General features: G+C 48.0%; 4 protein-coding genes and 1 long non-coding RNA gene across 9 annotated transcripts in view; 2 read left to right on the top strand and 3 right to left on the bottom strand.

Moving 5' to 3' along the window:
• Positions 1-95,463: 95,463 nt before the first annotated feature.
• On the bottom strand, positions 95,464-246,430 carry LOC144169093 (DNA (cytosine-5)-methyltransferase PliMCI-like). 3 transcript variants are annotated; one of them, XM_077698103.1, is made up of 34 exons: positions 246,291-246,430; positions 246,139-246,185; positions 245,592-245,684; positions 243,629-243,808; positions 229,048-229,206; positions 216,394-216,645; positions 206,156-206,225; positions 203,704-203,789; positions 197,141-197,253; positions 192,331-192,420; positions 189,180-189,331; positions 187,269-187,468; positions 181,011-181,209; positions 179,156-179,260; positions 176,760-176,881; positions 166,044-166,149; positions 165,409-165,506; positions 162,704-162,815; positions 155,279-155,428; positions 151,818-151,901; positions 148,739-148,866; positions 143,801-143,874; positions 142,823-142,938; positions 140,161-140,226; positions 139,363-139,435; positions 136,132-136,283; positions 128,582-128,713; positions 125,102-125,304; positions 123,595-123,694; positions 122,573-122,716; positions 117,161-117,324; positions 114,603-114,837; positions 103,052-103,168; positions 95,464-101,625 (listed from the first exon to the last, which is right to left on the bottom strand). In XM_077698103.1, the coding sequence occupies exons 2-34, from the start codon at positions 246,162-246,164 to the stop codon at positions 101,476-101,478; spliced, it is 4,251 nt and encodes a 1,416-aa protein (XP_077554229.1). In that variant the 5' UTR covers positions 246,165-246,185; positions 246,291-246,430; the 3' UTR covers positions 95,464-101,475. The 3 variants fall into 3 exon arrangements, with proteins under 3 accessions (XP_077554229.1, XP_077554230.1, XP_077554228.1); XM_077698104.1 differs by having other exon boundaries at positions 246,320-246,391; XM_077698102.1 differs by having other exon boundaries at positions 246,139-246,387.
• Positions 246,431-253,987: 7,557 nt separating this feature from the next.
• On the top strand, positions 253,988-255,650 carry LOC144167284 (uncharacterized). Of its 2 annotated transcripts, XR_013321920.1 has the most exons (4): positions 253,988-254,144; positions 254,938-255,057; positions 255,137-255,220; positions 255,276-255,650. It is a non-coding gene; the product is annotated as an uncharacterized LOC144167284 (long non-coding RNA). The 2 variants fall into 2 exon arrangements; XR_013321919.1 differs by having other exon boundaries at positions 255,137-255,650.
• A 5,201-nt stretch (positions 255,651-260,851) lies between these two features.
• Positions 260,852-393,384, top strand: LOC144169092 (potassium/sodium hyperpolarization-activated cyclic nucleotide-gated channel 2-like). Of its 2 annotated transcripts, XM_077698100.1 has the most exons (10): positions 260,852-261,007; positions 370,505-370,755; positions 381,528-381,810; positions 383,182-383,345; positions 385,717-385,988; positions 388,102-388,251; positions 389,490-389,708; positions 390,413-390,559; positions 391,221-391,464; positions 392,666-393,384. In XM_077698100.1, exons 1-10 carry the CDS (start codon positions 260,991-260,993, stop codon positions 392,863-392,865), a joined length of 1,947 nt encoding a protein of 648 aa, XP_077554226.1. In that variant the 5' UTR covers positions 260,852-260,990; the 3' UTR covers positions 392,866-393,384. The 2 variants fall into 2 exon arrangements, with proteins under 2 accessions (XP_077554226.1, XP_077554227.1); XM_077698101.1 differs by lacking the exons at positions 260,852-261,007; positions 370,505-370,755 and adding an exon at positions 377,116-377,291.
• An 87,337-nt stretch (positions 393,385-480,721) lies between these two features.
• LOC144168212 (exonuclease GOR-like) lies at positions 480,722-495,963 on the bottom strand. The gene is made up of 4 exons (XM_077697246.1): positions 495,782-495,963; positions 494,971-495,471; positions 494,822-494,918; positions 480,722-480,820 (listed from the first exon to the last, which is right to left on the bottom strand). The coding sequence occupies exons 1-4, from the start codon at positions 495,961-495,963 to the stop codon at positions 480,722-480,724; spliced, it is 879 nt and encodes a 292-aa protein (XP_077553372.1).
• A 31,641-nt stretch (positions 495,964-527,604) lies between these two features.
• The window catches only part of LOC144169091 (alcohol dehydrogenase [acceptor]-like), a 94,096-nt gene continuing 89,611 nt past the window's right edge, over positions 527,605-532,089 (bottom strand). The window contains exon 11 of the mRNA XM_077698099.1: positions 527,605-527,770. Within this exon, the coding sequence (XP_077554225.1) occupies positions 527,605-527,770 (166 nt within the window). The remainder of the gene's footprint in view (positions 527,771-532,089) is intronic.

Raw genomic sequence — 532,089 nt, 5'->3', positions numbered from 1 at the left:
TCGAAGGGTTCTGTCTCATGCGCTGCAGCTCCATTCCCAAACTTTGCCTGCGAGGCTGCTCGTCATGTTCGAGCATCACTTCATTACACCGCTCTACGGTATCACTGGCCGCGCCTACCTCGTCGCTCCTCATCCCAATGTGCTTCTCCGCGCGTTCGACATCGGCGGAAATGCTAGCCTCGTGTAGGGAGTCACGGCTGTTTGTGTTGTCATCGCAATGTACAACCTCCAAACACTGGCCGGAATCATTCAACTTCGCTGTTGCTATACAGCTAGCTGGGTCCGTGCCCCATTGTTTCTGCTCGCGGGTGTCCGAGCGCAAGGGCGTCTGCCTTCTCCGCTCCAGCTCCAGCTCATACCTTCGCAACCGCTCTTTAGATTCGAGCTTCAGCTTTTCCATGCGCTCTTTAAATTCTTGCGCTGCTTTTCTCTCTCGTTCTGCCGCTTCGCGCTCTGCTTTCTCCTTTCGCTCTTGAAACTCCAATTCCATTCGCCTAATAATCATTATTTCGGACTCCGCTTGGACCACCCCTCCTGCTGCCATGCTCGCCAGCGTGCTCCGCGTGACTACCATGCAACCCCGGACTCAGCCTACACCGCCACAACGAAGCGCAAGAAATCCCACTCACCCGCACCTTCGGTGGTCGGCTGCCGCGTCGCTGGCTCCGTGCGCTGGCTTGGCTCTGCCGCTCCACTCCGCGCGGAGCTCGGCTGGTGCCGATGAAGACGGGCTTGCGTCCGCTTGCTGCCCTTGGCTGTGGCCTGGTGTTCTCTTCTGCCAAATCCTGCCGACTGCGCCAGTGAAGATCGTTTCCCCGAAGTCCGGTGTCGATCAGGAACCCAATCGCCCGGGCTCCGGTTGATTTGGCAGGAGGCTGGCTGGGTGATGGTGTTGAAGTTCCGGTCGAATTGACGAACTCGAGGCGTTGAAGTCGATTAAGTACAACGGAAGTTTATGTACAGCTATTTACAGTATGAAAACTGGGTACATGAGAAATGAAAAGAAAAACTTCAAACTTCAGCTAGAAGCTAGCTCCGAGTGCGCACAAATCACTCGAGCTCCTCAACTTCGTCTAACTCTTCCTATTCTCGGAGCGTACACAAACCGCTCGAGAAACAACGGCCGAGACCCTGTCTCGCCGCAAGATCCGTCTAGTTGCCCGGTGCGGCGCTGCACCCTTAACCTCCGACGCGATCTTAACCTCGACTAGGGGGCTCACAAATCCCAACCTAGCGCTAACGGTCGAGACTCCTTGTCTCGCCGGGAACTGCCAGCTCAGCGCTCAGACAAGAACGATTTCCAACGGCCAAGTTCGGCCTTATAAAACCTCGAGATCACACTCTCTCGGGAACGCCCCTGTAGCGTTCGTACACGCGTATGGGCGTGCCCAAATACACGTAGACAGCTGTCACTCAGCATGCCACGGAATATTCATTGAGGCGCCGCCACCTTCTGGTCAACGGCACGCTCGTAGACGAGCAAGTTCGGGCGACCCCGCGGGAGGGGGGGGGGGGGGGGGGGGGGGAGCGGGAAAGACAGCGACCGTGCGTCATGCTTACCAGGACGCGACAACAATAGAGACACGCCGGTAATCCCGCCACCTCCACGGGTCCGGCAGGCGTTCCTGGAATCCGGCGCCGCCGTCTGCCCTCTCAATGGGGGATCATCCTTGTGGCATGCGGTGGGCCAGACAATCCGTCTCCCGCGCACGCCGCGACGAATTAGCGGTGGTTGCAGCGCAGTGTCGTCAGTGCTACGTCGCCAGACAGAGCGGCGCGTTCTCACGCGCAGGCCGGGCGCCTGGCCGCTAATCTAATAAGTGGACCTTACAATTAGCTTTGCGAAATACATTTCTTTACGCCAAATAAGTGCAGGGTAATCGCTTCTGAAAGGACTGCAATGAGCCGTATAAGCTGCAGCTGTGCCCTGCAGTAGCAAAGCCTTTCCACACTAAAACAGATGAGTGGTGTCCGCACTGTGGGGGGAGGTCTCCCATACCTTCCGCATGGTGTGGGCATGTCAGGAAAACCCAACTTCATTTCCCGACCCGGAAACAGTAAGCGATTACACCTACCTTGGGCAAGTCTAAAGTGATGATCCTAATCATGAAAAGGAAATACCCGCACAATAAGCGTGGGGTGGGCTGCTTTTAATAAACATTCTGATATCCTAAATAGTAAGCTTCCTCGGTCACTCAAAACGCTGGTATGTAACCAATGCGTTCTCCGAGCAATAACGTATGGGGCAGAAACTTTTGGTCTTACTAAACGACCTGAAAGGAAACTTCGATCGGCCCAATGAGCTCCCGAAAGAGTAATGCTAGGGGTCACGCTCAGAGACAGGAAAATGGCTGCGTGGATTAGAGAACAAACTGGTGTGGGCGACACTATAGCTCAAATGAAGCCATGAAAATGAGAATGGGCGGGTCACGTCATGCGCATGGAGGACAACAGGTGGACCATCCGTTTAACAGAACAGACCGTAAACGCCATAGTGGTCGGCCAAAGACTCGACAGAGGGATGAACTACGAACGTTTGGGGGGAAAGGGTGGACACAGCTAGCACTTGATACACGTATGGCTGGAAGTTTTTTGGGGTAGCCTTCGTACTGCAGTGGACCAACCTGGATGATGATGACGATGATGATGATGATGATGATCCCCTAAGCCTTGCACTACCAGAGAGGCATGTGAGGCAGCCCTGCCTAATCGCTCGGGAATGAAGTCTCAAAGGCCTCTAGCTCAACGGACGAGAGCGGCGGCCTCGACCAGTGGGGTCAACGAATAGGGACTGCACCTGAGCTGTGGGTCACAGGCCCTAAGGTCCGTATTCTGAGTCCCATCACCACTCAATTTGTTCCCTCCACGCGGCCGAGGTGAGGATTCCGCAATACTTATGCATGGGAAAATAGGTTTGAAGGGTCTCCTCGACCGGAGGCTTGAGGGGAAAAAGGATTCAGAATACCAGGGTAACTCTCTGTTATTTTTTTCATAGAAAAAGTTTCACTCCTCTTCCTCCTCCTCCTCCTCCTCCTCTACCCCTGAAACGAGAATGAACCACTCTGCCATAAGCCCTTGTGTTCATGGAAAGAGCGAGAACGGGCATTACAAACGACATTACGAGGGCATTACATAATAAAACAAACGAAGGAGCGAGGTAATGAGCATATACAATTCATCAAAATTCGGTTAAACGCATTCAGGCGTTAAAAAGAGGGATCAAGTTGGCGAATTGTTGCTGGGGAATATAAGAAACCGCTTTAATAAACACGACTTATTTCACCAAGATGGCTCGGGATGCCTATCTTGCTGTCGACACCGCGTGAGAGTGCACGCTGATAAAAGTTTCAGTTGCATTCAAGTTATGTGGCCTCCTTGGAGGCCTTATAGGCATAATTATAGCCTGCATGGCTCGTAGATTTCAGCGTATCTGAAAACAAGGACACCATAACCTCATGCCGTCGCCGTTCCGGACCTATAGGCCTTCGCACGCAGGCCACATGATTTATAATTGCAAAGCAGACTGGCCAAAAGGGGGCAATCTCTGTACACTACTAGTATATCTAGGCTGTTGAAGGGCAATCATACCCCGATCAATACTCAGGCGCATGCCACATGTTATGAATGCACACACAACGCACATACTATGCACAGGCACATGGCACACGCCCATATTCGATTTTTTTTTCTCGTTTTAAAGGAGCCATGAAGAGAAAATACAACTTCGTGTAATTTGAAAGAACTAGGATTCAGTATCTGACTCAGCTCCATTACAGCCCCAAAAGATGTTTTTTAACAAAAAAAAAACAGCAAGAAGTATTTAAAAACTTTCAAATTTTGCGCCACAGTGACGTGTTATGAGCAAGAATGACGTCATACGGGCCAACAAGAAAACATAATTTTCAGTGCGTTAACTGCATGTTAGCATTCAAGTAATGCGATCAAATGGAACTAGAGGCCCTATTACAGACGTCCAGTCATGTGCCGTCGCGACAGGTCAGTTGGGCGGCCGCCGATCGCACAAACAAGGTTCCGTGACGTCATGGAAAAGTTGCGGGAAATTGGCTAGGGGGTCGCGACTGCTTCACACGTTTTCTTTAATATCTCGGTTATTTGTTCGAATATTGCGATGATATTGGTACCATTGTTATCGGGACTAAGCAGTCTTTCTAATAAACCCAACTTGTATTTTGTTTCCATGGCTCCTTTAAATACAACCACACAACTTACCGTATGAAGTATTGTCCTTGGAGGATCAGTGGGATCACAATTGTCAAAGATAACAGGTGTCGCTGTAGTCTGTGTCGCCTGGTTGTGGTCGTCTGTGAATGTTGTTCTGTCCGAGTTGCTCACAGGGCACCCAATTGTATTCTTTTTGGTGAACCATGCAACTGATTAAAATCTGCTATCCCATATCTACTCTTCTAACTGCCCTGAATGGCTCGAACACATGTATTTGAGAACTTATAAGAGTTTCGTGATTCAGCGAAAATCCTTAGTCACATATTTAAAATTGTAAATTTTACGGGCCCAATAAAAGTTATATGAGTCGTAAACATCGGTGCGCTGTATTTAGCAAACAAAAATATTGCAGCAAAAGCATGTAAACCAGTATTTGACTTAAAACGTTTTAGGGGATTAAGAATTCTGCAAAACGTTCACTTCCAAGGCTAATTTATGTTCGCGTTTGGTATAAAAGATGGCACTAAAATTCTCGGAACTGTTTAGGCCCCTCTCTAGAAATACTGGGCATTACACGCGGTCTCTTCATTTACGCACACGAATGACTTTTCCAGAGCTGACACCGCCGGATAGGAGACTACTATGTTGTTGTAAAAATGAAAATATTGAAACGCAAGGAAATATTTTTAAAAATTGGGGGAAAAGATGTGCGTATGGTAGGATCCGAACCCGCAACCTTCGCGTAAAGCGTCACATGCTCCATCTATACAGCTTCAGGGTTGATTGTGTTCCCCTGAATTTTCTGGTGCATATGTGCGTAAGTGTGTTATGGGCACCTGGCTCAGTTGTCAGCGACATTCCACGAACCTCCATTAAAGTGTCCTTGTTTGGTGCACCCCCCCCCCCCCCCCCGCAGTTACTCGTACGTCTACAATTTCGTGGGAGCAGTCGACTGGCGATCTGCCTTATGTCACGTGTGACACTGAGTTTGCTACGATGGAGCATACAGCTTGTCATCATTGGGAATGAAGAGGACCGTTGAATGTACGCAGGAATAAATTGTCAAGGAGGGTGTAAGGATTGTAGTTACGTTCTTCATTTATTTGCGCGAAAATTAAAATTTAAAGCGTGCGCGCATGCGTGCGCGCGTGCGTGTGCGCATGCGCGCGCGGCGTGAGAGGGTGTAAGTGCACTCACGCTGAACGTTGCACTGAAAATGAAGAAAAACTCCTCCCTCCGAACCTCCCTTATTTCGCAACGACTCCAGCCTTGCGGAGCCAAAGCAAGATTCAAAGCCTTTGTAATGTGGGTGCTTTTCATTCAAATTTAAAAGTTTCCACGGAGATTTTACTTGTCGAAGCGACGCCTGGACTATGCATGTGCGCTGTAGGGGAAGGATAGGGATTAATTTAAACCGTGTATTTTTTTCTATGCACCGACATATTGATATCGTCGACGTTTCCACTGTTAGCACGCATCAAATAAACAGGCACCGGGGCCAATAATCGAAAGCGTGACCTCTTGCTCGGTAGCACAACAGCGCTTTAGGCACTGGGCCACCGCTGCCGGCGTTGATCAATGTTTTGGTCACTCGGGTAAGATACGTGGCGCTTGGCTCCATAGGACAAAACACGTAACGCGCGAGGGAGCTGTACAATAGATCTAGTAACGTTGGGAGCTGTAGTCACTCCATTTAGATTAGAAACTCGTTAGTGTCAAAACTACAATATCTTATTCTTGAGGGCTACTTAACCGACGGTTCGGCACCCGATCTGCGTCGCGTAGTGGTATCACTAACCGGTGTGACGACTCCGCGGTTACGATCCCCCGCCGCAAATGGTAAGTCGGCAACACAACTGCGACACTTTTCGAAAGTTTGTTGTCTGCGGTTATGGCCTACATAACGATGTGGGTCCCTCCTCGGGCGTGACGTGGGAGATCATCGCATCGCTCGCTTCTGGTGCACTTCTCAGTAACTTGACGAGCGAAATTACGGTCCCGTTTCTCCCCCCGACGCGCACACCAGTTAGCAGAGGGGTGAGGCGCCGTTGGGGAGCCTAATTATTGTGCGCAAGATGGCTGACACACGCCTGCTGGTCTGCCTCTATCCTATCATTTAGGGACTGTGCTGACGCCTGCCGGAAGACGGCCTCGTCATCAACGCGCTCCCACTCGTGCTGCCTCCGATTCAATCCCCAATTCCCTGCATCCCTTCGGAGAGGACTACGAGAAGATAGCGAAAGAGACATTGGTTTATTGGAGAGTTGAGCTTCAACCGAAAGACAAAATGGCTCGTCCAACTTTGATACTGGCTGTTCTGTCACTGGAGGAGCTGGCTTTCCCAAATGGTACAGTGGCTGTCTTAAGAAAAGACAACCACTGGATGATCCTATGCACTCTTAGTGCATGTACGTACGTTTAAAGCCGGTTTTTACATGCACAAAAGGACTTAAGGGTGAGCGGTTCACTCCCGCTTCAGGAGTAGAGGAGGAGGAGGTGGAGGAGTGACACCTACACACACCTACATACACTAGCAACATGTCCTTAGCATGTATGCACCTAGCATACACGAATCCAACACTGCCAAGCTCGGATGATGTTGACGCCTGCGCTATTCTTAATAGCACCCATACAAGAACGGCCAAGCGTGGGAGATCCCCGCGCATGTAAAGGAGAGGTTCCAAATTAGTCCCCAGTAGTACCCCCCCCCCCTTCCTGCAGCCTGCGCCTCATACCCCCCCCCCCCTCCGTAAAATTCGAAAGGAATTGAAATTGCAAACCCTTTTTCACTTCCACGACGCGTTCTGCGACCGATTTTGTGGCGATTTGTGGCGGTGCGGAGGCTGTAACACAAAGCGGAAGCGATGGCGCTCGCCTGTGACAGGCCGATCAATCAGCTTGGAGAAGGCGTACAAGTTAAGTCACTCAGGCAGGTCCTTCCTACGGAAGATCGGAAGAAGACGGAGTGCTTTAAACAGGCAGTTTAATGGTGCTTAGAGAAAGTGGCCATAGCGTGATCCTTCGCCCAAGTAAGAAACGAAAAAGCGGCACCAAATTGGCTTTGAGTGAAACGTTATTGTGGCGAACTAAGGCTTTGTACTTAGTAATGTCTAAATGGGCCATTAAGACAAAATACCACTTTGTTCCGTTTGAAGGAACTAAATACCTAGCCTTTGGTAACTCTCTAAACTCCCCCTCAGCTGCGAAAGACTTTTCTTTTCTTTTACCAAAACAACGCAAAAAACTGTGGTTGATTTTTCTGTCATAGGAATCGGTAGTGCAGGAAAGTGAAATGTGCAGCGAAATCTGCAGCTCAGCATGATTAGCGGTTCGGTGGATGTCTTGTGGGTGTGCTTGGCGAGCGACGTCCTGCTGGCGGGTCACTTCGGCAAAGGTGTACTGGCGTCATTTCCGTGGCGGATATGACGTCAGTGAAATCTTGGTGGATACCGGCACATGAACACTTTCGTGTTAAAATATAAAACCAGAAAACGAACAAGCCCAAGTATAAGGTACTGATTATGATGATGATGATTGCTTTTGGTTTCCCCTTTGTAGCGGGGTGATGACATGTCATCTTACCATAAAGGACTAATATACCTAAAGAACTATTTAGTACTAAAGGTCGCTTCCCCGCAAAAAGACCCTGTGTGCAGGGGTGCATCCTTTACAGGCCGCTTGCTTCATTATACTGGCGTCATTGCCGTGTAGGATATCACGTCAGCTAAATCTTTGTAAATCCGAGAATAAAACACTTTCGTGTTAAAATAGTGAAAAACTTGAAATTCGCGCTGCAGTGACGTATATTGGCAGTTGTGACGTAATATGGGCCGGCACCACAAACATATTTATCAGTGCGTTAACTGCGGGTTTGCATTCAAGCGATACCGTCAAACGGAAGTAGCGGTCACATGCAACCTCCCTGTCAAGTTTCTTTGGAGTCAAGTTTCTTTGGAGGCTTAGATAGGCTACCGCCACTCGCAATATTTTCTGACGTCATAGAGAAATCAACACAAGATTTTGCGACGTCACAAGTAAATCGCCGGAAAGTGACTGGGTAGTCGGAATTGCTTTATCTGTTTTTTTTAATATCTCGATTATGTGTTTGAAGTTTGTAATAAAATTTGTATCATTGTTATGTGGACAAAGCAGTCTTTTTAATTAACCAATCTTCATTTCATCCTCATGGCCCCTTTAAAGCTAAGCGCGGTTCTTGTCTCGTGTGGTGGCGGTACGACGCAAGAAGCCAAGTACGGGGGACGCTAATGAGCGTTCTCTAGATGTGACGTTGGTGCCTACGGCTTCCAAATGGTCTTCCCACACGATAGTTCGATTTTAATGCGACAGTATTCTGACTACGAGAAAGCATTTGACTTGTTCGAAACATCAGCAGTCATTCAGGCATTACGGAATCAAGGTGTACACGAGCTTTGCGTGCGAGTACTAGAGGGTCCACAGCTACAATGTAGAGAATACGACAATGGGTATAGAGCTCCCATCGTCCTATATGAGGAGAGCAGTAAAATACCGATAAGGAAGGACGTCAGACAAGGAGACACAATCTCTCCAATGTTAATCACAGCATGTTTACAAGCGGTATTCAGACCTTTCGATTGGGAACAAGTGGGAGTAAGGGCTCATGGAGAATACCTCAGCTGATGATGTTGCCTTGCTAAGTAACTTGGGGGACGAATTACAAAGGATACTTACCACACTGGACAAGCAGAGTAGAACCGTGGGTCTGAAAAGTAACATGCAGGGAACTAAAGTAGTGCTCAATAACCTCGGTAGAGCACAGCGGTTTGAAATAGGTGGAGAGGCAGTGAAAGTGGTAAACGAATATATCTACGTAGGCCATGTAGTAAACCCGGAGCCCAACCATGAGGCAGAGATAATTAAAAGGATAAGAATGGGGTGAAGTGCATTCGGCAAGCTTTCTCAGATAATGGATGTCAGCCTACCATTGTCCCTTAACAAGAAAATGTATGACTGCATTTTACCGGTACTCACCTACGGGCAGAAATTTGGAGGCTCACTAAGAGGGTTCTACTTAAACTGAAGATGACCAAGCAAGCAATGGAACCGAAGATGATGGGTGTAACATTAAGGAAGAAGAAGAGAGCGGAGTGGGTCAGGGAACAAACGCACATAAAGGGCATGTTAGTAGAAATTCAGAAGAAGAAATGGACGTGGGCAGGGCATGTAATGCGCAGGCAAGATAACCGTTGGTCATTAAGGATAACAGAGTGGGTCCCTAGAGAAGGCAAGCGTGGCAGAGGGCGGCAGAGGGTTAGGTGGCCAGATGAGATCAAGAAGTTTGGGGTATAAATTGGTGGCAGGTAGCACAGTACCGGGATAGTTGGAGATCTATGGGAGAGACCTTTGCCCGACAGTGGGCGTAGACAGGCGGATGATGAAGATGACGATTCGGAGACAGGTTCATTCGTGCTCTGCGTCATTCATCCAGGAAGTGTCCCCAATCTGACTACTGAGACTTCCAGAACTGCAAACAACGAAGCGACTCCACCCCATCCCAATCCCAATCCAAATAAACGATGCAGGTAACTCCTCACAGTAACGGAGCGGGCCACATAACAGTTACTTTCTCATTCTTGTGCTGTTAACAACTGAACAGAATTCATGTATTTTATTATCCCACTCCTGTTCGTAAAAAACTTTCCTGATTTGAAGTTTTTCCCGGTTTCAGTGCGCAATACGGGGATACAATAGAAAATTTACCGGCAGATAAGTCGTAATTACGCAGTATGAAACACTCCTGGAATACAGCCGATATAACTATACATATACCTTACAACGCGTAATTAACGTTAAGTACAGAATTTCGGTTAATCGCAAAAGTCACGACTGTAATTATATTAGCAACTGTATGTAGGCGGGTAAGCAAGTGCGAAACTGTATTTACGTGCACTCATGGGAAAATGAAATGCGAACACAAAGTATAAACTAGAACACGGAAAATTGAAAAATACTGTTGGTTGAGGTCCAGTAATGGCGGGCTAATCGAATATTTGGAAAGCCCTATTTCCCAACTGTATTTGTAACTAAGCCACGCGTCATTTTGACTTGCATGGAAAGAAATCGCGCTATTTGTGTGTTCTGGTTCAAGTTTTCGTGTTCGCGTTTCATTTGTTTCTGACTGTACGTCTCATTTGTGTTAGCTTCACCCACACGCACACACACACGCGCGCGCGTATGCGCCCGCGCAGACGCGCTTGCGCAGACACGCATGCAGACAGACACGCACATACATACATACAGATATGCACAAGTAAATAATATTTATTTTAAGTTTTCTGCAGAAGTAAAGGAAAACGGAGGATGGCCATCGCGTGAGTTTGAACTCACAAACTTCAGGTGGCAAAACAGTGTCGAATCGCTTCGGGTGTGTGGAACGAAGAGAACAGCTCAGAACAGCGCGAAAAGAAGGAAACAAGGCAATAGGGCCTACTTTGTGCGGATCCCTTTTTTTTTTTACCCTGCAATTCCAATGTTCTCTTCAACAAAGTACATGTACCAAGGGACAAACTCTACTGGGTTTATTATTTCGGGTACATCAGAAAATGTTCAAGCACTCACAAGGAGCTCAGTGCTTCCGGATGGCTTGCAGTAGGCAGATACAGTGGGTTCGTTCTCATGTCTGCACTGAAGAAACCAGAAACGTCTCTTGGTTGTACCAGAGGCTGACAGCCCAAATAAAAACAAAAGGGCAGACTCTAACCCTGGCTTACGCATTGGGGGGTATACTCATCAAGCGGCTGCTGTCAAGAGTCATAGTGTGCCCTACACGGCTCCCTCTCCTAGGCGCTTATTCCGTAATATATGTATGTATACATAGAAAATGGCACGGAATATAAATGAACCCTATTGATACAACGTTCACAGCGTTTACGTAAAGTTTAATAAATATTTTAGATTGCTTCTGTACACTGTAACTTGCACTTAAACACCACTTTGCTCGTTTCGAAGAACACGTTCGCACGCATTAACTGACCATTCGGAGCACCTTCGATGGCTTCTGCAAAAAAATGACGCACGTATCCGTTTAACGACGGCAATAGCTGAACGCGAAGCTTTCTCGTGACAGATGCCTCTGTTGATACGAAAACCTAAAGCAGGCTTCACCTGTGAAAGAGTATGTTTGAGGCAGACTACGCTTTACAGGCAGACGTTGGCTTTTCCGCATTGGGCTTTGAGGGGGCTACAGTCGCCATCAGTGGGACATGAAAAGCTTCGCTTTAAAACGGCTCGGAGAATATTTCTCCCTTATTTTCGCTCGTGTTTCTTTCATCATCCGAGTACACGGTGCCCTGGATGGCAAAGGCTGTTGCCGCCAAAATAGCATCCAGCAAGAATTTCTATAACCCAATCAGTACTACCCGAATTGTAAGGAATGGGGAATCACGTTCGGATTATTATGCGCTCTTTTTACACTACTACTCCGTCTTTTACTACAGCGACGAAGACTGCACTCTCGCCACCAGGGGAGGTCATGCCGAGGAGCCAAATCAGGGGCCAGAGATTTTTGTTATCACCGCAATGTTGAATCATCCACTCCCAGGAATTACGGACATGCGTGCCCGTTCGTACGTAGTATCGTTTAGGGTGCCGTTTGTAGCGTAGTAGGGTTTAGTATAGTATAGAGAGGTACAGTCAGGCTCTCAGTCTCCCACGTTCCGGAAAATCATCGGACCTTCCACTGCGTTTGATCGAGCAATGTACCCGGCACGGCTGTAGGGGATGAGCACTTATTAAATGAGTTTCCTTCCGCACACAAACCCACCGCGCTGGAAAGCCGCCAAAACAGATGACGATACCGTGTAATCACCCGCCTGGGCCGGCCAAATCCTGTGGTATTAAGCCCTTTAGTGATTCAAGATAGTAAATGTAAAGCACATATTTGAGAATAATATCCGCTTTCAGTTTTATCAGATGATACTCTTCTCGAACGCATTGTAATCTATCCACTTCCCAGTGGTCTTCGCAAAGCAGTGTAGAATGGTCTGACAGCCTTAGTAGGACCTGCCAACGGACAACAGTGTTCAGGATTCCATGAGATCCTCAGTGGGACTTTCGCTTCCTCTTTCCTCGCATCCCAATAACCCCGCGGGGCCTCAGTCTCTCTAAGGCTTTCCCATATGTGTCCGTCGTTTCGAATTACGTACGGTTATCCAGCCGCGGCATCACAGTGAAACTGCCGGTGCCTTTCTTAAACGTACGTGCTAGTTGTATGATCGCTGGCTAGGTTGTAGAGAAAAGAAAACGCTCGAGTTCCAGTCCTACATTTGTCTCGTCGCTTTCTTTCTCGAACACTCTTCGTGAGTTTGCTACGAAGCTGGTAGCAAAACGGACATGATTATTCACTTGCCACATCCTCGTCAACATGGAATATTGCTTCTTTCAATAGCACGAACTATGCGCACCACGCTGTCTGACCATTCCTCGCGCACTCAAACGAGCACGGATAACATAACTAATTCTTGCCCTGTATTCACGAGCGGTAGCGTGCCAGCGTCTGCTATCGACAAACCACGCTTGAGAGCAATTTTCAGTATTGACATGTACATCCGTACTATATCAATGTTGTTGACATGTCGAATCCTAAACTAGCGTTGCCGACGTGTTGCGGGGTGATTACATTAGCTACATGCTCCGCATTGTGCTTTGGTTCTTTTGAGCTTTTGGGCTACCTACGGTAACAACACGTAGCAGAAAAAACGAAGCGAAGACCGTCTAACACGTGTCTCAAAGTCAGTTAACTATATTCGAACGTCTTATCTTTATTGTTAGAAAAAAAATTAAAGTATTACAAAATCTTCTTTCGTAACAGCGGAAAAATATAAAACGGATCAAGGGCCAAACCATTCATATAATGACTGATTACCTATCGAAGCGGTTTCTGATCTATTTGGTTGCCCACATTCCCAAAATAAAAGTTCGAGGCCACTAAAGTGTCCCTTATCGGTTCTAAATGCAACAGCATTAATTTCCAAATAAGCCCCTCAGGCGATTTAATTTCGTCCCGCGTTCTCGAAGGTCTGCGACCTCTTGCCGCTTCACACGATTTGCTTCGCGATCCGATTGCATCTTACGATTTCGAATGGCTTCGATCTGTCTCCTACACTTTGCGCTGCTGCTCGTTCCTGCCTTCCTCCGTTGCGTTCCTCCGCTCCCTTACTTTACTTGCCGTGCACTCGCGTGGGCGACGGCTACATTTCCCTACTGTCGAATTTAAGCCTGCGCTATGGAACGCCTTGCGCTGGGGAACGCTTCAAAGACACGTGGTCGAAGAGTCGCTTTTTGCCCGCCGCCGAATTACCAACTCATGCTACCCATACTTTCGGGCTGATATGTGTTCAGCGTTGGTGGTTGGTTGCGAGACGGGGCTGTCCGCACTGCAGGGAATTCGAGAGGAAAAATTTCGTTCGCGGCATTTAAAATTTCCCTCGCAATTACTTCTGCTGTTCGTAATAAAGATAGTAAATAAAGTTAGTAAATATATTACTTTGGTCATGACTATTATTTTTCGGAAGCAGCTACGTTAACCATTAACAGCCCCAACGACCGCTAGAGCCCAATTGACGCCGACCAGACACTTTTGCCGCGCTCGGTCGGGTGACGCTGATCGAGGGCGGTAAATTGAAAATCAGCCTAGGGGATCCCGCGCAATTGTTATGCCTCTTTAACAGTGATTTGCAAGTTTCCCGCTGTATGAAGATGTCGGATATCTAGTTAAGATGATGATCGTGACAGTGTGTTCGAATGACAGGACGTCGCAGGTTTACTTCCAACGTTCGGAGGGTGTTACAAACTACCGTTAAGTAATGAATTTTTTATTCTCCCTTTGTCTACAATGGTGATATGGCGATGTAAACATTGCCTAATATCAGCAATTCTTTTCCAATTTTTTGTTTGTGCACCCCTCCTACCAAAAATAAATAGAACAAAATGGGAAACAAGCCCGGCTACAGCAACGCTATGGCAGGTTTGCAGCCGATTAAAAACAAATGAACGCGGGTAATAACCCAAACATACTTTTGCTGAAAAAGCCAATTATTAGAATGCAAAAACTAAATATCCACACATATTAGTTCACTTTCGGCCAGTTCATAGCAGTTCTGGCAGTTCGTACCCACATGGTAACGTGCGTCCACACGCGTGCGGAACGTGCAAATGGACACACACCATACCGAAATACTTTCGGACGTGGCACTAGAACACGAGAGGGGTGACCGATCCTGTCGGGCCCACCCGAAAAGACGGGAACACCACTTTTGAATCGCGAATGGCACACAGTGCTTGACCACGTGACAGCAGGAGCACAGCACTGAGGAGCAGCCCCCGGAAGAACCACGCAGCGGATGACGCACAAACTTCACAAAAGTTGTAGATGAACATGAGTTTGTAGGGAACGGCCGGGTCACCACCCATAGGGGACGTCCGGGTCACCACTTGTAGGGAACGCCCGGACGTTCCCTATATGTGGTGACCCGGACGTGATGGTAGGAGGTGGTGTGTATGTGGAGTACTCGCAAGATGGCAGCGAGAGCGTTGATCAGGGCGGATTGGAATTGACGCCCGTGACCAGTGGTGACAACAGCAGGGCAGCCGAAACGGGACACCCAACCGCCAACAAATGCTTTTGCGGCTGTTTCCGCCGTAATATCAGGGATCGGGATTGCCTCTGGCCAGCGCGTGAAGCGTTCCACGCACGTCAACAATCATTGAGCCAACATTTAGTGTGTTTACCTTGGCATGAACGCGACGGAACAGGAACAGCATGAGAGGTGAGCTGGAAAGCGAAGGGGGGCATTTCCTTGGCAAATGTCTACAAAGGCTATCGTCTTTTGGCGACATTTGCAACGAAAGGAGCAGATACGCGGCCAATTTTTTATGTGTATTTCTGCGAGCTCTTCACGTGGCGCAAGCCTACACGCAAGCCTGGCCGCCGCCCGGCGCTCTTCACTAGGCACACGCTCACGTCCACTCAGGCTGTCGTATTGGTGTGTTTTTTTTCTAGTAACGCTGTACGGCCGAACTCCCTTTTAGTGTCCTTGGGTCTTCCGCTTTCTAGAGGACTAACTCTAAGTGACGTGCTAGGCCCTTGGTCGAACTCTAAACGAGCATCTCGAGTGACAAAAGCTCTATTGTCTTTCCTGCGAAGCACATGACTTGATAAGACTCTTTAAACAGGACTCTATTATGAGCGCATCATCTTCATCACAGTCATTTTCATCACCTCTTCATCGATCTCATTTTTTCATACATCTGGTGTAGCAAGCTAGGCGCCTTGGCCAGACTAACCTCACCAGTATCATTAACGCCTATTCTCTCTGTCTCTCTAAAACAGCTCTTCTGTTAAAAGCGATGTTATACAAATTAGCGATGTTAGACAAATTAGAAAATACATGATCTCAAACATACATTTGTATGCACAAAAATATATGTGTCAATCAAGAGATAAACATGACATCCTTTGTGGTTGCCATTGAAACTATGCAAAGTGAGAACATATGATGTAACTCCCATTTGTAAACTCACAAAAAAAATTGGCCGCGTATCTGCTCCTTTTGTTGCAAATGTCGTGAAAAGACAATAGTCTTTGTAGACATTTGCCGAAGAAATGCCCCCTTCGCTTTCCCGCTCACCTCTCATGCTGTTCCTGTTCCGTCGCGCTCATCCCAAGGTAAACACACTAAAGGTTTGCTCAAGGCGATTTGAATTTACCGCGTTCCACTGCTACAGGCGGGGTTCCTCGATACCAGCGCTGCAGTACGGCGGAGACGCGCGTGAATCGAGGCGGCGGCCGACTTCAAGGTTTATAGACCCGCGTTGCCGTGCTCCACGTGCGTTCCAAGAAGAACGTGAAACCTAGCTAGTAGAACCTTTCTTTTATGTTGCCGCGTGATTTCTCATATGCCGCCAGGAGGTGGCGCGGGCAACAGAAGGCGGTACGCGTTGTTCTGCAGTAGATGTAGAATATCGTTTTCTATAGAAAAACCAAGTATCCAGGAATTTTTTTAATGAAGGAACACTGTAAATATATCTTGTGTACTAATTTCCTGTCTTATATTCGCGTAATGTCTTGTTCTTGTTCAACAAAGTTGACAAGTATGAACATATAAACCGGGCTTAGACATTTACATTTGGCTGTGAGTATATAAGACTATCGCGCAGTAAGCATTTTACTTTGACCGGGTGGCTGAATCGAGTTACAGACAGACAGACGGACCGACAGACAAACCAAAATTACTGGGTTTAAGTAGCCCAAGAAAGACTATCGTCCTTAAAAGTTCAGCATCGGCAGAACACGGCAAAAGGAAACCAGAGAATTGCATTCATTTACACTATCCGTGAGGCAGTTGTTTGTAGCCCCTTCGTTCGATGTATGTTTTCTCTGGCGAAGAATTTCTAGATTCATTATGAGGTAGGAGGAGAAAATCTTTATTCGACTGAAGAGCTGGTAGGTCGGCGGGGTCTTTAGTCCAGAACCCCGTTGGTTCTAGCCGCCGCCTTCGCCCTTGCGGTCAGCCGTAGCTGCCCAATAGGGTCAGAGCTGGCAAGCTCACTCTCCCACTGCTCGTCGGTAGCACTGGGAATGAGATTCAAGTCTGGGTTATTCTGGCACTCCCAGACCATGAGAGAGAGAGAGAGTATCGCGTTGGTCGCGGTGTTTGCACAGGGAGGTACATATAGAATGTGGGGTGTATGACGTGCAGGCTGGTGGGGTGTGGGAACGTGTTAGTTTGGAGATGACGGGGGGTGATTTCTTGTTCCTTTGACAGCGGGTCTGCTCATGGCGGGTAAGTGCGTCGGGATAGCCTGTAGTGTTGCGTGATGTCGCTGAAAGTAGTGAGAGGGTGATCTGCCCGGTCGTCATCCTCCAACAGTGCCCGGTTTGCAAGACCTCAACGTACGCATGGACAGCTTTATTGCCACGGAGTAACGAATGTCTGCCCATTCGTTATGAGGTATTGGCGATATGACAGATTTAAATAACTTGAAGTGCCTTCTGATTTTAAATATCGAAAAAAAGCAGCAGAAAATTTCCGTCGCCTTGACATTCGGTTCTCAGCTATCATTGCCGAGAAGGAATGATGGCTGTCTCGATGGCTGGCCGAAACTGCTGCTGCGTTCGGGACGCCGCCCCGCAAATTACATGGAACGGCTGGCAGAATATCTGGTTTCACTCTTTCTAGAGCCACGTGTGTGAATTCAAGTGACGTCGCATGGGCAGTTGTTGTGGGTGTCGTATAAAGCTTCGCTTTCCAACCCCCTTCGTAGCGTGGATTGGAGCCAATTTTTTTAGGAAAACAGGAATTACTTTGGCATAAAAGAAGGTAGCTATCAACATGACCGTCCTAAATGAAAAACTAAAGAAATTCGCCGCTTGTGCGTTTACTCTGCTGATACGCGGTCGACGAAAAACGATAGCTTTCCGCCGCCCCTGCCACATCAGTGCCTCTCTTTTTTCCTAGCCCTCCTCTCACGCTTTAGTCTCCCTTTCAACCTTACCACGATAAACACAGCGGATTTATGGCTCACCTCAATTCAATTTTCGCGCGTTTCACTGCTCGCACGCCGTCTGCTGGAACCTTTTGTTAATCTTAAACTTTGAACGCCGCCATGAGGTCCAGCTTCGCGCAAGCGCTTTTTGTATTTTCGGTTCAAAACATTTTTTCAACTCGTATTGTTTATTTTACCATCGCAAAAATCAAGCAGTCATGTATATTTAATCAAAAGAACACTGCGAAGACTACTTGTATATTGACGTATTGCCTGAAATATGCCCGTCTTAGTTTTCCTGAACATTGTTGACAAGTATGGAGTGTGTTTCAAGATTTAGTGTTTTGGAAAGGTTTCGCCTATGTAGACCTGTCGGGAAAGTATTTTGGCCTGAAGGCTGAATTGAGAGCCATACATACATACATACATACATACATACATACATACATACATACATACATACATACATACATACATACATACATACATACATACATACATACATACATACATACATACATACATACATACATACATACATACATACATACATACATACATACATACATACATACATACATACATACATACATACATACATACATACATACATACATACATACATACATACATACATACATACATACATACATACATACATACATACATACATACATACATACATACCGGCATTTTGGGTTTCAGAAGACTCGTCTTTAAATAACAAAGTCCAAAACGTATCTGGCTTAATTCTTTACAAACACGAGTTGTCTAGGGAGGGCACTACAGCACCTGCTATTGCGATTACAACATGGCTCACACGTGTGTATTTTCATTTTATGAGTATGTATGCGCTTCGAAAATTTTCCGGGTACGCTGGTTTTTGTGCCTCGCCCTAAAGATATACCTTTGTTCGACAACGTGTGTTTCTAGGGTATTCTCAGATAACATTCGGTGCCATTTTTCCTTATTATTTTATCTAGGTGATCTAGTTGATAACAACTTTCTTTCACGCCTCAATGATTCGTGTTTTCAGTCCCTGTGTCGTCCCTACTCTTTTTGCCTCGTGTTGCGTTTGCGCTGGCCATCTTGAGCACGTCTCAATTCGCCCGATTTGCTACTCTATTAAATTACACACACTTTTGAGGCTTTTTAGCGCTAAGATAGCAGAGAAAGAGAAGATTGGCCGGTCGCTCGAATAATCGATGCAAGCTTCAAGTCGATTCTTTGTAGCAATTCGCAGCACTGCTGCTTCTGCTGACAGCTTCTTGCGTCCAAAAAAACTTGAGAGATCATGTCCGTGAATGATATAGTTTATGTATTCCGTGCCTTCATTCGCATCCCACTCCGGGTTCCCATAAAACAAAACAGCATGATTTTTTATAGGGAGGTTAAAAGCGCACAAGTAACGAACGATGGACAGAAGGAAGCCAGCGAAGTGCCTCTTTGTGCTTCTTTGACCATTTTGTGTTTACCACCATAACGGTGGCGAACTTCTCAAAGAGTCGCCTAGACCAAGGGTAAGAAACCCGCGGCCCTCGCTTTGACTTTAGAACCCCCGCCTCCCCTGGCCACTTCCTAACTGAAGGCTCACATGGCAGTTTTTTCCTCAAATGGGGTTAGACACGAACAAAGAACGATCGCTTCCAGTCGGCATTGTCCGCAATCTTCACGATTAAACCAGATGACTTCTTCACTTCCTTCGTTTGCACAGGACCAAACAAGGGGATAAACTACAAACCTCAAAAAAATATTTTTTAAAAATTGGGGCTGATTCGTTCTAGTGGCACGAAAGCTGGGCAAACTGCGAAGGTGCCGGCCCTACCTAGCTGATTCTTGATACGGCTAAGTTTATGCGCGATTCTGCTTCGATACTTCGTCAAGTTTTCGGCATGGTGTGGTCGTTAACCCCCCATAGGGCAATGGACACTCGGTAATTAAGGTTTGTACAATGTATGCGTGTCCACCGGCTTTGCGATGGAGCTCCAAGAGTAGCGGAGGGAGCAGCCGGCAGAGCATTTCCTCAAAAGTGTAGAACTCATTCTGTGGCCACCGTTCAACTAAGACTGGTGTGTGGGGCGCTAATTAAGAAGTTGATTAGCGTTATCGCTTTTCGACCTTCTGGCCTTTATTTTATTTTGGCATTAATTCTTCTCTTTGCACCATCAAAACTGCGCCACTTGTCATAGCAAGCGATAGAGCGAGCCACCTGGCGACGTGTTTCCAAAGCCGTGTTTGTACCAGTTGTATCGCGCCTCCGACAGGTGGCGACACGAGTCCGGCCCGAGCGCGGTGAGGAAAAGCTACTGTGAAGCCGTGCCGGCGTGCGCTATGACCTCATCGCAGTGCGAGGTTTTCCTGCTCACGTTCGCCAGCCCAACCACCAGTTTAAACAGCACCGCTGTTATTAACCCTTTCGGCCCTGGTGGCGTCAATTGACGCCATCACATTGTAGTTCGTCTAGCGCATAGATAACGGCACCAAAACTGCTGTTTTGGGGGGGAATTGTCCTTCAATGATGCCATTTGCAATAGATATCGCTGTTATTTTATTTTAGTGGAGCTACTCGCTACAGCAAAGAAAAAGCTCCGGTGAAGTCGAAATTATGACACTGAAACTGAAAAAAATGGCGGTGTCGGTTTTATTCCCAAGCTTGTATATCTATAAATGCGTGCACTACGAAGCTGAATTCTTGTTTGTAGGTTCATGTAGTCCTAACGTTTAGGAAAATGTGCAAAAGTGATGTTATTGCTCTACGCAAAAGTTTTAGTTGCCAGATGTCTTAATTAATTGCCTCATTAATAAATCTGTTATTACTTTTACTTCCAGCTTTATTTTTCATTTGTGGGCTTACGGGGCACTAAAATTTAGGAAACCACACAGAAAACACTGTTTTGCTTGGAATAAAAAAATCAGAGCCGACAGGGTTAAACAGGATTTCTGTTCTGTTTTGTACATTATTGTCAATTCGCCGAACTTTTTCTCTTTGCCTGGAAACTCTTCCCCTCCCCCACGCTATCCCGTCCGGCCCCTGCCGTGCCGACTTTATGCAATTCGGCCCTCCGCCTCGAAAGGTTGCCGACTCCTGGCCTAGATCATCCTACTTCACATCACAAGACGGACACTATTGCAGTGCGGGCGAACAGCTATAGGGTGCGCTTCGTTATTTTGCCAACAACATGCGGCACAAGCACATTTTATGTGCCATAAAGAGAGACGATCTTTATCACAAAGAAAAACGCAGGGGGGGGCTTGCCGGCATGAAGACGTCGCCACTCTATCCTTGAATAACGTGATGGGGAAAAAAGGAAGTGAGTGTAGTAATCAAATGACTTGTAGGGAACAAATAAAAGGGATAAAAAAATTAAAAGTCCTGTTTCGAGGCATTGAGGGAAAAGTTGTATCTACGCATTAAGCGGGTGGCTGCAATTCTAATTTCCTCAAGGTACTATGCCATTGTGACCGTTTCATAACGCCGAGGCAACAGCTCTCCACCACACTTCGCCGACTCGATGACCACCCCTTTATAGCACAGACAATTTTGTGTCATAGGCGTTGTCCGTCACAGGCCCAAAAGGCTACAAAAGCCTTACTTCGCTTTTTGAAGGACACGGGCCTGTCTGAACGATTGTAGGGACATTAGTACAGTGCAGCGCCGTTAGTTCGCCAATTTTATCAGTGTACCGCCTTAGTTTCGTGCATTTTCTGGTTTTGTGTGCGTCCTTTGTACCGCCTTTATAGTTGTCTTGTCACGCCTTGCGTTTTTCCTCATGTTATCCTTTATTATATACCGCTTTCCTTTCTTTCCCTTTCACCTCCCGTATCCCCTCCCCCCTGAGTAGGGTAGCCAACCGGACAGTATCCTGGTTAACCTCCCTGCCTTTCCTGTACTGTTCCTTCCTTCCTTCCTTGAGGTACTGTAACAATGCGCATATGGCTTCCCGCTGAGAGAAGAGAAAGTGCCACAATACAAGTACCCGCCTTAGTGGGAATAGTTCAAGATGGAGGCATTAAATCTTGCTGAAAACAGGACGCTGGTTGGGTATAAGCGGGAAACTCTAGTAATACACTTTCGACGGTTTTTTTGACGAGTCGTAGTTGTCACAATGTCGGCTTGTAGTCTGGCCTATACGATATGAGTAGGTGTCTGTAAAAGCTGCGTTAAGGTTCGTTCTATGATGCAATGTCTCCAGTCAGCAAAGCAGTCATTCTGGCAGCTTCGTTCCAATGTATGCGTTTACCAAATGTAGAAAAGGCTGATGATAATATAGTGCTTTTCCAAAAAATGCCAGAGTTGCCTGGGTTATCAATCAGTTTTACGTATGAGCGATTTTTTCCGAAAGACCGACAGATTCCAGGTTGGAAAGTCTAACTGCAATGCCTGCAGTCCTTGAGTTGGGATTGCTTATTGCTTGTCCAAAAGTGAAATTTCAGTTTTGATCTGCGATACGAGCCGGAAAATGGCTTCTGTTGCATAAACTACGCCTCAAATGAATTCTTAGCATTTCTTGCAGCCATGACTCGTCCAAAGGCGGGCAGTCGGCTTCAGTAGTTGTCCCAGAACACAACGAACCTTTAGGAAGAGAGAGACAGAGAGAAAAGACTTTATTGAATTTTCGCCTGCAGGAGGGACGAGGAAAGGCTCCGCGGAGCCACCCCGTCTCTCGACGCTGCCTAGGGCGTCCTCGAAGCATTGCCCCGCAGGCGTCCGCCAGTTCGGCGCGCGAGGGGCCTTCGGGGATGTCCCCTCGAGGCCTCCGTCGGCGCCTCCCCGGGCTTCTGCCTGGCGAGAGCCGCCTCGAGCTGCTGGACGGCTTGCAGCTGCTCCGTCAGGTCCGACGATGCAACCGCTCGTGCGATGGGATCCGGCAGCCGCCCCTGTGGCGCGGCCGCTTCCGTTGGGAATACCTAGGCCTTTCCTCTGAGGCAGTTATTCATTTCCGCTTCGAGCTGTATTTTGCTTGTAGAGGAGTGTTGCTGCTGGACGGGGACGCTGCAGCGCGAAACGCCATCAACACATGCCTTGAAATACAGCCCTATGCATGGAGCGACAACCACTGCCCGAGCTGGTGCCACAAATATACTCAATAATTTTGAACGCTGTGGGAGTTACCGCGTGCAGTCTTGAACTCCGGGGCCCAGGAGAGGCGTCTGTCTATTGTGAAACCAAGTTACCCCTGGGTTCGTATGTAATGCCGAGGCCAGCCACCAAAAAAAAAGGAAGATAAGTGTCAACGCTTCTGTAGGTTATCGCTGTCGCGACGCCCTTTTTTTAAGGTTGAGTCATTTAGGTGCTAGATGTGGACATATTTTTCAAAGTGTATTATCAATTTTTTTTGCGTGACTCGATAGGATAACAATGCACTCCCAGTGCAGATATCGTCCGCTTAGAGAGTAATTTTGACGCAACAGAAGAGAACTAACTTCAGGTAAATGAGCGTAAGATTGAATAGAAACAGGCTTAGGACAGCTCCTTGACGTATTCCTCTTTTTACTTCATAACATGCTGTTGGGTTTTCTGCTGTGCATTTTAAAAGTACCCGTGTTTCAACATAGTTCAAATCTATGCGCATAAAATTCCGCCCAACCCAAGTGCAATAAGGAATGCTAGGATTGCATATTGATAAACACAGTCGAAAGCTGACCTGATGTATAAAAGCACCGCAACTTCGATGTGTCCGGAATTATTATGTTCTTCTAAAGATGATACGAAAGAGTCTGGCGGCGTGTCCTACCACAGGCGGTTGCGAGTTGAGCGTCCACCGTGGCTGTGGAAGGCACCATGTGCATTCGTGTGCCTTGGTGGCGCCGGGCACCTACCGGTAACATAAGTAAAAGCGACTCCCCGGCCTGGCGTTCGGCCCTTGTACGGGACTACAAAACTTGGGAAGTTGGCCCGGCTTGCACGGGAAATCGCCCCTGCGGAATGGAACGGCTGCAAAAAATCTAACTCCTTTTTGTTTTCAATTTTGCAACACGTTTTGCAACTTTTTGTCCTTGTTCGTACTCTACCATTTAGCATGGCCTTCCGTACCCACTGGCGTTAATAAGGCGCAACTATTTCATCCACCAGTGTTTCTGTAGAGCGTTGCGGATCGAGTGGTAATTGTTGCGGGTCAACAACCCGCAACGAGCTTTTTGCCTCCAACTTATCATTGCTATGGGTTAAAGACGCTGGTCGAGACCCGGAAAAATGCTAGAAGCATAAAGTTTTATACTAGCATATACTAGAGGGAAATCTGACGCCACTGTCTAGGGGAGCCGCGCTTCAGCGAGCGTTCCGGCATGTACCGTGCAGGCACGTTCCACTTGTCCTTGGCATGGCTCATGAACAGCCTTAAAAGTTGGCTCTGGCTGCAAAAAAAGCAACAATATTACTATAAAAGTTAATTCAAATTAGTTTTGTTATTATAAAATTGAAGTTTCGAAAAGATTTATGTTAGTGATTATTTATAAGCTTCAGGCACGATGAACTAGAAACAGTTGTTTCCCTTTTTAGCTGATCTTCGCTTCGAGATAAAAAAAGATGTGGCTAGCTAAGCCAAGTAGGCGAGGAACGTCGCTAGATGCAATGGCGCCACCCATGGCTGCCCGCGATTGCAGCGCCAGATTTTCCTCTAGTATATATTAGTATAAAACTCTATGGCTGGAAGTATACATGGTGGCTACATCTGTTCTGCACGCAGGAAAGTTCAATAGTTACCGTACGGACACGTTCTCGCGGGATTCTCGTGGCGCTGCGAATGCGAAGAGACGGCGCGATGTTTTGCGATTTGGTTACATGGTCCTTTACCGCGAAAAAAAAAAAATAACGTTCGCAGGCTAAGGGTAGTGTTTCGCCGCTCCTATGCCCTGCTTTAGTGTATACCCATCGAGGCATCCGCCAGCGGAGCGAACGCTTCAAGTTTATAGAACGCGTTGCGGGCGCACACTTCCAGAGCGGAGGCGGCTGTCAGTGGCCGTCAACGATGTAACGTCTGTTGTGAGCACACAAATGCACAATTTCTGAAGCTATCACATTTATTTGTTATAATAGTCTAAATGGATGCAAAAAAAAAAGTAAAAAAGAAGAACACAGCAATAAGAAAAACTGAAGAAACTAAAAATGAACTAACACATTCACAAATGTGTATGTTGTGCACCAACCTAACTCAATATAAAAATAAAAACCAAGAAAAAACAAAGATTCATTAAAAGACCCCTGCCATCTAACGCCTTGTGTCAGTGCAAAATGCATAATTAGCGAAATAAGACATGTAACCGCTTTAGTGGTTTACCAATACTGTACTGTAACAATAATGTGTACCAATATATTTTGTTCTGCTTTCATGACATAAACTATCGCTTAAAAAATGGGGGTCATTCGTAAAAAGAATTCAAAACAACAGATCCTATAACCAAACGAAACCCAAATGCGATTAGTATAGCCTAACGTATACTAAAACGACAAAAAGTAACCACATTTGGCTGCTGCCTGAATATATAATCTATTTATAATTTATAATCTGCAAAAAAAAAAGCAGATGCGGCGTAAGGGTGCTCACGAATTTGTAAACAATTCTAGAAAATTCTCAACAGATTTCTAAGTATCCTTGCGCAATTCAGTCTTTTCGTACCTATGGGGAGAGTGCTTGAAAATTAAGTATAACTCGGCACACGCCCTTCTGGATGTCACGGGTTCGACTCTCGGAATCGACAGTTGTTACTCTCATCGAGGCGAAACAAAACAGCAGCACCCGTGCCTTGATAAGTCAGCGCACGTTAAAAATCGCCCGTATGGTCTATTCTTAGGACCTTCACTACGACACGCCTCATGAACCGGATGAGGTTCTGACGCGAACAGATCGAATATGGATAATATCCCTGTACGTAGTTTTACGCCGGCACTTGCGACTGTGTGTGAATATGACAGCAAAGCCATCGATAATTCCAAGACCTGCTGGCGACGTCTCCGAAAAGAGTTGTAACTGGTATTTTCTAGACGCAGTTGAGGCGTACAGGACACAAGCTTAACTATAAGGGGCACCCGGACGGAGGCAGCAGCATGGGCGCATTTTTTTTTTTTTTTAGGTGCGGAGTACCTTAGGACGTCACAATGTCCGTCCGCGTCCGTGCGCATAGCATTTACAATCACAAAAAATCACACAAGCACCGGAAGGATTCGAGCCTGTGCCTGGTAGACCCGACAGAGTTACTGTCAGTCGTCTTACCCATTGGGCTACGACCGTGAGTTAGAGCCCGGGAGTCAAACACCGTGAGTTAGAGCCCGGGAGTCAAACGGCTTACTCCCTCGCCTCTAACGGTGCGGAGTATAGGACCTCCCAATGTCCGTCTGCACCCATCCGTGCGCACACCACCATCAAGCGGAAATCAAGCGAAATTAGATTTGAGCCGCGAGTTTCAGTTTCATTTAGGGAATAATCAAGGTGCAACTCATGGCTCAAATCGAATGACGGTCGCGGTGCAAATTGGATGTCACTCGGTGAGCAACTTGGATGTCATCTCGAGTCAACGTATTCCGCACACTCGCCATCATCCACGGAGTGGAGATGCTGCCATTTTTTTTTTCCTGTTCAAGTTTAAAGAAGCATTTACACTTTTCTCACGTAGCAGTTTTCTGTTAATAAATTAACCTTATAGGTCTTAAATAAGGACAATAATTACGTTTTTATAGTCCCAGGCAACTTTCGGCTTGTTGTAGAGCCACGCTAAGTAAAGTTGGAAAGCTTCTCCGCGGTACACGACGGCGTGCCGGCTGAAGCGCGCGGCTAGGCTAGAAAATAGCGCCAGATTTCCCTCTAGTTTGTATTAAATGAAACTTTGTGGCCATATATGCATGGGTATGGGACTGGAGCAGTAAAGGCATATTGTTTAACCTTCTTATTTTCAGTTGCAACGAAGTTTACGTAATTTTGTCCTCCTCTTTGGACTTCAAAGACGCCCCAGAACGCGAACACAAGACCCGCCCCATAACTTGTTATCAGCGAAGAGTTGTGGACTAATAGTTATTATTTCCGCTTCAGAAGTATAGCGGCCTAATTTTGATCCTCAGAAATTCTCAACTGGCAAAGGAATTGAATGTGGTTTATATGCTCGTACAAAGACAGAAATATGCGGAGACAACAATACGTCCAGAGTCACTTGTAATAAAGCTGTTGCTGTGAAATCTGTCCATACCGGGGACAGTATTCTCAAGTTTTGTCCGTTGCGTGTACGTTCCAAAGTGTACGTTTAGAGCGAGCCCTGATTGGATAAAAGCGAACAACCGGATGTGACGCAATGCAAGCAGGGCAGACCTACTCGGTTGCACTTCGGCTTCTTGGAGCAGACAATTTCGGCAGTTTGAATATGAATGTACAGGTCACCGCCTTGTTGTTGGCTCGACTGCGGGAACAGGAGGGCAAGAAGTATAGTTGATTCATTTTAAATGGCTGCATAAGCACTCCACCTCTCAAAGAGGACTGTGCGGTGGCTGTGTGACGAGGTGCAAGACGAACTTGGCCGGCAGCAGCGCGGCCTATAGTGCCGAGGACGAAGTAATACGTGCCCGTCGTTTCTTCGCAACCGGTGGCTTTCAGTCAGTGGTCGGAAGCCAATAAGCGATATCGATGTCGCAGCCTTCCGTGAGCCGGTGCATCCACACCATCGCCATCACACGGTGAAATAAACAACCGCCTGCGAAATTCATAGTTAAGCAGTCGACCAAAATTACACAAGCACTAGGCACGAAATTTATGAAATTTTATTGGTACTTTACGAATACACATGCCAGCTTAACGTTCGTACACTTGACGCGAAGCAGACACACGTAGTTAAGAAATAAAAATGCCGACTTAAGAAATAAAAATACCGACTTCTCACACAGTTTTTCACTCAGAGGGTACCACAGAAATGTCAGCGACGTAACGAACCATTCGAGGCTCTTGGTAAAACTCGCGTCAGCACGCCGCAACGCGTCGGTGCCGAAATACGTAGCAGAGGGTTAGAACTTTTCTACACGGTCATGGTCACGGGCATAAAAATCGTGTCCCAAGCGCGAAAAAACTGATTAGCCGTAACATTGCTTACGCTTCACCACCACAAGAAACAGCTAGTTGCAGCTGCCATCTTGCGAAATCCATCCGTTTGTGGTAAAAACGTTCAACTTCGTCACGGAAGTCTTATCATGCTTAGGTTTTCAAAACACGTTCAAATGAACACGTAAAAGATAGTTTAAATGGGTTTAGTTGATTAAAGTGAATTTTGAAAAACAGTTGCGCGAAAGTCAACAGAATGTCCGCCTACAACCGGAAGTACGTTACTATGAAACGGACGCGAAACTTGCGTTTTCAAAACGCACGAAGTCCAGGATACCGCCTCTGGTATACACACGCCACGAATCATTCTGTCACACTGCATACCACTTATATACTTTTGTCGCTACGGTGTCTACTGTCGTGGCTGATAAGTAGGACTAACCCGGTTATAAAAAATAAAGAAAGTGGCAATTCCTTCTACTGGGCCACCCCATGTCAATACACGGCTAATGTGAAGCCATGACATTATACTCCGTCTGACTATCTTCCCGCTCCGCTTGGAAAGTACAGCGGCCATCAGCCAATGGGAAGCGTGGACGAACCAGCTTCAGTGAATAAGTGCAGGAGGCCCACTGATTTCAATGTTGTTCCTTCCTAGCGACGACGTACAGGTCGTCTGCTTCTATCAGGAGAAAGCAGACGGCGCACTATTTTTTTTTTCCGCGGAGTGTTGCCAGCCCCTCTGTGTGCCTCGCAACTTCTACTGCGCTGTTAGACGGATACTCAAACGAAGCATAGCAGCGGGGTTCAAATGCGCCGGACGCATATTGTTAAAGTGGACCGCAGCGCTTGGGCATGTTTCGCGAGTCCGAACGCGCGCAGCGATACGAGCTCCGCTTACGCTGCTTAAACGGCAGTAATAAGCCTGCCACATTTCGAGAAACAACGCGAATGCACTTCGCTACGCTCAGTAATATTGCAGATTAGCAGGAAGCGCGGCGGAAAAAGAATTTCGGCGGGAAATGGGGCTTCAAACCATGACGATCAGGCTTGGCAAAACAAGGACTGTCTCTATGCCACTGCCTGTTGCAGTCTTTTTTTCAAGGCACGTTATTTATTACCCTGCAAGACAGCGCAGGTAATTTATTAACACGAACTATTTACAACTTTGTGCAATGCAACTTTGGTTGCGTTGAAATAAGAGGAAATAACAAACGAAAGACGCACTCTTAGAGATCGCCGTAGGTGGGCTCCACCACAGCGCTTTATAACGACCAATAAGTGTGGCCAAATGTGCGAATTTAGCGAATAACGAAGCTAAGCGTGCGATTAGAGTAAAAAATATATGTCACAGCGCAAGGCGTGCATGTGCGCTGTTGTCACAGCGCAGAAACGATTTTTTACTCTAATCGTACGCTTGGCCTCGTCATTCACCAAATGCGCACATTTAGTCGCTCTGATTGGTTGTTCTGGAGTGTTGTGGTGAAGCCCACCTACGGAGATTTTTTAAGAGTGCATAACTGAACACAATCACACGGCAGTGCAAAGTGGGGGCAAGCGAGAACTTCTAGCAAGCATGGTAAACAAGTCCGGGCAGGAGTCACGTTGGTTAGGCACGTATTTATAGGTTATGATTGTTTGGCAAAAACGTGATCTGGTAGAAACCACCGGCTCAGCCCTACTGTCCAACGCACGTGTTTTGGGCGAGCTACGCACGATGGTCAGAAAATCATAAATGATGAGGCGCATCATCGTCCCTAGATGAAATAAAGTACCTCATACTATAAAGTATGCGGGTGGTCAAGCTAAAGTATTTAATATTTCTTGAAAGACAACAGTGAAGTTTGCAGCTCCATCCTTCCAACACCTTTTGAGTTATAGCGGCAGCTGAATTTCTCGCCTCTCGCAAAGACGATCCGGCATGCCCACACGTGTCCACCACCGTGACCCACCGGGCGAAGTTGCCACGATTTGAACAGAAATCATTTGTCACGTTTATTTCTACCTCTCCGCAAATTATTGTTTTCGGACTCGGGTCTTCGATTTCTGAATATCGACTGGGGTCACAGAGAACAATGCGCCTAATCTTGTTCGTATTATGAAGAAGGTTTGTAACGAGCCCTATAAATGACGACGAAATAAGAATAATGATGCCTCGTACCATAGCCCGGTGTCAGGTTGGCGTTTGCCGGACATGACAGGAGCACGAAGAAGTGGGAAATACCGTTGATCTGTAATAGACAGAGTAATCTGAAGGCGCGAGCATAATCCGTAGCCCATGACTATGATCGGACTATGATGCAGTTTAGATCCCACGTGGCGCGTAAAGCCTCAACTTTATTTGGAAGCAAAATAATGCACGAGAAAGCGTGTTTCTGTCTACAAATGTTGAAGGCCATTGAACATCGCATATTGAATGTCATATGCTATGTCGGTACACTACGCCAAAATAAAAAGGAACTAAGACACAGGAACCGACAAAATCTGCGGAGGTACGTCAAAAAATCCTTCACAAATAAAGTGTCAGTTTTCAGATTTTGAGCGAAGCTTTCTTCGGCTCTCCAGGCAGATTCGAGGAGGCTGCTGCTGCTGCTTTCTAACATCGTGCCTTGCTGGGTTTCATCTCACGCTAGGCTATCCAGCCTCCGCTCATCGCAAGCGCAGGTCCTAATAGATGACTGGTGGGGGGAGACTGCGTGGCGAAGTTACACGAGATAGCGCTCGCTTCCTTGGCCCGCGCCCAGAGGGTCGGATGAGGCAGCGACTTGAGGGGTAAGGGGTTGGGGGAGGGAGCGCCTGCGAAACCCCAGTTCCTGCGTGTATCGCGTTCTCTGCGCTTGGAGCTGGTGGCCTCTTCGCCGAGCAATTGAAACTTCGAACGCGTCTCTTTACGGGTCGTATTTCTCGACATGCACGCCACGGCTCACCTTTCTGAATAATCAGCAACTACGCCAAGCACAACACCGCTACAAGAATGCCACACACCTGTTCATTTCAACCCAGGTACGCAAGGATGAAAGTTTCGTGTTGCATCCATTCCCACCTCTCCGCGGGGTCTGCCGTTTTTTCTCTTGAGTACCTACTAGAAAGATACCGCCGTTAAGACTGCAAGGGATCTTCTCGACGTTTTTTAAAGAACACTGAGAAAGGGCATGGGCATCACGCCATTTTAAATACGATTTTTCCGTTTCAAGTACACTGGCGAAGCACCCTATTACTACATGTCTGTCTTAACTGCCGAAGAACAGCGAAGAAAAGCACATGTAACAAGAAGAGGGCACGTGCCCTCTCCTATTCTTGCGCCGTGTGCGTGTGTTATTTTTTTTCTTGTCGTTCTTAGGCATAATGTGCCAACTTGCTCAATCGCCCGTTCTCGCCATATTTTCCTACATGCTCTGTATGGTCTGTGGCGATGTCCGCTATTGACAGGACCACCGCTCCACCGCGATTCAGGCCTAATTAGACGCGTTTGTGTACAGTGTGTATAGTTCCTTGGCCCAATTTCTTGTTCTGTTCTCTCTCTCTCTCTCTCTCTCTCTCTCTCTCTCTCTCTCTCTCTCTCTCTCTCTCTCTCTCTCTCTCTCTCTCTCTCTCTCTCTCTCTCTCTCTCTCTCTCTCTCTCTATCTATCTCTCTCTCTCTCGAATTATTCCCTGTGATTGCCCAAGTTTCGCTGTATTCGTGTTTGTCCCATTTGTTATGTATTCATCTGCCTGCTTGACCATGTAATCTCCTCGCATGGTGGCTACGTTCGGTTGCGTTGTTCTGTCTACTACAAAGAGAAAAATACCACGTCGGCTTAGAGGTAGTTTCCCTTGTTTTGGCGCCAACAGCTTGGGTCGGAGCACCCTTGTTTCTAGCAATACTTTGTGGTTCTCTGACTCCTTTGATCATAAACGGCTTCTCTTATATTCGTATCTTCTCTATCGGTTTACGTGTGCGGCGCAGCCTATCATCGCGTAATGCTCTGAATCGAACCGACGTGTCAGGCTTGTCATCGGAGGACAGAATGTCACATCGGTGGTGCTAGCTTTTGCTATGGAGTTAGCTTGCCGCAAAAGGATTTTCTCGCTGGACGCCATGCTCTCCACTGACAACCTCTTGACATTGCAGCTACAGCGGCATTGTAAAATGGTGACGCTAATTAATATAGCACGAATTCATCTACAAGAGAGAGGAGAACGATGACTGGATGGGGGTTTCAGGTAGGGAACTTTGGTGGCAAAAAAATGGGAGTCATACAGTACAGGGCATGAGCATTTGAATGTCAATGGGAGAGGCCTCCATCCTGCGGTAGACCATCTGCTGTGGTCCTGTCTCGCTTTGCGGTCGACGAGGATGCTACATCTTGCGGCGACAGGCCTCCGCAAGGACGACGCATCCGCTTACGCGGCATCGATACGGGGGCCCCATCATCGTTCCCTCGTAGACTTCATCTGTGAAGCGAACATTTTCATGTTCGTGTTAGTGTGGTTGTTGTGTGGAATCAGGCGTTGTTAGCCTGGCCAGATATGCCGGCAATTGCTCCACCCCAGCGCAGCCTAATTGGTCAATATTGGAATCCTTTCACCACGAGTCTGCTACTTCCGTCTCGTGAAGGAAGCTTAGAAAAAGGTGCGACACCTCCCTGCACAGCATCTACTTTTCTCATCATCAGCTAATCATGCCCCCTCGTCTATGCCCTGCGGCAGAATAAACGCGGTGAAAACATAAATAGGCTGATGATGACAATGATAATAATGACGATGATGGTGATATTAATTATGATGATGCTGATAAGGTGCACCTAGGGTCACCTGTTAGTCCAGTACACTCTATGCAGGTATGGCGTGACATTCCGTTCCCTGAAAGGTACAAGCGCGGCACTTAATTGACTGAATAAACTTTATTGAAGTAAAGACGGAGTAAAGCGGGAAGGGGAGAAAAGGATGGGAAAATCAGAGGTGGAACCGTTTGTCCAGGGCTCCAGTGGCTTCTGCTCCCGTATTCGCCCGGCTGATTAGGTCCTTCTGGATCTGTAAGTCTGGGCTGATCGCCAAACAACTACAGGCACTTAATTTGTGTGCGCACCTCGCGCCATCTACTGGTTCGCTCCGAGCACTATTTCTGTCCTTTTCGGCGATTGTTTAAAGAACTCCGCTGTTCGGCTTCAGTAACACAGGTGTATAATCGCGGATCTTAGTGCACACAACATGGGTTCGAGCTACAGCAAGTGAATGTTTTTTTCGGGACCCGTGATTTCTTTTTGGTGCAAGATGTTCTCCTGACCGAATTCCGCGCATTCTTTTGTAAATAAGGGTGGTTTGGGCACCTCTCAGGCCCTTTTAGAGGTGAGATTCGGCGTATCAAAACGTTTATTTAACGTTCTGAATCGCACCGAAGCCGCCGGGCCTGCACTGATCTTGGAACAGAATATCGCATATATGCACATGGCCCCGCTCAGAACTGTAGGACATACCGCGTGAAATGTTGTCGCGGATTACCATAGTCCCGTGGCCGTACGTCAATAGCCGCCGCTATGGGTATTGACTTGGGGTGATGAGCCATGAAACTTTCATTTCTCCTCGACAACGTTGAGCGGACCTTGGAGTGAACTTATCAAACTCTTATGTGTGGCTGAATTCTGGAGCTAAGCTTACGCCCTTCTTTGCATCAGTATTAGGGGAAGTTTACAGCCTCGGTTTACGTTGAACGCCCACAAGAGAGGCCACCGCGCGCCAGTAGCGACACACTCGCAAACTACCACAGTGACGTCAAAGTGGGTGTAGAAAGAAGGACGAAGCGGGCGTGAGCACGCGCCACGATCATCATCGGGAGTGGTTCGATGACAGCGAATAAAGAAGCACGGATCGCTCCGTCTAGGGCTCTGGGCCGTGACTCGCGGTAGCTTCCGCGACAGTGGGTTTTACTGGGTTTGGTGCTGTCCTCCTCCTCCTCCTCCTCCTCCTCCTCATCATCATCATCATCATCGTCGTCGTCGTCGTTGTTGTTGTTGTTGTTGTTGTTGCAAACTTTATTAGAAAGAAAGGCCAAAGGCCAGGGGGGTGGGGGCATCATCATCATCATCATCATCCTACTCAGGTCCACTGCAGGACGAAGGCTTCGCCCATTGACCTCGAACCGCTCCTGCTCTGCGCTGCTCGAGACCACAGTTTACCCCGAATTTCTCTATTTCATTCCTCCATCGGATTAATGGCGCTCCCCCTCTTCTAGACCCATTTCTTGGTATCCAATCTGTTACCCTAATTGTCCACCAGTTGCCGGTTCGCCTCACTACATGGCCAGCCCAAGTCCATTTCTTTTGCTTTATTTGAACTATATCTCCTTATCTAGTATGTTCTCTGATCCAGCTTGTGCTGTCTTGGTTTCCTAAATTTCGATTTACCTAGTTTATGGAAAATATTGAGTATGAGGAGTACTGTGCAGGGAAAGCGCCACTTTTGAATGTCCATTACCACTGAAAAATTGCCCGTTTGTGTTCCTGAAAACTTTGAAGTTTAGTTACCTACACGCTCTTTACTTTAAACTGAAAAAGTAATGAGACACTTTGTTTTTTGCTCTTCTTTGTTCTCTAAAGTGACCATTAGGGCAAAATACGACTTTCTGTCCTTAACAAAAACTGCTTAGGCGCTAAGCCTCACAAATGAAGTAGTAAGGGTTCACCATCCACTTCCTCGTCCAGCCCTTATGACCTTGCAGGCTTTTATTAGTGCGGGTGGTGGCCGCTGACCGCAGCCGTCGTCTATGAACATGACTGAGCAATTTTCGTGGTGTGTCAAGTTCCGGTTGCTCGTACTACTTTACGGCCAACACTGAATTGACACACTGTTAACTAGGTTTTCAGTATTCCCCTGATTACGTGGCTACTGCCACTGTTCAGCGTAAAATTTGATAGTTTTTCAATCTTTCCTTTTTTGTGTGTGTGAAATAACGTCGTTCTGTGCAAACATGAAGTTGTGTTAGTTGCCGACGCTTAGTTTTTTTTTATTTTTGCAAAACCATGTTGTAGTTAGTTTCCTTGGCCCATGTTAAAGCTCAACCGCACTCAAAATTTCATCCTCTTCAATACGTGATTTGCGTATAGTGTACTCAAAAAGACTGCAAAATACAAAACAAAGCAGCTGAAATACGCGTTTTCACGTCGAAAACGACCGAAACCGAAACCGAAATTCAGAACAGAGCGACCATTACGGCCAGGCTGAAGTGACGTCCCAGACGGTACATCCGGCGACCGAGGGGTCGCCCGCGGCCGGCCGGCAGAAGCAAACCTGCGCACGTCGCTTCGCCCTCGCGGCAGCCTTAGGAGAAGCGCGCCCAGCGGAGCTCGACCGGTTCTCCTAGCTGGCCGTAGGAAAAACCGAAGGGCCGGCTGCAGCGTCACATCCGCTTCATGGTTGTTTGCGCGATCCGCCGGCACGAGCAGCGTCGCATGCGACGTAGCTACTTTCAACGTTTTTTAACTAATTACGACACATTTAACTGGTCTACCAGTCATGTCACAGTTGGTTTGGTGGTACGTACAGTGCGTTCAAAGTTAATTTGTCCGAGGGGAAATTTGAGTGCAGTTGGCCTTTAAGGGAAATGAAAGGAGGAGCAGAAGACCAGTGAGCCTGTGTGGGTGTAGAATGGCCACAATCGCAATGTGTGGGTGAAAAGCTGTCGAGGGGCTAGTTCGTCAACTATTGCTATGTTGCTGCGCTGCGGATTTAGAATCGCAATACTAATACCACACGCTCTTTCAGTTTATACCCTACTGTTCCCGTGCGAAATTTTTCTGCTGCAGAGAGCATTGTAGAGAAACAAAAAATTATGGAAAACAAAAGTAACAAACGCTTTGTGGGCAAGTTCCCTACTGTGTTCATTGAAAAAATGACGCTGCTTATATACAAAACTGAGAACCGCGAGACGTCATTGCACGTCAAATTCGTAAAAAAGCTATTTTTTAGATGCAACGCATCTCTTTAACTCGCCTTGTCCCGCGTCGTTGTCGCGGCGTAGTCCGCATCCCTGCCCCATTGTCCTCGCCGCGGCAGCTGCGCGCTCCGTCGCTCTCACCGCAGCGCAATCTGTGCGTCAGCGCGCAGCCTGCGCTCGGCTGCGCTAGCTCCCGTCGCCGTGCCAGCTGTGCGTTAGCGCGCAGCTTGCGCTCGGTTAAAAATTTACACCAACTTCCCGCGAGGGGAACCATGGGGTAGATGCGACGCATCGGGGGTGAACATGCTGCGTAAAGAGGATACACAACAACAGCAATCCACACGCTGGCATTGCTAACATAACGGAAACGCAACGGCAACCCCCGATGCGTTGCATCTACCCCATGGTTCCCCTCGCGGGAAGATGGTGTAAATTTTTCCGAAAGCGATATCGACGGAGCACTGATGCAATTGTCCCCCGCCTGCTTGATAAAATAAGCTTCAGTAATCTTGCACTTAAGCATATCGCCTGCCATCTGCAATAACTTTGTGTGATCTATTAGGGCGGTGAAATTGAATCTTTTTCTGTGCTCTGAAGGGTTCCCACCTGTATTTTTTGTTGCTGTCCAGTTGTGCTTCTTCGCTCTCTCATTGAAACACCTTCCAGCTTACCTGATGTACAGCCGGTAAAACGCTTGTCTATAACAGCGATTTCAACTTCACCCAGTTACATCCGAAAACCGCCGAAACATACTCGTTCCAAACATGTCGGAGGGAAAAGCGAAGGGCTAAGACTTCAGAATTCCGCACTAGTTTTATTCAAATCCCGCTCCGGCGGGGCAGGATAGGGCTGACAGTACGAACGCTGTGTTATAGACAAGCCTTTTACCGGCTGTACGTTTTCTTACCGCTCAATGGAATTTTGTACACAACCCCCATGCAGCAATCAGTGAAGCGAACAGCGTATTCCCATTCCCTCTGATGAAAAATTTAAACCCAATTCCAACCAGTGTGAATTTTGCTGAAACAGCGGATCTCTGGTTTTCTTGTGTCGGCTTGAATGCAAACGGGCGCTCGCCCGAGCGCCGTCACCGCACAAATTCTACGTTTCGAGCAAAGCAATAGCAAAGCAAGAGCAAAGCAATAGCGAAACGACAGCAGCCGGAGGCTCCCTACCCTGTACCTCCTCTAGCGGTAGGGAGAAGAACTCGCCCCTGCAGTACCTGCAGTGGATTCGGAACCAGTTTCTGCGAGGCCGCCGGCGTGTCTAGAAACCTGCTCCTACACCTGGGTGACGCACGACCTACAATAGATGGACGAAAACGCTCGATCTACATCATCTCCGCTGGTAAAAGAAAGAAACCGCACCCTTGTACCAAAAAGCACGCTGTTCACTGCATGATTGCGACATGGGGGCTGTCTTCTTCAGCGACAACATGGTGGCTTATGTTTCAATTGAATTTTTGTTTCTTATACATGCTGGTTTGGTCGCCTCTAAAGTTCAGTCCACTGAAGTGGAAATAGCTACATTACGCCATTGGGATCTGGAAGGCCTGCTGTCACCGCCCCTCATCTTCCAGGATAGTGTGCATGGAGTTGGAATTATTTTTCTAGTTCCCCACTACAAACATACATTTTGCGATAATGTAGCAAAAGTAAAGGTACCTTAGTGTGCATGTTTTTTTACGTAAAGAGTGCTTTACAAAGCCAAAGAATGATAGGATTGAACTTAAAAGTACGCTTGTCTTCATTCCGACTTAGCGAGCATCTGAACAAACACGTAAATCACGTTTGTCTAAGCACAACTTCGGAGCGAAATTATCTAGTAGTTTATAAATTGTATATAGCAACGCAGGGAAAAGAGCAATCCTTCCTGGAACACTTTAAGTTAATTTACCGACAACACGAAAGTTCAGCGTGCCCTAATGTCTGCGTAAGCTTTCATTTGTAACACGAAAGTGTTTTATTCCGGGATTCCCGAAGATTTCCCTTACGTCATATCCGTCACGGAAGTGACGCCAGTACAACGAAGTAAGCGGCCTGTAAAGGGTGCTCCCCTGCACACAGGGTCTTCTTGCGGAGAAGCAACCTTTAGTACTAAAGAGTGCATGGAAAGGAGTAATGGCGCCGGATCTCACATTTGCGCATGCTGTACTCTACTTAAAATCAGACGTTCTATCAGGCCTTGAAATGAACCAGAAAACAGTATGCCGTTTGTCCTTAGGCGCGCATGGAAAAATAACAAACGAAGCAGTACAGGGAGATATGGGCTGGGCGTCGTTTGAAGCTCGAGAAGCACAGAGTAAAATATGTCTTGAGATGAGGTTGAGAGCAATGGATCAACGAAGGTGGGCAGCTAAGGTTTTTAGGTACCTATACTAGAAAAGCGTGGACACGCAGTGGTTAAGGATGACTAGACTGCTAACGATGAAATAGGGAAAGAACAGTGGAGAATCCACAGCAGCCGAGGTAACCAAAAAAAAGAGGCAAGGCAGATTGAAACGAATAAATGGAGAGAAACTATGGAAGCTAAAACGTCATTAGAGATGTACACGGCCTAGAAATTGAATATCAGAAAGGAAAATTTCCGCGATAATTCCCAGGGCAGTGCTTTGCTTTTTGAGGCTAGAACAGGTTGCTTGCGAACTAAGAGCTTTGTGGGGAAGTATTCACAAAATGATGGGGTATGCGTGGTCTGAGGAAAAGAAACAGAAACTATGCGGCACATAGTGTTAGAATGTGAGGATATCCATCCAAATCTACGTGAGGGAAATATTAGGGTAAGGATTTAAGGGTAGCACAAAGGAAGTTAACTTCAAGGCTGTCGAGGCGACGAAAAGAAGATTACAATGCTGGTGGACGAAAAGCAGAGAGGGGAATGTTGCCTAAGACAGTTACCACCTATAGCAGAAAAAAAAAAGTATTTTGTGCCTAGTACGATTTTTGTGCCTGCACTAAGCAGCGCTAGTATTCAACCAAGAGTATAAAACAGCTATATTAGTTCTTTTTGGTAAGATTACATGTCATCACCCCGCTACAAAGGGGAAACCAATAGCAATCATCATCATAAGTGCGTTTAACTTCTGGTTGTTCGTTTTCGGGTTTTATATTTTAACACGAAAGTGATTTGTTCTCTCATACATGAAGATTTCACTGACGTCATATCCGTCACGGAAATGACGCCAGTACACTTTGCCGAAGCGACCCGCCAGCAGGACGTCGCTCGCCAAGCACGCCAACAAGACAGCCGCCGACCCGCCAATCATGCTCAGCTGCAGATTTCGCTGCACATTTCCCTTTCGTGTTTTACCGATTTCTGTGACACAGTAATGAGCCACAGCTTTTTTTGTAACAATACCGATCAGCCTGTTCTTTGGCGCCACTAATTTTGTTAGAATAAAGCCGCTTACATTCCCTCAGTATTTGCACCTCTGCTCAGAACAACTAGTCAACTTAACTCAAAAAGGAAACGTATGAGTTACATGGGCATGAAAACAATTGGACCTGGAGGGCTATTGTCCAGTTCTTTTTTTCATGTCCAGATTTTTGGGCAGTAATGTCTGTATTTTCCCGGGATGTATTAAACGGACAGAGCTTTAAAATACAGCCTTACTGATCAGTTATCGAAGCACGAGACGCCCCTCTGGAACACTGCATTTGTATAGAGAGCAACTAAAACCAGTACAACCACAGTTATAAAGAAGGCAAGACCCAAATAGTGGCATAATTATACTACCGCTGATTTTACCGCGAACAAACCTGTTACTTGCAGCGACAGTTGTTTTCAACAGGAAAGTAACGTTACTGTGTTTCTGAAAGCAAACTAAATTATTCAATAAATTGAAGAGGAAATAAAAAACCGTGAGCCCAGTACACTGGGTGTAGTGCGTTTTTCATCGGTATGCATTTCATTATTACAACGACAGGAATTAATAAGTTGAAGTTGAGCCAAGGTTTACATTCCCCGAATCGCCACATGTAATTTCGCGAAGCGGCTGGGCCCTCCATTGAAATAAAAAGTAATGTAGAGGTTCCATACAACTGCGCTAAGACACTAAAGTCTGGAGGCCTTCATTCGTTGGACAGAAATCCGAAGCATTCGCCCACATGGCGTGGCGCCATTCAGTGCGCGTGCACAAACCAACGACGCATTGCGCGGACGTTTTATTATCGCGGGTATGCACTTTCGTCGATATCTAGCGAAACGGCTACCATACCTGCGCAAAGGCTCACGAATAGTCGGTGTGCGCAGTTCCCGCCTCATATCAACCGGTTGTGGATGATGGCTGATAGTTGAAAGTTGAACACGCGTTGATGACATTGGTACGGTTAAGTTAAATGCGCGAATACAACGTAGCTTCGCGGGCTATAAGAATGTAGTGATAGATCCTGATCGTATCATAAATATTAGACCTATTTCCCTTGCTGCTTGCTACTTATGCTACTTATTTACCATTATTTTTTTTGCATAACAGTAATTGGTTTCATATTCCGAAACATACCTGCTTTTCTGCCCTATATGTCACCCAATGTTGTACCAACGTAAGTTACAAGGTATACGCGTATATACATATGAGTATTCGTGTGCATGTGTGCCGGTGGGCGGACAACTGTGCCGTATTCAGGTATTTTGTTTCTTGATCAATGTTGCTCCGAGCAAGACAAACATGACATGTTATGGTAAAACGCGATTTAAACGGAGTTTCTGGTAAGATACCTGCAGAAGCTATCAATCGGCGACATATATTTTATTCTGACAGTTTTCAAATTTCATTTTTAAACCAAGTGAACGAAGAGAGTTCGAACCTTGCCCTGAGAAGGCTTTTGTGTTAGCCTTCTGGTCATACAGGCGCAAAAAGAGTAACTAAATTTGCTCACCACTCATATGTGTTTTTAAATCCGTGTTTATTGCGACGTAAACCTTGTGGCATTAAATCGTTGTGGTGGGACATTTGCTTCATGTTTGGCACAAGTAGGACATTGTCGAACAGACCATAAGTGAGGCAATGCAACTTCACGAACGTGTTTTAAGTTAAAGTAAAAAACCTTCATCTGTCATTTTAAGCTAATATAACATAACGAATAAGAAGAAAAGATTATAAGTGGGGGGCAAGCTAAATTGCATTATCAAAGCCACATAGGAACGCTAAAAGATTGTTGCTCTCTTGACGTCTTCGGCGAGAACTGCTGGGTCTTGCCTAGCCTGACGTTTGCGCAAGCTCTCGAATGACGTCAACCCCCTTTTCGAGAGCAGCTGCAAACCTGATCTTTATCAGGGACACTTAAAGGTGTTCCCATTGCTCACAGGTGTCTTATCATCCATCATGCGGTTTCGATGCTTGTTTGTGATATTTTTACACCAATACTGAGCTCTATGCTGTGTGTCTTATCATCCTGGCGCATGCGCTCGGTGTCTTGGGGGAGGACTGCTGGGTTGCTTGCTTACAAAGACATGAAATTCTCCGACCAACGAGAGACTAACAGAAAGCAATTCGGCCCAACCTGCTCCAATTTCAGCACAAACAAAAGATAAAGAAAACGACGCCCGCTGTTGTTGTAAAATTTATTATGAATAGGACGGCACTAGGCCTGTTGCGGTGGGAGGGGGAAAATGGAAGGGGATTAAGTGCTTCGCACTATGGAGGCTTCACACGCAAATGTCCACAGCGAGAGTAGAATTCTTTTGTGGTCGCGTGTTGGCCGAAGTCAGTCCTCGTATGTAGCTACGGATGACCGGCGATGTTTGTAACGTGCGTCCTTCAGTCGTTCACAGTCCCACACCAGGTGACTCATGTTGGCCGGCTGGGTGTAACGACAGATGACGCGAGCTGCGCGAAAGCGGGGAAATAATTAATTGACCATCCCTTCCTAAAGAAAGTTGAGAGAAGTGCGAAAGCTAAAAGTGCGTCAAGCCTTCGCTGAAAGTGCGCCTGATCGATCGTCACATCTTCAAAGGCCCAAATTGCAAACGAAGAACGAACCGATGCAACGATCTTTCGCGCGCTAAGTAAAAGCACCTACTAACGATCAAAATGTGTACCGATACGCGGTTTATGAGCTAAAGGTATATATACTATTGTACTCCTTCTTCTTTTATCGCCTGGTTATGTCTTCTGCAGGACGAAGGCCCCTCCCAAGGATCTGCAGCCTGCAGTGCCTGAAGGCCGATAGCGTGATTGTCACAGTGTAGACCTTTTTAACGTCTTCGTTCTGGGAGCTGCCGTTTTGTCAGTGGGCTGTGCTAGCGGCCCTCTAACTGACGCATTCCACAGGAAGAGGTAACTGCGCATGCGCAACCCAGCCCAGAACATGTCCGAATCTTATTACAGATTAACGGGTGAACAGGTTTATATATAGTGTAATCACACTATCAATGGGGCAATGGAGCGGAAGATGATGGGTGTAACATTATGGGACAAGAAGAGAGCGGAGTGGGTCAGTGAACAAACGCGTGTTAAGGACATACTAGTAGAAATTTAAGAAGAAGAAATGGGTGTGGGCAGGGCATGTAATGCGAAGGCAAGATAACCGTTGATCACTAAGGGCAACAGAGTGGATCCCTAGAGAAGGCAAGCGTTGCAGGTGGCGGCAGAAAGTTAGATGGGCAGATGAGATCAAGAAGTTTGCGGGGATAAATTGGTCGCAGTTAGCACAGGACCGGGGTAATTGGATATTAATGAAAGAGGCCTTTGCCCTGCAGTGGGCGTAGATAGGCTGGTGATGATGATTAATCACACTATCGGCCTTCAGGCATTCGATAGTCGAGGTTGCAGATCCTTGGGAGAGGCCTTCGTCCAGCAGAGGACATAACCAGGCTTAAGATAAAGGTAAAGACTCCTTTTTCATGATCGATCAGTGTATTGTCTCACCTAGAACCGTTCCCTTTTCGCGATTTTCGACTAGCAGTTTTCCCACAATCGAAGCCTGGCTTCACGCACGCGCCGCGTGTCCAGAGATCTCATCAAAGCTTTTCGGTCGACCGACCGGTCTATGGGGAAATGCATTAATTTTTTGACAGAACGCCATCGGTCCCACTACAAAAGCTTTCGCTCTAATAAACTTGATTGCAAAACGTATGGGCTGAACCCAAAGTGGAGAAAGGGGAGGGTGGGATGCGAGGGTGTCTCAAAGGGGGCGAAGAACATCTGCAGAAGGGAACTGATGATGATTATGATAATAATAATAATGATGATGATGATGATGACGATAGATAAGACAGGCGGATGTTGGCAAGCAACAGCCTACATCATGAGGAGTGCCTAGGTGACGACGTAATTCTTTTCTTCCTCTTTCCAACGCAGGGCCGGCGCACACCTGTCAAGAACCGGCGGGACCAGCGAGCGCCTCCGGGTTCTCCTCCTCTCGAGGGTGGCGGCCAAGTCGTGGTGGGCGCCACCCACGCCAAGCTTAAGCAACAGCAACAACGAGCCGGCCACCACCACGGCGCGCCGCCGCCCACCAGGAAGAGGGAGGGTGGGCGCGGCTCTCCGGGTTTCCGGCACGCATTTAGGCGCATTTACCACACACTCAAACACACGCGCGCGCGCAACACACACACATAGCCAACGTTAAATCGGGTGGACGCGTTCAGACGCCGCTACATGCGACATTCGGATGAAGCCAGGCGCCAAAAGAACCTCATCGCTGCCGTTTGTTGCGCCGCCACTCGGGAGAAGAAGGAGTTACAGCGGGAAGATGGCGCTCTGCCGCAGCAGCATAAGTAGCGGCGAAAAATAGAAAGTTCAGACGAGCGTTTATTTTGCTGCGCTGCATTCCCCGCCACTAGTCGAGGGATTTGCGATTGAATTAGTACGTTGGCTCGGCTACAGCTGGCGAGTTTTTAATATGCACGTCGTGGCCAAAAAGCAAGAATAAAATCTAGGTTAAACAAAAGTAGACCGTAAATACAAGGCAGCGGATGTCCGTATGCCCTTTGGAAGTTGGGAACGCACGTCTAGGACCAAGCTCGTTCTGTTGACGTCGAATTGTTCACTAAAAGTGAGTGGCATCCTGAAGATACGGACGCGTAGTTGAAAACACGGAGGCTCAGAATGAAATCCCTCGTGATCATCTCCGCAGCACTTGTTCGAAGAGAGACCGATGCGAAAGACAATAGCGTACCTGGTGAACAGTCCGTTCAGCTACACTTGTTATATGCGCACGTGTTATATTGTAGCCAACAAATCTTGTTCGGCGCGTATGGCCTTAATGCCCTTGGCGAACTCCCGTGCATTTAGTTAAGTAGTGCTGCGTGCAGAATATATATATTGAACAAACTCTTGCCTAGGTGTCCTTGGGGCAGACACGAACGGCGCAGTTAATGTACGACATCTCTGAATGACTAGGCGCGCCGAAATGCACGCAGAACCTCGGCGTTGCGTTCTCAGGCAGATTGATTTATCTACCGTCGTACATCTGACTGCGGAAAAACCGAGCGCCGAAAACACAATCTAGCAACACGCTTTGCACACAGACAAAACCAAAACGCGAGCTTAGAACAACGCAGCATACCTGATGAACACACACACGCACACTAGCAGCGAGAACCTAAAGCGAGGGTCGGGTGGGGTGGGTAAGAAACGGGAAGAAAGCAGCTTCTACTACAACGACGGAGGAGCCATTGTCACCGTTTTGTGTTAATTTCTCCGAGGTGGGCCAATCCCAGTGCTTCCTTCGCGCGACGCCGCCAACAACACACAGCGCGTCGCCGAAAACGCTGTGCCGGAGACCCGCGGGACGAGTGGCTATGACGACGACGACGACGACCCGTGTGCCTCCACTCAGCCACCATTCACCGGACGGGGCAGCAGCAGCAGCAGCAGTGCCACAAGAGAAGTGCGAGAACAGCAGCGGCCTCAGTGATGAGCCCTGCGGCACCCCTCCGATAACTCTTGGGAACGATAGCTGCAGGGGAGGAGAGGTCTGGCGCTCTGCCTCCCTATAGGGCTCAAGACTCCTGTGTTTTCCACGACCCCGGTGACTGCTGGGTGTGTGAAAAGGGGACAACCATATACATATATATATACTTATATATATGTGTGTGTGTATATGTATACTATACAATGCGCGCGTTGCAGTGTCGGGCGCGAGAAGAAGCCAGACAGCTGTGGCGACGAATTCCAAGCTAGGTCACTCTTGCCATTGCTTTTTTTGTTATTACACGATGAGCATACACACGTTCACACGCACACATACATGCAGTCTGGTGCGCAGCGCTTGCACGCGCACGTGCGCACGCACGCGCACACACTTTCGTCGCGGCGCATGCACTGGTATACCGACTGGCGCGGTGAGGGTGTTCGCTTTGCTGGCTCGTGGATTACAATCTCCGACAATGACGGTGGAAAGTTTAACCACCATTAGCTAGGGCCGGGTATTGTTGAATTTTGTGAAAACAAGGATAGACGCTCTAGAAGCTACGCTTAGACTTACAGCTGTTGAATGGAGTCCTATCGAATGAGCCCTTTCGCCTATCGAATGGACCTATCGAACGAACCATGTTCGCCCAGAGCAACATCACACCTAACAAAAGTAAGCAAATCTAACCAAGCTGTCGTCCTGGGGGGCCTGTTTACTATAGAATATAGGTTTGGAAATAAATCTCCCTGACTTCTTTTTTTTATTTGACACAGGGCAATATGCTAGGGACAACTAGAAAATTTACAGTCTATACAAGGTAAAAATTTCAGAAAATCGTGTGCAGCAGGCAAAATCAACTTGACGTGACGTGCAGTCGTAAGGCATTAGTAAATGATGTCGATTACACTCAGGTGTGTTCCCCACTTGTAAAATATACAGACTGTAGGAAACGGAGATAATGTACTTTCGCATTCGCAAAAATCATTTACTGGGCCTCCAAACGTGCGCGTCCTTATCTTTGTCGTTTCTAACCGCTTTCCCAATTGGCTCACAAGAAAACTGTTCGGATGTTCACATTGTTAATTAGGTCGGAAACCCGCATAAGTAGCGCATTATTTCTCATTCAGCGACGATTTAAAGCTGCGACGAGGCGTCTCGGCCGAGTCAGCACTCATCCGGAAAGAGAAAACTCCGTGACGCCTGAGTCAGTGCTAACGTTTCGTAGTGGCCTTGAAACAAGACTTCCGCTTTTACTTGCAACTTTCGTCCTTCCTACCTTCGAAGCAGCAACACGCACGTATCATGTTTTAACAAAAAGCTCTGCTCAGCTGTTTGCCGTCGCCTTCCGTAACGGTTGAGTGCAAAATGTTCCCGCTGACAAATTTGTCGGCCAGGCTTCAGAAAACGTCAGTGCCTGAACCTCGGGTGAGGCCTGGTGGGCCAGGAGGATGCGAGTCAAAAACCTAGATGTTCAAGTGCTTCGCTTAGGTCGCTGTGAACTACCTCAACGGGAGTTCAGTTTTGCTGAAGGAGTTAACTAAGTTTAAATTCTCAACAGCTTAACGAGAGAACTAGTGAGGCAACACAACCATTACATTTCGCATGGTTGGCTGGGACACTTCATGTGTTGTGCCTCAAAAATTACTACTTTTTTATTATATCCCGGAAGCGTGAGGGTCAGGCGATAGGGCGACACAAAAAGAGTCACGAAACTAACGATAAGTTGACTGTTACAAAGTAAAAAATACGGAGCGAGACGGAGGAGCCGGTTTCAGCGCCCCCTTGAGGCCCCTGTCGGCGGCCCTGCATATTCCTGGCGTGAATCAAGGATGACGTCACATCGCGCGATGCTGGCTGCCACTTTGCCCTACGTGCGAACAAACCATACAGATGGTTTCTTTTCTTTTTGTCTTTTTTTGCAAGCTGCGGAGCTGAACTTCGGCCGTAGATACAACCACTCGACGAGTGTCTTCGAGCACGTGTAGTACTCGAACGTTCACTAAAGGGGGAAACCAAAATTCTTACAAAAATAGAACGGTGAAGTTCGAGACCACTCTAAGCCAAAACAAAAATGTAAAGGCCGGGAAAAGAAGCAAAGAGTGTCGGGGGTGGGTGCCCTACAGAGGGCAACCGGAGAGGAGGGAGTTAGGGGAAGTCTCCTCCGAGCAGGACGCTGACGACGACGTGCAGACAGCCGGGCAGCCGGCGCGTTTCTCGGACGTGTCACAATAACTGTCACTGCACACACATCGCGAACGGGGGCAGGCGTGACGACGCTGCATGCAAGAAGGATAGGGGAAGGAGGGCGACGCCTTTCCCCTGCAGCGTTTCTTCTCGGCTCCTTGATCGTTTCTCGGCCGCCTTGCTGTTGCCGCGCGGGGAGCATGCGCTCAGACTGACTGGCTCTCCGTGGGCGCCGGCGATTTGTCACTGTCCGGCGCTATTGGTCACCGTGGCGTTAACGTGAGCGCGGCCGCCGGAGGCGCCTGTCTGCGGTGCCGCCGCCGCCGCCGCACCAAAGCTGCGCGCAGCAGCAGCAGAAGACTCCATCGCTGGGGCAAGAAAGGGGATGGAGAGGAGGAGGAGTAGGAGGAGGAGGAAACGAAAAGAAGCCGATTGCGCGGAGGAGGCAGGACGCGCACAAAAGGAAGGAGCTCAATTGGAGCGGAAGAGAGGGAGCGGTAGATAAAACTCGATCGGCGTGCCTATGCGCGCCGCGCTGGGTAGGGAAGGGTTGGGGAGTAAGGGGGGAGGGAGGGGGAAAAAAGGGGGGAGGGGCCCTATTATCAACCAAATCCGGGCGCCGCCAGGAAAGCCCGTCTCGCGCGCGGGCGGGATGCGCGGGGGCCCCTAAGCGGACCCGAACGGTCGGCCCGGGCCACACAAAGGCGACCGAACCGGGCCGCTCGCGAAGAAGCTCTGAGCGATTGTGACTGCGCTGCGCCCGTGGCGCAGTAGCCGCGCCGCGCTGCACAAAGGACGGGGCGAAAATGAAATAAAAAAGGGGCAGAGCGCGAGCTTCCGTCCTGCTGTACCGACTGACTCTCCGCGTGCGTTTTGTGCAACCCGCGTGGAACGGGAGTGACGTCTCTCTGTCTTCCAGTCGCTGTCGTCGTCCAAAAGACTAGGAACTGCGTTCGGAGTTTTCTCCTCTATGGGTCGTCCTCGGTGCAGGCACTCCCCTGTCCCTAACCCCGCCTCTCTTTCTCGGCTACTTCAGGCTTTGGGGAACAGCTCGGTCTTGCAGTACCCGATACACAGATGTTGAAATGTATCACGCTGTAAAAGCGCGGACGTTGCGAACTTTAGCGGCCATTAAGGACGCATATAATTGGCTAAGGTTGTGGTAACAATCTGTTTGCAGGCACAATATTGGCCTACTAGCGGTGAGGGGTCGAAAGTAGTTATTATCAGCCTGATTTGCTCTGGAATAACTTATTTCGTGACGATTCGCCTGGTTATGGTTCCCGGCCGCGGCGGCCGCTTTTCTGATGGAGGCGAAAAGCAAAAACGCCCGTGTGTACGAGATTTCGGCGCACGATAAAGATCCCCAGGTGGTCAAAATTAATCCGGAGCCCTCCACTACGGCGCGCCTCATCGCCTGCGTTGCGTCGGCGCGTTAAACCCTACAATCAATCAATCAATCAATGGTTATGACAAATATTTGGGAAGTGAAGCGAACTGCAGACGTGGCGAAACTGATATCTGAGACTTTTGCTTTGTGCGCGTGAGCCAGCAAGAAGAAAACAAAAATTACGACAGCAAGAGATTATGTTTATCAATTGCGATGTAACACCGGTACATATTTTGAGATAAACTCTTATAGGCGGTGAAAAAAAAAAAAGAAGCGGGAATGGTAAGCAAAAACTATTTCCTGCTACTTCTTCCTGTTTACTTCGGGCTTACATGCTTTCTCACCGGAACAACGTCCCACAACACATCCGGACTTTATAACGTTGGCATTCCCTACTAGAAAATATCTTGCTTGAATGAATATCACAATTATCGTGTTACATGTTTTTGCAAGTACTGAAAGCGAACAAGGTATAGATTTAGAGCATCGTTACTTTGTTTTTCAATGGCGACAAAGCTATGGCAATGTCTAGCTGCTAGTAGTTACTAAAGACTTCAGTGTTCAAGGCAAAATTTACCGTATCACGTGTGATTAAGACTTGTCTATTGTCATCCACACCGGAGTAACAGCCAGGAATTCAAAATTAATCGACAGCCGCAATGCCCACGTCATGGCGCCATAAAACGCTTGCAGCGACATCAAGTAGCTGCAAGACTGTGCAGCGCTCTGACTTCATTCGCTGAACACCAGGTGTTTGTGTGTGTGCGCGCGCACGTGCGTGCGTGCGTGTCCGTGCTCGCGGACGGGAAACAAAGACACAGACAGACAAACAAAAATAGCAAACAAATGCAGGAGGGCGGACGACAAACGACACCTTCGCATCCTGCGCATCGCCGTGATGTCGATGCGCCGTTCTTTTTCCAGAAGTAGGAGAATAACCCAGCTTTCTCGCTTTCCGTGTTTATAGTTAACGCGCGTGTCGTGTCCGAGGACGAACACTGTTTCTGTTGTCTTGTTTTTTTTTTTTGGTATCTGGGTGGAACAAAACAGGGGGCGGGAGAGAGCGGTAGCGCGGGGGAGGTGGACACAAAATTTCTCATCATCTGCTTGTGGGATTTGTTAGCCATACAACGTCCATTTATGAGTACCTGATTTCCCTGTGGTGATGGTGGTGGTGGTGGTGGTGGTGGTGGTGGTGTGTCTGGCAAACAAATTTTCCGGCGTGTCTGAGTGTGCTTGTGGGTGCGAAACAGAACAGTAGGAGCAACATGCAGGAGAATCCTTCACGTGTCTGCGTCGTCGAGGTCTCCGCCCCCCAAGACACGGAGAGGACCGAAGTGACGCGAGACCCGAAACTACGACGACGGCGACGACACAGACAAGAAATCCTCTGGACTAGTGGCCGAACGAACCAAAAACAAAAATGGACGACAACGCGCACACAGAAACAAAACAAAAATGCACGCCATGACGTGGACTCGTAATAACTCTATACCGCGACGACAACAGACACACACGTAACAAAAAGTGGAAAAACAGGAAATTAAGTGGGCGCTGCATAAAGCGGCCTGAAAATTTTCCATGTTTTTAGGTTTTCGAAGAAAGAGTTCTTGTATAGTATAATATGTATAGTTTTTGCTGTTTCCGTTTGTTCATTGAGGTATTGTTGTTTCTTCGAGGGTGCGTTATAATCTGCATAGAGGCGTACTGAGCGTGTTACGACGGCGCGCATCGTTTTGGCGTTCAGCGCAGCGTCGCCGCGCCCTCGGCCAACGCAGAGGCGACACCTGGCGGTCGACCTCGACTCATAGAGCCCCGCCCCGATAAGGTCTGGTCACAGCTGCCATGTGACGCAACATCATCATCCCGGATGAAGCTCGATGGAGCTTGAAGGAGAACAAAAAGGAGACTAATTGTGGGACCCTTCTCAAAACTAATAATATAACAATGACGAAAAGCCTAATTGATATGGCCTCATGCTAAACTGTGCACCTTGAAACTCGAAGCTGCATCTTCTTAAGACGACACCAAAACAGTCCTATTCCAAGTGGTTTATTTTTCCTTTTTCGGTGCACGTCGCAATTTATAGCCACAAACTTTTAGCTTCAAGCTATCCCAACAGCTCTAGCAGCTGCACTAAGAAAGCAACTGCAAACAATCAAAATAATACATGCCTTTAAGACGCCTCACCCAAGACGACATTAACGAGCGATCGGGGCCGAAATCTGAGAGAAAACCAAGGCGCATTGACTACCACGTGGTCGTAGTGACATCGATTGCCCAATTGAACCTTACGCAGCCGATTGGTTCCCCAAAAGCAAGCACGGAAAAAAGGCCCATCGTAGTCGCGTACCTGCCAGACGACGTCGCCGAGGGGGTTTGCTCTACGATGACCGGACCCTATCGAGACAGCGGTTCGTCGAGGCCGCCCGGAGACCTCTGATTGGCCAGGGGACGGAGACAGGGAGCACGCGTATAGTTATATCCACCGCTATAGAGTGTTGAATATTCTGCGAGGCGGCGCCCAATCTCCCAGACGTCGGCAAAATAGCGAGCGGGTTGGCCGGGTCGAAGGGCGAGCGTTGACCGCCGAGCTGTGTGCGCAGCATGCTCTCATCCTCAGCCTCTTTGTTTTCGTTGTTGTTGTTGTTGCTGTTGTTCTTTCTCATCCACTTCAAACAGCCTCAATCAAGCAGCCAAGTTCTTGTTCAGCCGCCACTTGTATACACACGCCGTGTAAATTACGCGCGCACATGCTCACCTCTTCAGTCCCTCGCGTACGGCGACGCACAGCCGGGGCCAACCAGCTAGCGCCACCTAGGGGCAAAAGAGAATTGTCCGGGTGCTGGAGTACTATCCCACAGACAGCCAACTGCTCAACTATACCTCACAGGACGTAGTGACAAAAAAAGTGCTTGATGCATCTGGCACGGCAAGTGAAATGCTACTTGTTTACGCAATGACAACATAGAGTCGGAAGTCACAGGATTCAACTCATACGCCAGAACGTGATAAGACGCATTTTAATCTGCGAAGAAGCGTTAGATCTTAAATTGTTCCCCATTGCCTGTTTTAAAGCATTCGCCCTACATAGATCGCACAAAACGGAGAAACTAAATCAGAACTCAAACTGTTTTTCACGTTTCTGTGAAGACATCAGAAAGTACTCTTTCTGTAACAGCACCACGTCACGTCATCCGTATCAAGACATCTTTAAGGTTTCAGATGTCTGGAGGCCAACATGAACTGTTTGATCGTAATTAATAACGGTCAGATTTGTGTAGTACTGGAAAATGCGACACAAAAGAGGAGTTGTATCCGACGCTTAAGGTGCTCCATCAGCACGACCTGGGGGAAACGCCCCTTGACGTTATATGGCAATTAAAACAACACAACATGCTTTCGCAGCTACGGTTGCAATAATTCAACTAATTTCCTCGTAATTCTGAGAATCAGAGCACTGCCACCCTCATTTGCTCCGAATTAAAGATAGAATAACTGGGAGTAAAAAAATGGCGAAAGGTACAAGCACCCGGACACTTATGTCGTATCCGATGTTCACCAGTCCGTCAACCGCCGCCGAGGTCTGGATGATTGGGCGCGGCCCCCCCGAGTTCCCTCCTGCTCTTTTTCCTTTTGTTAATTGAATGTTAAGCGAGAGAAAGAGAGAGAGAGCGAGAGAGAGCGAACGCTGTGTGTGCACGGTGCGTTTTTTCAGAGTTACCTATTGACAGAGCTCTATAGAACCAATGTTTACAAATAGAACGACAACTATATCGAACGAGTTTGCAAACAAACAAAATGAGTGAGTGGGGGAGGAAGGAGGGAGAGGGAGAGAGAAGAGGGGGAGAGAGAAAAAAGAATCACAGCTGCACGGGCCCATACGCAGCACTCTACCGTCTTTACTGCGTTGATGTTCAAAGAGGAGGGGCTACTCTTCCAGACGTCCACAGGTCGCCATGCCCGAAAGGTCCACAGGCGTTTTGGACAAAAAGAACAAAGCTATATTTGATGTTGTTTACATTTACCGTTTTTTGTATCCCCTGGACCATGCTTAAGAAATTATTGCAACTTTTTTTTAAATATCACTACGGGTGTTTGCAGTAAGCATAGTTCGAATAACCACATCCTCTTCACGCATGATTAGTCGAATGTTCTCTTCAACCGTCGCTTCTGCGTTGTTCCTTGCGTACTTGAAATTTAAGCGACGAAATAGTCGTTCGAAGGTTTCCAAGAGTTTCTAGAGGCGAACAGTGCCTGAGGGAAGCGCCGCGTGCCCGCTGATTTTAAGAATGCCGTCAATTCAGTGCCGAAGCAAAGTTCTTCGCTTGTTGTTGTTGATGTTGATGGTGTCGTTGTTGCGGCTGTTGGCACCAGACTTTATTCCGAAGCCACAGGTGAGCTTCCGGTCGTTTCGCCGTTGCCCCAGGTTTTCGTTGTGCCGAGGGAACCGTAGAAACCTGAGCAGCGATGGTGCATGCTGTCGCAGAGTGTATGGGCGAGATAATGGCGCAGCGTAAAGGCGCGTCAGAAAAATGTACGTCTTAGATAAAAAACAAACAAATAACGAGGGAGGTCGCCTGGGTAACCAACCTCCACAAATGTCTACAGCTGCGACCTGAAGGGTCTGTGGCGCTATCCACGGCTCGGTTTATCTTTTAGACACAAGATTTAACGAGCATCAGCTATGCGCAACTCGTGATGGCGAGCTGGCTCATGGAGGTCCTGGCACGCCTGCCCGCCCACTAAGGGTCCACAAGCCAAAGAGCACATTTTAAGCGAATAAAGCAGTGCCGCGCGCTTGTGCGCGCTAAAAACGCGTGGCAGTTCTTAGTTGAACTTTTGGCGGTCTTGTTACCCTTTCTGCGGATTACGCCAATACGAACGAAGGTGGATGCATAAACAGGAAAATACGGGGCAAAGGGAAACCGTGAAGTCACGGGGTCTCGGTGCTGGCTGCGTATGGGCTCGCGCGGCTTTGACCAACACAGTGGTCTTCAGCAATCATATGCAAACGTTCAAGGCGGGGAAAACAAAAGAATGTGAGGTCGGGAGGAGAGAAGTCTGTTATGTATAATGTTCCGGGAAAAGGAAGTAATAAAACCGAGAGACAATGCTACGCTGTGGTCCTCCTCTATATGTGGGCGTGTATGTGCGTTGACACACTTGTTGTTGACTGGTTGCAGACGTCTTGCAGGGTCGCCGACAACAGATTCATCACGGCTCCGTTTCTCCAAGTGGTTTTCCCTACAGCGAACCGGTTCCGCACAGGCTGCAATGTCACCATGATCATGATTTCCAGGGCAGTTCAATCTCTTAAAACACAGCATGGACTCACCACGCTCACCCAGACAAAATCTGTTACCTGTATGGTTTCCGCGTACTCACTACAAATGTTTACAGGGTGCACGTAGTAGTTTCGTAGCTAGCGTGTGTTTTCTGTCTGGAAGGGTGCGTTTGAAATGAGGATGGAACAGAAGTGTGCAACATTGCATTTAATAGAGCTGCAGATTCAAGCATGACACGTTGTAATTCAGTTGCAGAAAACAGCGCAGAAGACGGGACTAAGCAAGAAACGCACAACACAAGCTCTGTGTTGTGTGTTTCTTGCTTAGCCCCGTCAAATGCGCTGTTTTCTGAATCTAAAAGGGACCAATAAGTCTTTAAATACATCCTGCTTTAATATAGTTGCTTATTCACAAGCTACTTCAAGGCTTAAGCGCGGTATCTGTGGTTTTGTTTTGCACGTCCGTCAAAAGTAATCAAGCAGCCCCGTGAACGGTGCCAAGGCGTAATGAGAGGATGGGCGTCCACCCCAGCCAGCGGAATTGAGCACTCGGAGCAGGTTCCTGGATCTGTCCTTACAGGTCAGCACGTCCAGATTACTGCCTGTCAGCTACTGGGGCTGTGTTTGTCAACGAAGATTATTTGCGGAACCGTGCTCAGTAAAGCCAGTCGGCGGTTTGTTTCCAGACGCTGCATGTCCGACAGCCAGTACTACGAGCTTTTATTGAAGTTTGTTGCAGGAACTGCGTGCTGTCTTTACGGACGTTCCTTTATACCTTTGCAAGTTCGATAGCTCTCCTTACCCTCCACCTTTCCTTTTTGTATTCTTCTTGCCTGAAACGTGTGTGATGCGGGCGAGAGAACATCTTGTGTGCCTGCAACCGTTTTAAAACTGAGCAGTTTTACACCCCGTACGTTCGACTTTCTTTAATTCAACGAGTAACTACAGCACCTAAATAAAGTTGTTCTGGCATCTACTTCGGGCCGCCACAAGCTTGCGGTGCCGGACTTCAGGTAAGTATGCACGTCAGTTTGGCCCCAACTTTGCATGATTCAGGTAATTCTAATTCGTCCGAGAATATCGTGGGTGGTGACTGGGCCGCTTCACAGCGCGCGTCAGAGCAGAAAGCCTGATTAGAGACACATGTATTTTTCGGTGGAAGCTCTCACCTCACACGACATACACCACAAAATTTACCTCTTGCAGGGGTAAAAAAACGAAAGGTTGGTTAGTGTTAGAGTACGGCCATCGGTGCACAGTGCAGTGCGTAAACCAGTGCGTAAACCATCGTGCCATCCGACCGCAGCTGGTTCGGACTTCTGTTTTTGTGTAGCATTGGAGGCCAGTGACCGTTCGTTGAAGTTCATCATTGACTCTGTCTATCGCCCTAGTCGTTAGGTGTGGGTAAGGGAGTAGTGTGCATGGCTATTCATTATGCAAAAAGAGAAAAAACCCTCGGAAAGACGCGTAGATCGCGTTTGATAACTCCCTGTGGGTGGCGGCCTACTTTGTGGAGCAAATAATTAGGTTCTTTTGCGGTGCACATAGAACGTTCAAACCAGATGTCACAGCGGCTGATTTAGTCGAAATAAAAGCCGAGAACTAGCATGCTCTTGCGGTCAGCGAACGAAGAACAGGAAAGCGCGAGTTGGACGAAGTGTTTTTTCGGCCTCCATAGCCAATTTACGGCGGCCACCGAAGATAACCACAAGTAAGTCTAATCAGGTGGAGGAGCGAGTCCGACATACCGAACGTAGCCCTGTGTGATGTTGGGCCCAGCTTTATCGTCACGTCAGTGATAACTAGGGGACCCCGAGTACATTCACCGTGTGTTACCATCCACATACATTGCATTTTTGAGGTAAGGAGCCGCGTATAAAAGAGATGGTAGGCGTTTAAAAATTACATTAAATAGCAGTGGAGACAGGACAGCTCCTTGTGGAACGCCAAGTAGGTTGTGGTGCGCGACATCATGCGCTTCGCCGATATGCACACAACAGGTCTGATTTTCAAAGAACACAGCGATGAATTCTATGTCTGCGTGTATGTATACCAAACTGTCGTAGAGAGGGCTGGAGAGTGCGGGATATCGTGCAATTCCTTACGGACATCGGTGCTGGTTGCGATACAAAGGAAAGGTGAGGATGGGCACATTATATCTTGCTGATGTCGGTAGATAACGTTTTGTAGGGCGACATTCATAGAGAAGTTGACGGTGCTCGATCCGCCCCTACAGAAGGCTTTTCAGGGTGCCATCAACCACTTTAAACAGGGAAGACGTGAAAAATGCTGGGCGCAGACTTGTATGGGTTGTTGGCTTTTTATGCGATTTCAGGATGGCGTGACTCAGGAGAGATGCACCCGGAGCTCGAAGAGCAATTATTCTGGCCTAGAAAGACTTCTTAATGGTTCACTGGTACGTTGCAAAGTTGTTTGACGATTATATCGTAGGGCCCAGGTGCGCTATGTCTGTGGCCTCATTTTCTGAAAGGTGAAGGTGAATCTGGACCAATGGGTTCCATAAGGGGATAAATGCGGGTGTAAAATAAAAGGTCGTTGACAAGTGGCCGTGTCCCTGATAACACGTCTGTCACTGTTTCCGCTACTTGTTGAGGTGAGATGCTCTCACGAATGGCAACGACAACAGCAGGTTGTCCCGCTTTTTGATTCCCGAGGAAGGAATGCATATTGTTGAAGAGTGGCTACAGCGTAATCGCATTCTTACGTCTTGTTCAGAAGCTGGAAATGTATTATTTTGCAACGGTAGTATCGACATGGGTTAAAAAAATGAGCGCAGCCCGTAAAAAAACAGCGGAGCTAGGGGTCGACCCAGCTTATACCGGTATTTCTAAGTTTTGCTATGTTTCGCTAGGCTTTACTAAGTTTTGTTAGGTTTTCCGATATTCTGGCTAGGCTGGGCTAGGCTAAGTGTTAGGGGTGAGGGCACGTTTAGCTGGGTTTCTCAAGGCCGTTCCTATCCGTCCCCCACACTGACAGCGAATGCCAGGGGGGATGAAGCTAGGTCAACCGCCGCTCCGCTGTTTGTCCAACCTTGCACCACAAGTGCAAGCTGCGCCATTTTTTTTTGCGTTTGGGTAGCCCAAGAAAGAATATCACCTTTAAATTGGTATAGTACAGGGCGTGCGCCCCTTGTGCTAACACTCGAGCAGGCACGAAAGTCGGCTTCACCGTTATAATACCATATCTGCGGGGGTGCATCCTTTACAGGCGGCGCAGTTCTTTTTCTCGGTACTTTTTTTAACGGAAGAGCTGTTTAAGCTTGAGCTTGGTCCGGTGGCGTTCGAAAAATGTATTCGCAAGAATATACAAAGAAAGAATACCGAGCGCACGTGTGCATGCGCCTCGTAAGGAGCGCCCGGCGTCGTCCAGGCTTGCACGTGGGTGTGCGCTACGTGAGGAGCTCGAAAAAAATTACATCTTCCCGCGGGGAACCCTGATGAGGATGCGAAGCATCATGGGGGTCCCGTGTGGTTCCATTGTGTTGCCGTTATGTTGAGTGACCTGGTGTTTAGTAGCGCCAGAGGGAATTACGCGTCCGGGTCCACACCGGGGGCAAAGGCACGCAAGTACTTTTGTGTTACGGTGAGTAACACAAAGTTCTCGAGGCGCCGAAGCTCGTCCATCATGTTCTGGTCGATGTTGTCGTCTCTGTGGTAGAATCGGTAGTCTCCGTCAGCGTTGGTGAGGTAAAGGTTGTTAGCGTTGGTGCACCGGCTGAGAGCAACGTACACGCCCTCCTCTTCGCAGCTTTGTCTTCTTATCCTTCTTCTTCTTCAGCGGTTCCCCTACGGGATGATGACGACGGTGGTTGAAAGTGAAGCTATCTCGTGATGGATTCTTTGGTTGGCCAATCCGTAGGAGCATCCTGCCACAATCATCATCAGAGGTGCTGCGGACGGGGCGCGGACGCGGGACATCCCCCCGAGCAAGAGATGCTTCGCATCTAAAAAATGCCAAGAATATGGTTCACGTGCGTCCGCGCCTGAACTGGGGGGCAGAGGACAGGTCGCGCTAGAGACCCCGAGATCTCGAAGCCACTGGCCGTGGGGTCTAGCGCATGCTAACGCGGTCCACTTTGGGAGAGATGTGAAAGCCTGCGGACAAAGCGATCCGGGCCTGCCAATCATGGTGAACTTTCAGCGGAAAGCTTGGAAATCTATGCGAGGTGCAGCAGCTGGGTCTCCAATGAAAAGGTAGGAGTCGCTAGCTCTGCTGTTTCTCCAGCCTTGCACCACGAGTGCGAGCTGCACCATTTTTCTGCTACCGTCACCGGACCAAGCTCAAGCTTAAACAGCTATGCTGCTAAAAGGTAAGAAGAGAGATAGAGAGAGAACAGACTGTATTGTCATCCCTTTTAAAGACGAATGCACCGCGCAAGAATGTCCGTTCTCTTCGTCCCATCAGACGGCGGTCAGGACCTCACGGTTCCTGGCCCTGTATTGCATATTTTGTTACGAATAATAAACTGAAACTGAAACTGAGACCGAAGAAGTCAGCCCTGCATAATGCTGGGCTGACCTCTGGGCAGTCATATTTGGATACTTTAATCTCTTGATTACCCATTATCTGATTCACAATTACGTCAGTAAATGCCCTGTTCTAGTTTTCCCGACACCCTAATTCATTTAACGTCACTCTCTGTTACCGCCAACACATCATTCCTCAGGTTGATTCTTCAAAATACCTTGGGACAGTGGCGTAGATAGAAATATATTTTCGGGGGTGTTATACACCACCGAAAAAGAAGTATGAATAGAGACTGCACCGGACGCCCGCGCAGTGTATGTCATTTTTCTGCGAGCATAAATAATTTCGGAGGGTGTGTTGACACCGAAACACCCCCTCTCCCCTGGCTACACCCATGCCTTGGGGTAGTATACACCAGCCAGCTCGACTGGAGTCCGCATATAGCGCTCATTGCTTCTAAAGGTACACGCACTATCGAGAGAGAGAGAGAGAGAGAGAGAGAGATAAAGAAAGACTTTATTTATGGCCAGCAGGGAGTGGGAGGTCGGGATGCGCAGAGCCTCCACATCCCACCCACGTTCACGACGTCTTCGCGACTAGGCCCCGCCGGCGTCGGCGTGAGCGGTGCGCGAAAGGTACTCGGGAGTTCGTTCCTTTTCCCCCGTCTGCGACTCGCTCCGCTTCTGCCTGGCGAGAGCAGCCTCGAGCTGCTGGACGGCTAGAGTTTGTGCGTCCAGGTCCGTCGAATATACGGCACTCGTTATGGTGTCCGGCAGCCGGCCGTAGAGGTCGGCAGCTTCCACGGGGTGCACTGCACAGTCCCACAGGATGTGGGCCAGAGTTGCGCGATGTTCCCCGCACACACTACACACGTCACTGGCGTACACGTCCGGGCACACGTGACGCGCGAGCGCCGGCGTGATCACTGACTGTGTTTGTAGTTGGCGTAGTAGCACTGCCTGCTGTCGTGTTAGTTCCGGGTGGGGCGCCGGAGCGGTGCGCCGGCCGAGCCGGTACCACTCCAGCACCTCCCCGTACGTGAGGAGGGGCTCCGGGTCCCACTCCACGTCGTCGTTGTCGTCTTCGTCGTCGTTGTCTTCGCGTTGGCCTCCCTCTGTCGCGGAGCTCGGCAGGGGGGAAGAGACCGCCGCCGCGCGGTTGGTCAGTCCTCACGCGGCTGCGTCCGCCGTCTCGTTGCGGTTGGGGAAACAGTCGCCCACGTTGCCTCTGATGTTGGTGTGCGCCGGGAACCACCGAAGGTGGGTGGCCGGCACCGCTCCACTGATCACCGCACTGCACTTCACCGCGCGCACTGCACTTTCACATACGTTGTTCTTGGCGTAGTTCGCGATTGCCGACCGCGAGTCACTGAGCACTGTGGTTCACTGCGGATCCGTCAGCGCCAGCGCGATCGCCGTCTCCTCCGCCTGGCTGGCGGACGGCACGCGGACGCTGCAGGCGCTGTATATTTCTCCCGTGGTGGCGCGGACCGCCACCGCTACGTAGGCGTCGGGTCGGTCGGTGTACCGGGCGGCGTCCACGTACAGGGCGCCCGGGTGGTTGGCGTGCGTTGCGGCGAGAGCGCGGGCCCTCGCCTCTCTGCGACCGCGGTTGCGGTCGGGGTGGACGTTGCGGGGCAGCGGGAGGATTCGGAGTCGCCCCATCACCTCCGGCTGGAGCTGCTGCCGCTGCTGTTGCTGCGCTGTCTTGTTCTGCTGCGACGACGTGCCCGCCAGCCCGAGGCGTTTCAGGATACGCCTGCCCGAGCTCGTGGTGGCGAGGCGCTCGAGTTGCGCCGTTCGTTGGGCCTCGCTGATCTCCTCGAGGGTGTTGTGCACCCCGAGCTCAAGCAGCCGGGCCGTGCTGGTGCTATTTAGTAAGCCCAGGGCCGTCCTGTACACCTTGCGGATGGCCGCGTTGATGCGGTCCCTCTCCTGGCGCAGCCAGAAGTGGAACGCCCCGACGTAGGCGACGTGGCTCATCGCGAAGGACTGGATCAGGCGGAGGAGGCTGGCCTCCTTCATTCCGTTGTGCCACGTCGACACCCTCCGGATGAGTCGGGCCGCCGCGCCGATCTTGGTGACGAGGCGGTCCACCGCGGTCTTGTTGCTTCTGCTGGCCTCGATGTGCATGCCGAGGACCCGGAGAGTGGCGACCCTGGGGATGACTGTGCCGTCTCTCGTTCGTATGTGGATGTTCGCACTATTGGCATGTCGAGGTGTGTCTGCCATAGCAACAGGCAAATGCGCCGAGATTCTCTTCTAATGATATACGAATGTAATGTACGTACACCCTATTTTAGAGTTCTGGTGTGTGCTATTCTCGGAGTCTGCGGCATATAAGCTTCGTCGCCTAGTTTTTCTGCAACGTCAGGCTCTTCACTGCTGCTTCAAATTACCTAAGAATGTAGTCAATGTGCTATTTAATTTCGAAGCCCGCGTTTCTTTTTTATTAGACAGGTTTAGAATCCTTACCGTGGAAACGTTTCTGAGAGCATGGCGCTGGGGTTAACAGGTAGCAGTTTATTTTTTGTGGCTGAGCCACCTGCGTTAATGGCGCACCAGTGGCCCAGATCCTATAGTCCCCAAAGTCCTCCAATAGAAAGTTTTCTGTTTCCATTAGGTGTTGCGATCAACAGGGTTATTCCATCTCTTGACAGGGGTAATCCACTATCGACCAATTTCCGGAACATATTTCCCCAAACTGCAAGATCCTGCCCGACTGCTCAATTGTCTCCTCCAATTTCATTTGGCCTTAATTCAGCAAGGTTCTGTGATATACACAGATTGTTCTCGACCTGATGAAAAATCCGGAATAAATATGTTTTCTCCCCCCTTAGCTGGTCCTTTTCGGCTCGTCTTCTGGTTGACTTTATCCCCATATTCTGTGCTTAATTCTTGCCAATTGTCTTGGCCCTACGTAAGTTGGATATATTGACATCGTCTCCAGCCATAATTTCAGATTGCCTAAGCATATGTTCAGCCATATCTTACCCTAAAAACACTCCTCTCCTACGGACGTTCAGACCATGCCCGCCCCCCTCTATTACTGAAATTCACCCTCTTTGGGTTCCTGGGCATGTGGGGATCAAATTTAACGAAGCCACAGTTTAACTAGCAAGAATAGCACTCTCTGGGCCTGCTGTCAACGTCATTGAACTAACTCCTGTAAAACCGCCCTAAGGTACCGTAGGTTGTTGAAGCTTCAAGGGCAGCAAGAATCAGTTTAACTGTCGTTGAGGGATTTCTACCATTTGAAATTCTCGTGGAAACCCGCTTGTTACCCTTCAAGCGACCTAGAGGTATTACGTGCATTTATTGCCCCAGATGAATAGATGTAACAGACATACATCTACACAGGTTTCGTCTGGCGAAAACTGCTCTGGGCAGTTACTGCAATGAAGACGAATCTGTCGACCACTAGCTTTTGACCTGTCGGGGACTTTCAAGCCTCAGATGCCAGGTCATTGAGGTTCCCCTTCGTAATCTGGGGATAGTCTTATCAGTACCGGCTCTTGTATCATTCTAACGGGTTCTGACGCCGGGATGTTTGTTCTGCCTTACGGCGCTTCATTGAAAATTCTGACAGATACAGCCTAATTTGATTCTTTTCATGTGGCGTCTCATGAAATTTCTTCAAAAGTAGACATCTCTGCATGTTTTCCTTTTTTTGTTTTATGATTATAATTTTCTGTTCAAGCTGTGTAGCCTAGGGCATAAAAAAAAACTTTGAAATTCGTTTAAATAATTTTCATCGATTACCGTAATAGATAAGAAGCTTTTTCTCTTTTCTATAACCACTGATGCTTGGCCAATCCCCTGATTGGGTATGCGCCATAATGGAAAACAACAACAACGACAACAAAAGAGGAAGACAGGCAGCAGGGGTCGCAGAAGTGCACTCGGAACGCGCTGCTTCCACGCGTCAGCTACATGTCCGAACGCTTCTCCTATAGACGGTATTCGTTGAAAAGTTTAGCGGTCAATTTCTTCGCTTGGCAACACTAAAAACGGCCACAGACATGGCCGATGCGCCACGGACACGGCGCAGCCTGGGCCACAGCGGCCGCACGCCGAAGAAAAAAAAAGACCGGCGTGCGTCATCTGCTCCGTTCCAACCCGATTCTAAACTGTGGCGCCAACAGAGATGTTATTAATCGCACTCACAGTGAACTCGACGCAATTCTTTGTGTTCGGCGAAGAGTTCGTAACGTGAAACACAGTCATGTGTTTCACAGTCGTGCTTAGCTGGACAAGTGCCGCCAACCCGCGGAGCCCGACGTAACGAGTGACGGCGCACCGTGGCCTCTGCGATCGGCTGCCGGCGGCGCGGAGACCACGGGCGCACTCACACGGTTGCATGGAGGAGAAGAGGGGTGCCTTATCTGCGGTCCGTGCGCACAACGTCGCCTAGCAACAGACGCTTGGCCACAGATATGGCGGCGCACACTTGGTTGCCTGCATGCATTCCACGCAATTGAATACCGAGGATAGGCTTCATATTATGCGATAACCCTGGCGTTGTGAAGGATGTGGAAGTGCTCGGAAGGGTAAAGTATAGTGACCATCGTATGGTAAGATCTCGAATTCAGCTAGATTTGAGGAGGGACCGTAACAAGCTAGTACGAAAGAAGCCGATTAATGAGTAACAGTAAGGCGTAAAGTAGAAGAATTCAGGATCGCGCTGCAGAACCGATACTCAGCTCTTACCGAGGAAGCCGAGCTTACGACACAGGAAGCCAGCGACAACCTTACACGCATTATCCCGGAGTGTGCAGTAGAAGTCGGGGGCACGATGGCTAGACAGGATACTGGTAAACTTTCCCAGGAGGCGAAAGATCTAATTAGGAAACGGCAAACCATGACGATCTCCACCCCAGCTGACAGATTATGGCGCGGCTATGACGCAACTAAATCCAACACAATCCACTTTAATCCAATCCAATCCAAATCTCCCCTGAAAAGTTCCGTATATACGGAAATATGGGAATACGGTGTACTTTCGCAGAATGGCACAAAGCTGCAACAAAACACGAAATATTTTTGAGAAACACACGTGAACGAAATAGTGCATACTTGTAAAAAAATTTGACACCAATTTTATGTCTAAGTTTACTAGAACCGCCAAATCATTGTCCGTATGAATTCTGTATATACGGAATATACGGAAAACATACGGAGCGTCATTTTGCATATTATTGAAGATAAAACACGAAACCTGTGCCAAACGTTTTTATTGCGCACACTAATGTGATTCCCTGTTTTTTATACTAACATCTACTTTTGGTGTGCTTGGGGGCGGCATAATCCGTATGAACTCCGTATTCCCATAATACCGTATATACGGAACGTTTCAGTAGGGCTAATCCAATCCAATCCAATCCAAGCCAAGCCAATCGAATCCAATCCAATGACCCTCGCGAGAGAGTGTTCGCTATCGGAGAGGAGAGAGGGTGAGCGGCGGAGAGCGCAGCTCGCGCGGCGAGGAGAAAGGGGGAGGGGTGTGGACGGACAACAACAACGCCGTATGGAGGGTCAAGGCGAGTGAATGAGATTCAGTAGCATCTAAAATGTCAGCGCGACAGAAGTTCAAACCCAAACTGTTTGCACCAAGAACCGTAGATTCTTTACTGGGGCTGAACAACGGGGATCTTTTAGCAATCACTCAAAACAACACAAGAAATGTTCGGAGCAAACGACTAGATGGCGCTGGGTGCGTACAGGAAGTGCAGGGCTTGCACCCACAGAGGAACGGAATCTCGCTTCAGAGAGCGGTAGCTAAACAGAACAGCGCGCGCTGTGATATCACGCATGTCACGTGGGGTGGCTAATCCAGCTGGAAATAAACCACCCTCAGTGAATACTGAATATTGGAAGAAAATAAAAAGCCACGGAAAAATTCCCTCAATGGGTGTACGTCGGTGTAGTATGTGGAACATGTATAACGGCTGTGTGGAGGAGGAAGGGTATAGACGCGGGCATGCCATCTTTGGGATATGCATGACACGTATAAATCAAAAACTTAGCCTTATCGGTGCCGGTGTCAAAACACACCCCCCCCCCCCAAAAAAAAAGAGAATAAATTTTATCAGTGGCGCATCCCATCCCTTTAGGCCTTTTTCCCAACCATGCTTTTTAACCTTTTCCATTCCTAGGCAAAGTTGGCGCGGCTCACTCAAACTCACTCACAATTTTTTTTCGAATCACCACTTACTCAAACTCAGACTCAATGCTGAGCAGCACATCTGCGCTCACTCAAACTCAAACTCACATTGAGCGCAAAATTCAGAACTCACTCGGACTCAAAACTCAAAATGTACTCAGAACTCAAAATTTACTCAAACTCAAAATGTACTCAGAACTCAAGATGTACTCAGAACTCAAAATGTACTCAGAACTCAAAATGTACTCAAAACTCAAAATGTACTCAAACTCAAAGTGTACTCAAAACTCAAAATGTACTCAAATTCAAAATGGACTAAAAACTCAAAATGTACTCAAAAGTCAAAATGAACTCAGAACTCAAAATGGGCTGAGAACTCAAAATGAATTCAGAACTCAAATGGCCTCACAACTCTCTCGTGCTAGGAATTTACACGGGCTCAGGTGGACTCTGATTTTATTAGCATTCAGTGTTTTCAAATTCACGCGTGGTAGAAATATTACGGGCGCAAATTTGTGAGCTCAAACTCGTGCATTCGGCATGACATGACACCGTAGCTCCTGTGAGGTCCGAAACAATTTTCGTTGCAGATTTAATACAGCTATACCTGCTGCCCATGATGACTAGCGCTGGTTACAAGCAATTGTACGTATATATTGGATACCAAACTCTTGGTGTAGGCTCCGTGTTCGTGTTTATGACAGAGGCGGTCCAGACTCGATGGTGTGCTGGGTCCCTGGGTCGAAACAAGCAAGATTGGGCGAGGGGACGTGCGCTCACTGCTCCGTTCATTTACGTCGAAGCTATTTAGGGTTACGGTTCCGTGCATTCTTGCTCTGCATCCTGAAAAAACGCCTTGTGTCAAAGAGAACTGTCCCCGCGAATCTCTGAAGCGCGAGGCGTTCATAGATTTGCCTTTGCTTTTTTAATGCGTAGCATTCTTTGACGAGTACCCCTCTCCTCCTACCCCCGCCAGGATCGTGTAATGCCGTGCATTTACACAGAATGCAGATATCACGGAAGTTCAACCTGTAATCGTTATAAAGGCGTAAATGTAGACAATTGATCAAACTAAATGTTAAAAAAACTAAAAAAAAGAAATAATAAGAAAAAATGTCGAAATGGGCGAACCGTGTAACACGGGAGTCATGGATAGCCTCAGATTGGGTTAAAATTCAGAGAGATGTGGCGCTAAAGAATGTGGGGTATCAAATTGAGGGTCTCGAGGAGGGAAATCACCTGGGACAAACAGAAAAGTGCCTCGTTGTTTGCTGAGGCACTTGTATTAGTTTTTATTAGCATTTGCTAGGTGGGATGAGCTCTCATAGCTCGGCTCAGCACCACGCTATCGTTGTAAGCAATTACCGCCACCGTACCCAGCTGTTAACTTCAGCATGCGCGCGTGTGTGTGTGCGAATGCGAATGCGTTTCCGCGCGCGCGCGCGCGTGTGTGTGTGTGTGTGTGTGTGTGTGTGTGTGTGTGTGTGTGTGTGTGTGTGTGTGTGTGTGTCGTGTGTGTTGTGTGTGTTGTGTGTGTCGTGTGTGTTGTTTGTGTCGTGTGTGTTGTGTGCGTGTGTGTTGTGTGTGTGTTGTGTGTGTGTGTGTGTTGTGTGTGTGTTGTGTGTGTGTTGTGTGTGTGTGTGTTGTGTGTGTGTGTGTGTGTTGCGTCAGTCATCTGTGCTGTTCTTTCATTGTGTTTGACATGTAGTCATTGAAGAACTGCAGAGCCCGAGTTAATTCTTTTCCTTTACATTGTTATCATGTGCTAGTTTTGATATCTTGCGCTGATTTCTTATTGTAATAAAATCAGTTCGAGCATACACACAAACTGCGCTTGCTTATTTTTCTGAAGTGTTTTCCTTCTGTCGCAATGTCTGTTTATGTCTTGGTGGCTCTGTTGCCTCTCTATCTCCTACACTCTAGCAAGGAGTTAATGTCTCACATATAATTGGCCAAGTCTGGATTCGAGTGCACGTTGGTACACTGTGGGAAGGAAATTACGGACACGAAACGCGGCCGCAAGGCTTATTCATAAACAAATGTGAAATTCGCCTTTCTGATAAGCTCTGATGCCCCCTGTTACCTATGGTCGTTCACAATTTCCACGGCACCATATGTGTCGAAGCATTTGCTTGTTTGTTGGGACACGGGGAAATGGATGAAGTAACGTTTGAATGGCAGTTATTAGCAGAGAGTTTTTGAGTCTGGTGATTTAGGTTCGAGAGCTTGGCATGACTTGTTTTTACCCCATGCAATCCTGCCTCGATGATTCAGCAATTAGACGCCAATATTTCTATTACTACATACCGCATGGGTGGACATCTCTGGACAAGCCTTCGCATGTATATAGCACAACTGCCTTACGGGTTGGCAAGAAATTTTGGTTAAACTCGACCCAGCAATAACTTTTGCTATATCCTCATAACTATAACCAGAAAACATTTTATATTTGTCCCACGTGATCCCCCTCGACGAGACCTTTAATTTTATACCCCGCCCACCCTTGCAGGATCATATGGAATTCATACCAGTCAAGCTAACCATGACTCTCATGACTGTAACCAGGACGCATTATTTAAATGTCCGACGTGATTCCCCTAATTGAAACCTTCAATTTGACACCCCACATGCTTTAGCGGCCTCACTTTGAATTTAACCCAATCTATGACTCATGATGTCTATCTCATGATTAAAACCACGAAGCCTTTTTTTATTTGTACCACGTGATTCCCCTCGTCAAGACAATAAATTTGATACCCTACACGCCCTAGCGGGGTCACTTCGAATTTTAACCCAATATAAGACTCGCCATGACATCTCATGGTTATAACCAGGAAGCAATTTTGTATTTCTCTTACGTGATTCCGCTCATCAAGACCATTAATTTGATACCCATCACATCCTAGCGGAATCAATTTGAATGTTAAACCAATCAATGACTAACCATGACTATCTCATGATATAGCCATACCGCATTTTTTCCCACGTGATTTCCCTCATCGGAACCTTCAAGTTGATTACCCGCACACCCAGTGGCGTCATTGTGAATTTTAACCTAATTTATGACCCACCTTGAGTATGTCATGATAATAATCAGTAAGCACGTGATTACCCTCATCGAGACCTTTAATTTGATACGCCACACGCCCTAGCGTCATGAACTTGAATTTTAACCGAACCTATGACTAACCATGACTACGTCATGATATAACCATAACTAATTTTTGTCCCGAATGATTCCCCACATCGAGACCTTGAATTTGATTCCCCACACGCCCTTGCAGCGTCATTTTGAATTTTAACCCAGTCTATGACTCATTATGAGTGCCTGATGACTACAATCAGGAAGCATTTCTTTATTTACCCCGCGTGATTCCGTTAATCGGGACCTTTCATTTGATACCTTACACGCCTTAGCGTCATCAGTTTGACTTTTCACCCAATCTAATGCGGTCATTATTCGGTCTAAAGGGGCGCTGCCCAGTCAATTCAGCTAATTCATTTGAAACAGCAGAAAAGACAGCCCCCGCCCCTTTTTCCCCCGAATCTCACCTCTTCCTTTGTGACCCCTAGTATATCAAGCCGTTGACAGTAGCAGGCGAACAACCAGCAAGCAAGCGCCGCAGTGTGCTTTCCCACCACCCTTTCCCACCCTCTTAGTGGATCCATCAGGAGGAAAAGTTAAGACAACCCTTTTTTATGATCTCACCAGTCAATTATCACTCAAGCGCCCAGCCGCGAAAACTTCGTATACAGCAAGTGCTTAGAGTCGTGAAAATTCAACAAGAAAATAAAAAAAATCAGATACCCCCTCCCTCCCAACTGATCATACGGATCGCGAATGGTGCCGTACCCGCAGGTAACCTGAATTCCGAGCCCACAGCGACGCATGAAACTTAGCAGCCAAACATGGCTGCCTGCTAGGCTACACATATGTACTCAGAACTCAAAATGTACTCAAAATACAATATGAACTCAAACTCAAAATGTACTCAGAACTCAAAATGGGCTCAAACTCAAAATGTACTCAGGACTCAAAATGGACTCAGAATTCATTAGGTCTCAGGCGTACTCAAACTCAATCGGACTCAAACTCAGTCGGGCTCACTCGGCTCAAACTCACTCAAGCTCAAACTCACCATGCCACACTAGCCTCGCGCTCACTCAAACACACTCACGCGTGAGTTTGAGTCCAAATGAGTCTGAGTGAGTGGACTCATGAGTGAGTTCGCCGACCTCTGCCCACTCCACAAATAAATGTAATTGGGAAACAAGAATAAGATAAGAATAAGAAATTAGGATATTGCCTGCGCGGAGACTACCTTGTCTCATTTTTTACAGGCGGGTATAGCACCCCCGAAAAATATTTTTGATTACGCCACTGGTGTAAAGGTATACATAATTTGCAATAACTAGAACGTTTGGTGCTAATAAAAATAATTCGTGGCATACGAAATACCGTCTATAATGTCAGTGAAGCGAAAGCGGGGAGTGAAAGCACTGATTGACTACATCGAGACCTATGTGCTTAAAGCCGAGGCTAGCGGAAACTATGTACAGTGGTTTGATGCTCGTCGGTGGTTCAATACATTTGAATTTGCACGCAGGATTCAAAACTGTGAAGGTGGACAGAAAAATACGAAGAAGAAGAAGAAAAAGAAGATGAAGAACATGCAGGTTCCTTGGGATTGCTACATTCGGATACACGACACGCAATTGTGCTTACGGATTCTCTTTCTGTTTGCACTGCCCTATCGTGCTCAAAGTCTTCTCCCCTACGCCGGGCCCTTGGGTATTTACTGCCTCCGTTTTTACAAAAACTTCGTTTGGTATGGGTGCCTGGACACGCAGGCATCTCAACGAAGCGGCCGACACTCTGGCGGGCATTGCAGTGGATGGCCCGGTGATGGAGGTTCTACCACCCATAAATTTTGTCACCTCGGCACGCTTCCGATGATTAGGCCTGCTACAAAGCATGGAGGAATCTGCGTACGCACGTCCTGACCTCGAGCACCTTCGGCATTCATGGAAGAGCCGGATTAGTCAGTCACGAGCTTGTGAAGTTACCCTCACCAGCTTTCGGTGTGGTGTCCCAAACTTAAATTATTACTTGTATCGCTGCAATCTGGCCCCTTCACCACTCTGTACATTTTGTAACGAATTAGAAACAGCTGAACATTTTTTCCTCTCCTGCCGCCGGTACTCCTCAATACGAAAAAGATACTTAGAAAACAGCTTTAACAAATTGGACTTCCCACTGTCTGTTCCTCTGATCTTATCGTTCGGGGCGAAGGCACTGGGTTTTAGCCGCGCAGATCTTTGCTCCTCCGTGCACTTGTTCATTTCGGAATCTGGCCGTCTCCCGTGCTAGCCCCAGGCCATGCCGGGCTTCCCTCAAAAAGATCCCTGCCTGTATGATCGCTGCTATCAGTGCCTTCCCGCCCACTGCCTCTCGTTCGCCAGCTTCCCCTCTTGTTTTATTTCTATTCATACTTTTCATGTTTTCTTTCCTTTATTTTTTATTTTATTTTATGTTCGTTTCAACACTTCCTGATGCTACGCCTCATGTTTGAGCAGTTTTTTTTCTGTATATATTTTCCTAATATTTTATTTAATTCCTTAAATGTGTTTCTTTAATTACTTTGTAATTTCTCTCTGTGAGCGCCCCTTTCCTGGCCAATCCCTCTGAGTAGGTATGAGCCATCTCTTTTGGCACCACCACCACCATTGCCTTATCGGTGCCGGCTCTTTTTTTAAAGCAAAGCTTTCTACCTCTACCAGCCAACGGTTCTTTCGTGGCATGCAGGACAAGAACCTCCCAACGCGGCTTGGGATAGGGAGGCCGCTTTTAAGTGCGAATGCACTTTATAAGCGACCCTGAATTCCGTTGACCGCCGTCCGTCCACATAGCAACAGCTGCGGGTGCGCGCGCTCCTCGTCTTCCTTGGCAACGGGGGGAGATGGGCGCGCGCTGCCTGGCCGCTGACATGGCACATACCCACGTAGGGGATTGGCCAGGAATCTCCTCGTCTTCCTTGGCAACGGGGGGAGATGGGCGCGCGCTGCCTGGCCGCTGACATGGCACATACCCACGTGGGGGATTGGCCAGGAATCGGGCGTGAGAAGGGCTAATGCACCCGCTTAAAGGAGTACTGACACGAAATTTCAAAGCTGAGATCCGCTTTAGCAATCAAGTACAACGACAACACAAATAGGTGTCTGTGAATAAATGCATCTTTCTTTCTTTGTAGTTGTGTGTGTGTGTGTGATCTCTCTTTCGCGAACATTACCGAACCGCGCAAATTCAACTCCTGCATTCGCGCTTTCACATTCTTCCCCTCGGGGAAATGCGGGGAAATTTTTTCTTCACGGAGCACAGTGTAGATGGCGCGGCAAATTTGACCAGCGTTCCCCACGCGCTCACGCCGGCGGGCGCATCGGCGCGACCCGGCCTTGTCGTCTCCTTTAGCGACTGTTGTTTTGGGCCTGTTTAGGCGCAGCTCGTGAGGCCTGAAAAAGTACAATGCCTGTGTTTCTTGCCCACCCCGCTTTGGAATCAAGCCCCTTTTCATGGCCTTAATTACTAACAAATGAATATAATCATGTAATCCAGCTGACATTCGTGTGTATTTTGTTTCTGCGGGTCATAATTTGTGAGCGTTGAGAGGAGGTACTACGAATTATCCGACTGGAAACTCATGCCTTTCTTCCTCAATTAGTCAGGTTACTTACAGCTATGTACACCGTAAATTTCAACCTCCGAGCACGTTTTAACGCGTGGGCGAGTAATGTTCAACGTCAATACTAACATGCCTTTAGATTTCCCGCTTTACAACATTACCAGTGAAGTCACTGGTGGTGGATTAGTGAGCTATCTTTGGGCTATCTTTGGGCAATACTCGGGGAGAGAGAGAGAGAAGTCACTTTATTTCTGGCCGCCGGCCGAAAGCTGGCGGCGACGGTGGCGGCTCGGTCAACGAGGAGTAGTTGCACCCCCGGTTGCGAGCTGCCCAGCGCGTCCTCCCACTGCTCGACGCTGGAGATGGGGGAGTGGGTTAAGAGGACAGGCCCACATGGCGTGGGTTACTGTGTCCAGGGAGTCACAGAGGGGACAGTTGGGTGAAGGGAACTCAGAGGGATTGATCTTGTGGAGGAGGGATAGACTGGCGAAGGAATTGGTCTGAAGGAGTCGCCATAGGCGCTCCTGAGCGTTGGTGAGGGATGTGTGGGCAGGGGGATAGCGGCGGCGGGAGAGGCGGTAATGCTCCGTGATTTCTTGGTACGACAGCAGTCGATGGCGGGCCGACCGAGCACCGTGGTAGGGAGCAGGAGCGAGCCCAGCACGGCTGGTAAGTTCTCGTGCTGCTTTGTGGGCCGCCTCGTTGCCTCCCACCCCAGTGTGGGCCGGGGTCCAGACGATTTCAACTGTTGGGTAGGGGGACTTTGAAGGAGAATTTTGAGTGCGGTAGCCGAAATGCTACCGCGAATGAAGTTTTGAACGGCCTGGTGATAAGAGCTAGGACTTTCGCCGCCTCCTCCGCCGTTGCTGGGTAAGAGGTCCGTACGGTAAGGGAGGTGACTGGGGGAGAGTTGGGGTGGGTAACTACTGCCAGAGCGAAGCCGTCCGCGTGTCGGTACTCCGCGGCGTCAACATGCATGGTGGGAGGGAGATGGGGTATTTATCTGTAAGCGCACTTGGGGAAACGGCAACGGAAGTCGCCCCTGCGCCTCTTCGCTGCACTGGCTTTTCCTCTGCGCCGCGCATAGAGTGCCTCAATGACAGTGTTTGTTTGTTTGTTTGTTTGTTTGTTTGTTTGTTTGCTTGTTTGTTTGTTTGTTTGTTTGTTTGTTTGTTTGTTTGTTTGTTTGTTTGTTTGTTTGTTTGTCTTTATTCGCATCTTGCACAAAGTGCACGACACTGGGGCGAGCAGTAAAAGCGGTCAGGAATCGACAGCTTCACAGAGCTGCAAGCCCTCAAACACTGGACAGCAACATCAAATACAACTTGAATACAACTTGAACATTGAACATGAAACGAACCGTTTCCATGGTTTTTTCATACTTACTCTGGTTATAAATTACTGCAGTGACAAAAAATAATCTACGTGAGAAAAAGCAGGTGATGTCACGCATTAACTGCAATCTCCTTTCAAAACACCCGTGCGCGTTGACGTCCGCGTCCGTCGCTTCGGCGGAGTGATCCACCACAATCGCTATTGGCGTTTTTAACTTGCACCCCAATATAGCTATCTATGGCGCAATGAAACAGAATCAGGCGCAGAACTTTTTTAGATGTAACTCGTATCGGCGTGCGCAAATAGCACAAACTAGTCACTTTGACGTCATAAAAAGAGAGCGAAAATTTTCTGGAGAGTTCCCACTCTTTCACGTGCTTTATTTAGAATGCATTCTAACAATCAAACTCGCTTCAAATTTGCATGATTGCAATTCTGGCACAGAAATCTTGCAAATAAAAATAAGAGTGCGTTTTAATGTTCCTTTTAGCATTCATCAGCTCTCCGCAAACCTGAACTTTATCTAGCCTGAGAAATGCGTATCCCATGAGACACATGTATTACGTAGCACTGTTAGAGATCAGCTGTGCAGTTTGCTTGTAGCGAATACTTGAACAGCGTGCAAAGCGACTCAGCCGGAAGCTCACCCGCAGAGACTCCACGTGTTGCAGTGAAGCCCACACAGCGACAGGACTCTACTTGTTAGTACTTTTCCGTAACGCATTGTTCTACGAGACTATATATGTCGCTCCTCAGACCCGCCTGCGCATGCGCGTCCTGCGCGCGGCTTACGTGTGCGCCAGTGATAGTAGTTTTGCTTGCTCGTCTTCGAGCAGACACATGGTGGCCATTGGAACTAAATACTCCGACTCGGCGAGCAGTACGTGTGTCGTTGGACTCGGCTGGAGAACGTTACTCTGCCCGTTTGAGTTCCGTTATAGTCGCACCACAATGAGCTGCAACGTCGTTTCTCTTCCCGCCATAGATTAAGCCGTGAAATATCGCTTCTGGCTAATCGTCATATGAACGTAAGCATCTCTCTTCTGCAAGCCGCTCGCCGGTCACGCTACCTCGATTAAGCGGGTCGTACCATAGTGGACCCGGTATCGACAGTATGCGCTACAACCTCACACACATACTGGTACATTTGTACGTATTTCGCCACGCCAAGGAATCGTTCTGGTGAACTCGCACTGCCCAGAAGCAGAAGTCCTCAGCGGCGGAGTCTTCGTACCCAGTTCAAAGACATTTTGAAAAGCCGTTTCTCAGTGTTGTATGACAGGATTCCAAGAGCCAACGACAACCAAATTCGACAGAATCCGATCCTCTCGTTTTTGTGTCGCCTGCTTTCTTATACGCTGCACTTCTGGGTTGCTCCCCTTAAATGCTGCGCATAAGGGAGCATGGGATTTCTTTTGAGCAGGAACTCAGGAGGAGTACTTGAGATTCCCCAGGCTTTTTGGTTTCTGAAACGGCAGCTAAAACATTGTTTTGAGGTTGACAGGATGGAAATTTGGGCGAGTTGGTGTTGATTCATCTCGACAACAGGCGCGGAAGTGTTTTCAATAAGATGGTTTCGTGTTTTCAATAAGATGGTATCGAGGTGTTGGTGTGAAGAATCGTATTTACTTTTTCCAGTACTTTAAACACTGCGCGTGATGGGACGCTTCGGTTAAAGAAATTAGGCATGGCTGGTTTTGCGCGTTTTGAATACGACCGTAAGAAACGCTGAAGTGACCTTTTTTTTTTTAATTGAACAACGGCGTGGTTGGGGTAGGTTGAAACGTTTGACAAAGGCTATTAACGGCACCGTAACATAGCCGCGATCGACGCCGGTGAGATATTACCGGCGGAAGGAGCGGTGCTGCGTGCCCCGTGTTGTGCGCTACATGGTTGCAGTTGATTTATGTTCACTGGAGGTTGCGAGAAAAAAAATGAAGCATTTATTGTTGCCCGAAACAATGTAAGCCTTTCGAGCATACACGTCATTAGTTGGCGTTAAAGGTAAAATATAGTGAAGGCATGAAGAAACGTGGAGCAAGCCGTACGCTGAGTTCAGCTATGCTACTAGCCATTATGCCGAGGTATGATCCAGTGCAGGGCATGCAAGCGAACGCGGGAAAGTAACCGCATTTGGCTGACCTGAGCGTTAAGAGCGTAATATATTTACCGTACACGCTGTATGCGCTCGTTTACCTGCTCATCCGCTGGAAACTGCAGACGCTAAGTACCTTAGTGAAAACGCGTCTTTATATAAAGTCATTTAGCGGGTAAAGCACAGCTTTGCTCGACGCAGCGTGTAATAAAAAATATTTAGCTTAGGCATTTTCCTGACATACCTGACCTAACGATTAGTGTAAGCCTTAGTTTTATAATTACAGCTAAATAAAACATTAACCAATTTATGGTGAATACACAGCGCAAGAAATACAGGAACAAAAGAGTGGACGACGGCGCAGCGCGAAACTCGCAACTGAATTTTTATTAGAATTTTTACTGAATATTTATACACAAAACTGTACTATCGCGTGAACAGATATCACGGGATATCGGTTCACGGAATACTAGAATCACGGGATTCTACTTAGGCTAACCAAACGAAACCAAGATTTACCCAAGCGAAACCAAGCTTTCAGTTTGCGCATCCAGGATTAGCTGAGCTAAGCCACAGCCATTTTTTCCTTCAAGAAACCTGCGTCATCGTTGGCTACGTGACAGTATGCTATATAGGCGAGAACGCTAACTGATCTAGTTCAATGAATGAATTGCGCCCATTACCGACTGCAGCGCCGCATTTACCCCCCACCACACCCCAACATGACCAGAGAGGACGCCATTGCCCTCAGATAGCTGCAAACTGACACCTACCCCCCACGGAACACCACTCCATGCTATCTACCGAACAACATACACTCTGACTTGTCAACACTGCCCCACACCCAACACTCTCTACCATACGGTCTGGGAGTGCCGACAATCACCATCACTAACCCCCCAACCAAACCCAACACTGGAGCAGTGGGAGGACCAGCTGACCAGCTCACGCCCTCAAGACCATCGACGACTGGTGGACAGGGCCCGCCGGGCAGCCAAGGACCAAGGCTTCCTGGACTAAGGAGGCCTCCCACAACGGAACTAATACAGCTGAATAAATGTTTATTCCTCCTCCTCCTCCTCTGAACGAAACTGGCGTGGCACCATCAGAAACATCCCCCACACCCGAAATAAAAAATGATAAATTATAAGAATAAATATCAGACAAGACTAAACCAGAACAGTTTGCCATCTGATCCTTCTCACAAAATAAAGAAAATATGTAAGAATTCAGGTCCTCCGGACCACCGCCGTCAGCACAGTCGAAGCTCGTTATAAAGAAGTCGTATCGGGACAGTAATTTAGTTCGTTGTATCCGATATTCGTTGTAACAGTAGAGCTAAGAATCGCTTCAAAGCAGGGCTGGGCAGTATTGCGATACTAGGATATCGCGATAGTATCTCAGAGATACGTTTGAGTATCTGTATTTCAGTATCGAAATACATTTGAAAAATGTATTTGTATCTCGGTAGTGAAATACGTTTACGGTGTATCGAATATATCGCGATACTCGGGCGCCGAAAAGTATCTCGTTACATTCATTTTCTTGTCTCATAAGACGTCGGCTTTTTTTTAGGTTGGCGCCACAGAACCTGGCTTCCTTCTGTGGGCGGAAAAGTTAGCCTAGACATTCCGGACGCGGCGGCGATTAGGCAGCAGGGTAGATAATTCACCCCAAGGCACATGTGTTGGTTGTAGCTCTGATTAACCAAATGGTCGCCGCTCCCTTTACATTAAAAATAGGGAGGGCGTACTTACAAAGAGCTTCGTCGCCGCTCATTTTGGTTACAGTGAGGCACTTTCGAGGTATCAGTGAGGTGCAGTACTTTTGCTCGTACACTTCTAGGGACATTTGTTTGCGCTCACCAAGCTTACAAATTGACAAAATATTTTGTATTCTATATTTTGCAGCAATTGATGAAGTGCAGAATAGCCGCAGCGGATCCTACGGACAGCTTCTGCCAACCATCGTCAAAGTAGAAAAAAAGCTGCTTGCGCAGAAAGGAAAGTACGACACGGATCAGTGATGCTAGACACCTGCCTTTCGGGCTTGCAGAAGTGGTTCTCTGGTCTCTTAAGGATGGAAAATGAAGTGGAAATAATTGCATCATGCAGGCACCCATACTTCAAAATGCGGTGGGCCCCAAACGAAGTTCCGAGAGCTTCAGACTTCGAAAGCTTGCTCTTGCGAGCAGCAGAAGCTCATGGACCGGACCATAAGAACTCTTACGACGATACGTCATCAGCTGCGATGAACCACGGCTTCTACGCCTTCGAAGATGAAGACTTCCCGACATCAGGACGGTCAGAGGAGACGCATGTTCGAGCGGAAGTTTTTCGGTACCTTGACGACCCGAGGAAGGATTTCGCTATGCTGCGGGACTTCCCAGCCATTAAGTCTGTGTTCGTTCATTACAACACAAACTTGTGTTCTTCTGCACCGGTTGAGAGACTTTTCTCGTTTGCGAGCCTCGTGCTGAGACCCAATCGACGTTGTCTAGAAGACAGCTTGTTTGAGAAGCTGCTTTTGCTTAAGTGTAACTAACTAACGAACCAACCGCTGAAAGTTCGACTTATTATGTTAAATGACCGAGTTAAACATAAAAACGAAGATGTATTATCAATTTATTCTAAAGACCTCCGCCGCATGATTGTGTAAACTTATGATGATTGTGTATTATTAGTCTTTTCGTTATTTCATTTTCTTTTGTTTTTGCATTTACTTTTACTTGCTGTTCTTTTCTTTGATTTGTTCACAACTGCTTGCAAGTACCTGCACGTCAGTTATACCCTGTCATGTATGTATGCATAGTTTGTATCTGTGTTAGTATTGTAAATGCCTTTTAGAACCTGACGTCGCCGAAATAAAAAAAGTATTTCAGTATCTGTATCTGTATCTTGTATCTGTATTCCAGAATACTTTTTTGTGCAAATTGCGCAAGTATCTCAGAAATATCCAGTTACGTCTAATTTACATGTATCTTAGTATCTGTATTTTAGGCGCCCAGCGCATGTATCGCGATATCTGTATTTCAGAATACATTTTGAAGTATCTCTGCCCAGCCCTGCTTCAAAGCAATCGGTAGTCTGGCTCCCGCAAAAATCCTTGATACAAAACCTCTGGGATGGCACATACCCGCGAAGGGGAATGACGCCACATTCTACGCGAAAAAGCCGAAACTCAAGGCCAAGCGCCTGCTGATGAGTTGGAAGAAGAGGTGAACGAGGCAAGGGCGCAGAGAGCGAGACCCCAGCCAGGGAACGAGGCGGACTGAACGGGGCACGGCTCTGTGCGACCTCAGGGCGAGACGTCTGGTCTACGTGCCACAGTGAGGCAAGGCCGTCGCCAGTCTCCGCTACGGTTCCGGGCGTCGCCGCCAAGGCCCGGGACATCGTCGCCAGCACGGGCCACCGTCGACCGGACTCCGGCGTTCCGAACGGCGCGTGACCGGGCTCGAGGCGGCAGCAAGGCCGTCAGCGGACCCGGCGGAAAGTCTGCTGGCTTCGGAACCTGGGTAGCCAACCTCAACGACGCGGACACCGCTACGAGGGCGACGTCGGCACCCGCGTCCCATACAACCGACTGTGAGCGTTTCCTGCCTTTGGGACGTTTTCGCGGGGACGGTGCGCGGACTTTGTAGTTGCGGGCGCTGGAGCGGGCCGCGTGGGCTGTTTTATTATCTGAGTTTCCCCATAACGCTTTGTGAATTCCCTTTGTCATTGCTTCAACCCTCTGTGCTGTCCAGTCTGTAAATACAATGTCATCTCCTCATCCGCACTAAGAGCGTTCCCTCCGTTTTGTGTGATCCGGCCCATTTCATTACAAACTCACTATTTTTATCTTCGAACCTACTATAAACAAGGCAACCCTTATCTTTCTCCTTGTGGAACTTCAATCTCATTCGTCGGACCCGCAGAATCGACATGAACGGCTTCACAAGCTCGATCCAGAGCGCAAGTTCTGGGTCAGTCATGCTCCTCGTCTTCGCCGAAGTCAAGAGACATTGCTACACAGTCTGCGTCTTGGAGTAGCATTGACTCGTAAGTATCTTCACACAATCGGACGAAAGGACAGCCCGGACTGCCTTCTGTGCGGTTGTCCTGAGACTATCGAAAATTTGCTTTGCGCTTGTCCAGAGTACTCTAGTGAGTGAAAGAACCTTGAAACAACTTTACTACGCTTGGACACTCGCCCGCTGTCCGAACAAAAAGATTTTGGGCACGTGGGCTGATAACAGGAAAAAAAGCCTAGCCGTTAAAGCCCTGCTTACATTTCTTGGTGACTCCTCTCTGGATTCTCGGCTCTAGGTTGCCACAAAATTGAACAGACTGCGAAAAGCTATTGGACTCCAAAGTCTCAAGAGCCATCAGTCTCATCAAGAAGATTTCAACTAAGTATGCCGGGATGAGAGAGCACAACCTGCTCAAGCTTGTCCAATCCTTTGCCATCAGCCATCTGGCCTATGTCGCGGCTTTCCATGATTGGACCGACCTAGAACGCAGAAAATTAGAGGCACTCATTCGCAAAGCGCACAAAGCTGCACTTGGTCTCTATAATCACACCAACACCGATCGGCTACTAGGGTTAGGCGTGCACAATACACTAGGTGAGATCGTCGAAGCTCAACAGACAGCACAGCTCACGCGTCTCGCACAAACTAGAACAGGCCGGGCAATACTGAAAAGGCTAGGGTATCAATCGAGGCTGCAGGAGGGTAGGGACTGGCTGCCGCTTCCGCGGGAGCTACTCCGACAGTTGCACGTCGCCCCCCTCCCCCGCCGCATGAACCCAGAAGAGAATTACGAACGAAGGCTCGCCAGAGCCCGAGCGCTTACGGCCACTCATTCCACCGACACCGGGGCCTTCTACGTCGACGTGGCTAGGTACCCGGACCGCAAGAACACCTACGCGACCGCCGTCATCGCCGCCACCACTGGCGAGCTCTATACGGCCGGCAGCATCGTGGCATCTACCACCGAGCAAGCAGAGGAGTTAGCCATAGCGCTGGCCCTCTCCAACCCCAACTGCACTACCATCCTCAGTGACTCGCGGACTGCAGTCCTGCGCTTCGCCGAGAACAAAGTACATCCGAGTGTAGTGAGGGTGTGCGGGGCCCTAAGACCATCATCGACGGGCGTGTGCATAAAATGGTTCCCAGCCCACATGGGTATGGTAGGACCCGAAGCGAACCGCAATGAGGACGCGGACCGGATGGCGCGTGCGCTCACTAGACGTAACGCCTGTCCTGCTCCCCCTCCTGCGGAAAACTACGACAGCGACGGTGAAGACTTCACCCCGATTAACACATACGGAGAGGTGCTGAGATGGTTCAGAGAAACCAGAAGACAGTACCCAGGTCCCCACTCCAACCTCTCTAGGCAAGAGGCAGTGATCCTCAGACAGCTACAAGTGCGCGCGACGTGGACCCCGGTGTGGGCCAAACACGTGCATCCCGAACTACAACCCAGTGACGTGTGTGTGCTATGTGGTGTTACTCGCGCTACTATGGCGCACATGCTATGGACATGCTCAGTGACCCCGGAACCCACGGATGTGCTTCCTCCTCACCTTGCTCGTGCGGTGTGCAAGGAAGACTTTGACTCCCAACGAAGGGCCGTCCAGTTTGCTCTGGAGGCCCTCCAACGCCAGCAATCGAGGGCGCTGCCTCCCCTTCAGGAGGCTGGTACCCCTGATTAACTTCTAGCCGGCCAATAAAGATGTTCTCTCTCTCTCTGCGAAATAATGTCTGAGCAGTTTGTTTGTTTTCTTCTTCATGGACAATAGTCATGTGCTGAAAAGTGAACTGTAGTCATCTGATTCAGCGCCCCGTTGTATGTGAGACGTTTATTGGTTTTACTGCTTGTACATAGTTCATTTGTCGCTTTCATTGTCATTTCCCATACCTCCCATATTCATTCCTTTCTCTTTCTGTCCCCGGTACCCTCCCTCAAGATGGAAGAAGCAGACCCAAGAACAATTTTTCTCCTTTTCAAAAAACATTTACTCTCTGTCTCTCTCTCTCTCTCTCTCTCTCTCTCCATGAACCAGAACATGAAACGGGAACATACAACAGAAGAAAGTTCATGTGACAAACCAGGCCTGAGTTCCTATTTTTTCTAGGAAGGATGTGATCTTTGTCTGGTGGCTGTTCAGAGCGCTGAGCAGGATGAAGTTTTCCCAGGGCGTCCATGAACAAAGAGGCCTGTTATACTTCTGCAGTTTCGGACGCCGGGAGTTTTTCCACGGAGATTCTCAGCCTACTGGTCAAATAAATCTTGGTTATATATCCGATAGTGCGCACGGCTCTCACAGTTTCGCTTTCATTATAAAAAAAATAAGTGTCATTGAAATATAGCGCGACCCACCAAAGTTCGTATTTAGTTTGCTATAGCCGATAATTCTCTATATCCGTGTTCGTTATAACGCGATTCAACTGTACATTGCACTTCAGGAATCCCCGTCTGTAATGTGTGTCCTTCTCCACGTCGTTGGAACTAGTACGGTCAAGCTGCTCTTCTAAACGAGCATCAACCGACTTTCCGAAAGAAAAAAGCTCTCCTACTTCAAATGACATCTGACCGAACAACGAAAAGTTGACTGGCAGCAAGTTGACTAGCAGCAAGTACACTTTGAATAGTTCCCGTGTACGAAATTTTTCGCAATACATGCAATAGAAGCGCGGCAATGCGCAAACAAAAGTGGCCCGATGCCCCGCCCCCATCTCGCCGCGCGATGCCGGAAGACCGAGAGCGCGGGCGAAAACCGGCTGAAAAACGTCATACCTGGACTTCCGGTCGGATCGGCCGCCTCTGCCATGCTCTTTTCGCCGTGTTTCCTTGTGAATGATACTTGTTGTTGTTGTGGTTGATAGCACTTATTTGTACAACTTTCGTGTTCAAAAAGTATGCACGAACGCCAAACGAGGCATACGTTACCATGCCGTATTCCTAAGCAGGATAATGCCACGCCGGGATGTTTGATAACATACGGAAGCGACAACCGAGATGGCTGGGCTTGATGACAGAGAATATACTACACTACGTTAGACACTTTGTAAAACGCTCCAATGCGTTTTTCTTATTTTTTAAAGCGAAGCTTTGTACCTCTACCCCTCAAGGCTTCTATCGCGACCATTGGTGTCCACACAAAACTCCCGTGAACACATAAAAGAAGTTACTGGCACCGCCAGGAATCGAACCTTGAACGGATAGAGAAACAGAGAGAGAGCCCGTTGTCTTACTGATTGAGCTACGAGCCCAAGCGGAGGCGGGCGAGACAGACGGTGCACTCACCAAGCACATCTGTGGGTTTACCCCCTGCGCTCTCTCTGAATGCCACCTACTAGCGTCACGGAACCTCTCGTGCCGCTGTTCGCCCCGCATGGTACGTGTGGCGGCCATGTGCGCATGCGCTAGGAGTAATTGAACATTAAAAGAAGCTCACACCAATGCATGGCGTCTCACTTCTCCGTCTCTGCCGCCGATCTCGTAACCTCCGTCGGCGATGGCAGAGAGGGAGAAGTTAGATCACCTAACGCCGGGTTTGAGCTTTCTTTAATTTAATACAAAAATAGTATCCACTCATGCGCTTCACCAATACAAGTCAACCAGTCACCATTCGTGGATCATGCAATGATTTAACCTTAGCAAAGAATATCTCTTCGAAGTAACAAAGGGCGTGATTAATTGCATTTCACTTGTCTCTGTTTTCAGTCTTTATCGTCGCATGGTTGTCGCAGTGACGTCGCATGGGTAATCGTTGTGGGGGTCGTTTACAGCTTCGCTTTCCAACCACCTTCACATAGTGGATTGGCGCGCATTTTCTTTTTTTCTTTCTTTATTTCTTTTTTTTTTGATGCGACGGACGTGAATGTTCACATTAGATTCTAGATTTAGGAAGGATGGTGAATACTGCTGTACCTTGGCCTGGGATGTTTCGTTCAGTTCCAGAAACAAAGTCACATTTGTTCAGGAAATACCTGTTTCGTTAAACGCGTCGGTTTTCTTTCCCTATGGGCTTAGAACAGTGTTCAAAAACCCAGTTTTCGGCGGAACTAAAACAAGGGGCCAATCCTGATAGAAGTTACCTCCCGGCTAAGAGGTATAATGTATTCCTACAAAGTAACAGAACCAAGACCACCACATTACTTATTTTGCAAGTATACATGCCACGATAATGTTTGTCTGGAAAGAAGAAAAAAAAACACCACTCCGAACCACCACCGTGCCATAATTTGTGTTGATTGCGCGGGCCTAATTATTTGCCCAAGATTCCGTGTGCCTGCATATTGTAACCTGGCAAGCACTTGTTGCCGCTGAACCTCAACTGTGCTCCAGGGATAGTCGTTGATATATATAACGATGATACTAAAAAAATTAGGACCGAAGAGCAAATATACGGCCTTTGTCTGACTAGCGCGGCAAATGCTTAATATAGAAATGCTGAAACAGGCCAACGATATATTATGACAAATGTTTGGTGACTGTTACCTAAAGTATACGTAACTACGACGTAACTGCCTTGTCCGACTGGTCTGTTAATTACAACGAGGTGGCCGTAATATTGCAGCAGAATGCGCAACTCACACGCGAAAATGAAGCCCTACTAGAGCCGACAATGCTACGGAGGCACCAGTATGCTACAGTGTTTTCAGAATAAATGCATGTCAAGCAGTAAGACGCCACTCATCGAAGTGCAGCTAGCGATCGGGGAGGCGCTTTAGCGCCGCTGCCCAAATGGCACGCGCGCGCGCGTGTCGGTCTGTGTATGGGAATGACTAACGGGCTGGGGTGGGCGACAACGAACAAAGGAAATTCGGAAGCAGAGTCCGCTTGTTTGTTTATGCGTGTACCGGCAACATATGTCTCGCGTATACGGTTACAGCGCATGAACGCTATTTTTTCGTGCAGTGCACGTACGTGCTTTTCGCTGGTAGATTGTTTATAAAACGGCGCTTAATCTTCAGCATAAATGGTTTCGTATATAGTAACAAACAGTTCAGGAAGTATCTAATATTAACCTAAGGAATAAAACCCTCTATGCTGGCTACCTAATTCATAAATATTTTTACGGAACCCTCTAGCCGATGCCACAGTCACTGCTTTGGGGTTCTCGGTCGTTTAAAGCACATTTAAGCTCCAAGATAATTGAACCAACGGCACCGTGAAGTTATAAAATAAACTTGCAGTCATGTGCGAACATTAAACTGCAAGCTAAATTGCCGAAAAGGCAAGCGCCGCTGCCGTGCGGTCGTTCCCAATGCTTCCGACAACCCGCGCGGCCGAAGGGTGTCCTCGTTTGACGTCATGACGGGCGCAACCAATCAGGGGCGTCAAAAGACGAAAAGCGCGTGTCTTTCGAACGGGACCGCGTGTTTTGCAAGATAAATGCCCGTTGGTCATGTACGATAAAATTCAATGTGACATTCGGAGCCAGCGCGCAAGAGACTAATACAGTCAAACCCGGCTATAACGAACCCGGATAGAGCGAATTATGCTATTTATCGAACAAAAATAATTCAGTTACGGAAATACATTGGAAACATATTCCTTATAACGAAGTTCACACCCTATATATCGAACTCTGGGCGCCTAGAATGGCCGCCGAAATGCATGACCTCGAGCGGCGATTGAGATGTGGATTGGCCGCGACCGCGGAGCAAGAGCCGCGACTGAGACGTTGCGCCTCGCACGGAGCGACGTGACGCACAATACTTTCCAGAACTGTTTCCGATGCGCGGTACTCGCGACGGAACCCGCCCAGTCAGCGAGTGCGGACCAAGACAGCAGCATCGGTGAACGGTGGGAAGAGCTCGCCAACGTTCCCGGTAATGTCGCGAGTGAAATCCGTCCGACGCTTACAATAAAGCGCTTTCGGCAGTCGGTGTGCTGCGCCAATGCTTCTTAGATTTTTGAGGACGCGGACTCGAACTGGTGCAAACAATGTTTCGTGTAGAGAATGCTATGCTAGTTGAAGCCGCCAAAACGAAAGTGAGAACAAAAATCAGTTTTTTTTTTTTGCAACGTGGGCAGTTAAGGCGGAAAGTAACTTTATTACTTGCAATAAATGGATTATTTTGGTATGGTAATGGCTACTGTACTGTGTTCGTTTCTGCATACGCGGATGGCGGAGTTGGGGAGGGGGCGGGGGGCTCTTGCGGATTGCGAACTCGTAACAATAAGCTCGTTATAGGCGGCTATATCGAACTATTGGATATATCGAACTGATCGCGGTGCATATTGCGGTTCGCTATAAACGGGTTTGACTGTAAACGTGCCTCTAACTCAATCTTTTTGGAAAGCGTTTCAGCTTCCCTTTAACGGCAAAAGCGTTATATCTCTAGGTTTTGAGCAGTCGTGTTGCCAGGTACAGAACATAGTGAGGTTCAAAAAATACCAGCCTGAGCCGGAGATCATGCGGCAGGAAAGGAACACGGCAGTGCCGATTGGGGGACTGAGAAGCGCTCATCGGGGCTCTCAAGTCTGCTTACGTGCTTTGAAGGCGAAACCCTCACGGTACTTATATCAACTACTTTTTACTGCTACCTCTTACTTGCGCCTCTTCCTCTGCTTTCGTTTTTTAACACCAGAGCTATTCAAAATCGTGGTTGCACCGTCCATAAACAGAAAAAAATACCACGAAAATACCGAGCGTGCGTTTCGTGAGGAGTGCTCGGCGTCGTCCAGGATTGCGCGTGGGCGTGCGCCACGCGAGGGGCGCGCAAAAAGGAGGAGGAGGAAAATGACTGGATTGGAAAACATTTATTGAGCATAAAAGTGGGTGGCTTTTACAGTCCAGATAGCCGCGAGCTAGCGCAGCTGCTTGGGCGCGAGTGATGAGGCGTTCTTGGTCCTCGCACCGTGGGCTGGCCAGCTCGCGCTCCCACTGCTCAGGGGATGGGGAAGGGAGGGGGTTTGGCGCGTAGGGGCATTCCCAGACCAGGTGGTAGGTAGTGTTTGGGACGGAGCAAGAAGGGCAGTTGTAGGGGTAAGTGGAGGGAGAGATGTGGTGGAGTATCGTGGTGTTGCAGAATGTGTTGGTCAGCAGTCGACGCCAAATGCGAGCCGCCTGTGTGCTGGGTGAGGAGGAGGGTATTGAAGCCGCAGTTGGCGATAATGATATAGGATTTCAGTGTATCGGGGAGAGACCGGGGGATAGATGGAGGGTTCGGAAAGGTCCTCTTCCGTCGACGAAAACGCCCGGAATGTAAGAGCGCGGGCAGCGGCGTGTGCCGCCTCGTTTCCCTCGAGGGAAGAATGGCCTGGTGTCCATACAATTTGGATGTGGGGGGGATCCTTGATTGAGGATAGTATCTTCAGCGCTGGGGGAGAGATGCGGCCTGTACAGTAGTTGCGGCAAGCCTGTTGCGAATCTGTGAGGACTGCCACGTAGTTAGAGGAAGCCGTGGTCGCTGCTAGAGCGATGGCTGTCTCTTCAGCCGTCGTGGTGCTTGCGTGGAGAAGGCTTAGGGAGGTAACATTGACAGATTTGGAGTCGACGACAACCAGTGCGTGAGCAGGGCGGGATGTATACGGAGTGACGTCCGTGTATCGGGTGTCCGGTTTGTTGTGGTATTCGGCTCGGAGGCGGGTGACGCGGGCCTGTCTTATGCCTTGATTGAAGGAAGGGTGCATATGTTTGGGGATGGGAGACACGAAGATATGAGCGCGGAGTGACGGAGGGATACGCTGGGGGGTGTCTAAAGGAACAGGAGTGGGGTAGCCTAGTTTATGCAGTACCGTGCGACCCGTAGGTGTGAGGGCAAGGCGAGTGAGCTGCTGGACCCGCTGTGCTTCGAGGAGCTCAGAAAGGGAATTGTGGATACCTAATTGCAGAAGGCGGGCAGTAGGCGTGAAGGCAGGGAGGCCGAGGGCGATTTTGTATGATTTCCTAATAAGGGCGTCTAATTTGGCATGTTCCTTTGGTTTGAGGTTGACGTAGGGAGTACCATATGTAATGCGGCTGATCAGTAGAGCTTGAACAAGACGGCAGGTGTCTGGTTCTTTTAGGCCATGGCGCTGGGTGCAGATTCTTCTGATGAGATGTGTGAGCTGGGTGACTGTGACATGAAGTTGTGGGAGAATCGCCGCCCCAGAGCCATCCGCGTGGAACGTCACACCAAGTATACGGAGTGAGGGCACTTGGGGAACGGGCGTAGAATCGATCGTGACTGACGGGTCCGGAGTGGGGTTTGGAGGACGGCCTCGGGTGCGGGCTCGAAGAATGAGGAGTGCGGATTTATGTGGTGCACATGTCAGACCACGCTGCTGCAGGTACCTGAGTGTGCAATCAACGGCTTACTGGAGAATGTTTTGTTGATCTCCGGTGGATCCTGCGTTAGTCCAGAACGTGAGGTCATCCGCATAGAAAGCGTGCTGAAGGCGAATCAGGCAAAGGAAAAACGTTAATTTATAAAGCATAAAAGTGGGCGGCTCACCTAGTCCATAAAGCCGCGAGCTGCAATGCAGCAGCCTGGGCGAGTGCCCGCCATCTTCCCACTCGACCTTCGAGGACACTCTGCCCAGCGTTCGTGGCGTGATCTCTCGCGTGCTCTTCTCCTCGCCAGTTCACTTGCGTCCGCCCACGAAGTGTGGAGCAGACAGCAGCTCGCGCTACAGACGCTACTTAGAACGAGGGTAGCGTTTGTAGCGTTTGATCGGCACGATATAAGCTGCACAAGCTTTACGAGCCGGCACCCGTCGTTCTTCCTGGGGACTTCAACGTTGGCATTCTCTAGGAAACGTGCCTCCTAGAGTGGAATGCTTTGTCTCACGCTTAAGTGGGGGTGTCTGTCTTCTACCGTGCGGGGAACTTACATCGATCTATCTTAGCCAACTTTGACTTCAGTGAGATTTGCAAGCCACTGCCAGCTTACCATAGTGAAGGCCGTCTTGGCCAAGCTCAGTAAGACGCCGGAGGCACTAATGCCCATCGATGATTGGATGCATCTACAGGTACGACCACCAGTTGATCCCCCAGAAGAACAAGAAGTAAAAGCAGTGCAGGCCCTCAACGGGGAGGGAGCTCTCGACGAAGACTTTGCAGCGGTGGACGACGAAGTCTACGAAGACTGCAGAGACCACTGCACAAATAAAGCACTAAATATATACTTTACTTTGAAATTGATTTGGTCTTCTGCTGACGAGTGCCATATATACATATATACACATGGTAAATGGTTCTCTGTGACCGATGTGGTGCTCGTCGAGTTTAACCGTACTGAGACGAACGCGGCTCTGCTTGCTGTGACATCATGCTTGCCCCATTGCGCAAGCTGGCTTTTGTCTTTTATCGCCAGTTACTTCGACCGGCTTCTTTTTCGCTACACGATGTCCGCGTCTCTTCAGTTCCGCTTCTTGATCATGCGACACGAATCACGTCAGCAGACAGACTGGCACATGCCACACCTTCCCTAGAATGAGGGTCCTCCCCGGCTGCTGTTCGCCTGTTCTACTCAAATGTCATCACGTTCAGGTGTCATGCGGGACGCACCGTTTTGCAACTTTCACGACCCCAATACATTGTTTTGTGAATTTTGGGAAGCGGGAACGTCAGCCCCGTAAATCTCCCGATTGCTGGTCTGTCCCCAAAGTGCGTACGCGACTTGAAGAGTGGAATAACAACAACCACATAGGTATTGTCACTGTGGGTATGAGCCCGGATAGAAGTCAGTTTTTTTATGAGAAGTCCGACATAATTGTAGGAGCGGCACCTCTTATTTATAATGATTTTCAAAAATACGCAGGAAAAAGCCGTGTGCGTCGGCTGAGTGGAGGCGACGGTTAAGCACAGCTCCACAAAAGGGTTTGTCTTTGGAAGATGGCTACTATGATTACGCCATCAGCGAGCAATGCTCGAAGCCATGGAACTTGGTTAGTCAGGGCTAAGTAAGCTGAATCCTTCTGGTTCCAGCAGGTTAATAAACAATCTGGAACGGAAGAAAAAGATCTATATATACATGTGCCCCTCTTAAAAACATTAGGCGAAGAAGTTGGGTCATTTTCGTCACACGGGTATATTTCCTTAGTAAAATAACTAAAATTATAAATTGCAACAAATTTCAAAATTGAAATATTCCTCAGCGACAATCATTAATGTCAAGAAAACCCCTCGCGTGTTTGCCCGATACAAAAGCGGCGCCGAGAAGACGCTGTGATTTTTTGCTTTCTCGGTCTACTTCCTGCTTAAGTCGGGGAAGGTTACCAAACAGCAACATCTTCTTTGTAAACGTCCTTTGGCTTTTAAGGGTTTTCGGCAAGTTGATGGACTTCAATTTGCACGTAGAAGACGAAGCTGGCCTTAATCGAAAAAGCGCAGAAGAATAAAACTCGGTTTTCCCCATATGTGTGCGCTGCGAGGTCCCAGAATCAATCGAAGATTTTTCTCTTACCTGTCGTCGCTTCTCCGCAGCTAGGCAGCTGCTTTTGAAGGAGCCGATTGAGCGTATGGGGTTGACCCTATCGATTCCACTTATATTATCTATTGGGGCAACAGATTTGGTGCGAGCAAAATGCTCGATATAAAATCCCGGGCCATCTCCATTAACGTGAAACCTGGAAAGGGGCGAAGCACGCAGCGTATAATTTGTAATTTCGGCGCCTTGGCGTTTTTTCCCGCGGAGGTGACACCTTTGGGGGGGTGGAGGTATACAGCCTTGCTTGTAGCACGAAGCGTTCCAGTGCGAGGTGTTGGAAACGAGTGTCCGGGTGTTCCTTTAGTAAACGTTACGTTCTAGCGCGAGGCGTCAACGAGTGTCCCGGTACTTTAGTACCGTAACTACATGAGACGACGACATGAGACGCCGACAGCCCGAGCCCCTAATAACTCTATTCAAGCTTACCTTCCTGCTGCAGGTCGCTTGAATTGCTAAAGTATAAAAGATTAATCGGTAATTAAGTTTTAACCACAGCGAACTCTTATTTCCCTGCCTTCTTGTTTGTAGAACTAAATTAGTATTTCGTTCAATACAAAAAGTGACTTAGTCCTGGCCAATCACCCCTTGTGGGTACGAGCCCAAAAACATTGAGATGATGATGATCATCATCATCATCATCAAGACGAAGAATCGCAACGGGGTTCGCCACTGCGAACACAGAAGCCACTGCTCCCATGTCCGAGTGCGCTTCCCAAGCTCCGTTCCAACGCAGCAGCCGAAAGGCAACCTCGTTTGAAGACACGAGCCCTTGCCGTGAATCCAGCACCATGCGAGATGTGCGGGCGCCCAACCTTGAACAAGAGCTCTACACCATTGTTCGCTTTTCCTGGATGCCAAACTACGTGTCCACGTCACAGGGCTCCAGGGCATTCCAACGAGAACCGGACGTCTTGAGCTCGAGCCATCCGCTCACCAGTACGCGATGGTACGCGACAATTTCCGCGTGGGCCCTGCGTCGCTTCAACGACACGTCAAAGAGGCACCGAACAGATGCCCCTGCCGTTTTAGCTTCAAGTTCCGCCTCGAAGAGGACGGAAGGGCGCCGAATCTGGCACCTAGGAAGCACGAAAAGGAAGGCATTGATCGCCACAAGTTCGCTCTGCTACCGCGACGACTTCCCCGCATCGTTCCCTCAGAAAGCGTCAAGTGGCCGACCTTCGTCAATTTATGCGACTTCCTGGACGTGCTGACGGGACAGATTTTTCACAGGGAACATTCTGAGCTTCTAGAATTGCTCCATACTTACATTATGGCCACCTGTGACGTTAAGTACATCGTGTAGAGTTGCCCCAACCTCAGGGCAGGCCTGCAAGATGTAGCGAAGACATTTAAATTCCAGCAGATCGGGTTAGTCATCAAGCAGGCAGCGATAGCTTATTTGCTGGCTCCGTTTTCTTCAAGATCTGTCAAATGTATTTTTGAGGCGAAATTGACGACGATCAACAGCGATAGGACTGAGTATCCCTGTGCGGCACCGCTTTTGATTCTGGGCGGCAGCGTGTACCACAGCACGTTACCGGTATGCAGGTAGGACGTGCTAGAGGATCACAGTCACGCCCGAAACCGACGACCTTGAAGCAGGACGCACTGAATCTTAACAGCTGGTCTGCCTTTTTTGTGCTCAAGCCTGGCTAGATTCCGGAGATTGTAATGGCATTCGAGCCTGCTCACTGGTTGACTCTCGCGTTTCGGGCTTGCTATTGCTGCCCCTTTCTTGTAAAATGTGCAGAAACGAGCTTCGAAGCCATCTAGTGTTACAGCTCTTCTTTCTCTGGTGACGTTTTGTTTACGTGTCGTAGTTAAACTATTTTCGGTAATCATTGTGGTCTTTCTTATTTTGTAGTCCCTTCCTCTATCCCACCCCATCTATTTATTAGGTCGAAATCCTGATATGACTCATTGGAAGATGACATTGATTAACCTTGGCGTCGACACGAACGTTAAAAAAACCAAGGAGGGCCAGACTAGGACCAAAGCATGCCAGCCATGTATAAGAGATGATTTCCTCAGTTTAAACTTAATTAGTGATTGATACTGATGATTGGTGGTATTATGGTTGATTAGTATACATTACGGTAAAGTAAGACAGATTAGGGTGGATTAAGATAAATTAAGGATTGTAAAATAGCATGCTTGCTCTGTCGACTGGCCCACGTGTATATAGCTGTCACTATAGTGCACCCGGCTTCCGTCTTCAAATCGTTCAGGTGGGCTCCCGCTACGGCCGAGGGTTACCAGGGACCCGACTGCGCATGTGCGCGCTGGGAGGGCGAGGACATCGCCCCTCAGCGGAACGAATGTGCGGGCATGGCGAAAGCCAGCCCGCGGAACTAACCCACCCTACCGGAACGAATTCGCAAGTGCCCAGTCAAGTCCCGGTACCCGCCGCCATAGCGTTACAGGAGGACGCTACCCCCTACGGACGCCATAAAATCTCGGATCTTAGCTATGGAAGCCTCGCGTAAAAAAAAAAAAAAAAAAACACCGCGCAGCACGCGTTATCACGCAATGCTAAAACGAAACAAAGCAAAAACAAAATACCAACAAAGCTAGCAAAAACATAAAGAGAATTTATTAAAAACAAGTTACAGCTAGCACAAAAGACTAACCACTTTCTCCCCCCCCCCCAATCGTCGTCGTTAGATTAAGTGGATTCGAACTTTGTTTGAGGAGAGAATGCGCTAAGATGCAGTGGGTGTTGGTGTTTATATGAAGAGGCGACACTTACTAAAGCACTTGCATTTTATTGCCTTCGAGTGTTTTCCCATTGTTCTTTATCGACGTAATTATTGCATTGCAACTGGGCCCTATAGCGGTACTAATACTGAGTATCTTGTTCACGAGCGACAAAAAGAAGAGGGAAGGGGAAATAATTGGGAGTATTTTCTGGCAGTCACGCAATATGTCCGAATGTGGAAGTTTTCAGGTTGAGGTTAAGTCACATTCATCCATTGCAATCTAGCACTCAGCATTTAATGAAGTGTGATGTCGCGCGGCTACACCCAGAGCCACGCGAGATGCGTAGGCCTGAAACCTCCAGCAAGCACTGTCGTGCTCCTCGTCCGGGCGCGCAAGACTACGTTCGCTAGCTTTCCCACATTTCGTTCTTCCGCGCGGGCGTGGACGCCATAAAATCGTGGAGCTTCACGTCAAGAAACACCGCGCAGCACGCGTTATCACGCAGCGCGAAAACGAAACAAAGCAAAAACAAAATAACGGGAGAAAGACCAACCACTTTCTCTTCCGCCTAAACTGCTCATTTCATGCTGTTTGTATTTTTGCTTAGCCGTCATTCATTCGCACGCGACGATGCCTCTTTGCAGCCCGTTTTTCTTCGCATCGCGTCTTGCCAAAACAACACAAACTTACCTCAAGCACAGCCTATGAAGGCTGCAAAAAGTGATTTCCCCTTTAAAACAGCCCCAGACCCGCGAAAAGAAGTCTCTCATTGTGATCAAAATACCACATGATCGCTCAGGTGCCCGGACGTCGTCTGCTACACGACGATTTCGGCACTGTCGCTGGTGCGGTCCTCGAAGCCGTTGCATATGACATGGACAGAGTTCCATCGAGGCAGAGTGCATTACCGCTGGTGATAATGTCACCCCGCCTCCAAGAAAGACCGCGATTAAGCGCTGCAATAAAAGAATCACAACCCGCGAACACAAGAAATTCGCGCTCTGCACGTTTTCGCTACAAAGTTGCCAGACTACGCCAAAAAGGCTTGCAAACAGCAAGTGCTACTGGTTTGATCATTTTTGGTACGTCGCGGATTTAAATTTTTTCGCTCAAAACATAGGTAGACTGTCGAAAAAATCATGTCTGAAGGAGGCCAAAATGATAAAGGCACAAAGGGTAATCAGTATCATCATCATAATTGTCAAGAGGAATCGACTAATTGCCGTTTGTGCCAGTCACGCCAGTCGTGGTGCCAGCGCTCGCACAAGGCTACGTCTTTTCTGTTCTTCGGCACTGCTCCCAGACGCCATCCGCTGGTCAGAACGATTTTTTCCTGCCTCGTTTCATCTTTCCGCGCAGCTGCCCCAACGGTGACGACGCTGCGAGAGCTGAAGGCGTGAACAACGGGCTCGAAGCACTTGCCATGGGTCCTGCGCCACGCGAGATGCGTAGGCCTAAAACCTCGAGCAAGCGTTCCAGCGTCGTGCGCCTCGTCCGGAAGACGCAAGACTACGTCGCCCCGACCACAGCGTTCCTGGGCGCTCTGGTCAGCGCCGGCAATCATCCTGAGCTCGGGCCATCTGTCTACCAGGACGCGATGGTACGTGACAACGTCAACTTGCTCATCCGCGTGGACCCTACTTTCCCGGACGCAAGCGGCAAACCTAACCCTAACCCTTCCACCTGGCAGTTCAATTTCAACGTCCGTCTTGAAGGGGACCAGTGCGATAATTCCATCCGGCTCACTGAATCTGGCAGAGTTCAAGAAGCATGGAGGGGAGGGAATCGACCCGTACGAATTTGCCCAGCTGTTGACGGTGTCTTCCCTTCCGGTTTACTTGACCCTCCTCACGGGTTAGGGATTCGCGTCCTCCACGACTTCTAAATTCCGTTTCTTTTTTGGTTTACGTTTGATTCGGTCATTCGGTCCTAAAATTATATTTTCTGCAGCCCTTCCTTTTGTAACTTGTACTCAGTTCCAAATTCTCTGTACATTCTTTTTGGCCATTAGTCGACGATCTGCCTGGTCCAGACACCCTCTTGCTGAGAGATGACAGTCCTGTGACCAATAAATTTATTGATTCGAAGCCATCTGAACTGCAGGATGTCACCGGCAGGGCAACCACCTTCCTTGGGACTGGCGTTGGTCTCGCGAGCCGAGAGCCGTCTCGCGCAACTCTGCTACTTGGGAAAGTGATCTCCGGTACCCGGAGGAGAGGAAGCGAGATCGTGAACGTGGCCGGAGAGAAGAGGTTGTTCTGTACCTTCACAGCGACCAGAGCGACACCACGGAAGAAGGGGAACTAAAAAGCCCCAAGCGTAGCCGCAAAAGAAGCCCACTAAGCGTTCCCGCTATGGTAGATGAGACCACTACCAGCTGGGAGACCCAGCCACAAAGCGTGGTTGCGAGGTCACACACCTTCTTTGAGTCGGCTGAATGTAGCGGGGAGAAAGACGTAGAGCCGAAGCCAGCCAAGGAGCCGTTGGACAGCAAGGAAGCTACGAGGCAAACGCAGCTTGACACGGGTGAAGCCCCTTCGGTTGTCGTCCACTTGAAGATGATGTTGAGTTTCCTTGAGCCGTGTGCTAGCTTCGAGCCGTATTTCTTTAATAGGGCACTAAAGGCTGAATAACTTAGCATTGTGATTGAAAGACTATCTTTTGTATCTTTTTTACCTTTGTTTAATGATCAAAGATGCCTTGTTTGTCGGGAGTATTTTTTTAAAGGGACACTAAAGGCTGAATAACTTGGTGTTATGACTGAAAGATCATGTGTTTTGTGGCACTTTCTGCCTTTGTTCAATGACCAACGATGCCTTGTTTGTCTAGGAATAAATTCTTATGCTGTCGTTTCTATCGCCCGTTTCCTTTTATTGTTTTGATTACCAGGTGGGACCACCTGGGATTCAATCGTAAACCAGCTGGGACCAGCTACCATTTTCTCTTGGGATGTTGCGTTGACAGGTGTAGCCTGGTGGGGTAGTGATATTTCAACATTCACCCAGCCAATTTTTGCGAGAACTCCTAATTGATTCAAATTACACGTTACAGATCCATTGAACTAGCTGGGACCAGCTACCATTTTGTCTTGGGATATTGCTTTAACGACAAGAGTAGACTGGCGGGGTAGTGATATTTCAGCATTCACCCAGCCAATTTTTGCGAGAACTAATTCATTTAAATTACAAGTTACAGATAAAATTTAATTATATCTAAAGTTGCAACGCTGCATGCACACTTCAAAGTTTGTTTTAATAGTTTGTGGAAGTCGTCCCAAAACAACATGACATCAATGCACAAAGGCTTTCTTTTTCCAAGCTGTATGCTGGAATGTTTAGCCCAACTAAACCATGTTGCATTGCAGTAACATCAGGTTATTCTGTAAACTCTCAGGTTCTGTAAACTCAGGTTATTCGCTTTGCAGTGCGCCAACAACATAATTTCAACTGCAAAGTCGGTCAACTGTTTCAGTGATAGTTTAATTTTAGACATTTTATACGAATCTTTTGGGATTGAAGTGTAGGAGATTGAATAATTTATCATACTTCGTGACATGCCTTATCTAGAACCAGAAATGGTAGAAATGCAATATACAAGTACAAGGTTCACAGCTAACGTAAAAGGAAAACTGCCCAATGCCACCACTAAACGGTAGTGTGACCAATACCGTTATCTTTGCTGGGCAGATTTGGAGGCCCAGTGTTGAGATCTACTGTCCCCCTTCCCAAGTTACCTTCTGAACTAGCACTGCGAAACTTAAAAGTAGGTGCCATTCATAACCTTTCCACCCCATGCCCTGAGTAATTGCCCAATCCAGCCCAGTGTTTTTAACTTCTCAGATGCACTTTTGAGAATGACAAGTGAACAGAAAAAAAAAATGAAGGAATAAAGAAAGGTTGCCCCCCAGGTCCCTGCGCTAAAACCTAAAAAAAAGGTTTTCTTTTTGCCTTTGCATAACTGTCTTCAACTTTGGTTTAAGTTTGATTGAAAACTGTTGCTTTTTACATTGAACTTCTGTTACACAACATGATATGCCCACTTGTCGGGAAAAATTTATCGATGTGCCCCTGGATATGTCACGTAGTACCAAGGTGAACCAGCTTGAAGTGGTGATCTTCTTTTGCATGAATATTTAGTAACAATGCCATAAGTTTTTTTCAAATGTGAGCTAGAAAAAAACTGTCCACTTGCAGTGAAAATGTGTGAGAAGTAAACAATGTCAACATGTAAGCCAACTTTTTCAGCCATTTATTTACAGTTGGTCTGCGAGAAAAACTACAGGTTTGAACACAAGCTCTCGCAAAATGTGGGTGTAAAGCAAAACAACGCTGCTGGAAAGGAAAGCATACAGTGCAGCTTTACATTTCAAATGTTTCAAACTTTATTTTAAAAATAAGTCAGATCTAACTCTGTTATGTCTCTAAGACTCCGTTTCTACCAATCACTACACTGCAAAACTCTCTATTACAAGCAATTAACTTCATTGTGATTGTGTCTGTGCTTACAGATAACTTTTTGCTTTTGTGCTAAAGTGTTTATGGTGTAGTGCATGAAGGGTAAGGCCAACTGCACTCAAATTTTCGATAACGTAAAAATAATGTCACCTAATAGTACACATAAAAAGAGTGCGAAATGCAAAATACTACGTTTCAAACATAAACGCGAGCGACGCAGATGGCTCACGACATTGGCGCTTTCGGAATCGAAACTGAATAGAAAAGGCGGCCATTACCGGTGGCCGGACGTGACCTACGTGCTGGAACGGAAGAGGTCGCGCTAGAACCGGCGGCCGCTCAGAGCCGCCTTCAAATGCGCGTGGTAGCGACGCGTTTCACACTCTTATTTCCACAGAAGAACTCCCACAAATGTTTGCTCAGAATAATAGAGTTAGGTGAAATTCAGACATCGCGCTGCTATCAATCGAGATGAAGTAGACTGTACGACAGTTCTTTTTCCATCAGAATAACTGCTGTTGTAGCAATCCGTGGCATTGCGAGTGAAAAAAGCAGGCCCCGATTTACAAAAGCTAGTTGCTCGTACGATATCGAATATGAGCTTTAGTTAGCCGGCCTCTCGGCTGTCACATCGCTCTCTTTGAAGGGAATAAACCGCATGCGGGTGGAGATCGATCACTATTTTTACTATGCATGACCAGCTATGCTAAACGTCTTTTACTATACTAAACAGCTTCGCGAATATCAGCCCAGTATTTTTCGCCTTGCTGCACATCGAGAATCGAATTTTAAGAGGAATCTAAAACTATAAGCCAGCTTCCACAGCTAAACGATGCAATAAAACACGAAAAAAAGACGTACCGTTGAAAACATTTTGCTTTCAAGTAAACTAAATCTAGCGCTTCATTGGGTAATTGAGAAAAATCAAGTTTATTGTTTATGAGAGGAGCTGTTTTGTTAGCTTTCGCACTTCGCGAAGACGACGGCTGATATTTGTGTGGATGTATTTTCTGCCACGAGCAACGCTGATTTTGGTTCACTTAGCGAGTGAAGCAAAAGTCGCACAAATGTTCATACCCACGTGTACAACAACTCCAGTTAGGTCGTCAAACTTTTAAAAATGTCTATGGGATTGAGGTGGCGTTTGGCCAGCCCAAATGTGGCAAATATTGGACGCGGAAGTGGAAGTGGTAAAGAATTTTTAAGAGATCCCTTTTTTTCTGTTATAGATGCAATAGGAATGACAAATGTAAGAGAATAGTGCGTGTCACACTATTTTTTTTAGTAACAATTTTATTTTCAAGTAAAAAAAGTTTTGCTAGCTCCAGAATGTTTGCAAGCGTGCGAATAGTTCATCTCTTTCATTGCATTGAAAAAAAGGGCAGTTCTTGCTGCCTATGCCGTTAGTTTCAAACATGTGATGTCGACGATGGTACAGCGCGGTGGTGTAGCAGAGAAACCCCGAGTGAACGCGTCCCTGCGTCCGGCGGAGCGCCGTCGTGCAAGTCGCCGGAGAAGTGCGAGCTCCACGGAACAAGTTCCCCAACCTCTGTCACAGGCTGCTCGGAACTTGTTTCGGCGACTCTCCGCCAGGTGCAAACGTCATCTGCACGGAACTACTTTGAGCAACGTTACCTATAGTGTGCTGTGTGCTTACGAAGCTCAGAATTTCGCCATGGTGATTTTAAGAGCATAGACTACTTATTTGAATCAAATTTAGACAAAGAAAAATTTGAGTGCAGTTGGCCTTTAATCCATATGTTTTCGGGAGTACTCAAACTGTAGCATTACATAGTGAATATTCCTTTCAGCCGCTTCAATGGGCTTACCTCAACATCCTGAGCATTGCCACATAGGGGTTAGATAGGATGCAATTAAAAGAACATTCGATCGATAAAGCAAAACAAGGACTTCACATTACCCTTCGCCACCTCTTTCCTAGCTGTTCTTGGGTGGCTGGGAGGCCTATGTTATTCACACCGTCTTTGCATCTTACGTCAGTATACATATGACCACAGCACACGGTAGAGAGTTGCAATACCATTTTGCTTTTTTGTTTTCCCTTGTCTGTAAATGCCAAAATCATGAAGAGTAAGGTGAGAAGGTGAAGGCCTTTGAAAAGAAAAGGACTTAAATGCACCGCACACATTCATCACCAAACACCTGTGTGTCTCAACACTACCGCACACGCGCAAAAGGGACAGGCGGACCTATGACCAAACAAACAAGCATGAAATCTAAAAATCTGGGGAGTAAGCAGATCATAAGGTATAACGTTTGTGAAACAAGTACAGAAAAAACAGCAAGATAAACAAGCTACACACCAATAGAGTACAAGATAAAAAGTCATAGACCGCTACGTTAATCATTCCACCAGCTCGACGGTCTCCCCTCCGTGTTGCTTCCTGAAACGGTCGACAAGTGTGGATGGTTCCTCACAAAAGTTCCCGGCATGCTAATTATTCGTGTGACCTGCCGAAGCTGCTGGGTTTCTTCTTGAGAAAGGCAGCTGAATCTCACCTCCGTTGGTGTTGATATCCCTACGTCCTGGTTTCCAGTGAGAGCAGGGCACCATTCTGTCCGTTGTAAGATGCACGTCTGTGGCACATGCTTAAAAAAAGTTCATCGCCCTGCCTGACAGAGTAATTGCCAACAATCAAGTTGGACTTTTTTTTTCATGAGTACCTGCATGGGGGACGAACAATAAAAATATCACCAAACAAAACAGAATTAACTAAAAGACGAATAACGCAAAACACGCCCCAAAGAAAAACGTTGCACAATAAATTACATATGAGACATGCGAAGACATGGACATAGTATAAGACATGGACTTTCCCAGGCTTCTGCCAGGGTAAGTCCAAAGGCTTTCTGAATTGAGCAGTTTCAGAGACATTTTAATAAGAATTTGTCCTATATTCTGTTCCACCAATCATGCGCAGCACTGTTGAGGCTACTGGTGGCACCAGCCAATCAGACAAGAGATACACCAGTATTGGTGAATGAGGGGAGCAAAGGAACCTGTCCACAGTGTTCCTGTGGCCTTGTGCTATCTGCTTGGAACTATCTTCTTTGAGTAATGCTATACGCACTCCGTAAAATTCTGTTCTGAGATCAATGCATCTCCAGCATTTAGCCGTGCACCGAAACATACCTAAAAAATGCCAAACGACCAACAGAGCTATTTCCCAATTAAAAAAATGCATGTGACTCCTAAAATCTTTAAAACTGCTGATGCTCAAACACAGGGCCTCAGAATCAGAATGGGCCACTCTACCCCTGGGATGGAGGCTGAACGGCGGGCTTCTTTTACCCTTGTTCAAAAGAATTCAAAAACAGAGAGAGAGAGGGAGTGAGAAGTTTACTCAAAAGAGAAGACGTCGGTCTGAAAGACTCATCTTTGGCCTGCTACTTCCTACTGGGGCAAGGGTATTGGAAACAAAAATAGAAAGGAATGAATGTATAAAGTGTGAGAAATGACATTGAGATCAACCAATGAGATCAACCAATGACCTAAGGCACATCTGACATGCAATGGGGCACAGAAGCTGACCATGACATTCCAGTTCACACCAGATGGTTGCCATCAGTATAAAGTAAAAATGAGCATGTTTAAAGGAACCAGTTGATAGTTCTGGGTGCTTACACCACCCACTCTGGAGTGCATGTAGCAAGGCTCATTTTTTTTTCGCTCATTGTGACTGCTTCCATATACCTTAATAGTGTACACCTTAACACCTTGTGTACACCTCAACACCTTAACAGAGAGTCAGGGTCTAGGCCCACGTTGGATGGGTCTTGTCACTCCACTTGACCAAGAGTTGACAAAAAGAAGAGGGAAGGGAAAAGGATTCGGAGTATTTTCCGGTAGTCGCAAAACGTGTCCAAATGTGACCACGGGATGTGTTTTTTCTAGTTTCATTATCACCAACATCAATTTCCCTCCCATTGTTCAAAGTTGGCTTTCCTGCAGTGCGTTTTAGGTAACGCCGCCGCCAACAATGTGACCAAGAAAGCTTTGCTTTAATAGGGGTCGCAACTATGATCTTTCCAATGACTTCCTGTTACAGTAAAGGCGTGCTTGGTATATAAAGGTGGACCACGTGTAAACATCCAAAGAAACCAGCCCAGAACATTAGTACCAAACCATTGTAATTACAGGTTGTGAATGTACATTTATTGAAGTTGCTCGCAAGACCAAATTCAACAAAAATACACAACCGTAATGGTTAAAGATAGACATGAGAAGCATAGGACTTAGCAGATAAAAACAGCGTCAGTAAAATAGGCAATTGTCTAAGAAAGTCATTGCATTTGCCCCGAGAAAGCACTTACTACTTCACAATAGCTAAAAACAGCATCAGTAAAATAGGGCAGTCTACAAACGTCACTCCATCTTCACCAAAAAAAAAAAAAAAAAAGAAAACAATGCAGCATACTTATTTTTACTTCGGGGCCCAGCAAACAATTTGAAGCTTGCCTATGTTCATAAATATATACAATATATACATATTAATAAAAAGGGGTGTGGTAAGATCAATACGCATTGGCATACCGCCTCCATGAAATGTCCTATACATTGCACATGATTGTCACATGACCGGCAGTTTGAAGGAACTTTTGCAGCCTTTGCATACAAAAGTGTGGTATTCCATGCGCACCTAACAAAAGTAAAAAAAAAAAGACAGCCACACCAGAGTAGAAGGTTCTTTAAGTGACAAATGGCAGCAGAAGCTTACTCCAGACACTCTGTGGCTGTTGTCAATGAGCGATGGGGGGGAGGCAAGTACAGTCGAGTCCACTTATAACGATACCATTTATAACAACATATCGGATGTAACGATGAACGACGACGGCACCGTCCACTTTTGCATGCTTTCTTTGCTAAAATGAACCGCTTATTACAATGCTCCAGTGTTGCGATATCGAATATAACGATTGAATCCGGTTACAGTATGCACCAAAAATGTCAACTGCCGCTGGCACCCCGGGCCGACGGCATGCTCTGTGAGCTGCGATGCCCCTCGCCTTCCTTCCACCCCGCCGAAAATGAGTCGACTGTGCTGCTTACAAGGAAGCGAGAGGAGAATCAGAGGTGTTTTCCTCCGGAACCCCCTCCCGGTGCTGCCGGTTTGGTAGCGTCCCCGTGCCCGCTTGCAAGATTGCGGCGCCGCTCGTTTGCACGTTCACTTGTTGTGTCATGTGCGCACTGCTTTGAATTTGAGGGGTGCCTCTTCAACTGCCTCCGTTCTTCCACGGAAGGGATGTCAAGGCCGATGTTTTGAAAATGTCCGACTGCATCACTGAAGAGGCGATCGTTGCGCAGATACGTGCTGTGGACAGTGCTGACAGTGACGACTCTGATGACGCGGTTGCGCAGCCTACTAAGTAGGAGGCTCAATGTGTGACACAGTCCCTCGGGGACTTTGTTTCCACCAAGTACCTTTCGCTCAGCTAGGTGAAGCACTTATGAATACGCTTAAAAAAAGATGTGCGCCAGCTTCGCATGCAGCGAACAAAGCTGAATGACTGTGGCTTCTTTTCTGCAAATAAAAAGTTGTATGAGCTCATTTGCATGCGAGTAAAATGTTTTGAGCTCTGTTTCGCCCCCCCTTTTTTTTTCCACAACGCGCTTATAACAAGTATCAATTATAACAATAGAGTTTCCTTGCCAGATCGGTATTGCTATAAGTGGACCCGACTGTAATGGGATGGGTGGGTAATGGGAAACAACAGCTTCTGAGATGATGATGATGAGAATGACGCAATGAATGTACTAGCCTAAGCAACGGCATCATGTACTGGCCGTGGCGGTCGCGGGGCGTAGGGAAGGTGGTGAGTCCCGGTCAGCTCGTGTTGTTCCTGGCAAGGACAGGCCTCTGAGTGACCGGACGATCTCTTGGCCGATGGCTGCGGCAAGCGGTGGTGGCACTGCATTCCCGATCTGCACCGCAGGACGTGGTCATGCACATTAAAGGGACGACATAGATGAAGCGCAAGACTGGTTCATTGAAGAGACAGGTTTGTCTCAACAACACCAATTACACCACAAACTTTAAAAATAATGGATGAAAATATTAAGTAAAATGGATCAAGCAGTGTCACCAGCAGCAGTATTTTTTTCTTGTTCAGGGAACTACAACATAACCACATTTTTTTCACAAACCAAATGCCCTCATCTCACTCATACTGAAACACTACTAAGCTAGCTAGCCATGTGAAATCAAATTACCTCCCAAATAAAATAAAATACACAACACAAATGAAGCCAAGAGCAACAAGGTGGCTTTTTTATGTTTATTTTAAGCCACAAAAAAGCTTTAGTTTAGCAACAGTGTTCAAATGAACCAACTGTTTTTCTCTCAGCTAGATGTTGAAACATAAGTGAGAAACTAAACTCCAGCTTTCGTACTGAAACTGTGAAACATTCGCTTTTAATTCGAAACTATTCAAACAAAACCATTAGTTGCTTCAAAAGCAAAAATCAGCATTCAAACGGGTCTACATCATTCCAACGTTAGCATAGAATTAGTGACAGTTTCCTCTCAAACATATTTTTGCACAAAAAAAAGAACGAAAAAAAAGAACCTCTGTGGGCAACATGATAAGCAAATGATGATTGGAAGGCGATGTAGGCAATTCTGATGCTACCGACCACTGAAAGTGGCACTGGTGTGAGAATTCTTGGCTACCACGTCATTTTCAAAACACAGCTACACAAAACCTCCACAATTTTCCTGCTTTTGGCGTAGCTTAGTGCAAGAAAACGATATTGCATCCAAACTGCCAAACTGGCCCAGTTGTCCTATCCCTGCTGGACACGACATGCCTTTTAGCCTAGCTGGAGCAGTAAGAACAACTGCACTTATGAGTTATACTGTAATGGCTCTCGGTGTTATGACACTGCCCTAGACGAGTCACCTGGAAGCCAGACTTAAGAAGAAGCTAAGCTAACCTAAGCTAAGCTAGAAGATAAGTGCAACAATGCTTTTCTCACCCCACACAAGATTTGGGAGAAAGACATCCCAGCTCAAATAAAAGGAAGTGAACTCGGGTTGGGTATGTAATGCAACAGGGAAATGACAACCAACGGATTATCAGGACAACAGAGTTAACAGAGTTAATATCGAGGGATGGGACTAGACGCACACGACAACCATTAACTCGATGGAGGGATGAAATCATAAAATTCAAAGGCAAGGAATGGAATAGGGCTTCGCGAGACAGGAACGGCTAATGGTGGTGGTGGGAGTGAAGGAGGAGGAGGAGAAGGAGAAGGTGGAGGAGGAGGAAGAGGAGGAGGAGGACGAAGAAGAAGGAGAAGACGAGGAGGATGAAGAAGAAGAAGAGGAGGAGGAGGTTTGGTTTACCTGGACGAGTTTGTCATCGACGGAGCCCACGAAGACAAAGTCATCCGGAAAGCCCTGGATGCGGGCGCATTCTCGGGCACTCAGCACCCTGCTCTGTGAAGGGTGCAGGACGGAGGACTGGAAAGGAGGGGAAGGGTTGTGCATCATCATCACACTGGCGCCGCGTGTCTTCACAGCCCCATTCCCGAGTAACGTGCCAATCGGACAAATGAACAAATTTCACAAATATTACCGCCACGTGCCGGGCATTGAGCTCAGCCGACGTCTTGCGGCAGTGCCTCCTGCCCTGTGAGTTGCTCACACAAAATGCGCCGATGTAGGCAATATTTTTTTTCTTGTTTTGAAGGAGCGGTTCTCCAGCAATTATGAGAGTATGGATGAGCTCTCCCTTTTCATACTAAACATTTACGTGTACACGAATAAGGTTGGAAGCCTTTCAGCAGGGTTTCAACACCCTGCCTATGCCACTGCGAGAGTGCTTGAATAGTCATAGCTTCCCAGAAGCATATTCTGAAGAGGTGCATCTGTGTGTGAGCTTTGAACCAAAACTGCAACATCTATTTACAACTTTATAAAAACATGGTTGCACACACGGTGTTCTGAAGAAGTAGTACAGTATGAAAACGCTAATGACAACTGGCTCTTCTCTTTTCACCTTTCTTACGGTGAAAACCCAATCTAACGAAGTTACCGGGAACCATGAATTATTTCGTTACATCGAGAATTTCGTCAAGTCAAGAATGTAACTTAACGAGCAGATGATTCCAAAAATTTGACGTCTAAAGGGAGGCGGATGCCAGCAGCTACCATGACATTGTAATTGCGGCTGCCGCTGCGCTCGCCTGCCGATGCTTATTCATGTTGTTGTTGTTGTATGTGTTGTTTATTGGCACTAGGGCAACTTGGCTAAAGAGCACCAAACATCAGGGTTTTGTATATTTCTTTGGGGGGCATAATTGTTTAGGTAAAATGGTTAGAAATTGGTGTAGAGGGCCATTTCATTCAAATCAGCATGTTGGTGTAGAGGACCATACTGCTAAGAACTAGAAGTGGTGAATGGAAATGCAGTTCAGCTTTCAGTGATTACGAAGAGAGTGCTCATCAGAGGGAGATTGGTGAAACAATTATGGTCAAAATGAAATTGTTTGTAAAAATCCGACGCTAAATAAATACTCTAAAACACGACTGCATGCAGACATGGGATTGTCTGCAAGGAAATGTGCTGGGTGAATTGGGATGCGGTGCATGTAGAGCTCTGGAAAATGTTTGCATCTGTCAGCGTTGTGTTCTTTGCATTCGACAAGGATGTGAACGGTGGTAAGTGCTTGTCCACATCTCGGACATTGGGGTCTTTGTGTGCCATTGAAAAGGTAAGTGTGCCATGTGTGTGTCCTATACGTACCGTGCTTACCCGATTCTAACGCGTCCCCGATTCTAACGCGCACCCGATTTTCCTGTCAAAAAAAAAAAAAAAAAAAAAAAGAAAAAACTTGCACCTCCGATTGTAACGCGCACGGAACTTTGTGACCCAGACAAACGAATGCGAGAGAAACGGGCGATTTATTTCCCAAAGTAATCTCACTCATCTCACTCCTCGTCGCTCTTCTCTGACCACAACATCTCGTCCTCGGTGCCGTCAAGTGCGTTCGCGATGCCACTTCTGAATGTTCAATCATGGTCGATGGGATCGTGGCCCACGTCTCGCACGCCCATCCCGCAAGCTTCTCCAGAGGCGCACACTTCAGCCGACCGATCGTTTTGAACGCGCGAGAGCCGCTGCTGTCATTGGTGTTATCAAGCACGCAAGTGGAACGATTTGACGATTTTGTGAACGATGATAGAAAACCTGGGCGCCTAGGCTTCCTGCGTCCGAAAAATCGTTGCTAAAAGCTTTGGCGCCATCTTGAGATTGCAATGGCGATGGCTGGGACGAAATTTCTGCTGTTTTGGCAGTTTCGGTTTCGTATTTGATTCTAACGCGCATACGATTTTTTGGCCTATTTATTTGGAAAAAAAGTGCACGTTAGAATCGGGTAAGTACGGTAACCTGCAAAGTGTAACTTCAATAATTCTGTTCCGTTTGTTGGTCATGTAATTTGCCTATTCTTGGTTTAATTACATGAAGTTTGTTCTCTGTCTGTGCCCCATTCCTTTTGCCATTGCTAGCGGAGCTTGTATCGGATGAGAGCCTTTAGATCAACGTAAGGTATTAATGTCACGTCAACCTCATCACGGTAGGTGGCGGCAGCTGCTTGTCTATCAGCAGACTCATTGCCAACTATTACGCAATGGCCGGGGACCCAGCAGATTCTAATTTGGAGCCCCATGGAGTCTTTAATAGTCTTTAATAGTCTTTAAGTCTTTAACACATAATAGACTTTATAAGCTGGTTGAAATGTGTATTTTTGTGGCTTTTACCAGAGGATAAAGCTGTTACAACACTAAGTGAGTCTGCGTAGATTACTGGCATAGGTACTTTGGTTTGTATTATGTGTTCAGCAGCCATCGCCAAATTGTATGCTTCTGCTGTGAATATGCCTGCCTTTAGATTCATTGTTTTTGAGCAGGAGAAGAAGTTTGGTCCAACTGCCACGCACGCTACTACTGCAGAGCGTGTTTTGGATGCATCAGTGAAGAATTCTGTGAATTGGTATTTGTGTTGTAGATATATGAAGTGTTGTTGTATGAGGGCTTGAGGGGCTCGGTTCTTATCAATTTTAAGAAATGACAAGTCACATGACACGGGTACGAGTTTTCAAGGTGCAATTAAATTCATACAAACAGTTTTCTGAGTACCCGTAAAAAATACTCCCATCTCAGAGGCCTCAGATCTGGCCTTAAAAAAAAAAAGGTTGGGGAAGTGAGGGGCGTTGTAAAAACAAGTTTGCTGTAGTGTGATCGCTCATTAGTCTGGTACAGGGATGCTGAGGTAGGGAAGCAACTTTAACGGCATACAAGAGCACAACGAATTTACACTGGTGTTCTAGGGACCACATGTGAGACTCCACATAAAGACTTAAAACAGGACTTGTACGGAAAGCACCCATAGCTAGCTGGAGTCCTAGGTGGTGAACAGAATTGAGCATCTTGAGGGATGTTTTTAATGCCGACTGATACACAATGCTTTCATAGTCAATTTCAAAGATAATTAGGCTACAGAATATTTCGAGTAAGCATGTCTTGTCAGTGCCGTAGGACTGGTGTGATAAAACTTTAAGTATGTTTAAGGACTGCCTGCACTTCATTTTGAGTTGCTGAATATGTGGCATGAAAGTGAGCTTTTTGTCGAGCAAAATACCCAAGAACTCTGTTTATCCTCAGGGTGTCTAGCAAATTGCCTAATTCAATTTCCCTGACTTTTCCATGTTTTCCATGACCATTTTAAACGAAATTCCCTGACCAATACAACAAGCGCCATTATGTGTAAATGGTCCGTGAAGCATATAAAAAGCATATACAAAACACATTAACTTCAGTTTGTTCAGTTTGATGTTTGCTTGCCTTCTGTTACGGCTTCAGGGAGTTTATTTTATCTTGCCAGATAGAAGCTTCAAGTGCGCTTCAGCGAGCACCTTTCGCTTTTTGTTTATTGTCCTGGCTCGACATGCAACGTGAACCGCATGGTGCGTTTTTTTTGCACGCGATTCGCGCACGTCGGCGTTGCGCGTGCAATTTTTTGACGCCCGCGTCGAAGATTCGCGCGCGCGGCAGCTTCTGCCTCGCTCAGAAAACTACGCGCGTCGCGGGAGGCAGTGGGAGGATCCTGCCGACTTGCGCCAATGGAGAGCCGCACGCCTCATGGCGGCAGTTTCGAAGCTCTCGATATGGTTAGGCTTACCACCCCGGCAGGTATTGCATGGGCGCTTTTACTAGCGGCGCGGATGATGTTTTATAGTACTGTTTTCGCCCACATTATAAGCTACTTTACCTCACAAGCAACTTCGTGCGTGCCTTGTGTGGCATTTTAGAGAGCGCTTAGAAGCGGTCGCTCGAGCTCCCGTCACCAGTTCGCGGTCGAAGCCGCCGCCATGTTTCCGCTGCCGGCAGCACCGCGCGCAGCGTGCAGGCGGTTCCGCGGCAGCGTCGGAGCGTCTGTGACATGCGCGGCGCATTTTCGCGAGCAGAAAACGCCCCATGCGGTTCACGCTAAACCATGTCATGTTCCTTTTTGATTAGGTAATTCTGGCTCCTGATGTCATAAGAAAGAAGTTCTATCAAGATTAGCTCCAAAAAAAGTGCTGACTTTTAAAATTCGCTGAAAAAAAAAAAAGCGCGTTGTGCGTGCGATTTGGGCACCACCCTCTGCAGCTGCGAGCTGCGTGAGCCGCACCGGCCGCACGGCGAGTTTCTGCACGCGATTCGTGCACGGTATTTTCACGGCCACGTCGACGATTTCGTGCCTGCGGTGTGGCTCCTTTCCTGCACAAGCAGTGCGTTTGTGCCTTGAGTAGCATTTTAAAGAGTGGTTCGAAGCGGTCATTGGAGCTACCGCACTACTCCGCGGCCGGTGCAGCCGCCATGTTGCCGGCGCCTGCCGCTCGGCACGCACCGTGCAGGTGGTTTTCGCGGCGGCGTCAGCGCGCCCCGTGCGCGGCGCGTTTTTGCTTGCAGAAAAACCAGAAAACGTTTCAGGCGGTTCACGCTTTCGTCGCGCGCGAACGTGTTGCGTTTGGTAACTTCTTGGGGGCCCCCAACACTGGTTTCCCCTATTCTGAAACTGTGGGCAGGCCCCGAAGTGGTTTTCCCTGACTGGTACTACTTGATTGAAAAATTCCCTGACAATTTCCTGACTTTTCCCGGTGGCGCGAAATTCCCTGACTTTTCCCGGTTTTCCCGGTTTTCCCGGTCGCTAGACACCCTGATCCTTCACTGGGATTTGGTTTTTATTGAGCATAATGCACGGCTCCACTATGATGCCTCGCTGCCTAGAAAACAAAACGCAGGAGCAAATGTCGGCATTGAACCGAAACCCATTTTCGGTCGCCTATTTCGACAGCCTGTTAACTTTTATTTGCACCTGTATTTCACAAACTGCTATGTTACATGATTTGAAACTTATCTGGATGTCGTCCACATAAACTGAATAGAATAAAGAGTGCGGCAAGACATTTTTAAGGGAATTCATTTTGACAATAAAAAGGGTGCAACTCAAGACACCCGTCTGAGGAACGCCATTTTCTTGGGTAAAAGTTTGTGACAGCGAGGAACCTACACAAACTCTGAAAATACAGTGGGTTAAGGAGGGACGGACAGGGCACTTAAAACTATTTCTTTTAATTAAAGTAAACTCTGTGAAACTTGTCAGACTTGCTGCTTTTCCCCCACTGATTTCAAATATGGCATTATTTTTTTAGTTCGTCAATTAGTTCCTGAGATAATTAGTGGTAATTAACCATTTTGGAGGAACAATAGACAGAACAGTGTTGGTCATAAAACTGTAATCCTTATATTTTCCAACACTATGAACCCTGGTGAGTGCAATAAGAGAACAAGTTTTTTAAAGCATCGTTTGGAACTCATTTTACAGCTCATTAAACTTCAGTGTTTGAAATGGGCACTAAAAATGGTTCCTTGCCACTGGTGCCACCAAGGTTTAATGAGCTGTCTGCCCCTGGAGCTGTTTTCCTACATGATGCAAGAGCAATGGTAAATTCTTGTTTTGTCAGTGGAGAATTATAACCGTCGCATGATGTTTTCTTGTTGTGAAGAGGCTTACGTTCTGCAATCTTTTTATGACGAAGGAATTCTGTTGAATAGTGGGTAGAGCTGGAGGTATGTTCAAAATGCTGGCCGAGGGCGTTGGCCTGATCCTCTAGGGTGTCACCTGTTGTACTAATAAGTGGGAGAGTGTTCGTGTTCTGACCCTGAAGTGCTCTCAATCTTTTCCATACCTTGTATGTGTTAGTGAATGAATTTATGGAGGTCAGTAACGTTCTCCAGCTCTGTTTTCGCAGCACGTCAAATGCGTCTCCTTTTGGCATTTGCTCATTTAAGGGGAGACGTGGGTCTTGAAACGAACTTTTTTATTAATTGGTCTGTGATAATGAAAATAACTGTGCATATGTGTTTTGTCTTCCTCATTTCAAATATGTAATTAGTTTTCAAGTGGTAGAATTAATTTTTGAGTTATAAAGAAAACACTGGAGCCTAATTAAGTAATTTCTTACGGGCCTTTAAGGAACTTTTTATTCAAATTTTTTTTAAATAAATGGTATGGATGTGTAGCTTAAGACCTGCCATGCATGCTGAAGCTATTTATATTCCTGTAAAGATAGTTGATTGGATATAATTAATCTAATTATGCAAAGTACAGTTTTCTGAAAACTTAATGACCTCTAATTATTACTCATAACATTTATTTGAGGCAAAATGAGCCAATTAAAATAGCTTCAGCATGCAGTTCATTTTATCCCAAATTCAACGGTATAACACTTGTAGAAATCCTTTGAAAAAAACTACCTCAAAACCCCTGTAAGGCTAGGCACATATGCAAAAAAAGGGAAGCTGAGAAAATCGCAGTTGAAGTTTTACTACAAGTGACAGTTTTATCTATTGAGCATATGAAAAAAAGAAAGGTTCTAGAATGTAGCTCGCGTTTCGCTCAACACGAGCATACCAAGTTTGCTGAAATCAGTTGGTGGGAAAATTATGAAATCCTCTGTCTACAGATGCCACCTGGCAGAAAAACTGAACAAAAGCAAAGCCAGAACGTTGCTTCAATTTTTATGCTGTTGGCATCGCGCCGTCTCTCTTTGGCGACTAGGGCTGAGGTGCCGAGCGTGCACCACAGTTGTAAACGCTATTTTGTTATGTTACTGCTTCATTTTTAGCAATCATATCGGATTTGCATCGCGTGAAGTAAGTTGCAGCGAAGGGGCTGGTAACGGAATGCCGGCCACTGTTCTGTAACGTGCATGCGCTTGGCTAGGTGGGATAACCACGTTTTCGGTTTAATCTACTCGTATATCACGTCACCAACGCACATTGTGCACAGTGCGAACATTTATAATTCTCAAATCGCTCATCTATATGGTAACCTGCCGACGAGGAAGCGCGCGCCGGAGTGCGGGCCGAACCGCCGCAGCATCGTTGATAACAGAATGAACACACTTCCCTTGCGACGTCGGCATGCGGCATCCTCCACTTTATCATTTCTTTTCTTTCTATTTGCTGCTAATCGAAAGATAGACGCACCTTAGTGCCCCCGAAGGCGTAATCATATCGCTACGCTATCGTCTTGGCAGCCCGCGCGGGCGCTAAGCCTACCTCCGTCTCGGCGCCGTTCTCGCGATAAGTCGTCGTCACAGGAGCAGAAAATCGTATTTCAGGCGCTTTTAATAATGCCTGTTCTTCCTTTCGGTTATCGATAGACATCTTTACTTTATTTTTACGCCATGCGGGGCTTTTGCCGGTCCTCGCATAGACGAATACATGAGCCATTGCCCTGTGATGAGAGTGCCGAGCAGACGACCCACGGCGCCCAGCCAATGAGGTTGCGCCCTGCGGTCACGTGCAGTCAGTAACCAATTAGGCGGCGCGATCCGTCTCTTTTCTACCCCGGTTTTACTCGCAACCAACGGACAAAACGGAGTGGTTCTGGGGGGGAATTGAAAACGAAAAGACGCGCTTTCGAATGAGACCAAAATGGACGCCGTGGCGCACGTAGAACCCGAGGGGCGAGTCGTCGAAAAAATGCTATTTTCGCGTCGAATCTTGGCCGATTTCAGCGGGCGTCGGTGCTATAAATTGATATTATGGCTCAAATACGTACTTCTGGGTCTGGATATTTTGCTAACCGGTAGAAAAATAGCTCTACTTTCCGAAAAAGGCGATTTCTAAAAATCGGTTTTTTGGCCAAATTTCGGGATTCCAAGACCCGCGTCTCCCCTTAAATGCTATGAGATTTTCGACTGTTGGATATCTTATAAAGGTTCCCCACTCTTTATTTTGTTGTTTGCGTGCAGTCCTACACTCATCATTCCACCATGGCCTTGGCCTGTTTTTTGTGTTTATTGAAGCTCGAGGAATCGAGGAATGTGCGGCATCGATAATATGCGCAGTAATAATGTCTGTGGCTTGGTCAATGTCTAGATGCTGTATGGATGGGTCAGAAAGCTCAGGTAATTCTTTGAAATTCTGCCAGTTTGCTCCCTCTTCTTTAAGCCTTGTTGGGATGGTTGAAATTGCAGGGTTGTGAGCCAACTTAAGTATGACAGGAAAGTGACCACTGCCATATGGATTTGGAGCAACACTCCATTCCACTAGAGGAAATAAAGTGGCCGAACCCAGCGCTAGGTCAATAGAAGAAAATGTATTATGTGTTGCGCTGAAAAAAAGTTGCTTGTTTCTTATTGAACAGCCAAGTGCCACAGGACAACAAGAATCTTTCCATGAGTTGCCCTCGAGGATCGGCCCATGCTGAACCCCGCAGCAGGCGGTGAGCATTCAAATCCCCTACTAATAAGAACAGTGCCGGAAGTTGATCTATTAAACTTTCAAACTCTGTTGTTGTCAGGTGATAGTTGGGGGCAATGTATATTGAGCATATAGTTGTTAGTCTGCCAAAAATAACGGCCCTCATTGCTACAGCTTCTAGATTAGTTTGCAGGTTTAGTTTTTGGCAGGCCACTGACTTTCTAACAACTAAAGCTACACCACCAGATGAATGAGTGCAGCTGGCTCTGTCTTTTCGAAAGATAGTGTATTACCTAGGAAAGTTTGTTTGTTGACTATTCAAATGTGTTTCTTGAAGACATAATATGCTTGGCTGGTGCTCTGTAAGGATTTCATATATGTCATCAAGATTTTTAATTAGGCCCCTACAATTCCAGTGAATTAGGCTTTCTTTTATATTTTGTTTGCTCGAAGTGGAAATTTAGTGTGTAGGGTTTCTATAGTATCATTTGTTTTTGGGTGGTAGAATTCTTGGAGGTGGCTTTTTTTGGCGCTCAAGGGATTGGCGCCTTTCTTTGTACGTTTGTGAAGCCAATGAGGCCGGCGCCACCTCCATCTCTTCATCTGATGGCAAAGGAGTAGCTGACAAGTCAGGCTCCTTCACCCATGCACCCCTAGGAGTGCTGGATGTGCGTGCTACACAGCAGCGCAGCGTTTGCAGAAGAAGAGCCAGTGAGTCTCACATCCTGGCCCACCATGCCTTCGGGGGCCAGTGGAACAGGACTGGGGAGTGCAGGCTCTCTCACAGCAACGGTGCTGGACGCAGCTACCACCGGCGATTCCCCAACCGGCGGAGCAGTGTCCTGGGCTGCATGGGCAACCCAGAGGGGGGCAGGGGCAGGACCGTGTCTGCACTGCAGTACTGGGTCGCTGCTGAGACAAGACACCGCTCCGCCCCCCGGCGAGCTGCATCGGCATATGCTCTAGATGAGAACATAGGGTGCTTTTGCGTGCTTCGGCAAAAGTGATGTTTTCGGTGACTTTCAAGTGTATGATTTGCTTTCCATTTTTGAAGATGTGACGTCACAAGACCGGGAATAGGCTGGGTGGGGATTTTCGCAGTTCGAGCATTTGGATGTGTTGCCGGGGCAATTTTTCATTGAGTGGTCATGCTGAGCACATTTTCCGCATGTCAGCCTACCTCTGCATGTGATGATACCCTGCCCACAACGCTGACACTTGAAGCATTTACGTGGGTTTAGAATGTAAGGCGAACCTGATGGCGAATGAAAGCAGCGTTGATGGTCTGAGGAAGACAGCTTCTGTCAAATGTTAGTACAACATGTTTGGTCTTGATTTCTTTGCCATTGCGTCTCATAGTAATTCGTTTTACAGCTGTACACCTTGGTCCCACAGGCCTTCAAGAAGATCTTGCTCTGTTTCATTCAAGACTTCTATTTCAGATATAACCCCCTGTGAAGTGTTCAGTGTGCGGTGCGCTGAGACAGCTACTTTGAGGTCACTCATGTTAGTCTGGTTCAGAAGCATGTCTGACTGGTCCTTTGTGTATATTTCGACAAGTACATCACCTGATGATGGTTTCTTTGCCTTATAATTGCTACTGAGAATGGATCCAATGAATCATGCCCCTTTAAACACGGACTTGCTGGTGAGTGCAATTTCAGCTTCAAGAGAGTGACTCACAAGAAATTTGGGGAAGTTCTGTGGAGCATAAAATATTTGGCTGTTTGACAGCAACTAGGTTGCTTTGGTGCGGACCCTTTTCGGGGCCAGATCAGTTTGGAAAGGGGTTTTCGAAAATACCATGTGCCATAGTATAAAGCAGGGGACGGGGGGTTCTTTCTTCACTGACGTTACCCTGGTAGTCAATGAGGTCCCGCCGGAGCTCCCTGCCTGGTAGACAGACAGGGAGACCATCGGCCAAAACTTGACCAAGGCTCCGACGGCCACCGTTTCTGGTTTCTACCCCCCACCTTTTAACACCTCGCCACGGTTGGACACAGCTTATGTATGGGAGCTCTCAGGGTCCGCGGTGTCGCTGCTCACCGTCACCATGAACACTCAAGGTTCCCCGTGTGGGGGATGGCTATTCATGTGCTAGAAGCCTGCGCTGGAAATAACAACAGTAAAATGCTCGGGGTTCTGGTGGAAACGAATTTGTTTCCTGGCAAAAAAAGCCTGTGATTTTCGCCTGCGTGTGCTTGGGTTAGCACAGCAGTGCACATACTTTTTGAAGCAAGCAATCATATTCAACACATCCTCGGTTACTGCGCAAGGCCCAGCAAAGCACCTAAGCAAGTCAATAGCATCCACCACTTGACCTGGAGTGGGCAAAGGAGCTTCAGCAGTTTCTGTATTGTCAGAATCCTTTGACACCTTTTGTGAGCTGCAAACTAACTGCACAATTTATTCATCCTTCGAAACCTTCATCGTGCTGGCGCTCAGATGGTCGTGGAAGCTCAGATCTGCTGCCACCTAGTTCAGCCAACACAGCTGTTGCCAGGAATTGGGTGGGGTTTTTGATTCTTCCTCGTTTCGAGGGCTTCGTTAAATCAGAAATGGAGCTGAATCTATTTGGTTAGTTTGGGTTCGTAAAAGCACTGCGCCGTATGGGCACCCCCAAGGGGACTCCAAACTTGTTCGCTACATTGGGAAATTCACAAGATTAAGTTTTGCTAGATCCAGGTTTCACTGCACCAGCAATCACTGTACTCAATTTCTTCTCAACAATAACCGGTTTTTCTGGTTCCCACCTCCCAAGCCCAAACTTCAAACGATTGTAACTTCTTCTGCAGACCAGACAGAATGATACGGTTGGTCTTGTTGCACTCCTTGATTTGCACACAGTTCACTGGTACCTTGTTCAGCTGCACCACTCCAGCAGTTCTTTTACAAAAGCTATTGAGAGATAAAATATAAAAATCGGAATAAATTTGAATGCAGTGTTTTACACAAAAACAAATTTCACATCTACAACCAGAATTAAAAACTACAGACGTCCCTCAATTTTCATCATCATAACTGTAACAATAAACTTTTTCGGTTTGAGACCGGTGTGCCTTAACGGGAGTCGACTGCATCTATCCGGGAGCGGAATGTCGCGCGTGCCACGCGGTTTGTTGTCGCTCGCACACACCTTGGTGGGTGTGAACTTGGTGGTGATGATGCAGGCGCAGGTGTCCCAGCTGAGGCGCGAGTAAGGCACCCCCAGCTTGGTCTTCTTGTGCCTGGGGAGCACCCGGGAGCCAAAGGCGTGCTCCAGGCCCCACGGGATGAGGGTGCGGTAGCGCTTGGACCGTGGGCTGCTGCACTTGTGGCCTGCCGCGCACGCACACAGTCCGCGCACCCCACCGGCGTACGTTTTCCACACCCTGCGTCGAAAAGCAGTAGCGGTACAGTGCAACCCTGTTACAACAGATCTGTTTACAATGGACATTCGAATGCGACGTATGCATTTGCGACGTTTGGCTCATAGTCCTATCGGACTTACTAATTAAACCTTGTTTACTACAGATTCTGTTACGACATACATTCAGACATGGCAGACTAGTTCAGAAGGTTAGCAAGTCCATTTCTGCCCTCTGCCGACAGCCTTTCCTTTCATCAAACATTTGCAGCGTTTGTGTTTCTAATTTACGATGCTGAGCAAACGAAAACTATTTGAAACAACTAAAAATAATCGTGGCTTAGCAGAAGTGAAACTCTGTGCTTGCCAAAGACTAGCACTGTGAAGAAGTGCATGCAGTCCTGGCAGCCAAGTGATTGGATTTAAAATTTAACAACGTTAGTGCAACAGATCAGATGTTTTTACACGAAAGTTACCGTAGCTGAGACATCAAGTGTAAGCCCCCATGCATGACAGATGGCTAAATCTCCAAGCTTAGCAACAAGACCTTTACTTGCACTTCGCTTCAATTCATGTGGCAATCAGTTTTTACCACGTGCAGAAGGTGTGGTGTACTCCTCCCCGACTCAGTGTGGAAAGAAATGCGTAGGCCAAACTGGCCGATGCATGACCTGCAGATTAAGAGAGCATAACTCTAATGTGCGGCAGAAGCAGGGCCACATTGGGCAGCACTGTCGTGATTGTGGATGTGTGCCTTTGTTCTCAAACTCCAAGATATTGCTTTAAAAGCAAGCGTCAGGCATCTAGAGAAATTGTGGAAGCGCTGGAAATTTACAAAGCAGGAGACAGATGCATAAGTCAAGCATCAATTGCACTGTCGCCAAAAGAGATTGCGTATTTGGAAGCCCGTGGCTCGAGAAGCGGTGATAACAATGCATACTGGTATATCAAATTTGTTTTTCCTTGCTTTTGTTTGTGTTGCTTAGTTTGCTTGTTGGTAATGTACGCCGTTGTTATAAATAAGTGCTCTCTTCAATAAACCAGTAGTTGAAAAAAAAAAATAGCACTTTGTCCTTGCACATCCTTACTGTCCTTGGTCTTTTTTTGCGCTGTACATCTCCTTCTTTTTTTGCACTGTGCATTCCCTGAACTATCATCGACCAACTAGCCCAACACCATAACTTATTGGTCTCATATAATTAAATGTAATAATAGCAGGACAGCTTCTTTTGTGAATCTCAGTTTTCTTGTAAATTGCTAAATATTTAATAAGAAAATATCTGCTTTGATTTGCAACTATTTGAACAAAACCATTATTTGCTTTGCATCTGCCCTGAAGCTGAAACTCATTATTCGCACACAGTTCGGTACATCCTGTAACTGATTCATAAAATAGTGCTGTCAATAAAAGCACTTCATACATACGTTGTTCTTTGGTATAAGATCCATGCACATGCAACATGACACACAGAATATTAAATTCTGCCCTTCCACACTTCAATACATATGTATATTTCATTTGGTTGTTTGATTACTCAATCCCTACTAGACTCGGTGGCAAAGCTGCTCTATTCACATTCGACTGATTTTCGGAAGAAGCACCTACCCCGACCAAAGAGCAATGAGCACATGACTGGCCATCTTTCAACACTGCAAGCAGAGTGGCTTTTGCAAAGCCAACTCAGGCACACCGATTTCGTGTCTGTTTTTCTTGCACCTTCATCATTTTCTTAATCACTCTCTAGCTATATGTGCAGTCATGCATTCTTCCATATCACAGACTTGTGCACTGCAACACCTGCAAGATTTAAAAGAGGACTCATTGCACATGGCTGGGAGTAAATACAGGTGCTATAATTGCTTTGCAGGGCACGAGTTTCATTTGCCACACTGAGAGCTTGCCACGCCAGCTCACAACCCCGTTTATGTGGGTGCATTACCATCAGAACTCTGCACAGGCCACTCAGGCCCACCCCAAACTGTTTACGCCTGTTCAAGAGCCAAATGAGAGTCAAATGAGAGTCAATTGCACAAGGCCTTACAGGGTGTCGGTGTAGGTGCCATCTCAGAGGCACACCCGGTCGTTGGGCAGGTGCTTCCAGTTGGCCCCCGGCGGAAGCGAGGAATGTGTTTTACGCTCGTTCAAGAGTCAAATGAGAGTCGAAGAGAGTCGAACAAGAGTCAAATGCATAAGGCCTAACAGGGTGTCGGTGTAGGTGCCATTTGAGAGGCGCACCCGGTCGTTGGGCAGGTCCTTCCAGTTGGCACCCGGGAAGCGGGAAATGTGTTTTACGCCCGTTCAAGAGTAAAATGAGAGTTGAACAAGAGTCAATTGCCTAAGGCCTTACAGGGTGTCGGTGTAGGTGCCGTCTGAGAGGCGCACCCGGTCGTTGGGCAGGTCCTTCCAGTTGGCACCCGGGAAGTGGGGAATGCGGTCCACCCTGGCCTGCTCCAGGGGTGACAGGGTGGGCACCTCGTGATCCCGCACACCACCCTTACTGCTGCCCTTGAGCTGCACATGTAGTGGGGAAATGCCGGTGAGCTTAGCAGAGATGCTCTTCGAAACTGTAACATCCTCCAGAGAGAGGGAGGGGTATTGTCAGAAGCAGAGAAACAGCAGAAATAGAGAGATGGACAAACACGAGAAGCGCTGGGGAGACTCTTGCGAGTGCGGAGAATGAGTGATGACTCAGACAGCTGTTCTTCACACAACCATCAATTCGCAAAATCATTTTACGTGCAATGACGCTTTTAATTCCGGATGTGACAATGTTCACATTTAAAGTCTGTGCCAGATAACAACCGATCAAAGCATTCAAACCACGGTAATATTTAAAAGTCAAAATTCGAAACCTTAAGTGTCGGTGCTCTGGTTAACTACTGGTCTACATGACCAATCTGCTCGATCTAAATGACACTGACTTACAGCAATTACTTTTGTGAAAACTACCACACCTACATTGTGTTTTGAGCTTTGCAGCAGCACTGCTCAGCCACGTTTCATAATGTCGGTCAACGAACGAGGCAGTAGGGATTTGACCGCAAGCAAAAGTGCCACGCTGTTTAAAGCAGCACAGAAAGACAACAGTGCCTGCACAGTATTATCTAAGTTGAGTTCCCACTAGATCCGGCTTCGGCGGTCATGGCAGCAAGGTAACCCCTGTTCAGTGTGAAGGTTATGTGCATGCAACACGGCACACAGCATTTGCACAAAATGCAAGCCATAAAAGCTTCCAGGTGGCAGGTTGCATTCCAGCTTTCAATACTGCCTCGTTTACTAGGGCAGTGGTTCGTATGTGGTACCAGGGTCATAAAATAGCTGCAGCAAACTTGGGTTCTTTAAATATCACTGATTCATTGTTATCGCATTCTCTTCTGTACCGGAAGTGACGGAATATGCGATCTCACCATAGCTACACCAGGGCGGTGATGATCATCATAGTGAAGTGCCACAGATGAATTTAGACCACCTCGGATCTATGGCACGGCCAACACATTGACACAAGGGTCTTTTTTTTTTGCCTCCACAAAAAAAAAAGAGAGAGAGAGAGAGAGAGAGAGAGAGAGAGAGAGAGAGAGAGAGAGAGAGAGAGAGAGAGAGAGAGAGAGAGAGAGAGAGAGAGAGAGAGAGAGAGAGAGAGAGAGAGAGAGAGAGAGAGAGAGAGAGAGAGAGAGAGAGAGGAGAGAGAAGAGAGAGAGAGAAGAAGAAGAAGAAGAAGGCTGCCACAGCTGGGATCAAACCTGCATTGTCTTGTTCAACAGCATACCTCAGCCACTGAGTCACCATGGCTGCCAGAAATCCAAATTGATTCACAAAGTTTCACTACAGTGCCTCCACATAAGCCGGGGTATTTTTCTGCACAATCTTGAATCTCAAATTTGACAAAATCTGTTAAGAAGATAAACTAATAAATACATACAATATAAAATATAATTCACACAAAAACCTTTCTGGAATGAACGCACAGACTTTAAACATTTAAAGAGCATGCCCACCTTTTGCTGCACTCATAGCTCGTGCAGTTCTAAAAAGTTTTTCAGAACCCCTCACTGCAACTGGCCACTACTTAGGTTAAGGGGGGACACTGGTCTTGAGGACCAAAAATTTGCCAAAAAATCAATTTTCTGTATTAATTTTATTTGCAGTCTATAAGTCCCAAAGAATGTTAGTGCAAAATATTATTGCTGTACCATAAGTATTTACAAAACTGTCACCATTTGAAGTTGGCTAAATGGCCATTTTCCCCTGCATTTACGAAATTTATGCCTTGTTTTCTCAAAACCAGTTTTTTCCCATGAGGTCAACTGTCGGGTACAATATCTTGGGATGTACTGGTCAGATTTGCGTCATTCTTACTGCATTCGAAAGCTTAAGAACTGAACAGTGCAATAAAACCACACAAATATAGAATTTATTTATACTAGTGCAATTTTGTATGCATTTTGTTTTACGAAAACATTGATAATTGATGACCTGCCATTTAATATTTACAGCAATTACAGAAACAGTGATAAATTTACTGCTGTGGTATAGTTGCACTCCCTGGTCCTTCTAGAGCACGAAGGAACAAATTGTATTCAAGTATATCATAAGCAGATAATTAAAAATTGCTTGAAATGGAATGACATAACATGTTGCACAACTCTGAACTTTGACTATATAGACGAAAACTGATTGCATATTTGTGCTCAGGATGTTAAAACACACTTAATGTGCGAATTTCAGGTGACTGGTTCAAAAATAACAAAAATGTCTTCAAGACCAGTGTCCCCCCTTAACACATATGAATTACAGTAAAAGCTTGCCAATTTGAACTCGAAGGGGACCATAGACTTGCTCTAATTAAGTGGAGTTCAAATTAGCGGGTGGGCGCTGAAATGAATGGACATCCCGTCACACTGCGCAGGTATAACATAAAAGGAAGCCACCTCTGGACACGCTATGGCGAATTAGGCGCTACTAACTTTTGTGGCAGGTGATTTCGTAAATAATGACAGCGTTTATGCTGGAAAACATGCTTATATTCACGGCAGGTTCGCACCTATCAAAATTAAAAGTAATCGTCTGCTGCAGAAGCGAAATAAGCTGTTGCAGCAGCGTAGCGAGCGCTACACTGTTGTTTTTCTGTTTCGTTGTGTTGCGTCTCTAGTAAATTTTGTTTGGCTTGAATTTGCAACGCATTGTAATCACTCTGGGTTGACGACTTGTGTGAGCAGTGATGCAAACCAGGGGATCGCAGTTCGAATTAACCGTTCTGGATACCGAAGCGTTCGAATTATCGGGAGTTTTCCCCTATAGAAATATACAGGGCTGTGCCGGGACCACGGCGTCAGTTCGAATTAACTGCAAGTTTGAATTAACCGAGTTCGAATTAACGAAATTTTACTGTACCAGGTAGAAGAAAGGGAGGGCCACAAGAAATGAACAGCGCAGAAAGAAGAAGAAATCTCCAGAGCGACACACTTAAGACACTTAAAATGCCGCAGTTATATAAGCACAAACACAAAACCCTCCCTCAACTTTTTCTTGGAAGGGTGGGGGACAGTGTTTCTACGTGAGAGCTGCAAAATTTGCTAATGGAAGCAAGCAGTGAGCGTCCAAACAGTGGGCCTGCATAATTGTGTATATAAATGGACCGAAAAGAGCGCGAACCTTGCTTTATTTAAAAATAATGTGGCAGTTTATAATTTGCTACAAGTTCCTAAGGTGCACTACAAAGAATGTTTGCACTATGAAGAACTGTTTAGGAACATATTTCGAGCTACGCGCTTGCTAAACAGTCCTGATGTACTAAAAAAAGCTTACGATACAATTCATAAAGCTGACAAAACATGGGCAGTCAGTAGATGGAGTACATACGGGTTAATGCAGCTCTAGGAATCGGGCTATCACCACTTAACCTACTACAACTTAACAGAGTGACTGACATGTGTAATAGCATGGCTGTATACATTCCGCACATAGTTCAATTGATGAACTTCATGCTCAGCTTTATATTACTACGCAGCTACAGCTGCAATGTCACGGGGTTGATTTCATCATGTCATTACCAATCACACCAGCTGTGGTGTCGTATCACGTCATGTCATGCAATCGCCGCACAATTTTATCACCTACAGGCAGAAAACTTGAAACCACCCGAAATTTAAGTCTAAGAAAAAAAAGAAAACAAAAAGAAGAATAGGCATACCGAGTTTCTGACATCACTTCCGATTTGGCAGTGCATAGCCAGACTAAAGAAAGCAGCCCTTTTGTGTCACTCTGTCAAAACAGCATTGCAGAGACTCTCTGCTGCATCCCTTGCCGATTTTGTGCTTTTTTAACAGCATTGGACGATTTGTACACGTTGGCAGGTAAAAATTTTCTAAAGAGCTGCCACCGCATTTTTAGCTTTCTTAATAGGGGGTGTGCAAATACTCGAATATTCGAATACAGTTCGAATAGTACCTCCACGAATAATTAAATTCGCGAATCGAATATCCACTATTCGATTTTTCGAATAGTTGAGTGGATTTTCCGATTGTGTCCTGACTTTGTAAAAGTGAGAGACGTTGGCGCATGCCAATGCACTGCTGCCTCACCGTCTGCTCGGCAAGTTTCATCCAAATCGCACGTTTAAGAGCGCGTATCGCGGAGGCAGTAAATTTTATCCCAATGCACGGGGTAATCTGCGGTTGCGTTGATAAGATCTTTTTTTTTCGAGCCGTCGCCGTCGACTCTGGCCGCCATTTCTAATTCTGCGACCATATGTTTACATGTTCGAGCAGCTTCCGGTGAAGACTGCCACCGTTTTGACAGCGCTTGCGTTAATTTAAAATAAAAAGCAGTTCTAGCTGTTTTTAATGCAGTTGGTGTACGGTTACTGTGTGTTTATTTGTTTTTTAAACCACAGTGGATAGCGCAGGCTTGTCCATGGTGCCTGAAGCGTAACCTTTCCTTCTGCTACGCATCGTTCAAGCTTTTTTATTATTATTATTTATTTATTTACTTATTTATTTATTTATTTTATTTCACGGACCTTCATGTTTTCGTTCATTCATATGGCGTAGCATGCTAAGCGATATGGCTCGGCTAACCTCGCTTTTACCATTAAATGCATTTTCTCTCTCTCTCTCTCACGCTGCCAATGTGCTTCCGAAGAAGCGCCTCCTTGTGGTCCATGATTGTGGTTGTGCAGTGTTTTCATGTCCCATTGTTCATGCCTGCAAAGTGCTCACTTCTGAGTTACGAGGCGCTCTATAGTCGTTGCCTATGATTGCAGTACAGCAACTCCAGTGCAAGTCGTGCTTCCAAATGCGTATTGAGCCTGCTCCAGATTCCTGGAGTACTGCCGATGCGAGTTGAAAAGTGCGTTCTGTGGGTTGAAAAAGAACATCGTGTCTCCCGAACAAGCGAAGTCGCTTCTGATTTTGCACAAAAATCTACAACAGATCGAGGCCTGTAAAAAAAAATTGACATTCGATATTCAATTCGATATTCAGCTTTTTTTTTTTCCGAATTCGATTCGATATTCGATACGAAAGTCACTATTCGGCATTTGCACACACCTATTCCTTAATTATCTAGCTGAAACAAGTGCAATTTTCCTTAAGCTTGACACACTTATTATTCCGTCACGGCCACCTTTTGACTGAAACAAAATTATGAGTTGTCTTCATGGCCCCTCTACGAGAGCAGTATTAATTAAGCTGCAGCAGTCTTTCCGACCAAGCCAAAGCTAACGGCTATGAGAGGTCTCAAGTAGAAGAGCCCGGCATACCATGAGTTGGTAGTGCGTTGATGGCTCGGCGAGGCTGTCGTCTGCACCAGCTTTGGGCTCCACGTCGGCCAAGTCTGAGATGGCGTCATAGAGGGTGATTGCTCTCATGGGTGCGTGGCTGGTCCACCTTGTTCCAGCGGTGTACTGTGCGGTGGTCACAACAAGTTTCTGCTGAGCATGGCACAGCGGTTATCACATGCTAATTCACACACTCAAAAAAAGAGGCCGCCACGCGCACTAGATGGGAACAGCATAGGTGCTGCGCAGAACCCTGCAGAATGCCACACACGTTGCTCAGGAGTGAAAATGTTGATATAGGGATGCTGAAGGGGACACGGGGAGTGACAGGTAAGGGTCGGCTAGGGAACTGCAACCACATTTGCGGAAGAACTGGGGAGGCCACAGACAGTGCAGGAGGTGAAGTCCAAGAAGAAAAACTGTGGTGGGTGGGTTGGCCGGGTGGTGAAAGTGGACGACGATCACAGCATCCAGAAAGTAAGGAGGTCGGAAGACATCCAGAAAAGGATCACGGGCCAATCGAAGAAAGATGCGGAAACAGGGCGTCAGAGCACAGAAAGTAAAGATCTACGACAGAGTAGATTACGGATGGTGCAAAGCAGAGAGCAATCATCACAAATGGCAGCTTTGTAAGGAATAAAAGAAGCTGCTTGCAGAAGAGGAGGAATTGGTGAAACTTAAAAGCTTATCCCTGCACAACAACGCGAGAGTAACATGGGCAATTACAAAGGGAAAAAACAAGTAAAAAACAATCTAACAAATGTGCTTTGCCTTACGCCTCGAAGCACTGTGCAAGATTGAAAACATGCCTGGAAATTAGGTAAACCTCCCCTCCTGCTCAAAACTGCAACGAGACCTTCTGACGTGTCCCACGGTCCTCCGAGAATTCTTGGTTCCAAGGTTGGAAATCAATACTATGCCAACTTGCTAACACGAGAAACACTATCAAGTAAGCAGTGTTGAGACCGGGCTGACAGGTCCCACTCATCGACAAGGTCACGAACCTCTTGGCCGTCGACTGTGAAGGAGTGGGCCGAGTACGACGTCTTGGGCTCGGGGAATCTCGGAAGTACCTGCCCTGGGGCCGCTGCTATGATTATCAGTCTGCGGGCAGAAAGGGGAAACCGCGGAAATGCACCACAAAGGCATAAGAAAAGAAAGAAAAGGAGATGTCGCCAAATATTTTAACTGCCCCTGAGGTTAGAAGTGCAATTAGGTTGTTACGTGCCAAACGTCTCAAACATGACATTCGACACTCTCCAACTTTCCTTCTATACCTTTGCAAGGCTTTGCTCAATGTTTGATGATGTGTCCCGATACTGTCCCTGCAGGCAATAAATCCTCAATTCAAGCAGCACTATTCTAGGTTCGTCAAAAAGCACCAAACTACTAAAGTCACGACAAATACAATTGGTGCAGCTTCCACTAGTGCTGCAAGGCTGGGGAAATAGCAGGGTTGCCGGCCCCTCTTCCTTCGTCGCAGACCCGACTGTTGCAACTAGATTTCCAAACTTGCTGTAGAAAAAAGAGCCTTCCACATTTCTTTCAAAGTAGACCGCCTTAACACGTGCTAGAACCTGCACCAACCAGCTTCGCAAACTCGGCGCTTGCGCTCCCCACTTCACGCGTGAATGCACATGAACTCGTGAGGAGAAGAACAGCATGCGAGAGATCACACCACGAACGCTGGGCAGAGTGTTCTCGGTGGTCGAGCTGGCCGACGCGGGGCACTCCTCACAAGGCGCATGCTCACATGTGCTCGGTATTTTTTCTTGGTATTTTCTTCTGGTAATACTAGACGGTGGAACTAAAAGCTTAAACGGCTCTACTGTTAAAAATTGGCAGCCTGTTTGCTTGCTTCACTGCAAATGTCATCGAAAGACGACAGACACCCGCTGCCGCTCCGCCAAGGAACTTTTTCTCCCCTCTCAGCTCCCACCCTTCACACTCTTCCCCTCCTCTCTTGCTCCTCTTGTGATGAACTGAATAAAGGATTTGCTCAAACAGTTTTCTGGGCAGCAACTTTAAAGCAGAAGCAGCTACACAACTAACCCAAATAAGTGTGCCTCCCCACTGGCCCCCCCGAGTATACCCCTGGTTTGCAATGCACCCAGACTACACCGCAACGCATTATGCCCCCAACTCCACTTGTTTGCCCCCCACAGGCAAAACTACACCCATGCTACACTGGTGCCTCACTGGTGTGCACCTGGAGCGGCTCCGGCCACTCCCTGAGCATACCCCTGGCTTTGCACCCACACTCCATTGCAATGCACTGCATCCCCAACGCTGCTTGTTTGCCCTCCCTCTCAGTGAGACTGCACCCACGCTACACTGGTGCCCCCCTGGTGTACACCTGGAGTGGCTCCGGGCACTCCCCAAATATAGCCCTGGTTTTGCACCCGCACTCTGTCACAACACTGCACCCCCAACCCTTATGCTTGCTTGCAACCCACAGCGAGACTGCAGCCACACTACCCCGGTGACCCACTGGCCTGTCCTAGTGCGCACCTAGAGCGACTCTGGGGCAGGCCGTAGCGAGCGGCCTGGAGCATGGTGCAGGCGCACTGGTAGCCCATGCGGAGCAGCGCGAGCAGGGTGAGGGGCAGCATGTGGCCCCCGTGGCTGCTCACAAAGCCCGGCACGTTCTCCAGCAGGAACAGCTGTGGCCGGTAGTAGTCGCACACGCTCAGGTATGTCGACACCAGCGCGCTCTGCAAGGGGCCACGGCCACATGGAACAGGAGGCGAAAGGAAGACAGTCAGTGCGTGGAACACACAGGAAAGCCCATGCACAACCAAACACATCTGACGGAAGAGTATCTGGTAAAGGTGAGAAATGAAAATGCCTCCCTGTGTCGAGATGTCAGTGCATGTTAAAGATTCCCAAGCAAATCTATCCTCTCTACTGCAGCATGCCTCAGTGCCCAGGTAAAGCTGTGGTTGGTATGACACCCAAAATTTGAAGAATGCATTACATTAGCATGCATGACACATTCTGCGGCTATCTCAGCAACGCGATAAAAAGAGCCCCCCCCCCCCCCCGCTTCTCCTTTCCCGTAAGGGCAAGCATGTAGGAGTAGGCAACTGATTTGGATGTCTCAAAAATATTACCTACACCTTATCAGTTGGCAACTTGGCATATAAAAAACAATAAACAGGTCTCTCATTAATCACTGAAATAGCACCCTTAAATTAAATAGCACCCTTTAGTCAGTATCTGTGTTCCGTTTCCACTTGCATGATAACAGCAGTTGCCCTTCATCTTGGCGCACTTCTAAAGACAGCGAGCCCCTGTGCACATAAGCAACACCTTTTGCCTTTTGGAACATCTGGAGATAGCGAGACACTATACCCCAGGTTTCCACTACAAGTACGTTGGGCTGATAAGCAACCAACTGTGGCATCGTGAACGCAAGGCGGCGAAAAAAAAAAAAAGGAAGAAGATCTGGATTGCGTTCTTATCACGTCGTCCCATCAGCATAATTTGACCTGTCTGCCTTCCTGCGGCATCCATTCTTCTAGACCCTAAAAAACAAGGCGGGCACGCTCAAAACACAAACACCAAACTAAAGCCGCCCTCACAGTTTGTAAGACCGTGCAGCAGTGTCTGATGTTAAAAAAAAAAAAAGAAAGAGAAAATGAAGACCACCCTCTGTTTTTAGGTGGCGTTCATTTGACTGATGATAAACAAAGAATGACTGAAAGGTAAGTTTCAATGTGGTTGGATTCGCACACGTTCTGTTTATAGTGCGGCACCGCTTAGGGAGCAGATTTTCGAAATTTGAACCCAAGGTGGCTGCAACTTGGGCTAGACCAGCGTCCACTTCACGCCATGCTTCACAAAGGCTGCCTACTGTCGCACAGGGTCTTCAGCAGCTGCTGCTGCTGATTTTTCTGATCCCAACAGCAGTGATGACTTCCACAATGGCGTGAGATCACCAGGTTTTAGCTTCGATGAAATAGATACAGTCAATCCCGCATATATCGAACCCAGATATATTGACTTATTGCATTTATCGAATAGTCCAGACATCCCCTTAGAAATCCTATGGGAAAGAAAATATTTGATATATCGAATTATCGATATATCGAACTATTTTGCGATCCCCGTAGAGTTCGATATATATCCGGGATCGACTGTATTTGAGTAAAACAAGGGCACTCCCCCTTTTTGCCCCTGGTTCCTCCTCTTCTTCATCCAAAAAGGATGGGTGTGCATATTGAAGATTGATGTGAATATTGAACTATGGCTATAGAACCTAGGAACAACTTGTATATTTCAGATTTCCTGAAATAATTTTCTGGCTTAGTACAATCACCTACTATTTATATTGTGGTTACACTATTTTGTGCACTTTTTTTCTGTTTATTTGACAACTTAACTCTGAACAATTGTAGCTCTCACAAAATTGCTGTTATGCCTCGGAAAGTGCGAACAATTAGCTACAATTTCATGCATCACAATGCTAAATGCATCCAGCTTCTCAAGAGAAAAAAAGGGCCAATAACAAACACAAAAAAAAGGCCAAACCTGCCGCACAGGTTTGGCCTTTCCCTTCAACCAGACACTGCTCAACAGCAACTGCCTTGACCTTCCGTCTCTTCTTTTAGTTTCGCAGCTGTTAATGCCCTTCTCTGTGCTTCCAAAATGCTTTTTTTCCCTTACCTGTTCTCCATGTTTCCCTTTTGGTTCACCATATCCAATCTATCCTCCCCGTGACTGCCTTTACTATGTTTTGTTTTGTTTCTCACTCTACTATCCCCTCACGGTCTCTAGAGGCCTCTCAGTGTCATTTCTGTTCTGCGACCATGCCTTTTAAGCTGCATTCGTGGGCTCTTTCGGTGTGGAGTATGCTGCAGAGCGCCACGTGAAAAAACTATTTACCCCTTTTGTGCAGCACAGACAACTACCAAATTTGGCTTTCATGAACATGATCCTTAGGCATATGTGAAATCCAAAAAAAAAAAAAAAAACATAAAAAGCAGTTTTGTGAGGACATTGCAATTTTAGCCTCGTATCCCCTCAAAGGAAGAATGGTACAGGGTTAGAAGAGAAGGCAAGCTGTCTGGAAGATTCGCAATTTGTGATGGCTACTGATTGATAAAAAGAAAAATTAAACAGGAAAAGAGAACTAGCAGCGTTTGTTTCTCATGCTTCAATGTCTCCCCGTTTTCTTTTTAACAGCAGCAACATAAATTCGCAGAATACTGCCACTAACCATGCATTCTGTCTGTATACTTCTGTTTTGTTTTTACCATCTGGCGATGCCCGCCTGTGTTATTAGTGCTTCAAGTAAAGTGCACGTCTCCTTTTCTTTCTTTTGAATGCCGCACAGGCAATCTCATTTTGATAAGGAGAGGGTTCGGCCCTGACGTCACTAGCCTAGAATGATCTCCAGTGTTCTCGTTGTAATTCGGCATTTCGAGAAACAATCGCGCCGAAAGATAAATGCCCACAGAGCCGACACCACGGTATTCAATTCGCTGACACTCGCCTGCGCACGTCACTTTGTTGACTGCTGCTTCGCCACCTGTGTATTCTTTGAGTTAGGGCAGCACAAGTTCAGTGCAATAAACTTGCTTTTCCTTCAAGACAGCTGTGTAATCTTGGGCTATGCGACAATATTACACAATTAGTAGTTTCTCATGTTGCTAACTATACCACACAACAGGTGAAAAGCTTCGTAATTGTGGCACAACTTATCACATGTCCTTTGTGTACTTCTGCGCTGCCACACTAGTGCAAACTATCTAATATAAAACAAAGTAAAAAGTAAAAAAACATCGGAAAAGGAAGAATGCAGGGAAAAAAAGTGTTTCCATGCATTCCAGTACGTCTCGGATGTGCCTAACTCTAACCTTAAAACAACATCTTTTTTTTTTTAAAGTGCTACACATGTTGAAAAAATTCTAACGAAAGGCGCATTACATTGCAGTCTACTAGCTTGTGCTGTATAGCAGTAGAAGAACGAGGGAGCCACCAACACACCTTGGCCATGGAGGGCTCAGAGCTCTGAAAGCGGTTGAGCGCGCTGAAGCCCTGGCAGGGTGGGCCCCCACACAGAAGCTCCACGTCACCCTTCTGAGGCAGAATCTGTCCTGCAGAGTTGGTCTTCTTGCCCTGCACCAGTGTCGCACCGGGGCACCAACAGGGCAGTGGTTAGGAAGTGCAGCCCAGGAAAATTAGAGACAGAGAACAAAACCAATGGCACAGGTGGATGGAATGAGAGAATGGGCAAGAAAGCACTTCATACTATCACCATACTTGTGGAATTCTGTTATAGCCTAAGAGTGGCCCCAAGAAACCTAAAGCATGTGCAACCTATTCCCTTCGTTTTATGGTTACACCTCAGCAAAAACAATTTTTAGAGGTGGATAGTAAAAGTTCAGCTTGAATCCAATAGCTTCAAAAAAAAAAAAAAGACATTAATATCAGAGCAGAATTTTTATTCCAATGTGAAAAAGCAGTTTGAGAAGAGAGTTTGATAAAATATTTCTTCTTATTTTCGCTTACCATCACCAAGTAATAAACATTTGGTGCTTTATGTCTCAAGACAATTTTGGATGACCTCAGATAGGGTGTACGTGTGGTTGATGTCGGTATAAAAAAAAACAATCTTTTGTTGTTTCGTTGTAGTACACCCCTTGCAACCAGTCCCTGCAAACTAAAGGACGCTCGGTGCCTCAGCTTTACACAGAGCACTTGCCTTACTTTCAAATGGCGGTGCTTTGCTCGCGTGTCACCTGTGAGGCTGCACTGGCCAGTCTAACAGTGAGTTCACCCAGTAGCATTTTGTGTGACTGCTAGATTTATAAGTGAGTCTTAAAATTTGGTAGATTTTACAAAGAGAGTTACTGCGAATCAATTTGAATTACACGTAGCGGAGTAGGTTCGCAGGCTTGTGCTGAAGGCAGCAAACTTATGGGCCAGAAAAGAAGCACGAAACTTCTTAAAATATTTGGAGTAAAAACGAAAACCTTTGAATATTCGATGTTGCGAATCATTTCTGAATTAAAAAATTACAGTGCGAGTCAAACTGAGCTCAGTCACTAATTCTGTCCAGATTCAAAACTCAAATACTCACACATTGGTGCTTTTTTTTTTAAATGCTCTGAGAGCCCAACTGGGGAGCCCACCAAGTATTTTGAGTTGTGTTTTTGGACCTCAGTGGTAAGCATAAAAGTGTAAGTACCTAGATTTCCATACCAACCCTCCCACCACCTCAGCCGTACATTCTCATACATTCTATAATGTGGAGTAGGAACCTGACCTCACAGTCGCATAAAATGCCGCTGCTCTGACAAGAGTGGGATAAATCATGATTCCACCCACTTCCTTCTACCTGGTTACTATACTACTATAGTATAGTACTGTAGGTTACGAAAAGCACTACTGTAGGTTACGAAAAGCAAGATCACTTTTCACCTTCCTTTTCCCGCTACTACAGCGGAGAAATTGAAGTGACCAGGATAAACCTCTGCACTCCTTCCCGACCCGGGATGTTGTCCTTTCTTTGCCAGAATTCCTGTGCATTGCTTATAGCACTCTACAGCCATGTTGCTTTGGACAGGCAAAAGACATGGCATATTTTTCAAAGCCCCAGCCAGTGATTTACGTGGAATTTCAGTTCCCCCCCTCAAAGGGAAAGGGAAAGCATCACAAGAAGGACTAAAGCAACAATAAAACCAGAAGGAATGAAAAGGAAAAGCGAGAAATTTATGCAAATTAAAAATACAACAAAGACTCCGAGATGACGTTGCACAACTTGCCAATCATTTTGTTCATTTGTTCAATCCCAGCTGCAGCCTGTCAACATTCTTTCTGAATACACTCTGAAACCGCCCCAGTTAAAAATCTGGTTCCCTCCTAGCAAACGCCCTTTGCACAAGGCCTATGGCGGTGAATAGCTTTGAGGAACAATAACAAGGGTTCATTTTCACCCCACAAGATACTAAGAGTGTCAGCAGAGAGAGACAGAGAGAGAGAGAGAGAGAGAGATGTGCTAACACAACTCAAAATTGGCCCAGCCTTGGTTTTACACCACAGACGTTGTTACCATGTATGTCCGATCTACCACGATCGGCTTTACAGATGCGACCTGTCCATTGCTGCCGGTGACAATGGGAGCCAGCGTGCTGAAAAATTGCCGTTTAGGGAAGGCGCGCTCCGTCAGGTGGAACTGAGTTGAATCCCCAAACTCGCCAACTTTGCTTTGCTCGCAGCGGGACCTGCGACTGCTCGCATAAAATGAAGCGGTCGTACCAACCAATACCAATTGTACCAATCACCACCTATAATACCGGCCAGCAACGAGAATTCACGGTTAAACCTAGCCGTTTCTTAGCCATGAAAACGCCAACGTACGCAAGTAAACCACACTATACCATATGCGCCTTCTCGACTAGTATTCTTTATTTTCATGCAGTTTTGTTCATTTAAACATGTAGAAGCTTTGTCGACTTCGCTTTACAGCGAGGAGCTTTCTTCAACACAAAACTTGTCTAGCATGGGCTTAGTTCACGGTGGAGGCTGAAATTTCTGTAAACACCCAAACAGCGACATTCTGTAGTAAAAGCGCCGTCATTCTTGCGGGAAACCATAAGTTTTTCAGCGAATGGAGCACTACCGTATTTTCCGGTGTATAAGTCGCGGTTTTTTTATGAAATTTTCGTTGGTGCGTCTTATCCACCGGTGCGACTTATCTAATGGAATAAATCTGGTTCATGGCGGCCGTGCGTGGCCAGCGCACGTTGAGACAGGTTCTAAAGGCCGGAGTGATGTGGTACGCGAGTGGTGACGATGTTGGCAAAGAAGACATCAGTGAGTCAGAGGACAACAGCGATGCGCAGGGGGAACTCCCACCTGAAGTTGCTGAATTATTTGTTAGCGAGTCTGAGGGAAAAGACTTCGATGGTTTTGCCTAAAAGCCGTCCGTAAGTACGTGCCATCTGTGTGTATCCATAAACCATTTTTGAGTAGTTAGTTATGTCCAGACTTTGGATGTATGCGCGTTTCTTGCTCTGCTTACAGGGTGATGCGTTAATAGGCGGCGGCCGCCACAACCATGTACTTTCGCTGCACTTTCTAACGATCTGATTCACTATGAGTTTACCTAATTAACAAGTGTGTCTTATATACCGGTGCGTCTTATACAACAGTGCGACTTATATAAGTTTTTTTTTAGAAAAACTGTCATTTTGAAGAGGGTGCGACTTATACAAAGGTGCGACTTATAGACCGGAAAATACGGTAATCAACGGCAAAATTTTCAGCGGCGCTGTGGTATTTTCACCAAAACTGTAGCGCCACGTTTGTAGGAGCTCCGCCGGGGTGGCTTACAAGCCCAACAAATGGCAAAGTTGAGCATGGCAGCCGTCTTAGGTCAGTGCTTGCAGTGAGAACCAGTTATCTTCAGGATACCTTTTGAGCCACTGCCCCCGTACCTAAGCGATCGGAACCTGGTGAAAACAAATTGCCCTTAATAGTCGCCTGTCAAGCTTGCTCGGCTGTACGCAACAAATGCCATCGTGTACAATATGTTCACTGACAATACGACGCAAAATACTGCAGGATCTTTCAGCACATTCTTTCACGAACACGTTTGTTCGTTTGTTCATTTAAACATGTAGAAGCTTTGTCGACTTCGCTTTACAGCGAGGAGCTTTCTTCAACACAAAACTTGTCTAGCATGGGCTTAGTTCACGGTGGAGGCTGAAATTTCTGTAAACACCCAAACAGCGACATTCTGTAGTAAAAGCGCCGTCATTCTTGCGGGAAACCATAAGTTTTTCAGCGAATGGAGCACTACCGTATTTTCCGGTGTATAAGTCGCGGTTTTTTTCTGAAATTTTCGTTGGTGCGTCTTATCCACCGGTGCGACTTATCTAATGGAATAAATCTGGTTCATGGCGGCCGTGCGTGGCCAGCGCACGTTGAGACAGGTTCTAAAGGCCGGAGTGATGTGGTACGCGAGTGGTGACGATGTTGGCAAAGAAGACATCAGTGAGTCAGAGGACAACAGCGATGCGCAGGGGGAACTCCCACCTGAAGTTGCTGAATTATTTGTTAGCGAGTCTGAGGGAAAAGACTTCGATGGTTTTGCCTAAAAGCCGTCCGTAAGTACGTGCCATCTGTGTGTATCCATAAACCATTTTTGAGTAGTTAGTTATGTCCAGACTTTGGATGTATGCGCGTTTCTTGCTCTGCTTACAGGGTGATGCGTTAATAGGCGGCGGCCGCCACAACCATGTACTTTCGCTGCACTTTCTAACGATCTGATTCACTATGAGTTTACCTAATTAACAAGTGTGTCTTATATACCGGTGCGTCTTATACAACAGTGCGACTTATATAAGTTTTTTTTTGGAAAAACTGTCATTTTGAAGAGGGTGCGACTTATACAAAGGTGCGACTTATAGACCGGAAAATACGGTAATCAACGGCAAAATTTTCAGCGGCGCTGTGGTATTTTCACCAAAACTGTAGCGCCACGTTTGTAGGAGCTCCGCCGGGGTGGCTTACAAGCCCAACAAATGGCAAAGTTGAGCATGGCAGCCGTCTTAGGTCAGTGCTTGCAGTGAGAACCAGTTATCTTCAGGATACCTTTTGAGCCACTGCCCCCGTACCTAAGCGATCGGAACCTGGTGAAAACAAATTGCCCTTAATAGTCGCCTGTCAAGCTTGCTCGGCTGTACGCAACAAATGCCATCGTGTACAATATGTTCACTGACAATACGACGCAAAATACTGCAGGATCTTTCAGCACATTCTTTCACGAACACGTTTGTTCGTTTGTTCATTTAAACATGTAGAAGCTTTGTCGACTTCGCTTTACAGCGAGGAGCTTTCTTCAACACAAAACTTGTCTAGCATGGGCTTAGTTCACGGTGGAGGCTGAAATTTCTGTAAACACCCAAACAGCGACATTCTGTAGTAAAAGCGCCGTCATTCTTGCGGGAAACCATAAGTTTTTCAGCGAATGGAGCACTACCGTATTTTCCGGTGTATAAGTCGCGGTTTTTTTCTGAAATTTTCGTTGGTGCGTCTTATCCACCGGTGCGACTTATCTAATGGAATAAATCTGGTTCATGGCGGCCGTGCGTGGCCAGCGCACGTTGAGACAGATTCTAAAGGCCGGAGTGATGTGGTACGCGAGTGGTGACGATGTTGGCAAAGAAGACATCAGTGAGTCAGAGGACAACAGCGATGCGCAGGGGGAACTCCCACCTGAAGTTGCTGAATTATTTGTTAGCGAGTCTGAGGGAAAAGACTTCGATGGTTTTGCCTAAAAGCCGTCCGTAAGTACGTGCCATCTGTGTGTATCCATAAACCATTTTTGAGTAGTTAGTTATGTCCAGACTTTGGATGTATGCGCGTTTCTTGCTCTGCTTACAGGGTGATGCGTTAATAGGCGGCGGCCGCCACAACCATGTACTTTCGCTGCACTTTCTAACGATCTGATTCACTATGAGTTTACCTAATTAACAAGTGTGTCTTATATACCGGTGCGTCTTATACAACAGTGCGACTTATATAAGTTTTTTTTTGGAAAAACTGTCATTTTGAAGAGGGTGCGACTTATACAAAGGTGCGACTTATAGACCGGAAAATACGGTAATCAACGGCAAAATTTTCAGCGGCGCTGTGGTATTTTCACCAAAACTGTAGCGCCACGTTTGTAGGAGCTCCGCCGGGGTGGCTTACAAGCCCAACAAATGGCAAAGTTGAGCATGGCAGCCGTCTTAGGTCAGTGCTTGCAGTGAGAACCAGTTATCTTCAGGATACCTTTTGAGCCACTGCCCCCGTACCTAAGCGATCGGAACCTGGTGAAAACAAATTGCCCTTAATAGTCGCCTGTCAAGCTTGCTCGGCTGTACGCAACAAATGCCATCGTGTACAATATGTTCACTGACAATACGACGCAAAATACTGCAGGATCTTTCAGCACATTCTTTCACGAACACGTTTGTTTTGGCTAGTTTTGTCACCGAGCCTAGCCTAAGTTGATTATAACCTACAATCCTCATGATGGAATAGCGCAAGCTCAACGGGACGTGAGAAGGACACAACACGAGCGCTCGTGTTGTGTCCTTCTTTTGCCCCATTAAGTTTCCGCTGTCCCATCATAATGAATGTATACCGACTAGCCCAGTTCTCGACCTTGCTGTAACCTACAACCTTGGCATCAGACTCACTGAGAAGGACACAACATGAGTGCTCGAGTTGTGTCCTTCTTTTGCCCTGTTAAGTTTCCGCTGTCCCATCATAATGCATGTATACCAACTAGCCCAGTTCTCGATTTTGCTATAACCTACAACCTTGGCATCAGACTCACTGAGAAGGACACAACATGAGTGCTCGAGTTGTGTCCTTCTTTTGCCCTGTTAAGTTTCCGCTGTCCCATCATAATGCATGTATACCAACTAGCCCAGTTCTCGACCTTGCTGTAACCTACAACCTTGGCATCAGACTCACTGAGAAGGACACAACATGAGCGCTCATGTTGTGTCCTTCTTATGCCCCATTAAGTTTCCGCTGCCCCATCATAAGTGTATACCAACTAGCCCAGTTCTCGATTTTGCTATAACCTACAACCTTGGCATCAGACTCACTGAGAAGGACACAACATGAGTGCTCGTGTTGTGTCCTTCTTTTGCCCTGTTAAGTTTCCGCTGTCCTATCATAATGAATGTATACCAACTAGCCTAGTTCTCGACCTTGCTATAACCTACAACATTGGCATCAGACTCACTCCAGCTACACTGCCTCAAAAGCTGAATGCCAAGACTGCGTGGTAAATTTCCGACACACGCTAGTTTTTTTGTTGTTATTGCTGTTTTACTCGTGCTGTGTTGTAAGTCAATAGGAATTAACCGCGCGCCAAGTGCTTCTTCCTGACTTTTCTTTTTCTTTTGATGAACTTTATAAAACAGTGAACGCAAAGTGTTCCTTCTTGTTCATTTTTTTCTGTTGCATGCTATAGGAGAAATTGCGCTGAATATTTCTATTTGTTTTAATCTTTTGAATGTACACGCGCTATCAAACGCGTCAAATGCCATGGAACGCGTTAAAGGCTAAACAGCCATGGACAGCTTTCTGCAGACGATATCTGGTTGGTTGCGCGATCGGTGGGCGCTGGCCGGGTGCGCGCTTACTGCAGTCTAGCCAAGTTATAATTTCGCATTAAAAACTTTAATTTGAGCACACTGCCGATTCCACAGAAGGTGTGCACTTCCCCCAGTGTGAATCAACAATGAGGGAGCCCAACGGACCAAGAGAAAGATGAAATGACAACAATGGCAGGCCGAGCAAATGCGTATACAGCGGAGAAGTGGGGATTAAAAGCAGCGACAGCCGATGCAGCGGCGTCGGAAGAACTAAAACGAACCAAACAAGCAGTAACAAATTCAGCGTGCAGAATCAGCGAGCACGGGCAGGTCGCTATCTATAAAGCCGGTCGTGGTATTTCCGTTGCAGTTTCTCAATCATCACCATCATTATTATTAGGGCCTGCTGCTCATCTAACCAATGCCACTCACAGCGAGAACGTCGCTGAGGAACTGGTTACAGTCCTGGACGAAGAGGGTGGTGTTGGGGAAGTTGCGCTGGTAGGCCCTTGAAGCCAGCTGGCAGTTTTCAACCGCCCACACTGGGCTGCTGGCCCCAACAGCTTCCAGGCCACACGACAGCCCTGCAAACAATGCAGTACATAACAATAAGAAGTACGCGGCTTGTGGGCCAATATCACGGGGGTTTTTGTCTTTGTTTTACTCATACAAACAACCACGGTAGCAGTGGTGGCGCCGCTGCAGCAGGTACAACTAATCATGAAGTGAACTCATCAGCATCATTAGCACCATCATCTACTGGGTTGTTACAGCAGGACAAAAGTCCCCCATACTAAGTCCCACCATCCTCCTATCTTGCATCAGCTGAAATACACTCTCACCTCCTCCCTCCATCTGGTACCCTCTGCCTTCCTTGTCATTTTGTAGTACATATACAGTTAAACCTCATTTAACAAAATTAAAGGGGCGCTGCGATTTGCTTGTTATAACCAATATTTTGTTATAGCCATAGCGGGCATTTGCTGGAAATAGTGAGCACTGTACTCACCCAAAGCAAATAGTGGGTGAAATTGGATCTTGCCGCGTGGCGGTACACAACAGAATAACTGCATTCCGGAGATCAAAAGAAAAAGTCACACGCCTACTTTATTGCAGTTCAAAATATACGTGTAAGTTGTATTTTGAACAGACTTTGCTGCAAACAAGTTTGTAATTGGACGCTGATGTGTCTTTCTGATGCGAATGATGACTTACTCAGCTTTGCGCCCAATGTGACGGCTTTTATCGTAGCCGCCTCCTGGTCTAGCATTACAGTCTTTCGCTTCTGCTGCCCGCCTGGTGAATTCATGCTGTTCGAATTACGAGCGCAGCACGATAAAAGATAGGGCTGAAGCACCTCAAACAAAAAAAATAATAAATAATAATAAGCACGCACACAACTTCAACAACGTGGCCCCCAGGTGCATTGGCTGCATGCAGTATGCAATGAGAGGAAGGTGGGAATGGCTTTGTGGGTGCAGTGGACACAAGGTGCACCATTCGGCTTTGCGCGTGTTGTTGGAGAATGCATGGTAGGAGTTCTGAACTGCTAAATACAGTTGTCACATTGTGCACTGTCTCAAACCCGCGTTGCGCACTGTCATGAAATTGTACCGAAATTTAGTTTCGTAACAAAATTTGTTCGCTATATCCCGTAACAGGCAAATTTTACCTCGCTAAAAAGAGGTTTCAAATACAGTATTACCTTGCTAACTTGAACTCGCACATCTCGAAAAATCGAAAAGTCGAAATTTTCTACGGCACCGAACCATTTCGTATACGTCCCATGTATTTGTTGCCCTTTATTTCGAAGTACCGTATACGCTCGACTAAGGGCCGCACTCGTGTAAGGGCCGCTCCCCCCAACTTGGCAGGCCAAATTCTGGAAAAAAAAAAAAAAAAAAAATCTCGCCAGCAATCGGCAGCGTCGTCGCGTCTCGCGTATGGCGTGCGGCGAATTTCGTGGGCGCCACCAGATGGCAATAGCTGTCCTACAGCTTCGTCACGCGGCGCTCTCTGCTCTCTGAGCTTCAGGCGCGCAACACTGGGCCTCCTCAATTATCAGTCCGGGATCGTCCGCGGACTGCCCGAGACGCGATCTGGCGCTCGTTTTTCCTATGTATTCCTATGGGGCTTCCGGTGCGACGGCAGTCCTCGGACTGCCCGCGGACCGTCCAGGACTGGTAAATCGAGGACGCCCACTATCTGGGAGATCTTGTCTCGCCGGCGCCATTGATCCTTTGTGCCACCGTTGATTTTGACGACTGCCTAGCACAACCGCTTGCGATGGAAAAGAAAAAATGCTTAACCGCATACGATGCTGCGTTCAAACTTCAAGTTGTCGCATACGCCGAACAGAATGGAAAACGTGCAGCCGGCCGGAAGTTCAACGTCGACAACAAGTGCGTGCGCCGGTGGTGCGACCAAAAGGAAGAGCTGGCCACAACAAACAAGACTAGGAAAGCATTCCGCGGCAAGCCTTGCAAATTTGATCCATGAACGTGCGGATGACGCGAGCAGCGGCGACGAGACGAGCCCGAGCAGCGACACCGATGAAGACATCTAGCGAGGATGTCCGCAGCTAGACACCAGATATCCCATGGTTATGTATATATGGCATGATTAAATAGGTTTTTCCATGCGTGGATCGAAAATTTAACAAAAATTTCACACTTCCGTGGAAGGGCCGCACCCCATCGAAATCGCGGGAAAAAAGTGCGGCCCTTACACGAGTGTATATGGTACTTTTGGGCCAAACTGCAGATATCTCGAAATCGTGGAACGAAAATTTCGCCGCCGCAGACCGTTTCACAAAATTCGCGCGATGCTGGCACACCTAAATCCCTACATTTTTTTCTCGTTTAGCCGCGCCTACCACAAAGCCGATGTTCTTCCCGAACGTGAAGTCTGAGCCTAGAGGCATGTCAACTTCGTCAAGCAACCCTGTGGCACGTCATGCGACGATAGAGACATGCGCAGAGGTACAGTGTACTAGAGGACAGAGGTGTGTGTGGTGTGGGGAAAACCCCAATAGAGAGCAGTGGCGGGAAAGATCGGCTCAAGCAATGCATCAAGCAGCTAGAGGACTCCTTATTAGGCCCGAGTGCGACCGCAAAGCACAGTTCTTTTCTGCTAAGTAAAATTGCAGTGCCCCAAAACCAAGCCGGTGAAAGTCTCTTGTATGTTTTTTTTTCTCTTTCACACCTTTATGAAAAGCAAGATTGAAAGCTAGTGCTGAAGAGCTGGTAAGTAGTAGCGCCTTCTTTGCAAAGAACTCAATATTTTATGGCAATTCGCGCAACTTTGCTTATTTCGAAAATCCGCTCATCTCGAGTTAACGAGGTATTACTCTACATTGGTTTCTGTGGGGACTTTCAAGGGGAACTACGACTTGCTCGTTGCATTCATTATTTCATTACAGCACGTCTCATCATAATGAGGTTAATTGTTGCATACCTGTGACCTGCTGTCTATCCTTCACTTCACGTGTACTGCCCAAATAAGCTGCTTATTGTTCCAAGCCAGAATGCCCTTTTATCCATGGTATGCGCCCTCTTTCTTTAAACGTGCCTCCTCCTTGCTGCTTCCTCAGCGGACCTCAGATTTGCCTGAAGGTGTTTTATAGGAATGCCAGGTTTCTGCCCTGTAGGAACAGTAACTTACCACCACAGCCAGCAAACACCTCCAGTGTCCGTAGCCTTGGCTTTTCTTCTTGTTTCCTCTCGTCCAGCGTGTTCTGGCAACAGAAAAAAGAAACAAAGAGAACAAATCTCCGACTGCTCCCTAAGTTTTGTTTGTTAAACAATTTGGCCGTTTAAAAAAAAATACTTTTTAATCTTTCATTCGTTTATGTTCAAGGGGGGGAAAAACGAAAAAGCAAAAAAAAAAAAAAAAAGGGCCACCAACTCCACCCAAAGTTTTATGTGCTAAACAATTCAGCCTTTTAAGAAATAAATACTTTTTAATCTTTTATGTTTAAGACATGACAGGGCATCTGGCCCTTCCTGCAATGTGTCAGAGCAGTGCATGCAGTAAAACAGCCAAGTGGTAAAGAAAGGCTTTGGAGAAAGTTAGATGACACAAAAATGCCGTATTTTCACTCTATAACCCGCACCAAAAATGTGAAAATTTCAGGGCAAAGTAGGTGTGTGGATAATACGGGGGGATATTCCTTTAGCGCAGCTTCATAGCAATGTGCATTGTGCCGTGAAGCTCCTGAGCAGCAACAATGACTAAGTCTTGCATGGCAGCGATTGCACAAGTGACACTTGTGCAAGTGACAGCGAGAGCAGTGACACTGAGTGAATTGCGTCTTTCGCCTTGCAGTCAGTGTACTCTACTTGCTAAATATACGCTAGGGCTTTTTTTTCTTTTCAATTGGGCTGAAAGTGGGAGTGCGGATTATATGCAGGGGCGGGTTATATGCGGAAAAATGTGGTATGTTAAAATAAAAGTGCCAACCTCCTGTCCGATGCATCGGAACTCATCGGGCACGTCAAAGAACTCCCGGGTGCGACCGCTGTACATCTGAAATGTGTAAGAACAGATAAGCAGAAACAGTTTAACGACACGCCAGAATGTTACAAACAGAGCTGGTGCATGAGTGACAGCGCTGACAAACGTACGTACTTAGCAGTACTAAGTGCAACGTCGTTACAACAGATCTGCTTACATTAGATATTTGGATACCACATATGTATTTGTGACATTTGGTTCGTATTCCTATCTGTGTTACTGGTCAAACTTTGTTTACTGTGGATTCTGTTACAACATACATTCAGATATAATAACTACCGTATTTACTCGTGTAATCCTCGCACTCGCGTAATCCTCGCACCCCTAATGTGAGCCACGAAAACTTGGATTTTTTGGTTCCTCGCATAATCCTCGCACCCCCAACTTTGCAGCGGCGAAAGTTGCCTGCTCGCGAAACCCGCATGGTGCACGCGCTCTCGGACGCGCGCCCTCCCCCGCGGCCTCTCCGTTCGGCGGAGAGCGCTGTGTATCCAAGGCCATCCAGGCGCCCTAACAACCCTAGCAGCGTGTTAGGGCGCCTGTTAAACAGGCGCCCTAACACGCTGCTCACACTGTTCTTGAGCCGGTTTCGCGTGCGCGCAACTAGACGGCGTTCGCGCAGCCCGCTGTCGTGTCGTCGTCGTGGTCCCGTCACTCGCGTCAACGGTGGATATAGCTCGCTGCCATTTTGAGAACTTTTTGATCTCTTTGTTTTGTGCTTGGTGCCGCTTTCAAATTGAAAGCGATAGAGTACGCGATCGAACACGGCAACCGCGCCGCAGGCAGGCACTTCGGCGTCACCGACTTCAATGTGCGTTACTGCAGGGGTAGGGCACGCACATGACGACTACGAGATAGGGCGCGCGCCAGAAAGCAAAGGCGGCAATTTCATGATCGCTGATCGACGAGAGTGACGAGAGGCTGTTTACGTTGTACATAATAAAATAAAAAGAAATAGCTGCTGTTGGCAACACTGAGCTTACATATACAAAAAACGACCGCTACATTTAGCGGGATAGGCAGGAGGCAGATTGGCAACACTGTGCACCGGATTTTTTTTTTCCCGCATAATTCTCGCACCCCTAACTTAGCATTGACTTTTCCGAAAAAAAAGTGCGAGGATTATGCGAGTAAATACGGTAGTTTCAAAGGCTGGCAAGTCCAGTTTTGTCCCTCTACAGTGGACTCTTTTCCGACTGTGGACAACCTTTCACTTCATTAAACGTTTGCAGTGTATCTGTTTCTAACTTATGATGCTGATCAAACAAAAACTATTTGAAACAACTAAAGATAATTGTGAATTAGTAGAAGTGAAACTTTTTGCTTCCTAAAGACTACCACTGTTAGTGCGTAAAGTCATGCACTTGCAGTATGCGAAGGTGTGATATCCTCAAAGTCAAGAGACTGGATTTAAAATTTAACAATGTTAGTACAACAGATAGATGTTTTTTTAATGGAAGCCCCCGTACATGATAGACGGCTAAATCTGCAAGCTTAGCCACCAGGCCTTTCTTTACTTGCACTTCACTTATATTTATGTTGAGAGTATGTTGACGGAATTGTAGATTGAAGAAGAGAGAGAGTAGGAATAATAGTATGGGTGAATGAAAAGATGGAGTGGGTGCCATACAATAGAAGCACAGCAAATGTAAGAAAAGTCATATGTGCGATTTTGTGACGTGCTTCATAGCATCGCAGGAGGATGAGACTGGCGAAAAACCCAGGTCACCCTGAAGGTTGTGTTGGCCTTAATGCCAACCTGTTCCAGTTGAAATGGAATCTCAAAAAATGAGCAGCATACTTTTACTGTCTCAGTTTTGCTTTTAGCGCTTAGTTGAAAAGTCCAAACTCTTGTTATAACGGACTTCATCCACGATTCCATCAAAGTCTGTAGTAACAGTATTTGGATGGCTCATACTTTTTTTTAAAGCATACTGAAATCGTGATCACTATCGTGGTCTGTTGTGACCAGGTTACACTGTATTTCATTCCTCACTCTCTGCAACTAAACTGCAAAGCTTGCCCGTACACATGACACCCTACAATTCTCAAATTGATCTTCTGCGCCACATAATGCTCAATAAAATTGACAGTTGGGCTAGTTGGTTTTGATTCATCGTAAGTAGCGCTAGAGACGGGACACAGAAGAGAAGACACACACAACGGCGCTAAGACACACACGACGCCGTCCTGTGTGTCTTCTCTTCTGTGTCCCGTCTCTAGCGCTACTTACGATGAACCACATAATGCTGCCAGGCATAGAGAGGGAAGCAAAAACAGGGCGTGTAATTTAATATGCACGTTTTGAGGTGAAGAAAATCCCCCCAGACCCAGATAAACGCCACTTGTGCTAGGAGCTGCTGGGCGAGACTATGGGCGAGACTACAACACCCCCGTAGCTTAGGCTGCATTTGACAAAGCTGACATAGCCCTTACTGCCACACTCTCACACGATGAAGACACAGAGTAGGTGCGAAAATTTTGTGAAACCTCAAATAATCAAAAATGTCCCTAGTTTACATCTCGATCAGAAAAGCACAGCCAAAACACTTCCGTACAAAACGCATCCGCTGCAAAATAGACTATAAACTGTGAAATCGATACTAACGTCTGAGAAGACGAAGACATCACCAACAGACCACACCCCCTGGGAACTGAGCTGTCTCGACTCCGAGAAGACCACTCGAGCCTTGCCGCAAATGTCTGTGACACTCACGTCCGCTTCTGCGAAAAGATGCAATCAAAACTTGTGAACTTGGATGTGGAAAGGGAGGGAAGAGAGAGAGAGAGAGAGAGAGAGAGAGAGAGAGAGAGAGAGAGAGAGAGAGAGAGAGAGAGAGAGAGAGAGAGAGAGAGAGAGAGAGAGAGAGAGAGAGAGACCAAGTCTGAAATACGCTCACAAACAACACAAGTTTTGTCAGATAAAGCATTATCATCTTGAAATCATCCGCACACCAAGAACTAAGGCGTAGGTGCAATGGAAGTTGTCTCAGAGCCTCACATGCACCATTTTCTGGGATAAAACAATACGGGAGCGGTCATGAGGTCAACGACAGGCGAAGGGGTGATATTTGCTACGAAATGCTAAAATTTCCCTCATCTGAAGTACCACGAACAAAAAAGGACAAGAACGAACAGCTGGACACGTTTTTTAATTCAAAACAAACATTGAGTGTAAAGGAACGAAAATAAAAAACACGGCGAAACGCCCGCACTAGTATACACAATCTCACGCACTGCGCTTAAAATATACATGCAACTTTTTCAGCTGGCTATCTGTCAAATGCACTTTTACGCAACCTTTAATAAACGCGGTGCATTTTTTGTACACCCAGCAATGCCATTCAACCTGTACCTCCATATACTCCCTTACGGCAAGCCACAAGTGAAATGTTCCCTGCGGCCAAGGTGTCGCTACCAGATGAAGCCAAGCCGAATGGAGCTCATAACTAGAGAAGTGGAAGTTTCTCCACGCAAGTTTCCTGCCTGACGGAATCAAAATGAGAGCAAATTTTGTGACCGTACGAGTTACCATCATCCACACGTTCACAAATGCTACACCATGCCGTCACACGGAGCCACTCACCTTCATTGGAATAGTAGAGCACATTGAGCCCCTCTGTTCGGACCATGTCTTCGTCAAGGCTGGTGTCTTCAGGCCTTCAGAACAGAAGACAACCGGCGGATACTTATTACTTTGTGCCTGGGAGCTGCTCCCAGGAAGTGCGGTGGCCAAAGTAGTTCTAAGGAGTTTCTCCAGCTTCTGTTCTACAGTAACATACAGCAAGTCGGAGCACATCACTTCAAAGCATGTCTTGTAAAAGCTTAAGTTGCACACCCTCCTAGTTCTTAGGAATAATTTCAAATAGCGTTGAACACATGATGAAGCCAGAGTTGAGTAGGAAAGCCTGACAACCTGCACATGAAGCAGTTGTTTTTCCTCCTGCTGTGAACAAAAAATATTTGCTCGCAGTAAATTATCACAATAGAAAAGTTTTAAAAAAAGAGGCTAGTGCAGAATTTGTAGGGCTGTTTGAAAAAGCTTGTTTGCCAACAGATACATAGTTCCCTTAACTTGAAATATACAGTGTACCGCGAAAACACGACTTTCAAGGAGCCGGGCGATAGCGTTATACGACCAGGGTGACGTATGATCAGGGTACGGGCGAATGCCGGACAAGTAGAGAGTCTCACGCAACAGGTGGGGGGCTATAAGAACTTATTTAAATTACCTTATTAGATGCGACTGCATCTCATTCACTCGCCTTGTCCATGCAGCGTCGTCGGCGTTGTTGTCGTCCGCCCCTCCCCCATTCTCCTCGCCGCGCCAGCTGCGCTCTCCGCCGCTCACCCTCTTTCCTCTCCGATGCCCCTCTCTCGCGAGGGGCATTAGATTGGATTCGAATGAATTGGCTTGGCTTGGCTTGGATTGGATTAAAGTGGATTGTGTTGGATTGTGTTGCGTCATAGCCGCGGCAGACACACTGGCGCCGGCGCATGTGCAGTACTCTCTCTTCCGCGGTCTCCTCTTCTTCGGGCGCGCTGCGCATATAACCGGTGTGCCGCTCTCCGGCGGTCTTTCGGTCAACGGTTGCTCTCCGCTTGCGCTTGAACCCCCCTCAGCGTCGCATCACACCAGGGTTCCCGCGAGGGGAGGTGGGCGTAATTTTTTTTTTATAGTGTGTTCACGTGCAATTTCTGAATCTCTAGGTAAAATCCCTAATTTTCAAAAAAATAAAAAAATAACACCTATCTTGTGCCCCTTTCCCCTCCATGGCATCTGTGCTAGACCGCCAGCCCTGCAACTTGCCCGCACAAGATAATCTTATCTTATCTTATCTTACTCTTATCTTGTGCATGCGCAAGATAAGCACGCGCAAGGCCGAGCAAATTGACCGGGGAAGAGGCCAAGAGTGTGAAACTGCCCAGGCCGAGTGAAACGAACTACGAGGCGGCGATGTAAAAAAGGCGGGAGAGAAAGTAACGGAGCGACAACATGGCTTCGAAAGACACTGATAAGCTGAGATCAGGTGGTGAGAGTAATAAAGGCTGGAAAGAAAGGACCGCGGGGCTGTGCGGAGGTTGAAACAATGAACAGGGGGAGACGGTGTTGTGAAAGGAAGAAACTTGGATAGAGCGGGCGGGGAAAGTGGGTGTTCGGTCATCACCGTGGGGTTGCAGCGTATGCATTTTCACATTCGTCGGCTCAAATGGGAGCTTCAAATTATTGGCCAACCGGCCACCTGGACTTTAACTTGTCACAGTTGGCACATTTGCGTTCTGCCGCTGCGTGGGGCCCTCGAAAGTTAACTCCCACCTGCCAGTACCCGCCCGCCTGTTTGCTTCTGTTCAGCAAGCAATCGGGCCTACCGTATAATGCGGAATATAGGTCGAGGCGGAATATAGGTCGACCCCCTTACCTTGTAGCCGAAAAATGCAAAAAAGAAATAATTAGGTACCAACCATTGTTTTATTAAGACTGTAGCTTGTTTCGTCTCAGATTACTCATTTAAAACTGTCTGAAGTATCGTCGGATGACTGCTTCTGGCTCGCTGTCGCCCACACAGCAGGTCGTCCTTGGTGCAGTCCAGGGAATTGCTTATGCAGCACTTCTTAAACACTCGCAAGACGATGTCATCTTGAAGCGAGCGCAAAGCATGGGACACTCGTGTGCAGACCGGAGCGACAGCCAGTCTGTGCAGGCGGTCAGCAAACATCTTGGGGTATCCATTCGTAGAGACATCGCACCACGCTAGCAGACAAAATTTACCCCTTTGTACAGCAGCACAGGTGCACAGAACAGCGCCCATGAAACGAGGCCTTCCGAGCGTTGCATACCGAGAGCTGCCCCTTCAGCTAACGCCGCTAGCAACTTCTTTTGGTGATACCGAACTGGCGCAAGGTGGACACGTCATTGGCCTTGGAAAACCCCCAACTTTCCTTTTAAATGCTGCTGTAAACTGCTAAACTCATTTTGAGCAAGAAGAAAATTGCACGCACACATTCGCCGACAGCGAGAGAAGCAACAAAACAAAGATGGCGTCGCATCCGATTGATGGTGGTGGCGGCGATGGTGCCTTTGGGGTTTGGATGGGCTTGATGGGCTGCCCGGTCGCCAGATGACAACTGCCAGTGACTGCAATATAGGTCGAGGGGTGACTTTTCGGCAAATTTTTCTGTAAATAATCTCGACCTATATTCCGCATTATACGGTACCTGCGGACCTTTGCACATCAAACAGCATCAAATGGGGATTAAGAATAAAGAAAGGTCGAGAAGAGGCAGTGAAGCGGAGAAAAAGGTGGGAAAAATGCCGGTTTATCCCTCCCAGGGTCTGTCGTATGAAGCGGACCGCGTGCTCCCGAGAGTTGTATAATCGGGGTTTTAATACAATGTTCCTATGGGGAGTTTTGTCGGGACCGCCGCGGTGATCTGTTGTAAGAAGCGGGTCATTGTAAAACTAGGGGATGTATAATCGGGGCTCAATTGTACTAATTGAAGCATGCTGGTGACCTTTGTTCATTCCAGAAAAAACCTTTGGTGCCTCTCACCAACCCTAATACAAACAGATGTTATCAATACGTGATCATGAACAAGCAAGCATAGCTTGGCAGGTTCGGCGCATCTGAAGCTGAACAGTTCACAATTACAACTTAAATTCGGTTGTAATTCAGCTCATTTTTGAGGCACCCGCCACCTTTCTTGCAAATCATGCTTGAACCTCTCACGGAAACATTACGTGGTTCCGATGAGTAACACCGCAAAGAGGAGGACAAAGGGCTGATATGTGTGAGGCACACAGAGCGTGAAGGGTTTTTGTGTGCTTTTTTGTGAACTTCGTGGAACAAAACGCTCACTGATATGGATGTCTGGTTTTGTGTCTCCTCTCTCAAATGCCACAAGACGACGAAGAGCTATTTTCCCACAACCTGAACTGGTGGACAGCTAACCGGAGCCATGGCACAAGCACTATAGCTAACTCACTCTCGCCACTAAGTTCTTTTCTTACCATGCCTGCCAGAGAGCACTGACTCTGTACGATTGGTTTTCAGCATGCCATGAAGCACTTGTGTGGACCTGCACCATCCCATGTATAATTCATAAATGGAAATTTCCATTCCAATTTTTTCTCTTCTATTTTAGAGAGCTTCGAAAAACAATGCTTTTTTTTTCCAGAGGGCGTACTATACGTGCATTCATAAACAAAGCTCAGCCTACGGGGATCAACATTGGCCATGCAATTCATATGCCAGAGTTGCAGCCTTCTTTTTTTTCATGGCAGCAGCTGCAAAAACTGCGAAGACAATGGGTCTGTTTGATTCACCATGAGCTTTGACCTGCCCAGCACTTCACCAGAACAGCATGTTTATAGCCCGTCGAACTGCTGCCACTATCTGTTTACTCTGAAACAAGTTATGAACTATCTGTGCATAGCACTCTTTTTTGAATAGTGCCTTTTTTTACACTGACCTCGCCTTTTATTCGCCCCATCACACCTACTCGTTCCCTCAGTACTGGCTAATTATACGCGTACCATTCTAAGAAGTAACGTTAAAAAGAATAATAACGCACGTACTTTGTGAATGCTGCCACTGTGGATCAAAGCATTACGTTTTTTTTTAAAGAAAGAACAGTTAGAACTTAAAACGTTTTTGTTACTTTGTGTGCTGACATAATTAAGGGTTTTTTTTTTCTGTCTCGCAATTCAGCTTTGTGCAGAATGCCTTGAATATACAGTGGAATCTCATTAAACCGTACCCGCATAAGCTGTAGTTCCTTTTTTTACGTAAAGCCGAATCCCCTGACAGCAGCATCTTACCGGTACTCACCTACAGGGCAGAAACTTGGAGGCTCACTAAGAGAGTTCAACTTAAATTGAGAACGACTCAGCGGGCAATGGAGCGGAAGATAATAGTGTAACATTAAGCGGGGTGGGTCAGGGAACAAACGCGCGTTAAGGACATCTTAGTAGAAATTAAGAAGAAGAAATGGACTTGGGCAGGGCATGTAATGCGAAGGCAAGATAACCGTTGGTCACTAAGAGTAACAGAGTGAATCCCTAGAGAAGAAGCGTGGCAGAGGGCGGCAGAAACTTAGATGGGCAGATGAGATCAAGAAGTTTGCAGGGATAAATTGGTCACAGTTGGCACAGGACCGGGGTAATTGGAGAATAATGGGAGAGGCCTTTGCCCTGCAGTGGGTGTAGACTGGTTGATGATGATGATGAAGCCGAACCCCCGACTAGGTTTTCTTTTAGCCTAATGCATTCGGATAAAATTTAGTGCCAGATAGTACGTACTCTGTTTGGGTACCCGTCCAGTACGATTTAACGAGGTTTCGCTGTATGCACAGGGCCCCCCGCCTGTTCACTGATGGGCGCTGAACAGGCCCTTGAGGCCCATGGGCCCTGGGCCCATGTGGTGCTCTAAGGTGAACACCTTGTGCAAGCCACTATTTACCCTTTCAGAACCAAGCTTCGTGATAACTAAGAGAGCGTGGATTTTTCGGAAACCAGCCTGCCTACCTGTAGAAAAGGCCGACCCTGACGCTGGCTTCGTGTGTCCCACTGCGGCCCGTAAGAGAGAGAATGCGGGCAACTTGAAAGGGCTCCCGTTGCTTCTTGTGTGCTCGTCTGGCACGCCTCGGCGAATCCTGCGGGGTTATTGAAAAGAAAATTAAAGCCGTTCCACTCAATGTGAAAGTTGTCGGAAGTGCGGAGCAGTGATCCGCCATAACGGGCTGTAGCGCCGTTATCCGCTCACTGCTATCACCCAATGCAATTCAAATTTCCCGCCTTCGCAGTGCTCACGCGCCCCCTGCCTGGAAGTGCACCAGTGGGAGTTCTGTTGTTTTTGTGCTTGCTTTTCTTCCCGCACGTGCCGACGTTGCACTGCCACTTTTTTTCGCCCACTATCGTAAAAACCAACCCAATGAGTGTTCCTAACTACCGTACTTACCCGATTCTAACGCGCACCTCTTTATCCGCAAAAATAGGCCGAAAAATCGCATGCGCGTTATAATCGGATACGAAACCGAAACTGCCAAAACAGCTGAAATTTCGTTTCACCCATCGCCATCGCCATCTCAAGATGGCGCCAAAGCTTTAAGGGGGGACACTGCTCTTAAAAAAACTTTTTTAATTGTTGAGTACACTCTGTGAAACTTGTCAGACTTGTTGCTTTTCCTCCACTGATTCTAAATATGGCATTGTTTTTTTTGTTGGTTAATTAGGTCCCGAGATAATTAGAGGTAATTAACCATTTTTGGAGGAACAATAGACAAAACTGTGTTGGTAAGAAAAATTTAATCTTTACATTTTCCAACACCATGAACACTGGTGAGTGCAATAAGACAATCAGTTTTTTTATACATCGCTTGGAACTAATTTTACAGCTCATTAAACCTTGGTGGCAACACTGGCAAGGAGCCATTTTGAGTGCCAACTTTAAACACTGAAGTTTAATGAGCTGTAAAATTAGTTCCAAGAGACGGATAAAAAAACTGATAGCCTTATTGCACTCACCAGGGTTCGTTCTGTTGGAAAATGTAAAGATTCCAGTTTTCTGACCAACACAGTTTTGTGTATTGTTCCTCCAAAAATGGTTAATTACCTCTAATTATCTCGGGACCTAATTGACCAACTAAAAAAATAATGCCATATTTCAAATCAGTGGGGGAAAAGCAGCTAGACTGACAAGTTTCACAGAGTTTACTTAAAAATTAAAAGAAATAGTTCTAAGAGGGGTGTCCCCCCTTAAGCAACAATTTTTCGGATCTAGGCGCCTAGGCTTTTCTTTCGGCATTCACACAAATCGCCAAATTATTCCACTCGCGTGCTTGATAACAGCAATGGCAGCAGCAGCAACAAAGGCGCGCCGCTTCCGCGGCTTACGAGTGGCTCCCACGCGTTCACAATGAGCGGTTAGCTGAAGCGTATGCCCCTGGAGAAGCTCGCGGGATGGGCATGCGAGGCGTGGGCCACGATCCCATCGAACATGGTTGAACGTTCGTTCAGAAGTGTGGCATCGCGAACGCGCTTGACGGCACCAATGACGAGATGTTGCGGTCAGTGGAAGGCGACAAGGAGCTCTCGGAGAGCAACGAGGAGTGAGATGAGAGATTACTTCGGGGAATAAATCGCCCGTTTCTCTTGCATTCGTTTTTCTTGCTCACAAAGTTCCTTGCGCGTTACAAACGGAGGTGCAAGTTTTTTCGTTTTTTTGCCTCGAAAATCGTGTGCGCCTTATAATCGGGGGCGCGTTAGAATCGGGTAATTACGCTAAATTAATGCGGATGCTGTCGGTTATTTACACATATTTTGCCTCAAATGTACCTACAGTTTTCTTTGCGCTAAACAACGGGGAGATGTATGACAAGCGCCAGTGGTTCACAAGTTTCGAACGCTTATGACTATATATGACGAACGCTTGGCTTTCGAAGCCTCTGGGTTATGCTGCGACGACAAAACGCCGTGTGGCTCTACATCGGTCCAGCGAGCAAGCTACGACAACAAGACGAGCTTCTAAAGTGCTCTGCACTTAATATTTTCCCACACACTCGTGGCACCATTGTAGCTGCTGTACACATGACATGCACAGCCACTGTGAAAGGCTAGTAGTATTGTGAGGATAAGGGGGTTAAATTTTGGCTAGACTAATAAATTGTATATTATTGATAATTCACGCAGACAGTGATTACAGCAAACAAATAATTGCAACAAAGTATTTTCTGCGCCTTTTTCAACCTCGTAAACATTTTACTATACACAGATTTGCCACAGGCAAGCACTTGGACTTGGCACATAGCCAGATATTCAATATGAAACTAAAGGGCGGACACTGCTCTTGAAACAGCTTCCTTTAATTTTTAACTAAACTTTGTGGAACTTGTCAGACTTGCTGCTTTTTTTCCCACTGATCTCAAACATGGCATTATTTTTTGAGAAAGTCAATTAGTTACCAAGACGATTATAAGAGATAATTAGTCATTTTTGGAGGAACAATAGATTTTGGAGGAACAATAGGAACAATTTTTGCTCTTTTATGTGAGCCCCTCCCCTCTACAATGCTTGTATGCCCTGAGGGTAAAATAAATAAATAAATAAATAAATAAATAAAACAGTGTTAGTCATAAAACCGTAATCTTTATATTTTCCAAAACTATGAACCCTGGTGAGTGCAATAAGAGAATTGTTTTTTTTTTATGTACCACTTGGAACTAATTTTAGAGCTCATTAAACTTGGGTGGCGGCACCAGAGGTAAGGAACCATTTCGAATGCCCATTTCAAACACCAAAGTTTTACTTTCAATAAATGAGTGTTGATCACAGGTATCGCATTGAAACCAAACTCAGATGCAGGGTATTCAGCTCAGTGAAATGATTTTCTTTTTAGCTGCCTTCTACTTGATGCTGTTGGCCACAGTTGGCCAACTTCATTCCAGGTCCAGCTTCATTCATCCCCTTGCATACATTTTTTTTTGCAGCAGCAAATCCAACTTGATGTTTGACAATGAATAGCATCACACAAACATTGTTGCTTTTCAAATGCACAATTCTTATGGTCTTGAATAAGCAGGAAGGGGGCAACAGAAACTTTACTCACCCGCCGCGGTGGCTCAGTGGCTAAGCCGTCACGCTGCCGAGCACGACGTCGCGGGTTCGGTTTCCGGCCGCGACGACCGCTTTTCTGATGGAGGCGAAAAGCAAAAACGCCCGTGTGTATGAGATTTCGGCGCCCGTTAAAGATCCACAGGTGGTCAAAATTAATCCGAAGCCCTCCACTACGGCGCGCCTCATCGCCTGCACTGCGTCGGCGCGTTAAACCCCACAATCAATCAATCAGAAACCTTACTCCTTACAAGAACAAGATTCTTGTGGCTGCAGACACGCACAGCATAATTTTTAAAGGAAGGGGGTTTTAAACCAACATGGTCACCTTCCTTTGATTGTTTAGCAGGGGTGAGACAGCTGAACCAGATTTAGGAGCAGCTTTTGGAGCAGCAAAATCTCAATTTTGGAGCAGATGAACCTTGATTTGGAGCAGAAGAATGACACTTATTATGTCACCTTACGAGCCTAAAAAAATAAAAATTTTGGCCACTCAGGGGGGGAAGTGCACTTTTTATTTGGTTTTGAACATACATAACACTGAAACAGCCTTTCAATAAAGTTTTTCTACCAGAGTATCACAAGGTACGAACTGCACTACCTTTTTCAAACCATTTTTACATTCTTGGGCTCTATACATAGACAGCGTAGAGTTCCATTGAAAATATCTCATTTTAAAACTAAGCAATGGTAAGGCATTTTTATTATCCTGTGAATGCCAGAATTGTTTTTTTTTTTAAATTTCAGACTTGGCTTTATGAACAAGTGTAGAGCCACAGCAAAAGTTGCGCAAAGCGAGGTGACAGTCGTCGCACCACACCAGCCCTCCCATTTCAAGCCCCAAGGTGCGCGTTAACTGCGATCGTAATTTGAGTAACGTTGGCATGTTTAGCCACCTCCCTTTTGGCCTTACATTTCAATTCGCCTTTTTCAAGACGCCGCTGCGCATGCGCGAAGCCCTAGCGGTGAACGCGAGAAACTGTTTGGAGGGCCACTGCACCATCCATCTGCAGCGTCCACCGATACTCGGCTGAGGCCCATGCATCGTCCCCTACGTGAACTGCAAACATCTAGCCACTTTTGTGTTTGAATGTAATGCCGCTTTCGTGTGCTGCGTACAAGTGCACCTCTTGGGCCAGAAGTGACAAGAAGGAGCATTTTTTTTCCACTTCCCATCAGCTACACACAACAGGCAACGCCGAGAAGCCTGGATTAGGACTGTGAGACGCCAGTCTGTAAATGGGAAGCAGAAAGTAACCGCAGTTAAGTTTAACCGTGGTTACGAAACTTTAACCGCGGTTATCACAAACTGCGGTTTTGTCTGTAACACACGAAATTCCAATTGTGGTGACCGTGGTCACTTGGTTGTGAGCGTAACAAAAACAAATTACCACACTTTTAAGTTAACGAGAAAAAACAAAACAGAAGCAGTGTAGACAAAACGAAATATCGTTATAGCAGTCGCTTCAGACCCAAATGCAACGCACTCGCGTGTGGCGAGGAGAGGGGCTTCCCCAACTGCTCGCAACCGGCTTGGTTTGCCCAGGTCTGCTCGGTGTTGGGAACTTTAGGCTTAGCAGCGCGGTGGATATTTGACCGCCGCTATCTCTACAACTGCGAATTACAATCCATAGCACAATTTTTCACCGCACTAACATCAACTTTCTCACATGTGGAAGTTCTTTTCCGCGATCAGATTGATTTTGAAGAGCGGTGATAAGCTGTTGCTGCCGTGGTCTGGGACGGTTCGAGCCGCTTGCAGTTCTGTGCGGGCAGGCGCGCCGGCGTGTTCGCAGGCACGGCCGACCTGCGCGCCGATCGTTTCCGAGTGCTGAAAACGCTTCATGATGGCCTGGTTTATCCATTTATTTGGCGGAAGACGCACGGAATTTACAAATTTAGGACGGCTTTTGTCGTAGTTGATCGGGTGGATCGGGAAACGAGCCGCTGCTGACGGGCAGTCACGCTACTTGCGAGAGCAACGCAAAGAACGCCAGCGCCTCTTGGGGGCAGTGTTGGGGCGCCTGCTATTTGAGAACCTTCGTCTCCTCCAAACGCCAGGTGGTTTTTTTTTTTCGCCTCCGCTGATGCGCGCCGCCACTTGCGTCCGAATTGACTTTGGCGATTGGCATTTTTGAGCACTGCGGCTTAAGGGAACTGCGGTTAGCGTTACTGAACTGAGGTGGCCAAGCACAGTTTGCGTTGTTCCCTGAATTGTTCCACTGGCGATTGCATGCTGATTCAGGGGAAGTATAAGATTAAAAAAAAAAGCGACCAGGTGAGACGGAAAGCTACCTTCTCTTCGAGTGTCGAAAAACAACGCGCTCACGCCGAAGGCAACAACCACGACGCACCGCACTAACCTTGACCTCCAATCTGCTTTCTGTCGCTACCTCAAGAGGGCGCCACACTGCAGCGAAAAAAGCGGATTCACATAGATGAACTATTATAACTAGCGTGCGATAATAGCCCGTCCCACTATTGGACACTGCTTGAACATTTTTTCGGCGATGAAGCCTGCGCCGTCACTTCTGCAGTGTTGATCGTCCCGTTGCCGCCGTCCGCTAGCTCGCTGTCAAAGGCAGCAATAACTCAGCGTTTTATATAACCACAATGAGTCCGAAATTTCACTTCAGGCACGCACCGCACCTCACACTCAAGGCCGAAACAGGGCGAATTCGCAGGCACCACGTTGTTTTTCACGAACGCCCTCCCGTCTTTCCGAGTCGCGCAACTTCCCGCAACAGATCAAACGACTAAATGTAAACCATGCAAACTCAGCCACCCCATAACCAAAACGGTGGTATAAATCGGCGATACGCACTCTCCCTGAATCACAAGCAACTGCTTCGCCTGGCGGCCATGTTTTCCAACCTTCAATACACCGAGATGGCGGTGCCCAGAATGTCGCTCCGGAGATGCGGTGCTCTGAAAATAGCTGTTTTTTGATCAACTTGCACAAGTAGTTTGCCATCTCAGTACACATAAGTATTTTTTCTACAAGTCTATGCAATGGTTCCCAGTGGGAAAACTTTAAAAACACAGAACATACCATGTGCAACCCGACACCATGACTTTCGAAAACACTATCCCGGGACAATTTTATGCGGTTTTTTTCACTGGATGATCAATCAATTAAACCTTCACAAACAAGATCACTTTCTGGGTGCTGGAAAATTATGACGTCAGTAACCATTTTCCCCCACTGAAACTTACGGGAGCGGTAAAATCCTTGGCTCTCAGTCTATTTTGGAGCAGCTTGGCGCAATTTTTGCAATTTTTCAGCTTTTGGAGCAGCCTGGCACCGCAAGAAAACAAATTTGTATCAAAAATGCGCAATATGCGCAGCTGTCTCACCCCTGGTTTAGTAAACCCTGCTGAAGGCATAATAACGCCTCATCGTCCTCAACAAAGAAACAGTCAAGCAAGCAGAGAAATCATCAAATTACTACACACCTTCGGTCCAGCCCCCAGCTTCACCGTTCCGGGCGCGAGAAAGACACAGCTGCCCACGAGGTACGTCTTCTGCCTCCACCGCAACGAGGCGTACAGGACATCCCCCTTGCTGTTCTGGGAAATGGCGCCTCGAAGCTCCCACTGTTCCGCCTGCACCAGAGGAAGCACTTGCATCAGGTATCGCTCGAGGTAACCAAATCCATACCTGCCAGGTTCTCCGAGATGGCATTAAGGAGCTCTGACAGGGGAACGGGGGAGGCTAAGGGATCAAAAAATTAGTAGCAGCAGAGTGCAATTATTTACACTGCTTCTTCCAAACAACTAATGAGGTATGCACCACTGGTCAGATGCTAAATCTTTGGCGGGGCTGACGCCACCTTTTTCAGGAAGTCCTGGTAATACTGTAGAGCGTAACAATGTTCGTACCTGTGACTCCTCGCTAAAAGAACGTGGCTGAGGGTTGTGTTAGACATGATGATGATGAAAAAACATTCATTGCACAGAGTGGAATGTGTTACGGCCGCTTGCCGGTAGGATGGGTGCTCGGAACTGGGTGCAATTTTTCTTTACCATACTGAACTGCCTCTCACATTTCGTGTTTCTGTGTTACTAAGCGGCTTAACTTGCACGCATGGCCGACTACGCTTTTTAACCTCCTCACTTATCACGATGTCAATCGCTGTAGGATTGTATTAGACTGTCGGGTAGCTCTGGCGCAATGTGTCCAAACTGGGAGAAAGGTTTGGCCTGACACGGGTGTGTATTCGGGAGATCTTCGTTTCGGCCGTACAATCGTACAAAACCATCAAAATTCGGGAGTCTCCCGGACAATTCGGGAAACCTGGCAGGTATGCAAATCCAACTTGCCAGGGCTGAATATGCAGCAGCCCAAAGCAAAAACGTTTCACTACTTTTGGCCGCAGGCAACACGAATCTACATTGTGCGAAACAAAATTTTGTGCAATTACGTCTATTGTATGGTTCGGCTTAACCTCTGGCTTACGGCCAAGACCACTCCGAATGTGACAATTGGAAAACCAGGGCCCGACGAGCTAAATTTATGGAATTGTTCAAAACAAACGCTTTTGGGAAAGCGCACTGAACCTTATTTGCAGACTAATTGAAGTACATGAATAAGACTAGACTGTCAATAAGACTGCCAATAAGCAGGTTTGTTCAAGAAAGCGGGCCCAGGCCTTTTTGTATTGGAACAAGTACCGTTACCTCATTTCTTCAAATGTTCCAAACACACTGCCACCTGAGACATGGCTGCCCAGCAAAGCTATGTGTGGTGCTTGCTTAGGACTGAATGGTCGTTGTGATTTTCAGCCTTGTCAGCTCATCTGAATTTATTTTCTTTAGCAGAAGTTCATTCAATGCCCGCTCTACTTCACTGCACTCCACTGACATTGTGGGTGTCGACCCAAGATGTCTGATAAGTGAATACGCAGTAATTATTATTTTACACAAATAACACAACTCACATTGGCTTCAGTCAGACGTTCAGTATTCGAAATTTTTTTTTAAGGCTTTCGAACATAACAAATACTAGTGAACGTTACGCTGTTTTTTTTTTTCTTTTAAGCAATGACGCGTATCTGTGCAAGAAGACACTAACATGCCTTCCTTTCTTCCTTCATACTATATGAGCCTTGAGTCGCTTTCATGCGTTAAGGCTTGGCTGCCGACGAGTTAAAGGAAGTGAAATGTGCACGCCCTGACCCCCACTCAGATACAATGAACCAATGCACAAACCCCCACTAAGCAACCATGCCAGAAACAAACCTCCCATTGGGAGTGCTACTTTTTGCCTTTTAGTATGGCTTGAGCTTCCTTTGTCTGGTGTTATCTTATTGCTGTTCCCATAGCGTTCTGGAAGTCCGAAGGTGAGGCTCTGCTGCGCGCAAGGTGGTAAGGTGTACGTAGAAGCAGATAATCAAGCGTGGCAGGCGTTATGCTACAAAAATCCGAGGACACTTAAGCACTTCTTATGGGTTGTGAACGTGAAAGTATGCATGTCCAGCTGAACACCTGACTCTGTAATCTTGCCACCGGAAACGATCAGTTTTGTGATCCACCTCAATTAACACTTTCGAATGGCTTTGATCTGTCTCCCAAGCGTTGCGTTGCTGCTCATTCCTGTTGATGTGTAATGGGACAGTTGATGATGGCGATGAATTCCACTGCCTCTTTTTCCACTCCCTTCATCTGTGGTATAATGACGTTGACAACCACTTCCCACTACTGCAGTTTGAACTGTGCTGTTGAACGCCTTGAGGCCAGAATGTCTCCGAAGGAGTCGCTTATTTTATTATTGTTATTTTTTACTGCGGGAGCCGATGTTGGGCACCGGGTTTTTCGCTCAAACCAGTGCTGCAGAACATCACGTGCTATAGAACACCTCGTGCAGTGGAACGCTTCCAAAGGAGCCATTTTCCTCTCACGGACACTGGATGCCAGCCTTCTTGCTCAATGGGCAATTTAAGGCTTTTGCCTTAATAGAAACAAAGAACGAAAGAAATGAGAGAAGGAAGGAGGGAAAGAAACAGGAAAGAAGAAAAGACACGAAGGAAGCGTACACTGACGTGCAAGACTCGAAGGTAGCAAAGCTGTACGCAACCTTCACGACCACCACGATGGTTTAAGTCCACGCTTGCAGCCGATTTGCTTTTTCCTTGCTGCTGCAAAGACCTCTATTCCATCACTGTTGCTATAAGTGTGAGCTGCCTTCTTTTTTCGGAAGTCGCAATCATTGGACGTCACCTCGGAGGGCCGTACGCTACGGCGCGTTTTTCTCATTCCGAGCTAGTGTTGCCACAATTACTGCAAATGCTGGTGTCTTTCTCGTTCTGAGGAGGAGGAGGAGGAAAAACTTTATTGTGAGCCTGTGATGTGGGAGTGGCTCCTCAGTCCAGGAGACCATGGGACGACCTTGCTGTCTCAGCCCTGGGCTGCCACGAATATGACAAATGCGGGATTTTTTTTTTTTTTTTTTTTGTGGCCGATCTTGGCCAATCTCCCTAAGTGGTACTTCAAAAAAACATGCTGTTGGGCTAGTTAGTACATACCGAATGGGAGGCTTACCGCAAAGAAGATGAGAACGGTGGCAGACAAGACAGACGCCTGTTTCGTCTGACACCATCCTCGTCATTTTTGCGCTAAGCCTCCCATTCCCTAAGTGGGTATGCTTGGCTTCCCAAACGTGTGCCGGGGACGCCGGGCGGTTGCCGTGAGGCATGCGCGCACGAGCGCTCGGCGTTATCTTGGTTTTTTAAATGCAGGCAGAAAAAAAAAGACTTGCTAAATAGCTTCGCTGTTGAAAAGAAACAAGGAAAAAGTAGAACAAAAAAGGAAGGAAGGAAGGAAGGAAGGGAGGGAGGAAGAGGTTGGAGCACGTTTTGCAACTTGACAGTCACCTGTCACCAGCAATCTGTATGGTGGGCGTACTGTGATACGACTCGTTTTGGCTGCATTTTTTTGGTTGAGAAGGGTGTGATACGTTTGTTGTGCAGAGGAGGAAAGAATAAGAATTTTTCATTACCAGTATAAGGCACACATTTACTACGCATTCATTGCACGAACACGGCTGAGCCCACTACCATGCGAGCAGATACCATAGTGCAAGCGCCACAGTTTCGACTTCAGTGTACAAGTCATGGAGCTGTTTTCTTGCAACGCCAACCTCAGCCATACATTTAAAGAAATACTAATGCTGATGCTACGTGCAGTAAAGAATAAAAAATAAAAAAAACTTTTTACTGAAAGTTTCTCTTCTGCATCATATGCCTGGTCACTGGTCACCCTGTGGTTGATGTATCTATGACAGCAGATGTTGATGACAATAGTGATGATACTGTGCATCAGAATCCCAGCAACTGCTAAAGACAAATAACCTTGGACTACTGCACTAAAGCAAATCTTAAGACCCCAAATGAAGCCTTGAGAATTGCTTTGCATTTGTTAATGAAGCTCGCCTGCTGCTGCGTGTGTTGCGAAATCAATGTGGCCAGTTAGCAAATCATGACTCCTTTTGCCTTTGCTGCAAAGGCGAAAACTCACACACGCCCACAGCTGACATTACCACAAGTGAATATGAAGTAATAAATTGGAAATTATGTAACCTTCAGTCGCAATATCAATGATGCTAATGACATCACCTAAGCTGCCAAACTACTATTTCCCCAATGTTCATTCACAGACACTTTCTGAGACTTTGCCATGTCCCTATCCTATTCATAGTTCAATTACCATACCAGTTTAAAGTCTTAAAGTCTAGAACAAGTAGGCCGCATTCCGTTTTTTTTTTGTTGATTTACATGCACTCTGAAATGAGTCAACTACGCTCAAAAGTGCTGTTTTCCTCACACAACCCTACTCGCCGATTTGCAAGACGCAAGTTATGATGACACACTGGCAAGTTTGCAAGGCTAAATCTAGTGGATCGCTAGCATGTTTAACTAGTACAACTTGTGTGTGAACAAACAGAAAGCCGATATTAACCGTCATTATGGTAGTTTTATCTCTTCTTCTATTCGTTACCAATAAGCTAATGCTTATAACCAAACTAAATTATCAAACAACAAATTAAGTGTTAAACAATGCAGCAAAAAATAAGGCTTCAACAAATGTTCCTTAAATCGGCGCCGCTCTATGCAGCCATAGGACAGAAATGCCCACATCAGTCGTATGTGCATAGTACTGAAGGTACGTAGACAACATTTGCATCATCAGAGACTGCTGGCTTCGTGTTAAATTGACTCTGTAGCTAAGTGTTTTTTAACAGAAGAACATTGCGAAACATTTCTCCTCATTTTTGCACTTCTGGAAGCGATGCACTGCGGCTGACTGTTCTTGCATTTTTGAAGACTGTAGAGAAAATTACAATGGTTTACAATTACCCTTGCAACTAAATCCTTGCATCGATGCGAATTTATTTTTTTATTTTTATTTTGACACCCATGACACTAACAGTAGTTGGTTGTTTTGTTGACAGTGGACGATGGTCGCAAATTGTTTGCACGAGATCACAGAGGGTGTGTCGCAATTTCAGCACAACTGTCGGTGATTGTGACTAACACCGAAATTGACTGCCAAAAGTCACTGCGCAGGCAAAACAACACGTTTCCCTCTACATTGCGACACTGCTCCAAACAGCAAGCACACTGCTTGGGACGTGCAGCTTGCAAACTTAATTACAAACTTGCAGAAAAGCTTATCAGCACCTTATCTGCCCCCACCGTTTCCGACTGCCGCCGCCCTGCACACTATTTGGCGAACAACTCTTCTCAAACATGCAGCTGCAGTGAAGCTCATGGCTACAACTATTACAACTACAACTGCTTGCATTTACTTTCTTCACAAACAACAAAGACGACAGCAACGACGAGTACTGTGGCTACGGGCTGTATATGCGCCAACAAAGAAGATGGCAGCAATTGTGACAGCAGTTATCTCTTGAGACGATGAAGATGACAATGACCAATACCAGGATTGTTTTGGCTACTGAATGCCATTCATCAATGGCCGACCGACTGGACGATTGAGCTAAGCCATCCATACAGTTTCTTAGTAAGTATGCTAGAGGCGAAATTGCACCCGGGAATCCATGACGGCGTGGGGGGTTATGGGAAGATCAGTGCTGCTGGCTTGGGCTAGGCATGACATTCGGATTCTACAGCGTTTTTTTGGGTTTGCTTTCTTCACTATGCATTGATATGCCAAGACAACTGTTCCGACAGATTCTTATTAAAAGAAATACACGACTTCCTTTTCCCTTAGCTTTAAAACTGCGTGTTTCTTGTTTTCATATGTAACAGAGCACTCTTCTTGGCGTTTTGGGGGCACTGCGTTCAAATTTACGGCCACTGAAACATTTCAATCCAAGCCAACGACGAAAGTAAGGCAAGTGTAGGGTATAATGGTGGCCCGTGACGACACAGACGGCCTTGATGTGAGCCGCATAGATGCTAGCGCCAGATTTCTCTCTAGTGTATGTTGTAAAAAACTCTATGAAGCTATCATATACCAAAAACACGGCACAAATGACTTCACTAAATTTAACATACATGGGGGGAATCAATGCTGCATAACTGAGCCCATCAGCACTGAAACCTCTTACCGTATTTTCCGGTGTATAAGTCGCATTTTTTTTTCCTGAAATTTTCATTGGTGCGTCTTATACACCAGTGCGACTTAAGTATGGAATAAATCCGGTCCGCGGTGGCCACGCGTGGCCAGCGCACGTTGAGACACCGCTCTATGGTCTAAATGAATCTGAAGCCCACCGCTATGGTGTTTCTCATAGCCCATATGTCGCTTCAGGACGTTGAACAAAAGAATTTGCAGCTTTTTCTAGTCAAAAACAATGATAATGGCCTGCGACAACCACGCGCCACTTTACGCCATGCGCAGTAACTACAGTTCAGAATAAATTCAAAGTAACATTAAACTGGGTTGCAGAAACAAAACGCAGCTTATGAATTATTACAGAGAGTAACTCTGAAGAAGGTAAACGTGCTGCTAACAAGTTTCAATTTTCGGGCCACTTCCGTTCACATCACTTCTGTCTGCCATGACACCTTTATTGCGCTGACTTACGACAGCCCGCAAGAAACACGCGATGTTTGGAAAGGTCGCCAAATGGGTCTCCGACTCTTGGGACTACAAAAAAACAGTTGTAGCCAGGTTTATAAAGGCCGGAGTGATGCGGTCCGCGAGTGGTGACGATGTTGGCAAAGAAGACATCTGTGAGTTGGAGGACGACAGTGATGCGCCGGCAGAACTCCCACTTGAAGTTGCTGAATATTTATTAGCGAGTCGGAGGAAGAAGACTTTGATGGTTTTGCCTAAACGCCATCAGTAAGTACATGCCATCTGTGTGTACCTATAAACTATTTTTGAGAAGGCAGTTCTATCTAGACTTTGGACGGTATATGCACATTTCTAGCCCTCCTTACCGGGGGATGCGTTCATAGGTGGCGGCCGCCGCAACCATGTACGTTCGCCGCACTTTCTAATGATGTGATTCACTATGAGTTTAACTAATTAACAAGTGCGTCTTATATACCGGTGCGTCTTATACACCGGTGCAACTTATATACGTTTTTTTTTTTTGCAAAAACTGCCATTTTGACATTTTGAGGGGGGGTGTGACTTATAGACTGGAAAATACGGTAATCGTAAATGACTTGAGTTCAGCGAAAACCAACAGAGTTATTCAGACTGCTAAGATTGCAAGGACCTGAATGTAAAAATTTGCCTGGATGCTCACGCCCAAAGTGTTGTGCTATAAGTTCATGCATGACCAAAGGTGAGCAAGCAAAATAAAGTCCCAAAGGAATAAGAACTGCAGCTAAAAGGAAGACTTTGAGCAATGTTACATTTATTTTGCAATCGGTGAACTACTTATCCCTCAGGATGACCGACCATTTCCTTCTTGGCCTTGTGTCGGCAGCTGTAGCAGCTGTGACTCCGCATGCCACCTGCTTGCGCCGTCAGTTCAGGGGCGTCCTCAAAGCGGCCCGTCTCGGGGAAGTACCTTTTGAAACAGGATCAAGAAAAAAAGAGAGAGAATGCAGATAAATCTCAAAGTCGGTTATTAAAGTATTTTCCTGATTTTCAGAGCACAAATATGATTTTCTATTTTTAACACGAAAGTGTTTTATTCTGGGATACACAAACATTTGGGTGACGTCATATCCGTCACAGAAATGACGCCAGTACAACGGAGCAAGCGGCCTGTAAAGGGTGCACCCCTGCACAGAGGGTCTTCTTGAGGGGAAGCAACCTTTAGAGCTAAAGAGTACGTTATACTTAGGGTTGTTCATTTTCAGGTGTTATATTTTAACACGAAATTGTTTTATGCCGGGATACACCAAGATTTCGCTGACGTCACATCCGTCACGGAAATGACGCCAGTACGCTTTTGCCGAAGTGACCCACCAGCAGGACGTCGCTCGCCAGGCACACCCACAAGACTAGACGCCGAGCCGCAAATCATGCTCAGCTGCAGATTTCGCTGCACATTTCACTTAAGTGTTTACTGATTCCTATGATCGAGGAATCAACCACAGTTTTTTATTTATAATATGTGGAAAGTACCATTTTTATGCAACTAAGGAAAAAAAGCAAACTGAATGTGAGGGCTGTTCTGTATGGCTTAATTCCGTGCGTGCGTGCGTGTATACCAGTTACTGATGCTTAACTGAGCAACTGCAATTATCACTTTTTGTATTGGTGACTGCAAAGAATTCACTCCCATTCGACCCTCACATCTGGCACTATAGGCTTGCCAAAAGCTGTCATAGGCAGACAAAGCAAACCTTACACCTTTAAAGCTGTGCCGTCTGGTCTGCACAGCTTGTTTGGGTGTGTACAAAGCTCATATTGCCTAAACAAGTGCCAATACATATAATCAAAAAATAATTAATTCATTCATTATTGGCGAAATTGACTGATTGATTTATTGTGTTGTTTAAATATTCTAGGGCACCAAAGCAATCCTTAGGATGTAGTGAATGCGAAAGCATTAATGTTAAAATGTGGAACGGATATGCCGCTATTGTGTGCACTATCATATCTCACAGCTGCTCTTGGTGTAGATGGTTCAGAGTCTGTATTGCATACACTGCACTGATGAAATTCGCAGGACAAGTGTCACGTGGCAGGCAGCACGATCATTCTAAATGTGATAATGACATGCTGCCTACAGTGCACGTGCCTGGTGGTTCACGTTTCCTCTTATCATCATCATCCTCATCCCTTTCCCCTCACAACATTTTCCTCCTCTCTTGGCCACTATGAGTGCGGGGCTTAGCCAATAGCACTTGTTTGCCTTACACACACACGCCGTTAGCAAGAACGTGCTTTGCTACTCATCTACTAATTGCTACTTAAGGGGAACACTGCTCTTAAAACAGCTTCCTTTAATTGTTAAGTAAACTCTGTCAAACTTAACAGTCTTGTTGCTTTTTCTCCACTGATCTCAAATATGGCATTATTTTTTGAGTCAGTCAATTGTTACCAATGTTGAGGGTGGCCGAGCGGTACGCCGAGGGACCGCCCCGGCAGAGCACGCAGCCCTGAGAGACACGCACTGACTCGATGCTACCAGCAGGAACATAACCCTCCCCGGCGGGGAGCTTGCTTTATTAGAGCACCTAGAGTCCACTGATGATGATGGTCGCCGTGGTGCCATCTAGTCGAGACCCGACACACTACAACCAAGACGATTAGTAGAGATAATTAGTCATTTTTGGAGGAACAACACACAAAACAGTGTTGGTCATAAAACTGTAATCTTTACATTTTTCAATACTTTAAAGCCTGGTGAAACTGACTCAAAAAATAATGTCATATTTGAAATCAATGAAGAAAAAGCAGCAAGACTGAAAAGTTTCACAGAGTTAACTTAACAATTAAAGGAAGCTGTTTTAAGAACAGTGTCCCCCATAAATCACCATTGCTGTACTACAAAGTAAAAGTCTCAAACACACAAAGGCCACAAGCCTTTTGCTAGGTTCACCGTTTGTCAGCCAGAATCTTCGAGCTGTGGTGGTCCACAAGTTTCATGCTGTTCTCGCAATCCAGCAGACCGTGGCTTGAATCCCACCAAGTGCAGAATTTACCAAGCTTATTTCAAACTAAATTAATCAAATTGTTCATAGAAGCTTTCCTGAGGAACGTGGTGCAATTCTGAGCGTTCATTGACCCATCTCTTATTCTTTCAGCCATTTTGCCATTTTGTGTGCCATGTACGCCAGATTTTCGAACAATATAGTTAACTAATGCTTTCACATTAATGTGATGGGTGCGTTCACATGAACACACACACCCACACACACACATGTATAAAACATAATAAACACTGCTCAAGCCGTTTAGTGTAGGGGCCAGTATTTTTCTGTTCCCTAGATCCATTCACCCCCCCCACCTGCTCATTGTAAGGCACTCTCACTCCTAATGTGCCAAAAAGCATGTTCATCTGGGCTTACTACAAAACCCCAATGCAGCTCATAACTTCAAGGCATACATCATTTTCAAGAAAAAAAAAAAACGAGAGAGCGAGAGTGTGAAAGAGAGAAAGAGAAAGGTGAGAAAGAAGAGAGGGAGGGAGAGAAAGAGAAACTTACAGCTGAGCGAACGTGAAGTTGTCCCTTTCGTCTGACGTCGAAGGGGGCAACTTGCCGCCTTCTTTGTACCAGTCTTCGAAAAAGACTCTCCGCTTCACCTGCGTACAAAGAAGCACACTATAATTGCAAGCTGCAGGCTGAGTATGCATCAAGTGTGAGTGCAAGTCATTGCTCTCTCCAGGTTCTTTTCAGAAAAGCCTCTACTTCCCAGAAAGAAAATGGCAAGACCCAGAGAAGCCAGCAAAGAGCTTAATTAAGGTAGGCCTTTGAAATGCTTGATGGTGATCACTACTAAGAAATGAGAACATCCCTTATTTTCCTCATTTCCTTTGGTAGCACAGGTCATTCTTCACAGACATACGCAATGGCAGAGCCAAGCTTCCCTCCTGCCAAAAAAAAAAAAAGGATGCAACACAGCAGCCCGGCAAGATAAGGCCCAATGAGATGTGAAAATACCGTAAGGTCACTGAACAATTAATTTCTTCCATTCATTACACTCATCACGAGCAGACTGAGATTTACTACTTTTGTAGATGCCGGAATATAGGGTAAAAAAAAAAAAAACACGTGATTAGATACCACTACCGTGTCTATTCTTTCAATGTGCGGTTGAAAACAGTGCAAATTGAACTTACTTTGCAGGCCGAGATGATTATGTCCACGGAGACGTCTTCGCACTCGCACGCTAGGAATATTACCGATGGGTCGCCGAAACTGCCCAGGATCGTCTCGCACGATGACCTGTTCGCGTTGAAGTGAAACATTTAAGGGGGCACATGGGTCTTTGGGACCGAAAAATTGCCCAAAAAAGCAATTTTTAAGGTATCAATTTTCCCTTGATTTGCACAGATTTTCCTCTGAAATTCCGCACGTGGAACAGTGCCAGGTACTAATTAAAGCCATAGGAACTCGATTTCAACAAAAAAAAATGACAATTTTTCTATAATTCCCCATTTCTTTGCCACGAGTGCTATCGCAGTGATAGAAAACGTGCTTCAGTAGTTGTTTAATTAGCATTATTTTTAATTGGTCAGCAGGAGTACTTCAAACCTAAAAGTTAGAATTCAAGTAAACTTGTATGTGGTTTGTTTGTTTGTTCACTATTCGTTTGTTTGTTTGTTTGTTCACTATTTGTTCACTATTCAGTTTGTTCACTATTTGTTCACTATTATTCTCAAGAACAACCAAGGAAGATATCTAATTAACTTGAAAACTAATTACCTCACATCAAAAGTAACTAGATATTTGAAAACAGGTTAAAAAATTGAACAATCCCATGAAGTTTCATCAAAATTGGTTGGAAAGCAAAAAGAAAAGTTTCTAAGACTAGTGTGCCCCTTTAACCGTGCTCCTTGGCAACCCCACAGCAAATCTAAATGTGACAAGGTGCAAAGTCAAGCTGGAGGACCAAAACTTGTACCAAGAGTGGGAAAATACACTGGCTCGTCAGTTCGTGCACCTCGGTTAGTTTGCAACATCATGAAACTTCGTTTTTCCCCAACACAGTTAATGACTGGAATGCTCTCCCCAATGGTGTAGCTACTGAACATGATTTTCACACTGCCACTGAAAGCCTCGTTATATAGCATGTATAATAGCCACTCATGCTGCATGGAGCTTTCTTTTGTAACCCATGGCTGTTTCGCAGTAATGCCATTTCTTGCAATTGCTTGAAACTTTCAGTTTCGAACCTCCCTACAATAATGCCATGTTTGTGCTGCAGGTATTTGTAATAATTATTTTAAATTAATTATTAATTTTTAATTAACAGGCTGGCCTACATTCAAGTATATATATATATATATATATATATATATATATATATATATATATATATATATATATATATACTTGAATGAAGGCCAGCCTGGTTAATTAAAAATTAATAATTAATTTAAAATAATAATTTTATATATATATATATATATATATATATATATATATAGTAAGGAAATGAGGGGCTCGTTGAGGAAATACAGAAAGATAGGTCAGCAGTCTACAACGCCAAAGGAGGCATAGGGGTGTGGTTAGGCTCTTTTCTTTTTCACTATGGTTAATGAAGTAAACATTTTTTTTTAAAATATACAGAAGAAAGAAAGAAAAACACGCGCCCAGAGTGGGGACCGAACCCACGCCTTTCGAAAGGCGTGGGTTCGGTCCCCACTCTGGGCGCGTGTTTTTCTTTCTTTCTTCTGTATATTTAAAAAAAAAAATGTTTACTTCATTAACCATAGTGAAAAAGAAAAGAGCCTAACCACACCCCTATGCCTCCTTTGGCGTTGTAGACTGCTGACCTATCTTTCTGTATATACGCCTCGAGCGCGGCCTGTAGGGGCGCCACTGAAATCCCCCTAGCGGCCCGTTTCGAAAGCAGGCGCGGGAGTCCCCGGCCCGCTCCCCCCTGTCGCCGTTGCTTTTGGGGCTCGTTCAAGACAGCGATTTACCGTTTGTCCGCGTTCGAAATACCGAATAACGTGGAGCAGGCACTCTGTTTGCAAGCCTGGTGTGTTCACGAGAGTATAAACGTTTATGACGCGATCTTAGGAAGATCTATATCAGCGCCGGGCGTGTGTCCCAGGCCGGCGTCCCGAAGCGAGCATTTGCATGTAGCTGATTGCAATTCCGCTGCCCTGAAATTTGGTGGCAGTGTCTCCGTAACCAGTGTTTCCTCCGATGGTCATGTTGCGGCCATACACACTATGATGTAAATCGATTTTGTGCACTACAAAATCCAGCGGAGCACTCATACCTGACAGCACGCAAGTTACGCCTGCCACTATCACATATCAGATATTGATCAGTACCCTGAACAAGCCAATGCGGCATAGATTTCGCAAACATTGTACCAAAGAAGTACGATGAATTATGCAAAATTACACTCCGGAGTCAGCACACGACGACAAATTTAATGCTGGGTCGTCTTGTCCAGAGGTGAGCGCTCGCAAAGATTCATCTGTTACATTTATCCTCCACGAGAAGCGCAAAGATGGGCTTATAGAGTAGTCCGCGTCCGCGACCAAACTCTTCTTCGAAACATATCGTCGTATGACACAGGGAGACTGCAGAATCTAGCATAAACCGAAATCAGAGACCCTTATCAGATACGACACTCTTCCAATTCGAGCCCGTGTGTACCAGATTTCGGCGCACGTTAAGGATCTCCAGGTGGTCAAAATTAATCCGGAGCCCTCCACTACGGCGTGCCTCATCGTCTCCGTTGCGTCGGCGCGTTAAGCCCTGCAATCAATCAATCAACTCTTTCAACGACACCTCGTATTTCTTGTGAACTGCCTACCCTGTATTCTTCAAAAAATGCTTCCTCCGAGTGATCAGCCATTCGTTGAAGGCGAAAAACAAACGAAAAGTGAACACGCAGCTTGTGTGTGTGATTACTAAAACGTCCATTCGTTGATTTCGCTCCGCATTTGTAAACAACGATAGTTGAGCGTCCTCCTCCTTATCCCCCCCCCCTCATGCCTAGCGAAATACCAGTGCATTTCGCATTCAGTTGGTCTGGTGAATACTACCTTGCTCAAACAAACGTCTTTAGAATTTCAGAAGCTGCTCTCGGTTTTTTTTTTCATTCCCGTACGACTATTCTATTTATTCCCGACTTGCAGAACATTCATTTTTCCGTGGTTTCATTAACATATACCTTGGTTCTTACTATAAGGCATGAGTGGGCACATATCTGACAATTCACAGCCTTTGAGTGTACTTAACATGTTCGCGTGGCTTATATTCCCATAAAAGGCACAAGTTTTTGTCAGCTATTGGGTTATCACATCCCCGAAACATATTTTTCTACGACGTACATATTCGAAGCAAAGCCGCATTTGTTGTCTGCGCTGCAAAACCAACCAACCTCTTACAGTGCCAATGTCAGGTCTAAACGAGGTGACAATAAATAGAATTCACTTGTGCTGACGTGTTCGAAGGTGACAGCGGTGATATGCTGCTGCCGTCGCCAACGACCGCAAGAGCGGCCAAGAAGCGCTCAGAACCGCCTCCCCGGGTAGCTCTTGTTGGCGTTCGAGCGCTCTGCCAAGACGCAGCTGTTTTTTTTTTAAAGCGCCCTAAACGTGCAGTTAGCTTACAGACGTCACCATAACAAGTTGTTTAGTGCGCGGAAAGGCAAAGAGAAGCGAAAGAGAACCAAAACACTGCATGACCACCTATCAGCCACGCAGCGCTAATCCCGCAAACGCCGCGGAGAAGCGGCGGCAGGCGGCGCAGCGATCGCGAATCTCGAGGCGTATATATATATATATATATATATATATATATATATATATATATACCGTAATTACCCGATTCTAACGCGCACTTTTTTTTTCGGAAAAATAGGTCGAGAAATCGCATGCACGTTACAATCGGATACGAAACCGAAACTGCCGAAACAGCGGAAATTTCGTCCCACCCATCGCCATCGCCATCTCAAGGTGGTGCCAAAGCTTTTAGCAACAATTTTTCGGACACAGGAAGCACAGGTGCCTAGGCTTTTCTATCGGCATTCACACAAATCGTCAAATCGTTCCACTTGCGCGCTTGATAACAGCAACGGCAGGAGCGGCTCTCACGCGTTCAAAACGAGCGGTCGGCTGAAGCGTGCGCCTCTGGAGAAGCTCGCGGAATGGGCGTGCGAGGCGTGGGCCACGATCCCATCGACCATGGTAGAACATTCATTCAGAAGTGTGGCATCGCAAATGCGCTTGACGGCGGCACCAAGGATGAGATGCTGTGGTCAGCGGAGACCGACGAGGAGTGAGATGAGTGAGATTACTTCAAGGAATAAATCGCCCGTTTCTCTCGCATTTGTTTTTCTGGCTCACAAAGTTCCGTGCACGTTGCAATCGGAGGTGCAAGTTTTTTCGGTTTTTTTGCCAGGAAAATCTGGTGCTCGTTAGAATCGGGGGCGCGTTACAATCGGGTAATTACGGTACACACACACACACACACACACACACACACACGGAGCTTCAAATATAAGGGAGGGTATGACTGAGAATGCGGATTTTAGAAGAAAACGTTGCCTTATACTTGAATAAACATGGTAGTCATTTCGCTAGAAAAATGTACTCCACCTCTGACTGTTTTTTTTTTTCCATTTTCTCAGAATGCATATTTTTGACGTATAGGAAATTCGCTGCACCACCTACACTGCACTAACTACCTCGCTGCACTACCTTAGCACGTAGTGCAGCAAGGAAGATAATTTATTCTTCACCGTGAGGCTGAATGTTTAAACCTCCTAATATGGGAAGCATATTTTGCATTTTGTCGTTCAGTAGTTGTTCAATTGATGTTATTCTGAATTGTTTAGCAGGAGTACTTCAAGCCTACAAGTTAGAATTGGTGCAAACATTTATGTGATTAAAAAACAAAAAAAAACTGCTTCCCACGTTTCATTCTACCCAACTTCTGTTATCTATTCATGTGCCAACCCGCCACGGTGTCTCAGTAGCTAAGGCACTGAGCATGAGGACGCGGGTTCGACTCCCGGCCGCGGCGGCCGCTTTTCTGATGGAGGCGAAAAGAAAAACGCCCATGTGTTCCAGATTTCGGCGCACGTTAAAGATCCCCAGGTGGTCGAAATTAATTCGGAGCCCTCCACTACGGCGCGCCTCATCGCCTGTGTTGCGTCGGCGCATTAAACCCTACAATCAAATAAATATTCATGCGCCGCTGGTAATATTTTGTTGATTAGTTTTTTTTCATTGTTCTCAAGAACAATCAAGAAAGATTTTTAATTATCTCGGAAACTAAATGTGTTACATCAAAACTAATTGGATATTTGAAATCAGCAACAAAAACTAACAAGCCCATAAAGTTTCATCAATATTGGTTGGAAAACAAAAAAAAAAATTGTTTCCAAGACAAGAGTGCGCCTTAAACGTTTTACCACCCATTCATTCATTCAAAGCACGAGCGTCGATTTCTTGTGGTAGATTATCCTAGTGCTTGCGATGCGAGTAATCCATAGATTTTTCATTGATTTATTGGTGCACGCAGTGACAAGAAGCACCGTGAGTGGTAGCATTTCTGCTTACAAAGCATCGGGTAAGCAGTGGTCTGTGGTTTGTGTACCATTTAGCTAGAGTGATAGCAGCAACACGCGAGAATTTAGGAGCTTAGGCTTAACAATACAGTTTGAGGTCGTACAGCATCAAAGTCTGAAGTACAATGGGTACTTTTCCAGTGGGTACCAGCTCACGTTGGACCTAAAATTTGGAGTTAAGCCTAACATCTTATGTCTAGGTAAGACTGCCTAAACAGGAAACCTTCGAAGTTGAGCCTCACAACGTGTGAAGCAACATTATGCTTATTGCACGTCGATCTGCAGGTATCAGCTGACGACGGTATATTTCAACGCGATACGTTAGGCCTAACATCGGAATTTCCGATACGCACATGGTCGCCTCCCTCCACTGAACAAACAAACACTTCGAGCCGATTTTTGTGGGGTATACCACCAAGCTCTTTACTTCTGGGCAAATCTCTCTCTCTCTCTCTCTCTCTCTCTCTCTCTCTCTCTCTATTTACTGAAGACCAACCTTTGCACTAGCAAGTTATAAATTGGAAGATACGGGGTCCACAAGGCCCAATGCCACAAAACCAGCTAACAGTGCTTTCACACTAACATCCGGGTGACTAAAGGCCAACAGGCACGACAAGTAGTCGCTCGCTTAACACATATAGGGACTCAGTCTTACTAATACGGTAGCGCCGCTCTCCCTACACAACAAAACCCCCAAGCACTGCACTGCACGGCTAACGTTACATAGACGCTTCTCTAAAACAGCGCCGTTACCCGTTACGTAAATATATTCAGGGTGTCTAGCAAATTGCCTAATTCAATTTCCCTGACTTTTCCATGTTTTCCATGACCATTTTAAACGAAATTCCCTGACCTATACAACAGGCGCCATTCTGTGGAAATGGTCCGTGAAGCATATAAAAAGCATATACAAAACGCAGTCTATCATAAGGAAAAACACATTAACTTCAGTTTGTTCAGTTTGAGGTTTGCTTGCCTTCTGTTACGGCTTCAGAGAGTTTATTTCATCTTGCGGGATACAAGCTTCAAGTTGTGCTTCAGCGAGCACCTGTTGCTTTTTTTTATTGTCCTGGCTCGACATGCAACGTGAACCGCATGGTGCGTTTTTGCACGCGATTCGGGCGCGTCGGCGTTGCGCGTGCGATTTTTTGACGCCCGCATCGATGATTTGCGCGCGCGGAAGCTTCTGCCTCGCTCAGAAAATGATGCGCGTCGCGCGAGGCAGTGGGAGGAGCCTGCCGACTTGCGCCAATGGTGAGCTGCATGCCTCATGGCGGCAGTGTCGAAGCTCTCGAGACAGCCGGATGGCCCCGCCAGAGATGTTTAGGCTTACCACCCCAGCAGGTATTGAATGGGCGCTTTCACTAGCGGCGCGGATGATGTTTTATAGTACCGTTTTCGCCCACATTATAAGCTCCTTTACCTCCCAAGCAACTTCGTGCGTGCCTTGTGTGGCATTTTAGAGAGCGCTTAGAAGCGGTCGCTCGAGCTCCCGTTCGCCGTCGAAGCCGCCGCCAGTTTCCCTCTGCCGGCAGCACCGCGCGCAGCGTGCAGGCGGTTCCGCGGCAGCGTGCGCGGCTCATTAGAGAGTTTTAGTTTGGCGTTTTTACGCTCCGCTCAGCAGCTAAGCGGAGCGGGAGTGCGACTGCGCATGCGCTCTCCGCTTAGTGGCTAAGCGGGCTAGCGGAGCGAGAAGCACGGTCCGCTAAAACGCAGCCTCAGCGGACCGTCGCGGCCCGCTCCGCTAGCGCAGCGGGGCGATGCGGGCGCCCTCTCGCGCGCGTGCGACGACTTTGCCTATTCTAAGATGGCTGCCACGCCTGCGACGACCGCCGCGGCTTCAGGCTCTTGTTTGACGCGCAAACCGCGAAAGCGGTTCTGCATCGACGAGGGCTTGTGCTTGCTGCGAGAAGTGGCGACTGCGAACCGATTTAAAAACTGCACAGAACTATCCAAGTTCACTGCGACAAAACGCCGCGTTGGATCGTTGCCGTCGAAAAGGATTCGATTGGATCTGGAATGCAACTTTGTTGTCTATTGTGTGGCTACCGTCAAGTCGAAAATTTATTATCATTCATTGTAATTGACCAGTAACGCAATACGATTGCATGTGTCAATACGTAATAAACAAATAAGCTATACGTACTGGTTTTACATTGTTGAAGTGGGGGAATGGTTTTCGGTTCTGTTTCATTACGCCAAACTTGGTCAGACGGCGCTGCTAGTCCGAAAGGACCGGTCTGCTGCGCATTACGCGTAACTAAAACTAGAAAACCTCTCGCCGCTCCGCTGCAGCTTAGCGGGGATACCCGGAGCGGAGCGTAGCGTAAAAACGCCAAACTAAAACTCTCTATTTTCGCGAGCAGAAAACACCCCACGCGGTTCATGCTAAACCATGTCATGTTCCTTTTTGATTAGGTAATTCTGGCTTCTGATGTCATAAGAAAGAAGTTCTTTTAAGATTAGCTCCAAAAAAGCGCTGGCTTTTAAAATTCGCTGAAAAAAAAAAAAAAGCACGTTGTGCGTGCGATTTGGGCACCACCTACATCGCCCCTCTGCGCAAGTGCAACCAGCAACCTAAGCCAGCTGCGAGCTGCGTGAACCGCACGGTGAATTTCTGCACGCGATTCGTGCGTGGTATTTTCACAGCCGCGTCGACAATTTCGTGCGTGGCTCCTTCACTGTACAAGCAAGTGCGTTTGTGCCTTGAGTAGCATTTTAAAGAGCGGTTGGAAGCGGTCGTTGGAGCTACCGCACTACTCCGCAGCCGGTACAGCCGCCATGTTGTCGGCGCCTGCTGCTCGGAACGCACCGCGCAGGTGGTTTTCGCGAGGGCATCAGCGCACCTCAGGCGTGCGCGGCGCGTTTTTGCTTGCAGGAAAACCAAAAAACATTTCATGCGATTTACGCTTTCGTCGCGCGCGAACGTGTTGCGTTCGGTAACTTCTTGGGGGCCCTCAACACTGGTTTCCCCTATTCTGAAACTGCGGGCAGGCCCCGAAGTGGTTTTCCCTGATTGGTACTACAGTCAAAACCCGAGATAACGAAATCCCGCGGGTACGAAATTCCCACGGCAACGAAATATTTTCGCATCCCCGGCGAACGTCCATAGACGCCCATGTATTTTATATCTCGCGGCAACGAAACGTTTTTGGAAACTGATTCCGCGTTAACGAAATTTGGTGCAAGTTTGATCGGCATTTTACCTACCCATTGGAGGGTAACTGTGTCCAACAAGTGCTCAAGTGCATTTTTTTGGACTCAAAGTGCGTAAACTTCAGCCACAGCACGCTTGCATGGCCGCCGCCATATTTGTTTACACAAGACCGCGCTGCCGGCGGCCGTGGAGGCAGCCTCGCAGCGGCACCAGTCCGAGGTGACTTTTTGCTAGTTCCTCTTTGATTTACGTGCTCCAAGTCGCAGCGGCGCGGGGCAAGCAAAACACTCCTCCTTCTCTCACTGTTTTTCCCACTCTACCTCTTCCCGGCGCGACTTTAGGCGCGCATGCGCGACAGCGGGGTAACGGTCGCTTCAGCTGCCGGAGCAACAGCGGCGTCGGTGCGCGAGCTAAGCCGCGGGGCTCGCGTGCGAGTCGTAGCATAGCGGAAATATCGTGACAGCGTTCTGAAGACCACAGAAGAGTGGTTATATGCCCCATACACAGGGAGGAAGCGCAGCAAGAAGTGATTTTGCTTCGTGTTAGCAAAAGGTGAGACACTCGCTTGTAAAGCGTGAATTTAATCTGAACGATAGCGCGGTGTCGTGAGCTGTACAACTACGTGTACCCTGTTCGATGTCAACTTGTGCTATGCCGTGTCGAACATCAGTGCTTATCACGGCACGTTGCGTTTGTGCTCGGTCGTATTTTCGTAACATGAATAAAGTGTTGGAGTGCGATTTCTGTTGCCGTCTTACTGTCCCAGCTGCGTACGTACGCCTGCATGGAGGCGCGCTGGTCTCGGCGAGGCCTAGCGGGCGGCGCGGGGCTAGCGGGGCCGGCAGCGGAGCGGCGGGAAGAAGCGGGGGGAGGAAAGCATCAGCCCCCCTCCCCCTCCCCCCCATTTTGCGCCTCCTCGCTGTGTTGCCATGGCAATTAGTACGCCTCCAAGCTCAAGATGGCGGTGACGTTGCTATGGCAATTACAACTCACTTTTGCCCGCCCAGGCTCGCCAGGGGAGGATTTGGCGCTACGACCACAATTAGGCAGGACGCTGGGTTGAAGGCTAAGATGCCCCGGGTTGGCGGCACCACCAGGGGGCGACACATGGTGACTCAAGTCGCGGCTTTGGCTTGGGCTACGCTAGCCCACTACCGCTGAACAGAGCACGTGCGTTTGTTGTTTGTGTGTGGTGATTGGCATGTTTGCTCTCAGTAAGATGCCTTCGCCAGCCCAAAAGTGGAGGTTTTTATTGCTACGAGATAAGGCAGCCATCATCGCCCACGTCAGTGGCCCAAGGGAGGATAGCGCCGAGGAGTTTGGAAACGCCTGCAGCTAGCTCAACCATTTTGAAAAGCAAGGATCCCACCAGTTTTCAATGGCGGCGTACGTGCGCAAAACAAAACAGTGACAGCTGTGACCTTTCTGGACGTCTAGAAAGCGGTGCTCACTAAGTTTTGTAAACAGTATTGGTGCAACAAGGTGCCACTCTGTCTGGCAAAGTTCGTAAACAGAAGAAGCTGGGCTCCACTTGCATGATCGGACATACTCGGTGCCGAGGGCCAGGGCGGAAAACGTGCAGAGGAGGTGAACCCACGGAATGTTTTGGATGCGTTTGACACGATCTCGTTGTTCTTGGGCGCGCACGACGACTAGCAATGAACCACTTGTACAGTGATAGCTGAACTGTGACGTTGGCTGCAAGTTAAGGCTCACGAAGTAATATAACCGACTTGAGGAAATCAATTTTTGCTTTGTGGCCAATTTTCCGGTCGTTTATGTTTCATTCTCGCGGCAACGAAATTCCCGCAAAAGCGAATTTTCTTGCTTTCCCCGGCGGTTTCGTTATTGCGGGGTTCGACTGTACTTGATTGAAAAATTCCCTGACAATTTCCTGACTTTTCCCGGTGGCGCGAAATTCCCTTACTTTTCACGGTTTTCCCGGTCGCTAGACACCCTGTATACTTCTTACACCCTCGCCCAAAGAAGCTCTTCCCTCTTATTGCTGGCCTGCCTTCATCTCCTGATCACAGCTAGATGGGGAAACAAAACTAAAAGCCCATCAAGAGACAGCCTTAACTCAAAACACGCTCTCAGCGGACAACACAAAAGCTCAACAAGAACCGCACCACTCACAAGAACCACTGGATGTGGGCCATCTTCTTGTCAGCCTGGCCGTCGAAAAACTGCACGACGTAGCCGACGCGGGGGCAACAGCGGCCAGGACGGTGGGCAAGGACAAAATCACCACGGTTGATCTGTTTCAGGAAGTGATTGAGAAACAAACAACTTTACCATCCCGTCCTAAAGAAAACTGAGAGAAGTGCGAAAGCTTTCTCACACCAAAAGTGCATCAAAACCTTGGCTAAAAGCATGGCCAACCTTCACTGAAAGTATGTCTCATCGGTCGTCAAACCGTCGAGGACCCAAATCACAAAAACGAAGAATGAACCCATGCGAAAATTTTTTGCGCACTGAGTAAATGCACCTGCGAATGATATAAATGTACAGTGTACTACGCCGCTTATAACGCATGTCACGGGAGCTGCAAAAATCCGCACTATATAAGCGGTACCGCACTATAAACAAAACGTGCACGAATCCACAACCGTACCACAACCTACCTTTCAATCACTCTTTGTTTATCATCACTCAAACAAGCGCCACTTAAAAACAGGGATACAATCCTTATTTCGTCTTGCTTTTTTTTTTCCACATCAGACGCCGCTGCACCATCTAAACCCCGACAACAGCTTTAACTTTGTGTTTATGGTTTTGAGGGGGTGAACGTTTATTAGCACTTAGAATAACGGATGCTGCAGAGAGGGAAGCAGCAACCCGGCTTATGCCAAAAAGACAACGTGATAAGTCTGCAAGCCGGATTTTTTTTTTTTTTTTAACCGTGCCCAGCGTTTACGATGCCAAAGGCGGTGTTGCTTATCAGCACAACATACAGTTAGTGGAAACCTCTGGCATCGTGGCTTGACTCGCTATTACCAGATGTTCAAAAAGGAAAAGGGTGCTTGCTTATCTGCACAAGGTTTTAACCGCAACAACTTACCGCACCCAAGGGAGGGTAAATTTTTTGTGTCTAACAGTAGAGAGAAAGGAGCGCGTGAGCTGCGTCAAATGGCGAAATCCACCTCTGCTTTTTCTTTTTTTCCGACCCTAAAACGATGCCCCAGCTACACCGGTCGATCAGCAGGCCCACCAAAAATCCACACTATAAACTGTGATGTGCTCTGGACAACCCCATTTCAAGTAGTACGCTTACGCATTGAGTTCTATGGGAAGCCTACCAGTGGCCAGAAAAACCTGCATTATATCCAGTCCCGCACTATAAGTGGTTACGTTATGAATGGTCTACACTGTATACCGATACGCGGTTTATGAGATACAGGTATACTATTGTACTCCTTCTTCATGGTCGATGTGTGTACGGTCTTACCTAGAAGTGTTCCTTTTTCATGCGTTAGTTTTTTGACAGAACGCCATCGGTCCCACCAAGAAAGCTTTCGCTTTAAAAAATTCCTTAGACACTTAATTCCACTTACATGCTCTGACTACCAAAGACTTCTTTACTGTGACATTTATTGTTGCGCCTTTTTCTTGCTTTCGTTTCTTCGTATTTTGGCACAAAGTACTTTGACACGCCCGCTTCCACTAGGTCACAACTCTCAATCTGCCACCTGGCACGCACCAGGCGAGCCCTTGTTCCATTCTGGCAGGGCAGCTATCTAGTGTAGTGACAACACACCTGGCTCCTGTTATGGGCACCCAAATTCAAATCCCACATGAACCTAATGTGTTCTTTCATTTTGTCATTGGAGTGGTGACAATTTTTGGTACTGGACCGCGACGACGACAGTTTTTCGCACAATAGGGCACTTAAGGTTTTCACTTCAAAAACATGTATCACCCTCAATGTTTTCTGTTGCCATTTAAAGCTCAGTTCCTATGCCCTAATTAAGCTATGCACACAATACATGCCGGAAGTGAATGCACTGCACTGTAAATGTCCGCACAGCATATTTCGCATCAAATTGAAGTTGTCCATGCCAAAGATAACCATAGAATAATGGGCATACCGCAGTGGAACAACACAGACTATCTTTAATTCTCGCTAAATTTTCTACCCACAGGTGTCTCGATGACACTAAGCTTACCCACGCACAGAGTTTTACATCAGAGAGAAGCTTCCCGGCAATGCAACTTTACTCCGCGTTTACACAACCCAGATCACCAACCAATTTTGACAGACTTGAGATCCTTCCAAGTTAGTCTATACAGCTCACAACCATTTACAAAAACCTACACAGCAGTGGTGAGCCCTCCAAGGTCTGTTATCTACCAACACGAAGCACATGCAAACTAATGCTTCAAAAAGAAAGATATCGAAAAACATACAAAACATACGTGCTATGCACTTGAACTACGAATCACTTTTTGTGGCAACTGTGGCAACCTAAAGCGAGTGAGACCACAAAACCTTCCTTCAATCTTCAGAACGAAAACAGTGAATGCATTCTTACCTGGCGACCTCCGATCTCAACTGCGGTATGCCCTGTGCCCGTGGCACTGTCCTCGGTTCTGCCACACCATGAAACGCTCCTCGCTCCGGGCACCACAGGTTGGTGCTGTGTGTAGAGAGGGGGAGACGGCCAGGGCAACAACATGAAAAACTCTCTGGGAAGCTAAGTCAACTTGTGTTGCATCAAGGTGAGAATCAAGCAACTAGTATCAAAGACTTCTTCCCTACTGCATTGCTTCTGTCAAGCTTTTTTTCACTTTTGTTTCTTCGTCTTTTGACGTGAATTACTCCGACGGGAAGACTAGCCACAATCAACGTGGCAACTTCCCAGCAGTCAGAGCTCTCTTCCGCGAGCACCCATTCTATGCACATGCTGCCACACATGCAGCTTTATTAAACGGGCTCATGAACTGAAACCCTTCCCATTCCACCGAGGTATAACGGGTGTCACAGTGCACGCATCAGTTCTTGTTGCATTCTTGTTCCATCAGTTCTTGCTCCAGGCTAGTGCCTGTTTGATTCTGGCAGGAGGCCGGCTTAGTGCTGTGGTTGGTGCACCTGCCGGCTGCTCTGGCCGCCCGGGCTCAAGTCCCACACAAACCCAATTTATTTTTCCATTGTAATGAAGGTGGCCATTCTGTGACCATTCGTGCTTACGTCATCGTCGACGACTATGGTCACTTTTCGCGTCTGATGGGACACCCAGAGATTTTGCCTTTAAAAAATTCTACAGAAATTCAGGGGAATTGTCTACTAATGTGTAGCATTGCAGTGCCGCTAGTCTTGAGTGCGGTTTCTTTACAGCCAAATTGTTTGGCTTTTTTAAGCCCTGTCTGACCAATTATCTCCATTTACTCTATTACAACAATTATAGATGTTACTTGTGCCAAATGTGCAATTTTTGTAAATGAAAGGCGTTACACGGCTCACCATTTTCCATACTTTTGAATATTTTTCTTGTTTTTAAGTTTTTCGGAATTTCGTTTGACCAGTTATCTCCATTTATGCTCTTCTAACCATTACAGGTGGAACTTCCGCGAAATCTGCATTAGTGTGGAAATGCAGGGCGTTATACAAGTTTGCCATTTTTCGCAAGTTTCTTCTTTTTTTCTTTTTAGATTTTCAAAATTGCATTTGACCAATCATCTCCATTTATGCTGTTACAATGATTACAGGTCGCTATCTGCATTTTTGTGGAAATGCAGTCCTGGCTGCGGGACACTCGGCAAAAAAATTGGGCCCATCTTCCCGCGAGGGGGACTCGAGTAAATGCGCCGCATAGGGGGTGGGTGTATTGCGTTAACGTTTAGTGTTTGGGGAGTTGGTGGTAGTGAATGCGTTGTATCAGCAGCTTCTTGACGTAGTTTGAATGAGTCAAGGATATAAGGCGCGTTCGTAGCCTCCCATTCTGTGTCGGCTTTGTGGCGCAGTGGGTAGAGCACCATGTACATTGCGTTCCGCCCGCAGGCTTGAGGGATCGAAACCAGGCGCCGGATAGTATTTTTTTTTATATAGTGTAGGGGGAGGGGTGCGGACAACGACGGTGCGGACTACGACGGACGTCAACGCGGGTGACATCGTGAGTTACTGAAATGCTCTGCATTTAAAAATGCTACTCATTAATAATCACCACACATTCCTGTGTCCTCTTGAGCAATGCAACGACGAGGCAATGCCGGCAATATTCAAATCACCAGCAACACCTGTTGAGAGGGGGCGATGGAGTGAATTGAAGAGGATGACCACGCACCTCCTCATTATGCCTCCCCTTACGACCCAGCAATGCTATTTAGCCCATTTACGCTTCAAAAGATGACCCCTGACCCGATAAGGCCTCCTTGAACACCTGACGTTACCTTGCCCTTCCAGCCCTTGCAAGAGCGGCAGACCCGGCGACCCTTGGTCTCCGTATGGCAGTGGCTGCTGCCGTCCTCTTCCCCGTTAGTCATGTGGGAGGCGAAATCCTGCCGGAACACCTCCTTCACCAGAGGGGTGCACGTGGCCAGGCTAGCCCGGGGCCTGGTGTAGCGCCTCAGAGGGCTGTCCGCGTCGCCACTGCAAAAGCAGACAACAGGTCTCAATGGGACAGCTGAAACACCCTTCATTTCCCACCACTTTCAGGGGAGAAGAAAAAAAAAAAGCATTCCCAGTTTCCTGAAACAGTGAAAGTACAGCATTTTCACACGTATATCCCGCCCCTGCGTACCGTATTTATTCGAATCTAAGCCGATAGTTTTTTCAAAATACTGATATATCAAACTCCAGAGTCAGCTTGGATTCGAGGATTTTGAAACACGCGCCACTTTCCAAGTGAAATTGAGGGAAGTGGCGCGCAGCTAGCGCAACCGAGAAAAGAAAGTATTGTAGCCATTACTAGACGAGCCAGTAGCCACTTAAGGGGCCATAGCTGGGGGCGATGCCGCCATTTTGAACTGTGCGGACAGTGGCCTGCGTGCGGTGTGGCGTTTGGTTTTAACAGCACAATGGCACCAAACAAGCGGTGCCATTATAGTGCCGCTTTTAAAAGAAAAGTTGTTTTAGCTGCGGAGTAGTCGTCGAACGTTCAAGCCGGGCGGGACTTCAGTGTGGATGAAAAAAATGTCCCGTCGCTGAAGGACGCAATGGGAGAGGATATTTGCATGCCCCGCAACGAGGATGGCATTCAGAGGCTAGCAGCGATGATGACTCAGAAGGAGCACCACATCTTCATGTTCAATAAATGTGTTTTCTTTTTGTGAACGTTGACCTCGCCTTTTTGTTCGGCTACATTCGAGGTAAGTTTTTTTTTTCGTGGCTTCGGACTTTCGGGGGTCGGCTTAGAATCGGAGCCGGCCTAGATTCAAATAAATACGGTATAACCCGCACCCCCCCTTTCTGTCAACGAATAAAAAACAAAATATCCCTGCGTATTGCCCCCCTATTTTATACATAAGAGGATGGACCAAAGCTACTGTTCAAGCAACATTACACATTTGTTTATGCAAAAGAACTTACCTAGCTGACTACGTAACTAGACGGCTTGACATATACGTTTTTTCAGGTTGGTATATCGTTGCAAAATAAGCCCTGTCAATGGGATAACAGTGACTTAGCTATTACTGCTGTAGGGGGCAATCACAGCCCAATGAGCATTGCGGTGAAGCTGCACCAAAGGAAGTACAGTGGAACACCGATAATAAGACTTTCAAGGGGCCGCAAGAAAGTGTCGTATGACCGGGGTGTCGTACGACCGGGGTGCCGGTAAATTCTGGGCTACTCGACGGTCTCACGCGACAGGTGGGCTAAAAACTCATTTAAAGTACTATATTTAGAGCGTTCTCGCGTGATTTGCGAACCTTTAGCTGAAATCCCAAGTTAAAAGAAAGCAGCGCCTATGTTTGTGCCCCCCTCCCCTTTATGGCGTCCAGCTAGCCCACCAGCCAAGCCCCGTGCGCTATGCGATATAAGGCCGACGTGGTCGGGCAAATTGAAAGGGGAAAAGCCGAGTGTGAAACTGCTAAGACCAAGTGAAGCAAACAGTAGTACAAGGCGGCGATGAGCAAAAAACGGCATTGCCATACATGGTGGAGACACCCTTCGAGCGGTCCCGTGCCGTCGCTATTGGATCATAGTGCCCCACACATCTGTTTTCGTTTCAAACAAGACTGAGCAATGCGAAATAGATAAGATCATTCAACCATTGCGAGTAAACCGCGTTGCGGCAAAAATTATAGCGCGGTATTGCTACAGTGACTTGCTGCACCGGCCAGCAATTGACCCAAAATGGCGGTGCCAACGGCAGACGTGCGCGAATTACGGCACTCTAGCAAAGAAAAGGGCGGAGTGACAACGTGGCTTTGAAAGACACTGATGAGCACAGAGCAGAGATATAGGAAGAAAGAGCGTCGCAAAAGGAAGAAACCTCGATCAAGCGGACGGGGAAAGTGGCTGTACGGTCATCGCCGTGGGGTTGCGTAGTATGTGTTTTCGCGTTCGTGGGCGGCTCAACAGGAGCTTCAAATTCACGGTCTACCTGCCACCTGAACTTCAACTTCTCGCGGTTGGCGCGTTGGCGTACTGCTCCCGCGTGGGGCCGTCGCAGGTTAACTCCTGCTCACGAGTACCCGCCTGCTTGCTTGCGTCTATCCAATATGTGGTCTGGCCTGCCTGCGGATCAAGCAGCTTGATCCGCAGGCAGGCCAGATCCGGCAGGCCAGATCCGCAGGCTTGATCCGATCAAGCAGAGTGAAACGGGGGTTAAGAATAAAGAAAGTCAGGACGAGGCGGCAAAGCAGTGTAAAACATGGTAAATACACCGCTTTAACCGCGCCAGGGGTCCGTCCTATGAAGCGGACCGTGTGCACCCGAGCGCCATATCATCGGGTTTCTAATGCATTGTTTTTATGGGGAGTTTGCCAGGACCGCAGTGATCCGTCGTAAGAAGCGGGTTGTCGTAATTCCGGGGGGCCGTATCAGCGGAGTTCCACTGTACCTTACATATAATTCGCACCTCTACTTCACCACTGAAATTTTCACATCTTTCGTGCGGGCTATACAAGCGAAAATACGGTATTACTGGGCGTGTGCTTGGAAACAGCTTTGTTTCTTCACATCAGATGACATAGAGCTGTTCTGCTTCCGTGAAACCAGGTGACCACTCTTTACCCTAGACCACCATCCAGATTTCAGGAACTGAAACCAGCACTAACCACGAGACAAGAAGTGACAACAGAAATTCCACTGGTGGCCTTGAAACAGGTTTTCTTGCCCCAGAAAGAGAAGATCGCTTGGGATTTCCCTGTTCAGAGCAAGAGAAACTGCCCCAAGGTAACCAGTGGAGTTACCCATTACCAAAAACGCTAACCAGCCCAAAGCACTGTCATCCAGATCTGTCTAGCGACTGAATGGTGTCAAAGTTCCTGGCCCACCACATCCAATCATATGAAAGTCCACCTCCCAATCTCATTTTTTTAAGTATGGGTGGGGGGGGGGGGGGGGGGGAGACTGTACGCAAACGAGGCAAAACTGTCTAACTTTCGCACCTGGACAAAAGCCGGCTAAAAAAGGTCAACTGTCGACCTGCAGCTAATATCACACTGTTCTCTTACTAAATTTAATGTTACAGGGATCTTAATTAAACCACGCCCTGAGCAGTCCAAATAAAACTGCGCGAAATTTAAATTACTCTGCCAGGAATAGCTGAGCCAAATATTACACAGGCACATGAAAGGGCAAGCTCGTAAATCTCTGTAAAAGATGCGGAAAAACCAACCGCGCTCTCTTCAATTTTCCTTACTATGCCCCCTTTAATTCCGTCATTGCAGCAGTGGCTGCCCTATTGGCTGCCACTGCTCTCTCTCTCTCTCTCTCTCTCTCTCTCTCTCTCTCTCTCTCTCTCTCTCTCTCTCTCTCTCTCTCTCTCTCTCTCTCTCTCTCTCTCTCTCTCTCTCTCTCTCTCTCTCTCTCTCTCTCATGCGCACTTGTGCATGCGTGCGTGTGTGCGTTTCGAATGTGCGTGGGGTTGGACTAATGAGCTCAATACTTCACTTTCAACCAGACCACTCAACAACAACCGTTTATTGGCACAAAACGCCCTACCAGTCTGAGAGCGTGCTTTGTACTGCACCTCACCGAAAATAGACCGACTCCACATTGCAGAAAAAAGGAGAAGACTTTCAGGCATGTGATACAGTGGAATCTCGGTGATACGAATTCGGTTGATACGAATTTCGTTGTGATACGAATTTTCAAAATTCCCCGGCCAAAATGCATTGTACGCAATGTAAAAAAATTCGGATGATCCGTTCGCATTTATCACCCGGTGCGGGTGATACGAACACGCGAGCCGCGAGCAGATGACTGCGGCGTGGACGGGAGGCGGGAGTGTTTGTGCGGCCGTGTGGCCTTGGTCGCACGCAGGCACAAAATCATTAAGCGTGAACTGCATGGAGCGTTTTCTGCTCACGAAAACGCGCCGCGCAAGCCACAGGCGCGCTGACGCCACCGCGAATACCACCCGCATGCGGCGCGCGGCGCGGTAAGCCGCGGCAACATGGCGGCGTCAACGGCCGCGAAGTAGGGCGGGTGGCTCGACCGACCGCTTCTGACCGCTCTTTAAAGAACAAAAGAAGTTGCTTATGAATTAAGGGAGCTGATGAGTCTGAAAACGACACTGTAAAGCATCGTCCGCGCGGCTAGGGAAAGCGCCTATCAAATATCCGCCACCGTGGTAAGCCTAAACATCTCCGGCGGAGCCAGCGGGCTGTCCGGAGCGCTTTCAAACTGCCGCCATGAAGAGCGTGCCTCCCCGTTGGCGCAAGTCGGCAGGCTCCTCCCACTGCCGCGCGCGTCGCGCGTCATTTTACGAGCGATGTAAAATCTGACATGGGGGCGAAATCGTCAGCGCGGGCGTCAAAAGAACGCGCGCGCAAACGCCGACGCGCCCGAATGGCATGCGGTTCAGGCTTGAGTTCGTGTGCGCGCGTCGCGTCGGCGATGAGCGCGCGTTCTTTTGACGCCCGCGCTGACAATTCAGCCCGGCACCCAGGCGCCAGCCTCTGCCTCGGTTACCGCTAACTGCATTGGGAGGAGCCTCACGACTTGCGCCAATAGGGAGACGCGCGCCTCAGGCTGGGCCACCTCCGCGGTGGAGATTTGGCGTAGATGACATTTTATAGTGCTTCTCCCATACTGTCAGCTCCTTTCCCGCATGAGCAATTTAATTTACACATTGAGCTCCGTTTTAACAAAAGGTTAGAAGCGGTTGCTGAAGCTACCTGCACCTCTTCGCGGCAAGAGCCGACGCCATATTGCCGCCGCCTGTCGCATGCGCAGCACATTTCCATTTTTTCTCGTTTTCTGATGATACGAATTTTCGGGTGATACGAATATTTTTGCCGCCCCTTGAGATTCGTATGACCGAGATTCCACTGTATATCGAAGGCTGCCGAAGAGAATGTCACGAGTCGACCCCCTATCTGGGAGAGGGTGCACAGCCTGCATCACGTAGTCCAAGGCGAGAACGATTATGCGCGGTTTTTTGTCTCATGTAGGTCCGGTGATACTGATTGGACTTTTACAATTCTTGCGGTAGGAGATAGCTGGCACGAAAGAATTGGCCCCATAATGCATTGCAATAATCAGCGGTAAGAGGGGCTGCACAGTCTCTTTAATGTTCAGTGCCTGAAGAGGCCGTTTTATAAAAGCTTGGGAACAGAATGTGGGCTCACACTAGGGATAAACACTATTTATTTGTAGCTCCATTAAAAACAATTAGAAAATAAACTCACCTCCGCAGATTGTACTCTGTATAAACCCATAAATTTCAACAGTGAAGCTGTTTGGCCACCGGCAGGATTCAAACCTGTGTCTGGTAGATCAACAGAGTCAACCCACTTGGCTACGACCGTGAGTACATATACCCAATAGTCAAACGACTTAGTCATTTGGCTGTGACTGTGGGGAGAGGAATCCCGCCACCTGCTTGACACAGAACACATGATAGGATACACACTGCACCTGCGGGCGCCTAGTTTAAGTATGCGTGTTCCGTTCGTTTGTTCTGATTCTTCGATTTGCTTCTTCTTCACCATTAGAGCAACAAAGATGGGGCGGCAGCACAGAACAAGCAAATCGGCTGCAACCATGGACTTAAACCTTCTTTGTGATGGTCGTGAAGGTTGCGTACAGCTTTGCTGCCTTCAAGTTTTATGCGTTAGAACGAATTTCCTAAATTTTTTTCCCATACTTTTCCCTTTTACACCCCTACGTGGTGGCTTCTACAGAACTATTTGGCATTTTATAGTGCAGTTTTCTCCCACACTGTGAGCTCCTTTCCCGCATGAGAAATTTAGTTTACACCTTGAGCTGTGTTTTAACAAAAGGTTACAAGTGGTCGCTGAAGCTACTTGCACCTTTTCACGGCAAGAGCCGACGCCATGTTGCCGCCGCCTGTCACATGCACGGCACTATTCCATTTTTTTTTGTTTTGTTTTCTGATGATACGAATTTTCCGGTGATACGAATATTTTTTCCGCCTCTTGAGATTCGTGTGACCGAGATTCCGCTGTATTGCTAATTTCAAAGCCAGGTATGGGCAACATTTTGTGCCAAGCAAACGAGCGCCCTCTGCTCACTCGAGCCTGGTGACGCGGCAGAGGTTGACCAGCTGCTGCATGCAGGGAGCGGTCAGCGTGGTGGGTTCCTCGTCCCGGTCCCTCGCGGCATCGTGGCTGCAGGCCTGCTGCACCACAAAGGAGCCGTGCTTGAGCAGCTCCTCCTCCGTAAAGCCGCCCCCGCCCTCCTGCTCCTCGTCCACTCCCGGCACCGCTGCACCCTGCACACATTCGACCGAAGAACATGGGGCTCTTTAAGACTGTAGCTCTTAATGGGGCCATCTAGACAACTTCTACAGAACTATACACATAACAACATGCAAGTTTGTTCCGTTTTCGTGGAAAGACATTAGAATAACACTGAGACTGCTTTTAACGCAAGCTTCACTCACATAAGCTCTATAATTCGCAAAACAGAGAATGGACATGCATGCATCCAACAAGCTGATTTTCCGCACTGGCACCTATGATGTATTATGGGCAGCTGTGCCATTGGATGAGGCCGGCAAAAGCAAACGCAAGTTAGACAGGGCTTATAGGCTTGCAAAACAAGCTATTTGCGATTAAATTTAATGCATATTCTTTTTATACTATAGTGGAACCCCGCCGATACAACCCCCAGTATTACGACGACCCGCTTCCAATGAAGGATCACCACGGTCCCGGAAAACTCCCCACAGAAACAATGCATTAAAAACCCCAGTTATACAATGCCCAGGTGCACACGGTCCACTTCATACGACGGACCCTGGCAAGGATCAACTGCCATTTTTCCCACCTTTTATACTGCTTTGCTGCCTCGTCTAGAACTTTCTTTATACTTAACCCCCATTTGACGCTGTTTGATATGCAAAGGTCCGCAAGGCGGGCAAGACCACTTGCTGAACAGACGCAAGAAAGCAGGCGGGTAGACGGCCGCGCATCCTGGCGACAGTAGTTGTTACGAGAGTTACGAGAGTTTGTGTCCAACATTGATATGGAAACACCATAGTTCAGCATGTGAGCGTTTTGGTTTGTCTTCTTACCGTGTTCAGCGCCCTCTCACGCAAACGTTATCTAACTTTGTTGCTGTGATGAGTGAAAATGGCACACGCAGCTATTTTCCTTTATTTTTTATTTCCTGCTCAGCGCCTAAACCTCAAGGTTGGTCACGAACTCCAGTGTTTTGTTCGCACTGCACATACACGGCCCGTTGCCACGATGTGCGGCATGTACTGAAAGCCATGTGCTCCATTGTTTGTACAGGCGAGCCCACTTATAACGAACACAATGGGAAACCGAAATCACTTCGTTATATCCCCTTTTCGCTATATCTAGACAGAAAATCTATGTATACCAATGGTAACAGGAAACGAAGATTTGTTCGTTATAGCCGCTATATCGTTAAAACCGGGTTCGCTATAAGTGGGCTATACTGTATTTCAATTTATCACGATAGTACACTTGAGGCAAAATATACGTAATTAATCAGCTGCGCTCGCGTTCCGTTTAGTTAGGAACACTCGTTGGGTTCGTTTTTACAATAGTAATCGAAAAAAGTGGCAGTGCAACACCAGCACATGCATCAGGAAAAGCAAGTACAAAAATAACAGAACTCCCGCTGGCGCAGTTTCAGGCAGGGGGCGCGCGAGCACTGTGAAGGCGGGAAATTTGAATTGCATGTGGTGTTAGCAGTCAGCGGAAAACGACGCTGCAGCCCATTATGGTGAATCACTGCTCCGCACTTCCGACAACTTTCACATTGAGTGGAACGGCTTTAATTTTTTTAATTTACTATTTACAGTGGCGACCATTTTCTGTACCAGCCAACGACCACAACGCTGGTTTCTCACACAATAGGGAACTTAATTAAAGCTGTAATCTTACAAAAGCACTGACTCGGAGAGTCTGCAACCTGCAGCGATACAGCCTTCCCGAGACATGCATGCTCACCTGGATCAGTTGGATCAGGCTCTCGTAGCTGCAGCTCGGGTCGTCGTTGACGGCGTCTACCACCAACTTGCAGAGATGCATTTTACGGTGCAGGGGCTTGAAGAAGTCTGCGTACACGGCGTGAGCCCCCTGCACGTAGTAGTCGGCCAGTGCTGCAACACAAGCACGGTCCCTGTACACATCTCCCTTACACTTGTTTCAAACGTAACACTTCTAAAAATCTTCCCCACACCTTTAACCCTTTAAGGGTTTTGGCCGTATATGTACGGCATCGGCAAACACTTTCAAAATGGTCAATGAAGGACATGTACAGCATTGCTTCTATTTTTAAAAAGCGCACCTTTTTCGCCAACTTCTCTTGCTTGGCATGTGCTGCCACACTTCGGAAATACGTCAAATTTTTTTCTCGCGCCGATGGCTCTTCTTTTTATTTTTTTATGATTTACTTCAGCTGTGCGCTGGCTATCGTTTGCGCATCCACTAACGAGGGGGCGCGCTGGGTATTGCCCACCTGGCGCCTCTCGCTTCTTGCGCCTGCCACAGACCAAGGTTGCCTGCGAAACTGATGAGGCTCTTTTCTCCTTTTTTTTTTTGTATTTTATGAGTGGTGCACCATCTACCGCTCTGGCATCCGACCGCGCATGCCCGCCCACACTCGCGTGCGTGCAGCGGCTGGTTTTGGCATCGTCCTCCGGCCGCTTCCCGCTTTTTGCGCCCGCGAAACTGATGTCTGTCTGATTTCAATTCACTCAAAAGGTGCCGGCTTGTTACTATCTCGCTCTTATTTAGAATTTCTATTGTGTTACTCACAATAAACCACATTTATGTAACAGCATAAACGATTTTTTTTGTCACTTTATGGTCACCCCAAAAAAATTACTACAATTTTTTCTCAAAATAAATTCGTCCAAAGAATTTAAATCAGCAATAAAAAAATCGACCCTAGGGGGTCGCATTTGGTGAAAAAATTCGACCCTCAAAGGGTTAAACGGGGCACGATGACCAAATACAACTTTGTATGACTTGAAAAAAGTAGCACTTGGTAATGCAGCCAGCTCCGTGTTAATGACGAAAGATCTTTTGCTAATTAAAAAAAAGCAAGAAATATTGAAACACTTTCAAATTTCATGATGCAGTGATGTGTTATGGCCAGGAATGATGTAATATGGGCCGGCACTGAAAACCTAGGTATTACAGTTTTAACTTCGCTAGCATTCATATGACAGGATCAAATGAATCTACAGACCCCACTACAATCATCCAGTGACCTGTCTTGAGAACGCGTTAGTTCCCTGGCCACCAATCGCACAATCAAGATTCCATGGCGTCACAGAGAAATCGCCGGAAAGTGGCCGCTTCCTCTGTTTTCCTTAACATCTCAATTACTGCTTTGAAGTTTGCGATAAAACTGGTATCACTGTTATGAGAACAAAACAGTCTTTTTAAGGCACCAAACTTGGATTTGGTTTGTCTTCATGGCCCCCTTAAGTTGAGACCATTCAACATATAATCGCACAACTTGTGGTCATCAATTCCCTTATTCAAGAAAACAAAGAATAGCCAGTGAGGGAACTTCAGGAGAGGGAACTTCATTGCTTAGACCACACAAACATCTGTGGAAGCTGCCACTTCAGAACGACTGTGTGAACACTGTACAAACCCTAGCAAAAAAGAAAAAAAAAAGAAAGAAAACACGCCGCGCTGAGTATACAACTTTACAGCTAAAAAAGAGCAAAAGAGGCCAACACTTGTCTCTAACTGGTTGCTCAGTTTGCTCGCATGCTAGTGTTAAAGCCTGGTGGTTGCCTGTTAGAAAAGTGACTGACTACCCAGTCAGGCAACATTCCAAGGCTACAGAACTGCCGACCAAGACAAATTTTCCTTTCACAACAAAATTTTCAAGAAATCCAGGCAGCTTTGTTTTGTACCTGTTTATGCGCACCTGGCTAAATGTTAAATTTTTCGTTTGCGAGAAACTTCCTACAGCTGATGAATTCCCTGGAATCAAACCACTCGACAAACTCTTTCCAGTGCAGTACACCTCTATGGGGACAACGACTGTCTGTATAACTACAAAGCAGAGCCTTCATTTTTGTAAGCTGCTCTGAAATTGACAGCAACCATTTTTGTGCACCGAGAGCAGCTACCAGTTTTCGGCAGTGACGAGGCTTCATTTCGTTACATGACCCTGGCATAAGCCACACTTGCAAAAACAGCACCAGTATTCAGTAGAACGTGCTCCTTTCAAGCAAACGTATAGTGTATAAACCAGACTGTACATCAACCCCAGATCTCGAGGTAAAAATAGCAAGCAAAAAAACATTCTGTGGAAAAGCTCACTGGAAATGTCACTCAAATCCAGTAATTTCCTAACTGCGTAATCAGTTTGATTCCCAGAAATTTCTCTTTCCCTCTTTAAGACTCTAGGAAATCGAGAAATGTGAACAGCAACGAGCTGCAGGCCTTTTTTTAAACAGTCAGAATGCTGAATGTAAAAAAGTGTTGCTTGCTGTTGCTGTTAGCGCAACTGTTGCTGTTAGTAAATCTTTAGAAACCCAGCAAATCGACCGTCCTGCAGTTACAAGCAATTTGTTTCCCTAGGACCAAACACTCAAGTCTAAGTATCCCTCCCTTGAAGCAAAACTACGTAGCTTCTGAAAAACAAAAAAAAAAAAAAAAAAAGAAAGAAAAATGGCACGTAGCCAAGTATGACACAGGTTTCTTCAAGGAACACAAGTTTATTGGGGCAAACTTGCGCTACGCTAAGAACTCAAAGAATACACAAGCGGGGAAGGAGCAGTCAACAAATTTATGCGTAGGCAAGTGTCGGCGAATCTAATGTCGCCGCGTTTGCCATTGCAAGCATTTATCTTTCGGCATTAATCCTTCAAGAACCGTCAAATCAGATCTAGAACACAGGCGATGAAAGATGAACACTGCATTTTAGTGACGGCAGCAGGCGAATGACTCTTCCAATTAAATTATATATAGCCAGTGCAGCACACAAAAGAGATGGAAACGTGCGCTTCACTTCTGACTTAGAGAAGACCACTGGACGCGGCCAGACGCTCGCAACAAAACACACAAACAACCAACATACCAGAGGGTGTAGTTCGCGGCAATATACTACAGGATAGGAGAAACAGCCCACCTGTGCTCACACCAATCACCGGCTTCTCACCGGCTCCATAGCCAGTCAGCCACCAGCTTGTGAGGGGGCCGATGTTGTTGCATAGGACACCTGCAAAACGTCCGACACTCCCTAGCATGAACAAGCAGCCAGATGCAACTCAGACAGCACGCCAGGCTACACACATTCCCCTTTAATCTGTGCTTACAAAAAAAAAAATCCCCAGCTTCATTAAATGCATTAAAGGAGCACTGACACCAATTTTCGGCGTTAATATTATTGCACAGTTCGCTTCCTTCACTCAACAGAATACCCTGGCTGAAATATGAGCAGCCTGCGACGCGAAGAACATAGTTCAATTGGATCTCATTTATCGCGCCAACGAAGCAGCACGCGGAGCAGCACTCAGCAAATGAACATCAGCGTGACATCGCTCCAGCAGAGGAAAAAGAAGTGACGCGACAGCGCTCATCAAAAACTCGCGACGTCACTTCACGCACGCGGCACCACGAGCGACGAGCAGGCGCAACGCCCTCTCAAGCGGGCGCCGGCAACGTCCGCACAAAGCGGTGAGGTCAGGCAGGGAGTCTGTCATATGCGCCGTTCGGGATGAAAGCGCGGGAATTCGAAACAAACGATTTTCGGACCGTTCAATGTAATTAACTATCGCGCGCTGAAGTATATGAAGTGCTCTTTCAGGTTGGCCTGACCATTAAGCATCGATAAAAGCAATAAAAGTGTAACATAAAATTTTCGTGTCAGTGCTCCTTTAATATTGTCACGTAGCCAAAGACGATGCAGTTGTCTTCAAGGAAAACAAGTTTATTGGAGCGAACTTGTGCTCCCCTAACAACCCAAAGAATACAGAGGCGGCGAAGCAGCGGTCAACAAAGTGACTTGCGCAGGCGAGTGTCATCGAAAGGAATACCGCGACGTCTGCTCTGCAGGCTTTTATCTTTCGGCGTGAGTGTTTCTGGAACCGTCGATTTACATCCAGAACATTGTAGATCAGAGAAGATTATTCTGGGTTAGTGACGTTAAGACGAAACAGTCTGCTTATCTGAATGAGATAGCCCTTGCGGCATAAAAATAAAGAACGAAAGACGCGCTTCGCTTGGGACACAAATAACAGAGCCGGGCGTGGCCGAGCAATAAAAACATACAATAAATAAACAAACCCATACGTGGTTCGCGGCAATATGGTACAATGCCAAATTTCACAATATAATGGAAAGAAAAGATTGGCAACATCACGACAAATATGCATGCTCTGTAACAACAACCTGGCAACACTTCTATTACTGTACAAACCACTTGGCCGACCAAACCACTAGACCGACCCTTTGCTCTGTGGTATAAAAAAGTTACAAAAATACTTACGGCAGAACAGTGCACCCCCAAAACATGAATTCAGAAGCTCTGGTGCAGATGACCACCAATTTAATCAACAGCAATTGTGTGTGAACCTCATTTTGCAAATCTGGGTCCATCATGTGGTGTCTGCAGGATTATCTATTCCAGAAGTGGCATGTTGGCAACTTAAAGGGGCACTGACACAAAATTTTGAAGGTGAGATAACTTCGGAAGTAGATTGGTGTGAACACATGTACATCATCTGCAAAATATTAGCGGCAAATACAGCCTAGAACATATTTAAAGTCAATTTTAAAGTGTGCGAAACGCAACCGAGCAGCCAGCAGAAGACCACGCGCAATCGACACCCCTTGGATATTTTGTAAATAAACAACATCCGAACACGTCATGAGTTTGTGTTTGCCGCTTCCACACTGCCGCCGTTTTTCACCGGCTCGCCCGGCTCGCCGCTCCAATCGGAGGGCCGGAGGGCGGAGCTTCTGCTCTCGAGAACGAACGACTCGATCGGTGGCAGCGGAGGCGCTGTGATTTCATCGGCTCATCAGGCAGCTGGCTGCGACCAAAGTTCTACAGCAATTCCAGGCACTCTGTTTCTATTACTTGTTATTTACATTGGACGTGAAAACGCGCCAGAGACACGAAAAGCCCACTGAGCGTGCTGCACGGTCGCTGTGCAGGTGGCGGGCACGGCCGCGAAGTGGCCCAGGCCAGCGCAGGTAGCTCGAATGAAAGCTTGTTACCGCTGCACGAAATTGTACCCAAGTGGCAGCTTATGAGAAAGGAGTTACTGATGCGATGGCGAGTTCCATTAAAAATTGTCAACTGCACCGCTTACGAGAGCGGCAATTGAATATCCGCCGCAGTGCTAAGCCGAACACATCTGTAGGCGGACTTGTAGGCAGACCGGCCGGCGGCTCCCAGCGCGCGTCTTGCCACCCACTGTTTCAAGCGTCGCGCGTCGTTCTTTAGCCGCGGTAGCATTTGCACTCGCAGTGCCTGCATCACATCCACGGTCGCTTTTTAATTAAGCGCCTCACGAGATCAGTACGTGGGGGCATTCGCAGAAACTGCCGGCGATGCAGATTCGACAGTGCTACGGCAGCTCTGCTCTGTGATATCCCTCCGACGGTCACGTGGTCAGCTTTGTTCACATAAAATCCATCGGTTCGCGGCACCCGCTGAAACCGAAACTGCGACTGGCCGCATTGAAAATGCCTCTGATTAAACAACCGTCGCACGCTGAAGCAAATGAGGTTTCTACAGGTGATAAGTAGGTCACTAGCAACTTATCGCAACAAAAAAAAAAAAAAAACAAGATGCAAAATTTTTGTGTCAGTGCCCCTCCCTTTAAGTGCAGTTATGTATAGCACACAACGTAGTTAATCAACCCATACTCCCGCCCTCCCCTCCACCAACACTTTCATACCTGGGCAAACACGTTCACATCACACTGAACAAAAAATAAATGCGGAAACTCCCAGGAGGTAATTGTGGGATAAATGCGTACCCCGCTATGCTGTACACCGAGCCCCAAAAGACAGCTTCATTACTACGCACAGTTGCATGTCCGGGAAGACGTTCCTCCAGGGGAAATATGGGCAGTCTCATAATATCAAATTACGGAGGCCCTAGGGCTTTTATTGAAGACTTTCATTTGACCTCGTTTATAATGCATTGCTTGCATATAATGCATTGTTTGTGGGGATAAACTGGTCGCAGGTAGCGCTGTACCAGCATAATTGGCGATCTATGGGAGAGGACTTTTCCCTGCAGTGGGCGTACACATTATGATGATGATGCATTGTTTAAAATACTTCTGAGGTTAATATATGATATCAGAGTATGATGACCATAGCGCATTTTATTAAATACCCTCATAAGACACCATTCATCATGATGATACACTATCCCACCAAAGCTGGCTCCCCTTATTGACACCATTGCACTGATGGGAACAATTTTTGTTCACGGGCAATTAGCTGTAGAGCGTTCTTGTAAATACCTGCACAATAACCTATTTATCTTATAGATAGGGTAAAGGGGGGCCCTTCATTCTCACAATACACTGAGGTCATTTAAAGTCGGCTTGACTACTATGACAAACAGCGTTGGTAAAAAGACATTTTGTTAAAAACAATATGGGTGTTTTCTTATGGAAACATGATGGCCCTAGGGTCTTTTAAAATGAGGATTTCCTTATGTGGCGAAAGTGTAACACGTCAATAATTAAACATCGACAGACAAGCGACAAGTTTTTTCACCAAGTCCACACCAGAAATACAACGCATTCAAAAAGGCAAAAAAACCCAGATGAAGATTAGACGGTCATTTCTGGAGACAGTTCCACACTGAGCCAGCAGCACTTGACACAACTCGTCCTTCAAAAAAGGCCGTTTTTTTTTACCACTTTTATAGTGCTGAATGCTGTCTGTGCACTGCTTCATCTTCTGTGGCAAACTTTTCTTCTTCTTTTCAAGCTAAAGCTCGGTTACCTCAGAAATATCTGCAAACACCCAGTCTCCCACGTTACCACCAGCTGCCACGAAACATGAACCCAGCCCAGGGTTCGTACAGGCTTCAAAAGCAAGAATTCAAGGGCTTTCAAGGACTTTCAAGGACCAGAAAACACATTTTGAAGGTCCCCACCTAATGTTTTATCTGGGACTACAACTTTTTCAACACAATGCAACAGTTTTTTATTGCACAATACCTAAGCACATTATTGTACATTTAGATAGCCGCTAACGGGTGCGTGAATGCTCCCCCAGCGTTATTTTTTATTTCATGATTGGTATTTAGAGGTTTTTCTTTTTCCTTTATGTTTGCTGAGGCTGTTTGATTTGAAAACTTAGTTAATGTAGCCTGCATCTCCTTCTTTCTCAGCAAGAGTATCGGCTAAAATTAAATCCGCAAGTGTTGCTGCAAGGCAGGGCGAACTATGTACACATCCACCATTTGCACGTAAAAGCAAACGCAGATGGAGCGTATGAGGCACAGCACACATGCAATGAGTGAGCGTCCACAGACTAGATGGAAGATGCAAGATAGAGAACAGAAGCCGGCTTTCACTGGATTGCATCCTGACATGGATTGGATTGACAAGTGCCTGCTCCAAATGTTGCCTCGTAATAATGAAAATCCACCAAACTTGTAATTTCATGCAATACACTGAAACTTGATCATAACAATGTATCTTTACATTTGGTAACACATAAAATCCATGACAAATACTTTAAATTCTTGTGAGAAGACAGGGCCATTGGTTCTCTCCAGAAAAATCAAGGATTTTCAAGGACCCTTAAAAAATTGCAGGACTTCCCAGGCCTTGAAATTGACACTTCTGAATTCAAGGGTTTTCAAGGTTTTCAAGGACCTGTGCGAACCCAGCCTTCTCCTCAAGTGTGACAAACCAAGTTCTGTGCAGTGCTAGTGACCGCCTGCGATGCGTTCCTCTCACCTGGGCCTTCCTCGTCCCACACGGGCGCCACCCGTGCAGCCAGGTACAGGCCCTTGCTGAAGACAGTCTTGGGCATGTCGATCGGCATCAGGTGCTCGCTTCGGTCGTACAGCCTGCACCAAGACGAACGGACAGGGGATGTGAGAAGCGCAGGACTCCACTCCCTCATTGAAAGTACGAGCCCGGCGCTTTCTGTTACGCGTGATGCAACGCAGAGTTTTTAAATGCGAATGCATTTCTTAGTCGGTGGTTGTCTTGCTCCGTCGGCGTGCGCCTGCATTCCTCCAGCGCGAGCGCACGTGAGCGCGCGCCTCGTAGTTCTGCCTTCGTCGTCGTCGTCGTAAATGCAAATGCATTTCTTAGTCGGGGGTTGTCGTGCTCCGTCGGCGTGCGCCCGCAGGTGTTATCTCTCCGCGCTCCTCCTCGCCCCTAGCAACAGCTGTGGCGCGCCTAGCAACCGGAGCAGGTGGTAGCTCGGGCGGGAGTAGCGGAGGGCAAGGGGAGAGGAGGAGCGCGCTCGGGCGTGTGAGGGCGCTCGCATCGCGGAGCTCGGGCGGAGTAGCGGAGAGTGAGTGGAGAGGAGGAGCGCGCTCGGGCGTGTGAGGGCGCTCGCATCGCGGAGCTCGGCGGGACAGAGAGCTCGCGCGCGGGGCGGGCGTGTTGCGCGGGTCTCTCTCTCCTCTCCGCGTACCCTCTCTCCGCTCGCTGCGCTCCGAAAATATATATAAATGCAGTGGAGGCACGCCTCTCTCCGTTACTGCTTGCCGCAGCGCACTCATCGGTGCACCCAATGCATTCGCATTTCCACACGATCCCCTTCGGGGAGGTGGGGGGAGTTTTTTTCAAAATACACCAGTTGGGAAACTCCGCTTCAGAATCAGGGCATCGCGTGCCACCCTGACCTGTTGAAGCTGACCTAGGGGACAATAACTGAACTTGGAAAAACACTCGCCTAACAACACAGGCTAATAAGTAAGGCTTGCTCTTCAAATGAAGAAACAATAAGGTAATTTTAATGTAAATTGACGACGATTCAGTGAGCAATGAAACGGAAGTTGATAGGTGTAACGTAGGGATGGGCGAATATTCGGTATTGTCGAATATTCGATCGAATAGCTCTCTATTCGTTATTCGCTTCGATCCGAATGCCGGTATTCGATATTTTCGAATTATTCGATGCTCCCGAATAGGCAGCTAAAAGCCAAGCTTTTCGGTCAAGCTTTCCGAGAGTGACCCCAGGCTTGGCTCAAAACCCACCAACGCGGACATTTCTATTATCAGTGCCAGCACTGCCGAGTTGCTGCTTTGCCTAGAGGTTCGACGAAGCTCTCGGCCGCCAGCACACTTTAGGTTAAAAAAAAGGGCGGCACTGAAACGACACCGCTCCGAACATAGCGGCACCAAGCCAGCGGACTTGTACAGGCCGCCATTTTGAACAGGCATGCCGCCATTTTGAATAGGCTCGCTCAGTGCGCCTATTCAAAATGGCGGCCAGCCACTTGCGCTTGCTTGGCTACGGCCGAGGATACTAGTGGCTACAATACTTCTTTTTTTTAGCGGAGCTTCTAGGCGGCGCTTAACTCTGCGAGTTTCTAGGCGGCGCTTAAACTTGTAAATGAGCAGCCGGCAGAAACTGCTGCACCTATAGCAGTTGCATAGCAGCTGCACCTAAAAAGCATGTGGCGCAACAGGCATTTCTTAATGAAAACTTGTGAATACAGCAAAGGAAAGCTGTGTGTAAGATTTTGCAATAAATGTTCAACTGGTAATAGTTTTACACAATGCTGTGCCTACGTGAGTTCTAATTATTAGAAAAAATTGTGTACATTAGTCAGGTCACGAGTTGCTCATTTGTCTTTGTGATTTGCAATGTGTACTATTCGAACTATTCGATTCGAAATTATTCGACCAAATCACTATTCGCTTCGAATTCGCTTCGAACCTCAAAATCTATATTCGCCCATCCCTAGCACTGTAACGTTAAGGGTTAAGAAGAGAACAGAAATGGGTCAGGGAACAAGCGCGTGTTAAGGACATATTAGTAGAAATTAAGAAGAAGAAATGGGCGTGGGCAGGGCATGTAATGCGAAGGCAAGATAACCGTTGGTCATTCAGGGTAACAGAGTGGATCCCTAGAGACGGCAAGCGTTGCAGGGGGCGGCAGAAAGTTAGATGGGCAGACGAGATCAAGAAGTTTGCGGGGATAAATTGGCCGCAGTTAGCACAGGACCGGGATAACTGGAGATCTATGGGAGAGGCCTTTGCCCTGCAGTGGGTGTAGACAGACTGGTGATGATGATGCTTTTCAAATTAAGAAACAATAAGGTAATGTTTACTTGTGTTTCCACGGTTTTTTTTCTTTCACAACTTATGGCAGCTGCCCCAAGCAATTGAAAGTACTACTATGTCAACTTTCTGCCGACAAATGACAGGCTAGTGAACTACCCCCTTGCCTGCCCGCCTTTCCCCCACTGCAGGGGGGGCCAAACTGTGGACCTGTTTTTGATACATGGGGCCTACGGAGAGTTTCACAACTGGTGCACAGTGAGTAACCCTGACGCAATCTACCGGTTTGTTTCCAACACAGCCGCTGTTCTTTCAAGCAACTGCTACGTAAAAGGAACTCACTGTTCGACCGCAATGGCCTAGTGGTAGAGTTGTGGGTTCTGATGTGAGAGGTCAAACTTTAGACATTCCCAACATTTTTTTTTTGCCAGGACCCGTGATTTATTGTTAAATGGTTTCTCATATCGGTTTTAGACACTATTTATATAAATAAGGATTCTCTGGCACATTTTTGGCCAGTGCAGGTTCGGAGTGCAGCATACCATCTGCTTGCGCACCCTTTGTCAAAATTTTCTAGGCTTAATCATAAGCCTACCAGACCACAAAGAATTCAAAGAATTAGCTTTACCTTTAAATGCGACACAATTACCTTATGGCAGTGAGAAAGAAAGGCGTTTTTTTCTCTAGCTTTCCGGCATAACATGTTTCAGCCTCGCTCAGGACGTAAGCTTTCACATTGAATTTTTTGCCGCCTGCGTGTTTCTGGCTTGGCCTAGAAAATTTTGACAAAGACTGTACATACAGGAGCATAGATTTTCGTGCGAGAGGCACCGTTGCAGCTACCACATAGGAGCACTCCCACTCCCAGCTGGCTTACCAGAGATGGGAGAGAGAAGTCCCACTAATGCAAATTTTAGGCAAGCTAGCCACGCTTGCATCATGCTGTGCTGACACAGTCAGTTGTAACACAGAGCTTAAAGGAGCCACGAAGACAAAATGCAAGTTTGGTTCATTAGAAAGGCTGCTTTGTCCTGATAGAAATGATACCGATTTCATCGCAAACTTCGAAAAAATAACAGAGACATTAAAGAAACCGTGTGGAGCTGTGGCGACTCACTAGCCAGTTTTCGTCGACTTTTCTATGACGTCACAAAATCTTGTTTGGGCGATTGACAGCGGCCCAACTAACCAATCGCCAGGACACATGACCGGCCGATTGTAGTGGGGCCGCTAGTTTTGTTTGATCGAATCACTCGAATCCTAACGTGCACCTAACCCACCGAAAATTATGTTTTTAGTGCTGGACCATATGACGTCACTCGCACCGATGACACGTCACTGTGGCGCGAAATTTGAAAGTTCTTAAGTACTTCTTGCGTTTTTATCGGTTAAGAAACGTCTTTCGTGGCCGGAATGAAGCTGAGTGAGGTACTGAAGCGTAATTCTTTAAAGTTAACCAAAGTTGTATTTTCTCTTCATGGACCCTTTAAGTGTAACGTTACATTAGACGCCAGCATAGTGGCAGGAATCTTCAGCCCCTAACATTTAATTTGCAAAAAATTTCTCCCACCTCCCCTCGCGGGAACCCCTGTGTAGACGCGACGCATAGGGGGTTTCGTTGTTGTTTCCGTTAGGTTGATTCTCCCATCGCGTGAAACGTGCCGTGAACCCCCTGCCGCGGCTATGACGCAACGTGGCGCGGCTATGACGCAACACAATCCAACACAACCCACTTTAATCCAATCCAATCCAAATCCAATCCAATCGAATCCAATCCAATGCTCCTCGTGAGAGAGTGTTCGCTATCGGAGAGGAGAGGGGGTGAGCGGCGGAGAGCGCAGCTCGCGCGGCAAGGAGAATGGGGGAGGGGTGTGGACGGACAACAACAACGCAGTATGGAGGGACAAGGCGAGTGAATGAGATGCAGTCGCATCTAAAATTCCTCTAGGCACCCAAGTCTGCTCACATGCTTTGAAGGTGAAAGCACGTTGATACTTATCCTAAATGGTGCTTGCGCCTCTTTCATCTTTTTCGTACCTCCATCCTTTGGCGCAAAATTACCCAGACAGACAGACAACAAGGCTTTATGCCTTGACATGGACGTTCCCCATGGGCGGCTGAACTCGTTCTACCCTTGCCATAGCATTCCCCTCTCACCCAGGAAATACTACTGTTCCACCACTGCTGGCAACATGCAGAAGTACCCAAGTAATAGTAACACCCTCGGCTCCCATTCTTGTGAAGCAATTTTTTTTTTTCATGCTAACTCAAACGTGTTTTTTATTTACTGCTTACAGTGGCAGCCATTCCCTGCACCAGACAACAAAAAAAAAAGCACCGGTTTTTCTTACATCGGGACGTCTTTTGGCTTAAAACAATGTACTATTTACAAGGTGCTTGCGGTAGAACGACACAGGTACAGGGTTCGTACAGGCTTCAAAAGCAAAAATTCAAGGGTTTTCAAGGACCTTCAAGGACCAGAAAACACATTTTCAAGGTCCCCATCTAATGTTTTATCTGGGATTATTTATAACTTTTTCAACACAATGCAAAAGTTTTTTATTGCACAATACCTAAGCACGCTAGTGCACATTTAAAAAGGTGCTAACGGGTTTGTGAATGCTCCCCCCGCTTTATTTTTTATTTCATGGTTGGTATTTAGAGGTTTTTCTTCTTTCTTGGTGTTTTTCTCGGGCTGTTTGATTTCAAAACTTCGTTAATGTTGCCTGCTTTGACGGCAAGAGTACCAGCTGAAATTAAATCAGCAAGTGTTGCTGCAAGGCAGGACGAACTAAGCACACGTCCACCATTTGCACATAAGAGCAAACACAGGTGGAGCGTATGAGGCACAGAACACATGCAATGAGCGAGCGTCCACAGACTTATAGATGGAAGATGCAAGATAGAGAACAGAAGCCGGCTTTCACTGGATTGTATTATGACATTATTTGGATTGAGAAGTGCCTGCTCCCAATGTTGTCTTGTAATAATGAAAATCCACCGAACTTGTGTAATTTCACGCAATACACCGTAACTTGATTGTTACAATGTTTCTTTACATTTGTTAACATCTAAAATCCACGACAAACACTTTAAATTCTTGTAGAAAGACAGGGCCATTGGTTCTCTAAAGAAAAATCAAGGGTTTTCAAGGAACATTTAAAAATTCCGGGACTTTCCAGGCTTTGAAATTAACAGTTCTAAATTCAGTTGAACCCCTTTATAAGAGACACGTACCGGGGAGCAGTTTGTCTCTTATACGAGATGTCTCTTATAAGCAGGGAACCATGTTTTCACTTACTAATCAGACCCTAGTTCAATGTGGGCACCGTATGACTAAAATAAGCTCAAAAGAACGCTACAGCATGTTGCAAAAGATTCATTCTAATTTATGTTTGGCCCCAGAATTTATGAAACTCTGTTTGCTTCATGACTGTAATTACACTGTTTTTTACAACCGATTCTACAAGCTTTTTGTCCTTTCCTTGTTTGTGCAAGATGAATCGTAGATGTTGAGTTCACAAGCCTGATGAATAGCCAGAGCGCACAGCTTCTTCCGGTGTGTCCTCAGGCTATTCATTACGCTTGCAGGACTCAACATCTGCAGTGCTTCTTGATTGGGAGCTATGCGAGTGGGAGAGCCCGCATGTGCGATCGCGCTCCATATGGATGGCAGTAAGCTTCAACCACTTCTGTCAGTTGCATTTCCATTGGCAGGGCTTCTCATCGTCATTTCATAGCTGACTGAACCACTTTGTGTTTGCTGAAATTATAATAAATAGCGACTGCAGGTGTCTGTCGTCCACCTGTGCTTCCACAATGGAAGCAACTGCAATTAGAGACTGGTGGCTTTGCATCTGAAGTTAAAATGTCTGTTACAAGTGAGACTGTTGATTAAAGTTCAAGGATGACTTGTCCTTTATAACCAACTGTCTACATCCGATGTCTGTTATAAAAGAGGTCGATTTAATGGGAAAGATAGGGCAGCCAACCATGTGGGTGAATAGTGTCTCTTATAACCATTTGTCTCTTACATCCATGTCTCTTATAACGAGGTTCAACTGTTAAGGGTTTTCAAGGACCTGTGCGAACCCTGCAGATAGTAAGCAAGAACAAGACATCTAACATGCGAATGGGAAGGAGGTCTTTCAAAGTTGGCACTGATGGCGTTAGAGAGAACTGAACGGTGCACAAAGAGCTGTCACATCACTATGGTTGTGTTACATGCAACTCAGGATTTGACGAAAAAGTTTGCAAAAAAGTAAAAAGGGACTCACTGGATTTCCGAAGCCCGGCATGCCAGCTGGTCCTCCCCGCTATCGGCAAGGAACTCCGGTCGTCGTAGAAGGTCCCGCTCCTGGATCTGGAACGTGTTGAAAGCAGTCGCCGTGTCATAACGAACAGCCATTAGATAGGTTTGTTTCACCCAGCAACTATTAGGCTCAATACTGAAAGAACGTTCGCTATTTCAGGGGTGAGACGGCTAAATCAGTTTTGGGAGCAGTTTTGGGAGCAGCGAAATTTCGGTTTTGGAGCAGAAGAACCTTGATTTGGAGCAGAAGAACAACATTGTCACCTTAGGAGCCTAAAAAATCAAATGTTTGGCAACTTGGAGGAGAAAACTGCACTTTTTAATCGGTTTCGATCGTGCATAACACTGAAACAGCCTTTCAATAAAGTTTTTCTGCCATTTTTTTTTTACTTCTTATGCTCTGTGCATAGATAGCATGGAGTGCCGCCTAAGTAATTGAATTGAAAAAGTAAGCAATCGTAAGGCATTTTAAGTATCATGTGGATGCCGAAACTAATATTTTTGTAATCCCACACTCGGCATTACGCACAACAGTAGAGAGCCCCGGCGAAAGTTGCGCAAAGCGAGGGTCACTGACAGTCGTCGCACCCCACCAGCCCTCCCATTTCAATCCCCAAGGTGCACGTTCCCTACGATCGTAATTTGAGTAACGCTGGTATGTTTAGCAACCTCTCTCTTGGCTTTATTTCACTTCAGATAGATTAACCATTATTACTAGCGTGCAATAATATCCCGTCCCGCTATCGGACACTGCTTGAACATTTTGCGGCGATGTAGCCTACGCTGCCACTTCTGCATGCAGTGTCGATCGGGCCATTCCCGTGGCTCGCAAGCTCGCTGTCAAAGGCTGCAATAACTCAGCGTTTTATAACACTGCAATGTCTCCGAAATTTCATTTTAAGCCCCCATGTTGTTTTCGATGAACTCCAGTCTTTCGAGTCGCGCAACTTCCCACAACAACTCAGACTAAATCAAAACCCAGCCACCCCATAACCAAAACCACGGAAGAATTAGCGAAGAGCACTCTGCCTGAACCCCGAGCAACTGCTTCGCCCGGCGGCCACATTTTCAAATCTTCACCACACCAAGATGGCGGCGCTCAGTAATGTCGTTCCGGAGATGCGGCGCTCCGAAAATTGCTGTTTTTTCATCAACTTGCACAAGCAGTTTGTCGCCTCCGTACACAGAAGTATTAAATGCAGAGCATTTCAGTAACTCACGATGTCACCCGCGTTGACGTCCGTAGTCGTAGTCCGCACCCCTCCCCCTACACTATATAAAAAGAAATACTATCCGGCGCCTGGTTTCGATCCCTCCACCCTGTGGGCGGAACTCAATGTACATGGTGCTCTACCCACTGCGCCACAAAGCCGACACAGAATGGGAGGCTACGAACGCGCCTTATATCCTTGACTCATTCAAACTACGTCAAGAAGCCACTGATACAATGCATTCACTACCACCAACTCCCCAAACACCAAACGTTAACGCAATACACCCACCCCCTATGCGACGCATTTACTCGAGTCCCCCTCGCGGGGAGATGGGCCCAATTTGTTTTTCTGCAGGAATTTGCAATGGTTTTCGATGGGAAAACTTTAAAAACTCGCAGAATTTTATAACATGTGCAACCCGACATTGTCATTTGTGAAAAAAAACTGTCTCGGGGACAATTTTATGCCGGTTTTTTATTGAATGATCTCTCAAATAAACCTTTACAAACAGCATGACCTTGGGGGTGCTGGAAAATTATGCCATCAGTAGGCATTTTTCCCACTGAAACTGACGGGAGCGTTAAAATCCTTGGCTCTCGGGCTGTTTTGGAGCAGTTTGGCGCAATTTTTGCAATTTTCAAGCTTTTGGAGCAGCCTAGCGCAGGAAAACAAATTTGTATCAAAACTGCGCAATATGCGCAGCTGTCTCACCCCTGCTATTTGACAGCTCGCCTAATCCTAGAATCCTGGCTTTGCATGCACGTTACAGCACGAAGGTCAAGTGCAAGTGTCCCATGGGTTATAAAACTTTTTCTGCAGCAACGACAATACAGAGGAACCGGGGTCTAGTGCCGTGCATAAAAGCAGCATTCGCTGGTCCGTATTAAATAGAGAGTTAATTTAATTTAAATCAGTTTATAGCTTTACTGCAATAAACGTTTTTCTGCTCACTAAAATATCTTGGGTAATTATTAGGCAATACTCTCGTGTTAAGACATACAGCATTGCCAAAAAGTAACGTCTTAAGAAATACTCAAGAAGAAGTCTCGCTACATTTAATAAATGTGTGACCAAAGTAACCTGGCCCTGGCTGCCTACTGACGTACAGTCAGGCTTCTGCATGTTACCTAAACACTACTGAGTGGTCTGGTGCAAGGCTGAATTTTAAAAGAAAGAGAGTAAAGAAAAAAAGAGACCACTTACGGAGCTGCTAGGAAGTACTGCGCGTCGGACTTCATGGAGCAGCTTCCTGCAGTATTTGCAGCGTGGGCCGCTATAGAGGGAAAATGACACAGCCTGCAGTTCAATTGACTGAGTGTGGTACATGCATGGCCCAAATTTTTCATCTCGCCACAGTTTCGTGGCCAGACGCAAAAGAGATGCGATTGACAACACAGGGACAGCAAATCCTTCCCTCCCCTCAGAAATCATCCACACTATGCCACATCGTAAGAGACGCCTTCAGGGGCAACGTCACACTCTGTACGCCATGGACAGCTTGAAGCTATTTTGGACCAAACCAGTACAACACACAACATGCTAACGAGAGACCGTCAAAGAATGCTCTCGCTTTAATCGCGGCCGCGGCGACCGCTTTTCTGATGGAAGCGAAAAGCAGAAATGCCCGTGTGTACCAGATTTCAGCACACGTTAAAGATCCCCAGGAGGTCAAAATTAATTCGGTGCCTTTTACTACGACGCGCCTTATCGCCTGCAATAAACCCTACAATCAATCAATCAATTAATCAATCAATCAATCAACCAAGCTTCAATCACTGAACTCCCCTAAGGGGCACGTTGACATAGCACCTTGCAATTATTTAGCAACAGGTCCAGAGATGAATACATCAGCAGGAGGTGATGTGGTAGCCCGCGTACAATGATCTTTGCTGTCACCTTCGTGGAAACAGGATGTTGGCCCAGAAGGCAAATTTAAACCATAATTGTCGCCGTCGCATTCACCAACGTATGGACCATCAGAAGCCAAAACAACCCTTGTTGTCAACATCTTCGACAATGCAGCAGACTGGCCAAGAAGCTCAATCAATGCCATCACAATTGCCGTCATCTTCATCCAGGTATGAAGTCGGTCGCCAAAAACAACTGCCAACATTGCCATCCCAGTCTTCAAACGGGCAGGTGAAAAGAGTAATAGAACTCGTTCACAACAAGATGCCGTGCGGGACCACTTTCAAGCCCAAGACAACCCCCAAGCATGCCACCCAAAACACCGAATGATCCAGAAACCCAGAATGCATGCATCCGCCACCAGAAAGAACCCAGCAGTACGAGCCGAAGAAGAAGTAGCAGTACGGTGAAGACAAGCCAGAGCCAGAGCCATGAAGACTTTCCAGAAGTCATTACCTAACAACCCCTGCAACCACAGCTCCTTGCTGGTTGACAACCTAAGGTTTGCCAATAACCTAGCAGGGTGGTACAAGCCTTTATTCATCAGAAATTCATAACATGCCATACCTACCAAAGCTATTAGAACTGCAACCACTGAACTTAGTGAGAGACCCATCTCACCGCGCATCCTTTTTACGCACATATCGAGAGGAGAGTACGTAATTAAGTGTTCGGTTGCAAACAACCCGACAATCCTTATCACAGACCATGACTGTGCTTCCAGAGCTCTTTGACAACAGCTAATGAACAAGTCAGCAGACTTGGCTGATGCTTTCATGAAATGCAAATTCTAGCATGTGTACATATATAGCCGACGTAAAAGCTTGGGATCATGTTAAATAAATGCTCCCTTTTAATTATTCCTGTCGCTTCGCGCGGATAATAAATTCTTCTCCAAAGCTGAGAACCTCTTCAGAACCTCTCACTATAGCCGTTTCACTCTGAATGACTCCACCACCACCACCACCCGCTCTGGTGGCACGGTGGCTGAAACATTGTGCTGCTGAGGCCAAGGATGAGGTTTAATCCTGGCAATGGTGGCTGCTTTTTTGATGGAGACGAAAAGCAAAGACACCCGTGTGTTCGAGATTTTGGCTGACATTAAAGAACCCCAGGTGGTGAAAATTAATCCGGAGCCCTCCACTATGGCAGCCTTGGCTTGTTAACACCCAAAATTTCTTTCCTCCAGTATGACCACCGAGGTAGCATGTAAGGCACCACTCTCATCAACTAAGCATCAGTTTTAATTTCACTGGCAGTAAATTACCCCACCTTCACAAGCCCTCGTATGTGAACTGAATAGACAGTTTTGAATAGAAGAACAAAACTTGTATAGAGCAGGCAGTGTTGTTGGTCCCTAGGCAACCTTGAGGACACTGAAGCAAATTTGTTGAAGACTTACAAATTGTAAATTTTAGCTAATGTAATTTATCACTGCAATTGATCATTTGACTATTTAGTGGAACTCTCGAACCTTAGGCTATCTGTAATAGAAGGCAGAAAAGAACGTACCGTGTGCCGTCTGCAGCCACTGCACCAACTGCGGTAATAACGTCGCATTGATGTGCAATATGTTTTCGTGCTATCCCAACTTTCAAATTTTCACTTTTACCAATTTCATCGTTAATATTGGGTTCTTTTTTCCCACCGAGGTTGTGCCGGATAAACACAGGAGCGTTCCACTAAACTTAGCCCTGAAAACGTGCCAGCGTGCCAAGACGGCCAACGTCAGCAAATTGGCGGGAAGGACGGTGGGAGGGATACGGTGCTTTCGAATGCACTATTCTCGCTAAAAAATACGCACAAATCGGTTAGGAAAACTTGAAATATGGCCTATGCCTTTTAGAACTTAATCCTGTAAAATAATTAAACAAACTTGGAACTTAGTTGTGTCCCCTTTAAATGTTTGCAATCTTCAGTTCCTTTAGTGAAGGGGGCTCCTTGGTAAACGACAACAGCTCAACAGACGTGGCATTTAGCAAGGTTCTAATTTAATTTAATAATAACTTGAAGCTGACCAGTGTATTCTTACTAGCGATATCGGTTTTATCACCCCTTTGGCCACAAGAGCCGCTAGATATCTAGTAGCCGGCATCCCCGGTTGACAAACCAGATTAGAATAATGTTTTGTTATGCACCACACAGGCACATTTTCACGTAGCCTTTCGAAAATGCAGTTTCTGAAACTAGCCACGCAAAAGTATATTTGAGTGTTCCTTTTTTCGAGAAACTTAAGTACTAAAGGACTGTAACTCGTCACTTGCCCTCCTTTATGTAATGCCTTCGGGCCTTTAAGGATGAAATAAATGAAACTGTGAAAACACCTCATGTTATTAGAGAACAATAGCCTGAAGATGTCCGCATAATCCCGTAGTGTGCAACTCCTCACCGCTCCAAAAATGATTGTCTGCGTGAAACACACCTATGCTCTGTTTTTGTTTCGATTCCAACCTAACAGAGGCTGAAAGCGTGACGTGCAATTTTAAAACAGTGTCAGGCCAAACAAACCAGCAAGGTGCTCTAAGTACACTTTTGCTCCCAAATCGTTTCCACAGCCATTCATGCCACACAAACAGTGAAGAGAAAAAAAAAAAAAAAGAAAGGGAACTTAGCTGGTGCACAGACCTTAAGAGAGGTGCCCAGAAGCCAGTCAGGGGTTGCGGCGGGGCAACGCAGGAGAGTGCTTCTTTGTGCAAGCAGGACAGGGTCAAGATCTCCCAGAGAGCTTCAGCATAATGCTTGTACATGCCAAGCAGAGACCCTTCCACACCCCCCCAAGCAAGGCAGATACAGCCCTCGTGCACTGGTGGCTATGGATATGATCATCACAGCAAAACAAGTTTCTGCTAAATAACATTGGTTTTATTTTGCTCTCCTTTCCAAAATGCCTGAAGACCAGAATATGCAAGATGCTTCTTCGCACTGCTGAACGTCAACTATCGTCTTGCAAAACATTTTCCGCATCTTTTCTTGCGACACTGATTCCAGGTGCACAATAGGAGCAGCGTTGATGGAGACTTTCGCTGCAGGCACTCAGAAACACTGGCCTCTCTTCATTCAGGTGAAAAAACCCCAGCCAATTAACATGTTTTTGGGGAAACATGGAACTGAAAATGTGCATGGGTCAGTGGGGGCTCTTCGATTTGCAGGACTCCAGGCTTGGACTCACCATGGATGGTTTGCAAGTAGTCTGCACATTATGGGAATATACATCTCTGATTGCTTCCCGAAGAGTCCATGGTGAGTTCGAGACAGATAATCGAAGAGCCCCAGGGTGGGGACGAGAAGTTAGAAAAAGTTAGCGCAGCTTGCACCGCAAGGCTGGAGAAGCAGTAGAGCTGGCGGCCCCTTTCCCATCGTCGGAGACCCAGCTGTTTCCCCTCACATGGATTTCCGAACTTGCCGCTCAAAGGTCTCCACAACTTGCAGGCCTGGATAGTTTCGTTCGCAGCCTTTCACATCTCTCCCAAAGTAGACCATGCTAGCTCGTGCTAGAACCTGTGGCAATCAGCTTCGCGAAATTGGCGTCTGTAGCGCAAACTCGGCGTCTGTGCTCCCTCCCCACTTCAGGCGCGAACGCACATCAACTGGCGAGGAGAACAGCACGCGAGAGATCACGCCACAAACACTCAGCAGAGTGTTCTCGAAGGTCAAGCTGGCCGATGCTAGGTGCTCCTCACGAGGCACATGCTCATGTGTGCTTGGTATTTTTCCTTTGTATTTTTTTTTGCAAGCTCCTCACATGGCCACAAGCTTAGCCAATGTATTTTTCCTTTGTATTTTTTTTGCAAGCTCCTCACATGGCCACAAGCTTAGCCAATCCCGGGCGCTTCTCACGAGGCACACGCTCACGTGTGCTTTGGTATTCTATCTTGGTATTTTTTCATGGTAACGCTCGACGGTGGTACCAAAAGCTTAAAGGGACCCTGCAGCACTTACCATCGACCACTCGAAATGTATTTTTGGGGTAAAATCTATTGTCCCAGCAATCTCCTCCCCCAAGAATTATGAAAATTGGTTCACTATCACCGAAACTACGCGCGATGAGAAATCGCGCATAATTGCTTCCCCTCAACTCGACCGCAGACAACGTGACGAAAGGTGCGCGCTCTCTCCCGAAGAGGAGGGCAGCTCGCGGCATTCTTTTCGGCGGCCTTCGATATATCGCAGGCTGGGGAGTTTTCTCCTTTTCTCTGCAACGCAGACGGGTCTAGTTCCAGTCTGGTGCCACAAAAGAGCAGGCATGGCTGCCTGCTCGCAAGCACACGCTCAGGCTGGTAGGGCGTTTTTGAAGCAATAGACGTGTTGTCGAATGGTCTGGTTGAAAGGGGAGCATTCAGTTCGTCACTCAAACTCCACGCTCACTCAAAACACAAAAGAAACGCGAAAACTGTTTGTACAGGTTTAGGCATAGAACAGGTTGGCACACAGCGCCAACGACGGCGGATCGTCACAGGAAATTTGAGAAATAAGTTGCAAAGTTGACCAGTGACAGCCAATAGGACAGCCATGGCCGCAATGACGTCGTTTAGGCCATGCCAGGGGTGGATAATGAGGAAAATTGAATACAGCGTGGTTGGTTTTTCCGCGTCTTTCACAGCAATTTGAACGCCCACCGCTTCACGTGCACGTGTAATACTTGGCTCAGGTATTCCTGGCAGAGTAATCGAAACGTCGCGCAAGTTTACCTGCACTGCTCAAAGAGTGTTGCAGGGTCCCTTTAAACAGCTCTGCTGTTTAAAAAAAATGAACGTGCCTGTGACAATGTCAGTTAAACAACACATTTTCAGTTTACCCATGAAGATTTCACGTTCCAAGCAGTGCTTTAATGAACATTCCGAAACTGGTGCATTCTGGAAATTTTTAAACTACGCTACATCCAATAATACGACCTATGAAAGTCAACAGGCAAAACTTTAAACCAAGCTTACAGACAATGTGGTAATACGGTTGAAGTGGCCTTTGTCACACCAATGAACGACAGTAGCGTTCACTTGAAGACTATATTAGTGCACAAAACAGCTCCACTAATATCATCACTTTATTGTTGACAATTCAAAAACAACACCGTTTCACAACACCACTACACAATGCCAAACACACCCGTCTTTCACAAAGGCACACAACAACCACTTTGGTTTGTTCACACCAAGCGACACCATAAACGACACAAGAGCTCAGAAGTCGGAACAATGTTCAAAGTGAAAATGGCTAAACTAAAACCGGAGAATGGGTTAAATAGAACACTCGTGCCAGTTTATAAATGCATCGTGCATGTACAACTACTCTTCTACTACACAAAAGCACAAGAAGCGTGCCGGTCACACGCACCACGTGGCGTGAAAAATACACACTTTCTGTTTGTGGGAGAGATCAAGGTCGGCGCCAGCCCCAACATGTGCAGCCGTGAGGAGAAGGCTGCCAATTATATTATTGAGAATGCAGCTCACGAAGAGCTCCTTTACAACTGGAACTTCAAAAATTATCTGCAATCTCACTTCGAAGCTGCTGCAAAACAAACTTCTAAGTGCCTAAGCCACCGACTATTGAGAATGATTGTAATAAGTATCTGGAGAAGGCAGTATTTGGAATAGGAACACAACTAAGCTCACCAGTTATGTTTCCGCGTGAGGTGTTGCCTATCTACACAATCAAAATCAGATCTTTCAAACTCCTAAGTGATCACCCCCGCTCCTAGAGTATCGCTGACTGGCTGCTATCAGCTGTGCGAGCCCCTACGCCACCCAGTGTCCTGTCACATATAGTATTAAATATAAATAGTCTCATTTTGGGCCAGCGAACAGGGCAAGAGTGTAACAGAAGGCAGTGCTCATGCCAATGGCCGTAGACGTTGGTATCACAAAAAAGCCTGGAGTGCAGAAGACCTTGCAGTGAGCTCGGTTTTTTTCTGATTATCCCTGACTGTCCAAATAACTGTCCAAATAAATATGCGTCCATTGCAAGCCGTAGAAGCTCGTTTTTTTAAACATCTGCCTTAAAGACAGTCACAAAAGCTTGTGGACCACAAAAACAATGATAAGTAAATAAGTCTCTCTTTGGTGTGAAACATCAAAAAAGGAGAGGAAATGCAAGACAAATTTTGCCCCGTTTCTCCAGTTTCAACTTAAACGGCCTGCAAAACAAGGCTCGGAAAATTACAGAGATGAGCGGCAAAACAGGCACGTTTGTGGTGGCATTGCATTCGGAGACATTCAAACGCTTCTCTCCTGCAGCAAGTCCAAAATTTTCCACGAGTTCTTATTATCACATGCTGATTCTGTTACATGAAAGCACATAACTGTGCTATACGGGAGGCACTTCTCAGAATGCACTGCATTTAGGAGATGGCCACAAGAAACCGCCCTCACGGCAGTGAAGTTAAGAGCGCCCCGCAATACTGCTCTTTCCAAAGCACAGAAGAGTTCCCATCTGGCAGTATAGTTAACAGGCAGGCCTCATCGAAACGGTTTGCTATTACAGATAAGCTTCAACCACGGTGATAACAGAACATTATTATGCACCCCCCCACCTCCCCCTGCCCTCCAGCTTCAAATTTGTGCTTTGTTCGAATGCTCTGTGAAGCGACACGCCTTTTTTTTGAGAAGTAAAGGTCATTATCTAGCCGCCACATTGCAAAACTGAAAAAGAAGGAAAAAGACACAGGAACTATGCCTCCCCCTTCAGCTCTTCATTTGTGCTTTATTTGAGTGGACTCTGCACAATGCTTTTTAACCATAACTTAGGGCCATTAACGAGCCTGCAATTAATCATCTTTGGTTGCTAGCAAATGCACTTTTGCATTCAAGTGATGTCGGCAATCTAGTGATGCCCAGCGCTGCCTTCCTAGAGGTGTAACTCAGCAAACAAAAACATTTCAAACAAAACTGGCGCCCGAGTCCACTTGCACTACCTTCAGTTGCTTGCTAAGGTCCCGGAAACTCTTAAAGAAAAAAAAAAAGAACTACGCAACGAGCAATGCATGTGTGACAAGTTCGAACTTTGCAGTCGATGAAAACAGGGCGACATATCCTGCTCCACACCAAATGCATACATTCCAACACTGGTGTTTGCCACCAACATGTACAGAGAGCATTATACACACACACTCTGCAAAACAAGCTGGAGGCAAGGTCTCAGCGAGCAGACGGGCAGTTGCCCCAAGATCAAGCATGTTCCCCTCTCCGCACATTTTTGGTGAATAATAGGAGTGGCCACTGTTGCTTTGGAAAAAAAACTCGTGTGCGAATGGGCACAAAGCTACTAAGTACTGAACACAGTAGCTTTTCCAAGACTACAAAACTTCTGCAGCCGCGCCAGAGCCTCTAGTCAGCCATCCACCTAACTGCTGAGTGAAAGTTGAAAAAAAAAAAAAAAAAGGTTGAGCAAGCTTGTACGCAGCTCATGGTCCCAAAGTTCAAACTGTTCGAGGCGCAAGCGTCGGCTGTGTTCACACGTCCGCTGCAACCCATGCGATACCCCGCTGAATCTTCTTCAAGCAGCAAAGCAGAGCAGAAGAGCAGAGCAGAAAACAATGAGTGAACACATCAGGAGGGCGTGGCGAACGTTCAGGCATGGGCTTGCTGCAATCATTGAGACTCAAACGATGAGCCACCGTTCAAACTCGAAAGCAAGTACACAACAGCGACAACACCACAAAATCAGGCAACCGCAAAGCCGTACAGCATTGCAATACGCTCGCTAGAGATAGCACAGGTTACGGCTGGCCCTGACGTATTAACTCTCGCAAAGCAGCGGCGTGTGTTGGCTGAACACATCAGGCTGTTTAAAAAGTACAGAGATGTGCCTACAAAGCCACACTAGGTACATCTATCACGGGAGACAGCCTTTGAAACCTTAGCGGTTTTTAAAGAGAGAGTTTGTCAAAACGCACAGATGCAATGCTTTTGCACGTTTACGATGCTTTTACGATAAGAAAGCCACCAAGCTCAGGCAAGGCTGAAAGCACACTAATGACTCTACAAAAAGCAGCTTAGCTTCTCACAGCCCTTCAGGCATTAAATGCACGCTGTCTCTCTGCTTTGTAATCCCTTTACCACGATTGAGAATGCCTTCAAAGACACACAGACAGACGTTCAAATCACTGTCCACACTATGAATTTCCTAAATAAGAGCAACATGCCCCGTGTGGTTGACTTTTACTGGGTCTACTGCTCAGTTATTCATGTTACCGCGATTTGAATTGTCGCACACACAATTGTGTTATGAAAGCCAACTGCTCAGGAACTCCTGACTCTCTTTATCGCGTGACAGGCCTCGATGGACTGCCCAAGCTTAGTTTCGAGTGAACAACCTGCACACAGGCAAGAGAGAGAAATCACACCAAGGGATACTGTCAGCGCCCCACATTGCGCTTGTGCATGTGCGAACCAGAATTACGTGTTACAGTAAGGATTCCACTCGTGCAAAACTCTGGCACCACACACAAAATGCACTGCAGAGCAAAAAAAAAAAAAGAGAAAAACCAAGGTACCTCACAGCCCTTGAGGCAATCCGGATAAGAGTGGTGCCATTTAACAGGGAACATTGAAATTTACAAAAGCGTGCCGGTAAAATTTCAGCTTGGGCTTCTGGTTATCCTTAGCTAAAAAAAAAAAAGGTGGAGGAGAGAAATTAAACTTAACGTTACAATGCGCACCTCAAAACAGTCATCAATTCACTTCAAACTTCCCAATTAAGTGTTCAGCAGATACAACAACGCTCAAATCTACACTGCGTCTTTGTTATTCCCATTTCGTAACAGGAGTGGGTGTCGACTGGACATTTTAACTTCAGTAATATCGATCGGTTTGATTCACAGACCTAATTTTTTAAACAATTTCAAACTAACCATTTTGAGGTAGACTTTTTTTTTTGCCCTTTCTTTCTGGTATTCGGCATGGTGAAGTTGCCACCATTTTAGACATTTATAAACTATTACTCTCGTTGCGGACGCAACCGAGTTTCACTGCTAGCAATAGCTAGTTCCCAGCAACTCCAGTTGCGCTAAACGGACCCTCACATCAATGGTATGGCTGGGATGCATACACCACCATTCTTTTTACTGACCCTACCTGCCGAAGGAACCAAACGGTGGATGCTGCCACTGCAAAAGACCCAAATCATCGCCAGTAACCTTCGCCAGAGGCAGTTTACAACCAGCCACAACTGAGACATATTCGGCCACATTCATGTTTCTCTTTGTTACCACCTTAAAATCTCGCCATCTTAATCATGGCATTCTTCAAGCTACTGCTGCAATGCTGTTGGGTGACCTGAACAACACTGCTGTTCTCAAACAAGCTTCTTCCGCAGACTTTGCGAGAGCTTGACACTACGTCTACTGGGCCTTTTTCGAAACCTGTCTACGAACAGCCACAGCAACGATGAGAGCTTCCACTTCTGTTTTCTGCAGTACACCTTTCACACAGTGTTGCCAAAGTTAGACTTGCGCCGACGCTTGTTCTCAGGAGGGGGGGGAGGGGGGGGGGGTAAAGACAAAAAAAGGAAGCTATATGCGTAGCGACAAGACTGACCAGTTGTCGTCCGCGGAATCCATCTTCTGGTAGCTGCTGCACGAGGCAGCCGCGCGTCGTCCGGGCCCCGAGGCTTCGTCGCTCTCAGAGGAGGAGGGTTCCTCTTCGACATCGGCGTCCTCGTCACAGCTGGAGGTAGGGGAATGGCTGGCCGACGCTCCGGCCGGCGGGTCTTTGGCTCCCAGCTCGAGGCGCTCCAGCGTGACAGTGGGCACTCCCCGGCTGGACTTCACCCCGAGTAGCACCGACAGACTGCGAAGAGAGAGAGAGGGGGGGCACCATCCCTCACGTTCGTCAACAGCTCTTTTCTTCTTTTTTAAAGATCGTCTTTCTCGGGCTACTAAAATGCCAAAATTTTGGTCTGTCCGTCTGTCTGTGACTCGATTCAGCCACAAAGCCAAAGTGAAACAGAAGCTGCCCGAAGTGCCAGTGATCTCCCGAAGTGCCAGTGATCGCACTTTGCTTCTGGCCAGACTTCTACACCTGCCGTATTTTTATTACGGTTCATACTAGCCATTACCTAAAACGTAAGCTATGACTCGACAAACATGGTCTAGTAAGTGACCGTGCCACTTCTGTCAGTTGGTCAGTGATGTTTCAGACAAGTCCAGTGCGTCCGACAGCTGTGTTAGCGGTCAGTCGGCGAAGTGCCGCACCAACTGCTGCGGTGTTTACGTGTTCATAACTTTAATTGTTCAGAAGTCAGATTTCGCGCAACGAAAGACACGGGCCAGTGAAAATTCTGAAACGAATTCGGGACATCACAGCACGTGAAGTAGCAGAAGCCTTCTACATCAAGCAAAAGGGAGATAACTGCGTGAGCGCGCCATCCCTGCTAATCTATGCAAAAGAGTGTGCATTCCTTGATAACTTTCTTGGTGTTTGTTGATGTGTGCCTTCACCGAATGCCTGTTCGTTTTTTTAGCACACGTGTGATTGCGCCGAATGTATATAGTATGCATGCCGTCTTTTCAATAAAAATCCAGTTGCGAGTTAGCGCCCGTCCCATCCTTTCCACCGTGCGTCTTTCGTTGCGCTAAATCTTATTTCTGGCAATATGAACCAACTTGCCCAACAACGCGTCTTACTGATTTAATTGTTCACCCCATAGTTCTTACTGCTATAAGAAGAACGTGCCTTACATTTAAGTGCAAATAGCTCGCTTGGCAAGCTTATAAGCCCTGCCTAATTTGCGTTTGCTTTTTAAGTGCAAATAGCTCGCTTGGCAAGCTTATAAGCCCTGCCTAATTTGCGTTTGCTTTTGTCGGCCTCAGCCAATCGCACAGCAGCGCGGGCTTATGACGTCATAGGTTCTGTTGCGAAAAATCAGCTATAGGGTCGGTCACATGCCGATTCTTATTAATAAGCCAATCTTTTGAATTGACCAAACTTGTGTTTTGTCTGCATAGCCCCTTTTAAAGGGGCCCTAAGCAGTGTTCCAAAGGTTTCGATTTTACGTGTGCAATCGCTAGAGCCACTATCCACGGAACGGCCTGCCGCAAAAATTTTACGTGCGCAATTGCTCCAGCAATTGCACTAATTGCACTAGCAATTGCACTAACCGCGGAACGGCCTGCCGCAAAAGATTTACGTGTGCAATCGCTAGAGCACTATCTACGGAACGGCCTGCCGCAAAAATTTTACGTGCGCAATTGCTCCAGCAATTGCACTAACCACGGAAAGGCCTGCCGCAAAAATTTTGCGTGTGCAATCGCTGGAGCACTATCCGCGGAACGACCTGCCGCAAGAATGGTTTAAAAGCATCAAGTATTAGCCGAGTTATCATTCGAAAGGCCACTAATAAGGCCTGGAGTATTCATCCTTTCTTTGTGCCTCTAAAACATTGTGGATGCTACGAGATGGCCAGCTCCGAGAAAAACAAACCTAGAGATACCCGTTAAGGCGCCGCATTCTGAGGAATGCGCAGCCATTGGCTCTGCTCAACGGTACGTCGCGCTTTTTCTTCTTTAGCAGCCAACACGCACGCTCTGCCTACTGCCCGGCGCGGGGGCAGCCACCGCCAGTGGGCCCACTCGCACTGCTTGCCGTGCTTGCAGCGGCACATCAGTTTTGTGGTGGGGTTAGCGAGCGTTTGAACGCCAGGTAGAGCCGTCCCAAACACAACGTGCTCACTCACGACCATAACTGAAGATCTCCGCCAACGACTACCCGCTTGCTAACGTTTCTTACACACAGCATTGTCACGGCAAACAGGTCCATACAAGGCCTGGTCATGCAGAAAAGACTCAGCATCGCCGCAGTTACGGTCATTGCTTCACCAAGCCACATTGAGAACGATGACAACCACTAGCACTATCACCCACTTTCCCGCATTTGTAAACTGATTTTCAGCAACAGTTTGCCTCTGGTGGCTGGCGACAAGTTTTAGCTGCTGCAGTGAGTGCCGATTCGTGCGTACATTGCGTGCTGTGGTCACGCATGCAGCGGCATTTCAGCATGCAGAGACACTCCACGTTTTTCAGCGTTAACCACATGTTGTAACGACGCACTCCGTCTACAAATTCAACTAAGCTCGTGTGACGGATGGTGACGATTGACATTCGTCCCTACAAAGATACGCCATGCCGGAGTTCCGCTCGCCAGAATTGCCAAAACATGCACCGGCGGCTTCCCCCACAGTCGGGAACACTGACTGGCTGCAGCATTCAAGGGAACCCGCCAATAGCAGCACCGTAGTCGTCAGTGCCAGCTGCGTCAGGCTGTCAGAGCCGCAAATTTATGCAGTGTGGGCCAGAATGGAGACAAGGATTGACAGGTAAACGACCAAAGAAAGGAAGATCTTTTTTGCATGTTTGTGTGGACCCTGCTTTACGCAGCGGTGTAATATTCGGTACATGTTGTTGCGAACACATAATCTAACGTGACTGAAATCGCGACCTTTGAAAGCCTATTTATGGCCCCTTGAAGACTGGCACTGTGTTCCCCATCCTGCAAACATTTTCAACATACTTGTAATACCTTTTCCCTGTAACAATTTCACAGTGAGGCTGTGAGCCTCTTATTGGGCAGGGTTTTTTCATGGGTCTCCGTGTGGTTTAAAAAGAAGGAGGAAACGAAGAGGACGAATGCAACACTGCTGCGCATGCGCCACCCCAAAGAGCCAGAAAACAAAATGAAAAAAAAAAATAATAATAAAGAGCAAGAAAAAGAATGCACACAAAACGGCTGCTCACGCAACACCTCCCAATCGGCCTGCTGCGAGACCACCCCCATGACCGCCTTGCAGACATCTGAAACAAGCAAGGGCTCCCGATGAATCCTCCCACATCCCCACATCACAGAAGCCAAGTACAAACGAAATGCAAGACTAGAGTGCAATGCGCGCCACAAGCCATGCATCAGTGCCAAAGGACACAGGTATCAAGCTAAGATGATGCAAAGCTTCAACCGAGCCAGCGCGAACTTCGAAGCACTAATTTCTGGACAATAAATTCCCGCACGTGCGCAACACACGTGCTCGTTTGTGAAACGCATGGCTGGTCAAAGATCATGAGTTGTAAAGATGCGCAAAAGGAGGCGACATTGCAGGCACCGTGCGCGTGTTTCAACACGCAATTAATGTACCCACAACAGCCAAGAGAACCTGCATAGATTTGGTGTTTGCCGTGGCACAGGTTGTGGACGAGCCGATCAGAGCGTACCACGCTAATCGCAACTCAATTCTCATTACAGTTTGGTCAAAATAAAGCACTTGCAATGTGCACTTGTGTAAGTCGACCCGCCGCGGTGGTTCAGTGGCTAAGGCATTGTGCTGCTGAGTACGAGGATGCGGGTTCGATTCCCAGCCCCGGCGGCCGCTTTTCTGATGGAGGTGAAAAGCGAAAACGCCCGTGTGTATGAGATTTCGGCGGTTGGTAAAGATCCCCAGGCGGTCAAAATTAATCCGGGGCCTTCGACTACGCCGCGCCTCATCGCTGGCGTTGCGTCGGCATGTTAAACCCTACAATCAATCAATCAATCAGTCAATCAATCAATCAATCAATCAATCACTTGTTCAAGTCAGCTAATGTTACCAAGTTCTTGCTTTTGTTAACCCAGCAGCTTTGCTGGCAATCCACTACTGTAAATCAGGACGGTTCCCCAATTTTCTTAAAAAGTTTGCACAAAACATCTAAGCCAAAATTGAACATCCACAAGAAATGTCAAATGGGTAAAAGTGAGTTTTAAAAGGGACACTAGAGCTTCAAAACTTACTCGTTTTAATTGAAAGATCATACATTTCGTAGCTCTCTCGGCTTTTGTCCAACAACGAACAATGCCTTGTGTGGTGAGAAATGCGTTAAAGCTGGCATTTTTCCCCGCCCTTTCCCTTTCATTTTTTTCATGGTTGAAGAGCCTGACACAAAGTGCCCAGAGCAAGCCAGGGCCCCATTTTTCAATTTTACGCTATCGTCGTCAGCTTGCCAAGTACTTGTTCTCACTGACTTTCACTTTCGTCGCAAAGACTAAAGGCCAATCAGAAAGGGGCAGTTTTTTTGGCACCATCTTGGAATTGCAGTGGCCGCCACCACCTCTGCGCTGCCACAAGCAAAGTTTACCCAGAGGGTGCTGCCATCTAGGAGCAGGCGTAGAAAATGCACGTGCAATTGCTCAATGTAGTTGCTGGCCTTCCTGTGCAAAGACAACCGTGCAGTATGCTTGTGTTAAGGCCCGTTCACAGTTGCGACTGGAACGACCAAAAGCGACACGTGCGACGCGCTTTCTGTTGCTCTCATTATGCGACAAGAGCCATTGGTCTCGGCCAATTCTTGTCACTACCGTTGCATAGTTGTTCTCAATGCAGAAGGAGGCAAGAGCAACGAGCAATCGCCATCGCTCGTGTTGCGTGCAAATGTGAACCCCAAGTGTGGTGGTCGCATCACTCGCTTTCGTTGCTCCTGTCGCAACTGCGAATGGACCTTCAGGCTAGGAGTTCTAAACAGAAGCATTGAAACGAAACATACCTCACCCACATGGCAAGGAGCATATCTGATCTGGAAGATGACCAGCGCTTTGTCATCGTCAAATTGCAAACAAAATGTGCGTAAAACCTTACTTCGGCTACAAAGGGAGGGATATTATCAGCACTTCGCTAATCTCAAATAAAGCTGCCAACTGTGCGCTGGTTTTCATGCGCAAATTCAAAGTGGCGAACACTTAACCGATGCACGGGGCGAACGCATAAAATACTTAGAGGTGTGAACTGCAGGCTGAAAAAGACCGGGTACTGGGTTCTGTGCGCCGCGGAAACCACGCGTGCCCGCTTGCCCTGTTTAGCAATGTCGTCTGGCCTAGCAGCCAGCCCAATGCCGGTGACAGGGCTGACACGATCGCAGAGTGCATGGGCCCTTGCATTCTGGAAATGCACCCTCCGCCGTCGGCAGATGATGCTGCACACAGTGCACTGGCCTTCTCTAGTGACCTCCTGCTACTGCCAGCACCCCCCTCCCTTCTTGAGACCCTTCTCTCCCTACCGAAACGTTGAGCGTGAGTGGGATTCATGCCCTGGGGGCTTTTTCTGCTATGGCAAGGGACCAAGAGCTGATATGTTCCTCAACCCTGAGATGAGGCGAGAGACCTTATAAGGGGCAGACTGAATCTGAGGTGCCGTAGGTGAGCACTTATAATGAGGCAGAAACTTGGAGGATCACTAAAAGGGTTCAGCTTAAATTGAGGACGAGTCAGCGATCAATGGAACGGAAGATGATAGCTGTAACGTTAAGGGACAAGAAGAGAGCGGAGTGGGTCAGGGAACAAACGCGTGTTAAGGACATACTAGTAGAAATTTACGATGAAGAAATGGGTGTGGGCCGGGCATGTCATGCGAAGGCAAGATAACCGTTGATCACCAAGGGCAACAGAGTGGATCCCTAGAAAAGGCAAGCGTGGCAGGGGACGGCAGGAAGTTAGGTGGGCAGATGAGATCAAGAAGTTTGCGGGGATAAATTGGTCGCAGTTAGCGCAGGACCGGGATAATTGAAGGTCTATGGGAGAGGCCCTTGCCCTGCAGTGGGGGTGGATAGGCTGATGATGATGACGATGATGAATCTGAGGCCACGGACGGCTAGCAAGCTTGTAGAAACATTGTCTCCTGCCAAAGTTCGCAAAGCCACTCCAGCAAGTGTTATACCTTTTGACCCAGCTAAAGTGTTGTATGTTGACTTCGCCTGTATCTTAGCACATTCTTCGCACTTTCTCGGGGATCATGTTGGTTTATATGACAAAAATTCAGGTGCTTTCAAGGGCTTTCAAATTTGTGTGGAGTTTGAAGCCCTACATTATCTGTTATAAATTTAAATAAGAATAATGTTCAGGGCAAAGTTAACGCTGAAAATGAAAGTTTAAAATGTGAATTCTGCTAAAGCTCACGTTTTAACAGTAAGAATTGCCTTCAGACAAATCGCCATGTCAAAACGATGGGTGCAGCGACATTTCCTTCTATGACGATTCCTCACAATCGTTGGTTAGTTACATGAACAGTCATTTTCAGTGTGCTACAAAACGCAACGTTTTTAACAGTAAAAAAATATAAACCAAACAACAAACACTGAGTCTTTAAGTAGCCTTGTGTTGCTTTTACGCTTATTAAAACGAAAATTTAAAGGGTTTTCACGACACTGAAGAAAATCCCAGGTGTTTCAAGGCCTTGAAAACAAACTTTACTAATTGAAAGGTTTTCAAGGCCGCACATAAACACAGTATGTATAAACAGCCACCACACCCAGCAAGGCTGCTGTTCTTTGTAATAGACTTGGTACAAATGTGGAGCGGTTGGGTCAACCAGAAGAATGACGTTGGTTTCTGCTTTCCTGAGGTCCAAACAGACATGGCGCAGTCAAAGTGCATAAAAACAGCGCCACTGCGACAATTAGGGTTGCCACCTGCCACGTTTTTGACCACCCCGATCAGTTTTTCAGACAGCGGGCCGGTTGCCGGTCCATATCAGGGCGGTGCAACAGCCCAAATAGTATTTGGAGCAATTTTTAGAGCAGGAAAATTTTGGTTTCGGGGCAGGGACATCCAAATTTGGAGCATGTTACGGAAAATAGATACCATAATTTTGGAGCACCAAATTCCAAATTTGGAGCATTAATGTGAAAGATGTGCAAACAATTTAAAGTCTGTGCAGACACGCTCCAACTTCAGTGGACAAGGTCCTGCAAAAGCGCCCAACGAATTGTGCAGAAAGCCAGGAGGTGTGGTTCATGTGTGGCAACCCTGCACAGCAGGTACATCCAAGTGTCTAAAGTATTTACAATATCACGCAAAGAATGAAAAAGAGGATGGTATAATAACTAGAAACAATATTTTTATTTGTGCTCCAAAGTGCCCTTATAAACGACCAGCCCTAACCTAATTGTATACCAAATAGCTCGCCCACCTAAGCAGCATAAGGCTACACTAGATAGTATAAGCAAGACGAAGCTGTTACCAAAAGTTAACTAGCAGCAGATACGAGTAGGGCAGACGTCATTGGTATGACATAAATGCTTTGAGTCTGACATTTTAGAGTTCGCCAAGTTATTGAAGTGTCTGCTCAAGGGTTCCGATCACCTGCTAGTTTTGTGCAGTGTGTCGCCCACTAAGCTTACGCCATCCCCGCCGGGGCGCTTTCTGTATGTACCGATTAGTGCGTTTGTGTGGGAAAATTATTTGCCACCGCTCCGCTCGCGACCGCGTGCATGTACATGGCTAACGGCTTTCGTTACCGCAAGCGACAAGCACTCCGCGCCTCCACGGTGAACTCGGCGGTCATGCGCAAGGAGGCAGCAGCAAATGCCACATTGGGGTTTTCGCATATTAAACACGTGCACTTTGTTTAGAGCAGCAAAATCAGCGCTATGCCACAGGCACTTCTGAGCAAACCACTGAAGATGCTTATTGAGATTAGGTTCTCAGAGATAAGCAGCTTTATGCTGTGCTTGTTGGTGCCCGCTATCATGCCTTTGCCATTTCACACTCACGCTCAAGTCAAAATCATCAGTCGACCAGCCTCTGTGTTTCAGCAATTAGTACGCAAAACAGGTACACAGTAACGACATTTTGTGCGAGTGAGCTCTGCTTTTAATAAGAGGCAGTGCATTGAACAGCACTCCACCACACAGTGCAATGCCGTCCAAATGGAGAATGTCTTCATCAGATACACTGACAGCCCGCCCAAGCACTTGTCTGCGCTGAAGTTCCTTCAAACGCTTTGGAACGACCAGTTTCAGCTTAGGTATAGTGAACCAGCAGATGCATAGGCTATGGACTACATACATGGAGGAAACAAAGCTTTTCTTTCTCGGTGACTGCTTATGAACGGCTGTCTGCACGAATGGATTGGATTGAATGATGTACAAGTGTCAGGTTGACAACAGGTCCTTCATTCTTTTTTGAAGTTAGCGACACAAAAATTTTGCACCTAGGCCGTTTCAAGGAACGCAGCCCGAGAGCCAATCATGCTTTAGAAGAAGCTTGCTTCGTTTCACAGCCTTTCTTTTTCTGTCGTTTGTGTGTTTAAGACGAGCGTTTATCTGACATAGCGTTACCAACATCTTCATCCCCTCCCTGCAAAAGAACAGCACTTGAGCTGCTTGGAAAATATTGTTGTCAACTTCGCCTTTTTTGCCACGGGAACTGACCTAAGCGTCGAAATACTTGCCTTTGAGGCTGCTCTGGAGCAGCCTGGCACAGGAAGACGGAATTGTAACAGAAGCTGTATCAGAGCAGTATCAGCAGCTGTCTCACCCCTGCTGGAAGAACAAAGGCCTCGACACCGGTATTCTAACAATAAAAAGACTCCTGCCGCTCTTGAACACACTACCTGTGCACTCGTGCAGCTTGCTAGTACGGTTTCGATCGAAGAGCTTGGAATGACCTATGCTGCCTGGGGGAAAATACAAATTGACTGAGTAGTATGACGGGTGTGGTTTATGAAGTATAGACACTTGGCAGGTGATCAAGTGATCCCGTTTTAATCAGGCAAATTTGTGAACTGGAAAAACGGGCTATGCCTGCAGAGCGACCTGCCGATTACCACCAGTGCGGAGCACTGGGAATGGGTTCCGAAGCAGGCAAGGGGCACAACATCCTAGCTGCAACGTAGTTGTGAGAAATGAATCGATATAGAAGATGCAAGATGTCTTTCAATACTAGTCTAGATCACAGGATACGCATTGTACGCAACCCTAAAAAAAGTTGAATTGTGCGAAATTCAGGAATGTTCAAAGTGCGAATAAGACATTCAGAGTGTTGGCAGCCTACAAGCACTAGAATTTCGCGAAGCAGTTGGGTTGGGGGGGGGGGGGGGGGGGGAGGGGGGGATTGTTTATCCATTGATGGTTGTGCTCATTAACTGTTCTTACAGTTACATTGTTGCAAAGCAGCTTGTTACGCAGCCAGAACTGGTACTAATGTGCCAGCGGCTCCCAGTCGCTGAAGCTGACATTGCCATTGTTGGCCAATGAACAGCCTGCTAGAATGGTCCCACCAGCAAAGCTGTGCTGAAACATATCCAGTGGTGCAGCCCGAATGTTTTACAAAAGAACTTCCGTGAAAGGTACCGTATTTACACGATTGTAAGACGACCCTTTTTTTCAAATTTGACAATCCAATGTTGGGGGGTCGTCTTAGAATCGAAATCGAACCATGTACCGCTTGCAACGACAAGAGAGACAAGAAATCAGGGGTGCTTCGAGGTGTGAACGGCTTTGCACGCTCATTTCCATGGTTACGGTAACCATTTCATACATTCTGACGTCAATAAAAATGATGCACCTTTTGTAAGTTGGACCTAGAGCGACTAAACTCCCACTATCGCGTTCGGAAGTGTACTAAGCAACGTGATATGATAGTGGCTACGTTTGCACCGTGCATTGAATAAAGGGATTCGCTAATACTCATTTTGTTTGTTAGAGACCCCGACGATAAAGCCGGTCGTGTTAGAGACGAACAAAATGCTTCGTGAAAGCGAGTAACGCGCTCATAGAAATTGCGAGCGGCTGCTTCCGTCAGCCGCCATGTTGTTTTAATCACGATCGCGCGTGGCTGCTGCCGGTTGCTTCGATTGTCATCTCGAATAGTTTCCCACTTAACCCAAATCGCATAGTTTTCCGCGTGCTTATACAAAAGCTTTTCTTTTTTTAGCATCTACTGCGCGCATTACGAGTGCCTTTATGACGAGCGCACGGCTCTTGAGGGAGCACCGATAATCGATGGAAGAGCCGCCGTAGGGGGGTATTGGTAGTTGATGGAAGAGCTTCTCTTTGTGATACAATTTTCTAAGCGGGAGCGTCATTTCGTCAGGAAGCCGCGAACTTACGCCACGCGGGCGTGTGAGGAGAGCCTCCCTGGCTACTGTGTGCGGGTGGGTCCTCTCCGCATGGGCGGCCGTACCATGCGATGCCGTGGTGCGGTCGTTCGCGAAGTGTGGACTCACACTTGGCGACGACGTGCTGTGGGACTGCAGCAGCACCAGCGAGGACGACTCCAGCGACGATGAGTAATCCTCCGCAACCACGTGAATAAATTTCCCTTGTGTAAAATGCGCAAGTTTTTTTTTTATATTTTTATTATTTTTTTTTTTTTTTGAGATGCGATTTTGGGGGGGTCGTCTTACAATCGTGTAAATACGGTAACTAAGAACCTGCCCATGCTGTAGCCTAGTAAAAAAAATGAAGAAAGCTCACTCCAACGCTTATGACTTGAAGATGGCAAAACTGCACGCAACCTTCACGACCATCACGACGGTTTAAGTCCACGATTGTAGCCGATTTGCTTTTTCTTCGTTGCCCCAACGACCTTTACTCCTTCATTGTGGCTATAAGTGTGAGCTCCTTTCATTTTTTTTTGGAGGTGATAATCACTGCACATCAGCTAAGAGGGGCACACACCGCGACGTGTATTGCTCGTTCCGAGCAAATGTCGCCACGATTACTCCAAAACCTGAAGTTTTTTTGGGGGGAGGGACCAATCTCGGCCAACGTGCACCAGGGATGCTGGGCGGTCCCCGTGAGGCACGTATACACGAGCGCTCTGCATTTTCTAGTTCTTTTTAACTGCCAAGAAGTCGCTGCGAGGAACGCGCTCACATGCACGTGCTCACGAGCGCTTGGCATTTTCTTGGCATTTTTAACTGCAGACACAAAAAATTGCAATTTGCTAAGCAGCTTTGCTGTTAAAAAGTAGAGGGGGGAACCCCAATTCTCCAGAACAAGTAGGCGTATTGCCCCTGGTATAGCGTGAAACTCAGTTGTGCAAGGAAATTTTTGCTTCTATGATGTTCCTGGGGCGGTATTCTCGTAACTGTCCCTTTTGAAAACGTCCCTTTTGCGTCCCTTTCATCGTGACGTACTTCCGGTTAAGAGGTGGACGTTGGCAGCATGAAGGAAGGTTGGCAGCAGGTTTGCCGCGCTTGCGTTACGTCACTTCCGGTTGTTGGCTTTTAGCCAATCAGGACTCGCCAAAAGGGACACTTTTGAAAGGGACGCAAAAGGGACAAAACTCCAGAATACCGCCCCTGGAGTCAAATTTCTCCTAAAGTACATGCATGCTCACCGCAAAAATAAATAAATAAATAAAGCGTGTTCAGCACTGTACATTTGAGCGACAGGTTCTCTTCAATAGAGTTCTGCACTCCAACCAATAGGCCCTCTCGTATGATGCCATAACAGGGCCAGGCCGAGAAAATACAAATTTGTTTTATTCAAAAGATTCGGTGTTTTATAGTGCCCCCAGTGCTTGTATGGCAGCAAACGATGTTAATCAATTTAAGTTAAAATTTAGATTTTTCCCACCATATTGTGCGTTTTGTGACGTCTGCGATGACGTAACTGGGACAGGTCTTCAACTTAACATTAGTACGCAGCAGACTACAGAACACCGTTGTAACTGTTTAGTCTTTCTAGATGGCACCAGCATACTGCGCGAGACCGCTGTCTGCCTTTGCTTTGTTTCTGACCAGATTTGCACCTGGCTTCTTTTTGTTACGGTAGGTAGTAATAGTTTTGTGAAACATGGGGTATGTTCCACAAACAGGGTCACGGTAAGACGATGTCGCTAACACTAATTGGGCTGTGTCGAGTGAGACAACCCTAAAGTGCCTGAGCGCTGTGCAGCTAAACAAGCATGGTGTGTTCAGTACAACAGCAGTATGCAGTTGTGCTTCCATGTTTACTTCGAAGCACAAGTGCATACTGCTGTTGGTACTGTGCGCACTATGCTTGTTTAGCTGCCCAGCAGCTAAACAAGCATAGCACTTTTACTTTTGTAAAAGTACATGCACGTGTACTTTTGTAACTTCCACTGTTTACCCCACCATTCTTATGAATATGCATTAAGCGAAAATGGCTCTTTCTGGAAGCTTATAAGCTCTGCCTAACTTGTGTTTGCTTTCGCCGGCCTCAGCCAATCACACAGCTGTGCATATTATGACATAGGTTCCAGTGCGGGAAATGAGCTAGTGGGTCGCACGGCCATTCTCTCTCTCTTTTTTTGTTTTTCAATTATATAGCCTATTTGAGTGACGTCTGCGTCAAAAGTAGTGTCCGTGTAATTCTATCGAAACTGTCTTTCGAATGAAACAAACTTGCATTCTGTCTGCAATGCCCCTTTAAAAGTCCAGAAAAAAGTTGCTCAAGAAACGAGTAGCGTCCGATGCTGATGACCCCTTACTTCTCTTTGGCGGCGCTTGACTTGGTCTTGAGGATGGGGGTGACGGACTCGTGCTGCAGCCGGGTCCACAGCTGCCGCCGTGCTGACAGGCCCCCACTGCCGGCGCTGTTGAAACGGACCCGCTTGGTGGGAGTGCCCGCGCTGGTGGTGCTGCAGGGCCTGCGCAAGGAAACAGGGAACGGGTCACTCGCGGTCGCTTACCTTCACAGAAAAAAGGCCACAATTGCTTCACCGTGAGACGGCATTTATGTCGCAATATAATGTGAGGAGTATGGGGAGAACGGACATACTGCATAGGAGTGGCAGGGGATAGTATAGGGAGGGGCAGGCGTTGATAGCATGGAATGTCATCTTGGTAGTACAGTCTATGCTCGTTACAGCGGATCCGGCAACAGACCATTTCTGTTGGTTTGTCTGGTCCCCATGCATTTAAACGGAGTCCGCTCCGCTCACAACGGACCCGGCTAGAGCAGACTATCAGCTACAACAGACTAAATTTTGGGCGAAAATTGTTTCGACTGAAAGTTTATAGCGGACTTCCGCGATGCCGGCACCCGATGTGCTTTTTCTTTGTTTATTTGTGCAAGAAAAATTATGCCTGGCAACATTGCTGGCAGCCAGGTCATTCGTGCAGCCAAGCCAAGCCAGTGGCTTTTTTTGTGCGACTACAGTGGCTAGCATAGGAAAGTGTGATTAGCGGCATGCAGCGCCTATGAGGCGCTTTGAAGCCGCCGATAGGGATCCGCGAGGGGGCGCGCACGATCGTTGACACGTCGCCTGGTGAGGCGCGCGCGGATCGTCTGCAATGCGATTGCTGCTTTGACCACAGAGAAGCACCGCTTGTTTCCTGTGCCGTAGCAGGTTTAACTGCCGCCAAAGCAGAGCCACAATTTTGTGCCGGGCCGCTCTGCGGTGTACAAGCCCTGCAAAAAGAAACTGCCATTTGGCGTTCCGAAGAACACGCGTCTATATTGGCGCAGTGGCGATGACGAGCAATACCACGTACTGAGAAGCGGCTCAAGGAAAACACCGCTATGTGCGAGCTACACTTCGACGTAAGGTAAATCTCCCGGCACACTGAACATACCGTGAACGGAGAAGTTGCCTCAATCTACAGGGGCAGGCCTCGGTTGCCCCCGGAAGCTGTGCCCACGCAATTTCCCAATCTCCCGAAGTACCAGCCGAAACAACTTCCCCGAGCAGGAAGTGTCAAGCGAGAAGCACACCCGCGGCCCCACCCAGCAATAAAAACGCTAAGGATGGTGACTCCTCTGTGAGTGCAGAGTTTGAAGAACTCCATGCTCCTTTTCTGTGAAGAACTTGACCTTCGGCAACATGGGGAAAACCACACGCTGGTGGAGTGTTTCGCCTTTCACAGTGGCTTACAGCGCGTGTCGCATTGCGCAGGATAAAGCCAAAGCCCGTACACGTACTCTTCCAGACATTGGAAGCATTTACGAAACAACTGACATACTGAAGAAGTCTGCCACTCTCCCCGTCCATGGTTATCAAATTTCTTTTGGTCCTCTAACTGCACTTTATTTACACAAAGGCATTGAAAAAGGAGAAGGCATGCCTTGTCATGAAAGGAAGAAGCACTTAAAGCTCAATTGCCTCACGTAACAGCAAAATCGAAGGTCGAAAACACTTTTCCGAAGACAATTCGAGAAAAAATGCTTGAATTTGTTCACACACACAAAAAAAGAACTAGCAGCGAAAGGCAAGGCCCATTGAGCAAAGAAAGTTGATGGCTCTGAGACATTGCAATTTTAAACGAATCATGCGAAATTCATCAAAAGTGAGCAGGTTTTGTTTGTTTGTAACGAGCACGCCGAAAATAAAATGCATATTTACCAGTTACCAGTGCACAATTATCTGCTTTGTGTTTCATAAGTGTCCGAGCCAACCGGCTATATTCGGCTGTCAAAGCGCGTCCAGTCAGTTGTAAACTTCGATTGTAGTAGTTCTTAAAAAAACGACATTCATTGCATCTCAATTTGCGCGAGCACGTTGAAAAGCTCGCAAAGAGGCTTTCTCGATGTGGTGCTGCGCGCGAATACATTCGTACTCCATATTCCGCCGCCGTCGCAATGAACGTGTAAGCGTGTGACAGCGCCACCTGGAATTTCCTCCAAAAGCGGCACGCGGGAGTGGGCACGGTCATCACACTTTCCTATTCTAGCCACTGTAGTGCGACTAGCAGCATGAGCGGCAGGGTAGCTGATTTCACTGTCGGATAAATTAAGCGTAATTAACGCTGTTGAACATGGGGAAAAACAGGTCAACATCGCCAGAAGTACAGGCCTGTCTAAGCAGACAGTCCGCTCTACCGTCAAGAACAAGGCCGCTGTTGATAAACGCGACTCCGGTGAGATTGAAAACAGGGCTATCGAATACTCGAAGTGGTGCACTCGGAGGAGAGTATGCCCTCGTCAGTTTTTTTATGTAATAAAAAACTCGTGTTCAGTGAAGTTCAGCTTTTATTGCTCCCACGCATGCATCGTTCTCATTCCGTTCGGTGAAAAAGGTAAGAAATGCCTCAAGTAGGGGGGTTGTTCCCCATCCATCGTGTGCAATCTGCCAGTAACCGTGCGCAGTCCAACTGGTCTAACTTTCGATTTTACAGCTGACCGTCATCAGATTATTTCATTACAGCTGTTTCAATGACCAGACTAAAATCGCTAAAATGTGGAAGCTGCCTTGAGGGAACGTCAGGCAGCAATCCGATTTGTTTGACGAACGGTTTCGGGAAAACCTGCCTCGTCGTGAGGGAATTTAAAAGATCCTAGCTAATGTCGATGGCCACGACTGATGTTTTATAGCTGGTTAATAATTGCGCCTAGTTATATTCTTGCTTTATTTGCTCAGCTTATCATCCATCTTTACACTCTTGACCGCATGCGCTAGGCCTTCTCCAAGTGCCGGGGCTAAGCTTTGGAAACGGTGTTTACGCGATTCTTTGCCCTCGTGCGAACACTGTGCAGAGGTGTTGCAGGCGTTTAGAAAGACCAAAGTGTATGTACTATGCATATGCAATGTTTGTCAAAGTACCCACTTTAGGGCTCATAACCCCCTCCCTCCCGCCCCCTCGTCGGATACTGCATACTTCGGCTTCGGCGGACGTTTTTTTCCGGATTCAGAGGGTCCGTTGTAACGGGCGTAGACTGTACTAGTACTACCAGCTTTTAAAGAGCTTTGAAAAGGGTTGAGGCCAATTGCATTTCCTTGGATCCACCAACCATTTACGAAAGCTAACACAGAGATACACTCCTCTTCAACCTGCTTTCTCACATAGGAGGAGGAGGAGCATGTGCTTCCAATTCCAATAAAGCACAAACAACTGCACCACCCACAATGATAGGGATGCTGATCTACAGATCGGCTAGTCCCCCTGCTCTACTGACATCATAGACAATGGTAGACAGTTTACTCTTCTTAGTAGACTGTCTACAGGGGTCTCGGATAAAGAGCCAACCACGACCCCGCTCCTCGTTAACCTCCGAAAGAGTAGCCCTAAGGCCACCACCCCCCCGCCTGTAAGGCTCTACAATTATCAGTAGAACTTAGCGCACGTAGTTTCATCTACACTCCTATGACTCTGCTCATCATAGGAAAATATGTGAAGAAACTCCCGGGCCATCTCCACTAACGTGAAACCTGGGGAGGAGCGAAGCATGCAGTGTGGGCCGGTATTTCCCACAACAAAAGCGCTGCTAATGGGCAATGAGAGACAGAAGACTATTGTTTCAACTATATACATGTATACATTTATTATATACAATCAGCAATCGCGTAGCTAACCCCCGTCAACATGCGTAATGCATTTATTGCGTTCTTCTCCCTCGTCCTAATGCTCCTACTGTTGATGAGGCTCCTGCATTTCCAAGTCGCAGATCGTGCCGAGCTCAGGTACAGGTATACAGCTTTGCTGTAAAATACTCGTGTCTTTCAAGCACGAAGCGTTCTAGCGCGAAAAACGAGTGTCCCAGTGTGCTCTTTCGGTACATGTTTTTGCGCATGGAGATGGAGCGTTCTAGCGTGAGGCGTTGGAATACGAGCGTGCCTGTGTTTCAGTACCGTGACTACACAAGACGCCAACAGGAGACGCCAACAGGAGACGCCGACAGCCCAAGCCCCTAAGGTGCTTCACCCCTGAAACGGATGCCGGGTCGCTTCTCAGTCTATCTGTAAGCAAGTCCAAGACTCCCAATGCCCAAGAGCCCCAGTAAGAAGCGCCTCACAACACTAATTTTCAGTTGAAGCCAGGCATACACCTTTTTCAACAACAGAAAATTTTTTACAGACAATCACTCCAAGGAGATACGCCCTACAACAACAGCTGCTACGCTACTGCGAAAACTTTGCGACAAAAACTTGCAAGGTATGCCCTGAAGGTGTCATTTCAAAATTAGTAAAAATAAAAAACCGTCAGTGTGGCCCATGGTAAATGTGCCATTTGGGCACATTACCATGTGCCTAACCGACCAGTCTGTCTGTTGGTTCTATACTATACTATATACTATACTCGGTTACAACTTCAGGACGACAATGAACTTAGGAACATTGATTGATTGATTGATTGTGGAATTTAACTTGCCAAACCTGGGGAATGAGGTGCACGTAGTGGAGGGCTTGGGATTAATTTCAAGTACCTGGGGATCTTTAACGTGCGCGTAAATCTAGACACACGAGCATTTTCAAAACGACAATGGAAGTTGCCTCTCCACCTCATCATCACAGCCAGCTGGCTGCTCCTCTGTGCGGCACAAGGAGTGCGTTACTGCGAGTAAAGGGATCAGAACGGGCAATGACATGTTTGGAAAGAGAACCCTTTTACCAACAGACTGAACAGGGATTGCACCCACGAACCGGGGCCACCACTCTACGCACACGCACATCAGTGCTATTGAATAGTGATGGGCACTCCAGCATGATTTGGCTGCCAGCTGCTGGGTAACTGCTTCCTCCAGGTGGCTCAAAGTGAGCAGAAAAAGCCGTGGTGGAAATCGAAACATGCTTTGGAGTCTTCAAAGCTGGACGCAGTCATGAGAACTTTAAGAGAGCAAACTCTTGGAAACCAAAGAACTGCAAAAAGGAAAGCCAAGCATTACACAACCATGCTTTTGTGTAGCGTAGCTCACAAAGTGCCCTTGCTCTAATTACGATTGCGTCTAATTATGCACAGGTCTAATTGACCTATGCAGACAAAGCTACACACAAGGCCCAGGTGGCGTTAAAATGACTTTGCAATATTGAAATCAAGCCAATCTTCGCACTGTTGCCAGTCTCATCTCAAGCCAAACCTCGCAACATTGCTATCTTGTGGCCTCAATAAGTGAACACTTTTTCTCTTTCATTTGTGGACTTGCAAAACAGCATCCGTTTTCCCCAAGAGACAGCTAGGAGATGTGATTGGTCACAGCGGGTAGGGAGCACGCGATTGCTATTGGCTGCAGTGCTAGTCACTGTCTGCTGCCACGCTTTTCACGTTGGCTTCTCCCATCGCCCACCTTATCAGACGTCTGCTTATCTACACCATTTGGCTTTGCGCTATCTTTACGATCTCTTGCTCAGCTTTTCACTTTTTTTTATGACCTTCGGCTCTGTTATCACACAATGCCGGCAACTAAGTTGAAAATGGCGAAAGTTTCAGTGCATGAAATTGCTCCGTGAAGGCTCATTCTCCACCTGATGAGCCTTCACGGAGCAATTTCATGCACCGAAGCAATTTCATGCACCGAAGCTGACGGCACCCGGTGCAGCGCACCAACAGTGTGAATCACGACGACACTTCAAGTAACCTCGTTTCTGTGCATTCGACTGCTGCCAAGAAAGAATTCGCAGCTCCGTTTGTGCCGGGAGGCACTAGAGTGCCAACCCACTGCCGTCTTTTTTAGGACCGCGTCACCCGTTTTAAGACCGCGTCACCATGCCTGTGCCAGCGAGGGCAAACAGATTTTCCATTGTATAATAGGCGTAGCCGCATTTCCTGACCAGCAAGCGATCGGAGCGACAACCAAGCATCACGATGCTGTTCGAGTGACCTAGCTGCGTGGGTCAGCAGCCCAGTAGCAGCTTCAAGCAATGCAGCCAGATCCTACACTTGCAACTGCTACAAGTAAAGGTACTCACAAATGTTTTTCGCAATCTCCTTAAACCCTTTCAATGTCAGGTGTTTCTGGCCGTGACGCACCCCCAGTGTTGGCTTGGTTTCCGAAATATGAGGGAAGGAACATAGTGATTTATTTGACTATGATAGCAACCGGAATGTAACGCGTCGAAAGGAAAGAGGGTGGGTGAGAAATCACCTTTCTTCTAGATATTTTCAGTTTGCCGTGCACACTTCCGGGACGACCCGACCGTTTCAACATCAGGGTCTGACGCTGTGGAACTCGCACCCTTTCCTCGTATGAGAAACTCTCAGAATGTGAATCCGAGCTCGGCTTCTATTCAAATCGGAATTGAAGAAACGTCTCTCCCGTCCGCAGTCGAAAGGCCCCACGCGGTCAGCCACCCGAAAGCAGGGTGTCTAGCAAATTGCCTAATTGCCGATGCACGCGGAGGCGCCATCACGTGGTATCTTTCATATTTCGCTGGTTTTCTTTATCAGTCAGAATAAATGAGTACGCAATTATTTCGTCGCTGAAAATACCGCAGTTAGATGCCCCTCGTGGGTACCTACAAGTGCCTCATAGACACTTTAGTGATTAGGACAGCACTTCTCGAGTTAGATAATTAATTACAATTAATCAGCTAAGTCCCATTAACCAAAAAAATACTTCCCGCTTCTAAACAGTACTGCAAACATTATGCACAAGGTTTTTTTCGAGTTACACCATTACTCTTTTTTTAAATCTTGGTGCATGATAGCTGGGACACCCTGTATGTGCAAGCATTGAATGGACTGGCTGCAAACCTCAAGTCCTTACTTTCCCTACCACTAGGCTTCACACCGAGATACTGTAAATTTTATGAGCATGCATAAGAATACCTACAAAGAATATTGAAATATCATTGATACCAATCAGATATCTTCCCACTGTTTCTGATTAATTAAAGAAATAAAAAAGTTGACTTAGAATGCCCGTGGTTAGTGTGTAAGCTTTCGTCAACTGCAGTTTTCTCAGAATAATTTTTCCACTGCTTGGTCTGCTGAATACGTTACTGAACTTGTGTGCTTTTTTTTCTGTTCATGAATAAATTTGTCAAAGCATGAACATCTTCCCCGTAAAAAAATTTTTGTGAGGAATTTATAATAAAGAAATACAATTTGATAAATATAATCTAAGAAGGACTGCGAGTTGGGCGTGTTGGTAGAGGTTCATGTTGGGAAAAGCGCGAAAAAACTTGAACAAGGAAGAAGACACGACGGAGCGCTACTCGCAACTTAAAAGTTTAACCGTGAACACACGCGCTTTTCCCAACATGAAATTTAATCTAAATTGACAACACAAAATTCAACCCCGCATAACACTTTTTTTTTCTATCGCCCGAACAATATATGAGGCAGGTCGGCAAACTTTTCCTGTCAATCGCATTGCTCTGTGACAGAGCGAGCGACAGAAAGCAGAGAACGAGTGCTCAAGGGGTGGTGCAAAAAAGTGGGCTCCATTGTGTGAACACTCACAGCCGAATGCAATACCCGCCTAGCCGATACCCTCCTCCTAGAGGGCCCTATCCTGAATAAACAAGTAAATTACTCGCATGGCAAGGATGCACCAGTGGATGTTTGCAGGCACTGTGGAGCCACTGCAGGTTTAAGACGAAGCCGCTGGGTTGAAACAGCACCCATGAGCACAGCCTTTGAAGCTTTAAACTGCCTTTGAAACGCAAGAATTTATACCCTCGTGCGCAGCACCCAAATGCCACAATTATGTACAAAAATTTTGCGAACAGATTTCCACTTCAAAGAGCAAGTTCCCCCTGAAATTTCGGACAGAAAGGTAAAAAGCCGAACAGCGATGAAACAAAAAGATGTGGCAATGAAAAGTCACTGTGCCTAGACAAAACAAGCATATGTTCCAGCTATAGGTGAATGCTGCAAAATAATGGGCCTTTAGTGAATAAACTCTCATATATTTACAATTACAACCCCTTTTATTACAAAAAGTAATGTTTTTCCTGGCCCCATTTAACTCAGTAGAGCTTAACCTTGTTACAGCAGACCATGATAATGCTCCCGATTCGTCTGCTGTCAAAGAAGAGTGAACAATCGAAATAGTGTTACTACAGATTTTGATGGAATCATGGATTAAGTCTGTTATAGCAACAGTTCGGACTTCTCAAAAGTTAAAACAAAACAAGCAATAGAAGTATGACGGTCATCTTTCTCAAGATACAGTTACAACTAAAAAAGGTTGGTAATTAAGGCAAACGAACCTTCCGGATGACTTGGGATTTTCAGCTGTTTCATCCTTCTGTGACACTATGAAGCCCATCACAAATCACGCACATGAGCCTTCTTACATTTTCTGTGCTCCTGTTATATGGCACCCTCTCTTTTAGTTCACTTGCACTATTACAACTCTTTCCCTTCTTCAACCAGCACTTGAATTTCCATTATCTTCACATGAATATAAGCCAAAGTCCTTGTTGCTAAGCTTGGAGGTTTAGCCATCTATCGTGTATGGGGGCTTGCATTTGCTGTTTCAGCTATGGAAACTTTCATGCAAAAACATCTGATCTGCTGCACTAAAATTGTTCAATTTTAAATCAAATCACTTGGCTGCCAGGGCATCCCACATTCACATACTGCAAGTGCATGAGAGCATGCACTTCACAGTGCTAGTCTCTGGCAAGCACGAAGTTTCATGCCTACTAATTTACAGTTGCTTTTAATTGTTCCAAATCGTTTTTGTTTGATCACCATTGACAAGGTTGTCTTCACTCAAAAGTCCACTGTAGGGGTGCAGAAACAGACTTGCTAACCTTTTAAACTAGTCTGTTTATCCGAATGTATGTTGTGAGGGAACCTTCAGAAAATGAACTTTGATCAACAGCACAGATAGGAATACAAACCAAACATCAGAAATCAGCATTTTGTATCCGAATATCTGTTGTAAGAAGATCCGTTGTAACAATGCAGTCCAATGTTCCATGCTAAGTTACAAGAACGAAATCTGGCAGCAGCAGCGACACCAAAACGTGACGGCTGAACAATGAAGCCTTTAAATGCTGTTCATAACTGTCGTTTATATCAGCAGAGCTCCGAGCAGTTTGAATGACATTTGAAATTTCTCATGCCCTTTGACCTGCATGTCATTCCAAATGCCCATGTAACGAAGGGCACAACAGTGGCATGCACTGCAATGCGTTTTGGACAACCACTTACAGAAAAGACTTAACGAAGTCAGACCACGTTTGCCGATGTTCATGCTATTTGAGCCAACACTACACTGCACTTGATGGCAAACACGGCTGTACCGCTTCGACATAAGTTTGTATTCGTATAGCTGTGAATTCAACTATTAACCTTTCAGGGCTAACCACCCAGTCACAGTGTGTAGTTAATGTCATTTTTGAGAAATAATTCGATTTTTGATTGTAGGGCTTAACGCGCCGACACCATGCAGGCAATGAGGCGTGCCGTAGTGGGGAGGTTCCCGTTTCATCCTTCCCGCTTGTTCCCTCCCGTTTATACCCGGCGCAAAACGACCTTCCCTTTTCGCCCTTTCCCATTTCGCCTGTTCCCACTTGAACCGTTCCCATTTGAACCTTCTCCTTTGTTCCCTACCGCTTCAACCCGGAATAAAACGCCCTTCCCGTTTCGTATTTTCCCATTTAGCCCTTTCCCGGAATAACGAACCCAGTTTCGACTCGGGTGGCTCGGACCGAGGCGTGTGATTATTGAAATTGGCATCCGACTGCATTTTTAACCTTATGTTTTGAGTTACGTCCGACGCAACCGAAAGTAAAAAATACTAGCGTCTGCCGTAACCTTGAAATTAAATTTAAAGGAACCATGAAGAGAAAATGCAAGTTGGTTTTATTCGAAAGATTTCGTGTTTTATAGTGCCCCCCGCGCCTGTCCGGATACAGACGATGCTTTATTCACTGAGAAATTAAACAATTTAAGTTAAAAATTTGATTTTCCCGCTAAATCACTGCAAAGTGCAAATCACTGTCATTCACACGGAAACATGTCACATCTCAACACACCTATCATATCAACTCTGTTCCAATCAGCTCAGTCCCTTCTTACAAATACCTCGGCGTGCACTTGACCTCATCGCTAAGTTGGGCAACGCATATCGATACCATTTGCTTCGAAGCCTCTCGCACGCTCGGGTACCTTCGGCGCAATCTAAAACTTGCTTCTCCTGAAATTAAAAAACTAGCTTACCTAACCTTCGTACGACCGAAATTGGAATACGCCTCAGCCATCTGGCATCCATCACAAACATATCTAACCCTTCAGATTGAAGCAATTCAAAACCGTGCCGCTCGCTTTATCTCCTCGAAGTATTCCACCCATATCAGTGTCACCGCGCTCAAGCTATCCCTCTCCCTCCCAACTCTTCATTCACGCCGCGTCATCGCCCGCTTATGCCTCATCCACAAATTCTTTCACTGGCCACAATCTAGGCACTCTCTACTGAGGCCACCTTTCAGAATTTCCTCCCGTTTAAATCACAGTCGTCCAATAGCCCCCATTACCGGCAGTACATCAGCATTTAGTTCATCCTTTTTTCCTAACGCTGTATCACTATGGAATACGTTGCCCGACGACATCGTCGCATTCACTGATAATAAACGTTTTAGAGATAAACTAGAAGAAAATATTATCACCCAAGAATAACCTTCCAGTTCTACTGCTGTAACACATATTTTGTATAATATGTATTGTTGAACTTAATCAGTGTTTGCTTCTTCTACCTATTGTTAACTCTGTAAAATTATGTCACGCTTATTTTGCGATGTTCCTAACTTAGCCAATGTTTTGAACTCTGGTGCTTTTGAACTTTTGTGTTTTTGCGTGTTTTTGTGTTTTTACCAATATCTTGGTTCATTTGTATTTCTGTAAACAATGTTTCACGACCCTCCCCTTATGTAATGCCTTCGGGCCTTTAAGGGTATAATAAATGAAATGAAATCATTTTTGTTTTCGGGGTCTGCAATGACATCACAGGAACCGACCGCTCTGCAGCCTAGAATACCTTCATTCACGCATCCGTTGTACAGGGTAGAGACACGTATACGCTGGTGCCGCCATTTTGGGTCGCTCGCTCGCCGCCGAAGCAAGTCATTGTGTCAAAACCGCGCTAAAATTATCGCCGCAACACGGTTTACTGAAGAAGTTTGAATCATATTGTCTGTTTCGCGTTGCTAGGTCTCGTGGGAAACGAAAAGAATAACGCGTTGAGCCCGTTGGCCCAATTGCGGCGGCACGGGACCGTTCAAAGGTTGTCTCCACCCTGTACAGCGGTGTTGGTTTGTTCCCGCGTTTCTTTACGTTCCGTAACCTAGATGGCGCCACCACACCGTGGCAAGCGTTTGGTTTGTTTTTGTTCTGGGAGAAAATATTCGTTCCCTGAAACACTGCTGGCTCGACAAATGTGGTCACGTAAGACACCGTTGCTTGCGTCAATCGGCCAGTGTCGTCTGAGACAACCCCAAGCCCCGTAGTGCTGTGAAGCTAAACCAAGCATGCTGTGCGCAGTACGAACAGCAGTACGCATCAGTACTTCTATGCTTACATGTGCTTTCGTAACTTCCACTGTTTGTCCCATCATTCTTATTGCTTTGTAAAGAATGTGCCCTAAATTTAAGCGCAAATCGCTCGTTCGGCTAGTTTGTAAGCTCTACCTTATTTGCGTCTGCTTCTGCCAGCCTCCGCCAATCGCAGAGCATTCTTGTGTGACATCATAGGTTCTGTTGCGGGAAATGAGCTGGTGGGTCGCATGGCCATTCCCGTTTTTCCTAATTATGTAGCTTATTTGAGCGAAGTTTACATTAAAAGTGGTGTCAGTATGATTCTAACGAGGCAATCTTTTGAATGAACCAAACTTGTGTTTTCTCTTCTAGCTCCTTTAAGTTACGTCAAACGTATTAACAGTAAAAAAAAAATGCTACGGGGGGCGGAGCCAAAGTTGCAGACGTCCTATTAACCTGCAACCTTTTTGCAATTGTCCGTTTTACGATACGCGGCGCCAATTAAAAAACAACATGTAGGTTGCTGCGTTGCGTCCGGCCCGGTACAGCTTTGGTGAATTACTCTGAAACCACGCCCTTCCGTCTGCTTCTGCGTTGGTCGAGCGGTCTGGAACGTCTTGCTCGCATGCGTACTTCGCGGCAGCGGTGATGGTTCCAGTCCCTATGGTTGCATATATGAATGCACATGCAGCATGCACTTTTATGCAACACACACAAAAAAGAAATGACGAGAATTAACAACAAAAGAAAACCTTTCCGCGGTCGCAGTGCCAGTTTGTAGCGCCCGTAGCCCTAATCGAGAATGAAGTTGGGTGTTTTTAACAAATGAACTATTAATTGATTGGGGGTAGTACAGGGCTACTGTTTTATTTCTACTCTAGGAAAAAGATCTCGCGGAATATAATCCCAAATCTAGATAACTACAGAAAAGAACGTATTTTATGAAAATGGTAATTATTATGGGCCAAGCCAGTGGTGCGATCCATTTTAATGTGTGGCTAACGGGCAAATGTCTGCAAAAGAATAGCCATTGAAGTCTAAAGCTGAAATTTTTGCTTGCACACGTTTGCATAATTCGCACACGTTTTTCATCCAGGCGTAAGGAGCACCCCAAGCTGTATTCTCTTGTGTGTACTTTTTAGGGATAATACATAGGCGGGCACGCAGTACGCGGAAAAGCAAAAGCAAACATTTCGGTAGTTATCCGTCTATAATAGATAGTTTTAGCATATCGTTACTGTTTGCGTCACCGTTTACCATGTTACCGGGAGCCCGAGTTTCCGTGCGCCGCTGAAAACGGTAGGGCACGTTTTAGCACACCGCTTGCCACGGCGAAATCTGATGAATTAGTCTCAAAGCAAATCACGCATAATTTTGTTGCTCATACGTATTTGCTTCCGCTTAAAGTAGCTTGAATATTTCACTTTTCGGGTGAAGTGTTCACAATAATTGTTTGAAATACTGTAGCCATCACCTCCAGAGATTTAAAAAGAAAACGTGTCGGTGGCACCATCCACCGAGAAGAGTTAGAGTCAAGGTAAAATAGAATTTGCCCCCGCGCTAAATATTTAGGCAAGCAATGAGTAAAATATGTTGTAGTCATTAGTTAGTAACCTACACTACCTTGCCCAGCCCAATTTTGGAGGCCTAAAGCGCACTGCGAGCTCAGAAACGAATCTGAACTATTTGAAGCGGGCGTTCTGTGAGCAGGTTGAAATGGGAAGGGTGTTTTGGGAACGGGCGCACACGGGACGGGCGTTTCGGGAATGGGCTCAAGCGGGACAGGTTCAAACGGGAATGGGTTGTTTCGGGCTACACCCCCGTAGTGGAGGGCTCCTGATTAATTTTGACCACCTGGGAATCTGTAACGTGCGCCGAATCTCGTACACACGGGCGTTTTTGCTTTTCACCTCCATCAGAAAAGCGGCTGCCATTGCCGTAATCGAACCCGCGACTCATGCCCAGCAGTGCAACGCCTTAGCCACTGAGCCACCGCCGCGGGTATTTTTGAGAAATAAGTAGGTGACAACCAAACCTGAGAGCATCATGAATACTGGCGTTGACTTTTAAAAGTCTACAGACTATTCCAGGGGCGGTATTCCCGTATATTGTCCTTTTTGTGTCCCTTTCAAAAGTGTCCCCTTTGAGCAAGCCCTGATTGAGTAAAAGCGAACACCCGGATGTGACGTCATGCAAGCACGGCGGAGCTGTGAGCTGTGGCTACTCGGAGCAGACAATTTTTCGTCGCCTATTGTTGGATTGCTCGCGGAACAATAAACACATAAAAGATACTCTGATATGGTTTTAGTTCTCTAAAATGCGTTTGCAAGAACAGTTACGGTATTTGATTGATTTGATTGTGGGGTTTAACGCGCCGACGCAACGCAGGCGATGAGGCGCGCCGTAGTGGAGGGCTCCGGATTAATTTTGACCACCTGGGGATCTTTATCGTGCGCCGAAATCTCGTACACACGGGCGTTTTTGCTTTTCGCCTCCATCAGAAAAGCGGCCGCCGCGGCCGGGAATCGAACCCGCGACCTCGTGCTCAGCAGCGCAACGCCTTAGCCACTGAGCCACCGCGGCGGGTAGTTACGGTATTTGAACCAAAGGCCCATTGCTTAACTGGAAGTGTGTCACGATGAAAGGGACGCAAAAGGGACGTTTTCAAAAGAGACCGTTACGAGAATACCGCCCCAGAAGTTTTCTCGCATCAAATACAGGCAAGAGGCTTTCACAATGAGAATTCTAGAAACCACATTTTTACTACGACCTTCCCTGTGACAGGGGGTCAACTACAGCATCAACCGATCAGGAGGGTAGATTAGTGCCGTAATCGATTGGCCTTGTCGGCAATCCATACTTTGTACAGCTCAGCGCAAGTGAGGCATGAATGTGTTCACGGCACTGCAACCAATTAGTTTGCACGTACGTCATAGGCGGAGGAGTCAGGGACCTCTTGTGGCCATCCCTTGGGCTGTCTTGGCCGCCAGCCTGACTGGTCGAAGGGACGGGTGGCGGCGTCATCTCCCGGCTTCCGTTCTCCCCACCCTCCTCTCCATTCTCCGCTGGGGTGCCGAGCGGCAGCCGTTGCAACAGGACAACTGGGTTCCTGCGACACAACCCGAAGTTTGTGAAGGATTCCCGGCGTTTCGGCAGCTTTCTATTAGGAGTGAAGCCCCTTTGGGGCTCGGGCTGTCGCCGTCTCATGTCGTCGCAGCCCCGTGTAGTCACAGTACTAAAACACCGGGACAATCATTTTCCAACGCCTCGCGCTAGAACGCTTTGTGCTTCAAAGACACGAGACTTTTACAGCAAAGCTGCATACCTCTACCCCCCCCAAACGGTTTCACCTCTGTGGGCAAAAACGCCAAGGTGCCACGAATACCCCAATACACTGCATGCTTTGCCCCTCCCCGGGTTTAGAGTGTCCTTCGAGTGCCCACAGCACCACAATTTTAAAGGTGCAGAAAGGATGTGGTACACTTGTTATTTGTACGTTTATCCCAAGCCTAATGTCCAGCCCTAGCTCAGCTTTCAAACAGCAATACTAGATTTAAAATGTACCGAATTTCTTGCTTTTCAACCAAATCTGCTTCTTCACTTGCCCACAAATAGTCAATGCGCAAAGCTGTTAGAATCAAAGCCTGCAGGGTGAGTAGTCGGAAGTGGTTCAGAATTGAAAATTTCCCTGCACGAAGTAATGAATACAAGACAGAACACAGACAAGCACGGAACTGACTGCGCTCGTGTCCTATCTTGTACTCATTGCTGCATGCGGTAAAATTTTCCATTACGGACACGAAACTGCCTGTGTTTGGGCACACAGGTGAAAACCGGTTTTTATTTCACTGCAAAACCAAACAATTACTGTCACTAATCCTGCCGCTCAAACAAAATTGGCAAAAAAATAAGGGGGGACCTTCAGGCACAACTTGAGCTCCAACAAGTGAATATTTAACCTCTCTGATGTGCTCGGATGGTGTTGTATCATGCTGTACAACATCTGATCCAAGACAGGCATTGCTTTTTCTTTAAGGTCTCATTTACCTTCAGAGCACACAGTTTGTAGTTGATTTTAACAAAAATATTAAGAATTTTCTTGAGGTAGCTGCTGTTGGTGTCATGGTGTGACACCAAATGTTTGACAAAGTTTACAGCGACAGCACATTCCCTCACGCAAGCAACACATAGACCCCATGCCTCTGGTCAGCTTAATACACAACTTGTTAGCCCACAGCATAATACCATGCATACCCACCAGTGGCACGGACGATCAATTGTGGTGTGAACTACACTGTCACCTATTCAAGACACTAATTCCACAACTAATACATTAGAGAGGTATAGTGGAGAAGCGGTCCCAGTACGGTGCCCGACTGGCACCATTGTGCATCAGCAGAGGGGGGAGAGACCAGCTGGGCCCATGACAAGGTGCACCGACCGTGTACCGGGCGCCATACCAGGACCGGTTCTCCTCTCTGCTGCAACTCTCTAATAATTACACCCTACCATGTTACTGTCCCTGAAATAGAAAATCTGCAAAAGGTCTCATTTTCAGCAACCACTTCCTCTGTCCCAACAAGCACAATGAAGGGGTAGGGATTCTTCCTTGCATTACACACCTCACAGCTGGGTGCGGAAAATTTGCTGGGCCAGGCACATCACACACATTTCTGTACTCTGATCTGCAAAGGTCCTGCATTACGTATTGAACCCGGTAGCTAAAGGCGCAGTTGCAAAGGGATTTCGAAACTTCTGGGGAACGCAACTCCTACTAAGGGTGCTTTGGACTGGTTCTGTGTGGTAATCTAGAGAACACGGCAACCACAATGAATGGATGAATTGAAGAACACGCTAAAAGACATGGATGTCAGATTTTTGCCGGTCCTTACCTGTCGGAGAGCGGAATCCGCTGCGTGTGATCACGGGGTGGCTGGACATCGTCGCCGAGTCGCTCCAGAAGCACGTACGGCGTCTTGTTCACGCTGTGGAAGTGACCGTCAACACCAAAGTTAGCACAATAAAGGCTACATCAGGCAAATCGGATCGTCACGCTACTGAAATACGACAATCGCTGCGGCAATTACTTGGCGTTCGCAAGTGAGCGCCGGTGTTCACAACGATGTTAACACTAACACACCACTGACACCAAACTTTGTTAACTGCCTTGAACACTTCGTAAGATGCCCATTTTCAACCACGGTCTAATCGGGCTCCGGTTTCACAAACGTCGTCCCAGTCTTACAGCGAAGCGAACACAGACGCCATCACATCGCAGACGCCGCTCGCCGACCAAAACAAAGAGGGCAGAAGCGTTCACGAAGGGTCGCTGACACTCCACAGCCAAAAACTCTTTCAACGGCAACGAAAAACGGCAATCGGCATTCAAATTAATCGGGTTACCGGATTCAACAGGAGTAAGTAGTTGAAGTAACATACCCGTTGAGGACAAGAGGGGCAGCCATGTCTTCAACGGCGCAGCAACCCTGCATAGAGCAGGGGGTAGAATTAGCAGCGAATGGCCTGTGCCCACTGCGTCCGCTGCACTGCCGTACAAAGAGGTACGAAATTCGGCGTAAAAGTTACTCCACTGCTTCAGAAAGTTGTATTATAGTCGCACCTGACAACCTGACACCCCGCACACACAACACAACCGAAGCCGCTGATATTTGTAATGTCGATAGCAATGGAGCTTTATTCGCCCCGAGCGGAATACAGTCGGCCCCTGGCGGCGGCAGGACGAACCTGTGGATGGCGCTCTCGCGTCGTCTGCTTTTTCACATTACGTGCGGCGCAAGACGCGTGTTGCACACGACAAAACAACCAATATGTGTGCTCGTTTGGCAGTAAGCAATGACATAGTTACCTCTGCTTGCACATTTCCTCTAGAAACGCAATAATCAGCGGCCATTGCGGGTTAATGCGCTGGTTTAATTCCACGAAACATCTTCGCCGTGGTCCCCGCTTGAGTGTGAAACGCGTTATAAACATTGCTTCCACACATTGCTCATTTATTATTGTTGAGTGCAGTCGTCTGCCGTTTCGGGAACGTCGAAGGGTTCTTTTTGAAGGTGGCGTGGTGATTATTTAAAGGATAAAAGTTTAGCACGCGAAACGGGTAAGAAGCCACAAGACCTGTGCATACGCGTGCAAATTCCACACCCTTGTAAAATTGCGCTGTGTCCTTATAGAAAGAAGAAACAAACAAAAAAAAATCACGCCATATCCACGGAATGAATGATGATAAGTGGGGCGAAGCTCGAGAGGGGGAGATCATCGGTAACTGTAACTCTCCCGTGAAAGTTCGCCCATTACATCATTAAGAAAGACGTAAGACTGTGTGCGTACATTGTACAAATCAACTTTTATTTTCGGAGTCAATGCTCCCAGGCCCAGACCTGGTGAAAGACCCCGCGCCATCGAGGACTACCCCGCACCTCCACCACAATTTGTCACGTAGGATGGGACACAACGGTAAAGAAAGAACTTTTATTTAGGGCGAACTTGTGCCCGAACAAGACGAGAGGAAACGAGCAAAGGTCCTTGCGTCTCGTTCGATCTCCGAGAACGACTGCCTGCGTTCGTGGCGTGATCTCTTGCGTGATCTCCCCCTCGCAGTGCACGTGCGCTCGCGCCTCCGTTGGCGAACACAGACAAGCTCGCGCTCCCGGTGCCGAGTTTGCGCTGCCGGTTGCAGCCGGTTCTTGCGCGTGCAACGCGGCCCACTTTGCGACATCTCCGAAAGCATGCGGCGGTCACGTACCACGAGACACAAGGGATGGACAGACCCATATGACTTAAGGAGCTTCGGCCCTAAAACATTTACACTGCACACGACCCGTGCGCTATCGCCCATACATTACCGGACACGTATTTTACACCCGCAAGCGCCTGTGTGATCGTGTACTTCCCGTACCTTTTCTAAAATAAGTACCATTTTTGGACAGCCGTTGTTTATACTAAGGAGGAGGAAAAAACATTTATTCAACTGTATCGAGTTGCTAATTTTACGTATTATTTAAAATACGTTTCTATGGATGCGCAAGAGTATTTAGGGGGGATTTTGCGCTAAAATTAAGCAGTTGTGAGTTTGCATCTGTCATGTGGCATTCCGTGTGTCATATCATTTTCAAATCCGACATGAATCACCTTGCCCAGAAACGTGTCTCACTCAGCATAACCAAATGCCTAATATGGTCACGTCTTAACCTCTTAAAGGGACACTGAAGTGATATGTAAACATTGCGGGATTACTAGCGCAAATTGTAGTCCGGAGTCCCCAGGCCATGTTTCGACCACTCTAGGCGCGTTTACGCGATTTTATTTAGTAGAAAAACTAATTCGAAAACGCTGTCCTCCTCTCTTTACGCTCGCCCATTTTCTGTGGCGTTTTCGTGTGACGTCAGGAGGGGATGAGCTGGCAATTGGCTGCGCCACGGCTGCGCTACTGCACGACTCCCCGGCCGACAGAGCCAGTCGGCCCAGCGTTTCGTCCGCCGGCCGCCGGCGGGTCGTCGCAATCACGGAGGTTACAAAAAATTGCTTGGTCGCAATTCGTTCGCTTAGTTGAAACGAAGCCAGGACACGTTTGTGAATGGAAGAATGTGCCTTTCTTTACTTGGTTTGTTTGTACACTGTATCTAGCTCCAAGTCAAGGTCGCTTCACACAAGCGCTGCACATGCGACGCTTCGCTGACTGGTACGCCAGTAGGAAAATATCCCTAGTAGCACAAATTGTTGCCGCAACGTTTCTGCCGTGTTGCCAATGTTGCGTAACGTTAGGCAACGTTGCACAACGTGGTGACAATGTTGCCGAATGTGGGCCAACGTTGGACACATTCAGCAACATTGAATCAACGTTTACAACCAATGTATAGGCAACGTTGCCTGTGTGCACGTTTTTTCACGTTGCAGCAATGTTGCCAAATGTGGGCCAACGTTGGACACATTCAACAACATTCGCGCAACGTTTACAAACAACATCTAGGCAACGTTGCCCGTATGCACGTTTTTTCACGTTGCAGCAATGTTGCCAAATGTGGGCCAACGTTGGACACATTCAACAACATTCACGCAACGTTTACAAACAGCGCATAGGCAATGTTGCCCACATGCACGTTTTCTTGCGTTGCAGCAATGTTGCCAAATGTGGGCCAACGTCGGGTACATTCATGCAATGTTTAAAAACAATGCATGGGCAACGTTGCCCTTTGGACGATTTTTTCGCGTTGCAGCAATGTTGCCAAATGTTGGCAAATGTCATATGTTAAACGATCGTATGGGGAGTTACATAAGCTGCCTAAACATTCAAATGATCCCATACAGCAAACTTAAATGTTGTCGATATAGTACATGTACGTCAGGATACGTTAATTTCGGGAGTGTGGTTTTTACATATTTAGCAATGTTCACGAAAAAAACCACAACTAACATTGCCTGTGTACATGTTTATCTAGGTTGCCGCATTATTGAGGAATGTTGAATGTATAGCAGCTTTCATTTATTTATTATATGAAACACCACACTAACCTATGTTTTGGAGGGATTACGTCACCTACAAAAGTTCAAAAGGTTATGCACAACGGACGCCTTAGTTCACTGTACCATCGCCTCCTGTACTTTAGCTGCGTATAATACGGCGCTTACATATACACGCACGCACGACGCACGCACATAAAAGAAATCCCCAATCGTCAGCCTGTCCACTGCAGGACGAGGGTCTCTCCCAATACGGGAGGTTTTCGCCGCATGCTACACCAAAGGGGCCAATCTTGTTCTCGTGAACGGATGCCATCTTCTAGGCATCGCCTATCTGGTGTAGCCTCTCTGATATCCGCTGATGATATACCACAGGACAATTAAGGCAGCACCCCAGACCGGAGAATATAACAGAACAAAGGGTGGTACCTGTACCAAATTTGAAGTTATTCAGAGGCAGACAGCAGGGCACCCTACATCGATGTGTGATCATTTGGAGACAGGGCTCTCGAAAAACTGGTCACCGAACGGACCCTCAACGTCGCAGCGGCCCTATGCCCCCCCCCCCCAGGGCCGTACCCAGAAATTTTTTTCGGGGGGGGTTATGAATTTTGGGAAGGGGGTAGTTTTGCTGAAAGCAACAGTAAGTATTGTTTACGTGCTGCCTGGAAAAGATTTCGGGAGGGGTTCGAACCCCCAAACCCCCCCTCACCCTAAAACCACAGCCACAGTTCCAAATAAAGTGGATTCTCTCTTTCTCTCTCTCTCTCTCTCTTTCGAAAAACTGCAGAAATGCATGTGGAGGAGTGTCACACTGAGCGTGTAGATTTCCCCATGAAACCTAAAAGAAACCGCGAACGTTTGAACGTTTCTCAAACGAAAGAAACGCGTGGTGCCGGTTCGATGGATGGCGCAACCAAACTCGGCGGCAGATCCTTTTGTTTAGTATCTCATTTGTTGGATGATCGCACAATATTACTTTACAGTGGAGAAAGCCTAGAATAAAATAATACCGCCATTTCGCGCATCGTGCGTTTCGTTAAAGCCAGATGCTGCGCCGTTCTAAGACGGTCATTTTTTCAAGATGGCCGCCGGCTGTCCCATAATAGAAATTCGTTTCTATTTCATGTTTTTAGTAAGAGTGTAAATCTCATCGCCGTTCTTGGTGTTAATCAATATATACCACAAATACGGGACCTTCGATTGAAGATTGAGCGCGAACAAAAGATTGTTTTTTTTTTCAGGAAAAACTTGCAAAAACGCTCATTTATTGCTGTATCCTTCTGTATAACTAAAAAGATACACAAACAGGCTTCGTTTATGTTGACGAACAGAATTTTAACAGGTCAGGCAGGCCGATTCCCGATCATAGCCAATACTCTTTCTATAGCCTTGTAATCGGTGTCGTGCATGAGCTCGCGTCATCCGCAATGATAGTGTTGGCGCGGCATTTCTTTGTGTCGGGCCCGCGGAGATTTCGTCCACGTGGAAGAAATCGAACCTCCGTTAGTCACGCAGGCGTAATTATTATAATCATCGTATAAAGTACGTCCTATAAATATAAGTGTCCGTATTCTACCTGTTTCCTCTTATTTTTACGGAATAGCAATTGCTCAGTTTATAAGCCAATCCTTGCAGCGCGTTATTTGTTTTTAGCAATAAACAATGATGAGAAGTTTGAATTCCCCTTCGCGCCCTACTTGTTACTTACCCCTGCTCCATTTATATGTCCCATTTGCACTTCAGCCTTAGTAATGTCGCTCAAAAACAGTCACTTTCAAGAGCAATCATGAATTTTCTACTCGTCGTGCTAGTCGCACTTTTCTTATGGAGTTGCTGAACAAATGTGTACTTTTTTACGGTGAGCTGTCCACAATGATTTGAAGATATGACTCAACACCGATCGAGGCACCTTATTTCTATACTCTTCCGCTTTTTTCTTTTTTTTTTCATTCACTTTTCCTAAATTTGGTAACGCGTACGACGTATAGACGCAAAAATTTCTTGGCGGCGTGCATCTGATACATATGAATTTCTTGAGGACAGACTGGACTTAAATAACTGTAAGCGGCCGCTTTTGTTGTATATCGACGCGTTTCCGTGCAATCCAGTCCCCGTGAAATTTATGAACGTGTGCGCCCGTGAAATTTATGAACGTGTGCGATGAAGCGTCGCTGTGCCATAGGCGCGACAGTCACGCTCTGAAAAATTGCTACATCCGGTGTAAATCAGATCCGTGTAAGTGTCATCCGCTAGATCCGTGCAAATGTCACCCGAATAATAGCGTGTTTTAAGCACAATTTCACTGATGTGCGAAACCAACTTCACCATTTTGCGAATGCGCTCTTAAAAATCTGTCAGCGGTTCCTACCAGCCCGTGCAGGTCGTGTCGCTCATAGAATTGGTATACCGATTGTCTCATCTTATGGTGTGATTTAGTTATTTTAGGAACCCACCCCGGTGGCTGTTGTGCTTCTGAGCCCAAGGACGCGGGTTCGATTCCAGACCGCGGCAGGCCGCGGCAGCCGATTTGTGTGTGTGTGTGTGGAGGCGAGAAGCGAAAATGCCTGTGTGTTCTAAATTTCGGCGCTCGTTAAATAGATCCCCCCGGTAGTCAAAATTAATCCGGAGCCCTCTACTACGCCGCGCCTCATCGCCTGTGTAGCGTCGGCGTGTGAAACGTCATAATCAATCAAATAAGATATTTTAGTGCGATTTTAACACATCATTAACCTTAAGGAGCAAAACACAGCTGCTGCGTACCGATAAAGCCGCGCGCAGCATTCACCCTCGAATGTGCGTTGTCACGTATGGCCAGCTATCGGGCTGTTTTCGTGTGTCTTTTACAAATGCCGGTCGGGTGCGTTTTTGTCCATGTGTATGCCGCATATATCCAGGAAACTGACCGAATACAGCGCCTGCTAATTAACCCAACGCGCGCATGAAATGGACGGCGCATGCAGCATGTTCCGACGTCAGTGCATGCGTGAGGCACGAATCAGAACTTGGGTTTCATTGCCTTCTGTTATTTCGCACTCATTATTTGCCGAATAAATAAATAAACTGGAATAACAACAAGAAAATAACTTTTTATGCCATCGTCAAATAGTATCGAGTTTACTGTACTCCGACTTGGCTTCCTATTTCCTATATTGCCGCTCACTTCACCATGTACATACCGAAATTTAACGCGGCCTCTTTACAATGCAAATGTGTTCTTTTGGGGAACGTGCACCATATGAAAAGACAAACTGATCGGGTATACGCCGTGCTTTTCATTCTATGTGTTGGTCATATCTTTAAGAGCTTCGCGCAGATACACCTAGCTTTTTTCATAACTGCTTGAAAACAGCACCCAGAAATGACTTCCCAACTTTCCTTTCCTATTGTTGAAACATTGCGCGTTTTTCTTAGGCAGTAAATTACGGCTGTATTATAAAAAGGTAATCATGAATCGACAAGGGAAACTTCCAGTTCCATTTGGCCCTTGCAGGCTCGGGTCTCCCAGAATATGTGTGCTAATAAAGTATTATTATTATTATTTGGCTAAGTTTTCACAAGCGTCTCGCACTGTTAACGTTCTATCTTAAAGGAGTACTACAACCAAATTTTTACTTCATGTTTTTTATTGGTTAGGTGTAATATGTGGTATACGTTGCCGTGAAGGGGCATTCTAGCGATTGCGCGATTGAAATGGCGACCTTTGGAAGCAGCCTATTTAGGGCCCCTTTAAAGCTTGCATGGGCGGATTGTTTTTATGGCGCCGCCTGTATATCATCAGACAAAAATAATCTAGATAGAAGGCTCAAACATTTCCTTGTTGCTGGGTCCTCATAATTGTTTGAAAAAATTAATTTACTGGGGAAATTTTATATGCAAGCTATAAAAACTTTTGTGCATCATACTGGGGAGTGCAAGCCATACATGTCGCCAACTAATTACAATCGTATGTGTTTTCCTTCCAATTGCCGCAGCAATTACACTTGATTCATGAGACAGGTTCAAACCCAAAGTTCATGTTCTTTAAATTGCCCCCTTCGTGTGTAATTTAGTCACTTCCCTCTGATCAGCGAACGTTCCGACTAGTCCACACCTTGCACCCTTGTTTGAAATAAACATGAATTGGGCTGTTTTATATTTCAACTTCCCCATACATTTTACCTACCTCGAGCGCCAAAGTAGAGCACCATCATGCATATTGTAACAATAAAACAAAACAAAGACCTAACCCTGACACCCACTTTCCAGCCGATACTGCCTGTACGAAAGCTCATTGGCATATTTCAAGGATATTTTCTCATAATACAAACGAACCTGAATTCCAAGTAACTGAAAACTAACTTCCCATTTTTGCTTTTGTTCCGTTCCAATAGCATTGCACACACTATCTTCAGATTTTTCCTGTTGTAATGTTTATTCGTAAGAGGCTCCAATGCATCGAACACTTGTCGCGTTCTGCTTGGCGCGAAACGAAATACAGGGCGCCAGGCGTTCTCAGAAATTTCGGGGTGCTCGGAGAGGCACGACGTCTCGCGCGTTCCTTTCTCCCTGCATGCCTTATTTTTTTTTTTTTTTGGTCGTCGCCCCGTCCCTTCTAGAGTGTGTCGCAAAGGAAGTTTTAGCAGCCGCGGCCAACGTTGGCCGCGGCGCAAAGTTGGGGAGGGCCGAAAAAAAAAAAAAAAAGGAAAACGCGCGTCCTTGGCCAACGTCCTACCCTCCTCTCACACGCGCACACGTGCGCGCGTTCCTTGCAGAGCGGACCCCTCCTGTTCCTCTCTCTCTGCGCCTGACAGCCGTGGCTGGTGCGGGGGATAGTGAATGAAAAGCGCGCGCTTTTGCAGAAACGAGGAGCCATCCTGAGAATCAAGCGGAATGGAGAAGGAACATTGTACGAAATTTCGTTGTGTGGCCGCATGTTACGGCGAATATTAGTGGGCCGGAAAGTTCATAGCAACCGACCAGTGAAGGTAAGCGCTCGATTTTCTGAGCTCGCCTCGTTCTTTCGAACGCAGTTTACTTCGTAAAAGAGCGGGAACAAGACTGCCCTCCCGTCTAGCTTTTAAGCATCCTTCTTGCTTTTGCGAATGCGTACTGTTGTAAAACGTGGAACATGTATTCAGCGCTTAAATCAGGTGGGCGCTCAGAAGTACACCTGTTATGATGCTGAAATCGAGTGTAGGTTCTGCAAGAACCTTGATACGTACGATTGGCTTTTAATTTACTTCTCGCCACAGCTGCTGTCGCGCGCGAAAAAATATCTCATAAATTTAACTTTGTTATGTGTAATTTCACGCGAGTTTCAGCGGCATGCTAGCTGTTCCAGAACACAATTAGCGTTGCAGTTAAGAATTATCATCTGGTTATGCTAACTGCCTTACGATGTAAAACAACGCCTGACGTCTTTGTAGCATTCACAAACTTTCCATGTGAAAAGCTGGTCTACGTCGGATGCTTATAATTATAAAGAATATGGCATACGCAAAAAAAAAAAAGCAGCTCAAGGCCAGTTTTAAGCACATTTTTCGAGAGCAAAAGGTAAAATAAGGCAACCAAGAAAATACGCCGTTGTACGTAATTTTGTCTAGTTGTGTAATGTTTCCATTCTTGACAATTGCCTATTTTCTCATTTTTGTTAATTGCGGGCTTCTCTTGTTCATTGAAAATTCTCTCGCACGCTGTCTGATGACTTTTCAGTTAAGTACTGAATTTCTGTAAGGTATTTTATATAATTAAGTATTTTTATCCTTTTCTGTTTTCCAGGGATGCTTGAGCTAAACCCACTCACGCGATGTGCGTGTCCACACAGGCATTAGAAAAAGTTAAACAAGCAAGACAAAATGAAAAGTGAAGCGGCCTGTTTTGCTGTATTCCTTCCTAAAGGTAAGGTTTTCTCCATTAGCTAAAATTTGCTTCACTACTTCAGTTTTCTGCACCCCTTCTGACTCTGTTTTGTTTTCAGAAATGCCTTAAGATTTACCAGCACCACAAAATTGACATGGGAATAAGCTAGCTCACCTGGCAGCAAACGTCATCCAAAGTGCAGGTGAGCTTTTGAGCACCCTGTGTGTTACAGCAATGCCCTTTCGTTTGTTTCTCAGGAATGGCTGTCAAATCTCAATTGAACTGCCAGTACAAGAAAATCAATGAGGCCACATTGTATACCAAAAGTCCTGGTGTTCTGAGAGGTGAGACATTGTCTATGCTGTAACAACTTTGCAACTTCTCCTATAAACTACAACTTTTGTTCATTTCGCAGAATTAAGCGTCGCAGTAACAACCCTACGTGTTACTGGGTTCATGGCTGTCAAGTATGTCCTCAAATTGACTCGTCAAGGCGCAGAAGAACAAGCGAGCCCCGGAGGAGGAAAACGAAGACATCGTCTGAAACAGCGTACTTGCGAAATTCAAGGCTTTAACAGAATGCGTATTCGGCTCGATTGTTAATGGTAAAATAAAAAGCACATGTCCTTTCATTTTAAAGAGTCTCAGTGTTGTTATTTACGCTAGCTGCATGTTCCTTGCTTTAAAATTCTGCCATTTCTTAGTTTGTTATTTTGCCGGACTGCCTTAATTGTGTGTGTTGGTCAGTGTAGGGATCAAATGTATGAATATACAGGTCTAAAATGCCGGTTTATACCTTTCAGGAGTTTATGCGGACAAGGTTTGAACCACTCGCTTATCATGCAGTCAACAATCGTCTCTCTAGGAAAAAGTTTTCTATTATTTTCATCCAGTTATTGTTGCATGTATATTAGTATCATGTAACTGTAAGTTACCTGTACATTGCTGCAATATTATTGCTTTGTAAGAGAAATATTGCTTAAAAGTCATCAACAGTGCGCTGATGTGGCCCTCGATCGTGGTGAAAAAACGTATCTGTAAAGTCGCGGTAACGTTGTAGGAAGCATCGCTTGAACATTAAAGCGACGTTTTCTAAATGTTACCCGCACGTTGGAAAAATATAGCTGGAAAGTTACCGCAAAATTGTAGCAGTGTTATTGCAACTTCATAAAAACATTGCTTGAACGTTGAAGAAACGTTCTTTGTATGTTAAAAGTGTAAATCTAAAGTTTCTGCAATATCGTAGCAATGTTATCACAACGTCTGAATGATACAGGGATATGCTTAAATGTGGTAAGCACGTTGCGAAAATGTAGGTGAAAAGTTACTGCAACGTCACCAGAAAACGTCTTATAAATGTTGTTCAAATGTGTCCTGCACGTGGCTTGAAGGTTGCTCCAAGAGTGGAGCAACGTTGGCGAACGTCAGAAACAACGTTATCCAAACGTTAGACCAACACCCTTCAAACATTGCCCCCATGTTGGAGCAATGCTAATATCATGTTGACGCAATGTTTTTGGGAAACATTGCACTAACGTTAAAAAAAGCGGACATTAGCCACGTTTTGGCAACGTTAAGGGGAAACGTTGCAGAAATGTTCGGGCAACATTCTGTGCTACCAGGGATAAGGCCTCTTGAAGGCGGGAGAAGAGTCAGCGAAGTCAATATAGGTACTAAGCAAATAAAATCAACTGATATTTTTACCGTACAGCGTAAAACTAGGGCGCGGGAAGCACGTTTTTGCGCTGGGCGAACAAGCACAGCGGTCAGCAGCACGACTACGCATCTGCGAACGCTTTTCCGTCTACGAAATGCAATTGCTAGACGTGAGCTACTGTGGAAACTCGGGCGACGCTTACTGCACGATCGCAGTACAACAAATAGTCCCCTAAGCGGCTTGAAATGCCAAAACTAAATAAAAGTGTAAACTGGTTGTACAATATATACCCTATATTAGCAAAGCATTGGCGTCCCGCTCCGTGGCTAGCGGTCTGAGGCGCTAGGAATTCACGGCAAATGTTTTGCGAGTCACGAGTTCGAATCCCCGCGGGTACGTGCTTTTTTTTTTTTTTTGTAAGTTAACTTTTTTGTTTTCCGCCGATGTTTTCTATATTGAGTTCACCTTTTTTGGGGCCGCAACGTCCATGGCTACACGAACTAGTTCACAAAACGCGCGTAGGCTGGCACTGGCGCGCTAGCGAGTTCTCGTTGGCGTGCTGTTGCCATAAGCACCGACTGCTTGCAGGCAGTGGGCACAGGCCAGAATGAACAGACCCTTGGCCTGGTGCGAACACGCTTTTTACGATACAGGCATGAGGGAGGCAAGCTCCAAATATGGGGGAAAAGCGCATGACATTTGGGCGTCTGCGGGTACGCGGAGGGCGTTCATGCACTGCGTAGGTCTCGGCTAGTGAATGCTACGACTACAAGCCGTCCTGGGAGGCTTATCTTGTGCATTTTACAGCCGACAACATGGCAGAAGCGCGGTACGATGATTACTGAGATATTGAGAATGCCCATCCAACAAAGCCATTGGTTATGTTTTACAGAACCGAAACCGAAACTTGTGTGATTGCTAACCTTGGGCATCGTCCAATCACGGCGCCCCTCCTCTCAACGTCACAGCCTTAGTTGGTGCGGCCGCCGCAAACCGCGCATGGTAGTTTTTCTTCTTTCGCGCTTTGTAAAATAATTACCGATTTGTCAACCGGATAAACGATGAAAAGTGTGCTAATTTGAGCCAGTCTACGCAGTGCAAGCAAAAACGGGAGCTTGACAAATTCACTTCAGTGTCCCTTTTAAAGAAAGAGGAGAAAACGCGATGCACGTTGTTGCCCACATATGTGAGAGGTGTGTGCCATGACTCGCTGTTTTTTTTTTAATTTTTAATTTTTAATTTTTTAATTCAATTCGCAAGTTCTCTTGCGACGAAAGCCGTAAATAAGTGATCCGAAACCGTTATTCATCAAACCTTCCTTCAGAGTCGCTAAAAAGACCCGTTAAAAAAAAACCCCTTTAAAAAACATTTAAAAGACCCGTTAGAGCGGTTACATTTATATCTCTGCACTGATCAAAATTCAGTAATCTTGTGTTGCCTTTTGAACACACAAAAAATATCGTAAGCTCTTAGAAAGAATTTCGGGGCAGTTAAGTAGTGTTACCATTTCAGGGCATCCCACAAATGCAAGAATGCGTCATGCTACCAGTGAAAGCGATTGAGATTGCCGTTGTAAACCGAATTTCAGAGAACGAGGATTCCTTATTTGTTTCTATTTATGCTTTTATTGAAGGCTCAAAGCCATAGTCTGGAAAGATCGAGCTTGCTACGAGCCACAGCGTACAAGTTCATTGTCACAATTACGGCCATTCTGAGATTCCCGATGAGTCGTCGCTTTTTTTGGCGTAGTAATGAAAACTGACTGCTGCTTCCATGCTATACATTGAACGTTGAGGAACCGAACTACAGCATACCACTCTTGTTTGCACCTTTCGTGCGCACATACGGCGTGAAAAAGGCACGAAGCGCGCCCAGAGTGTGCATTCTTACGGGCCGCTCAGCGGAGAATCCACACTAGCAGCGCGACGCTGTCGCCACCTACATGTCGAGCTCGCGGCGAGAGGAGGATCAGATCAGAAAAAAAAAAAAAAAAAACTTTATTGTTGCCACGGCTGGGACCATTTTCAAGTCTACGGCTCATCGCGGGCCCTCATTTAAAAGCTTAGAAAATAGTGCTACTATCTAATGTATAATAAAGGGAAGCAACTATCAAAGCGCATTCACCGTTGGTATTCACCACGCACTCGAGATAAACTTTACACGAGCAATCGCTAAAAAAATCCTTGAGTATAGAAATTTTCATTCTATTTCAAGCTGAAAAAAGTGTTCTATTAAAGTCCCCTAAAGGAAAAACTAATTTATATGAGCAGATATAAATTAGTTTTTTTTTCTTTTACGAATTAGTAGTAGTTCACGTGTAGTAATTGCTGTGACAACCTGTTGTCACATATTACTCATCCCTGCTAAGCTTATGGGCGGGTAGAGTTTTCCGTGTTTACCGGCACCCGTCTGGGCACTTGTGCATTCGTCGCGGTATACGGGGATTAGTTCCGCGGGCCAGCCTTCTCCATTTTCGTTCATTCGCCACGGTGGGGTGCGCCTCCTCGCCCTTCCTCCTCGCCCTTCCGAGCGCGCATGCGCAGTCGGGTCCCGGTAATCACGGTGGCTACGTACACGACGGGGCAGACGGACTGCTAAAACTCTCTGCTGTCACCCCGCTTTGGATCGTCATTTTGAGGCGTGTAGGGCCAACCAGATCGCCGACGTTCGGTCAAAACTCCGACGTTAGGTAGATTTTAAAAACGAAACTTTCTACGCCTCACTGATAGTGTTCGATGTTGCGACAAAACGCACTGCACGAAAGCCAGCTTTACACAATACAATTGGTTTCCCAAAACGATGACCATGATAATTGCGAAGGATCATCAAAAAGCCCTTTCATGGTCCAACCTGGGTACCTCGCGTTGCGAAGCCGATGCCTATCCAAATGCGCCATTCCGACACGGTCGTATATATAGTTCAGATTTCCGACTTTGACTCAGGTTGCATGAGTGAGAGCTTCGCGTTTTAACCATCTTTCTTTTAAGAATGGGGCTTTCATTTTTTTTCGGACCAGCAATTGCCGAGCCGAATTGACACCAAGAAGCACGAATCTTAAGGTTCGTGTTAGTAACGCTATTTAGTATTTATTTAGTAACGCTAGCTAGTACGTCTCTTTCGAAGTTGCGGGCAGGTGAAGGGATATATCTCATGTTCTGTGGTGTGAGTGGCGTAGGGTGCTACGTGCCTTTCCTTAGATCTTCATCCTAGGAGGTATCTGTTGAGGACGCGTGGGACGAGGTATCGACATCTCTCTCTCTCTCTCTCTCTCTCTCTCTCTCTCTCTCTCTCTCTCTCTCTCTCTCTCTCTCTCTCTCTCTCTCTCCACACACACACACCTTTTCCAAAGGAGCTCGGTTAGTCTTGTTGCGCCCCTGCAGACGTGCCAAGGACACATGTACAATATTTGACGAAATTTTCTAGGCCACGATAAAATTTTCTGGGCCACAAAGAATGTTGAACTAGGACTCAGTTGTTTGCTTTCGGCAGCATTCCGGCATAAAACATTTTTCAGTCTCACTGGATCGATCATGTGCGCTTGTATTTTGAACTATTTGCAGCCTGCTAAACTTTTTGATGGCCTAGAAACTTTTGACAAAGACTGTACGTTTTCTTAGTAAAACGGGCACACGGCAAATCAACCCAAAGGGGTATTCCCACCTTACCTCAAAATTGAATTCCTTCGCACATGAAAGGCAGGAAAGAGTATTATGCCTAACGTTCACACAGCAAGATCCCTTCGAATGGATGTTCGCATGTTGACTCAATGACATTCAATACCTTTGCCCACAAAAAAAGAACAGCAGGAAATGGCATGCAGCAACGTGCACACTGCAGATCATCGCACATAGAAGTTCCCACGTAGCCCTAATTGTACTATAGTAAATTTTCACGGGCAAAGGAGCAGCATGAGAAAATAATGAAGGGCCGTTACGTAAACGGGCAAATATATGTGTAGACTTTGGCGCGATCCGCAAGACCCGAAGTTCGCGCCGTTTTGAACTCGACGTGGCGTGTTCGACGAACCTAATCTTCCCTGGTCACCCCCTGCGTTCGTGTTTTACTCGCCTACTTTTACGCGCGCTCGTTCCAAACCCATTCTGCTTATCAGGACCAACGGGGAGGCATTTCCCGCGTGCAGGAACACGTGCGTCCGTTTTATGCCTTCCACATAAACGCCTCGTTGCGAACTCAACGGTTGTAGACAAAGCCAGTGCCTTGTGGGCGAGATGTAGCAACTTCACAGCGCTGCTGTCGCGACGCTGCCGGCGAAGCCGCCAACGAAGACGTCCGACTCCTTGGAGGGCGCGGGATCATGGCCATTGTGACAGGGTGAGCTCGGCAAATCGTTCATTCTGTGAGCAACTGGTTACCTGCACGCGGAAATCCAGTTGTCCAGAAACGTTCGTTGCGGTGCATGCCGCAAGCACGCCGCTTCGTCAGCGTATTAAGTTTAACTTTTTTTTTATGAAATGGGAACGCAGGTGGATATCGTGCATTGAAGTAGAGAGCATGACGCAATCCTGTCTGGCCTGGAGGTTACATTCGGAACAAAAAAAGATATGCGACCAGTAGTTTTTGTCTTGTTTTTTCGTTTTCGTTTTTTTTTTCCACAATTAGCAGTAAGTTTCTGTTTGGACTGGCCGGCGTCTCTTTTTTTGTTCCGGATATCGTGCATTTGCAAGGCGCGGTGTGCATTTGGCCTGAGATAGCAAATTAAGCAAGGTGATCAGCTTATCAAAGATATCTAGAATTTCTTTTTTAACCTACAGTTCAACGATTCCCACAACCACCTGCAGTCTTTGTCGACCACATTTGTAATATTTTTACGGAACTTGAAAGCATGAACAACAACAAAAGAAATTTAAGTCAGTATAGTTTTCTAGAAAAATAAATCAGCGTGCACTTAATTGTCTCGTATACGAAACATTTGCCGCATGCTTTGGGCGAGTGGCATATATGTTCGCTTCGTTGCACTAAGATGCCACGATTGTGCCGTATTTTAACGTCATGGCTGTGGGAGGCCATGTTTGACATCAATACAAATTACAATGTGATAATAATGGTACTATTTTGTCAAGTCACATATGCACATAACTTCTGCACCTGTTGGGATTGTGAACCTTTCTTACGTAAATGCACGTAAGAACCCAGTTTCTGAAATTTTAATCACTCGGAAGTGACGATCGAGTTCTGTCACTGCCTTCGCTCTTTCTGTCTACCTGAACGTGGAGCAGCGTCATGGCATATTTCCTAACACTGCGTAGGTCCGATCCGATAATCTCGTCTATCATATCGCTCGGGAACAGTGAGCACCATGTTGGCACTTGCTCAGTCCAGCACAAGCAGCAAATATGATTATGATTATGATGACGATAATTAACCGCCACCTTTTGAATCACGGCGGTATATGCCATCTCGTCTTTGTAAGTTACTGATCTACAACTGCTTGTATTTCTTTCAACTCCAACTCATATTTCGTTACGACCTTACTTTCACTGTGGTGATGGCCCTTTGATCAGCCCCTTTCCTGCTTTTTAGAGCGAAAGCTCTACCACGCTGTCTCGCAAGGTCATTCATCACGTCGCAATGACCTTGAGCCGTCGGAGCACAAGTGTGGCAGATGTGACGTCACGCCACCTCATACGCTGCGGAGAGGCGTCGCAGCTGCGTCCGCTCGGAGCTTCGCCGCTGCGGTACCATGTGACTAGGCAAGGGTTTATAAGGGCTGCTTCGACGGCGCTTAGTCGCTCTGTCTCGCAATGGATGGCACGCAGGCTGGGATGTCTGCGTGTGTGCTCCAGCGCAAGCAGGCGACAGGCTGATTCCAATCATCCAGTAGATATAGCTGATGGCAAGCTGCAGAAAAGCAGGGATGTGAGCGGAGTTCTCATGATGAGTGGTTGGCTCAGCCAAAAGGTCTGTCATTTTAAAGCAGGGCTGTTTGAGCTTTTAGTTACACCGTATAACGGCCCTCTCGACCAGCAGAAGTTGATTTTGAGAAGGGAGCTGGACAGTAGTGTCTACCACTGCTCAGGGGTCAGGGGAAGGAAAAGAGGGTGGGAGGTCTGGGTTTTTGCCGCACTCCCATATAATGTGCCGTAGAGTGCCTGGTTGAGTGCAGAATTTACACTGTCGTCGAATTGTGTGTGAGATGCATCCTGACTGGATGGGGAAGCATGTTTGTCTGATTAGTCTGAGTGTGGTTTATTGGTATTTTGAGAGCTCTGGGTGTGGTGCCGGGAATGTTCTTCTGCTGAGCCTGTAGTGGTGGGTAATTTCGTGGAAGTTTGTGAGTGGCGTGCATGGGTTCCGGTATCTCCTCCGCGGCCTGGTGGGCGAGATCTCGGGCCGTGAGATGGGCGTGTTGGTTACCTCTCATGAAGGAGTGGGCCGGTATCCACACGATTGCGACCTTCTGTCCTGTGTCTTGCTTTCTAGGATGCATAGCGTTTCGGGCCCTTTTCCCTCCCTCTACCCCCCCCTCAAAACCTCATCGCATCTCATCCCGTCACGGGTGCCACCCATCCCGACATGAAGCTACGGCATGCCTTTTGTGCGTCTGTCACAACGGTCGTGGTATTGGTTTGTGTGAGGACGAGAGCGATGGCAAGTTCTTGTGTTTCTTTGGCCATGGCTCTTGGAGTGGAGGTATACTGGCCAGGTGCTTACACCCGTCCGTCACCACGGCCACCACGGCTCTTTTACCGTTGCAGTGGGCTGCGTCGGTGTAGGTCGCCGTCGAGACTCGGAAGTAAATCTCATTCAGAGTTTTTGCGCGTGCTTCTCTGCGACCTTGATGGTTGTTAGGGTGCATATTTCTAGGTATCGGGTGGACTACTATAGATTTACGCCACGATTCCGGTATCACCTGCGACTGGGGCTGGTCTCGAGGGACACACTTAAGTTTGGTCAGTACACTGCGGCCCGTCCGTCTACGAGCGAGCCGTGCCCTTTGATTTGTAAAGTGGCCCTCAATACGTTCCGATACTGTATTGTGCAGCCCCATACGAAGCAACTTGTCTGTGGATGCGCTCATGGGTAATTGAAGGGCTTGCTTTAGAGACTTGCGTATGAGCACGTCGATCTTGTTCTGTTCCGTTCTACCCAGGATCACGGATGGAGTAGCGTAGGTTATGCGTGAAAGGACGAACACTTGGATAAGCTCGACCATGTCACCTTTTTTCATGCCTCTGTGTCGGTTCGTGACCCTGCGTATCATACGCGTGACCTGCTCGGTGGTCTTGGTGAGGTGCTGTACCAATGCATTGTTCTTGCCATCCGCCTGGATGAGCTGACCTAGAATCCTGATGGATTTGCTTGGCTTGACGTCGCGCCGATCGAGGGTGATTTAGATGTTGTCGACAGCCTTCTTTGTTCGGCGTCTCCTCACCACGAGAAGCTCAGACTTCTGTGGTAAGCACGACAGCCCACATCTATTCGCGTACTCATTCACAGTGTCGGCGGCGAGCTGGAGTGTGTCCTGCAACCCTCCTAGGGAATCGGAGCCCGTCCACAGGGTCACGTCGTCCGAGCACAGGGCATGGCTTAAGTTCGGTATTCTTCTAAGCTACTCTGGGAGATCCAGGAGCGCAATGTTGAAGAGTAATGGGGAGAGAACTGAGCCTTGGGGAGTCGCTCTACTCCCGAGCGTGATGGGATTAGAGGTGACGTCCCCGATCTTTAGTATCTCTGAGGTTGGAAAGAAAATCAACAATGTAGTTGTAGGTCCTCTCCCCGAATCCTGTGTTGGTCAAGTTTCGAAGGATCTCTTCGTGCGCCACGTTATCGAACGTTGGGAGAAAGAGAATTTGGGAGGAATAATATAGTGTAGGAGGAGCCCAGGCAGTGCGTCTGAGGCGCCCGGGCGGCAAGGGTTTGAATCGTTGAATCGAGCCACACGGGCGGACGTACGGACAAATAGAGAAACGCCTGAGAATTTCCGGGCACACACACCGTTGAAAAGCCGTGCCGCAAGCGAGCGACGGGATCGACCGGCGTAACCTTGGCTCTCCCGGCGGGGAAGTCCTCAACCCTACGTAGGCGACCACGGCCGGACTCGACTCTTTTCGCACAAAAAGAGTCGAGTCCGGCCGTTAGGCGACATTCCAAAAGCACCCCTCATGGCCCTCAAAAGCACCCCTCAAGCACCTCTCACGCCCTCAAGCACCTCTCACGACCGGACCTTGGCCGAACGGCGTACACCGGGAAACCGCGCACTCACGGGAACGCTCAGTTCGTCGAAAGTACGATGGGCAGCCAGCGCAGCAATCGCGCTGTTCACTTCTGCAGCCTTACCACCACCAGCATGCCCATACCATGTCCTTACTTTGGATTTCGTTCTGAGACCGTCAAGAAGGGCCTTCCAAAAATGGGGGTAGGGGGGGGGGGGGGTAAAGAGAATTTATTATAACCCACATATCAGGGCGCAGCGACAAGTGATAACAGAGCTGCACTAATAACAGAAAATCATCCAATCATTTTTGGTCATTCTACATACTGCGCAGAAATGTTTGGCGTGGTCAACAAGCTACTACAAATCAAGTCACACAAAGTTCACCAGCGTTCAAAGAAAGAGTTCATAAACTATACTTAGCTCAGTACGGCACTAGAGGGACGGTCAGGATGTTGCTCCTAACCATTATAAAACGCGCAGACCAACGCAAACGGAAGGCTTCGTCTCCTAGAGCTTCCAACTCGTGTTCCAAATGACTCATGAGAATCGACCGGACACTCCACAGCAGTGGGTACATTGCCCGTTGCGGCCGGGCTCGAAGTCATGCAGCACCACGATTTCTCCACAAAACGAAAGCACCAGCACACATCATTTGAACGAGTGTTCATTCGAAGTGTGAGTCCGAACATCCTGCTTAATACAGTCCGAAACGTTGCCGCTACACGTCAGTGAAACAAGGCATGTTCTAATGTTTCAGCGTGTACGGACACCGTGCGGAACGCACAACGCCGAATCTCGCCAGATGGTCACACGTCGGGAGAACTTCCCAGCCACGTAACCATCCGAAATCCCGAACATCAGCCGGAAGTGGCGCCTAAGAAAATTGAGCGTCAAACTTTATTGAAGCGATATCATCACCACCATAACTGAGATAAGTTAGTTCACACACCCCTTTCCCTGTGAACGGTTAACACACGCCAGTGAGTGGACGAGCTTATAACTTCCTTCGCATTGGCGTAACTAGTTACAAAATTTACAACTAGTTACATTCTCTCTTAGTCGACATAAATTGCACTTGACAGTTAGGAGGAACATATAAACATCTGTATGTAGCCGCCGCACGTGTAGAGAATGACCTGAGAACAAATTATTGGCTTACTGTCTCCGACTGTTTACTGCGAGAGAAAGGAAGATCAAACTTTATTTAAAGCGGCCCATGTCCGGGCTGCCGAAAATGGGGCTCAAGCCTCCCCTCAAGGCGACGCGGATTGATCTTTCGCCTTTTACTGAGAGAGAGAAACAAACACTAAGGGAGGCGTGAGACTGCGGGGCCCGCTGTACGTTTTATTTTAATGCTCTTGAAGGGGCTGCGAAGACAAAAGACACACTTGCTTCATTCAAAAGCCTGATTTGTCCCGATAACGATGGCACCTATTTTATTGCAAATTTTATAAAAAATAATCAAGATATTAAAGAAAACTGATGAAGCAGTGCCGACTCCCCAGCCGTTCTCTGGAGAAGTCCCTATGACGTTACGTAATGCTGTTTGCGCGTTTGGGGGCCGCCACCAGTAACCACGGAAACACGACTGGGCGTCGTATCACTTACTTGAACGCTAACCAAGAGTGAACACACTAATAATTGTGCGTTTAATGGAGACAGCTATTGCGTTACTCTAACGCGAAATTTGAAAGTCGCGTTTTTTCCCACGGTTAACAGACGACCTTTATGACAGAAAAAGACCTGAGTTAGGTAGTAAAGGCTGGTTCCTTCAAGTTGGATCAGGTTTTAGTTTGTCTTCGCAGCATCTTTAAAAAGTTTTTTTTTTCCCTCGAGCAGAAGCGTTCGAATGGTACCGGCGCACCGTCGGCTTCGGGCTCATAGAAGCAAGCCGGCGACGCTCGTCGAGTGCTCTAACTTTCTTGTTGCTGCTGTTGGGTGTTCTCAGCACTACGAAGCATCAATGGGGGTTTGTGGTCGAAAACGAAAAAAAAAAAAAAAAAAGACTACAGTATTCTTGTTGCTTAAGTAATGCGGACTCCCTCATTCCGTACGGGTCACTTCCTCAATTACCTCGGCCACAGGACACTGGGGAATTTTTGTCGTTCTCCTTTCCTGACTAACTCGCTTATCTGCGTCGTACTTCGGCAGATAGAGTCCTGCTGGCGCGCACGAATTCAGCCCAACAGCGAGACTGCCGTCGTCACCAATTAGATAAGTGGCAATTACGCCCAGGAGAATGCACGGTGGAGATAAAAATAAAGAACAAAGTAGAACACGCCGGACGTTCTCGTAAGTCAATGTAAATAAAAGGGGATTGTATGGGCGAAGTGACGGCGAAACGCCACAACTTCCTTTGCAGATGCGGCAACTATTTTTTTCTTGCTTGCCGTATCGCTGAAAAAGAAAATGCCTGTAACAATAATGAGCGGCACCGTCTTGAGATTGTGGGTGGTATACTGAGAGGGCGGCGGCGTATTCAAAGTGCTTCAAGAAGCTCAACGGCCATCGTACGAAGTATTAGAGTAGCAGTACCATTGACGTTGAAGAGGAATGCCCCGCGTGCGCTCGTGCCGGCCGCCTCGCACATTTACGGACAGCGGCGTGGCGTGCGGTCACGTGATACGCGGTACGATGAAAGACCGGTTGGATTTTTATCCCTTGTGTGAATCTCCCTTGAGGACTATACAGAGAAGGGATGACCTTTACGCCACTGGCCGAAAGAGATTTTCACGCGCCGACTTCTCTTCATATCACTGCTCAGGCTCTGATTGTTTGTGTAGCTTGGGCAAACGTCCACCGTCTCAGCGACAGTGGCAGGGACAAGGAATAAAAAATATGTTTGATAAAAACCTAACCATAGAAGTAAAATACACTCAACATATCAGACAAAAAAGAGAAAGAAAGGCTATTAAGGGGCGCCAACCAATCCGTAGTGTTGAGCAGCTTGATCTAGGTATAAAAAAAAGGCATTCAGGCATTCAGAAATAAGAAGCTTTTCGCCAGCCGTGTGTACGTATCCGCTGTAAAAATGAGTGTTTCAACGGCACTATCGTCCAGAAACTTCCTAATTTCGGAAGTTTCCAGCTTCTAAGGAGTGTTCCTTTCGCTGCAACCCCCATTTGGCAGCCAGAAACAGCCATATGCAGCAGCGACCTGTAACACACACACGCACACGCACACGCACACACACACATGCACACACGCGCGCACACACGCGCGCACACACGCGCGCACACACGCGCGCACACACGCGCGCACACACGCACGCACACACACGCACGCACACACACACGCGTGCACACACGCACGCACACACACACACACGCACGCAGACACGGACACGAGAGACAGACACACGCGCTCACGCACTCACGCACGCACGCATGCACACACGCGCAGAGAGGTAGAGTACGAGTACTCCCGAGCACTTATGGGGCGTGAATGCGAAAACACGATTGTCCAGTTGATTGCCTGAAATGGCTAGCTTTCGCTTCGCGTTGTCGGACGGAGTTGTAACCTGGCCACCTGAGACAATTGCTTTGGAATCCTCCTTAACGCTTTCAAATGGCTTCGATCTGTCTTTTATGCGTTGCGGCGCTGCTCGTTCGTGATGCCGGGGGGTGAGAGAGTCGACGACGATGGGTAATTTCGCTCCCCGTCCTTCCCCTCCCTTCATCTGCGGCATGGTGGCGGGGCGACCACCGCTCGCTACTTCCGAGTTTAAGATGGCGCTTTGGAACGCCTCGCGCACGGGCCTTAAAGGCACACTGAAGTAATTTGTAAACATTGTGAGATCAATTGTGCAGAATAAAGTCTATAGCCTATGCCATGTTTCCACGATTCTGGGGCCGTTTACGGGAATTTATTTTGTAGAAAAATCAACTTGGAATGATGTGTTCCTTTCTGTGTCTTCTTTGCCGATTTCCTATGACACATACTCTTTTGGATTGGCTTGACTGTGCCGACTGCGTCTCGCCGACCCGCCGACCACTGCACAGCGCCGACAGAATTAACCGACCGGCCATCGGTGGGTCCTCGCAATGCGATCGCGCACTTAGCCCCGGCATGATTTTTGCCCGGAAGAATGTGGCTTTATTTAGTTAGTTTGTACAAGTCGATGAAGTCAAAATAACTCCACGCTGCCGCATGTAAAATAGATGTATTGGCTTACAACGCTTCCGTGTATTCAGTTCACTGGAGTTGTATTGCCACTGGCACACTTGCAGAAATTCTAACCACAATTAAATACGGAAGAAGAGTCAGCAAAGTTAACCTATAGGTAATAAAGAATTAAAATCAACCGAAGCCATTATCCTAAACGTTAAAACGCACTACGAGAAGCACTTTTTCGCAGGGTGAACTAGCGGACTGCAGTCTGCAGCACGACCCCTGCCTGCACGAACGTAGTCGCTGGTGGTCAGATAATTGTGCGGGAGCTTACTGCGCAAGCGCTATTCAAGAAATTCTCCGATTCGCATCCCAGAGGGCTGCAGTCGAGCAAAAAAGCAATGTACGGAGTAGGCTTCAGTGTATGCATGTTCTCGTAGGTCCGTGGTATGGGAGATTGTGCGAAGGGTGTCAGCTCTGTGGGTTCGAATCCCGGGCGGGGTTCTTTTTTTTCCCCTTTCAATTAGCCAACTGTTGGCTTTGTGTGCAAGCGCCTTTTATAACCAGGTGGATACTCCAGCAAGAAAACAAGTATGCTCCTAAGGTCACTGGAGGAACGCCTTGCACTTCAGCATCTCCGATGGCGTCGAGAGTGTTCAGCCACTGCGTACGCCCTCGGCTCGTCCTTTGGCGCTGAATGGTACTATACACTTGGCCACCGTGAGCGGCCCTGGAAGAATTATCCGCCATATTTTTGCAGCCAAAGACAAGACAATACCGGACCACGGCGATTCCTAAATGCGCGATTCCTAAATGATTCATAAACAAGTCATGGACTTGTTGCACAAAGCCGAAACCGAAACTGGCTTGAAGAAATGGATGACGATTATGATACTCCCTAATGCGGAATTTGAGCGCAGCTGTTTGGCGGTTTCGGCTGTGCAAAACATGTTGAGGCAAAGAATTTCAGACAGACATTGTGGTTACAGGCCACTTTTATTCTTTACATATCACTCCTTCTTTAATGCAGCGGAAGACGCAGCATTTCCTTCGTCTCAGGAAGCGCAATTGAGTCATCGTCGAACGCACGACGGCGCGCGTATTCGGGCGTTCGCAGCGCGTCGCCGCCGCTGCCGAACGTGTCTCGCGTGGCCTCATCATACCACTCTTCTCCTCACGTTTTCGCCATACTTTCCTCCTCTACTTTCTTGCTCGCCCTATCTCGTTTACATTTAGTGTCCCCTTACTTCGCTCGGTTTCACCAAAGTCGAGGGCGACGCAAAACCGCTGGAGCGGGCGCTTAAGAACTGCGCGCTAAATCGGAAGGAATGGGGTTCTGATTGAGCGAGCATTTTTATTTTAGGTGCTCATAGCTGCCCGCACAGCATTCTGCACTTTAAGAAGGAACAAGCAAAGAAGAAAAAAGAACCTGAAAGGGAGGAACCAAAGCAAGCAGCTTGGATAAATCGAGTGGAGAAAGGACTGGGAAGGGTCAGAGGAGCCGTTGTTTCTCATTTTTACAGGAGTAATGTAGGACGTCGTATGTAAAGAAGACTTGGGAGAGGGTCAAAGAGAGAGGAGATACAAATTGTGCCCGGCCTTAACGACGCGCTTTAAAGGAGCCATGAAGACAAAATACAAGTTGGGTTTATTAGAAAGACTGCTTAGTCCCGATAACAATGACACCAATATCATCGCAATCTTCGAACAAATAACGGAGATATTAAAGAAAACGTGTGAAGCAGTCACGACCCCCTAGCCAATTTCCCGCAACTTTTCTATGACGTCACGGAACCTTGTTTGTGCGATTGGCGGCCGCCTAACTGACCTGTTGCGACGACAAATGACTGGACGCTTGTAATGGGGCCTCTAGTTCCATTTGACCGCATCACTTGAATGCTAACGTGCCGTTAACGCACTGAAAATTATATTTTATTGTTGGCCCGCATGATGTCATTCTTGCTCATAACACGTCACTGTGGCGCAAAATTTGAAAGTTCCTAAATACTTCTTCCTTTTTCTTCGTTAAAAACATCTTTTGTGGCTCTAATGGAGCTGAGTGGGATACTAAATCCTAGTTCTTTCAAATTAAACGAAGTTGTGTTTTCTCTTCATGGCTCCTTTAAAGGAATCTTTAGGGCAGCCCAAACAGAAAGTGTGCCGAGACTGAGCGGGCTGACGCGAATCTAGTAAATCTGCATCGGCATGCCAAAAAACATGCTGCGCTCTTAGCCCAAAAAAGTAAAGGGCGCCTTACATGGATGTAGACGAAACACGTGAAGAGTGGCAGAAACCTGAACGAGCACGTGTTCGGAAGTCTGACGAAAGACGCAGCCAGTTTTTCCAGTTTTAATGGACAGACTTCGTGTTTTGTTGGACACGTATGCCAACAAATGTAACCAAAATAACTCTGCTTTATTATGAGCTTCAGTACGGCCCATGTGCAGTGTAACACTCGCTAAAGATTGTCGTTACGTAAAAGATACGAGCGACTAAAGGCTGTTGCTTTGGGACGTACTGTCGCGGAAAATTCATGAGTACGCGGAAAATTCATGACTTATTTCTGATTAACAATGGGCGAGGAATTTCAGCAGCAAGAATTTTGAAGACGATTCAGGATCCACAAAAGGTTGTCCTCAATTATATTTTTTTCACGGCCACGGTTGTTTTTTGCCATTATTTCGTCCAAACAACACAATAATAATGGCAAAATACTTTCCAGTAACGAGAAATTTTGAATGACTATCGGTTTATTGCGTTTATTTGCCGGGAAGTTTGTTTGTCTTGACGCAATACGTTTTCATACAAGCTACTTGAAGCGAAGGACCTTGCATGACACGCAGGCAAGAAAACCACCCACAATTTGGTCTTTTCATCCACGGGCCAAGTGTTATACAGTCCCGCTGGTCGCATACCACGAAGAGTCGTTGACGGCAGTGTTTCGATATTCTGGTGCTGCTTCGCCAACATCTGCTGAAGTGTCCTTTCGAGTATGATGGACAGGACTATCTTGGTAGCGCAGGTCGACTGAGTTCACTCCGCTCTCCAGACTCTGGTGGCTGACAGAGTCCTTCGCTTTGCCTTGATGGTTGATGGACCAGGCTGGCACGGCAGGGCCCCCCGGAGGATACAGGGCCCATATCGAGATGATGATGACGGCCGCGAGGCATATAGTGATCAAGGCGAGCGTAGTGGGTCTCGCAGCAAACGCTTCTCCTTGAGCCTCCATGCTGCCACTGCTGCATTTGGCGATGCTTGAGCTCTTCTTGGCCGACATGCTGGCACTGCTTTCCCATGTGCTCCAGCCGTCGTTCACATGCGACACGTATTTGCGAAGGATGCCTACGACGGGCTTCGTAACACGCTGCGCCTCCATTCCTGCCGGCGTTGAAGGAGAAAGCCTGCTGTCCTTCAAACCTGTTCGGTGGGTTCCTGTAGGAGCTGTGTTAGCTGGGCGAAAATCACGCGCGCTATGACTAGGCCAGCGCGGGAATCCAGGTTGTAGATCCCATGTCTTCCCGAAGAACGTCTGAGGTGAGCCGACCGCCGTAAATGATTGGTGACTAGGTGGCAGCGTCTTCGCGTGAAAATTTGGGGAGACACCCAAAAGGTGCGTTCCAGCGCCGTTTTGCCACGCGGTGTGCGAGATGCCTGGAAAAGCTAGCGGCGAGTGATGCTGAAATAAAGCAGGACCCGGCAGCAACGCCTGCCTCTTGATATGAGGTGCTGGCGTGGCGTAATAATTTCGACCGAACAGGCGTGCATTGCTGTTAGGGGGAGTTGGCTGGAAATGAACGCTTTTTTTGCTGCGGAGTTCGCGAACGTTCTGGAGCACGGTGGTGCGCGGTCCTGCTTCAGAATATGCTCGAAACAGTGCATTCTTTCCCTTCAGCTTCTTCATAGGCTTCCTCACCGATGCGACTTTAATGGGGCTGTCTCCGTAAGGGACTTGTGGAATTTTATATGGGGAACATCGAATAGACGACTTCCGGGTAACAGACGTACGAGAAGGGTGGAACCTCTTCGACGCAGAACATACCTTTCCCATTGCCAGTGCGCTTTCTTCATACCGGGAAGGTTGAGCATAGGTGCCTGGAAGAGATGTCAGCATCATGGGAGACGTGGCCGGCCGTAGCATCTTCTTAATGTGCTTGGGTTCTTTCAGTGGTGCTGTGGGCGTCGTCCCCTGGGCAATAAAGGGCTGCAATATTCCCTCAGGTCAGAAGCGGGCAGTGGTGATGCTGCGAGAAAGGTGTGCTTCATATCCACTCAGGGGAATTGACGCCAACAGTATGCTGAATAACGAAAACAATACGGTGGTATAAAAGGATTTAAGGGAATACACAAAGACGCACTAAATTGAACAACGAAAAAAGTAGCATAAAAATAAAAATAAAATAATTTAAAGTCACAGATAACTTTGAAAATGACAGGGAGGAAGTCTAAAGGTATAGTTGGGGTGCGGTACAAACGAACATGTTGAAAAACTGTGGAGAAGGGAACATGTGAGGGTGCAATTCAGTTTGGCTGGGCTAGTTGTACCGCACGGAATTCCGAGCGAAGAAAATAAACATTACAGCGATTAGTCAAAAATGGAAAATCTGGTAAAGAAAAGCGGAGACGAAACGGAAAAGAACACACATTTATTTTAAGTTTTCTGCGGAACAGGGCCAACACAGCAAAAAAGAGGGATGTCGCGATTAGAAGTCCACAAGGGGAGGAGGAGTCTGTCAATTCAATTTGTAAATGTGCGTTTTGTAAATGCTTGTAAATGCTTAACTCTGCAGCGGCTTTTCAAGATCAAAGGGATTTTGTGTTCATCCGCAACCAATGGCATCTCGCCATTTGTGTGACGCCTGCGACGTACGTTTGAAAGGAGAACTACTTCCAATATGGCCGCGCTCGCTTCCCCACCGCTGCTGCGCTGTCGAGCGACAACGAGGTTGCCGAGAACCAACAGCTCTGTAGGCGATTTGTGTTACGAATGTGATTAGTGCATCAGGAAGCCGCTTATCGTCACCTGTCCCGTGTGTGTCTTGCCGCGTCGTGGTTTGTACGTACGTGAGGAAATCGTGGCGGCACTGGTGGGCTGCTTTACGTACTCGGAACGTCGTCAACGAACTCGATCTGAGAACGGGAAAGCGTCGAAGCTGCATCTGTTGCTGGTGTGATTGTGGAAATTGTGTCGGTGTAACGCAACCTTTGTGAAGAAATTATGCGATTTGCTTTCGTCTACGGCAGTAGCGGTGACAAGTTGCAAGCGTTTTCGTTTGTTGCTGTGAGCGTAGGCTAGCGCCCGATGTTGAGCGCAGGCCTACGTGGTGCCCGTCCGGCCCGACGCGGATCGTGCAAACGTGTGCGGCGTGTTTTTTGGCCGGATACGGCCGCTCGTACAGCCGAACACGTTATTAAGACGATTGCCAAATCTTACAATGTGAGGTATCTTTCCTTGCCGATTCGCGCATTGCTTTAGCCTGCCAGGGTACGAACGGAGCAGCGGTGTGGCGTTTTTTTCCCCCTGGCGTAAACAGGTATGATTAAACCATTATTGCAGGGACTCGCGAAGAAGTAAACGTTCGTGCACAATTATCCGAGACTGGGTTGGGTAGCTTTCAGAAAATCGGTATGAACCTGCCTTCCTGCGAGAGACGGGTGCCTATGGCGTTCTGTTTGTGCCAATGGGCACGTTATAGAACATACAAAAGTATGAACGAGTGCGAGTATTGTTGAGGTAATCAAATGTGGTTGCGTTTCGTTTCTTTACTCATTGGTTGGTCGTAATCATCAGTAGCATTTTTGAAACGCATAAGAGGGCTAAATAAACATCGAAAGTGCATGATTGCTGGATTTTGAAATTTGAACCACGTCGTTGAAGGAAGCCGGAAATGTGTGGCCCCGCAACATGACCACGTAGTTTTTTATACATTGCCAAAAATAGACACGCGCGCTGCTTTTTATTATGCCTGCTAAGCTTATGGTGCGTATGCTTCCATCGCTACACTAAGTGGCATCAGAGAAACTGACTATGCATGTACTGAGGCTGCGTATTTCGTGTGCAGTGTGGAATTTCTCATTAAGTGTCGTGAGCTGTTAAAGTTGTTTTGAAATAGCTGAATGCGTTTAGTAGGAATTACCAATAGTTTGTCTTCCCTTTATTTTCATGCAGTTTGTGTGATGGGCTTTATGAGTTATAAAAATTTGTCTGTTGCAGCTGTGTTTCATAGTGATGGCTGTAGTTTAATGATCGCATTTTGGTGCTTGTGCAGTTTAAGTTTCAACAAAGGGGTTACAGTGTATTGGCAGACATCAAGATTTCCAGTGTCTCTGTCATGATAGACTGTTATTATACAGAGTGGAGGACATGTTTGAGCGTCTTATCATGGAGCATACTTTAATTTAGATTCAACACCGCTTCCCACTTTTAGATGTTTTTATTGTTCCAGCAACTGTGGAGAGCCTTCAAACAGTGACTGAAGGTGGTTCAGGTTGAAGAGCTGCAGCAATAAATGCTAATACTTGTGTGTCAGGTAGAAATGAGGTGTGTCGCCCCTTCAGAATGCTATATTCATACTTTTCAAGCATGCACAGTTGATTCTGGTTATACAGCTGCAAGAATAATAGAAAGCAGTGATGCGGCATATCAAAATGGTTAAACTTCAGGCCTCCAGAGTGTCATGTCGCTGCTTTCTGTGCGCACTGTTGCTTCCAGCTGGTTCAGATGCAGTAAAAATTGGAAAACTTACTCAGCAGGTCGCAACGATTTTACGTCACTTCTTCAAGATGCTATGTAACTCCTTTGCAAGGTTGAACTGTTCCTTCTGACTAGAAAGCTATGGTAAGAAGTGAAAGCTCTAATAAAATACGTTGGAACGTGTTTATGCCAGGCCTTCAAGCTGTGATGTCGCTGCTTTTTACACACACATTGTAGCTTCTAGCCATGAAGTTGTGGTGAGGGTTGGAGACACTTGCATAGTACGTTAGAATAAATTCGTGCCACACTTTCAGGCTATGAAATCGCTGCTTCTCTCGCACACACATTGTAGTTTCTGGCCATGAAGTTGTGGTGAGAGTTGAAGATGCTTATGTAGTACGTTAGAATGAATTCATGCTACACCTTCACGCTGTGAAGTCTCTGCTTTTCACGTACACACTGTTGCTTTTGGCTTTAAAGCTGCATTAGGCATTGAAAACACTGGTGCAGCAAATCAAAGTGGATCCAACGTCAGGCTTTCAGGGTGCCACTTTGCTGCTGCTGGCTGGAAAGTGCGGTAAGAATAGAAAATGCTTGTGCAGTAGCCCATGACACGTTGACAAGGGGCAGTGAGAATTAAATATTTCTTCTCCCTGTTCCAGTTTGGTGCTCTGATTGGTTGCAGAAGTGGATAAAATGGAAATGCTTACATGGAGATGTCGGCACATTTTTAAATAATTCACTTGGATCTCACGTTCATACTCATATATCATTGGGCCTGTTGAGTGCGGTTGTCTAAATAGGTGCAGTAAGAATTGAGTGCACTTGTATAGCTGTTCGTTCAGGTTTCGTATGGGGCAGTCAGTGTTCGACGTCACTGTTTGGTGTACATAGGGGAAGATTATTGGCTTCGGGAAGATTATTAGAAATTAAAATGCTTCCACAAAAGCTTGACATGAAATGGCTGCAAAGCAACTACATGTTGAACCGAATATTTTCTTTATGTATGCTATTTCAAAAGCCTCATCAACAATAAAAATATCTTCACGGTAGGCTGCTGCACATCAGTGTAAAGCCAATGAAAGTTGAATGTAGCACAACTTGGAAACGAACTTCGGACGGATGCATTTGTAGATCACTATTCGTTTTTTTCCATTAAAGCTCGCAACAGTAATTTTTTTAGGCGGCTGCTAGTGCTTAAGGGTGTTTTTCTATCAATTTTCACCGTCAGTTGGGGTTCTCTGCGTTATCATTCCACTGTAAACTGCGGGGTGGTGATATGACACTAAAGAAACGCCGGCAGATCTTTTATTACATCGCCGGGAAACACCTCGGAAATGGTCGCCTGGATTGAAAGCATGACACTGTATACCGTCAGTCTAACCAACTGACGTAGAGCGTCTTGCCACTCGCGTGTCTCGTGAAGTAGAAATGCTTAGTCTTGTAACGTTTCACATCCCGCAGTTCTCTGCTCGCGCCATACGGTGTTGTCTCGTTTAAGCGGAATAAAATAACGCTTGTTTCTTCGCATCTACAGCTGATTTCGCAAGGCAGGACACCTTATGCGGCATCGCGACCTCCACGGTTGCGTGCGTCGCCGCGATAGGTGTTTGCAGTGCGTCACTACGTTCGAAACAGTCGCATAGAACAATGCGTGGCCCGTTGATATCGCGGCCGATTTCTGAAAGACACCGATGAATTTTCGCCGCTGGTTTCCTTTTCACCCTGGGCTTACACAGTCCGTGCACTGCATCCAGCCATTGCGGCGACGAACCGCCCCTTTCTTCCGCCCTGCGTTTACGACGCTTGATTTAGCGGTGATGATGGCTGTGGAAGATATTGTACCGACTACATTTCTTGACAATGATTGCACACGCGAAGTGAAGAAATAGTCGAACTGCGACGAGCCCGACAAAATATAACGACGACCATTGATTATGTTTCTCCAAGCAGACGACGGCTAAGCGACGTGCAGCGGTCGAAATTCGAACTATTCAGACCCAAAAAATCATGTGCGCGATGTTTATATGTTTATTTCTGTTGTCTAACAGTAAAACAATCACAGATAGCTTTGATTTAAGCATAAAATACACAGGAAATAGTTTCTATCAAGAATAACTTTTGTTTTAGTGAGTAATTTTTTTTCTCCTGAGCCAGTCTTCAATGAGGACGACTTTTTCTTTTTCCTGTGAAAATCATTCATTCTTCGGAATGAAACATATATAAACGACATTAAAATCAGATGGTTATACTGTCAGCCGCTCATATTGGTAATCATGGGTATAAACAGCTGCAATATAAAGAACTATTTTTTCTAACCGCGGAGAGTCAGCTAGCGGCCAAACAACGCTTGTGGGCGGAGCTGCATTCTTACCCTGTCACCAACTAGCCATTTGCTTTTCTGTTCCTCCTTTCCTTCTCTGTTTCTCTATGGCTTTTACGCTCTATCTTTCATTTTTCTCTTCTTCACTCCCGTGCACTGGGTTCCCTGCCGACTTTAGTTATCTCCCCGGTGCACTCCTTTCCTTTTCCTTTCACTAGAACCACAACAACTGCTGCTGCAGTTGTGCTTTCAGTGCTCGAAGCAAAATGAAAACATGAGAACATATTATTTCTCCTCGCTGTCGTACACGGCGCCTGCACTTAGAGCCTGTTGCAGCCGGGGAATGAATGAATGAATGAAATCTTTATTCTGTTATTTCATGTCGCTGTATGTCCGCTCGCTTCCTCTATGTTACCTGTCGTGGCTTCCTAAGCAGCGTCGCAGTCCTCTGTGGCCTTGCTTCCTTCTTGGGGGCTTGTTCCAGGTTCCAGGTGGTGCTTGGTGAAGGCGATGAGAGCGGTTTGGTCATTCCCTGAAGAAAGTCCAGCCGTGATTTCTTCTTCTCGTCATATGTTGCCATTATCGAATAAGTGACGCTGATCCAGCATTCCCTGGTATTTCGAGCATCGCAGGAGCGGCCTTCTTTGATAAATGGCCATTAGCACTGCGCCTAGAAAAAAAAAAAAAAATCCTCCGTCGCATGCCCCCGCGCGAGAGAGAGAGAGATGGAACTTTATTCAGGCATCCGGCGTGCAAAGGACACGATTCCCGGCCACGCAGGGCTCGGTCGCGTCCCCTCTATCTAACCACCCTAAGTCGCAAAAGTCCTAGGGCGTCGGGCTTAGACCCCGAGGCGGTTGGTCTCGGCGTCCGCTCGAGCTACTCGGAGCGCTCCCGGCCGCCACCGTCGGCCTCCGACCCCCACCTCCCGCATGGGAGGGCTGGGACACGAGTAAATGCAGGGCATTGGGGGTGGTCACGTGGCGTAGGTTGTGGTAGTTGGCGGTGGTAGTTGTAGTTGTTGTTGTCGTGGGGGTTGGGTAGTTGGGTTGCGAGACGAGAGAGAGAGAGAGAGAGAGAGACGTAAGTACGTAACGTGTTATTTATTGCCATCGTTTGCACCCCACCCTCTCTGCGGGGCAACCGGTCGGATCTTTATTATTATTCTCTTCTTTCTTTTCTTTCTTATTATCCCTCTCGGGAGGGCAGTGCGCCATCGTCGAAGTTCATAAGCGATGGGAGCAACACCTTCAACCACTACAACGACGCGAGCCAACGTCAGCGTTGCAGTACCAGTTCAAGACATCGTGCCATCCTCTTCATCGACGGCGGCAGACGACAAGGCGGCGAGACGGCGCGCTGCCGACGCCGAACTTCGTGCACGAGAAGCCGCGGCCAAACGTCAACGTCGGGCCGCGGATCCTTCGCTCGGGCAACGAGTATATTCGTAGCGCGCGCAGTAGAGGGAGAGGAGGTAGCAGCTGCTGCTGCAACGCCTCTTTCAGTGCCGGAGCACGCGCATGCGCGCCCGCAGCTGTTGTTGAGAGCGAGGAGGAGTGGGGGAGAGGGCGCAGCTGCCTTGGTGCGGACGCCGAGTTACGGACGCTTAACATCGTGAGTTAAAGAAATGCTCTGCATTTAAAAATCAGGTTTGCGCCTGCCGCAGCAATACCTGCTTTTCGTTCTTATGCGTATACGGTATAGGGCAAGCTTCCGGGTTGAGGTGTTGATCTTTTAGTGTGATGTGTTTTTCGTTTGATGTGATCTCGCTGGGATTAGATGCTGTTGCAGGGAGCCCGGATTGCCCCTTCGCTGGCGAGTCGGTTCGCTCTTTCGTTACCCTGCTCCCTGCAGCATGACCTGGTACCCAGTAGAGTCTGATCCTTCCTTGTACCTTTTCATGAGACGTGAGCATGCCTGTAGGAAGTTAGCGTAGGTGTTTAAAGGTTCGGTGGGGTGTGCGTATGTTTTGTTGGCTTAACCAATGGCGTATACTTCTGCCAACGTTTTTAGATTAGGTCAGTTGGCAAAGAGCGCGGCCTTCCAAGCACAGCGGCGCGGGCCGGGTCTGTCGCCGACCAGGCGGTGGCGCTGCGGTAGCGTTGAGATCGGTCTCGGCGCGTCGTCTGCTACTCCTTGCTTGGAAAGGCGCCGGTGAACGACCACCGCACACCGTTAATGTTCTTCTTTGACATGCGAAATCCAACTTCGCTCTACTCTTACGCTTTAGTGACAAGAGCTTTACATTTTTACCGACATTATGACGAGAAACAAGCTGTACTTAAAAAAAAAAAAGGCAAGGCAAACACTGCACAGTCCGCTTGTCTTCGGCTGCTTCCCGTTCCATATATTTATTTTCCCCCAGTACGGGATCTCTTATAGCTCAATAATGTTTAAAGCATATCCGAACGCGTCTTACGCTACTGAAACTGCGGGTAAGCCTACAATAGTCAGCCATCTACTTGGAATCAAGAAAATTGATTGATTGTAGGGTTTAACGCGCCGACGCAACGCAGGCGATGAGGCGCGCCGTAGTGGAGGGCTCCGGATTAATTTTGACCACCTGGGGATCTTTAACGTGCGCCGAAATCTCGCACACACGGGCGTTTTTGCTTTTCGCCTCCATCAGAAAAGCGGCCGCCGCGGCCGGGAATCGAACCCGCGACCTCGTGCTCAGCAGCGCAACGCCTTAGCCACTGAGCCACCGCGGCGGGTGGAATCAAGAAAAGACGCCTCAAAATTTTTATTTGTGCTGTGGAAGCAAATGCAGTAGGCACGTTTTCACAACAACATATTTACAACCCCAACAAAACTGATCAAGTGAGCCGATTGGAAACCAAGTGCTGACGTGCGCGCTCAGAAAATTCTTGGTATTTTAAGTGCGGACACGAAAAATTCCGATTGGTTAAACAGCTTCGCTGTTAACAAAGAAAATTGAACCAATTATTAAACCAATGTTTTTTATTTTTTTGACAGGTATAAATGTGGTTTCTTAAAATAAATAAACGTTTTTCTCGGATCACAATGTTTGTCGTACTGCTATTCTTTTTTGTTGGTTTGTAAATCTGATGGACTATCTGTTAGGGTCACAGAAACTTTCATTTACCTTCTTGTAGCCCTGATATGCCGATTTTTTAAAGCGTTTAGCCTTCATTTATCTTCTTGTAGCCCTGATGTGCCGATTTTTTAAAGCGTTTAGCCTGGTAGTTTTTCCGTTGAGCCATCGCTTATGCTATCTTCTGCGTTGATTTTTCCTGCTCGTTTCTTTTTTCAATCTACAGATAGGCAACACTTCTCAGTTTTCACTAGTCAGATTGATTTATAAGATGTTTAACGCGCCGACACTTCACAGGCGATGAGGCGCGCCGTAGTGGAGGGCTCCGGATTAATTTTGACCACGTAGGGAATCTTTAACATGCGCTGAAATCTCGAACACACGGGTGTTTTCGCTTTCCGCATCTATCAGAATAGCGGCCGGGAATCGAACCCCAGTCCTTGCGTCCAGCAGCGCGGCGCCTTAGCCACCGCGCCGGCTAGGGATCTGATCTGACAGCACCGCGAATATGTTGTGCCACACACACTGCATGCCCTTTCACGGCAGTTGTTGCGGATGAAACGTCTGGAAACAGGTAACATTTGTTCCAAGGGCTGATCTTGGAACAAATGGGATGATCTTTAAGGGATGATGCTACATTCTTCCGCCTTGCCCGCTGGGGCTGAGTATTCCCATTTTTATCGCTGTAGCTGCACGGCGGGACAAGCAAACCTCTTGAATTAACTTCAACCGACAAGTTTTGCCCGACTACTGCAGCCTTCTCAATCACACCCAGAATCTTCGAGCTTGTAGAAGATAACCTGGGTAGGCGAAGCCTTCACATTCTACGATTGAAATGTCGGACATTTGCTGAATTCCTGCATAACCGTGAACCACAGCTCAGTTCCGAACGTACGAGCTGACTTCGGCGCTTTCTACACCACTCATACCGCCACTTACGCCAGTTTCATCGCGCAAAGGCCCATCATTTTGGCAGGACGCAACATAGGTGGGAACCACTGTCATCCATTTGGGTGGTTTTCGGCATGACTTTGACGTCTTTGGTGCCGACAGATGCTCAGGTATGTCAGGGAAAATACGGGGCGGCGCGCCGTCCCTCCGAGTCCACCTGCCTTACGGTATCCTTACAGTTTGACCGTTCACGACGTGTTCGTAACAGTTTACGATGTCTGAAGGCTCACAATAAATGTCACAAACGTATGTTTATGGCGTAACCTTGAAGTTTTTCCGCGGAATCGCGCTTTCCCACGCCTTCAATCCATCAGGACCCTTCGGCGCTTTGAAGAAATGCCGCTGCACGGACTTTGCCACTTCCGAAGCATACCCCGAACGGCAGCCCGGCGCGCAGCACGTCAACAAACCGCACCGACACTTCAGAGATCCACTAAAATATGTATGCACGATGACAGCACAGAGCTAATACGTTAATACAGACGTGACGAACAGGCGAGCACCAACAGCACAGCGAAAACACATGGCCGGGGTGAGCCTCCTCCCCAAACTAGATCTCAACGCAACGCCAGCGCCACCTCTCGGAATGGCGACAAAATGGTGCCGCCTCTCGAGGCGCAGTTTGCAAACTGACCTAATCTAAAAACGTTGACTTCTGCTTCGGTGCTCTGTGTGCGGGTACACGTGCCCGTAGCTTCAGTGCCTTCCTTATCGACTGTGGCCCGTGCCCATTGGTTCTTATGGTTGCTGGCGTCTGCGAAAATGTGTCGTTCATTTGGTGCGCTTCGTATGTTCTTCGTCAAGTATGCTGCTCTGATCTTTCGTCTTGTGTCGTCCTTTTCGCTGTTGATTGGTCTTGCGATGGGTGCTACGGCAATTCGGTTGTGGTCCTCCTGGCTGATTGGTTTCTCTTCTCCCGAAGAATGGCGGTCACTGAAATTCGCCTTCAGCTGTGGAGGCGAGTTTGTGGAGCATTTCTAGATAATCGGTCGACTGTTTTCACTCCTGAGACATTCGCACCTGAAAATTGCCCTTTAAAGATGGGGACAACCATCTCCCTGAGATGAGGCTCTGCCGCTGGCTCTGATCTCGGGAACTTCAGATCAGTCGGTGAAATATTTTTTTTGTGTGTTTTTGACGGCCCCTTTATAACTTGGCCGCTCAAGCGCATGCGTCGCCGCTCCTGCCCCCCCCCCCCCCTCCTCCCCGCCCCCCTTTCTTTCACCCGCGATATTCCGTTCCAGAGCAGGTACAAAAGCGGCACTTCGGGCGTAGTGCACAACATTAATCAAGCGTGATGATTGATATACCCCGACACACCTCTAAACCAACCTAGCGGATACGAAATCTCTGTTGTTTACCAAACCAATGCAAGAATTGAGCTAAGATAACATTTTACAATAAAAATAACGGGCTTTAGAAAAAAAATTTCGCCCTGCTCTGGCCCGGACACGGGGGGTTCATTCCAAAACCCATGATTCTACCCCAAGGAACTGAGGCAGAAAAGCTGAGCCGTTTGAGCAGTTACATAAAAGAATGGAAGGAGAGTTGCAAGCGCAGCAATAGATGGCGCAGGGTGTTTATACCCGGTGTCCTCTTCGTTCGCTCGGTCACGACGAAGACGACGGCGACGCGAAACGACAGGAGCGGACGCCTCAAGTGACCCTGAGATGGATTTCAGAGTTGTTTTGTTTGCGTTGGAAATCTACTCTCCTGTTCTTGTAGAGGATAGTCCAAAAAATTGGCTCCAATCCACGCCGTGAAGGTGGTTGGAAAGCAAAGCTTTAAACGACACGCACAGCAATTACCCATGCGACGTCACTTGAATTGGCTCTACAAAGAGTGAAACCAGAGATTCTGCTTGGAATTCGCGGGGGCGGCGATGTAGCCCGGCCGTGCGTCGGCGGAAAGAAAACGTACAAGAGCGTCTTTCGAAGGGTGAGACAGCGGAACCTAGCCATCCTCATGTGCTAGATGGGGTCAACACCACCGTGCGACACAAGCGCGGACACCAAAACCATTCGGCATGTGAGCTTAGTGATTCCCATTTATACGGATTTAAACTAGTTAGTTTAGTAAGTTCAACAACTGCGAGAAAGCTGAGGGAACTTTTATAATCACTATTTATCAGGACCAGTTGCTCCTTCCGCCTTTTGTAACACCTCTTAACCACAATCGAATCGGCATACAAAACGGAGTCTCATTATTGGCATGCAGTGCGCAAAAGGTAGCGTTTCTCCAGCGGCCATATGTCCGTATGTGGTCTCTACATTTTGTTTTCCCTCCCTGAAAAGCAATCCTGAACGTATCTTTGCCGTACGACCACTTAATTCTGTCGGGTCCCGGTTACTCTAGAGGTGCTGTCGAACAAGTTAATCAAGCCGTGCGAAGGAAGCACGTAATGGACGCGAAGCTGCGCCAGAACAGGCCCAAAACAGCCGTCTCTTAAGGGGACGACAAAGCCGTATCACCGACGCACCCGCCTGCGGGCAGGCACCTCCGCGCGGGGAACGCTGGGTAAATTCGCTGCGCCATCTACAGTGTGCTCCATGAAGTAAACCCTCCCCCCCCCCCCCCCCCCCTCCACCGCGTTGGGAGTTTATTGTCCCACATGCCGTGAAAGAACCATTGGCTGGTAGGGGTAGAAAGCTTTGCTTTAAAAATGTAACCATATTTGCTTACGCTAACGAAAACTATTATTCCGAGAAGGTAGGACAATTTGTTGAATTCGCCTCTATGTCCGCGATTTTTGTCGGAGTCACTAGAGCACACATTTGTATGGAGCGACGTCGTTACCATGATTACTTCAGCACATGGGACGACGACGTTTCGCGGCTGGGCCTGTATTCGCTCGCGTTGCATCGAGACGACCAATTCCTTACGGGTTTGAGCCGGAGGTGCTGCGCGTTACCCAACCACTGAACACCATTACCGCGCTTACCGCGATTGCGGGAGTCGACTGCACATGCGCTAGTCACCTTGAACGGTAACCTGCAGATTTTACCGCCTCCAGGGAGCGCCCTACGCTCGCGAAGTCTACCTCGCTACTTGATTACAGTGAATGCGCTACATGCGCTCGGCGTTCATGTATGCTTGGTGCAGCCGAAAAAAGTAATCTTAGTTGATGTTGTTCATTACGTTATCATTTCTAAATAATGTTCAAGAGTACGACAAATGATTTTTTTTTCGGGGGGGGAGGGGGGGCGAGGAAATTCTCCTCTCCTACTTGTGCTAAGCCTCGCCGGCTCAAATGGTTCAGATGCGTTTATGAACTCGCAAAGCTCTGTTACGCCTTTAAAATCGTGCAGGGCAAGGTAATGTAGGTTACTTTGTAATTATTACAACATATTTTACTCATTTTATGCCGAAATATATGGCGGTGGTGTGAATTCTAGTTAACGCGTTATTTGGTCTCAACTGTTCCCACTTTTCTCCTTTTTAAAGCTGTGCGGTGATGCCTGCGACTATTTCAAAAAGAAATTATTGCATTCTGACAGTTTAATCTAAAAGGTGCAAGATTTCAGCTATTCAGGCGTAAGCGAACAGTTCTGGCCAACTAAGTTTTGTCATTAGCTTTGAGACTAATTCGTCAGTGCAGCTACTTGCATTACGGCAACCGCGGTAAGCCGGGAGCCCTCGCATCGGCAGTTTGGGTACAGTTTCTGGCCAGGAGGAACACATGGCGTCATGCTGATGCGGATTGGGAAATGACACCTGTTCTCAGATTTCTTGGGCGGGAAAGGATTAAAATGAATTTTAAAAACGTAGTACTGAACTGTTAGTGTTGAAACTTGCTGGGAGATATTTTTTGATTAAAAGGAAGCATTTTACATAGTTATCTCAGCTTTGAAATTTCGTGTCAGTAGTCCTTTAAAGGAGTACTGGCACGAAATTTCAAAGCTGAGATAACTATGTAAAATGCTTCATTTTAATAAGGAGATATCTCCCAGCACGTTTCAACGGCAACCGTTCAGCGTAACATATTTTAAATCCATTTTATCTTCGCCCTCACGAGAAAGCCCAGAGCGGGCCGACATGACATCATCTGATACTTGCCCAAACTGCCGACGTCGGGGCTCCCGTAACGAAGCCGACGCGATGGCTGTGGTTGGCGCGCGCTGCTATGTCGTGTGTACAAGTCATGGTTTTGGGACTGACGTCATGCTGTCCGGCCGCGTGGGGACGGTAAATACCTCGGCCGGTCAGGCGCGCGCGTCCAGAGCGGCAGCGGTGCGGCAAGAATGGTGACGTCACGTGATACCTCCTGTCATGACGGCCGCTCGGCGTTCGTTTTGTCGAAACCGAAACTGACACGAATAAACGACGCCGTAAATGAATGTTTACGCTGCGCTCGAGTGTAACGTGTCATTCTATTAGTTGGCTGGTAGGCACGCATAGCAGCGAAAAAAACGTAACACGAAAATTTCGTGTCAGTACTCCTTCAAGAGAAAGATGGTTAAAACGCGAAGCGTTCTCCCATGCAACGTGAGTGAAATCCAAAATCTAAACTGCTTCGACCATGTCGAAATGGCGCAATCGAATAGACGTCGACTTCATATCGCGAGACACTCAGGTCCGATTCCGACTACGGGTAGCGGTTCTTTTTTTTTTTTTTTGCATGAGGCGCTTGATGTGCCTTCGCTTATCACCGTCATCGTTTTGTGAACACAACTGTGTAAGGTTGGCTTTCCTGCAGTGCGTTCCCGCGCGACATCGATCGTTATTAAGGGCATTGAAGGCATCGCTTTAAAAAGAGACAGCAGGTTTAATCAAGAAGAGTGCGACCGTCTTCGCGTGGTCTGAAGGGAAAGATTGCCGTTAGTTTCATTAAATTGCAAGGTTGGACTAAAGAGAGTTTGGGAGGAATAATATAGTGGAGGAGCCGAGGCAGTGCGTCTTTTCTGTGAGGCTGCCTGGCGGCACGTATTTGAATCGTTGAATCGAGCGACAGACGACGGACAGACAGAATTTCCGGGCACACACACCGTTGAAAAGCTGTTCCCTCAAGTGGGCTACGGGTTCGACCGGCGTAACCTTGTACCTCCCGGCGGGAAAGTCCTGAACCCGTCGTAGGCAACATTCCAAAAGAACCGTTTATTCGTCACGCCTTTTCAGGGGGCATGTGAAGTGAACGGCCAAAATAGCGCGGACGTCTCCGTCGCCATGGCCGAACGGCGTATACAGTGGAATCTCGTTGATACGATTCGGCATAATACGTTTTTCGGCTTAATACGTTTTTATTTTCATTCCCGGCCAACGTTCCTGAGAAATAATGCATCTTTGTGTGTTTATTACGATTACATTTTTGCCGAAAATTGGATAATACGATCGCGAAAGTGGATCTCGACCGACATTTCTAGAACGCTTACTCTTTGCCATACGAGTTCAAACTGCTTTTAAACAAGGCGCGATCTGTACGTTGCGGAGCCGCGGATGCCGCTGCAGTGCCGGCGTGCCGGTTTTGCGGCAAATACATCGCTACCAGGCCTGGCTTCTCCGTCCAATGCTGATGATACGGCAGGCGATAGCTGCGCCATCTTGCGAAATGTATCATAATCGCACCGGAAGACGTCCTGCTATCCAAGCCGTTCCAACCAGAGCGAAGAACGGCGCCTTCTCGCCGCTCTACGAAACTTCGTCGAGACCTCTGGCCTTCACCATTTCCCTTAATGTTATACCCAATTGTGCCATTGGATGTATCATACTTTTTCCCCAACTCCCATTCGTAATCCCTTTCCCCTAGACACAAACATTAGCTAAAGCGTAACATGGCGTCTTTGTATTCCTTGTACATAAAATAAAATAAAATTGACCAGCAACGTCAACGTTGCGCAATAAAAGTAAGTTGCTGACCGAGTATGGACATTTTCCCCCAGTTTTCACCTCTATGGTAATACGATTTTCGCATAATGCGTTTTATTTTACGGTCCCCGTGAAAAACGTGTCATGGAGATTTCTCTGTATGCACGAAACTGCGAACTGAATGGAACCCTCACTTACTCGACGGAAACGGTAGTTCAACGTGCAGCAATCATGCGACCGTGCTGTACACTAGATAGCCACAAGCATTCCTACGAGTATGTCCTTACTTTAGATTTTGTTGTGAGGCTCTCAAGGAGCCTTCCAAAAATTCGACTGAACTTTCAAAACTTTATTTAACAACGCGTCGTCACCATTGCACCGACGCGTTAATTCACAGGCCCCTTCCTTTGTGAACGGTTAACACACGCCAGTGAGTGAACGAGCTTATTACAAAATTCCTTCGCATTGGCGTAACTAGTTACCGAATTTCCAAATATTCTCTCTTGGTCAACACAGACTACATTTGACGTTTAAGAGGAACATCTAAATATGCGTGTGTAGACACCGTAAGCGTAGACAATGACCTGAGAACAAATATCGGGCGGAAAGAGTGAGACCCTGCGGGGCCCGCTCTACGTTTTCTTTTTATGCTGTTGAAGGGGCCGCGAAGACAAAAGACACATTTGCTTCATTAAAAAGCCTGATTTGTCCCGACAATGATGGCATTTATTGTGTCGCAAACGTTATCAAAATATCCGAGATATTAAAGAAGACTCATGACGCACTGGCGACTCCGCAGCCGTTCTCTGGCGAAGTCGCGGAGTCTTGTTTTCGCAATAGGGGGCCGCCACCCAAAGCCACCGCCCAGAAACACGACTGGGCGACGGTGGGGCCACGTTTGATCGTATCACCTCAACGCTAACGTGAAATAAACACGCTGAAAATTGTGCGTTTAATGCAGACAGCTATTGCGTCGCTGTAGCGCGAAATTTAGGTCTTCTAATATGACGCGTTTTTTTTTTCGGTTAAGAAAACGACCTTTATGGCTGGAATAGACCTGAGTTCGGTAGTAAATGCTGCTTCCTTCAAATTGAACCAGGTTTTAGTTTGCTTTCACGGCATCTTTCAAAGTTTTTTCACTAGAGCAGACGCGTTCGCCTGGTGCCGGCGCACCGTCGGCTTCGGGCTCGTTGAAGCAAGCTGGCGACACTCGTCGAGCGTCTTAGCTTTCTTGTTGCTCTTGTTGGGCGCTGGCTCGGCATTGCGAAGCATCAAATGGGGGTTCGTGGTTGAAAAGGGAAGCAACGTTCTAATTTCCTCACTAACTCCCTTATCTCCGTCGTGCTGCGGCACATAGAGCCCTGCTGGCGCGCAAGAATTTCGCCCAACACCATGACTTCCGTCGTTGCCGATTAGATAAGTGACAATTATGTCTGGGAGGCTGCACGGGGGAGATAAAAACAAAGAACAAAACAGAACACGTCGGACGTTCTCGTAATCCAATGTAAATAAACGGAGATTGTATTCACGAAGTGATGGCGAAACGCGACAAATTCCTTTGCAGATGCGGCAACTATTTTTTCTTGCTTTCCGAGTCGCTGAAGAAGAAAATGTCTGAAACGATAATCAGCCGCGCTCTCTCGCGATTGGGGGCGGCACACCGGTAGGGCGGCGGGCTATTCAGTCTACTCCAGAATTTCAAGAGCCATCGTAGGAAGTAGTAGAGTAGCAGTACCATCGACGTTGAAGAGGAGCGCCCGCTGCGTGCACGCTTGTGCCGGCTGCGTCGCACGTTTACGTACGGAGGCGTGACGTGAGGTCACGTGATACGTGGCGGGAGAAGGGAGCGGATGAGTTTTAAAGCAAAGCTTTACTACTTTCGTCCAGCGGTTTTGCCGCAGATGCGCAAGTCTACTGTCACGTCAATCAGCCGGGCAAACCGCACGCAGAAAAACGAGACGTTTAATATGCAACGACAATAACGCGCGCGACTCCAGACATCACACCGCTCCTCACTGGAGTAGTGTAAAACGTCCAGGGCGCAAGCACAATACACACTCAGCTTCCGCTCACTTTCCAATTGATGTCCGTCCCTGGTTGTTGCTGTAATCACTAGGGTCCGGTTGTCGATGGCCACTTCAGAGGCTTGCAGGACACGCTGCCGGTGCCCAGGGTGCGTAGCCCCGGGTGCCGTGGGGACCTTGTCTCGGGTGCGCAGCCGCCAAGGGTGCGTTGTTGCGCTTAGGATCGTTGTCGCGCTCAGGAGTCCAGCTGGGCGCCTTTCCAGGTGCTGTGCCTAGGCCTAGAGCTTCCGCGCAGGCGTCGCCATTCTTTTTTTTTGTTGTTCCTTTTTTGTGTGGCGCATACTCATATGGGAGATTGGCCAGAGTCGGGATATATATTGGTGCTAATGTTCCCGCATTCTTCGCTCTCCTCGCTCCACGCGCCTCCCTTCTTCATCCCCTTCTTCCAGTCCCCTCCTTGAGGGGGTTGCCCATGACATTCTCCATGTCTGCTTTTTCCTCCTCTTCTTCTACTAGTCTTCTTCGGGAAGTTGGTCTTTTGGGGGGATTGCTCATGACAGTAATACGGGTTTTAATCATAACGAAGTTTCATTTTACGGCCTCGTTCTTTCCGGAAATAATTTAGTATTTTGAGGCCCCCACGTATTTCAGCAACCGATTTAGCACTGGCTAATTCCCCCTTGTGGGTGCGTGCGAAAATCATTGAGGACATCATCATCATCATTTATTAAGAAATCAGGGAAGAGAAAAGAACTGGGGATATTGGTGAACTCAGTCGGCGAGTTCACCCTCATACAACCCAGTCCAGGGAAGGGAAGGGGGGTTTCAAGGGATCGGAAGAGAGAAAGAGGAAAGAACGGAGAGAGTGGGGCACAGTCTATGTCGCGTTCGTCTCGTGCGAGGGATCGACGGCTACAAACTCGGCACTAGTCCTGTTACAACCAGGTAGCTGAGGAGGTGCAGGAAGACCTCCCGTCGTAAGGCGTCCGATGCCATGGGGAACAGGAAGTCTTCAGCTTGTGGCTTGGTGCACCGATTCGCTGGAGTGCGGCCGGGAGTTCCTCCCTCGCGGTGTCGTGCTGGCAAGAGCACAGTAAGTGCTCGAGCGTCTCGGGCTCTGTGCAGTCGGTGCAGGTGGGGGACGCCCGGCGGCCCTGGTGGTGTAGGCAGGCGGCCACGTTGCAGCAATTATTAAGCAGCAGGCGAAGCGGGAGCGGCCGGGCGTCTCTGCTGATACGTCCGGGCAGGACCCGTGGGGTTCGACCACTGACCACTCGGGCATCTGGATGCAGGGCCTCCACCACCCGGGCCAGTATAGTCCTTGCAGCGTCGAAAGACATCACATCCCGAGAGTCTGGTACCCCTGCCTGGCGAGCAGCACCCTTGGCCAGGGCGTCTGCAACCTCGTTGCCTATGATGACCACGTGCGATGGTAGCCAGTGAAGTCGCAGTGGACACACCTGGGTCTCCACCGCATGAAGCTTGGCCGCCAGCGACCGCTCTGCGGAGCCGCTGGAGCTGGCTAGCTGGGCGGCAGCTCTTAGACGATGAAGGATTTCGCTCCTTGTCCGCCTCCTCCCCCCTCATCTGCGGTGTGGTGGCGGGGCGACCACCTCTCGCTCCTGTCGAGTTTAAGATGGCGCTATGGAACGCCTCGTGAAGGGGCCTTAAAGGCACACTGAAGTTTATGGCAAAGAATGTGGTATTAATTGTGCAGATTAAAGTTTGGAGTTTCTAGGCCATGCTTCCGCGACTCTGGGGGAGCGTTTACGTGAATTTATTTAGTAGAAAAATCAGTTGGAAATGCTGTGGTTCCTTTATGCGTCCTCCTTTCAGATTTCTTAAGGCGTTTCCTATGACGTGTACTCTTTGGACTTGCTTGACCGTGCCGACTGCGTCGCGCCGACCCGCCGACCAGAGCGCCGACAAAATAAACCGCCCGGTCACCGGCGGTTCGTCGCAGTGCGATCGCGCAGTTAAAACTTAGCCCCGGCATGGTTTGCACCCGGCAGAATGTGACTTTATATTGATAGTTTGTAGAAGTCGATGAAGTCAAAATAACTCAACGCTGGCGCATATGCAATACGCATATTTGCTTACAACGCTTCAGTGTCTTGTCTTCACTTCATTATAGTTGTAAGCTGCATAGTTGTAAGACTGGTACACTTGCAGAAAACACAAGGGCAATTAATGACAGAAGAAGAGACAGCAAAGTTAGTCTAGGTAACGAGGAATTAGAGTCAACCGAAGCTTATGTAAAGGAAGCTTTAGAGCAGCCCAAACGGAAAGTGTACCGAGACTGAACGGGGCTGACGCGACTCTTGTAATTCTGCTCGGCATGCCAGAAAACATGCTGCGCTCTTTGGCCAAAAACTAAAGCGCGTCTCACATGGATGTAGACGAAACACGTGAAGAGTGGCAGAAAGCTGAACGAGCACGTGTTCGGAAGTCTGACGAAAGACGCAGCCAGTTTTTCCGCTTTTAATGGAGAGACTTCGTGTTTTGTTGTACACCTATGCTAACAAATATAACTAAAATAGCCCTGCTTTATTAAGAGCTTCAGTAAGACCCATGTGCAGTGTAACACTCGCCAAAGGTTGTCGTTACGTAAAAGATACGAACGACTAAAGGCTGTTGCTTTGGGACGTACTGTGGTTACGTAAATGTAATAAAGCACGCGGAAAATTTATGACTTATTTCTGAGTTACAGTGGGCGAGGAATTGCAGCAGCAAGAATTTTTAAGACGATTAAGGATCTACAAAAGGTTGTCTCCAATCATTTTTTTCCACTGTCACGCGTTGCTGTTCCCAGCCTGTCGAGGGCAGTTTTGTTTTTCGCCATTACTTAGTCCGAACAACACAATAATAATGGCAGAATACTTTCCAGTAACGAGAAATTGTGAATTACTATCGCTTTATTGCATTTATTTGGCGCGTAGTTTGTTTGTTTTGGCGCAATACATGTTTTCATCATACAGGCTACTCGAAGCGAAGGACCTTGCATGACACGCAGCCAAGAAAACCACCCACAATTTGGTCATTTCATCCACGGCCAAAGTGTTACACAGCACCGCTGGTCGCGTACCACGAAGAGTCGTTCACGACAGTGTTTTTATGCTTCGGTGCTGCTTCGCCAACATCTGCCGAAGTGTCCTTTCGAGTATGAAGGACAGGACTATCTTGGTAGCGCAGGTCGGCTGAGTTTACTCCGCTCTCCAGACTCTGGCCGTTCGCAGAGTCCTTCGCTTTGCCTTGATGGTTGACGGACCAGGCTCGCACGGCAGGACCTCCTGGAGGATACAGGGCCCATATCGAGACGATGGTGACGGCCGCGAGGCATAAAGTGATCAAGGCGAGCGTAGTGGGTCTCGAAGCAAACGCTTCTCCTTGAGCCTCCATGCTGCCGCTGCTGCATTTGGCGATGCTTGAGCTCTTCTTCGCCGACACGCTGGCACTGCTTTCCCATGTGCTCCAGCCGTCGTTCACATGCGACACGTATTTGCGAAGGATGCCTACGACGGGCTTCGCAACACGCTGCACCTCCATTCCTGCCGGCGTTGAAGGAGAAAGTTTGCTGTGCTCGAAGCTCGTGCGGTCGGTTCCTGTAGGAGCTGTGTTAGCTAGGCGAAAACCACGCGCGGTATGACTAGGCCAGCGCGCCAATCCAGGTTTTAGATCCGATGTCTTCCCCAAGAACGTTTGAGGCGAGCCGACCGCCGTAAATGATTGGTGGCTAGGTGGTGTGTCTTCGCGTGAAAATTTGGGGGGACACCCACAAGGTGCGTTCCAGCGTCGTTTTGCCACGCGGTGTGCGAGATGCCTGGAAAAGCTAGCGGCGAGTGATACTTAAATAAAGCAGGACCTGGCAGCAACGCCTGCCTCTTGATATAAGGTGACGGCGTGGCGTCATAATTTCGACCGAACAGGCGTGCATTGCTGTTAGGTGGAGTTGGCTGGAAATGAACGCTTTTTTTGCTGCGGGGTTCGCGAACGTGCTGGAGCACGGTGGTGCGCGGGCCGGCTTCAGAATATGCTCGAAACAGTGCATTCTTTCCCTTCAGCTTCTTCATAGGCTTCCTCACCGATGCGACTTTAATGGGGCTGTCTCCGTAAGGGACTTGTGGAATTTTATATGGGGAACTTCGAATAGACGGCTTCCAGGTAGCAGACGTACGAGAAGGGTGGAACCTCTTCGACCCAGAACATGCCTTTCCCATTTCCAGTGCGCTTTCTTCATACCGGGAAGGTTGAGGAGAGGTGACTGGAAAAGATTTCAGCATCATGGGAGACGCGGCCGGCCGCAGCACCTTCTTAATGTGCTTCGGTTCTTTCAGTGACGCTGTGGGCGTCGTCCCCTGGGCCATACAGGGCTGCAATATTCCCTCTGGTCAGAAGCGGGCAGTGGTGATGGTGCGAGAAAGGTGGGCTGTATATCCACTCAGGGGAATGGACGCCAACGGTATGCTCAAGATGGCGGTGTAAAAATATTTAAGGAAAGCAACACTAAGAGGCACGAAATTAAACATAAAAAAAAGTAGCAGAAAAAAATAAAAAAAAAGAATTTAAAATCACAGAGAACTGCATTAACAAAAGCAGCGAAGATATCTAAAGCTATAGTTTAGGCAAGGTACAAGCGAACGCCTTGAAAAACTGTACGCGGGCACAATGTGAGGACTAAATTCAGTTAGACTGGAGGGGTGGTACCTCACGAAATTCGAAGCGAAGTTAATCTTGAGGATCGGCCATTAAACCGTGCACAAACAAACAGATACAATTTAGAGAGAAATGACACAAATAGAAAAAGAGGCAATCAACTGGCAGAGAGAAAACGGAAAAGAACACACATTTATCGAAAATGTGCTTCCGAACGGAACGAAGACAGCAATAGAGGGAAGATTAAAAGTCCACAAGGGAAGGAGGAGTCTGCCCATTCACTCTGTAGTTGCGCGTTTGCTAGCGTAACCTAGCCTTTTTCTTTTCTGTTTCTTCCTTTCTCTGTTTCTCTATTTCTTTTGCGCTCTATCCTTTCATTACTCTCTACTCCTGCTCCGCTCTGGGTTGTATGCAGGAGAGCTCCCTGCCGAGGTTAGTAATTTTCCCAGTGCACTTCTTTTCCTTTTCTTTTCACTCGAACCACATTGAGTGCGTTGAGTGTTCAAAGCGAAATGCAAACATGGGAACATATTACAGCCCCTCGCTGTCGTACATAGCGCCTGTTCCAGCTGTGGAATGAATGAATGAATGAAAGCTTAATTTATGATTTCATGCAGGTATAGGTCCCCTCGCTTCAGGGGGCCTCTAGGTTGCCTGTCGTGGCTTCCTGGGTGGCGTCGTAGTCGTGTGTGGCCTGGGTTGAGTCATTGTCCGGGCTTGTTGGTCTCCCTTGCGATGGGGCTCCAAGTGGTGCTTGATGAAGGCGATCACGGCAGTCGGCCGTTGCGTGACAAAAATCCTGCGATGATTTCTTTTCCTGGCTCTTTGTTGCTCTGGCCTAATAGGTAGCTCTGGTCAAGCACTTCCTGGCAGTTCGAGAATCGTGGGAGTTGTCTTCCTCGGCAATACGTCACTCGTGCTGATGTTAGAAGGGCACCCGTTCGCGCTTGCCTCAGTAAGAGCCGTTCTTTGTTGCAGTGGCGTAGCCAGTAAAATATTTCGAGGGGTGGTATATCTACCGCGAAAATTAAAAAAATTAAAAAGAAGAGAGTCTGCGCCGGATAAACAAACAATATACAGTCAAAGCTCGTTAATTCGAACCGCAAGGGGACGTCATCTCAGTTCGAATTAATAAAACTTCCAACTAATGAAAGTGAGTAATAACGACATTACACTGCAATTGGAAAGCAGTAGGACATGCCAACACTTTGATGCTTGAAGAGGCCTGGGATTGCGGCCTGCCTTTTGTCCCGGAAGGCGGCAGTCAGCACTTTGACTGCGCAGCAGTTAAGCGTCCGCTACTGCGGTTTGGCAGCTTTGTCGGCCTCGTAACCGAGTGAACGAAGGAAACAGTAGCCCAGCACGCGCTGCGTGATGCACGTACATAAGTTCTTCGGCATCCTCCTCGTGGCTCTTTTCTCTTTCAGTAAAGCAACTCCATATCTCCTCCCCGTTGCGTGGCTCATACGAACCACGTGCTATTTGCGCGGGAGGTTCAAGCTCTATTTACAACAACATGCTCGGCGGTGGGATGGGATCTCACTGGTTGGATGCGCTTGCTGGGACCACAGAGTGCTGTTTTGCGGGTTAGTCTGTTTGCTGTGTCGTTACCCTGCATCCCGGCATGAACAGGTACACAGTAGAGTCTGATCGTTTCTTGTATCTTTTCATAAAGCGTGTGCGCTGTGGGGTATTCGATTGTATAAGATGCGTGAGCATGCCTGTTGAAAGTCAGTATAGGTGTTGAAAGGTTTGGTGGGGTGTGCGTATTTCTTGGTTGGCCTGGCCAATGCCGTATATTTGTGCTTAGTCGGTGCTCTGTGTGCAGGCACAGGTTCCCGTTGCTTCAGTGCCTTCCCCATCGACTAAGGCCCATGCCCATTGGCTATTATGGTAGCTGGCGTCTGTAAGATGTGTCGTTCATTTGGTGTGCGCCGTATTTTCTTCGTAAGGTGTGCTAATCTAGTCTTTCGTCTTGTGTCGTCCTTTTCGCTGTTAATTTGCCCTGGGATGGATGATACGGTAATCTGCCTTTTTCATTGCGCTGTGGCAGCCTCTGGTGGTACTAGCGGGAAGCGATGTGGCAGGGGTACAAGTGAGTCGCTGCTGCAGCGGAAGGGGCTTCGGCGCTTCGTAACGCGTGTTTTGTGTGTGAGTGTAAGTGTAAATCGTACACCTTGCAGCTTCAAAAAAAAAAAAAAAACGTATGCCTGAAGACGTATGTTTGACGTGGGAATCATCTCAAGAAGTGTGCGCCGTTAGTTTCTTTACGCAGCGTATCCCAAGGATCTGTAGCAGGGGGTGGCTACGTGATGCTATTGTAGCAATGTTCTTACGTCAATTCTGTTGTTTTTTTCTTGCTCGTAATAGGAACGGGTTGACAATAAATGAACCCTGTCAGGTACCAGCCTGAACGCAGTCACTTAAGGAGCCTTCTTGAAAACCGTAGTTTGAGGCTGGTATGTCCGTTTCAGCGATGAAGAACCTTGTACCAGACTGCATATTTGCTCAATACCGTCGTTCTTTTTTTTCTGCCTATCTTTTTCTCATCGTGATAAGCATAAATGCACGCGCGCAGGTTAGTTTTTGAAGCGTTTCTACCGAACCAGCCAAAGTCCTAAGCAACCGAAGCCCCAACGTACATCAGAAAATTTTTTATGGCACATTTTTATTCGTGACCGCACTTTTCACCCTCGTCGCACGATTGCCCTTATTTCTCTAGAAGAACTGTCAGTTCGGAAAGTTGGTATCGGTTCATTCCGTTAAAACAGCAGCAAGATGACGAGCGAAAAAAAAAGTGGTACACAGTAACCACTTTTCTACTCAAATCGCTAGCTTCGCGTCATTGGGATCAAAACATTTCCCAGTAGTGAAGGCTGAGTGCAGTTTGCGCTGAAAACAAAATAAAGTAGCAATTTTTGCATGCATGCTAGGAAAAAAACTTGACAAAAGAAAAATTGCCAGCACGATCGCGTCATCGTCGAACGCACAACGACACGCAGTACTCTGGCGTTATCTCGCAGCGCATCGCCGCCGCCGAGCATGTCTCGCGCGGCCTCGGCATACCGCCCTACCCCTCACATTTTCTCCGTACTTTCCTCCTCGGCTTGCCTTCGGTGTCCTCTTCGCTTTCAACGAGACCGACGGCGACGCGCAACCACAGGAGCGGGCGCTTAAGAGCGGTGGTCTGAAAAAAAATCACGCCATATCCACGGAATGAATGATGATAAGTGGGGCGAAGTTCGAGAGGGGGAGATCATCGGTAACCGTAACTCTCCCGTGAAAGTTCGCCCATTACATGATTAAGAAAGACGTAAGACTGTGTGCGTACATTGTACAAATCAACTTTTATTTTCGGAGTCAATGCTCCCAGGCCCAGACCTGGTGAAAGACCCCGCGCCATCGAGGACTACCCCGCACCTCCACCACAATTTGTCACGTAGGATGGGACACAACGGTAAAGAAAGAACTTTTATTTAGGGCGAACTTGTGCCCGAACAAGACGAGAGGAAACGAGCAAAGGTCCTTGCGTCTCGTTCGATCTCTGAGAACGGACTGCCTGCGTTCGTGGCGTGATCTCTTGCGTGATCTCCCGCTCGCAGTGCACGTGCGCTCGCGCCTCCGTTGGCGAACACAGACAAGCTCGCGCTCCCGGTGCCGAGTTTGCGCTGCCGGTTGCAGCCGGTTCTTGCGCGTGCAACGCGGCCCACTTTGCGACATCTCCGAAAGCATGCGGCGGTCACGTACCACGAGACACAAGGGATGGACAGACCCATGGCTTTAGGAGCTTCGCCCCTAATATATCACAAGAACTACATTCCGACACATATGCTAGTTGCCAATAGTAATAAGGTTTTTCCTAAAAAGCATACAATTGATGCAGACACAAGGGCGTTATACAAACTTGAAGAACTCTGACATGGGCCAATCTCATCGCAAGCAAGAAGAGTTCGCATCGATACTATAGTTGTTGTGGCTGCCACAGACTTCGCACGGAATTCTTTATTGTTTCAGGCTTTATAAAATACATACTGCTTTAGCGACCGTATAAATAATAAAAAATATATTTATTTGAGCCCACCTATGCATTGCATACACAAACAGAAGTTCGAAAAAGTCCCTTCAGAGTCCCTTTAGGCGACGCTCATTGCTCCAGTTACTATCTCAGGAAACGACTGATAGCGCCTCTGATCTACAAGCAAACGACTCGTGCGGTTTCGCGGCGCCAACGGAAGCGCCACCGACCACTCTTCGGTTACCGAGCGAACCAAGTCGAGGCGCCGACGGCTTCCTCAGTGAAAGCATCTAACCGATCGTTCGGTCCGGGGTAGGCGGCGGAGAGGGGAATAGGGGTAAAAAAGTGAAGGGGCGTGCCATCAGAAAATGATCAAAAAAGGAACTCCCAGCATGCGTCGAAGTTCTCTGCGAGAGAGAGAGAGAGAGAGAGAGAGAGAGAGAGAGAGAGAGAGAGAGAGAGAGAGAGAGAGAGAGAGAGAGAGAGAGAGAGAGAGAGAGAGAGAGAAGACTTTCCCTGCGAGTTCGCCCTCACAGCGGCACTGCTCCGAGCAGTGTTTGTGTTTAGTCTTGCCGTCCAATTTTGTGCGCGTTCACTGCGCGCCCCTGCCCGAAAACCGAGCTTCCGCTGGACAAGCTTGGTTGAACGTGGCGAAAGCTGGTCGAGCGAAAGGCTAACCAACTTGGTTTGACCACGTTCAAACACGGCGGCCTTTATGGATACGGTTGCATGTATGTATCGTTTCCGAGACAAAAAAAGCTCTTCCTTACTGATTATCGCACTCCCCGATCGAGAGGAATAAAATTTGCTCGTACCTTTCGCATAAATTTTGTGCCGCCTCTAGGTCGTGTGCTTAAGAGCTTCGCTGGTCATGTACCTTCATAGAGTGGAATAGCTCCTATTTTTTTCCATCAGGAACGCCGGCTTTATCGCTCGAGCTTGCGCAGTAGAACGCTCCGCGATACGGAACTCCTCGTGCAATATCCGCAGGAGCCGTTTTAACAGCAGAGCTGTGTAAGATTGAACTTGGTTCTTTGGCGTTAGCAAAAAAAAAACACACACACACAAAAAAAAAAACTGGCGCGAGGAGCCCGGCATGACCTTCGCGCAGTGTCTTTAGCAAAAAATACCGGACGCATGTGAACGTGCGCCTCGTGAGGAGCGCCCGGCGTTGTCCAGGCTTGCGCGTGGGCTTGCGCCACGCGAGGAGCTCCCGCCTTCGTCGTCGTCGTGTAGCGATTGCCGCGCCCCGGGTACGCCGCGCCGAAGACGACTACGACAACCCTGTCAAGCCATCCCTTCACAATCTACCTGCGGAGACGGCCTCCGGACTCGGCGGACGAAGAAGTGGAGGTCTACCGAGGTGAGGGTGCGCTACAAGAGGATTTGCCCGACGTGGCTGTGCTGTCGGACGACGACGACGAAAGGGATGACGACGACTGCTACTAAATAAAATACTGCACATACTTTATTGCTCTTTGCTTTACAGTGCCGTCCAAAATGGCTTTGCACTGCCGGGGTCCGGCTGGTACGCTCCGCCATATCACTGTGGACGGCGAGAAAAACCCCGATCTACACCCCTTCCAAATGCCATTTTCCCTGAGCAGTGGGAGATACTGTTGTCTAGAGGTCACGGAGGACCAAGCACTCCTTGTAACCCGGGCTGCGACGGTGCGGTCAACACACGGTTTCCTGAACTAAGGATCCACTCCTACCTATGCAGCTGAATAAATGTTTCTCTCTCTCTCTCTCTCTCTCTCTCTCTCTCTCTCTCTCTCTCTCTCTCTCTCTCTCTCTCTCTCTCTCTCTCTCTCTCTCTCTCTCTCTCTCTCTCTCTCTCTCTCTCTCTCTCTCTCTCTCTCTCTCTCTCTCTCCTGGGATCCGCTGTCAGTGCGGGGAGAAGCAAGGTCGGCCCCACTTGTGCTGTTTGTCCAGGCTTGCACCATTAGTTCAAGCTGCGCCATTTTTTTTCTTTTACGAACACCACACGCTGGTTTCCCCGATCAATGGGCCATTTGAGGTTTTCACATTAAAAGAAGTTCATGGCGTGCGCTTAATAATGCACCCTGATTACTCTACACAGTACGTAGCACCCTTATGCGATTGTAAAAATATTATTTCTAAACTGCTAGCTTGTTAATCTATGCTCTCAACATGATGCACATTGTACATGTAGCAGTTTATGTTTCAAGGTCCTGCATTACGAAAGTAGGTACTCCGATTGTTCTTGAGAAAACGGAACGAAATTCCGCTGAAAATCTTCCTGACATCATAACAGTCACCGTACTCATTAAACAAAAGAGCTTTGGAAATACACCCCAGCAGCAAAGCAACATCCTGACGGTTCTGGGTAACTTTCTTGAGCCTATTGTGGGTACACAAACGAAAAATTCATGGAAACTGACAGGGCGTAGTGCGATTACAATGTTTTAATAGTGCAAGTTTTGTTCATGGCCTAAAGTTACGAAGAATGCCTATTTAACTTGCTATGAATGTGTAGGTGAAAGAATATATACCTGGATCTTCTGTTTATCGGCTGTTGAAGTTTGAGTTGAAATTTGCAGCTTAGCCAGTTACCTCACGACCAGCCCCCTGGACAGCACTCTTTGAAGTTCGTTCCGCTCGGTCGCCCGCCGTCGCCATGAGCCGTCTGTCCACCCCAGTCAGAACCTGCACCTTTCAAGGCGGCCCGTTCGGCAGCCGACTACCCTTTCTGGAGCTCATGTTTTCCTCGACCGGTGCGCGTTCCAATTTTATGGGCCGTACTTTGTAACTCACGGCGATTTTCTGTACCTCGCGCATTTCATGAAACGTAGAAAACTGAAAGTTTCGCCTTCGTAACTTGGTGTTTTGATAGCACAGGTTTTATTCATGAACCAATAGCGCGGCACCAAGAACAATGTGACTCTACATTATGGGCGTACATACTTTTGTATGTTTTTTCGCAAGACATCTTTGCTAGCTTGGTTCTTCGTGCATGAACCATTCGTGCATGAACCTTCGTGCATGACCTTCATGCATGAACCATTACTTTTATCCGCACTCCGAGGCAGAAAATGCAAAGCAGAAAAAAATAAAAGCGCGCGAAACCTGCATCTCATTCTCCACAGTGAAGCCAAGTGTTTGTTACGGCCGCTTTTATTGATGCCAGTTGGATACATTCATAACACTCAAACTGCACACGTGTCTTTCTGGAGTGCTTGCTGGTCGTAGAGCTTGCCGCTACGTCAAACGAACCTGTAGTGCGAACGTGGTAACTTGCTCCGAAAAAGAAAGCTGGAAAGGGCATCTCTAGAATTGGCTTAGCAAATAACAACCAATAAAGCTTGATCGAATAAACACCATTAATAGATAATTACAATAAATTATTATTGGGCAATAAATGAAATTGTAATTATGGGTTAATAAAATACTACAAAAATCTTGTGGAACGGGTTCAAACAGTTCAGAATGTTTTTAATTAGGAGATCGTAATTTTATGATTCGCATGCCCTAATCTCCCTTTGTCGCATGCTGTTAAAAAAACAAGCCCGACGCTGTGAGAATGGTCCGTTATTCCGGGAGGCCATGGGGCGACCGCGCTGTCTCAGCCCTGGACGCCAGGAGTTGCTGAGCATCCAAGTCGACGCTTCTCGCCAGGTTCTCCCACAACTCAGGGAGGGTGGTGAATAAGGTGGGAGGGCTGGGCATGTGCGCAAACCAGGATTATTTGAATAAGGGTACATGGGTGGTGGTAGAATTTACGTGGGGCAGGGTACTGAGTGGGGCGCATGCAATGTAGCCAAGTTGGGTAAGGGAAGGTGTTTGTCCGGAGTATCCGGAGTATGACTCTTGTTTTGGTAAGCTTCGGGTGAGGACGTGAGAAATGTCTTAGGTGTGGCGATGACGATGATGAAAAACTTTATTGTCGTCTCTGTTCAGTCGGATTCACTGCTTGGGAGAGCGAACCGCCGGTGTACCGAAATGTCCGTGAGATTAAGCGATGTTATTCTTGGCCAATCCCTTTGAGTAAATACGTGCTATCGCATGCGGGTCATCATCATCAGCGGAGGAGGGAGGGCGGAACGTTTGAGGCTCCTCCTCCCAATAAAGAACGGCTCCACGAGATAGAGAGGGTGACGGCAAGGCATTATTTTGTTCCTTTCTTTGGCGCCCAGCTAAGCCGATAAGGTATTAGATCAGCCAGGAACTGTCAGCATTCGTTTATTTTTCTCTTTCCCTCCCACCCCACGCCCTTTCCAGCGTCACCAGTGGTCTTTCTTTTCCAATAATAGTTTTGCTGCTACTCTTACTTCTCTAAATGAGGAATGTCCCGACAAGAAAGATAGGGTGGGAGAAAGGCTTTATTTTGTTCCTCTTTTTGCTGCCCAGGCGAAACCGATGAGATAAATCCGACCCTTAGCGAACGGAAGAACAAAACCGTTGACTTTCGAACTTCCGGGGCATTGCTTGCAGTTTCTGCCGGCTGCTGGCTGCTGCTGTAACGAAAGCGCTGCGCCGTTGCTCTTCGATGCAACTCTCAGGCGGCGTGATCCATAGTGCCTCTTCGCTGACGGAAAAATTGCCCTCCAGCTGCGTTGTGCCTGTTGCCCTGGTGTGAAACCTAGACGATAGAAGGCCACCGGGACGCGTAATGTCTGTGTGGCGTAATGTCGCGCCACACAGCTGGCGCAAGGTGCGCATTTATTGTTATCGGAAACTTCGTCAACATTCGTGTGCACGATTGGGACTTGCGTAATGAGCCGTTGGGAACGACTTGAAAAGCCCGAATATTCAGGTTGGTCAAATGTAGCTTTTTATGTGTCTCTGAGTTGATAGTTCTGTGTGTTTTGAAACTATTGACAACACCCCCGTCAAAACCACCGCCTCGAATTAAGGTTCGTCTTCGTTGCATACGGGAAACTTTGAAATGTCGCATCGCGTTTTTATGCGTTAGCAGTATATGATTACTTTTTGAGAAAATCGAGTGTCCGCCCGGCGCGTAAAGCGTTACACCCCATAGGAATACATGGGCTGTCATTGAAATGATAATGACAATACCTTATGACAACGCGGGATTGAATTGTGAACATTTAATGATAATTAGGGACTTTAAGGCTCCCTACGATTGCGAGGTATGTGCTGAGATTGCTAATTAGTACAACGACCACCAGTGACTACTTGATCACCGAAGGCTAATAATAGTTCCGACTGAGCTTATGTAGGACCAGTTAATAAAAACAGTAATAATAGTTGCTTTATTTCATCTCTTGAGAAATACAAGTCAACATCCCGAGTAAACACTCAGATTAAGACGGAGTGAAGCTTATTAAACATGAATAAAGTGAAGTAAGGGTAAATGAGACTGCTGATAAGTGATTATTACTCAGCCTAATTAAGAATAATGAACTTGCTTAGGGCTGATTAAGACACAATTAGCCAATTTGGAAATTCACAATTAGCTAGTATTGCAAGACACGGACACGGGAGACTTGAGGGACGCGTTTAATGACGACGCAACCTCGCCGAGAGGCCGTTGCGAAAAGCGATGGTGAAGAAGGCGCGAGGATGGACGATGAAGAAGATGGTGTGGTGCTCGCGTGCGCCACACTGATGATGAGTTGCTAGGTGGGATTGGCCATTCGAGTAACAGTTATGAAACAACGATGGCGCCTGTGCTCACAGTATACCTACATTGGCACTAACTGGGCCCAGTTTCAATACTGAAGGTGCATTTTGTCATCCTCGACTTATCGAGGTGTGGTGTACGCGATACAACAGATATTTATTAGAAGAATTGTAGGCCTCAGAAAAAATGGGCTCAAGTGAAATTCGTTAGAAGGTGAATCATTCGTTGCACACGTCACAGATTTGTCCCTAATGCTTGCGATTTTTCTTGGGTTCCGCAGGCGGGTATAAAACATACTTTGCGAGCACCAGTTCAAGCACGAAAGCGCTAATAAAGTGAACCTTTGTATACCTCACTGATGGCGCATGTCACGTCTAAAACGCGCTGCAGGGAAGCCAACTTTCTCTGACGACGACGACGATTATATTGGGTGAAGTGAAAGAAATAACGAAAAAAAAAAAACGCTCCCCGTGACGGAATCGAACTTGGAGCTTCATCGCCTCCATCAGAAGGAAAAAGCGTGATGCTGCGCATTTTACTGCATGCGGTAGCACGGCTGAGACGTTATAAATGGTTATGCATGTCCTGAGTACCTCAAACAGAGTGCGAATTAAATCTTTCGCGATTAAAGTTTTCCGCGTATCAGTGGCTCGAAGAAGAGCTCCGCGTACTTCGTTCGCTGTAGAAATTATGCACAAGGGTAATCACAGTACATCTTGTTTGCGCACACCTCAGCCGTATTTGTGTTTGGAATTCAGCTTGCTCCCGACGTGTGCGTTCGTTAAACCAGCTTCTCGCTGTGGTCTTCCGGTTGGCCTTAGTTTAGCGTCATCTAGGTTGATTTTCCAGCTTTCCGCGTTTCAATAGGCCACTCCTGGCAGCTGTTTATCAACTGACAGACCCTGTGCGGGTGGAGTTAAATCTTACATTACAAATGCATGCCGCAACCGACTGGGACACAGCGATTTAGAATGCGCAACAGTAGATGTTAATCCCAGAAAGCCCAAACATATGTCCAGGCAAATAAAAATTCCAAACACATTTGCACGAGTAGTTAGGGTTAATATGACTTCATTCATACAAAAAGAAAAAATGAAATCTGAAATCAGTAGCATTTAATGAGTGTATCAGATATGATGCACTGGGCTTTTGTGCTACCTCCTTTCCAACTACAGTGTTTTTTGTCGCATTCGATGGAGCAGTTGCGTTGCTTTTTCAGGCAGAGATGTACATTGCATTTCGCGAACACAACTGCGCTAAACGTGCTAGCGCTTGGTACGCAGCTCCTGCGTCTAAGTCGCTTGCTCGTCACAAGTGGAAGATGGCCAGCCATGTCTCTTGGGGCTTATTCGGCGTGACCTTCTTCTTCTTTGAGGAATGCGAAGGGAAAGTGGTTGGAAATCCTCTTGGCGCTTTTCGTGTGGACATCAGGCTTTCTGATAGGATGGCAGGATGGCAGTGTCATCAGCTTGAGTGACCGGTCCTTCAACTGATGGCTGTGGCGCCTGAGGACATACCACGCATTCATTACGCAGATGAACGTAGCATGGTATACGAGACACATGTGCCAGCTCCTGGAGTCCCTGGAGCAGTTGAGAAAGCGTAGAAAAAGCGATTCGGGAATTGTGGCATCAATGAAGACCCACTGTATCAAATATGATACAGGGAAATTTGAAGCAACTTCAAAGAGTGGGAGGGCTTCAAAAACGACAACGAAGAGATCATTATGGTCGTGCAACATTTTCTGAAGAAGAAAAGGGCCAAACGTAGGATGAAAGAAGGAAATACTGTTTGTCGAATAAAGTGATGCCGGTTGGATGCCACCACGCGAGCTCCCGCGTGCAGCCCTATTTCTCGAGCTGCCAGCAGACCTGTGGCTTCGCTTTTCTGAACGACTCACACGAGAAAACTCCGTTACTGTATTAAAAAGTGCGGGCCAATCCATCCTGTGGAGGGGGTTGGGGAGCGAAGCTTTATACACCACCTACCACGGGTGACTACAGCCCGTTGGACTTAATCATACGTTACGCGGTACCTGTGTCTTTGGGACTGTCGCTTTCCGTGGACATAGAGTTGAAGGCCGTTTTAGGACCGTGGGCTTGTCCCAAACGTGCTTTACGGGCTATAAAAGCTCTGATAGAGTACATGCAACACGCAAATCCAGGCCAGTCGCTGTGAATAACTCGCCGTTTCTGTGCGCATCAAGTTCTTGAACATCATCGCCATCATCTTCATCACGTCATCAACTGGCGTAGCAAGTTAAGCATTTTAGCCCGGCTAACATCGCCAGACTCCAATAAAGATCGTCTTCCCTCTCTCTCTCTCTCTCTCTCTCTCTCTCTCTCTCTCTCTCCAACACGTTCTTTATTGTTTCACCTCAGCCCAACGTTCAGGACGGCCGTGTGATCGGTGTGATACACACTCAGACTTTGCGTTTTCACCGCAGTTATATACTTCGTGAAAGTTAAGTCAATGCACGTTCCACAGATGGTAGTCGTTTGTTTGGTATCGGTGTTGCACACGAGTCCGAACACTTCGAAGACGAAATGGACGAACCACTGGCGCGCACACGGCCGCTGCATGTGCTGTGGGCGGAGCGCACAGCAGTGCACAGATAGCGTTGACGCTATCACATGACATTTAGCGAGAACTCAGGGGGTAAACCCGCAGCTGGGCTCGATGAGTTCATCGTCTGTCTTCCCCGTATCCGCGTGGGCTCGTTGCTCAATCGGTAAGACAACGCGCCCTCGCACAGTTTCTCTATCCGGTCCATCTTTGAGTCTTGGCGGTGCCAGTAATTTCTTGTATTTGTTCGCAGGAGTTCTCTGTTGACGCCGACGGTCGCAACAGAATCCTTGGCTGGTAAAGATACAAAGCTTCGCTTTAAAAACGACACTCTGGGCTTTGGTCCCAGGTTTATGTGATTCATCGATCCCTTTCTGGCTTCTCAAACACGGCGCATCAAATTTGATACGCTCGGCATTGTGGGATTAATTCTGTTGGTCTTGTCGCTTTGTATAGGCAGGCGCAATGATGACACAAAGCATCCTTAGGGTGCGTTAGATTTACGGCGTACCTACCGTGCTGCTCAAGCCCGGTGGTGACAAATTGTCTGCCATATTAATATTGCTTTTGGTTGGCATTCGCAGTAAAAAGAAAAAAAAATAGCCCTTCCACTCTGCGAAGAAGGGCTAGCAGCGAAGCTGTGGTATTGTTTGCATCACTAGACGCATCAATGCATGACACAAAGCACAGAATGGCTCTGGTCTGTGCTAGTTGTTGAATAGAAAGAATAAAAACGAACACAAAGGGAGAGGGAGATACAGTGTGTGGTGTAGCATCTCCCACTTCCGTTGTATTCTTTTTTTTTCAAGCTGATTCCCACCGAAGAAGCAAAACACGTTTGTTTGTAATTTGTGGCTGTCTAGTTTCAAGCATGGGGCAGTTAGTTTCTCTCCCCTACAACCCCATTTATAGACAGCAGACGGGAATTCCACAATATTTAAAACTTCGCTGTGCACTACGTAATTGTGAAAAGTAAATTGAACCCGGCGTGAGGTTAGGGTCATCTTAGAGGCTAATTGTCATTTAATTTCTCCGGGATAGTTAACTCGCTCCTTGGACGACCATGTATTGACTCCTCCGTAGACGATCGTGTGTACTGACCGCAGATGGGAATTCTGTAACGTTTACAACTTAACTGTGAACTAACAAAGCGTAACGGGAATTTTTTTACTAGCTTTGCGCAATTCATTTGCAATGTACCTGCGTACAACACTCATTCGAGTTTCATTTTCTGGTGAACACAAGAAAATGAAACTCGGCGCAGTGATAGAGACTACTTGGTGGACAATTTGAGTGTGATTTTTTTCCCAATCTATGTATACATTAGACTGAGAGCTACAGAACATTCACGAGAAACTGGAGACAAGATTTCCTTTCGTGTCGATGCGACGCATAGATACGGGCATCAACCACTGCCGGAGGGTCGCTATACACAGCTTCGCTGTGAAGAGACCGGCTCACACCTTGACCTCGCAAAATACACAGCGGAGCGCCTGTCATTTGAGATACGTAGTACGAGGCCTCTCCTTATCCACTGCGCGCTCTTTTCTGCCACAGCTTACAAACATCCATTACTATGCAGCCGGGCTATCTATAGATGTCTTTTATTGCCGCAGAGCAGTGCGCAGCCAGTTACAGCCTATACAGGCATTCGTAAGGTTTGTCGGCTCACTTTGCACCTGTATAGCATCAAGTGCAGTGCAAATACACAGATACCCATATCTTGCCGTGCTGCCCCCTCCCTCCCTCAGGATAGTTTCAGTGCTCTGTTCAATGGCGCCGTTGGGTGCAAGTCCAGTGCTTCTTTTGTGGGGGAATTGAAGACTGTTACAAAAATTTTCAAACATATTCTCGCACAACTAACCGATGGAATATTTATATCTGTGATGAGGGCTATGCACAAGACAAAAATTTCAATGTAATTCTAATTCGGCTGCGTTTTTGGTAATTTACAAACGAAGCCACGTTGGAAACGGACTAAAAATTGCCATCCCGCGATTTTCAAGTCGTCGTTCACAAGGCAAGGACTCGCGCTGCTTTGGCTGAGGACATACTCCCGAAATGGAGAGCCTACGTCGAGGTGGCCGATCTCGGGACGAGTAACCGCGAGGGTGATAACCCGCACCGACAAGCACACGCAATTTCTGCAAAGGAAAACGTACACCAATTGTGAAACATTCACTATGCAAAGGCTCCAACGCAGCAAACAAAATGCCCTAGAACGGCCGCCAAAGTGGCGTCGCCGCCGACCGAGTCAAGCCTGCTTACGTAGCACCGTCTCAACGACCTCACCCTGGAATCCCACGCTCAACCGACCACGAACGTTACGTAAAAGCACAACGGCCTCCGGCTCTACGGGGACGAGCCCTGGAGCGACCGGCGCGCCACGGGTCCGCCGCACCGAAGACGACGACGACGGACGGGAGCTCCTCACGTGGCTCAAGCCCACGCCCAAGCCTTGACGACGGCGGGTGCTCCTCACGAGGCGCGCGCTCGCGCGTGCTCGTTGATGATGATGATGGTTGGATGTTAATGGCGCAAGGCCAACTAGGGCAAAGAGCGCCAAAACAGTGGTTAAATATGAGAGGTGAGAACTTAGACACTGAAATCAATAAGCAAGAACAAAAGTAAAATCAATAAAAGACAGTGAGGATGGCTGGTGTAAAGGGCCAGATTTCATGATGCGTGATAGGAAATGAGGTTTAAAAACTTGACGTCGGACAAATACTCAAACACACGTTTCACGGAAACAATGGCGTCATCACCTAGGAAAAACGATGGATGTAGGGGGAGATGTTGTCTGTAGAGTTCTCTGAAGTGTTTGTGTCGTGTTGTGTGAAGTGCCTTGCATGTGATTAGTATGTGCACTACGGATAGGGCCTCTTCGCACCTGCCGCACTGGGGTCTAGGAGATCCCGTCAGCAGATACGAGTGCGTCGCATGGGTGTGCCCTATCCGTAGCCTTGCCAAGGCGACTTCTGTGTGTCTGTTGTGTGAGTCAGTTGTGTACCGTCCCAAGTGTGGCTTTATTACGTGTAGTTTGTTGTCTGTCTGTTCGTCCCAGTGTGTTTGCCATGTTCTGCGCAGGTGCTGTTTTATGTGAGGCTTGAGGTCTGTATATGGTACGCTTGTTATGTCGACAGTGTTCCTGAGTGCAGCAGCACCGGCCCTCTCGTCCGCCAACTCGTTCCCAGCGATCCCAGCGTGTCCTGGGACCCAGCAGAGGAGCAGCCGATGCTTCTCCGCATACACCGACATGATAGTGTTGAATACAAGATTAATTATGTGGTTTTTGGGGGGTTTATGCGATGATAATGCGCGAACAACACTCAAAGAATCTGTGTAGATGATAGAATTGGGAATTTGATTTTCAAGGATGTGTCGTACAATCAGTAAAATTCCGTACGCCTCTGCTGAAAAAATTGTTGTGTGCACGCTCATGGTTCGGGCTGCATTGAAATTTGGACCATGAGCAGCGCACGACACCATAGTGGAGGTTTTAGAAGCGTCACTGTAGAATTCAGCACGTGGGTATTTGAACTGCAAAGAAAGAAAGTGCTGAAGTATTGCAGCTCGCGGTACCCGATTTTTGTCAAGCTTTATAAAAGAAAGGTCACAGGACACAGGGCGAACTTGCCAAGGCGGTAAAATGTTTAAAGAGGATGACCTGTACACGTCTAAAAACGAAGCACTCAGATCCGAGGCTCGATCTCTCGCTCGAAGTGAAAAAGGCGGAGTAATGGACGGGCGATTTACAAACAGCACAGATGTGGATGTATCGTTAAGGACAGGATAAAAAGGGTGGTTATTCTGAGATGAAATTTTAAAAGCATAAAGCAAGTCCATGTACGTTCGCTGGTTCTCAAGGCTCCACTTATTACATTCAACATATAGACTCTCGACAGGGCTAGTGCGAAAAGCACCCGACGCAAGCCGTAGCCCCAAGTGTAGTACTGGGTCAAGCATTCGCAATGCTGTTTTACTCGCCGACCCATATACCACACTGCCATAGTCCAAACGAGACCCAACCAAAGCAGTATACAAGCGCAGCAGGAGTTCTTTATCGGAACCATAGGATTGGTGTGAGAGAACCTTAAGGATATTCATTGTTTTAAGACATTTTTGTTTTAGTTGTTTCAGATGAGAAATAAAGGAAAGTTTTTCATCAAGAATTATACCGAGGAACTTGTGTTCTTTTTTGACCGGAATCGAGATACCATTCAGTTTGATGTCTGGATCTGGCCTGATCCCACGCCTTTTGGAAAACACAACACAAGTGCTCTTGACTGGGTTCAGCTTAAAACCGTTCTGATCTGCCCAGCCTGCTAGTTTGTTGACACCAAGCTGGACTTGGCGTTCGCAGATTGATATATTGCATGATTTAAAAGAAATTTGCACATCATCTACATATATTGTACAGGAAATGGTTCGTGGCAACGCCTTTCGAAGTGAGTTCATCTTGACAATGAACAATGTGCAGCTCAAAACGCCGCCTTGAGGCACGCCGTTTTCCTGCAGGAAAACATTTGAAAGGGCAGTGCCAACTCTCACACGAAAGGTTCGCTCCGCCAGGTAGCTACGAAGTGTATTAAACATATTTCCCGAGACACCGAAGGCTTTTAGGTCGCAAAGTATCCCGTATCGCCAAGCGGTATCGTAGGCTTTCTCGAGATCAAAAAAGACCGTAGCACAAAACTGTTTGTGGACAAAGGCATCCTTTATATACGACTCAAGGGCGACGAGTTGGTCATTTGTGGATCGCCCCACCCTGAAGCCGGCCTGGCAGCTCTCGAGAAGACCATTATATTCTAAGAAGTACACGAGTCTCCTGTTAATCATCTTCTCGAGAAGCTTGCACAGGCAGCTTGTGAGGGCGATGGGTCGGTAACTGGCGGGAGAAGACGGGTCCTTACCCTCCTTCAAGAACGCCACTACAATAGCCTCCCTCCAAGATTTCGGAATGTGCCCCGAAAGCCATATGTTGTTGTATAAGTGTAGGAGTGTTTCAAGAGTATCTGGGTGTAGGTGTTGTATCATTGTGTATGTAATCTGATCTGCGCCTGGAGCTGAAGGTTTACATGTGCTCAGGGCAGCCTTCAGCTCATAAAGAGTAAATTCAGAGTTGTAACCAGATTTTGACCGGTTATTATCATGTAAGGACTTCTTTTCACAAGTGGTTTTATGTCTCAGGAAAGTGTTTGTGTAGTGTGCAGAGCTGGAAACGTGTTGAAAGTGTTGTGCAAGTGTGTTAGCCTGGTCTTCCAGTGTGTCCCCTGTTGTACTAACCAGGGGCAGGCTGTGTGTCTGTTGTCCTTTTAGTTTTCGTATTCGTGTCCAGACTTTGTGTGTGTCTGTGTACGAGTTAATAGATGTAAGGAAGGTGCGCCAACTCTCTCGTTTTGCCTCACGGCGCACACGTTTTCCTAACGCCTTGGCCCGTTTGAACAAAATAAGGTTGCCCGACGTGGGGTACCGTCGAAGGATACCCCACGCCTTGTTCTGGGCCTCTCGCGCCCGCCTACAGTCCTCATTCCACCACGGCCTCCTCTGATTGCGCGGAGCACCAGAGGCGTGGGGAATGGACTTCTCAGCGGCGTCGAGGATGTGCGCCGTGAGGAGTTGGGTAGCTTCTTCAACGTGTAGGTGTTCAATGGATGTGTGGTGTAGTTTAGATGTTTCTGTAAATGTACTCCAGTTCGCTCTATCTTCATTGAACCTGTTATGGGAAGATGGACTGCTCGGGCCTTTACCTAAGTATGTTAATGTGGTTGGGAAGTGGTCACTGCCATATGGGTTAGTGCCAACGTCCCATTCTAGAGATGGAAAGAGTACTGCAGAGCCAATCGCCAAATCGAGGTGTGAATAACTATTGTGTCCTATATTACGGTATGTAGGCTTGTTTGTATTGAATAGACATGCTCCCGAAGATGTTAGATATTTTTCGATAAGGCGACCTCGGGCATCTGTGCGAGCAGAGCCCCAAAGAGAGTTATGTGCGTTGAGGTCGCCTAAAAGAATGAAAGGTGTGGGTAGCTGATCCATAAGGCCCTCGAAATCCGAGCTCAAGAGCTGGAAATCAGGAGGGATGTAAACTGAGCATAGAGTTATTAGCCTATTGAAAATTATGGTACGAATGGCAACAGCCTCAAGGACGGTCTGTAACAGGATAGAATGACACGCCAAGGACTTTCGGGCAATGATGGCCACACCCCCGGAAGATGTACCTCCACCAACCCTGTCCTTCCTAAATACCTGGTAACTATTCAAAAAGTTTGTATGTCTGGAATTTAAGTGTGTTTCTTGTACACACACGACACTTGCCTGATTGGAATGCAGTAACTCATAAACATCATCAAGATTTTTAAGAAGGCCTCTGCAGTTCCATTGTATGATATTTTCTCTTCCCATTATTGAAGTTTAGATCTACTGGAGTATGTGTGTGTTTACGTGTCGGCTTTCGGGGCTTGTACTCTTGGAAGGGGCTTTTTCATTTTGTCTACTGACCTGGACGCCGGAGCCCGTTCCTTCCGCTGTGGTGCATGCCGGAACGGCTCGACGTCTAGGTCGTCATCTGAGGGCAAGGGGGTGCCCAGCGGACTGGGCCCCCTAGACTTGGACTGGGCACCCTTTGCGGTGCCCTTCGTTTTGGCCGCGACCGCCGAGGGCGTCAGGAGCGCCCCGGGTGGCACAGGCGGTGCGGCGGAGGTGGGAACTGCTGCGGTTTCCTCCAGCTCCATCTCCTCCGGGCCCTCGCAGGCGCTTCGGGCCGGTGGAGAGGAGGAAACAGTGGGTGCAGCAGCATCCCCACGAGACGTGGTTGCCACCACAGCCGCTGCTGGCTCAGCGAGCGGTGCGGAGGCGGGTTGGGCTGCCTGAGGCAACCCAGAGGGGGGCGGGGGCGGGACCAAGTCCGACTCGCGGTACTGGGTCCCCGCCGAAACAAGACGCCGCTCCGCCCCCCGGCGAGCTGCGTCGGCGTACCTCCCCAGGGGGAAAGAGGCGAACCTCTTTCGCGCCTCGGGGAAGGAGATGTTCTCGGTTACTTTTACGTGAATTATCTTCTTCTCCTGGTGAAACTTCTCACAGCTGCGGGACCATGCCGCGTGCGGCCCCTGACAGTTTGCGCAGGTGAAGGTGGTGGAGTCACAATTTTCAGTGGGGTGGTCGTGTGCGGCGCATTTTGCGCAGGTCTGTTTGCCGCGGCAAGAAGTCGTAGCGTGCCCGAACCGCTGGCACTTGTAGCAGCGGCGCGGGTTAGGTATGTACGGACGTACACCACACCTAATGAAACCAGCATTGATGTGCTCAGGAAGTTTTGAACTGCTGAATGTTAAGACTACGTGCTTTGTTGGTATTTCTACATTGTCGCGACGGATGGTGATTCTCCTGACACCTGTTACGCCCTGATCCTTCAGGCCTTCCAGAAGGTCGGCCTCTGTTTCACTTAGCAGATCTCGCTGAGATATCACCCCCTGCGAGCTGTTGAGGCTGCGGTGGGGTGTGACAGTGATGTCCAGATCTGCCATGCGGGTTTGGGTCAGGAGATTTGTGGCTTGCTGCTGCGTCTTGACTTCAACCAACACTTCGCCTGTTCGTAGTTTTTTCGCTTCGAAAGATTTGCCAATGATTCCTTCAAGGAACTTGGAGACGAGGAATACAGATTGGGAGGAGACGGGTTTGGATTTGTCTATTGATTCGAGGACCAAAAAACGGGGATAGTTGTCATGTTTTGGAACGTTGATAGTTGGTAGGGGTGGAAAGGAAACTTCGGTGCGGCCCCTTTTCGGGGGCCGATCACGTCTGGGGGGGGGGTTTCGAAAATGCCATATGATACATTGAAAAGCAGGGAGACTGGGGTACTTTCTTCTTTGACCTTACCCTGGTAGCCAAAGAGGTCCCGGAGCTCCCTGCCTGGTAGACAGACAGGGAGCCCATCCGCCGGAGCTTGACCTGGGCTCCGACGGCCACCGTTCGTGGTTTCTAACCCTCCACCTATAAACACATTGCCACGGTTGGATCCAGCGTATGTTTGGGGGCTCGGGGTCCGCGGTATCGCCAGTACCGTCACCAAGATTGCTCAAGGTGCCCCGTGCGGGGGCGCGTGCTCGTTGTTTAATTTGCTACGGCCACTGCGCGAAGGTTGTGCCGGGCGCCTAGCCCCGGGCAGTTGTTTTTCTTGGTATATTTTTTTTTGCTAACGCCAACGAACCAAGCTCAAGCTTAAACTGCTTTCTCCTGAGGAGTGTTTCTATACCATGCGGAGTTCAATAGCGCTAGCGGGGGACTGACTTGATAACATTCGTATGGCTCTTGCTAATTTATCACTGGCTTAAAGACCATCATGCATCAGTGCGAAAAGTTTTGAAAATTCATTGAAATGTGTGATTATTTGTGAAACTTGATTATTTAAAATTTTCTGGTTTGTCTATATGAGAAATGTGTCACATCTGTATTGAAATCAAGAAATAAAAACCTTCACTTGCTCTTCAGCTAGTTCCATTTAGTGCGAACTAGATAAACTAACATGTGTCTCTTGTTTAATATTTATTACACTAAATAAATTATATTTTGACGTGGCCTCAGCACTGAGGTGACAGTGACCATGGTAGATGATGAGTGATGTATTTACGCACTAATTAAAAGTAGACCATGAAGGCGTTTTCTTGTGAGGATTCGTTTGCTGTTGTCTTAGCTTGGAATTCGACTCTCACGGGGATTCCACTTTGATCGTTGATGCTTTGATTTTGATTGCAGCTGCTTTCACTTTGGTCCTTCGCCCTTTGATTTTCGCACACAAGAAAGCTTCGAGTTTCAACCATCGTTGTCGTTAGACGGAGGGGATTTTTCTGTTCGCCATCGTTGCCAATTCTTCCATCACACGGAGGAATGAAGGCGCCGCGCGTGAGAGATCGATTGAAACAGTTCGAAAAATTTTAGACGGAAGCGGATTGCGAAAGGTCCCCAGCCGCAAGATTTTCAAAGCCCTCCGGAAAAGCGATGCGGAGCCCTTGGACAACTGCACATTCATACTTTCGCGTTCCCAGTCCATAACAAGTGCTTACATGTCCTCGAAGTTTTTTTTCTCATTTTATATTTTCTAACCAGTGGTATATACAAGTTGGTGTGACAACCTGGACCGACTCATGTCATAAACGTTCTTGAGCACCAGTCTCTTCACGAAATCTACGAACTACATATTCACGGAACCATAAATATACCAATTCTCTCCACCAATTCAAGTGGTTGAACCTACCTTGAACCGTAATATCTTTTCGATTATGCCCTCACTCCATGCCTATCTCGTTCCCCACCAGGGTATTTATACCCCCTCAGACATTGCAGCTATTCCTCCTTTTCTCATGAACTAGAGTATACGCTGTTGCTAGGATACGTCTCACGTTCGCTTAGAAATGGCACTGCACGAGATCCACACAACATCGGTGTTCGTTAGAGTACCTCGATGCATCTAGATGTTTCCGAAGACTCAACGCCCTTTTAACGACGGTGTTGAAAGTTAAATCTAACGCCTCGGCGCCTTCTCTATCACGTATAAGCTGGAGTAAGAAACTGAGGGAAGCGATGGTGCCTTGAAGGACGTGGCTCATGATCTCAAAGTACCGACCACAAGGTAGAGAGCACGGTGTCTCAGCCGATTATGGAAATTAACAACACAGACCCATCTTTGAAAGGGGCAGGCATGCAAGAGATAAAACTTGACTTGGGATGAGGGACTTTGAGATTGTTGCCCTCAGCGCGCTCATGGGATATTAACCTTCATCTAGGAACCCATAGAGAGCTGTGGCGAAAAGCGTGCAAGGAACATTCTTCACGTTGGATAGTCAAGTCATTTCTGTCGCACAAAACGTGCGCAATTTTTATGAGATGTCAACGAAGAGGCCATAGCGAGAACAATGCGCCATAATACTGAACAAATGCCCTTAAAGAAAACACCCTACGGAGCGACCAAACCATCCGTTTGGACACATTGCGGGATCTGTTAGTCCTACTCTGAAAAGCACAGACTAGTTACGTCGTCACCCCAGACATTATGGATAGGCGGGAATGACTTTGAAGATTAGGCAGATCAGAAAAAAAAGCTTTATTGTTGCCACGAGTGGGATCGTTTTCAGGTCAACATGAATGTGGTTCCAGCGACGGCCGGATTAATATAGTTCTCTGCGGCGTCCTCGGCCACCTGGGATAGTGAGGCCTGGACTAGAGGGTTCGTTCTGAGCAGCGTGGCCTCCAACTGCTCCTAGTTTGTAATTTGGAATAAAATGGGTTGGTTTTAATAGTTTGTAGTGTTTTTTTTTCTCAGGACTAAATCACATGTGGTACGTCTGCGTATTTATGTTAAAGAGGGCATTGGCTGGAGTGCAGCTCAGGCTGGTGAGTTATAGAAGGGCAGGGGTGGGAAAGGTGGTCGTTTGAAGTTGGTTGGGTCGATACTATAGCGTGGCGGCGGGAGACGGAAAGGTCGGCTGGTGGGACGCAGGCTCTGGGCATTCGGTAAAGGTAGAGTACCGATGGGTAGGTCAAGAGGCGCTCCCTATGGGAGAACCATTGAGGAGATTCTGCAGCGTCACTGCGCTCTCGGATAATCAGTTCTCGAGCAACCTAGTGTGCCGATTCATTTCCTGGTAGTTCGGAGTGGCCCGGTGCTCTAACGATGTATATTTCTCGGTTCGGGAGTTCGCGTGCCTGCCGGAGTAGGCGTAATGTTCGGGGGGCAACTCGCCCGTTGAAGTAATCGGTAATGGCCGATTTGGAGTCGCTTATTGCACTAGTAACCTTAGGGCTGGAAATAATGGTAAGAGCGGTAGCCATTTCTTCGCCTGCGGTTGGAAATTGAGTAGGGAAGGAGAGGGTGGCTATAGTGTTTGTTGGGCTGAATCAACTACGATCGCCGCCATGGCTTCGTGTTCTGGGTATTCTGCAGCGTCCACGTAGGGAGCTCATGTGTTGGAGGAGTGTTGTATGTGCAAACCCTGAGCTCTTGCTCGGCGCCTTTCCCCGTTATGAATGGGGTGCATGTGTCTAGGGAGGCTGCGGATTTCCAGTTGGTCTCGATTGTCCGGGGAAATATCAATGTACGTGTCACAGATGGCGAGGTGATCGAGGCCAAGACTTTGAAGAATACGGCGTCCAGCGTCATTTCACGCGAGTCACTCTGGTTGCAATACCCGTTGGGCTTCGATAATTTTATGTAGCGTATTGTGAAGACTGAGAGACAGTAATTTGTCTGCCGAGAGGGTAACAGGGACACCTCGGGCCTCTTTGTATGGACACCCCAAAATCGACACTCCAAAAACAGTATGGACACTCCAAAAACGGTTTGGACACTCAAAAAAATATTTCTGCCTAAAAACCAAGAATAAAAGCCGTTTCAATGCAGAACATATTTATTATGCCGTTTGAAGGTTCCCACAATATAAACATGAAGTAAAATAACTGAAAACGCTCCAGCTAAAATGCAAAATGTCTCCAACGTGCACTCGTGCATCTGTCGTAAAACTGAAGTCTGAATTTAGAGTAGCTCAAATCATGCGAATCAATTTTGCAATACTGTTACGAAAGCACAAAAAGACACAGAAAATGAAGAATATCTTCTATCGTGCGAGTGCCTAAAAAGCATCGAGCTTAGTTCGCCATGATGCCAAGCGGTGCGCCCAGCGGGCATCCAAGTCGGCGATCTTGCAGCCGGATGGCGTCACGGCGAAGGCAGAATAGGCTTGGACCGCTTGGAACGCGTCTTGGCAGCGTCGACGGCACCCTTCGACGGCCCCGCCTCGGGCTTGTCAGTTTCGCCCCAGTTGAACAAGCAGGCGCCCTTGGCGTCAGGCGGCGCCGCCGCGGCCGCCTTTTCGGGCAGGCGGATGCCGCTTTCCTCCATTCCCGCCTGGCCTTGGGACAGCGCCTTGTAGTAGGCGTCGTAGATGGCCCTCACCTCCTTGATCTGGTCCTGCAGAACGACCGTAGTGACGATCATGAAGAGCAGGAACATGTTCAGCAGCATGCCAAAGCCCACGAGCGCGACCACGTTGTCCGTAACTACACTTAGCAGGGCGTCGGCGCAACTCCGCGTGTTCACGTACTCCCACGCGTTCTCGTCGCTCATGAGAAGCACGCCGTGGCCACAGAACCGCGGGACGGTCACCTCCTCCGCCAACTCGCTCGCATTCGGGCTTCTGTACCGGCAGCACGAGGATGGCACGGCACAGCGCTGGTTACTCGGGTTGTCCACGTCGCAGCGGAAGTACTCGTTCAGGTTCCAGTCACGGAAGCTGTCCTGCGAGAAGCCGCAGCAGTGCATCGACTTCTGCAGCGAGTCGACGACTTGCTGAAAGTCGTCGCTGTGCCGGTAGGCCTCGATGAACTGCTTGTACGAGCTCTCCTTGAGGCTGTTACGCGCCGGCCGCGGCAACAGGGCGCCCGCAATGGCGGTCGCGCTGTTCACGAGAACGAGGGCGCCAAGCAGATAGCGGTAGTAGTCGAGCATGCCGAGATTCTCCCGGAGCGCGCCCACCATGCCGCATAGGGAGACGACGATGAAGACTGAGCTGAGAATGAGCAGGAAGACGTCGAAGTACATGACTAGGGTGAAGAGCAAGGAATTGCTCACGAGGCTCCCGAAGAAGGTGGTCGGCTGCGAAGGGCGGGTCAGGGAGGAGTACATGGCGCTCCAGAGGACGGTGAGAGACAGCAGCAGGATGACCAAGTTGACGCCCACGAGCACGCCGCGGATCCGACCGCTCGGGGTCACATTGGTGGTCGTGGACAGGGCCCAGTCGCTGACTTGCGCCTCCGTGACCTCTGATGAAAGCGTGGATGCGGCTGGCGTTTCCGCAGGGCTTCCTACTTGCTTGCCGACTGATTTTGCCATAGCCTTTTGCACGGCGTTGGGCTTCCGTACTGATTTTTTCTACTTCTTCTCTGGCATGCAGCAGCACGCGCGAGCGGGTGGCGGTGAGTTTCTTCTTTCTCCGGCTGCAGCAGCGGGGACGATAGAAATAGAGGAAGAAATGTCGTGTTTAGAAGCGACTTTCCGTTCTCATGTAGGCACAGGCTTCGCACTTGCGGTGGGATAAACAACGTGATTGGCTGCGCCCCGTACGCACCGAAGTTGTCCTAAACAGTACCAAACACCACTTATTTAGCTAAACAATGGGATAGAACATTTTTATCTCAAGCATTACTAGACTCTGTAAAAAAGGGTTAACCAACTGCGACTCGAAACCTCAGCCGCTGGGGTATGAATCCGATATTAATACTAGGCCACGAGGCCCAACAGCGATTTTCTCTTTAGTGGTTCCTCAAGAGAACAGCGAGAGTATTCAAAGCGAATTAATAGATGGTGCAGGTGCAACGGGAAATGCCAGCCTTGTGCTATACATGGGAACGAAACGTCGTCTAAGTGCCATTTCGTTTCGTGGGGCGTGGCAGCAGTAGTCAACGGAAATGTTCCTTCGAAAACCCTAATTTGCTTCGAACCGTCATCTTTTTGCGGCACTGATGGTGATGCTTGTGTTCAATAAAAAAAACTAGTATTGGCTTAGCTCGGCTATGCCAGGATATTCGTAGCGTTAGCTAAGGTTCCGCTGGTTATTATTAGGTTGCCTGGTTGTCTACAATTAGCTGATTATAATTCTTACTGCTGCTAAAACGATTTCCAATTTCGGCTATGCCAGGATATAAGTAGCGTGAGCTAAGGTTCGGCTGGTTGTTCTTAGGTTTCCTGGTTGTCTAGGATTAGCTGATTATCATGCTTATTGCTGCTAAAACGATGTTCAGTCCAATCCAATGCAATTCAATCCAGTCCAGTTCAGTCTAGTCCTGTCCAGTCCAGTCCAGTCCAGTCCAGTCCAGTCCAGTCCAGTCACTGCTCCTCGAGCATGCGCAGCACGGCTGTCCAGGAGCCGCGCGAAACGCCTATCAAGCGGCTCCGGCGCAGCGTCAGACTTGGCTACTGCGCAAAGGAGGTGCAGAGCTAGTCACTCGCCGGCACCAGTGAATCTGCAGCGGCTATGACGTCACTCCTTAGGAATGCGTAGACCGGCGAATGTGCAGACCCAATAGACCCTATGCAAAATGCGCCCCGCCATCTCACGTCGACTCCGGTAACTAGGTCCGCCATTTTGGTACGGTCGTTTGAAACCGAAACCAATTAGCAAAACATAGAAGGCGGACATTGACCGCTCTTGGTGATGGACTACGATGCCGGAGCATAGCTTCGTGCCGCAGAGCACGCAATGCGGAAATACGGTTCAAATGGAGAGAAAAGGTACGTGAAGTTCTACGCTTTTGAACGAACTTTCTGACGCGAACTGTGCCGGCGCGAGCAACCTTTGTGACACGCTGGGCGCGGTGCGCTTGGAGCGAATAATTGTCGTTGGTTCGCTAAGCGCGGGGTTCCGTAGTCGCTGTCCGTATGAAAAATACAGCTGTGTTGGAGTTCTGTTGTCCAGTCTTTGTATTCTAAATGAAGCGTGAGCGTGCGCCGCCTATTCACGCGACTGACAGCGGCGCTCGACCGGGAAAACAGTACCACACGTTGCCAAAATTAGGCTGTTTCTTTACTCGTCCCTGTGGCTCTGCGCCCGCTTCATTTCATTGTTAAATTGTACCGCTTAGCCCCTACACGAGCTTTTATCTTACCTAGGGCTGTAAACAAACTTTTCTTGCCGCACTACGCCGTCACGGCGCGGTTGAAAATTTCCTCTGTGGACGGCGCGCACGGTATGGGAGTGTGTTGTTGATTTATTTACGAGTGAAAAAACAGCGCTAAAAGGACAGGACACGAAAGGACACAGGACCACGGCGCTGACTAACAACCAAATGTGTTTTATTTCTTCAGTCAGCATATATACTTCACCATTATCACAAAGCAATGACAAACAAATTGATTGGAATACTCAGCCTTGCGCAGAGGCTAAGAGGCGATCAATCAGACATGACCGGGAAATATTATATCGGCCAAACGGGGCGGTTCGCGAATGACCGCTTGCGGGAACATTCGAATAAGGTTAAAAAACAAGCTGCTGATAGTCAGTTAGCCATCCATTGTAAGAACTGTAAGAAATGCAAGTGCCACCCAATTTTTGAAGATACCACTTTCTTGTCAAAATACCGTGATGAATGCGCGCGTCTCATTTCAGAAGCCTATCACATCCACAACAGTGGCGAGGCATGTGTTAGCCTCCCCTCGATTTCCCTCCTTCCAAAAGAGATAAAATTCATGTCTGATTGATCGCCTCTTAGCCTCTGCGCAGGCTGAGTACTCCAATCAATTTGTTTGTCATTGCTTTGTGATAATGGTGAAGTATATATGCTGACTGAAGAAATAAAACACATTTGGTTGTTAGTCAGCGCCGTGGTCCTGTGTCCTTTCTTGTCCTGTCCTTTTAGCGATGTTTTTTCGCTCGTAATCATGAACCAACCAGCCCAAATGCGTACCTTATTGCTGATTTCTTTACGTTGCATTTAGCCGCGTGTCGTTGCAGAAGTGGCGAACACTGTTTTATGATGCTCTAACGGTGGAAAATTCGAGCTTTCGCACTTGGTTCCCGATTTGCCGGGCTGAAAGGTTTGTTGTTACGTCAAGTTAATTTGGTGCCCATTGTCATTCCAGCAACGATGTATTTACTGTCGAAAATTTTGCGACTAAAATACACTCGCTCCTCTAGTTTGTCACATGCTGCATGCATGCCTCCGACGTAATGATAGTGGCCATTGATGTAGGTAGCAGAGACAATTTTCATGTTTTATTCAAAAAGAAAAAAAGAAAACGGCCATAGTTGCATCAGGCCGCCGCGCATCAGCTTGAGTGCTTTTGCGCTTTTGTGGATATAACTGTGGATATAAATGGAACAAAAAGAAGCATTCGCGCACCCCTGCATGTCGCGGTCTAGTAAACACGACGTTGCCCAGCCTCTGCGTGCTTGCGAGATGACCACGGCGAAATGTGGCATGAATGCTTGCTGGTAGCTCATAGGTGACCCTTCAGGTGCCATGCCAGTCCTTGTTTCTGTCACTGGGGGGGGGGGGGGGGGGGGGAGGAGGAGGAGCGGGAAGCCAGCACAACTGGGGCAAAAAACTCATTCTCAAGGCTACCAAGTTTTCTCCCAAGCGCCTGCACGGCACTTTGTTGCTGCTCGCATTGCTCCTGTACTCGACGTGCATCGAACAGACGCATCGAACCCATTTTATCGCGGGCTTCTCCAGTCAATGTCTTGGACACTCGCTGGCTTGATGCCCTGCTGTCTCGGACGTCCCCACTGTTGTGGCGGCTCAGTGCACGCAAGCTCCGGTGGCGCCTCTTAAAACCTTCGGCTTGCAAAAGGGCGAGTAGGTGCGCAGCAGCCAGGATGTGACTCCATGCTCCACTGCAACCCGCCGGGCACTCGCACGATGCCTCCCCAATCGCCCCACTGTCCGTCTCAAAGGTGAGGCACACAACACAGGGCCGGCCACTTTTCTTCTGGGAGCAAAAGCAGCTGCTGAGCACATGGATGAGGCTCAACCTGCAAGAACAGAGAGAGTATCAGTAAATAACACTCAGGGAAGAACAGGACTAGTCCGCTGCAGTTTATGGTAAAGGGACAGAGCAGAAAGAAGTGGCCGCAAGGAACAGACTCAAAATGACCAGATTTTGTGTCTTGCTTAACACTGTTGCAAGGGCAATAATCTACACCTCAAACAGCAATGATGTCAAAATTGTTTGTCAAGTTCGAGCGTGGAAGTATCTCTGCATGCTTTGTTAATGCATTTTTCAAGAGAAGGAAGTTTAACATTTAAAAACCTCAGCGTGGGTAATGATGTATACCAGTACCCGCATAATCGTGTTCGTCATAACTTAAGCAAGCAATAATATGATTATCTGGAACTCACTTCCAGAATCTTTCGAGATAAACAGGTAAACATTCGGCTATACCGATGAACCATCGAATTAAAAAAAAATCTTCTAGTTCAGTGAGTTCGAGCTAACGAGGTTTTATTGTATTATCTATTCGTACACACCACAAACATGCGCTTTAGAAACAAACACACCACCCCACCGCCAAAAAAGGAGAAGAAAGACACACAAACACATTTTTGCGCGGAGCATGCGCAATAAATAATGAACACACAAAAAAAGAAAATTCAAGGCGTATGTGCGCTTTTGTAGTTGACTTCGCCGCAAAGCACGATTGCTTTGCGGCAAACACACGGGCGGACGACCGTCACGGAAAACGGCCGCAAACTTCCCGTAAACAACTTCGCCAAAAATCATCCCGTAAATTCCATGTACAGCATTTGAAAATACCTAATCCACCCACTAGCGGTATGGTCTGGCGATTGTCGCTCTCCTCTTTCAGGGTTACTGCAACAGGGTCGCCGCTACGCATTGGCGTGGTAAACAACGATGAACAAAGTGCTCTACAAATGCTCATACCGGTTAACTTGCGTCAAGTAAAAACAAAGAAGGATTTACTTACTGTGAGTCGCACGTGCTTGTCCGCACCGATGAAGGCGAGCAATGCGCCTCGGTGGCTAGGCGGCATGCCCTGCTCCGCTGCCGCTCGGATGGGTCTTTGGCGCGGCACCCCGAGTGGTATGAGTCTTCAGACACAGTCGGCAGCGCAGGCAAGTCCTTCGTCCACAATCCGCGGTCGAGAGCCGGAAAACACCGTCCAGTTCGAGCCATACCGCGTTACCGCCACCTACTCTTCCACAGTAAACAATACGATACTTCCTGATCGGCGCCCGTACCAATATGGCCGACGGTCTCGTTTACATCAGTGTTGCTAGATCACCAAGCAATTTCGCATAGGGTCTATTATCTACGCGCATCCCTACTCCAATTGGATTGGATTTCAATCCAACACAAGCAAATTTAATCCAATCCAATCCAATCCAAACCAATCCAATGCTTCTTGCGCTTGCGCAGAACGGCCCTTCACGGCACACGCGAAACAGCTCAAAGCCGACGTCTGTGCGATTGTGCCATTGTGAGACGGTCGAAGCAGTTTGGGTTTTAAAGCGAATTTGGAAGTTTCTTTTGAACAACGATGATGAAGGAGGGGGTGGGGGGAGATCAGCTTTTTCGCGAGGACTAGTTTGCTGACGTCTGAGTTTGGAATTCCACTCTCAGGAGGTTTCCACTTTGATCGTTAACGCTTGGAGTTTCATTGCAGCGGCTTTCACTTTTGCCCTTCGCCATTTGATTTTCGCACACAAGAAAGATTCGAGTTTCACCTATCCTTGTTGTTAGACGGAGGGAATTTTTCTGTTCGCCATCGTCGCCAACTCTTCCATCACACGGAGGCAGAAAGGCGCCGCGCGTGAGAGATCGACTGAAACTTCGAAAACTTTGAGGCGGGAGCGGATTGTGAGAAGTCCCCAGCGGCAAGATTTGCAAAGCCCTCCGGCAACGCAACGCGGAACTCTTGGACAACTGCACATTCATTCTTTCGCGTTACCAGTCCAAAACAAGTGCTTAGATGTCCTGGAACTTTTTTCTCATTGAATATTCCTTTACAAGCGGTCTATATAGGTTGGTGTGACAACCTGGACCGACTCAAGTCACGAACATTATTGAGCACCTGTCTTTTCACGAAATCTATGAACTATATCTTCACGGAACCATAAAGTTTCAAATTCTCTCCACCAGTTCAAGTGATTGAGCCTTGAACCGCGATATCGTTTCTATTATGCCCTCCCTACACGCCCATCTCGTTCCCCACCAGGGTATTTATACCCCCTCAGACATTGCAGCTATTCGTCCTTTTCTCATGAACTAGAGTATACGCTGTTGCTAGGATACGTCTCACGTTCGCTTAGAAATGGCACTGCACGAGATCCACACAACATCGGTGTTCGTTAGAGTACCTCGATGCATCTAGATGTTTCCGAAGACTCAACGCCCTTTTAACGACGGTGTTGAAAGTTAAATCTAACGCCTCGGCGCCTTCTCTACCACGTATAAGCTGGAGTAAGAAACTGAGGGAAGCGATGGTGCCTTGAAGGACGTGGCTCATGATCTCAAAGTACCGACCACACGGTAGAGAGCACGGTGTCTCAGCCGATTATGGAAGTTAACAACACAGACCCATGTTGAAAGGGGCAGGCATGCAAGAGATAAAACTTGACTTGGGATGAGGGACTTTGAGATTGTTGCCCTCTGCGCGCTCATGGGATATTAACCTTCATCTAGGAACCCATAGAGAGCTATGGCGAAAAGCGTGCAACGAATATTCTTCACTTTGGATATTCAAGCCATTTTTGTCGCACAAAACGTGTGCAGTTTTTATGAGATGTCAAGGAAGAGGCCATAGTGAGAACAATTCGCCATAATACTAAACAAATTCCCTTAACGAAAACACCCTACGGAGCGACCAAACCATCCGTTCGGGCACATTACGGGATCTTTTAGTCCTACTCTGCAAAGCACAGACTAGCTACGTCGGCAAGCCAGACATTAGAAATAGGCGGGAATGGCTTTGAAAATTGGGCAGATCAGAACAGATCAGATAACATTACATCAGGAAAAAACTTTGTGGTTTCCACGAGTGGGATCGTTTTCGTGTCGACTTGAATGTACTTCCGGCGACGGCGGGATTCATATAGTCCTCTGCGGCGTCCACGGCCACCTGGGCTAGTGAGGCCTAGACTAGAAGGTCTGTTGTGAGCAGCGTGGCCTCGCAATGCTCCTAGTTTGTAATTAGGAATAAAATGGGGTGGTTTTAAGAGTTTGAAGGGGTTTTTCTTCACAGGACTATATCACATGGGGTACGTCTGCGTATTGATGGCTAAGAGGGCATTTGCTAGAGTGCAGTTCTGGCTAGTGAGTGATAGAAGGACCGTGGTGGGAAAGGTGGACGTTTGAAGTTGGAGCCATACTATATTAGGTTTCGGCGGGAGACGGAGGGGTCGGCTGGTGAGACACGAGCTCTGGACAGTCGAAAAAGGGTAGAGTACGGATCGGTAGGTCAGAGGCGTTCCCTATGGGAGAACCGTTGAGGAGATTCTGCAGCGTCACTGCGCTCTCGGATGGTCAGTTCTCGAACAACCTAATGTGCCGATTCATTTCCTGGCAGTTCGGAGTGGCCCGGTGCCCTAACGACGTATATTTCTCTGTTGGGGAATTGGCGTGCTTGCAGAAGTAGGCCTAATGTTCGGGGGAAACTCGTCCGTTGAAGTAATTGGTAATGGCCGATTTGGAGTCGCTTATTGCAGTAGCAATCGCTAGAAATAATGGTAAGAGCGATAGCCATTTCTTCGCCTACAGTTGGAAATTGAGTAAGGAAGGAGAGGGTGGCTATAGTGTTCGGTGGGATGAATCAACTACGACCGCCGCCACGCCTTCGCGTTCTGGGTATTCTGCAGTGTCCATGTAGGCAGCTCATGTGTTGGAGGAGTGTTGTATGTGCAAACCCTGAGCTCTCGCTCCGCGCCTTTCCTCGTTATGAATGGGGTGCATGTATGTAGGGAGGCTGTGGATTTCCAGTTGGTCTGGATTGTCCGGGGGAATGTCGACGTACGTGTCACCGATGATGTGGTGACCGAGGCAAAGACTCTGAAGAATATGGAGGCCAGCGTCATTCCACACGAGTCACTCTAGTTGCGATACCCGTTGGGCTTCGATAATTTCATGTAGCGTATTGTGAAGACTGAGACAGTAATTTGTCTGCCGAGAGGGTAACAGGGACACCTGGGGCCTCTTTGTATTATTTACGTATCATAGCTTCAATTTTGTGTGTTTCGCTGACTGATGTTTTTTATTTTTTTCGCTGCCATGTACACGCAGACCCTTCCTCATTAGCATCGATCAACAACCGACCCGACGTTATAGATGAGCCTGCAGTGAGCTAGACGAGGAACGTAGACACGAACCACATTACGTCCACACATACGAAGATGGAATGGAAACGCAACAAAACCAAAACGAAACGAACATTTCCCTCTGGCCTTTAGCAAAAGATGCGAATCTTCCTCTAATGACTCGAAGTTGCCAGTGTACTGAGGGAACACAAGCACGTCGTGGTGCTGTTTAGAAGTGGTTTGAAATTTACCTCACGGATTAATGGAGGATGAGAAAAACCCGTTTGAGCCGATATAAAAAGATAAAGTAAGCTCTCAGAAACACGTAGGACTTGAAGGTAGCGAAGCTGTACGCAACTTTCACGGCTATAACGAAGCTTTAATTCCACGATTGCAGCCGATTTGCTGCTTACTCGCTGATGCAACGACCTTTACTCCATCATTGTTGCTTTAAGTGTGAGCTTCTTTCATTTTTTTGGAAATGATAGTCATTGGACATCCCCCTAGAGGGGCGTACGCTATGACGTGTCTTTCTCGTTCCGAGGAAGTTTTGCCACGATTAAGGCGAACGCTGGATTTTTTTTGCCAGTCTTGGCCAATCTCCCTAATTGGGCGTGCTTGGCTTGACAAACCTGCGCCGGAGACGCTGGGCGGTCGCCGCGAAACACGGACACACGAGCGCTCGGCGTTTTCTTGGTTTCTTAAACTGCCGGATGGTCGCCGCAAGGCCCGCGCTCACGTGAGCGCGCTCGGCAATTTCTTTGTATTTTTAAGTGCGGACAAGAAAAATTACGATTTGCTAAACGGCTTCGCTGCTAAAAGAAGAGAACGTGATGGTAGAGGAAGGGGACAAAACACGGTTGGCTAGTTGGCTTGGAGCGCTTCACGCATCGTCTGCATACGCACGACTAAATTCGAGCCAGTATGAAGAAAACTAATTTCTTTAAGATGGGGAACCATTGACGCACTCTGAACGCACTGTCATGGCTTCAACACGGCGACAGCGGCGGTCAGAGTGCAATTGAAGTGCGAAAATTGTGCCGATATTTATGCCGTTCGTATCAAACTAGAGGAAGCTAGTGCTTTGAAATGTCCCTTTTCTTCAATGTCCGCGTTTGTACGCGCTATAAATTTTCGAAGATTGTGGCTGAAGGTTCCCTACCCGGGATGGATGGTTTCATATACTCGTAAAAGCAGGCCATTGTTTTTGGTTGCGTATCATTTTCACCACGTTCTCGCAGCTGCCAGCATGCGCCGCGAGGCGGGGAAGATGGATGGGCGAGCGTGCGTACAAAGAAACAGCGGTCGGAATGCGAAAAAAGTGGCGCATCTCCATGAAGTGAATCATGACGAGTGGACGAAGCACTGGGGATTGTTCTTACCGTAAATCACCCGTTAGAGTGCTTACTGCTGCTAAAACGATTTCCAATCCAATCCAATTCAATCCAATCCCATTCAATCCAATTCAATTCAATCCAATCCAATCCAATTTAATCCAATGCAATCCAAACCAATCCATTTCATTTCAATCCAATCCAATCCAAAGCCGACTTTAATCCAATCCAATGCTCCTCGCGCATGCGGAGCACGGCTCTCCAGGAGCTCTCCCCCCTCTTTCGCTCTAACCTTTTGTGAACCTTTTATTTGGTTCTTGTTAACCTTTTATGACCCTTTTGTTCACAGATCTTTTGATTTACACGTTGCTGTGCCGTGAGCACGCACGCCGGACGCCGGAAAAGTTAAGAAAAGCGTACAGCGATTTGGACGTCGCCGAAGGTCGTGCTTGAGAGGCCGGTCGTAAGTGGCTGGCCTGACAGGATGACACGCGTTACGAAACGAGAGACGCGGCGCGGAGGCGCAAGTACCACGATGACAAAGGGGGAGATTTTAAAGGAGCGTGCGCGAAACCTAGAGACTTTCTGGATGGACAATTCGGATTTGGCTGCGGAGTGTGTGATCACTTGCCTAGTTTGTGTTGCGCAGGTAGGCCCTCCTCTCTGGCAGACACATCGGATTGTACACGGCTCTGCGGCTCTAATTGGCATGTCTTATTTCAGTAGCAACCAGATAGCTTCCTGCGACGACTTATAGTTTTCAGCATGTTCGCTCCCAATAGTTTTAGCGTCTGCGTGTTACCGAAAATTTTCAGGTTCACTGACTAACCTGCCGTTGCATTTCTTTGCTTCTGGACATCACGGCCACCATTTTGTTGCATACGACCACAAAATGTCTTACCACTACTATATATGAGCTCCTGCTTCTGAGCCTGCAGTGTTTAAATTCGATCTTTACGCGTGACAAGTTAGTTTTTTTTTTAAAATCTGCTATAACTGCCACACACGCACACACGAGTAAGTTAAAACGGTTTGGACACTGCAAAAATATTTCTGCCTTAAAACAAGAATAAAGGCCGTTTCAATACACAACATATTTGTTATGCCGTTTAAAGGTTCCCACAATATAAACATGAAGTAAAATAACTGAAAACGCTCCAGCTAAAATGCAAAATGTCCCAACGTGCACTCGTGCATCTGTCGTAAAACTGAATTCAGAATTTAGAGTTGCTCAAATCGTGCGAATCATTTTTGCAATGCTGTTACGAACGCACAAAAAGACACGGTAAATGAAGAAAGTGTTTCTATCGTGCCAGCGCCTAAAAAGCTTCCAGCTTAGTTCGCCATGATACCAAGCGGTGCCCCCAGCGGGCATCCAAGTCGGCGATCTGGCAGCCGGATGGCGTCACGGCGAAGGCAGAATAGGCTTGGACCGCTTGGAACGCGTCTTGGCAGCGTCGACGGCGCCCTTCGACGGCCCCGCGTCGGGCTTGTCAGTTTCACCCCAGTTGAACAAGCAGGCGCCCTTGGCGTCAGGTGGCGCCGCCGCGGCCGCCTTTTCGGGCAGGCGGATGCCGCTTTCCGCCATTCCCGCCTGGCCTTGGGACAGCGCCTTGTAGTAGGCGTCGTAGATGGCCCTCACCTCCTTGACCTGGTCCTGCAGCACGACCGTAGTGACGATCATGAAGAGCAGGAACATGTTCAGCAGCATGCCAAAGCCCACGAGCGCGACCACGTTGTTCGTAACTACGCTTAGTAGTGCGTCGGCGCAGCTCCGCGTGTTCACGTGCTCCCACGCTTTCTCGTCGCCCATGAGCAGCACGCCGTGGCCACAGAACCGCGTAACAGTAACCTCCTCCGCCAACTCGCTCGCATTCGGGCTTCTGTCCCGGCAGCACGAGGATGGCACGGCACAGCGCTGGTTACTCGGGTTGTCCACGTCGCAGCGGAAGTACTCGTTCAGGTTCCAGTCACGGAAGCTGTCCTGCGAGAAGCCGCAGCAGTGCATCGACTTCTGCAGCGAGTCGACGACTTGCTGGAAGTCGTCGCTGTGCCGGTAGGCCGCGATGAACTCCTTGTACGAGCTCTCCTTGAGGCTGTTACGCGCCGGCCGCGGCAACAGGGCGCCCGCAATGGCGGTCGCGCTGTTCACGAGAACGAGGGCGCCAAGCAGATAGCGGTAGTAGTCGAGCATGCCGAGATTCTCCCGGAGCGCGCCCACCATGCCGCATAGGGAGACGACGATGAAGACTGAGCTGAGAATGAGCAGGAAGACGTCGAAGTACATGACTAGGGTGAAGAGCAAGGAATTGCTCACGAGGCTCCCGAAGAAGGTGGTCGGCTGCGAAGGGCGGGTCAGGGAGGAGTACATGGCGGTCCAGAGGACGGTGAGAGACAGCAGCAGGATGACCAAGTTGACGCCCACGAGCACGCCGCGGATCCGACCGCTCGGGGTCACATTGGTGGTCGCGGACAGGGCCCAGTCACTGACTTGCGCCTCCGTGTCCTCTGATGAAAGCGTGGATGCGGCTGGCGTTTCCGCAGGGCTTCCTACTTGCTTGCCGACTGATTTCGCCATGGCCTTTTGCACGGCGTTGGGCTTCCGTGCTGATTTTTCTACTTCTTCTCTGGCATGCAGCAGCACGCGTGAGCGGGTGGCGGTGAGTTTCTTCTTTCCCCGGCTGCAGCAGCGGGGACGATAGAAATAGAGGAAGAAATGTGTTTAGAAGCGACTTTCCGTTCTCACGTAGGCACAGGCTTCGCACTTGTGGTGGGATGCACAACGTGGTTGGCTGCACCCCATACGCACCTAAGTTGTCCTAAACAACACCAAACACCACTTAATTAGCTAAACAATGGGATAGAACATTTTTATCTCAAGCATTACTAGACTCCATAAAAAAGGGTTAACCAACTGCGACTCGAAACCTCAGCCGCTGGGGTATGAATCCGATATTAATACTAGGCCACGAGGCCCAACAGCGATTTTCTCTTTAGTGGTTCCTCAAGAGAATAGCGAGTGTACTCAATTCGAACCAATAGATGGTACAGGTGCAACGGGAAATGCCGACCTTGTGCTATACATGGGGACGAAACGTTGTCTAAGTGCCATTTCGTTTCGCGGGGCGTGACAGCAGTGGTCAACGAAATTTTCGTTCGAAATACCTCATTTGCTTCGAAACGTCATTTTTTTGCGGCACTGATGGTGATGCTTGTGCACACTAAAAAAAACTATCAGTGGCTTAGCTCAGCTATGCCAGGATATTCGTAGCATTAGCTAAGGTTCAGCTGGTTATTATTAGGTTTCCTGGTTGTCTACAATTAGCTGATTATCATTCTTACTGCTGCTAAAACGATTTCTAAGCTCGGCTATGCCAGGATATACGTACGTGAGCTAAGGTTCCGCTGGTTATTATTAGGTTTCCGGGTTGTCTACAATTAGCTGATTATTATTGTAACTGCAGCTAAAACGATTTCCAAGCTCGGCTATGCCAGGATATACGTAGCGTGAGCTAAGATTCCGCTGGTTATTATTAGGTTTCCGGGTTGTCTACAATTAGCTGATTATCATTCTTACTGCTGCTAAAATGATTTCTAAGCTCGGCTATGCCAGGATATTGGCCGCGAGGCCCACCACCGGAGAGGCCGGTGCTGCGATCGTTTTGACGTCACTTGTAGGATCACCGTTCCTATCTTACTGCGTAGTTGGCTTGCAGCGCGTGACACTTCGCTTAGGAAGCGCGTTCTAAAAGTATTTTCGTGTTAATTTTCTTCGTTCGAAGTTAATTCTCACTGCGTCAAGCGCAGTTCGACCTAATGGTGACTATATAACCGTGAGTGAAACTTAAGCGCAAAAATTTTTCACAGGGACGAGAAAGGGAACGACACAGGCGCCTGTGTCGTTCCCTTTCTCGTCCCTGTGAAAAATGTTTGCGCTTAAGTTTCACTCATAGAAATTGCGAACCAACTAGCTCGTCTCTCCATTTTGCTTCAGTATATAACCGTATCAACTGTGGTAGATTATCCGCAAACACCATGAGCGTGGTGGTGTATTACGCATGCGACCGAAGCGTAAGCAGCGGCTTGTTTCCCCGATCAACAATGTGGACTACGGCGATCGTCGAGTGAAGTTTCTAAATTTCCCTTGTTTGCAAGAAATGTATAAAGCAGGAAATCGTGAAGCGTTAACTGCTCGCAGAAGCACACGCACCCGCCGTGCCTGCCCGCACAGCCGACGGTGCGGCTCGAACCGACGCAGGTCACGGCTGCAACAACTTGTCGCCGCTTTTTAAAATCACACAAGTCGTGGAAAAGAAGTTCCAGATTGGTGAAAGTGGATGTTAGTGTGATGAAAAATTCTGATAAGTAGTGTCATCAGCTGTGGTTTTCAAAGCGATGCTCAAATATCTGCCGCGATTTACGCCGACCGGCCGCGGAGGTCGGTACCGGCAGCGCCGGCCCGTTCACGCACGGTGCGGCGAACGGCCGAGAGGCCGTGCAGGTATCTTGATTGTCGATCGCTTCAACGGAAATCACCGTGCTTACAGAGTTCCCAGCGCGGCGAAACGTTCTGTTATGGACTGTCACTCGCAACTCTAACGGCGATGAAATATCTGCTGCGACGCCAAGCCTAAAGTTCATAACATCCGATTACGTGCATCCGAAGCCGGCTGCGAGCTATTGGCGAAGGCCCTTCCGTCGCGCACGCGCGTGTTGCGTTTGGGTTCCTCTAAATTCTTGGGGGCCCCAAACGCTCGGTTCTCCTATTCTGAATATCCCCATTACCCGAAATCATTAACGACGTGTTTCGCCTCGTACGCAGCCTCGCCTTCTGTGAGCAGTCGTGAGTTTCGAAATTGATGCTTGAGAAATGCCGGCTTACTGTCAACATACAAAACACGCGGCAATTATAAATTACCACGCCGAGCACCTAATGAAAACTAAATATAGTCTTGTCCGAACACGCTCGAAGGCGTTAAAAACTCGCGTTCATACCGTTCATACATTGCGGACAAGTCGCGAAAAGTAAACATCAGCCGTGCCGAGTACAGGCTACGGCAGTGATCGTTAATCAAATCCGGGCATGACTATAAAAACATCGTAGGGGAAATAGGCACTGATTAAGCCAAACTGCAGACCATAACAATACTTTTAAGCATGTACGGCGAAGAAATCTGATCACCGTTCTCGCGTCAATCATTTACCAGGCAATACGAGCAGTTCGCGTGGTGAGATCATAAGTGAGCGACGCGTTTCCGTCGCTGTTACAAGGTGTCTGCTTCCAAACACACATGTCCCGTCACAAGTATTTCATAATGAGTTTACAGCGTACTTTTCTCGGCATCAGTTGCATCGTCCTTGGCGTTAGCTGGCTGCATATGTAAGAGCTGTGGGTCGCGATGGTAGCAACTACCTAAACGCAGCGGTGTCGCCGGGAACAAGCGAGTCGCTGATTGCTTGGCCGAATTATATGGTTTACAGACAAACGTTTTGGTAAATTGCCTCAAATCCACAAGAAGCGAGCGAGACGGAGGCCACAACAAAAAAACGCGCTTCCGCATACGCTCGGGAAATGTGTTGTAGCAGACGACAAACTATTCGGCGTCGTATACAAGTGACGTCACTCGTAGGTGGCGCCACGGTATGTCCTCGAGGCCAATACGTAGCGTGAGCTAAGGTTCCGCTGGTTATTATTAGGTTTCCGGGTTGTCTACAATTAGCTGATTATTATTCTAACTGCTTCTAAAACGATTTCAAAGCTCGGCTAGGCCAGGATATACGTAGCGTTAGCTAAGGTTCCGCTGGTTATTATTAGGTTTCCGGGTTGTCTACAATTAGCTGATTATCATTCTTACTGCTGCTAAAACGATTTCCAAGCTCGGCTATGCCAGAATATACGTAGCGTGAGCTAAGGTTCCGCTGGTTATTATTAGGTTTCCGGGTTGTCTACAATTAGCTAATTATTATTGTAACTGCTGCTAAAACGATTTCCAAGCTCGGCTATGCCAGGATATACGTAGCGTGAGCTAAGGTTCCGCTGGTTGTTATTAGGTTTCCGGGTTGTCTACAATTAGCTGATTATTATTGTAACTGCTGCTAAAACGATTTCCAAGCTCGGCTATGCCAGGATATACGTATCGTTAGCTAAGGTTCCGCTGGTTATTATTAGGTTTCCGGGTTGTCTACAATTAGCTGATTATCATTCTTACTGCTGCTAAAACGATTTCCAAGCTCGGCTATGCCAGGATATACGTATCGCTAGCTGAGGTTCCGCTGGTTATTATTAGGTTTCCGGGTTGTCTACAATTAGCTGATTATTATTGTAACTGCTGCTAAAACGATTTCCAAGCTCGGCTATGCCAGGATATACGTATCGTTAGCTAAGGTTCCGCTGGTTATTATTAGGTTTCCGGGTTGCCTACAATTAGCTGATTATCATTCTTACTGCTGCTAAAACGATTTCTAAGCTCGGCTATGCCAGGATATACGTAGCGTGAGCTAAGGTTCCGCTGGTTATTATTAGGTTTCCTGGTTGTCTATGATTAGCTGATTATCATGCGTACTGCTGCTAAAACGATTTGCAGTCCAATCCAATCCAGTCCAGTCCAGTCACTGCTCCTCGAGCATGCGCAGCACGGCTGTCCAGGAGCCACGCGAAACGCCTATCAAGCGGCTGCGGCGCAGCGTCAGACATGGCTACTGCGCAAAGGAGGCGCAGCGCTAGTCTCTCGCCGGCACCGGTGCATCTGCCGCGGCTATGACGTCACTCCTCTGGAATGCGTAGACCAGCGAATGTGCAGACCCAATTCTCTACACACATCGGTACTCCAATTGGATTGGATTTCAATCCAACACAATCAAATTGAATCCAATGCAATGCAATCCAAACGAATCCAATCCAATGCTTCTCGCGCTTGCGCAGAACGGCCGTTCACGGCACACGCAAAACCGCTCAACCTCGGCCAGTGTATCTTACGCTGAAAAAAAAAACGTGTCTCGTGGTCGGAACCGAGCCTGGGTTTCTCGCGCTATGAAGCCGACGTCCGTGCGATTGTGCCATTGTGACACGGTCGAAGCAGTTTGGATTTTAAAGCGAATTTGGGCGCTTCTTTTTGAACAGCGATGATGGGGGAGGGGGCGGGGGGGGGGGGAGCTCAGCTTTTTCGCGATGATTAGTTTGCTGTCGCCTGAGTTTCGAATTCCACCCTCAGGAGGTTTCCACTTTGATCGTTAACGCTTAGACTTTGATTGCAGAGGCTTTCACTTTTGCTCTTCGCTATTTGAATTTCGCACACAAGAAAGCTTCGACTTTCACCTATCCTTGTTGTTAGACGGACGGAATTGTTCTGTTCGCCATCGTCGCCAACTCTTCCATCACCTTCGGTGGGAATCAGCTTGAATAAAACGAACACAAAAGGAAGAGGGAGTAACACGACACTTGTGTTCGTGCCTTTTGTGTTCGTTTTATTCAAGCTGATTCCCACCGAAGATGTACCAACTAGCACAGACCAGAGCCATCTTCCATCACACGGAGGCAGAAAGGCGCCGCGCGTGAGAGATCGATTGAAACTTCGAAAACTTTGAGGCGGGAGCGGATTGTGAGAAGTCCCCAGCGGTGTTGTGCCAGAGCGCCTGGCCCAAAGGCGTTGCACGAGGCGACGCGCCGACAGCGAGGCTGAGTCACGCCTCTCCCTTTCGTCGCTGCGGCGCGGCCGAATCCTGCATCTCGAAACGCTGCGGCGCGGCCGAATCCTGCATCTCGAAACGCTGCGGCGCGGCCGAATCCCTCAGCGGAGAACGACCCAAACAAGGGCATGTCGCTACGCCTGGAGGCGAGGTCACGCAGACGGCGGTGGCATCGCTCTCCCTTTCCCCATTGGCGGCGCAGCTGACTCACCGCTTCGCTACCATTCGTCGGAATTCAAACTTCAGGCAGCGAGAGCCCTGATTGGAGCATTTCGAACTTCTTGGGGCCACAACGAACTCCCGGGCTATAAAAGAAGCCCGGAGGCTCTCATCGTCGGCTTTCCTCGGCGGCTTCTCTCCGGCACCAGTCTCTTCTGAAGCACCGAGTGAAAAGGGTGCTGTCGCCTTTGTGCGAGTTATGTAACGTTTGCTTACCCTGTATATACTGTATATAAATGTTACTTCAACTCTTCGTCGGCTCGAGGACTTCGTCGCTCTGCTCTGCGCCGCGTCGATAGCGGACGGAGCGAGGCAACATCGCAACAGCGGAGACAGCGTCGGGATGGCTGATTCCCAACCTCGGTGACGAGCAGGAAGGCGAGTCACAACCTTGGCGACCAGCCTGGGATAGTCATTCCCAACAGTGGTGCCAGCGGTGGGATCGCCAGTCCCAACAGTGGTGGCAGCGGTGGGATGGTCTTTCCCTACCTTGGAGGCAACAGTGGGATGCTCATTCTCAACAGTTGGAGGCTGCGGTGAGAGGGCCCAGTCCCAACAGTGGTGGCAGCGGTGGGATAGCCATTCCCAACAGCGGCAAGATTTGCAAAGCCCTCCGGCAACGCAACGCGGAACTCTTGGACAACTGCACATTCATTCTTTCGCGTTACCAGTCCAAAACAAGTGCTTAGATGTCCTGGAACGTTTTTCTCATTGAATATTCCTTTACAAGCGGTTTATATAGGTTGGTTCGACAACCTGGACCGACTCAAGTCACGAACATTATTGAGCACCTGTCTTTTCACGAAATCTATGAACTATATCTTCACGGAACCACAAAGTTTCAAATTCTCTCCACCAGTTCAAGTGATTGAGCCTTGAACCGCGATATCGTTTCTATTATGCCCTCCCTACACGCCCATCTTGTTCCCCACCAGGGTATTTATACCCCCTCAGACATTGCAGCTATTCCTCCTTTTCTCATGAACTAGAGTATGCGCTGTTGCTAGGATACGTCTCACGTTCGCTTAGAAATGGCACTGCACGAGATCCACACAACATCGGTGTTCGTTAGAGTACCTCGATGCATCTAGATGTTTCCGAAGACTCAACGCCCTTTTAACGACGGTGTTGAAAGTTAAATCTAACGCCTCGGCGCCTTCTCTACCACGTATAAGCTGGAGTAAGAAACTGAGGGAAGCGATGGTGTCTTGAAGGACGTGGCTCATGATCTCAAAGTACCGACCACACGGTAGAGAGCACGGTGTCTCAGCCGATTATGGAAGTTAACAACACAGACCCATCTTTGAAAGGGGCAGGCATGCAAGAGATAAAAGTTCACTTGGGATGAGGGACTTTGAGATTGTTGCCCTCAGCGCGCTCATGGGATATTAACCTTCATCTAGGAACCCATAGAGAGCTATGGCGAAAAGCGTGCAACGAATATTCTTCACTTTGGATATTCAAGCCATTTTTGTCGCACAAAACGTGTGCAGTTTTTATGAGATGTCAACGAAGAGGCCTTTAGTGAGAACAATTCGCCATAATACTGAACAAATTCTCTTAAAAAAAACACCCTACGGAGCGACCAAACCATCCGTTCGGGCACTTTGCGGGACCTTTTAGTCCTACTGTACAAAGCACAGACTAGCTACGTCGGTACGCCAGACATTAGAAATAGGCGGGAATGGCTTTGAAAATTGGGCAGATCAGATCAGATCACATCACATCACATCAGAAAAAAACTTTGTGGTTTCCACGAGTGGGATCGTTTTCGTGTCGACTTGAATGTACTTCCGGCGACGGCGGGATTCATATAGTCCTCTGCGGCGTCCACGGCCACCTGGGCTAGTGAGGCCTAGACTAGAAGGTCTGTTGTGAGCAGCGTGGCCTCGCAATGCTCCTAGTTTGTAATTAGGAATAAAATGGGGTGGTTTTAAGAGTTTGAAGGGGTTTCTCTTCACAGGACTATATCACATGGGGTACGTCTGCGTATTGATGGCTAAGAGGGCATTGGCTAGAGTGCAGTTCAGGCTAGTGAGTGATAGAATGACCGTGGTGGGAAAGGTGGACGTTTGAAGTTGGCGCCATACTATATTAGGTTTCGGCGGGAGACGGAGGGGTCGGCTGGTGAGACACGAGCTCTGGACAGTCGAAAAAGGGTAGAGTACGGATCGGTAGGTTAGAGGCGTTCCCTATGGGAGAACCGTTGAGGAGATTCTGCAGCGTCACTGCGCTCTCGGATGATCAGTTCTCGAACAACCTAATGTGCCGATTCATTTCCTGGCAGTTCGGAGTGGCCCGGTGCCCTAACGACGTATATTTCTCGGTTCGGGAATTGGCGTGCTTGCAGGAGTAGGCCTAATGTTCGGGGGAAACTCGTCCGTTGAAGTAATTGGTAATGGTCGATTTGGAGTCGCTTATTGCAGTAGCAATCCCTAGAAATAATGGTAAGAGCGATAGCCATTTCTTCGCCTACGGTTGGAAATTGAGTAAGGAAGGAGAGGGTGGCTATAGTGTTCGGTGGGATGAATCAACTACGACCGCCGCCATGCCTTCGCGTTCTGGGTATTCTGCAGTGTCCATGTAGGCAGCTCATGTGTTGGAGGAGTGTTGTATGTGCAAACCCTGAGCTCTCGCTCCGCGCCTTTCCTCGTTATGAATGGGGTGCATGTACGTAGGGAGGCTGCGGATTTCCAGTTGGTCTCGATTGTCCGGGGGAATGTCGACGTACGTGTCACCGATGATGGGGTGACCGAGGCAAAGACTCTGAAGAATATGGCGTCCAGCGTCATTCCACACGAGTCACTATAGTTGCGATACCCGTTGGGCTTCGATAATTTCATGTAGCGTATTGTGAAGACTGAGAGACAGTAATTTGTCTGCCGAGAGGGTAACAGGGACACCTGGGGCCTCTTTGTATTATTTACGTGTCATAGCTTCAACTTTGTGTGTTTAGCTGACTGATGTTTAGGAGGGGAGGGGGGGGGGGTATTGGGCAAAGAAAATATTTCGCTGCCATGTACACGCAGACCCTTCCTCATTAGCATCGATCAACAACCGAGCCGACGTTATAGATGGGCCTGCAGTGAGCTAGACGAGGAACGTAGACACAAACCACATTACGTCCACACATACGAAGATGGAATGGAAACGCAACAAAACCAAAACGAAACAACCATTTCCCTCTGGCCTTTAGCAAAAGATGCGAATCTTCCTCAAATGACTCGAAGTTGCCAGTGTACTGAGGGAACACAAGCACGTCGTGGCGCTGTTTAGAAGTGGTTTGAAATTTAGCTCACGGATTAATGGAGGATGAGAAAAACCCGTTTGAGCAGGTATAAAAAGATAAAGTAAGCTCTCAGAAACGCGTAGGACTTGAAGGTAGCGAAGCTGTACGCAACTTTCACGGCTATAACGAAGCTTTAATTCCACGATTGCAGCCGATTTGCTGCTTACTCGCTGATGCAACGACCTTTACTCCATCATTGTTGCTTTAAGTGTGAGCTTCTTTCATTTTTTTGGAAATGATAGTCATTGGACATCCCCCTAGAGGGGCGTACGCTATGACGTGTCTTTCTCGTTCCGAGGAAGTTTTGCCACGATTAAGGCGAACGCTGGATTTTTTTTGCCAGTCTTGGCCAATCTCCCTAATTGGGCGTGCTTGGCTTGACAAACGTGCGCCGGGGACGCTGGGCGGTCGCCGCGAAACACGGACACACGAGCGCTCGGCGTTTTCTTGGTTTCTTAAACTGCCGGATGGTCGCCGCAAGGCCCGCGCTCACGTGAGCGCGCTCGGTGATTTCTTGGTATTTATATGTGAAGACAAGAAAAATTACGATTTGCTAAACGGCTTCGCTGCTAAAAGAAGAGAACGTCATGGTAGAGGAAGGGGACAAAACCTGGTTGGCTGGTTGTCTTGGAGCGCTCCACAGGTCGCCTGCACACGCACGACTAAATTCGAGCCGGTTTGAAGAAAAGTAATTTCTTTAAGATGGGGAACCATTGACGCACTCTGACCGCACTGTCACGGCTTCAACACGGCGACAGCGGCGTCCAGAGTGCAGTTGAAGTGGGAAAATTGTGCCGATATTTATGCCGTTCGGATCAAACTAGAGGAAGCTAGCGCTTTGAATATGTCCCTTTTCTTCTATGTCCGCGTTTGTACGCGCTATAAATTTTGGAAGATTGTGACTGAAGGGTCCCTACAAGGGATGGATGGTGTCATATACTCGTAAAAGCAGGCCATTGTTTTTGGTTGCGTACCATCTTGACCACGTTCTCGCAGCTGCCAGCATGCGCCGCGAGGCGGGAAGATGGATGGGCGAGCGTGCGTATAAAGAAGCAGCGGTTGGAATGCGAAAACAGTGGCGCATCTCCATGAAGTGAATCATGACGAGTGGACGGAGCACTGGGGATTGTCCTTACCGTAAATCACCCGTTAGAGTGCTTACTGCTGCTAAAACGATTTCCAATCCAATCCAATCCAATCCAATCCAATCCATTTCATTTCAATCCAATCCAATCCAAAGCCGAATTTCATCCAATCCAATGCGTCTCGCGCATGCGGAGCACGGCTCTCCAGGAGCTCTCCCACCTCTTTCTCTCTAACCTTTTGTGAACCTTTTATTTGGTTCTTGTTAACCTTTTATGACCCTTTTGTTGACAGATGTTTCGATTTACACGTTGCTGTGCTGTGAGCACGCACGCCGAACGCCGGAAAAGTCTCGGCCTCAAGGTGCTTCGCCCCTAAAAATAAATGAGGGACCCGAACTTAAGAGCACCCCCAGAAATCCGCCGCTGGGCCAGAGGCTCTCCTCCGTACGCTTTCCTGCGTGCTCCTAGCGGTATATATGTGCAACAGGAATGCTGCGCTTTTTATCGAATTTTCTTTGCACAGTGATCGTGAAACGTGTTCGTTGAAACAGTGCTATACGGGTGGTGTATCATCTGCGACACTTCATCGTCAAGTTGCACGTTTGAAGCACCAAAAGATGGCGAAAATTTGACGGGAATACACAAGACAGAAAGATAGCTGCACAGTTTGAAAATTTCAGGGCTCGCCTAATCACTCCGATGTTTTTTGTCGTCGGGAACTATCCTCCTGCGCCTACGCATACTACAGGAAAAACCAGATTGAAAGGTGGTAGTGACTTTAGTCAATGCAGCATCATCAAACAGCAGCGTGCGCACGCGTCGCATATCTGACTTAGCGCGTTCCGACAGACACAGCTGCGGCATCCTGGGGTATATAGCATACTCTGCCAACGCCACGTAGGAAAAAAAACCAGAAACATCCCCCTCGCGAGGGGCACGATCAAATGCAGAGAATTTCCGCGGGGGGCGCGCCTGCAAGTCGTATGCAAGTCGTATGCAAGTTCGCTTTCGGCGGCTCGGCGTTCACGAACAGATGCCGCTTCACGTTCTCGCAGCGTTGCATCCGCCGCCCGACGTTCACGAATGGCTGCGGCTTCTCGCTGGCGAAGTTCGGCGTCGGCGGCTCGCTTGCGGCGATTGCGCTCAGCATCCGCAGCACGCCGCCGCGCCGCCTTCTCTTCCAGCGTAGACATTGTCGATGAAGTCGAGAGAGAGAGAGAGAGAAACATTTTATTGAGCCGGTGAAGTGGGAGTGGTTCCTTATTCCAGGAAGCCATGCGATAAGCCGGCAGCCTTCGCTCTGGAGGCCAAACGTGTCTGGACGTCCAGATCGCTGCTGGTCACAAGGTTCTCCCACAGCTCAGGGATTGGAAGGGGGGATGGAAGAGGGGGGAGGTTGGGGTTGTGCTTGCACTCTAAAATGATGTGGGGAAGAGTACCGGGTTGTAAGCAGAACTTACATGTGGCCGGGAATTGCGTGGGAAACATGCGATGGAGGCGGACTGGGTGAGGGAACGTATTGCTCTGCAGTCGGCGAAGTAGGGATTCTTCTTCTTTTGAGAGTTTAGGATGCGGAGGAGGGAAGTGCTGTCGCTCGAACCGGTAATATTGAGTGATGTCCTGAAAAGTCAGTAGAGGGACGGACGGTTCGGTATCCTCAGTAGCCTGGAGGGACAGGGCGCAGGCTTGCTGGTGAGCAAAGTTATTGCCCGTCAGTGAGGAATGGCCAGGAGTCCAAACGAGGGTGACTTTCCGGCAGGGTTGATGCAAAGACAGTAGTTTTAAGGTTGAGTGGGCCACCCTTCCGGCTAGAAAGCTTCTGCAGGCTGCTTGAGAATCTGTGATGATTACGGGGTTCTTCGTATGAATGAGGGCTAATGCGATGGCGAACTCTTCGGCAACCGATATTGACGATGTCTCGATTGTTGCTGAAGCTACGAGGGCGGTCTTGGTGGTGACTACGGCCACTTGATTCTGTCCGTTGGGGTAGGTGCTAGCGTCCGTGTAAGAGACATCTGCACGCTTTCCATAGATGGTCTCGTGCACTTGACTTCGCGCTTTTCGGCGTCCGGGCTGTAGGTCCGGGTGCATATTTTTTGGCAAGGGGCGAACCCGGATAACACTTCTCCAGTTATGAGGGAGGGGGTGAGAGGCATGGTGAAACGTGAAAAGTGCCGTGAGCAACCTGCCGCGGCTATGACGCAACGTGGAGCGGCTATGACGCAACGCAATCCAACACAATCCAATTTAATCCAATCCAATCCAAACCAATCCAATCCAATCCAAGCCAAGCCAAGCCAAGCCAATCCAAGCCAATCCAATCGAATCCAATCCAATGCCAGACCGACGGGGAGCGATGCGGACTACGACTACGGACGTCAACGCGGGTGACATCGTGAGTTACTGAAATGCTCTGCATTTAAAAGTGTGCAGCTATTTGGACGTCGCCGAAGGTCGTGCTTGAGAGGCCGGTCGTAAGTGGCTGGCTTGACAGGATGACACGCGTTACGAAACTAGAAACGCGGCGGAGGCGCAAGTACCACGATGACAAAGGGGGAGATTTTAAAGGAGTGTGCGCGAAACCTAGAGACTTTCTGGATGGACAATTCGGATTTGGCTGCGGAGTGTGTGATCACTTGCCTAGTTTGTGTTGCGCACGTGGGTCCTCCTCTCTGGCAGGCACATCGGATTGTACACGACTGTGCGGCTCTAATTGGCATGTCTTATTTCAGTAGCAACCAGATAGCTTCCTGCGACGACATGTTCAGCATGTTCGCTCCCAAAACTTTTAGCGTCTGCGTGTTACCGAAAATTTTCAGGTTCACTGACTAACCTGCCGTTGCATTTCTTTGCTTCTGGACATCACGGCCACCATTTTTTGCATACGATCACAAAATGTCTTACCACTACTAGATATGAGCTCCTGCGTCTGAGCCTGCAGTGTTTAAATTAGATCTTTACGCGTGAGAAGTTAGTTAAAAAAAATCTGCTATAACTGCCCCACACGCACACACGAGTAAGTTAAAACGGTTTGGACACTGCAAAAATATTTCTGCCTAAAACCAAGAATAACGGCCGTTTCAATGCACAACATATTTGTTACGCCGTTTGAAGGTTCCCACAATATAAACATGAAGTAAAATAACTGAACAGGATCCAGCAAAAACGCAAAATGTCCCCAACGTGCACACGTGCATCTGTCGTAAAACTGAAGTCAGAATTTAGAGTTGTTCAAATCGTGCGAGTCATTTTTGCAATGCTGTTACGAACGCACAAAAAGACACCGTAAATGAAGAAAGTCTTTCTATCGTGCGAGCGCCTACAAAGCTTCGAGCTTAGTTCGCCATGATACCAAGCGGTTCGCCCAGCGGGCATCCAAGTCGGCGATCTGGCAGCCGGATGGCGTCACGGCGAAGGCAGAATAGGTTTGGACCGCTTGGAACGCGTCTTGGCAGCGTCGACGGCGCCCTTCGACGGCCCCGCCTCGGGCTTGTCAGTTTCGCCCCAGTTGAACAAGCAGGCGCCCTTGGCGTCAGGTGGCGCCGCCGCGGCCGCCTTTTCGGGCAAGCGGATGCCGCTTTCCTCCATTCCCGCCTGGCCTTGGGACAGCGCCTTGTAGTAGGCGTCGTAGATTGCCCTCACCTCCTTGACCTGGTCCTGCAGCACGATCGTAGTGACAATCATGAAGAGCAGTAACATGTTCAGCAGCATGCCAAAGCCCACGAGCGGGACCACATTGTTCGTAACTACGCTTAGTAGGGCGTCGGCGCAGCTCCGCGTGTTCACGTGCTCCCACGCTTTCTCGTCGCTCATGAGAAGCACGCCGTGGCCACAGAACCGCGGGACGGTCACCTCCTCCGCCACCTCGCTCGCATTCGGCCTTCTGTCCCGGCAGCACGAGGATGGCACGGCACAGCGCTGGTTACTCGGGTTGTCCACGTCGCAGCGGAAGTACTCGTTCAAGTTCCAGTCACGGAAGCTGTCCTGCGAGAAGCCGCAGCAGTGCATCGACTTCTGCAGCGAGTCGACGACTTGCTGGAAGTCGTCGCTGTGCCGGTAGGCCTCGATGAACTGCTTGTACGAGCTCTCCTTGAGGCTGTTACGCGCCGGCCGCGGCAACAGGGCGCCCGCAATGGCGGTCGCGATGTTCACGAGAACGAGGGCGCCGAGGAGATAGCGGTAGTAGTCGAGCATGGCGAGATTCTCCCGCAGCGCGCCCACCATGCCGCATAGGGAGACGGCGATGAAGACTGAGCTGAGAATGAGCAGGAAGACGTCGAAGTACATGACTAGGGTGAAGAGGAAGGAATTGCTCACGAGGCTCCCGAGGAAGGTGGTCGGCTGCGAAGGGCGGGTCAGGGAGGAGTACATGGCGCTCCAGAGGACGGTGAGAGACAGCAGCACGATGACCAAGTTGATGCCCACGAGCACGCCGCGGATCCGACCGCTCGGGGTCACATTGGTGGTCGTGGACAGGGCCCAGTCACTGACTTTCGCCTCCGTGACATCTGATGATAGCGTGGATGCGGCTGGCGTTTCCGCAGGACTTCCTACTTGCTTGCCGACTGATTTTGCCATGGCCTTTTGCACGGCGTTGGGCTTCCGTGCTGGTTTCCTTCTACTTCTTCTCTGGCGGTGGTGGTGGTGGTGGCCCATAAAGTGGCGCATACCCACTCAGGGGGATTGGCCAAGAAGATATTTTTTTATTATTATTAAAATGAACCAGACAGGCAAAAAGGTGCAGTCGAAGAAATAATTTAGTATATAGGTTGAGGACAGAAATAGAACAAGAAAGAGGAGCGAGAGAGCCTGATCAGAATCATTTTAGCAAGGCAGATGAGCCGTCTCTGAAATGAAGGAACGAATGGCTCGACAGACATCGCCATGGCAGTGGCCTAGCTGCATGCCTCCAAAAGACAAAAGCACTGGCAAGGTTAGTGGCATTCCAAGACGCCGCAGGGGAACCTCCAGCAGCCTTCTTCGGTGATGCGAGAATCGGCGGCAAAAAAAGAAGAAATGCTCATCCGATTCAATTTCATGGCAGAAGTGGCACAAGGGAGAGGTTGTTAGATCTGCCCGGTATAGGTACCTATTAAGTGGGGAAACACCACAGCGAAACGAAGTGAGCGAACCTTCACACGAGCGAGTTTGACAGAGGCTTCTTTTCCAACAAAACCTGAAGTGTTCGAGTTCCGGAGAAGTGTGCAGCCCGTGATCAGACACGTCCTGGGCCAACAGGTATTGGCGATAACGGGCTAGGAACACGCAAGCAAACGAGGGAAGCACCTTCACAATAGGTAAAGACAATGCCATTTTCGCTAACGTATCCGCGGCTTCATTAAGGGCTAATCCACAGTGGCGAGGCAGCCAGACAAGCCTAATTGCCCGCACGTACGTGGGAACGAAGGAGTAAAATGTTTTAAGCATGGGACTGACAGTTTCTGAAGAAAGGACCATGCACACGGAGAGGGAATCCGTGAGTATCATCACTGAAGATTTCGCCGAATCGAGTTTCAGAACAGCAAGAAGAATAGCCAGAAATTCTCCATAAAATATGGGAATATAATCTGGTAGACGCAATGAAAAGGACCAATTCAATGCCGGAGAGAAGATACCCACCCCAACTCTCTCATTTTTTCCAGAGGCGTCGGTTGCAATAACCACGTGCGATGGGTATTCAGACTGGTGAGCCAGGAGAATGCATTTAATTAAGTTGGTTGGAAGCAACTTAGCATGTTTTGGGAAAATGTTATCAAAAGAAACCTCCACTACTGTGGGTTGAGACGGCAAGACGGGAACTGAAAGGAGCGTGGAGTTTAATGAATGAAGTAAAGAATTGGCACAAACGACCTGCGGGCGCCGGATACGAGACCAATTAGAGCCGAAAAACGCAAATGCGTGTTGGATAAACACAGCCTGTGATCTGGACAGCGGTGACTCTAGGAACTTTGCAAGTGCATTGATGGTGAGATGAATGAATGAATGAATGTGCTTTATTTAAAGGAGGCACGAAGCCCTTTGGGGGGAAGGAGGTAAGTGGGGAGGGGATGAAGTGGCATACCACTAAAGTTCATTGTGGGATCATAGGTCCTTTCGAGGGCGTCTTCGTTCTTGGGTGCCGCCTAAAAAAAAAAAAACATGGTCAGGCCGGCTCTATACTGCTTTGTAGAGACCACTCTCTAGTGCGTATCGGCCTATTGCGCCGAGTAAGGATGCGTTACTCCGGAGTAGCTGTAAGTGCGCGCGAGCGTCAGATGGCAGTGGCCACTTATCAAGCAGGTCGGCTCTGCCCTTGTCGAATGTCGTACAGTGCCAGATTAGATGATACAGGTTAGGCGTTGTAGCCTGCCCACAAAAGGTACACGTGGGTGCCCATGTGAGGGATGTGGCGCCGTTAACCCATTTTCGGGTTACGTTGGGGGTATATGCCGCGTTTGCGTAGGCCTTGTTAATAAAGATTTCTTCTTGCCGTCTGAGGGGGATTCCAGCGGGCAGGTAACCCTGAGGGGTAATGTCTTGGAGCCGCTTACGGCTTTCTTGTTGCAAGCGTTGGCGCTGCAAATACCATGTTACTGGAGTAGGCGCCGGCGGAGGGTTGGAAATCACGGGAGGAGAGGTTAGGAGGCACTGCCTTGCTGCGTCGCGGGCTTGCTGATTTCCATCTGCTCCAGCCGTGTGACCAGGTGTCCACGCAAGTCTAACAATCGTGCCTTGTTGCTGGAGGGTCTGTATTAGTGCTATGATGTGATTTGCTGTTGCATTGTGAGTGTAGGCCTTGTTGAGCTCGTGCAACGCTGTATGAGAGTCCGTAATTAAGCTGAATTTGGTGACGTTAGTTGGTGCAGAGTGTTGAAGTTGTTGAGCCGCCCCGAGTATTCCAAGGAGTTCAGCTTCTTTGGTGAGGCCGTAGGTGTGCGCTATTTGGCGGCGGCCATTGAGGGCAGGGTGTTCAGGGCATACCCAGGCAATGGCCGCTTGCGCACCGTCAAGTGAGGCATCTGTGAAGATGTCCCATTCATCAGGACCTTTGTCTTGCTTAAGTTTGTGTATATATCGTTCCCGTACAGCCGTGTTTCGTCTTGGGATTGGTTTCCGGCGCACGATACAGGTTGTTCGGTGATCCCAGGGTGGGATTGAAGGGGGTATTAGCGTGGGGTCGACTTCGCTGTTTTGCAAATCCCATCGTCTGAGTGCTTGGCCTTGCGGCGTTAAGTCAAGGTGTTGCTGGTGCCTAAGTTGCGTTTCTTCCACTATGCTGGTGAGTGGTGGCAGTTGAGCGGCCTGTTCGAGGATATCAATGCGAGTATGTTTAGGGAGCCCAGTGATTGTCCGGATTGTTGCACGGTACAGGACATTCAGGTCCCGTATATGTTTTTGTGACAGAATGTATGCTGGTATTCCATAAGTAATTCTTCCGACCGCCACCGCTCACGCAAGCGTAAGGCAAGCCCGTTGGCTAGATCCGCCGAATTTACTTGATATGCGGGAAATTAGGTGCATTGTTTGTCGCCAGGTTGTGCGTAGGGTACGAATCCACGCGTGGGGACTGTTGCAGCTACTAACCTGGACGCCGAGTAGTCGGATAGCGCCGTTTTTCGAGGTTAAAGTTTTGGTGTCCATTTGAAGGGTCAGTTGTTCGGCCGGGTTTGTTAGTCGCCGTCCATCTATACTCAGGAATTCTGTTTTGCTGGGTGAAAGTTCCAAGCCATGTTCTGCGAGGGAGTTTTCAAGGCTGAATACTGCTGCCTGTAGCTCAGTTTGCATACGCTCTTTGCAATTGTAATCAGCCGCTTCCGTCCAGACGACAATGTCATCTGCGTAAATATCAAATCGGGCTGAGGTGTTTCGCTCTAGTGCGCGAGCCACTCTGTTTATGGCCAAGTTGAAGAGAATTGGGCCGAGTATTGATCCTTGGGGAACTCCCCTATCAAGAAAGAAAGTTTGAGGTGTCCACTGGGAACTCTTGCTGTGGAATCGAATTGGTCGGTGCTCCAGGAAGCTGCATATCCAGTTCTGTGCTCGCTGACTGGGGAACGCAGCTGCAAGTTCTTGAAGAATAACATTCTGGCTGACGTTGTCAAATGCCTTGCGCATATCGACAGCCAGAAGGTAATCGGGTACCGTAAAATCCCGAGAGATGCCCCACCCCCGAAAGATAACCCGCCGCTGTTTTTGGCACGATTTTCCATTTTTTCAAAAACACCGAAAGATAACCCACCCCTGCCAATAGCATCATCCCAGCCGGGGATGACGCCCGCGGAAACGAGGTTATCTTGGGCGGCCGTGAGCGGCCGTGAGCGAGGAAGTTGCCGCCCGCTCCTTGAAACGGTGCGGTATATCAACAGCCCTCGATTGTTCAGAAGGCGGAGAGCTTCATGAGCGGCTCGCTTCTGCGATCCCTACTTCTACTGCCCTGCCAACCATGTCGAACTCCGTGCGTGAGAAGGTGGTCGACCTTTTGTTTGACAGTGAAAGCGACTGTTCGTTCGACGGTTTTGACGACGAATGAATACAGTGCTAATAAACGCGCGTTCGTTCTTTGGCTGCGATACATTTCTCAACTTTTTTTACTGCACACCGAAAGTTAGCCCATGGCATATTTTCATTTGATTTGCTCTCGATCTTAGGTGGGCTATCTCTCGGGATTTTACGGTAAGTGTTTTCTGAATTTTCTATTAATTACTCGGCGAAGTAGCCAGATGTAGTCGTGGGTACTCAGGTTGGGGCGGAAACCGGTTTGGGATGGGTGTAACCAGGCCGTTTGCTCTAGATGGTATTGCAGCCGGTTGTTGATGAGTCTCTCGGTGAGCTTGCAAATAGTAGGTGTGAGAGCAATCGGTCGAAGGTTTTCAGGTTGACGAGAGTCTTTTCCAGGCTTAGGAATGGGATGAATGATGGTTAGCTTGAGGTGTTCGTTCACCGTTCCTTGCTCCCAGGATTGATTAATTGTAGAAAGAAGAGCTTCTTTAGCGGCTGTAGGAAGATTGCGTAGATCTTGCCACGTAATAGCGTCATGGCCAGGGGCAGAGCGTGGTTTCCCTTGCCCCAGGGCTAAGACAAGTTCGCCCATAGTGAAGGGTTGTTCCAGATTTTCTTGTGGGCTGGGGATTGTGAGGCGAGTTAAGGGAGGCAAGTGTTCCGGTGTGCGAGCTGCGTGGGGGAAGAATGTGCGGATGACTTTGTCCTCCACTATGAGGGGCTCCGCTTGCAGCATTGATTCCTCCATAATGGGAATCTTGATTTTTGACTTCCGAGCGAGACTGCGGAAAATGCCCCATAGTTTTGACAAGCCTTCTTCCTTGCCTAGACGGTCACATAGGTCGTGCCATTTTTCGTTCTGGAGCATGCGTTGGTACTCATTGATTTCCTTGTAATGGTTTTTGAGCTTTATCAAGTGCCGGTATTGCCGTCCATCTTTTCGGAATCGCTCCGTCAGGCGTTCGGCATTACGAAGCAGTTGTGCCATGTGCACGTCTAATGTTTCTATTTCTATAGTCGTCGATATCGTTTCAACACAGGAGGACTTAGCGTCCTTAATAATGGTGACAATGGTTGAGAGGGTGACATCAGGAGGCAGCTCGAAGCAGGCCCTGTACTTATCCCAATTGTAAAATTGGACCGTGCTCCGTTCTCGTATTTCCTTTGAGTTTATTTCAAGCAAAATGGGATAGTGTTCGTAACCCTAGTGGTACTGGACGTTTCCCATTTTTTAATGAATCCGGGTGTTGAAAGAGTAAGATCGGGCGTGGTGTCAGCCTGTTTGGAGTGCAATCCAGCCCGTGTAGGCATAACAGGCTCATTTCGGAGGATTAGGCTGCTGAACTCAAGTGCTGATTCCAGGAGTCTTCCTCGGGCATTCGAGGTTTGGTAGCCCCATAGGGTGCTGCGAGCGTTAAAGTCGCCCCCCACAACTACGGGTCCATAAAAACGGATGGTTGCGAGATGGGGTATCCAATCGTAATCATCTTTGTACCCTGAGCTGCTTTGGGGGCGGTAGTATGCTGAGACGAGAAGAATAGGCCTATTGCCGGGGGGTCTGGTTCGGACCACAATTATTTCTCTATGGGCGTTACTCATTTGATCCCATCTGTATTGGACGGCTTCACAATCTTTACGTACTAAGATGGCTGCTTGACCCTCTATAATGGGTGAGTTGTGACCAGGGTGCACGATTTTGGGATCCATAAAAGTAGCATAGTTATGAATGTTACACGGTCCGCGTGTTTCCTGTAGGAGGACAGCGAAAGGATTATGACAGCGAATCTGGTGTTTTAAGAGCGGGCCATTTTGGAGAAAACTGCGACAGTTCCACTGAATGATGAGCCTGTTAGAGCGTTGCCGGGGAGTGTTCACTGTTGGGATTGTTTTTTATGCAGCTTTACTTCATCCAGACTCGCAGTGCCAGTGTAGGAGCGGAGCTGGTCCGTGAGATGGTGAAGGTCGGTCTTGAGCGAATGAATGTATCCATGGAGTTCTTGAATCCCTTTAAAGGCTCTCTTCAATTCCTGCGACGCCTCAAATTTAAGTTTCGCCTCCCTTTGTGCGAGCATTTGTTCGGTTACCAATTTACTTGGTACATCTATGTTTGTATTGGGTGGGGGTCGCTTCTTTGCTTTGGAGCGGCTGCGTCGAGCAGGCGGTGGCCCTGGTGACTTTGACTGGGCACGGGCTGGGGGTGCCCTGGCCTGATGGAGTTCTGCTCGTAACTTGAGTAGTTCGGCTCTGAGTTCTTGTATCTCTTGTTTGAGAATCTTGTTTTCGTGCAGGATGGAATTAGTGTCCTCTTTTTGTGATTGGGCGGTACTGTCGTTGTGAGGGCCTGTCACTGCATCGGCCCAGGGGACACCGGTTCTTGTCTTATATGGTCCCGTCTGACGCTCTGCTTGTTTGGCTGTGCGACTTGGGCACACGGGACAGATGGCCAGGTGGCCGGGTTCTTTGCATGCCGCACAGTAAGGCGTGGTTACGCACGCTGCCTCGGGAGAATGCTGTCGACCGCGATCTCGGCAGACGGCAGCTGATGGGCAGCATTTTGCCATGTGTGCGATTGTGTGGAAATTAAAACAGACCATGCGCTTGGGTCTGTACTCAACTACCCGCACCAACTCCATGTAGTACTTGACAACACGGGGCATGACTGTAGAGTCAAAGGTGAGGACAGCGCGGTCGGACTTGCCTATCTTTTGGACTTTGATAATTTCCGCCTGTTCACAGCGTAACCAACTGAAAATGGTCTCATTGCTTTCCGTGGGGTCGATGCGGATGACACCGCGCGATGTGTTTCTAATATGATCGATTTGTTCAATTTCCACATCAATTGCTGCTAGGCTACCATTGCTACGAAAAGTCAGACGTTTTGTGCGAGCCAATTTCGTTGCGTGGTCGGAGTCGTAGAGGGTGATTATGACACTGTTTGCCGCGTCATCGTATTTGATGGCCGCCATCTCAGCTAGCTCGGCGCTTGGGGAGTTACAGCCTACGGCATTAGCAATGGCCTGTCTCGGGATATCACGCACTCGTACTTTGTTGAGTGGTCTCAATTGCAGTAAGAAACGAGCCCGACTCACCCTTTCAGTCTTCGAGGCTTTGGTCTTCTTAGTAGGTCCGACGCGGTGCCACACACCCCCACCGTCGTCGTCGTCGTTCGTCTCGTTCATCTGCTGGTCGAGATCGGCGTCTTCGTCTTGAGGCGCGTCGAGTGACCACGCCGCGCTGGAGCCGTTGCTCAAAGGGGTCTCGGTAGGAAGTTCGGAATCCATTCTTCTAGTGTCCTTTGAAGTGCCCTCTTCAGTCGTCTTTCCAGCCACGATGTCGCGGTGCTCCGAGGTTGAAGGAACAGCAGCGTCAACGGCTGCGTCGGCAGCGACGGCAGTGGCTGTTGCTGCTGCGTTCGTGGCAGAACGCCGTCGGAGTGCTAGGACTAACCGCCGGCGTGCTGCTGCTTGGGCCGATTTTCGAACATGATGAGCTCGGTGTGGAGGAATGGTTGCTTCTGGGTGGTCAGCACAGTTCGTAGATACTACTCACTCACTCAGGCAGTCAGCAAGGCGGCGTTCTGCTAGAAAAGGCCAATAATTACGGAGCCCATACGAGGCGCATCTGAATCACTCAGCTCCCTAGCGGCCGATGGTGAGATAGTTGAACTTGGAATTCAGCGTTGAGACTCCGGCCCCCAAGTATAATAACCGAATCGGAACGTAACCGGGTAGGCCTAAGCAGCAACGCAAAGCTTGTCGTTCCAGCTTCACCAAAGGCATAAGCTAATAGGTCGCAGCGCCAGAGAATACAACACACCCAAATTCTAAAATAGGTCGAACATACATGCTGTAAATCATCAAGAGCATATCTACCCTCAGAACTGTTCTTTTGTGGCTAAGACCCCTCAGTAGAGCTACAGCACGAGAGCCTTTCGCAGCTATATGTTCTATGTGTAGGCGCCAAGTCAATTTTCTGTCATATATGACTCCAAGATATTTTAGCGAATCAACCTGACGAATGGTTTGTTGGTGATACGATAACGAAATCGATATTTGGTCCGTAAGAGGGAACACGAGGATGGTACACTTATCAATGTTTAAAGAAAATTTCAAAGTATCCAACCATGCTTCCAGGGCATTCAAATATTGTCACGAAGACAAGGACGATGCAGTTGTGTTGAATGAGAAACACGTTTATTGGAGCGAACTTGTGCTCCCCTAACAACTCAAAAGAATACAGAGGCGGCGAAGCAGCGGTCAACAAAGTGACTTGCACAGGCGAGTGTCGTCGAATCGAATGCCCCGGCGTCCGCACTGCAGGCTTTTTATCTTTTGGCGCGCGTGCTTCTTGAAACGTCGATTCGCATCGAGAACATAGTAGATCTAAGAAGATTATTCTGGGCTGTTCACGTTAGATCGGAATGCTCTCCCTATCACAACAGATAACACATGCGGCACAGAAAGAAAGAATGGAACACGCGCTTCCCTTGGCGCAGAGATAACACAGACCGGCGCAGCCGGGCGGTAAAAGCAAAACACAAATAAACAAACCCAATGTATGGTTCGCGGCATTACCCACCCCCCCCTCTAAGAGTGCATCGACCCGATGCTAACATAAGCGACAGTCCGAACAAATGAAAATAAAAGTTCGTCATCGTCCGTAGAAAGGTTTTAAGCGAACCACGTGGACGACTTCAGGCCACGTGCGTCGTCGTGATGTGCCGGAGTCACCATCGGGGATCACTTCGTAGGTAAGTTGGCCAACACGTCGTATAATCTGGTAGGGTCCGAAATACCGTCGCAGGAGCTTCTCACTGAGTCCGCGTCGTCGGATGGGAGTCCAAACCCACACACGATCCCCTGGTTGGTACTCGGCGTCTCGGCGTCGGAGGTTGTAGCGGCCCGCATCCACCAGCTGCTGGTCCGTTATACGAACTCGAGCGAGCTGGCGGGCCTCCTCCGCACGTTGAAGATATCCGTGGACGTCGGCGTTGAGGTCGTCGTCTTCTACGTGCGGAAGCATGGCGTCAAGCATCGTAGTCGGCCTTCTACCGTAGACAAGCTCAAACGGCGTCAGCTGTGTCGTCTCCTGGATAGCCGTGTTGTACGCAAACGTGACATACGGGAGCACTTCGTCCCAAGTCTTATGTTCAACGTCAACGTACATTGACAGCATATCTGCGATTGTCTTGTTCAGACGTTCTGTTAGTCCGTTCGTTTGGGGGTGGTACGCCGTCGTTCTTCGGTGATCCGTGTTGCTGTAGCGTAATACTCCTTGCATCAGCTCCGCAGTAAATGCCGTTCCGCGGTCTGTGATTAGGACTTCCGGGGCTCCATGTCGCAGCACAACTTGGCTTATAAAGAACTTCGCCACTTCTTGTGCAGTCAACCTCGGAAGAGCGGCGGTCTCTGCGTAGCGCGTCATGTAGTCTGTCGCTACGACAATCCACTTGTTCTGTGATCGTGACGTAGGGAACGGGCCTAAAAGGTCCATTCCAATCTGTTGAAATGGTCTCGATGGGACGGCCATCGGTTGCAGAAGTCCGGCGGGTCTTGTCGGCGGCGTTTTTCGTCGCTGGCAGTCACGGCAGCTCCGGACGTAGTGGGTGACGTCAGAGGTAAGGCCGGGCCAGTAGTACCTCGCCTTGATTTTTCCAATAGTGCGGGCTGTGCCCAGATGTCCGGAAGACGGGTCGTCGTGGCACACTTCCAAAATTTCGTCACGAAGGTCCGCGGGGATGACGAGAAGGTAATTCGCTCTTGTTCCGGGGCTGAAATTCTTCTTCACAAGGACGGAGTTTCTCAGGCTGAATGCTGGTAAGCTGCGTTTGAAGGTCTTAGGAACGGCAACGTTGCATCCCTCGAGGTACTCGATTATGACGCGTAAGTCGGGGTCGGCACGCTGCTGGGCGGCTAGGTCGCTCTCCGTCACGATCCCGAAGAACGCGCTGTCTTCATCAGAGTCTTGTGGTGGTGGGTCGACGGGGGCGCGGGACAGGCAGTCGGCGTCGGAGTGTTTCCTGCCGGATTTATAAACGACCGTAACGTCGAACTCCTGCAGGCGCAAGCTCCACCGCCCAAGACGGCCAGAGGGGTCCTTCAAATTGGCGAGCCAACACAGCGCATGGTGGTCTGTTACAACCTTGAATGGCCTTCCATACACGTATGGGCGAAATTTTGAAATCGCCCATATAATAGCCAGGCACTCTTTCTCAGAGGCAGAATAGTTTTTCTCCTCCTTCGACAGACTACGGCTAGCATAGGCGATTACCCTTTCGCAGCCGCTTTGCTTTTGGACAAGGACGGCACCCAAGCCTATATCACTGGCGTCCGTATGCATTTCCGTCTCGGCATTTCCGTCGAAATAAGCGAGCACGGGCGGGCTTTGCAGGCGTGTTTGCAGCTCGCCGAATGCTTTTTCTTGGTCGTTTTCCCAGCTGAAAGGGGTGCTATCTTTCGTCAAGCGCGTGAGTGGCTCTGCAATGCGTGCGAAGTTTGCGACGAAGCGCCGGTAGTATGCGCACAGCCCGAGAAATCTCCGCACGCCCTTCTTGTCTTTCGGCCTTGGGAAGTTCGCAATGGCTGAAGTTTTTGCCGGGTCAGGTAGGACTCCCGCGGCGTTGACGACGTGGCCCAAGAACTTGAGTTCCCCGTATGCGAAACGGCACTTTTCAGGCTTCAGCTTCAACCCCGACGTACGAATGGCCTCGAGTACAGACTCCAACCTTGCAAGGTGTTCGTCGAAAGTCCGGGCGAATACCACTACGTCGTCGAGGTATACGAGGCAGGTGTGCCACTTAAGGCCAGCTAGCACAGTGTCCATGACTCTTTGAAACGTCGCTGGTGCTGTGCACAGCCCAAACGGCATCACCTTGAACTCGTATAGGCCGTCTGGGGTTATAAATGCAGTCTTCTCTCGGTCTCTCTCGTCCACTTCAATTTGCCAGTAGCCGGTCTTCAGGTCCATCGATGAGAAGTACTTCGCGTGGCAGAGGTGGTCGAGGGCGTCGTCGATTCGGGGGAGGGGGTACACGTCCTTTTTCGTGATTTTGTTCAGTCGCCGGTAGTCAACGCAAAACCTTAATGTGCCGTCTTTTTTCTTTACGAGTACGACGGGCGCAGCCCAGGGGCTTTTCGATGGCTGTATAATGTCATCGCTCAGCATGTCGTCGACTTGAGTCCGGATGGCTTCCCGTTCGTGTGAAGAGACGCGGTACGGTGACTGTCGGGTAGGTCGGGCTCCATCTTCGGTTATTATTCGGTGCTTCGCTAGAGGGGTCTGACGTAGTTTTGCGCTCGACGAAAAACATTCGCTATAGCGACGCAGCAAAGCCAATAATTTTTTCCGTTGTTCTTGCGGTAGCGCCGGATTCACGTCGAATGGCTGCGGGAGCTTGAATGTTTCTACGGGTGTGCGTTCAAAGTCGGCGACTGCGAACACATCACTTGCTTCTTGCGTTTCTTCGAGGAACGCAATTGCAGCTCCCTTGTTTAAATGCTGGTACTCTTCGGTGAAATTAGTGACCAAAACGTGAGATTGGCGTTGCTTAAAGTGCGCAATGCCTCTTGCGACGGAGACACCGCGGTCGAGAAGCAACCTTCGATCACTCTCTACGATAGCGTCGATGTCAGAAGCAGCATCCTCACAGTAGACGGCGATCATCAAGCTTGCGCGGGGTGGCAGGGTGATGTGATCGTCGGCGATCCTGACAGCAGCACGGTGATCGGGGTTCGGCTGCGGCGTCGTGGAGTGATTGGAGGAAAATGTTATCGACTTGGTCTGCAGATCAATTATTGCGCCGTTGTCCGTCAAAAAGTCCATTCCGAGAATCACGTCGCGGGAGCAGTTAGGCAGAACGACGAACGCCGCAGGGTACGTTGTGCCGTCTATGGTGACGCGCGATGTGCACGTTCCACTTGGCGTCACGAGGTGGCCTCCTGCTGTGCGTATGTGTGGACCGTCCCATCTGGTCATAACTTTCTTCAGTTTAGACGCAAATGGTCCGCTCATTACCGAATAGTCCGCTCCCGTGTCTACGAGGGCGACTACGTCAAAGCCGTCGATGGACACCTTGACGTCAGATGCAGTCGTCCTCGAGTTCCGGGTTCGTCGGGGCGTCGTATCTCTGCTTGTACGGGTTGATGGTCGGGCACTGTGCATCGTCGTTTTCGTCGTCTTCTCAACGGACGTCTCGGTCAGGTCGGGTACGCGTCGCGCCGTGTAGCTGTCGTCGTGTTCGGGAGTCTCGTCAGGGTTAGGCCGGGTCGTCGGGATGAGGGCATGTCGTGAATCACTGTCTTCAGGGCGTCCTTGCGTCGTTGGAGGGTTTATAGTTTTTCGCCGTAGAGCAACTTCACCTCCAGAAGTTGCCGCCTTTAGTTTCCCCCGCGTGGGCTTGGGGACCTTCCACGGGCGAAGTCAGCGTTGCTACGGCGGTTCGGCGATTGATAGGGGTAGGGCGACGGCGAACGGTTGAAACGCGCTGGGCCACGGCTGGTTTCAGATAGATACTCGTCGATCTCACGTGGTCGTTGGCCAGGGAGAGGGCGAGGTGCGTCGACGGAGAAACCACGCAGTCCGAGTCTCTTGTATGGGCAGCGACGGTAAATGTGGTCGGCCTCTCCGCAGTGGTAGCACAGAGGACGGTTATCGGGAGTTCGCCATACGTCCGTCTTCCTCGGCGTCTGGTTTCGGGCTACCGGGGGTCGGGCGGGTGACAGTGGGCGGCGGTACGGCGGGGCCTCTTGACGGCGTGTTGGAGCAGGGCGGGGTCGACGAACAGCCGCGGAGTATGTCATAGCTTGTGGCTCTCGGGGTACCTCGGATGGCGTAGAAGTTCCCAACGCTTGTTGCACTTCTTCTCTAATCACGTCGGTGAGGGAAGCGACTTGGGGCTGCGGCGGCGTTGGGAGAAGTTTCCGCAGCTCCTCTCTCACTATTGCGCGGATAGTCTCGCGTAGGCTGTCGGCCGGGATCCGCGTGCTGCCAAAGTCGTTCGCATTGGCCGCGCCAACAAAGTTGCGGTCATACTGCTTAGCACGCATTTCGAGGGCTTTCTCAATGGTGCTGGCTTCGGTCACGAATTCGGCGACGGTTTTGGGCGGATTTCGGACAATTCCAGCAAACAGTTCCTCCTTCACTCCGCGCATTAAGAAGCGCAACTTCTTTTCTTCCGTCATTTCGGGGTCCGCGCGGCGAAATAGCTGCTTCATCTCCTCAACGAAGATCACGACACCTTCGTTGGGGTGTTGCGTGCGCGTTTCCAACAAAAGGGCGGCTCTTTCTTTCCGCACGACGGTAGTGAAGGTCCTAGTAAACTCGCTTTTGAACTGAGCCCAGTTTGTCAAGGAGCTCTCGTGGTTCTCGAACCAAGTGCGAGCCGAATCTTCCAAGTAAAAGAAAACGTGCCGGAACGTTTCTGCGTCGTCCCACCTGTTGAATTTCCGGACGCGCTCCAGTTTCTCCAACCATTCTTCTGGGTCTTCTGCGGGGGCTCCTCGGAACGATGGCGGTTCCCGGGGCTGCTGCAGGACGATTGGCGACGTTGTTTCTTGCACTTTGGTGTTGGTTGCAGCGTTCCTTTTCTTGGGCCCTTCTGGCATCAAACCGAACTCGGGCGGTAAATCTTGCAGGCGGGGGCTGGCTCTTGTTGGACTGGCTTGGCGGCTTTTCGAGGTTGTAGTGGGCATGAAGGGTGCGTACCCAGCACCTCCACCAGATGTCACGAAGACAAGGACGATGCAGTTGTGTTGAATGGGAAACACGTTTATTGGAGCGAACTTGTGCTCCCCTAACAACTCAAAAGAATACAGAGGCGGCGAAGCAGCGGTCAACAAAGTGACTTGCACAGGCGAGTGTCGTCGAATCGAATGCCCCGGCGTCTGCACTGCAGGCTTTTTATCTTTTGGCGCGCGTGGTTCTCGAAACGTCGATTCGCATCGAGAACATAGTAGATCTAAGAAGATTATTCTGGGCTGTTCACGTTAGATCGGAATGCTCTCCCTATCACAACAGATAACACATGCGGCACAGAAAGAAAGAATGGAACACGCGCTTCCCTTGGCGCAGAGATAACACAGACCGGCGCAGCCGGGCGGTAAAAGCAAAACACAAATAAACAAACCCAATGTATGGTTCGCGGCAATATGATTGAAGGGAATGAAATAAGGAATGGATGTCTTGCGGTGAAGAGAAAAAGGCGATGTCATCTGCATTGAGATATGTATGCACATCTCGGTGAATGGGTATGGAGCTCAAAAGCACATTGAATAGCACTGGGGAGATACCAGACCCCTGGGGTACTCCACGTGTCTGCTTATACCGGGAAGAGGCGTAGCCATTTTGGTAACAGAAAAACTCTGTTTTCCAGAAAAGCCGCTACCCACGCAGTAATGTACCCCGGAAACCAATAGCGAGCTAGGAGATCTAGAAGGATGCCATATTCCACACTGTCGTAAGCTTTTGAAATGTCCAAAGTGACCAAAGCTGCGATCTGCTTATTTCGTCGGGCCCAGTGGATGCGACTTTCCAAGTCCATATGCGCCCACCAGATAGAGCATCCTTCCCTAAAACCAATTTGTCTGCAGTTGAGTATGTTCCTTGTACGCAAAAACTTGTTAATACGGAGAAGCAAAACGCGCTCAATTACTTTTACAAGGGTGGATGTTAGTGCTATTGGCCTAATATTATCAATTGCATATCCAAGCTCTAGTTGCTTTAAAAAAAAAAGCAAAATTTTGGCCAGCGCCATTCAGGAAGTATGCACGCGTTTTTAAGAGAAATATTAACCACATTCAACAGTTCTGCCGGAGCTTCATTGTACAACAGTTTAATAATCGCTGCGGTGATACCGTCTGGACCAGACGCAGACGCTGGAAGACGGGAAATTACGCTATCTAGCTCGCCTATAGCGACCTCTTCAAAGTCAGCCGTGCCGAAATTTCGACAGCCTGTAGACAGAATCCCTGTCGTAAACCGCAGCTGTAGATCACTCGCTATGGTCTCTAAGAATTCAACGGATTCTTCTGGCGTACGAACCAGGGAGGGTGTGTCCAGAGAGACGGGAGATGATTTCCTAGACCTGAGAAACTTGAATAAAGCTTGTCTACGATTCGGTTGTGATAGGGCGGAAAATCGGCCAATATCAAATGTTTCCTTCGCACGTGATGCAGTTCTTTTAAAATTTGCGCGGTGAAATTTAAAATTAACCCAGTTAGCCGGACTCTGATTCTGGAGAAGCTGCTGCCAGGCGGCGTTTCTACGCCGGAAGTCTCTAGTACATTCCTCATTCCACCAAGGGCTACAAGCGGCGCTATGGACTGAGGATACCGTAAATTTTGCTCGAAGGATGGAATCCTTAATAGCTGAGACAACGCTTTCAGCCCAGATGTTCTGCTCCATAGGTGAAACAAGAAAATGGCGTACCTCAGGGAGGTGTTCTTAGTGTTACCTTGTTCCTAATCAAGCTAAACTCAGTCGCACGTGTAATACCGAAATCTTTGATGTATTCGCTTTATGCGGACGATATTCAGATCAGCTTTTCCTCGTGCAACTTAGCATCCTGCGAAAGGCAACTGCAAATGGGTATCAACCGTCTAGTGCAGTGGGCCGAGGAAAATGGATACAACTTTTGTGCAGAAAAAACAGTCTGTGTGCCTTTCACTCTGTACCGAGGAATTGTGTTAGATCCTCAGCTGCACATAAAATCGGCCCAAATCCCTGTTCGAACTGAGCACAAATTTCTTGGCTTAATATTTGACCAAAAGTTAACATTTAAAAGCCATGTTAACTATCTAAAACACAAATGTCTGAAATCAATGAATGTTTTAAAACATTTATCCTACAGAACGTGGGGCTCAGATCGCACCTGCCTTTTGCGGCTGTACAACAGTCTAATCCGTTCCAAGTTGGATTATGGCTGCTTTATCTATGGATCTGGTCGCGAATCTGTACTCAAAGCGCTCGACACCGTTCACCACTGTGGCTTGAGAATAAGCAGCGGAGCCTTCCGGACATCTCCGGTGCAAAGCCTGTATGCAGAAACCAATCAATGGTCACTTAACAAACGGAGAGTACTCCTCGGAAACATGTACATAATGAGAATTCTTTCCTGCACAACTCACCCTTGTCGACAGCTGTTTCTGAAACCTCACTTTGAAACTCTCTTTACCAACAGGCCTCGGAATATTCCAACCATGTTTTTCAGGTACCGCATTCTTAATGAAGCCCTTGACTTTTATGTAGATGATACCATGCTGGTCACCCACAGTACCGGTTATGCTCCATGGGAATACCGCAAGCCACAATGTGACTTTTCCCTGCTGAAGTACAATAAGCACAACACTCCCAAAGAACTACTACAGCAAGAGTTCTTAGATATCCAGTTCAGGTATGCTGGATGTGCTACTTACTTCACGGATGGTTCCAAAGGAGAAAGACATGTGGGAGCAGCTGCAATTGGACCTTATTATGACGAATGCCAACGGCTCAGACCTGACGCTAGTATCTTCACTGCCGAACTGCATGCCATACAGCTCGTTTTAAACAAAGTATGCACTGAAAGGACACCACAGTCAATCATCTTCTCTGATTCTCTCAGCGCGCTAGCAGCCCTGTGTTCAGGAAACAAAACCAAAAATCCACTTGTCCAACAAGTACTTAACCAACTAATGGACTGTAGCAAAAATCACTTAGACGTGAGTTTCTGTTGGGTACCGAGTCATGTAGGAATTGACGGCAATGAAAAGGCAGATGCCCTCGCAGCCCAGACAAAAGAGCTGGAGGTGACAGAAACTCGTTTACCCTACCAGGATTACAGATGGAGACTAAAATTATCAATAACGAAGAAGTGGCAGTCTGAATGGACAGAACTCAATGAAAACAAGCTCCACCTTGTGAAGCCGCACCTGAGAGAGTGGCAGAGCTGCAGACAAAAAGAAAGATTTGTAGAGGTGGTGTTATGTCGCCTAAGAATTGGGCACACGCGCTTGACCCACAACTTCCTATTGCTGGGAGAAGACCCTCCAGAATGTGAGCAATGTGGGAAGCGCCTTACAGTAATACACATACTTATCGAGTGTCCTAGTTACGAAAACAAACGTCGGGAATTTTTTTCCCACTTTTATAAATTTCAAATTCCATTGCACCCTGCTTTACTGCTTGGCGATGAACCCCTGGTTCCCTTGGAAAAGGTTTTTAAATTTTTGAGTGCCATCAAGCTTTTAGACAAACTTTGATATTACCATGTTACATCATTTTTTCTTGAGCGGTTTTTAAATTTTTGAGTGCGCTCAAGCTTTTACAGAAACTTTGATTTTACCACTTTACATGATTTTTACATGAGCCTTTTACCGTAGTGTGTTCAAAATATTTACCTTGTGTCTGGCGCATTATAGCCAAATTTGGCTGCTGCGCCAATAAAATCCAAATTCATTCATTCATTCATTCAAAGCTGAGATTGCTTTGCACAGCTCCGAGGAGAACTTATTAACATTGACAAACGAATGTACTTTGTGCCTTGGTATTTTTGCAGCGCAAACGATGTCAAAAAGTACCGGGGTGTGGTCACTGTTAGTATCGCAGTCAATTGTGGACCACGAGGGTACAAGCCCTGAGCTCGCAAAAGTGAGGTCTAGGACAGAACGAGACTGACAACTTATAAATGTGGCATTGCCTACATTTCGGCAGTGTAGGTTATTATCCCCTGCCCATTCCCAAAGACGTCTCCCTGAGGTGTCAGTCCTATATCCCCAAGATATGTGGTGCGAGTTGAAGTCCCCCGCCACAACCACAGCTTTCTGGCTAACCGAAAGGGCCGCATCTAAAGCTCTAACTTCGCAAACTCCGTGGGGAAAATACGCATTTATCAACGACACAGGGCGGCATCCCGGCAGAAGTAAATCAATGCCAAGAATCTCACATTATAAGGACAAACAGTCGAAAGTTTTGAACGCATTACGACAGAAGGTAATGGATATTAATATCAGTAAGCCGCCATGCAGCAGCACGCGCGAGCGGGGGGCGGTGAGTTTCTTCGTTCTCCGGCTGCAGCAGTGTGGACGATAGAAATAGAGGAAGAAATGTCCTGTTTAGAAGCGACTTTCAGTTCTCATGTAGGCACAGGCTTCGCTCTTGCGGTGGGATCCACAACGTGGTTGGCTGCGCCTCGTACGCACCTAAGCTGTCCTAAACAGTACCAAACACCACTTATTTAGCTAAACAATGGGAGAGAACATTTTTAGCATAGACATTACTAGATTGTAAAAAAGTGTTAACCAACTGCGACTCGAAACCTCAGCCGCTGGTGTATGAATTTGATATTAATATTAGGCCACGAGGCCCAGCAGCGAGCTTCTCTTTCGTGGTTGCTTAAGAGAACTGCGACAGTATTCAAAGCGAACTAATAGATGGTACAGGTGCAACAGGAAATGCCGGCCTTGTGCTATACATGAGAACGAAACGTCGTCTAAGTGCCATTTCGTTTCGCGGGGCGCGGCAGCAGTGGCCAACGGCAATTTTCGTTCGAAAACCCTCATTTGCTTCGAACCACCATTTTTTGCGGCACTGATAGTGATGCTTGTGCACCCTAAAAAAAATTAGCAGTGGCTTAGCTCGGCTATGCCCGGATATACGCAGCGTTAGCTAAGGTTCCGCTGGTTATTATTAGGTTTTCTGGTTGTCTACGATTAGCGGATTATCATACTTACTGTTGCTAAAACGATTTCCAATCCAATTGAATCCAGTCCAGTCCAGTCCAGTCCAGTCCAATCCAATACGATACAGTCCGGTCCAGTTCAGTCCAGTCACTGCTCCTCGCGCATGCGCAGCACGGCTCTCCAGAAGCCACGCTAAACGGCTATCAAGCGGCTCCGGCGCAGCGTCAGGCTACTGCGCAACGAATGCGCACAGCTGGGCACGCGCCGGGGCCAGTGCGTCTGCTGCGGCTATGAGGTCACTCCTCCGGATTGCGCGGACAATGTGCACCAGTACTCCAATTGGATTGAATTTCCAATCCAATACAATTCAATCCAACCCAATCCGAATTTAAGCCAAGCCAAGCCAGGTCCAACTAATCCAATCCAATCCAATGCTCCTTGCGCTTGCGGAGCACGGCCCTTCAAGGTCCACGTGAAACTGCTCAACCTCGACCAGTGTAGCTTACGGTATACAAAATCTGTCGAGACCTGAGGACGTGTGAGCAGAAATACTCGCTGAGTTGTGAAATCATGTGCGGGTGAGCGCGTTACGCCACTGACGACGGGAATTTGTGGATCAGCCATAACCCCGTGACGGCTGTCGTCATCGGCACTGGCCAATCCGTTATCTTCCTGAGGGGAAATGTGTGAATTGTGGCTTGCTATGTTCACGTGGCAGGCTGACGTGGCAGACACGACAAGCATGGCAGGAGGCGGCCGAATGTTGGGTGAGCAGATAGGGTCAAGAAGTTTGCGGGGATAAATTGGTTGCAATGAGCACAGGACAGGGGTACTTGGAGGTCTGTGGGAGAATTTAATTGAGTGACATTTATTAAGATGGGGGAGGCCACACGGCCGTAGTTGGACAAGGGGATGAAAGGAGGAGAGGGGGAGGTGATCACTTTATCGTTAGATGTAACTCGTTAGAGAGAGACGACCAGTGATTTTTTTGGGAGGGGGAGTGTAGATCCCATCTCACACCCCGCTTGCCAGGCCACTCTTAAAAGAAAACACACCTAGAGCATGCAGAGAAGTTGGGTCTTCGTACGGGAGGTCATCAGGAGGCGAGTAAGGGGGCAGAGCACTGAGCAATGAATCGCGAGAAGATGCGAAAGCTGCACAGTACCAAGTGAGACATTTCATGTGTGAAAAGAAAAAGAACATTTTGCTGGCAGTGGGGAAAGTACGGAGAGGCTGAAGAGTCCTAGTGAAACCATTTATGCAGTGTGGAAGGTGTAAGGGCAGCATTAGCGATTGTCTTGTGAACAAAGACTTCTGCGGAACAGGGTAAGGTGGGGGCCCCATGCAGGTAACGCTGCGGAGACTTCTCAGCGAGCCGCTTTCTGCGAGAATGTTTAGCACGATCCAGTTGAAGGCGAGGAGGATGTAGACCTGGATGCCTTTGCCCTGCAGTGGGTGTGGACAGGCTGATAATAATGATGTTGACGTGGCACACAAATAAGATCCGGAGAATTGGCCGGGAGCTCCTAACGACAACTGTAATCGTCATTAACCAATCCTCCTGAATCGGTATGTGAGAAAATTGTGGACGAGTACGTTGGTGCATTGGGTGTGAGATCCTGACCGGTGAGATTCCGTTGCATAGTGGGTACAAGCTCGGCACTTCCTGTGCACACACAGCGCCATCTACGGTTTCACTCTGAACACTTCTATTTTTTATGAAACTGCTAAAAGTGCATCGCTGTTCTGCCGCGGTAGCCTAGGGGTAGAATGGTGGTAGAATCGGGGTAGCCTATGCGGAGAATCATGGGTTTTGGAATGAATTGTCCCGCGTTAGAGCTCCAGCAATGGTACATCTTTTCCAAGACCACTGAATTCGTTAGCGAAAAATGCTGTCTTAGCTGAATTCGGCGCATTCTTTTCGTAATAAAAGAGGTTTGGTATCTGTTAAGTAGGTTTAGATGTGGGGCTTGTCATATCAACCGCAGGTACCGGGTTCACGTATATCTTTAAACGGAATATTGCTTCTGATGGCTGCTGTCGTCATTAGTGGCGAATACAGTTGAGTGGATACGTTTCCCAGCCTATATTCATCCTCTACGTTAGGCGACCCTAACGACTTGGCTAGCACCGTCGAAACCACTGTACGTCAAGCGGTATGTACCGGTTGACGACGTTAGAGCTCAAAGCGTAATGTTAGGGCTAACGGTAAATCATCGTATATACCTAATGGGGACGTCAAGCCGCTGCATACCGCCGTTCGTAGCCACATAGCCCAGTTCGCAGGCATATGACGCGCGCAGCTGGGTGGGGACGCAAGGTCGGCAATACCGGGTTTGCTGGCAATGGGAATTTTGATTAATGTTTCTGGCTAGCCATACGCGGCCAACAGGGAACTTTGACGACAACTGCACGCTGCTGATGGAAAATTTTACACAAGCTCTGGCAGGCTTTTTCCGCCAAGTGAGGAAGTAATGCGCGAGTGACACTCACGCATTAAAAATTGATGCGCCATTCCCACCACGCGGTACTGGATTCCAACCAAAGCTGTTGCGATACTAAAGCGATGGGGGCATGCAATGCTTGATTGCTTTAGAGTATTGGTAGTGACGACCATTGTCGCATGCTAGTCTGAAGTTGTGTAAGACAACAGCCGAGAAGCAGTGCCTCTTGTTGTGTTTCCTAACGTCAACATTGAAGTCGCGGACGATAACCACTACTGTGTATCGTTCTCGTCTCAGCTGCGGAAAGTGCTTTTCATGAAGGTGTAGACGTCTATTCTGTATTTTGCAGGGGTGGTGTAGGCCTCACTGGTTTTTACACCACAGACATCCGCGCAGTCGGTGGAACGTGTCTCTAACTTTAGCACAAGGAAGTGTACGCGCTGGGTATGTGGTATGGTGGTCACATCGGGTTAATTTTGGGGTTCGCCCAAAATGGAAAATCCCCAGAAAGACGTCGGGTAATACATGTTTAAAGATCTGTGTGCTGCGGGTGTGTAAATGTGCGATACTTTTGGCAAATGAAATTAAAAAAAATTCAGAGCCCTTCCTCTCCATGAAAATGGAAGCCAGTGAAGCTGTCGAGGCCCGGTGCATCCATGTACTGCATCAAAGTGAACACCAAGGCTCCGTCAATTCCCCCTCGTCTTCCTCTGAGAGAACGACGCGCGTCGCGTGTCCGCACCGTTGCAAATGTCGTCGAAAAACAAGTTTTTTTGCGGCCCCTGCCACGCACATGCCTCTTTCCTCTCCCCCTCACACCTCTCACGCTCTTCCCCTCTCGTATCGCTCCCCCTAGCATAAACACGGAGGTGGTTTGATAAAGTCAATTCAAATTTCCCGGGTGGCGATGGTGGATCCGCTAACGTGAAACCTGGGAAGGGGCGCAGAATTCATTGTGCGGCGGTGTATAGAAGTACAAGAGCAGGACTCCCGAGTTAGAAGAAGTGAGCAATCACGCGCTTGCTAAGACGATGGCGTCCTCCCTTGCGTTGAACCGGATTTAAGCAATTAACTAAGAGGCAGACTGGCTGTAAGTTGTCTTCGTGTCACATGCCCTCAACATGTTGAGAAGTATGCTTTACAGGAGAAAACCTGGCATTTGAAAGACGGAATTTATCAAATTTCGGTTATAAATACAATTAGGTCCTGATTATTTCTGTATTTTAAATTAATTTAGATCATGTTAGTTTATTTTGAACCGGTTCTATCCATGAAACACTTATTGTTTGACCATCATTTGACAACTTGATATACCGTCACGGCATCAGACGACGACGACAGGAGGCGCCGAAAGCCCGAGCCCCTAAGGTGCTTCGTCCCTAGAAGGAAGAGAATGAGGACCAGGGGCCGAAGCCCATGTCTAGGGCTGCTGATGCTGTGTCCCCTATCCTCGTCCTCTCAACTAACATTGAGCTGATTAGGGCGTTCGACTCCTCGCGCGTCATTTATTGGAGCATTTCATTACTGTTTGTCTTGGAATTCCGTCAACAGTTATAGGCTCAGGTCGAACTCATTTTTTTGGGGGTCAAAATATTCTTTATATGTCCTATTTTCATACGTGTTCTCTGTGTGGGACCACTCTCACAAAGAACATCTCACAACCGCATAGGTGGATTGGTCAACTAATGCTCACCTCCGGGTTTTCGTCTTGGGTGAGGAATATATGCGCCATGTCGGCAACATTTTCGCGTCGATTCGTCAACAGAGCGCGCGGCAAAAGAGAGGAGGACGAGAGAGGGGAGAGAGAGCGTGGAGAGAGAGAGATGCCTTACAGACTGGAGAGAGCTGCCTTCGCAACGCTGCCAACGTTGCCAAGAAGACATGAAGCCGAAGTTCGGCTCGACACCTGCCGCTGTGCCGACGTGCCGGTAGCAGGCAGTCTCATCGGGCCCCGGGACTTCCTCTCTGAGGTGCTGTAGAATCGAGTATGCGGTCACTGCAAGGCGGCAAAACAAGGACACCAACAACATACGTTCAACAGAGGCCACCAGCTTCTGTGTACAAGGTTGCGCGGAGCTGTTTATTCTTGCTCTATTCGGTATATTAACGCGACCGCGTTAAGGAGAAAGTGTCGCAGAAAAGCCAGCGTGGGTGGCACGATGCGAAAATCCTTGGTCGGTAGGGCCGAACACAAGGAATGCAGGAGAACACAAAATTTATTCGAAGGAAGAAGCTTTGTTGTTTAGTCGAAAATCCTTAGTCGACAGGGTCGAACGTAAGGAACAGAAAGAAACACAAAGCTTGTTTCAAGGAACAAGCTTTGTTCCTTTGTCGAAAATCCTTAGTCGATAGGGCCGAACACAAGGAACACAAAGGAACACAAAACCGCCTTGGTGGACCGCGTTTGCCGCCTCGGAAGGGCGGAATGACTCCATGCGTCATGCACTTCGCTAAGTGGTGCTGCGATCTCGTACGTGGACAGTACATGTATTGTGGCTAGAGTGTGCTAAAAGATTTTCCTAGTGTACTCTACCCTGACGCGGGCCCGCCGATAAGTGGAAAGCACTTTCGCGGTGGCTGCGGTTCAGCGCGGCGCTCTTTTGGGCCACTTTTTATGATTGCGGATGGTTCGATAAGCTTGCTGTCGCGGGATTTTCCAAAACGTATTTATTTAGAACACTTAGAGACACTTTGACAGGTGGTCTTGCTCCGGCTTCGTGAGCTTGTAGCATCCGCAGTGCTTTTCAAGTCGAGCCAAGGCGGCAATTGGATACCTGAAATAAGGAGCTTCCCACATGTAATGCTCATAAACACTATGGTCTTTCTCTTGAGGCGCAAGGAAAGAGCGAAAGCCCGAAGCCTTATAATTGGAACCTTTTAGTGAACGATAATCTGGGTAATACTCAGTACTTTCAAACCATTTTTGCGGATGACTTGCCTTGGATAGTACGTCAGCGACTGCGGGCTAAAATCGCAGCCTTTATTTTATACGTTCGTCTGTAGGGAGTATTTCTTTGCTGTGTCATTTCTTTGCTGCGTTTCTTTGCTGTGTCATTACCATTTGGTTCATGCCTCGTGGCACGCAGTCTGTACATTGTCCACGTCAAAATTTTGTTTTTATGCTTTTCGTTTATTCGTTTTGTTTATCGGTATCCCCTGGACTTCATTAATGATTTGAATAATGATAAATAATTTTATTATTGATTATCTTCTGATGGTACTGCTACTACTACTACTACTACTACTACTACTACTACTACTACTACTACTACTACTACTACTACCGCTAGTTTGCCATACCGCAAATGAAACGTCGTTCGTGAACTAAAAGGGGACATGAAGACCGAATACAAGTTCATTCAATTTGAAAGAACTAACCCATGGTAACTCGCTCAGCTCCTTTCCAGCCACGAAGGACGTTACTTTAACTAAAAAACAAACAAACACAAGAAATGCTCACAAAATGTCAAATTTCGCGCTACAGTGACGCGTTATGGAGAGGTATGACGTAATAAGGTCCAGCACCAAGACAGTTGTCAGCACTTCATCATCAAAGTGAAACGACCAAACGTTACTGGAAGCCCCGCTACAATCATACAGCCATGATCCTTCGCGGTGGATTTAGTCGACAGCCGCCAATCACACAAACAAGATTCTATGACGTCACGGAAAAGTTGCGAGAAAGTGGCTGGGGAGTAGCCACTGCTTCAGATGTTTTGCTTAACACGTCCATTGTTCGTTTGAGGTTTGCGATAAAATTGGTATCGTCGTTATCGGGACAAAGCAGCCTTTTTGATAAACCGAACTCGTATTTTCCCTCCATGGCCTCTGTATTAATCCAACATTTGTCGGCGCTCCTGGTGCGCAGAAGCCTCGGCGTCTCGCTGAGCATGGCCGGCGAGAGGCTGCGTTCCTCCCTGCGTTCGCGCGCGATGCGGCGAGGAGGCGACGGCGGCCAGCAGGGCGGCGGCGGCGGCGAGGACGCGCTGGACTGCGCCGACGAGTGCTGGGCCAGCACGGAGCCGAGTACGTACCGCAAGCGTCTCATGACCTTCGACATCGACGACCCGCTGCACGTGGACATCCTCAAGGCACTCCAGGACTCGGCAGTGCTGGTCGGTGAGTGTGGTGTGGCGGCGGCTGCTGGAGCACGCGAGCTGCACGAGATGCCCTTTGGCCTAAAGCCTCTCCTAAGCGGTACATTGTCATAAGTGCTGGCTCGCCTTAAAACGAACGAAAATATCTTTCAGTATGCATACAACCACTCTTCACCTTTCTAAACGTACGCTTCATGAAAAAAAAAAAAAAATTCGTCGGCCCTTCTAGTTTGTGAAGGACGACCGGCGAAGCGGTTATGTGCCCTAAAATGCCGAAATGTGTATTAGTGTGAAAACATATACGCAATGAAAGCATCAAAACAAAGGTGCACTATACGCGGCCGCTCCACGGAACCGCTCAAGGACAGCTTCCGATAAGGACGCTGGGTGGCACTGACGGCGCTGTCTAGACGAGCGCCTATTGGACGATACATACGTGTACGTTTATCATGTCCTTTACACGGACATGGTTGCTATAGCGGCGCGTTCTATTGGTGGCGAATGAGCGCTGAGCCGAGAGCAATAGGTTTAATCTCTGTACTCGACACTGGCGACGAGCGCACTAGGGTGAAAATTAAGCCATCCATCATAGGCTTTGACACTTATGCTAATCGGACTACAAGGCCATACTCTCTTTTACACTAGCTCTGTAGGTAAAAAATTTGCTTTGTCGACGCGATGGGGTACGCACACGGACGCAGAAAATTCGCCAAGATATGCATGTACAGTTTCGCGGTAAAAGAGAATGAGGACACCTAAGCGCTATTAAAGCAAAGCTTTCTACCTCTACCAGCCAACGGTTATTTCGTGGCGTGCAGGACAAGAACCCGCCGCGGTGGCTCAGTGGCTAAGGCGTTGTGCTGCTGAGCACGAGGTCGCGGGTTCGATTCCCGGCCGCGGCGCCCGTTGTTCTGATGGAGGCGAAAAGCAAAAACGCCCGTGTGTACGAGATTTCGACGCACGTTAAAGATCCCCAGGTGGTCAAAATTAATCCGGAGTCCTCCACTACGGCGCGCCTCATCGCCTGCGTTGCGTCGGCGCGTTAAACCCTACAATCAATCAATCAATCAATCAATCAATCAATCAATCAATCAATCAATCAATCAATCAAGGACAAGAAACTTCCAACGCAGCTGCGGAGGGAAGGTCGGTTTTCACTCACGGAGCACAGTGCAGATGGCGCGGTGAATTTACCCAGCGTAAGGTTCAGGGACCTTAACCCAGCGTCCTCTCGAGCTCACGCCGCCGGGAGCATCGGCGCGACCCGGCTTTGTCGTCTGCTTTAGCGACGGTTGTTTTGGACCTATTTAGGCGCAGCTTCGCGTCCATTGCGCGGTACCTTCGCACGGCTTAATGAAATTGTTCGACAGCACCTCCTGGGTAACCCGGCCACGACAGAATTAGGTCGTCGTACGGCAAAGATACGTTAAAGATTCGTTTGCAGGGCATGAAAACAAAATCTAGAGACCACATACAGACATCTGGCCGCTAAACAAACACTACCTTTTGCGCACTGCTTGCCACGAATGGGACTCCGTTTTCTAAATTGCTGAATACCAATTCGGTTTTTTTTTAAGAGGTATTACAAAAGGCGAAAGTAGCAACTGGTCCTGATAAATACCGAATATAAAAGTTCCTTCAGCCTTTTCGCAATTCTCAAACTTACTAAACTAACTAGTTTAAAGCGGTATGAATGGGAATCACTAAGCTCATGTGCCGAATTGTTTCGGTGTTCGCGCTTGTGTCGCGCGGTGATGCAGCCCAGAGCTAGCACATCACGATGGCTAGGTTTCGCTGTCTCACCCTAAGAAAGACGTTCCTCTCCGCGTTCTTTCTCCCGACGCACGTCCGGGATACAGCGGCGGCGTCTGCCGCTCTAGCCCGGTCGTGGCCGACGTTTCTGCGTTCGGGTCGCCACCCCTGCGAAGTCTAGGTAACGACAGGAAGAATCGTTGGTTTCACTCTTTGCAGAGCCACTTGTGTCAATTCAAGTGACGTCGCATGAGCAATTGTTGTGGGTGTCGTCTACAGCTTTGCTTTTCAACTACCTTCACAGCGTGGATTGGAGCCGTTTTTGTTTGTTTGTTGGAAGCATTTATTTGAACATGTTTCTTGGATTACGTCGTGTGGTGGAACGGATTTGGGGAGGAAGCACAGGTTATTGAACAGTGAGTAAATATTTATTCAGTCAGCGGCGTAATTATCCAGCCGGCATAAAAAAGTCACAAAAACTTACCTTTCTTGAATCATAAGTTATACAATAATATCCGGGCCCTCAATTCTAGGTTAAAAAAAGCTACACTAACTAATTTACCTTCCTTTTTGCTCGCGTCAAGCGCATTTGTGCAGCATTTAACATGCATTTCTAACACAAAGCTGACAATTGAGGTTTGCCAAACCGGTTGTGCAGAATAGACGATAACTTCCCTGGCAAGACGTTTTAATGAATTCTGCGAGAAGCGCCCTTGAGAACGACGTTTTGAATAAATTTTGGTGTAGAGCGACAGAGAGTAAACATTTCTTCAGAACAAGTTAGTTTGGTGTATAGAATGAATTATGTTCTGGGCAAGGCATCTTTAAAACGTCTGTGTATGAACATCTTGACACCGCTATGGGTACGATGAGGCAGCGATGCACAGACAGAACACACCCTTCAAAGTGTAGCTGAAGCAGTCCCAAAAACTGCGAACGAGGTAGGAGTAACCTGCTCGCATAGAAAGTCGGTATTACTCCTGCTCCCGACTAAAAGAAAGAAAGAGAAGACATCTCCGCAGATATTTCACTCCACATTCAACAACATGAAATACTCACATCTACATAGATTTCTGTCCGGATTTCTGCTACGCCAACCCCTTACCGGGTAACAATAAAAGTTTTTTTCCGCTCTCTCTCACACACACAGTTTCAAGGCGAGTCAATTTACGCCTGCTGGTGGATCTTCCTCTCTTCTTTATGATTAGTAGATCCATCCATCCATCCATCCATCCATCCATCCATCCATCCATCCATCCATTCATCCATCCATCCATCCATCCATCCATCCATCCATCCATCCATCCATCCATCCATCCATCCGTCCGTCCGTCCGTCCGTCCGTCCGTCCGTCCGTCCGTCCGTCCGTCCGTCCGTCCGTCCGTCCGTCCGTCCGTCCGTCCGTCCGTCCGTCCATCCATCCATCCATCCATCCATCCATCCATCCATACACGCATGTATACATGCATACATACATATACACGCATACATACATACATGCATACATACATACATACATACATACCCACATACATAATACTTTATTTGAACGAACAAGCGAATCGCTCAAATACTAAGCACGTCATAAATTTTTAAAACATGCAACCCAAACAATCTAACTCATGTACAGATTCAACAACCGAAGAGCAGGGCTTAAGTAGGGAAACCGAATTAACCTGATTCAAGCATTTGTGATCAGCCGAATCACCCACACCACACCTTACCTTTGTCCAAGCACCCAAGAAATGAAACAATGGACACACTGATTTGAAAATCCTACAAAACAGCATTACGAGCACGTGAAGTTAACGGTAGACTAGACGAGGTTGGCACATACGACAGTTACGAGGAATTAACAGAAGCACACTTAACCAACCCAACAGCCCACCTCACCAAAACTCACGCAGGTCCAAAATAGCTCAGACCCAACCCCCGGCAACATAGCTCAGAGAGAGACCATCACACTATAAAGAAGAGACAATCTAATCACAAAACCGCTGCCGAAGCGTATCCACCCACTAAATCGCCTATATAGAGGAAGTCTTTGGGCACACTACCTACGAAAAAATACCCTCCACACCAAAACACTCCCCTCTTAGAGGCGGCCAAATACCGACACAAAACAGCATTTGCCATTGTTGTATGAAATGCACAGACGAACCACCGTTGCATGCAATAGCCATCCGCATGAAAAACTCAAAGCGGAAGAGGCAGCAAAAGCCGTGCAGTGACTGAACGTCTCAGGCACCCCACAATTATCTCAGATTCCAAAACCCCGATGGAAAGTTTTTCCCATGGCAAAATTTCATCTTTGGTACGTAAAATTCTTCAAAAGAATCTGCCCGCACCCAGTAGACATACTCTGAACGTAGACCAAAGCGGGACAAGAACGGATCAAAACCACACCTTCTCAGGCTCGAGATCTCACCCTCCGAGCTCGAGTGGCGCTTGACCCGGACCCACGAGGCAAGGTCGGCCAGAGACAGCCTCCTGAGCTATAAGGGAGTCTAATACTAACAAATAGATGTCCACACCCGACCCGCCTGCCCATGATCCACACAGCACAATCCCCATCTTCGAACTGCACCCTCCGCGCAGCCTCAGCCTCTCTATCCCACATAATGAGGGCGTGCACCCGAAATCCATAACCTCGAAGCGCCACAGCTTAGCAGTGGAGAGAAGCACTGGAGAAGCACTATGGAGAGAAGTGGCCGCCTCGGTCGTCGCTGAACTGATACCAACGACACCAACTTCTTACACTGAAGACAAGATCAGCATTCTCTCACTCTCAGTCTCTCTTCCCACTGCTCGCAGAAGGCATGTACAAATCTTCTGCACCTAGAATTAAAAATTGGCCGCGCATCTCTCGCGTCGCTACAAATATCGTCGAAAGCGACCGTCTTATGCCGTCTCTGCCACATAACTCCCTATCCTGTCTCGCGCGCGACGGAGGCGACCGCCTCCCGCCGGACATTCGCGAGTTGATCGGCTCCCCGGAGCACGGCAACCAGCTCAGGGCCGTCCAGCGGCTCGAGGCAGCTCTGGCGCTGCAACGGCGAAAGGAAAGCCAGCGCCCCTCGCCTCCCGGCCCCCGCGGGGGTCGAGCGGACGGCGACGGCGGGGGCGATCCGAGTAACCCGCGCGGCCGGCCGGGCACGACGCCTCGGGCTCCGCCCGCTACCTAGCGCAGGTAGTTAGACGAGGTGCGGCGAAGCCCTGCGTGGCCTGACCCACACCTTTCTCGCAGGACGAATTTATAAAGGTCATTTCTCTCTCTCTCTCTCAATCGACCATATCTCATACTGTTCCCCTCCTGTCTTGTTTGCGGTGTTCACCGTTTTATGCTGCAGAGAAAACTTTCGCAATTAAAAAAAAATTGACTCTTTCGCACACCTCGCACGCACTCTGGTGGGGCCATCGGGGCTTGGCGCCCGCGCCACAAGAACGGGGCTCGGGCGCCAGCCTTGTTTGCGTCGGGTGATTGAAACATTATTTCAAACGCGTCTTTTAAAACTTGCCCTCGCAAAAATTGAACATACATCAACTTTTATTAAAAGAACACGGCAAACGGCATTTATGTATTGATGTTCTTCCTCGATTCAGCCTAATATTTTATTTTTTTTTCTGAACAATGTTGAAAACTATGGAGCGTCACTCTAGATTTATTAGATTGAAAATGTTTTGCCTATATAAACTTCTCGTCACAAATTGTTTCCACTTGTAAGTAGTGTTTACACCACTCATTCAAAATAAAAACCTTTTTTAGCGCTGTTTGCCCATAGTCTGCCTTGCGCCATAAAAGCATATCATAATCATCATAATCAACATCATCAGTTCTTCCAACTTTGTTTGGGCAACTGAATCGAGGGACAGACAGACAGACAAACAGAAAAACAGAGACGCAGACAGATAAAAATTTTCGCCTTTGAGAAGCCCAATAAAGACTATCGTCTTCAATATCTGTAGCTGTATCTAGCTGTTTCAAGACTCCTTCAAAACGAATTGTATTCCACGGGATAATAGTAAGACAGGTTCTTGGGACAGTCAAATGCGCGTATACGTATCGTGACAGGCCTTGCGAATGCTTCATAAAAAGGGAAGCCTGTTCATTATCGGTTGCCCTTGGCCTCAGTTTCCTAGAAATTACATGGAGAGCACATGTGCGGCTTGACAGGCTGGCATGCTTTACGGAAACGGCATATCTGCAGGAGATGTCCACGTGAGGGCGGCCGGGCACGTGTCACTGCGGTATGCGCTTGTGAGCCTGATTGGCTGTTAAACACTAAAGGAGGGAAGGTGTAAAAATACCGGTAAAAGCGCGTACGCTCCATACTTGTCGTCTGAAACACCGATGGGCTGACTCATGCTCTGCTATCAAAAACTGTCGGGGAAGGCACGGTTCGATAGGAACGCTGGGCTGGCCGGCATCTGCATTGGCTTGACAGGCGGGCTAACCCTGACGAGGGTGTGATTGCGCAAGAGCAGGACAGTGCTATGAGCGACGTTCGAAGAATGCGACTCGGGGGGTCATCTGGTCGGGGATCGTACGCAGCTGTTCACGTGTAGGAAATCCCCATAAGGCTGAGTGACTCGCGCAGCTCGCGTTCACTCGGTCTCCTGTCCAGCTGCTGCTCAGAGCGAACATGGACAGCAGTAAGCACCACATGCTGCCCTTCGCGAACGCGGAAGATGTACCGCTGTACCAAGTGATCGGCGATCGCAGAAATGCCGGTGTTCAGAGTCAGTGGCCTTTTTCGTGCATGTGGGACCGACCTTCACACTGCTCTCCGCGGGAGTATGGACGCTGTAAGTGCCCTCATTCGGTGATTAGTTGGAGGTTCTTGTTGGTCTCGAGTTGACCCGACTGCAGGCAGAGCCATTGGATGTGAAAAGAGGAGGAGGAGGAGGTAGCATTTATTGTGGCAGGAAGACTCTACGTCAAGTGGGGGAAGGGGAAGTCAGGAAAGTTGCTTTTGTTCCCAGATGATTTTCACGGTTTCCTCACGATGTTTTATTTACTCCAAATGCCAAGGCGCAGAATCCTACTCGCGTCCTCTGCGCTTTATGTCAGCGGCACATCATCTGGCAGTGGGGAGGGTAATTTGAGTGAAACTTTCCCTCTGAATCACGGCCCTACTGCGTGCAAACCGTAACGCCCATTTAAATATTTTTGTTAAATTAATATGGGTAACTGTCGCGTCTCTTTTACATTTATACCGGTTACATCTCCTCCTAGATTATCATATGACCTACATTGCGGCTAGCGGGCTTATGTCCTGCCAAAGTTAAAATTAATTACGAATGCGCCTTGCGGTATCAAGAACCAGCTTTATTAAAAGACCACATAGTCAACGTATTTCTTGAGTTCCCGTTTTACCACCCAAAGGAGTCGGGGTGAACTCAAGAGATGAGATGCTATGTATTCCAAAGCATGGGCTCAACAGAATCACTAAATCAGCTTACGGCATCACTAAATTAGAATCACTAAATCAGCTTAAATCAGCTTAGGAGCTGGCAGTATATAATTGGTAAAATCGGCGACCAATCCTGAGAGACTGCGGTAATGCGGCCGTGAAGAAGTTCAAAGTTTTAGAAGTCGCTGTGGGAGCGCTTCATGGCAGCGCGATTGTATATTTTTCGAATCTTCGACCCCATTTGGTGAATAGGGATAATGCGCAGGGCTGTACTCGCAGACACTGAAAAGCAAATTCAAAATCCCAGAAGTTGTCCCTACGAACCGACTGTTGGGAATGGAACAGAAATTGATCGTATCGCAACCAGAAGCATCGGTGACATTGAATAGTGGGCACTCCTCAGACTTCAGCGTATATAGGCCACAACTACTAAGAAGAGAACATAGTTCGCAGCAAATGATCCAAGAAAAGATGATAACGTAGGGATTTAAAACTAGTGCAAGCGTATATTTCTGGAGACCGCCACTGCAGTTACATAAATTACTGTGCGGCAGCCGAAATTGTTTGATACCCTCCCGGTGGCTCAGTGGCTAAGGCATTGTGCTGCTGAGCACGAGGACTCGGGTTCGATTCCCGTCCGCGGCAGCCCCTTTTCTAATGGAGGTGAAAAGCGAAAACAACCGTGTGCGCGAGATTTCGGCGCACGTTAAAGATTCCCAAGTGCTCAAAACTGGTCCGGAGCACTCCACTACGGCGCGCCTCATCGCCTATGTAGCGTCGGCGCGTTAAACCGCATAATCAAGACTAAAAAAAAAATCAAATTCTATTTGAAGGTTTGGGCTAGTTGGGATGATTGAACGCCGACATTATCCGCCAGCGCAAAAAAAAAAAAAAAAAGAGCCCGAAAAAAAAATTACCGAAGCTTGCACGAAATCGCGCTAGGCTTAAAAATTTAGCGAATCTGGAGGATTTATTTCTATGTTAAGGACACACTACTACGCACTGCATTAGGCTTGAAATTGTTTATTTACATGTTCCCTCGTCGCTTTACACTGTGGTAGTAGTAGTCATCGTCATATCCATGTATATCGTCGTCTTCCTCATGCATGACTGGCGGGCCCGGATCGGTTTGTCCGCAGGCTTTCCCATTTTCCCCAAAGTAGAAAGCGTCAGCACGCGCTAGAACAGGAGGCAACTTTGGCTTAGCGAACTGGGCGTCTGTAGCGCGAGCTGACTTGTGCTCCCCCCTTGAGGCGCGGACGCACCTGAACTGAATTCATGATATTTTTTGCGAGCGCCAAGCGCAAGCCTGGCTGACGCCGGGCGCTCCTCTTAAATCGTGAATCACGTGCACGGTAAACGGCAAGAGTAACTATGACGCAATATTTTTGATGAAGCCGCACACTACACACATTACGGCCAGCGACAACAGCTTCGCTGTTAGAAATGTTCGGCCCTTCCACCTTGTAGAGATGATCGATCAGCGAAGTTAAAAAGGGGCGGCCACAGCGTATATCCCAGGGCTTATTTCGGGGGTATATTAAAGTGTTTCTGAATTGTTTCAGCCTATTATGTGTCAACTTACGCACCCCATATACCGAGGAAGGAATGACATCTCTCGCTTGGGTTTATGGCAATGTTTATTTAAACGCCGCCCACGGGGCTTCGCAAAAAGACCATGGACGGAATTCAGGGTCGCCTGACGTTGACGCCTGCGCTGGCAGCACGCCTGCGTCGGGTGGACTCGTGCGCTATTCGCGGCGCCGTTCTGCGTACACGACTTGCCCTCTCCCTTTGCTCCCTCACACGTAGAGCGTGTACCCTCCACGGTGGCGCTGTGAAGTGCCCGTATGTCCCCAAAACGCGTTACTCCGAGCTAAAAGACACCAACATTCCCGTTTTCTTGCTCTTAACCCCTCTTCAACTCGTTATTTTTTCGCACATGCACACTGGTTCCTGCGGAGGGCTCTCCTGGCTACAAGGAGATTATTCGCCTAGTTATACACAGCTTTAATGTAAAACTCAGAGGACACCTGAGCACATATAATGACTCGCAATTGTGAAAGCGTTAGCGCCATATATGGAGCGCCGCTGATCGGTTTCGTTCTTCCGTTCGCTTTGCTTTTACGGGGGTCTGTAGGGTGGACGGCCAAGCAAAGCGGCAGGCCCGTGAAGCTGCCGCCGGTCGCTGAATCGTGGCCGCTGCACACTATCTGCGCATGCCCGGGAGTTGCGTAAGCAACAGAGGCGCGGGCTATTGTTAGAAACAGGCTCGCGCTATGAAATGCGGTGGGAATTTAGGAGCCGTAACCCCCCCCCCCCCCTCCCCCCGCCCCCCCCCCCCTCCCCACCAGACACCGCCAACGCCCGCTTCTTCGCTCGAAGGCAATTTAAAGCTTTCGCTTTGAAAAGCCATAAAACGTCCCTTCTGCCGTGCTGCGCTGCATCATGTATATTGTAATAATGTCAAGGTTGAAATTTGTAGTCGTGATCGGGATTATTATTGACTGATCACCACCATTAAGCCACAGTCAGCGGCCAAGCAGTTCACCGAGCTGCCTAGACTAAAAAATTGGCTGGCGATTACGATACTCCCTCAGGCGATATTTGGGCGCAGCAGCCGTGCTCTTAGGCAGCATTCACTCGTGGGTTCTCTCGACGGCAGCGATGATGAGCCTCTACGTCGGCGGCGTGAAGTGCGTGCCCGGAAGGGAACGCGAACTGCGTCTTAAGCGAACGCCAAGCGTCGCGCCGTCGAGCGCCTCGTGCGGGCACAGCGTACTGCCCCTCCGCTCCGCTCCCCCACCGCACACTTTCGGAGAGCGCTGGCTCGCGCCGCCACGGCTACCCCCCCCCCCCCCCCCCTAATGTCGTGAAACTCTCCTCCTTTGCTTTCTTTCATCGTTAGCTTTTTTTTAACTCGTCGGTCTTGCCATCGTTCGCTCGATCACGACGACGGCGACGCGGCTCAGCCCACGATCGGGAGAGAAAGGGCTGCGTCGTAAAATATTCTCTGCATGGAATAATTTAATACACTGCGTCCATACCTGAAAAAGCCGTTGTTTTCCAGCATGTTTCTTAGAACACGGCCTATTTTGAAGGGTGTCAACACTTATCGCGTTTTTATTGATGAATTACCGTGTAATTCTTGGCCATTGTTTAAGACTAATGCTCGAGCAGTCAAATAACTAAGCGAATATACCTAATCGAGGGACTATTTAATCGAATATATGATTGAGCCAAATATTTGCCGATCCGTAGTACATATCTTTATAGGGAAGGGGAGCTGACATAGAAGCTTGGAGTTTTTGTACATACAGCTATATTCAACTTAGTGTGGTTATAAATTCGCCCCAGTTAGCACAGGACCGGGATAATTGGAGATTAATGAGAGATGCCTTTGCCCTGCAGTGGGCGTAGATAGGCTGGTGATGATCATAGCAACTGCGCAAAAGGATCCTGAAGTGAAATCTCCGCGTAACTTTATGCACCATGCAGGCTTGCATGTAGCTGTACACAGAAGCCAAACCACTCACTGGCTGTTGCGTGCTGTACAGGAACAGTTTTAAAGCTCTGTAGAGCCGCGTGTTTGCAAACGCGGTGCCAATTCACCTCTACACTTCCGCAGTGGAACCTGTCCACGCCGCGGCCAACGGGAAGCTTCCATCGTCGCAGCACAGCGCAGTCGTCCTCGCGAATCCCGAGCACGGGTCTCAGCAGGACGAGTGCCGAGGAGAGGCGTCCAAGCGGGGCCGGTGTTGGAGCAACTACTGCGACCCGTGTTCCGTGTGTCTACCTGCGCGGAGGCCCCGCAACGCCAGCTTCTTCAGCAGCACCGAGGAACTGAACCGGGAGCGCATTCGCCAGGAGTCGTCCGGCCACTACGTCATTCACCCTTGCAGCGTGTTCAGGTACGGAAAAGACAAGCTTTAACACGCCGGTAACAAAAATCCGCAGTCAATATTCGACCTGCGAAGTTCATGAATAGCTCAGCCACGTTCGACACGGATGTACTGTCAAAGAAGGAGCCAAATTGTGTTCACCAAGCGAGTGGGAATGACTTTCCTAGTGTATGGGGACGCGAGTGGAGCAAGTCGTACGGTGTACAAGGGCGGCTGCTGCAAGCTATTGGGCTGCTGTAAAATGGTGCAAGGACACCGCGACCATTCAGCACCAAGAGCAGAGAACCTGTGTTGGTTTTGAGACGCACACATATGTGCCCAGCGGCCAAATAGTCACCCGGAGCAGACCAACAGAGGAGCACATCCTCAGCTTTCTCGCTCAAAATTCTGAATTCTCAGAAACCCAGTGGAAACACTGCAGGAAAGTAGTATTTCGCATGGAGGAGTGAGTCGACTTGGTCATGAACACTATGAAAGAATTTTCAAGAACTCTAAATGGTTGTTTCCTTACTCGCTGTCAAAGGGTACCGCCCATACATTTCAATGGGATAGTTTCCTTGGCTCTGGAACGTAGTAGAGTTAAGCGGAGAACTTCAAACTCCGCACAATGCACGCTGCCACCCTAAACTTCAACAGTGCCAAAACATTTTAAATTACGCTAAATAACTGCAGAGTAATTACATCTGAAACAATTGCGATGAGCCGGAAAGCTGCACACGACTTTTGATACGGCACGCGGTGCATACGCACGAAGACGGACAGACACATGTGGGATTCTATTGGTTGCTCACCGAACGGTTCCCCTCGCCTACAAAATCTTTTTAATGGTGCCAGTTCTTTTACTCTTGCTGCAAATATATGAAATAGCAATTGTACACTAAACTAAGCGCTACACTATACGGGTTACCAAGCGCGTTCAATGGCTTTTTTTACAACACTACGGGAACGCGTGGTGAATCATATTTTGTATAGTACTCTGTAATACAACAACGTTGTGGTTTTCAATTATTGCTGAACTACAAAAGCGAAACGAGTCAAAGATTTATGTAGTGCTAGGGCACAACTTTTCGGAGCTGTGCGCTCCTCAAATACACGAAAAACGCAAGCCCTCTATGCTGCATTTTGTGGGTGGAACCTTAAGTGCAGGACATTGGGTGAATTTGTTCTCGTCGTGTTCATTCTTGTAATGGCGTGGCGAAGGGGTGTAAAAAAAAGGGGGGGGGGGCGGCAATGAATTAAATGCAGGCATCCCGTATTTGCAGAAGGAAATTGCCGGTACTGGGTTGGCGGTAAGAGGGGTAGACAGAAGTTTGGCAGTCAATAATGCATTCATTTATTTGCACTCATTCGTGCATACCTATTTGCGCCTCCACCGCGCAGGATGTACTGGGACCTTAGCCTGACCTTGCTGTTAGTGGCGAACCTGGTGCTCATCCCCGTGGACGTTGCCTTCTTCAGCGACCCGGGTGACCCGTACTGGATGGCGTTTCACTTGGCCTCCGACTCCATCTTCTTCGTGGACATCGTCTTCAACTTCCGCACCGGTAAACACATGTCTCGTGCCCGTATGACGTCCGCATATCTGCTGTCCGCGGAAAGGGGGGGGGGGGAGTAAATTATAAAAGGAACTGTGGTGAACAGAAGCCACTTTGGTTTTTTTCTGATTACTTTGATGCCCTGGGGCAAAATGGCGCAATAAAAAAAAAAAGCTTTGGAGAAGCAGCGGCTCGTAACATTATAAAAAGAAGCCTGTGATGAAAATAACGTGCGCTTCGGTGAAAGCAAAACAAAATGTTGTGAAGCACAGGTAAACCACGGGTCACGAGTGAAACAGCCACGGTTGCGCCAACATTTTCACAGGGTGAGGCTCGCGAAGTGTTTCTTTTTTTCACAATACGTCGGTTTTGTGTTTTGAGAGCGCGAATGAAATGAATAATTCAGCCGCTTTTTGAAAGATAGAAAACACGAAACTGCACGTGTTTGAAAATCTGGTGCGCTGTAGGAGTAGCTACGCATGTCAGTCATTTAGCGCAATTGTTTCTCTCTGTGAGAATAAAAGTCATACGTTAATACCCAAGCTGTATTATCATCTCCCAATGTCTTTACAGCATCTCTTGCCACCAAAAGTATATTTCGCATAAAATCACGCGTAACGGGCTGTGTAGCTTGGATGGAAAAGACTAATGCAGTGGAACATACACTGCGTCTTGGAACAGCGCCTGCATGATGCTGCAACTTTGTTGTGGAGGACAGTGATACCGGTTTTGACATAACTGCAAGGAGGCGAGTTAGCAGGAATGGCGCAAGGGAGAGGGTGAACTAGTCGCTTCTTCCCGAGGTAGCTTGATACCTCCTAGGAACCCACCTACTTTTTACTTCCTAGGTGCCTACGTAGTTCGTATCTTCTACTGAAAGTAGGTGCGTAAGAACGGATCAACCGGCCTACGCAGTTGATCATGCTTGTTGGCCTTTTCATGCCAAAGGATAAAAAATTATAGGCGGAAATATATCTTACGGACTAAGAAAAACCACCGGCCTTCCAAAATGCACTTAATGGAAGTGCATACCCGTATATTTCTTTATGACATGGAGCCACACAATAGCTTGCCACGGTTCTGAGAGACACGACTGTAGTTCAACGGCTCACCGAGGAACACACGGTCACCAATCTTGAGCTCATCGCCATACGCCTTGCGATTACTCGAATAGTGGAAAGGCGGGATCCGTCATCTCGCACCTATTATATTTACACCGACTCGCAAGGAGCGTACACCGCCTGCCGTGCAGGGGGAGCGGACTACTCCGTTCTTAATATAATTCTGAAAGAAGCCCGTCGTCTACGGAAGGAAGGCTACAGCATAGCCATCAAATGGATTCCTGCGCGTGAGGGAATTACTGGGAACGAAAAGGCACACCAGGCAGCGCGCGCTGCAGCTCTTTCCGCACCTTTGCCTGGATGCGCTGTCGTTTCCGCTTCTTCGGCCATTGCCGATGTTGCACACCCACCGTCGCCTCTAATGGATAAGGCCGAGACATGGCATTGTGCTCAATGCTATCGCCGCAGCATTCTCCGGCACTTGCCGAACCCCGAGGAAAAATATCGACGACCACCCAGCACTCTTCGAAGGATGGAGGCGGTAATTCTTCGCCGAGCCCAGACTGGCCAACTTCTGTCCCCAGCGCGGCTACACCTCATCAACCCGCGCTCATACGTGACCCCAAAGTGCCCGTTATGCCCCGCAAGAGGCATGACTGAACATCTTTTGTGGCATTGCCCTGCCTTTACCGCGGTTCGGGAGACTGAACTTCAGTCTCTCGGCGTACGCCGACTTGGTACCCTCCAGGAGTGGATCGATCCACCATCGCACGTTGGACCATCGGACGCACTCCGGCTCTGGCGGGCTTTTATTCAATATTTTAAGGACGAGAAAGGAACCGGCCGTTTCTTTGCAGAGCCGACCTCGGGACCACCCCACCTTGAAGACGTGGACAGCCGCCCCCCTCCCCCTCCACCATAAATCCCCTATTTCTGTCTCAAGGTTTACAACTTGTACAATGCAGAAATAAAGACGTTAAAAAAAGTTTCTTGTTTAACGCCCCGAAACTACACTTGGGCTATGAGTCGTGCTTAGTGGAGGGCTCAGGATTAACGTTGACTACCTGGGAATCCTTTATAACATGCGCCGAAATGCAGACGCACGGTAGTTTTCGCTTTTCCACTCCGCTTGAAAAGCAGCAACATCGGCCGGCATGAAACCCGCGTCTTCGGGCTCAGCAGCACAACACAATGTCTTAGCCAGTGAGCCATTGCGGCGGGCACAAACAGTTTCTCATCTCACAAAATGTTCTGTTGATGAACACGACCGCCATTGACAAAATAAATCCCACGGTTCTACCCCGTCGAATGACACGCAGGCGTGATAACGACCGAGGGCGTGGAGCGCGTGAACCTAGACCCGGCGTACATTGCTCGGCACTACCTGCGCACGTGGTTTCTGCTGGACTTCCTGAGCACAGTGCCGTTCGACTACATCTGCTTCCTGGTGGACGGCGCGTTCGACGGCTGGCGCAGGCCCGACGCTCTGTCGGCCATCCGCTTGCTGCACCTGGCCAAGCTGCTCGGCCTCCTCAAGCTGCTCAGGCTGTCCAGGCTATGCAGGTACCTCAGCAGCCTGCAAGAACACTCGGTGAGTATGCGTGTATATGAGAGGCGCTAATTTATATAGACCCTTATTTCTCGATGGTGTATATGAGAGGCGGTAATTTATATAGGCCTTTACTTCTCGATGGCACATTCAAATAGCCGAGCAAGAGAATCAGAGACAAAGAGAGAGAGAGGCAAAACTTTTATTGTCGTAAGGGCTAATTTGGGGGAGGAGTGGGGACCGAGGGAGGAAGGTCCCCGGTGACTTTGGCAGCCCGGACGACTATGGCATCTTGCGCCGCCTAATTCGAGCTGCCCAACGCCCTCATCCAGTGCCCACTGTCTCGATATGGGGGGAATGGGTTGTGGGGGCATTGCCAGAGGAGGTGATCCATGGCTTGGACCACCCCACAAGCGGGGAAGTGGGGTGAAGAGTACAGACCGGGGTACATGCGGTGCAGGCGGGAGAGGCAAGGAAGAGTGTACGTTCGCACTAAGCGCCATAGGCGTTCTTCGGTGCGAGAGAGCGCCGGGTGTGCAGGGGGCAGTAGACGGCGAGTGCGGCGTTAATGAGACGTAATCTCACGAAAGGAAAGGAGCCGATCTCGAGCAGACAGGGCTCCATGAAAGGGTTCAAGGCTAAGACCCGCTCGGAAGGTGAGCTCTCGAGCGCCTGTGTGCTGCCTCGTTCCCTCCCACACCCGTGTGGGCTGGGGTCCACACCAGCTCACCTGCCAGAGAATGAAATGCCGGTATGATGGCAATATCACCGGCAAAATTATCGTAGGGAGAACGACAGTGAGATTGAAGAACGCCTTAGGATGTGGAAGTAGTCCATCATTCCAGGAGACCACGGGACGATTGTGCTGTCTCAGCCGGACTTAAGATAGGCATAAGGAGAAATTTTTGTGTTCAGGGCAGATCAAAGTTTGTTTCACCGATGATCCTAGTCAAACTGTTGTGCGCTTGAATTTGTGGGAACGTAAACGCACGTGTCCCGACTTAAACGTGGAGGTCCTGTCTCAGACGAAAAACCGTTAACGGAAATCCCTATCCAGAAGCATGCTGGAAGTTGCGTGTTTTTTTTTTCAATTCAAATGGCATTCATGAGCCCTTGGAGGTCGGCATGGGGCAAAGTCAGTCTAAGACAGTTAAAAGCCATTGAAGGCCACTGCAAAGTCAGTTGCTCTAAAAATATCCGTTAAATTGTTATATGCGAGGAAGGTGACGCACACACGAGGAAAAATTGACCTTGTTTGTACTTGCTTAGCTTCTGAGTCATCGGAAGAAATTATTACTTTGCTGCCCTTGCAGCGCACATCTGTCTCCTCTTTTTCTTCCACTCTCGCTTTAGCCAGAATGAATGCTATAGAAGGTTGCTCAATGTAGTTAAAAGTTTCGAAGTTCCCACTTCTCAGGTCCACGTATCTGGTCATTTTGCTCGTGTCAAGCTTGTAACAGCTGGACCGGACATCTTTTCTTTCAGCGCTTGCTTTTATCCCCCCTTTCTCGGCACCGTTTTTAACGAATACTTTTTTATTTGATATCGTAACAACGAATCCAACATGCCTTCACAAATAAAATAACGCTGTTACTCTCGGTTATGTACGTACATTTTGCCTCAGGTCTCTCTTGCGCTCAGTAATGTGGACGTGGAAGAGCCATGGACCTCAGATTTTGGAATGGTACTGCCTATGCGTATTTCGGGTTCAAGCATTTATAGAACTGGTTTTTCACCAACCGGCTGAATGATGTGACAGGCACTGAGCAAAGAGGCATAGTCGCCTACCGGTACCACCTAAGTATAGCCGGCATATAGACAGACAGACATAAAATTTTCGCCCTTAGGTAGCTCAAGAAAGACTACAGTCTTCAAAAAGACTTGCAGGCAACAGGTGGCACATGTTGGCCTTCTCCTGTTTAGAGCTAGGATCACCAGGATGATAACGCAGTCTAAAGCAGGCCACGTACAGCGGGCAACGTGCAAAGTAGCCCTTACAAGTTATTCTGTGTTGGCTACCTCCTGAAAGGAACACTCAGGCTAAAGGCCATCATCAGATCGGATGTAAAGCAGTTCCCAAGCTTCTTTCTAGATTCCTATGGCCTTTTCACACGCCCCCATTTGTGATGTGCCCTCGTACACCTCCCTTGCCCAGTTCGCGTACTCGTCGGCGGTGTACCTGAGCCTGGCGAACTTGGTGGGCCTGATGATGCTCATCGCCCACTGGAATGGCTGCCTGCAGTTCTTCGTGGCCATGATGCAGGGATTTCCCGAGGGAAGCTGGGTCAGCAAGGACGGCATACAGGTAGGCAGTCCTACACCCCCTGCAAAGTCGCTGTATCAGCTCGGTCGATGCGTGCGAAGGTACACTGTCACTGATAGAATAACGCTAAAGCCCATCGTACGAAAGCACCAATGTCGGTTCTTGCTAGCTTCCTTATTTGCTAGCTTATTTGGAACAGCTGTAGACATTTGAGCACGTTGTTTGCAGAACATGAACTTTGCGCCTTACCGTGTAGGGCACCTAAACTTTGAAACACAGCATGCAAATCTCGAGGGATGAAGGATGACTACCGTCGCGGAAACGAGCCGTGCTGTATAAACTTTGGCTACATTATCTTGTAAAATGCGCGATTAAAGTAAGTAGTTACTTGTGCTTTCGTGAGCTTCTGTGTGGCTGTGAAAATATTTCTTAAAAGCCACAAAATAACTTAATTTCTTAGCAGCATGCGCCTTGTATCGTTTGATATTATCCCATGACCAGAGTATATAGTTGGAGTGAAGGGCGGTTTTCTGACCTTTGTCCTTCTTTTTCTCTTTTTGTAAATTAACTTTCTGTTAACTGAGGCCGGGTTCAAACTGTTACCGCAACTGTCGTAATAACGTCTCAGCCAACGGAACTGCGTGAACTGCCCCTTTTTACGTTCATAGATCACGATATTGCTTTTGCGTCGTAGTCTGAACATAGCCTGAAACATCTGTTAAAGCACTGCAGGGATGTGCGAAGTATGGTGAACTTGTGCTATACCCAGATAAGAAACTGCGCTTTATAGTGCCTTATTATGTGCCCTTACAGTTCTTACGCATCCTTTTTGACACTTCGTCATACACTTAACGTGCCCATGGTAACAATTACCACGTAGTGTGGCCTCTTCTGTGACTGGTTATATTTCTATAAGGAAGGCAAGGATATGTTTATTTTTTTGTAATTACAGGAAAAATGTTTCCTTATGCGCTAAGAATGCTTTTAAAATCTAGCTAGTACAGTTCGCAGAATTTTACCCCTTAGCCGTTTTATATTTTCCTTCGTAGTCTATAGTTCACTCAGTTAACCTCTTAGTTGCTTCCGGAGTCCAACACTACATAGAGAACAATGCAACAGCACGATTAAATAGCGCATCTGTAGTTGCTCCCAGTTCAGCATATGTAAGATTTACCTGGGAAAGAATGAGTAAAATGAATTTAGTGTCCACAGAGGCATTCATGGTCTTCTCCTCACTTTTTGTCCTTCCCCATTCCTCCTCGTGATCTCCTCTCACACAGCACCGGCCGCTGTTCGAGCAGTATTCCTGGTCCATGTTCAACGCGCTCTCCCAGATGTTGTCCATAGGGTACGGCCAGAACGCGCCGTCCACGGTGGTGGACATGTGGTTGGTCACTCTGGGCATGGTCACTGGAGCTACGGGATACGCGCTGCTCATCGGCCACGCTACTACGCTCATACAGAGCCTGGACTACACCAAACGGCAGCACCGCGAGAAGGTGCGGAAGCTACGCGTGCTGTGTATGCCTGAAGCTCGTACCACGGTTAAGCTGAGAGATTGGGCTAGACGTTCAAGCGGTGCATGTCCCGCGGTTACAACACGTCATTGCATTGTACCGCAAGAACGATTGATAAATTGAATAAATTTGTCGGACTCACTGCTTTACCAGTTGATGAAGATATCGAACAAATTTTGCATTTGGTACAAATCTCAAACCATGCGCTTGTTTGCATCGATTGGTTAGTTTTCGTGATTAAGGTAGGCCGCGGCTGCAGTGAATTCTTCTCACCGTGTAGTTTCATTCAATACGGGCGCTTTTATTCTAAATTCAACTGGGTATACGCTTGAATAAGTACCCGCCACACCTCTGAAATGTTTCCAAAGCGCAGTCTAAGCTTAAAAGCAGTGAAATACTAAAACTGCTGTCGATTTATTATAGGAATAGTTTGATGCAAAATTTTTGCATGGAAGCTGCAGTGTGACTCCGCCTTCGTTTTAACACGTATACCAGCACTTCGTTGATAGTACCCACAGCTGGTTCACTCGCACCGCTGTAACTTAGCAATACGCTTTAAGCAACCACAGCAACTACTCCTAGCTTGCTAAGGTTCCGATAGATAACGTGTATTCATTTCATCAACACTTACCCCAAAGTGACACTCCCCAAGTTCTGATGTTTCTTTCGATTTCCACGCCGTGCAGATGGAGCGCGTGGAGGAGTACATGCAGTACCGACGCATGCCCAAGGAGCTCCGATTCCGCGTGCGCAATTACTTCGAGCACCGGCACGAGGGGAAGTCTTTCGACGAGGACGCTATCTTGGCCCAGCTCTCGCAGCCACTGAAAGAGGTGGGTTGATTTTAAGAAGCCTGGTCTTTCGTTGTGATAGGCCGCCGTGATTTTTTGTCGTTAGGATTGCCGCGAGCAGTGAATTCGATATGCATGCTGCTACACCTCAAGAGCTCTATAAACATGTGATCTACAATTTGTAGCAAAGATTCACGTTGACGCTCCGGCATACTACATTCATAGCGATTTGAAACTGCACAATGGGAAGCTAATTTAAATGCCGTACACTTTTACGCCGGTTGGAGTAATGAAATGGAAGAAGCACTTCACCCGTCAGCATTCCTTTGCGATAATAGGTGCTCAAAAGGCAAATGTTAGAACGTACACATTGGTCTGATATCGCGATTCATTGATTTTTTTTCTTTAATCAGTGCCATGCATCTGCAAAGAAATGTTAAGCCGCTAGCAGGATGAGGTGAGGTTAACAGTAAAATACAATGCTGTCGCCAGTTAATTACTGCTTACTGCAATAATTCATCTTTTGGTAAAACGGTAAGCTGTCGTTTATAAAAGCTGGGTCACTTAAAATACAGATGGGTGGTTTTGGGGGGTAAGTGTTATGTTGGGTGCACAATGAAACAAATTTACTGTCCGACCATTTCAAAGTTAAAATGCACCTAAGTTTATGCGACGCCCACATCATTTTACCGTAAATGTTCAGGACGTGATGAAGCACAACTGCCGGGCCACCATACGCGCGGTGCCGTTCCTGTCGGACGCCGACCCGTGCTTCGTGAGCGACCTGGTGACCAGGCTGCGCTACGAGTTCTTCCAGCCGGGTGACCTCATCATCAAGCAGGGATCGCTGGGGCACAAGATGTACTTCATCCAGTCGGGCACTGTCAAGCTGCTCCTGGACGGAGGACAGTTCCTGGGCACGCTCTCCGAAGGAAGCTACTTTGGAGGTATGAGCAGCTGTGCATATCGCACCTGGCGAGGCTAGCAGGCACTGTGTTGTACGCTCATTGTCACAGGAAATGACAGGCTTTTGCAGTTCCTAGGCGCCCGTTCGCGCATTCAGCGGCGTTGGTGTACTCGATCGAACGATGGGTAAGGAGAAAGGGGGAGGATGAAAGAGAGAGAGAACGCAGAGAGCAGAGTTGAATGAATTACGGTGACAGTGAGGTGAGCGTAAAGAGGGAAGCGAAGTGTGTCATGAGACGCGCTTCACAGCGGCGACCTGCTAAGGGGTGGTGCCAGAGTAGAACGCCACTCTGGTCCGCAGTTAATTCGCGGGTGACATCATTTGTAAGTGTGTGGGGAACGCGTCCAGTGTTACAAAAATTCGAAACACGATATGGCATGATCGCAGGTATGTTCTCGGTGGCTAAAAGATGGCGCCAGAGTACATGCATGTCTCTCAATTTATTTGCTTTAAGATATCCCAAAATCTAAACATCTCAACATCTGCGCTCAAATTTTGTTTTAGGACGTAAATAGTAGATGCAATAGTAGGTGTAAATGTAGTAGGATGTAAATCTGGAAATAGCCTTTGCGATTCTCGCTGAAAAGCGCAGGCTGTACTTTGTTCCTGAAATTTAAGGAACAAACCTAAAAGACAGAATGGAGAGGAAAGGCCAATTTCTGTTTTGGTAAAAGCGCAGAAAGCCTCTGTGCCTGTTCGAGATATTTTGGGGGTTTTGGGCGCCCAAGCATCATAAGGCATGCCGTGGCGGAGGTCCTGGGGTCCGTTGACGTGAGCCGGAATATCGACTAGCAGTCATTTTAGCGTTTCGCCTCCATTTGCAAAGCGGCCGCCTCTGCTGGACTCAGCAGCGCAACGCCTTAGAAAAATGCTAGCTGAATCAACAAAAGCTTTTGTTCAAATAGCCCATTTCTTTCTTTTTAAATCTGGAACCTAAGTAGCTTTCAGTGCCATAGTATGCCACACAGCTACAGCTCGACGAGTTGCATGGGAATAAAAGGAAAATAGGTTCAAGCTAAAACTAACGTCTTTTTCTTGAACCTTTCAGGCAAGAGATTAAAAAAAATCATTTACCTGAATGTCTGAGTTAGAAACTTTCAAGTGGTGCTTTGCTGCATCCCGAAGCAACCTACTCCTGTCACCTCACCCCCGACGACCTCGCTATTTTACCGTCTTCCCAGAGATCTGCCTGCTGACCAAGACGACGAGAAACGCGAGCGTAGTGGCGGACACCTACTGCGACCTCTTCTCTCTCTCGGTGGAGAACTTCAACGAGGTGCTGCTGCAGTACCCGCACATGCGCAGCTCGCTCGAGGCCACAGCCGCGCAGCGGATCGCGCACAACTCGGCCTTCCGCGCATCCGACAGCGACAACCTCTGAGGCCTCCTCTTCTCCTACACAACGTCACTGGTGTCACATACTTAACGCATGGTGTCACACACTTAAGGATGAAATGCTCACTCTGATCGCTAGGCAGGGTCAGTTCCCACAGATGAACGAGATGTTCTTATATGGCTATGTCGTCGAGGGTTTGTTGGGTAGGAGCCGTCACTCGGATTTGATAGCCTCTTCGAAGAGGAGTGATAGCCTTATGGAGGAAACAAAGGTTAGGAGAGGCCCCGGTGGCCACCGCCACATTGGCAAATGAGAGGTGCTTTTAGTTCACAGCCCTTTAGGGGCTCGCCTTGTCGTCGTAGCTCGCTCGTTAGACCCAAGTAGAGCCACACGGCGTTCCACCGTAACGGCTGTCGTCGCGACGTAACCCAGAGGCTTCGAAAACCAAGGTGTTTATACAGTCATAAGCGTTCGAAACTCGTGAACCGCTGGCGCTTGTCAAACATATCCGCGTTGCTTAGCGCAAAGAAAACTGCAGGTACATTTGAGGCAAAATATACAAAATATACGTAATTAACGGGCAGCGCCCGCTTTATTTAGTTAGGAACGCTCTTTGGGTTGGTTTTCACGATAGTAAGCGAAAAAAAGTGGCAGTGCAACGCCGGCCCGTGCAGGAGGAAAGGCAAGCACAAAAAGAACAGAACTCCCGCTGCCGCAGTCTCAGGCCGGGGGTGCGCGAGCACTGCGAAGGCGGGAAATGTGAATTGAACTGGGTGGTAGGAGTGAGCGAATAACGGCGGTGCAGTCAGTCCATTATGGCGAATCACTGCTCTGCACTTCCGACAGCTTTCACATTGAGTGGAACGGCTTTAAGTTCTTTCGCGTTCTCAGAAGGCCGCTAACAACCGCGCCGTAGCAACGGCGGCGTGGCCAAGGCCAGCCCACCGAGGCCCTCGTCACTGCGCGGCCCACGTGGTAGCGAATGGTCAGCAGACGCAGCAAACGGTGGGGTGAACAAAGGCGTTGAGATGGCGTATGTGCGAAAAAAGACGCTGCCTAAAATGGCGTTTCCGCCTTTATGTCATGTCATGTCAGGGCCTCTCTTAAGCCTTGCGTTCCTCTGTGGATAGCCCCTTTGCTACATGTTTAGAGTCGCACTGTACATAATAACTGGATATTTGTTTTCGTTGACTGTAAAATGTGAGAGTCCTTGTTTATTTTTATCCTAGAGAAATTTTGTTTCCCCGTCCGATGTCGACTACGCTGTATGACTCGGTTAAACCACATTTTTCGTGCAATTAGTTCTCGTCAACTTATAGGGTTGTGTCACAGCTAAGACCAAGGCGAGACTACCTACTCGCATCTTGCGTAATCCATCCGCGTGTGAAATTGCTTTTGCCGGAGGAAGTCTGGTTAGATATTGTCTCATTTGTACGAAATGTGGGGCCCACGGTCATGTGAAAGAAAGAAACGAGTGCTAAATGCTTCACCAATGAACCTCAAGGGAAACAGGGTGCCACAATGACTGTCGTAAGTTTGTAAGTTTTCCCGAAACAACGCGATTTGTTTATGTGCCAAACTTACACATATCTCAGCATGTTGTGTGATAAAACTCCGTAGTGAAACCATGCTGTAAGAGGCTTTAAAGGCCAACTGCACTCAAATTTCACTTCGACCAAATTTATTTTTAATGCATAGTAAGTACCCCCAAATCAGCTGGGACACAAGTGGTAGCCCCGCGAAACGCCTCGTTAATCAGTCAGAAGCGTTTAAAAAAGCTCTGCCACAGACAATGCTGCACCTGCCGGCGAATCGCGTAAACAGTCATGACGCGCCTGTCACGTTCCAGCCGACGGGGGCTTCTTCCTCTGGCCAGCTACGCAGCTGGAGAACTGGTCGAGCTCTGCTGTGCACGCTTCACCCATTTGCTGCCCCCTGCGCACGTAGAGCTTTCCCGCAGACATTTCTCCCGAGCTGGTGACCATCCGGCCGCTCTCTGGATGACTGCAACGTCACTACAATGACCGCGCTCTCCTCGGTTTCGGTTTCAAAATCGCCGATTTTTACTGGCCGCTTGCGGCGCCCGCGCGCGTATTTCAGCTGTTGTATTTTGCACGTTGCTTTCTTTTTAAGCAGGCTATACGAAAATAAGGTTTTCAAGAGATCGAAATTTTGATGGCAGTTGGCCTTTAATGCGTAAGGATTCTGTTCCGAGTAGCAAATAGCCAGTACCAACTGTGTAATGCCCTGCGCCTGCACAAGAAACATAAAGGGCGAGGCAACACAGGTTTTCGTCATAATAGTGTGCATAAAGATATCTTATCGAACAAAATTTTAAAAATACACAAAACATGCAAAGCATAGATGGTATTCACTGAAAAGGTTTAGCTGTTAATACCTTCGCTTGGCAACACTGGAAACAGCGACGGTCATGGCCGAAGCGTCACAGACACGGTGCGGCTTGTGCCACTTCGCGCGCGCACAGCAGGAAAAAAAAAACACCGGCGTGCATCGCCTGCTTCGTTTCATCCAGATTCTCAACGGCGTTGTTAACAGAGATGTTATTAATTGCACTCTCATTGGAGTCGAGGCGTTACTTTGCGCTCGGTGGGCTAGAGTTTGGAACGTCCAACACACACCATATGCTTAGCACGGACAAGTACCGCCATCCCGCGGACCCCGGCGTAACCAGTGATGGTGCACTTGCATGGTTGCGTGTATGCATGCCTCGCCAGAGAATACAACCTGAACATACGAAGATAAAAGTACAGAGTACAAACTAACTGGTTTGTATGTTTACTTCGCCCTCACACACAAAAAAGGTGTTTTTCTCAGCTCTCACGCGCCGAAAACAAAATTAAGAAAGCTCGGGAAAAGAGACCCAGACATGTAAAAAATAACGGGAAAAACCACCAAGCGTGTAATGCCCCTCATTTGCCCAGAAATGCATAATTGACGAAATTATCAAATTTATGGTGATAGTGTAGTGAAAAAGAAGTAATATGTCACAGGAAAGAAATAAACTGAAGCAAAGCGGCGTAAGCGAGTGCTTACGCATTAATAGAAAGTTCTTGCACTATCTGTACATTTTCATTTGCTGCACCTGCTTTCATTTGTTATTGTGGCGGAATCAAATAAACAAACGTTATTCGCACAATTCAGCGCAATTTGTACGGAAGACTTAGCGGAGTATTCGTAAATAGAGTTCGCTGTATCGTCATCCCTTGCTCTTGGTGACTTACCATCTGTTATATGTAACTTGATGAGTGATTGTTCCCAAGCACGACTAGATGTATCTCATGGTTTGTAAATAAAAAAAAATAAATGGCGTTACGCTCTGTGTACATACGAAAGAAAACGGTCTTTGTGGTATTGCTGTGTAAGTGTCCATGCCTTGATGTTTCTTCGTTTTCCGAACAAAATAGGCCATAACCGCGGAATATATCTGAGGTGTTCGCCATTTCAACCCGTTCTGTGCGCATCGAAATTCAGCGTGTCTTTGAACTCGTCAACCAATAGGCGCCGATTTTGAATTGAAGACATCTCTTTCAAATTACAATAAGCATAGTGAAAACAGGCGTTTGTTGAAACACTTTCCCAAGTGCTTCTGACGGCAATTTCTTAAAGGTTCCCCGATTCCGTGTTACAGGGCAGTAAAGCCGTGACATGTTTGAATAGAGTATTGAGGTTAGCTGTAGTTCTTTCCTGTGCGCCTTTGCATATCTGGGTGCTTACGAAATTTTCGTACGCTCTGTGTATCCTGAAATGCTTGTGTATTTGTGCCCTACTTTAACCTCGTGGTTACTACCCGACACACTCTGGACAGATTAAGACAAAACAACTTCGAAAAAGCAGTCCTCAAATATTTCGCCCACCACTCCGACGCTAGGAATATTTTTTAGGCCTAGCAACTGCAACACCTGCCACGTCGGAATTTCACGCCACCACGAGGAACGAGTCAGCCACGCTCCCCGCTCCGACGCCTGTAAGTACAATAAAATTCGACTTGGAAAGAGAGAACAACATTCCTGGCAAAAATGCCTGGTTCCAAGTCATTAGTTCTCGTCTGAAGACCACAGTGCACACGAGACAAAAGCAGGCCCATTGTATACTCTGCCATGAACTCGAACTAAGCAACGACCACAGTAAACGCAGAGGCTACCCGTAACCCCTCCCGGCGTCTACCAAAATATTAGAGAGTTTTAACATATCGTTACCGTGTTACCAGAGGCCGGAGTTTCCCTTTACCGCTGAAAAGTGAAGGACACGTTTTAGCACACCGTTTGCGGTTTGCGTATTCCCTTTGCCATGGCGCAGGCAGCTACATCTCATGAATTAGTATCAAGCAAATCAAGCATAATTTTATTGCTCATATCTTTGTGCTTTCGTTTAAAGTAGCTTGAATATATCCCTTTTCGGGTGAAGCGTTCATAATAACTGTAGTTGTTTTGAGAATTCTGTAACCATCACCTGTACAGCTTAAAAAAAAACCCAGTAGAGTTAGAATCAAGATAAAACAGAACTTGCCCCCGCGCTAAATATTTTGGCAAGAAATGAGTACAATATGTTGTAGGAATTACTCAGTAACCTACACTCTCCCAGCACAATCTTTGAGGCCTAAAAACACTTTGCGAGCTCAGAAACATTATCGGAACTATTTGAGACGGGCAAGGCTTAGCACGAGTAGCGGCGGCCATTTTCCCTGCACATCTGAGAAAAATCGTCGTTTGTCGTTATCCTGAGCAATATTTAACAAAAAAAAAGTAATAAAAATCATCAAGTAAGATTACGTTTATCGGTTGTACCAAGCAGAAAGCACCGAGCGCACTGCATATGCCGTAATCAATAGGCGAGGGTACACTTAAGGGTAAGTTACCGTTCGCGGTAACTCTCGCGCATGCGCAGTCCACTCCCGCCAACACGGTAGACGGTAACGTAAACACGGTAACGCTATGCGAAAACTCTCTATTACTACACCGTCGTGTTCCGTCCACGCGCAGGCCTCAACATGGACAATCTGGCGACACCAGTGGTGACCGAAGGCATCGCAACAGCCAGTCACATACCACAACAAGAATTTCTAGCCACACCGTCATTCAAGTTCAAAGTGCCCAGAATCTCATCGTCGGCAGCACCGCGCAAGTGGAGTATGCAATAAGGCTTAACACAATTGAAGCCCTCCGGCTAGGCACCAGAGGACAAGAACTAACCATGTACGTGAGACCACTGCCGGACACCTGTCGGCGGATCATTCACGGCCTTGCCGCGGAAGGAACCTCTGAAACAGTGCACCACTGCTGCAAGCGATCAGATCTTCAACTCGTGCATGCGCTCGTGATGGGCAGTAGCACTTCAACCCTGCTCGCCTTTCATGAACCGCACGTGCACCTAATGTGCGACGCCCCTGACAGGGGGTAGCCTTCCGCTACCAACTAGGTGGGTCCATACGGGGTTGAGGGGAAAGGAGGCAACACTGGATTGACCATAGAAAAATTTAGCAATGAAGTTGGGCTGGTGCCGACGCACTCACCTGGTCTGAGATGCTGTGACTCGTAGAAGCGGGTCAGGAAGGTGGCTAGCGCTGGACCTCGGGGCCGCGGCCGGGAAGGTCGGTACTCTCGTTCCGGGACGCGGTGGTGTTTACGCACGCTGCCGGGCCATGGAAATGAACTCAAGGTGCTGCTGTGCTCGCTGGTCTGCGTAGGCGGGTACGGGTGAGGCGGCGATACCATCGTCTCGATCTCGGCCGGGACGGGAGCGCGCTCTCGGGTGGTTCCTACGGCGGCTCCGATGTTGGCGGGTGGAGGAAGTTATCAAGAAGTGTGTGGGCCTTCTTAGCCTTCAGCCCGTGCGTGGAGGAATGACAGAGCTGGTTTGGGGAACAAAGGGGCTCGGCCGGAAATTGCGCGCTTCACGCGCACAAGTGATGCGTCCACCGCGCGCCTGGGGATCGCATGAGGACGTCTCCTGCGGACGTTCATTGCTCGGACGGGGGCGGTACGCTCGCCGGATCTTCTGTGAATCGGTAGTACGCAGTCAGTCGGGCGGGGCGGTACGCGCTTCGGATCTTCGGGGATTATTGCACGCAGTCGGCTGCCTTATGTCAACGTCCGAACGTCAGAAATTTCAACATAGCCTACTCTATTGCTGCCGCCTATTCCGACGCTCTGTTCAGGTGTGTCACTTGTACGGGGAAGTCTGCGAACTGAAATATCTTCCGCAGGACCACTAGTGTGGTTCGATGAGTAAAATGCGCGCATTTTCTCATGAGACAACAGAAAGGAATGTCACAACAGACACTCATACCGACAATTCTGAACGCACAAACTGGATACCCTCCACGGGAAGACGGCCCACCCACCACAAACTTCAGTTACCCGTCACAAGTAAGGTAATCAGCAAGAGCCGAACGGGCGGTGGTGGTGGTGATTTATAAAGAAGGCAGGGAAGAGAAAGAACTGGAGATATTGTTGAACTCAACGGGGAGTTAACCCTCATACAACCAAGTCCAGGGAAGGGAAAATGGTTAAAAAGATATGAAGACAGAAAGAGAGGGAAGAAGGAGGTGAGTGGGGCACAGTCTATGTAGCGTTCGTCTCGTCCAAGGTTCGACGGTTACAAACGATGCACAAGTCCTGTAACAACCAGGAAGTTGAGGAGGTGCTGGAAGACATCCCGTCGGAAAGTGTACGGTCCCGTTGGGAAAAGCAAGTCTTCCAGCTTGTGATTTGGTGCACAGAGTCGCTGGAGGGCGGGCCGGAGTTCCTCCCTCGCGGTGTCATGCTGGTGGCAAGAGCACAGTAAGTGCTCGAGTGTCTCGGCCTCTATGAAGTCGGCGCAGGTGGGGGATGCCCGGCGGCCTTGGTGGTGCAGGCGGGCTCCCACGTTGCAGCAATTAAGCCGCAGGCGAAGCAGGAGCGACCGGGCGTCTCTGCTGATACGTCCGGGCAGGACCCGTGGGGTTCGACCACTGACCACTCAGACATTTGGATGCAGGGCCTTCACCACCCGGGCCAACACAGTCCTCGCAGCGTCGAATGGCACCACGTCCCGGGAGGCTGGAACCCCTGCCTAGTGAGCAGCACCCTTGGCCAGGGCATCTGCTACCTCGTTACCCATGACGTCCACGTGCTATGGCAGCCAGCGAAGTCACAGTGGACACCCCTGAGCCTCCATCGCATGAAGCTTGGCCGCCAGCGACCACTCTAGGTGGCCGCTGGAGCTGCCTGGCTGGTCAGCAGCTCGCAGACGGAGGAGGGCAGACAGGGAGTTAGTCAGGATGACGGCCACCCGGACCTGGGTCCCCTGCTCTAGAAGAAGACCTGCGGCCAAGTGGAGTCCAGCCAGCTTTGCGTGGGTGGATGAGGCCGAAAAGGGCAGGCTGCAAACCTGGCTGGTGCGAAGTTCCAGGGCCATGCAGGCGGCTCCGGCTCTGTCCGTCGACTGTTGCACGGAGCTATCCGCGTACACCTGCAGAAGTCCGGCAGCGTCGTCCTGCAGCAGTGCGACCACCTCCTGGTGGATGGCTTGGGGTGGAGTCGATCTTTTTGCTACGGACCCCCGGCAACGTGGTGGCGATGCGTAGAGCCTGCCCTGTGCTGGGTGGTGGCTCCAGGTGGGGCCGCTGCGCAACGCGATATGGTCCTCGTATGTCCTGAGCAGCATGCCCATTCGAGAGTTTGGCCGGCTGCGGTAGCGCTGGAGGAGTGCCGCGCCGTCCGATGTGCCCTGCAGGCGCTAATCCACGTCCAGCTCCTCCCACCGGCACGGCTTGAGTTGCACCAGAGGCAGAGCATAGAGGACAACGGACGACGCCATCGCGTTGAACACCCGCAGGGCCACGGTGTGTTTGCAGCCTTGGCCACGCGCCAGCAACCTCCGGATGCCCTGGAGGACCCTCGTTGTATGTTGCCGGAGCGCCTTCACCGCAGGTATGCAGAAACACTGGCAGTCGACTACGAGTATCCGATACTTGGCTCTGGTGCACCACGGAAGGGACTGGCCGTTCAAGGTGAATGGTGGTGTCGCCTTACGTGCCCTGTAGTCCCTCGGGTGGAAGACAAAGGCCTGCGTTTTCGACTCGGACAGCTGTAGGCCACGGCTTCTCAGGAAGGTGGAGACCACCCACAGCACCCCCTGGAGGCACGCCTTCACCTTGGAGAGTGGCCTCGTTGGTCCGTGTGCCCAGATGGCGATGTCGTCGGCATGGACTGCCATCCTTACTGGAAACGCAAGCCCAGCCGGGATGCAGTCCAGGAGTGGAGCCAGGACGAGGTTGAAGAGAAATGGGCTGAGTACACTCCCTTGAGGAACCCCAGAGCTAACGTCTCGTGGGCTGCTGGTTGTTCGGCCCACCTTGACTCTAAGGGTCCGGTTGGCCAGGAACGCCCTCACGTAACTCCGGAGGTGCCCCACAACGCCCATGCCGTCCAGGGCCTACAGGATGGCCGTGTGGGAGACGGAGTCGAAGGGCGACTTCATGTCCAGCTGGAACAAGAAGGCCACCTCCTTGCAATGGTGGGCCTGCTCCAGCATAGACACCACATCTTCTAGGGAGTCCGCCGTGCAGCGGTGGCGCCTGAATCCGCTTTACTGCTCGTGGAAGACGCCCCGACGTTCAGCAATCCACTGGAGGCTGGCCAGGAACATGATCTCCATCAGCTTCCCCGCTGCGGTCGTAAGGGAAACCGGCCGGTACGATGCAGGCTCAGTGGGTGGCTTACCGACCTTCAGCATCGGTCTGACATGTGCCACCCGCCAGGTAGGTGGAAGGCTGCCCTCCCTCCACACCCGTTTGATGAGCTGCAGAATCGGCTCCAGCTCGGTGACGTCCAGGTTCCGGAGCATCTGATACGTCACTCCGTCAATGCCAGGGGAGCTCCGCCGCTTGGGGCATTGATCCATAGCGGCCCGCAGCTCCCGGAGTGTTATGTCGCCACCACAAATGGCCACTACTTGCGGGTACTGGGGGATCGCCGGCAGCACGTGCAGCTGGGCCGCAGTGGCAGGTGAAGCCGGGGTGAACTGGTCGACTAGCCGCTCTGCCAAGGCCTCCTCGGGGACGCCCAAGGAAGTGGAAGAGGCCAGCAGAGGGCGCCGGTTGGTGATGGCAGGCTGGAGCAAGGCCCGGAAGACTCTCCAGGCTTTGGCTGGATTCCTACGCGAGTTCATGGAGGAGCAGAACGACTCCCAGCTCTGCCTCCGCCGCTGCTTGGCTCTCCTTCTGCACTGCGCATCTACCTGCCGGTACGCTGTCCAGTTTTCCGGACGCCTGCTCCGGATGGCACGCCGTTGCAGCTGCTTGCGCTGGGCCCGTAGTCTCAGGAGCTCTAGGTCAGTCAAAACGGTAACAGGATGGCCAGGATAGAAGCCCTCGAGAAAGCCGACTGAGCTCCCCAGAAGCCTTACCGCGCCCCTACCCCTGCTTCAACGACAGCATCCACGACCTTTCAAAACAGCCGAGAAAATCTCCCGTTGCTAGTACACTCAGCGTCTTTTCACTCCGCTGGGTGCAGGACACCGCTTACTTCACACCGGATTCAAGACTGAGGGATGTGTACCGATGCGCAATTATAGGGTTAAATACCCAGGCAGCACAGAAATTCTGTCCCACGACCGGCCCGTCTGTGGCCGCTTTCTAGCAAGTCCGGCCAGCATACAGGTTCTGGCAGCCACTGTTCAACCGTTAAACAGTCAACATTTGGCTACCAGCACTTCGGTATTTCTCCAGCCGCCCGTGTTCAGACACACAATGGCAGGTACTTGGCTGCCAGATATCCAGTTTGCTTTCGGTGGCCGACATTCAGAAGAAGAACGGCCGACGGACGGCCGTAGGGCATCCGTTTTTCCTTCTGGAAACGGTGTCCAGAGGAAGCGCGGCAAGTGACCGGCCACAGAATATTGTTATTATTGTGGCAGTTGGTGTTTGGAAGAAAACCGGCCTGAGTGCGGCTGCTGCGCATTCGCTTTCTCTACGGTGAATAGAACGTCCAACGGCTGAATATTCGTTTTCTTCGGGCAACCGGTGTAATAAAGGAGACCGGCCTACGTACGGCCCCAGAATTTACGTTTTTTATTCGGTTAGCGGTCTTCGGCCGGATCACGGCAAGCGAACGGCTGCAGAATAATTGGAAACCCGTGCTCGGCTGGAGATCAGCCGACGTAAAGTCTCAGGTTATCCATCGTTACTTCTATAAGCGGCGTACAGCCAAACAACGGCACGCGGCTGGGCGCCGACAATCCATGTACTTCTGGAAACTGGCGTTTTGAAAAAGCCGTTAGGGATCCGAGCGATGCAGACGCGTTTTTCATTCGCTCAGTGTTTCTACGCTTTAAATGAACAAACTTCGTTTGTCAAGCAGTAATGAGTGGTACTAGGTGAACCGGCAAGTTGCATGGACTCACTGGGGATTACCAGTTAACCTTTTTTAGGCCATCGGAATACCATTTATTGCCAAAAGAACACTGTGCCACACCGACGGGTCAGCTAAGCCTCGCCAGTCGCAGTGCTACCACGACTCACCCGCCGGCCTCGTCGACGCATCAGCTCGACGGTATTCACCCCCTCGAGAAATGGAGAGCATTGCAGACGTCGACGCGGCATAGTTGTCCGACTCGAGATGGCTTTGGTTCGCCGAAATTAACTGGCCGACAAGGACGTCTAGCAAGCGGTCACCACGCAGGAGCTCAACGGCGCCATATCAGGGACTGCCCACCAAAGAAAGGCAAGAGGCGCAAAAGCGCAAGTTACCGCCAATTCTTCTGGTAATAATGAGGCAAAAAACAATGTTGCATTACGTTTTTCGTACTAAATATATCAGAGACTAAGCGTGTGCATTTGTAGGCTCAACTTCGTGCCCTGTACTGTTTTTTGATCTAATTTATGACTGCCTATTTAAAAACAAGTGTTATCTATATTCGCGATAACAACAGAGCCTTGTCGATGACGAAACGTACATTTTAAATTAGTTGCGGTGTGATGCTGAGCTAAGCTACACTTGGCATACAGATTGCTATGGTTGTAGAAAGTACGCTTGAGCGACCAGAAGGCAAATGTTCTTATATGTGTGCTCTGTCGAATAAAAGTTACTTCAGGGTTTGCGCTTGTCCCGTCCTTTCTGCATGTGTTGTTTTTTCGCGCTAAGTCCGTGTTTATTCACCAAGACGAGCCACTCGCCCAACAACAAGCTCTTCCAAAATGGCGGGTTTGTGCTATTGACAGTGCGACTGAGTCATCTTCTTGCGCAACCTGCCTCAGTACAGTTAACCTACTGTGGCTGAACTCCAATGCCCGTAGCATGGCCGAACTTCCGGCAGCTTTAGTCTGGCTGGAGTGACGACCGTATCTCGGCTGACCTCCGGTGGCCGTACTTCGGCCGCACACGGGTGGGTTTCGAATGGCCGGAACCCTACGGCGGGAATCTGGCCGTATGAACGTAAGCCGGTCGACCAGCCAGCGGAGACTGGCCATTGGATAGCATTGGGAGTAGGGCCGTGTACGGCCAAAAGGGCCACGTTTGGACTCGGGGCGTACACGTCTGGCGGAAAAAAGGTCGGATGGAAAATCACTGGCCAAAGTACATCAGCTTGAATTAGGCCGAACGGTGCTGTGCTGCCTGGGTATCGAGTGTATTCTTGGGCTCATAACGAAGAGCGCGTTTCCCGGGTCTTTTATCTCAGGACAGGCTCAATTTTTGACTGCAAGCCGGTTATTCGAGGAGCGGCGGTGCTTGAATGGTTGCTTACAGTTGCTTTACTAGGAGCAGCTATGACATTACGTAATACGAAAATGCGTAAATACTACAGAAAACTACGAACATATATTACACGGCAGATGGAACTCAATTAAAAAAATGGCGAAGCGTAGAATTTCTACAAGTATAGCAGGAATAATTCCCTGCATAAATGATGAAAAACTGACTACGGAAGACATTTTGGCCCTCTAAAAGCGGTGTTTTATACTCGCGGCGACAATTACACACCCTGAAACAAATACAGAGATCACAACAATAGCCTTGTCTTTCCTCCGCCCCCAACAGAGCGAGCAGACAAATTTTGCACTCAAATATCGACGAAGACAACGCCTCCGCTGCGCGAACGCATAGTTACTCATCACCCACCGTCGCCGAATTCTGGTCCGTGGCTTCATTGCCGGAGCCATGCGCAATGTCTTGACCGCCGTTGAGCGGGCCGCTGCTGCTTCCGGCGGGTGTGTTGTCGCCGCTTTCGATTTCGATTTCTCCAGCCTCCTGCGCTGATTTAGCGGCTTCGGTCGTGACACGGTGGCTGCGGGACACCTTGCGATGTCTTCGCCGGCGATGGGCTTTCCCTTTCGACGCTACACCACGGTGCCTGGTCGTCGACGTTGAGGTCACGGGTGGCTTCGACGTTGAGGTCACGGGTGGTTTGCGACGTCTCCGTGCAACTAGGCGGGAAGATAGCGTGGCCAACACTGCGTTTACGGGCATCTCTAGAGCTACGCGCATGTACCGCAGTGCGAATTTCAGCGGAGTATTTTTACCAGGCTTCCGGGTAATGGGCGGTGGTCCCCGCGGATGCGGCACGGCTGTGCTTCGCGGATGCTCCGAATTGAGGTTGGCGAATATCACCACGATGATGGCGATGGTGACGAGGCCGGCCAAAATGTACATCCCAACACAGACCATTTTTGTTTTCACGCCGCTTTCGGGGCGATCAGTCGTCTGTAAATGCGAGGCACTGTCGCCGCCGTTGATGTGTCGGTGATGGTGCCAGAAAGGAATGGCTCATATTTGCAAGGGGGATTGGATGAAAAAAAAAAAGAAAAAAAGTACTCAGCTCGAGTCACGAAGCAATAGTGGTGGTTTTTAAAAAAAGAACAACAGCGAAGTAAAGTAACACGGAAACTAGAGGAAGGAGAAAAAACTTTACTTTTTTAAAAAGTAAAAAACTTGTAAAACGAAGAGGAAAAGGAAGATGAGGGCGATGAGAATAGGCCGGGACGAAAGCGACGTGGGAAAGAAATATGCCAAACTGAAATGGGATACGAAGGTTTAGATTGGGAAAATAGAATGAATAATATAAGAATATGGTAAAATAAAGTTCTGGTCAAGGAAATGGTGTAAAACTTGAGGAGTTGAGGTCTCCCATATCTGGCAACGAAGGGAGGTTGAGCCGGGCAGACAGGTCGGCAGCCATATTTCCGTGGCCAGAATGGGCACAGAGCTGGCAGGGATGTGTTGTATCCGCCGCCCACCGAGTCGCCATACGTGGCAGAGAGATGCAGACGCTACCTCTTACCCACGGAAAAGAGCGTTTATTGTTGTTACATGCTATTTATAACCGGGCTTCGGTTATTGATGATGATACTGGAAATCGGTCACCTTAGTTCTGTGCGCCACCTGGTGGCATCAACAGAACTACATTACACAACACAACATCCCCTCCTCCCAAAAAGGGCAGCACACCGTCACACAACACTACAGGACGCTCAAGCGCAGTCATGTTTTTCTGAGTTTACATAGGAGTAAACGATAGCTAAGTCGGCTTTGTCGCTTAGTATATTTGACGGGAGCGTTGATTTTGCCTTACGCTAAGCTATTCACATGATTCGAGCAGCGAGTTAGCATTTGCATCTCTTTGGGTGGAGAAAAGAGCCGTCACCGCGGGAAATAAAATAGATTTGGGCTTAAAACACCACTCCTGCTTTCATTTCAATACACTTTAATTCTGTGTCGCTAAGGTTAAAGGCCACCCGTAAGCCTTAGAATTACGTCATATTTCACGCTATGGCAAAAGATGCCGCCTAATTCCAGCTACTAACGCCCGGATTTCCCGCTGAAAATTTGTGCGGGGCACCATTGTTCCAGCGTGATTCGTTTACGCTTGCTTCTTCTAGCAGCAGTGACGGAATTAATTAATGTGAGGCGTGTCTGACACCCAAGCAAGCTTTGTCGGAACAGTGTTGCGAGTCGCCTTGTTTTTTGGCAGTGCAGCAAGTAATGAGGATATTGCGGTGTTATGTTTTTCACATGCAAGTTTTGCTGTTTATACAGCACCCCCACTGCTTGCGCATGCACAAGGCCGAATTAAGTCGCATGTTGAGTTACTATGCAGTCGACACTTTACAATTTCCTGTTTCAGTTCATCTCTGTCATTCTAGCGTTATCTCGTATTTTACAAGAAGGTATCAGGCGTACACTGAAGCTCGTTAAATCAGTTTGTTCATTCAGGGTGCTGGCATCAATATCTTTGATGCACTTCACAGAAAGCATGAGACAAATGTAAGGAAACTGTTTATTTGAGGACAGTCGGTCACCGGCTCTCGACCGCCTACCAGTTATCTCGCCTAACAACATGTTCTCACGAAAAACGATGCGCTTCATTTTTACGAAACCTGTGGCAAGAACAAATGTGCTAATGTTACGTAGGGATATAAAGAGCGATACTTCCTGCGTTTTAGAAGTTCATTTCATGTCCATGTCTCACTCTCGCTGTTCTTTATTTCACTTTTTCAGGAGGTTACGCAGTTACATTCTCAACTCCGTTAACTATGCACGTTCGCGGTCGAATAGCCTGTTCTTGATAATAAAACTTTCTTAACCGCGTACATTTGCACGCGAGTAGCCTTCTCTTTATAAGAAATAACTGAGTTGAAGAACGGAAGAGAGCATTGCGTCAAGGACTTGAACAAAGCTAGCGAAATGGCTCAACAAATCGCGCACTTAACTCTAACGAAAACCGCCTGAGCACTCGCGTAGGGCCAGCTGAGCGCAATGAATATTAGATGGTACGGCCTTGGTATATGCTGGTTACTATCTGAGCAAACACTGGGTATTTAAATTAGTGCGGAATGAAAAATTACGGGACATGTAGTATACAAACACGTGATTTCGCGCCGTCAAACGACTACTAGGACCACCACAACTACGAGGGAAAACATTTGCATATATGCATAAAAAAGTGCGCAAACAAACAGGTGGACAACCGGTGCTACGACGAATTTCCCTCAAAGCGCACTACCGGTACCAGCCAGTGTGCATTGCATTTATAGCGCTGTAAACCTGCGAAATACACCACGTACAGAGTCGAAGGTGATCCCCGGCGTCTGCTTCCCGCGATTAGCGCAGTCGACTGCGACACACGAGCACGCCATTGCTGAGCCATACATCTTTGTAGCGTGCGGACAATATCCACAACTAAGTCATAAATGCAAACGCGCAAGCGTGCAACACCACCGGACTTGGTACGGGCTGCCGGCCGAACGCGACGGATGCATTCCGGTTGCTACGACAGAGGGGTTTTTCCCAAGGCAAGATGGCGGCCGTCGGCGTCAGTTTCGGAGAACCATCTCCACTCCAGGAGTTTTTATACAACCTCCTTAGTGTGGTTAACACGGTAAGCCTCCAGAATGCGGAATGTACGTAAGTGCCACACTGCAAAGAAAACGAGTGTCAGTGCATCTAATGATAAAGGTACGTTAAACGACAAAGTTAGGTACAAGCAAATAAAATGGCCTCCAAGGAATCACTGCTGTTGAGGAGAGAATCGCTTGGAGGCGAGCAAAAAGTGATCTATCAATTCTTCTTCCTTGAAAATACGCATAATGCCAAAGGCGCAGGTCTGCAATGTGAAAATCTGGAGAGACAGACAGACAGACAGACAGACAGACAGACAGACAGACAGACAGACAGACAGACAGACAGACAGAGAGAGAGAGAGAGAGGGAGAGGGAGAGAGAGAGGGAGAGAGAGAGAAAGAGAGAGAGAAAGAGAGAAAGAGAGATTCTAATGGGCAGGTGAGGTCAGCCAAGCTAGCCGCCCGACTTGTTGCGCCAGATGGGGGTGAAGGTGATATGAAGAGACATGAACAGAACTCGCACATACACATGACTGCTCCAACGGAGAGATACACAGGGAAAGCGCACACACAATACAGCGAAACAGTGACTTGTCTGAAAGTTTATAGGTCAATGTCAAGTGCAGTATTCCGGACGAACGTTAAGAGCGCCTTTGTTGCGCAACATGTCATTCCTGTTGTGAGCCACGGACCAAAAAGACCTCGCGACGTGATCTGGGCGGAAACGGGTGTTATGTTATGCACCGCAAACGGTGAATAGTGCGTTCAAGTTGGTAGCGAGGACATGCACAGAGAATGTGCTTTAGGACTTCGGAAACTGAAAATCTCGGTGAATAAAGGTAGATTGGTCTTAGCCTTTTTTGTATCACACGCTTGAGGGTATGTTTTCGTTCTGAAAAATATTTTCCAATAATAACAGAAAAAAATATTGGGTTTGCGCCGCAGCCTCGGATTAGCAGTACGCTTTGAGGTCTTACCATGACAACCGGTAGTAACAATCGGTAGTAACCAGTAGTAACTGAGAAGTAACGTAACGTGCAGATTAAAGTACAGTAATTAGAATGAGAACACGGCTAGAACAAATACTTAAAACACCAAGAAGGCAGTTTTTAGTAGAAAGGGCACTTAAGCCTTTCATCTTAATAACCCTCCTACACTGGCTACCACTTGCCTGGGCGATGGCCCTCGTCCTCCTTCGGGGTCGGTAGAACACCCCTAGGCGCCGCATGCCCTACCGCCCTTGAGCTCGGTTTGTTTCCGTTGGCACGGGCTCTTGACCATCGGCACGGGATTTATCGAGGCAGCTGCTTGCTAGCGAGATTTGCTCCCCGCCAAGCTCTTTGTATGCTTGCCCCTTTCGCGGTGGCATCGTGAGCCGGCATCTCACGACCGCGTCCTCTCGATACAGGTTCAGCCTTCGGCGGCCCCTCGGTATGCGGGGCATACTCAGGGATCGGAACGGTTGGGTTTACTACGCCGCGGTTGCGTTCCCCCTGCTTACGTCCGGTGGCTTCTCCTACGTGAGAGACATGTGTCCCTTGCGCTGGTCCCCTCGTTTACCCGCTTGTCCTCTGGTGAGGGAAACAAGGGCGCAACACTTACCTGTTGTCTGCACTTGAGTGAAAGTATGTGTGGTTTGCGCTGCCGCCTCAACCGATGGGCCCAAACTTTCGATGGTTAAAGCAATCCGCTCACTGTAATAAAGACCGCCAGAGTCTGCTAAACGGGGCGATGCACCTTTAGTGCGAGGGACCACGTCAGGATGCACCCTCTCCTCTTATAACCGGTACCTGAGAATTCCCGGAAACCACTGGCCTTTCGTTTTCTACGAGCCGAAGCTTCGAAGGGGTTACAGCACAAAAAGGAAACTGAACAGTTTCTATGGGAGTGTCAGAACAACAAGAAAACGGTCAACAGCCTTACACGTCGGTCAGCAGCCTTTCAAACAAGTTAAATGCAGGGTTAAGGTTAGGCTTACGGAAAGAGGAAGGATATGAGCCTTTGCTTCACTTTCCCTTTTCCCGTCGTTCTTTCGTCAGTGAACGCAGTAGAGATATTCGCGTTAAGCTAGACGTTTACTACCCGTTTTTAAGGAAGTAAGTTCCATTCAATTCCCTTTTCCTGCAGGTATTGCAATGCTGGCGAGCAAGTACGTAGTAGACAAGATAGGGGTGCGAGAAGGGTAGCGCAAGCCGGGAGAAGGATACAGCAGCAGCGCGATGAGGCATGTAAGAAAGAATGACGAAGCGCGCGCCGGGAAAGGGAAGCAGCAGGGCCTTGGGATGGTTCTCAGTGGGGGGCGATAAACCGTGGAACGTTCTGGACGCGCTTTATGTACGCCGCTGCGAGGTATTAGTGCTTCCTCAAGAAACTGGAGGCAAATACCAGAGTAAAAGAAGCAACACAGTGACGAGCACAGTCGAGAGTCGGCAAATAGAGTGCCGCGACTATTGTTCTGCGTGAATTTATCTCATAACACTTTTTTTTACATAGCCTTCTGATAGATCCAAGATATTTTTGATTTAGCGATAACAGGCTAGATTAGGGGCGAAGAAACCCTCGTTTCTTATCAAGCAAATCTCAAGCCCGGCGTACCAGATAAGAAACAAAAGGGCGCTCGGCTTGAAAGAAAGGATAGGATAAGCGAGCGTGGCCACGCGCGGGTAACACAAAGGTAAACAAAAGGAATCACAAAGTATTGTTTGTGGCAATGTTTGTGTCCTGAGAAGAAACCGACCCCTTTCTATTGTTGCTGTAATATCTCCAATTTCCTAATATTTACGTCTTACATAGCACTATGATTGAGTTCCGCCCACCATCCACCTCGTAAGCGACATAAAAAGTCGCTATTACACACACGTGCAAGCAAAACAAATACCACTTAATATGAGTAGGTGCCATGGGCAGTGTACATGAACAAAACATTAAGTAAAGACGTATTGACAGGCCTCATTGATCTTCTTTGGGACTGATTGATCGGTTATGGGGTTTAACGCGACGAAACTACAGGGTTATGAGGCGCGCTGTAGTAGAGGGCTCCGGATTACTTTTGATTACCTGAGAATCTTTAACGTGCGCCGAAAACTCAAACGCACGGGCGTTTTTGCTTTTCGCCTCCATCAGAAAAGCGCCCACTGCGGCCGGGAATGGAACCCACGCCTTTGTGCCCAGAAGAACAACGGATAGCAAAAAGGAGATTGTGGTGCAGATGAAGAATTTTTTGAGTCAGAAAGAAACTGGTGAAAAAATGCCCGCCGGGTGGGATCCGAGCCCATGACCTCCAGAATACCGGTCTGGTGCGATAACCACTACGCTACAGGCGGGGCTGTTTCCCCAACAGTTTCTCAGGTATTTATGTTAAGGTATGTTAAGTGGCGCTGGCTGCCACCCCCAAGTACAGGAAACAAACAAAAAAAAACCTTAACATAAATACCCGAGAAACTGGTGGGGAAACAGCCCCGCCGGTAGCGTAGTGGTTATCGCACCAGACCGGTATTCTTGAGGTCGTGGGTTTGGATCCCACCCGGCGGGCATTTTTTCACCAATTTCTTTCTGACTCAAAAAATTCTTCATCTGTTTCTATGACCCACCACAACCTCCCCTTTGCTTTCCGAGGTTTTCTTGACTGCCAACCCTTACTTTGTCTTATTCGTAATACAACAGAAGGTAATACAGATTGAATCACTTTCTGCTAAAGCCTACAACAGTGTAACGCCTGTGGCTGTGCGTACAGGAATTCCTGGGACGAGAACTCCGGCTACCCCAGGAGTTGAAAGTGCATTTCGCAGCAATTTCTTCAAGATTTTTCAACAGCAGATCTGTTTTGGCGGACGCAAATCCGTCCGGTGTAGACAGAAAACCGCAAATGCACGTGAGCGCATGCCTCGCGGCGACCGCCCGGCTACCCCGGCGTGAGGAACCAGGCACGAACTCTGCGCATTCGTTTTAACAGTAAAAAAGAAGAAATGCCGAGCGCACGAGAGCGCATGCCTCGCGGCGACCGCCCGGCATCGTTCAGGCTTGCGCGTGGGCTTACGCCACACGAGGAGCTCCCGCCTACGTCGTGGTCGTCGTACAGCGATCGGTACGCCGAGGGACCGCCCGCCGAATACGGTGACGACGAAACTGTCAGGCCCTTCACAATCCATACATGCAGGCGGCCACCGGACCATGCCACGAAGCAGGGCCACGAAGCAGGGGAGGTCTACGGCCACGAAGGCGGCCACGAAGGCGGCCACGAAGCAGGGGAGGTCTACGGGGGCGAGGACGCGCTACTAGAGGGATTAATTTTCCCTACACGGCTGTGCCGTCGGAAGACGACGACGAAAGGGAGGACGACGATTGCTAATCAATAGAACACTGTGCATATTTTAATGGTCTTTATCCGGAGCCCCCCACTACGGTACGCATGAACGCCTGTGTATCGTCGGCGCGTTAAGCCTTGCAATCAATCAATCAATCAATCAATCAATCAATCAATCAATCAATCAATCAATCAATCAATCAATCAATCAATCAATCAATCAATCAACCAATCAACCAATCAATAAATCAATCAATCACTACTCAATGGTCTTTGCGTTCTAGGGTCGCCTAAAACGGTTTTGCACCGCTGGGGCCCGGCTGCTCCTTCCTCTTCCGGGATCCGCTGTCAGTGTGGGGAGAAGCTAGATCGACCCTCAGCTGTGCTGTTTCTCCAGGCTGCGTGCCTCATTCGACAGGCTCAAACCTCTTCACTCCCCTTCCATCACATTCTTCACCGCATCTATCGGCGCCATGGCCATCCTTCCTGTCCCGCCTGCTCTTCCTACCCATCCATCCCTCATTCTTATTGGGACTGCACCCCGCCATCTCTTGCCCCATCCCTCGCCTCCATCACTTCCTGGGAGCTCTGGCTGTCTCCCCTGCCGACTGTAAACATCCAGGCTGCCCACGAAGCTCTCTACCAACACGTGCACCGGATCCGCACGGGCATTCTGGAGTACTACGTGGATCCGGTGAATTGAACTTTCAAATTAGGACCTAGACTTACGTCCTGAGAAAAATAAAAGTTTGTTCTCTTTCTCTCCAGCCTTTTACCACTGGTGCAAGCTTAACCAACACTTTCCTAATTTCACGTATTCCGCGGTTTATTTATTTATCTTTACGGGAATCGAACAGCTTTCAAGCTTTATACAAAATAAGGTATCCAACAGGCTCCCCCCTTTTTGTTGCAGGAGGGGCCGTTTGCAGCATGCTTTAACGAGCATTAACAAAAAGTGCGAATAGAGTGCGGTAGGTTTCAGAAAATAAAACGATGGGCACAGTGAACTGTTTTAATGTGGCCATGTACCGGCCCATTCTGCGGTGGAGGGTAACGAGTTTGCCCACCAGCAGGCCCGAGCACTGGCTTACCGGGCCACGTCCACAGCAGAGGCAAAAAACCAACCATTGCTTACCTACAGGGAAATAACCACTTATTACAGGCACGACAGGAGGACGCTACCAGCACCCCACGCAGCACTCACCAAGGAGCAGCAAACTATATACCGGCAAATCCAGACAGAGTCCTTTCCGCACCCCCGTCTACTCAACCGCATGTTCCCAAACCAATTCGAAGAAGCTTGCCCAATCTGTAAAAAACTAGGCACTCTCCAGCACATGATAGGAGAGTGTAGGTTTAGCCCGAAGCACCCGCCCCCCTTACCCGAGTCTCGCCCCACCAACCCCACTCTACCCTTTAACGAGAGATGGAGGATCTTGCTGACCAGCCCCGCCCTGGAGGATCAGCTACTACTGGTCACCAGGGGCCAGGCGGCGAGAGCAGCATATGGATTCCCGTGAACAGGGAACCACCTCCGTCCAGTGTGGAGTTCGCAACGAACGACTGTTAAATAAAGTTTCTTCTCTCTCTCTCTTATTTGCGCAAGCACCAATTTAGTACGGATTGTTAAATGCAGTATGCCAGCGTTAGGAAGAGTACAAGTGGTACAAAAATATCCATTTGTTGCGGTCATACAGAGTTTTGATAAGCTACAACCGCAGAGTGTAGGGTCAACGTGCTGCACTTATGGTTAACACACGGGCGAAAAAAAGCGGGAAATTAGGAGTCAACGTAAAACAAACTCAGGCAGTAGTTCATCATCCATAATAGCATACATTTAGCGGAGCGAGGTTTGTGACAGCGAAAAGAAAACTAAATACAGCGAAAGCACTAAATAATTCTGATATTCCCATGACATAGGAGCACTACACCACATATAATGACCATAATTTCCCGTATAAAACATATCTTTCTTGTAAGTTTTGTCGACGTGCCAGTCAGGTAATCGCATTCTGGAAATCCTGCAAAACCAGTTTTTCCCGGTCTTATTCATTGTTAACTGGTTTTTACTTTCCGCTCTCCCTCCGTGGCCGGAATGTTAATTTTTTTGAGCAGCAGGAGGCATGGGCACAGCTGCATTGATCGGGAGGCCCTCATCCATCTTTTGCTCTGCACTTTCCGCCCCATGGGCCAAACGTACGCCGTTAGTGTTATTCGGCTCTGAATGGGTCGATGTGCTTTCTGTAGATAAAAACCTTGCACTCCAAGACCTTCGTTGTGAAAGATGACGTCTTGTTGACATGCGGCGTTTGTTCCTTAAGGAAGATGGGACCCTTTCGCTTCTAGAGGCGGAGGTTCTTTCCAGACGGCGATTCAAAGTGAAGACAACAGTCCTTTGACTTATGGTTGCAGAAAGCTGCGTAGGATCGCTGAGGTATTGCCCAAACGCTGTTGTGATTTCTGGCGGCGGACGGTACACCGTACGTGAAGCGTTGAAGGTACGCGTGACTGTAGAGCGAGTAACAGTGCGATCAGTGGCCGCGTCGCTCATGTCGCCGCCGACCGCTTCACGTAACCCAACAGGCACGTTCTTCTCGATTGGCTGCGCCAGCTCAGCAACAGTCGCCTTCGCGTTGTCTGTTGGCTCTAACGACTGGAAGGCTTGACCCGCGAGATACACGGCCACGCAGACGCCCAGGAGCACGATGGAAGCGATGGTCAATGACAAGCTTGTTGTCCAGGACACCTTTCTTTGCGGCTGCAGCGGGGCTACGCTGTCGAGGGGGCCGACCGGCGCAGGTTCTTCTGGTTCAGGCGTGGGTGGGGGGCAACCCTGGTTGTCAGCTGGCCGCGTTACGGTGTGCTTCGTCAACCGTGTGCCCGCTGGCAAGGACGCCAGGTAGGATTGGACCTCTGAGATGCCTCCGCATGACACCGACGTGGGTGGAATCCAGTAGTACGGCGAGAGGCCTGGTGCCGAGGTGCTGCCGTGGGGATGACGAGTCACTTTGCCCTGTTGTATAAGCATAGCGGCGGCGTTTCTTGCTTCTTGGTCTTCTTTTTTTTCCTTTAGTGTAACGGCGACTGCCAATGGAGACGATTGCCCAGGGCGTTAGAAAAAGAGAGAAAGCTTTCATTGAGTGACGGAGCTTAGGCAAGCGTGGCGGCCGCCAGTTAGAGGTCTGTGGCGACGAAGGCAGTTTGATACAATAAGGCGACCCGAAAGCCCGGGTGGGAGCTACCCAGCGCACCCTCCCGCAGCTCGTCACGAGGGATTAAAGATCGAGGTGATGCTATTGGGCCAATCGCCCGGTGGGGAACGTAATTATTTCGGGAGTCACTGGATAGTGCTGGCCATCCATGTCCTCTCCCCAGTCATCGCTGGTCTGAGGTTTTAGCCGGTCAGCAGCTCCACCCACTCATAGGTAGAGTTTGGGATTGCTGGCACTCCCCCTCACCCCTGAATGATTGTTTTAAAATTAGAAGAAAAATGATCTGTAGAGAAAAACGTTATATGAACTCCGCAAAAGAAAGTACCAACATATCAAGGCAGGCGTGCCCGTGGTGAATTTATGAAAAAGAGAATTAGCTTCTTTGTATCTCAAGGCCGCTGCAGCTGAGGGAACGAAGACAAGAAGGATAGATAATACAGCGCATGAAGGGCAGGGAGGTTAGCCAGGTTACAGTGTGGTTGGCAACCCTACGCATGGGAAGTGGGAAAGGAGGGTTTTAACGAGAAAGAAAGGGTATTGAAAAGACGGGTAATACAGTTTGAGGAGCAAGGAAAGAAAAATTAAAGGTAACTACAAAAACAAAACTACGGGTGATAATAAAGCCCGTAAACTAACCAAATGACGAATCAACAATGGTACACCATGTCTCTACGATCGTTCAGACGAGCCTGTGTCCTTTAAAAAACGAAGTAATGCTTTTGTGGACTTTTGGGACTGTGATGGGCAACACCTATGCCACAAAAGTCTGCGCACTTAATGGCTGGTTATCAAGTTTCCGGAGTGCGGATGACAGGTGCAGTCTCTGCGTTGCAATCCAGACACACTGACACAAGAGGTGTTTCATTGTCTCGTCCGTGGCACACACGTCACAAGCAGGGCTGTCAGCCATGCCGATAATGAAGGAGTAAGCTTTGGTCAAAGCAACTCCTATTCACAGGTGGCACAGTAGGGTGGCATTTGAGCGTGGCATGTTAATAGGTAAGTGGTGCTGCAGGTCGTGGCCGAGCAAATACAAGCGGGAGTTTTAAAATCGGGCGTATTCCAAGCAGTAAGCGTGAATTTGCGGGTAATGGAGCGCAGGGACCTTGCAGCATCATGGCGCGATAACGGGATGTCGGCCAATTGGGCACTTCCATGGGAATAATGAGCGGTCTGCACATTCATTCCCAGGAATGCCGCAGTGGCTTGGCAGCCATTGAACAAAAAATTCTCCCGCATTTCCCCGAGGGGGAGAATGTGAAAGTGCGAATGCACGGTTGTCGGCCCGCTTGCGGCGCTTGCGCTCGGCCCCCGCAGCCCACCGCCTCGCCGCCTTCTCTTCCATCTCTTCCATCGGGTTTGTAGTATCACGTGTACACCACGCAGTTATCAAGCCGCTATAACGCCGCTGAGTCGCCAACGCACGCCGCTGATGACGTAGTTTGAATGCGTTAAAGATATAAGGCGCGTCACTAACGCTGATATCACGTCGCGTCCGTGGCTTGGTCGGTAGAGCGTCGCGCTGCGGCCGCAAAGTCCGCGGATCGAAACCTGGCGCCGGATGCTGTTTCTTTATAGAGGAGCACTGCGGACGCCGCCGCCGCCGCCGCCGCCGGCGGTGGATGGTTTGGGGTCGCTTATAAAGTGCATTCGCACTTAAAATGGGCTCTGCTTTGCGACTCCATGCCCAGCCAGCTCTCCAGTGTCTGCCGTCTGCTTTTCGCCGCGGCCCTTACGAACAGCTTGCGGCCGAGATTCGTCAAGAGTGTGGCTTCCTAGTAAGGCATGGGCACAATTTTTTAATTGCATTGCATTCGCACTTAAAAAATTGTGCCCATGCCTTACTAGGAAGCCACACTCTTGACGAATCTCGGCCGCAAGCTGTTCGTAAGGGCCGCGGCGAAAAGCAGACGGCAGACACTGGAGAGCTGGCTGGGCATGGAGTCGCAAAGCAGAGCCCATTTTAAGTGCGAATGCACTTTATAAGCGACCCCAAACCATCCACCGCCGGCGGCGGCGGCGGCGGCGGCGGCGGCGTCCGCAGTGCTCCTCTATATTTAAAAAAAAGAAACAGCATCCGGCGCCAGGTTTCGATCCGAGGACTTTGCGGCCGCAGCGCGACGCTCTACCGACCAAGCCACGGACGCTTTTTTTTTTCTTTAATGCATGGAAATGTTAGAAAACTTCAAAAGACGAGACACTTAACACACAATTTAAGCACTAACAGACAGTCGAACAAAGATCAAAACTCAGGCAAGCAAACGCACGCATCCAAAAGAGGCAGCCACTCTGGTGGATCACTCTGCGCAGCATAAACGCTCCGCACCAACGGACGCGACGGTGATATCAGTGTTAGTGACGAGCCTTATATCTTTAACGCATTCAAACTACGTCGTCAGCGGCGTGCGTTGGCGACTCAGCGGCGTTATAGCGGCTTGATAACTGCGTGGTGTACACGTGATACTACAAACCCGATGGAAGAGATGGAAGAGAAGGCGGCGAGGCGGTGGGCTGCGGGGGCCGAGCGCAAGCGCCGCAAGCGGGCCGACAACCGTGCATTCGCACTTTCACATTCTCCCCCTCGGGGAAATGCGGGGGATTTTTTTTTGTTGTAATTCTTGCTTTAGGTACAGAAGAGCCTCGCGAATAGGTGCGAGTTCAGATGCAGCCGATGTTGTTACATTGGACACCTTGAATTGAATGTCTGCTGATCTAGCTGGCGTGATTACAGCTCCCGCAGAACTGGAGTTGGTTACGGAGCCATCAGTGTAGACATGAATCCGGTCTGTGTAGGCTTCATGTAAAAAAGTACATAGAGAGCTGTTGAAGACCTTGTAGTGGCATATCCGCTTTCTTGGTTATTCAAGGAATGGTTAGATGTACTTCTGGCTCTGAGAGGCGCCAAATGGGTGATGAGGGTCGTGCAGCAGGTGCGTATCCTGAGGGGAGGCTGTCGCAGCGAGCGGTGACTATCTTAGAAAAGGATGCCCGTGGTCTCGTTGATGGCAGGGATGCAACTTGGGGATGTTACAGCCGAGCGAGATGTTTAATGTGAGCCCAGAGTGCATCCACTGCCACGTAGGTCGTTATCGGATGATCTTTTGCGGTACATACGGTTGCCGCTCTTGAGGCGCAACGCGGTAGACCAAGACTCGTCCGGGGACCTCGGTCTTGTATCGCCTGAATTGCGCGTAAGTTAGTTTTGCTTGTATTGGACAGAACGGGCAGGCTGTAACGTAGAACACCGAAAAATAGGGCATTGTTAAGATGCAGCATTGAGCGAATAGAAAGGCCCTACGTCTTTCCGGCCAGAAAAAAGAAAAGTTGGACAATTCCAGTAAGCCTTCTTTTAAGAGACGAGATTTGTGCTGTCAATGGTAAGTCCCGATCGATAATGATTCCAAGAAAGCGGTGAATCTTTACGTAAGAAATGGGGTGTCCATTGAAATAGATCCCATATTGCGACATTGTTTTACGAGTAAATGCCACCACTGCACACTTATCCGGTGCTGTTTCAAGTCCTTGTTGACCCAAGAATGCGGATGTATGGGTCGCAGCTTTTTGAAGGCGTGCCCGAACCTGAGGGCGTGAAACCTCTGATGCCCAGATGCAAGTATCATCAGCATATATGGAGAGATGTACAGTGGTTGGTATGGATTTTTTAAGCCCGATTAACGTGAGATTGAACATTGTCGGGCTAAGAACACTGCCTTGTGGGACGGCCCGGGAAACGTAATTCTGGGAGGTTGTGCGGTCAGTGGTCTCAACAAATAATGATGGTCCTGATAGAAAACTCTGAATCTATCTGTACGTGCGGCCACCCACTCCCGCATCCTCTAGGCTATTCAAAACGGCGTCATGTACTACGTTTTCGTAATCCCCTTTATTAACGAGAAAAAAAATGATGCAGATAGGTGTTTGAGCGATTTCTCGCGCTGCACTGATGTCACAAGGTCAATAACATTGTCGATGGAATAACGGCCTCGTCGGAATCCAGCCGTAGCATTTGTGTAAATATTGTGGTGCTCAAAATACCACTCTAGACGGACCAGTTTTATTCAACCTCGAGGCGTTCAAATAGGTTCAGCGCCACGAGGTGGTGGTGCTACGGAGTATTCGTGGTGGTGCTACGGAGTATTCGTGGTGGTGCTACGGAGTATTCGTGGCGGTGCAACACTCACACCAACCACCACACACTTTGGCCCTACTTGCCCACACTGCGCCACATTGACATCAATCGCAGATATTCACCACCTTTCGTGTCTTTTCGTCATCTGCAGTTGTCCCAGTATCGGCTGGTAAACACTGCGTGACTGTATCCAGGTCGACGTCTACACTACAATTGCTTGCACTCTGGGCCGTATCAGCACAGCCTCTTAGACATGGTGGCGGAGAACAGATTGTCCTGGTATATTTAACGCTAGTAGCCTCCCATATACACTGCTGAGGAGCAAAGTTTCGAATATAAAAAAGAACAGGCTCATGAGATAAATGGCCCTGTTCTCTAAGAAGCGGGGACTCTTAAATAAAATAAAAATGTTGTATGGGTTCACGTTGGTAACAAATTACTGAAGCATAGGTATACGCCAAACTAGACCTGCTTAAATACGAGTTTACTTTCAGAAGGCTGTGACGGACACCGCACATTGTCGGAAAAGGCAAAGCGATGAATTACATTTAAATTTTAAGTTAGCATAATTGAGCCTATCGGGGAAAGCATTGGATCGACCAATGAAGAGATTTATACGAAAGCATGCCGCAGTTAGCTATGGCGAATTTGGGCGGACACTCAGGAGAAAACCACCCGAATACAAAACTAGCTAAGGAATCCGCAGTCTCATTGATCAGGATGTCATAATTCCCGGTGACCTACACAACGCACGAATGTATGCTACGTGAGTTTGAAAAAAAAAGCCGAAAAGTATCTGTATCAACAGAACTGAAATTTATCAAACAAAGTGGGCGTGCGAGATACTCAGAATCGGAGCCTCATCAAACAAAATCTGTTTTCTTTGAACCTGCTGGTTTTGCTGGCGCTTAATTCATGCACGGTCACGTTTCGCGGAAGGTGGCTTGTTACGAGCAAGGTGAGTTCTGCTGCACCTGAGGTCCACGCAACCACGTGTCATTCGTAAGGCACCTTGTGGCACGATATAACGACTCCTGGGCGACCCCCACAGTTTTCTGCGTAACTGCCCGCATCGATGACTCCGTCGTTTGGTTCCTCTATCGGCAAATTCCTTACCGCCATCACTTCCTGACGACCATATGAGTTTCCAAAGGACGTGTCGTTCCTTCTGCGCGGACGGGAGACGCAGAAATGCAGTCTCTCCAAAATCTGTTTCCTTTCATCCTGAGTGGGCTGGGAGCGGTGTCACGTGGTATTTTTTATATGTCGTGGGGTTTCTGTATCAATCCGAAAAAGGAGTACGCAATGAGAACGTCACTGAAAAGACGCAGTTAGATGTCCCGCATAGGCACCTACAAGTGCCTCATTGACACTTTAATAATTGGCATAGTACTTCTCGAATTAGATCTTATTAAAAATACTGGCGGCTACTCGCCTGTACTGGCAAAATTATGCCCAAACATTATGCCCTACGCATCGTAAGACCATTATGTGCACTCTCTTCATTGATTGATTGATTGTAGGGTTTAACGCGCCGACGCAACGCAGGCGATGAGGAGCGCCGTAGTGGTGGGCTCCGGATTACGTTTGACCACCTGGGGATCATTAACGTTTGCCCAAATCTCGTACACACGGGCGTTTTGGCTTTTCGCCTCCAACAAAAAAGCGGCCGCCGTGCACTCACTTCATAAGTAAAAATTCGGAGTTGTGTTGTAAGCTCCCCGGGGCTGCACAATTATTGGTTTCCGTGTCGGGATTCGTATGTAGCTAAAGGGAACACATGCTATTTAGTAATGGCAAGTTCACTTTCGAAGGACGGCAATATTGTAAGCGCGAAGCTCCGAAGCGTGAAAATTCATTTGTTTTCCTTCCATATTATCCCCATCATCAAACAATTCTAGGAACACATCGTCTTCTTCTGGACTGAGCAACATCATCGTTGGTTCGTAGACCGGTGTTCGTAGACGGCTGTGTCGTAGAATAAACGTCTTAATTCACCAAGTACCCAAGGCCCTTACAATATTAAAAAACCCTCATCTGGTGCTTCAGAAGGATCACCGGGCTTGCGGTATTTGACCAGGCCATCTTTAAAACGTGGCTTGGTCGACACCCTGAGGCTCGCAATGTCTGGAAAAAAAGTCCGCGTAACCACGAAGATAAAAATGGAAATCGGGGAAATGTTTTTTTAAATATCCGGATGGGTCAACACCCGCAGCCAACCACTGCTCAGTGTACCACGCTTCTATAACCTATACAGACGAGATTTTTGCGGGGTTGGCCATATTATATCCATCGAGGCACCACCTGGCGGGCATTTATTGGGGACTGCGGGGCGAGCAGACGACGACGCAGTCCCACGCTGTTGCTCCGTGCCGCGCGTGGATATCAGACGGCCAGGCGGCATCAAAAATCGGTAAGTGTCATTTATTCGGTATGTCAGCAGTGACAGGTTCAACAGGGATTTAAATAGAACGTTCAAAGCTTCCGAAAGCTGTCAGATTTGCACATAAATTCTGTCCCCAATCCGCTAAGGCAGCGGGCCAATCTCTCAAGCGCCTTGTCCTGACGGGGGTTGCCTGTGAGGCTATATATACGGTTAACCGTGCAAGGAGAACGCCCGACTTTTCAACTCCAAATGATGTTTATTTTCTTAATTGGGGGCAGGTTGCCGTCATTGTCTTTGTTTGGCAATGTGCAGGAGCTACTCGTTCGGGCGTGATTACGACATTGTTGGCTGCCCCAACAATCAGGGTTAGGGCAAAGGGCTCATGCAACAAACGTGTGAAGTGCACTACGACAAAACAAGTGTCTGCCTGTACGGAATCTATTCGCTGCACAGATTTCCTGCGCCCCTTGGGTGCCGCCGCGAACTGGTCGCTGTGCTGAATCGGAAAGGCTTCGAACCAAGCAAATCTGCCAGAATACATACGCTCGTAGGCTGCTTCTGGAAGCACTGTGTATTCCTGCTCATGTTCAATCCCTAGCGCACATTTTGTTCTCTGGAGGTATGTTCTGTTCACCTCTTCGACGGGAAGCCGACAAAAATCATCCGGACACCTATGCTGCAGCTCGGGTATGCGAAAAAGTTGAGCCGAAAGCGAAATAAAAGCGTCGCCATGGCGGAGAACGTCCGGTCGTGTCAGGAAATAGCTGTTCGCGGTTCCCACCCACCGCTAAAACGCCAAAGTTCTTCTAAGCAAGCAAACGGCCGTGAAATCTTGGTGTATCAAATAAGTTGCCCCTCGTTGGCAGCGGAAATAGTGGTTTGAGGCGGCAAATATTTTACTTTTATGAGCATGTACGTCTACGACCTGCACATTTAAACGAGTATTTCATGGCCTTGTTTAACAACCAACTTAGTATGAGGTATGGGAACGCGTATTAAATGTCAACACGTTCGCGCACCGGCAGCAGCAAGCCATGCTTGGAAATTTGCACAATCGAGCGCGATCGGAGGCATTCGCTGATTGCGCCAACCCACTTACTTCTTAGCATATACGTAGGAGGCATATCAGCCCAATAGTTCCTAAGCTGTTTCATGCGAACGCAGGCCTGTTGACGGATGTTGAGTGCTATAATGTATCGAACCAACCACGCTTTCAAGATGGCGTGCCAACAATTATCGAGTACAATTATATCTATCGGGCACTCAATAAGACTTTATCACTTAACTGTTCATTATTCAGTGCCATGATTTCAGATGGTTGCACCCGATCCACCTTCCTTCACCGAGACAATGTTTTGATAGCCTACACGCCTTATCAGCATCAATTTGAATTTTAACCCAATCATTGACTACCCATGACTCTGTCGGGATGATGAGGACGCATTTCTTTATTTATTCTACGCGATTTCTCTCATCGAGACCTTCAACTTGATACCCAACAAGCTCTATTGTGGTCACTCTAAATTTTCACTCAATCTATGACTCACCACGACTATCTCATAACTATATAACCAGAAAGCATTTTTATATCTGTCCCACGTGATTCCCCTCAACGAGACATTTATATTTGATACGCCACACACCCTAGCAGGATCATTTGATATTTTAATCAAATCTCACTAACCATGACCCCCCTGTCTGTAAGCAGGGCACATTATTTATATGCCCTACATGATTCCCCTAGTTGAAATGTTGAATTTGATACCCCATTTACTTTAGCGGCCTCACCTGTAATTTTAACTTAATCTATGACTCACCATGACTATCCCATGATTAGAACCACGAAGCCTTTTTTTATTTGTCCCATGTGATTCCCCCTCATCCTGATCGCTAATTTGATACCCTAGACCATGGTTTCTGTAAGTGGGTTCCGCGGAACCTATGGGTTCCGCAGGCCCCTCCTCAGGGTTCCGCGAGCCACTGATAAATTTTCCCTGGTTCCGCAGTCGCAAAGTCTTATATGGTAAACTTGAGGTGCGATTGATCTAAGGTACCTCCATTACTCACGCCCGAGTGTCAGTAAGCACATCTCGGCGCATAACAGAAACGCGCCAGCTGCGCAATAAATCTCGCCAGCAGCTTGTAGCCAGCCAAACTCCGAAAACGGGCCACGTGGTTAAACTATTGCACTTGAATCTCGGTTTTATATTACCCCCATGCGCATTTCTCCTGTTTGGAGATAGGTGCCGCTAGCATACGCATTCGCGTAAAGTCGACGGGAAAAAAAACGATACCCTTGCCATGCTTTTGAATTTATTGCACGTTAATGTAGCATGAACGGAATGAAAACTGGTGGGAGGGGGGGGGGGGGGGGGGGGAGGGGGCTCCTTGGCACTTAGCGGAACTTAGCAGGGTTCCCTGGGACCAACATGCTTGAGAACCCCTGCCCTAGACGTCCGAGCGGGGGTCACTTCAAATTTTAACCCATTATAGGACTCGCAATGACTATCTCATGACTATAACCAGGAAATATTTTTGTATTTTACCTACGTGATTCCCTCATCGAGACCATTAATTTGATACCCAACACATCCTAGTGGCATCAATTAGAACGTTAACCCAAACAACGACTAACCATGACAATCTCATGATATAGCCATACCGCATTTCTGTCCCATGTGATTTCCCTCATCGCAACCTTCAATTTGATGCCTCGCACACCCTAGTGCCATCATTTTGAATTGTAACCCAATTTATGACCTATTATGACTATGTGATATGATAATATTCAAGAAGCATTTCTGCATTTGTCCGACGTGAATCCCCACATCGAGACCTTTAATTTTAACCCAATCTATTACTAGCCATGAATAGGTCATAATATCACCATAACGCTTTTTTGTCCGACGTGATTCCCTTCATCTAGACCCCCACACGCCCGCGTGACATCATTTTGAATTTTAACCCAATCTATGACTTATTATGAAGGTCTGATGACTATTCACAGGAAGTATTTTTAAAAATTTTCCTCGCGGGGTGCCGTTAATCGGGACGTTTAAGTTAATACCTTACACATTTTAGCGTCATCTGTTTGAATGTTTACACTATCTATCCCATATTGCGGTCATTATTCTATCTAAACGGGTGTCGCCCAGTCAATTCAGTTGACAAATCATTTGAAACAGCGGAGGGGACAGCCGCCGCCCCTTCAGCAAACGCTCATTTCTTCCTTTTTGACACTAGCAAATCAAACCGTTAACAGCAGCACGCGAACAACCAGCAAGAAAGTGCCGCCTTGGGCTTTCCCACCACCCTCTCCCACCTTCTTAGAGGATCCATCACGAGGAAAAGGAGCGATAACCCTTTTTTATTACCTCACCAGTCGATTATTATTCACATGCCCAGCCGTTAAATCAAAAACCCCCTCCTGCCCCCCCCCCCCCCCCTCCAGTTCCCACCAACCAATCATGCGCATCGCGAATGCTGCCGTACCCGCAGCTAACCTGAATTGCGAGCCCAAAGCGGCGCACGAAACTTAACCGCGAACCATATCTGCCTCGTAGGCTACTGATATGTACTCAGAACTTAAAATGTACTCAAACTGAAAATGTACTCAGTACTCAAACTGTACTCAGTACTCAATTTGTACTCGGTACTCAAAATGTACTCAAAACTCAGAATGTGCTCAGAATTCAAAATGTACTCAAACTCAAAGTGTACTCAGTACTCAAAATGTACTCAGAACTCAAAACGTACTCAAAACTCAAAATGGACTCAAAACTCACCCGGCCTCGGGCGTACTCAGACTCAGTCGAGCTCAAACTCACTCAAGCTCAAACTCACCATGCCGCACTAGCCTCGCGCTCACTCAGACACATACTCACGTGTGAGTTCGAGTCCAAATGAGTCTGAGGGAGTGGACTCATGAGTGAGTCCGCCGACTTCTGTTGACAACTGGGGTCAAGCTGGAACCTGTTACTGATTGAGCGGCAGCAGTTCGGGATCTATGTAATGTTGCGCAGTGTACAGTGCACAGTGTACAGTGCATTCACGCGATTATGCACAGTCACCCATGCCTTGTCAGCGTTTATTGAATTCGCCGGGACATCCTTCCTGCCTACACTGCGACCGATCTTGCCTGTCACCGAAGACCTCCCACGGCCACTACCACTCCTTCCAGTATCCAACCTAGAAAACTGCTGGTGGAAAAGGAAAACATTTTTCGCGCCACGCGTGCTGTACATCCACCGCATGAAACTGACCTCCTGAGTGGGCACGCTCGCTGGAAAAAGGTCCTGCTGCAGAGGCTTCGAGATGGTGTGTTGTTATCCTTTACTGTTACCCACGCTTGGCCTGCTCGCTATCACGCGCTGTTTGTGGACACCTGCCCCTTCTTTGTGCTTCCTGCGAGAGAGAGAGAGAGAGAAGTAAACTTTGCTAAAGGAAAGGAACTGAGTGGTCGGTTTCCTGAGTCCAGGATTCCGTTGGAGCGTCCAGCCGTCTCAACCCAGTGGATCAGCCGAATCTGGTCTTCGGCGCTCGAGCTGGCCAGTTATGCCTCCCACTGCTCAACGGAGGGTTTAGAAATCACGAAAAGTGAAGGGTTGAGCTGGAACTCCATTACCATGTGGTACATAGTGCAGGGTGAGTTTCGGAATCGACACTGCGAGTCATATTGCACAAACGAAGTGAAGTGCACTTTGGTAGGATAGGGAAAGGAGGCGCAGTAGCGCTCCTCTTTCTTGCTTGGATAGGGGTGTGCTGGAGGAAGCGTAAGCCAGGCTTGCCTACAGTATTGCGTAACCTCCTGGAATGATGTTAAGGGGATCGTCGTCTCTAGCCAACTCTCTCGCGGCGCTCGGCTGGTTAGACCTCGAGCAGTCTTGAAGGGAAATACATTACCACGGGGAGAAGTGTGAGCTGGTGTCCAGACAATGGACACCATCTTCTTTGGGGGGTTCACGACAATACGGTCACGACGCTACAGGCCGAAGAGGTAGCTATAGCACCGGCCATAACGCAGGCAACTGCGGAAGTAATCATCACGGATTCTCAGTTATCGTGTAGGAGCTACATCCAAGGCCACATCTGACACACGGCAATGAAGATCCTGCGTCAGAGGCTGACGTTGAACACAGGTTGTGGACTTGCCCAGGCCTTAGAAACTCTCAAACGCCACACCTCCAAAGCACAGCGCTTCATCCTGGGAGACCCCCAGATCGTAAGCGTTGGACATGGAGGTCCCATCGCCTGGTCTTGGTTTGCATTTTGACATGAAAGGTGTGTTTTTGCCTTGAGAACTTTCTCTTGTGCCTTATAGGACAATCTCTCGCAAAAACAGCGCACTTCGCAAGATAACTGAAATGACATCATCATTATATTTATCATCATAAAGCCACATCAATCACAAACCGCAAGAAAGAAGTTCACAAGGCACTCGACCACTTCAGCAACCAGAAACATCGTCGCCATGCTCATCTACCGTGCTGCTGTGACTCGGCACCCTCATGGAAGCAGCTCGGCACCCAACCTCTCGCCTTACTACTGGATTCCGCAAACTTCAGTGTCATCCGGAGGCATCTCAGAAGTGCAAGCCATGCTGACGCCCCTGGCAGCAGCCGCACGAATCCAAAAACCCACGTCAGCGCGGCAACACAACCACCAAGGTTGCCTCCCAGCCACGTCTGCATCAGAAGATCCTGCGGCGGTCGGTCCCATCAACAGCAAAGCCTCGCTACAGCCACAAAGAAAGGTGTCTTTGACATCAAGCTTTTCATTGGCTATTGCGGTTGCCGTTTTTCTCGGCGGTTGCGTGGCAATATTAGCGGTGAGTCAAGGCTTCCAGTCGGTAGATCCCACAGAGAACGATAAAGTAACAGTTGCCCAGTTTCCCCAGCCACTCGATAAGAAAGTCAGAGCTGGGTTACGAGAAGAGATCGGCGGCGACGTCGATGACGCCGCTGGTAGTGACACTGTTACTGCACCTACAGACGCCAGCATTGAAGTCACGCGTGAGAAGCACCCTCGGCCGCCACAAATCGGAGCAACGGTTGACCGAAACCACAGCGATTCTGCGTGGCCTGCCGATACCATCGGTTTAAGCAGTGGTGACTTCAATTTGGCTGGCCACAAGGAAAAATACCGTGTCTCCAGAGGCCCCAGGGATCCTTATTTCTTGATTAGAGCACAAGGCGTGTCAACAAGACATCGTCTTCAACAGCGAAACTTGTGGAGCGTAATGAAGGTTTCACCAATGAAGAGATCGAGACCTGGCCATTCAGGTGAAGATAAGGATATATACGGGGAGCGTGCGTTCCACGGAACGGAACGTTCAAGTGCACAATCCGCGCGTGCGTTCAACGCAATCGAAAGTTCAAGTGCGCAATCAGATCACGTCGCTACGAAGACTGTAACTGTCCCCCCTTCCCCGCATGGTCATGGAAATGAGATTCCAATCACAGAAGGTACGGGAGACGTAACCGAATAAAAAAGAGCCCAATGAAAGGGTCTTGCCGTATTAACTGTAGTTCACTCGCTCGACTAGCAATACCTCTGCACTTCCAGGAAAGTTAGCCTGCCAAAAAAGTAGGCGTTACTTATTTCTGGAGCAGTTCTCTTACGTTTTGTTAAATATTATGATTGCGACTACTCTTAGTTTTAATTTCTCGTCAGTTTTGTTTTTCACCATAAGCGCTATACATACGCTATTTTAGATAGTCTACAAGTGTCTGGACGTTTTATGGGGCCTCCTAAGTCTGTGCAGATCCTTATAAATTGTTGCAATATTTCATCCCTACGCTCTGCTATTATAACTTAATGAAGCTCTATAAGACCTTAACGCATAATTATTTACCACCACTTGGGCTTAGGAAACGCTGGAAGTGATCTTTAAAAGGCTAGTACAAATTTGGCGGCCTCTGAAAATATGGCCCTATTTCAGAAACCGCTTATGCTCATTGCTTGATCTTCTGAAACCATGGAGTGATACCTAGGTTTAACGACTGCATTTGAATAGAGTTCTTGTCATATGCTATAACGCTTAGTGCCTACAGACGCAAGTATACTTTCGTGACTTTGATTTATATCAAGCCTTTTTTCTTATGAAAGTATTCTAAGACGAAGCGTACGAAAAGAACGCCCAAAACTGGCTGTAGAATGAGCTTCGAACTCTTGCGACCATCGGTGTGACTAATAAGTCCTCTGACTCTGAACTTCATCCTCTTAGGCACTGCCATTTTCCTTAGCTCTAACGGAACTTACCGTCGTATTCAGAATCTTCCTTCCTCGCGAGCGTATGGTCAAGTAGATCCTTGAAATCCATTCTCGCATGTAAAAGTACTGCAATATCCTCCACTCAGTCAAGATGACGAACCACATTGAGTGGATGACAGACTGTGAACACGGCCATTAGTGTCGTTCATATTGCTGCATTTCCGACCTGGCCCGCAAATCCTCTACCTAATCGTTCGGGAAACATCGATGATGTAACGGTTACTGCTCTAATCTATACAGATGCGCAGTTGCCCGTAAGGAGTTCAACCCTTCGCCGCCGACAACGGAAAGTCCTCACGCCTGCCCCGTCCCGTGTTCTAAGAGTGGCCTATGGCGGGATGACCTTCATAGCCGAAATGAGTACTGCTGGTGTTAGAATTTCCGCCCCGAAATTTTTATATTTGCGATCCTGAAAACTTGCCCTCATGACGTGATTATCGGCCTTGACCTTCTCGAGGATAACGCTGGCTTAATCCATTGGTCCACGAGCGTTCTTCGTCTCGAACTACCGACCTCTCTTGCCACTGATGTCAAATTGGAGCCAGAGTTTCGTTCTACTGATCACATTTGATTGCCCCTAAAGCCAGTGATCTACTACCGCTGACTTCATCCCCGCCTGTGCCGGATGGTGATCGCATCGTTTCACCGGTTACAGAAGTGCTTCTCGGGAGCAATGGGACCAACCCGTTTCTGTTATAACGGTTGCCCAGATCCGCATAACACTCCCGTTCCTGAATATCGGACTTTCGACACAAGTCCTTCCGCAAGGAATAGCGTGTACCTTGATTTCCCCATTGGATGACTGGGAGGTTTCTGCCATGGCCATTGGCACAGCTCACGATGACAAAGCAGGCCAACACAACATCACAACAAGGAGTTTATGACAATACCTTCCCGCTCAGGCCTTCCCACTCAGCAAGCTCATGAGCTCCGATGTTGTCGTGCCAGCAATCGGGAGATTTATGACTTCGTCAGTTGCCCCTTAGGTCACATAGATATCCACTGTGACGCATTTCATCAGTACCATTAATGCCAGCCCTATACGGTGGTACCAACATTGCGTGTCTGAAAACGAACGGGGTGTCATTCAGCGGGAAGTCGACAGAAGTGCCAGAAGTGTTATTAAACGTTCTCTAGCGCATATATGGGCGTCAACAATTGTCTTCTCATGGCGCTTTTGCGTCGAATACGGGAATTTGAACAAAATCACCAAGGAGGATGTATACCGGCTCGTTCGAATTGATGACGCCTCTACTGCCTATATGGTGCCTCGTATATTTCATTGCTCCGGTAAGAATATGGAAAATTGCTCTTGACAAAAAAAAAGTTGTTTTCGTAACATCTGCCTACATTTCATTTCCCCAGCATATCTTGCACTGATAAAACAGCTTAACAGCTGTGGTGAAATTACGCATTAGGGAGTATCGTAATAGTCCACCATTTTTTTAGTCTGGTTCCACTCTCAGCCATTTTAAAAAACCTTATTAGGTAACGACGACGCTGCACGCCGTCGGTTTGCGTAATGGGAAATGTATGACTTGCGCCGTAACCACTTTTTACTTATTGCGCCAACGTGCGGCGATAGCCCGGTGGTAAAATGCTCCACTCCTTCTCCAGAGACCCGGCTTCAAATGCGCTATCCATCAAATGCGCTATCAAATGTTCTATATCCTCATGTTGCAAGCTCGGTCCTTTTGAGTTACAGAAAATAGGTTGTCAAGAAATTGAAGTAATGTTTCAAGTGAGCGTGAGACCCGGGTTTTACCCCGGAGAGGGAAACAGAAAAACGGGAGGAAAGTTGGAAAATTGTGAGAAAGGGATGCGCAGCATGCGCATGGAAAGTTAAACAGGCGCGCCAAAGCAGGGTAAGCCCCTTCCGCGCGCGCATAAATTACTTGAGGCAGTTAAGCCTGCTTACAAGCTTTGAAGCCGAAATCCTCGGGATTTTTGCTAACAATTTTTTTACTGTTGCATCGCATTTACATATCTTTCTTCGCTTTAATTTTGTTACCTTTTAGCCTAAATAAGTTCGATCGGCCGCTTTTCTGGTAGGCCGTGTCTACAGTGCCGTCCGACGGTATTATAAGCACTCCGTATATCGACGTCCACCGGCGTTTTGTAACAAAACTGCCGCGTCTGGCACTGCATCGCCCTAGATAACGTAAAGCTAGGCAATCCAACCTTAACATTACATAACATGACCTAACGCACACAATGAAATAATTTAAAACACCAACACTAACCTAAGTCGCAAAAATTATACTTCAATTTAAGCATGAAAAAAGACAACCGCGGCAAGAAGTGGTCTCGAACCACCGTCGTTGGGATCAGGAAGCTAGGACGGATCCTCTACACTACAACGACAGACTTTTTTTTTTATTTATTACCTTTTGCACACACGTAATACAAGTCACGGATAAATTAAAAACCGCCTGCCAAACTTTGGCTGACGGAAGGACTTAAAATAAACATCAAAAGTACACAACTCTTCCAAAACAGGAAGCCATTCAAGTTCGGGGTCCTGTAACTTGTACACTTCATACAAAAGCGTGACATTTTGAGAAAAATACTTGCTTACAGTGAGCGCATTCGGGTCCGCATGTCTCACAGCCATTCTGGACCTCCAAATGGCATGTAACTCTAGCGCCATTATCATATCATACGGGACTTCATCTTCGCGCTCAACCGGAAGGAACCGAATGCCATGCGCTGAAATGGGCAGGTCTTTTTTTAAAGTTCTCTGTAAGACGTCCCCAAAAAATACGGCGTCCCAGCACTCCGTGAAAACATGTTCCACTGTTTCGGCTTTCGCACACAGCGTACACATGTTTTACCAACCAATAAACAGCCCCTTCTCCTCCATCCATGTTTTAACTGGCAGTGTTCCTGTATGTAACTTGAAAAAGAAAGTTTTCACGCATGCTGGGACTGCCATTTTTTTCACGCGGGATAACACATCCTGCTAAGGCTGAAAGTTGGGCTAGTTGATGTTGACTTAGATGCATATTACCAGCGACAAAACAGACAGGGACAAGGAAAGAAGCAGACGGGACTAGCGAGTGTCCCGTCTGCTTCTTTCCTCGTCCCTGTCTGTTTTTTCGCTGGTAATATGCATCGAAGTAAACACATCCTGCCCAGGACCAGAACTAAACATTTCACGATAACGTGGTACGGGGAACAGCATCTCCCTCAAATTATTTGTAAGGGTTTTTCTCGAAACAGTGGCTAAATATTCTACTGAAAATCTCACAGTAAGAAAACGAAAAGACTCAACCACTTCCTTCATATAGCCTTTCACGGCACCACATCTATCACTTACAGAAGAAACAATATACATAGGCAAGGCATCTACTAATGTAATCTGCATTAAAGTGCGAAGAAATGGATCACGTGTATCATGCAGAAACATAAACCGGTTTACAAGCTGGCGAACAAATACATGACACAGGCCAACACCCCCATGCCTTACTCGGTGAAAAAGGTTACTCCGACTGGAACGCTCCCACACCGATGACCAGATAAAGACTGCGAATACTCTGTGCATTCGCTGCACGTGGACTCGTGAACAGTGAAGCACCTGCAGCACATACCACAGCTTTGCCAAAAGAAAAAGGTTGCATACCGTGGCTCGTGCGAAAACAGACAACGCGCGACCGCCCCACTTCGTTGTTTTTTCGCGCAGCTTCGCCGTCTGGGATTCCCAGTACTCGCCGCTATCCTGATAGCGATCCAGCGGAACTCCGAGATAACGCGCTGGTGTACGCGACCAAGACACGTTTTCAAATACAGATGGTGTTGACCCCCACTCCCCGTGAAAAAAACCCGCACACTTGGCCCAATTAACACAGCTGTTAGTAAGACTACAAAACTCCCTTGTTATCGATATGGCTGCGCTTACACTCTCCTCGTCTTCACAAAAAACCGCCACATCATCCGCGTATGTTAGTAACTTCACCTCGCATGTGTGTAACTGAAAACCACGTACTCCACTGTCATTAATTATTCTTAAGCAAAAGGGTTCCAAATAAATTGCAAACAGAAGAGGAGATGCTGGACATCCTTGTCGCACAGAAGACAGTACAGGAATACTTCCCGTGACATTCTTGTTGATTATAAGTTGCGTGCAGCAGTGAGAGTACGCCATACGCACTCCCTGTATGATCACATCACCAACATTTATATGCTCCAAAATACAAAAAAGAATCTCATGGCACACTCGGTCGAACGCTTTTTCGAAATCAATCTGAAGCATAGCGACCCTTTTAAAAAACATATCACAACACTCCAGCACACTGCGCGCAACATGAACATTTGTTACTATACTCCTCCCCTTTATACCACAGGTCTGATGCGGCCCTACTACACTTGTTATAACACTCTGCACTCGTTGCGCTAAGATCTTCATAAGGATTTTATAATCTACATTGGCCAATGTAATCGGCCGGTACCCAGAAACCGACTGAAGTTTAACACGGTCTTCCGATTTGGGTATGAGGACGGTGTGTGTGCGACCAAACGACGGCGGAAGTACCTTGGACTCGTACGCCTCGCGAAAGACCATAAATAAAAACGGAGTTACTATATCCGAGAACCTTTTATAAAAATCCGCACCAAGCCCGTCAGGTCCTGGCGACTTTACCTACTTTTAACTCTGATATTGCCGTCTGAATTTCGCCAAGCGATATCGGTCGTTCTAACTCCTCCCTCACATCGTCTCCCAACCGTGGCATGGCTGGAAGAAAGTCTCGCTTGAACTCATCAGTTTTTGGAACTGTGGGGCTAAACAAATCTGTGTAATGTTCTTGAAACGCACTTTTTATGTTCTCTTTGTCACTGGTAAGCGCGCCTCGCCAGTATATTTCCTCGATACCATTCCCTCTCGCGTACCGTGCTTCGTCTTTTATCATTCGCTTTGTTGGCGCTTCGCCGGCCAAAAACACCTCGGCCCTCGCCCTCACGGTCGCTCCCCGATATCTTTCTATATCGATGGCTTCCAGCTTATTTTTAATAGTTCTAATATCTTCTTTGTATGCCCCAGGCATTTCGCTTTCGAGTTTTAACATGTGTTGCAGATTATTTCTGAGTTGGTTTTCCACTTCCCTCTCTTGCCGTTTAAGCACGCGTACGTACCTTATGAAAATGAACTTTTCCTTTCTGTTTACTTTGTGTCTCCTGCATGTTGACTGTGTGGCCTTTCTTTTGACTTTTCCTTTGTGTTACCTCTAGGACATAAGCAGGCTGTGTACTTTTTATAGACTGCCGGATAAACAGCAATGATGTTTTACCTTTATATGTACTATGGTAAAGACAAAGTTTAAATTTGTATACGAGATTTTATTTCGGATGAGAAGTATAAAACTTTAAAACTGACTTGCTTTCTTCTCTTTCTGAGTCCCGCAATGCTATTGCCCATGTGTGTACTCAAGGCAAAATGAAGTCAAAAGACTTTGGCCTGTTTCCCCTGTGTTGCCTCTAGGACAAAGGGTGGAAGATAGAACTTGAATTTGCTGTCTTAATTCTTTTTCTGTGTGCCGTAATGCTGTTGCTTATGTATGTACTGAAGGCAAAATGAAGTTAAAAGACTGACTTATGTCTTTTGTGTTGCCTCTAGGACATTGGGTAGAAGTATAACTATTTGTTGCCTTACATTCTTTTTCTGAAGAGCCGCAAACTAAACAATCGTGCTGTGCTTCCTCAAGTAAACATAAAGTCGTGCATGTAAGCCTTAATTATACTGGCAAGGTTACGTTTTTTGGCTTGGCTAGAGATGGTAAGAAACAACGCCGATGGTTTGTGGAAATTCTGCAGCACTGTATACGTTATTTCGTGCTAGTGAGGTCTGAATTATTCGCAGAATTAATATTACGAACTGGTACGTTTGTATGAAACAGTGGCGTAAGAAGGATACATATTGAACGAGGCTGTTCGAAGTGCTTCGTCCCTCCGCTTACGAAAAAAAAGTGGGAGGGAGCAATATACAGACCAGAAAAAGTAAAAAGAAAACAAAAAGCCGAATAGAAAACAAAGCAATGAAAACAAAAACAACCTAAAAAGTGGCTTCCGATTGTCCTAGTCTGTGTTTTCCTTCAGGGTCGTTGTAAAATGGCTTATCCTTGCAACTAAATGCTCAAGCGGTGTACTGTTTATTGGGGTAGAGCTTGCGGTAGAAATATATTGCGACAGAAAAAAAAGGGACACCGCCAGACGAGAGCAACAACAATGTCAAAATATAACCTAAGGCAGAAAAACTTCAAATAAAACACGGTAAAAAAAAAAAAATTACTGTGCTGGTTTCGAACCACCGCCCTTTGGATCAGCAGGCGAGTACTTAACCTCCAAGCCACCAAAACAGAACGCTGCGGGTTGGTAAACGTAGATCTAAATATTTGAGCCTACATAGTCTTGCTAAGCCTCTATTTGAGTGAATTGTTTCCCTGCGTGGATTTGACGCACGGTGCCATTGTGAGCGCGCGTGCGTGTGCGTGTGCGTGCGTGTGCGTGTGCGTGTGCGTGTGCGTGTGCGTGTGCGTGTGCGTGCGTGCGTGCGTGTGTGTGTGTGTGTGTGTGTGCGCGCGTGCGCGCGCGCGAGCGCGTGTGTGTGTGTGTGTGTGTGTGTGTGTGTGCGCGTGTGCGTGTGCGTATGCGTGTGCGCGTGTGTTTGCGTATGTCTGCGTATGTCTGCGAGAATAATTTTTTTTATCCGGCCGTTCTGTTTGTGAAAAGCCCACAAACAGTGAATGCTTGGACGCTGAACAAAACACAAAACAGTCAATCTAGATGTAGATGACGATGATAATAACTTCGTTTGTTAATCCATTTTTATTTGCTTTTGAGTAGCAACAACTTACGACAACAAAAGACGTTGCTCGCATCAAGAAAATATACCGCCATTATATAGATGTTTGTTATTATCAACTTTAACAAAATACTATAATGGCGTCTGCCTAGTTTGCTTCAGGGGTGATCATGAAGTAACCAAGTACCTGCTAAAACTCTATGACTGCTAGATAGCCAACTGTAGTAGTAATAAGTCTAGTCTAGGCTAGCATATATGCAGTCATTGTTATACTAGGTGCGCAAGAAAAAACGTGTCTGGTTCGTTGTGCGTGGTTTTGGTGGTTTGTTTTCGATTTGCTGGTGTTACGTGAATTACTACGTGCTCCTCCGGCCGTAATATTACGTGTTAGGGCTCTTGTGCCACCTGAAACATCGGGAGTGCTGGCAAAGCGCCTGTGTCGTCGCCGTACTGCGCTGCTGTGGCAAACGCACATCGAGGTCGCCATTTAAAGGCCGATCCACACGACGGACCGAGTCCGCGGTCCGATCGGTCACGTGATGATGCGTCACGGCCTGCCGCGGTCCGATGCAGCGCCGAGAGCATCCACACGGCGGACCGCCGTAGCAGACGACAGAGCGGTCCAACCAGCAGCACTCTCCACCACAGTGCTTCCAACCACACGAACTCGCGAACCCATACGAACGGCTCGCGCCCGCGCCGTACATGTTTTATGTGTATTTTGCGCTTGGTTTCGCGGTTCCGCGCGCATTTTGGAGCAGTCGAAATGGAAACAGAGCGCAAGCGTCGTTTGGCCGCTATGGCGTTAGCTTTGTCCGTTGATGAAGAAGACTACCCTGCGCCGAAAAGGTCGTGCTGGGTTAAAAAGTGGATGTGTCGAAAAGAGCTGGGACTGCGGCAAGGGCGTCCGCAGAACTTTTTGCAAGGGGGGGCATCCATTAGCGGAGGGGGGGGGGGGGGGGAAGGCGTGTACGGTTGGGTAGCACCAAAAAGGCGTTATTTGTGATTACCAAAATTACAAACAGCGAATTAGAACCAGACTTGGAGGATATACATCGGATTTCATTAACGAACAAAGAAATAAAGTTAATAAAGAAAATGCGAAACGTTAATGTCACTTTGTACAGAGTGGCCAGTCTCGCTGCGTGAGGGTTCTCGACTCACGCCAACTGATCACCAACACACAGTACAATACATTCACATACATAGAACTGCACTCCGTCAATCTTGCTTGAATAGAAGCTGCAGACGCCTCGGGTTTTTCTGGGCAAATTGCGAGATGACATGTGTGATGAAGTCTGTTGAAATGGCTCACGCAATAAAGATACAACTCGCCTCCTTGGCTTTCAATGCAGTACAGGCGTACAAGCGTTTTAAGGGGCTGATTTATAGATTTTGTTTCGGGGCTTGGGTGGTGCCGACATTTCGCAATTTCGAAGGAAAGGGTGTACAAGGTGATGGGACGGCACGGGAGGATGTTACACTCTCCCTACTAGGTGTAACGGTGAAGATTTTTTTGCTAGATATAGCTTCAACTTTGTCCGAAAACTGAAGTTCTTGCGGTAAGACTGCATAAATCTAGAGTTTGGAAAAAAAAAAGTCAAACCTTTCAGAATTGTTCGCTATCTTCAATAGCCAGCACAGGCAGTCTGTTTCACTGCCGTCACATGACCGGCAATGTTAGTCAGTGTCTAAAGTGCAATGTTGACCGCAGTCCTGAAACGCGTTCCATACGGATACGCAGGACTTGAGTGTGCTAATCATTTGAGTAGCGTGGATTGTTGCGTTAGTTGGTTCACGTAGTACATAATTAAAAAGACTTTGGGCTAAAGGACGCGACAAAGGAGAGAATGTCGATGTCGTTCTCTCTCTCTTCCGTTCTTCAGGGCAAAGTTATTTTAATTATGGGCCATACAAGCTACATGTGCAGCTTTTTTGTAGTGCATAAAAATATCCGAATTTCCAAGGGGGGCAGTTGCCCACCCTTGCCCCCCCTTCCGGACGCCCATGGACTGCGGAACCAAGTTGTGGCGTGCGGAATCGAGCGCATCCACACGGCGGGCCGGCTGAGCGGACCGGGAATGGCCGACCGTCTGAACACGCAAGCTGGAAGGTTGAACACAGGCGCCGTTTGGCCGCGACAGCATGTTGTAACGCACAAGCCTGCACGAAACGTTTCATTGAGGTCCACATGCGTGAAACAAAGTGATAATGATGGCTAGCATTGCACTAGTGAGAGTCGTAGGACTCGCTAGTAAAAGCGCGGATGAAGTATGCGTCGTGATTGTAAGCCTAGCCCGCCGCCTATCCCAGCGGGGGTGATTGACAGGCTCCTTCGAGCGCTTCGAAACAGCCGCGCTGCCTGCGCCATTCTCTATTGGCCCAACTGGACCCGGCTCCACCCACGCGGCGCGGGAGCTGTCAAACCACGCTGATTGATGTCGCGGTCCGCCGTCGAGACCGCGGACCGAAAAGCCTCGGCGAATAGTTGGACCGCGAGGGCCGCGGTCCTGCGCGGTCCACTGGCGCTCCGCGCGAACTGGTGACGTCCTATCACGTGATGCGCGGACCGCGGTCCAAATAATCGTTTTGGTCCGCCGTGTGGATCGGCCTTGACAAAACACTTGACAAGTTGTGCGTGCCTAAGTGAATCTAGAGTCTCTACTGCAAGTTCTAGTCTGTCGACGCGACTTGTGAAAAATGCTGCGTGTTCTGCCGTAAGTGATTGTTTATCGTGGTGCATGTTAAAATTTTCTTACGCGTTGCCGCAGCGCCGTTTCGTTAAACGTGTTGAGTATTTTCCTTGGTGTTCGGCTCGCCGCGCTTCTTTTATTGTAAATTACCGGCTGCGTCGGCGCGGTCACATGAATGGGCTTCCAGGAGCGGCGGCCAGTATGCTGTGTGAGTGATCCTTGCCATTGCCGGTAACGAAAATGTTATCATGCTGACGGCCGCCGCTTGGCTTGGGTGGATTCGACCGCTAAAGCTTGTTGCATGAAAAAAAAAAGAAAAAAAAGAAAACTGCGTTAATGGTTGTAAAACAAAACGCCCACTCCCCAGATTTTTTTTTTTAGGAGGCAGTTGACCCACAGTACATCTTTTACAGGATGTAGGCAGCTTAGCATTGTTCTAACGGGTAGTTTTCGTTTACGGGTAAAGAAATGCAAGGAGGCTGCATTACATTTGTAGTTATAATACGTAAGAGTTGCATATACGTTGAATTTTCAACATTTAAGCATTGCTAGCAACTTTATAAGTAGTACCACATGCACAAGGTCTTTAGGCAGTGAACATTTGACCAGATAATTGTTTAGACGTCGCAGCTTGAAAACATGCCGTTCCAGCCTGCATTGCTGGTGCAGTCGCAGGGCAGCTTTCACTGTTTAAATGCAAGAAATTTTTCCACCTTTCTAAGCTCATCCAGCATCGTCATGATCAGACAGAAATTCTTGTGTGGTGTGACGTTATTTGTAGCTGGCTTGCATAAATTGTGTTGACCGTAACATGTTGAGCATGGGTTGAACGTGTTGATTCTTACAAATATGCATGTGATGGGGATACAATCACGGTGCGAAAAAGATTAAACGGCGTGGGCTTGCCACCGTGCTCCTTCGCCCTCCCGTTTTTTCGTTTCGTCAGCATTTCAACTTGCCTACCCCTTGGTGGTATTGGCACGCTGAGACGTTCACCATGTGCCTCAGAGAGAATTTTAATGGCGCCATGGAGACAAAATACAAGTTTGTGTTATTCGAAAGATTTCGTGTGTTATGGTGCACCCAGCACTTGTCCCAAATGCAAACGATGCTTTATTCACTGAGAAATTAATTGAAGTTAAAATTTTGGTTTTCCCGCTAAATCGTGCATTTTCAGGGTTTGCAATGACATAACAGGAACCGACCGCTCTGCAGCCGATTGGGAAGCCTTCTTTACCGTTAGTGAACCTAGATGGTGCCACCATACCGTGGCAAGCCGCTTTCTGCTTTTGGTTTGTTTTTATCGTATTTAAACCTGGCTTGTTTTCGTTCAGCGAGAAAATAATCGTTTCGTGAAACATAGTGCTCGCTCCACAAATATGGTCACGTAAGACACCGTTGCTTGTGTCAATCGGCCAGTGTTGTCCGAGACAACCCCAAAGCCCCGCAGTCCTGTGCAGATAAACCAAGCATAGTACGCACAGTACCAACAGAAGCATGCATCAGTACTTGTATTCTTACATGTGCTTTCCTAACCTTTACTGTTGGTCCCACCATTCTTACTACTGTAAAAAGAATGTGCCCTAAATTTAAGCGCAAATAATTCGTTCGGCAAGCTTATAGGCTCTGCCTAATTCGCGTTTGCTGTTGCCGCCCTCCGCCAACTGCAGAGCTGGCTGGTATGAAATAGGTTCTGTTGCGGGAAATGAGCTAGTGGGTCGCATGGCCATTTCCTTTGTTCCTAATCTGTAGCTTATTTGAGTGGAGTTTATGTTAAAAATGGTGTCAGCATGATTCTAGCAACGCAATCCTTTGAATGAACCAAACTTGTGTTTTCTCTTCATGGCTCCTTTAAAAGCCGTAACCACGTTTCGCACCCTCTGGACCAGAGAATATGCTTGCACAGTGGAAATCTGAAGCCACAGATTTCTACCACCTAGGGTAATTTAATAGGCTTAGTTTAACATTAATTCAGTGTAAGGTTGCTTCTGTTCCTTTAAAGTATGGCTGAAAGCCTTGTAAGGATTGTCATGCATGTACAGTGCTCACGGATTGAAACGCGACACTGCGAGCGCGTGGCCTGCGCTACATGCAGCGCCGCCAGTGGACGCCCGTGGAAGCTAGGTGTTGCATTGTGGTATACCACGAAGATGAGAGTGTTTTGACGATAAGCTTGCTGCTTCCGGTTGCCAATAAGCGGGGCAGTGGTTCATCGCAGCGACAGCGGTGCGCTGCGAGTCTGGAGCGCAGGAGCGTGTTTGTGCGGCGGTGGTACCGGCCTGGCGTTCTGCGCAGCCAATGTCGCAACATCGTGTGCTCGCGCGCAGTTGTTACGCGTGCCGTTCCGATACGATACAGATAATTTGCATGAAAGGCACAGTCACGCTTATCTGAATAAAATGAGCATTTGCACGAAGGAGTAGCCAACTTTATTCCATGATATAAACTAAAAAAAAGAGGAGAGCCGACGAAGTACTACTGCACCGCACGACACGCAAACGTGCCTGCGAAGGCGTCTTTCCTGTTTTAGTTTACATCCTGGAATAAAGTTTGGTGTTCCTGCGTACAGAAGTTTCTTTTATTCTGATGAGGGTGACTGTGCATTATATGAACACTACTGTGCCACATCGGAAGGGCACGCGTAACAAGAGCGCGCGCTTACTATGTCGCGAAATCGGCTGCGCGCACAGCCAAGCTACAACCGTCGGGCTCGCTCCAGGCCCAACGGTTGGAGGCTCGTTCCTGGCCACAAGCGCTCCAGGCTCGCAGCGCCCTGCTGTCGCTGCGGGGAACCACAGTCCCGCACATTGGCAACCGGAAGCAGTAAGCCTACGGTCAACACGCTCTCATCCTCGCAGTATACCACAATGCAACACCTAGCTTCCACGGGCGTCCATGGACGGCGCTACATGTATTGGCGGGTACGCGCTCGCAGTGTCGCGTTTCAATCAGTGGGCCCTGTACTTATATTTTAGCTTGAAAGAACTGAAGGTGCCTTTTTTGCACCTACAAAAAAGAAATTCTGTCATGTCCTGTCAGAGTGAGTATTTCACGGCATTATACTGCATATTTACGGCTGGTTTACTACTTGAACTTCCATTTTTTACAGGGCCAGGTGTTTGACATGCAGGATGTACGTTGTGAGCTACCAGAAGAATTGGCTGCCTCCTGTTTCAATCTATCCTGCACGACCTGTAAGTGGAGTTCATTATGGCTGTGAAATGCATAAAAATCTCGATTTTGAAGGCTGAGAGAACATGAAAACATAGAAAACCATTGTGGCATCCTTGTGGTACCTTAGTGATATTAAGACATAAGAACATTGCGGAGATGGGACAAAAAATAATTAACCGATGAGGGTGAGAAACTTCCTGGTACATTTCTTATATTTTTTGTCGCATCAGGGCTGCGTCCTTGCTCCATGAATTAATTAATAACGACTTTGTCACCCTTGTTCACTGTGGTAGTTGCGTGGTGGCCACAGACAGTGTGTGGGGATTTTTCTTCTACCGCCTATTACAGATGAACTAGATCTTTAGACTTCTACTCAAAAGTCATATTATGGATTACATTACATGAGTGAAACAATTCCATGCACCCAGAAATAGAATTTAGGTGAATTCACTTCAATGCCCCAGATGCAACTTGTGCCTAGCAGTGAAAAGGGTGTATTGCGTGCCTTTTTGTCACTTTGTTTCTTGTAGTGTAATGAGTCTCACTGGCCATCGTAGTCCCCTCCCCCCTCCCCCTCTGAACAGCTATTTACTCTAGCAAATATAATGATGGTCCTAATTGTAGAAGGGTACCCAGCAATTGAAGAAAGAGCTGTGGGGGGTTCTGGTTTGTGTATCAGACTTTGTTTGGAATATTGTTATGTAGCCACGGATAATGCAGGGTTTTTGTAAAAATATACATTATCGGAGCAAACTTGTGCTCCGCAGTGAACATAAAAAAACACAAACCTCGAAGGAGTCAGCAAAGGGACGTGCATGGATGAGCGTTGGCGAATTGAATGCCGCAGGGTTTCTTTTGCACTCATTCATTTAGATCGAGAACATTTTCAATAAAAAACGGGAAAAGCTAGGATAGGGATCGCAAAGCAACACCCTTTCTAATCAAACAAGACTGCTGGTGCAGCATTCAAAGGAAAAAGGGGAAAAAGACGGTTCCCTTAAAAAAGGATAAGATTGCAGGGTATGGCCGGGTGCTTGTAACAAAACATTTTGTAAACAAATCAAATGGCGTGGTTGGGGGCAATATTATGATGTTTATAGTAGGAAAAACCTGCATTTTTTCCGAACAGTATGAATGCTCTGTGTGCAAACATATGCAAAAACGCTTGTGTGTTTTTAGCATTTGAGTGCACGTTACAGAGTAGTCAGCTCAAGTTACTGTGGTAGCTTTCCTCATTGCTGATAAGCATAAACCCTGAAATTAAATTTGCTGTATTCGACTGCTTTAACCATTTCACTGTCACTGATGTCCTGGTTTGTTTTCGAATTTCTCCTCCACAGTGTCACTGACATACCGGTGTGTTTTCTGTTGTGCGTTGAAAAATTCGTGCCATGGTGCAAAGTTGGCGCACCTGCACTGTTTGTGCTATCTGTCGAATCTTTCTAGTAGCTTGTATTTTCACAAAGTACAGAGCGACCACGCCCAGCTTTCGCTGCTTGGGGGTCACTCCGTGCGCTGTACATCTGTTGGGATGAGTGACCACGTGGCACGCGTGCAATTATGGGTGCAAGTGTGCTATCCACCACGGTTTTCTAGGGTTGTTTTTTATTTCTGTTCCTGTGTCTGCTACGGCGCGCCAGGTTACCCCAGCACACACCTCGTGTCAGCAGCAACCTCGTGTTTCAGCAGCACATGAGGTTGTTGTATTAAGATTGCATACCTTTTTATCTCTATCTGCCATCATGATTTCAGAAGGCACCATTTCTGTGCGTTGTGGGGCTGCTGAAAGTGCTCCCTTTATGCGTGCCGTTACTTTCAGATGGCTGACTGTGCGGGGCCTTCGACTGCAGATAGGAGCGATGGTTCTTCGATTCCAATTCGAAAATGAGCTGAGCTCGAATTTGCACTCTGAGAGTTTCTCATCTGAAGAAAGGGTGTGAGTTCCACAGCATCAGATTCTGATGTTGAAATGATGGGTCATCCTCCCGGAAGTGTGCACGGCAAACTGAAAATATCTGGAAAAGCAATTTCTCACCCACGCTCTTTCCTTTTGACGTGTTACGTTCCAGACGCTATCATAGTCATATAAATCACTGTGTTCCTTCCTTGATATTCTGGAAACCAATCCGACACTAGGGGTGCGTCATGGCCAGAAACCCCCAACAGCGAAAGGGTTTATTGAAGAGCCCCCCCACCCCCCAGTCACAGATCTCTGGTATACATGTGCACTTTCTTAATGCCCAAAGGATGAATTTATATTTGTATCTAGCAATAATTATGGAATTTACATGGGGGGTGCACACTTCCTTCTGCTTTATTTACCTATGTTCTGGTCGACCCATCGACACAAGGAAATATAAAAAGTAAGGAGCCAACCTAGAGGTTGGTCAGTTCATGGAGATGTACATTTTGCTTTTTGTCAGCAAGCACAGACAAACAAACTAGACAATGCAAGTGCTGTCTCGTAAACGAAATGCACAAAAAAACTGCGGCTTTTATAGGTTCCAAAGAACGCGTAGACACAAGCAACTACTCATGATGACGACTAATCAATGCCTGTCTTGGCATGTTCATGCAATTTTATGTTGCCTTCTATGTTGCAATTTTATGTTGCCTTATGTTGCCCCCCCCCCTCCACTCCATATTGCTTTGTTCCCACAGTGCTGCTGCAATAATCTCATCTCTCAAGTGTTCTTGCGAGGCTGTATAAATGCCCGTCATGAGGAGGCCATGAATCGAAACAGTACTTAGTTTAGTTCTGGGTTGTTTTGCCTATGTAACAGTATGTCATATTTGATGTTCGTAAGCTCATTAGTTAATTTATGTGGTTTAAATTTTGTGGCTAATTTTGCAACCTAAAAGCTGTACCTTCTCTTTCAGGACACTTGGTTCAGCTTTGTATGGGAACACTCCTTTATATTTATAAGCATAACCAGCAAATGTTTGAGACGTGTTTGTTTAAACCCCTTCATATGCGATCAATGCGTTTGTTATTTCAGGTTCAAGTGTGGCAGTGGTTATCCCGTCCTGTGAGGGGTAAAGATGAGGAGACACCTGCTGTGGCAGGCGGCAGCAGCACGTATGGATCCAACCTGAATAAAGTAGTCAGGTTTGCAAGAGTCATATGTGATTCATGTAATTTTCGTCGGCTTGCTCTTACAGAAACAACTGCAGCATGAAGCAGTGACTGTGGAGCTGGCTGACATTTTCGACATGCAGCTGGCTGTTGGGCGCTGTTATTTGACAGCATGCAAAGGGCACTCAAAAGGTGGAAGTTTGTGGGACACGTAGAGGACGGAAACATAAAGGATTCTTGGAGGACGCAGAAAGTCGGTGGCGAAATTTCAATACAGGGGACACACAAGGGACGAATGCGGTCTGTTGCCTTCGAGACATACAGGGGACACACAAAGGCCGTATGGTGTCTGTGTTGTCTTTGGGAGATAGACTGGACGCATGGAGGACGGAAACACACGGGACACTTGAAGGACGCAGAAAGTCGGTGGCGAAATTCCAACACAGAGGAAACACACGGGACGCACGCAGTCTGTTTCCTTCGGGACGTAGACTGTCTTTTGACTGGACGTAGAAATTTTCATAAGTGGGTAATGTCCCCCTCTCCATCGCTACCATTTTGCATTCCTGTTTGAATACCTCCCACCTTTCCCGCCAGCTGCTGATTTCGTCGTTTGTTTTTCTGCAATTTCCTGTACTCTATCCGTGAATGTGGTGTCTTGTAATAATTTTACATTAAATTTCCAGAGTTCCCAGCTGAACTTCTTACAATCCTCCCTCCTTTCCCCCAACAAAAATGAAACCAGGCAGTGGTCACTAAAAGAGACACTATCGACCACGTAGTTCTTGCACGCCGCAGCGAGCTCGAAAGAGACGTATGCACGATCCAGCCGCGCATGGCTCGTGCCCTGAAAGTGCGTGAATTTTAAAGCACTTCTGTTAACCGCACAGTGGGCTACATCGGCTAGTTCGCAGTCTTCAAGAACTTCTGTCAAGACCCTTGCACTCTGATCAATTGTTCGCGGCGACACATTTCTATCTCTTCGTTCTAACACAATTGAAGTCGCCCAATAAAATTACTCTTTCTTGCTTCTTTAAATAATCAGACAACCCTTCGAAAAAATCCGTCCTGTCCCTTGCAACATTTGGTGCATAGATACACACTGCACGAAAATCTACTCCACAGTAGTTGAAATCACAACACACAAGCCTGCCAGTTTCGCTCGAAATAACTGATCGTACACGAATACCAACTGAATTTCTAACCAAAATACAACACCCCCCAGAAGTTCCCACTGAATGACTCACGCAAACGCTGTAACGCCCACTAAAGGGCCTTATCATGCTCTCGGTGCTGCCTTCGCTTTCAATTTTTGTTTCTTGAATGGCCATTATATCTATTTCTTTGTCGTCCATAATCCTTCGCAGCTGATATTGCTTTCGCCTGGCCCCAAGCCCTCTTACGTTTAATGTAGAAATGCGAAGTGGCCTATTTAAAGTAGCCATTACATCGAATTAAAGCACACCAAGAGCATAAAAAACAAAGACCAGCTCAACGAACCCTAGCCTCCAGTGTAGCGACGGCGGATATCCCAAGTATGTTGCCGTGCTCTTGTCCATATTAGCTGCTCAACACTCCCCGGAGACGGCTGCTCGTTGCGCTGCACTGCACGGAGAACATCACTGGGCCTTATTGAAATTGCAGGGACGCAAAAGGGGCTTCACGTTAAGTGTCCGGTGGCTTCCTGGGCCGCTCCGCGTTGATGTTCGGCTTCACTTTAACCGATGCCCGTCGAGCATGCGTCGGAGCTTTCGCCGGCGGCTCGTCACCGCTCGGCTCGGCGGTGCTGGCCTGTTTTTCTTCGACAGCATCCCTTGCACGCTTTGCAGAACCAGAAAGAACACCTGCCATCTCAACCTCTTCTTCTTCCTTGCTTTTATCTCCCTCCGACGCCAAGAGTGGTGCTTCGGCCAAGCCTGAACTGTCCGTGGGGATTTGGTTGCCCTGCACGTCCGGGGATTCAGTGGGAGTGCCACCTTCGGCGGGTGGTTCGGCGCTCGGTGCCACGGCGGCTGCAGGTTCAGGGGGCGTTGCCTCCTTCACCTCGTCCTCGTCCTTGCCCTTCGAAGCGCTCTCCGCGTCTTCGGCGTCCATCACGTACTCGGCCTTGTGGTCGTCATCCCCTGGTCCGGCAACGTTCGCGTAAGTGCGGACGCACTCGCTCTCGCTGTGGCCGAAGCGGCGGCAACGCCCGCACCGTGGGACGCGGCACTCCCGCCGAATGTGGCCACTCCGGTGGCAGCGCAAACAAAGCGGTACCCGTCCGGGCACCACGACAAGGGCCTGCTCACCGGCGATGCGTAGCTGATGCGGAATGTCGTCTACGGTGACGTCTGACTTCAGTCATAGGGTGACCAGGCGTGTCGTCGAGAGCTGCGAAGTGCAGCCCGGCACACGCCAGCGGTCACGGGTCACTTCGGTGACCTTCCCGTAAAGCGACAGGGCGCCTCGCACTTCGTCGTCTGGGACGTTGTGGAGCACCCAGTGCAGCTTTAGGCGTACGTCCTGGCTCCGCGGATCGATGATAAGGCACCTCCGCCCCTTCACTTGAAGTTCGGAGGCGGCAACCAGCTTCGCAGCTCCCTCGGCATCCTTGAACGTCACGGCCCACAGGTGGTTCATCTGATATGCGCCCAAGGCCACAACCTCGGGCAGCAAATTCAGACACACCAGCGGGTCGCGGAAATCTTCCACCTTGTATGGCCTGGCTTTCACGTCCGCGTGCAAAAAAATGGTGTTCAGAACAGATGGTCCGGATGGCAAATGAGGCAGAATAACTTGATATTCCTGGTTTGCAGAGTTGTCAAAAACAGAAGACCTGGTACCGCGGGCCGATGTGCTTGCCAAAGCCGCCCCTTGAACGGAGCTCGCCATCCTGCGTCCGCACTGCGCAGCGGCCGGAAGCAGCCTACAACGACAGACGGTTTCGGTCAGTGCTAACCTAGTTTTAAATATTCGAATGTCGTAGGACGGCACTCTAGCCATGCCTGGCGCGATCAACAAGGGTGCCGTCGGACGGCACACTAGACACTGCATTTCTGGTACACCATGTGTGCGCCTATTTTTGTTTTCGTTTCTTTCTTGCCTGGAGACGGGAACACGCCACAGCATCTCTATAATCAAGGCTCGGCTGGACTGGTGTGCACCTTTTATAGTCACATCACGTTCAGTTGGTCCGCGGCGTGCACTATCCTACAAATTTGAAGTTTGCAATTCTTAGGCTTTTTAATTTTGTGAAGCGAGAACACGCCCCCCAAAGCTACCTGTTGTTGGCCACTCTCCCAAGGGTCCATGTTCACGAAGAAAGGAAGGACAAGTTTTGTTCTACGCGGGCAACGTGCGGAGATAGCACGGTTCATTTCAGAGACGGCTCGTCTGCCTTGCTAAAACGATTCCAACCAGGCTCTCTCGCTCCTCTTTCTTTTTCTATTTCTCTCATCAGTCTATGCACAAAGATCGTTTTTCGATTGTACTATTTTGCCTTATCTGGTTCTTTAAAAAAAACCTTCTTAGCCAATCCTTCTGAGTGAGTATGCGCCGCTTTCTGGACCACCACCACCACCACCACCGTTGGTAGTGCACATCTGCTCTACAGACATAGGCTGAAACAGCCGGATCATGTATGTGTTGTCTACTTACTGCTTACAGCGCCGGCCATTTTATCGACAAAACTATTAATTTCTATTCACTAAACACTTTTCTATTCCCTAAAACACTTTCTATTCACTAAAACTATTCACTAAACGCTTCATTTCTGCTGCTGCAATAGATGTATTCAATAGACACTTTTGAAAAAAAAAGGAGCTAAGTAAAGGAGAAGCGGAAAGCGGATAGTTCTGCTGCGACGAGGAAATCGCGCAGTGCCGCTAAGTGCTGTTCATAACTATAACCTTGGCAATGGTTTTAGACATGAAGGAATGAGTGAAAGCGTCTATCGAAAGTGTTGCAGGGTACCTTTAAGTCTTTTTTCTGGCTTGAGAGGAGAACCTGGCGAGAGGGGGCTTGAGAGGGGAAGGCACCGATGAGTGTGAACAAGAGGCTCCTGTCAGTGGCGAGCAAACGAAAGGATCTCACTTGTCCAGCGGCCTGGACAAGTGATTATAGGAGCGACTGCAAAGTGTAAAAGAAAGTGAAGGTTTTACGGGCGTGGACGAAAAGTTGAACAGAAAGTTAAGCAGCAGATGAGTAGATGTTGCCAATTACTGGGGAGAGAAGAGAACGACAAATCTAAACCAACATATTGGGTGCGGGGGACCAGTGGCACATGCCATCACCAGTATTGCATTTTGAACATTTTTTTCCGCTGAGGAAGCAATAAAGTGGCCCTCTCTCTACGTGGCCCACCCGCGTGTCTGTTTTCAACAACAGAATGTTTTACTAGGCTTTCACCTTCACAACTTCAAGCATTCCCTATATGTCTTGTTAACTCTTTGAGGCAACGGACGCGTTTTCTGTAGTAGACAACTAAAACAGTTATTTGTCGCAGAATGGTGCTGTTCCGGTTTTCCACTTAAAAAACAACAAACGGCAGGAGCAAAGAACGGTAGATCGCACGTTCCATATTGGCAAAAATGCCCAGTATTCAAAAATAACAAGTAAATGTGTAGCTGCAGGTCCCCTAAAAGTCAAAGTTTACAGAGGAACGTTTGACGCGTTTCCTTCTTACTGGCAGACGTCCGGCAGATGGCTCCCGCCAGGTGTTGGAGCGCCCTCTGGTGGATACGGTTACCCAGTGAAGCGAAGCTCACCTGGTCCATCTCGATCGTTCCGCTCAGTTGCAAAAAGTTGTAGCTGTGGTTTCTGCTGCTGCTACACTCGCTTCAGCACCACCCCCGCCCTAATAAGTGATGCTGACCTGATACACTTCCACATTTATACAGCCTGAAACACGGAGTGCGAATGTAAAGAGAACACTGCCTCATTGCCTGAAACTTTGGTTGCTTATATGGGAGTCTCATCAGGTCCATTATGCCCTTAGGCACAACAGTGTCGCCACGGTGCATACTCTCTCGGTAAACAAACCATTACGAACCTTCGTAGGATCATTGCACCGGGAAATAACTTGGCAACAAAACCTATTGAAGTCTGCGAAAAAAAACTTAAAAAGTGGAATTTAAAAAATACAAATATGTACCACGCCTACAAGTAAACGTCGGATAAACCATACCACAGTGAGACTTCTAGTGCACTTTTAAGGAAGGCGTTTATTTACGGATGTTCCCCAGACTGGACGTAAAAGAATTATGATTATTTCTTGGTTCTCACGGCGAATAGGAATTTTGCTGGTGAATTTCTCTAAAAGTCGCATTGGCATGCTCCGCACTTTCTTCCACATCGTCATCTTCGTCATACAATTTCAACAACGCCTGGCGCTCGTGCTTTCTCTCTGCGTACGGGTTACTCAGTGAAGAGTCTTGCAGGACGTGGTCGTAATCCTCCTGTGGCGATATCGTCAGGCTGTTTCCAAGAGTTGAATCGCTTTCTTTCCCGAATCTAAGGCGACGAAAAAAACCAGCATCTGCAGCTGTCGATAAGGCCGAGAACAACAGCACGAGCACAATGGCAACAAAAAGGACGAAAAGAATAGGCTTTGTGGCTTTCGTGAATTTTCCCGCAAGACGCTCCATTGAGGACTGGACTGTCAAATTGTCTTGGTTGCCAACATTGGCTGGTATCTCCTTTTGGCGGTTGTGTTCCGGCTGCGCGCTATGAGTCGTGACCTCCTGCGGTTCGGGCTGTACCATGTGCAGGTTGGAGTCGGGAAATAAGTTCTGAGGAAAACAGGCTGCTCCACCAGATGGTTTTTCTTGCCGGTCAACCAACTTACCCTGAGGAGTGAAGAATGCCCGCACATGGCACAAATTTCGCTCACGAGCCAATTCAAGATGACACCCTCCATAGCACTGCGTGTCCACAGAGGCCGTGAAGACGAAAGGCCGAGGCAGATCTCGCAGTCGGTCGGAGAAGGGTGGCTTCAGCGTTCTCGGCCTGGCCGTTGGCCGGCTACTACACGAGGGGTGGTCGAACACGGCTTCAGCTGAGGTGCACGACGATTGAGATGGCTGTAAGCGTGCTGGTGGATGGTCTGAGATGGTTGCTTCGCCGTGCTCACCCTCTCGAAGCCGGCTGCTCCCGTGAGTCACAACGACCTTCTTCCGTGGCGCTGGCACCGGAGGCCTCCTTTCACGGCATGTCTTGGGACGAGGTGGTGGATCCAAGAGCGCTATAGTGCTCGTGAGGGACTGGGAAGGTGGCGAGATGAAACCGCTATATGGGGCTCTCACCGATTCTACAGCGGCTTCGGGCGTCGATAATAATGGGCAGCTTGCACGGCGGACAGCCATTACTTCTTCTCTTCTTGATGGATACAGCGCTGCCGTGGCATTGGCAGCCAAATCGATGAAGTTGTTTGACTCATGTTTGTGTGCAGGTCTTGAAATCTTCAAAAGAAAGATCAAAATACCAAGTCGTTTTTATATCCTAGAAGAAAAGGAGCTCTTGAGGGAATTATCTTAGAGAGATATTGCTTGTTGTTCCAAAAAGCATTTTTGCCTTCCATGGGAAGGGATTGGCCTTGGTTTAGCGGTGCTGCTGTTTAAATAATATAGCGAACTGTAGTTTTTCCTTTTTCTCTATCCTTCACTTGATCTTACACTACAGCTAACCTACGTGTTCGCTTCGTGAGCGACGTACCTACGTTTTCCGCCGTAATATTTTACCAACCATTCGGATCCTGGATAAAAAGCGGCAAGGTTTTGGGGGTTAGATACATAGTAAATTCTTTCCGCGCCACCCCCCAACTTTGCTGCCACTATCTCAAGAAGGCTTCTACTAATGGGGTTCCTACCGCACGATGTAAAGGTATGGCGCATCGTCAGGGAAGAGAAACGACCCTTCCGTCTATAAAAACATGCTTGGCGCCGTGGTTCCTTTCTCCGCTGTCCTTAACCTTTGCTTTTGCGAGGGTGAAGAATCTTACTGGTGGAAGAATCTTACTGGCGATGCACCGCGCAGACACCTAAGCGAGAAAAGGGATAGGAGCACGGTGTAGGCGAAAAGTAGCCTGCCAAAATTGCGACAAAAAACAAAGTAACGAAAGCGAATAATGATAAGCAAACACGATGTATCGGCGATAGATTTGTTATCACCATTAACGTCAATTTGGGATCAGTAAGATCATCATCATTAGCCCCACCAATAAGCAAGTCTAACAAAGAAGATCGAGAGTAGGTCGATTCATGCAAAAACAAGAAACATCGTCGCCATGCACGTCTACCGTGCTGCTGCGACTCGGCACCCTCATGGAAGCAGCTCGGTGCCCTGCTTCTACCCTTACTACTGAATTCGGCCCCCCTCAGTGTCATGCGGTAGCATCTCACAAGTGCAAGCCATGCTGACGCCCCTTGCAGCAGACGCACGAATGCAACAACCCGCGTGAACAGGGAAACACAACAACCAAGGTTGCCTTCCAGCGACGTCTGCTTCAGAAGATCCTGTGGTGGTCGGTCCCATGGACAGCACCGCCTCGCTTGAGCCACAAAGAAAGGATTGTTGGATTGTTTAACATCAGGCTTCTCATTGGACATTGCTACCGCCGTTTTTCTCTTTGGCTGCGTGGCCATATTAACGGCAAGTCAAGCCTTTCAGTCGCTAGAGCCTACTGAGAACGATAAAGTAACACAATTTCCCAGATGCAGCAGCCACGCGATAAAAAAGTGCCAGCTGGGTTTCGAGAAGATATCGGCGGTGACGTCGAGGAGACCGCTAGTAATGGCACTGTTACTGCATCTATCGCCGTCAGCTTTGAAGCGACGCGTCAGAAACACCCCCGGCCACCACAAATCAGAACAGCTGTTGACTGAAGCAGCAGCACCGGTACGTGGACTGCTGATAATATCGGTTTAAGCACTGGTGACTTCATTTTGGCTTGCCACAAGAAAAGCTACCCTGCCGTTAGAGGAACAAGGGTTCCATCTGTCGTTTACAGAACGCGAACGATGTCAACAAGATATTCTCTTCAACAAGGAAAGTTCTGGAGCTTAAGAATGCTTCCATCAACTGACAGTACCACTCATGAAAATCTAGATGAAGATATTGGCAAATACAACGCACAGGCAGTTCACGGAATGCAAAGTGCAGGTGCACGGTCAGATTACGTCCCTATGAAGGATCTAACTGTCCCGGCATCTGCGCCCGGTGAAGAAAAGAACATTCCAACCACATAACTACTGCAAAAAGTAACGAACGGTTCAGAATAAAAAGAACGCAATGGACGAATTTTCAAGGACTACTTACAACTGACTTCTCTTGCACTACCTATGCCATTGAAAGAAATTATTTTGGATAAAAATTATTGTTTTTATGTAAAGTGCTGCTCTTGTGTTATGCCAATATCAGTATTCGAACTATTTTTACTTTCGTTTTCTCGGAAGTTTGCCTTCTTGCTATCAAAGATGTTGCACTGCAAAACGTACGCTATTTTAAATGCGTGGAAATTTTGCCTAACATCCTGGTGCCCCGTCTCTTATCTCGCACATTATTAACAATATGTAAAGGGCGATTAAAAAAATCAAAAAGCGTAGCGCACAGCAGCCGACGCATGTTGAACCATCTGGCTGCAAAGTCAAGAGACTGCGCGCCTGCGCAATACGTCGAGAGGTTTGCGAATCCGGCCTGTTATGGGAAATGCTTCATCAAGAAGCGACTCCGGCCATGTATTATCAGGTGCCTTTTCACGCTGCGTTGTTCGTGAGCTTCATTCTAGCTGCAATCAGGCTGCTGCGCGCTTGGCTATCGGATTTAGTAGAAATCAGGCACTGCAATCCTGCTCAGTGGGCAGATAGTATAAAAAGGCGCCTCATATAAATGACGGGTGTCTTTCTTAATGAAGCATTTCCACCAAGAGGATGCCACACACTCAAACGCTGTAAAAGAACTACGGATGCGCGCATTTTTATGACTTTGCAGCTAGACGGTGCAGCATGCGCCAAAGGCCCTGTGCTCCTTTGTTCGGATTTCTTTTAATCCTTCGGTTACAGCCCGCAATCACCACTCCCTGCTGTCATGATGTAGTGTCGCCCTATAAGACCTCCGTGTGCAGATCTTTGGCACCACTTGTGTCTAACGCTGGCACTGCTCTTTGAGTGATAAGTCCAGATTTGGCGGCCGGCTAAACTATGTCTTTATTTCCGACTACGTAACCTTGTTGATTATCTTGCATATCAACACAGTGATACCTAAATCCACCGACTCCTTTAATGCAGGGTTGTTGCCTTGTCACGAAAAGTTGCTGAAACCACCACTCGGGCTACGAAAATCGGGGTGCGGTTTAGCGAGTTTGTTTCGTATGTTGCTTTTTTTAACAGCGAAGATGTTGAGGAAATCACGCGGGCGTGGTGTCCGCAGTTAACAATGCCGAAAAAACGTCGAGCACTCGTGCAAACGTGCCTCGAGCGCACGTTCGTCAAGCTAAGTGTACCCTCTTACGGAGATTGGCCAACATTGGCGTGAAACAAAGCCAGCGTTCGCCGAATAGCGGAAACACTTGCTTGGAACGAGAAAAGTACGTCATAGTGTACGCCCTCGTTCGGCGATCCTCGCGTCGTCGTGTGCATGTGCTCTGAACCGTAGAAGAGCCATGACTTGAATTTCGAAGCTGCAGTAGGGGATCTTTCACTCTAGATGGCCCGGCCGCGGATAGTTCGCACTGCCGAGGGAGAGGCCATGCTTCGAGAGAGTCGGCATGCAAAGAACTCACAAGAACTCACAAGGTCGCGCTTGCAGAGTGGTGCTCAAAACTCGACTTTGTCCTCGTCAGTAACCACCTACAACAGCTTCGCCATTCAAGTCTCGCGCATGAGTTCAAGCTTCCCTGAATGTTTTTAGATGCGACTGCATCTCATTCGCTCGCCTTGTCCCTCCATACGGCGTTGTCCGTCCACACCCCTCCCCCTACACTATAAAAAAATAATAGTTAGCGGCGCCCGGTTTCGATCCCACGACCCTGTGGGCGGAACGCGAGGTGCATGGTGCTCTTCCCACTGCGCTGTTGGGAAATGAGGATCCCACCGTTGTCTCCGAGGTTAGGAATGACTATCCCACCGCTGGCACCACTGTTGGGAATGACTATCCCAGGGCGGTCGCCAAGGTTGTGACTCGCCTTCCTGCTCGTCACCGAGGTTGGGAATCAGCCATCCCGACGCTGTCTCCGCTGTTGCGACTGGCCACCCGAGCGCAGTCAGAGGTGCAGCGACGTTGCCTTGCTCCGTCCGCTATCGACGCGGCGCAGAGCAGAGCGACGAAGTTCTCGAGCCGACGAAGAGTTGAAGTAACATTTATATACAGTATATACAGGGTAAGCAAACGTTACATGACTCGCACAAAGGCGACAGCACCCTTTTCACTCGGTGCTTCCAAAGAGACTGGTGCCGGAGAGAAGCCGCCGAGGAATGCCGACGATGAGAGTCTCGGGGCTTCTTTTATACCCCGGGAAGTTCGTTGGGGCCCCGAGAAGTTCGAATAGCCCCAATCAGAGCTCTCGCTGCCTGAAGTTTGAATTCCGACGAATGGTAGCGAAGCGGTGAGTCAGCTGCGCCGCCGATGGGGAAAGGGAGGGCGCCGCCACCGCCGTCTGCGTGACCTCGCCTCCGGGCGTAGCGACATGCCCTTGTTTGGTCGTTCTCCGATGCGGGATTCGGCCGCGCCGCAGCGTTCTGGGATGCGGGATTCGGCCGCGCCGCAGCGTTTCGAGATGCAGGACGGCCGCGCCGCAGCGACGAAAGGGAGAGGCGTGACTCAGCCTCGCTGTCGGCGCGTCGCCTCGTGCAACGCCTTTGGGCCAGGCGCTCTGGCACAACAGCACCCCCGCCGCCAGACAATGCGCCGTGAAGACGAGCTGCCTCCACGTGGCTCGGATGCTGGGCGCGCTCGTTCGCCAGGCTCATCCAGGTACACCTCCAGTGCCCCAGGAAAAGGGCGGCTCCACCAAGTTCCTCTCCATGAACGGTTACCGCCTGCCAGGTCCGGATCACAGGTACCTCGCCGTGCTGCCCAGGTGTCTCGACCAGCTTCGTCCGGCTCTTCCGGTCTGTCCTCAGCACCGGTTGCTCATCGTTCTGGAGCTTGCAAAGAACCGACCGACAACAGGCAACATCCAGCGCAAGCAAGCACCCTCTGTCCTCTGTCAGAACACCAGACTCCAAAACGTGACAAACTGTCCTAGCTAAGTGTCTATCCCCAAATTTGGACCCTCTACACCAAGAGGCCCATGCGGGACGTAAAACTCTTAAAAGAAGAACTCACAGTAAGTGTCAAACGTAACAAACGACAATAAATGATAACTAATGTTGATTACTTGAAATCACGCGGTGCGGAAATAATCAACTGAGGCAGCAAATGAGGGCAATAATTTTGCTCCCATCTACCTGCTACGATAAAAGCTACTCACGAGGAAACGAAACGAAAGACACGGGGAGGACGAAGGCGGCCCTACTTAGAACGCCCGGCCTAGTGCGTCTGCGTTACCGGCTACAGAGCACGCAAACTTCTGCTGCCCACACGACGCAGCCACATTCCTTTCCGGAAGTACTGTAAGCCTCTTCCTTGCAAGTTAGCTTGCGGCTGAAGTACAAACTAGTCGTTCCCGGCCGTTAGCATCCTCTTGGCATAGTACAACTTCCATGCCACGATCGCTCGATCGCACTGAATAACGAACCTTTCGAAAAGTCGGGGACCGTTAGAACTGGCTCCTCGCTCAAGGCTCGTTTCAGCGCTTAATTAAAGGAGCCATGAAGAGAAAATACAACTTCGTTTAATTTGAAAGAACTAGGATTCAGTATCTCACTCAGCTCCATTAGAACCACAAAAGATGTTTTTTTAAGAAAAAAAAGCACGAAGTATTTAAAAACTTTCAAATTTTGCGCCACAGTGACGTGTTATGAGAAAGAATGACGTCATACGGGCCAACAATAAAACATAATTTTCAGTGCGTTAACTGCAAGTCAGCATTCAAGTGATGCGGTCAAATGGAACTAGAGGCTCTATACAGACGTCCAGTCATGTGTCGTCGCGACAGGTCAGTTAGGCGGCCGCCAATCGCACAAACAAGGTTCCGTGACGTCATAGAAAAGTTGCGGGAAATTGGCTAGGGTGTCGCCACGGCTGCACACGTTTTCTTTAATATCTCCGTTATTTGTTCGAAGATTGCGATGATATTGGTATCATTGTTATCGGGACTAAGCAGCCTTTCTAATAAACCCAACTTGTATTTTGTCTTCATGGCTCCTCGTCCTCCTTCTTGGTGTCCCATTCTACCCTCACTGGCTCAGTCTTTCTGAAAGCGTCAGTCAAAGGACTAGCCAGTGCTGAGTAATCTCTCACACGAGTCTGACAATATCTAGTCAAACCCTTATCTCTGACTTACTGATTGGTCGGCGATAGTTTACGACTGCGGCCACTTTACGACTGACGGTCTTCGTCGGCCGCGCTACCACAACCACCTGCCTTAGTTACGTCACTTCGGCGCAACCTATGTGACACTTTTGACTGTTAGGCCTGCTTTGAGCCTGCTCAGCACGACTCGTAAGTGTTCTACTTGATCTTACCCAGCGCGTACTACGACAGGCCACAAAACACCCGATCCGTTAGTTTGGAGAAGCAATACGGCGCGCTTTTGAGACCGAAGCTCAATATGACGGGACGGGCTGTCCGAACGGGGAAACGAAGAACGCAGCGTTACAACTAGCTCTTCCCCACAGGCTAGTTTCGTCATTCGAAACGCGTTCTTTCCCCGGTCATATACAAGCCTCGCAAAGCTGACGCCCGTAATCTCGCGCGAAGCTGACCTCAAGGCCAACATAGCGGCAGGCACGCATGCCTCGCAATCGCGTTTCCGCTCATAGCAGAAAGCTCCGAACTTTCGCTTTCGCACTGTGCGCCTTCGCTCCACTGGCTTGAAATGCGGGTGAAAGTGGCCCACCTTGCTTTCAAGCAAGTCATCACGAACTGGGGACAACATCGAGTTCGCCTCGCAACGCTCGGCCACCTGGGTTTCCCTGCCGATGGGGATGACGCAACCCGCTTCGGCCGTCGGCGGCTCCACTAAGCTACTGCCAGAGCTTTCGGTCCGCTCGCCGCTCGGAGAGCTCGCACCCGAAGGAACGCTTTCTGTTTCCGGGGGTTCTAGCGGCCTCGTCTGGCTAGCCTCGCTGTCCAAACTTTCCTGCGAAACCTCGCTATCTCGCGCACTGTGCGCGATCCTGTTGGAAGCCGTCTCTGAGGCCTCCTCTGATTCTGAGCGTTCTGCCGAGATCGTTGAACCTGAGACCGACACATGAACGCGATCAGCGGACCCGCACGGCCCTCTATCGGACGTCTCAGAAAGTGCGTGATCTACTTTGGGTACGCCATTGTTCTCCGAGACGGCGGTACAGTCTGTCAACTTCATTCGCTACGAGCTCACCGGATTTCTCTGTCGGCCCTGACGGCAGCGCTTCGACCTTGAGCTCGTTTTCGCGTAACCGCTCATCAGAAACCGGTGACAACGTATCGTTCGTCTCGCCCGGCTGCGTTTCTCCACTGAAGGATTTCGCGCAACCCCGTTCTGCTGCTGGCGGTTCTACTAACCTACCGCGAGAGTTTTCGGTCGGCTCGTAGTTCGGGCTAAGCTTCTCGGCGTCCTTTCGCTTCTCCCTCGCTGGGGAAGAGTCAACATTCTCCGAGAGCGTCCCCGCTTGCGAACTCGTAAGTGCCATGCACTGGCCACTGCTCGCGGACTGTGCGCGCGTTTCGAAATCTTTATTTCGAAGCGGCGTCTCTGCCTCCGCGCCATTCTCGCTCTCTTGGCTCGCTTCTCTGTCCAAGAATACGAGTGCGGGCGCTTCGGGTTTACCCTGCAACGCTCCGTCTTCCGGCCCTGACCTCTCCGCAACGAACTGCGGCCGTTGGTCCCGACTTCTCGGACCGCTCGCCTGAACTGTTGGACAAGTCACGCTAGGCGCCGGCGAACCCTGCCGGAGCTCCGACTCTAGCCTCATCAACTCGAGCCACTTGAGCTGCCTTTCGGCTTCCCGTTTCTGCCTTTCGGCTTCCCATTTCTGCCATTCGGCCTCTTCGCGCTCACGGCGCTCTTTCTTTTCGGCTTCCTCGCGCTCACGGCGCTCTTTCTTTTCGGCCTCCTCGCGCTCACGGCGCGTTTTGATTTCAGCCCTGGCCTCATTGACCTCCTCAGCCGTTACGTTCTCCTTCCGCATGATCTCAAGGATCGCATGCTTTCGTTTCGCACGGCCTAAGTCAAGGCCCAGCTCCTCGCAAATTTCGATGAGTTCCTTCACTTTAAGGTCCTCCATCGTTTGCACTGGCCTCTTGCTGCTTACCCGCGTTAGAATTCCCTTGCCGTTCCTATACTATCGAACTACTAGTAAGGCACGCGCAAGTAATTCTCTACGCTCTTTTGTTTACCTCTCGGAACTAGCTTTGGTTTCAAAACACTTTCTCTAGGCTTGAAACACTCAAAGCTACATACAGTGCTTCACACAGCCCTTCTCTAAACTACCATAACCTGTGCTAGAGAAGTCTGGTGAACTGAGAGAAAACGTCGAGCGCTTACCACACCAGGCAGTAGCTGTTACCGGTCGATCCCGCAGCTGCCATCCACTGTTGGGACTGACTATCCCACCGCTGCCACCACTGTTGGGAAATGAGGATTCCACCGTTGTCTCCGAGGTTAGGAATGACTATCCCACCGCTGGCACCACTGTTGGGAATGACTATCCCAGGGCGGTCGCCAAGGTTGTGACTCGCCTTCCTGCTCGTCACCGAGGTTGGGAATCAGCCATCCCGACGCTGTCTCCGCTGTTGCGACTGGCCACCCGAGCGCAGTCAGAGGTGCAGCGACGTTGCCTTGCTCCGTCCGTTATCGACGCGGCGCAGAGCAGAGCGACGAAGTTCTCGAGCCGACGAAGAGTTGAAGTAACATTTATATACAGTATATACAGGGTAAGCAAACGTTACATGACTCGCACAAAGGCGACAGCACCCTTTTCACTCGGTGCTTCCGAAGAGACTGGTGCCGGAGAGAAGCCGCCGAGGAATGCCGACGATGAGAGTCTCGGGGCTTCTTTTATACCCCGGGAAGTTCGTTGGGGCCCCGAGAAGTTCGAATAGCCCCAATCAGAGCTCTCGCTGCCTGAAGTTTGAATTCCGACGAATGGTAGCGAAGCGGTGAGTCAGCTGCGCCGCCGATGGGGAAAGGGAGGGCGCCGCCACCGCCGTCTGCGTGACCTCGCCTCCGGGCGTAGCGACATGCCCTTGTTTGGTCGTTCTCCGATGCGGGATTCGGCCGCGCCGCAGCGTTCTGGGATGCGGGATTCGGCCGCGCCGCAGCGTTTCGAGATGCAGGACGGACGCGCCGCAGCGACGAAAGGGAGAGGCGTGACTCAGCCTCGCTGTCGGCGCGTCGCCTCGTGCAACGCCTTTGGGCCAGGCGCTCTGGCACAACAGCGCCACAACACCGAGTCAGAATCAAATTTTTTATTTTATTTATTTTTTTACTTATTTAGTGGTACCTCAAGGGCCCTTTTGGGGCATTACATGAGGGGTGGGCAGGAAAATAGGCAGGCAAAATACAGTGCAATTATGTAAACATTAAGGGTTACACGTCATGACACAAATCTTGTATCGCAGACCTAAAACGAGTGTTACCAGTAATAACGGCGATGTCGGCAGGAAGATTGTTCCAGTCATGCGCTGTATGAACAAAAAATGAACGTTGAAAAGTTGTAGTGTGAGCGCGTGGTGGGTAAACAGCGTTACGATGGCTGTGGCGCGATGTTTTAGGAGGGGGTAGGATGAACTGATTGTTTGGGGGCAAGGTATAAAAAAACCGGTGATAAAGAGACAGGCGTGCTATCTGTCGACGGGAGGTGAGAGGAGGGAGGAGAAGTTGCGATTTTAATGCCGAGGTGCTTGAGTGATACGAATAATCTGAAAGGATGAATCTGGCTGCGCGGTTTTGAACGGATTCAAGGACGTTACAGAGGTTTGCTTGGTGTGGGTCGTAGATGGCGTTGCCGTAATCGAGTTTGGAAAGAACGAGTGTTTTGTATGCAAGTAATTTAACAGACGAGTGCTAAGGAAAGGTTGCGACGTAAATAACCGAGAACACGATTTGCTGCGTTAGTAATTTGACTGATATGGTAGGACCAAGTTAAATCGTGACTGATATGGATGCCTAAGTACTTGACTGACGTACAGGAGGGTACTGCAGTATTGGTTAGGTAATACGATTGGGGTGCATAATTAGAACGACGGTGAAAAGAAATCAAAGATGTTTTACTGACGTTAAGTGACATGAGCCATTTCCTGCACCACTCTTGAACAGCAAGAAGATCGTGTTGAAGGGCAGTCTCATCTGAAGAGTCGGTTATTGGCCGGTATACAACACAATCATCCGCAAAAAGGCGGATATTAGAAGAGACAACGTCGGGCAGGTCATTATTATAGATTAAAAAAAGAAGGGGCCCAAGCACGGTGCCTTGGGGGACACCCGAGAGAACTGGGGACAGGGCGGACGACTGCGAGTTGGCATAAACAAACTGTTGACGATGAGTAAGAAAACAGTGAATCCAGTTTAACGTGGACGGATGTAACTTCAGACGAGATTGCTTAAATATTAGTCGAGAATGGGAGACTTTATCGAAGGCTTTCTCGAAATCTAAGAAAAGGGCGTCAACTGGAATGTTGCGGTCAAGATGCGAATGCAGGTCGTGAAGGAATAGAGCAAGTTGAGTGTCGCAGGATAGGCCTTTGCGGAAACCACGCTGGTTGGGATTAAAAAAGTTTGACGACGATAGAAAATTGGCAACATGGGAGTAAATAATATGTTCCATGATTTTTGAGCATACACACGTAATAGAGATTGGACGGTAATTAAGGGGGGATGATCGGTTTCCTTTTTTGAAGACAGGAGTGATTTTGCCAATTAACCAGTCTAATGGAACAATGATGGTGTCCAATGACTGTTGAAATATGAGGCACAAGATACTTGACGATGAATATTTGGTGTTTTTGAGCACTTTCGCATTAATACCTTCGATTCCAGTAGAGGAAGAATTACTGAGTGAGTCTATACCCTTAACAATGCCAGTAGTGTTGAAAGTAATGCTAGTGTCGGAAGGATGTAAAAAATCGGGCATATCAGGGAGATCGTTGGCAGGCTCGTTAGTAAATACTGAACAGAAAGCAGTGTTTAAGATGTCGGCTACCCTTGCATCGGGGATAGGGCACCCGGTGCGGTCGAGTAAAGAGATAAGGTTAGATTGGTCTGGGTTTATGGTCTTCCAAAATCGTTTAGGGTCAGTTTGTAACATTGTAGGCAATGTGTTAGAGTAGAACTTGCGTTTAGTTTCGGTAATTAGTGCGTCATATTCTTTAGCAGCAGCGTAATATTTTTGCCAGGCAGAATACAACCTAGTAGATTTTGCAGAGCGAAACAGGCGTTTTTTTTTGTTATTCATGCGTTTTAAAGCGACGTTAAACCAAGGAGAGCGAAGACGTTCAGTTATGGTGGTAGTTGGTATATAAAGATTGATTAAGCGGTGCATTTCATTCCTAAATATTTCCCAGTTAGATTCGACACAGCGGCTGGAAAAACTATTGGCGAAGTTGTCAGCGAAAGTCTCAAGCTCCCGGTTCATGTTCAGATAATCGCCACGGTTGTAAAGGGTAATGGTTTTCTTTTTCTTTTTGGGTATCTGAAGCCTGCACTGAAAGGTTGCGTGTAAGACTGCGTGGTCACAAAGCCCTTGGAGATAACACAGAGGTGAAAAGCGATCAGGATCTGTGGTAAGGATTAAGTCGAGAATGTTGGCTGAATGATCAGTAATTCGCGTGGGATTCGTGATGATTTGGGACAACCCGAAAGTAAGACATGTGTCAACAAACTGAGATGCAACGTTACTGGATGATAACGCAGGGGCGAGGTCTGACCAGTCGATAGTAGGAAAATTGAAATTGCCAAAAAGTAGAATGAGGGCTACGAACGCGCCTTATATTCTTGACTCATTCAAACTACGTCAAGATGCTCCTGCTACAACGCATGATGGGGCAATGATTAACAATTGAAATAAAAAAAAAAAGCTCCCACTTACAGCAACAATGATGGAGTAAAGGTCGTTGCGACAGCGAAGCCCCAAGCATACCATTTAGAGAGATTGACCAAGATTGGCCAATAAAACATAATAATAATCATAAAACATAATAATCACACGCGTTCCCGACACGTTTCACGCGATTTCAGAATCAATCCAACGGAAACGTCAAGTGAACCCCACGATGCGTCGCATCTACACAGGGTTCCCCTCGCGGGGAGGTGGGCGACTATCTTTACAGAAACACATCAACCGTGCAACGCAAACGGAAGTAAAGAATGTCAGCAATGTGCTGTAAAATGCGCTTTGCAGTTTTTGAACCCCGGTGCTGTCATCGTAGTCATTTCTGCGCCGAATTGAATGAATTTTGTCACAAAGATAGCTGTCACGTATGTGGCCTGAAAGGAGTGGAGCTGAGAACCAAGCCTCACAAAGAACACGAAAGTGCAACAAATCTTGCTTCCTCAATTCCACAAGCCCGCCCACCCCGACTAAACAAAGTTTTGCGTGTAGTCGTACGTGCGCTAGTTGGGCATTACACTGCGCTGACTGTTGTCGCACTCCTCCGTCGTTGGTTCTTTTCATGGCGAATCCCCGTACCGAACCGGTTCGCTAGGTTCCATTATTAACACAGTGCGAAAAAGTTGTAGTTCCGAGCGACCACGAAGACGAAATACTGGTGAGTTTTTCATCAAAGACCATTTTGTTGAAATAAATTTTATGCAGTCAGTTTTAACGCGCATGGTAACTCCAAAAAAGACGGCCACTTACCAGGGAAAACAGCAATGGTGACCTTTTACCTGCCCGTTTCTATGGCAGCCCTGATGTAGTTTCCGGGCTTAGTATGCACGACCGGCGGCTCGCGAGAAACGCCATCGCCATGGAAAACAACCGCGCGATTTAGTGAGGCTTCCTATTATAGCTGACCGTACCATTTCAATAACAAGAAGATAACACACTGATAACAGTCTTTTGTTGTTTTAGTTTTTTATTTTTTATTGAGGACACAACGTTGTGTCCTCAATTAACGTTGTGCAACGCGAATATTGGAAGTTTCTTATTGTTTTTATTGTGTTGCTAAATGTCGAAAAAAAACTCTAAGGTCAGAAAAAACTTTACCAAAGGCTAATTCTTTGAAATAACACCACGTCGTGTTCTGTCTCTCCGGTTTCTCGAACATACGAAGCCAAGGGGGTGAGGAGGCTATGTGTAAAAATAGCGCATAGCAGGGTCTTTGGTGCCGCCAGTATCGAGATGCCTTTCCCGTATAGCATGCGGGCAGTCCATTTATCGCACACTATCTAAGAAAAATTGAGACCCTGTATGACTGCCTACGCATGGGGACGAAAGCTTTGCCTTTCATTTCAAGCTTGGCACTCGGTTATGTCTTATGGTAGGTCTGCCGTGATTATGTGTATTGGTTAGTCTGCCGTTGATGGTGGCTGATCTGAAGGGCCGAAATGAGTGCGAGATTACAAAGTCGATGATACGTGAAGAAGAGCCGCTCCTAATGACACTGACGGCAGAGTACTAGTAAAAAATGGGCGAACGATTTTGTCGTCAGTCGGAAGCCATTGCTTCTTTTTTTTTTAATGTTGCTCCGGTTCAGATTCAGCGTGATCAAGAAATAACGGTGCGCGTTAGGGTTCCGTGAGGGAAAATAAATTCTCCGGGCAAATAAGCGAGCTTACGTGCTTTGAAGATGAAAGTGGGGCGTACTATTCTGACGCGCATCCACATCTGGGGCGGTATTCTCGAGTTTTGTCCCTTTTGCGTCCCTTTGAAAAGTGTCCCTTTTGGCGAGCCCTGATTGGCTAAAAGCAAACAACCGGAAGTGACGTAACGCAAGCACGGCAAACCTACTGCCAACGCCCACTGCTTAACCGGAAGTACGTCACGATGAAAGGGACTCAAAAGGGACGTTTTCAAAAGGGACAGTTACGAGAATACCGCCCGTGCACTTCGACAGCAGGACGGCTATTGTACCGTCCTTAGCCTACCTTCGCTTCTGCCTCTTACTGAAATGAAAGTTTTTCCGTAATTGCTATCGATCAGGTACTGCCAGCTACGACAGATCAGGTGGAAATTGGGCTCCAAGCAATGAAGAATGGCAAAGCTAGAGGAGACGATGGCATTACGGCTGATATGTTATCCTTCGGAGGGCCCGTTGTGCTAAGAAAGATTGCAGCCCTATTCTCACAGTGCTTGAGGTCTTTATGGTGCCGAAGGCATAGAAAAATGAGAATTTTGTTTTTCTCCATAATAAATGTGATGCCAAAGACCTTACATATTCTGGGCCCATCAGCCTTTTCTCCGTTACCCAGCAATTATTTACAAATGTTATTCTAAATCGCATAAGTGCCACTTTGGACTTTCAACAGCAACGTTGATTGATTGATTGTGGGGGTTTAACGCGCCGACGCAACGCAGGCGATGAGGCGCGCCGTAGTGGAGGGCTCCGGATTAATTTTGACCACCTGGGGATCTTTAACGTGCGCCGAAATGTCGTACACACGGGCGTTTTTGCTTTTCGCCTCCATCAGAAAAGCGGCCGCCGCGGCCGGGAATCGAACCCGCGACCTCAACAGCAACGTGAACAGGCGGGTATCAATAAAGGTTTCTTAACTTTAGACCATATTCACGCCATCAACCAAGTAATCAAAAAGGGTTCCAAGTACAATGCACCGCTGCATATGTCATTCATAGATTATGAAAAGGCACTTGACTCAGTGCAAACTTCAGTAGTAATAAAGGTCTTACTTGATCATGGCGTCGATGAGGCGTACATTGCGCTATTCAAAGATATATACGTGGGATCCACGGAACTACTACGGCTTCGTCAAAAAACTTGCAAATTTTACATACAAAAGGGTGCCTGGAAGGGGGATACAATATCGCCACAATTATTTAAAGCCTGTCTTTAGGGTGGTTAAGGAAGCTTAATTGGATCAAACTCGGTGTGCGAATCAATTGGGAATATCTCAGTCACCTAAGGTTTGCCGACAAAATTTTCCTGCTCAGTCAAAGCAGCCAAGGTTTGCAGCGCATGCTTTGCCAATTGTGCTCGGGAAGTATGACTGCAGGATTAAAAATAATAAAAAAAAATCCTAGGTACTGTCGAAGGAGCACGCCATGGCATATCACTTCAAGGTAGGCAATGAAATCTTGGAAATAGTTGCCGAATACCTATACCTAGGGCAAGTCATAGCTGCTGATATAAATCATGAACAAAGATTACCCGTAGAATAAGCATGGGGTCGGTTGCTTTTGATAAGAATTCATATGTCCTGACTAGTAAGCTTCTGTGGTGAGGGGAAACTCCCTCGCAGGTTCTTTTCGGGTATTTTGTTGCGAATGGGACCTGCCACAGTGCCGATAATTAGTCGAGGGCGCTTGGGGAAGGAACAAACATATTTTCTTAAAACGCCATCTCATCAAACTACAAAGGATTACACCCGAAAGCAAACTATACCTCACATTTCTGTAAAATATACTTAACACAGGGAAATACTAGTTTTGAAGAAAACACAAAAGAAAGTTCCCACTAAAGGTTCAGAGCGATGAACGTTGTCCGAAGGCCCTCGCGGGTTCTCGTGGCGATGCGAGACGAGGCGTCGCGGGTCTACCTTGAAGTGGTCGCTCGTGCCGGGACGTCGAAGAGGAACGTGCAGCTTTGTCCTCGTTAAGAGGGGTCTGCTCGGCACCCACTCACGATTCGACGCCCCGCAGTAGTGGGTAGGACACGGTAACCGTGTACTGCTCATGCCGCCAACTCATGATGCCATTTCTGGAATTCCGTTACCGTTCACAACGGCTGAATTCTTTGCCGCGATCGATCGAGCTAAGCTGCGGACTGCTCCGGGTCCCGATGGCATTACTTATGAGGTATACAAAAATATTGACGACCCAGCTCTGACGATGCTTGTGGATTCCGCAAATCAGGTGTGGCTATCAGGCCAATTCCCTGAATCCTGGCTTCGGGCGGATATACTTCCGACCTTAAAGCCCGAAAAACCACCCCACGAACTTCGCAACTTGCGGCCAATCGCTTTGACAGCTACTCTGTGCAAGCTGTTAGAGCGGCTGCTTGCCACACGTCTTCAGTGGAGGCTTGATACTTTTCAATGGTATCACCCGGCGAAAACCCGATTCAGGCCTCATCTTGGTTCTGAAGATTTCTTGAAATACCTGTCATCTATGGTTTTGGTGGGACGGCATTCTCGCCGTGTGAGGACTGTATAAGCAAGGCGTATGGCAACGTTAGTCGCGCTGCAGTATCACAAATCCTACGTTGCCTTCGCCTCCCAGTCAAAGTCTTAGACTTTATCCGACACTTTCTTCAACACCGGCCTTTTTCTATACGCATCAATGGTGGTAGCTTCGGCTCGTTTACACCACTACACGGCGTACCACAGGGCTCTGTTTTGTCTCCGCTACTTTTTCACATTGTCTTGCTGCCGCTAGCTTGGCAGCTTTCCACTATCCAAGACTTGTGTTTCCTCATGCACGCGGATGACATTACTGCATGGTCAGCTCATTCGGACCTGTCCCGACAAGCAGAGTGCTTCCGAAAGCCTTAACAGGCTTCCCGAAATGGTGCGAGTATGCGGGCCTTAGCCTCTCTCAAGAGAAGACTCCTGCGTTTGCCGTTGTGAACGCTTGGGGCCATCGCTCCCTTGCATTATATCCGATGTCACTGCAGCTGAATGTGTCCGCCGTACTCATTATAAGACACATTCGGGTTCTGGGGTTGGAGATATCGGCTTCAGGTTCAGCGGCTCAATGGCTCTGATCTGCTTCGCAGAAAGCCGGAAAAGTGATCCACCTCATTCGCCGCATCGCTCAGAAGTCTGGCGGGGCCTGCTGGAAGATTGCACATCTCCTAGTGACCTCCATACTACAGCCAAGGCTTGTGTACCCGGCACAGTTCCAGTACATGACGCGAGGGGACTGGTACCGGCTGGGGGCTATAAACAGGGCCGCCATGCCCACTATTACTGGTCTCCCCCGCCTAACACCGATTCCGCACTTCCAAACAGAAACCCAGCAAAACACGCCAGAGGAACTCATTCATCAGCTTAGTTCAGCAAGCCTTCTGAAACGTTGACTGGTTCCAGAGGCACCAGCTCTCGTCGTGTACTTGGGCCAGCCGCCGAATACGATGCCAGCCTTTTCCGCCGCAAGGCCGCCTTGGCTGTACCATCAGGTGACGTACAAGCCTCTGACAAGGCTACACATCCGTACCTCGGGCCTTCCCCAGCCTCCAGATGCCGTCCTTCATGTCCCTGACTGGACGCCTCAGACGCAACCGCTGGTTATCCAGGCTTTTGTGGACGCCGGGGCATACGGCTGCTTTGTAACCATGGCCTTGACATGTGCCTGCTACCTTGCCCTAAATCAATGATGCGCACAGGAATCACCCCGTGCACTCCCAAGCTTCCTAGCAGAACTTACTTTCATTTGGGGTGGCCTGCAGGCGCTTGCATCGACTTTGACTACTGGGGACAAGCTGGCACTTTATACTGACTCAACGGCAGCGATTCGGGATTTGCGTCGCTCTGACAAGCCTGGCCGCGCGCATTCACGAGGTTATGCGCACTTATCCATGCCCTGTCCGCGTTTTGTGGATTCTCTGTGGCATGCTTCCTGCCCACACAGCGGCTTGAGGTATAGGTATACTTAAGGAGACGACACCAGACGTGTTATTGGGTGGCTTACTGGGTCTGTTTGCTTCATACAAGAAAGCGGAAAAGATATCACGTGAGTTCAAACCTGAGTGTGACTCGAAACAACTCACGGAAGGCGGGCTAGTTTTGTTTCTGACTGTTGTGGCGGAGGTAGCTGCTTGTGGTGTTAAGAAAGCGATTAGGCATTTCAAAATGACATTCGTATTTTTTCTTCGTTTCGTGAATATGTCTCCGGCGAGCATCGACAAGATGGAGGAGATGCGAGTTAACCGATGGATTTTCTGAAGTCAGGGGAATCGTTTCCGATTGTTGCTTAGAAGCATCTAGTAGGCCGGATGTCTATTTTTCGAGGGCGGCAGGTGCGGTCGGAAGAGGTCGAGGGTTTTTGCCAAAGGAGTCGCAGTTGGTGATTGTAGCTTTACAAAATCGACGTTTGCGTTCGAGGCGGGAATAGTGATGCGGATGATGTGTAATATGTTATCTTCTAGGTATTACTATAAAGCGTGTACATACCTCATGAGACACTCTTTGCAATGTAAGTAAGGTCTGGGAGGTGGTTGCAAAGTGTGAGAACCATTACTGAGTAAGGTTGAGTAAATTGACCTATTTTTGGTTGCTTGTTGTTAAGAGTAAGGAGCGCAATAATCAACGTTGCACGCAGGTGGTAAGGGGAGCACACAAACGAACCAGCAGAGGCGTAGAGCAGTATTCTCCGCATGCGAATTACGAAAGAATCATAGCACAAGTAAATGATGGTTCGTTGTTGTTGATTGAAGATCCGCGTTGGTGCCTGATGGTTGCGGCACTGATGACACGACGACGGTGGTTGATGGAGGGTTTTTCAAACTGTATATTTAAGCGAGAAACATATACAGTATATTTACAGACTGCAGTAGACAGAGTAAGAAATAAAGTGGGTTTATAGGTCAGCTAAGACTTTGTGCCCGTGGCACCTCCGTCAGCGACAGACCCTCACCTAAGACTACCCAAGTGGTGAGATCCTCCCTAGCCTGACCTGGCTAGCCCGGCAATACGCCGGTCGTGTATAACACATTAAAACTCTCAGAATTCGACACCGAGACCTCGTGGCTCGTGGTTTAAATGGGTCACCTAGTCTCCACCCCCAATACACAGGCCAATCAGCATCCCCTGGCGATCTGATTGAGCGGGTTACCACATCCGGGTTTAAACCGCGGTGGACAACGCCCTCCGTAACCTTCAGACATCGGTCACCCTCTACCACAACAGGAAGAAGGAAAATATAAAAAGCAAATCAAACAAACACAACAAACACTCAAAAACCCGCGGGGACACGTGCTAGCGGCCGGGAACAAGCTTTTACGAACGCGGCCGGCGCCGCCCGTTCCCGCGATTCTCGTCCAAGGCCGGACAGCCACTCCACGCCAGCTGAAACCCATAACCATCCGTCTTAACGACCCGGCGCGTCCCCAAGATTCTCCGCCATTGGCAGGCGATGCCCCGTTAATTGGACCGTGGGCCAGAAACAGCGCGTCGGGAAAAAAGGAGACGGTGGCCGGCTCAGGCGTCGCCTCTGCCGCGCCCATCCTGGGCCACTACACGCACACCCTCACACACCTTCACTCCGCGGGTGGACGGGCCAACAAAAGGAAAGCTGTCGCCATAAATTGGCCACTGTATAACCACAGTTGACAACTCCATGCTCCCTCGTCTCCAGTCGCTCGACGGACGAAATGGTTTTACAACCTGGCTCTGGCTAAACGCGCGCGCAGGCGGCCCCCGAAGCAACCGCTGCCACGTCCGCGGAAAGCGCATCGAACGTCCAACCCACGCTTTCCCACGCTCGTACTGTGCTTTGCCACACGCCGTTCAAAACAACGCCACAGCCCAGCTGATGCTCAAGTCAATTCGTCTCCACGCAGGCGGCATGATCCCAAGGGTGTTCGCTCTTAGCAAGCTGGCTGCTATAAAGCCCTTCATGCGCCCTTCAGGAAACCGCCGCTTCCCACGCGTTCGACTTTGCAGCGTCGCTGGCGCCTGGAACCCTTACAGTACACATACCCTAATACCGTATATGGACGGCTAACCAAGGTTATTGGTCAAGAATCTCAAGGTTACAAAGTTCAAAGATTCCAAAGAATGTAGATTCCAAGGTGTGCAAAGTAACTTGATATATGTTATAAATGCCGATATGTTACGAAGTTGTGATGTTACAACATTTAAACCAACTTATTTTTTCTCCCTTCAAATCACGTTATTTTGAGCATTCCTTGAAAAGACAGCCTTGACAGCTCTACTCAAAATACCCCTTCTGTAATAAACTGAATTGTTAGCCTTCTAACCCCACTCAAAAGATGTCGTTCACGCTGGAAGTCGTGGAATTACTGTGTTCGTATACCTCCAAGTATAATGTCTCATTACTTCAATGTAAGAGTGTCAAATTTCCAAAATTATTTGGGTAATGAAGTAAAAGTGACTTAAAGTGTTCATTATGCAAGTTTGACGGGTTTATTTGAAGTCATTAGTTGGTTGGTTGAAGTTGGTTGGATGGTCAACCTCCCTGTAATTCCTGTAGTCCTTTTGCTTCCTGTAGAGGATGGGCATTCGTAGCGCTACATGGTGGGCGATATATTGGGTCTTGCAGTATCTGTGGGTTTGTAGGAATCGGAAAAGTCATGTTTCAATGATGTTCAGAGGGGGATAAGGGGAACGATAGTTGGGGCAGTTTATTGGTAGTAATAAAGGATATATGTACACCTGCTTTGTACTTGGAGGAGCGTGAGGGAATCCGGTGGGTCTTTTCTGCTTTCGAGGAGTCCCTGGGTAGTAAATTCACGGGCAGCGGTGTGTGCCACCTCATTCCGTTGCGGTTTAGCATCGTGTGATGTCCAGATAATGTAGATGATCGCTAGCTTCTGTATTCGTCGTAGTATATACAGGGCTCCATCCTGGAAGACCCCCGACCTCCACCCGTGGCTCTGGACGCCCCACCACGGTAAACTTCTTGACTTCCTGCGAGAGGCGGGTGCCCATATCTATATGTAAATAGGTTATTTTTGTGCCAACAGAAATTCTATCTACCCGCCGCGGTGGCTCAGTGGCTAAGGCGTTGCGCTGCTGAGCACGAGGTCGCGGGTTCGATTCCCGGCCGCGGCGGTCGCTTTTCTGATGGAGGCGAAAAGCAAAAACGCCCGTGTGTGCGAGATTTCGGCGCACGATAAAGATCCCCAGGTGGTCAAAATTAATCCGGAGCCCTCCACTACGGCGCGCCTCATCGCCTACGTTGCGTCGGCGCGTTAAACCCTACAATCAAATCAATCAGAAATTCTATCCCAAATAAAAAGAAATTTATGTGTGTTTTATACTTTTGGATCGTGGCGACATGCTTGCTGGAAGTCAGTAGTTGCGGTGATGAAGTCTGTCGTCGCTATACTTGCAGCCATGGCTGTGGCAGTTTTTTAAATTTGATGGATGTGCTATTGGTGAGTGTGGGAGACATCACCGGTCTCTCATAAGTCGACTTGAAGAAAATTCTTTATTACCATAGTAGTTTCTAATGGCAGACGTCCGTGTTTTTCAGCTTGAATATGCATCAAAAGAGTGGATTTAATTAAGGTGGCTATGCAGCCTAGTTTGTACTTCGAAGTGGTAATTTTGGTTGAATGCCAAGCAACACACAAGGAATGCCTAAAGAGAGGAATGAGGCACACTATAAGCTATCAACTATCGACTATCTAGTAGCATACTATCAAATATGCTTATTTTCCTCTCGGAGCGATTACAAAGCAAAGAAAAGCCCCATGTGACATTGGTGTAACATTTCACATTAATCGTTCAGGTACTCTATGATGAATCTTTCTCGGATCTTGATCACACAGGCCCCAAATATTTGTCGTTGTTGTTTTGATAGGGTTTCCACAAAGGTCATATCAAATACCGGCATGCAATACACAGGCGCGGATTACGTTTTGGAGTTTAGCACCGATCTGCTTCTTATTTCAGTCGTCAGTGGCGCTGCATGCTCCCACCATCGACTCTTAAGGCAGTGCCCAATCTGTCGTTTTTATTATCTAGATGCATTTAAATATGAATAAAGCCCATAATTTTCAGCACATGCTGTGCATCGTAGTGACGGGCTGTGTATCCACATCGAGTAAATGAAGCTTTCTATTGCTCCCCGGTACCACAGAAGTACTATATTGATCATAGTTAGGGTGAACACGGGAGCGCGTGTCATTCCGTGCGCGGGAGCCGCCTGTCGGCGTTCAGGGTAACTTCGCACGCATGCGCAGTTCGTTTGCAACGAGGATATGTGATGCGCGTGCGAAGTTCCCCGTAACGCCGACAGGCGGCTCCCGCACACGGAATGACACGCACTGCCGTTGACTACATTACGCCGCTGACTACCCGCGCCGCTGACTACATTACGGAGCTGACATAACGGCGACGTGAACGACCTACACGCACCCATTTGTAGCCGGGAAACAACGCGGCAGAGCCTTGCCTGAGAAGCTATGCTGACCGTTCACGTGCAGTTAACCAAAATCAAATATATTAATGTACTGTATCTTGACGATGATGAAGCAACGCGCACAGACGACGGGTCGGCATACGACTCCGAGACGAGCTTATGGCTGCGCTCGCAAGTACGTCCGGACGAACTAGAAGCACCCAAACTTTCGAAGTAGCGCCTCTCTGAAAACCCACCCGGTAGCAAGGATAAATCCTTCGACCACTGAATCGGGTCGTTGGGCATTTTAACAGAGTGGCGGGTCAGATTAGCTCGCTTGCGCATCACGCCGGTATTACGACGGCTGATAGTAGAGATCAAGTAATGGCGGATGCCAGGTGAATATCGATGGTGATGATGGTAAGTTACGTTGCCAGAATGACTTTTCTAAAGGGTGTATTGACCCGGAGTTGAAATCCAGACTTCCGAGACAGCTCCCTCGTAGCTTTGAGAATTTATATCATCGCCTAGAACTGAACTCGGCTTACACCAACAGTTACCTTTTTCGCCTCGGAATGACGACCAACCCGTACTGCCAGAACTGTTCCTCTGTAGAAACTGTTAAACATACTTTATTAGAATATGTGGCCTACCTGGCACCAAGATCCGGCTTTTTTAAGTATTTAAAGGCTATATCAAGGGCCGGTAACTCTGAAGACTATCCTAGGACCATGGACTTTCCTCGAAAAGCACCTTCAGGCTCTAAAATGTTTTGTTCTATATTTGGAGGACATTGGTCACATTTTAAAATTGTGAATTCTGTGACAAAATCTGAAAATAGTCCCTCAAGCACGTCAAGCCCCTCCAGTGTTCTTTTTTTTCTTTCTGCTCACCTGTTTCTAGGGCCTGTTTTCACTACCTCCCCGACCCCTAGCAGAGAAGCAAGTAGGCGATTGCAAACGCTGGCAAAGCTGTCTGCTTCTTCAATGAGGAGCCTTCTCTCTCTCTCTCTCTCTCTCTCTCTCTCTGCAGGTCCTTGTACCGATATTGATTAGTGGTCAAGCTGGAACATCTGACTAGTTCAACGGCCGCGGTTCGGGATACACGTTACTTTGCGCAGTGTGCAAACCTGGCTGAATGCATTCACGCGATTATGCACCCATGCCTTGTCTGTGTTTCGTGAATTCGCCGGGACATGCTTCCTACCTACACTGCAAGAAATCATGCTCGCCACCGAAAACTTCAAACTTCCCACGGCCCCTACCACTTCTTCCAGTATCCAACCTAGAAAACTGCTGGTGGAAAAGGAAAACCTCCTTCGCGCCACGCGTGCTCTACTTCCACCGCGTGAAACTGACCTCCTGAGTGGGCTCGCTCACTAGAAAAAAAGTCCTGGTGCGGAGGCTTCTATTTGGCGTGGCGTTATCCCCAGCTGTTACCCACGCTTGGGCCTGCTCGCTATCACGCGCCATTTGAGGACACCTGCCCCTTCTTTGTGCTTCCTGCGACAGAGAGCGAGAGAGAGAGAGAAAGAGTAAACTTTACTAAAGGAAAGGAGCTGAATGGTCGGTTTCCTTAGTCCGAAACCCGTTGGAGCTTCCAGCTGTCTCAGCCCAGTGGATCAGCCCAAGCTGACCTTCGACGCTTGACCTGGTCAAATCTCCCTTCCATTGCTTAACCGAGGGGTTAGAAATCACGGAAAGGGAAGAACTGAGCTAGCACTCCATCACCACGTGGCACAGAGTGCCTGGCGCTTTGCAGAATCGGCACTGCGAGTCAACTTGCATAGGCCAGATGAAGAGCCCCTTGGTAGGATGCGAAAAGTTCGTTTGCAGGAGACGCCAGTAGCGCTGCTCTTTCTTGCTGAGAGAGGGGTCCGCAGAGGGAGAGCGTAAGCCGGGCTTGCCTAAAGTCTTGCGTCCTCTCCTGGAATGATGTCAAGTGCATCGTCGTCTCTAGCCAACTCGCTCGCGCGGCTTGGCCGGTTAGACCTCGAATAGTCTGGCAGGAAAAGACATTACCACGGAGAGAAGTGCGAGTGGGTGCCCAGACAATGGATAACCTTTTCTTTAAGGGGTTCACAACACTAATTGCACGACGCTACAGGCCAACGAGGTAGCTATAGCACTGGCGATAACGCGGGCACTTGCGGAAGTAAGCCTCGCCGATTCTCAGCAAGCGTGTAGGAGCTCCAAGGCTCCAAAGCCGCATCTCACACACCGCAATGAAGATCCTGCGTCAGAGGCTGACGTTGAACACGTGTTGTCGACTAGCCGAGGCTTTAGAAACCCTCGAACGACACACCTCCAAAGCACTGGGCTTCGTCCTTGGAAACGCCCAGATCGTTCGCGTTGGATATGGGGACCCCATCACCGATATTGTTTTGCGTTTTCCTATGAAATAGGTATGTTGTTCCTTTTAAAGCTTTGTCTTCTGCATAATAGGATAATCTTTCGAGAAAACAGCGCGCATTTCGTAAGATACCTATGCCACTGAAATGGCATTTTTATTATAATTATCATCATTCAGCCACGTTAATCAAAAACCGCAAGAAAGAAGTTTACAAGGCGCGCAATCACTGCAGTAACGAGAAACATCGTCGCCATGCTCATCTACCGTGCTGCTGTGACTCGTCACCCTCATGGAAGTAGCTCGGCACCCGGCCTCTCGCCTTACTACTGGATTCCGCCCACCTCAGTGTCATCCGGAGGCATCTCAGAAGTTCAAGCCATGCTGACGCCGCTGGCAGCAGCCGCACGAATCCCGTCAACACGGCAACACAACCACCAAGGTTGCCTCCCAGCCACGCCTGCATGACAAGATCCTGCGGCGGTTGGTCCCATCGACAGCAAAGCCTCGCTACAGCCACAAAGAAAGGTGTCTTTGACATCACGCTTTTCATTGGCCATTGCGGTCGCCGTTTTTCTCGGCGGTTGCGTGGCAATATTAGCGGTGAGTAAAGGCTTCCAGTCGGTAGATCCCACAGAAAACGACAAAGTAACAGTTGCCCAGTTGCCACAGCCACTCCATAAGGAAGTCACAGCTGGGTTGCGAGAAGAGATCGGCGGCGACGTCGATGAGGCCACTGGTAGTAGCACTGTTACTGCACCTACAGACGCCAGCTTTGAAGTCACGCGTCAAAAGCACCCTCGGCCGCCACAAATCGGAACAACGGTTGACCGAAACCACAGCGACTCTACGGGGCCTGCTAATACCATCGGTTTAAGCAGTGGTGACTTCAATTTGGCTGGCCACAAGGAAAACTACCGCGTCTCCAGAGGCGCGAGGGTTCCTTATTTCTTGGTTAGAGCACAAGGCGTGTCAACAAGACATAGTATTCAACAGCGAAACTTGCGGAGCGTAATGACGGTTTCACCAATTAAGAGTTCGAGACCTGGCCGTTCAGGTGAAGATAAGGATATATACGGGGTGCGTGCGTTCCACGGAACTGAAAGTTCAAGTGCACAATCAGGTCACGTCGCTACGAAGACTGTAACTGTCCCCCCTTCTCCGCCTGGTCACGGAAATGATTCCCATCACACAACGTACGGGTGACGTAACGGAATAAAAAAAGAGCGCTATGGAAGCGTCTTGCCATATTATTTATGCTTCACTCGCTCGACTAGGAATACCTCTTAACTTCCAAGAAAATTAGCCTGCAAGAAATGTAGGCGTTACTTATATCTGGAGCAGTCCTCTTAAGTTTTGTGAATATCGTCATTGCGACTGCGGTTGCTTTTAATTTCGCGTCAGTTTTGATTTCCACCATAAGAATGACACAGCGCTATACATACGCTAGTTTAGATAGCCTACAAGTATCTGGACGTTTTATGGGGCCTCTTAAGGCTTTGCACATCCTTATTAAATTGTTGCCATATTTCATCACTACGCTCTGCTATCATAACTTATAGAAGCCCTATAAGACTTTTATGTAGGATTATTTGCCACCACTTGGGCCACAGGAAACGTTGGAAGTGATCTTTAAAACGCGGGTGCGAATTTGGCGGCCGCTGAAATTACAGCCTTATTTGAGAAGCCGGGTATGCTCATTGCTTGAGCTTCTGAAACCGTGTAGTGATACCTAGGTCTAACGACTGCATTTGGATACAGTTGTTCTCATATGCTATAACACTTAGTGCCAGCAGATGCAAGTGCGCTTTGGTGACTTTGATTCATATTAAGCCTTTTTTCTTATGAAAATAAACCTTAAGACAGCGTACGAAAAAAAAACGCCTTTAACTGGCTGTTGAATGCTCTTCGAACTCTTGTGACCATCGGAGTTGTCATCTTAGTCCTCTGACTAATTAGACCTCTCACTCTGAACGTTGTCCTCTTAGACACAGACATTGTCGATAGCTCTAATCAGCCACCTATGAAATTCCCCAATCCTGGCTTGCTTTGACAGCTCTGCTCCGAGGGAGATACGCACAGCCGGCAGCGCCAATGAAATATGTGCGGCTTTGGCCCAAAAACAGGGAGGCCTCGACATGGTGATAGCTTACCCAAGCCATCTCTTGTCTCCACCCGAGCGCGCCTACCCTATAAGAGAGCATTAATGCCTTGATGTTGTGTAAGTCGTTGGCAAATTACGGCCATACTTGTAGGACAGGTCGATTTGTGTTGTAACCGACCACCGTGTCTCATGCTTGCTTTATTCTCTGAAATACCCCACAGGAAGTTTGTAACGCTGGACTCTACACCTCAAGAGTGTGATTATTCGGTTGCCTACAAGTTCGGTAAACGGCACCGAGATGCCAAATGTTTCTCTTGACATCTCGTCGAACAGCCTAACACTGATGAGCACGACATGGATGCTTCCGTCTTCTGGCTGTCTGACTTCCAAGACATGGGTGACCACAAGGGCGGCGATCCGATGTTTCCGTATATCATCGACCGTCTCCACTCGGAGACAATGCGCCCTTCTCTAAGTGTGTTTGTGCTCCGGGATGGTTTCCGATACCACCGCAACTTCCGGGCTGAAGAACCTGACCGGGTTCTGGTAATACCCGAGCAACGTCGCTGGGATGTCCTCCGCGGGAGTCACGACGTAACAATGGCTGGCCGTCTTGGCGCGCCCGGCATGCATGACCTCATCCGTCAGACATTTTACTGGACATGGATCTACCAGACTGTGCATCGCTACATCGCGGCATGGGATTTTTTCCAACGTCGAAAAACGCCCCCGTTACGCCTCGCCAGCAATTTGCAACCTTTGGCAGAAATGCCCATCGAACCATTTTATTGTGTTGTATTGGAACTTTTAGGCTTCATTCCGTTGTCCTCATTCAGAAATGAAGTATTGTGGTTGCCACAGACCTTTGCTACCCACTACGCTATGCGCTCCCGAGGAGCCCTTCAACAGATGTCACCGTTTGTTCTTTCACGACGTCATCCACCGTCACGGTGCCCCTTGCCACTCGCTCACGGACTGTGGCTACTTTTTTCACAGCTTGTCGGCGAACTTCGTCGCTCTTGTGAAACAAAGCACAAACTGACGACCTCATACCACCCTCAAACGAATAGCCCTACTGAGTGGATCAACAAAACGCTCAGTGATGCGCTTGCAGTGTACGTTTCCAACGACCATTGGGATTTGGAAGTTTCAATACCTTATGTCCCATTTGCATTTATTCACAAAGTTGGTTCAAGATAACGGTTCATCACTTGGCACCCTATATTATCAGGTATGGGAGTGCTAACAAAGGTCAGGTCTAGAACCTATCTCCAATTCCTCCATTAACAGTTTACGGCACGGTTTTTCAGCAGGTACCCTACGACTGAGCTTGACTAGGTGAAAAAGGTCAGCGCAGCCAGCCACTACCAGGCGATTGCGGTCCCAGACTGAGGATCCCATCCACTGGACGGATGAATTAACAGCAGCATGTTATCCAATAAAGGTTTCATTCATTCATTATTAAAATAACATCTCGGTAAGGCTCCGCGTGCGCATAGTCCTGGTAGTCGTCATTCACTCACTTTTGTTTTTATTCAGAATTGTTTCCACGGGTGCGTGCTATCCGAGAGGGGGGGCAGAGATATAGGCGCAATGCCTGACGAAGCCTGTGCCGCCCTACAGTTCAGCGTAGAAGGTAATGCAGAAAACGTATCCTCAAGCACGCAACAAAAGACACGCAGTGCACAGCGCTTAGAATAGAACATTGAAACATTTAACATAAGGTTGAGTAGAACTCAAACGATGCTTAAAAAACAAAAACAGCAAGAGCAAAAAACTCGGAACGATTCCATGTCATGCACTAACAAAAAGAGTACATTCCAAGTACGTAACAAAAGGCACGTGTTTCATAGATTTAAAATAAAATAAAACAACCCCATGCATACATTTAAAATTTGCAAAACATGTCACACAATGCGGAAATTTGTTTAAATACACAAGGCACATTGCAAGCAAATTAATTTTCACAGTTCTATGCCGGTGAATACACAACACCATTTTCAACCATAAACCTTCTGCATGAACATTTGAAACTTTGAAAAGAGCGATTAAAATCAATGCATATATCGCCCCTGTGCAACATGCTAAGGGTCTGAAAGTGTAATGTCTGCTACCCTAATTTGTTCGTGTTGCAGGCAGCCTGTGCACGCAGCCGGACGACGCCCTAAAACCGTCGTCCGGTGGTTTGTTATAAATTCCAGATTTTTTAATCCACTGCAAAAGTTTAAAGTAGTGTATTTGGTCCGCGTTTAGCATGTTATATTTATTGAAAAGAGGCTGCGTTCGAAGTTCGCGTTTATCGCCCCTTGCGACGGCAGGGCAAAGGTGATCCACAGGTTGTTCAGGACAACCGACGTGGAGTGAATGTGAAGTCTCTGCACACTTATGTAAAATTTTGGCGTAAGAAAATAGCAGGATGACACATATTGTTTTGTGAAATTTTAGGGAATAAGAAGAGTGTTTGGCTGGTATCTTGAAGGCCTTCGACACCACTAACTCCAGGAGACACAACCGACACAGATTGGAGACAAAAGACTGAAGTGCCCCCTTTCGCGAAAAAACTGTTGTTGTTGTTCGTTCAAGAAAATGATTGCCGCTGTAAAGAGTGAAGAAGAAAACGTGTGTTATCCATCGGCTTTCTAGGGAAGCTGTGGCGTCTGGCAGTCTCTTTGTTGATGTAATTGGCGTCACAACACGGAGAAGCGAAAGGGAAGAAAGCAAGTTGTAGAGGAGAAGAAGAGGGAATAAACATCTTACTATACAAGCTCATTTGTGCATGATGGTGAAAGTACTAGCTTTGTGGGGTTGTCTACTTGTCCGGGATGCGCTGGTCCTTGCTGGCTGCTCGTGCCCTCTCTATGAGCCTGTTCTCGGTCGAGAGGGTCGAGGTGGACAGCCGGTATACCCACTGCTCGCACGAGGGACAGGGGTTGGAATTGAAGGATGGGGATTGGCATTGTTATACCAGATGGTACAGTGTGCCGGGTTGAGGCAAAAGCTTCAGGCGCTGCTGTATTGGGTAGGTACAGCAGCATAGCAGCTGGTTGAAGTGACTCGCGCCAAAATACAAAGAATCCAAAGGGGAAAAAAGTTGGTAAACGTCGCCGCGCTTTCGCCTCCAAACCACGCCAGTGGTCTTAAGGGTCCCAAGAAATTGTGCTCTCAGTGCCAGAGATATTGTCACGTAGCCAAACACGACGCAGCTGTCTTGAAGGAAAAACAAATTTATTGGGGCGAACTTACGCTCTCCTAAACACTCAAAGAATACACAGGCGGCGAAGCAGCAGCCAACAATGTGGAGCACGCAGGCGAGTTTCGGCGAAACGAATACCGCAGCGTTGGCTTTGTGGGCATTTATCTCTCGGCGCGAGTGGTTCTCGAACTGTCGAATGGCATCCAGAACACTGTAGATCAAAGCAGATTATTCTAGGCTGTTGACGGTAGTTGGAAAGCCTCTCCCTATCAAAAGAGGTAACCCGTACGGCCTAAAAATAAAGAATGGAACACGAGCTTCACTTGGCAAACAGATAACCCAGACTGGCGCAGCCCGGCGGTAAAGATAACGCAGACTGCCGCAGCCGGGCGGTAAAAAAAACTCAGACTGGAGCATCCGGGCGGTAAAAAAAAAACACAAATTAACAAAACCACTGCATGCTTCGCGCACTCTTCGTTAAAGGCAAAAGTCAAACATTTCCCCACAAAGCAAGAAACCGTAGTCGTCGCTGTAGTTGTAGTTGATGGGCGGATAAGAAAGGGATTGCAGCTCTTAAGAGTAAATAGATAAATAAGTATGCGGAATCCGATAGGATCTGAACCCGGGTCTCGCCAACATCCGCCAAATGCGCTACCATTTCGGTAGTTTCATCTAGCAAATGAAACTACCAGATGAAAGTGACAACGACACCGATGAAAGCGTGACTCCCCAGCGATCGGTCCAACCTTGACAGGCATCCTAAAATTAATCTCTTAACGGGCAGATATCTGTCAAACAGAACATAGGGACCACATTAGAAGGAGAAGTTTACGTCATAAACATCATGATTACCCACATCTGCAACGAGATTGACTCTCAACTACCGTTCAATATTCGCATCTTGATAGATTAATTCGCAGCAATCCAAGAACTACGAAAACCGCTTTCGCTTAACCCACTCGGTAATTCCATATTACTGCATGAAGAATTAGTCAAGAGCCCCAAAGTGAACATTCGAATAGAATGGACACCGGGCCATGAGATGAAAACTAGGCTGCTCACTCGTCTTAACGTTACACTTACACTGTGTCATAGATCGGAAACTTCGCCTGCCCTCCTCACCTTTCGACTCAAAAAGTTGCACCACTTGGTTATCTATCTCGCTAACATCCCCTCGTTAACAAAAACCGCCGTAGTATTTTTAACAAGGTATGCGAAAAGGCAATGTTCATCCACACGTCATACAGAAATGGAAAAGGGGCCCCAAAACCTCCATTGCACCGCGTTATCGCTACTGTAACACGGATACCAAGGCAGATCTTCCCCACTTAATATGTATATGCCCTTAATAGATGAACGCCGTTCATATAACACTAGGCACATTGATCCAGACAACCATACAATCAGAAGCACATACTGCATTGTGTAAGTCTTTATTACACGAAAGAGGCAAATTGGCAGCGAAAAGTGGTATGGGGTGAGCAGTCTGACGATGTAGGTCTCCGGTAACGACTCCAAACTGTCCCTGAATAAGAGAAAATTCGCTTGAGGTCGAAGCAACCCGTGTAATCCCCTCTCTTACAACAATTTTACCCCACCAAGTAGCTTTTTCAATTTCTTCAGAAATAACATCTTTACTACTACTACTCCGATCATTTCGTCGGTAGAACAAGAGTTGTCGTTGTTCTTGTTCCCTTTTTCGTAGCACATGCCCCCTCGAGTGATCGAATAAGAACAGGGAGCTTTGAGAGAATAATGTGGTGGCTTCATAAAATTCTTCAAAGTATAAATTGAAAACGTAAACGTTTTAGAATAGGACGTGCCGCATGACGCCTGAACGTAATGACAAGTGGGTAGAACTGGTGCTCAACCGCCGCGCAGTGTCTTGATTCTGAGTGAAGATGAGGTATGTACCAGTGTGCTTGCTGACATAATTCGATCTGCAGACGACGGAATGAAAGCGAGGAAAGAGACACAAACGCATTGTAGCAGTAAAGAAGTTAATAAGAACCGCCAGGCTGTGGCCTTCGAAGCACGGAGGCAGGCTTAAGTGCCGGGACGATTTTTTAAGGAGGTAAAATTACGTGACGTATGACTTTTCATAGGCAAGAATACGATACGTCAGTTCTAAGCAGTATATAATAATTTCGTGCTGTGGAGAGTAGCAGTTGAAAAAACTGCGCATAAAGGACAAGTAAATAAGGGAGGGGCAGTTTTTACGTGCAGTTTTTTCAACCCTTACGCGCACTTTTTTGAGCACAACTTTATGCGCAGGTTTTTTAACCCTAAAATGATTCACCAGCTAGCCAAACAACACGCTTTACTGAGAGTAGGAGTGTTAACCTCGCATACCAAAGTCCATGGGTTGGATCTTAGACTTTTTAAATTTTAGCTCTTAAACGCCCACCCCTGTGGTTTCGCGTCGCCTATGCTTTCGGTGTAACCGAGCGAACGAAGAGGACCCCGAAAAGAGGCCAGCTAGAATGAGCGGGAAAGCGGAAAAGTAAATTATGGCGAAAATGTGAGCGAGTCGGTGGTTTGCCAAAGCCGCAAGAGACATGCTGGGTGGTGGCGACGCGATACGAGGTAACGCCATTGAGTTTCGAGTGGCATCGTGCGTTCGGTGGTGCAAAAATGCTGCGGCTGCCGCCGCAGTAAAGGCGCAATATGTGGAAATAAAAGGGCTATGCAATCATACATATATGCCTAAATTTCATTGCCTCAACATATCTTGCACGGTCCAAAGAGCTTAACAGCTGTGGGGAAATTACGCATTAGGCAGTATCGTAATAGTCCACCATTTTTTAACTCTGGGTTCCACCTTCAGCCAATTTAAAAACCTTAATTTGATAACGCCGACACCGCATGCCGTCTGTTTGCGTAGTGGGGCATTTATGGCTTGCGCCATAACTACTCTTATTCTTCTCCGCCAAGGTGCGGGGATAGCGTGGAGATTAAATGGTTAAATGCTCCCCTCATACTCTAGACACCTGGTCTCATCTGCGCTATCCATCAAATGCGCTATCAAATGTGCTATGCACATGCCGCGAGCTCAGCCATTTTGTGTTACAGAAAATAGGTTGTCAAGAAATGCAAGTTTTGTTCCAAGTGAGCGTGAGCCCTGGATTTTACCCCGTAGAGGGAAACGAAAAAAACGTGATAAATTACACGAGGCAGTTAAGTCTGCTTACGAGCTTTGACGGCGACTGCCTGGGGATTTTTACCAACAATTTATTTACTGCTGCATTGTATTTACATCTGTTTTTGCGCTTTCATTTCTTTGTCATTTTGCGCCAATTAACTTCTACCGGATGTTTTTCTGGTACACCATGTTTGCGCTTATTTTTGTTTCCGTTTCTTTCTTGCAAGGAAGCCACAGCTTCTCTAAAATCAAGGCTCTGCTGGACTGGTCTCCAGCTTTTATACTCACGGGCCATCGCGTTCAGTTGACCCACGGAATGCACTATCCTAAAACTGTGACGTTTTCGATTCGTAGTTTTCGAATTTTGTAAACTAGAACACGCCCCTCAGAGCTCCCGGTTCCTGGCCAATCTCCTAAGGGTGCATGTTTCACGAAGAAAGGAACAACGACAACGACAAGGTTTGTTCTTCGCGGGAAACGTGCGGGGATAGCACCGTTGGTAGTGCATTGGAGAGCTACTAGACAGACGCAGGTTGAAATAGCCGGATCACGTATGTGTTGTCTACATACTTTTTACAGCACTGGCCGTTTTCTCGAGAAACTACAACAAAAAGTGCAACAACAACCATGCAACCACAACCAGCAAGTGCAACAACAACCATGACGCAACGAGGAAATCGCGCAGTACCGGGGCGTGCTGTCCATAATTAAAGCTTTGGCAATGCTTTTAGACGTAAATGAAGGAGTGAAAGCGTTTACGTAAAGTTTTGCAGGGTACCTTTAGGTAACTTACTAAAGCTTGATGTTGGGCTAGTTTGGTACACATTTTTCACACTAAAATCAGCGCAGGTACGAGGTCAGAAAAAGAGACAAACTAGGGCGCTGACGAACAACTGAAGTACGATTTATTACACGACATTAAATACATGGAAAAACCGGTGGCTGCAAGCATGCGCCCGGAAATATCGGGAAAGTCTTTTGTCAGGCTTGGGAGGGGAACATGGCGTGAGAGGGCTTGAGAGGGGAAGGCACCGATGAGTGTGAACAAGAGGCTCCTGTCAGTGGCGAGCAAACCAAAGGATCTTCACTTGTCCAGGGGCCTGGACAAGTGATTATAGGGGTAGCCGCAAAGCGTAAAACAAGGTTAAGCATGACATCAAGAGGAGGCTTCTGGGGATGACGAGAGAGCGGTATGAACTCTGGAGGTTGCCGTTCAAGAGGCTAGTGAAGGTTTTACGGGCGTTGACGCAAAGTTGAACAGAAAGTTAACGAGCACATGAGCAGATGTTGCCAATTCTCATTTTTTGCTCGTTCTCGTTGCCAATTCTCATTCTCAGATATTGCCAATTCTCATGTTGCCAGATGTGACATGCCATCATTATTAGTGCTGTTTGAACAATTTTTGCCGCTGAGGACGCAATAAAGCGGCCCTGTCTTTACGTGGCCCGCCCGCTTGTCTGTTTTCAGCAACAGAACGTTTTGCTAGGCTTTCACCTTCACAACTCCAGGAAGTACAAAGCATCCCCAGTATTTCTTCTTTTACTCTTTCCGACGGCGGCCATTTTCTGTAGCAGACACCTAAAACAGTGCTTTGTAGCAGAATGGTGCTGTTACGGTTTTACACTTAAAAAAACATCAACAAATGGCAGGTGCAAGCAGCGGTAGATTGCGGCTTCCATATTTACAAGTATGTCCAGCATTCAAAAATAACACGTAAATGTTTTGCTGCTGGTCCCCCCAAAATCAAAGCTTACAGAGGCACGTTTGAAGCGTTTTCTGCTTTCGGGCAGAAGTCGGGCCGATGCCGCCCGCCAGGTGTTGGGGCACCGTCTGGTTGATACGGCCACTCCGTGCAGCGAAGCTCACCTGGTCCATCCGGAGCGTTCCGCTCAGTAGCAAAAAGTTGCAACTGTGGTTTCTGCTGCTACTACACTCGCTTCAGCACCACCTATGCCCTAATAAGTGATGCTGACCTGATATACTTCCACATTTATACAGCCTGAAACACGGAGTGTGAATGTAAAGAGAACACTGCCTCATTGCCTGAAACTTTGGTGGCTTATATGGGTGTCTCACCAGGTCCGTTATGTTCTTAGGCAGAACAGTGTCACCACGGTGTATCCTCCCGCGGTAAACAAATCATGAGGAACCCTCGTAGGGTCATTTCACCGGGATATAACTTGGCAGCAAAACCTATTGAGGTCTCCGAAAAAAAAATTAGAAAGTGGAATTTAAAATATCTCATTATATACCACGCCTACAAGTAAAGGTCGGGTAAACCATGCCACACTGAGGCTTTTAGTGCAATTTTAAGGAAGGCGTTTATTTACGAATGTTCAACAGACTTCACGTAAAGAAAAAAATGATGATTAGGTCTTGACTCTCATGGCGAATGTGAATTTTGCTGGTGAAGTTCTCTAAATGTCGCATTCGCACCCTGCGCACTTTCATCCACATCGTCATCGTCGTCATACGATTTGAACAACGTCAGGTGCTCGTGCTTTCTCTTTCCGTACGGGTTACTTAGCGGAGAGTCTTGCAGGATGGGGCCGTAATCCTCCTGTGGCGATATCGTGAGGCTGTTTCCAAGAGTGGAGTCGCTTTCTTTCCCGAATCTAAGGCGACGAAAAAGACCAGCATCTGCAGCTGTGGATAAAGCCGAGAACAACAGCAAGAGCACGCTCGCAACCAAAAGAACGAAAAGAATATGCTTTGTGGCTTTCGTGACTTTTCCCGTAGGGCGCTCCATTGACAACTGGCCTGTCAACTTGTCTTGGTTGCCAACATTGGCTGCTATCTCCTTTTGGCGGTTATGTGCCGGCTGTGAGCTATGAGTCGTGAGCTCCTGAGGTTCGGGCTGTCCCTGCTGCAGGTTGGCGTCGGGAAATGTTATGTTCTGAGCCAAACAAGCTGCTCCACCAGATGGTTTTCCATGCGGGTCAACCAAATTACTATGAGCAGTGAAGAATGCTCGCACGTGGCTCAAACTTCGCTCACGAGCCAATTCCAGATGACATTCTCCGTAGCACTGCGTGTCCACAGAGGCCGTGAAGACGAAAGGCCCGGGCAGATCTCGCTGTCGGTCGGTGAAGGGTTGCTTCAGCGTCCTCGGCCTGGCCGTTGGCCGGATACTACACGAATTGCGCTCGAACACGGCTTCAGCTGAGGTGCACAACTGTTGGGAGCGCTGAAAGCCTGCTCGTGGATGGTCTGAGATGGTTGCTTCGCCGTGCTCACCCTGTCGAAACCGGCTGCTCCCGTGAGTTACAGCGACCTTCTTCCGTGGCGCTGGCACCGGAGGCCTCCTTCCACGGCGGGTCTTGGGACGAGGTGGTGGATCGAAGAGCGCTACAGTGCTCGTCAGGGACTTCGAAGGTGGCGAGGTGAAACCACTTTTAGGGGCTCTCACCGATTCCTCGGCGGCATATGGAGTCCGTAATAATGGGCAGCTTGCACGGCGGACAGCCATTCCTTCTTCGCTTCTTGGTGGATACAGCGCCGCCGCGGCATTGGCAACCGAATCGATGAAGTAGTTTGGTTCAGGTATGCACTGCAGTTCGTGAAACATTCAAAAGAAAGATTAAAATACGTCGTTTTTATATCCTAGAAGAAGAGAAGCTCTTGAGAGAATTTGCTTAAAGAGACATTGCTTGTAGTTCAAAAAAACATTCTTACCTGCCAGGGGAAGGGATTGGCCTTCGTTTCGAGGCGCTGCTGTTCAAATATTGTCGCGTATTGTAGTTTTTCCTCTTCCTTTATCTTTTATCTAATATTAAACTACAGCTAACCTACTTGTACGTCTCGTGAGCGACGTATAAGGCTGCTGACATTTTTGCACCCGCATGGAAACGTGCCCCCTGCATTTTCAGCCGTAAGATTTTATCAAACATTCGGCTCACGGATAAAAAGTGGCAAGGTATGTACTGAGGGTTAGAAACATGGTTGATCTCTTCCGACCCCCCCCCCCCTTTATTTGTGGTCACAGTCTTAAGGAGGCTTCGAGGAACGCGGTTCCTACCGCACGACGTCAAGGGATGGCGAATAGCCAGGGAAGAGAAACGACCCTTCCGTCTATAAAAACATGCTTGGCACCAAGGTGCCTTTCTCTGCTGTCGTTGACCTCTGCCTTTGCGAAAGAGAAGAATCTTACTGGTGGGAGAATCTTAGTGGCCGTGTAACACGCAGACACCAAAGTGAGAAACGGGATAGGAACATGTCTAGGAGAAACGTAGTCCGTCCAAGTACGTTGCAACAAAACACAAAGAAACGAAAGCGAATAAAGAGACGGAAACACGATGTATCGGTGATAAACATTTACCATCAATTTCATCAAGTTGGCATGAGGAAGATCATCATTACTAGCCGCACCAATGAGCAAGTCTAAGAAAGAAGACCGAGAGTAGATCAATCTACTAAGAAACAAGAAACATCGTAGCCATGCATGTCTACCGTGCTGCTGTGACTCGGCACTCTCGTGAAAGGAGCTCGGCACCCGGCCTCTCGCCTTACTACTGAATTCGGCCCACCTCAATGTCATGCGGAGGCATCTCAGAAGTGCAAGCCATGCTGACGCCCCTGGCAGCAGCCGCACGAATGCAACAACGGTCGTCAACAGGGCAAGACAAAAACCAAGGTTGCCTCCCAACCACGTCTGCATCAGAAGGTCCTGTGGTGGTCGGTCCTATCGACAGCACCGCCTCGCTAGAGCCACAAAGAAAAGTGTCTTTCACATCAGGATTCTCATTGGCAATTGCTATCGCCGTTTTTCTCGGTGGTTGCGTGGCCATATTAACGGCGAGTCAAGCCTTCCAGTCGCTAGAGCCCACAAAGAACAATAAAGTAACAGTTTCCCAGATGCCGCAACACCTCGATAAGAAAGTACCAGGTGGGTTGCGAGAAGATATCGGTGACAACGTCGAGGAGGCCGCTGATAATGGCACTTTTATTGAGTCTGCAAACGCCAGCTTTGAAGCCACACGTCAGAAGCACCCTCGGCCGCCACAAATCGAAGCAACGGTTGACCGACACCGCAGCGACTCTATGTGGCCTGCTGATACCACCGGTGTAAGCAGTGGTGACTTCAGTTTGGCCGGCCACAAGGAAAGCTACCGTCTCTCTAGAGGCCCCAGGGTTCTATCCGTCGTTAATAGAACGCGAACCACGTCAGCAAGGTATTCTCTTCAACAACAAAATTTTGGAGCTTAAGAATGCTTCCATCAACTGACAGTGCCACTCATGCCCGTCTAGATGAAGATATTGACAAATACAGCGCACAGGCAGTTCACGGAAGGCAACGTGCAGGCGCACGGTCAGATTACGTCCCTATGAAAGCTCTAACTGTCCCGGCATCTGCGCCTGGTCAAGAAAAGAACATTCCAATCCCAGAACCACTGAAAAAAAGTAACAAACCGTTCACAATAAATAGTACGCAATGGACGAGTTTTCAATGACGAAATACAATTGACTTGTCTTCTACTAGCTATGCAGTAGGAGGCAATTGAGTTTGCATAAAAATTATGGGGTTTTTTGTGAAGTATTGCCCTTACGTTTTGCGAACATCACTATTTAAACTACTGTTACTTTCACACTCTCAGAAGTTTGCCTCCTCGCTATCAAAAATGTTGCACTGTAAAGGCACGGTATTTAAATGCCTAAATATTTTACCTATCCTCCTGGTGCGACGTCTTTTTCTCGCTCTCATTAACAATATGTACAGAGGGATAAAAGAAATTCGACAAACGTTCCCGACTTTGAAGGACCAACTGGCTGCAAAGTTAGGAAACTGCGCGCATGCGTAATTCTTCGACAGCGTTTGACAGTCCAGCCTGTTTTTTTTCTTGGAAATGCTTGATCAAGAAGCGGCTCCTTATTTTGAGGCACCTTTTCACACTGCGTTTCCCCTGAGCGTCATGCTGACTGCAATTAGCCTGCTGTGCGCTTGGCTTTCGAATATAGTGAATAACATCACTGCAATCCTGCTCACTGGCGACAGAGCGTAAAAAGGCGCCTGCTAATAAATGACGCACGTATGCCGGCGTCGATTCTTGATAGAGCATTTCCCCTAAGGGTATTCAACTCTCCAACGCTGTAAAAGAACTACGCATGCGTGCAGTTTAATGATTGGCGGCCAGACGGTGCAGCATGCATCAGAGGCTGTGAGCTCTGTTGTTCGTATCTCTTTTAATCCTCCGTGCACAGCATGCAACCATCACTCCTTCTGTCATAATGCAGTGTAGCCCTCTGAAGCCTCAACAGACAGATATTCGGCACAATATGTGCCCAACGCCGGAACTGATCTTAGAGTAATAGATCTAGATTTGTGGGCCGCCTACATTTTGGCCTTATTTTAGACCTACTAGGCTTGTTGACTGATCCTGCAAAATTATGCACTTATACCTAAATCCAGGGACTGCTCTAGTGCAGTGTTCTTGCCTTGTTGATAAAGGTTTCTGAGTACCGCCGCTCGAGCCACGAAAATAAGCGTGGGATTTAGCGAGTTTGTTTCGTGTGTTACCTTTTTAACAATGAAGCTGTTAAGCAAATCGCGTGTGTGTGGTGCCGGCAGTTAAAAATACTAAGCAAATGTCAAGCAATCGTTCCGCCGTGCCTCGAGCGCACGTTCATCAAGCTAATCACGACAACTTAAAGAGATGGGACAATATTGGCAAGAAACCTCCCCAAAGACCTCCAGCTTTCGCCGCGTGCCTCGAGGGCACGTTCGTCAATACAAGGATACCTACTCAGGGAGATTGGCCACCATTGGCCAAAACAAACTCCCGCGTTTGCCGAATCGTGAAAACAAGAAGGACACGTCATAGCGTACGCCCCTCATTCGTTCGCAATAGTGTCGCCGTGCGCGTTACAGTTAAGGCAGAAAGTTGGGCTAGTTGGTTATCTGACTGCATTTTACTGGCGAAAAATAGACGCGGACGAAGAACAAGCACACAGTACACTCCCTAGGCTACAACTGAAATTTTACTTAGCGTCCGTGCAACAAAAAAAGATGACATATCACCGCGCCCTTCTCCTACACCACCCCACACACGCCAGCCTATGTCTCGTACATGCGCCCTCGTAGGAAGCCTATCTCTCACGTGGTACATGCTACGTGGGAGAGAAGGGGTGGTGTTTAAACGACAGACTGAGAGAGCACCGTGCAGCAGTTTCATCGCTTGCGGCGAGAGGCCATCTGGCCGATCATTGCAAGCGGTGCCCTGGTTGTACGCTGGTGTTTGATAAAACACGTGTTCTAGGATCTGGACGGACCAAACCAGTCGCGAGATTAACGAGGCATTTTATATCTACACGGAAGGAGTTAATTGTGTAAGCACTCCTTCAATAACCCTTACAGAAACGGAGTTAGCTTCCTACCAGGGCGCATGTTCGAGATATAGGCTGGCGTGTGTGGGGTGGTGTAGGGGACGGGCGTGGTGATATGTTATCTTTTTCTGTTGGACGGACGCTAAGTAAAGTTTCAGTTGTAGTCTAGCGAGTGTGCTGTGTACTTGTTCTTCGTCCGTGTCTGTTTAACGCTAGTGTCTTGAACGTCGAAGCTGCTGTATGTGATCATTGACTCCACATGTCCTGGCCGCGGATAGTTAACACGGCCTAAGAAGAGGCCGCGCTTCGAGAGGCTTGGTGTGCAAAGTACCCGCTAGAGATGATAAGTCGCGCTTCCAGGGTGGCGTACAAAAACGGCGACCAAAACGACGAGCTCACTCAAACGTTGGTGAACATGCGTGAAAACTTGAGCGATTTTTTAAAGAAAAATACATGAACCGTTCAAGACAAAGGAAAGAAAATAATGTCAAGAAATTGCTGTAAAACGCGGCTTGCAGTTTGTAATCCTCGGTGTTGCCGATGTCGTCATCCGTACGCCGAACTGAGTTAACTTTGTTCCAAACTGGGAAGGCTGTTAAGTGCCTTGGGCTAGACCAGTTTCACCACCGGCCACGAGAAATAGCGAAACGCAGGGTGCAGGACCGACTGACCATAAACACTGTACACAGGGCAGCCGAACATACCGAGTTCTTATTGGGTGGCCCTATTGCGACACAAGACGCTATAGAAATTTCAGGAAGTAGGCCAACAGGTGAGGGCCGAAAGGAGGAGATCCCCTGAAAAGGGCAGCACTTGTTAAAGAAAGCCCCTGAAAGCAGGACTGACCAGAAAAAAGAGAAAAATGACGACACGGAGCACAGAAAAAAGGTGTTTGAAACATAGAAACCATCTATACCCATTAACTGCGGTGAAAGGGGGCGTTTTGTAGCGAGTTGCAAAAGGAGAAAACTTGTTTTTCATTTGATAGAGAAGAGTGAGGATATCACGCAGCTTCTGGAGATGTACGAACGCCATCTTGGTAGGTCACGGCAAACCACGCCAAGTGCTTAGCTATACCACGGCAACCATGTACTTTGTCCACACTCACTACGTCAAGCTGGCTTAATCCTGTAGGGCTGAAACAGCAGAGGGGTGAATTCAGAAACGTCAGGTAGTATAGGTGCGGAGAGTGCGCCTGCAGATTTATAGAATTAGCATCAAGGGTCCGTTTGGTGTACTGCTCATCCAGGCAGATATTTCATGACTTAACTGAAAGGAAACAACTTACTCTTGTAGTGAACCAGATTTTAAACTTCAGCACCTATTCTAGGAACTTCATTTTCCCAAGGGGTTTGTGTTTACATGACAATTAGGTTTCTCAATTTAGAACTCACTTTCTTGTATGACCGACAAGTTTGTTGGAAATATACTTGTATAAAAGCCCACATATGTACACACGGTCCAATTAGCCACTTGTCGGCACAATAAACTTTTGCTTAAAATGCTCCTGTTGCCTTGGTTCATGCCTATATTTTAAATAGGCTTGATACGAACTCAAGGAAAAAGTAGGCATTTTGCCTAAAGTTCCGATCTCTACTCATTAGTCAAGGTCGAACTCAATCAGCATAGTAAGGAATAACCAAATTTTTGTAATTTGTGTCTTGAATTTGACCATGTGATCCAACGACTTACTAGAAGTAGTGCGGACAAATGCAATAATTTGGTTTCTTCATGAAAGAGAGGCTAGTGCTTTCGTCTTGTGGTGCTGCGTTTGCCAAAAAATCTAATTACTATGTTATTGCTGAACGTTAAACTTACGAGTCGTTATTTTTATTCTTAGTTATGGCTGACTTCTAAACAGTCAAAAGTGTTATTTCTTCCGCTAGAAAGCATTTTTAAACAGTGCGTCGTGCGGAACTGCGCCTGTTGCAAATGGAAGGGGTTGCATGGCGGCGATGTTCAGTAAAATGTTTTGCCTTATTTCACCGCAGTGGCAGTTTCCATTCTCAAGCTGTTACGTAACATCACGTCACTTCTACGCAGGCGTAAGTTGCCAATGTGTGACATATACGTGCTCACCAACGGTTTATATTACGTCACGTCCTCTCAGAAAATCGCAGAGAGGGGCATGATTTACTAGCCATATTGCTGTTGAATAGCCAACACAGGCCTACGTTGTCATGCGTGCTGGAATTCGTCTAATTTTTCAATGCCACCCAAGATTTATGCGTTTTCAGTAGAGAGCAATTAGAGCAATTTTAAACAGGTGTCACTAAACCTCGTGAACCGCTATAATTACGTTAGCACACACAGCCATTTTGTCAGCCTGAAACACGTGACTAGAACTGAAAGCCAGTCAGACGAAGCTTCTGGTCAAATCGGAAATTCACGGAGAATTCAGGAATGCGAGAATAGTGCCCCAAACAGTAGCAATGAGCGCACTGCTCTATATTTTCTTGTCTCTTATTTGAGTTTATATAAAACCCCAAAGTTGTTTACAGCGATTAGCAAAAAAGAAACTACAACATGGACTAACGCGCTGAACGCTGTCGTATGCATTGGATAAGAACAACCGGCATTGCTGTAAGTGCTCTAGTACATTACGATGACAGCACAGACGTTTAGTTAGAATTTGTTTTACCCCGCCGCGAAAGACGTTCTTCACAACGTGCCGCCGCAGTGTTTTCGCGCATGGCACGCTTCTGCCACGAGGCCTCTGCAGGCGCTTAAATTTGCTGCACGCCGCTGACGTCCCTCCCAGTGCGTAGGCTCGCTCCGCCGGCTTCGTCCATCACGACAACGAATCCAGCACTCAACGAGAGACAGCATCTAGTAGACATCTCTCAGCAGCATAGCAATAATAGAGGGCCTGATGACCAGCACGTGACCGCGACCAAGACACTGCAAGGGGTGAATGACACGCTGTTTAAACCGGCCAGTTTGGTTAGACCTACGGGGTCTTGTTGGGCCACCACTGCCACCTGAGCAAGTCGTGGTCCAGTTATAAGAAAACAGTTCAGTCGAAGTCTGCGGCATGCAGCAGCATCCTCGGCAGAACCAATGACTATGCCAGAAGGCGTGCGAAAAGCCACACATGCGTTCGTGTTCATTCCGGTTGTAGGCGGCGGTAGGAGCATGCAACTCAGTCAGGTCCCTCCAGTGCACTTGACGATTCTCAGCCCTAGCACGTGAGAGCGCCAAGCCGCCACAGAAAGATTGTCCATGTCGCCACCTCACTTGGTCTGCTCCCTCACCCGTCCCCCAGCCCACTGGTTCACTCTGTCACACAGCTCCTGGTCATGCGCCGGTTTCCAGAGCCTCAGATACATGCAGGCCTTAGCCTCCTTGACACTGTCGTGGCCAAGAGATCCAATCGGCACCCCAGGTAAAGGTAGTCGTCGACCAGCGAACGCTGCAGCCAAGAACTGGCAGGCCCCGATGCTGAGGGAACAGCAGGGCCGTGTCCACCGCCCTGTCATGGACCAGCCTGAGCACGCATAGGTCGTTCTCCTGCCGGTGGTCAACCAACACCGTGGACGCGTTGAAGTGTCGCACGAGTGCCGCCTGTAGTCCTTGCAGCGTGGTGTGCACGTTGCGTAGGTGCGGTGCGGTAATGCCGCAGAAAGCCGTGTTGTAGTCGAGCACTGGGCTTCCAGTCCTCACGTACCAGTGGTACGCAGTTGCGCCATTGCAGTCCACGACGCTCACTCTTGCCACCGCAAAGCCGTGGATGGTGAAGCACATTTCACAGCCCTGTGCGAACACTTCGCGGGCCATGATGTGCCACCAACCTGAGCGAACGAAGGCCAACGGCACTGCGTCCCACTTGCCTCGATCTCCGATAGGGTACACGTGGTAGTAGAAACTGTTGCATCCGGGGTGGCCGGCCGACGCGCCACAGCAGCTGGATCCGATTGCACGGCACCCGTACGGTGTAGAAGATACAGGCGCGTTTGGCACAGCACTTGCTGCGGTGCGCGATCATGAAGGACGGGCGGCCACGGCTGCACATGTTGCTGCTTGAGTACGCCTTTTCGCCCCCCTGCATAAATAGGACATGGCCAGGCTCTTCAGGGCATGCCAGGGGGTAGCCATAGAGATCCAGTTCAAGAGGGCTGAGTACCTAGCGGAATAGCTGGTCGTAGCAGTCAAGGGTGCGAAGCGGGACGGGCGAAGTGTCTGCAAGTTGGCAAGTACTGCACTGTGTAGCCCACCAGTTGGAGTCTGTCGAAGGCTCCTGCAAGTCATCCTCGGCGCTGGAAGCATACTGCTGAAAGCGACCACCACCCGCTGCCACAGGGTACTTTCTGTTGGGATGAACGTCTACGTCACGAGCAAGGGCCCTCTCTCCTTGAAGGGTGGCTGTCTCTCGAGAAGACGGGTGCTGGCCCTTCATGTCCCGATCCTCCTGCCGGTTTTTCGGCGCCGTTTCTTCTTCTTTTTATTCTTCTCCATTTGTAAAGGCGCGTTCCCACTGAGGGGGATTGGCCAAGGCTGGAGGTTTGTCTAATAATTTAGAAAGTGTTCTTTAAATTTGGAATATCATGATAAAAAACTACACTCCTTAGGTGTGGGGCCAGATAAATGATTGGACGACTCCGCTATCATATGAGTCTTCCGGTAGCCGTGATGAATTCGTGAAGGAGGAAGTAAGTTTCTCTGCTTGCTTTGGCAAGTTAGCTAGCACCGAATGAAAGAACTGAAGTGTTTAGTTCGCCTAAGGCGCTCGAATGGGAGAGTAAAGTAACATTTTCTTTGCTGTGTGAAACGGGGGCATTTAAACAAATAACGTTCTAGTGATTCTGGTTGGTTGCAAAACAAGCATGCGTCTGTTAATGCCAATCCTGACCTGCCCAAATACAGTCGAACACGGATATATCGAACTCCAAGGGGATCGCGAAATAGTTTGATATATGAAAAATTCGATATAAAAATATGGGCTCTGAGACCTCACTTATGGCGGACGATCACTTACCGATCGTCGCATTCAAGAATGACAACTAATTGCGCACTCACGACGAACCAGGACGCTTTATTTCCGTGAAAAAAATCGCTGATCTTGACCTGCTTCTTCGTCTTGGAAACGAAATTAAAGACGCTGGTCTCGATCTTCTCGAGGCTGCACAACTAGAAAATTCCAGCAGTACGCTGCGCCTTCGCACACCATGCACAACACGCACGCAAAAGAAGAACAGCGCGCACGTACCACAAGAACTTTGAAGGTAACGATTCCAAGGCTCTCTGAACGGACTCCAACAAAGCGCTCGCGATGGTCATCTCCGAGAGAAACAGTGATCTCCGAAAGGTGCCGGATAACTCGCCAAACAGCAGCAACAGCAGCAAAATGCAAAAGAAGGAGGAGGCCGCCAGCGCCTTTGTTCCCTCTTCCCTTTCCCGAGACGACATCGGGGGAAGACAGACCCAGAGAGAGAGAGAAAACAAAACTATTTTTCGGCAAGCCGGGGAACATACGCAGGCGCAAAAAAAAAGGGACGTGCGCATTCGGGGCATCCCTACCTCGCACTGTCACATTTTCCGAGCGTTCGGGCTTGTGTGCCTAGGGAGATTTAGCATACCGGGCTCCGTCCACTAACGCTACGGCGGCCGGTAGCGGGGCCCGACTGGGCAAGCGCAAATTCGTTCCGGTAGGGGGGGATTAGTTCCGCGAGCCAGTCTTCGCCATGCCCGCTCATTCGTCCACATCCTCCCTAACCTCAATCGGGGGAGCAGCGACTGCCGAAGAGCACCTTCCAGCTCACGCGGCGTTCGATATACCCAATGTCGGGAAAAATGCGGTTCGATATAGACGTACGAATTCCTATATTTTACACAGAATTTTCAAGGGGATAATTTATGAGTTCGATATAGACAATAATTCGATATACCCGTGTTCGATATATCCGTGTTCGACTGTATAGGTTTAATTTTGGAAGGTGGTACCTCACGGCAGTGAGGGCCACTTCACACTGGCGGGAAACACAAAACGATGAATTCCATTTGAATTTTAGGTGAGCATACTCAGGTCTATCGATGACACCGTTGGACCGCCCTCTGAGTAAGAAATATCTACGACGACGTGCCACAGTTATGGCTGCGAGATTTGGACAATCATTTAGTATCAGGCCACATATGGCGAAACCTCCTAATGGGTCCGCCCTCTCGTTGAGCAGAATACCTGTATGTCCAGGCACCCACACAACACGTACAAATACGATGTGCTTTGGGAAAAAGTAGCGAAATATTTTTGAATAAATAGAATGTTCAGATTTGACAAAACATGTCCAAAGAAATAGGGGGTCGTACGTTACGTGCGTTACAGAGCTTGGAATTCTTTTTATGGCGAGAGCCATGGCCAGTAGTTCTGCGTCAAGTATGGGAGTGTAATCAACCAATATAAAAGAAAAACTCCAATCTAGATCAAAAGAACCAATTCCAACCGCTGATTTGGATTCATACTGCGAGCCATCAGTGGCAATAACCACGTGATATAGATAATGAGCAATGCGCTCTTCTAAAATTTCCTGTAGAATACGCCCAGGAAGCAGCTTGGCATTCTTTGGAATATGTTGTCGACATGAACCGGCACTTGTGTATCCCCCGTCGATAATGGTTGAATGGTAAAGAAGTCAACGCCAATATAGGAAGGAATTGAATTGACAAACAGGAGCTGAGGGCATCTAAACCTAGGCCATGCCGTCGTCAAGAATGTAAGGGGTTGTAAAAGTATGGCCTGCTCTCTACCAATTGGAGAGCCTAGCATCCTCAGGCATGTTTTTACTGACAACAGTTGGAAGGGCATCTCTAATGATGGAAGCTGTGCTTCTAGGTATTTCCTCGCCTGTGTCCGGTGGTTTCGTCTTGGCATCGTCTTCTTTCTTGCGAGTCATGAACTGAAGTAGACTAAGACGATCAGAGCGTCGAGGAGAGCAGAAAGAATGACCACTGAAACACTGCCAGTGAAAAAAAAATCCCCCCACCTCCCCGAAGGGGATCGTGCGGAAATGCGAATGCATTGGGTGCACCGAATTCTTCTTTGCGGTATCGTTGCCGCGAGGGATTCGACTTCACCGACTTCTATCGCTATCAAGGCGCCAGTCGGCAAGCAGTCAAGGAGAAAGGCGCGCGCTCCCTGCATTTAATGCGCAGCGAGCGGAGAGGGGTACGCGGAGAGGAGCGAGAGACCCGCGCCAGCCCGCCCGCGAGCTCTCCGCCCCGAGCTCCGCGATGCGAGCGCCCTCACACGCCGAGCGCGCTCCTCCTCTCCCCTTGCCCTCCGCTACTCCGCACCTGCTCCGGTTGCTAGGCGCGCGCCACAGCTGTTGCTAGGCGCACGCCGCTCAACGACGCAAGACAACCCGCGGCTAAGAAATGCATTCGCATTTAAAACTGAGTTCCTCACCCATGGTCCAGTTACTCGGAGCAACCAGCAACGTTGTTCTTCCTAACCGTCACAAAACTGACAGTTGATGGTGATGATGATGTTCGCGCGGTTATATGCCTCTTTAGCGAGAGGGTGAGAATTTTCTAGCGTAGCCTTTGTGCAAGCACCTAGCGCGTCTACTCACCCGCTTTCAACACTAACTACATCCTTTGGCCAACTGCTTGAAAAACTGCCCGTTCGACTTCCGTTGGTTTGAGGAACAGTCCTTGGTTAGAATTGCAACAGTGTTGGTTCGAGCCTAAGCAATCTTGATTGTTTTCTAAATGAAGTTATACTGAAGCAAAAACGTTTCCAATAGATAGTACACAATGTTTTCGCAAATAACGCTGGTTCCTTCTATTTTAGGGTACTTTGAGGGGCAGTGTGCATACTACTATCGAAATCAATTGTACAGTCCAGGAAGTGCCGTTTCTCTGTTGCAGAGTAAATGTAATATCCTTGAATATATTCTTAGCTTATTTTTAAGGTCAGAACCGCCCCCCAACCTCCATTCATGTGGAGGTTGTTGGGAAATCCCTCTCAAACGCGAGGAAAAAGGCAGAAGGAAATAAGATGGCGACGACGAGTGATGATGATGATGATGTCTTCAGAGATGATGTCCTCAGAAGTCTGGCCGCGTGTTAGTTTGGAGGCCCATATACCACCTTAAAGGAGCACTGACACGAAAATTTTATGTTACACTTTTATTGCTTTTATCGATGCTTAATGGTCTGGCGAACCTGAAACAGCACTTCAAATACTTCAGCGCGCGATAGTTAATTACATTGAACGGCCTGAAAATCGTTTGTTTCAAATTCCCGCGCTTTCATTCCGAACGGCGCATATGACAGCCTCCCGGTTTGACCTCACCGCTTTGTGCGGACGTCACCGGCGCCCGCTTGAGAGGGCGTTGCGCCCGCTCGCCGCTCGTAGGGCCGCGCGCGTGAAGTGACGTGACGAGTTTTTGACGAGCGCTGTCGCGTCACTTCTTTTTCCTCTCTTGGAGTGATGTCACGCTGATGTCCATTTGCTGAGTGCCGCTCCGCGCGCTGCTCCGTCGGCGCGATAAATGCGATCCAATTGAACTATGTTCTTCGCGTCGCAGGCCGCTCATATTTCATCCAGGGTATTCTGTTGAGTGAAGGAAGCGAACTGTGCAATAATATTAACGCCGAAAATTGGTGTCAGTGCTCCTTTAAAGCCGTCACAGATGTGTACACCTGCGGTTTAAGAGATCGTGCCTACCAGCTTATCAATCCTGTTATGGCCAGCTTCGTCCTGAAGTGTAGACATGGGTGTTCAACTAAGAAGGGAGGTAATAGTACTCATCGCTTCTCTACTGATTGTCTCTAGACAATACAGTCCTCCCTTGTCATGAACGGAAACTGAGCGTAATTCGTGATACGTGGATGCAGGATGGAAACTAGGAGAAACCGACCCACCTTTGTGCGAGCTCCTCACGATTTCATGGAAATGCGGCGCACGTGATAAGTGGATGCAGGATTGCACGTACGAGAAGCCGAGCCATCTTTGTGTGAGCTCATCCCGATTTCATGGAAATCCAGCGAACTAGGTGTGACAGTTAAAGGGCGTGCCGGTGGGCTTCCCGGAGTCATGGCGTAGCTCAGCCGGAGGCCGCAGCGTCCAGGCCAAGGACGCGCTGACAAGTAACTTCCGTTACTGGCTCGTCATCATTCTTTCCTCCTCAGGCTTCGCGTTAGTGGAAATGGCCCGAAAATTTTGAACTTGCGCCTTTTAAAACAGCTCACGGCCGTCTCCATCGGCTGTATAACGCGGTAAGGACAGCGAAGCGCTAGGCCTGGTAACGGAAGAGCGTATTTATGCTGCCAATTCACTCATTCGTAAATACTGGAAGTTTGGCACAAAAAAACAAGGATTTAGGCGCTCATAATAGGCACCCCAAAGTAAAATGTAACCATTTATAGGCATCAAATACTGTCGCTTTGGCACATGTAGGGTCAATTCGTATTTACATGAGCAGAATAGTTCACGACAAATTTTCCCTTGCATTATCAACAGAGAACAGGTCTTCAGTTCTTGTGCTTGAGAAAGATAATTTCATGTGCCTCGTGAAACTAGAGTTGCTATTTCAACAGATATACGTGGAGTCAGAGGGACTCGACAACAAATGAAAGCTTAAAAGCCATCATAAGCCAGACCCATCTCAATCATTTCGCCGCGAAGTTGTACCTCATCCCGGTCAATAATTGTGGGCGAACAAAAAATTCAACGTTCACTGATGTTTGGGAGCGTGTTTCCACTTCAGGATGCTCTACGACCTGATTCCATCCAGAATATTAGAATGTTCGGTGCTCAGAGCTTTCGGCAGTTCCTGTCAGAAAGGAATGGGTCTCACAGCAACCAGGCCTTTGAGAATGGTGGCACATTGAATGGTGGTCGATGATGTAACTTATACCTGGGGTGATACTAGGCAACAACGCATTGCTATGAGCACTCGTGTAACTCGTGCTGAACCCTTCCCGGGTACTGTGAAAATCGCATCTGCTAGCAGAGTCGCGCATGCCGAACCTTGACGGGAAGCTTGCGGTGCGCCAAAACAGCTAAGGATCGTAAATTTGAATGCCCGAAGCATAGCCAATAACACTGCTGAGTTAGAAAGCCTCCTGTACCAATATGATCCCCATCTGACTGTCATAAGTTAAACATGGTTGCACGATGGTATCAGCGACGATTGTATTGTACCTAACTCGCACCAAATATTTCGTCGCGACCGCTCTTCTCGGGGAGGAGGAGTTGCTGTCATATTAAAAAGATCGTTTTCAGTCAATCTGCTTCCGCACATTGACGCTCACGAAAGTGTCTTTTTGAAACTAATTTGCTAGGGCCATGTGTTTACAGTTTGGGCAGTATGCAGGCCACCGTCTTCCCCACCCAAATTTCTAACGATGCTTTTGGATTATATGACAGCCACAAACTCCGGAAAGATCATTATGGCAGGCAATTTTAACATGCTATCAATAAACTGGACAAGTGACCACCTGTCCCAAACACCGGATAATCCACGTCTTGACATAATGATGGCGTGCGACTTGGAGCAAGTGGTACAGGAAGTCACCCGTCCGTCCGGTGATTGTGGCACAATCCTGGATCTCGTCTTTATCAGCAAGGCTACATTAAAGCATGATGTATGCATATAACAGGGTATATCAGGACACAAGCTCGTTTTTATTACTTGTTCCATTAATAACTGTGCTAAAAATGCAAAGCCAAAGGCAAAAGTTATCCGTGCTGATGACCAGGCAAACTTAGACGAGCTTTGGGGTGTTTGCCGATATAGTGTCAATGAAAATTCTCTCTTACTATGGCTTGAATTTAAGAGGATTGCCCTCGAATGTATTCGTATGTATGTCCCTCGTAAAACAATAAAAACAAACCGAGTCCCTGGGCAGACAGGAATATCGTTCATTTAAAGCGCAAACTCGAACGGGCCAAGAAAACAAAACCACCCAGAGCTGAAGTCATTCAGAGTCTTAAAACACAGCTTTCAGCCGGTTTACCTTCAGAAAGAAAGAAATATTTTTCGACAACGTTGGCAAATTGTATAGAAACACAACCAGAAACGTTCTTGCGCTATCTGGGCACCAGTAAAAACGCTTGGAGTAAACTGAACAGAACAGTGTCCTTATAACTCAACCGAAGGCCATTGCTAATGCAATGAACGAGTATTTTCATTCGGTCTTCTCTCCCCAGACTGAAAACAGCGGGCTATTTATCAATGTGACTGATATTAAACCTGACTTTATATCTTGCGAAGGCGTTCTTGCACTTCTGGATAGACAGAGAGACATTGAACTTTTTTAAGTCTGGATATAAAAGAAAAGTCGTCAGAAGGGCCAGACTTAATTTCAAATGCTTTTCGCGCCGTTATGCCGAGCCGATATCGCCCATTTTGACCGCCATCTTTAGTTTATGCTTGCGCCACTCAGTCTTGCCTAATGATTGGCGCCTAGCCCATGTTGTGGAATTTTATAAAGAAAATAGCTTAAAAATGAAAATTCATCGACCCACCTCACTAACATCAACCTGCTGCAAAAATCTGGAACACATCATCGCCTCTTTTATTAACAAATTTCTGGAAACAAAGAGTGCCCTCTCCGACTTCCAACATGGGTTCTGCAAAGGCCTTTCTACCACTACTCAACCTTTTACAACAACTCATGAAATCGCACAAGCTTTAGATTCATCCAGACAAATAGATTAAATTTTTCTTGACTTTAGTAATGCCTTCGATCCCGTACCCTATGATAAACTTCTCACTAAGCTTTCTTCTTTGGGTCTTCATGCGTTTATAATTCAGTGGATCAAATCATATTTAACAAACGGAACACAGTTCGTGGAAGTCGAAGGGTGCGCATCAAAAAGACTTGTCGTAACATCTGGCGTTCCACAAAGCAGTGTTTTGGGACAGGTTCTTTTTTTAATCTACATCATTGACATAAGATCTGCTATTGACCCGAGAGTTTTGATAAAATTGCTTGCAGACGACTGCCTTATTTTCAAGGAAATTATGGGCACAGACGACCAAGCTTTGTTAAACAGCAGTTTAACAGGAATAGGTCAGTGGTGCGCCATTTGGGGTATGTGCCTAAATACCGACAAAATAAGGTTGCCACCTGCCCGGTTTTGGACCGGACCGACCGGTTTTTTAAACAGCGGGCCGGTTGCCGGTCCATACTTGAAACCGGCCTTCATTGGGCGGTTTTTTTGGCCCTCGTGCCGTGATTATGGCCACTTTGGCGTTTTATAAGCGTCACTTCAACAACTAAGACGATAAATATGTGTCGAGAAGCTGCGCAAAGACACGCGAGCCGAGAAAATATGCGGGCGAGAGCGCTGCCTGAGATGGAGGGGACCTAAGGGAGGAAAAAAACAACGAAATGCTGCTGCCGCGGTCAGCAATTCTGGGTACTTTTCAGTGAAGCACATACAGAGCAATAACCAAGCTCTCAATCACTTTCAGTACAAATGTTATGTTGATTCCTCTCTAAGAAAACGCTACAATAAAGGGCACTTCATGTTAAAAACATGATGTCTTTTTTCAACCCAAAATAAACATTCATATACTAAGCCCACTCCCCGAAGGGCCAATTTTTTTTCGGGAAAAGGTGGCAACCCCATGACAAAACAGTAACGAACAAAAAACAGACCTCTCAGTTGTCTTATTCTATAAATGGTGCACCAGTACAAACCTTTTAGTTTTTTTTATTCTATAAATGGTGCACCGGTGGTAGAAAAGAGCCAGTACAAGTACCTGGCGATAACGTTCGCCAATACTCTGTCCTGGTCGAAGCACATAGAAAACATCTGCGCATCTGCCACGCGTAAATTAAGCTTTTTACGGCATAAACTCAAAGCTTCACCAACGCATTTAAATGAGTGGCCTTCAAAATGATAATACTTCCTAAACTGGAGTACGCTCCGGTTGTGTGGGACCCCTTCTTTTAAAAAATAAGTGCCGGCTCCCAATGGTGCAAAGACGTGCTATACGGTTCATATTTAACAAATATAAGACCACTGACTCACCAAGTTCTCTAATGCTGGAAAACAATATTTCAACCCTGGAACATAGACGAAAAGTTCATCGCCTGAAGCTGTTGTTTGTTCTTTATACTGGTTCCACAAAGGTAAATGCATCGGTGTACATTCAGCCATTTCAATCACGCCCCACAAGACATCTGCACACGCACAATATGCTTCCGTATCGAGCCCACACAAACATGTCCAAGAATTCGTTTTTTCCACGTTCAGAATCGGAATGAAATTCACTACCTGAAGAGGCCTTCACATCTCAGTCCATTTGCCATTTTGAGCGTGCCATATTGTCTGTACTGTAGTTTCTTTTTCTTTTTTTTTTGCTATGCCTTTATGGTTTATTGTAATTGTTAATGTGTAATAGGGAGTTATACCCATCTGCGTTGTTCTGATCGTCGTGTAAACCTTTGTTTAATGTACTCTATACATCTCTGTATGATTAACTTATCTTGTATTTTGTGTACGCTTGTTGTCATCATTTATAACACTTACGTGTATTTGCCACTAAATTTTGGTGCCTCTCCTGCTTGGTCTTTTCAAGAGTGCATTAGGTTGTGAAATAAATAAAATTCGTATTGGACCTTCGAAATGAGCTCAGCATTCTTAGTCAGAGTGGCACCGAAGCTGTCAGCTGCGGAAATGCTTTCTGATAAGAATGTAGCGTAGCGTGGTGAAAATAATTTCGGCTCAGACGATTTTGTCTACAAAGCTATAAGTACATGTACAAGCAACGAGTGCTTCTAGGTAAATTCCACTCTTAACCAAATTTTTTAAAGGGAACAACAGGCTCTGGTGAAAGAGGCGCAATCGGTGACTGCTGCTTGAAGACACAACCGCTGACTGAAGAAAGGTCTTAGCTGCAGGTTGACCGAGCAGAACGACCTCCTTATGTCTTTACAGCTCTGATGAATCCCTTGGATAGTATAGGGAAGCGCAATGATTTTGTACAAATTATTGATCTATGCTGTTCTGCAGACGCAGATGACTAAGGAAGCTGCAGGAATAACACCAATCAGAAACTATGCACTACATACCTGTTATTATTATTAAAGCACACGCAAGACTCTTTGCAAGTAATTCCCTTATTGCTACATTTACAAAGGCCCTTGAAGGTTACCCAGCACGGAAAATGACGGCTGTCGGAACTGGATTCCTTCAAAAGTGACGAGACGAACATTCCTATAAGCTACGCTTTTCGTTGCTTCCTCGCCCTACATCTGCTCCATTTTGCCGACCGGCGGTTTTCCTGTGATCAGCGGGTAAGTGTGCACATGTTCGGGGCGTCAACATCGGAGTGTCAGATTTTCATGTGGTTTTGCCTTAGGAGGCGTCTTTGATATTAAGTGGCATGTGCGCGGCTGCGTCGCGTTCACTTGCTTCATTTTTAAAATTTTGTATTGCGTTAGCAATGGATAGGGCACATAGGCAAAGAATTTTGTCGCTTGTCCGTGGCCACAGCGCGTGAGAAGGACATAGAACAAAACAATTAACTCGTGTGGACAGGGGTGATGTCGGTGAGTTTGGCTGCAATGGCGCTGCGTACGGGCTTTTTGTGGCTCGGCATATGCGGCGAGGTCGAAGTGGCGGTGGCTGACACAGGGTTTGTGTTTCTCTGCTTGTTTGGCACGACTCGAGGATTTTCTTTCTGTTTTTTTTTCAAACGGGGGCGCAAACAGCCTTTTGTGGTATTCTAAATTGAGAACAGTCCTTGTAGACCATCCAATCCAGAAACCAAAAACGGTACATATAACACAAAAAAGATACTCCTATGTGCTGAAAAGCCCACATATGCCCATAGTCAGAATAGGCGAGTAAAAGCCATATATTTAGAAAAGACACTTATAGGCACAATAAACTATTGCCGAAAAGGCTCCTCGTTTCCTGATTCATGTTTATGTGTTAAATAGGCTTGATATAATCAAAAGCGAACCCGGTCAAAAGCGAACCCTCTGCGAACAGCAGTTTTTTCAGCGGTATTACGGCGCTGTCTAGGATGGCACACAGTAACTTTGTTAGCAAAAACCCAGGTTTTCGCATGGGGGCAGCTTTAGTCAACATATTACGTTTTGTTTTAGTTACCTTCTCTGAATATGCGATTGTTGGCGTCAAGAAACATACGATGCAGGGGGAAAATTGAAATTGCTTGAATTGAGTGATTTCTCAGTAAAACCGGATAAGAACTGCTGCCGGATAAGAACTGTTGGTACTATAAAACACGAAATTTTTTGAATAAACCAAACTTGTGTTGCGTCTTCATGGCTTCTCTAAGCAAGCCCCCATGTTCACTGCTGTCTTAAATGTGGAGTGCCTCTTTGCCACAGCACCGCATGGTCGCCCCCATTGAACAAATTAGGGGAGAAAATGTTGTTCAAGTAGAAGGTTCGCGATTATTTGATACTGCGAGGCCGGCTGCCCGAACAGCTGTGCTAGAAGGCAGAACGTTCTGACGTTTGCCGCTTCTTTAGTGAACTTCGCCTTCTTCCGTACTTCGCCACCAGGAGGTCACAAAAAATGAACGAAGCTCACACTAACGCGTAGACGTGAAGGTGGCGAAGCTGAACGCAACCTTCACGTCCATCATGAAGTTTTAAATCTACAATCGCAGACGATTTGCCCCTTCTTCGCTTCGGCAACGACCTTTACTCGATCATTGTTGCTATAAGTGCGAGCTCCTTTAATTTTTTAGAAGAAACATTCATTCGGAATCACCTAGGATGGGCGTACGATTTGACCTGTCTTTTTCGTTCCGAGCAAGTATTACCACGATTACGGCGAACGCTGGAGTTTTTTCTTTGGTCAATCTTTGTCAATCTCTCTAAGTATTCATGCTTAACTTGGCAAACGTGAGCCAGAGACGCTGGGCGGTCGCTGTGAGGCACGTAAAACGAGCGCCAGCATTTCCTTGGTTTCATTCACTGCCGGGCGCTCGCCGCAGTCTTTGCTAATCACCCTAAGTGGGTAGGCTTTGGCTTGGGAAACGTGCATAGTCGACAACCGAGGAAGGTAGCAATCACTGAAAATTGCCGAGACCAGCTCACTTAGTTCTTGGAGCTGGGGCTGCTGCTCCAAAAAAGGTTGAAATTGGGCTAATACCACCCATGGCACAGACAAATTTAAGTGATCCATTTAAGTTTGAAAATTAGGTATCAGGGCAGAAACTACTGTCTATTCACCTGCCGGTATAGGTGCCAACAGCAACATACAAGCTTTCGAGCGTGACTACTAAGTGGCTGCTATGATCTGAAGAGATGTTTAAACTGTCTAGCCATTATGGCGCCACTTATTCCTCCTGGCCAAAAAGGCATTCGAACTGCGGGATGAGAACTCGTGTTAACGTGAAGCTTGACTGTGAAACGTGCGGCGTTTACCATGAAAACTGGATACGGCACGCAATACAAGCCTGAAGTGAAGGAATTCTGCTGTCCCAGACACCGAGACTAGTAAAGTTGGTCAGATTTTCTGCCACTGTAAAAGTTTAGCCACACAAAATTGGCAAAAGAACTGTTGCGCCCCGAAGTGCCGGGCACAAGCTTCCCATTAAGCTAGGTTATTAGTAATCTGTCATGAAAACATTACCTAGAGCATTGGAAAATCGCCCTAGCTATGCTTTAGAGTGCTGTCAAGGCAAAGAAGCGGCTGCACGACACGCGCCGTGGCCGGCGCGCGCACACCGCTGTTTACAGTGGCCCACCACATCCGCTGGATGCGAGGCTAGCTTTCTAAAAATGTATTACTACCCTCACTAATACAGCGCCCAGTGTTGTCACACTTTTCTTGTCCTGTTCCAGTGCTGTTTGCCAACTTAGCTAGATTTCCCCTTGCCCGATGGAACTGTCTGTAGGTGGAGGTTAATCTGCTATGTACCAATGTCTACATATGGGCACACACTACATACGAACCAGAGGGATTCCCATCCTGTCCTAATGCAGAAACATTTAGGGCATATCTCATGAAATAAGTTAAAAGCCAGCCCCGTGCGACAAACTGGATTTTTGGTAAAATAGTTACTGTATTCCATCCTAGACAGCGCAGAAATACCGCTGAAGGGCTGCTGTTCGCAGAGCGTTCACTTTTGACCGTACTTATTCTGCCTTATTTTTGTTAGGGCTGATAGATATCGTTGCGTAAAACATAAGGCGTGACGTGACAAAGAGGATCACGTAATTGTCTGTTCCGTTAATGTCAATTGGCCAGTGTCCTGTTAGACAATCCCAAGGTGCCTGGCAGCTGTGTTTGGCCGGCAAATTGCGGCACTAACTGCTTCAATGTTTATATCTTCGTAACTTTCGTTACCACTCTTACTGCTATACAAAGGGTACGCACTGAATTCAATTGCTAATAGCTCGTTCTCCAAGCTTGTAATTCCTGCTGAATTTCCACTTGATTTTCCGGCTTCAGTCGATCGCAAACAGTTGTGCATAATACGTCATAAGTTCGGTGCGTAAAAGTAGCCTGTTAGTCGCATGCCTATTTGTTTTCCTCATTATATGGCTTATCTGAGTGAAGTTTATATTGAAGTGGTGAAAGTGTTATTCCAAAGAGGCAATCTATGTGAAGGACCTAAGCCTCCGTTTTGTTCAAACAAAGTTAAAAAAAAACGTGGCGCAAACTAGACGGGACAAGAGAGACAAGAAACACAGAGACAAAAAACACCCGTCTAGTTTGCGCCAGGTTTTTTTAACTTTGTTTGAACTATGTACCAACTAGCTCAGCAACAAGTTTTGTTAACTCCGTTTTGTCTTCATGACCCTTTAAAACTTCATTGAGTAAGTTCATTGGTCTTCACCTTGCAGGAATGACGAACACCGCATCAAGTTGACGTTGAAAATACCCCCGAGAACGACCATAACATTGACAGGCAGCGGTTTGCATCAGCTCAAGAACTGGGACAGCCGCAGCTCACTTCCCTTCGAAAGGTTGCGCGTTAGTAATTAGGGAATTGGCGGCATCAGTACGATCATCTGTTACTAGACATAGCATTTCGCTGTGCTTAATCCGTCATACAACCAAAGGAGATAGCCATCTTTTTAAACAGCGGAGAGTTTTACGAGCCGTAAGTTCGCCTTTGGAGGAACAAAATACCAACTAAATGGGGAGTGCTCGTAAGGGCTTGCCTCGCGGCGCCCGCGGAGTGTCCCTGTCACGCGCAGTGACATTAGAAAAAAAAAATTCAGGTGCCATATCCACTAACCTAAAACCTGACGAGGGGCGAAGCATGCAGTGTATCAGTGTATTCTCACCAGCTTGGAATTTTTACCCACGGAGATGAAACCGTTGGGGCGTAGAGGTATTCTGCTTTGCTGTAATTCTTGTGTCTTTGAAGCACAAAGTACTATAGAGCGAGGCGTTGTGAAATGATTGTCCCGGTGTCTTTTAAGCACGCATTTTTTCCACGTTGAGGAAACATTCTAGCGCGAGGCGTTGGAAGACGAGTGTTCCTGTGTGTTTTTTTAGTACGCGTTACGTTCTTGCGCGAGGTGTTGGAAAACGAGTGTTCGGCGGCTTTAGTACCGTGACTACATGATACTCCGACGACATCATATGACGACGACATGAGACGAAGACAGCCTGAGCCCCCAAGCGGCTCGCCCCAAACAGGCAAAAACCCCGAGGAGCAAGGAAATGGTGAGCAATCGTGAGCGCGTGCCCCTCGACGACCGTGCAGTCCCCGGCTCGCGCAGTGGCTCTGGTAAAAAAACGTTCCAGCGAGGTCGGCAAACGTATGATGAAGCGCCCTTACTTTTAGAAGTTGTGGAAGGACGGACACCTGTTCGTTCGTCGCTTCCATAGCGGGAGCCCGCCGTCCTTCGATAAGGGCGCTTCATCATCAAACACGGGATTCCGCACCGTTCTTTCATTCGTGACGGGTTCGCGCGTTTTTTTCCTCTCTCCTATCGCTCTTTTCTTCCACTCGTCGTCGCCCTCTTATTTCCTTCTCCTTTTTCTCGCAGTTTGAGAGGGATCAATAGAGGGGGAGGGGGTGTTCTGACATCGACAAAAACTAGCCTATCATGAGTCAGAGATATTCCATTTTCCCACGATTGCACAAGCGCCACTTCCTGCATTTACAAAGCTTCAATTGATATCGATAGCAGGATACGCACTGCACCTCAAAGCACCCCAAAAGAGATCGCACCACTGTTATTTAGAAAAAAATTATGTACAGTTAATTTGAAACATCTTTGAATAAGTATAACTTCACATAAAAAAGGATTCAAGATGGCTTAGGCTCGAACTGAGGCTGTAACAATTTTAACCAAAGACTGTTCCAGGCTGTTACAATTATAACCAAATACTGCTCCTCAAACTGACGAAACTCGAACGGCGAGTTCTTTAAGCAGTTGGTCAAAGACTGTAGCACGGCCCCTCGATCAAGCACGCGTGTTTGATCGAGGGGCCGTGGCTGTAGTTAGTGTTGTAGTTAGTGTTGAAAGCGAGAAAGTAGACGCGCTAGGTGCTTGCACAAAGGCTACGATAGCAAATTTTCACCTTCGTGTTTCAGAGGCATATAACCACACAAACATCATCATCACTATCAACTGGCAGTTTTGTGCCGGTTATGATGAACAACGTTGCTGGCCGCTCAGAGTAACTGGAGCATGCGTGAGGAACTCAGTTTTTTCACTGGCAGTTTGTCAGTGGTCATTCTTTCTGCTTTCCTCGGCGGTCTGATCTTCTTAGTCTTCTTCGAGCCTCGCAAGAAAGAAGACGATGCCAAGAAGAAACCGCTGGAGACAGGCGAGGAAGAAGAAAAGGCGCCGAAAGACCGGCAGGAGGATAGGGACATGAAGGGCCAGCACCCGTCCTCTCGTGAGACAGCCACCCTGCAAGGAGAGAGGGCCCCTGCTCGTGACTTGGACGTTCATCCCAACAGAAAGTACCCTGTGGCTGCTGGTGGTGGTCGCTTTCAGTGGTATGCTTCCAGTGCCGAGTATGACTTGCAGGAGCCTTCGACAGGCGCCATCTGCTCGGCTACACAGGGCAGTGCGAGTCAACTTGCAGACACTTTGCCCATCCCGCTTCGAACCCTGGAATTCTACGACCAGCTATTCCGCTACGTGCTCAGCCCTTTGGAACTGGATCTCTGTGGCTACCCTTTGGCATGCCCTGAAAAGCCTGGCCGCGTCTTATGTATGCAGGGGGAAGAAAAGGCGTACTCAAGCCGCAAGATGGGCAGCCGCTGCCACGCGTCCTTCGTGATCACGCACAGTGTCGAGTGCTCTGCCAAACGCGCCTGCTTCTTCTACACTGTACGGTGCAGCGCAATGGGGTCCAGCTGCTGTGGGGTGTCGGCCGGCCAGCCCGCATGCAACAGTTCCTACTACCACGTGTACCCTGTACCCAATCGGAGATCGAGACAAGTGATATGCAGTGGCGTTACTCTTCATTTGCTCAGGTCGGCGGCACAAAATGGCCCACGAAGTGTTCGTATTGGGCTGTGAAGTGTGCTTCACCATCCATGGCTTCGCGGGGGCAAGGGTGAGCGTCGTGGACTGCAATGGCACAACTGTGTGCGACTCATACGTGAAGACCGGAAGCCCAGTGCTCGAATACAACACAGCTTTCAGCGGCATTGCCGCAGCGCACCTACGCAACGTACACACCACGCTGCAAGGCGTACAGGCGGCGCTCTTGCGACACTTCAACGCGTCCACGGTGTTAGTTGACCACCGGCAGGAGAACGACCTCTGCGTGCTCAGGCTGGTCCATGACAGGGTGGTGGACACGGCCCTGCTGTTCCCTCAGCAACGGGGCCTGCCCTATCTAATAGCGTATTTTTTCGCCCTACGATTGTTAGAGCTCTTACGTGATCGTTTACAGGTTTTCCATCATTCGCTATAAAGACGGATTTGCGCTGATTTTCTCTATTTTTACTGGCATGTGGGAGCGGGGGCTGTTCCACCGTGCCGTAGCGGTGCCGACAACACATTATTTTCAACTCCCCAGTTGATTGAAAACTGTACAAATTACGGTACCTCCGCCCAATCACGGTACCTTCACATGATACGTGTTTTAATAGCTTGGGTAGTCGTGCGCTCGTCAAAAATACGTACTTACGCGGACAGCGCTTGTTGCTTAGGGGGTGCTCAGCTTATTGCCGCGGCGCTTCGGCTTCGAAGTGTACTTTGGTCGTTGTCGTCTTAGCCCGCAGTCGTGTTCATTCGGGCCGCTGTTTGAACATTTAGGTTGATTGAGACATTAACGGAGCATGTCGTGCGGGTTGCCGGGCAGATATTCGCTTGCAGATTGGCCGAGATAGCTAGCCGTGTTGTACTCACAAGCGGAAGCCATATTTTGTCACTGCCAAAACAGACCCCAAGCAGGACTAATTTTTTTAGCCGTGCAAAAGTTAGTTCGCGCTACTAGACCCTAATTACGACCTCTGAGTAGGAGCAACGCTTGTAGAGGCTATTAAAGGGGACACGTGTCATATTTAGTAATGTAGGATTGTCGGCTGCTAGTGAGGAGTTAGTCAAGAGAGGCGGATGTGGCCTTAAGAACAGGTCGCGAACAGGAATTCAAAGTTATGGTTCATTCTCGCATAGGAAATCTATAGGCTCCATACATAATCACTATGCCAGAAAAACAGAAGCCGGAACAAACATAATCTATAACACACTGAATAAGAAATTCCAAGCCTCAGGCCTACAGGCCAGAACCACTGACCTTCATACAATGACAACTAAACTCTATGAATTTATTGTGGGGTTACAATTGCACGATGTATGCCCTAAGCTGCCTTCTACTGTATCCAGTAGTTTCTTGGCGTCTGTTTAGTATCAGGAAAAAAGTATGAGTGAATAATTGAACGATTGAAACGTAATTCTCATATAAGTATGGTACCGCCCATATATCACCTTTGTTTTCTCCTTGTGCTGCGTGCATTAGCATCCGATGAGTAATGTTGGAACGGTCCAAAAGACGAGAAGTAATTGGTGGTTTTAGTTGATCAAACGTTAAACAGTTGCAATAAGTGATATTCACGCATATTATCGGCTGGTGGTGAATTACGCATTAGCAAAGTTATTTGGCTGTGTCTGCGCGTTTTATAGTTGATATTTGTCGGAAATTGGTTTATGTATAGTGACACTCCCATTAATGTTAGTTTTAATTGTTGCAGCCCAAACTAAATTGCAGTAATTCATGTGTGAAATCCATACGGCATAGTAAATTTAAAGCTTCCCTCGTAGCAGAAGGATGCTACGACAATGCAATAGTACTCCTTTCACTGCTGGCGATATCTTTCCAAGAAATCGATGTCAGTATCCCAGTTAAAGCTTTAAGAAAGATATACTCCCAGAATTTGTGTCCAGTGATAACGAAAATGGGCTGATTTTTATAATTTTGTTTATAGGAAGGAGATATTTATTTGTTTTCTACCAGGGGAGATGATGGCCCCGTTTACGTGGGATTAATTTTGAGTTTAGTAGCTTTGGACAATAAATATACCTTATCGAGAACTTCGTCGCGTTTTACAATTATTATAGGGAAGTAATAGAAGTGGTATTGTCGGCGTAGATCACAAAAAAATTCCCCGCATTTCCCCGAGGGGAAGAATGTGAAAGTGCGAATGCACGAGTTGAATTTGCGCGGTTCGGTAATGTTCGCGAAAGAGAGATCACACACACATACACAACTACAAAGAAAGAAAGATGCATTTATTCACAGACACCTATTTGTGTTGTCGTTGTACTTGATTGCTAGAGCGGATCTCAGCTTTGAAATTTCGTGTCAGTACTCCTTTAAGCGGGTGCATTAGCCCTTCTCACGCCCGATTCCTGGCCAATCCCCCACGTGGGTATGTGCCATGTCAGCGGCCAGGCAGCGCGCGCCCATCTCCCCCCGTTGCCAAGGAAGACGAGGAGATTCCTGGCCAATCCCCATCTCCCCCCCCTTGAAAAGGAAGACGAGGAGATTCCTGGCCAATCCCCCACGTGGGTATGCTATGCGGACATCGCCGGTGGACGCAGGTTCAGGGTCGCTTAAGAAGTGCATCGCACTTAATATAACTTCGGTGTGAATGTGAAGAATCTCCCTACGTTTCTGCTCGCGTCGACCATGCGCATCAGGTCGATCCCTTAGGGACCGGGGAGCTGGACAGGTAGCGCCACCACTCGGCGCTCCGGCGCTCCCTTCGTTAGAGGTATGAGCCGTTGCATTGGACTACGCAGCCTTCCGTTGTCTTTGCCGCGTTTGCTTCGGTGCTTTGAATGTTTGGTGTTATTGTGAGCGGATATGTGCAATGAAAAAACGTCTGGACAGATGCGTTGGGTTCTTAGATGCAGTAAAGGCTACGTAAACTTGTCGTACGCTTCTAAACTTGATGATGATGATGGTTAGAGTTTTTTTGGCGCAAGGCCAGCTGTGGGAAAGAGCGCCAAACAAAAGTCTAAACTTGGGTATGGCTACAGTGACACGCGCCCTTTTTGCAGCGATCTACGCTTGGCTCCACCCGATCTGAGTACGAATAAAACTACTATTATTGGTGTTCATTTCTTCCTAAATGCACTAACAGCTATGTAAACTTATTGGACGCTTCTAAATTAAACAATGGGCTGCATTGACAAAAGCGCGTTTTGCAGTGCTGTGCGCCTGGCTCCGCGAGATCTGACCAGGTATAATACTAATGATATTAGTATTCATTTCTACCACTTTAAATTATCTACACTGGTTTCAATAACTACGGTATCCACGCCAGCCTTAAGGGTGAGGTACCTCGGTACGTGCGCTTTGAAGAGAAAGGCACTAACGTACGAGATCGATTACCGTGTGACTGTGGAAACGTCCCGGCAGTTTACACTTTCTTTCTGTAACCGTGAGCTTTGTGCCTTTGCTTTTCGTGAGTGAGAGCAGGGACGTAGCCAGAGGGGGGTCTGGAGGTTCAAACCCCCTCCGAAAGTTTTTCTAGGCAGCGCGCACGTGAGACTTACGGTTCATTTCGGCAAAACTCAGCCCTTCCCATAACTCAAAAGCCCTTCCGAAAGAAAATGCCGGCTAGGGTCCCTAGTGACACCATGGGAACACGAGAGCCTAAGCGGAACTGCCCCGTTGGTACTGGTCATTTTATGAAGAGCCAAAGCATCCCCCCTTCCTTTCCCATTTTACCACCTGCGTGGAATGAAGTCTGGCGCTTTAGTTAAAAATGTTGCAATGTTAACGTTAGTCTGTGTTTTTAGTGCGTAAGTATCTTTGCGGAGTATCTAAAAAATTGCACGACTTGTTGCCTGAAATAGGGTTTCATCAGCCCGACTCGTCCCAGGCGCATTTCAGACACGCTGGAAACAGTTAGGATTTGGAGAGGGGTGCAGAGAAGTGCAAAATTCAACAGCAAAGTCATCTAGCCTGCGGTCTAACGACCACGATGGTTGAACGGGAAGCTTTCTTCGTTACGACAGAGAATAGGAAAGGATGGACGTCAAAGACGCTGCGATCAAAAGACCAAATTGCGTGCTGGTCAAATACACAGCTCCACTAGGCAAAGCTTAAGTCCAGAAGGCAATCAAGGAAACTCACACGAGAAAGCTTGTGTCAAACCATCGTCGTCGTTAAACGAAGGAGTGCATAATTTTTCAAGTGTAGGTAACAGCGTGCAAAACTACACCGCATCATTTAGTTGAAACTGAGGGCAGCTTTTAGGCCCCCTCCTGTATCTGGTCCTTCAGCCCCGCAGGAATAGTTTAGTGAAAGCCATTACCAACTAGCCAGCAATCATTGCAAGTCTTACAATTGTAAAGCAATGCTTTTCCACAACAAGCAATAGCGTTTTACGATCATGCGGTATTTATTCTGTAAATGAATCCCGATGACTGTAGTAAACGTATTTCAGCGAAATTAAACATGTCTCTACTGTACTTAAGGAATTTACGGAGCGTCGTCTATCACAATTTCTGTTTCGGGGTAAATCTGAGAAGGCTCTCCGCAACATTGTCTTTCGTTTGTGCTCGATGCCATTTAATCATCAACTGCCAAAGGCGAACGCCGCAGCATTCCTGGATCGGCTGCACACTCCGGCTTTGCAAGACCATTTAGCGGCAATTTATTCCTCGATACGCTAAACTGCATGCAGGCACGAAAAATTTGCACGGACTCGCACTTCTAGCTTGGCGCATTGATCGTCGTCTGCTCTTTGTAATTACTGAGTGTGGGCGTATACGCCACACACATGGCATGCCTCGTAAAGGTCGCCTCTACTTTCAAGATTTACCAATATGAAAAAAGTCTGTGATTATCTACGCTTTGCAAGCCATGCATCTGCAGAATGACAGAAGGCCCCTCTTTCACAGACGGAGAGCACTGGGCGAAGGCGTTGTGCAGCTGGGTCCGTAAGGTCCAGGCTAAGGTCATCCAGCAAGCTGCAATGGTCACCGGCCGGTTACCACTGCCGGTCACCCGCCACCCAGACTAGCCCCATGGGGCTCAAATAAGTTTCTCTCTCTCTCTCTCTCGCTCTCTACGCTGCGCTGACCGCCACCGGCATTCCACTGACGACCGGTTCGCCGCGGGCAGCGCTGTTCGCTCAAGCGACGTTGGTGCCATACAATGGCCGCCCGGTCCCTATACACTTATGGACTAAAAAATATCAATTTTCACCTCTTCTGTTATCCATAAACGAGTGTAGCGCTCTACCATAAAACATAGCCGCCATTACAGAACCTTCCCTTTTCCAATCTTCATTACTAACTTAATTTGTAGCCACCACTGACCTCTAATGTCGAATGTATGCGTAGAGAATGTTTATTGCTATTTCGTGAAATACGTTTCCTGTTATCGCAGAGTGCTTACTATGTTTATTACTTACTGTGGTATTAGTAATGTTGCTCGTGCTATTGGCCACTTTGATTACCAGTATCGCTCACTTACATGGTGTTTTACTGATGCTGTAGTAACCTCCTCTATGTATCTCACCTTATGTAACGCCTTCTGTGCTCTTAAGGCGTTAATTAAGTAATTTAAATAATGAATAAAAGGAGATCAAATATACTACCCTGAGGTACTCCATGAAAGACAGATAAAAGAGGTGATTTGTGGTTGTTAAGAAAAACGCATTGTGTTGGCCGTGCAAGTAAGACTCAAGCAAAGCCAAATGTTTTCCACGAAAACCGTACAGTGTAGGCTTTGTGGAAAGAGCGTCATGGTTAATTAAATGGAAACCTTTTCTAAGGTCTGAAAAGAGTCCTAAAGTTTTGTTCGGTGTTTCTTAGGGTATTTTCTTTTATGGCCAATAGAGCCAATTCCACAAATCTTCCCATCCGGATGAATAATTGAAACTCATTTAGTGCATGCTTTGCATGGAACAAGTTTGGGCATCGCGCAAATATATATTTTTTCCAGAACATTAGAAAATAACAGGTATAACAGAAATGGTCTGCAATTTGTAGCATTGTTTCTTTCTCCCCCTTCATATATGACTGACACTCTGGCAATTTTCATGGCACTGGAAAACATTGCAGGCTAAATTTCTAAGGTAAAGATATCAGCAAGTAGGGAACTGCTACACGAAGTACGTATTTAGCGGTTCCAATATGAATGTTATCAATACCCAGTGACTTATCGTTTCGCAAAACCATAAACGTATTGGGGATTTTGTTTGTTGTTTGGTTCAAGAAATATAATGTGGATAGAATCGCTATAATGAGTGCTGATATGTGGCGGGCTATTATCGTTCTACATTTACATTAACAAAGAGAGTATTAAAGTAGCTTCCATGTTTTTTGCTGCTGTGTTTGCGGTTACCCGCTGTTAACATTTTTGACAGGCCCATTATTATTACGAACGAGGACATCCAATATCTTGTTCCAAAAAACATCAGGGCATTGCCGAGTAATTGGCCGGAAGGTATCTTAGCTTATCTTAGAACGCTGCAATTGTGTAGTCATCTAATTTCTAAACCGTTTAAAACGATTGAGCTTTGCTACCGAGTGAGTCCGTGAAAAAAGAATGATGGATATTTTTACTTTTTATCATATTTAATGTGTTATTGAGTCACCCAACGCTTCCGTATCTTGTCTTGGCCTTTGTAAAGAGCAGTGGTGCTTGCAATATCCTGAAAAATTTGATAACAATTTTGCTTTATTTTTTACTGCACCCTTCGTCATCCCTAATAACTCCGGTGTTATTCTGTACTGTACACTTTCCACCATCTTTATACAATATTTTGCGTCTGTTCAAATAAAATCAATATTAAAATCAAATATGTATTTACAGAAACGGATTCCGGACAATTCCGCGGCAAACAGCAGGTGAAGTAGCTTAACAAAGGCAAGAGAACCATTTTATGGTACAGCAGACAGCGTAAAACCTACTACTGCAAATCAAACATGCGGACAGACCTTGTATGTAGTTACTGTTGGAACCTCGCAAACCAAGTTTACTTCTTCAGTACCGTCTCCTCGCGTAACATTACTACCTTAAAGTAGCCATGAAGAGAAAACACAAGTTTAATTCATTCGAAAGATTGCCTCGTTAGAACCATAACGACACCACTTATAACGCAAACTTCGCTCAAATAAGCTACATAATTAGGAAAAAAGGAAATGACCATGTGACCCACCAGCTCATTTTCCGCAACAGAACCTATGATGTCACTCGAGAATGCTCTGCGATTGGCGGAGGCCGGCAAAAGCAAACGCATGTTAGGCAGGGCTTACAGTTTGCAAAGCGAGCTAAATGCCCGTGAAACATACTGCACATTCTTTTTATGACAAAGAACGGTGGAGTAAACGGTTGAAGTTTCGAACGAAGACGCAAGCGTGTGCGCCAATCCGTACGAAACTACCGCCGGCCGAACTCGACATCTCGCCGTCGCCACCGTCGCGCAGACGAATTTTCGAGTTCGAGGCTCTTAGGGGCCAACGAACCGTTCCACCACGTACAACCGCGACCTTGCTTGGTATCTTAATCTCTTGACAGGAGGTTGGCCGTCATATCGCCAACCAGCGAAGGTAAAAATAGAAACGAGGGGAGTAAGGAACAGCAAGAAGCGACGAGATAGTGCCAGTCGTCGCAGAAGTTTCGAATGGTGTTGGCTTGCTGCTGTCGTTACGAGCTCGTTTCCGGTTTACAACCACTGAAAACTTCAGTTTGTTCGAGTACATTACAATGAAAGTTCGTTGCTGCGTTTTGAAATGCCCATGTAGTACGGGAAAATCGTCGAGGGAGTGCGACATACCCGCCGGTGAGGAGATCTCCTTTCGTGTGCTGCCCAACGACGAACGTCGGCGAAGCAAGTGGCTACGTTTTGTGAACTTTGCAAACTGAGGAGAAAGAGAGCTAAAGGAAGTACGAGTGTGCTCGCTTCATTTCCAAGGAAGTGATTATGGCAGGAACCCTTACGTTAGCTCACTCCTGGGACATGCTGGCGCTCGTCGCCGACTTCGTCAAATCGCCGTCAAAGCTCGCGCGAACGGCTTTCCATACATGACACCGGCCAACTGGCATAAGCGATACTGCAACTGAAATTGAACTATTATTAACCGTAATAAAAATACGGTACATACGTACCAGTCTGTATTCGTCCGTCGCGACGGGGCTGACGAGGCAGCGGTGCCGATGGCCGCCGTTCGTTTTGTGGCTATCGCGGAATGGTCGCTTTCCCGTCCACCGCGTATCCCACAACTTTTGCCGCTCGTGCACTTAAAAGCATTGAGCGTTCAAGTTGTGTGAGGTTGTTAAATGCAAACCCGAGCTCCTCGGCGAGAGTTTTGTTCTCCGGATCAGGCGATTCCATGACTAGGGCTGCTGGGGCACTAGGTTTTACTAGTATTTTTAAAATGCCCGCCGTCTCGGTCGACTCCCGCGTGTGGGTGCTATATGGAGTCGACATACTAAGTATCTGTTTCATGGACCGGCTCATATGACGCCATTGTTCACGTCACGGAATGTGCAATTTTAGCGGGAGATTTAAAATTTTGGCTTAAATTGCCTTATTTCTCAGTGAATAATGCATCATTTGCTTCCGGGAAAGCGCTTGGGGTACTATGAAACAGCTAATCTTTTGAGTAAAACAAACGTTTGTTTTCTCTTTATGGCTCCTTTAAGTATCTGTGTAAAACCTTTCCGCTATTTTCCTTATCATCGTCCCTGTTGCATGTTCTGTTACCAATTGTCCCTAAGCGCACACATTGTATCTCTGACGAAAGCAAAATACTTTGTTACGCTGACCCTCTCGCCTGAGCTTAATATTTATTAATTTTTTTCTGTACTATGGACACGAATGCCGTTGCTCGTTCTTCTCATAATCAACTTCAATAACTCCACCAACTCGATCTACTCCCAGGTTTCGCATTGTGACATTTCTTGGTTTCTCTTTAAGTTCCTTCTTTTTAAGTGCGAATGCACTTCTTAAGCGACCCTGAACCTGCGTCCACCGGCGATGTCCGCATAGCATACCCACGTGGGGGATTGGCCAGGAATCTCCTCGTCTTCCTTGGCAACGGGGGGAGATGGGCGCGCGCTGCCTGGCCGCTGAAATGGCACATACCCACGTGGGGGATTGGCCAGGAATCGGGCGTGAGAAGGGCTAATGCACCCGCTTAAAGGAGTACTGACACGAAATTTCAAAGCTGAGATCCGCTCTAGCAATGAAGTACAAAGACAACACAAATAGGTGTCTGTGCATGGCACATACCCACATGGGGGATTGGCCAGTTATCGGGCGTGAGAAGGGCTAATGCACCCGCTTAAAGGAGCACTGACACGAAATTTTAAAGCTGAGATCCGCTCTAGCAATCAAGTACAACGACAACACAAATAGGTGTCTGTGAATAAATGCATCTTTCTTTCTTTGTAGTTGTGTGTGTGTGTGTGATCTCTCTTTCGCGAACATTACCGAACCGCGCAAATTCAACTCGTGCATTCGCACTTTCACATTCTTCCCCTCGGGGAAATGCGGGGATTTTTTTTGTTCCTGCGTGCATGCAATGTTTTAGCACGTATTTGAAGACAAAAACATGGCTTTCACTACTAGGGTCCAAACAAGGCTACACGAGTTTCAAGGCCGAAATAATAAGTAGACATCTACACACCATCTCTGTTAAAAATGGGTGGCTGGCATACAACTTTTATGTCACTGCGAATTCCAGGTAGCAGGTGTATAGTTGTACCTAGTTTTAAGACGGAAGTCTTCCTTTGGCTGCCTAAACGCGAAAGGTATGGCCTGTCTGTCGGTCTGTCACTAAGGGCTCTATTCAGCCTCAAGGCCAAAGTGAAGGAGTACTTCACCACAAAGTATTCGAGGCAATGAAGGCACCACCGTTGCAAGCTATTCTGAGATAGCTTGCCAGTTTATTGTTCTGGTTGTTGTATTGTTATATTCCGTATTCGTTTTCATTCACATTATCTTTGCAAGACACTAAATGAAGCAGTTTAAAGCTTACATGGACGAATTCGTGTATTATTTTGAAACGCTGCACGGAAACACTGTTAAAACAGTTCCTTTCTTAGTGCTTCCATTTAGAAATAGATATAAAGCAGGTGTGTCAAACTGAATACTTATATAAGAACTATGCACCAGTAACTGATGCAAACAAGTTGTTTATATATATATATATATATATATATATATATATATATATATATATATATATATATATATATATATATATAGACTGAAAAGATAAAAACTCACACAGAGCGCGAAAAAAATAAGGTTAGTAGAGACAGAGACAAACGAGAAAGACTTAGAAAATAAAAATAACTTTACTGACGTTTCAGGGAGAGGACTCCGGAGTCCTCTCCCTGAAACGTCAGTAAAGTTATTTTTATTTTCTAAGTCTTTCTCGTTTGTCTCTGTCTCTACTAACCTATATATATATATATATATATATATATATATATATATATATATATATATATATATATATATATATATATATATATATATATATATATATTGTTACAGCGCCTACTCTCCGTCGGAGTAGGCAAATCGCCGGCTTACCCTTGGACCCGGCTGACATGGCGCCGCCCCGGAGGGGTGAACACTCTTCCCCAGTGGTGGTCAACGGTTGGCACCACAAGGAACCACGCTCGTTCTCTGGGAACGATGACGACGATGTCGAGGATTGGCTCAAACACTAAGGGTGAGCAAATACAATCGCTGGGACACAGCCGCGCAACTAGCCTATGTATTGGTGTATCTCGTCGAAACAGCTTTGACCTGGTTTGAAAACAATGAAGCAAAGCTCACGACATGGGCGAGCTTCGTCGAGGAGCTGAGGAGATCTTTTGGCGACCCCATTTCCCGCCGCAAAAAGGCCGAGCAGACGCTCGCGCAGCGAGCACAGGTACCGGGCGAGACTTGTACGGCATACATACAAGAGGTCCTTAAACTCTGCTCCCTTGTAAACCCGAACATGACTGAGGAGGACAAGGTGGGCCATTTGCTAAAAGGTATAGCGGAAGACGTATACCACTTCTTGATTGCAAAGGAAAACCTAGCCTCTGCAGCAGACGTGGCCAGCTACTGCCGCACATTTGAAGCTCTCAAGCTTCGGTGGATTTGCCCCAAATTTGTCCGTCTTCCAAACGTTTCCACTGTCGCTAGCGCGGACACTGGTCCATCTGAGGATATCGCATCCTTGGTTCGCCGTATTATACGGGAAGATCTAGGGTATCAAGTTCAAGCGTACACCGCCGGTCCGCCGCCTATTCCGGGCCTCCTGCAAATTGCGTGTTCCACCAGTGCGCCGTTCACGAGCCTTGCCTTCAAGTCCCAGACCACAACTGCGCTACACAGAGCCCTGCGGTACGTTTCCACAAGATGGCGTCAATGTTCAGAGCTTCCGAGCGCCATCCCGGCGACTCGGCTACGAGAACGAATCCCGTAGAGTAGTCGCTGGCTACCCACGACAAGTCAAACCAGCCCGCTACCGGCAACAAGGCGACCAAGACCGCTATCGGGAACTACCTGTTTGCTATTTCTGGGGCGTCAGTGGGCACATCGCTCGCTTCTGTCGCCGTCGTCAGCAGCAAGCTCCGCGGTTCTTTGCTCCTTCTTCACCCAGCCGACGGGATGGCGCAATCCACCAGGATCCCCTTTTCCACTACCCGGCTCCGGTCACCAACCGCAATGCGTCTCCCGCCGTCTCTGACCGTAGCATCACACCATCATTTCGCCAGGGCCGGTCGCCGTCGCCTCGCCGCCGGTCCGTGCCCCCGCCGCTGGGAAACTAGCTGGTGCGGCCGACAGGGGTGAGGCCGCGGAATGGTCGGTTTTACCAAATCCCCTGTCAGTAGTGATGGTAGAGAACAAGGTGTGTATTTGTGTCGACGGTGTGAACGCAACTGCTTTGGTGGATACTGGTGCTAGTGTGTCAGTGATGAGCTCGTCATTTAAAGATCGCCTTGGACATAAAGTTATGTTTGAGTGGGATGGAACTAGACATTTCTATGGGGTTGGTGGTGAGCCTTTGCGGGTAGTTGGAATTATCTCGGCAGACGTTGTGCTTGGTGGAGACACACTCAGAACTGAGTTTACCGTATTGGAGTACGCAACGCACGATGTCATTCTGGGTATCGACTTTTTTCAAGAATGTGCGGCAAAGTTAGATTGCGGTGCTGGAGAGATTTCATTGCGAAGTGTATTGCCTGTCTGTATCGAGCAAGCCACCGAACCCGGCCGAGGAGTGTTCGCTGTTGCCGATGATACGCTATTGCCTCCTATGGCAGCCATGTTCGTTCCTGTGAAGTGCAGCCAAATGAGCAAGGGTAGCCCCTGTGTGGCGTTAGTTGAGCCCGAACTGAACACAGCGATGAAGAAAAATGTATTCGTACCTCGGGCTTTGGTTCATGCGGAGGGTGGTTTTACTCACCTGTGGACAGTGAACGTAAGCTCAGAATCCGTACTTCTCCCTCAGGGCCTCACGCTCGCCAGTTATTCCAATAATTTAGATACTTCACTGGACGCTATTTCTATGGCTGGCCCTGTGACTAATGTGGAACCAGACTATACAGTCAATTTCATCAAAATGGTTAACAAATCGTTGCCGTCTGAGCAACGACACGCATTGCAAAAATTGCTGGCTCGGCACGCTTCGGTGTTCGATTTTGCGCAGGGTAAATACCCTCCTGCGCCGCCAGAGTCTCGGACGCAATATCGAATTTACACCGGCGATGCACCACCCATCCGGAAGAAAATTTACCGCGTGTCTCCTGCTGAGCGCACCGCTATAAATGAGCAGACTGAGGAAATGCTCCCGAACGGTGTAATTCAGGAATCTACCAGCCCATGGGCCGCTCCTGCAATACTGGTCAGAAAGAAGGACAACACGTGGCGATTTTGCGTTGACTACCGTAGTCTTAATAATGTGACGAAGAAGGACGTCTACCCACTTCCGCGAATTGACGACGCCATCGATTGTCTGCATTCTGCCTCCTACTTTTCGTCGGTTGATATTCGATCGGGCTACTGGCAGATTCCTATGCACCCGGACGACAAGGCAAAGACAGCATTCGTCACACCAAATGGCTTGTTCGAATTTAATGTTATGCCGTTCGGCCTGTGCAACTCGCCCGCAACATTCGAAAGATTCATGGACTCTGTCCTTCGGGGCCTGAAGTGGGAAGTCTGCATGTGTTATCTAGATGACGTCATAATTTTCGGCCGGGCGTTCAACGAGCATAACCAGCGGCTTGATGTTGTTCTCCAGCGGATCTCGCAGGCTTGCCTGGTCCTTAACTCGAAGAAGTGCCATTTCGGAGAGCGCCAGGCACTTGTGCTCGGCTTCCTTGTTGACTGCGATGGTATCAGGCCTGACCCACAAAAGATTGCTGCGGTTCGTGATATTCAAAAACCCCGATAACTTAAGGACCTGCGGAGCTTCCTTGGACTGTACTCCTACTTTCGTCGGTTCATCAAAGGCTTCGCCAAGATCGCCTGTCCCCTCACAGCTCTTCTTCGTAAAGACACGCCCTTTGTGTGGACTCCCGAATGTGACTCGTCTTTCACGGAGTTGAAGCGTTTGTTGACATCCGGTCCTGCGTTGCGCCACTTCGACCCCTCGGCCCCCATTGAGATACACTCAGACGCCAGCGCCATTGGTGTTGGGGCTGTGCTGGTCCAACCGCATGGAGGTGCGCATAGCGCTGTCGCCTACGCAAGTCGTACCCTCTCGAGAGCAGAGCGCAACTACACGGTGACAGAACTAGAATGCCTTGCGATTATTTTCGCTATTCAAAGGTTCAGCCCCTACATTTATGGACGGCATTTTACCATCGTAGCAGACCATCACTCCCTGTGCTGGCTTGTCGGACTACGCGACCCCTCGGGTCGACTTGCTCGCTGGTCTTTACGGCTTCAGGAATTCGATTTCGCTGTTGTCTACAAGAGCGGGCGCCGCCACACCGACGCTGACTGTTTGTCACGCCTTCCTCAACAAGCGCAGCTATTTGAGGAAGAGCACAATGCCGATTCCTTATCTTCCATCTCGACCACGCTCCCCGATGCACTCGTGTTTCAGGAAGAGCAACAAAAAGATAGCAGCTTGAAGCCATTTTTTGTCTCCGCACAGGCGTCTCAACCGTCGACTTCACCGTTCGTCGTCCGAGATGGCTTGCTCTGGAGACGGAATTATTCGTCCGATGGTGCTCGCTTTCTGCTTGTCGTGCCTGAGAGCCTCCGGCCTGTCGTCCTGCATGCTATGCACGACGACGTCACCTCAGGACATCTTGGTTTTGCCCGCACGCTTTACCGACTCCGTCAACGTTTCTACTGGCCTCGCCTCCGAAAGACGACGAAGCATTACGTCGCCGGATGTCAGGTGTGCCAGCGCTACAAGCATCCCACAGTTCCTCCTTCAGGGCATTTGCATCTGGTGCGTCCCCCAACGTCACCTTTTGAAAAAGTAGGAATTGACTTGCTCGGCCCGTTTCCCAAGTCGGTAGCCGGGAATCGATGGATACTTGTCTGTGTCGATTACCTGACAAGATATGTGGAAACGACTGCTCTGCCATCCGCTACAGCTTCCGAAGTCGCACACTTTTTTCTGCACTTCATCATACTGCGCCATGGTGCCCCCTGGGTGGTTATAAGTGATCGCAGACGACAATTCACAGCGGATATCGTCGAAGAGCTCCTTCGTCTTTGTGGGTCACAGTACCGACACATCACGCCATATCACCCACAAACCAATGGCCTTACTGAGCGCACAAATCGTACACTGACAAACATGTTGGCCATGTACGTATTGTCAGATCACAAGAACTTGGACGATGTGTTACCTTTTATCACATACGCTTACAATACCGCTAAGCACGAGGTCACGGTGTACGCACCTTTCTTTCTTTTATACATGCGACTGCCCACCAGCTTCCTGGACACTATCCTGCCCTTTTCGTACCATGAAGATGTTTCTATAGCGCAGACTCTCTGTCGTGCTGAAGAGGCGCGCCGCCTTGCCCGACTACGGACTTTGACGTCCCAGGCGAAGACTAAGGCGCGATATGACCGACGACACGCACAAGCTTCGTACTTTACTGGTGACCTTGTCTGGCTCTGGACGTCGCTACGCAAACGTGGTTTGTGTCAGAAGTTTTTATCAACCTATACCGGCCCGTTTGTTGTGCGAACATTAAGCGACCTGAATTATGAAATCGCTTAAGTGATGTCCCAAGATCGTCGGTCCCACAAAACTCAAGTTGTTCACGTCGCCCGCCTCAAGCCTTGCCGACCCCGACAACTTCAACTCGCTCAGTGAGCTTCGTCTCGCCCCGGGGAAGTGTTACAGTGCAGTTTCTACGAAGGACATTGTCTATGGGGTTTCTAATGGAAAGGGATTGACCAAGCCCCATGTGGTTTGGTAGAAGAGGAGGTTAAGGTGGTGACTGTGCCATTCGCTTCCCGATCTGTGCGCTTGGCCCTTCCCGGTCCACATAACTGTAAATAAACCCATTCCATCCATCAAGACCGTGTCAATATATATATATATATATATATATATATATATATATATATATATATATATATATATATATATATATATATATATATATATATATATATATATATATATAACAAATTCTGGACATGTTTATAAAAACCACATTTTACTCTTTGACAGGTTGTTTCCCTGGTTCTGTGACGCTGTTGTCTTCGATGATCATCTGTGCAGCTCTGTGCGCCATCATCATAATAGGAACGTGAATATTTCCGGAAGGTAAGTAGGGCATAGATGAGGCATCCACTACTCGCAGCCTTTTGATGTTGCGAACCCTGAAAAGCGGAAGAGGCACGCACCGTCTTAGGCAAACGAGGCGAAAATGCTCTAGAGGTAAATGACAATCAAAAGAAATAGCAGCGCTACCGGACATCTTCAATCAATGAAGGAAATGTGTAATCACAGATGTTTGACTGATAGACGTAAGAAGGTCCTTTGTGTCCTTGTTCCTCCTGCCATGTCGTCTTTTATGTATGTTCAACCAACAAGCCCAAATAGCCACTTTAGATTTAATTCCACGCACCTTACTATTCGGCCGCAAAATGAAGTAAACAGAAGAAAACTAATTCCGGGTCACAGTGCTTTTTGCGTGCTCTATCTCCTTGAAAGCAAAACCAACCATAACCAGAAAAAACAATTTAAAGTGGTTACTTGGACTACGCATGTGGTGTAAGGCGAAAGTATACGTTTTATTTTGGGCCTTGCGATAATGAAAGTATTGTAACTTTGTACAGTTATGATACATCGTCGGGAGACCTTTGCACTGCAGATGTGCCGTGCTGTGGAGCAATTATGTGAGTATTGCGTATTGCCACCTCACAAAACCATGACGTGGCGTTTGCGTACATTGCCGTGACAGGGCAGCGATGAAAGTATATTTTCTTGTCTTATCATCATCGTCACGACCCTTTTCTTTTTGCGTCGTTTTGTTCTCTCTGCGTATTATTAGAGGCATGGCCAATACCCTTAGTTAACACTACTTATACTATATTAGCGTAAATGTGATTTCCTACTGCTGTCATTACCACGAACGGAGTATTTCTGAATGCCTCAATACGTGCCTCTAAATGTTTCTTAATAAAGAACTTTAGCTTGACTGGCTCCACCTTTTGTCAGTTACGACTGGGGATAGGATATGATTCATAAGTTGCACGTTACACTAGGATCACAAAGTCCCCGTGTTTGAATTGCGGACCACCAAGTGTCTGCTTATTTTATGCTCCTGGCACTGTCGACCATTCTTCGGAGCATTCTTCGGTCACGTCGACGCGGGCCGCCTGATTTTCGCGTAATGGGGCTTTTAATGCTTTCGCATGAAAAGATGGATTTACTGTCTGCGCGTTTACTACCAGCCCAGGACGCATGATGCCTACAGCAAACCCCCACATTGAGATTTGTAACCAAGGGAGTGATGGAGAGACACAAAGTTTTTACAAGAGCACCCAAGATGCAGTGGGAGAACAGTTTTCAAGGTCAGCGAGATTCTTGGATTCTGTATTAGTCTTGCAGGTGAGCGCGGTCGGTTGCCTGGAAGGCGTGGATGAGACTTGTGAGCTCGAGGGGAGGTAAAGGGAGCAGGCTTACGGATATGTAGTGCTCCTGCTATAACATTCTGAAGAAAAACTGGTATACAATGAGAGGAAGCGAGCAGAGGTACAGTGTATTGAGGTAAATGTATTAGTTAGTTACTTATATCACGGCAACCGTGAGAATAGACCTTTTGCAAAATGGCCAAATCGTTGGCGGAAAAGCAGCAAGCCACTCCGGCAACACTGTGCACCCGCTGCGCCGCCATTAGAAAGGAAGCGAAAAGGCTGCGAGCACAGAGTATCTATGGAGTAGCTACCGTCCACCGTCCACGTAATTGCACACGCGTCGTGGGGCAACAGACTCGTGAAGCCGTGGGCGAAGACGTGCAACCGCAACGGCGTTGCTGCGACCTGCTTCCTTTCTAATGTCGTCGTCGCATTCACCACCAGTGTTACCACCGCTGAATTCTCAGTGTTGTCCGCCTTTTTGCAAAGGGCTTCACGAGTCTGTTGCCCCACGACGCGTGTACAATTACGTGGACGGTGGACGGTAGCTACTCCATAGATACTCTGTGCTCGCAGCCTTTTCGCTTCCTTTCTAATGACGGCGCAGCGGGTGCACAGTGTTGCCGGAGTGGTTTGCTGCTTTTCGCCAACGATTTGGCCATTTGAAATATATCACTGCAATCGCCTCCGACTGGCTAAACACGCCACCTGGAGATTCTCTGGGACAAATATTCCCCGAAAACTCGTTACTGCTGTCGTTGTTCTGGCGTTGTGGTGCAGCACCTGCTGTTAAACGAGAAGGCACAGGTTAAAAAAAAAACATTTCAGAATTCCTAACCGCGAAGATGTTTAACAAATCGTAAATTTTCGTGTCCACTGTTCTTAATGCCAAGAAATTGCCGAGCGCCAGTGTGTGTGCGCATTGCTGCGATCGCCCAGCGTCCCCTGCGAACGTTTGTCAAGGCAATCATATCAAATTAAGAAGATTTTTCAAGATTGCGGCGACCGCCCGACAGTTAAAAAAAAAGAAAATGGTGTGCGCCTAGCGGTGAGTTCACAGCGTCCCTGGCGCACGTTTGTCGAGCCAAGCAATCCCGCTTAGGGAGGTTAGCCAAAATTGGCGAAAAACAGGAATAAATTACAGCGTTCACCTAATCGGTGCAACACTTGCTCGAAACATAAAAGACTCCTGCGTTCGCAGTAATCATGGCCACACTTGCTCGGAACGAGAAATACACGTCATAGAGTACGCCCTCCCAAGGTGATGTAGAATGATTATCACTGCCAAAAAATTACAACATCTTCCCGTGGAGAACCCTGATGTGGATGAGAAGCATCATGGGGGTTCCGTGTGGTTCCATTGTGTTGCCGTTGTGTTGAGTGATCTGGTGTTTAGTAACGCCAGAGGGAATTTCGCGTCTGGGTCCCCACCGGTGGCAAAGGCACGCAAGTACTTTTGTGTTTCGGTTAGTAGGCGGTGGTTCTCGAGGCGCCGAAACTCGTCTATCATGTTCTTGTCGATGTTGTGATCTCTGTGCTAGAATCGCTAGTCTCCGTCAGCGTTGGTGAGGTAAAGGTTGTTGATGTTGGTGCACCGGCTGAGAGCGACGTACACACCCTCGCCTTCGCAGCTTTGTCTTCTTCTCCTTCTTCTTCTTCAGCGGTTCCCCTACGGGAAGATGACGATGGTGGTTGAACGCGACGCTATCTCGTCATGGATTCTTTGGTTGGCCAATCCCTAGGGGAATCCTGCCACAATCATCATCAGAGGCACTGCGGACGGGGCACGGACGCGGGACATCCCCCGAGCAAGAGATGCTTCGCATGTAAAAAATACAAGAAGCTCACACTTATAGCCACAATGAAGGAGTAAACCGTTTTGCGGTAGCGAAGAAGCAAATCGGCTACAATCGTGGACTCACACCTTCGTGATTGTCATGACGATTGCGTACAGCTTCGTTATCTTCAAGTAGTACGCGTCGGTGTGAGCTTCCTGAATTTTTTTAGCTTCCGTGATTTTTGCAGTTTTCGTTCATTGTGGTTTTGTTGATGCTTTTTCGTTCAGGTTATTCCTATATTAAGCGATAGATGACTCTAGAATGGGTTGGATTAGGTTTAATATTGGGTTGTGTTCTGTGTCGTTGGGCTGGGTTAGGCTAGGTTTATTGCAGTTAGGCTGGATTTGGGTTGTTTATAGTACCTTCGGTACGGTAGAATACTTTGGGTAAAGTTGGTTAGCTAGCGTTAGGTTAGGTTTGGTGAGGTCAGGGCAGAGGTCGGCGAACTCACTCATGAGTCCACTCACTCAGACTCATTTGGACTCAAACTCACGCGTGAGTTTGAGTTTGAGTGAGTGCGAGGCTAGTGTGGCATGGTGAGTTTGAGCTTGAGTGAGTTTGACCCGAGTGATCCCGACGGAGTTTGAGTACGCCTGAGACCTAGTGAATTCTGAGTCCATTTTGAGTTCTGAGAACATTTTGAGTTTGAGTCCATTTTGAGTTCTGAGTACATTTCGAGTTTGAGTCCATTTTGAGTTTGAGTCCATTTTGAGTTCTGAGTGCATTTTGAGTTTGAGTCCATTTTGAGTTCTGAGTACATTTTGAGTTTGAGTCCATTTTGAGTTCTGAGTCCATTTTGAGTTGTGAGTAAGTTTGAGTCCATTTTGAGTTCTGAGTACATTTTGAGTTTGAGTCCAATTTGAGTTCTGAGTACAATTTGAGTTTGAGTCCATTTTGAGTTCTGAGTACATTTTGAGTTTGGGTCCAGTTTGAGTTCTGAGTACATTTTGAGTTTGAGTCCATTTTTAGTTCTGAGTCCATTTTGAGTTTGAGTACATTTTGAGTTTGAGTACATATTGAGTTTTGAGTACATTTTGAGTTCTGAGTACATATGAGTTTTGAGTCCATTTTGAGTTTGAGTACATATGAGTAGCCTAGCAGGCAGCTATGGTTGGCTGCTAAGATTCATGCGTCACTGTGGGCTCGGAATTCGGGTTACCTGCGGGTATGGCACCAATCGCGATCTGCATGATCGGTTGGGAGGGAGTGGGTGTCTGATTT

This window comes from Haemaphysalis longicornis, unplaced genomic scaffold, assembly GCF_048455015.1.
Source record: "Haemaphysalis longicornis isolate Haplotype H1 unplaced genomic scaffold, Haemaphysalis longicornis Haplotype H1 scaffold_2, whole genome shotgun sequence".
NCBI lineage: Eukaryota > Metazoa > Arthropoda > Arachnida > Ixodida > Ixodidae > Haemaphysalis > Haemaphysalis longicornis.
This window is presented reverse-complemented; position numbering and strand designations above follow the sequence as displayed.

What these genes read in the sequence shown, in the direction of transcription:
- LOC144168212 (XM_077697246.1), bottom strand. Translation starts at nt 495,963, where the DNA reads ATGAAGGGCCAGCACCCGTCTTCTCGAGAGACAGCCACCCTTCAAGGA. An exon ending in CTTGGCTGCAGCGTTCGCTG is followed by an intron (nt 494,919 to 494,970) that starts GTCGACGACTAC and finishes TGGCCACGACAG; the next exon opens with TGTCAAGGAGGCTAAGGCCT. An exon ending in ACCAGTGGGCTGGGGGACGG is followed by an intron (nt 480,821 to 494,821) that starts GTGAGGGAGCAG and finishes TCGTGCGAGCAG; the next exon opens with TGGGTATACCGGCTGTCCAC.
- LOC144169092 (XM_077698100.1), top strand. An exon ending in TCAGCAAGGACGGCATACAG is followed by an intron (nt 388,252 to 389,489) that starts GTAGGCAGTCCT and finishes CCTCTCACACAG; the next exon opens with CACCGGCCGCTGTTCGAGCA. An exon ending in CGAAGGAAGCTACTTTGGAG is followed by an intron (nt 391,465 to 392,665) that starts GTATGAGCAGCT and finishes CCGTCTTCCCAG; the next exon opens with AGATCTGCCTGCTGACCAAG.
- LOC144169093 (XM_077698102.1), bottom strand. Translation starts at nt 246,191, where the DNA reads ATGCAGGGTTGCTGCGCCGTTGAAGACATGGCTGCCCCTCTTGTCCTC. An exon ending in GCCTGATCCAACTGATCCAG is followed by an intron (nt 187,469 to 189,179) that starts GTGAGCATGCAT and finishes GAATGTGTGCAG; the next exon opens with GGTGCAGCGGTGCCGGGAGT. An exon ending in TCACAGTCGACGGCCAAGAG is followed by an intron (nt 122,717 to 123,594) that starts GTTCGTGACCTT and finishes ACCACCGCACAG; the next exon opens with TACACCGCTGGAACAAGGTG.